The sequence below is a fragment of the Lepisosteus platostomus genome, chromosome 11 (assembly GCF_059453375.1).
Source record: "Lepisosteus platostomus isolate fLepPlt1 chromosome 11, fLepPlt1.hap1, whole genome shotgun sequence".
NCBI classification, from domain to species: domain Eukaryota; kingdom Metazoa; phylum Chordata; class Actinopteri; order Semionotiformes; family Lepisosteidae; genus Lepisosteus; species Lepisosteus platostomus.
Genome location: NC_142621.1, coordinates 30,779,724 through 31,356,439, shown reverse-complemented (window position 1 = coordinate 31,356,439; position 576,716 = coordinate 30,779,724). Strand labels below are relative to the sequence as shown.

The 576,716-nt window shown below is 40.4% G+C and overlaps 3 protein-coding genes and 1 long non-coding RNA gene across 20 annotated transcripts in view; 2 read left to right on the top strand and 2 right to left on the bottom strand.

The window, feature by feature from the left end:
* The window catches only part of patj (PATJ crumbs cell polarity complex component), a 223,598-nt gene extending 17,423 nt beyond the window's left edge, over window positions 1–206,175 (bottom strand). Inside the window, exons 1-37 of one of the 4 annotated variants that reach the window (XM_088599125.1) lie at window positions 206,039–206,175; window positions 205,101–205,154; window positions 204,488–204,666; window positions 199,909–200,100; window positions 199,078–199,217; window positions 196,825–197,011; window positions 188,997–189,125; window positions 186,525–186,761; window positions 185,251–185,353; window positions 183,909–183,997; window positions 182,726–182,867; window positions 177,986–178,117; window positions 170,855–170,934; window positions 166,540–166,596; window positions 164,983–165,117; window positions 158,979–159,146; window positions 155,641–155,817; window positions 131,324–131,533; window positions 130,074–130,208; window positions 124,741–124,998; window positions 122,330–122,405; window positions 121,699–121,831; window positions 117,069–117,152; window positions 113,173–113,247; window positions 112,624–112,801; window positions 110,293–110,403; window positions 102,478–102,537; window positions 92,283–92,388; window positions 31,976–32,172; window positions 26,114–26,205; window positions 20,405–20,477; window positions 16,327–16,425; window positions 15,308–15,388; window positions 12,484–12,552; window positions 11,260–11,383; window positions 9,773–9,879; window positions 5,162–5,245 (exon numbers count right to left, since the gene is read on the bottom strand). In XM_088599125.1, the coding sequence (XP_088455251.1) occupies window positions 5,162–5,245; window positions 9,773–9,879; window positions 11,260–11,383; window positions 12,484–12,552; window positions 15,308–15,388; window positions 16,327–16,425; window positions 20,405–20,477; window positions 26,114–26,205; window positions 31,976–32,172; window positions 92,283–92,388; window positions 102,478–102,537; window positions 110,293–110,403; window positions 112,624–112,801; window positions 113,173–113,247; window positions 117,069–117,152; window positions 121,699–121,831; window positions 122,330–122,405; window positions 124,741–124,998; window positions 130,074–130,208; window positions 131,324–131,533; window positions 155,641–155,817; window positions 158,979–159,146; window positions 164,983–165,117; window positions 166,540–166,596; window positions 170,855–170,934; window positions 177,986–178,117; window positions 182,726–182,867; window positions 183,909–183,997; window positions 185,251–185,353; window positions 186,525–186,761; window positions 188,997–189,125; window positions 196,825–197,011; window positions 199,078–199,217; window positions 199,909–200,100; window positions 204,488–204,666; window positions 205,101–205,122 (4,521 nt within the window). In that variant the 5' untranslated portion in view covers window positions 205,123–205,154; window positions 206,039–206,175. The remainder of the gene's footprint in view (window positions 1–5,161; window positions 5,246–9,772; window positions 9,880–11,259; window positions 11,384–12,483; window positions 12,553–15,307; window positions 15,389–16,326; window positions 16,426–20,404; window positions 20,478–26,113; window positions 26,206–31,975; window positions 32,173–92,282; window positions 92,389–102,477; window positions 102,538–110,292; window positions 110,404–112,623; window positions 112,802–113,172; window positions 113,248–117,068; window positions 117,153–121,698; window positions 121,832–122,329; window positions 122,406–124,740; window positions 124,999–130,073; window positions 130,209–131,323; window positions 131,534–155,640; window positions 155,818–158,978; window positions 159,147–164,982; window positions 165,118–166,539; window positions 166,597–170,854; window positions 170,935–177,985; window positions 178,118–182,725; window positions 182,868–183,908; window positions 183,998–185,250; window positions 185,354–186,524; window positions 186,762–188,996; window positions 189,126–196,824; window positions 197,012–199,077; window positions 199,218–199,908; window positions 200,101–204,487; window positions 204,667–205,100; window positions 205,155–206,038) is intronic. The other 3 variants (XM_088599126.1, XM_088599127.1, XM_088599129.1) reach the window with 3 other exon arrangements.
* Window positions 206,176–206,445: 270 nt separating this feature from the next.
* Window positions 206,446–235,138, top strand: tm2d1 (TM2 domain containing 1). Of its 2 annotated transcripts, none has more exons than XM_088599130.1 (7): window positions 206,446–206,732; window positions 208,291–208,359; window positions 209,213–209,321; window positions 210,380–210,471; window positions 214,947–215,020; window positions 226,227–226,348; window positions 233,649–235,138. In XM_088599130.1, exons 1-6 carry the CDS (start codon window positions 206,597–206,599, stop codon window positions 226,335–226,337), a joined length of 591 nt encoding a protein of 196 aa, XP_088455256.1. In that variant the 5' UTR covers window positions 206,446–206,596; the 3' UTR covers window positions 226,338–226,348; window positions 233,649–235,138. The 2 variants fall into 2 exon arrangements, with proteins under 2 accessions (XP_088455256.1, XP_088455257.1); XM_088599131.1 differs by lacking the exon at window positions 233,649–235,138 and adding an exon at window positions 229,778–230,047.
* Window positions 235,139–271,682: 36,544 nt separating this feature from the next.
* Window positions 271,683–575,604, bottom strand: nfia (nuclear factor I/A). Of its 13 annotated transcripts, XM_088599111.1 has the most exons (14): window positions 575,568–575,604; window positions 574,633–574,699; window positions 569,523–569,647; window positions 475,964–476,495; window positions 364,372–364,437; window positions 351,766–351,840; window positions 342,266–342,383; window positions 336,977–337,104; window positions 330,156–330,206; window positions 320,739–320,867; window positions 309,323–309,501; window positions 307,589–307,754; window positions 305,306–305,397; window positions 271,683–283,445 (listed from the first exon to the last, which is right to left on the bottom strand). In XM_088599111.1, exons 3-14 carry the CDS (start codon window positions 569,616–569,618, stop codon window positions 283,431–283,433), a joined length of 1,647 nt encoding a protein of 548 aa, XP_088455237.1. In that variant the 5' UTR covers window positions 569,619–569,647; window positions 574,633–574,699; window positions 575,568–575,604; the 3' UTR covers window positions 271,683–283,430. The 13 variants fall into 13 exon arrangements, with proteins under 13 accessions (XP_088455237.1, XP_088455236.1, XP_088455238.1 ...); XM_088599110.1 differs by lacking the exon at window positions 575,568–575,604 and having other exon boundaries at window positions 574,633–574,711; XM_088599112.1 differs by lacking the exon at window positions 575,568–575,604 and having other exon boundaries at window positions 309,338–309,501; window positions 574,633–574,711.
* On the top strand, window positions 568,213–574,897 carry LOC148652423 (uncharacterized). Its single transcript, XR_015925311.1, has 2 exons — window positions 568,213–569,227; window positions 570,096–574,897. It is a non-coding gene; the product is annotated as an uncharacterized LOC148652423 (long non-coding RNA).
* Window positions 575,605–576,716: the final 1,112 nt, after the last annotated feature.

Below are 576,716 nucleotides of genomic sequence, written 5' to 3'. Positions count from 1 at the left end.
ACTTACACCTGGTTCTGACTACAACTTACTTAGACCCAATTTATTTTTATTTCCAAGCTCTAAAACATTCGTTTTTGTAGTTGGTATGTTTCACACATTTTGAAAATGAAAACTTAAATTCCAAAAAAGAGCTCAAAACTGGAATTCTATATTCATACCATTTCTCACATGCTGCAGTGGCCTGGAATCTATCGGATGAAAGGGATCTCAGCTGTTTTGTATGAAATGGTAAAGAAAGGGTTAAATGTCCGGAAAACACATCTTGAATGTCATTGTACTTCAGAGACACAACCTCGAACCCTTGGTGTTAAAACAAGACAATGTTCTCAAATAAGGCTCCATGATCTAAGCCTTGAACAGCTACAGGCCTAAAGGTTTTCTGAGGCTTTTTAAATTTAAGGCCTCAGAAAAAGGGTGAAACCTTTAAAATGCTTTCTTAAGATGCTGGTGACTTAACAGACTTAGAAAAGCTGTTTTGCTATTCTAGAGGGATTGTTTTGTCCTTTCACTTTATCTGTGGTTCCGTTGTCACTTCTGTTAGGAGAAAGACAAGCTTTTATGGCAGAAAAACTGTCTGTAATTTAACTAGGAACAGGGTAGAAAAAATCATATCCAGTGGTGACTTGACTAAGAGCTTAGAGAAGTAAAAGGTAAAACATGAAACAAATTATGCAAACTATGTTCCGGTCTCCAAGGGCTGAAGTTATTCTGAAGGTATAGAAAACTTACAAAACATAAATAGCTCGATTGCATAAAAAGAGTGTACTGTATTTACAAACTAATGAATTCTAAGAAAGAAATAAAAAAGCAAACACAAAAACTATTCTGTTAGAGGTACAGTTATAAATAACTGCTGGGTGGTGAATGTAGAAGCGACACCTCCCACACAAGCCAGCAGGTGGCACTGCATATTAAACTAAATAAAAGCCACACTCACCCTGCACTTCTCCCAGGCTCATTAGAGAAAGAAAAATCCAATTCCTGGTATATACGTATTTATTCAGGTACAGTGTTTTGGTGATTAGAAGGATTTTCATGGTCGAATGAGGCTTGCATTTGTGGTGCTATACACCCGCAGGTGCTCCTTATTTATTCTCACAGAATCAGACCACCCAGCACAGATATGGTTGAAATAAACAACTTTCAGAAGAGATTGTGGGGGGGGGGGGGGGGGGGACCTCAGTCTTTTGATTATTTCTAGAGACTGAAAGGCACCCACTTACTAGAAAAGTAATGTTTAGCTGTATCCATTGTACATGAGTTGTCAGTGGGATGGCTCCCACAGAACAGCCCTGAATTACCAAGTGCACTGGAGTTAACCTCTCCTGTTAACCTCTCCTGTTAAACTCTCCAACCGCTGGCCCCTGCTGGGTTGGTTCCATCAATGAAGCCTCAGATGACCTCTGAACTAGGATTAACTGGAGAGCAGCAGGGCTATTTATATGGGCTGTTGGATTGGTGAGACTCAGAAATCTATACTATACTATAATCATGGAAAAAGGAATAGTCTCCTTCTTGAGCTCCTCTTGGGTTTCATCCAATGCTGGCCAAGATCCTAACTGTGGCTCAGTTTGTGTGCTCTGCTCTCCAAAGCCAGACCCACACTCTCTCTGTCCTTGGCTCTGGTCAGCGGGCAGGATGCAGGGTCTCTGAGCTAATGGAAAGAAGCACAGCCCAGCTACAGTAGACTCTAGAGGGCACACCCTCTTCAAAACTGTGGGCTTCTATTTGCTCATCATCAGTCAAGGCTGACCAACCCAAAGATGCAATGAGACATCTCATTACCTCCAGTGTAGCCAATGCTCTATTGCTGCCTCTCCATGTCTGAAAATCATACCTCAGACTGCTTTCTCTTGTTATATCAGTTTCAATCAAACAAATTGTTACGCAATCCAGCTGGTCTACAAAATTGCACTTATTTTTCAGGACAACATTACACAATTACTGAAAAAGACAAGGGTGTATGAAAAGACCATTGCCTGCTTAGTCACATTGTTACTTTATCTTAGCTGATGTTGATGTGCACTATGAGAGTGTGCTGTAAACTATGACTGGCAACACTCCTGCAACTTGTATGTGCTCTGGCAGATCTTTCAATTTAGCTCTAGCAAATGTGTTAGTGGCAAATGCCCCACTCAACTAACAAGAACCTATTATCAGAAACACTTTGGCTAACAGAAAGAGGAAATAACAGGATGGAAAAAGTCCACAAATTACAAAAACTGTTAGCATATTATCTCCTTGAATAAACTGTGGCTCAGTAAACCAGCTGGAGCTTGATGGCTGACGCATCTTGTGGATTTGTGCTATAATGTTTTCCATAAATCTTCTCCGTGTAAAACACAGCTTCATGCGTCTGCTGTGCCAAACACACAGTAAATGTTAATGGCAGATATTAAGCAGAAAAGTGGGAAAGGTTTTATCGTGACTACTATGTACTGCATAATACAACTTATAAATATCTGTGAAGGGTGAAGACATAGGAACTTAACGTCAGGCTCTGTAAAAAGTTCAAAGCAGTGGTGTCCGATCTTGGTCCTGGAGGACTGGTGTGTCTGCAGGTTTTCATTCTCAATCAGCTAAACCAGCTGGTTACTGGCTGAACTGCTTTTAAGAGCAAATCTGCAGACACAACAGCCCTCCCGGAAAGGACAAGACACCCCTGGATTAGGACAGTCTTGTGCTGTGGCGATAGGATAAGGAGAAGTGTGACCTCATTGCTGGCACATTCTGTGTGAACGTGCTGTTGAATCCCTTTTATCCCTTCCATCACAACATCTGAAACTAACTACATCAGCGCCTTTCATTAACTGTGCTCTGAAAATCTCTTCATATGGGAATCGGACTGATTACACTAATGGGTGGCTGATGTAAGAGAATGCTTGTGTGCAACATGTAAGGGCTCAACTGTTCCCAGTCCAGGCAAAGACAAAGGTTATGATGAGAGCTAAGGGGATCTAGGTTGTTTCACTTCATATAAGGACTATATGGAATATATACAGAAATATATTCATATATAGGAATATATTCATAGGTTACACAGGTCAGTGCTTTCTGGTTCTTCTAGTTTCACTAAACAGCTGATTCCAAAATTGAAGGAACAAATGCATGCTAGGTTTAATGCCAAAGTCAGACACTGTACCAATATTTTGAGGGTAAAAAAAGATGCAAAGCATCAGCACAAAGTCAATGTGCGATCTGCCCAGCAGGTGGTGCTATCACCAAGCTGTCATAGCTGCACTAAAAAAAGAACCTTTGAGGTCCATTGAGGTCCATTGTGACAGAGATTGAGAAAAACCCTTTAACAGCACTAGATATTATTCTTTTCTGGGGAAGCAAAAGATTAATCAGTTAATATGTTAGGTCAAAGCCTCCTAGCCTACTTTTTTAAGTAGCCAAAACATTTCAAGATTTCTCCAAACTCAAAATGACAGGTGAGCTTGTTTGGATGATATCAGAACTGCAGGTGTCACACAGGGCACTGTCCTGCCACTGCATATTCATGGTTCTATGACTGTCTCTTCCTGAACACCTCTGTTAAATACAAAAGGTTTTTAACAGTGCCCTAAAAAGCTGACTACGTTTGGTATATTTGGAATTTAGAATTAATGGGCAGCACAGTGTTGCAGTGGTTAGCAGTGCTGCCTCCCTGTCCTGGGGCCCTGGCTTCAATTCCAGACCTGGGTGCTGTCTGTGAGCAGTTTGATTGTTTGTCTTCTCGTGCATTTGGCATCCCTGCCCAGGGTGTATACTGCCTTGAGCCCATTTCTGGCTCCCCCACTACCCTGAAGTGGATGAAGTGGTTAGAAAATGGATTACTATATTCAGAGTTATAGGTAGCTCAAAGACTAAAATAGAAATACATCAGAACTTTTTTGAAGTAATTTATACAAATATAAGAATAAGAAATTAAAATCCGAGGGGTCTGGTAAAAGGTCCATAAATGCATTAAAGGCTTTTTATAAAGTGGGCACAGTTATCCGATTGTTTTCCCATGCATCACCAGCATTATAAAGAGGCTCCGTCAAAGCTTTTCAATGAGAATAACAGACATCAACCCTGACAAATAGCCTTTTCTGTCATTTTAACTAAAAAATCCCAAGTACTCAGAGTCTGTTGAATGGCAGGCAGAAGAAAGGGCACTAGAGGTGAATGATAGTTTCCTACACTTATTGGAATGTATTTATTTATGACAGCAAATGCTTTCAAAACTGCCTAAAAGCTCTAATGTCACGTGGTATCTTTTATTGTCTCATCACAAAAGTATCAGGCAATTTATTTCCAGAAGCCATGACATGAGGTTTACTTCACTATTCTAGCAAAAGCCTTACACTGGCTATAACGTTCTGGAAAATTATACTGTACAGAAGATGTGTTCATTTGTGCTATTCACTTCATAGCTGTACCAGCAGCGAGTGATTTGGCGATTTGAGAACTAGCCACCTTCTCGCTGAGGACCCGAGTCTCTGAATTGATGCAGTACATTCCCAAAGGAGTACTAAGTTAAGAAACATAAGAATCAGAAAGATTACAAATGAGAGGAGGACATACAAGGCTAATTCATTTAGTCGACAGAAAAAAATCTGAGAATCTCATCCAGCTGTGTCTCGAAAGAATCTGGTCTATCAGCTTCAACAGCATGACTTGGGTAACTTGTTCCATACTCCCACAACCATTTGTGCAAAGACATGCTCTCAACCCCCCCCCCCGCCCCTCACAGTTTTAAATGCACTTTCGTGTAGTTGCCACTTCTGTCCTCTAGTTTGTGCTCTCCCGTTCATTCGGGAGAAATGTAATGGGTTGACTTTGTTAATGCCTTTCAAGACTTTGAACATTTGCATCAGATCCTTGTTAAATCCACAGATCTAACTTCTGCAGTATAGCAAAACAGGATGCAAACCATGGGGAAAAAAAGAGTGATATGGTGTATAAACGCCAAACCAGGACAATGAATGGGGTGATGAGCAAAAGAAAGGCAACAAGTGACAAAGAAAGTTTTAGCCCTAAAACATGTAAGATGAGAATATAAGGTAATTTGAAAGAGCACATGGAACAGCAGTGTTTGTTAAAGCAATACAGTCAACTTTTTACAGTTCTTCTGCAGCAGCCAGTGGTGAGTTCAAGTCTGTTTGGAAAGGCTGTGCTCAGCTGCAGCTCTCACCTCCAGGATCTGATCTCCAGCCCACAGTCTGCCGTCCCGAGCAGCAGCTCCCTCCTCATACACCTCGTGAATAACGATGGCGTCCTGGAAAGAAAAGAGACTCAGCAATTCATTTTGAGTAAAGGGGGGGCCTCCACATCAAGAGCCCCGCCAGGATGACTGGAGTTCTCGCAGATTCTTCAACGCTTCGGGTGCACAGAACGCAGGCACTGTGCTTATATACAGGTGCACTTGTAAGAAAGCACTCTGCAGCTGGAGTCTCTGCGAAGTGATTGCCATTTACAATGGCCTTTTCTACTTCATAAGAGATCAAAGCTTATTTCTGTTTTCCCCACCAGTACCTACAATGCCTTCGTTCGTCAATTAAATTACCCATCCATCAATTCTCTGACTGCTTCTTCCAATTCAAGGTCGCAGGGGAGCTGGAGTGCATTCTGCCCAGCAGGCCAGTCCATCGCGGCTGATTCAGATATTTGACACATACATTTGTTTTTTGATGTCTGTAAAGAAGCAGTGAACTGAAACCACAACCCTGAGATACTGCAGCTAATATGGCAAGAAAACCGGCAAAATGGTCAATTTAATGAATGCAAATAATGTCACATGCAGTACATCAATGATGCTGCTAAGCAGGCTTTCTAAAGCTGCTGTTGGATTGGCACTAAATTGCAGATTACATTGAAACCCATGGAAATGAAAAATAAAGGGTGGGAATGAGCAGGGGTCTGGATGAAGAAGTGCAAACAGTGAAAATGAAATGTTAGGATTCTGCCTGGTATTTGTGCAGGTGCAAACCCTCCAAATAATTCTCACCTCCTCTCACAAAATGTAACTCAGTCATTTTAATCTGCTTTGAATCTTCAGAGAGCCCTCTTCCATCTTGTGATTACATTTGTTTTTTTGCTATTATTTAATGACATACTGACCTACAGTGAGACACAAGGGTACCATACATAGAGGCAAGGGAAATTTGCCAGTATAATGTGTATAATGATATTAATTCTGCAGATATTGAACAATCTGAGGCTGACACCCTAGTAAACTATTTGCTACCTCTATCCCAGATTTTTGACCCCAAAGGAAGGGGTACCCCGGCTATACCCTAGCAAGAGATGGCAACTCCAACATGCAGACCACCTTAGCACAGCTATTTTATATAGGTGGTGCTTCTCCACTTGCCTTTCCAGAGATGCAAGCTGTGATAATGTTGTCTTGATGACAACCCCCCTCTGTTCTCAACACCTGTGCCTATTAGCCAGGTTTGCTTTTGGTTTGCTACCAGAGATCCCGACATGCTTTGCTCTATGTTCACCTACAGTAGTAACATGCAGCATCAACCCTCCCCCCTTGCAAATGGCAATCTTTGATAACTAAATTATTGTTGCTGACACAGGCATTGCCAAAGAGGGTTACTACTGCCAAAAGGAAATGACAGTCTTGGGCTGCATTTCATTTTTGTGCACCTCTGTGATTTTGCTATGATCTGGACTCTTTGTTTTTCTCGAATTTGCTCCAACTTCTTCTCTGGGCTGTAAAGCACACGGTGACACTTATTGACACACCTGTGGCTCCTAAACTCTGATTTTGCAGACACATGTATGCACATGTAATACTGGTGTAGAGATCAATACTTATTTTTATATTCTTCTTCATTAGGACAATCGAATTTGTGAGGAAAGTCAATATCTTGGAGACCCTGTGGCTTCTTTTGAAGTTGAGGTCGAGGGCTCTAAGGACACCTTAAATAATTAGGTAAATCAAAGAAAGCAAATTTTCCCTTGTGTCACACAGGTACTGTTTAAGTTGTCCATTCTTCAGCCCAGGCCCTGCCTTACAGAATTGTAATGCAAAACTGTAATTAAACCAGCAGGTATATGACACTTCATACGCTAGAGCAAATCCAATCCACTGATATGTTTCAATAGAAAGTACCCTCCACAACCAAAACTGTTCAGTTCTGGAGTCCCGTCTAACTCATGTCTCATTACAGATTTCTCTCCGGTCTCTGCCCACTCTCAGCAAGTTCCACAAACAAGCAGAACAAAAGGACAGCTTTGCTGTAATAATTCGGCGGTCGGCTCTGCTCTCGAACGGGGCTCTTTGAATATTCACAAAGCGCAAGAGCAAGGGGGAACAAAACACACATACAGATGATGATGTAGAGTTTTCTAGCCACGTATTGTGTTTGCAAAATGAGCAAAATGTTCGAAATTGAATGAACAGAAAATGAAACATTGAGGTGGGCTGGGGTGATTAATTCAAACAAGAGAGGTGTATTAATCACTGCCATCCATTCTACAGGACCCCCACAGCAGCTGAATTCTGATGGAATATCTTTGTGCAGTTATTTATACTCACTAACATCCTGAACTGCTATTTTAGGATATTAAATAATAGCATAATAGCAGAGCAAGGGGATTCAATGTGGAAATGCTGCTATATTCTCATGGGGTATTCTTTGTGTACAGCTCTTTCACATAGTACACATACTGTCACTATGGTGGGTAATTAGATAAAATCACAGCATAACAGATAATGGTGCAATATAAACATTGCTAACTGTGCTGTTCAGAAGTTATGAGTATGTGTCATCATTCACATTAGACTTATGTGAATAGTATCCGTCAGGACAGACAATCAATAATGACTTGTTCAGATGGAGCACAGCAGTGAAGTCCTGAGGATAAGTCGGTGTGGGGCTCTCTGATTGTGGTCGGGGTCAGAGTCAGAGTCAGGCTTGGGTTTAGAATTAGGGTTTGGACCAGGGTCCCAGACAGGAAAAACAGCATTTGCAAAGAGACACATTGAGAAGCAGCACTCTGCAGCCCTCGTGAAAAATATCACCACCAGTTTTACACAGTATTTAATTGAAAGAAAAATTGGGGTTTGATCTATTTAATGAAAGCGTGCAATACAGTATTTCGTTTACTAATTGGTGCAGTTTACTGAAATGCGTGAAATATTAGAACAATGTTCAGATGGGAGAAATAAAATGAACCTTTCTGAACCCCAAAGCTGCTCATCCGAGATGTGAAGTCAGGCTTTTAAACTGCCTGCACTTCTGCTGCCCTTGATAACCATAATAATAAAGCTGGTTGCAGTTAGAAATATTGTAAACCACATCAAGGAGACTAATGGGCTGCCCGCAGGCTCCCAGCTCAGTAGAGGGTTGCGTGTGGCAGCCTCTAATCTCACATATCCATAGCAGGTGAACAAGGGAGCTCTTGTTCAGACCATTGATCATTTTAATCCCCTAACCTGACAGCCATCACTCGAAAATGGACTTCTCAAGCCAAAGACAAAAATCACAGTGAACTGAATTTGAAAGGGGGAAGCTCTCTGGTCTGGCCAAAGTGAATGCTATCAGAAGATAAAGAAGAAGCACTGCATCTCCTCGGGCAGCATGGAAAAGATTAAAGCTCTGCATAGACTTAACCTGCCTGGAGTGAGATCTGACAGAGGCCAACAGTTCTCCAGGATCATCACTGCCTGCAATGGTCATGTAAAATAATACAAAAACCTACTGATGCCTTAAAAACATCCCAGGATACATCTATATTGACTAACCTTTGCAGTTGATATAGACCTGTCCAAAAACAAAAGCATGAAACAAACTGACCTATAGCGTCTACTTTTATCACAGATCCACAGACTGTTTCATCGACATTTTCTTTTGGTGGTTTATTGATCTGTTAGTAGAGTCTAAATCAATGACCTGATCACCTGACTTTTCTTGTTTGGTGACTTCTGATGTTTTGTTCATTTTGAAAATGTTATTTTTGTCAGTGAACATAGTAGATAATCCCATTTTACCACCGTAATCGCTTATCTTTTTTCACTTTTTCAGGGCTTTCAGTCTAGTTACCTAAATGAATCCATCGTTTTTGTCTTATATTTTCTTTTTACATTAACTTAATTCCTTCTTTTTCCAGAACGTTTGATAAGTTACCATAAAAAGGAAGTTCATTACATAACAATTTAATAAGGTACCTAGATGTATACTGGCATCTACAGGCTAGGGGACTGAAATGCAGCTGAGTTAGCTTTTCCTAAGACAGCTCAGCTATAAACCCTGTCATTATCATTAGAAATGAGAAATGCGCAGAAGAGATGTTGATCAGAGTGAAAAGAGCAGAGATTACAAGAAGAGTGAGCGTGATTCGTAAAATTGAAGGCAGCTGTTGCTTTCAATTACATTAGGCTCCTAATACAAATTACCTTGCTGATCTCTCCAATAATACATAACTCCCTGATGTATAAAGAATAAATCACTTAATTAAAAAAGCCCTTTTAATTAGGTGAAAATCTAAAAGTTCCTCACAGCGTTAAGGGACTTTGATCCCTCTGCTCAAGTGCAAATCTGTTTGTGTCTCCGACAAGACACCAGATTTAAGGAGAAGACGACATGGGGCTGGAGCCAGTGACACTGCCCAGCGCCTGCTGCAAACTCTTTGGTAGAAGCCCATAATGTTTGTGCGTTACAAATCACAAACACTTTGCTAAAGAAAACCACACAAGGACACAACGCCCTCAATCTACTTGAGAGAGATGACATGTGAGCTATGGCTTCTGCAAGCTCTGTCTCTGACAGATCTGTGACAGGCAGCTCACCAGTTGTGTGTCTTTTCCTCCCACGATGCTCAGTCCCAGGCCGGAGCGGCCCTTGGAGATCTCAATAACGGTCTCCTGTCCCGGGACGATGGGGCAGGTGGCTGGATCTTTGGGATGGACAGGGGACAAACATCACTTGTCCTGCAGCAACATTCTCTTTCCTAGTAAAGTTCATTTCCCCGCCAAGGAACAGGGAACTAAATTCACAAAGAAGACCGACGTCTGAGGACTGGGATAGTTTCTCTTTTCAGGCTACATTATGACTGAGTTAAACAAAATTATTTTCAGGGTGATCTTTAATTTAAATACGTTTTCATTCCTAATATATACAAATTGTGAATGTGTGACTGTAGCCAGAATCACTGTACTCACGGTCAAACTGTCAGCTGCCAACTCAACAACTCAACCCACTAGTCTCGTCTTCCCTCATTCTCTGGTATGTACCACTGACATAGCAGGTTTTATTTTTTGTTCTTAAACATCATAGGTATGCCATTTTAAGTTTGAATTAAGCTAAATGTAATAATAAGCATTACAAAATCATAAGCATTAATAATAGATCAAATAATAAGCATCTGATCTCTTACTTTTTAGTAAGGGAAAAGGTAAGTTAACATGCTTAGAACTCAGTAAATTTATCATACTACAAACAGAGCACGACAGAAACTGCCAGCTACTCTTAAAGACAAACATGTTTCTATTATGTTCAGATGTGAGCTTTAGATATTTATTTTAATAAATGAAAACAACAAATAACTAATTAATTATTGATTGGTCTTTGCAAAACTATTCCTCCCATACATCAGGAGTTGTCATAAAATCATCTGATAGTGGCTTTTTGAATGAATCTAATGCTAAAGATATTACAAGCATAATTTCACTTTATAAATAGAAACAATAAAATTGCCACGAGAGATTTATTTTTAAGAGAAATCACCAACCTTGAAAGCAGTATACTACGCAGTGTACACAGGATTCATATGGAAAACATTTATAAAAAAAATAATTCTTTTTTTTTTAGACTTGTTCATTTTCCATTAATCATTAAATACTCATTATCACCTGTTGGCAATTTGACACAATTAGACACAGCTTCAATTACAGGCGTGCAACTCCTCAAGGACAGTTTAAAGTTAGAAACTCATGAGTGAAGCTGAAATTGTCAACATCTGAAAAGTATCAGCCTGAAGTCAGCATTGTGATTATTGCCCAAGGAACTGCTGGCCTGAGTAAGGTTTTAATTCCACTTTTACTTATCACAGATCTGAGGCAATAGATCTTGTTTTGACAGAATGCTTAAAAAAAAACAGTTTCGCTCTCTCTTTATCCAACCCTGTATTGACCTGTTTGAACATTTCCTTTCGACCGCTGCTGTAGCAGCCTAGCAACCTAGCAAGAAGACTCCTTGAGGAAAGGCACACAGAGGACATGGGATGGACATGTCAAGGACATGGACTTTCAGGAGGAGCCAGGGAAGAGCGGGGTACCTCGGCCGGTGTACTCGAAGTCTGGGGGGCTGCCAGAAGGCGGAAGAGCAGCAGATGACACCACAGTCCTGTCCAGAGAGCTGGCAGCCATCTTGGCGAAGATGGGTTTTGGGGTGCTGGCAGACTGAACAAGACGGCATACTTTCAGGAATCTAGTGTCTGCATCTCAAGGCTACGTCAGGTGCAAGGCTTAAGAAAAGATCCTATTTCTCACAAGGCAGTTTGCTTTGATAGGGGTTTAATAATGATGCCCACTTTCCCATTCTTTCCTGCAAATGTATAACAGAAGCCAAAAGTAATGTTCACTTGATAAAGGAACGATTCTCTTATGGATTAGACAGTTATTTCATAATCTAACACTGTATTCGACTATAAAAGACCTCTGACAGAGGCTGAACATTGAAACTTTGTAGCAATTTCTAACATACAAACTAAACACATATACAGCAATTCCTCTAAGGTTCTGCAACTTTGATCTGTCTTACTGACATAGATGAGGACTGGCACTGTGGAGAAGCAATATACAGGGGGCAAGGAAACCTTGGTAATAGGAGAATCTGCTCTTAAAGAAACAAGCTATAAAACAGGTTATACTGTAAACACTGAAAAACACTCCAAAGTTTTTCAGTCTGCCAAAGCATATAATTGAGGTGCCTGCTGTGTGTGTGGGGTTAATCCAAGATGGCCTATAATTCAAGAAGGGTATTGTACTCTCTGCTTTTCTCAGTGCTACAGAAAGTAGCTTATGCTCCAACCTTACAAGCCACTTTAAACTGTATAAGACCATGTTAACAGGCAGTCTAACAGCCAAGACCCAGGTCTAGTGTATATACAGTATATTGAGCAGATTTGTTTGTCTACATTTCTCACTGGTTGAATGCTCTACATAAATAGACAGTATTGGACAGTATCTATAGATGCTGGGGAGGGAAGATTTTAAAACTAAGTTATTTGATTGGTCAAAAAAGGAGCACCATTTAAGAGCTTTGAGGAATGTCAGAAGCCAAGACAAACTAATTTTAGCAATGCTTCATTCTGTTTTTCATGAGCAGCCATCAGGACTCAGGTGAAATTCTGGGGATCATGAGTAACAGAGACAAATTATATCACAGTTAATAACATACTCATTTAAGTTGTACATACTCAGGTAATAACAAATGGTAACTGGAGAACAATGTGTAGAAAGGTGAGAAATGAGGGTGAGTCACAATATGAGAAAAGTACCTGTTCATGAAGCTGTCCTCTAGGACTCTTGATCTCTGCTTCCGCATCCTTTTCATATATCTTGACTTTCTGCAAAAAGTGACAGAAAACCGGTAAATGTGACACCAGTGTGGCACCAACTGTTCAGGAAATTATCTTCCTAGCAGTAAGCAGACCCTTAACATGAAATGTCACTGAACAATAAGAGTTGTCATAAAGCCCTTTGCTGATGGAGTTCTGCAAGTTTCCCGCTTTTATTAAACAGCTCCCAGAAATGGAGTACCTGTTCATCCGGAGCTTGGCACACGGTGCTCAGAACTATAACAGAATGGAACACGTAAAGGTTCATTCCATGTAGAAAGGTAAAGAAAAGAAACTTGGCTGTAGAGCATTGTCCAGGTGTGAGTGAGAGAGGGAAAGCAGCTGAATAATAAGGATAGAAGAACAACAGACAGAGTAGTTAAGAAGGAGCAGGCACGGAGTCCATTCGACTATGACTCGAACTGTATAATAATTTGCCAACACCATGCCTGACAGCAGGGATAGTGTTGACTAAATGATGCACTAAGTTGGATTTGCATCAGATGTAACACTTTGCACTTATAGTAAGCAGACCATAATGTTCCAATTTGGTCTTGTCTGACCACAAATTTGATTTGGTGCTTTTCTCCAACTTTATCTCAGAGTTGCTTTGAAAGCTCCATGGTCTTCATGGTTGAATCTTTGCTTGGAACTCAATGACTGAGGGCCCTTGCAGAGACAGATTGATTTATTGTGAAAACAAGTGAACCACTATTAGGGGACACAAGGGCCACTCAATTGTGTAGCCTTTTAAGATGAGTGTGTGCATATACATTAATCCAGATGTGCCACTGCAAAGTGTTTGTATACTTACGCCATCATGACTTTTCCATTTTTCTTTCACAATATCTTTTTACTCCCTTGTTTGTTTTCTGATTTGAATGTGTGAAGTATGTAACAAATATTAATTGCTTCTTCGAAGTGCCATAACTGAGTAAACAGAAAATGCTGAAGCAACAAAATGTTAAAGATGTCCTGACAATACGGTTTTCAATAGAACAGAGATTTATGAATTGAACAGTGAACAAAGAAAAACTCGAAAGCTGTCAAATGGGAAATCATATCAGTTGCCTTCAGCATTTGATTTGAGACCAGCAAAATACCTCTCTGTATTCAGAGCAAGATGAGAAAAGTGGGCTGCAACTGTAAGAGATCATGACTTAGAAGCTCGTAACTGAGAGAAATGTGTCTGATGTACATTTGAACATACAGATGACCGACCTCTACTCTGTGTGTTACATCCATGGCCATTTTCTAACAGGATTTCACTTTTTGTGGCAAGTCTTTTTGACTGATTTATGTATCTATATTTCAAGCTTTAGTGGAGCCTGTCTCTTGGGGGATAAAAAATGTCTTTAATGACTGCTCTGGTGCGTTTTTTCCTCACCACCACCACTTGCACAAAAGATTCAGCATCAGAGCCAGAATGATGAATTACCCTCACTGAAGCCCTGGGCATCTGGAATAGCAATGAGCTGCTTTTTAAATGTGCAAAAGAACAATAAAGTGTGACATTTAAAATGTTGCAAAAATCTAAAACATACAGTATTATATAATACACCAGAATTATTTTGATAGTGATAAACTGTTACAGTATATAACTGCCAAGACACATTTAAAATAGTTCCCCAAATCCTGCTTTTTCATTGCACTCTTCACACTGACATTTTGTAATTACTGAAGAAATAAAGGTTTGTGTTGACACCCTCTACAATTTATCACTGAACAGCTGATCACTAGCATTTATTTTTTCAAATCTAAAATTCTAAATTCTATCAGCCCAAAAAGTTAAAGAAAATAATGTATTCTGAAAGCAGACTGAAAAGAGCCAATATACCCTCTAGTAAGCCTTGACAGTGCGGCTCAACTGTCAATGGCGTGTCAGCTGTCACTCCGAGTATGTAGTTTGGAATCGGGAATGACTAACCGACCTGTGTCTGTGAAATACAAGCTATACAACAGGGAAGTTAGGGTGACAGGAGATATGTGGAATCCAGGAAATATGAGGACAAACAGGGGTACAAGAAATTAGGAGATCTGATCTAATAGTAACATGTGATTCATCTTGACCTCACTCTGCTCTGGAGAGATAATGGCAACATGCCTGTTGTTGAGTTGCCAGTATTATTAAGGAGAATAGCGTAGCTCTTAGCCCCCCACCACAATTCAGACACTCTTGGGTTCATAGGGCTTTAGAGACAAACAGTACCTCCACAGCAGAGAATTCCCCTACTCCAAAAGGCCAGGCCTCCTGGCATAGGAGAATGAATCTCAGACTTCCCAGGAGACAAGGAGGGTAGTGTGACCTCCTGTAACAGCCTCAATGCCAACTGAGCTCTGTCACATTAAACCAAACACTTATTTTCTGAATGGTGGCGAATGATACAACTTGACTTGAAAGCAGCTTGACTTAGAATTCCAGCGTTGTTTTAAGCTACCAGCATCAACTGGAGAAATGGCACTCAAAGGTGCTCTCATTGCACCCTGAGAAAGTGCACTACAAGTCAAGCGACAAGTCAAGTTCTGTACATTTATTTTACAAAATAAAACCTTCTTACTTCCTCCAACTCCAAATAAACTCCTAACCTGAAAGGAACACATATTTTGCCATCTAATTTAATACTACTCCCATGTTCAAAGTTTCCTGATAAGTTTATGCGCACTGCTAAGTTTTACATTTTACAGATGAAGACAAAGCTTATTATATTTGAACAGGCTCTTTCAGTCAGAAGAGACAGTTCAGCCCTGTATCCTTAGATCTCACCTTAGATGTGGCTTCACCCTCACTGAGACTCTTCAGCACCACCTCTGTCCCTTGAGCCTCTGCTTTCAGGCTAGTCTGCTCCTGGGGACAGCAGGGACAGAGAGGGTGTTTCTGAGTGCAGATGAGAAACTAAAGTTTCAAATTACAATCACTTACTGAATCAACACGACAATGCATCAATGCAAACACTGCTTGAGAGGATTTAAAGGAATCTTTACATTTCCCATTTTTATACATTCCCCATGATTTATTGAGTCATTGCTAAAACTAACTGCGAACATTTGGTCTGGCTGTGGAAAGTGAAGTGCTGTACAGCAGGTTCTCTAGTCTAGGGACAGTAATGAGTTCTGTGTAGGGTGTCCTCAACTGAAGTTCAGCCAACAACAAATATTCCTATGTACAGTAAAGTGTCTCTCAGTCCAGTAATCAAAGCCTACCTTCCAACACAAGAAAAATATATACTATATGTATATTTTGTTCAGGTCTCCAATTACGTATTTTGGTAAAGATTTTACTGATGAGTGAGAACATCCAAGTTAAAAGCTTAAGTTGCCTTTTATAACTGTAATCAGTAAAAATATTCTTAAACATTTTTGAGAATTTTTACCAACTTCTAAAAATCAGGTTTCAAGACACAGTTGCGATTTCAAAGTAAAGACAAGCATAATGCACAGCTTCCCCAGACTGAAGAAGTGCTTCTCAGAGAGCATTGCTTATCCCTGCTGCTGTGTTTTGCTTTAGAACACTTATCCTGCGAGTTTATACTATCTGCATTCCCTTGTGTCATTTCTTTGTGGTTTTGGTTCTTTCCATCTGTCCTTTTTTGGTTCTGTCTGAGAAAACCGGGGAGAATACAACCCCCTAGACGCTTGGGTAGTTTTCTGTTAGGAGATACACAGCTCAGGCTGTTTAATGAGACAAACTTCCAGTAACACAAAGCATTTTCCAAAGCAACCAAAACAGAAACTTGAGCGCAAGGCTGATGTTCCCACCACATTTTCCCCGTAGTGAGCCCTTACCTTTCCCAGGGACACCTCAGGGATATTCTTCTTGTGTGCAAACTCCTCGGTCCCCTGGGACATTTCCTTGGCTGTCAGCATCCCAGAGAAATCATGAGACTAAAGAGAAAAAGAAAAACTGTTTTGTCCTATAGGTTACTCTAAATCACCTGTTCTATAAACATTAGGAACTCTTATAAGCAAGTAATTTGCTCAATTAGTTGGAAGTTGCACCCTTGAGAGTTGGAGCGGAGCAGTGGCACTGTGGCTAAGGATCTGCGCCTGCGTCTGGAAGGTTGCTGGTTCAAATCCTGCAGCCGGCAGAGGAAATCTACTCCATTGGGCCCCTGAGCAAGGCCCTTAACCCCAACTACTCCAGGGGTGCTGTACAAAGGCTGACCCCAAACTTCTCTCCCTGTCTGTGTTACCGTGTCTCATGGAGAGCAAGCTGGGGTATGCGAAAAGACAAATTCCTAATACAAGAAATGTGTGTGGCCAATAAAGTGATGTTATGTTATGGAATTCTGATTTTTCTGCCAAACGATCTCTAAGTGAATTAATTGCACAAAACAACTGTTTAACCAATCACAGTTAATGGAATCTTTTTTGCATTTGTGAGGGAGGAGTTTTCCACCTGCAGAAGAAGGTGAGTTTCAGGGAAAAAATAAAAATATTACAGTTGGTTTTCTAGGTCTCCAGAAATTGATGATGTAATGGCTATACATAAAACAGCTTGATAAGTGGCCTCCATAACCAAGACTGACCCCTGCTTTACAGCCTTCAGCAATGGAGTGATTGACGCTGAATATTGTTGTTGTTTTTTTTTCATGGTCCCAGAGTCATACTGAGAGTTTGAAACCTTGTGTTGTGTTGCATCAAAGAACATAAAAATGGTGTAAGGATAATATACATAGTACCATGCCTGTTTGTAATTACTTTGCAGAATTGTTCTTTTGTTTGTGTGTTACAGTGTGGAAATAAAGGTAATAAATTCTGATTTATTGCGTCTTGATTTCAGGCTGTTATGCCACAAAATGTGTTAGTTTGGAAAGAGTGTGTAGACTTGTTCAATAAATAATCCCTTCACAGACTATTTACACAAAAAGTTTGGGATGCTCTGGAAAATTCAGTGGTATTTATATCTTGTGGTACAATAGCTTGGCTGAAACTACTTATAAAAAAAACATTTATTAGTCTTGTCTTAAGCCTAGATTTGTTTCAAACTACGGCTATGAATGTGTTTGTAAATATAGTAATCCTTCATTATACAAGTTTAATTTGTTCCTCAAAAAACTGCTCATAAGGAGAAACTTAATTTAATGGAAATTAAATTCTGATGTTATAATCTCTAATTGGTTCCAGAAATCACAAATGCTCCCTCAAACACCTAAATCACACCTTAATACAATACAGAATGATATCTAAATATGAAAACAATAATATTCCTGGTTTATTATTTGAGTAACATGCTAAAATCATTAGCTGATGCATAAACGATAGGCAGGAAATAGGGTAAGAGTCAGGAATACCCAATAATTATTAGCTACACTGGTTAAAATGCCAGTGCATTCAATGCCAAATGGAACAGTTTGAAAGGTTTAACCACTTTCTTTCAAACTTTTGCTTTTTGTGCAATTTAGACAACATTCCCACTTAGGGCAATGCAGTGTATAGGGCCATATATGCAAGAAAAAAAATGTGAAGACAACATTAAAATATTACTGTTCCTAAATTTCACTTCTGTCCTAAAACACAGCCATGCCATCAAACATCCCCTAAGTTTTCCAATACTCCTAACCCTAACCCTAGCTAAGGGTTTGGGTAGGGTAGGGTTAGAGTTCAGATTTTCTGCAAAGAATTAATGGAACCTAACACTCATTTAAGCAGAAAATGTAACCCAGGGCATCAAAATAATAGTCTGCAAAGACTAAGCAGCCGTGATACAAAATGTATCAACTGTGGTACGAATTCATTTTTTGACCAGTATTCTGTTATTGGAAATTTCGTGTGGAATGGTGCTCTGAATGAGCATGGTATCAGGGTTAAATAGGTTAAGAGTCAGGAATACCCCAAAAATATTAGCTACGCCGATTAAAATGCCAGTGCATTCAATGCCAAATGCAACAGTTTGAAAGGTTTAACCGCTTTCTTTGAAACTGCTGCTTTTGGGGCAATTTAGAAAACATTCCCATTTAGGGCAATGCAGTGTATAGAGCCATATAAAGTATATACAAATAATTTACTACACATCAGTGGCATCTTTAAAAGCGTTTCCTGTCTCAGTAAAATTAGTATATCAAAGGCCAGGTGAGACCATGAAAGAGAAGATCATTTTCACAAATTGTTACCGTGGATTCTTCCTCAAATTGACCACAGTGAACAGCACAAGTCTCACTCTACTTTGCGCTGATTTTGTGGAATGACGCTCAAATTCACAAACCATGACGGAATTATTGACAAGTTGGGAGTATAAAATAATTTTCATATTCATAACATTCATACAATAAGAGGCCGAACTACTAAGATGATCCAATCCATTTTCTAAACACTTTATCTAGTACAGGGTTGCAGGGGAGTTGCAGCCTATCCAGGCAAGCAATGGGTGCAAGGCAGTCTACACACTGGATGGGAGACAAGTCCATCGCCGGGCACACAAAGACACAGACACACACACACTCACACAACAGGGCCTGTTTTCCCAAATACCCATTAACCTACCACTATGTCTTTGGACTGTGGGAGGAAACCCAGCACCCAGAGGAAACTCCTTTAATAAAATATTTACTATTTTATTTAGGATTTATTTGAAATCTGCTTCACAGTCAATTATACTGATTTCAGGGATTAAGTAAAAGGGGGATTGTGTCTTCAACGTGGGGAAAACATGCACACTCCACACAGATAACACCCTAGGTCCAAAATTGAACCTAGGGACCCACCTCTAGGTCTAGGTCAGAATGTTAACGACATTAAACAAATGCCACCCCATGACACCCGTGGATGACCCCACTTTAAAAAAAGGTGTGGAGACATTTATCTGTATCTGCACTGGATTCCTGTCAAATTTTATATTTTTAATTTAGAGGCGCAGGATGACAGCTCCTGAATCTCAATAATAACTACTTTGACTGGGTGCTTCTAGCCTAACGCACGATTTAATACTGTATGTTGGCTTTCATGAATGCATTTCTGAGACTATAAAGACAAAATTTGTTCATACGTAAGTAATTTCAGGCGTAAATCACGCCCAGGACTGCCAAACCACAATTATTTCTTTTTGAGTTAAAATTGTTTTTGCGATGAAATTAATCAACTACTTGCTGCAAATTGAAAGTCAAACACTGGAGCTGATTAGCATATAGACTGACAAATTGATTCAGACAAATCTAGAGGGCTGTGTCAGAAACAATTTTCATTAAATAAAACCCAGAGGGTTTTCTCTTAGGTCAATACCGCCTGGGTCTCGTCAACAACAATGTCACGTGACCCTCCTCCATCTTCCAGCAACCTGAGTCACATCCCTCTTCTTCATAACGAGCTGCATGAGCACAGAGGTACAGCACAGTGGGTTACCTCAGGGAAGCCAACAATGGTTAACACCCTCCCCCCAGAAAACCTCAAATGTGAACAAGACTTTACACAATAACATTAGTCACTGGGAACATGAGGGAATTCTGTCAGCCATCCGACCACAGCACTCGGTTCTCTGGTTAGACTTTAGTAGGTCTAATGTTAACATAGCCATCATTGCAGAACAGACTTTCTTTTCTCATTTTCAGCTGAGTCAGGCAATTACACATGGTGGAAACAGCTGATCTTGCCAAATGATCCTTATTCAGCCAGTGGCTAGAAATGTACTTAGCCCTCAGACAAGCTGTTAACGTAAGGTTGCAAACGGATAGACTTCAGAGGCAAACACAGGACTAATGGTTCTCTAGTCTACCATAACAGGTGATGTTCTGTCTATCCTAATATGTTCAGTGTAGCAAAAAAATACAATGTCTTCTTCTTCCTTGGCACAACAGGCTTGGGTGTAACTCACCTGGCTGCTCAAAGCAGACATAAAACCTGCATGATTTTGAAAGTGGAGCTAGTTTACCTCATTGGAAGAAACAGATGCTGGAGGTGTCGGGAAAGGAGGAACAGCCATTTGGTTGATAGCATCTTCATTCCTTTAAAATGAAACAAACAGAAAGTTTAAATGTCTTATTCATTTGTTGTAATGCATTTCATTAAAGGCTCAATTATTAAGGGCAAGTTGTTTTAAAAGAAAATATAAAAACTGCCAAAAGCATGTATTAGATCTCATTGTTACTACATAATTATCATGCCTTGCACACAGAGGATCTCAGAGCATTGTACAGATGAGAGTGACCTCACTTCATTCTGCAGCAGCAGCTCATTTGCACAGCTGGAGAAGGAAGGAACAATCTGAGTTAGATAAACTGCAGAATGGAATCAGTTTGTCCCGATGTAGAAAGCTACAACTATAATTCAGAAATACTATTTCCAAATACTGCCACTGAATTTAAATGATCATCAGAAATCAGGATATCAGTGTGATATTCCATCTGAAACAACGCCGTGTAAGGTGTAGTGTGGAGAGTGATTAGGATACTGGACTCGTAACTGGAAGCCTGTTCAAATCCAAGGTGGGACACTGCTGATGAACCGATGAGCCATTGGACAAGGTACTCTGCTCAGATTGCTTCAGTAAAATGCCCAGCTCTATAGCTGAGAATAAGTAATACAAATGTCTTCACCTTGTCATTACTCTGCATAGATTTTCCCCTTTGTTCAAATATGGCAGTCTCCCCCAGTATCCAGCGTTCAACACAAAAGGGAGGTCATATCTTGAGGCAGCACATTGATTATTTTACAGGACAAATAAACATGAAAAAAAGATTTTGCAAAGAATCCACAAAAATACACTAAGGCATGTTAGCCACTAGTAACCCGCACTGGGGGTATTCTCACCAGAAGCTTTTTGGAGACTAACTGCCTTGTTTTCTCTACTCCCACAGCGGATAACTGTTTCCAGCCCTAAACTATTTCTTCCAAGTTTACACGTAGAATGACACACATTACTTTAAGGCAGGTTGAAGCCAGTATCATACTAAAGAGAGAATTGCTTTAAGATTAAATTTGAGCAAATATACACGTCCAAATACACTAGCAACCAACACACCATGCCTGTTGACAAAACACCAAACCAAGCCTTTGAGAAATATGTGCACATGATTTACACACAAGCACACCTGTTCTGCTGTGCATGTCCTGAAGCATACTGACAAGCAATCTGATACATGCAATCGTGCATCAGTGAGGAGCACAGGGAGGACACAGGAGGAAAAGATTAACACGCTGTCAAGGAGTTGACAGGAAATGAAACCACCAGCATGTCTGTCCCTTTCCCAGTCGTACTGCTGCTGTCTTGCTGTTGTGGAAAGAAGACCAAAGTGTAGTGTTGCTAGCAGGATCGATTTTTCCCCAGTCTCTCTTTCTGCTTCATCAGCGCATAGGTGCTCTCCTTGGCCTGTTCTCTCCCCTTCCCCGCTTTTATGAGTGCCCTAAGTGAGATAGCTGGAAAAGACAGACCAGGAGGCAGCCTCTGTCTCTGAAGAGTCCTGCTGCCTGGTGTGTTCAGCGCAAACGCCATCCTTTCTCTCAGCCTGCCCAGTAAGTGACCCTTACCAATCACGGCTAATGCTTTTATTTTGGAGGGTGGTGAGAAATAATCTCTTCCTCTCCTGTCCCCAAAGGCCATAAAACTTGTGAGGCTGACAAGGTCGCTGCTTTGTTGCCGCACTGTGTTAAATAGTGGCGGAGTCTCTGGGTTTCAGGTCAACCCTCCCAGAGGACCACTAACAGATGTGTCCTGAACTGTGGATGACATGGAGGAAATAGCAAAGCAATTCTTGATTTGTTGTGTTTGTCCTTTTGCCTTCCAATCTGAGGTGTTGCCATGGCAATCTGCCAGGGGTTGGTCTTCCTACAATCCCAAGCATATAGTCCTTCTTTTCATTGCTGCACTGACAGGTGACCTCCAGCACATTACATTCTTATATACTGGGTGACTTTGATTTCCAGAAAATCACCCCAAATTTTAAGCGAGAATCAAGCACACAGGGATGTTTAAAAAACACTATGAACTACACTACCAACTGTACAGTCCATCCCTCATTCCAAACCTTTCTGACGAGGCTTCCAATCAAATATATGTTATCATTGGTCTCATTCTGTTTCAATAAGAAAAATTCAGATGTTCACTGTTTTTAATTAATACTCCTAACTTCTACAATTTTTTATAAATAAGTGTTTCTGAAGTGCAGTATTTTTTTAGAGAAGTGAAGCCATAATAAGCACAAATAGAGAACAATCAAACTGGGTATATCTGATTAATTAACATCACAGAATGCCTCTCAGTGCTGGTTGATCAATACTGGGGAGGACCAAACCTGTAAAGTAAAGCTTTCAAAAATAAATTCCACATGTGAGATCTATTTGCAGCAATACAGACCACTTGGCTTTGACTTATGGTTCAAATGACTGCTTGTGTGAACACATGGTGTATTCTGACCCACCCGAGGTGAGGTCAAGGTGAAACTGATGTTGACAGGTGAAACAAAGTCTACCCTATAGGAGTCAATGTAACACCAAGATGATCATCAAGCATCACTGATAATCAGGGAAGCAAAAAGATGTTCTGATGCTGCAAGAACTGTAAACAGATGAATGTATAATGTGCAAGAGGTTTCAGAACATGGTGACATCATTACGATGTCAGAGGGATTACAGAGCATAATGACATCATGGTCAATATCAGTAAAATAAGCCTGACCTTACACACTATGCTGACTATGGGCATTGTGGTTGCACTGCCAATCTGATTCTAACAGTGCTCCTCTCCAGCAGTGTAATGATGTAAGTCACTTATCAAACTATTTAATTTACTTTATGTGGCAGGGGACAAACACTGTCCTTCAAACTGCTCCAGATTTCACTGCTACAACCTTTACATAATTAAAGTTGCTGACATACTGTAAATGTCAGCATCCTTTATAAAAAAAAACACTATTTACTAATTAATTAGGTGCAACAGATAATATTTGTCAGAGTATCCTAATTTGATACACGCTCTAAGCATTTGAAGTTCACATTCATCGAAGCAAACAGTACTTAAGATGTTTTGTCAACTTATGTTTTAGAAGATACAGGGTTGGGCAGCACATAGGTGTCAGCACTGCTGGGGTCCTGGGTTCAGTCTGGGAGCGGAGGTACTGTCTGAGGGAGGGAGAGCTTGTATGTTCTCTCTGTGTTTGTGGGGGTTTCCTCTGAGTGCTCCGGTTTCCTCCCACAGTCCATGCTGGTAAATGAATCGATTTCTGGAAAAAGTGGTCGTGGTTTGTGTGCGTGTCTATGTGTACCCTGTGATGGACTGGCGTCCATATGTGTAAAATTCTTTAGATCACCAGAATACCTTGTCCAGTACTGGAGCTGTCAATAAGCTGGTCCCTAACAGTAGAGTAGATAGGGAAGGCTGCTTAAGCTGGTGGTGAAAACAGAAGTCATGGGGTGGCTATAATGTTGTGTTTACTAAAGTGGTTTACTATAATGAACCACAATATGCTGTGGAAAGGGGAGAACATTGTGTAGCAGGAATCAAGTGACATGTGGGATGTTTCTTTACAATAATAACACAATCAGGAAACTCTCACTTCTTCTTCCACTCAGGCAATGCTCCCTTCGATCATCACTCTCCCAAGTTAGCAAGAGGGGCTGTCGATTTCTCACCCCAGATCCCAGTGCAGGTCTATTACATACTGTAGCTGTACTTGACTTGTCCAATGAGCTTTTACTTTCTGTGACAGACTGTCCCATGGAAGGACTGCGATTACCATGTCCCTGTTACTTGTGGCCACCATAAATAGGGCATCAAAATGCATACAATGGACACTCCAAAGGCAGGTGTAACCAATGACACCTGCTGTTATTGTTCTTATGAGGAAAAATGACCCTTTATATGTCATTTAGCTATACAGAATGATTTTCCAGTCTCTAGCCCCAACGTACTGTATATCTGGAACTGCCTATACAATGAGATCTTACCTTTGCAAAGCTTCCACACAATGCCTAGATAATAATGATAAGGATATGTCTTTGTTTGATCAGCTAAGTCAACTGAGAAAAAAAGTCTCAATAGCAATGTTGAGTCTAGTCAGGGGCTTAAACCACAGAAGACAAAGTAGTGAAAGAAAGAGAAGAGCAATCAGAACAATGTATCTAATAGAAAAAGACATGTCACTGAGTGCAAGAGTCAGGCAGAGAAGGTGAGTTCACACAACTGAGGGCACCTTCAGATACAGCAGTGGACAGTTTCATCTCATTCTGCAGACTGTTCCAGTCACTGGCAGCAGCACATTGAAATGACTTGTGCCGAAGCTGGTCATTACTCTTGGAAGATGGAAGCAGATAAAAGCACTACATATTAAAGAGTAAGATGGCACAGAAAACTGCAATAAATTCAAAAGACAGGAAGGTGTTTTCCATATTAGAAATTTCTAAATGAAACCAGTGAAGCATTTGTCTGTCAGTGATAAACCTTATGGCAGCTTTAGAGGCCATTCTGGGAACTGCCTAATGTCATTCTGTACACCATTGTATGAGATAGGAAATTCAGGCATTTAACCTAATATAATAATAAAGGAATGCACAAAAGCAAGATTTGTTGCAATAAAGTAAAGCATTTTAAACTTGAAAGTATTCCTTTGACTTTTAGATTGTTTCAATTTAAAGCACTATGCAATATGTCTAGATATTTCAAAACCGTGAGTCTGGAAATAGTGATTGTGATTTCATGGTGGAATGTTTTATTGAACAGAATTCATTTAGAGTGTCTTCTGCTAAAAAGATGACCATACCAGAGATAATTTTTCTAGCCTGAGGCCATGGGATTCAAATTTCTAACATACTTTCCATTATTCATGTAATTATAATTTGATGGTCGTGACTTTACATTTTTCTACACCTGATCTCACCCTGTTTTAATTATGTCAGCGGCTCTGTGCCCTTACTGCACTCTTCCGAATTTTCTTGCATGAATTTATTTCAAGAGGCATTCAGACGTCTCCTGTCCTTTGCCCCCATGAGTCTGTGGTGAGCCTAACAGGAGAGCGATAGAAAAGAAAGCAGCTGGCAGATGTGCACCATCGCAGGATGAACACAGACAGCTAAACACTGCCAATCCAGGTTAACCAATACGAACAGCTATGCTGAATAATAAGAGGAATATGAAAGCAAATTATCTGGTGTTACACTGTATTTAATGACAGTAATTTCTCACATAATCAACAGCATCAATAATGTATATTGACTCTCTCTTTGTTTCAGTAAGACTATCCATTAGATACTCATCATCACACAGCATATGGTGTTAATTCACCTATTCTAAATATATATCTTTTGCTAGGTATGCAGAATTTGAACAGCTGTATTTGAATAGCTTAATGTGCACATATGTTATACAGAGAAATGGTTTCTAATTGTAGCGGAGCTAGTTTGGACACGGTGATGTTATCGCCCTCCCTGCGCGTAGCAGGGACCTCGGCTGCCTGGGCTGGGGGAGGTCTTGTTGTCAAACACAACCAAGCAAACCTAACAACAGACATTTGTCGCAGTCCTAGAAGCACATGATACAAAAGTTCCATATCCTGTAGAAGATGTGCCTTGGAATATAAATACAAGGTAAAGTACATCTGCAATGGACAGTACCTGTCAGTGTGCTGTGTGCTCAAAAGGCATTTCTTACCTGATAAAAACAATCTTGACTTTGGAAGGTGCACTCTTGATGATTGCAGAGGCATTTTGGTGGCTCCTACCATACAGTATTTGGTTATTGATCTGCAGGTGAGATGGAGACAAGATAACCATCCATTAGAGAGACCTCTAATCATATATGGCAGTATGCATCTAGCCTACGGTATCCCCAAATTCAGTCTTGTTATGTTATTCATGCAATCTATTAACATTATACAGAGTTTACACACTTATAGAATAAAAACATCCCAAACATCTGCAGATCCATTGTCATCAGGCCCTACCATCACCAGACAAGGATGATTATTATAGAACACAATCATTCTTAACTGACAGCCAATGTGATCCCAGAGATCATAAAGATGTGGCATTCATAAATGCCTTATTTAGTTTTTATTTCAGCATTCTGCATTCCGTTGACATGCCTGGGCTCAAGAAATCATCAAATCTGACGTGAGTGTGTTTTAAAGGCCTTTCCAAAAAACATATGTGAATTTTTTAACAGTTCCCTGCAAACGTATTGGGACATCCAAGTCAAAATTATTTTTGCTTTTGAGCATGTTATGAAGAGATAATTAGATTTTTATCTTGAAAGGAATGATGAGGACACATCCCAAGAATTAGCAAAAAACTCTATGTGGCTGCAGTAAAGCACTTCAAATGAATAAAAGACTTTGGTGCGCTCAGTGGATCAGAGACTTAATGCAGTTTTTGCCTCAAAGGATATACAATACATCTAAATACTGACTTTTGACTCTGAAATGCACTTCATTGAATGTATCCCAATGTAATTCCAATTATGATTGCTTGAATTCACCACATTGAACACAAAGCATGATCTTATTCTAATGTGAGAAAAAATATGCATGGAATTACAACAAAATAAAATGTATATTGTACTTATTTGTGTTAATCTCATGATAACATATACACAGTGTTTATGCATTGCTTTTATATCCTATGATTTTGATGCTTCATCTCTACTCATGATAAATTCCAAACTGTTAAAGTCTGCTCAGAGCTCAAAAACTGAGCAGAACTGGGCCTGGTCAGGATTTGAATGAACAGCCTTAATGAAAACTGAATCCTGGCTGTAGCCTCAAGTGGAACTGGTCTCATTTTCTTGTCCAAAAAATTCACATAGATGCCTCAATATAACAAGAAGGAGACAGAAGGGAAATATTGGACTACAATCAGATTCCCAAGAGCAAGGCTGTTTCAGGACCAAATCCATTAATACATTTTCAATCGGTGCAGCACAGATTCTCATTTCTAAAGACAACATTACGAAGATGCTCCTCCTAGCACTACAGCACATGGAACAAGGGCTCTGGACAAGAAGTCCCAGTACAGAAATAAAAAGGATAAGGAGCAGTTTGAATTACTACAGTCAGTCCAAAGGCATATAAAAATGGACTGATTTTAGCATTTGCTGTAATTGGTTCCAGTCATCATGAACAGTAAACTGAATGAACAAATGGTGAAACCCGGGGATACGGTAGTTTAATTAGATTACTAGACCTTAAATTGGAAACTGATGTAATGCATTAAGCAGATAAGGAGTTTTCCCAGTGGACATTATGTAAGTGAACATGTACCCATTGCCTGGTCTGAAGAGGTGGCCGTTTGATCAAAGTGAAGAAATTACAGTAGTGGGTTTGATAATGAGCACCTGCAACAAATCTAGCAGCAAAGTGCTATAAAACTACCTGCTTCCTTAATATTTTTATAGTGGTTAGACATTATCATGTATGAACTAAGAGGTGTAATAGTTTTCAGAAAACATGAAATAAAAAGCTATGTCTGGATTTAGATTTAAGTCAGAAGCCTTAAATCCTTAGCCCAACCCTAACCATAAATTACAGTCCATTTCCTACACCAGACTTGAAAATAGATCTTAATCTGTGAGTCTCTGGGACAAACCAAAAACTGATCATGAAATCATTCTTTAACACACAGAACAAGCATCTAAAATGATTCTGCAGATCATGATTCGCAGTTTGATTTTGGCTTCAAAAATATTTTTCAATGGGTTGGAGCTTTAAGAAAACACTTTAATGATGATACTCTAGGATCAAACTACAATAATCGATATTAGTCAATACATAAATCAAATGGCAACTTATTTAAAATCCAGCACAAGCCAGGTCCCATTTGCAATGCATGAGTCCATACATTTGCTAGGTGCACAAATGAAATGCTCTACTGTACTGTATGTCATATATTAAAACAGAAAATCAAAATAAAATTCAAAAATGTCAAAAAAGTTTTCTGCCGCAATAGTTTCAGCATTTTTGCTGTTCTGCAGGTTATCACCTCTTCAGTTTCTGAACTGAAGCAATACATCATTTGAACTTTTCATAAAACAATGTTATATGAATTTGCAGCTACAGCACATTCATTCATAGGTTGTTATTTAATCTTTTTCCTTTGTTTTCAAGAACCAGACACATGACTTACATTTCTGAGAGTTCTAGGTTGAATGGCAATCAGATTCCAATCATCCTCCACGAAACTTTCAGTAAAAGATGATGCTCTTTGAAAACTGGGGGCCTGTCTTTGAACTCCCACTGACCTTTTCCACTTGAATGCTCGTCACTGCACTTGCAAGTCTTTCACACTTCCTGTTGTCTCTACAGCAGTGACATTTGTGCAAGGAAAGCGTGCCAGGCTGTTTGCCTCATCTGGAAGTTACCTCTATCGAACTCACACTTTCAGAAAAATACCCAATCTCTCTGGGTAAGAGCCAGCAGTAAGAAAGGGAATGAACAGAACTATGAGTTGAAACATTATCAGAAATACACTCTGGGGAGATCAAAAAGTACCCAAACAAACAGCAAAACAGCAGATTACTGCTTTCAGTAGCTCCTTATATTTGACAGCTTCTGAAGTCACTAAAAGGGTCTGATATGGTTTGAAATAATCAGATCTGCAGAAGAAAAAATCTCCAACAGATATATTGGTAAGGGGGGGGGGGTTGTCTACACTATTTAATTAGGCCAACAGCAAGACTGGGAAAACGATGACAATTAATACTTGCATTGTACAGTCTATGTAGCTGATAAAATGTAGTATTTATTGACTAGCGGTGTGCTCATACTGCTGGGTACGCAACGACTCTATATAGAAATAATATAGAGAGAACAGAGTCACAGCCGTCTTGTGTACATACTCTACAGTACTTGCATCCATACCAAAAGAATTTTCTGCAGATCAACTGTGCAGAAGTATTTATGGGCAGCCTTTTAATAGTGATGTCACAGCACATTAAAGCCTAATTGAGATGGATATTATTAACAGGCCATTAAACACTTTTCTTGGGCATTTTTCACCCGATTGTCTTTGTGCTCGCTGCAGCGTGGGGCTAAATCAATAAACAATCTGCAGTTGGTGCCCTCAGGAGCTGAGACTAGAATAGCATTAACAGGCTACAGGCAGGCAGATATATGAAGCCATTCGCTTCATCCTCCCACTCCAATCCTCTTCTGCACCATTAAGAGGCATAGTTAGGGGGTAGGGGGGGGAATACTGTGGGGGTGACATATTGTGCGCAGAATATGGACTTTCAAAGCGCTACCCGAAGCATTAATTTAAGCCTGATTGGGCTGAAACATAAAATGTCAATAATCTGAAAATGTATTTAGTTTTAATCAATAAGTACAGTGAAGAACCGCTACTGTAGGTGTTCGGTATCATGTCATATACAGTACTGCTCTCCGTGAGTGACGTTACACACTAAACAAATTAAACTTAAAACAAAGTCAGATTCATAAATCATTGCATTGCAGAAATAGTACCACTCTGAATCTGAAATTTGACCACGTCTGTGGACCAGAGCTCTGATCTAACTGAGATCTACAGGTAATCTCAGTCTAACTGAGATCTAATCTAGATTTAACTGAGCTCAGTTAGATCTATTCTGATGAGACAAATGCAGCATGAAAAATCCTTTTAACTCCTCTACACCAGACTTGTATATTGACCACTCAAAGTTTAAGCAGTGAATGGTTTGTGTGGCACTGAATTGGCATGTAGGTTTGTCAGGTCATTAGTTTGAATCAGGGATTTCACATAAAACAAACTCTAACAAAGAGTAAGGGGCTCTGTGTTAGGGTTAGTGTTGCAGTTATAGGATTAATAGCCTTACAAAATATACAGCGATTACTGTTAACTCTCAATAAGCCACTGGGTAATTCAGAAAGATACATTTAAAAATGTAAAAATATTAAAAACAGCTTGCAGTTGCAGAGCATCCCGCTGAAACTGCTGACCTTCACTACTGACAGGCTCTACTGAACCAACCCCCGGGACACAAACTCAACACTTTCGGTCATTAATTTGAACACATTCTCCTTGACCAGCAGAGTTCCTTCCAGCAGGCTGGTAACAAGTGACAATGATAGAATCAAGTTATTTTCCCCAGCAGATGAGACATGCTCAACAGTCAGAACCGCTGCTCGGGAACTGCACAAAGAGAGCTCTCAGCCATTGGCAGGACTGCACTTAAGAAAGCAACATAGCAAGCCAATAAGCCTTTTAAAAAGTTTATTAGGTATCAAATATATGTCTGTATACACTTGTAACTGTCTAGCCAAGAAAACCCACACAGTAAGATCATATTGGGATCAGGATATGTGACAGTACTGACATCCTACAAGAAATGCAGGATGGAAGGTCTGGAAAAGAGTGATCTTTGACATACTGTAAAAAGCAAAAAAAAAACCTTAAGCAATATCAAACAGTATACAGTGTATTATGTGGGAAGCTGAGTCAGTATGAGCCGGCTGCAAAGGTGCAAGTAAAGGTTAATTCCCCACTGGATAGTAGAAAGAAATATATATATTATATTACATCTTGTTTGTACCTCAGTTTCCTTGTATGGTAAAAGGAAACATAAAAATATATTTTATACTTAAAGCTGTGAAGAAGACTGGATGTTGAAAAGGCAGACTGCAGCAAATTGAAGATCTGACCCTGTGCACCTGAGAAGATTCTGCATCACAGCAATTTTCCTCAGAAGTATTTCTGACACCCATGTGATTCCAGGCTAATTCCCCTGCATTCAGGGATGGCTTTAACCAGTTAACCTTTGAGCGCAGAACACAAGCTTCTGGCTTCAGACCTTTGGCAAAACAATACTGTTGGCATTCTATTATTGCCAGCTTTGGCAGTCTATTATTGCTACTTTGGCAATCTATTATTCAATCTTTTGGGTGACTTTAGTCTTCCACATGTTGTTTACTTATTTTTAAAACGTGGAATTTCCAATCATTTTCTTACTACACTGATTTGGGAGACTGGAAAAAGATACCCAGTCATGCTGTCAAAGGTGATATCCTGGCCTATTTCAAGAAACATCTGAGTGAGATCCATGTGTCAATTGGTTATTAAGAATTACCATCAGAGCTAAACAATCTCCTCTCGTTTGTAACCTTTCCCATGTTCTTATGATTTTGAATTGCCATTTTGTTTTCTAAGACCTGGTTGACTGGCAGTGACCTCTGCACCACTTGGGAAAGAGCGAGATATATGGACAATGCTCTGTTGCATCATTCATTTTTTCACATGTTCTGAGCTCTAAAACGTAACTGCTCACAGGTGTGGTGTTACTGATGGCACAGCAAGCCTGCAGGTGTCTGGCAAATCACAGTTTGCCAGAAAGCTAAGAAGCACAACTTGGAGTTCCTGTCACAGTCACACTCTTTCTTTTTTAACACCACTGACTGCTTCAGAACCTCCTCTTTCACTCTCTTCTTTCTTTCTGTTTTACAAGGTCTTATTCTTATTAACATGTTTTCCGAAATCACTGCAATGAAAAGTGACACTGAAACATAACCACAGTCTCCCCGTTTACCTCGAGCAGCTCGTCTCCCACTCGCAGGTGCCCGTCTCTGAAAGCTGGCCCACCCGGGCTGATGCCCACCACGAAGATGCTCATGCAGGAGCGATCACGGTTGCCCGCCAGGCTGAGGCCCAGGCCATTCCTGTCCTTTTCCAGCTCAATAATGTGCAGCTCTCCAGGCAGCTCCCCATACCTCTGCTTTATCTTCTCTGGGGGGAGAGAGAGAGACAGAGGTGACTTTATTCTACAGAGACAAAATTGAAACACAGTGGGATCAGCTTAAACTTTATTTACATTTCAGACAATATAGTAGCAAAATCATAGCAAATAATGTGATAATAGCAAAATATTTAAAAAGTCTAGCCCCAGTGTTGCAGATCCTTCAAGTAGCATGGTCTCGAAGACCCACATACATAAAACCACATTTTTCTGTGCATACGAGAAAGGAGTAAGATACTTTTCCTGTATATACAGAATAATATGGTTGGACCAACCTATTGTTTCAAACCTTCTCTCTCTATTTGGTCTTTAAGCATAGTCATTCCCTTCATAGATCTTTTATACCTTATTCAACAGGCGGATCCTGTTTGGCCAGGACTTTTCCTGACAACCCTACATAGAAACAAATGGCATTTTTAATGTCTTCACATAAAACAATATGTCTTGTAGATTAATCATAGTATTTTTCTCACCTCACACTCTTACCAATCTATCTCACAAAGTGTAGACAAGTTTTGTATCATTCAATTTCCTTTTATAAAGAGAAATCAGCGCAACCCCAGCTGATGCTGATTTATCTAACAACCACATGTGGGACGCACACTAATTTTCAATATCCTGAGTGTTTACACACTGCTTCCAGCAGTCTGAGCTTAGCTAAACACTCCAGAACCTATACTCCATTACAACCGTTATCAAAGCATGACAAATCCCAGCCAACTGTACAGCAAGAGCTACTAGCTCAAAAAACGTCTATTCCTCAAAACAGAATAGAAAAACTAGTATCAACCCAATTCCAAATAAACTAAATGTTATCTTACAATGGCTCTTGGATCAGATATAGTATCTGATTCTGATAGATATGTGCCTGGCTGGATAGCCAACCTACATCTATAAAAATGCTCTGAAAATGTTATGACAATCAGTCTGCTAGTCGAGACTATGCTGTCAAGACTTGACCTGACGGGCAAACATTCAAAATTCTACAGAGAAGAAAGGAAGGGGTCTTTATGTCTCAAGGTACAGCAGTCTGTGGTGTAGTGGGTCAATCCAAAAGGAAAACCCATGCAGTAACCTGGCCATTATGCTTTCTGTGTAAAACAGAGTGGGGACTGCCACTACATAGTAGATGGAGATTCTCTTTGTCCATGGGGAAAAATTGAACATATTGATCTTTCTTTATTCAAAGTACCAAGTGTGATTCTCTACAATCACTTACAAAACAGAATCATCACTTTAGAGTTTTTCACATGTTCAAGAGCACAGACTATCTGCATTTTCAATTTTTCCATTAATAAAATACAATGAGAAAACCTTGAACACTTACAGTAGATCCAAGGAGATCATTTTTACAGAGCTGCCTTCATTGTATGCACATCAAAGATACCCAAAACACAACATAAGCCCATTAGTTACTGGACAGCAGCCAGCTAGTGGAATTCAATTGGAATTGAGATTGTGCTCACTTAAAGAGACTAAGGCCTAGCTTTTTAATCAATAATTGTGCTGCCAACCACGAAAGCTATTGTGGAAAAAATAATTTGAAAAGATTCTCTGCTTTTTCACAGAGACCCAGGTGAGATGAGGTATATATGTTTGTACACAGTGAAAACAAAAATAAACTGTAACATAATATAACAGCTCAATAGTACATGAGACATTTCACCTGCAAAAGAGGAAACTTCAGCTTTATAACAGGATAACAGATAAGACAGACAGCAAGTGTAGACAAAAGGTTTTTTCCTTAATTACCCATTGGGCCTGAAAGAAGCAGCGAAGTCTTTTACATATTAATGATATAGGGAAGACATTATAAGCTCTAAAATGCTGACAACCCATGAAGAATGATTAATGGTTTTTTAGTCCATAGGTGACTAAGAAAACAAATCCCAGAGGCTCTGATTCTAACAAGGTTCTTGTCTCTCTGTGGACAGCCAATAGGCATCTTAGCCTCAGGACTGAGAAATCTTCTTATTCATGCACTAATTTATTAGCACAGTAATGTTTGCATTTCCTGTCATTAATGGCATTTAAACAAAAGAACTTCAATGAAATACACACACACTGATCTGTAGAATTTCGTAGCTCGGAGTTCACAAGGACAAACCTCTGTGCTAGAATAGCCCTGTCTGATGAAGGGCTTAATTAACACAAGGTTGTCAATCAGAGCCTGGCTCTCCTTTCTAACCTCTGCAGGAGGACTATTAATCTCTTCGTGCTGTCAAGCACAACAAAATACACGTGATAACACTCAAGGGAGCATCATCAAAACCACACTCATTGAAATAAAAAAGCAAGACAATGAGGTAGAGGATAATACAAAGTAGGTAAATTGCAAAAAAGCTAATGTAATAAAAAATTACAGCAGTCAGAAAACTATAATACATGCAGTTGTCATAAGCACGATTTGTAAGTGCAAATGTACAAATATGTACAAACACCCCTTACAACCACTTAATAAATGGAATGTATTAACGATACCATAAATGTGATGATAACCAACCTCATCTGCTGTTTAAATACAGTACGTATTACTAACAAAAATCTATCCCTGACCAGAGACCAAGGCATATGCCTTATCCTAACCATACGCTCAGGGGAGTCATATAACGTTTTTATATGTTACATGTTAGAACTGTTTAGCATGCCAATAGATTGTTTAATAATGGATAGCTTAACTAAATTAATTAATCAGGAAGATGGCAGGTTCCCTTGCAGCAAAAGGCAAGAAGGACTAAACATTTGTAACTAATTATCTACTGTAATTGATTCTATAACATTAGTTTAACTTATACAGTTTACCTTTCTATGCAGTTAAAGCCTGTGCTGCTCCTTAGACTGTAGGAAAATGAGACCATGCAAAACCAGGTTGTTAGAATTCAGCTTAGCATCCAATTTCTGAATGCTACAATTTGCTTTCAGTATGGGCATACTGCGACACAGAACATATTTTACAATTCTTTCGGTGCCAGTCTGATCCATATTTCATGATTTAATCTGAAAGGGCCAAGACCCCTGTTAATGTCTGCAGAGCTGCACATTCTGGGATTCTAATTCTTTTGCTCAGCTGCACACATATAATATGTACGCTAGCCTCACTAAGCTTCCATTTACACAAAAGGGACACAGATTATAGGCTTTTGGAAAACTAAACCTTTCAAATAAGATTTTCTTTACAAGTGTATAAGAACAATTTAAATATTGTATTTTAAGGAATGTAAAAGTGTCCTGAGATCTACGGCTTTAATTTATATTCACCAATTTTCAAAGGTGCTATTTGCACGTTCATTAACATATCGGCTCAGCTGGTAGAATTTACAAGCTAAATGACACTCGAGATATCAAAAATATGTTTCATTCAATTGTGTCCCCTGTGAAGTGAGGAAGATGCACACTCCCCTGAAGAACAATAGGATACTGCCTGCCTGTTGCTGCTCTGCACCTGCATGTGCAACAGCAGGTTAGATATCCCCAGTGACAAAACATCTGCAATCACAGCATGACACAAATTATACATACTGTAAATACAGCAAATAATGCACTACAATTCAAAACAGGTTATCGAAAGCAAAACATCATGACAAATGTTTTTATATATTTTTTCCTTTTGCATTATAGCTTTGCTATAATATTTTCTTTTTTCTATTACATAATTTGTTCTATAATTCTCGGGTTTCCCCCATACAGTATAACCGTACTTTAGTATAACCGGTTTAGACATGTTAACTGGGTTAGAATTATTTAAATATTTTTTTAATGATTTTGAATTTTGTGCATTTTACTCCTTTAAATGGAGAATACCTAAAGTGCAGATGGGACTTCCTGTGATGGAATCTGCAGATGCCTAATACATCACAGTGTCCAGTTTTTCACTGCATCATTTGGGTTTCATAGCTTAACCACCCATTCCTTGAGCCAGAGTCAGAAGACAAAGGACTGTAAGAAATAGGTAAAGAGAGTGTGGACTGCTGCCTTGGAGAAGGTTCCTGAAACACCCCATTCAGGGGAAAAAGAGCAATTTTTCCTCCTGGATTATGTTGTAACAGGTGCTGTTATCAAAACATTTTCATCTTTCCCTCTACTCTGTAAGGGAATGTTGCAGCTCACTTCTTTCAAGAGCACTGAATACTCTCCACAGCAAGGGACCTATCTTTTGGTGCAGTAGGTCTTGCTGTGAAGCTAGAATTCAACCACATATGGATGTAGTCTGAGAAATGGGTACGATGCCCGCTGTGATAGAAAAATAAACAAGGTGATGTTGTGAATAGAAAGTTTGTTAAGACTAGGAAATAATGTGGCAGCGATGCGACAACAAAACCATTACAGAATGTCAAAATCCCAAGCATCCTACTAAGACACCAGATCTTTAGTATGAATAAGAAATCTATAGTATCTAATCTCATTTCACAACACCACAATTTCAAACTCAGGTAATGGGAGGATTTTTTTTCTTTTCAGTCTCATTTTAATGTATTGTAAATGCATTCAGTACTTACTGATCTCTTTGCACTACAACACCGATTCTGTCAGCACTGCCTTATCTCTGCTACCTAATTATGTACAAATGTATCTTTCATGTCTTCCACTGCATCACTGTAAACACCTCCGCATGTCAATGCTCATGATTTGAAAGAGACAGCTGCAAGAACCATCTGAAAGCTTCTAAGAACTGTGTTTGGGTGCTTAACTGGAATCCATAGTGATTTTCTGGAAATAGTTTTCTCTGTCTTTTGTTAGGTTAAAGGAATGAAGTCTCTTGAGACTTGATACAAGTATGTAGTTAAGTTAAGCAAGATGACAACTTCTGGACGAATAGAAAAACAGGGACCAAAATGGAAGCCAAAATGTTTCCATTTAGGACTGAAACCAGGAGCAACTTCTTTATGCGCAGTGCTGTAGCTGTCTATAAAAAAAAAAAACTTTAGTCACACTGTTGTTTCTCAGGAGCCAAGAGCCAAGATGAGGTCTGTGAATCAATAAACTATTGAGAAACAAAATGAACAAGACAGGCTGCATATCTTTTTCTCATCTATAATTTTTTTTTAAATTCTTGTGAATAAGAATCTTCCCAATTCTGCGACTATGGTTTTGATTAGGCCTCAGTCCCTCTTCACTGCTGTGCTGGCCTTGACTCAAAGTGAAATAACATTGTTTGGCACTCCACAGTTGTTTTATTGGAAATGACTCAGTTTGTGGTAGTGTACTGGACATGTTTTGATTAAACACCAGCTGTTAGATACTGGAGGGGGCTCTATGACCTTCTGATTTGCTGTGATGACACTGGCATCCCTGTTTTCATTTTCAATTTCTTTTTGTAGTCGCAGCAAATTGGGAGATGTTACTGCTGTAGTGATGTGATAAGTAATTAAAGCTGAAGAGGTACATAAATCCCTGCAAAGAAAAGGTAATGATTTTTCCCCCTTCCAGATGAAAGTATCTGTAATAAAGAAAAGAGCAAACCAGTAGAGCACAGCTGCAAAAACGATTCCTGTTCCCACTGATAAAGCCAACATCCCATTAACCAGGCTTTCCGCTTCATTTAGGAAACATCAGTGAATTAAAAAGCAATATTATTTTTTAGATTTAGTGCATCATCAAAGTTTGAACATAGGCTATAACTGCTTTGAAGGTTTTATGCCACCATAAAAATGCTTAGTGAGTGTCTTATTTCCAGATTCCAGTTGCTACACTGAATCTTATAGTTGTGGTGTGAGGAGCTGTGCATTTTAGTCCTTGTGTATTTTGGACTTGAATCCATATACAATCTCCACAATATCAATATCCTTGCAACAGAGATCCTAGAGTTTATGAATTTCTGTTCACTGAGACAGATGTCCATCCACTTGCATTGATTTCTACATTTAAAATACCATTGGCCACAGCTAATTGTTTTAGTAGTTTTTTTGTAGGTAGCTTAGAACCTAAGTGAAACTAAAATGTCGTCCAGCAGTTTTCTTAAACTACATAGTGCCTGTCCCAAATAACATGGCTGTGTCCCAGATGTCACACTAGGCCGTAAGCTTGGGGTGTCCCATTTGTAAATTTGTGTTTAACAAGGGAGCTCATGAGCGCCCCCAATGCGCCCTTAATGCACCCTTCTCTGAAGCCGGCATCGGAGCAGACTTCGCTGAAGGGAATCACCCAGAATTCCTTGGGGAATGGTGATGTTTCATATTATATACAGTATGTTGTGTCATACAAATGACAAAGTTCAGGTGTCTGTGAAGCAGAAGTCTCTTTATTTCATAAGCATATGGAAGTCCGGCGTGCAACCACCAGACTTAAAATAAGTAGCTGAAGATGGTGTTTTATACCTTAAAGCAAACATAGTAACTGGTTTGTTTTAAGGTATAAAACACCATCTTCAGCTACTTATTTTAAGTCTGGTGGTTGCAAGCCGGACTTCCATATGCTTATGAAATAAAGAGACTGTCATAGTGACACATTCTAAACAAATGATAAGACAGCAACACATGCCAATTAATTATATCTAAGTTGCAGACTAGACAACAGCTAGTTCTTTTAACGTTCTGGGCGTACAGCCAGCTTACCAAATACATGCCCTTTATCTTAGTGACCAAGGACAGGCAGTGTCTTTATATATTTGAGCACAAAGCCAACTTCAAGCCACTAGACTGCATAATTTGCAAAAATATTATAACAGGAAATTATATATATTATATAATCTTACTTCCCGGGTGTCTCTCTTATCTCTTCAAGTACCTTCCAAAGCGAAGAGAAGATGCCAAGGAGAAAAAAATATTCAAGTGCTAGTAAAATTGAACTTTTTTACAGTTTTACAAATCATAGCATTTTATTTAAAAACAATATTTTATTAAACTACTTTAGTTTCATATATCTTTTAGGTTCGAAATGTTAACAAAGTTATCTAGTCACCCCAGTTCTACTGATGAATACTGATTTACCTACAATGTATTTTGTACTTGGATAGATCAAATACGTAATAGTACTGTACAAAGTTTTTGAGATGTTGCCAAGTTTACATTATTGAGTTTACTTTGACTACTTTGAATCAGTCCTTACTGAACGCATTATGCTCCTTGTACTGTCATTTTTGTACTGGGATAGACGAGATGAAATGTATTTAACAGTACAAAGCTTTGAATAAACCGAGAGCGGTATTGCCGAATATTCGTTATTTTATTTTGCCCGCTGAGCTTAGGGCTCAGTGCGGCACTTAGGACACGTCCTTTGTGTAAAAACATATTTACTGTGCTGTCCTGAATTAATTCTCCAGTTGTGACCCTGTACCCTTGCACCGAGTGTGAAATATTCCCATCATTAACCCAATTGTAACCCCGTAATTCTTACATACTTGCATCAAATCTCCTTTAAATTCTATTCCTTTGCTCTCTGGTGAAGTGATTTAGCTGCATTATCCTATTTCTATAAGTACTCTAACACTTTCTTTCTTTTTTATATCTTTTTTTTGCTCTTCATTGATCTCTTTTAGAAGACTCTAATACCCTTTTAAGAGTATTATCTCAGATATTTAATTTATATAATTTGTTTTGAAATGTTTGGAGATCTAACATTTTAGACAGTTTATTAGTTTACCTTTGACGGCATAATATTACTACCCCCCCCAGTGATCTGCAAAAGACATTTTCCCCTTGTTACTATACTCCTTTATTGCTGCTACACAGATAATTAAGCCACACCCTACCTTTATACAGACTACAGACAGAAAGACTCTTTATTAATTCTTTGTTGTTTGATAAAAACAACTGAGATGATAGTGATGTATATCTCTATATTTGTGAGGATTTTTTTATAGTATAACTGTAATTAATATTAGTTTTATTTTTGGATAATTAAGAACTAACATACCTTTTAGTTATCATAACTAATTACATGCTTTCCTCATTCTGGTCACAAGTGAATACTGTTCTTAATAATTGTTCTTGAACTGTACCTTTGTTCAGAACCATAAGAATATCCACCACTTGGCTTGGTCTGAACACTGTAGGCAGTCTGAAAAAGGCACAACAGCGCTTGCACTTCCTGCGGTGCTTAAAGAAAGGTGGTATGGGGAAGCAGTTCCTCGTGAACTTTTACCGCAGCACCATAGAAAGTGTCTTCACTAGTGTCCTCACAGTGTGGTACAGTAATACTACCATGCACGACAGAGATGCACTACAAAGGGCTGTGGCAATGGCACAGAGGACTATAGGATGTGATTTACCATCAAATCGGTGAGATCCACACCATTCTCTCTGTCGCAATAAAGCCCAATCCATCATTCACGATCCCAACCATCTGGGCCACAAACTGTTCTCCCCCCCTACCCTCTGGCAAGCGGCACCGCACTGTTAAAGTGAGGACCACTAGACTCAAGACCAGCTTCTATCCCACTGCAGTACGCATCCTCAACACTACTAGCCTTAATACACATCTGCACTACACACTTTTTACATGATCTACCATTTTTTTTGTCTCGTGACTACATATTTATTTATTTTTCCACAACATATTTATTGTTCCTGTTGTCTACAGTGTTGTCTGTTGTACTGTGTATGTCCTGAGAGATCAACGCGATTAAGAATTCCAATGCACGTGTACATATGGCAATAAAAGACTCTACTCTCTACACACTAGGAAAATTTAGGATATTTAAGGTTGTTTGGGATGAACTGCTTATCGCTGGGGTTTCATGTTATGCAACTGAATTTGGAATCTCACAGTTTGCTTAACTTTTATCTGATCTACAGCAATGTAACTCTACTCATTTTTTACAGGACTTTTGATAGTGCTTAGTAGGTTAGCGTGACCCATTCAGTGTATAAATAGATGTACTGAATGCAAAGAGAGTACTCTACTAGACACTTACAAGTCCTGTGTATTGGAACCCTAACTATGAAACAGTATTTGCTAATTATTAAAGGCAATAAATATTGTCAAGCTGTATTTGTCAATGATACCTTTCCTATGTTAATTGGACACTTGTTCAAACATGTGGTGGTTAAGGTGTTCCAGGGAATTGACTAATTTAAGATATACTGTATGTTGCCTATACTTATATCTGCAGCTTCAGAGACATATTTAGATTATTAAGATGTGCTCTATGAACTAGTGGTCAAAAACCACCTGCTCTTACTCCTTAGGCCTTGTGCTCACGCAGTATTCCCTTTGAATGCACAGGAAGATAAATATCCGGTTGGCTATCACTGGGCTTTCAGGTTGCAGAGTTTGTGTCCGTCATCATTGCAGCTTTACACCACTTTGATGTGATGACCTCTAATAACAGCCACGCTCCCTAAAACATATAGTTTTCTCATGTGCTTTCGTAAATGTAATCACAAACTAAATAATCAAATTCCACTTTCAAGATAAAGACAGCTGGGTTTAGACACGTGAAACATGTAATCAGGGCCAATACATTTTGACAACCAGGATCAGCAAACCAAGGCAGAAAGTGATACTGTCAGGGGCAAGAGCTGAACACAGCTCAATAACACTAGACAGGTCGATTAATTCACAAGAAGCACTCAGCATTCTGTGCTCAGCAGGAGTCTGCATTTCAAAGGCATGGGCTCACCAGATGAGTTGTCTGTTTATCTGAACATCCACACTAACGAGGCACAGGGGGCTTTGGAAAGCTAAATAGTACCATTATATAATGAAAGCAAATCACTGGAGGAATTGTGGTCAGTTGCCAAGTGACTAAGGAAACAGAGACCCCTACACAATCAAACACACAACCAGCTTCTCAATTGGACACCAGATCTAATGCTCACTCCTCAACTAGAGACACCCAGCAGCAGAGAGGGAGAGCCTATGACATTGCTTAAAAATTCTGAGCTTCTTGAACATTTAATTATGTTTGTGTAAACATTACTAGACTGTAACTGATATCACTCACGTACTGATCATTCACATTGCCCTAAATTAACATGGTCCTTTAAAGCCCTTTGAGATGCTGCTCACCACACACAGCTGCTCTGTAAAATGAAAATGGATTCACTGACTGAAGAAGAATAACCTTTATCTTTATACAACACCTTGCAGTTACAACACCTCAAAGCTCTTGACAGTTTAAAGATAAAATAAAGAACACATATGATAAAATGAAACTTTGACATAAGGTAACATCCCGTTACGCATACGGCCGACATTCCAGGTTGTGCGAGCCAGCTTGCCAGCGCGGTGACGTCACTGCCCTTCCCTGTGAACAGAGGTCTCCCTTTAGCTCAGCTGGCTGGTTCCCTGTTGAATGACGCCGGAGGCCCGGGTTTGAGCCCCAGCGGTAGAGGGCTGACCTGAGGCGGCAACGGCGAGACCGCATACCCATGTGAACCCGAAAGCGCTACAATACAATAAAAGCAAAAACAGGGCGAAATCATTAAATGCAAGGTATAGAACAATTTTCAAATTGTTTTTAAAATACTCTCCACTTATGACTTTTGGGAGGTCATTCCAGATTTTAGTCACTGGAAAAGGAAAAGGCTCAATTGCTGAAGCAACCAATGCACTTTAGGTACTGATAAGAAGTCAGAGGTAACAGATCGGAAGCTTGAAGCAGAGTGGGTGTAATTAGCTGATAACCCATAAAGAGTCTTAAAGGTGTAGAGTACCTTTTTATCATTTACTCTGAACTGCCCTGGGAACCAGTGCAGGCTAACCAAAACCAAAGACTTATTTTTGCTACATTTCATTAACAGGAGCTCTGGACATGTTTCAGCTTCTGAACTGATTACAGTCTTTCATACAAAAAAATAATATGTAAAGGCCTTAGTTAATTGGCAGCATCAGTCAGGACTGAAGATGAGCAACACAGAGAAAATATATTAACCTTGTGTTCTTAAAATGCCAGATCTGGGTTGGAAGTAAGAGCAAGGTGTTTTACTGATAAACCAGACCATATTTGAACTGCATCAATGACCTTGAGATTTCACACATAGGAAGCTAATATGAGGAGCCAGCTGGAACTACCTCAGTCTTACCAGGGTAAAAAGCTGGTATCTCAGCTCTTGACTTTTCTCAAGCAGAATGCTAATGTGGGCACAGCAGAATCAGGATTATAAGTGCATGTGTACGTATGAGCATGAAAAGCAAATAAATTAACTGTACTTACAAAAAATCTAACCCATTGAAAGCTTAAAGACTTAACTGCTCCAGAATGTATTCTTGTGAAACACCTGATATTACTATTTTTGGGAGATGAGTGTTAACAAAATGTTAGAAACTACTGTATGTAATTCACTTTTAGTAAGCCCAATTATAAGTCGATGGTTTGCTTTCTTCTTCACATATTTAGAATTTCTCAAGCCAGTATTTCAAGTAGTCAAGACCTACCATTTCCTAGGAAATTGTCGGCATGGGTTTAGAAAATGTATTCCTACACAACTTGATAGAGTTGTCTGAACAAGTCAAGATTGTACAATTGGAACACACAAAATGGGAAACACTGGGCTAGAAGAGGCTACTTCTGAAAAAGACTTAGGTGTTTATGTTGACACTTTATTTACATTTTCTAAACAAACAAACAAACAAAAAGATAAACAAAATGCTAGGATACATAGTTAATAGTAGAAATTAAATCAAAGGATGTTATGTTAAAATTGTAAAACACACTAGTTTTGGTCACCACATTTCTCAGACGATATTGCTGCTCTTGAATGTGCCCAGAGAAGAGAAATCAGGTACATTCCAGGAATTAAAGGTGAGGATGAGACAACTGAAACTTTTTAGTCTTGAAAAAAAAGATTAGGGGTCCTAATACACAATAAATATTCCAAATTCTCAAAGGTATCAAAGTCACCTCAGAGAGGACTTCTTCAGAATGAACAGTGAGATCGGAACCAGAGGACACAAGTGGAAACCACATGAAAGTACATTTAAAATTCAGACCAGAAGGCAATTCTTACCCAGAGGTAAAAAAGCAGGAGCATGGAACAAGACACCTAGCCATGTTGTTGAAGCCAATACCCTGGTTTCTTTCAAAAATGTATGGATGAGATGGATTGATTAAGATCTATGTTATATGAATCAATTGGTACCAACTTGGATTAATTAAGTACAAGTACCTTGTACAATTTGTGTTCTTACTACATACCCTTGTGTATGATTGGTGACGCAGAAACAGTAGGTCATGAGTGCCACTGGCAGGTGTGTTGAGCTTAGTCTACCAGGGCTCTCCCAGTGTTTGGTGAACAGCACACATTGACAGTGTCAGCATGCTGCGACCTCTGTAAAGGACATTCCTCTCTTCTAATTGGCAGAGCAGGTAGCTTATTAGAGACAAAAGTTATTTTACAGTTGTACCACATGTGCCAAAATTAATTAAATGTACAACACGGCAGTAATTGTTCGTAATTGTAAACAACACCATTAGAACAGTAGCTGAGGATTGCTGTAAAAGAGCAAGAGAAATCTCTCTGGTAAGCCCAGACTATCACTTGAAGGAACAATCCCTATTAGCTATCCATTTAGCTCAGCAACCTTCTCTGCTCTATCCATTTTCCAGCCTGCCATGTGTCTGTCCCACATCATAGCCAGACAGGCAGTGTTTCCCCAGCGTACAAGGAAACAATGAGCCTCATTCATCATAGCCCTGTCAGAGAGACAAGCAGCCACCCACCTGGACTCAAAAGACAGTCTGAAAAAAAAAACCAAGCACAGCAGACCAAGACATATGCTGACAGGGTTTCTAGCATCATAGAAAAGGAGCACCGCTGTCTTTTTAGAGCTGTGGCTCCCTAGTGGGATAGCAGGATTAAGAGTCCCAAAATGTGGAAATAAAAGGATGATAATCAGGCTGTGCCCTTTGGCAAATATGGCCCAGTCACTCCAGTGCCAGTGTAAAGCAGCTAAACCTCTCAAGTATTGGCATGGTTTTGTCTTGATTTTCCTCTACAATACCTTCCCACTTTGGAATGGCTAAGTGAATTAGATTAGATTAAAAATTAAGTCAAAGTAAAATAGTGACCATCTTGTTTTCAATTTCTACATCAAGGCTGTATCGTTTATTATTCTTCATTATTTCATCCAGGCATGTTGCCCAAAGGGGGTTCTGGCTTTTCAAGTATTTTTAATTTTAGTCCGCTTTTAGAACCATGGCAATCATTTAGATGTTAAGTCTTTTGTCATTATTCTATTTGTTATAATTTCCGAGAATTACAGTCACTGGATATGCAAGCATTTAAAAAACTGGCATACCGTCATTACCTGTGCTAGTCAGCTGGAGGATACGAACATATAGTACAAAGCAAACTTAACTAGTATTGAAATCTTCAGTGGTTTTGATTTTGAAGAATGGAATGTGAATCATTTGATGGGTTATCCTTTAGAATAGCCAATCCAGACTTCCCTAATATCTTTGAAGAAAAGTTAGCACAGTACATTTGTAAAGTATTTTAGTTTTTTTCAGATGGCTTTATCCTGCTTGGACCCGTCCCTGCCATGCTCATACCCTTTAATACTTTTCAATAAATCTAAAGTGGTAAACCACCGAGATCCAGCACTTTACTGGGGTAATGGCAGGTACGATTTGAAAATGCCAGGAGCAACTGCGATTCAGAAATAATATATTAGCACCTAACTCAATATCAGAGCTTATCAGACAGCTCCCCTGGCCTCATACAAAGTGCACAAACTTTCCATTCCATTTTAAATAACAGAATATGTATTTGCACTCTTTATTGGGTTTTGAGAAGTTTCAGCTTTTAAAAAATGCATTGTGATAGGAAGTGTCACAACCAGTATGTCTAGCAATGGGTTTAGTACCTAATCTACACAAACATTGTCCCAGGCCACAATGGTGTTTTTTGCTTTCAGGAATTAAGGTTGTCTGAGCACTTCCAACTCATTTTAATACTGATCTCACTTCACACCCTTTTTGCCTTCTAATGGATGAAGAAGAACCCAACCACTCATCTTCACAGAGGCCCTTAATAATGCCATTCTCTTGTCAAATTCTGCTTATTGAAACAAGAGGTTTAGAACTGTATAATGCTGCAAGGTTCTCTTTTAGAAACCTGATCTATGTGACAGAGTGGGTCAGAGGCTGGACCCAGTAACCTCCTGGCAACAAGCTATGTAAATTCACCTGTCCTGCACTTATTCTGACAGCACAGCCAAATTCAGTCTAGATGGCAGTGGGATATGCCTGTGCCTACCGTAATCTTTCCTTTACACGACTCACAAAGGTCCATATCAAACCCCACAACTCAAACCAGAGCTCTGGTTTCCTGTCCTGGTCTCTTCACTTCCTGTACGTTCAGCACAAAGGAGGTTTTTTAAACCATACAATTTTTATCTTTATTTGTAAACAGTGATATGATGGCTCTCAATATGTGAGTTTTCTGTTTATTGAACTGACAAGTTCAGTGTTTCAGGGGACAGAAAGGGCAGAACCTAAAACTAAAGATACAAATGCCAAAATATACCCATATGGGCCCAGAATTCTGAAAGATTTCCAATGTGGTTAGGCAGGAATATCCCATTCACCTTATAGCTGTAAGTTGGATACCACTGGTTTACAACGAATCCAATAGTAGGTATATTGCTTCACTGCTTCCAGAACCAAAGCAAAGCACCTTTTAATCTCTCCATTCAGCTGAGAACCCCTTCCTCTGCTGTCAGACTGTGCTTGACATCAGAAAGCAATTGTTTGCCAACACATGTCATTCTAATCTTTAGCAATCTTCCTGAACTGTTAAACAAAGTGGAAACACTTCCATTATGACGGACTGTGTTTTAGTAACATTGAGTGAAACGGAAATGAGAAGGTGTAAAACTGACTTTACTTATTGACACTGGAATGCTACAAATCAGAATGTTCTCAGGAGAAGAGAAGAATAAATGTTACAAGAAGGTTAGAAAGAAGGTCTAAATGTTTTTTCCCACTTTAACTGTGCAAAAGGCAATGGGTAGCATAGTTGCATATCCTTGGAAGGATATATACGAAAGGAAGGGAAATCGGAAGCACTGTAAAATATTTCAGATACCTACAGTCTTTTTCCATCTTTTGTTAGCCTATGATTCTCAGCAAAACAAAGCTGAATGTGAGCTAATAGATATTCCCTGTATAAAACGTGCTCCACTTTATCTCTAGATCCTGACACAAATCTGTGGTGTTTTTTGTTCAATTGAACGTTTGAGCTGGTAGTGTTACTTTTGTAGGCTGGAAGACAATTTTTGTTCCAGTGTAGAAAGCTTTAAAGAACGTCATTCTGTATTTCTCCACTCCAGAGCTGAAGTAATTGCAACGGGAAACCTGGGGCAGATAATTAGCTGCCTCTCGTCCACTTAGCAGTTAGCTTTCGGGCAAATTTCAAATTGCCAAGGCTCTAAAACAGGCAAAACACTACTGACTGAGGGATACACACAGTGCCCCTCTAACTCACTAGGGAATGTTTACTCAGGCAGAACACTATACTCCTCTCCAAGATGGAGAACTGTAATAAAATCTTCTGCAAATAAAGCACTGCAGTAAGGCTCTGATCCCTCCCTGTGCTCAGGTCCCTAATAATCAGACAGAAGTGATATTGCACTCTTCCTAATCCAGCAAAGGAAAGGCCTGCAAGAGTCCTCTGATAATTGCTGAGGGCCTCACATTCACAAAAGTGCAAATCCACAGTAAAAAAATCTCCAGGGCACATTTTTTCATTTGTTTTCTCTCGGGAAAAGTACAGTAAAAACCAGATGCTGCAGGAAAAGCAAAAAGAGGCAAACAGCTTTGATATTTATAACATTAATACAGTAGGCAAAATTTCTCAAGATTACTTCCAAAGCAGTTTTGTCCGTGCCCCGTGTGCTGCTGCAAGTCTACTTTTCACTTTGCTACTTCCCTGTGGTTCAGAGGTGACCTTGAAATGTTTAATAGCCAAGAGCAACAGCCCTCGGCTGTGAACCAAGAGGAACAGCCTATTGGCTTATCGGTTTTCTGCATTTAAGCCAAGAAGGGTCAATGACTGATGAACCACCTTGTCGCAGCTCACTGCTCCCCCAGACATTAATCCCGCCTACACATGCCACAGAAGTCAACTTACTATTCATAAACTAGTTACTTTCCCCTACGGCAACATGTTCCCTGCATTTAAAAGGCTGAATGACATCTAATTAGAATGAGAACAGCTGTCCGCCTTTCCCGGAGCACACCAAGGGAAATTGCACAAACACACAGTATTTAAAAAGATGGAAGATTGTCAGGGTTTGTTGATATTGGCTAGTGTAGTTAGAGTCTCAGCACTTTTGTAAGGTATAAATTCCTCCACCAGTTATTTTCCATCTGGGGGGTCTTAGCTGCTGTACAATTTAGCCACAGCACACTGTCCCACATAACTTCAGATGCTGCCTTCAAAAGCAATGAACCAATCAAACAAACTTCAAACTGCCATACAAATGAGCTTCATGCTCAGCTTCACTGACAGAGAGTTGAGCAGAGCTCAGTTTCTGTCTTCACTGAGATTCAGTACTAAGTACCTGCAAGGAGTAAATCCTGTAAATCTTAATGCGACAGAACATTATGTGCTTCCTCATAATTCAATTTCAATTCAATTCAAATTATGTTTATATAGCGCCTTTCACAACAAGGTTGCCGCAAGGCACTTAGCAAAGCTGTGTGACAATACATGACATTGCAATACAGCCAGGACAACGTACTGGTGTGATACGGAAGCAGATGCCACTGCCAGTAGCAGCACTCATACACACTTCCATTTCCATTCAATGACACTGTAAGACAGGTCTGTAAGTGACACTGGTGGAACAGTTAATTGATTTGTTGTACAATGTCAGTCTGAATCTGTCTCAACTCTGTCAAGGTGAAGATAAAGTCTTAGCTTGGATAGACTGCTCAACATTGTTAATGACAGTAGGGATCTGTCATTCTTAACAAAATGTGTGGTGGTAGATGATGTGTTTGTCAAGAATGATGATACAGAAATTGCCCCTTGAGAGACTCATCACTTAAACAATGGTGCTCTGATTCAATTGGACTGTTTATAGTGAATCTGTACTAAAGCAGTGAGAGAGCCCTGAGGGAGTGAGACTGTACTACAGCAGGGAGAGAGACCCTGAGGGAGTGAGACTGTACTACAGCAGGGAGAGAGACCCTGAGGGAGTGAGACTGTACTACAGCAGAGAGAGAGACCCTGAGGGAGTGAGACTGTACTACAGCAGAGACAGAGACCCTGAGGGAGTGAGACTGTACTACAGCAGAGACAGAGACCCTGAGGGAGTGAGACTGTACTACAGCAGAGAGACCCTGAGGGAGTGAGACTGTACTACAGCAGAGAGAGAGACCCTGAGGGAGTGAGACTGTACTACAGCAGAGAGACCCTGAGGGAGTGAGACTGTACTACAGCAGAGAGACCCTGAGGGAGTGAGACTGTACTACAGCAGAGAGACCCTGAGGGAGTGAGACTGTACTACAGCAGAGAGACCATGAGGGAGTGAGACTGTACTACAGCAGAGAGACCCTGAGGGAGTGAGACTGTACTACAGCAGAGAGACCCTGAGGGAGAGACTGTACTACAGCAGTAAGCCCTGGGGCTCTCAGACTCTCACTATGATAAGTTTGATTTCATTTCATTTTGGTTTGGAAATTTTACACTTTGACAATTGTTTTTCTAAGAAGGAATGGGGACAAGAATCCAGACTGAAAAATGGACGAGAAAATGATTCAAAAAATAGTTCTGTTTCTCAAGAAATGTCACCTAATGTCATGGCATAATGGTACAACACACTCACTCAGTGTCATGGACTTCCTAGCATGCAAACAGAGAGTTCCTTCACATTCGGACATGCAGACAGAGATTATGATCTACAATAATGTCCCGCAAAACCATTGTCTGGAGGGAAACAACCACAGGGCCTGAGACCTACGCAGTCTTATTTTCTCCGACTGGCAGTTTTTGTTTCACCTCTTCTCATCTACAATCTGCAATACAAGGCTGTAAAGCACTCTGTGGAAAACTGTTGTGATGGATGTACTGTAAATGATTGATTTGTACCCAGGCCCCCAGTATGTTACATTATTTAATCAAGATAAAGATACTGTAGGAAACATCATTTAATTAGTGGAATGACTTAAAATAAACACATTCAATACGACAGATTTCATGTTCCTCCTAAAGGATTCCAGATTAAACCAAAGAAACATAATTTTTGTGTAAAAGTTTAATTTCATTTTTCTTTCTAAGAAATCTTTTCCTTTTGCAGGCCACTGAGAGAGGAGCATTTTAGGAATTAGCTTCTTACAGCCAACAGCCCTTGGGAATAGTTAAGACAAAACCGTTGAGAAAAGGGGGAATAATCAATTAATATGGTTTGTAACCTTCAGACTACTGACACTAATTGATTTAACTCCGTTCATATAAGGCATATGATGCAATCCCTACTGGGACTGTTCATGGTAATACAGTTTTTACAACGGCTCAGGCTCCATAGCTCAACTGTATCAACTGTACATCTTCCCATTGCTTTAAAGGAACACAGAAAGATTACTCTCAGGTATGTTCAACTGCAACAAATTATTGTGCTGTCACCCTGAATTGCCTACTAGTGTTTTTGAGTTCTACATCTACTACTGCAAAGCAGAAAGCACACACATGCTTGTGCCAATAAAGCAGTGATGTGGTAGGTGATTAATGGCTAAGCCTTACAGATTTTCAGCTGGGAAGTGCTGTCTGGGCAGCCGTGCTGTAACACGGCACTTGATGGATGATTTCATTAATTCTCCGCAACTTTAAATTACACACAGAAGCCATCTATGATTGCACACTAATCTAAACATCTCACATTTAAAGTTGTTTGCATCTACAATCCCATTCCTTCTCCTCTTACATGTACCAGGAACACACGCAAGAAACAGTCATCTCAGCTCTCATATGGCTGACTTAGCTCAGTGAATTCACTATATTTCTGCTGCAGTTCACTGCATTTACCAAATCCTCTATACTCAAACACACACATTTTACAATCATCTCTAAACAAAATACACTTTGAAACAAAATCTACCCTCTCTGTACACATTCCTATACTGCATATATCAGTATAGGAATACTGATATATTGCTATATATCAATGTTTTTAAAAGCAAGTCTAACAGTTTTGAAACTGTCTACAGTTTTGTTTTCCACCTGTTTTCTGAACTGGTGTGGTTCAATATTCTGAGCTTATTCAAATCAGGGTTTGCCAGCCTGACCAGGAATAAAGACTGTAAAGTTAGCTCTTCCTGTTTGCCTAGGTTCCTGTCCTGGGGTCCCCTGTTTATAGTTGGTCAGCTATTTCCTGTGTAGAAAGCTATTCCATGATATCACTACCAAACCCACAAGGATGTCTGAATGTAAATTGGACTCCCATTCCATAGTATTTCAATTCTGGTAACAAGGTGTTGTAATTAACCTGAATCAAGAGTCCATGAAAACACCACTTCATCAGTGCAATGTGAATACAATTCTTCCTTCTGAAAATTCCTTAAAAACAATTACATGGTATTTTTACATTTGCACATTTACTCTTCTGCACTCATGTACGATACTTCCTGTAATTTTAGTACTTCTTGTTACTTCATTTTTCTTACACTACAATTTCCTTGTCCGTTTTACTATGCTGCACTGTTTTGAGCAAAGTAAATTGTTACAGCTTCTCTATTACAACTTGAAACTGCTGTACAATGCAAGTTCTATTTCTTCTCCTGATACTACCTCACAGTGGTTCCAAAGTTATCAGGAACAAAATGTACAAATTAACAAAATGTTAATGGGTTAGTGTAAGGCATGTCCCTGGACATTAGAGCTTGTCAGAAAAACCTACAGAATAGAGTCAATAGAGTCACACGTGAATTTAAATCATTTCCAGTGAGTTCATCTGCAAACCTCAGGTTCAGAGCCCTCACAGATAACCCAAAAGCTTTGTACAGAGAGACCAATAACTCTTTTACATCACCAAGCTAATAACTATTAGGAGTTAGTATAGAACAGGCACTAGAAGACAAAGTTCTGTTTATATCACACACAGATTGTGTGTGTTCAAAGTTATCACTAGGTTAAAAAATTGTAGATGTAGGCAGTGATGACTCATATCTTGAGTGGAATAATTTTCAATAATCAAACTCCTGTTTGAACCAGTGACCTGAAATCTACTGGAAATAGTTGCATTCTGTAGTCTTTAAGCTTTCTCAAACATAGTTCTGCTTTATGAACAATGAAAGTGATAGACAGGTTTTAAAATAATGACTTAGCTAATGCATCACACCATGGTAAAATTAGTGTTCTATAAATATTTAACATACGATTAGTTAATTACATGCTCCGGGCACTGTTCAGTAGTGAATTCATTTAAACAATTTAAACATTTTTGCGATCCAGTTATGTTGAACGATTAATGATCCTGTCTCCTTATTTAGAATGTAATATTTCAGTAATTAGTTAACTGTTTTACATGGAGAAGTGACCAAGATTATATTTATTACTAAGATTGCAAAGACTTAACCAGACTGAGATGATGTTATAAAAGGATTTATGGATTGTGTGAGTGTAAGATTCTTCGTTTTGTTAATGTTTATTTTTGCTTTGCTTTATGGTTAAATTAATGCTGGCAGGAAAGGACCTTTTGAAAGCATAGGAAATATGTTTAATAAAGTAGATACAGTGCACGAATGAATTCCTAAATGTTAATTAAACTAACAATTTAAAAAGGGGATCAAATCCCAGATGAGACTGCTGTTGTATCCCTGAGCAGGACACAAATTACTCCAGTAAAATACCCAGAGGTACAAACAGGAGCAAATCTAAGTCACTTTGATTAAAAGCAACAGCTAAATTTAAAACAACAAAAAAGAAGGAATTTGTACTGGTTAAACAGGAGATACCATGATAATAAAGACAATATTTGAATAAATGTCAATGACTGGAGATGAGTAATGATTTCAAATAGTGCAGCTGCAAGTTAATAATCGATCTATAAAGCTTTATGCTTTATCAATACATCCATCCATTTTCAAAGGCTGCTTAGTCTAATACAGGGTCATAGTGAGTTGCAGCCTGACAATGCAGATAGAGAGATAAGAGATAAAATAAGATAAGATCACTTAATTGGCCATATACAATTTCTTGTATTAGGAATTTGTCTTTTCGCATACCCCAGCTCGCTCTCCATGAGACACACAGACAGGGAGAGAAGCTCGGGGTCAGAGCGCAGGGTCAGCCATTTATATGACGCCCCTGGAGCAGCTGGGGTTAAGGGCCTCGCTCAGGGGCCCAACAGAGCAGGATTCCTCTGCCGGCTGCGGGATACGAACCGGTAACCTTCCAGCCACAGGCGCAGACTGTAGCCACAGAGCCACCGCTCCGCCCAATAAAGGCACAAAGCACACCCTGGACAGGACACCTGTTCATCACAGGACTCACACCCACAGTATGTGTGCACTCACACACGCATATAGGGACAATATTGATTATGAGAGAAAACTGGAGCACTCATCAAAAATCCACAGGACTGTGCAGGAAACATGCAAACTCCACTCAGAATGTATCCCAGGCAGAAAATAGATGGAAGAGCTGTGAAGGAGCCGCACTGACTACCGTGCCTTTGTGCTTGGCCTTTATTAAAAAAATTACATGCAAATTCTTAAAAACCTAGCTAAGGTTTCATTATGACATCAGATTAAGTGTGCACTGTCTACATCCTTTAAAGAAAGGGATTGCCAATCTTGGCCCTGGAGGATCTTAATGACCTGAAACAGCTCATTACTGGTTTAATTGGACCAATTTAACAGCTTCTCCCAGCTCCTCAGATGCTCGTGCTATTAAGAAATGTGGAAAGCCTGCAAACACATGAGACCTCCAGGATTACAAACGAGGACCCCCGTTATAAGAAAATCTTAGCAGAAAAAAATGTATTTGTTCTTGACTTGAGACCGGGGTCATAGCAACGACTTGCCCGCAGTGTCTGAAAAATCCAGAAAAACCTGAGGAATGATGACACTTGTTTATCTTAATCTAAATTCAAACACGTTTCTCAAAACTTAAAGCACATACACATATGGAAACAACCTAAAAAAATAACAATTAGGTGCTCAGGTGCAAAGTGTGATTTAACATGGAACTTGGTAAGAATGCATAATCCCATATATGTTTTTTTTTTAAATCACGGTCAAGACTACAAGAGCCTAATGCTAAAGTAATGTAAGCCTCTCAAGGGAATTGCTGTGGTGTGTAAAATGTTTTGAAATCCTGGAGCAGTGAAGTGACATTCGACTGACAGTTTGTCAGCTACTTCTTGTCGTTGGATTTAGAGTGAATGAAGAGATTGGAGCAGTTTCACTTATTATTAAAACAAAATAAACACCAGTAATGAATCTCCGGTATTTAGTATTTAGTATTCAGGAGAGTTCGTCACAGCAGACAATAAGATCAGTACGGAGGTGAGCGCCAGACTGGCGGCTGGCAATAGGAGCTATAGGGCATTATATAACCAACTTAGGAGCTGTAGCCTGTCGCGGGATCTCCAGAAGGTTCTGTACCAAACTGTCATTAGACCTGTGGTTACATATGGTGCTGAAACGTGGACTCTAACTGAAGCTGGCGAACGCCGCCTAAACACCTGGGAGAGGAGAATTCTGAGAAAGATATATGGGCCTGTGAGAATGAGAGAAACAAGAAGAATGAGAACAAAGAACTGAGGAGACTGTACCAGGACCAAGATCTGGCTGCGACGATTAAGGCAGGACGACTACGATGGCTTGGGCACGTCCCAAGGACGGAGAGGGGTCGAGGCCCCTGAAGAGCTGAGACACCCAGGAGGAAGGAGGAGAAGAGGACAGCCGAGACTGAAATGGCTGGAAGATGGGGAGGCAGACACAAGAGAGCTGGGCGGGAAGAGAAGGAGGATTAAAGGAATGGAAGATGATATTAGCAGAGGCCAAGGTCCTTCAAGGACCATAGGGCCATGGAGTAAATAAGTAATGAATCTCCAGATTTATCAGGCTGTGTTTGAATCATTCAATGTTCCTGCAGAATGTGCCCTTAATCCACTGTATGTTTCAAGGTTGTTCCTTAAAAACTCTGTAGGGCTCCCTACAGGCTGGAATCTAAGTTCCATTTCTTTACTATGTCATTAACCTATTGTGACTCTGTGCTTGTAGAATTGTTCTGTACTGCAAGCCTGGCCAGTTAGTGTGGATTACGTCTGTGGGGAAGGCTTGGGTTTGCTCGGTGCCTGTGAATTTGCAGCACTATCAATGATAGCGGCACCAGTCTTCCTCCTGATACCTCAGTTCTGTCTGCACTGCAAGCCTGTGGTGTGAAAAAGCCAAGATGACCTGACTGTGTAGTGTGTGTTTTGCTGTACTTACACAGGTTATACAAACCTATGCAATATGGGTGTGCTCTTAATGTCTTTTGTTCTGTAATGAGGGTTTTAGCAAAACGATAAAATGTTGAACAACTGGTTATACCAAACTGGGGGAGAGAATGAAAGAGAAATGAACTTTTCTTAAATGCTTTACTTCACATCTATTTTTAACTAAGGGGATTGCACGTTTCTGAAACTGTATCATCTTTTCCTCCACTGCAAATCTGTTTTCTGCTGCAAGAGGGCTTATGCAGAATACTTAAAAAAATAGAAATTAAAATTGGCTGGACCAATTTTATTTTAGTCATATTAATGGAGAATAATTTTGGAATATCAATCTTATTTCACAAAGAGAAAACTATTCACCTGGCCTGGATCAGCAATACTGCTGTTATAAGGTTGAAGGGACATTTAAGGAATCCAAATGTCTTCTGTGAGGTTTGCGCCTGTTCCAATGGATTCTAGAAGCTGGTGCTTACATTCTAAAGAGATGGACAGGAGCTTACTGTGTACGTCAACAATTCCACTGAGAGCAGGGTAAGTCTCTTTCCTCAGATAAACACAGAGAAAAAGCAAGAAGCTATTCAGGCAGCTACATCTTAAAATTCATTCAATCAGAGATTTAAATATAGAAACCAGTTATACTCGCACATATTACAAATGTTATGAATAGTTAAAGACTGAAACCTAACAACAATGTGGCCAGCCTTAAGAATGTCCATTAAGTGGCCTCTGCTATGTCTGAAGTAATTCCCAAAGAAATAAATGATGAACTGACACCAAAATCTTAAATTTGTATCTTCCAAGTACAAACGTGCGACAGAGTGCCACCTGCAGGCAGAAGAGAGTCACTGTCATTAGGAGCTGGGAATTAATATTACCTTCCACTCCCCAGCCCACGAGAGAAGCGCTCAGCAGGCAGTCCGCTGCTGCAGACGCATGTTAATGTGACGCCTTTCTCAGGGCGAAAATGATTTGCAAGCACGCAGCGGTCTCAATGACCTGCAGGGAGTTTAATTTGCAGCGTTATCTTGATAGCCCCCGTGCCGCCGAACAATCTGCTAATGCAAGGAACACAAACAGACCTGATTTTCGATCACTTCACAATGCAAGTTCAGAAAAGGGCAGGACTTAGCAATAGCAGGAGGGCCATTTGCTCTCACACTGACCCAAATGCTGCTTCCTGAAAACCCTACACTGATTACATTAACTCTGTGTTACAGATACAATGACCGTATAACTGCACCTTTCACAGTTTACTAGCTGCACATGTTGCAGAGGCAGGAATAATTTGTTGCCAAGATGTGTTGAGGAAAGAAGTACCGATTACTCTTTGCTGGTGACTGAAATTTTCAGAGTCCCTGGAAGCATCTGTCATTCCTAATGACATTACTTAGGGAGCACTCCCAAAGTGTGCATCTAACACAGCTGTCTGCGGCACAAGTTCTACACTCTCTCATATGCAGAGGTATAAATGATACTGTTTTCCACCTGTTACATTACCTTTTTAACTGAATGAAAGCCCTTGATATTACAGAAGGCACCACCAAGCAGACACTGGACAAATTCTGCTCACTTCATACAGAAGTCCTCCTAAGTGCAGTCCTGGTAGGAGTCAGCATCCTCTTTTTGTACCATTCAATACAAAAATAGCCTTAACAGCTGTCTGTGCTGTTATTAAGCATGTATACAGGTAGGTCAACACAAGCACACAACATAAAGGGTAATGATTGCACCTCTAGAATCCCTTATGGTGACAAATGGCCAATGTCCAAAAGCAATGATATATTATGGCAAAAGCAAAGATACCACTTTATTTCAAATTGATTATTCTAAACAGAGACTCACCCGAGTTCACCATATCTCTGACACACACAGCCACAATGTAGAAAAGTAAGGACAAAAAATTCAAAGTACAGATACATCTATCTGAAGCCCACTTGGGGATTACTAACCTGGCAACATGGTCCATGCTGCGTCTCTCAGCCCTCACTAAGGTCAGTGAATGTGTATCCCAGCGGCCTTTGCCCTGACCCCCTGTGCGGCTGGGGTCTCAGCTCAGCTACTCCGGACAGCGACACAGGAGGAAGCAAGAAGTCATGTTTGTGGAGGTGGTTCTGGCCTGAGGGCCAGAGAGGAGCCCAACAGTGAGCACAGTCTCTTCAGCCCCTGCGACTCAGCCTGCAAGTGCTCTCAGCTCCGGTGTTCAGCTACACAGACGCGCACACACACACACATTCTCTCTCTCTCTCACACACACACACGCACACGCGCGCACACATACTAACTGCTGAGAAACAAATGCCAGGTGCCCTGAGCCACTCTCTCTCTCTCCTTCTCCCATTTCTCAGAGAAGTCCTCTCTCCATCCTTCCTGTTTCTTTTTAATGCCAGTACAGGGATTGCGGCAGAACATCAGACACCAGCCCCACGCGAGGCTGCAGGGTCAGACTCTCCCTTCTCGAGTGGCTGAGTTTGAAGCCACAGGCGGTGTATGTAACTGAAGTGCAGGGTGTCGCTGACTCACAGAGAGAGAACTGGGCTGGCTAATTGAGGCTTACAGGGTTCAGCAGGCCTGTCCTTGGAGGGACAAGGGCAGTAGCGAAAAGGAAGGGAGGGAGCGAGAAAGGCTTGGGGAGCTTAAAGTGGAGCTCAGAGGATTTTGGTTAGCGACAGAGTCTCACCTTGTCCACGTAACAGGGCTGACTCTGACACTCTGCAATTTTTCAGTGCTGATGTCTTTTTGAAATGTGGTACTGGACATGCTGCATGCACTGCATCTAATGGCAGTTGTATAGATTTAGGGGGAGATACATCATCCAAGAAGAAAATGCATTTAGGAATCTTTACTGAGGAGTCAGGCATAAGACGTTTTGGCTCAACCTGCTTGTCTGATGGAAACGCCCTGGCCATACGACAGGAGTGAGGACCCCAGAGAGAAAAGTTAAACAAGGGGCAGCTGCACATGTGGAGATGAAGTGGAGGAGGAATGTGGAAAGAGAAATAAAAGGGTGGGAGAGAGATTTACTGTAAGGTTTCTCAGGAAGGGACGTCGTGGAGCTTGAGAAGTTACAGTAGCAGAAGTGAGGAAGAGAGTGGTTCTGTCATCCCTCCCAAACCTTTTCTAAAAACTACATTTATTTTCCTTGTATTGTGAAAGGAAATAACACCCATTAGCCCCAAGCTGCTTTGGGGATTTTGTCAGAAGCAGAGGACTTTTCGGATATGGATTAACATTAATATAAGGCACGGTTCACAGTGATAAAGTGCAAATGTAATACATTTTCAAAAAAGAAATGACTAAAATATGTTAGAAATCCTGGAAAATCAGGACCTTTCATTAAGACTTCGCTGTGTAAAGCAGGTGTGATACGATAGGCAAAATGCAGACACTTGATTATCTTAGTTAAGACAAAATATCTCCATCAAAAACAGTCTTGTTAAACGGAATGCAATTAAATGCATGGCCTCCACCCAATATGTAAGTGATTAACAAAGATCTTCTAAGGCTGCGCATTCCTGAATCACAGAGCAATTTTACATTGGCACTTCATGTGGAAAAAAAGATGTTTTTGATTTGTAAACAGCAATGAGATTTTACTGGACAGAGAAAACCTCTGATCTAAAAATATCTTGTAGATCAAAAGAAAACATGCTAAAAAATGACTTCTTATAAAACTCTGTTTACCAGCGAACAAAAAAAAAACAGAAAACAGAAAATAAACCACTTCAAGTAAACATGTTTTTACTTTTGCCTTTTAACCTGTTCTCCATATACACCAGGTGAATTGCATTGCCTTTGGCGTTATCTACAAATCTCTGTGACATACTGTACTGAATTTGGGATATTTACAAACAGATGGCTTCCCTAGTAAACAAAGAAAAACAGTATGCATATTTATTCCCTGTTTTGATTTTCTATATAAACTGCTGGTACTACACAAGAAGGACGAGGAGCGTTAAATTAATGGCAGCTTAAGTAAAACCTGATGAATAAAAGAAGGACAGATTTTAGATTGTTTCCCTGAAACTCTGACAACCCTGGTTGTGGAGAGTTTGTACAGATTTTCCCCAGAGATGCAAGAGACAGAAACCAAGGACAGCTTTGCCTGAAAAAAAGATAAAATTACTAAGTGAGGTGGGAAACACCTCTGTCACAACACTGTCTTTCCAATATTCCATGGACCCCCCTGGTGCTCTATACTGGCAGAAAGGCAGCTGAGGGGGAGATAAATCAATGAAACTCATCTAAATGACAGCTCGGCAGAGCTCCTGCACATACAGTACAGGTTATCTTTAATGTTGAAAGAAGAGGTGACAAACTGAATCCCTTTTTACATGTGGAAAAAAAAAACATAACTTCAGAAAACAGTCACCTCCATCAAACTTAAAACTACATTACATTTCTGCAGATCTCTGAGGAGCATCTAGTACTGTATTCAAATATGCTGTAAAAGAATATTATCAAAACAGAAGTGTGCCAAGTAATACAATTAAATTCAACTGCAGTGTCAGTTCAAACAGGCTGTATTAAATTAAATGAAAATGAAGAAAAGTAAAATTAAAATCCAACATTTGGAGAAAATATGCACTGCAAATATTATACTTGAATAAGTGTTCAGTGGTATTCAAACATTATTCCTATAAGCATTACTACATATTCCACATTTACAAAAAAAACTTTAGTGATGTATTTATCATGATATTGAATCAATCCATGAGAACAGCGTGTTGGTAAGCACAGATCACTACAGAATATAAAATACCACAACTGTTTGGCAAGTGCACAAAAATATGTTAAAACACTAGGGTGTAGCCCATCTAAATTTGAGACCTTTTAATGCTATGTCATAATTTCACAAAAACAATTTTTCTATTCTGGTGAACAAATAGGATAAAATACCTAGCACTCATTACGGTCTGGGACAAAAGAAATCCCATCACGTCTGATCACACATTGTTTATGTCATAAGAGACAGCTGGGCCCTCAAAAAGCATCCTGATCCCAGGGAATTCAGACTGGTTCCAGTTATTTGCCATCAGATCAAGAAAACAAAAGAGGAATGCGAATGCTGCTGTTCTGACAAACAAGACAATCACAGAAATAGTCTTCTCAGACAAAACCCACACAAGCATGTGACCTTATTCTTGTGGACCATTTCTTGAATGCAGTGCGTATTACTATCATCTAATTTGATCACATTTCAATATAATAAGGGCTGTCAGTCTAATACAATAATGTATCTGGCATACAACTGGCATTATCAATTTGCTGAGCACAACTTGCAGACAATTTCCAATATAGTATTTGAAAGTGGCTTATGGATAAATAGACATGAAGGCAGTGTGATCTTGGAGTTTGTTTCAATATTTTATGGGGTGAAGAGCTTACTCAAAAACAAATTTAATCATATTTTCTCAGCTTTATGTTCTGGTTAAACGGGTGCTATTATTTTATCTGGAATGATCACTGTTTTAACTGGTATCCCAGAAAAAGAGAATAAACAGGACTCTACTGTTGTGTTTATCAGGCTTGTGGTTCCCCGATAAACATTTGTATTCACTGGGGAAACCACAATTTGCAGAGTACAAACTATGGTCTCCCCAATAAATACAAATTGTGTGCATTTGTAAAACATTGAAGCCCACGAGCTTCATTAACATGCTAGCAGGCTTTTCACTGAATCCATGCAGACTGTCACTGTGATGTCAGGAGCAATGCGGAGAAACTCACCTCAAGACTGGCAGCCAGTCCAAGTCTATGGGAATAAGGTACTTGAGTTATTATTCCTCTGTGTTCAAGCGTATCAAATTTCAATTGAGAATGCCTATCTTTCATGCGTGAGTAAAACTAGTCAAAACTATTCCCCAGGGCCACACCAAGTGTGTCAAACTGTTTATTTATTCATGTTTGACTTCTGAAGTACAAAAATGGGCTAATTAATGTTTAATTATTTACCAATCTTAAACAAGCTTAGAAACATCAAATCCATTCCAACTTCATTAAGATGCATTCCCGGAAGGGTCAGGGCTTCAAGAAAATGTCATGGTAATCAGCTTTTATATCGCATTGCATAGTAGGATACAGAAGAATCGCATAGACAAAGACATGTGAAAGATAGATTAGCACAGGAGCTGTACTTTGGTCTGCATTCATCCAGAGATACCAATAGTCACATAACAGGGATGGTCAATGCTGAGCATGACTCCTATGTAGACCCTTCAACAACAGTTTGCCTGGAGATCATAACAAATTAGGAGGATTAGCAAACACTATACAGTAGGAGCAGCCAATAAAATTAAAAAAAGATTTAGATGATACTCAAGACTGGACGGACACCTGGCACATGACATTTAATGTAGACAAGCGCAGGGTTTCGCATGCTGCTAATAAAAAGATAAACACTATAAACACAAAACAGGAAACGCTGAGCTAAATGAGGCTACATATCAAACAGATGGAGGTATTTATGTTGACACATAATTTACATAATTTTCTAGACAATGTGGGGAAGCAATAAAAAAGGCAAACAATGTTAGGATCTATAGTTAAAGCATAGAATATAAATCAAGGAATGTTAGGTTAAAACTGTATAATACATTAGAAATGGCCTCATTTAGAATAATGGGTATCCTCAGAGTCATTTCAGGGTTGTGGGAGTGTGGAACAAGCTATGCAGCCATGTTGTTTAAGGTGATACCCTGGTTTATTTCAAGAGAGGGCTGGATGAGATCCTTGGATGATTAACTACTAACTACTGTCCAACTAACTAACTTAGCTGGACAAAATGGCCTTTCTTATGTTCCTATGTTGCCTGGGCTTTAGTTAGCAGGTGGGAAAGTAAGTTAATTACATAAGGCTCATGTTTTTTAAATGGACCACAGAGAACCATAATGCACATTTAGTCAATAAGATTGTAGTACAACCCTTATGCAATGCCAGCTTTTGCTTCTCAGAAAAAAGTAATTCCAAATATGTATCAAAATAAAGATATAATTTGCTCAAATATAGCAGGGCAAACTCATTTTATCATTGTACAATAACACTTAATAAACAGTATGTGTATTTTTCACTTTACTATAATGGGATTTATTTAACTTCTTCACATTGTAATGGCGTTTAGTCACCATGCCTTAGATAATCTGGAAATTCAGTAGTAAATCTGCAAAACAAGTCTTCAGAGAATTAAATTTGCGAGTCTGATTTTCCACTGCTGGCAAGACATCTTAAAGACAGAGACTTAGAAAGCCAGCTGTTCCAATCAAAAATGTGTCACCCATGAAGATATCTAGGACTGACTGCCAGGAAGATCTGCAGAGAGGAATGAAGTTTCTGCAGTTAAATTCAGGATACAGCTAATTGAAACGGAGATTATGTAAATTACAATTTGAATTTCTCCCACCTTATTTAAAATGTTGCACATTGTTATCATAAAAGTCTGCACAGGCCCCAGAGGGTAGCAGTGAGATACTTCTCAGAGAAGCCAGATCATAAAGTCTACTATACTTAATTCAGTTTAATTAAATAACTGTGATTAAGTTCTCTATTCCTTCAAAACCAGAAAACCACTTGAGAGTATTAATCTTTTTTTTACAAACTAGACCTGGTCGAGCTTAATTAGAGATAGAGTGTTCAGCTACAACTCAGAGCACTTGGTGGTGCTCTCAAGGACAGCAAAATCAAATTTTAAGAGTTGTTTTCGTGCCTGGAATTATTTTTTCAAGTAGAGGACAAAGGACATCAAGAGCTATTCCTTAGCCTGTATGTAACCAATTCCTCTGTATGTAGCTATCATCCTGAATGTCTATTAACAGTAAATTCAAAATGTCAAAACAGGCCTTGGAACTAAACAAGATCTTTCATATAAGCAGTGAAAACAAAATTAAAATACAGGAAGTGGGTATTTTAGATAGTGGTTCTGGGAGCAACACTGTACAGAACATTAATGCTAATTTAGCAGAAGGAGATATACTGAAACACAAACCTACTGCACATTCAAAATCAAAACACACCTAACTTTATTCCATCGAATTCTATAAGACTGGCAGTGACACTACTTCATTGTTCTGTGCGACAAGTAAAAATGTTAGTGGTAGTCCAGTGGTAAATTAAGAAAATAGGAGAATTTACTACAATAACCCCTACGTGCCTTTTGATGTGATGAACCTGTCTCTTGGTCGTGACACATAGTTGACAGGGCTAGGGTCACTCTCTCTGGCAGTTTGTAGGTGTTGCTAGCATCTAATGAGGGAATTTGGATAGACTTACAATAGACATCCTAGAAACTCAGTATTGGGATATCTCTGCCTAGAGAGCAACATATCAATGGTGCTTTCTGTTGCATTGTGAAATAGTGAACCTACAGTATTTGCCTTCTACTGTACATTTGCAAAAGCCAGCTTTGCTTAGGAGAGGTTCAGAAGTACACACTTCGTACTGCTTATGTGGAGTCACAATTTCACTTCACACTCAGAAGTTCATTGAGGAGAAAGAAGCTCTACAGGCTCTACAATGAAGCTCTCATACTCTAAAAAGCAAACTAGTATTGCGTTAGCTTAGAAAAAGGGTTTCTGAAGTACAGGTACTGTATGTCAGTGCAGATACAAAAAATTGTGTCCATCTCTGCCTGTCCATCCATAAAGACTAAGATACAACCACAGCAGTTTTCAATCAACATGTTCCAAAGGTCTGCTAGTTAATGGTGGGTGAAAAAAAAACTCAGAAAAGACTGATCGTGGTCAATCAACTGACAAACCTGCTGGACATAATTTCAGTTTTGTAAAAAGAAATGTATTGATTTAAGATGAGTTCTGATTTAAATATTTTATGCCTGGGAAAAACTGGACTGGTCCTCCTGGAAAGGCAAGTCTGTGAAATAGAATTATGATCAGAGCAACAATAACAAGAGCCATTTCAATCACATTTAATTCAGAAGGAATTCTGATTACTGAGTATTCTTAACAATTTTCAATACGTACAGTATGTTTCCTTCAGGCATAAAAAAGCTGGAATTGCACAAAGGAGAATTTCTGTGCTATTAGATGTTTGTTCTGAAGGTTTAAATGGGAAAACAAATAAGCTCGAGGTCAAACACTATACAATATAAAAATCACACTTTATTTTGGGAAGTTATAAAGTTCAATGTGTTACTTAATAACTTCCTTTCTCCAAAAAGAAAAATTAGCACGAGACTCTTCTGCAGGTGAGACAGCTTATTCGTATACAAATATTTGTTTGCCCAGTATTAGAGGTCATCATCCAGGAATATAGTTGCTTTGTGCTTTCCTGCAATTTTTCTTTTTTACCAAAAAAAATCTCAAAGCGTTTTTTTCCAGTCTTTAATCTGTACCCAAAAAATATCATTGGAAAAGATGTGGAACAAATGAAAATATAGTGTTGCATTCTGGACTTATGGTAATAGACACAGCTGCTAAGTACAGTGGGAGAGCAGTGCTGCATGAAACTTCGTATCCTGAAAGGCATCAAAACACTTTCAGATGCATTTCTAGTCCGCTCATTGCTTGAACACTTCTTATGTTCACTATAGTACGTCTTATGTCTCTGGTGTTAAAATTAAAGAAAAAAAAAACACTAAATCACCAAACAAATATTTACTATACAAATCAGCTGTCCCACCTACAGGAGAGGCCATGCTGGCTTTTCTTTATGGAGAAAGGAAGTCTTTAATTTGAGGAGGTTATCAGGCTCACTGGCTTTGAAGAAACTGTGACTTCATAAAAGACTTTCTTAGCCACTCACGATCCTCCTCTGAAATCTTTTGCTGCGGAGAGCAGTCGTGGTGAGCACAGTCAATGAGCTGTACTGCAGCCTGTACACTGGGCTGCTGCACCACACAAGAGGCGCGAGTGCGCCACCACTGCAGAACTGACACCACAGCACAGGCAGCAAGCACTAGCAGGCACGGTGCAAGAGCTGCATTAAAGAGAGGCTGGTGCAGTAAAAAAAAAAAAGAGTGGAAGAGCTTTGCAGTCACTACGGCTGTAATCATCTTTTCCATTTGTGGAAATTTGAAAAACAGAAAGAAAAGAACTTTGTATGTTTCTGAAACCTTGTGAGAAATCTGTTCGGCCTTTAAGCAAAGCCAGGCAGAGAGAGACACAAGCTTAGAAGTAGTCTGCAGGGTGAAAGAGGAAAAACAAGTTCTGATCGTAATCATGATGTCCGATTCTTTTCTGGGACCCTGTTTGATTGAAAACACAGCAAAGTCTGTTTCTCACAGTGAAAGAATGCACGGAGGACTCCCAAGAAGGAAGAAAGCCCAAAAGGATTGTGTGAGAGGGAGGAAAAAGGCAGTCAAGAAGCAAACAATGAGGGGCTTCAGTTTCTAGATTATGGCTTTAGAGGTAGGACATTGATTTTTTGTCAGGAATATCATTTTGCTCTTTTTTTTCTCATGCCAGAAGAAAAACGAAGCAAAGCATAGTAATAATGATTAATAATGTAAATCAATCAAATAAATCTCTTTGAAGAATTCTGATAGATCATCAGATCTGCTGTTCTGAATCTTAATGTTGAACAGGTGCATTGGATGTGGTGGTACCTGCATCTGCAACTATTCTGTCCATTGTACTACTACAATCAAGGTCCAAGTTCTGATTCCAGTCTGGTCCCAGCAGGGACAGGATTACCCAACCCATCGCCTGCCTTTGTGGGGCCCTGTTTCCTCCCTGCTCTACAGCCTGAATGGGGTACAAATGGACACACCAGGTTTTGTACACACCAAACACAAACCTGTTTTTTAAATCCTTTGTTACTGACTAAGCTTCTCAGCAAAGATCAGACAAATGCTTTCAAATTCACTGCTTGGGAGCACATACTTAAGAATTCATGTTTGGTTCAATCACCACAGTAAAAAACAAAAAGACAAAAAACAATATATTCTTTATCCTCAACTCTGCCAGCTCAAGAACAGCTTGTTCTGAATAGAAATCTTTGGTGCCAGAAAACCATTTCATATGAAATTCTAATAAGAAAAAAAAACTCCTCTTTGATGGGTATATTTAACTTAGGTTTCCTCCGAGATATTTAGCTTCATAACTATAATCAATTCCCTTGTCTAACTCATCTAATCCAAATTAATGCACATTCTTATACAGTATTCTTGTATCCAGGGTAAAAAAACAATACCACAGTGTGTAAATACAAAAACCCAACAAGAAATAAATGTTTATACATGTCTCCTTCTTTCACAGGAGCTAACAAGTTTACAGGGCCAACTGGACATTGTACAGAATTATAACACAACTACTGCAGGAAAGCAATGCTTTAAGCCCTTTGACCTATTACAATTAGTACAGCTTCATTAGAATTTACAATAAAAATCTCACTTAATCAACTGGCGAAGGATAGCTGTCTTTGATAGAAAGGTAACATGGATCGCAAGTTAAGGCAAAAAGCTTATTTTATTATTCTGGAATAATTTTCCTTGGCCTGAAGCTCAATCTACAAATGTCACTTAAGAATTTCCTCCAAAATGGAAGTTCCTTCCTAAAGAAAATCATAGGGCTATTTGGATCTATTATTAGTGCCAAATAAACCAAATAACTGTCCATAGCCAATCCAATCTGACAGAAGACAGGGTTTTCCATTAGATACCTGCAGGTAAAGATGGCCATGGGGACACCAGAACAGATAATTAAGAATTATCAAGAAGTTACTTAAAGTATACCTACTGCAACTCTAGTAGTAATTACATGCAAATGACCATATTTACAGGATTAACATGCAATTATAATGTAATCATGAACAGAAAAATGCTCAAAACATTGATGGTTAAAAACAAAACAATAGTGGGACTACAGTCTCTGTAGTATGAAGTGACTGTATACAGTGATATACAATCTTTCCTGGTAAGACAGGAAAGATGGACAGGTTGCACTATGCATCAAAAAGAATTTATGCATAGTAATTTAACCTAGAATAATTTAGATTCTAAGAATCTATAAGGATTAACTGGGTCAGGAACATACCTGTAAGCACCCATATCACCCTGCAATTCACAACTGGCAACCCACTGAAGCTAAACAGGTGTGAGCCTGCTTAGTGCCTGGATGGGAGATCTCCTGGGGGAAAACTAAGGTTGCTGCTGGAAGAGGTGTTAGTAGGGCCACCAGGGGGCACTCACCCTGCAGTCTGTGTGGGTCCTAATGCCCCAGTATAGTGAGGGGGACACTACACTGTAAAAAAGGCGCCGTCCTTCAGATGAGACGTAAAACCGAGGTCCTGACACTCTGTGGTCATTAAAAATCCCAGGGTGTCTCTCGAAAAGAGTAGGGGTGTAACCCCAGCATCCCAGCATCCTGGCCAAATTTCCCATTGGGCCTTACCAATCATGGCCCCCTAAAAATCCCCATCCATGAATTGGCTTCATTACTCTGTTCGATTCAGGTGGATGCTGCACATTGGTGGTGATGGAGGGGAGTCCCCATTACCTGTAAAGTGCTTTGAGTGGAGTGTCCAGAAAAGCACTATATAAGTGTAAGCAATTATTATTATCGTTATCATGGTAGACTACAATTTTCCTAACTAGGTTAGGTAAAACCACCATCAGCAGTAGAAATGGTCGACATAATTAACTAGAATGCTTTCTTAATCACATTGTCATAATACCAGGAAGAGGGAATGCTTATATCAACCTAGTATTTTCAGACAATCAGAACAGATTCAAGAAAAAAACAGCGGTGAGATAATCTTTAAGCAACTGTGTTCAAAATTTTAGAAAAGTTTACAGGTGAAATTCAATAATAGGAAAGTAGACTAATAAGGAATGAGATAGGATGTCCACAGAATCATCAGAGAACAGACAACAACAGTTTAAAAATATTGTGCTTGAAGTCCCCCCCCCAGTTCTTATAACAGTATCAGAAGAGGAAAAAAATTGGTGTAAATAATAGTGGAAAACTTTTCGACAATGTAAGAGAACTGGCTACTGTATTAAATGCATATTTTTCACAGACATTTACCAAGTAAGATAGTAACAGCATGTCTCAGTGTGATAAAAGACAATGTTCTATATTAATTAGTATTATTACAAAAAGTATAGGTGCTATACTCACAAAATATGAAACAACCACTTTGGGTAAACACATCTCATATCTAGGCCCTGATGGTATACTCTCAATTGGACTTGAGGAAACAAAAGTGATTTCCATAAGGCAACAAATCTCTTTCAACAGCTACTCAAAACAATATCTAGTGACTGGAAAATTGCTATAACAGTCCCCCTTCATTTAAAGGATGACTAAATCAATCAGAGGGCACTGCAGTGACAACACTATACTCTCTGAAAGTCATCACTGTCCCAGTTTGTACAACCCTCCACCTCACTGAACTCTGGTAAAACAAATCTGTTACAAGAAAAGTGAAAAAATCTGCTTTCTGTACTTTATGTGACCACACAATGCCCATTCAAAGATATACAATTATTAGTAGTTTACATCCTATAATATTCAATTTTACCATAGTTTGACACAGTACAAAATTAAACTGACCATATTTAAATAGAGACTGATCAGATATGGGAAGTTAACTGCAAACTGTAAGAGATTTCAGTTTTTATTTTTTTACAATTTGAACTACTGTCAAATATTTATACAGCAGTATTTCAGACTGTTGTTTTTTGCCCATATAAAAGATTGATGGTCTTGAATAAGAATGTAGAATTGGTTCCCATCACTTTTGATCTTCCCAAGACCATCACTGTTCAATTTGGGTTAAAGATATGAGGCTTGGCAAAGTACTACAGAAAAAAAAGTTTTTTAAAAAATATTATAAATGAGAACACTTGTACGTCAATAATCGACCATGAATGTGCATCTTGAAAGGAATGTTTCAGCCATATTTCTGGAATGTAACTGCTCTGGAGATTCAGACACCACTTTAGTGCAACATTTATGTAAAATATTGCTGCACCATAAAGAGTACCCCTGCCAGTGGTATTTTAAAAGGCACTGCAAAACATGTTTCAAACATATATTTTGATATTTCCTTTTCAATAAGAATTAACTACAAAGGGAAACAAAGAGTATATGGATTCCATGAATATGACTTTTCTTTTCAAGCGATCACTGAAAACAAGATCCAAAGAAATCATTGAAATCACTGAGAAGAAAGAAACTATTGAAAAGAAATCCGACTAATGTTGTGGCGATTTACCACCGCCACTCACCATTCTTACAGTTGTAAGAATGTCCTATCAAAAGAAGACACCACCTGCAGTATTAACAGCTTGGTAAAGCTAATCATAGCTCTGTAAATGGGCCTGGATCCCTACCAGAAGCACGCCCAATGAAAAACGAGCTTTAAGCTGTGACAGGCTGTGCCGCAGTGATGGATGAATCCTGTGCTCTACACACCAGTGAGATTCTTCATTACCTTAATAATATTGATCCCCCTTTCTTAGATTTTAACTCCAGTGCACCCTGAAGTCAATATTTTTACCACGTACCTAATCAAACACAGCCTAATTGTGGGGTGATGCATGCTGAGGGAATTATGACAGGAAAAAAATGGCCTGTGTTGCAGAGCTTTACATTATACACTTAAAAATCAGCAGGAAGATTTCAAACATTCATCACAGCCATGCTCTTCAAAAGCAGCAGGCAGCAGCGTTTGTGCAGTGCGAAAATACTCCAGAGAGCACAGAAATAAATTCAATCTTTCCGTACTGTATATTGACGTTAGTAGATTATGTTTTAACATCAGACCTACAAATTTATACAGTAGGTGTATGATGGATGTATGATATGCGCTATCTGCTCCTACTAATACTGAATATTTTATGTTGCCATTAACAGCTGTTTTCATATATTCCTCAATAAATGTGTTGACAATGTCTGAAGATTTGACAATTTCTATCAAGACACAAAATACAGCATCATCAGCGTACTGGAATTATTGAAGTCAACGTGGTTTTAATTTTGGAATCTCATTAGAGATTACAGTAAATAATTTACTGTCCATTTGGTAAGTCTACTGCACCCCCAGCGGGAACCTTGTCTGTTAAATGGAGCATGGACTCTTAAAATAAAGAGTTAGGGTGATGACAACGCTGTTTGACCCTTGTCTGGACTTCAAAGCACTCTTTAATGGATCCATTAATGAGAACTACCACATGCATTTAATCATTTGCCAGACAAAAAAAGTGGATCAATTTTTTAGAACAATCATGTTAGAAGTGGATCTTCCAGTGCGCCGCACAATTAAAATCAAATGGATGTGAAGTCAAAGAATACCCAGAAGTCAGATTGGTGATGTTCCTGACATTTATCCTGTAATTCATGATGTTGGCTGTGCTGCTTAAAGGCCTTAACGTTCTTCACCAAGAGAAATGAGATGGTTCAAGGGAAATTAATGATCTGTAATGATTGTACACCATGAGGATAACGGAGAAATCCATTCTGTAATCCTGAAGAAAGTGACAATCATGGCATCCTTGAATTGATTCATGAGTAAATTCCATATCCTAATGATGAACACCGTGTAGTGGCAGTTTGTTCCTGTTCACCATCTTACAAAATTCCATAATTTCCTGATGCATTGTCTTCATTTTGCTATCATCACCTCATTAAATGGTGGTAAGAGTTCCAAGTTCATTTCTAACTGCGTGTTTTGGGAATGAATGGAAAATCTATCGTTGACATTAGACATTCTCAATTAAATAGATCTTCAACGTGCTCCCTCTTCTTTAGGTTCTGAGGGGATAGTTCCTTAATAACTTGGACTACAATCAATTTTGTGTTAGGAAAGAGATCACAAACATTGTTTATGCGTGCAAGATGTTGAATTCTACATGTTCTTCTATTTTGAGTTTGGACCACTCTGCCATGCAGAGAAAGCCTTGCTCTTGTTCAACTGTCATTTTCATCACACCATTCCAGGTGCTCCAGGTCTTGCATAAAATCCAGGTGTCTCTATGGAGTCATTTGTGATGTTTGTCTGAAGGTCTCCCCAAGTGGTATGCACACTTTTCTTCTGTTCTTGCTCGAGGACAGAGAGCTTTTTCCTAAAACATTTTTGAAAATGCTCTTAATCTTTCAGTGCTTCAAAACTGAACTTCCACTGACTTTGCTGCTTTTGCAGGCTATGTTTGAATTCCAGTTTGATAGATGTAATTGTCCAAAGGCTGAGAGCTTCCGTTATTAATCTGATGATGTGAACAACTTCATGATTCAATGCATACACAATAATGAAGACAATCAGGTGCAAGTATTTGGATAGTTGATGTTGGGCTAGGGTGTTTTGTGCCTGCTATCCCTACGAAACAGGCTTTGGTTAAAGAAAAGTTATAATAACACAAAGGGGTTTGTTTTATTTTCCAGTATTCATATACAAAACATAAACAAACCAACTTTTCTTGACAACCATTTGTAACCATAAAAGCCATAAAAAAGGTTAAATGCCATGCATTCTGCTGAGGATGAAGTCCTCTTGTACATGTGAAAAGCATTGTACAAATGCAGTGTGTTAATATTCATTTCTAATCTATAAGTTAAGAAAACACTTATTAAAAAAAAGATGAATAAACAACAGCTTTCTTATTGAAACAGTTTAATATGCCTTAGAATGCTATGAAACAAGAGCTGGAATGGAAGCAGAAAGTGGACAGTCATGAGCCATTTCCCACAGCTAGCGTCTGACTCCTGAATTTCAAGGGTCCGTGCTCTCAAAATAGGAGCATTTCTGATTGCCAGAAGACTTTGAGAGCACAGAGAATTGCAGAATTACACAAGCAAAAAGATAATGCTGAAAGAAAATAAACAGCATTTTTTCCCAATTCTCCTTACGTCTTTTGAAAGAACATCTTGTTTTCTGCCTGAGCAAAGTCTGGTCAATAGCCCTGTATACTTATTCTGAAAGAAAAGAACCTATGAATCATGCCCTTTCTTCTTATTCTGTCAATATTTTTTCTGGAGCTCAGCGTTCTTTTGCAGACATTAGGCTTACAAACTGAAAAAGACTGCAGCAGAAGAACAATGAGTTGGAAAATCACCTAGGAAATGTAAGAAGATTCAGACAGTAAGTAAAATACAGCTCTGTGCACATCATTCCCCTTGGGCACGTTAACAGCAATAAACAATTTAATAGTACTACAAATGCTCACATCACACACCTGATCAAGGATGAGCTGATGGCACAGAAAAGCGCCCTTTTCATGGTTTAATTTTTAGGAGCACAAGGAATGTCATAGGAATAAACTTTTTTTTATTACTTTGCTGTAAGCCAAATGGTTTTACATAATGCTGTAGTTATGCATTCTCACATTCTAAAATATGAGAAATTGATATTTTTGTTACTAAATTAAATGGCACTAATGTTATGTTGTAGTATACAGTAGGAAGTACAATATGTGCTTTCTAACTAACAGGCTCCCAGCACAGAAAGCCATACGGAGCATTTTATTTTTAATTAAATATAAACCCCTTTTCATTTCACAGCAAAATGGTGCATATTGTGTTTTTATATTACACATACAAACACTTGGAACAAAACCAAACATCTGCTTATGTTCTTCTGCAAACGGGATAACACCTTCCTTGAATAACAGTATTATTCTAGAACTCCTGATATTGAAGTAACAAAACATACAACGATTTTTATGTGACAATTTTCTCTTTTTCTAAAATTAGTCCCACTCCTGTCTCCTCAGGAAAACCTCTCCTGGTTTTAATTCTGAAGACCTCTCAATTACTTAAATAATTTATTTAATGAGACATTACTAATGGACTTTCTGTCTTCAAAGTTAAAGACTTCAAGCTACCTATTAAGTTAAGCAGCAGCTAGAAATTAACTGCTGTAGCACAGAGATTGTGGCATGGGTTGAGCCACAACATTCCTATAACAAATTCTATGAACTATGCTCCATGTACAATATGCAATCTTAAAATATTTTAAATAAGTACGAATAAATACTCTCAAACTCAGCAGGTCTCTCACACATTGCCCATTCAGCACAGAAAATACCAATCAGAGAAATGCAAGACACAACCATGTGAAAGACCAATGCTAATTACAAATTAATGTCTCAATAATACAAGAGCTTGAATGTACAGTTAGAAACTCCCCTGTGTATGTTCTCTTGGAATATGACCTTTTAGACAATAATTGCTGCCTTTGCTCTTTCAGGTTATATATTAATTTACTGCAAAGCTAAAATACAGTAGATTTCGTTTTAATATCTCAGTAATTTAGCCTTTTATTGCATAAAGAGAGCGAAACAGTTCATTAAATTAGAAAAATGATTGAAAAATTTCCTTGACAGAATGTGCTTCACATTCTTAGATATTTACTGTACATTCCTTATTCTGATGGTTGCCCTTAGTCTGTCACAGAATCTCTACTTAAAATTTTAATGAGTGGCTGCAATCAAACGGCAGTGATCCAGATAGCATTAAACACCACCATGATTTTATAGAGCATGTCTGCAATTTTCCCTGTTCATTGCTTTCATCTTTGCTCGTTTCTTAAACATAAGTCCTGAGTTCAATCATGATCAAATTGTCCTCCTGTCTTTATTGCATTAGTTTTATTAGTATTATTATTATTAGTATTTTAATATATCAGAAATCAGAAATCAAAATTTCCTTTTTTCCATAAGGAATTGTTCCATGTTATAACAAATTTAATAGTTGGTGGATTTTAGCAATAAGTGACACACTATTGCTCATAGTGCTAACAACGAAGTTTCCCTAAACGCCACTCTGTGTGGTGTGGCGCTGAGCACTGCCATGTGAGATGTACTTTATCCTAACTCTTGACACATGGAAAAACCTGCACTTAATGTTTCTCCTGTAGCTGTGAGTGACATCAGATGAGTGATAGCAGCCCCAAGGACAAACCCTGGTCCTCAATGAATACTGACACTTTAAAACGTAAAGCATGGCACTTAGAAACACATGGCACAGATTACACAACTACACATGGTGCTGAACAACACTGTTTCATGCTTGCTCTACAATTGGCCAAACACGCGAGTTGCTTGGCTAAAAAGACTGCATCAGTATTTTGTACAAGTCAAATGTCTTCCTTACTAGGATCTTCATGATTTATAAGATGACTGCTGCCTCTGACAGAATAAAAGCCATTTTTAGACTGAAAAATTCATTGCCTCACTCACAAAGTGATATCTATTGCAAAATAGTGCAAGGTCATATCGCCTTTTTTGAGGAACTCTACACTAAACTGGACTACGATAGTGTGTATGCACAACAGGCAGGTCAGAAAGGTTACAAAGGAGAGGAAGCCATTCTACCCATCCCACTGGGCAGAAAGTGAAGATCATCTCCAGACACGTATGAAAGGAGTCCAAGGTACAAGCTTCACAACCATGTAGTTGGAGCCGACACTCGGGGGTCCTTTTGGGGTTGGATGAAAATCTTGGCTCAATGAGCAGCTTCCAACCCTGTTAGACTGGTAAAAAAGGCCTCCTTTCATTTGAAACCCTTCTTACATTCTTACTACATGGGACTTAGGACTAAGTGCAGCACGAATGGAAATTTTAGAACGCCGATCTCTGAGAGCAACGGGCCAGCAGGTATAATAGGTGGCATCCATTTACAGAACCAACTGTGAGAAGTGCTTTCGTTGTCCAATCAGTGACTCAGTTTCCCCAGTTCAGAAGTCAGACAAAATGAAGGCACTGCAGCGTTTAGGGACTGGAGCTCTGCACCAAAGGCCGAAAAGGCGGGCAACAGAGCTGAGAAGTGGTGACCGGCCAGAGATAAAGAAAAGCTTTTAATAAGGGGAGGAAAGAGAGAAGACAGCTTGGGCATGGGGTGAGGGTGTAGCCAGACCACCTCATTTCATTGGAAAGACATGAGCAAAGCAACAAAGTGGACGAGAGAAGCATGGCAGCTTCTGACACCGAAGGTTTCCCAGCCAGGTGCATTGTGGATGATATAAGCATCAAATTTGTTGCAGAAGATATTACAACAAACTTGATTCTCAATATAAAGATTTGAAATTGATCAGAAACACACTTTCTAATAGCCTACAGCAGAGGCCCAGGAACCACAACATGCCTAAAAGTATCACAAACTTAAATGACTAAATTTGGACGCTTTTAAAGAGAGCATTGTCCTCAGTTTGTTCACATTCAACACCAAGAACACATAAGTAGAAAAGTAAGCAGATATTTATTTTAAGCTGTTTTATACAGCATTACATGAAATTATGTTTCCATTGCTGTACTAAATGAAAAAATATAAACAATATAACACCCAAAAATGTGTTTTTAAGTGTTGCATGTCTAGTGGCAGATATTCTCCAGTATCCAGATTAGAGTTTTATGTAATATTTGTTAATACTTCTGTAATGCCTTTACCTAAGAGACAATGTAAAGAATTTGCATTCTATGACCCCAACACAGAGAAACACTGCCAAGCAAATGCAAACAAAGACAGCAAAGGCAAATGAAACAATACCTTTGCCCGGAAATGCAGTCTCGAAAAGTGATTTGTTACAGAGCCGTTTAATGCAATTCGTTGACAAAGATAATCCCTCTAGCCTGTGCTTTATTATGTAAAATTTAGATGTGGCGTTCACTTGAAAATCATGCACATCCCCACACAAGCCTACCACTAATCCCCCAGTGCATCAGAGCCCTAGAGGAAGCCCAGCAAGGGAGTAAGGAAAAAAAAGTATTTGCTAGTGATGCTAGGGAAATCCATTCCAGTAGCCTGGTGGAATTAAGTCAAGGGAGACAGTAGAAGTCACAGGTGTGCTATACAGTAATTTCCCAACAGTGTAGAGGCATTGCATTACAATGTCAGCCATTTTAACCTGCAAAAAGAAAGAAAAAACATTAATCTGAGGTTTCAGTGACTTAATCAACATCCCCGAATACTTGTTCTCTGGGTTCTCTGCCCAGTTGTTTTTTTCAGGAGAGAAACCGACATCGAGCTCCTTTCACCAAAGACTGATCCACGGAAAAGGGAACTGCAGCGAACAACTAGAACTCCAGGGATATCAGCCATCAGGTAGCAAAGCAATTGAAATAAGAGGAGTGCTGAACCTTGAATGGTATCCAAAATTCCTCTTAAGGCCCTAGCAGGGATTTAAGGTAGAAGAAATTTAGAACATTTAAAAACTGCAATGACTCATGTACAGAGGGGCTTAGCTTTAGCAGGTGCACATCTCCGGTGGAGAGAATCAGTGGGGAACCTATGCTGCTACTAGCAATTTTTCCTTCAACAGTACAGCAATGCACTATCTGGGATCACAAGACATCCACAAATCAGCCCTTTATCTAACAGATGAGTTCCAGTAGATTAATGTAAGAAAGTCTCTGCCACATAAACTTAAGTCTACACTTTGTCATTTTGGATTAAACACTGGATTTATAATTTCAGAAGATCACAATGGTCAGACTTTTAATTGAATCAGTGCTGCAGTTTATAATCAGAGCAGAGTGGTACTATAGGTCAGTGGAGATACTGCACCTCCTGAGTGAGACCTGTCGGTGGAGCAGGTGGCACTGAGCCTCTGTCAGACCTAGCCATCACTCCCAGTGGAACATCAGCCAGATCAAGCCTCAGCTTCAAGCAACACAGTGAGCCTCTATCTGACCACTCCCTTCCAGTGACAGACTAAGGATGCAGCTTATACCAACACAATAATTAAGTTTTCATTAAAGACAAAAATGCCTACAGTTTGGGTGACCTGACCATGATGATCAAGGTGTAATAAAGTCATTGTGCAAATCTGCAGAAACACACAAAATATTTTATTACAAAATGAGTCTGACATTTTGACTAACTCATCAGGTATAACTCACTATACCTCACCATTTTCATCCGGAGAGTGTCATTAAAGTGTTATCTTCTTGGGACTCGGAGTTGCTAACATGCAATACAGGTTCTGTACAGCAGTAACGCCAGGGCTTAACATTACTGCACTACATGGTTGTAGTTTCAGCATGAGTGTGGGCAACATGCCCCTGGCTACTCAGAAGGAGCAAAGTTTCTAATGAATGGAGATAAGTGGGTCACTTATCTAGTCCATACAGGATACACTATAAAAGAAAAAGCATAATACCCCACATCACCAGGTTGTAGCACAACTGTGGACCTGTGGCAACAGCTACCTAATAGCATCCCGCTGGTAGCTACTGTAGATAGAAGCGCAGTGGTTCTGCCAGTCTATGCTTTGTCATTTTGCATTAATGGAGGAGACACCAGGTACTGATGACTCATAAAGGGAACCTGCTCTACAGGACCTACACATCAATGTCACGTGTTTCTTGAAAACCCCAGTCTCAAACTTGTAGACCCCTCACTAAGTAATGTCAGTCACAATTATAGTGATAATGGCAGAATAACCCCAGCTGTTTCTCTTAACGGGCTAGCATTTCACGATGTTATATCAAGATGACGCAACAGGGAAGCTGTTATAACAAGGGGAGTTTGGTTGGTTGAGGTTTCTAGGGAACCATAAAAAGGGCTTAAGAATATAAGAGAGATCCAAGGAAAATGTGCACATGTATGCATGTGAAAGCAGTGCAGCGCAGTGCAGCAAAATAGGGTTGAAACAGACACAGAGAAGGAAAGGTCAAGCATGGAGAAAATGAGATTAACAACCATGAAGAACAGAGTTCAGCTCAGTGTCTTGGTGAAATAATAATAACAGGTGATGGTTATTATTGGTTAGGATAAGAACAAGGGAGAGATAAAGGGTTATTTCTTTCTTGTGAAATGGAGTACCATTACAAGGGTATCAGATCACATTCCCTGGATTGGTCACCTGGGGATGAGTTCCCTGGCCTAAGTGCTTCGCTGTGGGAGTAACTTGGCTAGCAGTGGTTTTATACTGAAGAGAACCCTTCTCTTTACAGTTAGAGGGCTTATGGTTAATGGTTTATGGTAATGGGCTAATGGTTATGTTTGGAGTGACAGTTATGTGATAAACATTTTATGATGGTGTGTTCCTTGGTGGTTGTTGGTTTCTTGATGGTTGAAGGTCATGGTTAAAGTAACATTTCACTCTAGTAGGTTTAATAAGTTATGGCTATCAACATACTCCCCACAGGACCATTGCCTGGGTGTCCAGTCCTGGAGTCTGTGTGCTCTGGGATGAGATTAAGAGACGTAAGAGACGTTTAGGTGACGTTCCCAAAGCAGTGAAGCAAGGGGACCATAGAAGAAATACACAGCCATAGGTCAGCTAAATTCCCATAAATTTGTGTAGCTGGGAAACTGAATGTTTCAGGGTTTTAGTGGCCAGTGAAAGGGTTGCCATGGTACTCACGTCAATGACAAGCTTGGTTGCAGCGACATGTGCCCAATGCCTAACTTACTCTTTTTCCTACACAATTGCAGTTAACTGCTAGTGACTCGTCATGTCTAACTTAACGAGCAATTGGCAGGTTTACAGGATATCAGGTTATGGTGGTCCTGCGTATTAAAATGAAGCCTTAAAAGCAATGGGGTGATTTAATCTATTTGCATATTGCAATCCATTAACTTGATGTCTAAAGGACTACTCCTACCCAACCCCCTTTATTATCACAGTGCAATGTAGAAATCAGTACTCGCATAATACAGATCAAGTTCACAAGATTCTGTTTTGGTTTCCTTAGAAACCAGCACTGAAACCCTGTTGTATGAAGACCTATGTACGGGGGGCTAGGCTTTATTAACTGTGCGAAAACTGACACATTTTTCACATTCTGGGAGGCTCATTACCCAAGTTAATTAAAGACAAATGAAGACTGAAGAACAGTCAACATCCTCCAAGGCAGCACCCGAGGGGGCAGCGACAATGCATGAAGCTCCACTTCCCATCCAATTTCATCATGCAGCGGGTGGCCCCTAGCGAAGTGACTAACCCACTGGCCCTGCAGCCCTGTGGAGAGCCTGACAGGCAGCCTTGGTACCTGTCCATCCTGTTCATTGTTAGGTTTTGCTCTGAAATTCAAATTTCTCTCGAAGAAACTAAGCATCATTTTTATGCTTATTCTGTTGACTCGGGCATCGGAATTGCCTGAGGAAACTCTCAATGATGCTTAAATTGAGTGATTAGTCTATGTTTTGCTTTGTCCCCTGCAGTGTCCACTTACAGTATCTAGGCACTTTATCACTTATGTTTTTTTCATGATAGACCATGTCAGTAACTACAATTGATTTAATTGGCAGATTGCTGAACAGATCTCACAAAGTGGGGACCTGTAACACTTTTTCAAAACCACTCTTATGGGGTTTGAAAAAACGTTGTAATTCAGTGAAAAGTCTAATAAAATAATGGTACAGTGAGAGTGTTAGCACAACCAGAAAATAACTGAAAACAGACAATTGGGCTGTGATCAAGAAACCACAATGTGCTAATGCTGCTCTAGATTCAGTGGGAACAGGTCTGAACACAATCACCGGCACAGATTCTGATGAAAGTCACAAACGCACAGCAAACGCAAGCCATCCGCTGTTCCTAAGATTGTCCTAGAACAGTGAGCTACCCCATGGCTTGTTTCACTGGTTTTCAGTAGAGTTAGAACAAGAAGACAGGGAAACGTTCCATTAAAGCTCCAGTTCAGAATCTGATCATTCAGTATAGAGTCTTTATTATAGAAAAAATGGGTATTTACAGTATACATATTTTATAGAATATAGAGTCCAGATTCCCCGTGTTTATTTCAAAAGCTTTACCTTCGTCAGCCAGGTCTCCTGGAAATCCTTTTCATAAAACCATTTCCTTTTTTCCTTTAAAACAAATTGTTAAAATTTGGTGGTTAACACACGGGCTACTTCTTAGAAACAAAGAAATATCCAATACCAAAGTCTTCTGAAAGTCACAAATACCAATAACCATTAAAGCAACCCATCACCAGAAAACCATTCCTGCAAAGTATAGAATATGACCAAAATGCACAGCTTTTCAAACAAGAAATAACACCTCTTGCACCAGGTAGGCCCATGCGAATTTGAAAATGTTTTTTCTGCCTGGCCTACAAGTGGAAGGACTGAAGTGATAGCTAATTGACAAAAAGTGAAGTTGATGTCATGTTGCAGATGATCCATCATGCAATTTAGCGCATGAAGGAGGTTGTTTCTTTAGTATGAGCTCCTAAACAAGACGTGAGCTAGCCTAACACATTCAAAGACGACCTGCAGGAATTCCTGTTCACCTCAAAGCTTTTGGGTAGAGCACCCAGCCACCAGAGAGCTTAGACATTCCCCATATAAGCTTTGGATCACACAACAAGAACTCAAAAGCTTTGAAGTAACTGGAAACTCCTGGAAGAGATCCAACATCAGTAACAAGAAAGAAAAGACCGCAATTTCACCTCAGCTCTAAGCCCAAGCAGCTAAATATCAAGTATAAAAAACCTGATAGACGGTAGATCAGTCTACTAAAAACCTCAATGATTTAAAAAGCCTTCCTCAGATTAAATGGGTAGATTGAATAAAGATAATGAATATGACTATGAAATCACTAAACAACAAAAACACTATGTAAACTGTCTCTTTTTTAAATATCTGTGGTTACATGATAGGGTTGGAGAGGTATCAGGGTAACACAGTCAGTCATGACTCTGTGATTATCTTCTGTATGATGTTGAAAAGTACAGCTTCCATCATTTGGAACTGAGACTCTAATGCTGGAGTGGGAGTAGACTGAAACAAACCCGCTGGCTTCTCAGCTTTCTGTCCACACACCTGCCATTCAGGGACACCCTCAAAGAGGTCAGAAACCATTTTTGAAACCTGTCTTTCTGTTTTATGGTAAAACAATGAGACTGTGGGAGCTGGAAGCTTCAATAACCAGTCAAACAAGAAAAATGGTCAAAACACTCCTCGACTTTATGACTTTTAATATGAATTTCAAGACACAAAGAATACAGCAAATTCTCTGACTAATACCATATAATATTATCATACTTAGTACAGTCTCACTCCCTCAGGGTCTCTCTTTCTGCTGTAGTACAGTCTCACTCCCTCAGGGTCTCTTGTCTCTGCTGTAGTACAGTCTCACTCCCTCAGGGTCTGTCTCTCTGCTGTAGTACAGTCTCACTTCCTCAGGGTCTCTCTTTCTGCTGTAGTACAGTCTCACTCCCTCAGGGTCTCTCTCTCTGCTGTAGTACAGTCTCACTCCCTCAGGGTCTCTCTCTGCTGTAGTACAGTCTCACTCCCTCAGGGTCTGTCTCTCTGCTGTAGTACAGTCTCACTCCCTCAGGGTCTCTCTTTCTGCTGTAGTACAGTCTCACTCCCTCAGGGTCTCTCTCTCTGCTGTAGTACAGTCTCACTCCCTCAGGGTCTCTCTCTCTGCTGTAGTACAGTCTCACTCCCTCAGGGTCTCTCTCTGCTGTAGGACAGTCTCACTCCCTCAGGGTCTGTCTCTCTGCTGTAGTACAGTCTCACTCCCTCAGGGTCTCTCTCTCTGCTGTAGTACAGTCTCACTCCCTCAGGGTCTCTCTCTCTGCTGTAGTACAGTCTCACTCCCTCAGGGTCTCTCTCTCTGCTGTAGTACAGTCTCACTCCCTCAGGGTCTCTCTCTCTGCTGTAGTACAGTCTCACTCCCTCAGGGTCTCTCTCTCTGCTGTAGTACAGTCTCACTCCCTCAGGGTCTCTCTCTCTGCTGTAGTACAGTCTCACTCCCTCAGGGTCTCTCTCTCTGCTGTAGTACAGTCTCACTCCCTCAGGATCTCTCTCTCTGCTGCAGTACAGTCTCACTCCCTCAGGGTCTCTCTCTCTGCTGCAGTACAGTCTCACTCCCTCAGGGCCCTGTCTCTGCTGTAGTACAGTCTCACTCCCTCAGGGTCTCTCTCTGCTGTACTACAGTCTCACTCCCTCAGGGCCCTGTCTCTGCTGTAGTACAGTCTCACTCCCTCAGGGCTCTCTCTGCTGTAGTACAGTCTCACTCCCTCAGGGTCTCTCTGCTGTAGTACAGTCTCACTCCCTCAGGGTCTCTCTGCTGTAGTACAGTCTCACTCCCTCAGGGCTCTGTCTCTGCTGTAGTACAGTCTCACTCCCTCAGGGTCTCTCTCTGCTGTAGTACAGTCTCACTCCCTCAGGGCTCTCTCTGCTGTAGTACAGTCTCACTCCCTCAGGGCTCTGTCGCTGTACATACCGACTTGATCCAATTTTTTCTTCTAACGGGCAGGAAGAACTATAAACATAACACTGTTACTAACATATTGGCAGCATGGTTGACGCTGACTGTAATATGATGGCATCAGAGATAATACTTTGCACTTTAACTATTCAATTAGTTCAATTTTGACTTGTTTGATCGCATAGCCTTTTGCCAGGAAAAGTGGTTCTGGAGCTAGAACAAAGTTAAGAGAATTTACATATCTACACATTCATAGTAAATATTATGAAAATTGGAATCCTTTATCACAATAACTATTGGAATGATTAGTCTTAATATACAGTATGCCATGACCATAATAACCTGATAAACATCAAAAAGTGTGAATTACTTAATGAACTGCAGTACCATGGGCAAAAATATGCCATTTTAATATTAAAAAGCTTTTCCTTACAGAAAAGACAAATACCGGTGGTGTTACTTGAGGTAAACATCAAACCAGTCTGTAGTTTTCATTAGCCACCATGAGAGTCCTTTTCAATTCCTGACACAATGTCCCAATCCACTCTCTCCCCAGACAGTCTCAGACTGCAGATGCTGAGCAGCACAGCCACTCTAAAACAAGAAATACTACAGCACCGGCCATAATTACTGAGCAACAGGAAAATCTCGATTTAGAAGCTCTGATTGCTCCTTCTGTTCTGTAATTATGATGACATTGTTAATTAAAATGAAACACATTCCTTATAATAACTGAATCCTTCATAGTGTCTGGTTATCTTTTGCATATGAAAGAGCACATCAAGTTCATTTCTGCTCTGATAAAAGCAGCTTAGCTGACTCAAGCGATCCTGGAAAAGTTTCAATTTTCTCATTCGCATCCACAGGGGCTGGGGGAAAAGAGTAGACGCCTTCCCCCTGAAATTCCACAACACTTTTAATCTAGCCCGCTCAGCAACGTAGAGTCTTGGCCGAGAGAAGAGCACGCCACTCACTTTGCTAAACATCTCTTACCTGGAAAGCCCCCTTGCACCATCCTGGGACGAGCACTTCAGAGCATCTCTCTGGCACAAAAACGCACGTCTGTGGCTTCTCCTCAGCACCAGCTGCAAGGCAGAGTTCTCCTTCCTTCTCCTCTTTACTGCTTGGCTCACTTATCTCCCTGCTGAGTGCTGGCGCAGCCCCTTCACTCTGCTGCTCAAAAGGTACCGCTTGTGAAATCAGGGAGGGGGGGGGGGGGGGTATGTGTGTGCAGGCAAGCTGACGCGCACGTGTGTGTGGGGGTGTTCTACCTCCTGCACCGATGCAGTGTACAGCATGAAGTCAGAAAAATAAAGAGAGACTGCATTCAGATTCACCCGTGTTGCCTGGGCTGCCCTCCCCTTCCCTCCTCCGAGAGAGAGCCAAGCTGCGTTCGAAACAAACACAAATTGATCTGAGAGCCGTAATGATGTCACTGCCAGCTGCAGAATCCTGACCTTAAGCTCTGTTATTACTGATGGAAGGAGTGTAACTAAGTGACTAATTATGCCAGATACCCCCTAACCTGCTTGTAACAGACACAGAGGGTCATCAATTAGCCCCATGTCGTCGTGAGAGAAGAGAACAAAAATAAAATCAAAACTATATCAAGACTGGGGATTCCTTTTCTCTTTCTACCGGTCTTCAGACTGGAACCACAGAATCTTTCAATTTGTTAACCCGCCCCCCATAAGAAATCCGTCATTTAGAATAATCACTAATCATCAGAGAATTCACAGATTAAGTGACAAGAATGGGTATATTCTCCTTGATGCTAAAAAAGCTGCCCACCAAATTTGGGGATGGAAGAAAAAGGCACACTGAAGTGTAAATGCAGTGTTTTCAGCCAGTGTAACAATTTCTAACACTGGACATTGTTACATTAAACAGGGGGAAAATGGGCTGGGATGCTATAGATACCTTTTTTAACACATTTGTCAGAAAACCCAGTTCCTAACAAAACAGTTTGTACATGGTCTCACTATCAAAACAAAAACCCTACATAGCATGATTTGCACATCTTTGATTTAAAAATCTAAATTAATCAAACACATATGATGTTAAACACTGTCTGGGAAGCAGAGATAAAGCCAATACCAAGGCATCACTATAAGAAACAACAAGTTACCTGGGCTCAAATCCCACTTTTTTACATCATGCTAGACACTTTGCATTTTAAAAACCTCAAAAGTACTCTTTGTGTGTTGCAAAATCAGGTGAAGGTTACAGTTATTTTCACTTTGCTCCATGTCCTTTTCTTCACAGACAAGGTTGAGTGGATTTTGGATGTTGTGCTGTAAACTTTCAGGTCAGTGACAACAGCGCAGGCCTCGGTACAAATCACTCTCAGTGTGTTATCAGAAATACTTCAATTAGGTCAGAAACCTTCCCAGACTCTGTCTGATAGCATTTAGCAGTCTTAGTCCATCAGGAATAACTGTAAAAAGACTCATAGAGGTGACTTTGCAATACAAGCTACACTAACTTTTTTAAAATGGAGAAGGATGTGGAAACAGTCAAGACTTAGTAGGCTTTGGGGATACTACCACTCAAGATCATGATGTTCACACACTAGTTACAACTTGGGTCAGTGCCAGTGCCACCACAATCACAAGAAAAAGAGAAATGTGTATTGCTGGAAGCTCTATTCTCAGGTACACTGAAAGTGAGATACTGTATATGCAGTTGGGATCCTAAATAAGTGCCTACAGTTATATCACCCTGCAACTTACAACTGGCAACGAATGAACTGAAGCTCAGCAGGTGCGAGCCTGGCCAGTACCCGGAGGGGGGAACTCCTGGGAAATTTTAAGATGGACCTCCTAGGGCATTTCTCAAAAAGATTAAGGTGTTAACCAATTGCCCTGGCCAGAAAATCCCCCTGGCCTTTACCAATCATGACCTACTAATAATCCCTATTTATAGATTAGCCTTATTACTTTCTTCTCTCCACTGATAGGTGATATGTGGTGAGTATACTGGTATACTTTGTCTGCCATCGCATTATCCAGGTGGGTGCTACATGTGGTAGTGGAGAAGAGTCCGCATTGCCTGTTAAGCTCTTTTAAGTGTGTAGAAAAACCACTTTAAAGGTATAAAGATTTGACTCCAGTGAGACTGCCCAGTCTGGTTGTTTGTTTGTGATAAAATAACCACAGTGTTCAGTGTCTCTGGACTCAAAGGTCCTAACATTGTCCAGACAAGCAAGAGCAGGCGAAGAGCAGTGGTCACTGTTCTTGGTGAGACAAACTACAGAGGAACAAGCCAGCACACTTCACCTAAAAAACACACGGAGCTATCAGAACAGTCTGGCTCTCGTGTGTCTGAGTGTCTGTGAGTGTTAGAGCAGATACAGAAGATGGTTCTGCCAGCTTTCACTGTACACTTGACCCAGATGAACTTCAATTGAACAGATCCATCATTTCCACTCTCAGTCAAAAAAAGATATACTCACACAGCTTTTGGACTATTGGCTAAATGTTACTGACATATTTTTGCTCACCATCTCTGTATAAGAAAAACTAGAAATAATTCAAACCATAAGAAAAACCTATGAAATCAATACAGCCATGTGCTGAATTTGAAAAGGTTAAAAAGTGAAGCAACCAAGGTTATATGTTGAATATATTGAGCTATTAGGTATAATGAATTTTAAAAATATACTGTTAGATGTCAGAACTAAGGTCTACATTTTTAAGAAAGCAGACTAATTAATGAGATTAATAAGAATTCTTTATATTTATCTTTATATTTTAGAATGGATGACAGCATTATAAAAACTGCTTCAAATGTGTAACAGATACATCCCTAAATAACTATATCAAAGTCTAGAAAGTAATTGCCTAAATGACTTAATATACAGTATTTTGGTAAATGATTTAAGGAAACAAAAGCACTTGATAGAATTATACAAAAAAGCTTGCGATCCACACAAAATATTAATTGTTAAACTAAATGCAGTGGCCATTCAAGGTTAATGAATGCATTTTGATTGGGATTAGGACCACTGCCCTTCCTAATTTAAAGCATGATTTGATATTGTCCTTTTCCTAAACAGCAATGACCATGGGGAGACATGAATCAAGCACTCAAACTTTAAAGGACTTCTTCAGAACCAACAGTGAAATAACCCGAGGACACAAATAGTAACTATCTGGACGTTCATTTAAAACTCAAAAACAGAAGACACTTCCTTACACAAAGGGTTGTCGGAGTCTACCCAGTCATGTGCTCAAATCTGACATTCAGGTTTTGTTCAAAAAGCAGGTGGATGATTCCCTGATCAATTAGATACTGGCAAACCAAACCAGTCTCATCTGCCAAATGGCCTCCTCTCGCAGATAACCTTTCTTATCCTAGTTCTTTATCAAATCAAACCTTCAAACCAGCCACAGACTGAAAGTTTGAATTTGGGACATAGCTCAAAGCAAATTATAGTAGAAAAATCTGGGCTGGCAAGAAAAAAGCCCTTTGCTGTCAGGCAACATCAGAAATTAGCTCTCTTGCTGGAGTGGCACTAAAAGCAGATGAAGTATCACTTAGTGAGCCTTCGCATTAAGCACCATTTATTTAGCTGAGCTTGTCAGCAATGCTCAGACAGGTCGGGTTCACCACTCACCTCTACACAAAATGGCCCAACACCAACACAGAGCGTGCGGCATTCCTCGCTATTCATAATCAAAGCACAGGCCTCCAGGGAAAGCAGATGGCATCTTTAATTTTAAATCCTTCATTAATTTAAGCAAATCTGATTAACAAAATGTTCCCCAAAGTGGAACAAAGCAGGACCACAGGCTTTAATTCACTTCACATTAGTTAGTGCTGTGATGTACTGAACATTCACCTGGAGGCAATCAAACAATCCTCACACTGCAGAGTGGAAAAAAAAAAACTTGGCACACGGTAAGCTTCATCGACCCAAGAGCCAAGCCTTTCCAATTCAGCTCAGCCAGAACAGAAGGATTCTGTCCCTATACATCGGACAGGTTTACTTTCAATTTTCTTTTTTTCTGGGGAACTTAGGACTTCGGCTTTCTCCCTGACAGAGTAAGTGGAGGGATATTGTGGAAATTAAATTTTGAGTCAAAGAACAGCATTGAAAACAGATTTTTGCTTCTCAACCGATAATAAAATAAAAACTGACAATGTCCTACATTCCAGTGTATGAGCCCAAATCAATTTTTACTCATGTACAAATGTTACCTGTAAGTGTGACTGATCAGTTAAAAATAATTTACATACCAGACTTCATTCCTGCTGTGTTGCTTCAACTACATTTGGTTTATAATCTGAAATATTTTGCCCCCTTTCCTTTTTACTTATATTATATCAATAATTGTTCACAAGAACATAACAGTGACAGATTTTAGCTTTTAGAATTGGAAATTAAAAGCTTTATTAGCAGTGTTAATAACCTCTTACTTACTGATGCTTACTTGCAATACTGGGGACTAAGGCTTCACACTCTGATCGGCGGCTGATGTCTGGAATCCTGGCAGCAGTATTATCACCCTGTAGTCTGATCTCATTAGATCTCAGAAGGTGAGATAGGCTTGGCCTAGACAGTACTGGGATAGCAGATCTCTAAGGAAAATCAGGTCTGTTTTAAGTGGTGGACGAGTAGGTGGCACTCTTCTCCCTGAGCCAGAATTTCCAAGCTAGAGCCCCAGCATCTTGTTTTGGGACACTGTGATCCTATGGATGAGACGTTAACCTGTGTCTACTGACTGTCCATTCCCACGTTTGTATGTTGAACAATGACCTTTAGCAATGCCTCTGAGAGATGTATACCACACAGAAGCAAAATATGCAATAGTGAGTAAATGGAAAGGTGATTAACATGCAGGACATACTTTTAGTTCTTAAGTATGTCTGCTTCACAGGACAGTGTGTGCCTGCAGTGATTTGTTTTATAGCACAATAAATTATTCTCCACAGGGCTCAGTCAGGTACACTGTTAACTTTCTAGACTACAGCAACTTGTAAAGGGGAATAAAGCCGATATTTAAAATGACAGAAGACAGTTTACTTGACAGAAAACTAAACTTACTTTCTAGGATTTACATGGAAAGTGGATTTTTTCTAAACATTTCCACAACAGAAGAATGTTTACAGCAAAATTAAATTTTATTTGGAGAATTTTAATCTGCGGAGTTGCATATCTAATGTTGTTTTATAGTAATAAGATATATATATATATGTAAGTTCATATTTCCCATGCAGTTTAGTGTCAATGTACTATGGAAATGTCAAACTACTCTGTTACTAAAAATAACCTTATGTAAAAGATTGCAAAATGAAATATACTGTATGATTCTAGATTCTGTCTGGTGAGAATGTCACTGTGATGCTGAGACTCAAAGTCTGATAGTTTTATTTAGAGCAGGGTCTGGCCCAAATCAGCCCTGATTGTTTAATAAAGTATTAAAGTAGTACCTGAATTAACTAAACTGATGGTACAAGGAGGATGTTAACTTTTTCATACAGGGACTTTGGATGTTGGATGATTTTGTTTGATATAAATGCACAAAGCACTGAACGTAAGTATTATTTATTCACTCAGAATGCCTTATATCCCTAGGATATGCAGCTCCACAGCATAAAACCAATCAGCTCCGACCTCCCATTCAAATGCACTGTCTACTGTATGTTTATCAGCATCTACCAAGAAGAGAGAAATCCATATCTAAAATATCATTAAATATAGCAGCCCATCCCTCTTCACGGTGGTTCAACTGTGGTTGATAACATGATGAAGCTCAGAGCAGGCTGCAGGGGTCAATCCTGGCTGACCTGAATCCAGCTAACCCTGGCAGGACTGTGTGGCCAGTCACAATTAATAGCAAAGCCCTGTGCACTCTTTAGACCATACTGGATGACCCAACCCATGTTGTCAACCAAGGTCTGTACTGGTTGAACACCTAAAACTGTAACAGTGGCAAATGTGCAGTTTAATCACTGCTTTCCCTGCTTCACACTAGTAACACAAGGATGTTTGCAGTTCTTCCTGCATCAGACTATTATACCATGACATATCACCGGAAATGTTTGGCATCAGCCTTATATATGGGAAATCACCGTATCGTCATTGTCTACTGGACTAAACCACAATAAGCCTATAAAACCATAGAGAAGACTGGTTTTTACCTCAATAAATCAGCATTAATAGCAGAGGAAGTGCATAGTGAAAAAGCAGACTGAAGATGGCATTCTTTCAGAAGCACTGAAGTATACATTGGGAGCACTCTCTCAAGGAGCACACTGCTAGGTAGATCACAACCTGCATGTTTTTTTTGTGTGTCTCAAAAGTTCATCCTATCAAGGCCATACTACACAAAATGACAAAAATATTGTATGTGTAGCACTTACCCTTTTCTTAATTTAATCTGCAGAGTGTTTTAGTAATTCCATTTGTTTAGGACACAATGCCTTCATTTTTACCTGTTTTGCGTAACTGCCAGGTTTAACACCTCCATTCTGATCCACAGCTCTACCTAATCCAATTCTTAAAAGGCTTGTTACTCATCTATAACAACACTTGTTAATCGATCACAACCATGGTTCTTGCATGGAAATATACTTGGTAAAGTCTAGCTTTACATAATCACAGAAAATGTTAATATTTACTTTTCAGAAATCACAGTATTCACTGGAAAAAATAGCATTCACATTGAGTAGCTAGGACTGAATAAATGCATGTTTGCAATGCTTTTTAACAAGTTCAAAGTCTTATAATGCCAAGACAAGCTCCTACAGCAAACCATAAATCAGTCTACCACAGAAGAGCTGTGTAGAAAAGGGCACAGGGTCTGACATTGCCAGGCAGACACAAACCAGAGAGAGATATAAAAGATAATCTGGAGATAAGCCAGGGGCCTGTGATATCTTATTGAGCCAGACACCACTAAGCACAGCTGATTTTCTGGTCACTGCTGGAGTGCTTCTGATTAATAAGGTTATCATCAACAACACAGCATCTACTCACTTTGAGGAGATGTTTTGAAAAACAAAGTAATAATAATAATAATAATAATAATAATAATAATAATAATAATAATAATAAGTTAAAAACTGCCCAAATTTTTTAAAACTATACAGGTTTTGTGTTGTCTTACAGGAAATAATATTTGATATTTGTACTTCTGAGTTGCATTGCAATATTTAAAATGAAGAAAGTATTGAGTTCACTACAGAATCTAATCTAATAACATGCACTTGTCACACAGCCATGATGAAACGGAGGAAGATTGTGTGATCAAATGTCAGTCAAGACGTCAAGAAGCTACCGTGGTTTAAAATAAACCTGGAAAACAAAGCTGCCACTGTGAACTGTCACAGGGAATGAGAGATATTTAGGGAAGGATACATGTGCCCTGTGGACACTTTGCAAAATTAGGGCATAACATTTATTCTTCCTAAAATATAGTCCAGCCTGTATCCTGCTCTATTCCCTTTGAAGCTGTTGATGCAGTCAGATATATTCTGATGTGCTTGTACACTCTGCTCTTTCGTCAAGTGCTTTGCGATCCTACCTGCGATCGTGAAGAGTAAGTCACCAATTCTACTCAACATACAGAAGAACACTCTGTGCAATTCGCAGAAACTAACAAGCACCACACCCCCCTAGGCTTGACAGTATGAGCACAGAAAACACTCCCTCCCAGAAACAGCCCTCTCCAGTTGTTTGTGCTGCCAGGAAACATACCATTACTCTTACAATACAAAAACTACCAAGGGTGCTTGGATGGAACCTGGATTTTTATTCTCAATCCCATCTAGAGGGCATTCCCTGCCAGTTCCAGAAAATATTGCCAAGACCTGGAATGCTGATTCCCTTTTGTGTCAAGAAGGATGAGTGATATCAATGAATATGATCATGATGGTTCCCATGCTTCAGGTGTGCAGTGAAGGCATTTAGGTCATATAAACATTTTAAAATGTTTTAAGACTCCACATAGCACTTCTTATCATCCTGGTCTTGGTTTTGCAGGACATCACTACTGTGCACAAAACCAGCTAAAGCAAATACCATTTCGATATTCACAGATGACAGTCATTCTACTTCGTAGTATCTGAGATGCACTGATTGGATAATGCCTTTCATGTGCTAAAAATCCAGGTACTTTACAAATGCCCTTCGTAGTTCACTAACAGTGGCTGTGTTTGCAATGTCTGCTATGGATCTTTCCAGGTCTGGAGAAAACCTTTTTCACTTCTTAACACTGAAGTCAAGTGTGCTGGTATCAGAGAGGCTGCACATCAAAAGATTGGATTTAGTGACCCCTGTCTACAATTGCAAACAGTACCAGTGTCAGTTTATATGAATCAAACAATGCAAGATGAATCCTTAGTGAAATAATCTTAAATAGTAGCTCTGTGATCAAATATTCTTCAGTACTACAACACAATTCCTGTTTATCTAGTACCCAGGATTATCCAAGTCATTTGCAATGTTTGTTTCATTCCTGCTTCAACTTTTTTATTTCAAAATCAGCAAAGGACACAAGCACAGAACAGAAGCTCATGGGATGCAGGTACAGCAGGAATGTGGTCAATTACAATGATGGCTGGCCAGTGGAAGATAAAGGTTTGATGTTGCAGTACTGTAATTTACCATAACCCCTTTAGCACAGCATGTTGGAGGGAACTGATGACCAACATCCTGCAGTTGAAAAGGAAGAAGAGAGACAGAAAACCTGTCCGGTTCAAGACTCACCCCAGGCTGGGCCTCGTTTCTCCTCTCTGTCCTCTGTGTCTCCACCGGGTTCTCTGTAGGGGGGAGGAAGCCGCATTGGCGGAGGGACGCCTGTTGGAGGTGATTTCTGTGACAAGGAAGAAAAAAAAAATTGATGGGCAGAGGCAAAAGAGGAACAGGTTTACTACAGGTACAGCCCCCTCCTGAAAGAAGCCATGGTATTGGCTTAAAAAACACAACTCCCACTACTCTTTGTGCAAAAAAGTGCCCCTGCTATCAGTCATAAATACACTTCAATGAATTTTTCAGTCGTGTCTTGCGGTTTGTGCTGCTGTTTATGATCATGAAAATGAAATCAGAAAGAAAGTTTTCCAGTCTTCATTGTTGTCAAAGGTTTTTTTTTTTTAATTTTACTTGTGGGTTCTAAAGTCTCCCATTTTGGAATTATCATTAACTTTGACACAGTCCATAGTGTGACCTGCCTTATGCTAATCTGTTGAGTGATGGTTCGGAGTGCTGCACTTATAAGTAGTTATTGAAATTGGTGAATGTGGCAGTGATCCTAGTACAGATCTCTGCGGTACTCCACTAAATATATCAGCCCAATCAGAGCATTCTGCCCCTATGTGAACACTCTGTAGGGATTATTAACCAGTACCAGGGAACCCATTAACCAGTCCTCAGTCATTGTACAAACATTACCTTGAATATTTATCAGGTACAAGTTTAGAATTGGGATGCTTATCTTTTATGAGGAGCATTCTCAAAGCCTTCTGAAAATGTAAGTTGAAAGACGTCTAGTTAGTTAAGCAAGACCTCCCTTTTACAAATCCATGTTGACTATCCCAAAAATCTTATAGCCATATTAATGATCCTCTAGGTTAGGGCTAATATTGTCCATAACCTAACAAGGCTTTAATTCCACACAAGACCAGAAGCTTTGTGCTTTTGACACAAAAGTCAGGATTCTCTGCTTTTATTCACCTACTTATTAAGTGCAAATGCCTCAATGGACTCATTTCTAATAATAAGAGTGTCATTTGATGTTAATTCCTGCCTGGGATACAGCTCTACATCCTCAGCTAAGATGTTTCCCTTGTTAAAAAGCCAGTCTCTCCCTATGAACACAGTTCTGGGTGGAGTCACTGTAAATGTTATGAGACCTGCAAGAGCAAGTGGTAACTAAGATCCCAACCGAATTAAATAATTCAGTTTACAGAGCATGAATTCTGATCTCTGCAAATGATTAACTTTGCTATCGCAAAAAACATTTCTCTATTGACAAAAGTCTTTCATCAGTCACATTACATATATTGACATGAAGACAGAAGAAACACAAAAAGACTTTGAATAATTTAATTAAAAATGTCAGGAATTTCACATCTGATTTAAAAAAAAATGTTTTTCATTGCACAAAATAAGGGCTTTCTGTCAGTTTACATATGAAGGCTCAATAACTACAGACAACAGCAGTTATTGAATGTGAGCTAATTACATACTGTACAAAATCATTCAAAAACCTGTTTAATCAAGGTAATGAAAACAACCTTAAGATCCAATAAATGAATGAAAATAAACGAGAGTAACAGATGTCATTGATAAAACATACAGTAGGAACACGCACATAGTTTAAGAGATGCATATAGGATACAGCTTAACATAATTGTAACACGTAAAAGTATTAGATGTTAAATATATGCAGTACAAAGTAATTTTTAAATGTTCAACACACCAGTTGGGTTTTGTATGTTTGGTTTGTCTTTAAATTACTAAATGAACTGTCCGTTTGTTGTTCTGCTTTTGATGAATGACAAGTCAGTTTGTTTAGCAAAGAAATACTTAAATGTTGCTTCTGTATTCCTGGGATGCTTCCTGGATTTTGACTTTTTAAGCGGAACTACAGTATCTAGCAATTTGGCGAGGACACCCACACCAGCCTTGTCAGCCAGAATTAGTCTCTTCCCAAAGTATCTTTATGTAGCAGCACAAAGGAGAAAGATGCTTCATACTGCCAAAACACACAGCCATCCCCTCTGACCCCTATAACGTACAATCACAGAGCTGTTCAGACGTCAGCACTGCTAATCTGCATCTGTAACCAGAATCAAAGAAACTCTGTGTGTGAAGCCTGCTATCAGCCATCCAGCAGCATTTATTAATCGAGCTGGCTGAGTGCAACACCACTATCCAGCTTGCAATCACAGCCTGCTGTGCAATGGCATGAATTAAATCCCATTACGGAGAAATACGAGGTGCAGAGCAGACGTGTAGCTTTAAAAGAGCAATACAGACTCATTATGATCCCGGGAACGAGAGCTCTGGCACCCCATTATGCTGGCTGCAGCCTTGGCACTATAATCTCATTACCTCTTATAAGGATAGTGTGTGCAGGTCTGTTTGGGGGGGGGGGTTGTCTTCGAAAGGTCCAGAAAATGACAGCTTTGCTCTGAGATGAGCAGGAGTAATTAAGCCGCTAGAGAAGGGAGCATAAGAAATACAGCGCTGTGTGCAGCAGTTGACAGCTAAGAAGATGAACATCACTGAGAACCACGCATTCCTGCATTCTGAGTTATAATCAGCCACACCCACACACTGTAAACTATGAGCTGCTGAGCGCTGGGATAACCCTTAGTAAAAACAAGCCTGTTCCAAGTGAAGCAAAAGCACAAGACACTATGTTGCATACAGTATTATGATGGAAACAAAAGGTGTCCCTCAAGCCTTGATTATAAACAGCAGCCTCTACCTCTGTAAATCTTGAACTCTCTTCACACTCTGTGCCCTCCAGAATTATACCCCCGATGAAACAGGACCAAAAAAAACATAACAGAAAGCTTTATTGTTAAAAATATACTGTAAGCTTAGCCTTGCACAGAACAAAGTCATATTTGTCATAACTGAAATCGAGAAAATATGAGGGTTATATACACGAACACTTCTGTAGTTTGTCTATTGTAAATACAACTCTGACATGGATTACAAGCACAAGGTGTTACACGTTCTTCCGAGGGGTGATTTGACCATTCCTGCAAGCAGAATTGCTCTCAATCCTCCAGACACCTTGATTTCATTAGTGAACTGCTTTCTTGAGTTAGAACCAGAAAAGTTCAATTGGAATGACATCCGGAGACTGAGATGGCCACCTGATAACTATGAAAAGCTGACCATTTCATTATCGATTTGGCCGTACGGTATGCTTTGGATCACTGTCGGAGTTTAGACGCCCCCTCACTTAAGGAAAGTTACCGAACCCCACCATATTTCACAGCAGGCATGTGAGTTTCTAACATTGAGCTCTACCTCTTTTTTAACCAAACAGTTGAGCATGTCCAAAAAGCTCTATTCTCATAAGACATGATTCCTGTTACCATTCAGGCGTAGTCTGGCAATTTCAAAGCGCCCTCTTTCTGTGGCTTGTTCTATTCAACCCAGCCATGAATGCTAAATTCATGCTGGGAATGTGGAATCATAGTTTTTCACAGTTTGTGGCCTGAAGATGCCACTTTGTGTCAGAAATCTCCTACTGCTGCCTGGATTTGTGGCTGCCTCCCACATTTGTCTCTCAGACTGTGATGGGAAGCTACACTTCTATCTTATCAGTTCCCAAAATACCAGTAAGCCTACATTTGTTAAGAATGGACAACAGAGTGAATTCATCTTTTTGTGTGCTGTCCTTAACCATGATGATGCCTGCTACTATTTTTTGTTACCTCCATTTTTACCCCACAGGAACAGGAATCCTTTAGAGATCTACATATTGTTCCCAGGGCTTGTAAATCAGAAAGTGATTTAGTGTTGAGTGTTTCTTTCTTTATATATTTCACAAATCTGTGGATTTATTTGTGCTGGATTAAATTCAAAGGAACAGTTGGAAGTATGAAAAAGGCCACTTTCCATTGCTTTAATGTAAAAACATGAATTGAGAATTGTTTTGAAAGAGGGAACTGAAATTGACACCAACTCTGGCAAGTTCATTATTGTTACACCTGAAGTACCCTCCATCTTACTCCTTTCTCTCAGCCACATTGCACACAGGCTACCAGCAGCACTGCCACACTTATAGCTCAAACCTGGTGTGTGAAGTTGCTCACCAATGAGAAATGGGAGGTAATAATCAGAGTGAGATCTTTGATTGATTGGCAACTTGGAATACCTTAATCTACCTTCCTACCTTCTTGTGCTCCGGTTTCTGTACGCTTCATGCTAGTTAATGTTTTCTGCAGTTTCACCCCCACTGTCCTTTTAATCAAACCTTTTCAATGTAAATGTGAAGTTCCTGACTCAACCTGCGTATGTTACAATGTAACATCCATATACAACAGAGTTTTCAACAGAGACATTTTCTTTAATGAGTTTTTGTTCTTGCTTATTTATAAACTGTGTCAAGTAAGGAATAAAGGCATATTTAGTCCTAATTTAGGAGTGACTTCAAACAGAACTGTGGTGGGAGTAATTACTGCACACAAAAAAACACTTAATAAAGTGATGTAAACACAGTGTTCTAATGCAATAAGCAAGCGATATTTGGTTTATTGTGCATTGCAATAAATATTGATACATTTTTAAAATGAGCTTGGACCAAAACTAATTGCATTTAATTGGATGCCACTGCAAATATGAGCTAGGTATTTATTTATCCACCTGAACAAATACATGCTAAAAATGCTTAAAATGCCAGGCTCGCAGCGTTCTAAATTAGAATTTAGATTTTAAATTGCAACTCAGGAATAAGTACATCTTGAAATTAAGGGCATAAGACATAATGTTTATATAAGGCAAATGTGTGTGAGTGAGACTGTCACAAACTCACAAACCTTTTTGGCTCTGAATCACATGTGATCGCATAGAAACAAATGGGCATGGCATATCATACCCACATGAGTACAGTGCCAAGACAAACTGAAGATAGTGGTAGATATGTCACCCACAGAGCTCTAGCAGGATTGAGCGAGTGTCCTACTCTCTTTACAACTAAACTCATCACAGGACTGACATCTTCAAATTATGAGAACAGGACAGCCACTGTCTCTGTTAAAATGGAATAATTCCATGAGAAGAGGTCTTCAATGAGTTAAGCAGATGTTTAACCCACAGGGTTTCATGTAACTGAACAATAACCAACAGGTATCACATTGTAAACACTTGGGTGCTCCAAGGAGACATGCACAGTAGGTGCCAAGAGAAAATAAAATGTAGTTAGAAAATAGTTTTATTTCCTTATTCCTCAGTAGATGCAGCAAACACATAGGAGAATGGAGGTTGTGTCAGAACAGCTGCAGGCTTTACAATTAAATTTGGATCAGGACTATTTTCCAACTTTTATAAACTTTTATAAAAATGGTTTTGAAGACTTTAAGGTCTTCTTGAGTCAAGAACATTAACTGGCAGGGAGCTAGAAATAGAAAAGAACATAAAGAACTGTAGTCAGTTCACCATGTTACCTCCCTTACTGCATTTACAATAGCTTCAAGTGTGTACCTTGTGCAATACTGTAAACAGGACAGTATTTACTAGCTTTGATAATATATGTGGTGTCAGCTGAATACGGAGTATTTTCACAGTATAATGCGAAGTCCCCCAAAACGGAAATGCCTACAAGACATATCAGAGTTCATTTTCATGATTATATATAAATATAATTACCCACATAGCATTTTATTTGTTTGTGATCGATGAAAATGCACACATTATACTGTACTACAATTACAAAGATCAAACATTCAGGTCAATGGTACCTAAAGTCCCATTAAGTTGAGATGGGTGCAGACCTAACCTTCTAATGGAATGAGTGTACTCAAATCATGCCCAATAATATCACTGAACCACCTTCACTGCTGGAACCAAGCGCTTAGGGCTTAATGCACAGATAACACATTCCTGGGGTATGCCCTTCCACTCACTGGCACCCTTTGTTGATGATGCCTTTCCCTCAGAGTTCCATGATATCACCTTAGATTTTAGACAATGTTGCTTGAGCAACATAAGCAATGACAGCTTATGCCAGCATAACACTATGAAGAGTCCACTCAAAGAAGTGCTCTGCCATTCCTAGGTAGAATATCATCTGGCTTCTGGACCAGAGATCAAGAGTAACACAGACAAAAGTTGCCAACCCAAGAAGAGAAAAGTATAAGAATTAAGAATTTAATTAGACATGGTTTTATGGGCTGGCGCTAGTTTGGATTCAAGGTATTACAGAATATCTTTAATGAAGCACTTTCCAAACAATGTATGACATTAAACAAAAGATTGGTTCAGATTCAAGAATCAGTTGATGAGGACATATAGAGTTGTATGTCCTGAATAACTACAGCAGAGCACGGCTCTTGATACATGGATAAAGAAAACAGGGTGGGATGTAGTAACTGAAAACAGAAGAAATGTAAGTGTCAAATGCAAAATGTTACATTTTCTAATACAAACCAATAAACCCTCTACAAACACAACCCTCTCTTTGGTGGCATGTAAATGAATGATACATCATAATAAATGTCAAGATTTATTTATGTCTTTAAATGAATAAATATTATACTGTAGAGTGACTAGCAGTGTTTGCAAATTGAAGGCCAATTTGATTTATCACCGCATACAGAACCTGTGGGCAGAAAACAGCTGTAAAAGCAAACCGAACATAGAAAAATCATCTTGTGCACAAAATTACACTGCCACCTCCATGAATAATGTTGCCTGAAGATTTGTGTTAGCTTCAGGAGTTAATGACAAAAGCTAAAGCTAACACGGTCCTGTGTACATTGCACTAGCAATGTCAGCATTTTATGCCAACAGATCTACATTTAGTCTGTTACACATTTGTTTTAAAACAAAAAGATCACAATTTCAAAGCAACCTTTAATACAGTTTTTGAGTTGTCCAAGCAGGCTATGGTTTTGAAGACTTTAAAGGCCTCACAAATCATCCATGCTTTTACTTATTAGAGAGAAAACAGGGGCATTTTATACTTCATCCTTGTAAAAATACATTTTCAACAGAACAATTCATATATGACTTCCCTTCATACTGTATACGAAGGCAGTTTGAAAAGAATGTTCCTTGTATAGGACAGTCTGCTGTGGATGAATGTGCAAAGGGCTTTCAACGTTTCCCTCAATATCTTCTGGCAAGATGTAGTAATACAAGATCTTGGATCTCAGATGCCATGATCTTACTTTGCTGTGGTCGCAAGTCTGAAGGTAAGATTTTGCTAGATGCTAACAAAACAAATGGGGAGTTTGCTCTCTTGGTCAGTGGTCATTCAGCAGAGGTCAGTAACCAGGACTCTCAGAAAACAGAAGCCAACACACAAAGCCCAATCCCATGTCATTCTTAAATGGGATCACCTCTATTAGAGAGCAGAGTCTCAATCAATGTACGCACACAACTGGAACTGCCTAAGAAAATATCTTGTAGATGCTTTTCTGCTGGAATATCTGCTACTGTTTTAGCTTCCTCTTCCCCTGTATATGACTAAATTAGTGACTCTCAATGTATAAAAGGGGAAACACTGCTGTATTCAGTCTGAGCTATATACAGAACTGTATTCTGTACTGTGCTCCTGTATGCATACATTTCTGCTTTCCTGCTCACTTCAAGAACCTGATCAATGAGTGATTTCTACAGGTAAAAAGTTAGCTAAGGCAGAAAGTTCACCAAAAACGGAGGATATCAAGACAAGCAAGTCGTCATGCAATAAAGCTTTTACTACATGGTCCCAATACTAATGTAGTATAGGGGTAACAACAAGCGCAGAATTATAAACCACTTAAAAATTAGGTTTAACTTATTGTATTTATGGTTGTGTCCAAAGACAATTCTGCAGACAGGCATGTTTAATTCCAAGACTCATCTAAAGGAGTTTAGATGATAAACCTGAGCAGAACTAAAAATTAACCAAGTAGCTTTTTTAAAAAAAATATTAGTTGCCTTTAGACTTTGCATAAAACAATCTCACATTTAAATTTAGATCATGCTGTTAGTCAGAATCCTGGAAATTCAGCTTAAAATAAGGATATAAGTTAGATTTCATTGTTTTCAAACATTTCCTTGCACAAGTCATGACTTGAAGTAGCTGGAAATCAAAGCTATCAGCAAATTCGTCTTATTAATTCAAACCATAGTAACATCACAGAATAGAGACGAAAGACTTCATTACCGCTGGAACAGTTAGAAATGTGAAACCCATGTATCTTGATTACAACTTATCTGGCCTTGCTTGTGTGGACTGGTTTACTATTTCTAATTCACATTTAGAAAGCCTTACCCATCCTGGATAAGTAGTTTCAAGGGTGTCACATGAAACAAATATTTACTTAAGTGATATTTAGATAAGGGCAGCACTGTCTACATTTTAGCAGCTGTGAAGCTGGATAGGTAAAATTTAATATTTATCTGCCTACAACAAAGGAAAATAACAGACTGAGTGCTTAGTATTATAAGTAAGCAATATTATCAAAAATAATTACATTTTTATGTAACCAACATGATGCTGTCATTTACATTGCAAACGTCAGACACACAGGCTTGACTTACGAATAATTAGTATAAATCAGAGACACATTTCATGTGTCTATAACAATATCTTCTGTTCCTGTTTTTTGTATCTTCGGATTTTTGTTCCAAGGTGAGAAGTTAACCAACTTATTTTTTTAAATAGACACACTGTAACATAAGTTTTTCTTAATGTCTTTTATACCTGATTATTTAAAACCAAACTCACTACAAGCCAAAGCAAGAGTAACACTTAACTCTTTACATCTCCTATCCCTGACAAACAATACTGTAGTTCTACATAGTTACAACATTTATAATTGCAATTTCAAATTGTGTGAAAGATTCTTCAAAGGATAGAAAAGTCCAAACAACAAGTAAATCTGCCTGTATTATTATTGAAGTTTATGTCCATTGGGTAACCATACTGTATGACCCCTAAGCCCCAGCATCAAATCCTGGACAAGATTTTTCTTCTGACAGTTTTTGAACATGATAAGGTATACCTCTGAGAAAAAATAAAAGTCCACCAATATTGCAATCAACAACCCAAAAGCACAGCCAAGCAAAAACGTCCTTCTTTTGACTCCTTGCCAAACCTGAGCTGAGACTTAGCCAACTGCCACCCACACTGCATCTGATTCACCTGCGTCCTGTACTGACTGGTGTGCTCTCATCACACACAGTAAATCACATTCCCGATTCATCAAAGTGCTGGGGGCGAAATGGGGTGGAAGGAGATTCATGTGTTTTTAGCTGCAGAGGTGACAGCACAGTGGGGAGCAACAGAGAAGAGGCCACTCACAGGGAAAACCCACAGGCAGCTCAGGAAAAGTATGACTGATTGAATAGCACCCTGAACTGCTCAACAGCAGCAAGCACTCAACTCAAGCGCTCCTTTGTTAGAAAGTGAAAAAACTATGTTAGTAACTAATAAGTATTAGGATGACGAAACAGACGCTAAGGGTTGGTCTTTAATGTTTTTACCCTCAGCTGGCATTGTAATAGTAACAATAATTGCTTGGATCTTTGCACTGAATATCAGGGTGCTTTATAATATAGGAGGGGGCCACTGAAGTACAGCAGTCATTTGGATGCTACACAGCCCTACTACACAGTAGATCAAATGGCAAAGTGAGAAAGTGCTTCATCTGTTTAATGGGAAACTTAAACCAGAGTGGAAATTAGCTTGTCCCCTTGGATTTTTAATGACTACCCAGGCAGGTCTTCATTTTGATACCTCAGCCAAAGCAGCACAGTGTTCTCAGTCACCATACTGTAGTATGACACTGGTGTGTTCCAAGGGAGAAATGCTGGTCCTCCAACACCAATTAAAACAGAAATCTGTTTTTCCTTTGAGGTCTTCCAACTGAGTAATGACTACATTTAACCTTAGGAGATCTGCTGAGCACAGGCTGGAAGGTGCTATTAGCATCTGCTGCCAAGACAGCAATGTTGTTGTTACAGCTCAATCTGCAGTTTACTGTAGAAGAAACGCTGCTACTCCAGTATTGTCATATTAGCAGGAGGTGAGTATCTTAATTGTAAACCACTGTCAATGATGATCTCACTTTAGTTCAATGGTAATCATGTTCTAGTATGGAGCCTCCAAAAATTCCCTGGTACTGGAATTAAAACATGACATCAGTAGATCTATTTTTAGAAAAATGGCATTCACAAAGAATAATGTTCACCTCCACCTAGTGTATGGATATGAGTCTCTGGGGCTTACCTTCATGGCTTTGCTCTTGGCTTTGTGCTTGCTGTAGCTCGGGGCCATCACTGACACAGGCTGCACACGGGGGAGAGAAACAGAGGTTTGACCTACTGCACAAGGGAGAACCAGAAACAGTAACAAAATTGGAGTACTGCGCAAAAGTCTGGGCTTTTCATTTTGATGATTATGCCTCTCAGACCTGCTTTGTTTTGCTCCTGGCTATTACCTTTTTCTTGGCCTATATAATCAGCTCTGCTTGAAGTGAAGCAGACTTTTGACAGCTACAAAAGGGGAGAGAGGGGCCGAAGTTCTCTAGCGAGACCCAACTGCACCCTGGAGTGTGGAAAGCCTCAAGGAACACAGGGGGTTTCAGACAGAAGAAATGTTCTCTTGCATGAGGAAAGGTTGCATGACTGAGTGATACCTCATTTATGAGCAAACAAAATGCAAGCAAAAGCTTGAAATCTGACTGTATGAGTAGCATGGGAGTACTACAGCAATAAGAATTAAAATGAAACTTTTAAAGGTTTGATGCTGGTCCAAAATGCTGTGCAACAATTATTTAAATGAGCTTGGTGTAGTCATCTAAAAGTCACGGGTACAGATTTGTTTTTTGAAAAGATACTTCAGACTCTCAGTAACAAGAAACAATCCCCATTAGCCATTGACTATTAACCAATGATTGGTTAATGCCAGACCACTTAGCCATTAAGCAGTGCTTTAAAGATCTAAAAATAAAACTGCATGTAGTCCAAAAGAGAATCATTCCAAAGAACCACTATTATGAACTGGGACCAAACCTCTAATCAACAAAGTGCATTTCCACATTGAACTACAAGGAGGCAAAACCTAGATCAGATCAGATCAGATCAGATCACTTTATTGGCCAGATACAATTTCTTGTATTAGGAATTTGTCTTTTTGCATACCCCAACTGGCTCTCCATAAGACACATAGGCACACAGACGGGGAGAGAGAAGCTTGGGGTCAGTGGGGTCAGTTCCCCTGGAGCAGCTGTGTTTAAGGTCCTTGCTCAGGGGCCCAACGGAGTAGGATTCCTCTGCCAGCCACGGGATTTGAACTGGCAACCTTCCGGCCACAGGCGCAGATCCTTAGCCAGAGAGACACCGCACCGCCCACCTACTCACACTGCTGCAATCACCTTTGTTTCTAACTGTGTAGTGCTTGATTTAATTAATAGCTTTTCAAATATAGAAAATATAAACAATAAGTCCAGATTGAGAAAAAAAAGATCTTAATTCGGGTTTTAAACTGATCTATTGTAGAAATACCCTTGATGTCTCTGGGAACAGATATAATTTGGGAGAGAGACATCTTAAGGACCTAGCACCAAGGTTTTGAAACAATACGAAATGAGGACACAAAGAGCACACAGTTAGATTTGAGATGCAATGCAGAAAAAGTTCTGAGACACAAGGAGCTAGAACCACATTCACTGCCTTCAAGCAAATTTAAAAACGATGAAGAACTGTGAAAGCAGTGGTTTTTCCAATGTGATTAAACGTTAAACAAATAAGAACATAAATATAGCAAACGAGAGGAGGCTATATTTAGTACTTTAGTCAGTCATTGGACTGTTTGTCATCTACTGGACACTTCATAGCGATAATGTTAAATTCCTAACAGTTGTTCAACAACAGCCAGGTGTAATTTCAGTCTGGTTTCACTGGACACTGACCAGCCACTGCAGGCCTCACTGCAAAATGAAAGCTCATCTTCCCAAAAGGACGTATGCAAAGACCTCATCCTCTCCTGGGCCTACAGAGTTGCAGCAGTGACCCAGCTCATGAACAGAGGGGGACTCCAGAATGGAGAACAGAAATTCTGATTACGGCTTATTGGTATTAAATGGTATTTAATAATGTGGACATTGTGCAGCTGAGGTAGGTGCTACATGAGGTGAGCTCCATAACGTTTTGAACAGATTTACAGTCTGTGTGCCACATTCAGCTGTTTGTACTAGCCCCTCCAGCAGGTCTCAGCTACAGGGGCTGTGTGAGGAGGCGTCTGATTTTAATAGTGGCTCCATTCACTAGATGCTTTTTTCCTGTTTAGTGAACATTTGTAACCTATTGAGAAGGACAGCTCTCTGAAAACATTTATCAGGCTGAAGTATACGCACTGTGTAAATATACATTGTATTTGAGCAAAACATAGCTAAAAAGCTATTAATTCCCGAACACATTTAAATAAAGAGGCCTGCAACCGTGTGTGGCGGATATTCTAATTCAAAATCTGAGCAAAGATTTTTGTAACTGAAACAACTACATTAATGAAACTTTATTCTAGCAAGGAAAAAGCACATAAATATCTCTGGGGTGTAAGACTCCCAGTGTGCCAACAGCGCGTGGTTAGGCAGCACACATTTGTGTAGCCCTTCTCCATCTCTCAGACAGGCACTGGGCTGCAGCCAGAGGCTGTGTGGAATAATAATTGGCTTATTGGGAACTGGAAGTACAACAACATGAGAAAAATAATGGGTAAAGGAAAGGCATTAAGCGAAAATAAAATGAAACAAATGGTCTGGCTACCTCTTGAGCCACTGTGTGTTAATGAGAAGAATGAACATCCTTGCAGATCCGTAAAAGGTATAAAAGGAAGACAGCAGTACTCTTTTCATCTCTCGAGGATTTTGCTAAGCAGACCAGAAGTGGGGGGCTCTGGAAAGGTCAGGGGCTAGCAGTGAGGTCACTGTCATGTATCAAACACAAGCCGTTGTGGAGGGAGAGTTGACCTCTGTAGAAATCTGGGGGGTGTGATATAAGGATCTGTTGCAACAGCTGCATCAGAGCACATAAACGTCTCGGTCAAAACCGCATGACCGGGGGACACTTAACCACGTTAGTGCTGACACTTTAGGAGAAAAAAACCCTCAACAAGAGGTATACCAAAATCATAAAAGAGTGTAAGACATCTCAGGGAGTGGATCACATCTCTCTTCTGAGAGAAACCTGGGCATTTGTCCCACTGGCCTGCCTGTGGGCCATATGAAAGGATTATTTAGTTAAACTGGGTTTATTGGGAGGAATTCAGATACAATGGGCTGGGAAGAGCTCATGTGTTGCTTTCTCTGCACTTCAGTTGCTCTGTTGTTCCAATTATGCTGTTGCATTTTTCATGCAGATCAGCAAATAACGCACATCATGGTGAAGTCGGAAGAGATGCCAATCAGTCAGCCCTTTCTGACCCAGGAAGTTCACACAGCTCTGTTGTCTCAACAGATCACCTCTGCCTAATAAACCTTCATCATGGCTTCACAGGAGTTTCCCTTAAATAATAACCCAGATAAATTCACAAAGCAGCTGAAGACCATCCGCTTATCAAAGTACTCAACTTTTCCCAACCTCCCACCAGCACCATAGCAGGAGTGCCAGGATCTAGTGCCATGAAAGTACTCTGAAAACAGGTGGTATAAGCTTTTAACATTTTACTGTATGTAAATGTGAACTATTTTGAATATACATACAGAGAAAAGGGAGGAAATCAAGACTTAACGATACCACTTTGCCATTTTGATTTTTTGGCAGCACAGTGGCATGGCATTGCTGATTGATTGGAGACCCGAGTGCAAATTCATACAGGAGACCCGTCCATGTGGAGCTGGCTTGTTGATGTGGGGTTTTTCCATACTGGCTGGGTTTACTTGTGTGTCCAAATTTTGTGTGAGCGTGTGAGTCCTGGGATGGACTGGCTTCCGGAGTCAGCCCCAGTTCACCATCAACGCCACAGGCAGCTTTCAGATGCTTCTGAGTGTAGCGGCGAGGCTTAATAATAAGAAAGAATTAAGTGTTCTGGGCTTTCCCAAATGAGGCCCCATCTCTCTGTTCATCTCTGTGGTGCAGCCACAGAGAAACTATTCATGCAGGCTGATTTAAGGTTCCTTTGATGAGGTTTCCTAGGACAGCTCCCAAAGGGGGATGCACTTAGCTAAGCCTGGCTATCATGATCAATGGTCATCCATTGGCGCCTATCTGTCTAGGGAGTGCCAGATGGACATCTGGACTGCATTCCTAAGTGTCAGGAGTAAGTGACTCATATCTCACCTTGATCAACCAATCAGGGACTGGTAGGGCTGAGTAACCCACGTGGGACTCTGATGCCCATGGAACTTTCAGCCAATCAACGAGCTGAAGTTCCTCCAGGTAAAAACAGGCAACACAGAGAGCCTGAGAGATTCAGTAAGATTCAGTAGAGAATTCTGTGGACAATTCTAAAGAAAAAAAAAGGAGAATTCCAGGGCAGAACGGCCCAGGAGCAGAAGGCTCCCAAGGGCAGGACATTCTCGCAGCGCGCCTCCTGACCATCCTGAGACTCAGCCCGGACAACCACGGAACGGCCAGTGTGTCCGAGTGCCAGAACTTTCCTTTGTTCTAAGAGTCTAGAGCGGAGGTTGCCAGAGAGTAACCAGAGGATCCACCCGAGGTTAGCACCAGCAGCAGGCCTCGTGAACAGGTCGGAACTGTGGACAGCTGAATCACTATTCAGAACTAGCTCTTCATCAGGAACGAACCGGTCCTCTTCCTGACTTGCTGGGACCCACAGTCATCTTTTCTCCTGTGCACAAACTTTGCTAGTTAAAGCCAACACTAACTAGCCGGCCAGTGAGGATCAGCAGCGCACTGTCGCAAGCCGCACAGCACAGCCTGGCACGGAGCCAGAGAGCGCGGATTGGACAGCAACAGCCTGCAACTGTTTCTTTGTGCCCGCAGGAGATCTGAATCCCCAGAGATTGGATGAGTATTCAACTTCACTGCATTACTGCTCGAGAATTCAATTGTTATCCCAACTAGTTGATATCAATTTAATTCCTAAGAGTTATGTACTTGTTTTGAGTATCTAATGTAGACGTTATAACCAAGTTCATTTATGAAACGGTCTTAATGAATGATATACTGAACGTATGTCCTCTTGATGTGTATCACTTTTTAACTGACTGAATATATACCTTTTGTATTCTGATAACCCTCTCAATAAGATCTGTTAGTTTTACATGCATATTCTATGTATTAATAAATGTATCCTCGTGTATTAGTACCTGTGTGTGTGCGTTGTTTGAGCTATGTCGCATGGTTGGATTCTAAAGCCATCAAAAGAATCAATTTCGTGATTTACTGCTACAATTAATAATTGTCCCAGTAAATGCCCAAACCCTACAGAACTGGTGCCTTCAGAGAGCCACTACATTTACATTTCAGCTATGGCAACGTTACATGAGCATGGATGTGTGAGGTTGACATGTAAAACAGGAATGATCCTTAATTCCACTAATCATTCATATTTCATCACCAGTATGGAACCATTCAGTGATTATCACATGGCTGCTGAAACCTGCTGCATTACACTGTATAAGAGACTATTTGGTAAAGTATAACACCCACAAATACATTACTTTTTATTTCTCTTTCTAATATTTTCTTTTCCTTTTCTTCTAAGTCTTACCAGATTTAATGATCAAAGCGGCTTTGTGGGGAACATTTCAGCCATGCAGAGGATCCCTAAGGTGTTAATGAGAGCACCAGCATGATAACCATGTTAAGGGAACATTGTGAGATTATTAGAGCAATTTAATACGGTGTAACCAATCATGCTGCTCATTGTGAGCAGAGTAATAACTCATGTCGGGAAAGGAGCAGTTCATTTTATTAGAGAGAATGTATTGAAGGAGACTGGTGTTTGGTGACAGGGAGTGGGTGTTTTTGTTCTGCTTTAAGGGGATTTGGAAATTCTCGGTCCCCGCTCTTCATGGGATAAAACATTTGATCCAGGATCACGCTTTAATATAAATTGCTGGGACTTAAGCCCACTCAGTACAGACCGTGCAGGATACTAACAAGACAGAATTTGTGCATCTACACTAGTATAGAAAATTCCAACCAAGAACAGTTGCGATGATCCATAAAACTAAATGACTAGTGGTTTAAGGCCTTTACTTATTTTAAAAATGGTATCGGTAGATCCAGGTTTTGAGCAATGAAGCAGCCATTTGAGAAGCTTAACTGTTTTCAAACAGTTAATTAATGTAAACTGATTTGATATAAATCAAATCAAATCTCTGCTAGGGAGAGAGTGAAAAGTTTTGATAAATGAACATTTAGAAGACTATTAAAACCCGAACTGTTGTTTTTGCTGGAATGGAAAATATCTTCATAAATCTCACTAGTTGGATAAATAGAAAAACAAGCCACATCTTGGGCAAATGGAAGAATACATAAAGACCCTAAAGAGCTGTGGTCCATCAGCAAGTCATGATGCAGAAGACAGATGTCATCCCCTGGCAGCACTACAAGTTAATAGTATTACTTCAGCTGCAAGCTGATTCTTTATGACGTTAGTAAATGTGTCTATTACGTTGATGACTGAATAGAACATTTGTAACGCACTGTATTGTGACATTACTGGGTTGTGCATTGAAAACAATTTGGTAATGCATTCCACAATTCAGATGTTTAATTTATTTGTTGGATATGTCCATGATTAAAACCCCCAAATAAATATATATGCTATAATGTAACAATTTATATAATTCTACAATGTACCCAAATTGAGGTTCGTGTCTGAATCACATTGTTCAACGGAGAATGACCCGCCGTCCTTCATCATCTGACCAACTGGTGTATGACATCTGGTCGGATGATATTTAAAAACAAGTGGAGGGGTTCAGTGTTGGTTTGATCTGCTGTGTGAAAGGACAGCTAATCCTCTGTTACGTTTTGCATCAGAGGAAGAGAAGGACTTTTTCCCACAGTTTTCACATTTTGTTGCTTTATGGCTTGCAGTCACTTTGAAGCAGCAAATAGTATTTTTAATATAAACAACTTACTCCACAAATTCAACTCAAAAAAGGAAAAAGAAATGAATTGGTAATATGAAAGAAAACTGGAAAGGTCATCATGATTCCACAAATATTTAAACCCTTTTCTATGCCAAACGTAATGACCCACACAATTAAACGTCAAGGTATTTAATAAAAACAGTATGTAGATCATTGTAAAACTTTCCCCATCTCTTCCTTTAAAAATATTAGCTACAGCTAGTGCTGGGCAATAATTCGAAAATGATAATTATCGCGATATAATTTTAACAAAAGTTCGATAAATTTTCTAGATATATGTTTATGCAGCTAACGTGGTGTTGTTGACCCACATGGTGGTGGCTGACAGGATTGTAGTTAGAGTGGAGAAATGAGCGACACTGAAGCAAATGTAGTGCTGCCAACGACCAGCTCGAAGGACGATGACATCGTCGACAGAAAAGGTCATTCAACTTCGGTAATTTGGAGATATTTTGGCTTTTTACGATCAGACATAAAACAGAGCACTTTGCAGTCTGTCTGAGCCATCTTCTATGTGTGTTTTATCACACTGCAGTATTTAATTTTTCTATTAAGAAATTTTACTCATGGATATTTTGACATAAAAAAGACTTGAATACTCTCTACCTCAGATTTGTTTAATGTTTCTGCTGTTTGGCAAGTGTTAGTTGTGTTCTTAAAATAAAGAGTTGTTTAATTTACCAATTAACTGTCTGGTTTCTTCAACTTTCACTCAGGAGAAAAAATCTGCCTTTAAACTTGAAAGAAATAATGATTTGACATTTATCGTGATAATTATCGATACGAACTGATATGAACATTTTTATCGTGATAATGTTTTTGGCCATATCGCCCAGCCCTAGCTACAGCATAGTCAGTAGTATGACAGTACAAAACTCAGTAATGAGAATATCTCAAATAGCCTAAGTATCAGAGGGCAGCCCACTCCTTTATTTCTGTTTACTACACAGTTTTAGAAATGTGCACTTTAATCTTACCCGTGGTGTGGCTGAGAGGCTCTGCACGGTGAAGATGACTGGGTTCCCCGCGTTTTTAATGGCCTGAACCGCTTCATTATGGCTGGCGTTTTGAAGGTCCATCCCTGACACCTGTCACAAAACAAGACTAAAATGACTCCAACATCTTATTGCGACATGACAGCAGTGTCAGACCTTCCAATCTAGGGTTCTCAGATCTCAGAAACGAAACTATCACTGACCATGCCCAGTCAATACTAGAAATGGGTACCTACAAGGAAAACATGGTTTCTGCTGTAAGTGGTCTTGCTGGACATGTTTGAAAACTTCAGAAACAATTTTCAAAACCACTGTCCATGGTGATAGGGGACACTAGCGTATAGGAGGAGCCATCCTTAGGATGAGGTGTTAAACCAAAGACGTTACTACTTGGTCATTAAAGATCCCATTGCAAAAAGGTGGTCTGAAAAGAGTCTGGCTGTTAAGCCTCCACCAGGCACACTGAATTCCACCCAGCACACTTTTCTGGCACATGTTCTGTGCTTCAGATTTCATAGTAACTTCTGAAGAAGCTTACTGAGCATTCCCATCACAGTCGTCTCTGTTCAAGTCTAAAAGGTTCAAGGTTCTGTCTTGCAGCCTATCAGTCAGACAATATTACTTTCAACCCAAAATGTATGTTGCTGAATGTTGCTGTCTTTAGGATTGACTTCAGAACAACAAAATCTTCTGATATAAAAAGGTGGCCAAAAGTGTACAGGAAATTTTAAATGGTGTCTCACCAGTGCATTCTACAATTTCAAAGTTCCGTCCCTTGATTTAAATTCTACACTTTTATCTATATTTACATATATCTATCTCACAGACCCTGCCCTTCCTAAATCCTAAGGGTCTGCACATACAAAAATGATGGCCTAGAGAAGTCTAGGAGGCTTTATTTCACTTTTTCAGGATTCATAACCCCAAAACAACTAAAAAAACCTACCACTAGCACATTGCATGTCTTTTAAATACCATATAGAACTCTACGCCCATGTGAGAATGTGAAATTCTAAACCATTTCCCAATTAATTCAGTCACCCCGGTGTGACCATTTGCACGTAATTAGAGACCAAATAGTGTCATCTAGTGGCAGTTTTATTGTAACTACAGCTCATTTTTAAACTGTCCTGCCACAATATCTAATGCTTTTGCCTTCTGAATTGCTTCCCTACATAGTCTAGAAGATTACATTTATTAATGCATAAGAACAGCTGTTTTTTCTAATAATTAGCAGAATCTAGATCTTTGAAATAAATTTGGAAAAGCAGTGATCCTAATACATATCCCTGTGGTACTATTGTGGTAATTACACTATTCTAATCCTGATATTTTACAATTACCGATCTAAAAGGAGCTTTATCAAAAGTTTCTTTAACAAGGTTTAGCAGTAAAATGCAACAATAGCCATAAATGAATATCCATCTATTGATGGAAATCTACAACCAATGAGATACAAGAAGCCAACTGTATGTGCTTCTTGTAACTGGTCAGGGAGTCCTGGCATGGCAATGCTGCTGTGAATCCAGTGAATCATATCTCCAATACACCAGCATCATTCTGGTCCAGGCCAGCACAGTTGCAGACTGATGCTAGACTTCAAGCATACTCCAAAACATTGGCAAGTACAATAGTTGAGTCAGCTGTTTTTTTTTTAGAGCCGAGTGCTTTCTTGACTCATTTCAGCAGATTAGCAAGATTTATACAATAGTTTCTGCTATTTGCCAACTTTGCAAGCTGTTAATGCTGCATTTTATTATTTTATGATGCAGTACATGAACACATGTCATCTCCCATTTAGGTGACCACTACAGCCTTGGTAGCAGACAAGCACAGTCAACAGCAAGTGGCCACTAGGGAGCTCATTACAACTTCACCTCACAGGCCTGCCGAGGGCTCTTCATTCTGAGATGTGAGTGGTTCTCAGCGAGATCCTTCCTTCAAATCACAGTGACTAGCATATAAAAGTGAAGCAATGTCATTTCATGTTTAGATTTCAACTAGGAATGGCTTCATGTTAATTAAACTCTCTCACTTCATGGAGCTCTTCACCATCTCCTCATCACCTTGAAACACCCACTTACACAAGTGTCTGAACAGGCTCTCCGATAATGTGTCATCTTCATTCATGTCTTATGTTTAATGTGTTTGAAAGAGTCCTGCATATCTCATTCAGATTCACAATGGGCTAGCATTGAATTGAAGTTGGAGTCCAGTATGATCAAGAAAAGTGTTTGTGACATTATTTGTGTCCAGTTGCTGTATGCACTCCTGTGAAAGCTTGTTTGTTTTTTTTTATTTTCGACGACCTACCTCTAGGATTTTGTCCCCAGTCTTCAGGGCCTTGGTCCTGCTGGCTGGACTGTCCTCCAAGACCTGTTTGATGAAGATCCCCTTCAGCTCCTCCCCGTTCTTCAGCTTCTTGATGACTGTGTGGCCACCCACGATGCTGATGCCCAGAGATTCTGCAGGCTCGCGCCACACCTCCACCCTGAACACAGGTACCACAGCTGTCACCCTCAGGAGGAACATCTCAGAAAAACACGGGGAGAGTCCGGCTGATGATGGACTCAAAACGGCCTCTAGTGCTATTATTTCAAACGATCCAAAACGAAAAGCATTCAGAAAGTGCTGAGCTGTTGGAGACTCTGACATTTGGAGAAGTAGAGGGTTTTCTTTTGCATTTACTCTGTTAAATAAATATACAGCACAAAACCACTTCTGAAGGACAGGCAACACAAACATTCATACTACTGAATGAGTGACCGTTACAGGAGCTGTTCGGGCAGCCCATCAAAGATAAACATTTGAGAAGGTGTGTTTTGAGGCGCAGCAGAGAAAGACAGTGAGGCAGGGTCTGACCTCCTGGGGGGACCCCAGTGACTGTAGGCAGGCGTTTCCTCCCCTTCCCCTTCTTCTCTCTCAGGCAGCTCGCTGCTGAGGAACACAGACAGCTTATCTCACAGAGCCGGGCACAAACATAAAACCAACTCCACTTCTTCATGGAAAAACAATTCTACAGGTGTACTAAAAGTCGTTTATACAACAGTCGGTTGTTAATGTTCCAGTACAATGTGAAGGGAGGTTGTTGCTAGTGGTGGGTGGTGAACAGTGTCTTTTAGTACTGTAAAGGATGAGCAGTCCTGAAGTCTGGAAGAATACCGAGATTAAAATCATCTTCCTACATGTCTCTTGCCCAATCGACACTATTCATCCCCTTGTGCAACTGGGTACCAGCAGCATGCACTGTTTCTACAACTTCACAAATCATCTGTTACTGGGCTTGTTGAAGTGAGGACTAGTAAAGTCCTAAACTAAGAAGTGATAAGTATTCTTGAGTGCCAATTATTAGGTAAATTGAGAACTAAATGTACTTTATAGTAACATTTATTTTTTGTACGTTTGTTTAGCATTTTAAAGGGAGTGCATACTAGCGCTGTAGGTGCTTCACAAACAGACGCTTGTGGTAACTGTGTTTTCCAAGGCTCTACAGAACCTCTGATTTTTTTCTGAAATGGTTGACTGAACTGTTTTTTCTCCAAGTTGAACTCTCTTGATTTTTGCAGCCTTCTTTGGTGGAGGCTGTCAGTTCAAGCAGGTGCTAGGTACTACTAGTATGTGAGCTTCTACCATCCTGCAAGGTGATGAAGCCTGATTCTAGTGCAATAACGGCAAGACAGGCAAGTAGGAAGAGGACATCTGAATTTCGAGCTTTCTTCCCTACATGTGCAAATGGCATGTGGCGAATGACATGGCGCTGATCAAGAGATGGAACAATTAAATTAATTGCACGGTTCTGCCAACAGTACAAATCTAATAACTATGCTAATGCAAGCATAGAGTCTAATACAATCAACGTAATGCAAGTGTTATAACCAAATTCTTCAGCTTTCTAGATAAAGCAAAAGTCCATGACTCATGAGAAAGATCAGGTAACAGGCAATGGCACTTTGAAAGTCAGGAGGAAGACAAGGACATTAAAGCTGGTCAAACTGAATGTTAAGAGATTCAGCTTCAGTGCTGGGCGATGTGTCCAAGAGGACAGAAGTGGAGAGTGCTGTGTCATCAGATGACAGACAAAACCAAAAACACTCTAAAAATGGAGCATATATTTAAATATACGTTTCAAGGTAACTGTAAAGTTTCAAAAGCAGCGGCAGCAAGAAAAAGCCCATTAGATGTCAATGCTCAGATCATATTTTTCTACCCTATTCTAATGTACTGTACCATGTCTAGTCAATAAGGAAATGAGTGATCAGATACACAGGGGCAGCTCCAGCTTCCCTGATAAGCTGTCTGAGTGAAAAGTGCGAGGCAAGCCCTGCCTTCTTCAAGCTGCTCTGCCCTGCTGCTCAGTTATTCCCTACTGCACACTCTGCCTGTACTCCAGAACAGACAGTGTCGTGACAGAACCAGTCTTAAAAGAATTTGAAATCCCCAGGGTCTGCCCTCTCTGATTTCTTAGTTTCTCTGAGTTACTTAGCCAGCAGCCATATCACCCTGCAACTCACAACTGGCAACCCACTGAAGCTAAGCAGGTGTGAGCCTGGTCAGTACCTGGATGGGAGACCTCCTGGGAAAAACTAAGGTTGCTGCTGGAAGAGGTGTTAGTGGGGCCAGCGGGGGGCGCTCACCCTGCGGTCCATGTGGGTCCTAATGCCCCAGTATAGTGACGGGGACACTATACTGTAAACAGGCGCCGTCCTTCGGATGAGACGTAAAACCGAGGTCCTGACTCTCTGTGGTCATTAAAAATCCCAGGGCGCTTCTCGAAAAGAGTAGGGGTGTAACCCCGGTTTCCTGGCCAAATTTCCAATTGGCCCTTACTAATCATGGCCTCCTAATAATCCCCCTCTATGAATTGGCTACATTACTCTGCTCTCCTCCCCACTGATAGCTGATGTGTGGTGAGCGTTCTGGCGCACTATGGCTGCCGTCGCATCATCCAGGTGGATGCTACACATTGGTGGTGGTGGAGGGGAGTCCCCATTACCTGTAAAGCGCTTTGAGTGGAGTGTCCAGAAAAGCGCTATATAAGTGTAAGCAATTATTATTATTATTATTATTATTATTATTATTTCCTGTTGCAGTTTCCATACTGATTAGATCTGATCACAATGTATCAAAACAGCCAACTAAGCACAATTTCTCTCTGCAGTGAGTGCTATTCTCACAAGGGGCTCCTTTGAATTTGACAGCACATGTATGTAACATCAGTGTTTTAGTTGGAGTTACTCTAGAAATCTACTGTCAACCCACTAGACCCTTATAATTCTGGAGCCTACTGGATCTGGATTATTTAATACAATGTATAATACCTTGTTAATGGATTTTAAATTTTAATTTTAAAATCCAACGTTGATAACATTGAAAAAATTCCAATATTAATTTAATATAAGTTAATACTTCACCTAATTCCGTTACTAACAACTTCTGACAATCAGAAGACCTAGTGCCTCCGGGGAACTACTGTAGGCATAATGTCACTGGGCTGACATCACTGACTGTATGTATGCGAGTTTTCATAATAGGTGAGCTTAGAAAGTGAGCCCCTGTGCTATTCTTACAGCATACCATAAAATTAAAATTACAGGCTCCTGGACAGAGATGTTCAACGTATGTATTTTTGTAACATGCACCTTACTATAAAAAAAAACATTGCAGTGAGCCTAGGCTGCACCCAAATTCAAATAGCACATTATGTAATCAAAACATCTTTGACACTTTGACACAATTTGACACTTTTTCCTCTCCACTGTGAAACATTGATAATGTGGAGGTGATAAATGAGAAAGATGATGATGATGATGTCAACAAAGAATTTGTAAATAACATTCTCAACAAACCAGCCTGATTTAGTGAAACCACTAGTTAAACCACTGGCTTTGCTGAACTTTTCTCCGATAAATATTTTGCTGATTTTAGGAAAATGAATGGAGAATTACATGTAGGATGTGCTGAAAGAATGAGGGCATATTCAAGTCAATCTAACACCATCTCAGGTCTTGACACTTTGAACTGCAGAAGACAAGTGAAGTCATTAAACAGGTACAGGTTGCACCGAGAACCAATTGAGCAGTTCTTGTATTTATTGCATTTTAAACCTTTTTAAAGGTTTTGACTATTTAAATTGTAAAAATTTGGAACTTCAGTGATCTGTGGTTTGTACAGTACTCCTCATTCTGGTTTGTGATAGGAAAACTTCTATGAAATGTGAATCTCACACTAAATTCTGATGTGTTTTATAGTGTACTTCTGAAAACAATATAATTAATCTGCTGTTTCCTACTTTACATAATATTTATAAAATACATTTATATAAATTTTAAGAACTTATAAAATCCCACAGATTTTATTTAACATTGAAAAATGTACTAATTCCTAAACGTAATGAATTTTTTTTTGCCTTTTCACATTTTTTATCCCCTGATACAATAAATATTAAATAAAGCATTTCATTTCTAATATGTCTGCATTTGCAGGCACGCTTCCTCAAGGGGCTTGTATTGAGTATCATTTATATTGCTGTAAAACAAAGCCTATAGAACTTCACAACACAGTGACGCACAGGGGTCTGCTGGATCCCGTGTGGAGCAGCAACAGTTAGGGTTCTGGACTAGAAGGTTGTGGGTTTACGTCCCTAAAGAGATACCGCTGTTGTACCCTTGAACAAATTGTAGAAAAATAACCAGCTATATATCAGGATGCTCGTGGATAAAGGTGTCAGCCCAATATTACTTTCATAGCCATAGTTTTACCTGGTTATTCCTAAATAAGAGGGCACTGCCCCTTGACTCCTCCTCTTCCCTGCCTCCATTCCAGATGGAAAGACTAATGGCGTCCTGGAAGGAAGAGAAAAAGCAGTTAAACTTCCATAATAAGACATGATGGACTCACAGCAATACAACAAGTACAAGAGTGCTGGAGCCTGGATCCTAAAATTAACCTCTGGCTCCAATCTGGGCAAATTCACTGAAGACCAGGAATTGGACTGTGCTCTTCAGGGGCTGGGTGTGTTTGCTGTTGGCTGGGCTTCCTCAAATTGCAGTACAGCAGTGCCCCCTGTCACATACCTGGTGTCAATGCACTTGTGGAGAAAATGGAAAGAGAAAATAAGGATAATTGAAAACCCCGTGCTTGTAAATAGTGCATTTAATTAAGTATACATAAGTTAAAAAGGAAGGAAAAATTAAACATTCATGTTCATCTCTAATCATCGACACAAAGCCAATCTACGTGGTTTAAGGTAGCATGATTAAAGTAGCTGCGTTTCAGAGTAGGTTTTTCATTTAATTTTCCTTTAAAAGAACGTGTTGCAGTAACCCTGAAATGGGGATGTTTATCTGCTCACAATAAAGGACTCATTTACTTCAGTATGAGGACAAAATAACAGAACGACAGGATCTGAGGATGGACAACAGAGAGCTGTAATTACATGCTAGTAGAATTCAGCCTTTTTCTTCACAAGAGGCTTTTATCTTTAAAAGTGGCATTTATGTTTTATATCTGCATCTGAAAATCCACATAGGCAGTGTTTTGTATTTTTTGTATGTTTTTAAAATAAGCACATTTGAAGGTGGTAACAAAATTAATACTGATGAGACCTACAGAACCACCCTTTTGATAGTGTAAGACAGCTTATCAGTTCAGAGGAATGGGTAGAAAGACATTCCTTTTTATGAATTCAGCCTCCAGGCTCTGCTTTAAGTCCTCTTACAAGTTAAAATTTTTCCATCAATACTTGAAGAGCACAAATAGAAAAATATTTAGTCAGGCATAACAGTATGCACAAACAATTCCTCCTTTTACAGAGAAAATGACTTTGGAAAAACAATTTTGACAAAAAATAAAGAAATAAACAATTTAACAGCTGAATGACAGAGCTATTATAATTTGCTGCGTGCTGTGATCAATGTGGCTTCAGCCTGGAGCAGATGTAATCTATGAAGTTGCCTCAAAATCAGGATCAAAACTGTTGAGAGCAGGTGAAAGCAATTTCTTTCATTCCTTAACTGACACTTCCTATGACTGAACAGTTACAAAAATACTTTTAAGAAAAACTAATTTGTGTTGAAAACACAGTGTTCCATCATTTATCCAATTGATACTCGTCACCAAGTAACACAAGTTAAAAAGAATCTGACACGTTCACATTTATATAAAGGCCACTGTTTAAAAAAAAGGACAGAGAAAACTAACTTGTTAGAAATATTACGACGCCAGTGGTGTTTCATCAGTAAGAAACATACAGGCTGAAGCATTCTGGAAAAGCAGTACCTGCTTTCTAAGCTGTGATGATTCAAAACTTTGCTCTTACTCTTATTATTTGTGCTTGTTTCTTACCGCTTGAACAGTGTTTTGAAAAACACAGTCCATTTCTGTCTGGAACTGAGCAAAGGAAAGGGTGCAGAATTCTGTCAAACAGGAATAAGAACTCTGGACTTTAAATCTTAAATTGAACCTTTGTTCTGGTGTAAGAGCTTTGAGCTCTTGCCATAGGTGTAGTGTGTAGCCCTCAAAGTGCTTTACAGCGCACAGAGAAGGAGGTTCAGCAACCCATCTGGTTAGGTGGATTAGGGAGAAGCCTAGAGTAGAATTAACCAGGACAATAGGGTAACACTACTACTCATTCTAAATTAATATTTAATGAACAAGTAGTCAGGACTTTGGTTCAATGTCTTCTTTGAAAAATGGCACCTTGTACAGCACACTGTCCCTCGACCTCTTACTGGAGCACTGGCCTTGGAAATTCTGGTTCAGCAAGAATAGCACCACCTACTGGTGCCTTTCACTTACAGCGGCAACATGATTTTCCACACTTGGACTGACCAGGCCCAGCGCTGCTCAGCAGCAGAGACCCAGTGAGATCTGGCTACAGGGCAGTAATGTTGCTGCACACGAGAAAGCTGGGTATCAGCTTTAACAATGTGTAAAAGCTTGTTACAGACTCCTACCATCTTTAGCGGAAAGTAAAGAAGTGCTTCCTGTTCTCAATGCCCTTTTATGACATTAATATGTTCTTTTATCCTCTTTCTTTATGAAAGGAAATTACCTTTCCTTGTCTTCAAAGATGAAAATTGACAACATCCGGGCTTAAATGATGACTTATTTTGTTCTGGCAACTGTTCATTCTTTTTTTTAAATTGCAGCATGAGAGAAGGACTGGAAAAATGGAAAATCATTTTTCCAGTCTTGAAGCAGAAACTTACCAACAAGGCTTCCAAAGAACTAAAAAAAGAATAAAACACCAGAATGACAGCAGTGTGAATGAATGAATGGATGTGGTTCCTGTTCCTGTGGTGCTCATAGAGAAATATTAAATACAAATGTTGCATTTCTTGTGGCCTACAGGCTACAAGTGAACAATAACAAATACAATGTGAACCGTGACTGGATTCCCTGGATTGATATGTTATCAGCATTAAAGACAGCAATGAGCAATGAGAGACCAAAGAAGGACAAGTTACACACCACTTGCAGCAATGGTGTGTCTCTTAACACCCCCAGGTATTAAAAAAAAAAAAAAAAAATCATTATTGTCCAAGGATTGCCAGGATGGGAACCCAGAGACAAAAGCAATGCTGTCAAGAGGAGCATGTTCTTCACATGCTTTAGCCCATTTTCATCAGCAGGTGGAGCTGCGATCACTTTGTTAACTACAAAGAGCCACATAATAATGCTCTATACAAGACATATACATCTCAGTACAGGCTGCTGTGTACATTAAGCTTTAATGTGCCAGCAAATCTGCAGGACTTTAATGAATTCCACAGCATGCTGCTGCCTTAACAATCCTGGCTTTGATCTTATTAAAAGGACTTTGTGCGTGGGTTGTCTTCCAAGGCAAAACAGCACGCACAGAGAACGAACTTCTGATTAAAGTCTTTAGGAACTGAGGTACTTCACAAAAAAACAGTAGAGTAGCATATGTTACTGAAGACCACACAAGCAACAGCCTGGTTGAAGTTTGAAATAACGAACATGGGAAATCTGCCAACAGCAACAACTGCTTTGTATTATACAGTGTCATGGACAACTCATTGCAAGAAATGCAGCTGTATGAGAATTTGCGAAAGAAGCACAATAGTAACGCTTGAAATCTTTTTCCTATGTCTTATCTCTCCATTTTTTGATGAACATTGGCAATGAAATAAACCTCACAATCTGGAGTCAATGATCACGCTTATCCCAGTGTTCCTCTCACATGCCGGGTTGTTAAAGCCATCTGGACACTGCAAGTCTCAAGCGGTCAGTGACAATAACTGCAAAGAGGCTCCCTGCGAGTCACAGCTCAGTGTTACACATTGAGATGAGGACAGGCACGGCAGCTTAAGCCACCAAACACCAGCAACACACACCACTGGATACAAACACAGCACAGGTACAAACCTTCCTAGATGAAAAGGCACAGCGAGTTCTCAGACCAACTTTCTTCAGGGGTCAAAGTGCTCACCTTCACATGTATCACAAATTAACATGGGTAACTGGGGTTGGGGACTTGATCAGAAGATTTCTGAGAAGGCCAAGAGTGTGCAACGAATCTGGCCAGGTTTCAAGGACCTTTTTAAAGAAATCATCAGAACACATCAGAACGGACTTAACGAAGGGGAATTATCCCACATTTCCTGTGGCACGGTGAGGTTTCATAATGTTTTGAGAATTAAAAATTATTTTAAAACATTTCTTCCGCCATGCATTTAGCCACTGGAAAGGAAGCAGCAACAAGAGAAAACATTTTCACTGTGGGACATAACCAATGAGTAATGTCATGCGAGGGTATCCCATTACCTTTTTTATAAAGGTACACTCTCGGACGCTTGCATACTTTAAGCCCACGGTTGATCTACATTACAGAAATTGTCCAATTATTTACTTTAATGCAATATAAAACAAGTGTTGAATTAAAATGATCATACAACATTTGTACAAATAAATGGCCTCAATTAAAAATCAGAACATTTCCGCAAAACCTTCCTTTCTCAATGAGAAAGAGTGTTTGCTTCTTTGGAATTCTATTTCTGGAAATATGAGCTTCCCAGGACTGGCGGTGGTTAAACACTAACCCTAACCCATTCACAGAGAAATGGTGTAGTGGAGTTTCCTAAAACCTTGCTACAGGGCCAAGCTTAAAATTCTGACCAGACTTTTATCTGAAAATTAATATCAATCCAATTAATGACAGGTTTCAGTCTGCCAAAGGTACCCTCACCCTCAACCTCAAGGGAAACAAGTATTTGCAATGGTCAGATGGATTCATGTTTCCTGTGGATCAATATTTCTTAATACTCTGCCACAATGTTTTTCAGTTTGTCCTCGTGCTGGGTTCCACATGCATTCCATACTGACAGTATAGGTCCATTTAACCAGGTGAAAATTTAAGAGACTCACTCAATAACTTGCTCCATCTCAGTTTGTTCAGAGATGCTGTTCCTGGAAGGGGTCAAGTCACCCCCACTTTCAGGCTGCCACTCGAAGTCCATGTCATTTTCGGGGGCCTCCAGGATTAGGCTCATGTGGGGACCTGGAAGAACAGAGTATAGAGCACACTTGTGCAGGACATGGAAGGCCTTTAACTAGTCTTTCAACACTCCATATCCTAACCAGATTCCACATCTCACAGCAGAGCTCCAATAAATTTAAATTCCTTAATTCTCACAGCTTTAGGTATAATATCCTTTCTGTGTCATAAACTATATTTAGATTCTCAAAAAGTGTCCTTATTCTGTTCTTTGTAAAACACAAAACCCGTGCTTTTGGAGACACTAAAATGATGACAAAACATACAGACTTACTTGATAGACATCTTCCATGACTGTAGATCGGAGGTCTCGGCAATTTAAGCCATGCCGGGCAATATGAAACTCAAAAATATCTAGGACACATTTTAATTCAATTGTATTCTGCCGTTGGTGATCCTGAGTGTTGTTTCGAGAGAATTTTGATAGAGCCACAAGAGGTACAGGAAGGTCCTGACAAACCAGTATTGTGAGAGACTAGAGTGCGGACTTGGATTACTCACTGGAGTGAGGGCTGCTCAGGGGTGCTCTGGTCTCTGGCGCCATCCTGTTATCATAAACATGGTCCTTGTCTTCATCCTGGCAGGTCAGAGGTCAAGAGAGACAGGAGACATTCAGAGATGATAAGGATGGTACTACCCTTACGCCCAACAACAAATCATCAGCCCTCACCTGTTCTGATGTTCCTATGCAAAAGTGCAAATCTGAATCGTTAATAAATAGAGAAACACTGAGTTTCTGCAAAATGAAGGGGATGTGGCATGGGCATGTGACTCGCTGCACAAAGAAACACTGAAATGGAGATGAAAGCAGCGTGTGGACTATTATCTTGTGTTTGAGGAGGTCCAGGGGAGACTAATGCAGATCCAAATTATTTGTACAGTTCTAGAATTAAAGCACCAGGTTACCATCAGAGCACAGGTGAGCTAATTGCCCAAATGGTACATGCATCTATATGCTCATCCTGCAAATCTACAGAGTGCATTACAATATTTTAAATAAAATGTATATTTTTCTAGTTTAATTTTGTTTGTGTGATGGAACTGCCTGCTTTCTCACCATTGTTAATACAATGAAGTGAATTTGTTTTATTACAAATTTGTCAGAATTGACACATTGTGAAAAAACACAGTACGGTGAATGTCTGATGATTTCATTCAATTTTCACTGGCAACTGGCATAGGGAACTGGAGCAATCCCTTTTTATATGAACTTAATCACGGGGCTGATAGACACACATCAGCAGCCCTACCACCACTTGGAGGTGTTAAAACGCAAGCGCACATAACTTCTCTTTCACATTTGCAACAGTTTTACATGGGGATTTGTGAAGCAACACTTCATGAGAAAATCTCAGGTCTTTGTTGGAGCTTGTGTGTTGGAAAACAAAATACTGCAAGGCTTTGGCCTGTAATTAGTGCTAAAATGTCCTGTTTTCGGGTGTTTCATTCACTCACTTTAAGTTTCTTCATTGAACCCTCAATCGAACAGATAAGGCACTTCAAATAAATCAGTTAATTGTTAGTTCAATAATGGTTTACAGAAAAGCCTAACAGCTCAGGAGTTAAATAAAAGAGGGTTCTATGGGTCCCAAAAGTTCTCTTCTGTGTATATACTCAGTTTTCAGTTTCTCTGCTCAGAAATGAGTCAGTACTTAACCACCAACTCTGTCTGCTTCTCATCGCTATACTGCAAAATCCATAAAACAGCAATTAAATGAACTAATTTGCGATTAAACTGCTTTGAATGGGAAAAGAAAAGGAATTGATGGACACGCTTGGGCAGGTGTTGTTATAGCTTCTTCTCCAGAGCATTTAACCACTTTTAAATAATTGAGTTCAAGCTCCGCTTTTCCATAGTAGGCTTTGCATCACTGAGGGATCAATGCAAATGAAGGGTTGAGCTAAGGAGGGGTCTTAATTTGATCTGCTTTTTCTTAAGAGCTGATGAAAGAAGTTGTTATCTGTGGACCGATGATGGCAGGACTGCCTCACCCTTGTTCTGATGTTGGTCTGAAACTGAAAACTGCTCGTCAGGGAAGTTAAATTAAATTCCCACTACATCCTATGTTATGATCTCTGATTGGTTCCCAAACTCAAAAATTTTCCCGCAAACACCCGTACTTCACATTTATACGGCACAGACAGGTATACCGAAAACGGAAAAAAAGAATAGTGTTTGAAACATCAGATTTGTGTAGCAAACAGCCCCCTAAACAGTTTGTGGAACACAAGGGCACAGAATTGTCTCTGGGGTCTTTCTCTGACTGAAGTGCACAAAAACCAAGTGTTTGTACTTATTGCAACTAAGAAAAAACATCTGGAACCACATGAACAGTAGTTAAACTAAAATGTTTAAATTGCAAAACCACATGGGGAAGTAAACTATATTGGCCTGGAGAGACTATAACAGATACGGAGTGATTCCCACCCCATTTACTTAGAATAACCTCTTCCACAAAAAGCAGATTTATGTGAGATATAAAGAAAGGCTGTTGCTAGAATTTCAGGCAATGCAGAGATCGAACATGATGGCGGATTCTTTGATTAAAGTCCGTTTCTTCTTTTTTAAAATTTTTTCGCTAGCCACAATATTAAGATCCCCAGTCAAATGAACAGACATTCTCAGTGGCAGGCAATGTCTATCTGGAACAACCCATGGATCTCAATCAAATTGAATACGAGTGGAGCCATTGAGCAGTTCAATCCCACATACCATTAACCTCATCACAATCTCCTCTGTTAAAGAAGAACAGCATGGAGTCTGGCTGCAAAGTTTTAAGATCTAGTGGTATGCATGCCATGTGTTTTTCTTGAGGTTTCCCCATACCTTGGTCCATGTGCATGTTTTCTTATCTGCTTTTTTGTGTACAGGTTTGAAAGACCAGACTGGAAGATAACACCCCTGTGCTCACCTCTTCTTGTAATCTGCTGTAAGGAGGAGGCAGGTCAGCAGGGTTGACCAGTTCTTCCTGCGTGAGAATCCCCTCTTGCTGCTCTTCCTCCTCGTCTACCATCATTTCACTCCTCCCTAGAGCGCCACTCGGCTGCAGCAGCTCCAAGGTGTCTCCACCAGCCGGTCCTGGCCCCCTCCAGGGGAAGGGGGAGCTGCGTAGGTACACCTCTGGTTCATCTACCAGCTCCTCCAGAAGAGGAGTCTCGTCATCGAAGCACTGCCAGGAAAGGAAACAGGCAGACCCATTGTGATGCCAAACCTTTCTGTATTCAACAAAGAAACAAATCTGCAAGCTCATCTCATAACTTTACCATGTGGTAAAATGCTATTCTGGCATCAGATGCAGCTTGGTATCTTTTTGGCTTGCTCCCTTACACTTAAACCTCGGGTATAAAGTGATTTTTAATTAAGGCATCTGAATTCAGATAAAACCCCAAACTTTCTGTCATGTTGGACCGTTATAGACTGACCTTGTCAGAACTCAGAAGCTAAGCAAGACTATCAGAACAGGGATGGAAAACATTTAAAGAAAGCCAAGCTGCTAAATTGTAAGAGTTGCTGGTGGACAAGAATGTCACACTCTGTTCCCCACTGGAAGATAATTTCCATACCATGCCCCCCGTGTAGTGACTGAGGATGCTCTGCTGTCCTTCCTTTAAAGGACATGTTCAAACGTTTTCCTCACACTGCTAGTGGTGCTAACCTCTGTGTCTTGGCTCAGTTCTATTCTAGGCTGGCACAACCTGGCCTCTGACAAGTTCTGCCTTATTAATATTGGTGAAGCAATTTCTGACTTCTCCACACAATCTCCTGTGTAATGGTGCTGCTGGTGGAGAGTGGTTTCCCTCCTATATGTTACAGCACTTTGGGCTTATTTGGGATGAAAAGTGTTGAAGAAATGCAAGCAAGTATTTCTACCATGTCTCATCTTTTCTTTCTGATCACTATTTCTAAATGAATTGCTTGTGTAACATGTTTAGGTCATTTGTGAAATGTGACAATTTTCCGTGGGCACCGATTTCATTTGCAAAAATTATTGTGGCTACAGTAGCTGTGGGGGCATTCTAACACATTTACGCACGGCTGTTTGAGATTAAGAGGCTAGACTGTTCACTGTCACTCCTGGCAAATCTTTCATCTTTAGCCCAGTAGAATGTTCAGTGAGGAAATCACTACAAGAACTACATTGATTGTGGCATCATAATGTAATAATAAAGCTATCAGATACTGTACAGCAGGATTTACTCTTTTTGGCTCAGAATGGTGTATAGTTGTGTTATGTAGATTAATGTTAAACACATTGTTATGGGTATCATATTTGGAATTAGTGTGTCACTGTACTACAATTTAAAACTGCTAGCAGAACTTTAAGTTGCTTAATATTCCCTCAATTACTCAGTTTTTCCTGTTCCTTGATTTCCAATCTGCTTCCTATTTACTCTCCAGTGTTCTCCACTCATATTCTGCTGGTCAGCTGGTGAAATATACTCTCTAAATGTCTGCTTCTAATTGTTCTCCACCACTGACTGTACCTGTGAATGCCAGGACCATTTTCCTCAAATCCAAATTATTCCAACTATGCCTGTACAGCACTTATCTGCCTTGTAACTCAGTGCTTTCACCAGTACTGTGATATTTACATTATCCACTGAACTGAGGCTAGCTCTGCTCCTGTATTACATTATCTACTATTTTCTTACAGTATATCCCTTCTTGTCCTCTCTGCTGGCTGGCAGCAATTTGTTCTTATTCTTCAATCATCAATACACATGTCTCCTTTGACCTTTGGTGGGACCATTGCTCACTGCTTTTGAGCACATCACCTCCCAAGTTAACCACATAACCTCATCATCTATCAGCTCCTCAACACTGCCCAGTTCAGACCACAGACCTCCTCCTCGACACTGTCCAATTCTCACCACAGACCACCTCCTCAACACTGCCCAATTCTCACCACAAACCACCTCCTCAATACTGCCCAATTCTCACCACAGATCACCTCCTCAACACTGCCCAATTCTCACCACAGACCACCTCCTCAACATTGCCCAAATTTTACCACAGATCCTCAACACTGCCCAGTTCAGACCACAGCTATAGATGTGCAAACATAAGTTTAACCGATGTTGTAGTAAAACCACACATCGTAGATACTGCAAACCACAAAGAGCCACCCACCAGTGTCGTGTTTTATACAACAGGTAAGCAGGTTTTAAACCTCAGCAAATGTGTCTGACATTTGCTGCTGTTTTTGAGATGACTGTTCCAAAAACATTGCAACTGGTAAAGTAGAGAATGAGCAGACCTGCACCTAACCTGACACCACAGAGTACCGTGAAGGCCCGGTGACTACTACATTTTTAGTCTAGTCTCAAAATCCACAAATACACAACTAAAAAGATAGCAGCCCTTCCTGGGAAAATGCAAAACAAATTAGGTCGATGTTATTTATTATTTTTAAACTACAGAGTCTCCATAAAAGGGCAAATTACATAATTTTTCACCGCAAACTGATTTTTTGGGATCCCTGCTGGTTGCCTGTAAAATCTCCTTTACTCAGACTGTATCTGTGAATTGGGTGATCTGTACACTTCACTGTTGAGACCACACCTGGAAGTTCTCAGTGCTCCTACCTCACACCTGTTGCTATACAGCTCTGTGCTGTGGCTGGCCCACGTCTCTGCATGCAGCATTTACCCAAACATTTCCTGCACATAATCCCTGTGATTTACTGTACTCTAAACTGATTTCTGATTGTTGTTTTTTTGACTCCATCTGAGTCACACTGGATAAAATTATCAACAGAACCACCATGAGAGAGTTGTCGTAGGACGTAACTAGAGACATGGGTCTTAAAAAGGTCGGTGAGCCTCCCAGGACAGTATTATGTGACACTAGTATTGAATAAAAACACTAATGACAGAAGAGCTCTCACAAAACAGAACTGATGAGAGCTAACAGCACACTCCGAATCTGTTCACATTCTCACTGGGTCACAAGCAGAAACTTTCAATCTGAGAACAAATGCTCCCTGCCTTGTGAATACAAATAGGGACTTTATCACCTCAGCAGCAAGGGTCTGTCCTTACAGTAGGCTGCCCAGACATAGACACTTTAAAATATAATAAAAGCTGAAAATGCATTTTTCTTGCCCCCAATCCAGTCGACTCAGCACCTCCAGCATGTCAACTCTGAACAGCTCCAAACCAATTTGCAATGAAAAATGTGCAGAGTCTAAAATCTTAATAGCACAATTAGTCTCGTTTTTGGTAGATTTACTGCAGCACTTGACTCCACGCTGCAGTTAGCACATCTTCACTAAAATCCAAGGATAATATGCCTCAGGAAGAAAGAGGCATGCATCACTGCAAAGTGTCCTAAATGAACCATCTTCTCTTTCTCATATTTTTTTAGCTTCTAAAAGTTTTATTACATTTTGGTTTTAATCATTTCAATTGAACTTTAATAATTAAAAAGTATTGGAGATCTCCTCTGTTCTTGTTAAGTGTTCTTCTTGAATAGCTTAATATTAAGGAAAGTAGGTTTCCTTAATATTTCTAGATATGGTTTTCTAGAGATGTCTTCATAACTATCTTTACTTGTGAACAGTGATAAGGAAGCATTATGTCTTTATGAAAATGTGACGTCTTTCTGTGTTACTTGACAACAAATGAACAAAATGCAGACATTTAGAGTGAAAAGACTAACCTAGAACATACGTACATACAAGGGAAGCAACATTAAAGTTGTATAAAGTATTAAAAACTCCTAATTTACAACACTGTTCATCATTTTGGTTGTTAGAAAAAATAAACTGTTTCCCTGCAAGAGATTGGAATTCTGATTCCAAAAGAATGTTTACAGACAAGGAACAAAATCTCCTTAGCCTTGAACAGAAGGGTTAATTAAGATTCAAGTTGTCAAAAGTCCTAGATAACGTTTAAAAGATCAGATGTTCTGAACAGAAACAAATAGATTTAAACCCAGGCTAGGAGAAAAATGGTAGAAACAGCATTTACATGTTTAAATCAGAGCTTGTGTAAAATTTACAAGCAGACAAATTTAAGAATCAATATATACAGACTAAACAATTATTAGATTCTGTACTGCAAATCCAGCCCATTACCACTGAATAAACAAGGATACTCAGGGATCAGCTAAACAAATAAACAGCATACTGTTATGAATGTATTTGGGGATATCTAGGATATTCATTTCAACATGTACTGACTCTGTAAATATTTATTAGTAGTAAACACACCTGAGACAAACATTTTGTATTTGTGGTAACATTTGTGGCTGTAGACTTACTGTACATGGCTCATTGGAAACTAAAATGTCAGCCATCGTTTTTATATTAATGCAATGTGATTAGTACCTTTTCAGTCTTATGCAATACGCCACACATCCACCACTGCTGCTGAGGTGTCACTAACAACAGAACTGCACTTCTGCGCTAATCTGAGGGCTGGAGTACAGGGAGGTTCAATAACTGACTTTCTGGAATCAGTGATGGAGCTGGGACATTTAACCGAGAACTGCATGGAAAGATATAAAATAAGTCCTTCTGCCTTACTGACTGGATCATCTAGCATCTTGCATTGACAAGGACAGTTAAAAGTGTTACCACCCTTGGAACACAGAGCCAAATCCATGCATTAAATAATTTTTCTCTGTACTGCATTTGTATTACTGTCCTCACTTCTGAGCAGTGGCTAAGGACAGTTATTCAGCTGTGATGTAGTGTAGTGTGTACACAAAGGATCATGGAGTTAGCTACTTGGCCGTCCAGAAAAAGGGGCACTGCATACATGCTGCAACTAAAAAAGAATCTAAAAATCTGCTCTTACGATTTTTTTCATTTTTGATTGAAATCTTGATTGAACTGAAACAAAAAGAGTAAAAAAAATAAAAAAGTTGTATTTCTTTTATTTTAACAGGTGGAAAGGGGAAAGTAACTGTATTCTTGAATGGAGCACCTTTGTGAACAATGCTATACCAAGCTCCTGTGCGGATACTAAACATGTCTAAACTCTGACTTCTCTCTGAGTTTACCAGCTGATGACAGCACTTGTCCTGACCAAACAATGGATTTTGATCTCATAATAGTATTGGAATTGAGAGAGAACAGCAGCTAAAATGTTGAAAAACAAAAACCTGTAAAATGAAAAGCGGAAGTACAATCAGTACAACAGCAAGCAGACCCTGTGGTTGTGCTTGTCTGTGGAAGTGGGAAAACTGGGACAACAGTCTGGTCCGGACCCTGTGGTTGAGCCTGTGAATTGTTGGTACCTGTGGGACTGGGGGAACAGCCCGGTCCAGCACAGTGCTGACAAGGGGCTCACTGCCCAGCATCTCTTTCATCTGGGTGCCGGAGGGCTGGTGATCTTGTTCCACTTCAGTCTTCTGCTCCTCCATCTGCTCTGGCTACAACGGGATAAACACAGCGCATCACACACACCTGCTCAACAGCCCAGCACACAACACCTAGAGCTCAAAGTGCTCAGAAAGCAGTGATGAACTGGGATTCCCAGTTTGTCCTTTTTATAAATTTAAGATTTAAGTTTTCAATGGAGAGGCTTATCAGCCAGGAAAAAGGTGGCACATGACCATTGCTGAGGAAGCAGATTTCGGTTAATATCAAGCAAGTGATTTTCAGTTATTTTTCAATATTCAGCTCTTTTCCAATATGGGGAAAATCAGAGCTACTAAAAATCACTGGCCATTTGGGTGATCAATCCTGTCTTGTTCCGTTTTAGTCACATAAACCAGTTCTGCGCAAAGTGGAAAATCTCCAAATGGACAATTAATCAAAGCTAACATGTATGTCATGTCTGTGAAAAGAGGAAACTGATGAAAGCCCATTGGCACATGGGAGAGAGCATGCAAACTCCACACAGACAGGCATCCTAACTTTGACCCAGCCTCGGATCCTGAAGCTCCGAGGCAGTAATTGTTTTAGAGAGATGTTCATAAGTTATTTAAAAGCTTTCACACATGAAATCTGTGGTACTAATTAAAGTCATGAAGTGGCCAGAGGGAGATGTCACATGCACAAGTATGAGTGGTTCCCTGCCGATTGCTGGAGCTCCCCAGGGTAAACCACATCAGACCCACACGTAGAGTGAGATTTACAGTCACAGTTTAGTTCCACTAGAACACTCTCAGGGACTCCCACTAACAATCCCACAGGTAGTCAGGCAAGATTAAGCTGCAGAGATGTGAGAGTGCCTCTACCAGTGCCCATACAAAGTGCTCTTTCACTGGAGAATGGCCATGCTTGAGGCACGCCAGAGGCTCTTCCTTTTATATTCAATCAACAATGAATAACAGCGAAAGAGCACCTGTGATGATTGCTAAAAAACACAGGCTATTTTCAAAGCCAGCACACTGAAAAGTGAATGATGATGAATGTTTGCAAAGCAGCGTGTTTCTCCACTCTACGAGTCAGCATTGACCCCTTTACTAAGAGACAACATGCCCAGAGAGAAGGCAGAAAGTACAGAAGCTGCTTGCTAGCTCTTAATAAGAAAGGTGCTTACCACGAAAGGTTTACAGATGCCCAGGTGGACCTTCCCAGGAGGCACTGATTTGAGCACCTCCACTGCCTCTGGCAGGGTGCATCTGTCCAGGTGAGTGTCATTGACGAAGACCAGCCTGTCTCCCGGCAGGATCCCCCCATTGCAATCAGCCACCCCTCCCGGCACCAGGGACCGGATCACTATCACAGAGCGTCTCAGATCTTCGGGATCCTGTAGAGGGCACCAGAGACCACCGCAAGCACGTCATGCTTCACACGGCCGTACAAAGAGCAGCCGCAGCTGCCAGAACCCACTCTCCCACAGAAGGAGAGAAAGCAGAAATCAGCTGCATGCATGGGCCAGGAGGAGGCCTGATTACTGCCAGCTGTAGCACTGAGAGACTTTCGCCTAATCCTGAAAGGCCATCATAATGTATTGTTTAAAAAATATTAAACAGAAGGGGTTGTAAAGATAGGGTTTTTCTCTCCATGAGCTGAAAACGTTTAAAATTTCATTTTCTGCTTTGGATTTCTTCAATGCATATTTGAAAAGGGGCATGAGTACAGTAAATCATTGGGCCCCCGTAAAGCAGGGCTTTAACGTATGTTTGGACTTTTTGAGCACAGACTTTGAACATCATCCTTTTCTCAATTGGACAAAACTTGATTTCTTTGCAGGTCCTTCTTTATAAGACGGGGCAACATAAACTGGGTTCTGGAAGCTAATGAAATAGTTCTATGTGTTACTTGAAATGCTATGCAAAAACGAGTGCATTTAAGTAACTAATATTTCCATCAGCGGAACACTAAAGACTAACCTGCCTTAATGATGTATTAGAAGGCACTACACTTGCTCTGCGTTAACATTTCCAGAGTAATTACTTGTTGTAGGGTTGCCAACTGGCCTTAGATCAGCTAGACATTTTCAGACAGGTTTTTCACCTCAATCAAAGCACATCAGCACTGAAGTGCAACATTAATCCTTCACTATATTTCCCTAGGCATCATTAAAACAAATCCACACTATTGTTAAATGGGAAAAAAAATGTTATATTTCACAGTATATAAACAGTATAGTGTATACACAGTTTATTAGATATTTGGATTTGCAGTATGTCTTATTTTACTGCACCTTTATTTAAAGTTTATAAACTTGGCTTTGGCCTTTGTTAATTAACTCTCCTAGATGTCAGTAATGCTAATCAGCTGTTCAGATCATCTGAAAGATTTTGTTGACAAAAAGAATAAACCAATGATGTAACTTGTTTCAGTCCTTTCTCAAAAAGTCTGGCTGATCTGGAGCCAGTTCGGAAACCCTCATCTGTTGCTATCTTGGACAGTCAAAATCTCATTGCTTTTCTGCCTCAACAAAACAGTCATCTGACTAATGAAAGCATTAATGCAATTCTAATGCACTATGAAATCCTACTGTAATAGAACACAGGCCATGCTCAGAAGGGGTTAGCCTTTTTCTATAGCGTCAACCCTTCTGAGGGATCTCTGCTTTGTACTGGAGGCATTCACCATAACAATAGAGTTAGAAAATGGGAACAAAAAAAGTTACAAGCAAGGGGAGGCCATTTGGTTTGTTAGTATTTTCCTGGTCCAACACTTCTGTTAGGCCATTTCTTAAGTGTTACTATTGAGTCAACATACTGGTACGTAAATGTAGACTACCACAACTCTCCATGTAAAGAAATGTCTTCATTCTTGAATACTTTGAAATGTAATCCCCACATCCCAGGGGCGGAGCGGTGTGGCTAAGGATCTGCGCCTGTGACTGGAAGGTTGCCGGTTCAAATCCCGTGGCCGGCAGAGGAATCCTACTCCGTTGGGCCCCTGAGCAAGGCCCTTAACCCCAGCTGCTCCAGGGGCGCCGTATAATGGCTGACCCTGTGCTCTGACCCCAAGCTTCTCTCCCTGTCTGTGTGTTTGTGTCTCATGGAGAAAAGCTGGGGTATGCGAAAAGACGAATTCCTAATGCAAGAAATTGTATAGGGCTAATAAAGAATCATTATCATTATCACTTATACAGCTGTGGATCTTGACGAGGCACTCTTGGTAAATTATCAATTTCTTTCTTGTTCCTGGCTAATAAGATTTGGGTTCAATGCATAGTCTGTTTGCATGAGACATGCATGCTTGCTCATGCACATTGTACTGCCTCTTGAGCAGCAGCAACTTTCTTGAAGTTTGGCGATCAACACTGAAAACAATATACCAAGTGAGGTCTAACTTCCAGGATTTAAATCCTATGGTACATCCTTAACTATGCATCTAATTATTCCTTTGGCTTACTGGTTATAGCTTCTCCACATTCATGCAGATAAGGAAAATGTTGTCTCCCAAGTCTAAAACAATTAAGCAAGTCCTAGGTCTTTCACATATTACACACACACACACTGCACTTTCCAGTTCAACGACACCCATTTAAGACTTGCAAAGCATACTCCAGTTTGCTGCATGCATAACCACAAATCAGGATGGCCGAGTGATCTAAGGCTCAGTGTCTGAGTCTTGGTCTCTTCCGGAGGCATTGTTTCAAATGTTAGTCCTGATATTCTCACAGCTCAGTTTTACCTTACATTTATTCTCATTAAATTTCATTTGCCAGGTATCTCAATAGCCTGGAATCTCAACTCTTGCACTGCTTGTCCTGCGGACACAGTATTTCCAGCTCCACTCATTTTTGCATCATGTGCAAATGTAGCACCATTATAGACTATACCCGAGTCTAGACCATTGAGCTATTCATCACTCAAGCTATTTAAAATCTTTAATTCACCGGCTTGTTGATTTAGACTTTTGTTGACCTGTTTCTGCACTCAGTCCTTGGCTTCAAAAAGTCAACTATCAGTGCGGGGATTGCGGATTACACATCCCAAACTTTGTAAGGACCTTAAAGCACATTTTAAAATAGTCCCCCAAAACAGAAATCCCAAATAAATTCACCTGGGATTAAGAACTCAACTTTTAAAAAACAACAAAAGAAATGGGAACCCCCATGAGCAGGCTTGGGAACTACTGCGGTAAAATTGGGGAAAAATACAGTGATCCCCATAGTAGCTCTCTTTAAAACCCCTGTTTCTGCACTATGAATAACATTTTCATTCATGCACAGCACCATGATTTCCCACATTTGTTTTGAGCAGACATCTCTCATGCCATTTATTCAGTTTAAAAATATATATTAGGTCACACCCTTGAGTTACCCATGTGAGCAGTAATTTTCTCAAAGAAATCTAAATGATCTAACAACCTAATGTAATAGGAAAGGCTAATTAGGCCACGTTAACTTCATAGTCCATGCTCAACTCAAGAGTGTTTTTTTTATTTTAAGTTTAAATTACGTTTTAGAATTTTGCCTGTAATCAAGCTAAAGACTGATCAGTCTGTAAATTACTTGCTGTGTTTTGTACCTCCCTTCTCTGAACAGGTATTACATTTGCGAATCTCCAATCAGTAGTCACATTCCCTGCCCTCAGTGTCAAATGAATTATACAAATTGCCTGAATCAGTCACTTATTAGGATAATTTACCCTTTAAATGTCATGCTTACACTGGAAATCATTCAGAACTGAATGAGACAGCCTTTTTACCTGTGGCATGTTATCCTAAATATCCTATTCCCACTTGTATCCCTAAAAGAATTAACTTCCAGATTTAAAGTGAATAAAAATGTAAAAAACATTGATTGCATGCATTGATTTTAGTCGGTTTTTAATGGTTTACACTGATATCTATTCATCAGTAATTCTACTGTTACAGGCAACACACCTAATTTAGTTGGAGTGGCTGGAGCGAAGAAGAAAAAAGGAAAGAAAACAACAGGCATGTTTCGGTCTCAAAAAGATGAAGTATAAATGATCAGGCACAACAGAGTTCAAAGCTGGCTCTGGGTGAGCTGGTGTTGAGGAGAAAATGAACTATTCCTTTTCCATTGGTGTGCGTGAAGTGCTTACTGTCATCACAACTAGTACTGCTTATAATTTCAACCGACAGCTTCTTTGGAAACTGTAGTACATGAAATGTGTATTCTTGTTCCAAGTCAAATACTTGGAAGTTCACATCATCGTCACTTCTTTGCATTCATTACATGGCCTGCTCGTCTCTTACACAGCTATGACAGGTCCCTAACCACAATCACACCAAAACTCCCTGCAATGAAAGGCAAATGTATTGGCTTCAACGCACAAGAGGACTTCCTGCTTCAATTGATTGATTTGACACACCTTTACTGGCATTTTCTAAAACAGTCCATGTGCTGAGAGCTGCTGGTACAGGCCTTCGATGGGATACAGCTCACAAATGCACTTTTAACAGGACAGTTGTAAACAGCCTACTGGTACTTGTGTGCAATATGTTACACGTTGAAAGGTTTGTTAGCTTAGGGACCCAGTCAGCCCAAGCCAGGGCAGCAGCTTGCTTCACTTTCTGCAATAGGAGGAAATACAGCCTTGAGCTCTGCAGCTCCACGTGTGCCTGTTTGATGCTTATTCACTCATTTCAAAGCAGCCCGTTGTGTAGTATATGTGAGGAGTCATGCAGCCGCTTAATTGTTTTCTGCATGATGCAGTTCTCTGAAACAGACACTCTTGTATGCCAGGGACAGAAATTGGTTGGGTTTTCACAGAGCACGACCAACCCTAGGCAGCCATTGAAAAACGTAAGGAAATAAATATTAAATTAAAATCAAGTCAGTCCAAAGCCAGGTATTTGTCACTGTCTTCTGACACTGCGAGTTAAATCTTTTCAAGTTGTCATTTATGGCCTTAAGGGAAGACCAGAGAGTAAGACAACATGGTTTCAAAGATTATTGTACTGCTTCTGGGGGACTAGCTTTGTAAAGGTTTAACTGAGAAGCAGGGTTAAAAAACAGTACTAACTAAACTAAAATTATTTGTCCTACACTAAAACAAATCAATCTGTATTTTGAGCTAGACAAAATTGTATACCTTATAATTTATACATTTTATAATTGAAATGAAATGTACGTTACTGAACTAATAATTCCAATTATCTGAAACAAATCTAACACTGACGATTAATATCATACATAAATAATTCCAAAACATCATAAGCAATCGTAACAGAAAAGCAATCCCATTTGCCCATCCATTAGTCGTGAACAGTATCTCCAACAAAAATAAATTTTGTCACGTTGGGTAGTAGGAAAAATGCTCACACTGGTGGCAGACAGCAGATTCATGAGAATGAAGCCTGAGCTCAAACATTCAGGACCAGCAGCTTGCTGAAATAACTCCATTCCAAACCCAGTAAATACTCGTGTCAGCAGTACGATCACAAACTCAATCATGTCCTGAGCAGGCAGGGCCATAAAACTGAGAGTCAGCTATGATTTCATGCGCTTTACAATATATTTGATGACCCATATGGGCTAATTTTATGTAACGAGCGACAATATAAAGCGATTAATAAATGGTTATTTAGTTATAAAATCAATCCTGAGTTACCATAATTACATAGACAATTTATACGTCCATATTAAGGATTTTTTTAGTCTCCCCAGAACTGCTTTACTGCATTTCATCTGCATGAAAGACTGAGACAAAACACAATCTCCAAAGCTGGGTTTCTGTTTCCTGAACCTGAGGACTTACTAAATCTCAGATTCAATAAATTAAAAATGTAATGTACCCACTGGCCAAAATATTAGGAGCAACTAGTCAATAGATCAGGGTTGATCCAATTAGGTCAGTCTTACAGGTGACCTGGTTTTAAAAACTGGCACCTCCTGTGAACTACTGATGACTAAGCAAGCAAGCAATCTCCACCACCTGGATGATGCATCGACAGTCAAAGTGTGTCAGTATGCTCACCACACATCAGCTACTGTATCAGTGGAGAGGAAAACAGAGTAATGAGTCCAATTCATAGATGGAGATTATTAGGAGTCGATGGAGGAGATAGTTTTGAAGAGGAAATAAAAATTATTCTCTCTGCGAAGTGTAAGTAACTTTTCTTTGCAATGGTTTGTCCGTCTTATCTCTTATCACTGGAAGTAGCAGTATACAACTAATTATTAAAAATAATAAGATACAATTTAAAAATGAGCCTTTCCATTTCCCTGAGGAATCTCAGATCTCAGATGCCTTTGTGCCTCCTAATCTTTCATCAAAGTGTACTTATTTGAACTAAATCATTGTTGGTCAACTTCAGGGCTCCCTAGTCCTTAGCTGTCCACACTTGGGACAGTACTTTGGACAACATCTGGACTAAGGTTTTACAACATCCTTTTTATAGGGGCTTCTAGATTTGATAAACAGCCACAAACAAGCCATTTGAAAGATAAAGTTATACATGTTTATCGAAGTACAACCCTTCTACAGTGTGTACATTGTGCTATTGCTCAAATACTACAGTAATTGTTGAAAATCGTACTGGTAAAATAAATTGTTACCCACTTAGAGAGCAGTACATTATGGCTGACTAGCATGCACAACTAAATCCTGATTTCTCCAGGGACTTTATAATATATACAAGTACTGACAACACTATGACAGTCTGATCTGTATTCTTTCTTTGAGCATGTGTGCAGCCATTTATAAGCATCTGGTCTAGCTCACTGAGGAAGGTTGTAGCTTTCCTTTCAAGTGAGTTGCTGAAAAATAAACACCTTAAATTTAAGGGCCACTTTAGACTTAACATGCACAGAGCCTACATAATGTACACAGTATCAGAGAACAACGCATTTATCCTCTAGGACGAGCTGCATCAAAAACAATCACCGAGCAAAACAAGAGCAGCCACATCACCCTGCAACTCAGAACTGGCAACCCACAGAAGCTCAGCAGGTGTGAGCCTGGTCAGTACTTGGATGGGAGACCCCCAGGGGGGCGCTCACCCTGCGGTCCATGTGGGTCCTAATGCTCCAGTATAGTGACTGGGACACTATACTGTAAAAAGGCGTTGTCCTCCGTTTGAGACATAAAACCGAGGTCCTGACTCTCTGTGGTCTTAAAAAATCCCCAGCATGCTGGCTAAATTTCCCATTACCAATCATGGCCTCCTAATAATCCCCCTCTATGAATTGGCTTCATTACTCTGCTCTCCTCCCTAGCTGATGTGCAGTGAGCGATCTGGCGCACTATGGCTGCCATTGCATCATCCAGGTGGATGTTGCACATTGGTGGTGGTGGAGGGGAGACCCCATTACCTGCAAAGCGCTTTGAGTGGAGTGTCCAGAAAAGCACTATACAAGTGTAAGCAATTATTATAATTATTATTATTAAGAGTCAGAGCTTCAGGCATCTGCTGCAAATGAAACTTAATCACCAAGTCAAGTCACCTCATGTTTGAGACCATGGCAAACTGTCCAATTAGGAATGTCTAGAGTATTAATGAAGCCCACTTCTAAGAAAAGACTTTTCAAAATGGGACAACAGTCTCAGAAAAGACTAGGTCACACTGTGAACAACGGTGAGCTTGCCTTTTCATTCTCTATTGCTGTAGGTGTGCAAAAGCCAGATGAAGAAAAAAGCACATCTGTGGGGGTAAACACGAAGGTCATTAACAAAAAAAGCTTGTCATCAACCTTCACTGCTTTTAAAAACAAACAGCTAAGATAAAAGCTTTGCAGTGACAGTGATGTAAGGGTTCTCTGAAACTCATTAAGGGGTGCAGATGTACTGTGAATTCCTCCTACATTGCGTATGACTATTGCTCGTTTTTGGACTAGGACACGGCGTGACACCTTCGCAGTGGACAGAGTACAGCTCCTTGCCCATTATCCTACCTTGTGGGCAGCTGGGAGGAGGAAGATGGAGGAATCTGAACAGAACGCCGTTCAGAATGCATTCGCACAACAGGTGCCTGGAGGCTTTGCTACCTACGTCAGGGAAGAGCTTAATACTTAATACTGTTTTCCAAGTTTCCCTTTCAACTTTCCACGGACAGTGCTGCGCTCTATCTAAAAGGAATGGTGGACAACTCAAGTGATCTTCTGTACTCAGAGCCCTACAAAATTCACAGGTTCAATTCACAAGATGGAGTTTCCTGTCGGAAAACTCAAAACAGTCATGAAACCACTCTGATTTAACTGGTCGGAATAATCTGAATCATAATTAATCAATTAGTTGCCAATTCTAAAACATCCCCAATTACAGTCATTCTACAACATACTGTATGCATTCAAGCACAAAATGTCTAAACCTCACCTGATTGCAGTCTGGTCTAAAATGATTGGTCTTATATGACACAAGCAGAATGAAAGACACAAATATACTATAAACTACGTGGTGGAAACCACTGATGGTCCATTAAACTATCATGATTTCAATACAATAAATAGCATGTTCCTGTGCACAAACATTTCAGTATCAGAAACAGCAGACGGCTACTGGCCCTGTGTCAATACAATGCAGTTTAAGGATAAAACTGAACTGTTGAACTGGGATCAACCTGACAAGAAATAGCTCAGTTCATTAAGAGCATTTCAACTACTAATGTATTTGCTTTCCCTATTAGTTACACTCTTTAATGGCCCTATTTCCTTTCAGAAAATGCACACTTGGCCTTGAACATTCCTCAGCAGGGCCCACTGTGTTGAAATGTTCAAATACTTTATTATGAGTTTGACTGTAAATCTCAATTTTCCAAGCTGGGTAATTACTTGACCCTCCTGTAATATTGGTTTAAAAAGTCATCCGTTCTCCTCTGTGTACTGTTCCCTAAATCATTCCGACTAGAATTCCAGGGATATACTTTCCACCGGCTCTTTCAAAAATTGAGATCCTCAAACTTAGCTGGCAAACATATCAACAGAAAAATCAAGTTCAGAAGTGTTGCGTTTCTCCATGGACTAGAACGAAAATGACATAGGTTCTCTAAGAGTACAGTATGTGCTAACCTTTGTTCAATCTGTTCATTATCCACTGAAGATTATGTTGTTATTTTATTCTGATTATAAAGAAGGAGGCATAATGGCGCAGTGGGTAGAACTGCTGCCTCACTGTGCTGGGGCCCTGGGTTCAATTCCAGGCCTCGAGTTCTACTTGCATGGGGTTTGGATTTTCTCACAGGGTTTGCATGGATTTCCTTATATTGCTTTATTTTCCTTCTATACTTCAAAGATTGCCTTGTGTAGGCTAATCACCTTCTTGGAAAATTGGCCTTGGTGCGATTGTATGCATGTTTGCGTTTGTCTGCCCTGCAATGGACTAGTGTTCTTGTCCAGAGTGTATCCTGTCTTGTGCTTGTTGCTTGTTGGAATAGGCGCCGGCTTCCCTGTGGCCTGGACAGATGGATAATTTGGAGTGCGGGCTCCCTGTTTGTTCCCTACTGTAATTGTTATAACACCTTACTTGTTATTTCTCCTACCTTATGTATGAGGACAGATACAATTCTTTTGGGAGAGGTGCAGGGTCTTTTAGCAGTGCATTCTTGTCTCCTTCACTAGGTGTGCTGATGATTTTTTGTATGTCACCCTGCATTAGTTATTGAACCCTGTTTGAGTTCAATCCTTTAAACAAAACACAAAATGGAGGGCTCAGCTACAGAAGTAACTCTGTGGAATCTGTTGAGGGATTGTGCAGCTGTGGCATCTGAAAACTGTTTTACATTAATGCTTCAGCTTAAAGACAGTAAGTACAAAATAAAAAAAAATTAACTTCTTACTCGTTGCATGTCTTATTGAGTTCTGTGAAACTGGTGGTGTTTTAATTCAATTATTCTGTGCTATGGTAGCACATACTGTAAATCTTGCAAAGGCATCACTCAGCTGATTACCAGGAAGAGTGCAGGCAGCACAGTTTTTAAAACCATCCTTCTAAAAAACTGTTGAACCTGAGAAAGTCAAGGGGACGTGGAAGGGTTTTAATGTTGTATTAGCTAGTCGAGAATTTTTTCATCACCCACATACCACTGAAACCATCTTCCCCCATTTCACCTTGCTGGCAAATCAGCTTGAATGAGTCTTTTCAGTCCATCTTCACAGAAAACTCATCTGGAAGCAAAGGAAAATCCCCAAAAACAAAAGCAAAGGAATGAAAAGTCCAAGATTGCACTACTGACTGCTGTATATTTATGGTGATTTTACCCCCAGTTAATCAATATATATAGTTCAGGTGGGTAGCTGCGTCAGCATGCGTAGGCTGCAAAGGAACAAGTAATAGGTTTATTCCATGGTGAAAAGAGCCTTCTTCGGGTGTAAGCTGACACCCGCTGTGTTTTCTTTCTTCTCTTTTCAGCATGAAATAAAGAAATGCATATATATATAAAATTGTACTTTAATGTATGTTGATCCTCATAAACTACTGTACTTGCTATTGCGCTATGTGGCTTATATTTTCCCCGACTTCATAATGTTGCTAATACAGAACACATTTCTATTTAAACAAATTATAAACCCTGGAAAAAAAGCATCAGCTAGCTTCAAGCCAGAAAAAAAAAAACAAAGATTTCATTCCCAGCAACAGAAATAAAATGGAACAGACTTCACAGCCTGTTTACGCGTCTGAGCACGCTCCCCTCTAAGGTCCCTCACTGCAGACACATCTTCGGAGCAGCGGTGACATCATGCCCAGCACTCCCTCCCTGCCTGTCCAGGGGGCTCCACTGTGGCTGCTCTGCCTGTGTTTAGAAATGACCTTAAAAAACCATTTAGTCCCAGTAGGCATCCTGCTGAATGTGGAAACCCGGCTCTGCTGAACCCCAGCCAAGCGAGCGCTGGAGAGACACAGCAACAAGGCTTCACGCTCCAGCTGGGATTAATCAGACGCACGAGGTGCTGTGGGAAAGGCCAGCCCCTGACCAAGATGCCTTTTGCAGGGCAAACTGTGGAGCTGAGAGCTGGAGAAATGTGCGGTGCTTTTCTTGAGAAAAGAAATGACATGGTAAAGTGTACTGAGAGACACACATCTGCTCTATGCTTTATTTAATGGACTCAATATTCCATCATTCAAGTGACCTACTGTAGAAGGTGAGCAACATGGGGGAAAAAAAGCTGAAGTTTTCCCTCTGGCTGAAAAAAGACAAAGTGGCCACATGCTTACTGCCACAGACCAGAGAGAGGACCTCCTGAGAGAGAGGGCAGGCTTTGGTCTCAGTGTTATGACAAATTGGAGATCTGGCAAAAATGAAGACTACAGTTGTGCCTGGCAGTTAAGCCCACTGTTTCTGACAAGTGGGCACAGGAAGGCAGACTGGGACTGGCATCAGACAGTCCGGACTTTCGTGGCACGTGTCCTCAATATATTTGGAGAAATCAAGGCAAACGTGTTTCACCTTAGAATGCCCTCCAAAGCACTGAATAAATCAAAGTGAAGAAATGGGGCTATGTTAAAATGTGCCCCTATGTGCCTTCAGCAAGTATCTGCAAAGCAGAATTTAAAAACCATGTTAAAAGCATTCACTGCAGAAGCATTGTTTTACCACTTTTTCATCTGGAAAAACCTCCAATATCCTGCTAGCGAGCTTTCTTTCCTAGTTTTCTTTTGAATATGTATATGCCTAGTTAAGGCCCATGTTCAAAGCTTTGTCATAATCCTGTGAGAAAATCAATACTAATTAAGGCTTTATTAAACAAGGCAGTTAGGTAGGAGTCCAATTGTATGAACAGCAGAGAAATTAGCAGCTCTCAAAAAAGTCTGCTCCGGGCTCAACCTGCTCGCTGGCGTGGCTTTGCTGACACAGCAGAAGTTAAACAGACTGAAACAAAGGCCAAATTAAACACTGTGCACAATGCATTCTGCACTATACTTTGGCTTTCTGATCTTTACCTATTAAACTGGAACAAGCTGTAGTGTTCAGCAAGATGTTTCAATTATCTATAATTCGTGGGGTCAACTGACATGATTTGCTTTGCAATGATACTAAAATGAAAGCTGATCCAAATGACAAACGCACTGAAAGTTAAAACTTCTTACTAATAAGGAGCATAAGAAGACACTTGCTTGTTTGTTTTCTTACTATAGAGAAAGCCAAGCACCTCCATCTCAGTCATATACAATAGTTCCTACTTACTGATTCCACTGCATTTTTTAAAAAGACTTTAACAGGTGGGTCTAAAGTACCATCCTTCTACAGTACACGCGATTCTTTGGAATTAGCATGGCAGTGCGGTTCCTTGGAAGTTTCTTGGAAGACTCCAGACTTCAACCACAGCATGCTGAATTGCCAGTATACCACCACCTTCAGCACCCTCCTTAACTCTGGTCAAAGCATCTACAGCAGCTTAAGCAAATGTTTTTTCTACACCTAATTTTAAGCTTAAAAGCAACATGCTAACAAGTGCTTCACAAGTTTCCAACCTCTTGCCTAAGACTTCGGAATTTTGCCAGAACATTCCTGCAGCATTACCGCACCTATCATTTGACTGATAAATTGTAACCTTTTTTTGTGTTTAAATTAAAAACACTATTGGAGTTGCACTAAAATCCCCCCAAACTGCACAGGTTTCCATGTGAGCAATTTGTGCATCAGAGATATTTTTCAGGAAATGAGATTTTAATCTCTGGTACCACTGGTATCAAACAACAATTACTTCAATTCAACAAAAAAAAACAAAATTTGCAGCTATGTACTATTTTATGATAACATCCAATAACTTTAGCTTTAGCTTTCACCGTACAGGAAAACAATACAGCACTGGCAAGCACGTCCAATACAAATACAGAGAAAACAGAAGAGAAAAAGAATAGGTATCCTTCAAATAATAAGCAGACCCAAGACCTTAACTGATTCTTACAGAATAAGAGACTGTCTTTTGTGGATTAACACTGCCAAACATTCTTCCAAGCAACACAACAGTTTGGTTTCTGAGCAACATTCTATCTTTGGGGGTCAGGAAGGGCAGTCAAACACTACCTATTCTTTTTCAATATCATGGTACGTGGCTTCACAATATAAATATACCGGAGCAATAAAAATGCAGCTTCTGAAAACGGACAAAACATGACGGAAGGTGTTTAAAAAGGTTATGAATGTTGCTATTGAAAACCCAACTTTTCAACTTAATAGACCTGCTTTTTTGCCCTCTTTCGCCCTGGTTTACTTCTCAAGCTATGGCGAATTGTACCCTCAGAGGAAAAGAATTCTAACCGTCCAATCTGCTCTGGGCCTTTGCGGCTAGATGTGTTCTTTCAGTTCTTTTTTCACTCTAACTTCCCGGTAAAATGAATATGACAAGAACCTTCAAGGCAGCATATACAACATAATTAAAAACAGATCCAAATGGGACACAGAAAATGGAGCCTGCAGCCAAGCCTTAATAATGATTCCGTTCAAGCCACTCCTAGACCACATTCACTTAACTTCAAGTCCATTTCATACTTACATTTCTATGTAATCATTGTGAAGCTATTTCAGCAAAGAAAGAACACTTGGGCACCGTTCAAATTTACAGTTGTTTGGTCATTACTTTCCCCTTAAAATATTTTTGACATTTCACATGTACAGGTAGTGCATTAAAAAATGGAAACACCTGGGTAAATGAGAGACATTTTAAGTAGAGTGAAAGAAAGCGCTTCCATACATTGTGGCCAATGCATTAATCTCAACATGTTTTGGGTGACGTACCAAAATGCCAGACAGGCCTGGTTGCCTATATGTATTGATAGCTTGGCTGCAAGAGGAGACCTTTGCGATTTTGAAAGTAAGGTGATTGTTAGGATGTGTGTGGCAGGAGCTCCAGTGAACAAGACACCTCAACTTGCTGATGGACCATAAGCAACAATGTCTAAGGTGATGTGACCATGGAATTCCAAAGGAAAGACATAAGCAGCAAAGAGCAACTGTAGGTATAAGCACATACTCTAGAACTGTGATATCCATGCATTCATTTGACAAGGCAAGACAGATAATACACTGCAGATTACTTCAATAAACATTTCATGGGTTATGAGCAGCCAGTTCAATCAAAAATGATCTGTGAAGACCTCCACAGAGGAAGATTTCACATTCATTTTGCAGAATCTGCTCATCTGTTGGCATTGCAGGTTCACAAATCCAGTTTTGCAACAAACCCAGGCAATGGACAACTGAGCATCCTTCACCATGTCCATAATACGTGCATATATCTCTTGGGCACCAACCGAAATTACTCTACTTCCCTGTGTGATTTTTGGGGTCTGTCTTGAGTTAGGAGGCATTAACCAAGATGAAAACTACAATAAGCAAAATAAGAACCACTGCAGAGAGATGAGGCATCTCAAAATCAACAATATGGTATTGAAAGAGGAGCACTCAATCAGCAAAGACCAGGTCATCCAAGGAATATAACAGCAGGTAATTAAAAATCATCAGAGCTGTTAAGAATAACCCTACAAAAACAGCCAAAGAAATTGCAGACAACAATCTGCAGAAGGCAGGAGTTTAAGTATTTCAATTCACTATATGCAGTGTTGAAGACTTGACATGAGAATTTCAAGGGCTACATTGCAAGACACAAACCTCTCATCAGCACTAGAAACAGAAATGCCAGATCAGAATTTGCAGAGAAGATGAGCCACAACAGTTGGAACAAAGTTTTATGAAAAGATTAAACTAAACACAACATATGTAAAGCATGGTAGGTTTTGACCCATACTGAAATAGTTGATATGGTATAGGGTTGCTTTCTTATCCAGCCTGTCAGTGCACTAACAAGGGAAAGTTCCAAGATTGTGTTTCTTACAAATGCAGAATTTCACAAACTTCTTTTTTCATTTACACCCTCTGATTTGGAATTTCTGATTGTCAGTCTACTTGGCTGTACTGCTCAGTGCAAATGAGAACCCTCAGATGCTCCTGTTTATCAAGGTTATTTGTCATCAATGTATTGTTAGCTCTGTAGTGTGTTATGGCACAATTGTCTCTAAATGGAACAGCACCACGTCTCTTACTGACATCCCTGTGGTAATGAAAACATGTCTGAAAGGTGTCCACAAGGAAGGCTCTGGGCCACACAGTCCCCTATGACCAGAGCCGGTCCTGAACAGTTTATTTATAGTCACTGTCTTATCAGGTAACTTAATTAAGAACAAATTCTCATGTTTAATAACCAGGTCAGGAGGCTTCGTCCTTGACAACAGAGACCAATGGACACAATTTAGTTTTATAACAGGTAGATATAGAAAGCATCCATACAGCCATGGATTATAAACCCTTTATGAGGTTTAGACTGAGTTAAGGTCAAGGCACTACTTATTGTGCATTTAAACCACATACGCACCATGCGGCCATAATAAATTGGAGAAGCCCTGATATGTTATTTTCAGAAAAGTTTGCATTATACTATGTGATTATTACTGTGATGAAAGCATAAAAAACAAATGTTTCATGGTATCTAGGACATTATTCAATCTAGGACATTATTTGATCTCAATACCCCACCACACATCTCAGGTATTCTACTTAAAGGAAATTCCTTCATCAATCTCCATTATTCTGCAAAGTACCAACAGACATCTTTTATCTGGTAACATTAAGGGCTTCTATCTGAATCCCTGTGGCTTCACTACAAAGCCAGCATTTCTTTTCAAATTTCACATGTCAGCATGGACTATTACTGTAATGATTCTGAGATCTAGAGTTCTATTATGTCAACCGTGGTAAAAACAATTGGAAATTAATGGTTGAGGCGGTTTAGCATTTTGCCAGGTGTCTTACACACCCCAGCTGAGGAGACTCACACTGCAGGCCAGAAACCAGCACTACATGCTGAAACTATTTCCCACCATTAGCTCACGGCTGCCATGGAAAGGTTCTTTCCAGGGCGATCACAGCTCTGAGCGGTGAAGCTTTTCATCCATCACATCAAACACAAAATCACACTTTGACTTTCCAAGAGAAATTTCTCCTCAAACCACTCTCACAGCTTCAAATAATGATAGGAGGAGGCGTAGAAGTGAGTATGAGTTGCACCAAATCCCTTCCAGGTTCAGGAACATTGCAGATGGACAAGTGGCTCAGTTGAAGTGAAGCAGGATTGACACCAGTCATCTTCTCCAATGAACAAATGGGGCATCCTAATCAGAGTTAAATGTGGTACCATGTAGATTCTTCAGAGCAAATAAAACATTTGTTGTTTTTTGGAGTATGTAGTATGGGCTCTACTGCCCATAGAAATACTTACACAGAAGAGGGAAACACCATCTCACTGACACATCAATGCTTGTGCAAGTGTCCAAAACTGCCTTATCACAGATAAATGGAGAAATGAACATTGTCACTGCTGATCAGTATCTGCCAAAAGAATGGACAGGCTATCTGACTGGGGGATGGTTTTCGGAGTTAAAGCAGGACATACTGTACCATTGCGTGATCCGTTTTTCAGGTGCTGGTTCTAAATTTACACGTTTCCAAACACTCTTGAAAGGTCTGTCTCTGCTGGTAAAACCATACTTTTCTATACACACCCTTAACTTAATCCTGCGCATTAATAATAATAATAATAATAATAATAATAATAATAATAATAATAATAATTCCTTTTCTGGACACTCCATTCAAAGCGCTTTACAAGTAATGGGGACTCCCCTCCACCACCACCAATGTGCTATGGCAGCCACAGTGCGCCAGAATGCTTAACACAAATCATCTAAACTAATTGATAGATGGGGATTATGAAGAATCCCAGATTGGTAAAGGCCAATGGGAAATCTCATCCAGAGGATGTTGCCTTTTTACAATGTAGTGTCCCCGTCACTATACTGGGGCATTAGGACCCACACAGACTGCAGGGTGAGCGCCCCCTAATGGCCCCTCTAATACCTCTTTCAGCAGCAACCTTAATTCTTCCCATGAGGTCTTCCATCCATATGGCAATATCTCCCATATGCCAATAATATTTCCATCAAATTAATAAGAGAACCTGCTATTCAGTAAGAAGACCATGACCACAGTCTAGCAAGTAACAACTAGGTAATGTTTTAATGAGGCGTCACAGTTAATACTTTAAATTTCCAATCCAACATTCACGAAGTTTAATGCATTTTGTTACAGAGGGATGAATAATGATCTTCTTCGTATCACTTGACTCAGGATAAACTATAAATACCTCTATCCGTCATGTGATGCATCATGCTGCAAATGTAATATTTGTTGAAAACTTCAAGGCCCACCAAAGTTCAAATCCCTGCTCAAGTGTTTCACTTCTGTCATTGGGAAGGGGTAAACCAGGGATTACATTTCTCCAGCTGTCTGGAATTAATACTTGTTAAGCAATGTTCTGAAAATAAGTCACTTCCAAATGTTCTTTCTTTTTCACCTTCCTCAAGTTCCAGTGCAAACTGAAGATTTTAGATATGGCAAATTACAGTGTGAAGCCACCTGAGCAATTGACAAACCTGGTTTTCAGTATGACAGCCTAGGCTGTCAATCAGAGTTCCACAGTGTATATTTAATGAGTGTGAATTACTTGACTGACACCTTGAGCTCTTTCACAGGGTCTGCCGCACCTGTATGCATGCTAGTGAATACTTGCAGAATGCAGTGCATCTAACGTTTAATGTTCCTAGGAGCTAATTGGTCCCAGGACCTGATTCAAGCATTCATAATCTCAGGGCACTGGCTTCAACAACATTTATCAACATAAATCCTTTATAACAGAGAATAGATTAGCAGAGCATTAATAGACTGTCTGTAATTTTGGTAGGAATTAATCTAAAAAATGATTAATTCATCATTCATCTCACATTTATTAATTAACACCAAGTTCTTCTCATGCATTTGTAAAGTGCTATTTGCAACCCCCAAACTAAAGTATTACCAAGAAGGGCAGGCTAACGTCTGAAGCTTACCTTATCTGTAATAAGCGAATGGTAAGTGGTTTGAAGTTTTTAATCAATCTGTTTTTTTTATTTTATTGGGTCAATTCTCTTTATGTTAGTCTTCTGAAAAAGTTAGCAAACCACAGTCTTTCTCGAACCATAACAAGCATTGAAAGTGTCCCAGATACTTGTATGCCTCATGCTAACCCAATGAAAATGTGTTTATTCTTTCAGCTCACAATGTTAAACCTCACTCACTGTCAAGCAACTCAAATCTCATCCTTTTCTAGTATCATGCATATTTGTAGTAGTACAATACCGTCGTACAGCAAATTGTAACTATGAATTCAGTAATTACAAATATAACAAACAAGGTTATAAGTGCATTCTTTAAAAAACGTACTTCAAAATGTAGACATTCTAGCAATATATTAATGTAAGTAATTAAAAGTAATAAAATGTAACCATAACATTTTCAAAGGGCCTTCAGAAATATATTACAAAACAACTGAACTGTGTTCTTAAAATTGTTCTTAAAGGCTCCGGAAAGTTAACATACTGTACTACAGTATGTACAGTGCCTCAGAAACACTTCATTCTGCACCCGATTAACATGGGGTTGATGCTTTTAAATATATTTAGCAGGCAGGTTTAGGGCTCCAATATCTAGACGAGGGATACAAGGAGCAGGAAAAGGCAGGGGGTCCATGGAAGACCAGGGAAGCTTGTTCTAGTCCTAGGATTTGTCAGAAGACCATTTATAACTACTCTAGACAGAAGCCCCTAATCCAGTCATCTCTGGATTTCTGGACAGTCTTTGTTCTCAGGCTGAAGGGGTTTTAAGACTGAAGCAAGTAGGGAGGTGTGTGTGTGTCAGGGGGGAGATTTGGCATGAGATTTAACAAAATGCAATTTAACGTGAAACTGCAAGAGGCTATTTATCCTGCATCATCCCCCTCACTCCCCACTACCCCAACCAGCATCACCACCCCTTTGCGGGTGCTCAGCTGTCTAAAATCCATCACTATCATAGCAGGGCTTCAGCCGAAACTGATATCTTTCAAGTTTTAATCAGTTCTCGATGATGAATTGCAGGGCGATTTCCAGTGTTTTGTTCACTTTCCTTTTGTTTTACTCGGCCGTGATGAATGATCCGTGATTTAAATTACAAAGTGCTTAACCGCCCCGAAGAAAAGGATTACAGAACAGAAAACCTTTCCACATTTTTTTAAACAAAGCCGCTCATTTTGCTATGTGAGAGTTAAGAAAGCATCTCCTCCACATAGAGTACTAGGATTACAAAATGAGGACCCCATTCAGAAATGGTGCTTCTCTCGACTCTCCATATAGACTTCAAGACTCCTTCTAGTATCCCTCCTACAAAGTCTTCAAAAATGTGTAGATTTTAGTCTAATATACAATTAATAACAACCTGGTGTTTGGTGAAAAGACTCAAAATTCCCTGCAAATACACATTCCAGCCCTATTCTCACAATTATTGAGTGGTTACATGAAATTCCTCTGTTTCACTTTGGATAATGGGATTATCAGAGCAGATATTTTAAATGAGGTGGGTCTCTGCTCCTTCCGTGACTTTCAATCTCCAAATGGGTCCTCCTGGCTTCTTTCGATTTTACTTTCATCTCAGCTCTGCCTGTGCAGCTTACCCCCGGGGGTAAGGGCTTCGATTCTCATTCTGCATTCTCAGATTTTCTTGCTTTGTTTTGTACAATTAATTATTGTTTGGAAAACAGATTGGAGTGCTACAAAGAAATTTACTGGGGCAATATAAATTCAACTGCAAAGTATAACAACCACTGAAGGATTGACTTGAACATTCTTCACAGAGCACGCCTGATCTGATCCCTTGCTAGCACAAGCCAAATCTTGTCCCCTTTAGGTATGGTTTGTTCATGTGGCACTCTGGGCAACTCTGGGAGTGTCAAGAGGTGGTTAAATTTTGAAAACAGGTTGCCTCTTCTTCCCAGCTGCAGCAAAGATATTCTGGCTTAGGTGTTGTCACCATGACTGAATAAATGTGACTGTTGAGTTGGAAGTCTTTGCATTTCCTTGTGTGGTTTCTGTTCCTTCTTCATACCTGCTCAGATCTAAGGTGCCAGCTGCATCTGATGATCGCACAGTGTCCTGTGACACCTGTCTGATTCTTGCTTTAAGTATGAAAAATCCTTTGGGTGGAGACGTGAAGGAACTGGGGTATCACCAATGGTGGTGAAAAGGGGTGGGGACCTTGTGGTATTACTGGTAATGTTCTTATTCTGTTTTTTTTTTAATCATCTCTACAAGTTGGGTCACCATTTTAGGTCCAGCAAATCCTCTCATAATCTCAGCTAGGAAGTGGCTCCCTTTTTGCCCAGCGATGTGTCCAGCTGATCCATTCAGAATTCAGGTTGAAAGGTGTTGGATTAAACAGGACGGTTTTGCACCAAAAAAAGTGAAAGTGCAGAAGGTGTTCTTGTTGCCTATTTCCACTGTAATAGTCTTTACACGGAGGGATTGTTCTTTGCAACTTTTGTCAAATTTCTCAAATGCAATTGAAGCCTTTTTTTGAGCATTTGCAGATTCACTGATCGTGGATCACGTCTTACATCTCATAGATGCTTAGTATATTAAAATAATCAGATTCTTATAGTCATATTGTGTACAAAGTAATTATAATGAGCAAGGAACCAGACCCAAGTTTGAAAAAGACCTCACTGAACCTGTGTGGCCTATAAAGAAGATATTGCAAAGATCTCGATCACAAGGGATGTTTGTGCCTTCATCTCTTTTGTGCAAGGCAGAGGTTTGTTGCAATGAGTCAAGATGATAAAAAGGAAAAACAGTGGATTTTGCTTTTGCGATTATTATTAAAAACATAAAATGTAATGCCAAGCTTGAAACTGCTCTACATCCTCAAAGCCAAGACTATCTGCAATGCTTAATCAAAGCCCTTGGCACATCACTGATACTGCAAAAGGTTAAAAGGAGAAGCTCACTCAGTTCAGCACCGCGGATATTACTATTTATTTCTGTGCATAAAAGAAAGGAGATCAAAACCTTCAGAGACCTCTAGTTTAAGGCTTTTTACAATGTGCAAAAGTTGTTACTCTGAATTCTCACAAGTCAACTTTGACGTCAAATTAAAAACCTCAGAGTAATAGGATGAACCAGATACTTACAGTAGTTAAGGTGTGTGTTTTTCTTTCCTCATTTTTTAAATGAAATCCTATAATCAGCCTTACAGGGCAGCACCTTGGGGTGCTGTTCAGGGTTAGACTGCACAGCACTCTCAGTGTTATCTTTAAAACAGAGTTGTGTATAACAAATGATTAAATTGTCTACTAGGGAGACGTATGCATTGCAGAACTGAATGTGTGATGTTCACATACAGTATGCTCATTTACACAGCTTGCAAAGTCCTAGACATCTTAAACACAGGACTTACTACATGTTTGTCATGAGATCAACAACATTCTATGCTTTTTCTAGTGTTTTCACCTATTACAACCACCTTGACTAAAGCAGTTTAGCTGTTAGAAGAAACAAAACTTGTCATGTAGCATCGTTAATTCACAGGCTTTTCAAAAGTATGTTATCAGAGCAACTCAAGGTAAACCATGTAGAAGCAGCCGATATGAAGTGTCATATTGTCTACTCTATCTGTCTTACAAATAAGATGTAATTCCTGACTTGTCATATTTTCCTCATTTAAATATTTTACATGCATTTCACTATACAAAGGCTAAAATGCTGGATTTTATAAATTTTATTAATTGATTCTGTATGAAGGAGAAAAAAGTATTGAAAAGAGTAAGACAATGTAAAATATGCAAAACTACTGCACAGCAGTGTATCTCTGTCTCCATATACACATGTATAGCATGAGAAGCAGCAGAATGATTGCAAGACTGACTGGGTAGCCATTAAGAAAAACTCTTCAGCTTCAGGGTGTCAAAAGGGGGCCATTTGTATGGTGTTAAGAACAGAAATGCTGGATTTTAACTGTAAAACGGAAAACAAACAGGAGTGGTCTGTTCTCTCCAGCTTGAGTTGTCAATGAGCTTGAGGTTTAAGTGACTTAGCTGTCTACAGGGTAATGATGAAATGCTGGTGAATGAGCAGATTTATGCATCCCCATACAAAGCTGTTCAGATCTGCATGATATTGTGATAAAAACTAAAAAAACAAGCAGTTTTCAGATTAATTGAGGGTTTAATCCAGGGAATGTGCAGCCAGGCAGTCTTTTAAGAAAGAGAAGTAGGATAACTAGAGTTTTAGACATTTCTATGCACTGCTATGATGGTCTAGGTCTTATGCCTGTTGTTTTGTTTCCTTGCTTTCAAAAGGATGTTTTTTTTTGCTAGTCTCTGTCCACTAAGGTCCCTCCTCCCATTCACTCCAGCAGGGGTGTTTCCTGGAGTGTCTTGCCAGCCTGATTATGTACTGTAGGTGCATCTATCACAGCAAGGCATGAAGAAGACCTGCACTGAAGTCAAGGTGACACCTTGAAATGTACTGTGCTATACTTAAATTAGAAACCCACCAAGATGCAAACAATGAAAAGAATTATTTAAAACAGGTATATAATTAGTAGATGTATAATATTATGTTTTTGGGATCCCGATACCTGCTCTTACAATGTGAAGGAAGAAGTTTCTCAAGCATTTTTTGTCATAGTGCCCATGACTGCTGGATGCCACAATGAGATAACCACATATTTCTAGTGTAAATAGGAAGGAATCTTTTAAACAGAACACATTTCTCAATGCACAAGAAGCCAAGTATCTGAATCAGCAAGTTTTATTATAATTTCAACATTTTTTTTTTACAGAGACGCATAGGACTCAAAACCACCTGGTCACGTGTCAACTCTTCTGCTGTTCATACCAGAAACAATTCTTCCCCTAAAGATTATCACGTGAGCTTATAACAACTGTTTCCTAATGAATGTCAATAAATCTCTTTCCTCTAGATCACACAACACAGTAGAAAGGCAGAGTTCTGTACAGAGCTGCAAGCCTGTTGAGCTTGAACAGAGAATGCACACCAATCAGAACAGCTGTGTTGGGCCTCCAAGGTTCTACTTTAAAAATGTGAAACCTTAATTACATAATGCCCAGTGGAAAACTTGTTTGGTCATAAGAAGCTGTACGCACAAAGATCATTCAGGCTGCATGCATTTTGTTTTTCAATGAATGGCTCCCCTGAGCTCTATGAATTGCAAACCTCAAAGGCAGCAAGATGACATCCTTAGATCATCTAGCTACTAACTGCCAGAAAAACTGAACAGGCCGAAAGGCTCCTCTCATTTGTAAGTGGTCTTATGTCTTTCTGAAAGAATAACCAGCAGATTAGTACTCGGGTTTTACTGCAAATCATTATAACATATGGTTGAAGTTTAGGAATTGCCATTAGTATATACAGTATAAAATATTCACACCCAGTTTCAACTCAGTTAAGACTTGGTTCAGGATTTGACAAGCACATCTTGCTGATGTCACTGAAGCAGTCAGCAGCCAAACAAGTCAGAGAAGATGCTGTTTTTTGGAAGAAGAGAGAAGACCACTGTTGAATAATGCTTACCCTTTAATGGGATGCTGAGGCATAGCTTAGAAATTCCAGTCACATAGAGCTAGCCGTACCCACTCCTGAAATGTCTCTTAAGAGCACGTCTACACTCAAAGCAAGAAACTTTATGAGTTAAATTATTTTGAAAACACCTTTCATTGATATTGATACAACATATCAATGTTGTACATACATATCACTGCAATTCATGTTATATGGAAGATGCTGAAGTGCAATACATTCCACTGAAAGACCCCACTTAAGTAGAAACTGGAGCTGAGGTATTAGACCCTAGGTTTGGCAGTAACTGTTGTCTTAGTTACGGCTCTGTGATTGCTCATAATTACTAGAAAAAGAGAGCAATGCTCTTATTACAACGTCAATGAAGTAAAGGAAAATTGCTATTTATTTTCAACTCATCAGATAGACCAATGTTTCAGATCTGGTAATGTTCCAAGTAAATCAAGCTCTTGTGAAAGGTACTTTTATTAAGTCATTCTTTTTGTTCTCAGCCCAGAAAAGCAAAAAAAAAACATGCTTCATGCTTAAAACATGCTTATCTGAGCCCAGGAGAGATCCTTTTAAGGTTTTTCAGTTGAAGGGAACTTTAACATTCAATATACAATGGTGTCCAGTTTAAACAGAACCCAGAATTCTTTAAGATCACCAGTTTATGAAGAAGCTTTTAGACCACATCCAGGGTTAGTGTTATAACCAGGTCTGCCAACAGTTTTAATAGTCAATAGTTGTATAGTAACTGTTTCAAACCAGCCGGGTGTTTCTTCAATAGTTACAGTGGGGACTGGGTACCTTGATTGTTTTTCCATGTTGGATCAGTGCAGTCCCATCAAAAATAAGTAACCTTATTCATAGTTTCAGTCTTGCACGTCATGAATCAATTTCTCAAGTGATCCAGTAGGGATCCTGTAATGATTTCAGTTGAAAATGGGCTTGACAAGCTCATGCTTGCTCAGGCTGGCTACCGAGTTCTGTGAGAGGCCTAACTGGATGACTAGGAGTGTGTGAAGTACCTGAAGATTGGATTCCCATGCTGTGATAGTACCTGATAATCAAGGATGCTGAAGCCAAGTCCTCGGTCTTCCTTCTCCAGCTCCACTACCTTGACCTCCGGTGACCACATTGCCAGCTCCCCTTCTTCTTCCTCCTCTTCATCTTCCTCCTGTCGCTTGGCTAGCACTTCCATCTGTTCCCACTCATCTTCCTCAAGGATCACCTGTTCCTGGAGAAAGGAAGACCAAGCTGAGTGCAAAATAGCACTACATTTTAAACATCTTGTACTGGACAATGCTAGGTAACCAGGTGCTAACACCACTATTGTTACAAAGAGGGCACTGGGATTAATATTATTAATTAGTTAGTAATATTCTCAATACAGTACATTATTAACAGTAAAGATATGGCAACACCAAAGGACGTCTGCTTTACAACACACTGCGCAGTTGGATTGAATCTGCTAGCCCAGAAGAAAGATTGGCACCAACTGGTCAACCAACACCATTGTGGCTGGGCTCAAGAAAACTCATTGCATCATTTGAACCACGCCGGCTTCATTCTCTGTGGAGCCCATGTTCTCTGACATCCAGACTGCTACAAATACAACGTACCGCACAGTACAAGAGGACTAATTGTAGACCTGCAAACTGCAGTTTTTCAGCCAGACACGTAGAGAGGATCTATTTTGCCAAGGCCAATCACAGACACACGTCTGCCCTCACCTCTCCCATCACGACACCTGGAGAACAGCCCTCTGAGAAGCTATAATACAGAGCACCAGTCAGAACAGAAGAGCAACTCTGAGCTCCCAACACTCACTCAGTCATTCATGGTTATATAAAAACCATCATTTATTATGTCATCTGCATGCCAGCAAAGCTTATACAACAAATGTTTCGAGATGAAGCAGGTTTATGTCCCTTTCTAATAGCCTGGCTACTTTACTGGTAGGGCTGTCATTAGCCACCCTGTATTTTCACTGCAGCATTAGCACTGGGGCACTGTGGCGTCCGTTTCATCTTCTCGACTGTCATTTCATCCCATCTGTATGTTTTTCTTGGATCCCTCTGACTCTTGCCAGACTTTGAACTCCCAGCTGCAGAATGAGTCAATTTGACTTTATACCCAGCTCTTTTTATATTCACTGTGCTATGGAACAATTTCTGCTGGCTTCAATGAACACAGTTCTCAACAGAAAAGTCCTCTTTATCCAAACGTTAGTAACACAACATTACGGTTTGCACTTTAAAGACAATTGCTTAAAAAACTAATATTGATGGACTTTGTTACCAGTTAAGCTATAGAGTTTATTAGTCAACAACAGGAGCAACAGACAGAAATAAGCCTAGTTAAGGAGACAGCTAAGGAGTCAAGGAGTCTCCTTAACTTCTAGTTAAAGAGTCAATTTAAGGATATCATTTCTGTTGCCACTAGGGTCTTGAAGCCTACTTAGCAACTTTTGTGTATCTTTCATTCTTTCAAGACTTATGGTTCTTTGACATTACATTTAGTTACTGATACCAAAATAAGGTAAGTAAGGGACATCAAATATACTGAAAGTAATGGCTACCACATACTGTAGGTGTGTCCAATGTGTTAAATAACAACCCTGCATATAAAATACTGGACAGGCCAGGTTGCCTATAGTTAAGTCTAGCATGGGTGCAAGAGGAAACCTCAAGGACTTTGAAAGAGGGGCGATTGTTGGGGTTTATGCTCGGCAGGAGCTTCAGTGACCAAGACAATGTAACTTACTGATGTTTCACAAGCAACAGTGTCTATTGTGATGTCACCATGGAACTCTGAGTGAAAAACATCATCAGCAAAGAGCAATAGTGGGCAGAAATGCATATTACAGTACCATAATATTCATTCAATAATTACAAAGAGGTGGCCTGATGCCTTATTAAGTGACCTTACATTGGTATTTCCATTTTTTGTCCAGTATCTGTAGATTTCGTTATAATACAGGAGTTTCATTTGAAGCATGACGCTTGTACATGTGCTAATATACCAGCCTCTTGTTCCGCAGGGAACAAAACAAAGGATGCCTTGGTTGTATTACAAAGAAATTGTCTTTAAATCGGTAAGGGAGTAATGAACTGAAGGAACATGGATTTATTTAAACCAGTATTTTCTAGTTTTTAAAAATATATAAATTTAGCTAATGCCTCTAGGATGTCTGAACCAGATTTCGCCAAGTTTGATGAGGTTCTGGGTGCAGATACGAATACTGTCATGAATCATACACTTGGCAAATCAAAATGGAAGATGAGTACCTGATGTTTGGCACCTACATTTCTGAGAAATTGTGTCTTATCTGAAATTGCAAATATATGGCTTGGGGGAGCAAAGTAAGTTACTTTTACGGATAGAGAAAAAAATGAAATCAACTACATTTTTGTCTCAAGATTCAAATATACTTCATTTACCATGGTATTTTCATTCACTCTCGATCAATTATCCAAATTCATATGAAAAGGGGAGTGATGACATATTACTTGGTGTTTGGTGGAAGGACTCCACATCATGACATTTCCACTCTCCTACTTTCCCTAAGCATGGACTCCTTCCATGTAATTCCCCCCTTTTGGCCTCACTTAATTTTTTAGTGAGGAAGCTCTCTGCTCCTCCCAGGTCTTCAAAAAGAACTTGCTGGCTTCTTCAATTTTACAGCAACAGGCTCTGCAAAGTGTGCCTGCGGCACCCATTGGGGAGTGAGGCTATCAACCCACCTGATGCTATCATGTGCAAACCTTTAGAGAAAATATATTTGAACATTACCGATGAAGAAATGACCCGCTCCATCCAACATGTGGCACAATATAAAACCAGCTTCAGGATATTATATCCATTTGTATTAAACAAACTGGAGAATCATCGAGGAAGCTGATCCATTCAAGGAATTGTGGGCCACACTTGCTTTCACTAATGTGACTGCTCATGACTGAACCATCAGAAAATGACTGAAGTAGAATGGTTTTCATGGAAGGATAGCAAGGAGAAAAAACACTTCTCTCCAAAAAGAATACTTATATCCATCTGATGCTCAACTGAAGAGCACACAGATGATCCACAAGGATTCTGGAACAATGTCCTCTGGAAATAAGAGTTAAAAGCACAACTCTTTGGCCTCGATGAGAAATGTCATGTTTGACACTGCTCAAGGGGGTGCCACCAGTTACATATTTTATCCCGCATGGATATTGAATGTTGCATCATTAGAGAATAAATAAATGTTGAAAGGGCACCGTGTTTTGTGTCATTCGTTTCATTGGGTTAACTTAATATATTATTAGAACTTCGATTAATATCTAATAAACATTTTAGGTTTCAAACATGTGAAAAGGTTGTGTGTACAATCCCATTGTGGGGCTCTTTCTTCACCTGTTTCCTCAAAGGCGGAAACAAGCTCTCTGGGGGCTCTTCCACTGAGGCCTCGATGCCATCTTCGACCAGGTGCCGGCAGCACACTAGAGTGAAGGGGGGTGGAACTTCTCTCAGGAAGGCCACTGCTTCCCGCCGGGACTTCCCATACAGCTGCACGCCGTTGACCTGAAGAAACAGCGGGCAGAGATCAGGTGGAAATACCAACAAGCTGATGAAGCACCTATCCTAAACAGTGGGGAACCAAGACTTATTTTCTTACTCAATTGAATTTAATGTTTCAGATAAACTGAAATCAGCCGTTATTTATTTATTTTATTTTTTTGTGTGCCCTAAGTGATTTCCTACATTCAACGCACACATCATCGGGATCTTTAATCCTACAGCATCTGCAGCAGAGCCAACACAGACTGGAACACTGCTACAGCTCTCTCTCTAACAACAGCATAAGCACACAGGCAACTAGCACATCGCAGGGATCGCTGGTGCCCACCTGACGCCAGTTTTCCCTGTTGGCTAAAGACTCCTACTTGGACTGACAATGTCTAGTCACACTGGAACTTCTTAAACTCCCCTTTAAAGTTTTATTGTTCTTCCCAATTTGTCTTTAACTCAAAGCATGACTTGGAGAAACTGTCAGGAGACAGTGTGTCACCCTAACTGTGAAAACCTCCAGTTAGATCATGACAAATCCAGTTGCCTTTATGGCAAGAACACTGTTCTAAGTCAGCAGCATGGAAAAAGGCAGATGGTTTGGAGGGACACATTGTGGAGGGCACAGATATATCATCTTCAGCTCTCTCTGGACACAGATGTCAGGTGGAATACAGGATTTACTCTCCAAAACTGAGTGGTATAAAGCAGGAAAGATGAGGATGGAGTCTAAATTAAAATACTAAAAGAGTGTCTTTTGTACATACAATTATGTCACCCTTTAATTTCAGCATTACTGTGTGCACAGGTGTTAAATGGAAAGCAGCAGGGTACAGAAATATCTGGTATTACACATCAGGCGATGTTCTTACAGCTGTTTCAGCAACATGCCGGTAATTGTCCTCATCTTTGTTCACCTGACGGGTTTTTAAACTTATTAGTTCTAAATCCCCTACATTCGAGGTGCCAGATTGCATTTTGTGCAGTGGGGGTTAAGTCCTTCAGGCTGCTGGCTGCCTGATGTCACACACCACTCCTGGAGTAATGCCAATGGCAGGCACTCCCACCTCCAGAGAGACAAAAGTGCTTCAGTGAAAAAGAACATGGAGGGCATGAAGTAGAAGCATGAACTAAAAAAGTAAAAAACATGAAGTAAAAAAATGCAAGCGTTCTCTTTTAACAATTGCAGCAATGTGCAGTGAAGCACCATACTATATGCATCAGCATTTCACAACATACTCTTTAAGCAAACTAATAAAGAGTAATTGATAGCATTATTAGTATAAATGGAGCAACACTGTGGAGTAGTAGTAAGAGCTTTGGATGGAACATACAGTAGATCCAAAGTCAGGTAGAAAGCTGCTGTAATATTGTCGACTCAAATTCACTCAAATTCCACCAGTAAATGCCTTGCTGCATACAGTAAATATTCTCCAGATCATCTTTGTTCTCAATGATTAATTTGCTTAAAAAAAGGATTAAGAAAACGTGTTGTTTGTCTGATGCTACACATCTAATCCTGAGTAAGAGAACTGAAACAGACATCTTTGAAAAGGTTTGAAACAGAAAGCAGGCCAGGCTGAAACAGGCTCAGGTGCAGTCCCCAGGAGGAATGCCTGATCAGGCTAGAGCACAGAGCACATATGGTCAGGATTTGAGCATCATTTCACACCACTAGATTTACAACAGTGCAAGTCATTCCACAAGACTCCACTTACCGCTATAAACTCTGATTAATAGACCCCAGAATTTAATATAAAAGTATTGTCAGGTTACCTGTGCCAAAGTTGATTTGCAAAAGCCAATAACACAGAAGATTAACCCTTACTTCCCCCACACAATGGTGAAAGACCATTCGTGTATTCAACTCATTGGACCCAGCAGACTGTTCAGTTACTACATAGTATAAAGAATGAGAAATTGAGAAAAGCGGTTTTAAATTCATTTTAAAATAACTTGTACCATATTAGTGTAATCCCCATTGATTACTGACTGAACCCATAACACATAGTTCTCTGTCAAAAACAGGGGGTGCAACAGGACAATTATATGACGATATGCAATGTCACACAGATTAGACAGTAAGCTTCAAAATTAGATATTTGTTCATTTACTTTGCACGGGTACAAACACAGTACACAAAAACTAAAAACAAACAAAGTTAAATACATAGAATGTAATAATGGGCTAAAACCTTCAATCCAGAATATATTCACTTAATCAGTGAAAAAACGACAGAGGTGTTTCAGTCTGCTTCATCACTGTAATAAGTTTTCCAAGTAATATCTCTTATTAACTGATTTTATTGCCTTGCTATCTTATTTTCTATCTTTGCATAGCAAATAAGTTGCAGTTTTTTTTGGCGTGTTAAAATCAAAAGCAAAGAACTGACCATTTGCATTAAAACAGTAAGGATGATGATATAGGCTCTTCTGAATTTCTTAGGATGTACTGTATACTCTGGGACAGGTTCAGGAATTCAGAGAAAAAAAAACAAGGCTTTGCATTCTTCTGTGCACAAGTGAGAAAGCTCTGGGTGAAGATTTCACCAGTGAGATTGCAGTGTCAAAACAAGAAAAAAAAACAGAAACACAACCTCCGTTCATAATCCTTCCAGACTGGATTCTTTGTGCTGTATTCCTCATTTTCAGGATGCTAGTAATGCATTGTCTTGTAGACCCTGAGCAAGATGCTCATCAACTAAAACAAAATATTTCATACTTTTAGGCATGAAGCAGAAAGACCAAACCATGGAGACAGGCCTTTAGCCCTCATCTGATATCTAGTTGGTTTATTTGATTTTCTTCCAGACAATTACTTAGAACAGATAAATGGTGAAAAATGAACAAGTGAAAACTATGTGGAAACTAATCTCATTAAAACTGAGAACAGGAGTTACTTCTTTATCCAAAACGTTGTGGGAGAATGAAATAATAAGTTGATACCGAGACTTAATTCAAGAAATGGCTGTACGAGATCCTGGAATCAATTAATTTTTAACTACAGATGGTAGTTAAAGGGGCCGAGTAGCCTCTCATTCTTAACCTTTCCAGTGTTCTTATAATGTACAACCAGGCCCAACAGGAAACACTCACATCACAACAAACAACAGGCTTTGAAACAGAGGTCTCCCTCAATGTTTGGACTTACTCCACGGAAGATTAAAAACAAGTAAGGAGCAAAAATATGATCATTAGTAATGAAAGCACAGAGACAATGATACTTCAATAACATTTGATGGAAACTTCATCTGTACTGGCTAATTTGGGGATTGCTGGGGGATACTTCTAATAGACAAATGTATACTTAAGGATTTCATAAAAGATGTCCTTTGGTACATTCCCTTAGTAGATGGGCAATGTGTTTTCATATTGTCAATTCTTTCTTGCATGTATGTAAAGTTGTCCAAGTGCCCCTATAACTGATCACCAGCATATGTAATACCTTACTCATAAGCTAACAAAAAAATCTACCATTCATTAGACCAATGAGGTTCAGGGAGGAGGATCAAATTAAAAGCTTTATCATTTCCCTAGACCAACCAAAATAATGAGCTATTCATATCTTAACAATACTTGTGAGAAATGATATTCTAGGTTTAAGCAATCGTGCCGTTTTATGAGCAAACAGTGGATATAGTTGTGCTGTTCTGGATCAACACACTTCCAACTTGGTTAAAGTTGCCTCAGTGACATTTAACACTAAATATATTGTATGATTATAACAGCTGTGTTACCTTTGAATAGATGTGTGTGTATGTTTCTCCATTTGGAGCTGCAGGAGGTGATACAGTTGTAATCATGAAAAGGCAGCTTATGTCTGCACAGAAAGATACACCTTCTCTGCCTTTGTTATGAATTACATGGTACGGAGGGGATTCAAATATACAGAGGAGGATTTCAAATCTATAGGACCTAAATTACCATAAACGGTTGTTCTGCCCCTTTTAAAGGATGGTTATGAGCACAGAGCACAGACATTAAAACCACATCAATGGGGGCTGAAAAGGGAGCCACACTGCGTTTCTGTAAGCAGTCTGAAAGCAGAGGCACAGTGGGGCAAATCACAGACAGGATCGCCACTCGATAGCAGCTTTAATAGGGCTCTGCTGGCTCATATCTGCTGGGGGCCCTTTGCACAGCAACCCTGGCGAATCCTGTTCCAACATTTCAGATCTGCTAGCGCGCACTGCTGGGCTGAGTTATGTGAATACTATTTAATTTAAGCGTAGCTTTGTTTTTCATGCACAGTAGAGCCCTTCTGAGCTTCTGCAGCACAGGCAGTGCCACTCCCCCCCCAAGTCTTTGTTCCTTTCCGAGTGCCAACAATAACAGGCTGGGTGGCAGCGGCGGCAGCCCACGGCTGATGTGGCAGGAGCGGGAGACACTCGTGCAGATGGCACAGTGGGACTGTCTGCGGCCCCATGCCCCTGCAGGCCCGGGTATCATTCCCCACGTGCTCCGCACACAAAAGACTCGCAGCAAGGCTGCAGTCACAACGGTGTCCAAACCGGATTCACTCGTGGGGCTGTCAGACGCCCACAGAACATGTTCAAAGGCGAAAGAAGACATCTCTGCCAGCATTTTCTCCAACAGCTCGGTGTGTCAGTAGGGCCCACAGATACAACAGAGGGACTCTTGACTGATTACGTGCCTTCTGTTGGACACACCGAAAGCCAGCACTCAGGACAGGGCAAACTAATGGCACACGGAGCTGCCTGCAGACAAGGGCAATAAGCAGGTACCTGGAGAGGAAATCGTAGACAACGAAGGGCAGGTTCTGTGCCTGGAGGATTAGCCAGTGAGATGGCCGATGGCTTTGAACCGAACTGTTATTTGATTTTTAACTTCCTCTTGATGGGAGATATGCATCAAAAAAGCAACAGAGTAATTCAATCGAGGGATGTAAAACCATTCTGATTCTTCAAGGGCAGCTTCTGGTTATTTCAGCCACATGGAGATACTTTCTGGAGCGTGAAACTCCAGTTTTTTACAACATGTTAACTGCAGGACTTGGTGTGGTGTTTAACTGTCTGGGGCCTGGAATTAAAGATGTCCAAGTGCCCACCAGCCTGTAGCTGTAGAACGAACAGCAGTGTTTGTACTATCCTGTACTTTGGTTTAAAGCAAAGGAAATGTTCTGTCGGCTTTCAGTATGTATTTTATTTGAATCTCCTTTAGAATTGGGACTTCCTCTGTTTTCAATTAGTTACTTCAGTAAACTTATGGCCTAAGAAAAAAAAATAAGCAAGTGTGCAGATTCTTTACCATCTGATCAAAACTCGGATTTATCGATGCTTTGGGATTTACTTGCCTCCTCTCTCAGGAACCTAGCCAATTGATACAGCTAATTGTCTTCAGCTTCACTGAGTGCTTAACAAAGAAGAACGTGTATGCAATCTACTTCACTGCACCTCCTTCCTTTTCTTTAAAATTTGGAACTGGCCATCATAACGAACCCATCAGCCCCCAAACTGGAATAAGCAGGCATTGATCAACTTGGCCTTATTACCAAGACTAGCACGGCAGATAAGAGGACAGCACGTTTACCTCCACAACTGTCAGAGTCATCCAATATTTTTCACATCACAGTGCACACTGAGGAGCTGGCACCAACTGGAGGAGGAATGCTGTACTCACTACCAACATTGACAGTTTTGCTGGCCCGTGACAACTCCCAGGGGTCACTGCTATTCTCTTCGGTGTTGAATTGCGTGTGCCTTTCTAAATCTAAAACAGTTTATGAGTCATCCATTCTAAACATGCAATCTACTGTAAGCTGTGTCACTATCTCGTTGTCATAAGCAGGAATCGTGCCCTCCCCCTAACCCTTAAACAAAGCCTAGCGTTACCTCCAGCAGCTCATCTTCAGGCCTCAGTAAGCCATGCTTAGCAACCGGCCCACCTGGTGCCACTGTGGAGATGTAATGATGCCCATCAAAGGAGTCCAGCTCCACTCCCAGCCGCATGGTGTGGATTGGCAGCAACTGAAAGAAGAGACGTCATGGGTGGGGGGGATGCCAGGCAGGCAGTAGTGGCATGCTGTTAGAGGTTGCTGCAGTGTCATTGTTCAATGGGTACATCAGTACAATAGGATTTCTTTTCTAATACATAAGCGGTTTGATGGTGTTCCAGATACTTGAAACTTCACATTATGGACCAGTCCCCACATAGAATTACTGTAAGGACTGATGTGTGTATTTGCATTGCTGTCTAGTAGAACTAGACTAGACTCCCAAACAAAAACACCAATTGTAATTGCAGAACAATTGCAGAAATGCAGTTTTAAAAGACAAGAGCCTGCATTTCTGTCACTGTCATGAGTGCAAATTCAGGGATAGGGAGTAAAACCTTACCAACATTTCCTATATAACAGCTGCATACAATATAATGATGTTCTGTAAATACCTTTTCCATGCACTGATTTTAAATAAATTCTGCCAAAATTCAAATTGCACATTAACATGTTTTTGGAAGGGCAGAGTAAGAACTTATTGTTGTGGGGTGAAGGAAAATAAAACTGCCTAACATAAGAGCACATACTAATTGTCAGTCATAATGAAGCCCATGATCTATTGAAAATGCAAAATTATCAAATGAGTTATTACATTTTAAAGCAGTTGCTGACCAACACAAAATTTGGGATTTGAAGTGAGATTTATTTAATCATCATTCTGACAAGCAGCTACCCTCCTATTACATTGCTGAATGTCACACGCTCATGCTGAATCAATCCCACACTAAATTTCACAAGCTTTCACCTATTTGGAATAAATCTATCTTGCTCACCAGCATTTAACCCTTTATATACCCACCCTGATCTCTTAGTGACATGTTTGATGGCAGCCTTCATGCCAGATATTGATGTTGAGGGCAAATACCTTTACACCCTAAAAACACCAACTAAGCCTCTGGCAGCTACAGGTTGCCAAGAGACACTGCCTACCACAGTGGCAGGTGTATTTTTTTAACAGCCACTAGATGAACTCTAGTCTTTATAACTTACTTCTCCATCTTAGTTGCCTGCCCATTAAATAGGATAAAAACTGTTCAAGCTCCATGGTACTCTCAACGGAGACAAAGTCTGAGCCAATATTTTTTTTTCTTTTGAAAGTCTAGCACAACAGCTAATCCAGTTTAAATCCAAATTTGCACAAACCTTGTAAGTATTATCATGGTTCCAGATGAATATCCTCGGTTACAGAAGCACTAGGGTACCCGAGATACCCACTGCTTACCTGTATTAGAGGGCGTTTGAGTTTTTATCACTAATGTGCTTTTGCTGAACGTGACTGGTGTGACTGCTGCTGAGCCCATCAATAATAATCATTCATAATCTGATGTTCTTCAAACAATCATTCAACATGGAGTCTCTGACCACATGTTGTCATGATTGTCTCCTAGCATACCTTGGAATATTTCTGCAGCTCCGCATCACCTTCAATTACAGGATCCAGTTCAACTACCTAGGACAGAGAAAATAAATCACAAACATCACACAAGGAAAGCACAAGCAAAACGAAAAATGTTGCATATGGACAAATCTTACCAACGTACTGTCTGTATACCAGTTTTAGCCATGCCATGTCAAGCAGGAAGTCACTTACAAGCTAGAAGATGTGAATGTTAACAGTTTTTTCTTAAAATATTGCAAAAGGATTGAGCTAATTTAAGCAATTTAACTTGTAAATACCTTTAAAAGCTACCTGCATCCATCCAACTAATACACGATTTGGAGGTCTTACTGCCTCGACTTTCATAATGTCTATGAGCCCATGGAATTTTGTCATTTGTGAGCTCACTCCAGATGAACAGATTTAGATTCAACTCATCTTTGGAGTCTGTTTTAACTTGCCTATTCAGGCACACATGGAATCATCTCCCCCAATCTTCTATGCCGTTTCACAAACTCTTTATAGAGAGGGACACGTTGGTCCTGAGTGGCACCAGGGATACACATTGTTTATATTGTTTTATGTTGAGGAGTACCGGGACAGAAGTCGCACTAGAGGTGTGAGCAACCTTATATGATCTATGCAAGATGTTAGCTTGTAACCTTAGGCAGTCTCTTGCATATTACTAAATATCAGCAATTTAAAATTTATTTTTAGCATACACTGAGAATCATTAATCTATAGTGATAGAGGTTTTGTTGAATACCAGATCTATGTTGCACAGATATTACTTCTCCTAGTATTCTATGCTGGCAAACCAATGTGAGGCAAGGTTCCTGATGAACAACAATCCAAGCCAAGATCCACATGCCAGCTCGAGTTAAAGACCAGGCAGCATAGCGACTGGACCTTGGAAATGGAGATAAGATTTCTATGTGTGGAAAGTGAAGTGGCACTACTCGAGGCACGCAATCAGATATAAACAGTCTGACTTCGAAACCGTGTTAGTTCTAGTATTAAACCTTTGATCAAAAACCTAATCTTCTGTGCTAGTCATGGATCTTCCAAAGCTAACACTATATTCAAACACTCATTGGCTCTTAAATGTACCTGATAACAGAGCACCTTGGGACAAAGGTCGTTGACCAACTTCCTAGTTGTATCACCAGTTCTAAGGCAATATGTTCTGGACACCTGGGTCAGAGAGGCACACAGCTGTCGACTGATCAAACACAAAATGCCCAAATTATTTCTGCGAGACACCTGGGTTCAGCTGGTGGTTTTATCAAGATGGCCACAAAAAGCTGTGACCTAAAGGACAAGGACCTAATGGTGAAGACCAGTGGGTGAGGATAGTGGTCAAGCTGAAGAAGGAGGCTTTCTGAGCAGTGATTTTGAAGTAGTCTCCTGATTCAACTAAGAATCATCAGCTAAACAAAGGCCACAGCAGCTAAGAAAAGTTCAGGACAGAGTTTGGAGATGTCATGGAAACGGACTATCAGAGTCAGCCTCAAAGGTGCAATAGAAAAACCATTCAACTCCTTACCAAGGTAACACCTTTTCAATGTTGTACGTAAGGCAAACATGATACCTCTGGATAGAAAGACTAGAGTAGTACACCCCATCTTTAAGAAAGTGAACCAGAGGATGTGCTCCAGCTAAAAAAAAGGATTCCTCTCCTTAGCTCTGCAAAACCAATACCCACAGGATGGAGAAATGACGGTCCAGTAGCTGCACCTCAAAATCAAAAGAAAATATGTGGATTCTGCCCTGGCTGCAGAACAACAAACTTCTGTTTTGTTTCTTCTCTCCTGGAAGGTTAGTGGAGGGGGATTGTCTGCTACACAGAGAATGAGGCTGATCAGAGAGTTGGTGAAGCCTCATCACTGTTGTAGCCACTGTGCTATTGTGGTGCAGCAGAAATGGACTTCTGGGTTTACAAGCCAACCTAAGGACCCCTTCCTCATCTCCTCACCCATGTTCAAGGACTTTGGATAATAACCAATAGATCAGTGTCACAGAAGCAAGTGGTGAAATAAGGTTTCTTCATGAGTTTACTCTCTGTGACAGGATGAGGAGCTTGCCAATTTTAAGGAGCCTAAGCCAAACGATTAAGGATTTAGAGAGGCTGGAGCAGGCGATTTGTCCCCTGGAAAGATGGCTCCAAGGGGGTTTCCATTGGAGCTGGGCTTGAAAAGCTTGCTCTACTCAACATGCTGCCACCATGATTCTCATTAGGAAAAGCAATAAAATTGGATGGAAAACATGAAACAGTGCACAAGTACTGTTGGATATATATTTGGTATATATAAATATATACATTTAGGGAAATATGAGTTTCAGGAAGCGCGATTTTCTCCGCAATTTTTTTAAATAACTTTTAAAGAAACCTATAGAGATCAGTTACATTTTCTTTCTGCTTCGGGAGGCCTCTGGAGTGTAATGTATACCTCCTTTAAATGTCTATAAACGCCAGCCAAAGAGCAGAACATAATAAAGGCCAATTTATAATGAGAAGGAAGTCTCTCTGCTCCGGGGAAACCTCCAGATACAAAACGGATGTTGCCATTTTCTGTATTTTATTCACTTTCCATGTAGAACTGGAAATGTTTTGTATCTTTTTTTAACAAATTAATTGCAAAAGAAAGCTCCCTTCCACACAGATACAGTTCAACAAGTAACAGCTGCCAACACTAAGCAGAGAAACCCACAATGGTTAATGCACAGAATCGCATTCTAAGTCTGCCGTTAAGACAGGAAAACGTTATTTGCAAACAATGGTTATTGGGATCTAGCATTTTTAGTCTGATAACATTTTTAAAATATACACGTGTTGTTAATTTAGAAGCTATAGATTTTGGGGAAACACGCATACCATCTAGTGGCAAATTAGTGGCTTTTAAGATCAAGCTTTGGAAGATTAAACCATCTGGTTTATTTCAAAACAGAAGAAGTAGAATGACAGTGCATACAGTACATGTTGAGTAAGACTGGATTCAGTTTAAGTAGTCTTTCTCATACATATGAAGGATGAACGATCAATTCAGGAACACTGGGATTCTACATCATCGGTGGGTTATCTTCACACCCAGTACAGTAGCTGAGAATCAGCTTCTGTTAAAAGGCTGTAATTGTGAGTACCAATGAAGAGAAAAGACTATCTTTTAGCTATCACATCTATCTTAATTATTTCTGTATATTGATCATGGTGCTTACATCAGTATAAGATTGGGGTTTTACAAGATTGTTGTGAGTCTTGATACTTTTGCAAGTTATTTTAAAGCATGGGTGTCTTTTTCAGATGGAGGCAATGGTCACTAACATAAATAATCTAAGATGTCTCGCTTCTTGATCTGGAATAGGACAGTCCACTAAAATCTGATTAAGAGTACAGTGCAGTTTGGTTCAATTGCAGACTAACCTTCTCCCTCATGCTAGAAGGTAGCAGCATTCCATAAAACATTCTGATTCTGATGTAACAGAATGAACAGTATATCCCCACATACAGTGCAGTCCTTATTTGGACAGCGACATTTTTTGTTGTTTTGGCTCTGTGCTCCAGCACATTGGATTTGAAATGAAACAATGACTAAGAGGATAAAGCGCAGAATGTCAGCTTTAATTTGACGGTATTTATGTCTATATTGGGTTAACCACATAAGAATTACAGCTCTTTTTACACATAGTCCTCCCATTTTAGGGGACAAAGCTGACATCCTGCACTTTAACCCCATAGTCATTGTTTCATTTAAAAAATCCAATGTGCTGGAGTGCAGAGCCAAAACAACACAAATTGTGTCACTGTCCAGATATTCAGATACTATGGACTACACCGTACAACACTCCTCAAGGAAAAAAAAAACCCAATAAGTTCCAAAACATCACTTCCATTCTAAAAATGTTCCAGTTTCAATGATGTAGCCTTGTGTAGCACCTGTATGCTTGAGGATCAGGGTTACCTAACAGCCATTTATCTGTACCGCATGACTAAACACTGCTGCTGTAGCATGCTGTCTTTACAGTTCAGCTGGTGCAGGTCCACCGACAGCATTAAAGTACTTATAGCAGAGTGGAAAGGAAGGGCTACACTGGGAAGATGACTCTCTGTACATTGACTTTCAGGTCAATGCCAAAATTAAATGAAAACGTAGAGTATAAGATACCCAAAACAAAAATCCAATTGCACACCCCATGAAAGTTTTATACTGTGTAATGCAAGCTGAATGCTGCCATCAGATCACACCCCAGGAACAAGTCCTTGACAGACAGGCAAAGGGCTTGTTTTAATGCAGGCCAGAGTGCAGGAAACTGCAAGGATCCTGTCCCTTACCATGACCTCATATTCCGGTCCCAGGGCACTTTCCCACTTGGCTCTTAAATGGTCCTGAGGCAAGGTGAGTGGTTCTGGATCTGCAGAAAACACAAAATATTTATGAAGCAAATTCAGACACAGGAAAGTGAGTCTTCAAAATATAAAAGGTCAGTTACAATAACAAAGAAAAGCCACGAGCCTGTGGTGTAGTAGAGACACCCTTAAAAACTGCAGGGTCGTAAACTGTATTCAAAGAATGCAGAAAAGGCCAAACGTGAGCCCAGAAATCTATACTGATTAACAAAAATCTCACAGCTGTGAAGAATAAAAGTGACCAGACAACACAGCTGCACGGCAACATGCTGGCACGAAAATCACAGTGATGGATTATAAGACAATGAATCAAGGCCACAGGAAATCCCAAACCTATCATGAATTTACTAGAAAACAGAGCAAATGATGTACAGTATCACAAGAAATGTTCTGGTTTATTCCCCTAACATTATGCAACAGTTAAACATGGATAATTATCGTTCAAATTTCTGTGAGAAACAAGTTAAAGATTCACGACTGGTCAAAAGTTTATATAAGGAGTAGTATTGCAGCTCTAACTTTACGTAATTCCTTTACCTAGAAATACAAGATCCGTACAAGTAATCTGATTAAATTTGCATTTTAGAGCTATTACAGTGCTCTCAATCACAGATGTTGAAAAATAAATACATCATTTCGAGCAAAGCCTCGGTGAACATCTGCTTTCCAGACACGGGGCTGAAAAGCCAAAGTGAAGTTGAAACAGCCCCTCTATACAAATAACTTCACTAGGAATCTATAATCAATGAGATGTTTGATTTACAGTTCACATAATTACCTAAAAGAGACAACCCCATTTTCAACTGAAGGCACACGCTTCAAACCTCAATTCACAAAGGCGGTTTCATTGAGAGCAGCTGCAGAACCCATTGCTGGGAAAGTCTTTCCTTCAGAATTCAGTAACCTGAAACAATACTTCACAATGACTATTTCATAAGTTTGTAAACCCATAAGGAAACGACAGTAACACTGCCTCCAAAAAGTATTCATCAGCCCCTCTATCCAAAACGTTATGTTATAACTAGAAATTTTAATGCATTGAAACATACACAACAGCTTAAAGGGGCTAAAATATTTTGTATAACAAAAAATTAAAATATGAAAAACAAATATCTTGGTTAGTGATGCATTCAGCCCCTTTTTGCAGCAATTATAGCTTTGAATCTTCTTAGGTATGTCTGTATCAGCTTTGCACATCTGGATTTGGGGATTTTTTCCTTACGGATTTGTTCAAGCTCTGTCAAGTTGGATGGAGGGATTTAATAAACCATAATCTTCAAGTCTATCCACAGATTTGCAATGGGATACAAGTCTGGGCCATTCACATTCCTGTTCTTAAGCCACTCTATTGTGAATGTGGCAGAATGCTTAGGGTCACTGTCCTATTTTTTTTAACAGTTTTTTGGTGACTGAAACAGGTTCTCCTCAAGAATTTGCCCGTATTTGACTCCATTCTTTCTTCCCCGTATTCTGACTAGTACCCCAGTCCCCGCTGAAAGCATGATGCTGCTACCACCACATTGCATAGTAGGGATGGTTACATGTATGATGACTGGTATTCGGTTTGAACCAGCCAATATTTCTTTCAGAAGGCTCCAGATTGCCTTTTTGCCACATGGTCTCAGGGTCAGCCATTTGCTATTACTGTATGTGGCCTTTTCTCAGGAGTGGCTTCTTATCTAGAAGCTAAATCAGAGATTGCCGTCCTCTGATTGTTGCAGAGATTATTGTCCTCTGGACAGTTTCTCCCATCTTAGCCATTGAATTCTTTAGTTGTAAGGATGCTCACTGGTTGCTTAGTCACTTCTCTAAGCAAAGGTGCTTTTCTCCCAGTTGCTCAGTTTGGGAGGATTGCCTGCTTTGGGAAAAATCTGAGTGATTCTGTATTCTTTTCACCTTGGAACTTTCAAGACCCTAGGTATGTTTTTAGACCCCTCCCCAGATTTATAAATTCTATCACAGAGTTGTACAGACAGCTCCTTGGTAATTCTGCTCTGACATGCACATGTCAATTGAGGAACCTTTTACAGACAAGCGTATTTCTTCTAAAATCATGTCAGCCATCATGTCAATGAAACTGACCCATTCGAATGCACTTCATTCGAGTTTTAGAGTGATCTCACAAGGAAATTAGTTCCACCTGGGCTCAATTTAGAGTATCATAGGAAAAGTGATGAATCCAGTTAAGATTCTTGCACTTTCTTGTAAAGTACATTTCCAGAACTTTTGTTTCACTTTGACATTATGGAATACTTTGTGTAGATAAACGTATTTTATTTAAGTCTGCAGTATAAATTGTGACACGCGGGCAAATATTTTCTGAAGGCACTGTACAAAACCTGACTGAATATCCTGTATGAAAACATTTTGAAAAAGATCTTTGCGTTACTGAACATTAAAATTTTAAAGCCAACCAGCCAGGGCAAAACTGGGATTTTAGGAAGGAGGAAGGTTTACAGGACAGATAACAGAATAGGACCCAGGAGAGGACTCTAAGAGAAGAGAAGAACAGGGACTCTAAAGGAGGAGCTGAGGAAGACTCCAGCATCATCTTCCTCCCACTCCTCTTCACCTGACCTTGGACACAGAGAAATGAAAGTGGGAACCATTTGTTTGGGATAGCCTGGACCGGAGAAAATGCCTAAAAACCACCCAAACAACTACATGGAGGACGTTTGAACGTTTGTTTGGTAATGGGGGTCCTATGGGGAACTTGTTTCGTTTAGAATGTGTGTTCTTTGTATTTGTTTTCGTATAATGTGCTCTGGGTGTTGGGTAGAGAGTGGTGGCATACTCTGCTACCAAAACAAACATTATTCTTGCAAGTAGGGGGTAACCCTAACTATGACATTTGCTTTTAGCAATTTAACCATTTTGTGAAGTGATTTAGTGATTAGATAATCTAAAAGACCTGTTGAATCATTGAGCCTAGATAACGTCTTATAAACCCCTTCTGCTGAGAGTGCTGGTAGGTGACATCACAGAAACAGATCAGATTACACTACAGATTACAGGAGAATGTCCTGTTGCAGATCAAGATCCTAATTCCATCTTGAATAAGGGCAGGGCTTGTCCCTTGTCATGAGAGTGCCTGACAGCTGTTATAGCGTAATCGTCTTACAGTATCCTGTGTTGGCAATTCAGCACTCAGAAACCTTTTTTCAACTTCCTCTGGTATCAGTCTTGGAAGGAGTGAGTTATCCGAATTGGCAAAATAATATAGTGAAGGGATTTTAGAATCACATGCAAGAACACAGGCCCTTGTAAACATACAAACTGAGCATGCCTGCAACCAAGATTATACTTTACATCCAGAAGGAGAACTCCATTCTGACATTACTTATTTTGGAAGTTTCAGGACAAAAAAAAGTAACCTTTAAGCTTAATTTAAGACTGCTATTAAAGGAGTAGATTCCTGTTTGGTCACTGTTTGCAAAGAATAAAGATTGTGGTTACTGTATATTCATATTTTCTGCTTATGTTAAGAATATGCTATTTTAAACTCTACTGAAGTATTCTAAAAAAAATTCACTGTATTGCACACATTTTTCTTAACAGCTCTTTTTATAGCACCATCGCAATTTCTTGATTTCAGAAGACTCTGGATAAGAAAAGCTTTGTTTTTCCAAATTGGTATGTAATGTAATATCTAAGTTATAATGATACTTGTCCAGGGGGTCAGGAATTCTCCAAATAATTATATTGATATTTAGGCAGTGTAGCTCAGGTGAGAAATGAATCATTTTATAATGAGAGCTCCTTTTGGAATGCTTTTAAAAAGATATTAAAAGGTGTCAAGCAGTGAAACACCTGAATGAGGCCCCGGGCTATGATGGAGAACTGTGCAATTCACATGTGGGTCACAACCAAAGAGGTAGTGCCAATTTGCAATGTGTAAGGAATGTAGGACATTCACTTGAATAATCAGCACGACCCTCCTTGATGCACCATTTTACCACCAAAGGTGCTGCTCAGATATTTAGTGGAAGCAATTAACAGAAGAACATGTTGACAATGTCAAAGCTTACTCTTAACACACTGAGACAGTTTCACCGAAGGGAGAAAACGGATGTAACAGTACCACAACAGGTGTCACCTCTGAACCTTGAAATGACAGAAGGTTTGGATTCCATCCAGATCAATGATCCCTGCTGAGCGCAGAATGACTGAAGTAGAACACGCCACTGCACACAACTACTGTCTTACGGTCTGCGACTGCATTCGTTTTCCTAAAGAAAAATGCAAATACGGTCCTAACCTGAAAGTGTGCCTTCTCTTCTTCATTTTTGAAGTGCAGCCAGCTCCGATTCAAGTCTGATTTTGCAATGTGCAGTTGATATCTAGGGAACCTCCCAACAGCACCCATCCATTAATGTCATAAACATGCAATCTTTTTTAACAGAAGAAGAAAGCCTGAGCACCAGAGAAAAAAAAAGGGGGGAGGAGGCGGCTATATTGTTTTGATTTAAAATGCCTATCGTTTTACAAGCTGTGCGATTCCCCCTTCGGGAAATAGGCCCCTGACAAGCCATCATTGTTATCAGAGGATCACATCAGCATGGTGCAACAGAACACTTTATTTATACATTTGGCAGGTATAATGGCTTGTCTGGATTAATTAGGCTAGAGTGTAACATGAGCCTTGCTACAAGCTCCAGTTCTGAGCCCATCTTCCGCTGCAGCTCAACTATCTTGACATTTATATCTGCGCTGCCTTCTAACATGACCGTAATACTGCCTGGATCGCACAAGCAAGACGGCCTGACGGAGACTCAGCTGTGTAAAGTGACTGGCTGCCCCAGGAGTGACCCCAGCCCAAAGCGGCATGGCTGTATAATGTTCCAGTCCTGAGTAACGTTTAGCTGGTGGGAGCCGAGTCATTAAAACCCAAACGGCAGCTATCAGTGACAGCCTCGGCATAAAAAAAAACACTATTCCAAGTGCTTCGTGCGTGGAGCTCTTTCTTTAACGCTATGTGGGTTGGTGTCAAAAATTACAGATTACGTTTGGAGTTGTCTCAGTATAGGCCCCACTCCAGATTGAAAACAATCGGTCCGGGACAGTTTGTCAGATACAATGGATTCAAGTTCCATCCAGTTCCATGCATTCTTAAATATTTTGGGGGGAACAAAACGGTTCAACTTCCAAAACTGCATCACAGTAGTTGAACTGTTACTGAGATAATAAAAAAGACTTTTCAGAGTATCATGAGGTTATAAAACTAGATTGCAGTTCTGTTTTTTACCAAGACGCCCAGGTTTTAAACCTCAAAATAGTCGTGGCAGAACTGCTGAGGCTGTAAAGCCACTGGCAATCCACAAAGACTTTCCATGGGATTTTGATTCCAGGGAAAAATTGAACAAGTTCAGGAAGCGCACACTAGCTGAGCAGTTGGAAGGTATTAAATGATGCCAAAACAACCTTCAGATAGAGGGCCTTACCATCTGCCAATCACGTCCAACTAGGTGAATATAATTATATATATATAATTAATGTATACTCTTTAAAAAAATCTTCAAATAATAATCAAAACTTGAATGTTCAAACTGAACACATTTAGAGGGTTGTCTCAATATAGGGACCTTTCCAATGTGATCTGTTCTAGGTGTCTGTTACAACCAGCTAACTATTGTAACAATTAAAGGTCTGGTTTCAGTAGAATTCTGAGATAGAGCATACTAGAAGATGAAGATGAAGCATCCAGATCTGTAGAATGACAAGTGCCTGGGAGCTTTTAGAGATGCCCAAGATAAGTTTCCTCCTTCTACCTTCTCCTTAAGCCTTAAGGTAATCAAATGTCTTCCAGACATAGAAGAGTTTGAGAAAGAGACAATATTCTAGACTGTGTTGTAAACCAGATTTATAAATGAGGGCAATACCTGTCAATAACTTACACTGAAGTCCTACATCATGTGTACTGATCAAAGCTAGCTGGTTGCAGCAGTTATTCTTTGGGCAAAATCCTGCCTGGTCCTCTGGGATGTTTGAGAGATGATTAAGAATCCATGCCCCACCCAAAGTTTCTCATCCCATAAGTCTTCCGAGCATCTATAATGCCATCCACCATGCAGTCCACTGACTTTTTCCAATGGCTCAATGCTAATGTATTAAGCAGAATGAAGGAAAGGGAAGAAGTCTCTGAAAAACTTTAAAAGTGTTCCCATGAGGTCTCCCACCCTGTAATCATGTGTATTGTAACACATACGGCCAACATTACAGGTTGTTGCGAGCCGGCTTGCCAGCGCGGTGACATCACCGCCCTTCCCTGTGAATAGCAGGGACCTCAGCGGCCGGGCTGATGGGAGATCTCCCTTTAGCTAAGCTGGCTGGTTCCCTGTTGAGTGACGCCAGAGGCCTGGGTTCGAGTCCTCAGCAGTGGGGGGCCGACCTGAGGCGGCAGCGGCGAGGGCACATACCCACGTGAAGCAGAAAGCGCTACAGTATTACCATCTTGCCACTAAAAAATCAAATGAGAGGCAAAAGCATTTCTGGTCACCTTTACTGTGCACAGTGGTTGCTAAGCACAGCAGGGTGCTCCTGGTAAGTGATGGTGCTTCTTCTCTTGCATTGTGGAAATCCATTAACATACCAATGTCATAAACTGGATACTGGAAATGGAATCACCAGCCTCCCAATGAAACTACCCAAGGTTGTGTAACCTCAAACAGTCCTTTTCAAAACAAAGCAAATTCCAGATGAGCTTGTTCGCCTTGTAAATCCACTGAAAGTAAAAGGTATGTTTAGGGATAAAGTGGGCTACCTCTCAAGGATCTGAATTTTGGGGTATATGAATTTACCATTGGAAGAGTAAAATGTATTTCAAGTACAGTAGGTAGCTGCATCAGAATGTGTAGGCTGCAAAGGAACAAGTAAAGGTTTATTCCATGCTCCAACGTTTTGACTGTGGAGCTTTCTTCTTGTGTTTTTTTCTTCTCTTTTCAGCATGAAGAAAAATGTATAACTCTTTTCATGTAACCGTTCCACTAGGCAGAAATCCAATGACGAAAAGGGGACAGCACAGTGGAAGCTGTACTGAGGGAGAAGGATGGGGCTTACCTTGCGTTATCTGCGGTTTTATGTCACTGAGCATCAGGTCTGTGGGTTCAAAGACAGGTCCCTTCTGGGCATCCAGCTTGACTTTGATTTCAGCTGACCTCCTGAGAGACACACGAGAAGGCTCCCTTACGACTGTCAGGAAAAAAACAAAAACAATAAGTACGATACATGTTTATCCAAGTTAATATTCACTGTTGAATTTCATATGGGCAAGATTTGGGGCTAGAGATACGCGACTCTGAGTCCCAGGTCTATGCACCAAGGGCAACAGAGTCCTGTAAAGAACAAATATTGCATGAAAAAAGACAGCCCTGGCAGAACTGAAAACAGACTCAACCTGGATCTTAACGTTCACTCTTAAATCTACTATCTGACCAACATGAGATATGTTTCAGAAGCTTCTATTTCATTATTATCGGGTCATATCCTGAGTGATCAGGGTCATCACTTTTAGTACACAAAATCAGTGGCTATCAAAAGTATATACCCCTTGGACTTTTTCAATATAGAACTACAATGTGTTTATTTACAATTTATTTGCCATTGATCAACACAAAACACACCACAATGTCAAAGTGAAAACAAGTTCCTACAGATCCTACTAAATCAATAATAAATATAAAACATAAAATAAGTATAATTATTCACCCCATTTCACTATGACACACCTAAATAGGCTCTGGGGCAGCCCAATGTCTTTAGAAGTTACACACAGTTTGTTGAATGGAGTCTGGAAATTGTTGAATGGAAAATGGAGTTTGTTGGATGGATGAGTGACAAAAAACTGTGGAAAACTTCAATTTTATGTGGAAGACTCTGAGACCAAGTTGAAAAAGATTCTATGGTTTGATGAGACCAAAATTGACCTGTTTGGCTTCAACAGTAAGTGTTTTGCTTGGCACAAGTGTAACAGTGCACATCATCCTGAAAACACCATCCCTGTTGTGAAGCATGGCGGTGGCAGTCTCATGCTATGGGGGTGTTTTGCCACATCATGGCCTGGAAGAGGTGTGAAGATAGAAGGAAAAAAGAATGCAGCAAAGTACAGAGAAATCCTGCAGTCTGCAAGAGACATGGGACTTGGGAGAAGATTCATCTTCCAGTAGGACAAAGACCCAATGCAAACAGCCAAAGCCATACTGGAGTGGTTTAAATAGAAAAACGTCAATGGAATCTGGAATGGCCAGTCAAAGTCTGGCCTTCAATCCAATCAAGAATCTGTGTGAGGAGTTGGAAATTGCGTTCAACGACTTTTCCCATCCAACCTGAGGGAGTTTAAGCAATTTTACAAAAGAGAATGGGCAGAAATTGCAGGGATCAAATATACAAAAATGGTACAAACGAATTTAAGAAGACTCATGGCTGTATTTTTTTGCCAAATGTGCCTCTACCAAATATTGACTCAAAAGGACTGTATACTTATTTAATCAGTTATTTTCCGTTATATTTATCATTTAGAAGGATCTGTAGAATTTAGTTTTCACTGTTTATAGAGTGTTCTCTGTAAATTAATAGCAAAAACTCCCAACTAAACACATTATGATTCCACACTCAAACACAACAAAAAGTAACAAAAGAGTGGGGAATACTTTTGACAGCCACTGTATCTTTCAATTTATAAACACTGAGTTTAAAAAATGATTCTATAACAAAGCGAGCTATTTCATAACTTTTTTGCAGTTACAAAGAGATTTTCACAACAATGAAGGTACTTTATTTGCAACCAAATGGAAAATGCCATCCTGACCTCCCACAACAATTCATCAGTAAGTCTGCATTCTTAGAATTTTTACACGTTTTATTAGGTCTATTTGTCTTGTTAAATATTTTATGGAGGTAAGTACTGTAACAACAGCACTGAATCATCAAACCTGCTTGTTTAGGGAAAAAAAGTAATATACCCATTAGAGATTTTTACTACAAGGCAGGTGTGCCTCTCACAGCCAAATGGAAGAGCCATCTTCATAGTGTGACCTCCTACAATGCAATTGCTCAATGTGTCTTAGAATTTTTACATATTAAATTTTTATCTATCTTTTATGTTGCGTATATACATCTTAACTATTGTGTTAGGGTCAAGTAGGGATATAAGCAGTTTCCTTATTCTGACGATTCAGATATCTGCTAGGTAATTTTCGAAACCCCAAGAATGAATTAGAATGTTTAATATATACAGTATAGAAATAAGAATTTCATGATCAGTTTACACACTTTCATCTCTCAAACAGTTAGGAATTAGTTACATTCATAAATTGAGGCATACTTTTTACTTTTTTTTTTCAAAAAACACCTACAGAGCTTTCAAAGAGATGCTTTGGACCAAATACCACCATTGAGTCACAGTTCAAAGTGTGAAACATATCCACTTATACTAAAATCAATCTCTCCCAGGATCATTTTCAGAAAACATGGTTCTTATGATGTTTTGTACAATTAAGCAACAGAATATCTACGCTGATTACTTTAATAAAAAAGCACTTAACCATGACCTTTGACTGTGAGTGTCCTCATACTGAACACCTTTAAAAAGAGGAGCACGGTAAAACTGAATACAGTATGTTAACCTATGAATTAGTCACAGAAGTTTAATGTTTATTGACCTGACTGTTTTACAAAGCTACCTGATTTGACATGGTATTACCTGGAAGATTCAGGCTGGGAATCTGATTTACACATAATAAAGAAGGTAATCCAGATTTTACAGGTTAGTTCAGGAATAAGATCATCAGAAAAAGTATCCTTCACAGCCAGGCTAGACCAGAAAAGAATGTCAAGTACATGAAAGAAAGATCATTAGAGTTATATTTATTTTCAAGAGCAGCAGGTTTGGGACTCAGGTTGGTAGTTCTGGGTAACAATTTTCTGTTTCACTAGACTGCCTGGTTCGAACTAGGCCTACAGAGAGATGTGAACAATTTCAAAGCTTGCACGCTACCATTACAACTGGCCTTATGACTGAAAATGAAAGCATGTTCAAATTTGTATTGATGCTGTTGCATCTTTAATAAATTGGACTACTTCTAGTCGGTGGTAAAGCTTCTCACCTGGTGCTTTGAGTTTCAAATTCTAATTTCTAAAACCCATCCTGTGTGTGTGAACGTTTTGATACTAGATTTGGCAAAAGTATTTTTTAGAAAAGAAAACCACATTAAAATGTGTAGTGAGATGCCGACTCAATCAAAACTCCAAACTACCTGGCAATGACAAATTACAAACTCAATGCTTCCTTGTGAGTTTCAATGAGGTGGAAAAACAAGGTTACTGCCATACCTGAAGTGATAAATTGTCCTTGTTGGTTCAATGTGATGTAATGTTAATGGTTGTATTAAATTATAACCATTAAACATACTGTATATAATTCAGATATAAACAGCACAGAAACACCAGGGTGCACATAATATAGAAAATAATCACACAGTAGAGATAAGCTTATTTTTTTGATGTGACTCATCCAGTTATGTTTTAATAACTACATTGACCTTGTCTTTAGCTCCAAAAGGTGAGTGACTGGCAGTACCCCAACACCAATAACTACACCACTACATTAACAAAACTCACACCATAAGCAATAATTTTAATTTACATTCCAGTCTTGGACTGTGCTTTGTGTGAAGCATCCTCATTTCCCTTTCAGCAGACTTTATTGGAACTGTTATAAATACCAAAATGCCGTATATTTAGTCAGGAAAAAAGTGCACTTAAATTAATGAAGTGAGAAGTGACTTAGACAAGAAGTAAAAAGTAAACCTGTCCTGGAACAAACAAAAAGAGGCAGATGGAGGGATGTCCTGATTTTAAATTGTGCTGGATATACCGAAAGACTGACAAGAGGTAAAACAGATTTCTCATCATTCAATTCATGGTGCACACTGTATTTAAGAATGGCAGAAATTTTTTCTGTTGCCTATAAAATGGCAAAGGGTCAGCATAAAAAATCCAAGGTGTTGGATTGCCCTGCAACTCACAAGTGGCTTCCCACTGAAGCTCAGCAGATGAGCACCTGGCCCATACCTGGATGGGATACCTTCTTGGAAAGCTAAGCTAAGTGGTGTGAGTGGGACCAGTAGGGGGCACTCACCCTGCAGTCTTTGTGGGCCCTAATTCCCCAGTTTAGTGATAGAGACACTATACTGTAAAATTAGTTGCCAGCCTTCGGATGAGACATGAAACCGAGATCCTGTCCTTCATGGTCACTAAAAATCCCAGGGTGTTTCTCGAAAAGAGTAGAGATGTTAAGCCCAGTGTCCTGGCCAAATTTCCCCCTGGTCTTTACCAATCATGGCCTCCTAATAACCCCCATCTATGAACTGGTTTCATCACTCTGTTCTTGTTCATACTGATAGCTGGTGTGTGGTGAACATACTGGCACACTATGGCTGCTGTTTGTACCATTCCCAGCCTGACATCATTCTTATCATCATTCCCTGCAAAGCGCTTTCAGTAAAGTGTCCAGAGCGCTATACAAGTGTAAGGATATTGTGGTGGTTGTAGTTGTTATAATATGGAAAATGATAAAAATTTAAGACAGAGGAGGCTGGTTTTCTGATGACTTTGTTAATGAACCCATCATGATACTTTCTGAAGCCAATCATCTTCAACATGCTGAGATAGCTTGCCCCAAACAGCTACAGTATAATACTTTGTATAAAGAACCCAGCACCCACTGCTCCTAGTCTCCTTGAAGGACAAAAAGTGGTGCAGCTCTTTCATGATTATAAAAGCTCCATGAGGAAGCCTTACCTTTATCCAGGGATCTCTCCACAGGCACGTGCTTCTGCGAGGACCTCTTCCTGGCCACGGTCAGGTGCACTGTGCGCCCCGTGCTCTTCATGACCTCCAGCACCTCGCGATTGGAGAAGCCGAGCACATTTATGCCATCGATCTGCAGTCAGAGCAGCCACAGGCACAGAATCAGAGCCCCAGCATGTCTGCCGCGAACTGCCCCGCCCAGGGCAGATCTGTTCGTTCCAACACCTGACTTAGACTCTTTCAACTGCTCTACACATGATTGGAATTGACTGTTGTTATCGTATTGGAAACTAGTCATTAAAAAGCATGAATCATCTTAAGATCTGGTTAATATATGCATACTATAATATACATTTGATATTTTATTACAGTGATCCACTCTATTACACTCTCCTTAATCTTTCCTCAATCTGATCTGGCTCTGCTGACCTTTGTATTGTACAGAAATCCACTACATGTATTATTCTCCAGTCCCACTGCTGTCTGGACTTGCACAATCAATCTAGCTAGTTTTGCTCCAAGCAGTATAGGCAGAAGCCCGGAAGGGCAGTAATAAGGTTTCCGCCTATAACAGGCACTTATAGGACTGGCTTGTTCCAGCTTGATGCTGAGAGCATGTCTTTTGGATCTCCGTTGACCACAGATTGCAGTTTTTCCGTGTGAACGCTCATATTTATGCTGCCCTACAACACTACAGTACATCTAATGGAAACCATTGGCTGAAAAAGGTAGTGGAATAGTATTTCCGATTTTGATTTACAAAAAGGATGAGTGCAAAAAGGGTCACTTATCTCCAGGAGGGTCACTAATAACACTGATGGCCCATATTTAAATCACTGTATATAGTAAAACATGCTGTATGAAAATAAACTGAATAATAATGTTTCAAAATCCAAAAAAACGTTACATAACCCACAAGCTTCCACAGTTTAGAAAATACCTACAATATATTTAAGAAAACACATCTGACCCTTCTCTGACCTTAGTGAAAACAGAAAATGTGGTGTTCGGAATAAGTAAAAACTAAATACATTATTTCAGTAAGAGTCAGTAAGAGTTTTCTCAGCTTCCTTATCAATTGACTCAAACCGATAAGACATTCTCTACTGATTTTAAACCTACAGGGTTAACAGAGAAGCTAATTAAAAATTGATTAAGGAATGCACACACTCACCGCAACAATCTTGTCATGGACTTGGATTTGTCCGCTTTGCTCCGCAGCACTGCCTGGTATCACAGTTTTCACAAATATCCCTGGAGACTCTGCGAGAAGAATGAACTGCAGTTAGTCACTGTATTAGGACAGCCACACCCCTTGACACCTTGACACCCCTGGTCCCAACTGCACATGAGAAGCCACTGTGGCACAAGAGGTCAGAGAATCAGCTAGCAGGACTGAGGCACCTGCAGAGAGAGGAAATGGGGACACATGGTCTTGGCTGTGCTTACAGTGCACAACACGGAATAGAGGAATCTTCTAATGAGTTGTCACAACATGTCCTCTCCTGCACCAGCAGGGTTGCTATAGTGACTTCCAGCTTGGTTCATATAAGGGGTTGCATCAATTTCACAGTAGTAAATTGGTCATTGTGCCATATGCAAGGTCATTGAAATGAAGAGATTATTAGGCAGCCAACAATTTTCATTAGGCATGTGGAGCTTGTCACCACAGCTTTAGAAACAGGCCAGGTGTTAGCCTGTGACACCTTTATAGCATTGTACTTTTAACACCATAGAAATAGGGTCTCATGATAGTATAGGGTACTGTAACTATACAGGGCTCATCAAATATAATGAACATGTCATAGTGACATCACTATGCTTATAATACTCACCTGGCCTCATGTCCTTTTAATAATACAGCAGTGTGATCACAGAAGCTACAAGTTAACTGATTCTAAACCTGATCCAATGAAATCCTGGTATGGTAATTGATTAAATCGATCAATTAAGAAAGGCCTGTCACAAACAGCTGTCACATAAATGTGATAATGTACTCAAACAATTGGTGTGCTCTACTACTCAATGACTAACCAACCATCCAACCATACTGTGAGGGTAACAGTAGTGCAGGCAGTAACTTGCAGACAAAGGCAAATCTCACCTGTCTGTGAAGAATGTGGTCTTAGCTTTGTTTACTGACTGCAGGCCACACAGTGCACAGATGAACAAATTAATCAGGCCTCAGCCTAACAGTACTAGAAAAACAGGGCCAGTATTCTATGTATCACTGTTTTCCTGGGCACCCAAGGACTTTGTTTCAGCTACCTCTCACCACAGAAGAGATGCATGCTCAGACTACGTCAAATGAGGTGGGGAGCTTGTTTTGTAAGAAACATTTTTTCTTTCTTGTTCTGTCTCTAATTATTTGGCAAACCAATTTCTTTATTTAAGGACTTCCAACTGAGAAAAAACGTTTCAAACTTAACATTGCCAAGGGTTTTCGAAACACTAACAATAAAGGCAAATGAAGGAAAAACACTCAACGGCAAGAAAGCGGAGCACAAAACCTTTACCTTCACCGGCTCTCCCAGTGTGCTCAACGATGGAGATGCCCAGGCTCTGGCCCTCCTTCTTCTGCAGGGGAACGTCATGGATCTCATAACCCTCAAGGTTCAACTGTGAGGCCGAGAGGTGAAAATCAAAAGCACACAGGGAAAGACATTCTACAGAGTTCCAAGGGGGTAAAAGCAGTTTCACAAACTCTCTTAACTTTCTAGTAGTTAATTATTTTTTATGCTACACTCCAATTAAGAAATGCAAGCAAAAGTAAGCAATTGTCCATGGTCTATCATGTGATCGTGGTCAGAGCCATCTGCTTCCCATTCACACATTCATGTGTGGCTGGTGAGTTACAGGGGCCACTGCTGTGATGAATTAAACACACCCAAGCCCATCAGCGTTCAGCACTACAGCACTCAGTTTGTACACCGAAAGAGTCCCTTTGCTCTGAGGCCTTCATTTTTCCACATTGCTTAGACCAAGATTCAAGCACACCTTTCATAGCTAAGCAAACTCTGAAATACACTGTTACAGAGATAGTTCAGGTGGGTATATGCGTCAGTGTGCATGGGCTGCAAAGAAACAAGTAAATAGGCTTATCCCATGCTGAAAAGCGAAGAAAGAAAACACAACAACAGGCCGAAACATTGCATTTGCTTTCTCCTCTTTTCAGCATGGAATAAGCCTATTACTTGTTACAGAGATGTTCTTTCTCATGCATGCAAACTACAACTGAGAGAAATATCACAGAAAATTGGAGACTAGTAATATAAACAACCACACAAGATAAGAATCTGTAGATAAACAAAGAGTAGCATGTTTCATTGAGCAATGAATGTAAAATTTTTCAAAGTAGGCTATCGAAGACAGAAGTATAAATATGATCACTAATTATATTTCTCAAGCCAAGTGCCTTCATGTGAGGGGATTAGCTCACGAGAGCACTCAACAGCAGTGGAGTTTGTGCATCGCTCAAAGCTTCAAAGGCAAACAGTCCAGCACACGACATTTTAAATAGAATAAGACAGGAAATCAGGGTGCCAGGTGGTGTGATGAAGGAGAAGATGGCGTAACCAGGAGGTCACCCTGATTCTGGCCCCTGCTATGTCATGCGCATAGTGTGTCATCTTGAGCATAGTAACGTTATGACACATCCGTCCTCTAGATGAGCCAGCCAAACTGAGCTCCTGCTGTCACCGCCGATGCACAGTTCGCTGCCCAGGCCAACGATCTGTCAGACACCTCCGCACGCGGCCGGGGAGCCCAGCTCTGTCCAACACCGCCTTACCTGCTGGGCGTCTGGCTCGCCCTGCCCGCGGGGCGGGATGGGCGGAAGGGCAGACACGGGTGCGGCCGCAGGGGCCGGGGGTTTGGGGCGCGCATCGCCCAGGGGGTCCCTGGCCACGACCATCTGCACCCGGCTGCCACAGCTCTGCAGCACCTTCACCACCTGGTCGCTGGACAGACCCTGGACATCCGTGCCCCCGATGGCCAGGATGTGATCTCCTGTGCGAAGCCTCCCGTCCTGAAACACGCAGCATGGCTTAACAGGGAGCGCGAGCTGCACAATCTCCAGACCGGCATTTCCTTTCTCCTTCGACTGCACACTATCTGCGACTTAATAAGTGAACTTCACCTATTCTCTCAATTTAAATACAAAGATATCTTCCTACATGAGCCACCTTCCCTTCATAACCAATCCCACACCGTTCATTAGATCTCTTTACGTGTGTAACTAAAGGAAAACTGCAGTTGTAACAGGCTGGAGAAATCCTGCACTGGAAATGACCAGGAGATAATCTCGTATCTGACCACCTCCGATTTGAATACTGAAATTCCCCTTTGCTTAGAAGCACAAAATGATGTCCATGAATACAATCTGAACACACAAATGATGCACTGCATAATGTCAACAGTGTAAATCTTTCTATCATTATTGACATTGTAAGTGTGTATTTCTAGTCAATTCCTGTTGCATCTGAAACAAGGTTATTCAGTGCATTAAATATTGTCTGCCAATAAAAACTCTGGTATAAATCATACAGTACGTATATCTTTGCAGATTACTTGAACATTCATTATACCATGTCTTAAAACCAAGCAGAAATCGGCATATACAATATGAAAATAGCAGGGTGTTAAAAAACTCATTTCCACTTTTCCATGATGTGTGAATGAAGGAAAGGACTCTTTACAACCAGAAGTCTCCAGACATTAGTCTGAGCTGGTCATGCTCACTTGACTTCAGGTAGATTTGCATGCAGGTCTGTTGGGCTGGTAAATTATTCTACCGCTACTGCACTGACAAGTTCAAGTATGAGGAAGAGAACGCAAGCTGCATGAAAAAAAGAACAAACACAATGCACAACGCCTTCTATGTTTGCATCAGTTGTACTGCAGGGGTGTTTTGAAGACCAAGTGCTTTGTGGAGCCAGAACACCATTATGAAACAATTAAAATGAAAATGTCAGCAGTAACAAAGCCTCAATTCGGACAGCTTTTTTGGAGCATGAGGTCCACTGATGTGTAAAACTCTGCACTGTGCTATTAAACAAGAAGCATTTTGTTTCTGGCTTTGAAAGGCTCAATGGGAACCAGGAGGGGTCCATCAGAACATGCTTTTTACCAGAGACTCCGGGTAAAAAAGGTTAAAAAAAAGATGCTTCTACCATCGAATGGATTTTATAAGAATCAAGCAGCATGTCCCTGTGCAAAACAGCCATAAAACGACAAATTTAATCCTACTTGTTTTGTCTTCATTTGTTTTAAAAACACTGATTCAGCTTCATTAAAAACAGCTTCCACCAAGTAAGTAGTGCAGAGTACTGCAGGCTGTCAAAACTATACCTAACTTACCCAGGAAGGTACAGTATGTTTGTTACTATTTCAGCTAATATTATTTGACTTTGACCCTGGGGATCGGTCTCAACATTGTTAGCACAGCTCCCGCTCACTGTGGGTCTTTACAGGTACATGGTACTGTTTTATTCCACGCATCCCACGTTTTCAGTTTTGAAGTGAAAGTTTTGAATCCTACTCAGTGTGACCTTATCTTTAAGCAAGATCAGCCCCTTCCTCATACCCATGGTATACTGTACATGCTCACTGTAGATGCCTTAAACTTCCTCCACAACTCCGCAGCCCTGGAGATATCAGCAATTACTGCCACTAGCACTAGGCTAATCAGTGTCTTGAAAAAGATAATAATGTTGTGCGTCTGGAGGTAGCTGAATAAAAAAATTGACTCCATTTTGTATGTTTAGAACAATGGATAACATGTAAAGTGAATCTTCCATCATATTGGATACTTCAGTGATTACCCTTCCAGGACAAATGTGGAAGATTTCTCCTTTTTAGACATACCTGGATACCAAACCTTCTAAAGATATGAACAAGTAACAGGAAAACTTGTGTTGTCTAATAGCTTCTTTGTAACCAGTCTTAATGTTTTACACCTGTGATAAAATACTGCATGCACTGTATGTGATCTCAGGAGACTTCTGTAAATGAATGAGTGCCCAGAATAATTCCAACATGCTAAGCACCTCACTTAGAAGAAATAGAGATGAGAATGTATTGAGGATAATTTTGGTGTTATTACATTTCAAAGAAATGAAATTTAAATTAGACAAAATAATTATGCATGGTTTATCCCTGCCAAGGAAGACGTTCCCAGCAGTATAATGTTCTGTGACTAGCCCTTTTACCAAGCATTTGTGCTAAGGAGTTCTGTGCGTCGTCGCCAGAAGACAGGACTCACCCGATCAGCCACACTTCCAGGAATGAGGGTCCTGACCACCACTCCGGTGGCCTTGGCTCCCACGATTCCAAATCCCAGGCCAGACCCATCATTCACCAGCTCGAGCTCCTCCACATGCCCCCACTCAACCTGTGACAGAGACACAGCACGTACAACCATTTGCTCGGGAACCCCCATGAGTGAAAGCATGGTTGACCGTGAAGAGTTTGTTCAGCGATTCTTTTCTGTACAAACACAATTGTCACACCATTGCTCTTCTACAATTATCATATTTTAATTAAAAAAAAAAAACTTTGAATGTGATTAAGACCAATAATTAAAACTTGAAATAACAGCTGTGTGTAAAATTCCTTTTCTCCTGGGCCAGGAGAAGCATTTTTTTTCCTTCCCTCCCATGGAGAGCTCATAAATCAATGCAATTTCTTAGAGCCATTCCTCACCCTTAAGTGCTAATCCCCTCAGTCATCATCAAAACCGTTCCCCAAAACATACATTCTTGTACTTGTTTCATTCAGATTTGCCTGACATTAGGACATAGCAGTCTATTCTATAAAGGGGAAAATGACTGAAGAAGAGATTATCTGAACTCAGCTGCCACAATCTGTGTTTAACAGCTTACAACCATCAGGACAGGCTGTTAACCAAAGCAACTACCCTTAACACATGGCCTCAATGTGAAATTAATTTGTGCCTAATGATTTAGAGTAGTGTAAAAAAGAACAAACAGAAAGACAAACAGAACTTTACTAACGCAGAGGTGCCAGAGATCTGGGAACCACTTTACTGCACCATTAAAGTCCTTAATACATACCGAAACATCAACGCCTGTTGGGTTTTATTAAAAGATAGCTTGTAGGTTCTGTTACACTAATTAGTTGTCTCATCTTGATGTATTGTATTCCCTCTCCTATATTTCATGCGTTTGGCCATAAAATCGTCTATATTGTTTTTTTTTCTTTATTGCGCATCCTTTTTATTAGTGATCCATAGTAATGCAATCAATTACAAGTACAGTTATCCTTTGTTAAATGCAAATGTAATTTATGCACTTTAGATTTTCTGTATCCCATTGCGCCTTTCGCAATCCCCCAGATCTTGAGCATCCAAAAAGTAGAAAGATCTGCGAGTTCCGATGCTTGCTGGTGGGAGAGTTCTTTTTACAAGAAGAAGAGAAGTGAGAGCTACCACATGGTCTGATCTCAGCCTTTCTCAGTCACCCACCACTGGCAGTAGAGATAACCGCAATTTTTATTAACATGGCTCCTAAGCGTATGAGAAAGGATGAAGAGGCCATCATTGCTAAGTGACCTAGATCCATGATCTGCTTGAAAGAAAAATTAAAGTGCTTGATAAGTTGTATGAAGGACTAAGTAAAAGTGCTGTTGGTCGGTTATTTGGCGTTAATGAATTTACAATTCAATCAATGTGCCGGCGTAAGATGTGGAACAGAAATGTCATTTAAGCTCTCAAACAGTATGTGGATCATAAGTACACGCCACATGACCTGATCTACATTTACTCTGATGTTATTGTTTTACCTTATTATAACTGAAAAAAATGAGGGATTTTAACAGGTGGAATCATGACTTCAGTTCTCCTAATGCTATTTTTGCCAGAAGGCCTTAAGATTACCAACCGCAAATTTACCTATCAAGAGGATTTTCAGGAACATTTACTTACTATAATGACAACTGAAATAACAGTAAATACACCCTTTGCTTTCATGCACTCTTGCCTGCAGAAAGTCAGGTATAGATGCTAGCTTCAGATATGACAGGCCCTTGCAGCAATGACCATGTGGAATAGATACTTTGACAGTGCCAATCTGAGCGTGGCTTGTGGCAGTCTATGCAGCCCAGTCTTAGCATCTTCTGAGGATTGAGATAGCCTTACAGAACACAATCCATGATTTCCCAGTGATACTCAGCAAGGTTCAGATCTTGTCTCATCAGAGTAACAAACATGAGCCAAATGATAGCCATTCTAACAGGTGTGTCTGGTTTTAAGGCAAGGGTCAAAAGATCAAAGATCATGGGTTCTTCTTACATACTGTATGCCTCAGAATGGTGCTGTCACTATCCTTACAAAACCCAGGGGGTGTTTCCATGGTTTGCTGGACTCCTTGAATGGGATTGTGGAAAGGCACTGTTCTGAAGAAATTTCCATAACTCATGTGTGATCATAGTACTTTTCTCCAATTTCCCTTCTACACACAGTGAAAAATACTTTTGGTTTCTGTTTTACAGTAGTGACCACTAAGATTGAGACATACAACACTTTCTTGTATTCCTTTACTAATCTAAACATGAACACAAAAGATGACAAACCACCTCAGAAGGCATAACTGCACATGAAGACTGTAAACCAGGAGTCTCATGTGACCTTAAGGCCAGTATCTTCAAGTTCTCCAGGTGTCACTGATGAGAGGTTTCACAGATTAAAAAAAAACTCTAAGCAATTTCTGTGGGCCACCCGTGTTTGACAGACACCTGGCAACGCCTTTATTCTGTTAGGTTGTTAATGTGGCACTTCAAGAACAAAGCAGTTGAGACATTGAAGATTACTGAAAGTTGTGCATCCGTCATGTCTGGCATTTTGATGTTGTGTTCACTGTGAGGGAAAAAATGTGTTCCAAACATGAATTCCCAAACATGGACATGGCTTTAGTAAAGGTCCTGCAAAGATTTGTGATGGCAAAATTGTGACAGTCTTGCCTGGTGCAAGTTTATCCACGTCAAAAGTAAGTGGATAAGCAAACATATCAAAGCTCTCTGAAAGAAGTATATAAAATACTCCTGCAACACGTCAAGCTCGTAGAGCATTCAGCACCACTGAACTTAATTTGAGAGTCAAGCTCCCCCATAAGTAACTGACATGCAGGGACACCAGCCAGATTATCTAGGGAAATCTGATTTTTCCAGTTTTAATTTTGTTATGAATGCTCTTACATTGTCATACATTTCAGTCACCAGCTGGCTTTGACCTTGAGGTTTCAAGTTAAGAATGTTGAGTTTGTTTGTCTTTTTCTGACCTTCAGATTCTGATACAGGCATTTTATTCTCCTCCATGAAATGATTCACTTCTGTTATAAGTTCAAAGAATTTCTTTAAAACAGCATTACTACACACACATCTATAATGTATAGAGAGAGACCTTGTTATTTTGGTTCTTGTTTCGGGACTGTTCAATGTTTACAACATTTTGTAATGACTACAGTGGCTTAAGTGCTGATTTTTCAGTGTGAGCTGAGACCCAATCCCTGCGTATTTCTACTTAAAGATGATTCAATACATGTTTTAATGCAATGTAACAGTCTGTGTAAGCGCTGCAAAAATAATTCTTAAATTTTGGATTGAATCTGTTCAACATTTGGTGGCTAAACATGTACAGGGACAAAGTTAATCAACTCCAAGAATATTTCACTCACTGTTGCTCCACCACACACTGTAGATAAAACTTAGCAGAAAAAAGCATAGCTTTCATCATCACCTCTCACAAATATAGCAAACTGTGCACTTTCTGCCAAATTGGTACTCGCATCAATAGAGACGCGCAAAGCACACACAGCTCTGCTTCTCTCAATGAGCTGCTCATCAGTATCTTTAGAGAGGCCAAGTCTGCAGATAGCAGCCTTGTTTGGAGACTGATATGGCTGAAAACAGCTTTCCTATTGGGCCCTACAATCTCAGCAATTTTGGGAATACATAAACAATAGGAGATACACTCACAAATAAACAAACACATAGGAGATGCATCTTTACCAAAAGCATTGCAGGAGAATGCAACAACCTACCCAGCTTTGGTGTTGAAGTTGAACTTCAAGAAACACCTGGATGAGATCCTTTGATCAATGAACTACTAACTACCAAATGGGCTAAGCAAGACAAACATCATCCTCTCCTTTGTAAGCATTCTTATGTACTTCCCTTTCTGTAACTTCCAGTTTTTGCCAGTCCATTATACAAAAAATATGTCAATAATCCCTCATTTGGGCACAGGTCACTACTTCTACCACTGTTGTTGATATCATGAGATGTCTAAACGTGTTCCACTAAATTCTATCTGAATATCGATACTTCAGAAGAGGCCTACATTTCTAAGACTGACATCTAGTGGACAGATGGACACAGTACAGTCAAGAATTACATCGCAACGCTATAATAGTGCTTGCTGCGATTACTAGGCCATGCACGGGTCTGAACTGTGGATTTGCTCAGGCCAGTAACAGCCCTCAGCCCGTGTTTTTGAGCCTCCTGCTATAAACAACACATCATTACATGCGATATACTTCAAGCCTCAGCAAGTGATATGTGAGCCCAGAAAAGGTTCTAACCCAGTCATCCATAAAATACCCAATTTCTAAGCACATAATTTGTACTGCAATAAAACGTGTTAAAATCATTGATGTCTAGCTATATTGGTTTTGGTGAATAGTATATGTAATGCAATTATCAAGATTGAGTAAAGAGGTCAACTACAGTAACTAAAGTTCCTCAAGACTTTGTATATGATGTGATTCTTCCTTTGCTTCTTTTCCCTTCGGCATAATAAGGTAAAATGCGACGGGTTATATTGGTCCCCCAGGAGGCAAAATGTTATCCCTAGAGTGATTCACCTTTTTTGAGAAAAGCTAAAAAGCTATTCTGAGTTAAGAAACTGTTTGTTACTTATTTCTGTTTGTACTCTTTAACTGAAACAGTTGGATTAAGCATACCCTGCCAAGTTCAGTTAATTTGGCAATTCACAAACCGACCCCCCCTCCACAAAAAAAGTTATTTTGTTGGACGTGCCAATTTTTTTATTTTCTTTGAGAAAATCAATACTGTTTATGAACACGGAAGTCTTACTATGAGGGAAAAACAGTGACAGAAATTAGGAGCGTGGCTCCAAACACATACTGTACACTATCCTGTCTGAAGCTGATTAAAATATGTTTAGAAAAACTTGAATTTTGAGCAGATTCTTTTTTTCTTCACTCACACCCCAGCCTGTAAAATAATTATCTGGGAATTCCTATACACAACATCCTCCTCTCCAAAATCAAAAGCTGTTAACTAGAAAGCCATCTCCTGAGTATAACAGTAATTCAACAAGATGTTCTTTTTCCGAGAACACTGCTCAGCTGGGAACGGCAATCTAACAGTCTGATTATTCCTCATAGGATAGGTGTCTCAAGCAAAGTACCACACGCAAAATGCGTCGAATATTTCTGTGCTCTATAATTACGATTCAAGATATTTGTTGAGGGTTTGAGGCCACGTCCTGCAAAACCATCAGACGTACTTGGCATGTCAGGAAAGAGCCCAGATGTAGTGATCTGAGAAACCTGCACTTTTCGCCACGGGGCACTCCCTGCGGTCCATGAAGAGCTGCGATTTAAATAGACAAATATTTTTGCAGCTTTCCATAATAAAATGGTATCTGAAAAAATGATGGCATGGGGGAGGGGCTGTGGTTTGTATCTGGGAGATGTTCAGTTCCCAGCGGAGTGAGAAAATCTTGCTTTCTGTGAAGAGAGAGCCTTTTTGACCCCTTCACTTCAATGAGTGACATATGCTTCTGTGTAAAGGGCTTGTTTTCCTCGTTGTTCCTAGAAGTAAGGGGGGTAGTTTCGGGGAGCGATTTGTGAATCTTATTACACTGTAACTGTGACTGTGCACCGTGTGGAACTGTTCCCCGTATGAGAGGGCTTGGCTTTCTGTGAGAGAAAGGCCATACCATATTAACAGAAGCCAGAGCTCTCCTTTACACAAGCCCATAAAACCTCACCTCACCAGGAATGGAAACTGTCGAAAACAAAAACACAGCATGAATCTGTGGCAAGAGGCACATTTCGAATTAACAAGATTGTTTTCTGGAATGGTTTCTGTTTCCGGAACTGCTTGTTATTTTTCCTGCGCCAGCCCCAGTCTGACATTACTAACAGCGGATATACACGGCTCACAGTTCCAGCATTCATAGTGATAGTGTGTAAGCTTCTCCCGAAACATGCACATGAGGGGCCTCTGCTTCTCTTCACACAGCACCGATCACACAGCCAGAGCATCAGCTACAATGTGTAGTGCTGTAAGCTCAGAACCGCTTCACAAGTCACGGGGGTTACTGCTGTTTGCCAAGCCCTGGAAAGACTAGCCATCTTCGGTCCAGCTATGCCCTGTGGTGTTCAGCCACCTCCTAGAATTCAGCCCAGCATTCTTGGGAGTGTAGAAACCAGCTTGTTCTCTAAGTCAGGTCTTTCACGACGGAGCCACTTTAAAGGCCCACTATTACATTTGAAAAAATAATTCGAAATACGTACGACTTACCATTTCTGCAAGGGAATTTACAGAACTGTCTGGGCAGAACATAACCTCATGTTTGTTTTCAGTTTTGAAATAAAATAAATTCTGCTGTATGGAATAAATCATAAGACAATATTGCAGATTTCAGGTGATCTACTCATAAAGGATCTGGCTGTAAAGAGTTACTGTAACAACAGTACACACTTATCTGATCCCATTATGTCTAAAATTCAGGTTTACTACTAACAGGCTTATTCGTGATAGATAGTAGTCTATCCCCACAAGCAACTGGCACAAGGCAGGGTACACCCTGGACAGGATGACATAAAAACACACACACTCACACCAGGGCCAATTTTCCCAGAAGCCAATTAACCTTCCAGTATGTCTTTGGGCTGTGTAAGGATACTGGAGCACTCAGAGGTAACCCCCGTGAACACAGGGAGAACATGCAAACTCCACGCAGGTCGTATCCTAGCGCTGCAAGCGCTAACATGGATACCCCAGCGGTACAAGGCCACAGTCCTAACCACTGTGCCAACTTCAGTCAAGAAAAATAAGCAAATTCTTTTGATACTTCTCTAACATATTCACGTTACATTTCGATTCAATTTTGTATGCCATATAGCTGCCAAGGCACGTTCACCGGATTTTTTAATTGCCTTCACAGCAGAAAACAGATCAATTTTTTATTGATCAAACATAATTCCTTGTACAGTGTTTAGATAGAACTTTACATCCCAAAACATCCAAAAGTGTTTTACAGTCAGGATGGGACTCAGCTCATCCACCACTGCATCACGCACCGGGTTAAACAGCAGTACACAGCAGATCAAGTGGAGAAGTGAGAAATTACTAGACCTACTTGTAAGGAGTAAATTACAGATTACACAAATTTGATGCAGAATTTAGCCACAACACTGGGGTTCACACCCCTGTTCATAAGAACGGTGCCATAGGATCTTTAATGATCTTTAATGTAGTCAGGTTACACTGAATAACGTCTTATCTTCATATTTGTCCCCAGAAACAACCAGCATTAGTTTTGGAAATTCTGGTAAGGAAGAAAGAGCGTCACTTACTGGTCCACTAACCCTGCTTACAGCAACAACCTGGTTTTCCTTAAAGGTCACACATCCTAGTACTGACCCTGACCTGGCCCAGCCTTGCTTAGGCTTCTGGGATCACGATACAAGATGGTAATACTACTCTCATCAATTACCTCAAAGATGATTACTATAAGCGCTAGATCCCGATACAAATAATGAACTAGATTCCTATTGCATTGCAGTTTGATCCTTCCCAGATCATATGCACTAATGATCTGACAGGAAAGCAATCCTGTTAAAATCACAATATCACACCTCTATCTTTGCAAATGTAAACAAGCCTGAAATATCATGCATTTAATGTTGCCTTACGTAAGAGACCACACCTTGTTAAAGCCTGGTGGATCTCACTGCTATGCAAGAGGAGTTTATCATCTTATTTCATTAGATGTATGAGCTCCTTGCATGCTATACTATAAAAATATTGTGACTTCTTACTCTCTGAGTGTGCTCCATGAAGTGCGGATCTCCTCCATGGCTCCTGGCTGGCTCCTTGGCCACCACGAGCTGCATGGTGCCCGCACACTGCTGCAGCAGAGCCGTGGCCTGCTGGTAACTGATGTTCTGGTCCAGGGGGGTGCCGTTAATGGCCAGGACCTGATCGTTCTCCTTCAGCCTCCCATCCCTGCAATCAGACACCGTAGATTTATTCCTTTTCCTCCAGCGCCTTGTCAAACCGTGCAAAAGAGCTTGAAATGATCAGAGAGCTAAATGAGAAAATCATGAGCAAGGCCTTGAAAAAATATGCATTTAAGTTTGAGGTTATTCTTATTACAATGTTTTCGATTCAATATTTAGAGTTTAAAATATTTATCTTGGATTAAAGATCCAGTACTAAAAATAGTTTGGCCATTTCTTATAAGAATGCACCTTTATACACTTTAATAAGTACTTTTCATGAAAGTATCCAAATCTACTTATTCTCACAAGGAAGGAAATGATTATTTACATAAAAGTATTTATAATATTTTTAAGGTGATCACTTCATCTATTGTGCAAAGATTACCTTTTAGATTAGCTTTTAAAATGCTGCATGCATGTTAGCTGTGTTCCTATTTTCTCCATTCATCTACACATTAGTAGAAAGGCACATATTCCAGGTAACGGCAGCACAGAGCCTTTATCCCTGAAGCACAGGGCACTACTACCTAAACAGGACGTGTCCATCACAGAGCTCACAAACGCTTCATTAACAGAAACAATCTGGAGACACCAATTAAAGCCAGCCAGAATGTCTCTGGACATGTGGGTGTAAACTAGAGTGCCCAGAGAACATCCCATGATCACAGAACGGATGGGGAGCACATGCAACATGCAAACTCCACACAGAATGATTCCCATGGAGTCCCAGGACTCAAGATGTGCACTCACCTCCAGACCACTGTGTTGTTTTCACATTGTTACTCATAAATGATGCCATACAGGGAGTATTTAAAGCCATCCACAAAATACACTAGCAAATGTTGGAATAATGTAGGACTCTCAGCTACACAGATTTTATTTCAGAAGCCTAAATAACCACAACCAGAAAAGCAGGGGGGTGGCTTTGTGGAAACTTGCATGCTACATCATTTTGTGTTTGAATCTATGCAAGGGCAGGGATCTTCATATCACTCCTTTCAATGGCTTATGAGAAGAGTGTTCAACGCAGAGGGGCAGGGCATCTGGTGGTGGTGGAGGGGAGTCCCCATTACCTGTAAAGCACTTTGAGTGGAGTGTCCAGAAAAGCGCTATATAAGTGTAAGCAATTATTATTATTATTATTATCTGCAGGTTTTCATTCCAGATCAGCTCATTACTGTCTTAACTGAACTAATTTAATAGCTTCTGCCTTTTCAGATGCTGCCTCTTTTACAAAGATGGAGCCCTGCTGACACCTCTATGAAGACCAACTTTTCTTTGTTTTTTATCTTCCCAATGACACCAGTTTCCAGCACAGACATGGTAATAATTCAGCGACCCATCACACATTAAACTCGGGCAGGACCAGAATACTTTATTGCCACAATGTATGTATTGCCATAATTTATTCTGTTGTTACTCTGGATGGGGTCAAAGGGCCAATTCAGAAGTGTGTGACATACGACCTCTTGAAAATAAAGCAAAAGGCAATCCAATAATATACAGAAAAGAAACAGTTAACTAGAAACAGAGGAACTAAATCTATGTCACTTAAACACCTATACTTTTGAAAGCACAAAGATTTATGACAACATCCAACCTACTACTTAAGCAAGTGACCTCCCTTTCTTTTGACATTTCTTGAAAACTGAATCCCTGATGCTGCTTTCTCAGTCAGCTCAAAGTTGTCAAACATTGTGCATATGTTTCACTTAATTATAAAACCTACATACAAAAGGAGATCTGTCTATGGTAATTTGTGTATCTGTGACACATTATAATCTTCTATTTATTTTTTCCTCTGAATCATTAACAACACAATGGGAGCCTTACATTACCAACATTCAAGTTCCTTTCAGTGGATGAAATTATATTGTCTGTTTCTATTACATCCATCTGAATACAGACCACTTAATATAGCTTTTGGAGGTGAGGTAAATGATGCCAGCACTACAGAGAAGTGATTTACAGCATCAGTAAAAGCTTCAGACCAGCTTTTAGTTTTTAATGTAAACTGGCCAGTACCTGCAGAGGCCTACAGCCTCTGTGCTGAACAAGGCCGACACTCACCTATCGGCGATGCTGCCTGGCTGAACTTGCTTGATGAAGACGCAATGCTCCCCAACATCCTCACGTTTCAGCCCCACTACACTGAAGCCCAGGCCCCCAGACACAGGCTTCGGGAGGCTGATGTGCTCAACCTCTCTTCCCTAGGACGTGAAGAAAGAAAACAAAGTGTTTCAAAACTCAGAGCACTGGGCATAAAAAATGCTTTATGAACAGATAAAGGCCTGTAAGTTCTCAGGGATGATTCCTAGGGCCTGAACTACATCAAAATTTTATTCCTGGCTGCCAACTGAAGATTTGAAACGTGTTGCTTTATGCCAGCTTTGAGTTTGGAAGGGCTTTATTGCAACTATCGAGATCAGGGGTTTATGATGGTTGGAACCAGGTTTTGATATAACACAGGACCTGGATAATGGGGGAATCTGCAAGTTCAGTAGCTTCCAAAATAACAGATCATATATAAAAATACACAAAAACTACAATACCGATAAGAGCAGACAAACAGTAAAAAAACTAATATACTTTACACGACCTAAAGTATGAAAAATTCTATATACAGTAGAAAGGTATGCAAATTAGTATAAACTGTACAAGTCCCCTGTCAATTAGCCAATCAACAACCCTTAAATCAAAATGATGCCAATGAACTACTGGCAATTACTTATATCATGTTTATTTTGTTTTTAGTCATTTATTTGAACATCATGAAACTATTCCACAATAACAAAGAACACCAAATTCTAATTATGTCTGCAAAAGCAACTAAAGCAAACTGGATTTTGGATGCCCAAGGCTAAGTATTTAAAGATGAGTTAGCAAAGAAAGAATTAACACCTCTGCTGCTGCTTCGATCCTTTTCCAGAACTCTTCAGAGTAATGGCTGGGGGTGGAAAATCCATTTCCAAAAGGAGAAGTTGGCTTTTCTGATCCATAATCGCTCCCGACAGGCTGACCGGCACTGAGAATCAACTGGCCCTTCTTGGAAAACTCAAAGTCACTAGAAGTACCTGGAGGCAGGCGATTCAGCTGTGGAGAGGAGAGACAATATATTCCTGTTCTGTCTCTATGAGACAACACCGAGGAACTGTCTGTGTGGAAACCAAAAGACTGACAATTTATGTCCACATCAGGCAGTTATTTTGTCAGGCACACTAGGAACTAAATATTTACTACTATTTATGTTTGTCCTTTTTCCTACCAAAAGGCTGCTTAGCTAGAACTTCATCAACGTCATATACTGTATCTAAGAAATACAAACGTGTCCGTATCACGGAGAGGTTGCATTCAAGCTGTTCACGGCAGAAATTGTGCTGTTGTTTTTCCCCTCATGGGCACTGCTAAAGCCAACCCAGTGGAAATGAACATGAACCGTGAGTGGAAATCATGTGGAAATGTGTTTAAGACCAGGAAGAGGAGGCACTCCTTTGCATAAAGTTTTGTGAGAACGTGGAACAACCTACTCAGCCATGTTGTTGAAGACATGTTCCAAAAGGGATGTTAGTCTCAGCATGCTGCAGTGTGTGAATACAATACATGGTAAATTAAATTGCATAAATGTCTTCTAAATATTTTACTCTTGCGCTCACGTACGCTCTGAGCTGGCTCACAGTGGCTGCTGCTGTGAACCCCAGAAAGGGCTGCACTTCAATGTGAGAATACCATGCCTACAAAACAGGATAAAAAACAGCCTCTGAGAACTGAGAGCAATTTAGAGAGGGTAGAGGGTAAAATTAAGTGGAGCCAATTTCATCCACCGCTTAATAGAGGGACAACGTTTCGGAGCATTCAATCCTACATCAAGGAATTTTGGGGAAAAAATAATATAGAAAATGGAAGTGAAATGTAGCATGAAAAATGAACAGTTAACTTTAATTCATAAAATGTTCAAAGCTTCTTTTGTGAAGCAATAAAAACTGTCATAAATAAACCGCTCTGAACCACTGTATACATTTTCTACTTCCTTTACCATGGCAGAAAAAAAAACAGAAAACGTCACTGGCTGACATGGTATAAAAACTACCCACAAATGGCATTTGAAACAGGCCCAATATTTGAATAAGAACATCATCAGTAATCACAATCACTTACTGCAGGCTACATTAATCTCTGAATCTGGCCTGCGAAAAAAGCATTATAATAATTCATTAGCCATTACAATGAGAGGCTTTTCCCTAAAGTGACTCACAGAAGTGAGGCTGTACAGAATCAAGTATAACAGGATCTCACCTTTACATCTCATCCAAAGGACAGAGCATTAGAAAGTTAAATAATTTGCCATGGGCAACATAGCAAGATAGAGGCAGAGCCAGGCTTAGAACTGAGAATCTTCATCTTAATCACTGGACCGACAAGCCTTCTTTATGCTGCAGCAAAAACGTCACATGGAAATTCAAAGCAAGAGCACCTGAAAGGCTGAGAGTTCTTCATGCCTTGATTATATTCACATTGTTACAGTTATAGTCTAGCTGTCTGCAGAACTGGACAAATTTACTTCTCTGGAGGTCTCAATCTTTTCTGGATATACTACCTTAAAGCAAGTGCATTGTTCATCTACGTTTTAGAATACCTTAGGGAAAACATTAATTATGACCCATAACAGAACTAATAGGATCAAATGAGTTTCTCAGATTTATACGCAACAGGACTTATTGGGGGAAAGTACAATCTGTACAAGTAGTGTAAAATTAAGGTTACAAATGATAATTAGACTATTATTGCAAGAAAAAGAATTTGACTTGGCATGTTTTGTTTAACCTTCAATGAAGGAAAACTAAAAATGCTCTTATCGCCACAGCTTAAAAAACCAATAAATCATGCTCCAGCTCTGCCAGAAACTCCAACAAGTAATGTATTAATGACCTACGGACTTTCTGTGCAAAAGATCTGTTAAATATGTCTGTTAAACATGCTACATATTCAGCTGAGACTGACTACACAGGCCGTGCCATCAGTATAAGGGAGGCAGATACCCAAGCCTGTAGAACCAGATACCAGCCTAGTTAATGATACATCACAAACAAACCCACAACTACTGGATACATTCCTGTACATGGAAACTCACTTTAAAAAAACTTAGTTTACAATGACAAAGTAGTAGCTATCATCACATAAGAAAAGTTCTAACTCAGGGAAAGACACTTTGCTCATCTTGATCATCTGGTTGCTTTTTGACCAAAACATTCCATGAAATCTGCAAATTGCTAAATTTCTCTGTGGCATGTTCCAAAAAAAAAAAAAAAAACAACCCTGTCTGTAAAGAAGAGCCTCCTGTTTTCAGTTTTAAATATGCATTTTCTTTGCTTCCATTTTTATCCTTACGCTGATATTTCTGTGTTCAGAAGTGTATCTTTGGGCTAGCTTTGCAAAACTCTTTCAGGATTTTAAAAACTTACATTAAGTCCTCTTAAAACCTGGAGATTCAATTCCTTTAACCTGTATGATGTTGTTTTAAAGCCAGAAAGTAACTCTGCTATCCTTCTTTGAACTACAGTGCTCAGAAAAAGCTTGTGAACTCCATTTCACAGTTTTACCATAATAGGATTTTGACCTTTCAGTCTTAATGTAAATCCAACAGGGTTTACAATAACCAATTTCATATCTCTTTAAACTAAATTATGAATTAAACAATGAGTAATAAGTTACAGGGGATGTGAAAAAGTAAATGAAACCCTAGTTTCATTAGCACAGTTAAGGGATTAATTTGAATAATATATTTAAATAAATAGGCAGATTTAGGGGGCTAAATTTAGAAGCCCCCACACTATATAAAGATCAGAAACATTCTGAGTTTGGTCTTCATCATACAGGTGTGTGGAAACAAGTCATGCCATAATCGAAGGAAAACTTTGAAGACCTCCTAAAAAAGATTTTGTTAGTCGTCATTTTTTAGCACCACTACTTAGGATACGAGACTCCACCCATCTACTGTCAGAGAGTCTACAAATGGACTGTTCAAATCCACAGACACTCTACCCAGGAGCACTTGTCCTACCAACATCTCTTAAAGAACAAAGCAGAAAATCAAGTTCTAAAGAAGTTCTAAAGAATGCCAGAGTAACATCCTAAGGAACTGCAAGTCTCTCTCTCCTCAGCTAATGTGACTATTCATGCCTCAACTATGAGAAAGCAACTCAATAAGAATGGTGTTCAAGGAAGGATAGCGAGGAGAAAGCCACTGCTCTCCAAACATTGCTGCTGGACACTGATAAGACAAACCCATTTTTGAACATTCTTGCTGCCTGCGTAAAATATTGTCATCCAGGTTACATATTGAAATATTTTACTTCAGCATACCTCCAACTGAACATAAACTATTGAACCAGGTTTCAGTTTTCAAGTAGCTTGATGTATTGATATTACTTATCTGACAGCCCAGTTAACCCAAATGACGACTGCAAAAGTGTAACAAGACCACTCCTTTACAGGCAACAGTGAAACAAATGCCCAATGGCACAAGCACTAATAAAGAGACTGCGCATTTAGGACTGGAAGCAGGAGACACTTCTTTCCTTAACAAAATGTTGTCAGAATCTGCAACAAGTTACACTGCCACATTGCTAAAAGCAGGATAGCTGGAATGTTTCAATGAATGGCTGAATGAGACTCTTGGGTCAGTAAGTCACTATCAACCAAGCCAGAAAGAATTAACTGAAATGTTTCCATTGTTTCTAATCCTCTAAAAAGTATATTTTTTTGCATCTTTGGGTTAACATAAATTAGATTATTAGTGCCCTTCTGACTCCTCTTCTAGTCTGTTCTAGACTCCTCTTTTTGAGAGAGTGTGAGAGTTAATGCCACAATGCATGTTATGATAACTCAAAAAGAGTGCTCTCCGTACCATTGTCGACTTATAGCGTTTCCTAAGCCTGATTCTGGAAGAGCATTGTACTCTACAGCCAGTTCTAAATCTCTAGTGCTAATGACATGCTGTAATTGATCAGTTTGCTTGTTTAGACATTTTATTTAACTTGTTCTTCTGCCGGTCCTAAGTGCCAAAAATACCCAACTTCAAAGGTACTGCTTCCTACAACTCCAGCAAGCAGATCTTTGCTCAAATTATTGGTCATAATTTATGATGAAAAACGTCTTACTATATAATCGATGGATGATGGACAGACACACATGGGAATGACACTGTCAGACCCACCCACTGTGGAAATGGCACACCCACTGGTGTATAGGCTTTTTTCCTTCTGGAAAAGTCCAATCAAAGCCATTTCAGGCAGCACACCTGACTGATGAGTATTCTGAAACTCAGACACTGGTACAGGGTTGATACCTATTTCGAATCCCATTTGACCTGTTAAGAGCTGAAAGCAAATGTGTCTATATGCTGATTGCAGAGAGAAAGCTACAAGCAGCAGCCTGTGACTAGGAAGCCAGCAAACACAGTGCTCCCCAGGACCTTTCACACCTGCTCCTTCAGCTGCTTGATGGAGTGCTGCAGTGTCAGGATGTGGCCAAGAAGCGGACTCCGCAAGGCATCTCTCAGCGCTCCCAGCCTCTCGCTATGCGTCCGGTCATCCCGGTCTTTCAGCTTGGATTGCAGTCTCTCCAGGGCCTGCAGGACCTGCTGCCTCTCCGAGGTCGAAACTGCAAACCAAAGAGCTGGCTTAGCCAGGCATCACCTTTTCCCGAATGAGCAGACTGCTAAACGTGCCTGAAGAGAAACTTGTCCTTGCCGCAGCTGAGCTAAAACAAGGATTGTCGGATTAAGGGAGTGCCCCTCTCTTTCATAACACAACCTGCTCCCACGCAGCATTTACAAACTGTACCCCGAGAAATAATTATTGAGGAGTACATAGAAATGTGAACAGGTGGAATTATCTCTTAATTTACTTTCTTATGGAACAAAACTTGGCCACATTCCACCCAATTCTAGCCCCCAAAAAGTACAAATGTATTACCGTAAATGTAACTTTCCTACAGTAGTTCAGAATATATTATTCACTCATATTAAGTCAGGAGCTCAGAAATGTCTAATATAACTATATACAGACCACAAACATATATCAAGGGATTTATACCTGATGGGATACTTTCAAGCATTTTTTCTTCTTCTGAAGATGTTCTCCTAATATCTATAGAACAATGAAAAAATGAGATTGTTAACTTAAAAACTTATTACAAAAGTTGTTTCATTCGAAAAATCCTAAACTAAAACAAGCTGGCTTGCATGTTATATAATTATGCTGGATTTGCACATTTTAGGTTACAGCAGCAACACCAAGTGAACGGTGCTCGTATTCAAAACCATACTACGCAGAACTACGAGACATGTAGAGTCATTGAACGCAAAATTAAAATGATAGGCTTTTTAAAAAATGTATCAATAAACATAATAAACTTTAGCGGAAGAGAGGCGAGGCTAATCTTTATCCAGCTGGTATACTATTACTGTCATCAGAAGTTTAGAAACTGAATTTAATTTGCCAACACGTCTTGCCTTCTCTGAACTGGGTTGCCTAACAGGAAGTTAGTTGTACTCGGGTAACATATGTTTCTGCTCGCTGAATTTACCTTCTGACTCCTAAGCTCTAAAATTCATAAAGTACGAGGAAACGGAACAAAGTTAAGAGTATTCAAGTGACATTTACTTTTTTGTAATTATTAAGAAAAAATACACAATCAAATTTTCAACACCACGGGAATACATTTCTCTCTCCTTTCTTCCCTTGTCAAAGTTACTTTTTGTATGCGAACTGCATCTACAAACTGAGATAGGACAGCATTAAAATCATGCAAATATCGAGAATTTAAAAAGGCAAGAAATGACTAACATCCGCGTCCATGCTATGCTTCTCAAAACTTGCTAAAATACAGCTGTATTTCAAAATCTGTGCTTTCGCCTCTGAACAGCTACTAGTTAAACAACTGATCTTGCTTTTGTATAAATCTACATTAGGTAGCTGGAGTGGTACAAGAAATAAAAAACGGCGCTTTGCAGTGATTTCTCTCGGCTTACCTGTCCAGCGGAAGTTTGTGAACTACGGATGACCGCACCTCACCTGAGAAACAGGAAGTGTAGAAATGAAAAAGCCGTGCCAGGGAGAGCTCACCCTGTCCGTAACAGCGCTTTCTCCTCAGCTACTCCAATCTACGACCTGGACGTGTAGACAGGTGTTTATACCTGGAGAAGCACATTTGGTGCAGAATACGAACACCCAGTGTTACTTTGCTAAATCCACACATTTTCCATGTCATTATTTATACGAATAAAGCCTCCTTTTTCGTTTCATTGAAAGGGACGTTGTTAAAATAAAGCATTTGCGGTTACGAGTCTGAGAAAGAGTAATTAAATATGAATTTATGGAATATTTAACTTAATTCTAAATTGCGGTCATTTCTATTTAGTTGCCAAAAGACTATGGTACTGTACTATGGGTGTGTATTAAGTGGAGTTTTCATTGTTAGCCACTGTTATGCAACAAAATGCGTTATTTGTAAGATTAAAAAATAACCAGTTGTGTGCCTTTAAGGTGAAAGAGCTTCCCTCCTCACGTGACTTACGTGTCCGACCAGCATGGCTGCCTCCAGGAAGCGAGGCTTGTATTTACTGTCATTTTTGTGGATTTTAATTTATTTTACAAGTTCTAATGAGGCAACGGTGTCTACAGACGACGTGAAAGAGTGTGACAAACTTCTGCTTGGACAATATCCTTTGATAAGTGATAAATCCTCTGGTTTGTATTCGGGACACTGTTGTGAATTTCCCGTCATGTTAAAATCTATCTTTGTATTTGAGGTCGATATTCTAATATAAAGTCCGATTTTTTCAAAATACGTTTTGGTCGTATTGTAATAGTATGTAACTTTTGTGATATGTGTATGTGAGCAAAAAAAATCTACAGCGTCTGACGTGTGAAATACAATACGAACAAGAACAACGACTTAGAGTTGTTCGATTCCTGTAACTACGGTTATTGCTTCTTCCAGAAACGCGAGATCCTGCATATTTTGACCTACAAATCCGATTATATATATATAATTTATTGCAATTATTATTGTACAGTAAATTAGGGTGACAACACGTCCTCTTTTTCCCCGGACATGTTCTCTTTTTGAGACCTACTGTGAAATATCGGTCCGACCGGGATTTATAAAATTCCAAAAATTGTCCGTGATTTTGTTTTGCTCGTACTCAGACTATGTAAACAAACATAGGCCTACATGTTTTCGTTCGTTCCATGCATTACCGGTAGATGTTTTGAATTTACACGCAGCGTAGCCTGAAAAGGGTTTGTGTGTGTGGCTGTTTTTATGGCCATGAGAAATAACAATGTTTAACTTGTTTCATTATATTTCAAAAGGTTTTTGCAACCAAAGAGGACTTCTCCTAAGTTATGATGTCTTCATTTTTTCCTCAGATGATAAGACTTTTGTTGTGTTAAAATGAAAAACAAAGTTTAAAATAGGGCTAGATTTTTTTTCCTTGTGTGCCAATTATGGATGAGAAATGACAACTCTGCAACTGTTTAAATGTTTACTAAGAAGTTTAATAAAAAAAACTAGAGAGTTTAAATTGATTTTTGATTAGAAAAAGTAATAAAGCTTCATTACTTTGGAGGCATGTGTCGAGTGTCGATTATCCCCCCCCGTCCTCTTTTTTGAAAAACCAAAATATGGTCACCCTAAGTTAAACATTGAAGTCGTATTGGCGATTGGTTTTATCGGTAGCCTATTACTGCATGCTCGCACACCTTTGAATGCTGGGTAATCCACTAGTCTGCTGGATCATGCTTGATAAGTTTATTAAAATTGTGTCAATTCACTGAGAAGAGCCTCGTGTGATACCCCTATTAAATGAAGAGCTACATCGATGCCATTGCTTAGTCTTTATATAGTAATTGGATATGCTAGAGCGAAAAAGTCGAGGGTTAATTTTGCGAAAGTCGAGTTACAAATGAGCTGCATAAGCAGTCTCGAATCCTGGCATTTGTGCAAACAAACCTTTTGCCACATTAGGTCCCTGTTTGCTGTTTGTTTAATATAACTATCAGTATCGGAGACGATTCAGTGAAGAAATTGCTGTCCCCAGTGCCTAGGGTATTGTTGTATGTTTGTATGTGACTACCTTAATAAAAAGTGCTCCCCAAATTACCCATACCCCTGGTCTAATCTGTTTAATTGATTCAGATGTATTATGGCACTGTGTAAAGTGGACTGTTTAGAAAAATTGAATGGATACTTGCTATTCCTTAATCTTCAACACATATCTGTGCAAGGATCCCAAAATAAACGATGACACGCAAGAGCCAGAAAACTGTAAAGATCTAATAGCTTACGGTGAGTTTGATGTTAATGAACTATTATTCTAGTGTTGGTCTTCACCCACACAGTCTGGGTCTTCACTAGGTTTGTTCTTTGTTTTGGCTCCTATTGGATCCTACAGGAGCTGGCAGCTCAGACCATGTGGAACATCAAAGTGCAGTGCAGAGGGACTGTTGTTTGGTCTCTCTTTATTGTTGCACTGCTTATTTGTATCTGTGCTGTGCTCTGCACTGTATTGATTATTTCTCACTGTTTGGTGTGTCTTGAAGGCAGTTTCCATGCTGCTACTGCTGAGGGACCGCTGTCTAGATTTTGTTCTTACAACCTGAAATGATGTGTTTTAAATCACATAGCAAGGGCTTTTAAGAACCTTTATATAAGCACAGAGTGCTTGGCATGTCACGTATCTCTGAGAAGACCAAGTTCTCCAGATGGTATTATTTCTTTATAATGTCTTTAAGGGACATTTAAGAATCAGATGCTACTAGTCGCAGAAAAGTCTTGAAACTATTAGACGAAATGACTATGTCAATTTCACGTATCCTGTAGGGCCAGGGATTTATTGTTGAGTGATGCACAACTTTTGGTCTAGTGCAAGGACTCGCAAGCAATTTGTTACTGATCAAAAAAACCTGCAAGCAAACGTCTGTTCTCTAAACAACTGGCCTCAGAAGCATTTTTCTTATTTTGTAAAAGTAACAAAGCAATAGTAAACATAGTAGTGATAGTATTATTACTAGTGGTAAAAAGTTATTTTTCTTACTACTATTGAACACAAAACTGCATTAAGTAGCAAGCTGATATTATTGTTATGGAATTTTTAACTCTTTTTATGTTAAGCTGAATCTGTGTTCTTGAACCTTTTCAGTTGAGTGTTTTCCTGCCCGTGGGATAATTTGCCGGTGTCCCAATATGACAGTCATGAATTTCACAGGAGCAGAAGTTGGATTTTACAAACCTATCCCCTGCCGAAATGTGTAAGTAAACCACTTCTACATGAACATGCAATTAAAATGGAAAATCCAGGTTTACTTCTCCTTTATAAATGAAATGGCAGGCAGGAGTGTGGAGTAGTTAGGGGCTCTTGACCCATAACTGGAAGTTTTTCAGGTTCAAATCCAGGTAAGGTCCCACTGTTGTATCTGTGAGCAAGGTACTGCTCCAGTAAAAAGTCCAGCTGTATGAATGAATGCAGCTGGGTATTGCTTTAGGTGAAAGTGTCAGCCAAAGTAAATTGATATATTCTTTCATTTTTCAATGTGTTGAAAACAGAGACAAGGCAGAAGTTCATGCTTTTCCTTTATTCCTTTGAATGTTTCAGCATTGCCAGATCTCTACATCTCTCCTAGTCAAAATGAGTGAAACCCAAAGCTGCACTGACCTTGTAAAGCCCTTTCAAAACCGACCCTGTAAAATATTTCCTTTTCATAAGGAAGCCTGAGCAAGGCTTTCATATTCTAGTGCCAACATGTAAGATTCAAAGCCTCAGAAATCACAATTCTAGTATTTTTGTTTTCCTTCCGTGTTGCTAAAGACGAACTGCTGCGGAAATTCTCCAAATCTCTGCCCTTTGTTGTTGAGTAAAACTTTCAGACCTTTTCTGCCTATCATAAATGGGGATTTTTGGCCATCATATTAGCGCTTTTCAGATTATTCTCTGTTTTGTCCCAGTGAATTCATGGCTAAAGCTCTGAATTTGCAGTAGCAAATTAATCTGAGTATTCACCTTAAAGGTTAAGGGGTCTTCTTCTTGATCAGGGGTTGAAAGGAGAGTTTGCCAGTAGTTTGCTTTCCCTGGTGCCAAACACTGCAGACATGTCTATAATGTTGTTCCGTCTTGCCATTCTGTTGAACAAGGCTGCTCTGTACCAGCCCTGACACACTGCCTGAGTTTGACCACCTCATAGCTGGGCTGAAGCAGTCAGCTAGAAACAGTAGATCGCAGGAATAGACTCTCACCTGAGAAGAGGTTGGGAGCAGCTGTGTGGAGTCTCACTTATTGACCTCGTTATTTTGTCCTGTTTTGTGTGTTTAGAAGTGGTTATTCATACAAAGTTGCAGTCGCCCTGTCCCTCTTCCTTGGCTGGCTGGGAGCTGACCGCTTCTATCTGGGCTACCCAGCACTAGGTGAGTGCAGCAGCTGCTGCTACATGCCACACACACAGGCTCTTGTGTTACATCCTCCAGTCAGAAAGGCAATAACTGGCACTCCTAAACGGTATCATCTGAAGAGGAAAAATACCACTTGCATTTTTCATTTCAGTTATATACAGATTGTGTATGTGAAGTTGTTTGTACAGTACACCCTTGGTTTAACAGACTAATAGGGGAAAGGGGTGTCCATTATTGCTAAATGTCCCTTAAATCACATGTGGATCTTTTTTGGATTTTTTATCAATTGCAATCAACATAATCAGTGGCAATTGTTAAGTGCCATTTTTATCATTAATACACAAGTTATTTATTTCATGTATGGTGAATATACTATATACAATTCGCTAAAGGATATGATATTCAAACACTCAGGGTAACCAATTTGCCTACCCTCGTGTTTTAAAGCAGGTTACTTCCACAATAACAATGACCACCTTCCCTGTGAGGAAATAAAACACTAAAACACAGCACAATAAACACAGTTTGAGACAGTTCTTTTATTTTGTGCCGGGCTGTTGATAGAAATGTGGAAAGGAGCTGAGGGTGTGGGAATTCCTCATGGGGCTAGTTGTTTTGACATACTGGATATGCAGCTCCACCACACCAGAGAGATTTCATTCTGCGGAAGAGAGGCTAGTCTGTGACGTGTGACACATGGGACACTTTAGCAAACGCCGTTTAGATGCACTGTGAAGATCTGAATATTAAAAATATTAAAAATAGTTTGATGCACCAAGCATGTACAGGTAGGTCATGATTAAGTGGCCGATGTGTTCCTAAATGTATATCAAGAGAGTGTAAATTAAAAACTTAGTCCCCATAACTATAAATGTAATTTCGACAATGCATTCCGGGTATGCTCCCAAATACGGGGAACTCCCACATAAAAGCAATCACAATTAATTTATTCTCGGAAGATGGTTTACATAGTAGTACTAAAAGTTATTTTTCAACTGAATGTTCATCATTTCATGTAATTGTAGACTTCACCATTTCATTTATTTAATGTTAAGTTGAATTGTTAAGTTACATTACTTAACACTACGGTATTTCTTAAAATAACTATCAATGTCATTTTCAAAATATTGCATTGAATTTCATTTTTATTTATTTTTTCCACACAGTAACTTTGTTTTAGTTTTTTTTTTCTACAGTGTGAATACAAGGTACAGACTAAGACTATCTATACAATACACTCTTTTGAATTATTTGGTAAGAGGATGATCAATGGCTGGAAAAACTCTGAGACAAAGAAAGCTGCCTATGTGTCACCCAAGCAACACTATTCATCCAGCATGCAACTGGGAACATGCAGCATATATACAAACTCCACACATATGGTACACCCGGTCCAGAATTGGACCCTGGGCCGCCATGCTGTGAGGCAGCAATGCTGAACCAGTGTGACACCAAGTGAAAACTAGCAGTGTCCTAAAATAAGAAGTGGTATTTATTCTTGACGTATTTGAAACTAAAAATGTGCAAATTACGGTGTGAACTGAGAACTAACTAGATTAACAGGCAGCGATAAAACATGCAGACCTGCAGGCATTCTTGGATGAGAATCCCAAGGAACAGTGAAGGTTAGCTTGCCTGTGCTGGCCATGTAGCACCTGATCAGGCATACCAGGCATTGCACATGTACTTTGCCTCTACTCTTACGTCAAACTGATTGTTAATGTGACTGATTTCCTATCTCACATTTTTATTTTTAAAGTCCATATTGAAGCAGGGTAGTTAAAGTTAAAAAAGCTGCAGGTATCTGACAGGAAAGCGCGATTTGGCAGTCCCTTAAAGAGACAGGTAGTCTGCTGACTGAACGGTGGCATATAAGGAGCACACACTGATCTCCAGACATGCTTCTGAAGAAGCAGCTGTCCACCAGATGTGGACAGATCAAAGATAGAAGAAATGCAGGCGCTGAAGAAGACCTGTCATCTCATCTCATGTCATTCAGAGTTCTTTATTGTTTAGTACTGAAATGAGACATATGAAAGAAAAGTCTTGCCATGAATGGTCGGTTTGTATGGAAGTCCCAGTAAACACAGGTATGCCACTTGAGGAAATAATAGCATGTCCTTTGCCAAACATCATACCTTTTTAAAGGAGCCCTTGTGATAAGTGGATCTCATACAATGTACAATACAGACAACAGAAATATGGTATTTTGCTAATAGATGCCAGTAAGTTTTGCATTGCACAGTAATTCTCCAGGTTGCGTGCTGTTGTAAATATGTTGAACGTTTGGGGCTTGTTACCTTATTTTTGTATAAACAAAAGTGATTTTTGAATAATGTTGAATTTTGTCATACTGTGTGTAGCATCTTTTGTGTTTCAACTGTACAATTTGTATAAGATGGCCCAGGCCCTTAAAATCTGAATCAGATCAAACTGCTTTAAAGCGGGAGTGTTTTTCCATCCCTGGATTTAGCTCTTATTCTATGGGAGGTACAAAACAGCTTTCAATGATTTAAATTGGATCAGTAACCCTTTTTAGCACATTCCTCGTCTAAACCTTTAAGTGTTGTTTTCCTTTGACATTAGTCCATCCCACTATATTAGATCAAACCAAGCTTTTAGCTAAACTTCAGTATGGACTGCATTAACATTTACATAGGTTTGTGTGTTGGTTATGTAGTCCAGCTACACTACACAAAAGCTGGTGCAAGTGTAAGGTACTTTGCATGGCAAAACAAAGTTGCCTTGGCATCTCAAAGAGCACAAAAAATTAACTGACTGCACTGTGACTGTGCGAGATTAAATTAGTTGTAAGGAGAAAGTCATGCTTGGTGAGTTCAGTTTCCTTTTAAAGAAGTCAAACCATTTTAACCAGGGTTTTTGAGATCCACCTTTTGAAAGGAACAGACATCTAAACTGCTAACGCACAGCACTCCAAACTGCCCCGGCGTGGTGTGAGAAATTCACTGCTCAGTGTGAATAATGCTGTCATGATCTCACCTCAAAAGAATAAAGTATAAATAATAAATCAAATGTATAAGGCAAGCCTGATCCTGTTTGGTTTCTTTTTTTCTTTAATTACACACCTGCAGAGTTACAGAAGGAATGACACTGATGAAAGCCTTCCTTGTGTAGGTATAGAATATATTTTAGTTGGACCATGGGGCCTCTTGCTGCTGTCACGGGCTGGTTAGAGTTTTATACAGAGAAGCACCTGGCCCTGGCCTGTAGTTCACTAATTATGTTGTTTTGCTAATTAAGCATTATGGTCTGTCAAACTGGATGTTACAAGAGCAGGGTTATTGGGTATAGTCCAGAATTCTTTTGCCAGAGGCCTGTGGTTTGTTTCTTTTTTCTTTTCTTTTTAATCTTAATAGCCCACCAACCTATTAACACGTGTAATTCCCAAATGTGTAGTTATTTCAAATTCCATTTAAAATTATAAGAATGAAAATATCCTTTACAGATCTTCAGTAGTGGAGGAATGATGGTTTTCTATAAAGCCTACAGCACTGTGACTGAATGAGCATCACTGATCTAAGAGCCTCAGCTGGCTGTCCTGGATCATGCATCCACTGGAAGTGGACTCAGTGAGCTGATGCCCTGAAGAATCAAGAGTTAAATCCTATCAGGCATCTTTAGGACATCATTGATTATCAGGTTTGGTTGTTTTATAGGTAGCCTGATGCCCTTGCACAGCATGAGCAGGGCTCATCAGAGGACTCCAGCTCATGATAGGTCAATGAACGGACATGCCATGCAATGTGTTAAATGGGACCACTTTGCCCAACTTCCATTACATAAGAACCTGTTTTTTTAATGGGTGTGAAAATGTGAATTTCTGATCATTTACATTTTGGGGGAAAAAACTGCTGACACCTAAAAAAGTGGAAACATTGTTTATTTCTGTTTCAGTGTAGAAGTAATCTGTATTTGTTCCTGCCGAGTAAGATGCTGTAGAACTGTAGAGCCAGCAGGGGGAAGAGGGTTGGAATTCAACCGAGTGGATGAACTCATTGTCAGTCTCAGTACAGGATTGCTGAGATTTACAAAAATACAGTATCTATCAAGCTACTGGCAGCAAAGACCTTCATGTCATATGAAGGTTCTATTCATAAGCTTCAGTCAACCAAAGGAGCCTGTTGTGTCATACCTGAGGGTGCAACTGAGTTTTATATTGTCATTCTCCTGAAAAACCACACAATAAAAGCTTCAGTAGCTTCACAGCATTATCAGAGAGTGCACATGGGGGGGGGGGGGTTCAGTTTTAATCTTTAAAACTTAAACCTCTCAAATTAATTAGCACTTCTGTAACACATATCAAGAATTAGAAAGAAATAAAGTGCTGAACGTTTGCCCAGACACCTGAATGTCTGTTGGATTAACGTAAACACACACGCACACCTGCAAACATACTGTAAGAAACCATAAATTGCGCTGTAATTAAAGTTTATCAGGGCTTTTATTAATGGTTGTTTTTCGTTTTCCAGGACTGCTGAAGTTCTGCACAGTTGGCTTTTGTGGAATTGGGAGCCTCATTGATTTCATTTCCATCTCCATGCAGGTAAGCGAACAGTGTCTCGTGACTTCATCTGGAGAGCTCAAGCTGTGCCACACTGCTCCAGCACACCCTGGCAGCCTTATTCACTCAGAGCACCTTTCAACACACTGGTGTCAAAGTTCTCCCTGTTTGAAAGCCCAGCTAATCAAACAGAAATCAGATTGTGTTTTGAAGCAGGCTTGAGTATTTCTTTGAGCCTCTTGCAATTCCTTCACTAGAATATGAGTTTGAAAACCTAAAGCTCTGCTTCCTGTAAAGCGTATATCCTTAACTGCTCTGTGTAGCTTTAATTTGGTCTCACTGAATGCAGTGTGAAGACACAAGAGGGAGCTACCAAATTCTAATAACTGGCAAATATTCCATAAAACAAACTAAAATGGAATTATCTACTGAATGTTAAATACTGTATAGCTTTTAAATTCCTTATTTTCTTCTAGTTTTCCATTAATGTTTTGTTGCTCAGCTTTTTTTCATTGCAGTTCTTTTTAATTTTGTGTGTGGCCAAATTCACCATGTTCTTTAACCTATGATGAAAATACGTTTTTTATTCCCAATGCATCTACAGAGAGTAGAATATGTTTTGTGACTCTTGTGACAGAGTGATAATTTTCTGCATGGACCTTTCATCAGCTTTACTGTCCAAACGCAACTGCACAACAATCCCGATGAACATTTTGATTGTGTGCAGCAGACATAAAACTGGAGTGGACTGCGCTTCCTTATGAACTTAATCAAAACAACCCAAACAGATAAATTTCCACTTCAACCCCTGCAGTACCTAACGGTGTGGAGAACAGCAGAGTTTTTGTCAGGGGCTCACCAGAGATACAGAGCCAGCTTTCAGTTGAGCTGTGTGAGTGAGCTCGAGAGCATGTGGTTTGTTTGCTCAGTGCTCAGGTCTCCATCCCCAGCACACAGTCCCTGAAGACCCCTACCTCCCATTAAGGCCCTGGAGCCTGAAAGAAAAAGTGAGGCCATTCGTCATCCCGTTAGTCACAGCCCTCTCTGCGTCTGTCCTCATTAGCCCTCAGTGTTTACATGAACAGCACACGTGTGGATTCTCGCATTATGTATGGGAGACCTCTCGCCGGGATAGCGTCCAAATAGGAGCTTGACAGCCTCTGTGGGTCTTAGCTATCAGCCAGCTGTTTCAAACAGGATGTGCTCTGTTTATGGGCAGAAACTTGAATTTATACACCCAAGATTGGGTTCATAGCTTGGCGAACACAGAGTTGAAAAGTGGAAGAATTCCTCTCAAGATTCCAGTTAATGTTGCTGCTCCACCATGGAAACTTCAACACATATTTTCCCCCAAACTCTAAAGCTACATGCTTTCAGTGGTTCGTAAATGGCGGATGCATGGTTTTTTTTTTAACAGAATTTCAGTTTATTTACTAACCCCGCTTTATGATATGAATGCTTACACTTGTTTGGCAAAAATGTACTGAGATTAGCTCTCGAGTTCTCGTGATGTTTTTTTTTTTGCTAATCTTTCTCAGCTGTATCCTAACCAGCCACTGTTTTTCAATTCACATCCTTCCCAAAACACGTAACCCATACCTTGTAATATGCAGGTGTTTGAGTATTTACACATGGATCAGTTTTATTGATGAACTACTCAAGTTAGGCCTAAAACCTACATGCCATTTGGTAGCAGAGGAGTTAACATGTAGTGGTGTATTGAAAGGGAAGTGATCTGCCTTACTCTTCTCCGTGTACTGGACTTTTTTGTCTCGTGCTAAGTGGAATCTCGCTTCATGCCAAACACACCTGGATAAGGCAACCATTGGGCTATTGACATTAACTGGAACCTGAACTCCTGTGATGTGACTGAGACAGAATAGACAGACCTCCAGTTAAGGCAATATTCATTCAAGCATGCCTCATTACAGAATGCTGTCTTTCCTTTTCCACGAAAGTACGTACCAATATTTTAGTGAGTTCACCTCTTTGAGAAGCTACTCTTGTCTGAACAGGCATACTGTCCCATTGGCACTGCCTTTCAAATTAAGAGCACTTTATTATCTGGAAATTGTAAAAAATAGGGGAAAGGAATATCCTTTACATAGGAACAAAACTCATTCTTTAACAAGTCCAAATTAGATGTATGTTCAGGAAAATTAAAAACATCAGTCACCATAGTCACTGCTTAGGATTGTGTTCACTGTGATTGTAAAGTAATTAAGCTGGTGCATTGCAAACAAAAGAGGCATAACTGATTGGTACGGCACGTGTCAGTTAATAAAGAGAAACAAACAGAGAGTGATTTTGGCTAGTGCAACATACAGTAACTGAAAGGGGGTTGCCAACAAGTGGCTGCAATCTATCAGTCCACTTGTGAACCCCTGTGCTTACGATCAGTTTTTTCCCCCACACTCACTAATAGACACTGCTCTACTTCCTGTTATCCCTCTTTGTCAACATTGCGGTGTCCTTGATGCCTTTTAAGGTTAAAAGCTCTGGATACACTGGTCTTTAAATATATTTAATGCATTTCTTCCTAACGTTAGTATGAAAAGCAGTGTACTTTTCCTAAATTTGAACCATAAAAATCTTTTAATGCCCTTTGCTTAGTGTGAGAGGGTCAAATGTGGTTCCCTAAGGCCTCTGAACATTTGTGCCACCCCTTCTTTCATTGGCTTCGCTGGTTTGACTATCTGATGTACTTGAAAATCTCAACACTTGCAAGAAAAAACTATAGCTGCAGTGCCTTGAATCAATCAGCACCATTTCTAGCTGGGCCAATAATTCAAAAATCATTTCAAAGCCTACATGCTCACTGGGCCTGAGCATATTCCGTATTGTGAAGTGTTGAAGAAAAGCAGGAATAAAATACTTCCCCCTGCATGGGATGTTGCCATCAGAAGTTATCTCACACCCAGCTGGGATCAGTTGCCTTCATTTAGGAAACAACAATCGTGTCTTCACTGGCTAGAGCACCCTGCCATCTTCTTCTTTTGCCCCATGAGGGTGGCCAGCAAAGATGGATAGTTTGAGGCCATCTGGAGAAAGAGTGGTTTCTTCTGACTGTAAAAAAGCAGGAAATTTTTGGCTGAGGTGCAGTTTCTTTGACTTTTTTTGCCCTGGGAGTTTTACCCAACAGCCCTCCAGTAATGAGTCCTGAGCCTTAACCACTACTCCACACTGACCCCTAGAGAACCAGTAACTACTTTATGTCAATTTGGTTAATTGTAAGGCTTCAATCTGAGCAACCCCCAGAAGACTGTGCAGCTCTCCAGGAAGTGAGTCAGACACCTCTAGCTCAGGGTTTCTGAGCTCCAATCTTCAAGATACCCAGGAGTCCAGGTTCTGGATCCAACTAAAGACTAATGATTTCATTTTCATATCCGATTCATATATAATTTAATGTGGCCAAGTTTTCTTAGTATAAATGTGCATATTTGAGTGTTTTATATGCAATAGAACCTGTGGAGATTATAAAATAAATTAGGACCTGGCTGGTCTAAAAACTTGGAGAGCTAGGCATCCCGATGGATTGGAATTCGGAAACCTTGTGTCGGCTTAATGTTTTTTTGGCACAACTTTGAAAGAGCATAACATAAATACAGCTTGATTTAAGAGAAGGTACAGGCAAGCAAATATGGTGTTGCTCATTTATATGCTGGTAACTTCAAATCTTGGTTAGCTGCTTGTTGATGGTCTTGGTTGGTGAGTTCCATCACATGGTTAAGGAGATTGTTCCAGACACCCCCAACTCTTTGTGTAAATACAGTTTTACCCCCCCCCCCCTCCCCTTTAGTAACTTGAAATACCTGAAATAATACCCATGAAGTCTTCCGTTCCAGGCTAAACAGGTTGAGCTATTTTATTTATGCAGTACACTAGCCAAAAAAAAGACATGAGGATAAGTCATAATATCGTTTTTGCACTAGCAGACAAGATTCCAATATAAACAGCTGTATCATGATAATCCAATTGCATATTTTCCACTGGATCGCTGGAGGTCAGATGCACAGAAATTCTTCCCCTTTGAAAGTTAAAAGGTTTAAGTGAAACTCCAGCTGAATGTATTTTAATGCACAGAGGGGGTCAAAGCCATAACTCAAGCTAATACATGTGGAGAATTTAGGTTGTATTGATTAATTTTCTTAGGTGTTGCTAATGTGGGATGTGTAATCAGAGACAGAAAAAGAAAATGTCCGTCCTGACAAGAGTTACAGATCACAGAATGACCACCCCGGTTTCTTGCTGATATCTGCAATTTAAATTAAAGTATTTTTGAAATATAAATCCCAGTTCAAACAGTACAGCAGATGACAGGCCATTGAGTGCAACAAAGAATGGTCTCAGTACAAACTGAGGAAACAGCACAGAACCAACCTCAACACCCTTCCATCAGGAATCCTATAGTTGAAACACATGCTTCACACATGGCTTCATAAACCATGAACGGATCAGACAAAGACATTTCAATTATTCTGAAAAGGCCAAGGTGAACAGTGCCTATGCTATAGAAATGTGCTTTGAAAAATCTCAGAAAGACACACACAATCACCACAAAAAAGATGTGCTCTGAACATGTTTATTATTTGCAGTTATGTCCTTGTCAACCACTGCCATATTTCAGATTTATAAATGGAAATAGCAAGCAAAGTCCACAGGGCTGTATTTTGGTAATTTCTTTGAAGGATTGGACTATTAAGGCCTTAAAACTAATAGTTACCAAATCTAATTCCAACAGTAGACTGTTTCGGAGATGCAAGGGTTTTTCAAAAACTCCTTCGGTTTATGTGAAATTGTGGCTTTGCATGGGTCATTTGCTTTTGCTCTGGTAAAAGATTATACATTTTAGCCATGCTCCAATATTCCCAGTCGGGTCTGAAATATCGTTTCCCGTCCTCTGCTTAGATATTATGTCACTACATCCACCTGTATTCTCCCTCATTTTTCTCACCCAATGCAGGATTACTGTTTAACATTTCTTTACAGTTGCAGGTGAGCTGGGAGAACCTCAGACTGATAAATGTTTTTTGTCCTTTGTCAGTGGGTGCATGGTGGGCAGTAGATAACCGGCAGTAGATAAAGCATGGGAGAACAAAAGCTGGAAGTGGAGAGGAGGCAGGAGCAGGAAAGAAGCAGTATCAACACTCAGGTGGTGTGAACTGAAGAGAGGTGTGAAGTCAAAACCTGCAAATGAATAGAGAGTAGGAAATGAGTCTGTCGTTGAGAGAAGGGGGAAGGTGTGATCCTAGTTTGGGGATAATTTTGCTTTCAGGTGTCTTTCTGCAGTAGAAGTTCTGAAACCTGCTGGAAATACAAGATGTCTTCTGAGCGATCCAGAATTGTTCAGGCCTTGAATGAGCATGGTATTGGATATATATTTGCAGGTGTTGTAGCGAGTTCTGTTGCAGGGCTGACGCTGCTACCTACTTGAACTTCTTCAACAGTAGAAATAGATTTGGTAAATGGTTTTAATAGTATTTAAAATCTCAGATGCCTTACATTTGCTTTTTAGTCAGTGATCATGTTCTCAAAACCTGTGATGAATTAACTGAGAGTTCAGCTTGTTGATTTGGAATAATAATACCTAATAATACCAGCAAGGAAATTGAGTTAAAAAGTGCTGAAGTGAAAATGTTTTATTTGGAAATTTCACCTGTTGTAATTTGTTGGCAAAATTCTATGTCGATACATTTCTATACCTCTACACTAATCCAGTCTCCTTCTCACTGTTTTACAGAATATTTGCTCTGATTTAGATATTAGCAACCCCTGATAGTTTCAAACAAAAGTCAATATCATTATGTGTAGGCAACAGAATACAACAAAGTCATGCCAGAGTTAATAAAACACTTGTTACCATGACCGACTGAGCTCTCACATGGATGTCCCTGTTCAGCACATTGGTCTTGAACTCCAAACCATCCCAAAGTTATGGCGGAGAGCAAAGGTCATTGCCCTTCCTAAACCTGGAAAAGATTTTTCTTTCCCCTACAAAATCCTTGAGTGCCTTGTCCTGTAAGGCTTAATACCAGCTCTTGAAGATGTCCATACTGTAGACCTGACTGGTTTCTACAAGGAACCAGCACAACAGAAGAAGTAGTGTCCCACACTACCTTATTGAAAATGGCCTTCAGACTAGAGACAGGTGCTATGTTCCACGACTTCATGAAAGCCTACGATATGGTCCAGCACTCTCATCTTCTGTTGAAGCTGTCACATCCCCGCCCAACCCCACGGCCACCAAAATATTCCAAACACTGGTGAGCAATAGACAATTCAGAGTTAACCTCGGACAGGAAGCAAGTAACAACAGGCAAATGGACTCCCTTTAGGAACACCACTGGCTCCCCACCTATTTAATCTGTACATAAATGTCCTCCTAAAAACCACATCCCGAAAGTTCATATGTCAATGACATCTGTCTGCCAAAATAAGCTCACAGATTTAACACCATGCACCAGGTCCTAAATGACGACATATCAAAACTTGAACGGTACTCCTACATGTGGCGACCCAAACTAAGCCCTGCAAAAACAGCATCCAGCCTGTTTCACCTCCACAATGCAAAAGCAACAAAAAAGCTCAACATTTAGATTATCTGTTAAAGATTACACCACCATACTACTCCGGTATGCCTTGAAGTGACTGTAGACATTACATTACCTTAAAGACAACAGCAGCCAACAGTGTGATCTCCAGACTTGCTGGTACAACATGGGGCGCTGCCAGTACCACTCTCTGGACCTCAGCAGCAGAATGGCTACCCCTGTCTGATCAAGATCATCACGTACTCACAGAGTAGACACCCAGCATGACACCATGCACATCATCATCACTGGAATCCCACGCTCTACCCCACTCCCTTGACTCCCTGTCCTGGTAAACATTCACTCCTCCCCTCATCCAACAACTCGCAGTAATCCACAAATTCCTCAAAAAGGTCCAAAACTCTTCTCACCTGCCACTATGTGAGTAAATATTCAATTCACCACAACACGTCTGTCTTCAGGAAAACCATTGTGGAAAAACACTCTACACAGCTGGTCCAGAAGCTATTGTTTGCCTCAGGCATGTTGCATTTGTAAATAAATTATGTACAGTGTCAATTGAGGGCATTCTTCAGTGCAGTCTCTGCTGTGAGGTTTAAAAAGCAGTGATACAAAGGTCTCCCAGAGTCTCCCTCCTCTCCTTACCTGACGATCAGATTCAGAAGAACAGTACCTTATCAGTTGTCTTTCGGTTTTTCAGTTTTGACAGCGGTACCTTTTGATACCTTTTGGCCTTTTGAAAAGGACAAGCTATAGTGCTCTACATAAATATTCACCCCCTCCCAAAGATGTTCCAGTTTGTTGAGTTCTGAATAATATATCTACATTTGTAAGTGGATATATCTAATTAAAACATTCACTGAGTGAAAGAAGATAAATGTCTGCAAACCTGCAAAGAACAATCAAAATCACTAAGTAAACGAGAGCCCTGGTAGAGGCCGATGTATTAATTGTAAGATCTTGTAAAAAGTCAATAAAATGGGACTGATCACACATGAAAAATGCCTTCATCGTGAAGTCTGCATATTTGAGGTAAGAGGAAAAGTTTGGCCTTGCCCATGTTATTTCCTCTTTTATTTGAAAGAAGAGGTAGCACACACTAGTCAGTAAGGTGGCATGGTGGCATAGCAGTGCTGGGGCCCTGGGTTCAGTTCCAGACCTGGGATGTGAACCACATGGAGTCTGCATGTTCTCCACATCTTTTCATCCTTGCCTGGATAGGCTCTGGCTCCCCTGTGACCCTGAATACGAAGGAGAGCTTAGAAAATGGACGGATGGAAGTAGAACATATTTTATTCCCCCAGTCCATGGGGCTACCTTTTTGTTGCCCCTGCTGCTTCCTGGGCCTGAAAGAAAAAATTCCTTCTTTTGCTACAGACACAGCCGTGTTCACCAGCCCCCTTTGCTCACAATACCAGGGAGCTCTGCCAGCAGCACCCACTATTTGTCAAATCGAGGAACAACAGCAACTTTGATTAACAGTTGCGCTCTGCTGTTTTATTGTACTCTTAATGTCTTTTTGAGGGCCCCCCGAGAGCAATGCTTTTAAGCGGCACCGTTCAGCTCTGGGAGTTGCTGCTCAGTTACATACTTGATTAGCTGTGTGCTGTCTGGACGCACTGTGCTCAGCTCGCAGTGTGACAGTTTTGATAAACATTGATGCTTCTCGGAAGAAAACATTTAAGCCGCGCTTTCATTTCTGGAGCGTCATAATTTAACTATGCCTACATTGTGTAAAAAGCAACATGGAAAGTCAATTGCATCATTTGACACCTTGTGAATAACAACCAAGAAGGTATAATATAGAAAGCCTTATGAAGAGACATTTCAGCTTGTGGTTTCTAAAATAAAAAAAGTGTGAAATACTTTATACTTATACCAGACCTTAAATCTGGTAAAAGATTATAATGGACATATTATTATTGCAGGTGGTATGTACAGTAGGTGGCGTACTTCAGTATTAGATGAAGCGTTCCCCTCTTTTATGTGAATTGGTTTGGGATCCTTTGGTATGAAAAACACTGTGCAATCATTTAGTGATCGTCAGACTTTACATGAGTGTTTTCAGGTACGAAGTCTAACAGAACTTACTCTTTGTGTTACAGAGTTCACAATGCTCTCTTTGCAAAAGTAAAGAGTGCCTGTACTGTACTGTACGTCCACTTCTTGAAGACACCAGTGATAAAAAATAGACATCCGGTCTTTAAAGCTCAAATACTGTCGTTAAAGAGGTTTGGTGGTCTTTGTGGAGCGTTAATGATGGCAGAGAAACCAAGTCACAGACTTGATATTTGAACAGTCTAATACACTCTTGCATGCATTGTGCCTGGCAGCTTAAATGATTTGCAAGCGGACTGCTACTGTTACATTTCAGACCTTTTAAGGAAGATGCGTGACCGGCGGGATAATGCTGAACAGACTGTTTCACTGGCAGCCATTTCAACAGTGTTTGTGCAGTTGCGATTATTCTCAGTAGAAAATGTGAGCATCAGATGTTTTCTGACATGTCTGCATTAGGTCCAGGTGTACATCAGCAAACTGCAGGAACCCATTATGTGGTCTCTGGGTTGCAGCCTTTTGTACTTAAACGGATATAAGTTTAATGGATAGCAGGAAGGATCTGAGCCACACTGTGTATCATCTTGTATTTTATTAAATATTCTGAGGGTCTCGTTGACCAGCAGGAGCTCTCTTTTACAGAGCCTGCCTAGTGTAAAGGTCTAAAAGTTCACTTAAAACCCAGTTGTTTAGATTAGAAGTCTTGCTCTTATAGGGGTTTTGAGCAGAGTGGGAACAGTCTACCGAATGAGCAGCCTAAAATTCGGAATGTTCATTTGGCGTGGTGGACATAACACTTAAGTAATTATACACTTAATAATATTCTGCACTTAAGTGTAGTAATAGTTTGCATATTGCTGTGCTGCTCCATAAAATGAATTTGTTCAGCACTGAAATGGCCATTCCCTTATAAACTAGGAAAACCTGAGCTCAGCGATATCTCACATATGAATGACTTCTTTTGTAAGGGGAGAGGAGGTGTCTAAAGTCATTTCTAATGATTGGATTTGTGATTCTGAGGATACTTTTCCAGTTTAAGTTTTACCAATTGTTAGCTTCAAATTTATTGAAGCTACAAATGTGGCTTTGCTGAAAAAGACTTGAATTCAGAATTCTAAATTGACAATACAGTAATCAATCAATCAAGGTTTATTTATCAATGCATGAACAGTACAGCACACAGCAGCGTTGTCGGCAATGTCCCTCGATGCTCCCTGTAGTCCACGATCAACTCCTTCATTTTGCTGGTGTTCAGAGAGAGGTTGTTGTCCTGACACCATGCTGTCAGCGTTTCTACCACCTCCCTGTATGCAGGCTCATCATCGTTCGTTATCAAGCCGATGATTTTTGTCTCATCCGCAAACTTGACGATCGAGTTTGTTTTGTCCCTGGCGACGCAGTCGTGGGAGAATAGGGGACATGAGTGAACCAGGTGGAGGAAGACAAGCTGGTATGGAGCACCTTGAGACCCCAGGGTGTCAGAATTTGAAAGTGAAACATGAACACCCTTAGCCCTTATTAGTCTTATCAGTCTCATTCAGTTTAATGGAAGACAGTAGTCACTGACTGCATGGGATAGCCAATGAAAATCTTGCAGCACTTTTCAGATTTATGGTGTACAGTATGTAGAGCGTGCAGTTGCAATGAATTGTTAGTATGGATAGTTTCTCCTTCCTGTTGCTCATCAGTGTAACTGCTTACTTTGAACAGTAAAACATATGTGTTTATCTATCTTACAAGTGTTGAAAGAACATTATTATATATTCTTTATGTTTATATATTATATATTCCTTCTATATGTATGAGTATTTATATCCAAGTAGAAATTAAAATATCAGCTAATTGTGCATTTTCCAGAAATAATACCATGGGTTTAATCCATGTGTTTCTCTATGTATACTTAAGTAATCAGCATTCATGTTAGAGGTTATAATAGTAATCTACAGTTTACAGAGCAGAGTTTTAGATGAAACACAGCTTGAATCATAGCCATACTATGTAGTCATAGTCATGCTGTGATAATATTCCACTTGGCTCCATGAACCATAGATAACCTACACATTCACAGACTGACTGTCCTAACACAAATCCTGAAAGTGTATATTATATACTGTAGTTAAGATATGAATGATCTTACCTTTCTTTGACTAGTGCTGTAGTTAGACTCTCAGCACTTAATTCTCAATGTAGCTGTTTGTATACAAATGGTATAAAGACCGTATTCACCCCAGAATGATACCAACCAATCTCACCATCCTTTCAACTTGATTTGCAGATCACCTAAATGATATTTTAGTCACTTCAGAGCTGTCAAAAGTCTGAGAAGATCATAAACGGGTGACATCACCCTAACAGGCACATTATGTGTTCATCTCCTGTGAAATCTCTGGACTGTAGCTCTTGTTTTTTCCAATGGCCTTGTAAATGTAGTGGGGTCAGCTGCAAAAACGTCTAGCTGATAAATGATGTCTAGGGCTCTTTCAGAAGAGGTTGTCTAAAGCCTGATAAGTTCAGTGAAAAATCTCCTCCGCTTGTTTATGTAGCTGGTGGAGTGGGGGAGCTATGTGAAAGAGTCTCCTTGTTCCAGTCCCAAGCCTGTGTACTTGACTGAGATTGCTTATCTCCCTTTCCCCTCTCAGATCGTGGGCCCAGCAGACGGCTCCAGCTACATAGTGGATTACTACGGAGCACGACTCACTCGCCTCACTGTCAACAATGAGACCTACAGGAAGACCCAGACAGGGCCCTAGAGAAGAGAGTGGTAAGCAGAGCAGTCACGCCACACATATAAACACAAGGAAGGTTACAGAAGAGAGGAGGCCATCCAACCCATCCAGCACATTGGCTTTCTAATATCTAATTGATCTCTTTTACATCCATTGTTTAAAAAAGAAGCAAAATATCAACTTTGACAACATTATTGGGTAGCTTGTTCCATGCTTCCTTTATGTAAAAACTGTTTTCAGTTTTAAATGCACTTCTTCATAGTTTCCATTTGTGCCCTTTGGCTCGTGTTTCACTGTTGGTTCTGTAGACGTCTAAATACTTTAATCAGGTCCCTTCATAGTCTTTCCTGTACAAGAACAAAAACCAGCAGTTCTTTTAGCCTGTGCAAGTAAAAAAAATTCCTTTAGCCTTTTAAGGCGTTGGAGAGTGTATGTGGTTACTCTTCTCTGCACTGATGTTGCTGCTCTGTAATCTTCGTAAGATTCTAACCAAAGTCGTGCGTAGCGCTCTAAAGCAGGTATTATAAATGCACTGTAGTTTGTCCTTGTCAATCTACACTACACAATATCAGTCCTTTCAAACCTTTTCACACCACAATACTTTTGTGTTTCCTTCATTACTGATCTGGTAAAAATGGTCTTGTCTTATGAAGAGTCTGGTTTGGCCGTAGCTTTGACCTTTTTATCTTATGATGGGATACAAGGCTGTACGACTTCAAGACAGTTGTGGAGTACAGTGTTTTTGTGTACTTTTTTCACACGCCAAACCACAGTTTCAGATGACATAGAAAAGATATGTATGAAAAGACATGTATCACTGCAGGGAATGTCTACAAACAGGCTTGCAGTCCAACCAGATTTCATCCTGCTCCATTCAGTAAAAGGAGTGAAGGGCCTTCATACCAGGAAAACCAGTCACCTCCAAAGTCAGGCCTTGGCTACAAGCCCTTTTTAATTCTCCTGAGAGCAAGGATGATTTTTATCACTTGAAATGATTTACACACAAAGATCAGAAAGTGAATATGTAGACAAAAAAAACAATCTTCAGTCATTCAAGATTAACATTTGTAATTAATACATTTTGCTTATATTCTAAATGTGGGCTAAAAATATAACATTAACATTAGTTTTGTGGTCTACGTAACTTGGTACTGTTATGCATTTGTGTTTTTGAAGTAAAACACCATACATTCCATTAAATAATGAGTTTTTTACTTTGTTTAAGCTGACTTTGATGCATGCTAATTTGACTCTGTATAAACAGGAAATCTATTAGCTGTTTATTTTATCAATCATAAAGTTACTCCAGCGTGGAATCACTTAATTACTTGAAAATCTGACACAAAAGGTTTTTAGCCTATTGGAAAAAGGAGGATTGTTGAGCGCTCAACTTTTCTGAAAAATACTAGTTGAAAATGAGACCACACCTTTTAACTTGCTGAGTGCTGATGTGTTTTGAATAGTTAAATGGGTTACAATAAGCAAATTAAAAGGACTGCTTTTAATTGTGGTATTTTGTGGACGGCAGAAAATTCAAAAATTTCAATTGGTGATTCTGCCAGTTATAATCATGGTAACAGGTGTGTGCAGAAATATAACATTGAAGCATTGCTTTACCTCTGCACATCTCTTGTACTGTTAACTAGTTGAACAGAACTGAGTGCGTGGGGTGAGTTTTGTCCATTTGAGTTTGTTCAACAAGTTGGTTTCTTATTCATGAAGATCTGCCGATGGGCTCGGTGGCAGCTGGAAGAAGAGTAAACATTGTCAAAGACGGTCTTTAAGACACATAAATCTTCGTGGCGTCCACCACTGCACACAGCAGAGCAGGAAAGAGGCTGGGACGGGGGGCAAAAACAGGTTGGGCCTTGTGCACACACACAAAAAAATGCTGTATTTCTTCCCCAGAGCTTAAGTGACCTGTCAGGGTAAGCAGAACCATAACACAAGGACATCTGTAACGCAGCCCAGCTGACACTGAGCTCTCCTGCGCGGGAGCTCCCACTGCCCCCAACAGAACAGCCTCAGCACTGGGACAGGGATGATTAAATGTCAGGCTGTAAAACAAACTTTTTTAAAAAAGAAAGGGTCGTGAGATTGCACTCATTACACTGGGTACAGGGCTGTCTCCCTCTCTCAATTCTCCGTCTGGTTAGCTTTAAAGTCCCAATGCATGTTTGTGGTGGCAGGGCTGTTGTGAGCCATGTCCCACCATAGAGAAACATATGGAGTAGATTAGGCCTTGAAATGTTTACATTATCGCAGTCTGAAATACAAAAAAACCCAACTGCTTAGTCTCTCTGCTCGGTTTTCCTTTTTTTTCCCCCCAATAATCCTAATATATCTGGGTCATTGAAGCTAAAGTCAGCATGAATTCTGAGAATTGGCTGTTCACAGGTCAGTTAGATTTCCTGGTAAATGTCATGCAGAATAGCCCTTTTAAGAAATGAAGAGACGTTTAAACTCTTCAGCTCTCCCATGCAAAGCAGCAATTTATTTTCCTAAACCCCACGAAAGACACATGGGCCTTCCTCAGCAATTTTCTCGTTCGTTTTTTTTTCCAGACTTTTCCTTCCTTTTCTTATCATTTGTATCCTACATTACTAGGCCTATCCATGCTTTAATAATCTTTTACCAAGATTTTGCCGTGTTCTGTGGCAAATTACATGCTGCACCAAAGAATTGTTTTGTAAGGCTAATTGAACCAGGTCAAGAAGGAAAAAAAGGCTACAACACGGCTGACCAGCCCCTCTGCTGACGAGAAGGGATGCTGGCCTGATTCACCAGCTCTCACAAGAGAGACAGGACTGCATGTGGAGGGTTTCCAGCTAATAGTCTTTACTTACTGTATGTTCTTTAAAAAAATGAGATTGCTCTCATTTGTGCCCATGAACTATTCTCTCAAGTCCATGACTTCAATAAATCTGTCGAGCAATATGAACCAAGCTCTAGTATTTTACTAGCTATGCATTTAATAAATTAAACCACATCCTTTATACTTTTTACAGTTAGAATACAGTAATTACATTATGTCGTTCTTTTGAGCTTAAATTGATTTGGGACAAATTATTCTTAAACTAAGTAAGCAAAAGAAATACAAAAATCACAAAACAACTGGTAGAACGAACAGTAATGTTTTACTTGAATTATGCTACAAAACACTATCATAACTCCTCCATAGGCTCTAGAGAGTGTAATAAAATAACATGCATAAAAGGCATATAGTGAAATAAAATTCTCATAAATAAACTAGGATCACTGTTGCTGTCAGCTTTAATGTTTGTCTACCTGGAGTTTCGCTCGTCATGAGCCATTATGAATAATCACATGCCTGTAATGTAATTTGCACAAATGATTATGAAGGATTAAGCACGTTCATTATATTATTTTGTGTAGTGTTTAAGAAGTATTTGTGATGCTATTTTTTACATTACAGAATAAACCTAATGTTTGTGTGCCCTTAGGGGTGCTGTTTCACTTGCAGGCTGTTGGTCCAGAGCACTTCACCTGCAAGACCTGTGCATTCAATCAGCTCGCTTCCTCTGCAGAGCAAAACAAGATTCCTTGAAGCTCATGTTTCATTGATAGTCAAGGGCTGCACAGCCCTTCCTATGTGTCAGGCCAGGAAGCCCTGTCTTGTATCTGGCCTTGCTGAAGCTAGTTTACTGTACTGATGCTCAAAGCCACATACCCAAAGGATAATAAAGTCAGCTCAGACTATAACCTTAACATTATCTGGCCTTTCCTTGTAGTTACACAGACCGCAGTTTTCTTTTATTCAAATGGAATTTCATGGTAATGCTTATGAATGTTGTTTTCTTTTCATGGATTGTAGTAAACTGACCTTCTGTGTCCCAGCTTGACTCGTTCAGTTCTTTGTCCAAATAAACCCCTTTCCTTATTGGTCCCTCCTCCTGCCACAGTATCTGTCCTCCTTCATAGCTTAATCATTGCAGTGTCCTGATTGCTCTGCTTGACGTACCTGTCCACAAGCTACAGCTGTGGCTGTATGAAGACCCCCACCAGCCTGCCTCATTAAGACGTTTTGATCATTTGCTCTAATGACATCATTGGCAGGCTTTTGTGAAATTGTTTTTCTGTACATCAGGCTCACCTGCATCAAAGACAAAGCAGCAATTCACTTAACTCGCAGCATGCCATGCTGGAAAGGTATCTACACAGACATTCCTCCCCACAGGATTCCTTTGATTCCAGAAATTGCTTGTAATCACAGATTTTATACACTACCAGATGATGAAGAAAGGAGCCAAGTCCCCAGTCTGTACCAGGAGTGCCCAGATTTGGTCCTGCAGAGCCACAGTTTATCTATAGATGTATAGAGACCTGCAAGAGCTGTAGGTCTCTAATGAATTGCAGATGTAATTTGAGTTCAGTCAGTAGTGGCCAGTAATCATCCTAAAAATTTAATGGGTGTTGATGTTTGAGCAAAGAAGAGATCCTTACTACATCGATCAGTTGTTCTTTTTAAGTTTTGCCCCGTGACCTATCAGCTGATGATTTAATGTAGATGTAATAAAGGTTGTATGAATTTCTCAGAATCAGAAAACAACAGATCCTGTTTTGTTAATATTATGCAGGCAATGGAATGAGCATATGATTTTGAGCATAATGTCTAATTCATATAATAGTTCGGAATCAAAGACTGATGCCATATTCTTCACCTTTGACTTAATATTTATTATAAAATGTCTGTTTTGTTAGCTCTGTCAAATGACAACTGGACTGGCAGATATAAAGTTGCATTGCTTTCACATTGTTGTCATATCTATGAAAAACCCTGCTAAGAGGACGCACTTATGAAAAAGATAACAAAGGGCCTAAAATGTAGCCCTGTAGGACACCACATGTATCATTACCCAGTCCAGATGCAGATTCTCCTGAAGATAAATTATTGTCCATTAAAAACAATCTAAAGTGTTGTCAAAGGGACTAGGTCTCTAAAATGATTTGTCAGAATTTCATGGTATCAAGAGCAGCAGTTAAGAATCTGATTCAAAATGAGATCAGCCCTTACATTTACTAATTTGACTTATTCAATATTAGTGCTATTATTAGAACTGAAACCTGTCTGAAACTTCTCCATACAATTGTTCTAGCTCAGGATGGGTAACTAAATACTAGTACTTCCTAGCAGAATTACTCTAGTCTGTAGGTTCAGTGCAATGAGTATTGTCTTAAGTGCTCACCTAGCTGTTCTAGGACCTTGAGGCAAAGATACAGATGATCAAAAGACGTGGGACTAATAGTTTAACTAATTCTCTGTTCATTCATCATCCGCCAGAACATGAATATTTAACAGTGACCAGACTTTTGTTAGTGGGGCTGATATGCCAGCGTCCATGAAAATTGGTCACAAAACAAAGCAGGCTTGAAGGCAAGATAAATACATGAACATGAGGATGAGAGGATTAGCACAAAAGGAAGGTAGGAAAGAGAGGAAACATGCTCATTATCAGAGGTAGCAGAGAGGATTGTACAGCTAGAGAATTTTCCTCTTTCATCAGACTTGGAACCAGGTTCTGTACAGGTAATCTGGAGGGGTTTGCTGTATTTGTAGAAATTCTGGTTTCCTCTGTTGCAGTAGCCATAGGCTAGAAATGTCTCTCTTTGGTAAGTGATGAGTTGTTTATAGTAGATAAATTGGTTCCCACCCATTTAGAGAGAGAGATGTAGCCCCTGTTTTAGCTGTTTTGTGTTTACATTATGTGGATAGAAAACTATATAAAGGTTTTCTGTGTCTGTTGAACAAGGGCTCTGATGGTTCACTGGCATGTAAATATCTGTTTAAAGCTCTAACCAACATGAGCACTATATTTGTGTTATTTATTGTAATATTTTTGTTTTGTCTAAGTTTGCCACCCTGGTCATCACTCTATTAGCAAGCTGTGCTGGATAAATCAAAAACACACATGCTACAGTATGTAATGCTTAGTATTCTCTGACTGTGTGGTTTGAAATTATTTTATGAAATTATATCATTTTATATATGATTTGCGAGTATAGCAAGCTGATGTCAGGATCTGATTTTATTTGTGGTTTGATTAATGCCTTATTTTACACTAAGATTTTTTTCCTGTGTAACATGTAATGTAAAATGGAATAATTTGTTACAATATTTTCCAGAAAACTGTTTAAGTGCTGCCTTTTCAGGCTCATTAGCTAAGAACAGACGTTTTGAAATACTAAACACCTGAATGTACCTGAAATTCAGCTATCAAAATTAAGTTTCTTGAATAAGGGTTTCACAAAGGAAGTTTTAAAAACTAGTGGATTAAGTAATCTGTAAATCATGAAGAAAAGGACTCTAGTGTTCTTATTTCCCTCTATTCCAGTAAAAAGCCGCTTTAAAATTTCAGGTCATTTTTAATTTTATTATCCTCCTTGTGACAGTTTCTTTTTATTTGACACATAGCACTGTTAAAACAAGGTTGAGTGCATTTTGAAAAGACCAGTTTGTGTGTATTGGAGTCACAGCACCTGCAGTATAATCAGTTGCCCTTATTGACTAACACAGTTGACGCAGAGTTAGTAGAGACAGGGGGAATGACCAGAACACTGCTGAGCAGAAGTATTAACAATTCAACAGCCCATATCAAACCCTTTCGAAAAAATGGCAAGCTAGTCTCAAATGAAATGCCAAAATGGTCTGAAATTGTATGATACAAGTAATGGAAGCCACACAAATTTCCAATCCTCAAAGGATAATTAAATCTGAACTATGACCTTGAATTATTGTAAGACACTTGACTGTTGCATGTTAAAATCAAATCAGAGGTATTCAATATCCTTGACAGATCATGATCTTCCAATCAGCTTCAGAATTTTACATTAAGAGTTTTGATAATTTACAAGTGCTTAGAGAAGTTATTATTGTTATTACAACTATTAACTATTAACTAAGTTAAGTTAGTCTGCAGCAGATCTTCCCCAAAACTCATCGCAATACATCTGCCATACTAGAAATAAGTCCCACTTCATGAATTTTTCAAGCTAAGATAAGTAAGGTACGCACACACTCTCTGTTGCCAACTGTTAATACAACATTTGCTGGAAATTCAAAAGCATTTTTAATATTTTGAAAAAAAAAACTAGCTTAAGGTATATTTGCGGTTACCTTCGGGAATAATGTTGATTGAAATAGTATTATGATGCTAAGAAAAGTAGTAAGGGCAGGCAAATACATTAGAAAGTGATATATTGAGAATTCAAGGCTCATGAAAATATGGTATCACCTTTTGGCAACAGTATTTTTTAGTTTAATATTTTTCTAAGACTTCATATTTTTAAAAAAGTCTTTTTTGTGTTTTATTCCAGGTGGAGAATCCTTGTTTAAAAATGACAAAAGAACATGGATTTGGCGACTGGAGATGGTCTTCCATTCCCTTTCAATTTTTCTTTAAAGCTCTTAGAGGCCAATTGAAAGACTGGACACAAGAAATGAGCAAAAAGCAAGGGTTTAATAAAAATACAGAAAAGGTTTGGGTCAATAAATGGACGTGGCGTTCTTAGAAGACAGCGGTCTGAACTTCACAACGTTTAGGTCTCGAAGAAGGAAGCCGTTTGAAGTGATAGATGTGTCTTCAGAGCTTCTGTCCTGACTGTAGCTTCACAGCACAGGAGAAGGTTGAGAGAATCCTAGATGAAGAGGTTTCATTCATTTTTTAACAGATTCCTCTTCTTTTAGCCTCAATGGACTGATCGAAGACCCTGGAGTTCTCTCTCACACCGCCAGGCAGGTGATAGTACAACTTCTGTTGTGTCCTGTGATGTTTTTGCAAAACACAGCCAAATTGGAAGCTGATGTCTCATGGCAGGCTTTTATCTAAACCCACAAGTGTTGTACATAACTAGTAGACACTTTTCCATTACTTAAGCAGACAAAATATAAAATCTAAAGATTGAAATGCTTGCTTTGTACATTATATCAAATTCCAACATATTAGTCCCAGTTCTCTGTAAGTCCCTCTTATGAATTGCAAAATGGGTCTTTTTTAAGGTATCGATGCAGTGTTGAGTTTGTTTTGTGGTCAGCCTTCCTAACAGCAACACAAAGAGCTTGTTTGATTCCCCCAAACATCTACTGAAATGCCTTACGAAAGTGCATTGTCCAAAAGATCTGTAGGTATTGGAGGTATTTCATGTCCAGATTGGTATGTGATTCATTTTAGTATTAACCAAACACATCAGTGTGCAGGCCCTTTATTTCGTGAGTTTGTGTAGGGTTCTGACAGCTCACTCCAATTTGTGTTTGGAAAGTGTTTTCTCCAGCAAACCTAATTATAATCCTGCTACACTGAATGGAAGACTTAAACATTTAAGATGTCTTTCTTAACCTGCTGTTTGCTTTTTATGGGGATAGCTAACAGATTTTCAATATTGAAGCTAATCGCTTTAATGCTCCCATGTGTGGCTTCAGAATGAGGTCTGAAATAAAGATGTTTAGTCCCAGCTGTGAAAGGTGAAATAAAAAAGACTCTTGTACCACCACCTTAATGCTCCTATTATTGAAAGGGGCCATACATTTTACACTTTATTCTCATTTGTAAGGAATATCCCCTAGAAAATAGTGTTAACCAGCTGTAAATAAACTTTATTCTGTTTAAAGTCTTGTTAATTTATTCACATTATGCCCTGTGTGTTACACTTTAATTGAATATGTCTTTCCAAAGTGAATTGATTTATGTTGTTGTCATTATTTTTCTTCTTATGTGAACCTTGTGGACAAGTTGTGTTGGGCAGATGCTTTTTTCATTCCTTTTCCCTCCCACAGGAGAAAAATGTGAAAAATAAAATCATGAATCACACGGGCGTTCCTTTTTTGATTATGAAAAATGAAAATGAAACTCAAATACATCCTCCTTATTCCCTCTTCCTGAATTAACAGTTTTATTTCAGTCAGTATAACACAAGGATGTGGGTTAGATTTGTAGTGTGCTCTATGCAAGAGGTGCAGAGCAGCACAGCTCTCTCTGGACAGCAGAATATGCCACTTCACTGCGCGTTGTGTGGGTGCACTCCTGTTTGTCATCCTTTTGGCAGGGAGCATCGCGCCAAGGCAAACCGAGCGTGGAAGAGACCAGGAAGCAGCTCGGCGAGGGTGCATGAGCCATAGGAATACCCTTTAGCCGTAACCTTTATTGTTTATGCCATACATCTGGACCTGGACCTGTTCATTTGTCTTTGGGTGACAAATGCAGTTATTTCAATCAAGTTAACATAATTGCTTGAAAGAGCTACTTGCTGCACAGTGGTACTACCTTGTGATAGCCTGCTGGTCATCTGCTTTGCATAAACTATTTTTCAGATGCCTTTTGTAACAAGAAGTTGTTATTGCAAGCCTTAGAAGTAGCGTATATATAGACTGCCTGCTTTGCAAGCTGATATATTTGAATTTCTGTATAGGAGTTTCTAAATTTGGTACACATATAAATGGGAGAATGAGTGCAGAAGTACACTCCTGAGCACTTTACTACATTTACTGTCCCTGTTGGTTTGCATACACATGGGAATATGTCCCATTGGTATGAGCAGCAAATTTCATTGCTACACATCCTTTTCACAGTACAATTGTTTAAATAAAGCAGATGTCTAAGTGAACACCTTACAGAAGTACAGTGGTGTACCAGTAGTTGACACTCTCTCTTATGGATTAGGTGCAAAATCACTGCCCTATTATGGTAACCAGGAATTCTGCTGTAGGAGGTGCCGTCCTTGACCTGAGATTTTAAAACAAGATCCGGACCTCTTGGTCACCAAAGATTCCCTGGTGCTGTTTGTACAAGTAAGGGAGTCTAGGCTCCATCTCAGTTTCAGCTTGCATAGTCTGCCTTTCTTAAATTTCCACTTAATTTATCTAGTGAAATACTTTATCATGTCTCCACCTGATCTGATGTGCACTGGGGCTACTGCCACAGAATGGCAGCCTTGTTCACCCAAATGGGTGTTGCACCTCAGAAGGGGATGAGCTGAGCCTATGTCTGTCCAGGAAAAACATGCAAACAGAAATAAAAAGCAGAGATTCAAATTGCCCTCTACCATTTTAAACATTGCCCTCTACATTTTAAAAGAACTCTGAAATTGAGGGTCTGCTAAGTCTTAAAACTAATCATGAATGCTAACCATTTTATTTTTCTTTGTTGTGTTAATATCTGGTGCTCCTTATTTGCTATAGCTCCATTGCTGATGATGAATAACAGTACAAAGCTTGGAGATCACACACTTGGATGCACACTCACGAGTCATTTTGAGCTGCTGAATGACAACACATGCAGCTCCTAGTACTCAGCTCTGCCAGAGCCCTCATCCTGCAGGTTTTAGAGGTAACCGTTAAATCATTCGTTTCTAAAGACTTTATCATTTAATTGTGATCAAGGAAGCGGGCAATTTGTTCAATTAAGTCATTAAGAGATCGTTTGGAGCAAGACTTTGAATACCCCTCAGTAGTCAAGGACCAGAGTTCCATTAATTGAACAAATAACTCTCTGTTCAAGCTTACAAGTATTCTCAGTTGTTAGGTGATTTAGGGGAGGAACCTATAAGACTAGCTGTATTGGAGCTTGCCAGAAGCAGGATTGTTAACCTTTGGTCTTAGAAAACAACTTTTTTTCTTAATTAGGGAAGCGCCCACTGAGATCACTCTAATTTATTTTAATTTAGCACACGACGCCGAAGTATGGACGGAAAGGGCCACATTGATTAAAAGCAAAAACAAAAATGCCAAGATAAATAAGTCTGAAAGCCCTGTGCCAGAGCTGCAGACTGATCTGTGGTGGTGAGGTGATGTGGTAGACTCTGAAGAAAGTGTATCTGTGGAGAACATCACCTCAGGACCACGTCCGCTTTCTCTCTGCTCGCAGAGTTGTGGTAGAGACTTCACAAGCCCAAAAATGTGCACTCTCTAGGCTACTTTTTTTTTAAATTGGTGAGCACTGTGCAGCAGAAATCAATAAAGCAATCAATTGGCACAGGATGTTAATGCTGATTGCCAACTTTAAATGTTTATAAGGTAGTACCCTGTAGCCTTTAAACCCATCCCCTGACTGTCACCAGCACTTCCTTGGCCGCAGATACCTTATCTACACTTTTTGAACGAACAGAGCACAAAATATTAAGACTGCTTCACACCTCGTGTCACAAGACTCCGGAAAGAACATGGCTACTGTCACGAAGTGTTCTTTCAGGACCCTGTGCAGACAGCACAATCCGGGGAGGAGAGAGGAAAACACGGGGGGAAAAGCATTCAAAGGGGCTTGAAGGAAAACAGGGGGCGTGTTCAAGGTGCACTGGTGTTCAGGGAGGTGTGTCCAAGGCAAACAAGTCCAAGGGAGTCCGTAGCAAATCCAAGAATGATCCAATGTCCAAAACTGGGAGATTCTTCCAGACACAGACAAACAGATTTAAAAGCTGGAGCGGGATCCGACGAAGGGTCGGGGGAATAAAAGGGGAGTAACAGGACCAGACGCTCCAGTCCCGGACCCAGATGGTCAGGACGCCATTGTGAAGCCAATGTCATCAAGTTGCTCCTGGACTCGCGGATAGGCGGAGTTCCAGGCGTCCATCTTCCAAAGCTGAGCCCAGATTGGCAGGAATGCCTGGCTTTTATAGGACGGGGCGCAGGAACCGGAGGCAGGTGCAGGAGATAAGTACAAAACTAGGAAGGGCTGGAGCGTCCGTAAGAGGAGAGGTTTACGAGCGTGACAGCTACACTCGGGGTCAGCACAGTGGGTTTGAACACGTGCGTATGTGTCTGGGTGAGGGCACGTCTCTGCCGACAAGAACACTGAGCAACTGTAAATGTGTGATTTATTTGCTTAATTCATTTCACTTGGAAGGCTGTTTTAAGAAAAATGACAAGGAATTTGGAAGAGGGCAACTGAACGGTAATACTGGGCAGGCTTCAAAGAGAAGAAATGTGTTTAAACGTCCGAGACTGCCAAGGCTGCGTTGCCAGAAACGGCCGCAACAGTACAGCAATGATGAGATGAACTCCGAGCTCCACAGATGCGCTTCTGTTACTCTGTTGTCCTTGTATACATTGAAACTCCTTGTCACAAGAACCAATCAAACCATCACTGGTATTTAATTAAAGGGGACTCCTTGCATATCTGTTTGAAGCTGTGTTCTGAATGTAAATGTAAAAACTGTAAAGGTTTACTTCTTTTATTAAGCATGCCTAGACATCAGAGGAGGACAACAATTTTCATTTTGTAATATAAACTGTCTTCCTGTATTTTTCCTTTAAAAATTCTATTTCATTACCATCCCATGCTAAACATTTAGAGAAGAACTCAATATGAAAAGTTCAGTGATCGGAATTTCTCTTCATAGTTGTTGTAATACAGCCTGATTCATGTCAGGTATTATTAACACAAATAATAAATGCATGCATTTAGGGGTACAACCCCCGCCTCCTGGCCAAATTTCCCCTCTGCTCGTTACCAATCATGGCCTCCTAATAATCCCCATCTATAAACTGGCTTCCTCACTCTGTTCTCCTCCCTACTAATAGCTGGTGTGTGGTGAGCGATCTGGTGCACTATGGCTGCCATTGCATCATCCAGGTGGATGCTGCACATTGGTGGTGGTGGAGGGGATCCCCATCACCTGTAAAGCGCTTAGAGTGGAGTGTCCAGAAAAGCGCTATATAAATGTAAGCAATTATGATTATTATTATTTTATCACAAAGGATCCCAATGCACTTCAGATATAGAAAGGTGACCCAGTTTATTCTCCTCTGAAGTGCAGCCCCACCTGGGTGACACAGCAGTTAATCTGCACCAGGAGCTCCACTGCACAGAAGATCAGGAGGAGAAGGGAGCTCAGGAGGAGAATAATCAGATCAGGAGGAGAATAATGCTGGGATTGCAGATAGGCCAGATTGTACAAGAGCGGATATTAACCTGGACATTGGGGTTAATGCCTCATACTGTTATAGTGCTTTAAATCTTAAACACGAATGACCAAGTACTCAGGATCTTGGTTTCATGACAAGCTAGAGTCACTTATAGAAATTGCACGGGTGATACAGAAAAAATACATTTAATTTTGTTAACATGTAGCTGTGCAAGACATGGAAATAATAATCTTATAATGTACCATAACTGGTCTTGCTTTGTGTAGGAACCTGGAATTTGTCAATCTGAAAACAGATTCATCTGGTAAGATTAAAGATGAGAACCATATCTGTTTCCCTGAATAACTGCCTTTGAAAAGCAACAAGGGAATGCTGGTTCCATACATGTCAATATACGTATGTTCAGTATATGTGCATAGGTTGAGTTTTATCTCTTGATAAAGACATGCAGTCCCCAACACTGCAATCCAAGATGCCCAGTTCTCATTTGGAGAGAAAGTACTGCACAGCAAAAACGAGGTTTGACCCATTGATCCAATGGACATTTTTTCCTATTAGTATCATTAAAAAGCATTTTTAAATCAGACATGTTTTTGATTTCATGTGAATGTCCCACATTCTATTAAATCTTCTATTTAGGAAATGTATTCATAAAAAGAACAGCATCCTATGGGATAAATGCTTGTCTACTGCAAGCCAATACACCTTAGTGTCCTTTGCTGTCTAGTTGTAAAGAGCCTTGCTTAAGGATATGACCACACTAAAGACTGGAGTCCACATCTGTCCAGAGCCCTGTGACCTGTTCCTCCATTTCTCAAATGATTTGGCATGTAATCAAAACAAAACTAAATACATCAGACTGAGTGTCAAATTCATAAGAAAATGTAAAGTGACATGACTAATGTGTTATTTCTTAAGTAGCTAAGAATTACCATTGTTTGTCGAAAAATGTCCTTAATCCGATTATTAAAGGATGCTTGCACACAGTGGGCTACTATAAAGATTCAAGCAGGAGACTTTATCGTACAAAAATTATGGCTCATGGCTAAGGTGACTGCATTCCACAACAGCAAAACCGTGGTGATGAGTGGTCAGAAATAGTGGACTGGCTATGAATATTGAATGATGGTAAAATTCATTTCCGCATACCAGAAGGAACTCTCTGTACCATGTTCTGTGGGATTCCCAAGAAGCAGGGAGGGGTTTGATCTGTAAATCCTGTACTTGCTACTCTGTATTTCAGTTAAAGAGGAAGTTCCACCTTAACCAGGTAAGTAGGTACGGTAACTCATGTCTCTTTACGCAAGGACCCCTCTGCCCAGCAGGGGCTCTTACAAACCAAGGAGGATGGACAGAGATGCAGGTGTGACATCTGTACAATGTGTGTTTGTTATGCTAGGTTAATATCAATAAATGTTTAGGTTACTACCTGTACTGGTGCTGCCTGTGTGCTGCTTGGTGATTATATGCATGAGGCTCCATTCTCTGGTGAAATCGGCTGAATTAGTCCATTGTGAATAGAAAAAAGAGTATCTTTCCAGACAGTGAAAGCTACTCCTCGAATTGGGCATTTCATATTAGAGAAAAAAAAACAGGATGTCAAATGCAATTGGACACACAGAATGTTAGGAGGTATCTGTGGTGAAAAGGAACACTAGATTACTGTTGAATATCTGGAAACCATATCCAAATAGCTGATAGGATTACAGCAAACTAGCAGCAGTAGCTGTGGTTAAAGACCGAATTAAAATCCCTCTGAGCTTCATGTCACTATCCCACATATATGTATATTTATTCAAGCTGTTCTGAAATGTTTGGAGCTGCGATTTCAGGGGCCCAGCGAAGGAGGAGTTAACCATGTATCTCTCTAAATAAGTCCACAAATTGCAAAAACACTCCTGAAAATCAGACCCCAAAAAGCCTTCCAACCAATTCATCTATTACCTTTCAAAATGCTTCCAACAGACTTTAAGAAAAGGTAGAAATGGAAGATGGAAATAAAAAAAATAAAGAAATCTTTGTTCTCCAGCTGTCCCTGATTTTCATACATATCCCCCCTCTCCGGCCCCCAACAGAACATCCTGTTTTCTGGCAAGTTCTTGGCTCAGTGACATCTTTCAGAGTAGGTCATGGCTTCTAAATATCCATGCAAGGTCACGAGCCATGTGTGTTTAATCAAAATTCAATTACCGCACTGTACCACGCTCCAAAGCCCCTCAGTCCAGCTTGTGAAGGATGACGAAACAAGCCAGCCCTAATTGGTTCAGTATGGGAGCAATATCAACCAAACCTGCTATGATAAATAGTTTCCTGTGTTAAAGGTTCTCCAAGGTATATAAGCCCACTGTCCTCCCACCTTTTCTCCTTCTACATTATGGCTCCCAGGGAGGAATCACGTCATTCTCCCTCTTAGACAAATATAGGTCAAGGCCGATGTAGCGATGTCCCGTGTTTAACTGGTGTTACTTGTTTTAACAACATTTTTTAATCTGTCAAGGCCAATCTAGAACTCTTGCTGATGTTCGTTTTCTTTGCAGATTAAAGGCTTCATTTTCCAACCCCTGAGCTGCGACATTTCAGACCGTGGCTGAGAATTCACTCGGAACGCAATTCCCAGCTCCACTGCTCGCTGCTCCGCAGGAACGTCTTAGCAGGACAATTAAAACCTATTGTTATTCCTAGTTGAAAATACCTTCTTAATCGATCTTCCCTGCATGTCATATCTGATAACTCTGAATCTCGCTAACCATAATAAACAGACACTAACCAACAGTAGCTCAGTATCCAGGCGATAAAGCTATCAAAATGAATTTCTGTATGCAATATGGGTGAAGACCAGTAGGAGTCACTGTTCTTCCCAACTTGTTTATGGATATGACCATGATTAATGAGGTGCCATTCTTCCAGTAAAAGACAAAGTCCCGCCTAAGGTGTTGACACCCAGGTGTTCCTCCACTGTAATGAACAGAGTTGAAAACCTCAGCATTGTGCTCAAGTCAAACACAGGTCTGGAAAAATGTATCATTCTTTACTGCTTAATTTTCTGTACGTGTTTTGAATATACAGTAGGCTTGCATCTGTCACCAAGCACTCATATTGTAGCAATAATGTAACCCAATTGCCAAACTAGTTACACAGAAGTTGAGATGATTTTTTTTTTGCAAGAAACATGATAAATTTCCTCTTCATCACAGATCTTCTGATGAAAAACACCCCGTTTCTGTTCATGGTCACAGCATAAGGAGGCTCCAGTTTAGACTGACTGACACACTGCTGTCCTTATTCTTTCCATTCTGGACAACCTCACTGCTCGGCTCAAGATTCAATTCTTCTAAAGCTCAAATAAAGTTTACACATTAGAATGAAAACAATAAAACAGGAGAGGTCTTTTATTATGTTTATGTTTTTATGTTTATTTTTGTAAAGGTGGGGAGCTGCATTGGCATGCGTTGGCTACAAAAGAACAAATAAAGATTAATTCCATAATGAAAAATAGAATTAAGGATGTTTGGGCTATTAAGTCTTTTTATTTGGGTATTGACATTAAATTAGATTTTTTCTTTTATCTTCCGCAAAAGTGTCACTTTTTTCATTTTTAAGGATCTTTAAAAGATCTGTAGCACAACAAAGCATTGCTCTAAGGTGCTTTTTAAAGATCTCTCATCTGCCCTCTGAGTAGATGAGAACCAACACAAAAAACTCTAGAGTGGCTTATCCATCCATCATCAGCATTAACCAGATGAGATGTGCTCCGTCAGACCTTACTGCACTCCACTTCCTGGTGTTGGTCTTTTGAGGTGAGGTATAAAATGCAGAGCAATAATGAACTGTAATGTACTAAAAATACTGTAGATTTATTTACTTTGTAGTAAATGTCCATGTAGTGCTCAAGGTTCATGCAATGGCCTTGCAAAGAACAGAATGGCATTAGTCTTCACAGAAGGTGTTTAACAGAAATTAGGCACAAATTCTAAGTGTGCTATACATGTATTCACAGTCTTCAAAAATGCTTATGAACTTGTAAGTATGCAAGCTGCAAAACATTTTGAAAGCCCTTCATGAGAATATTTTGCCCATGAATCACAAGATATAAAATAAGCAAAGGGAAACTGACAAACAAATATTTAAGTGCAGGTGGCATGGATGGGCATTGGCAGGCACCTGGGTTCAGATTCCGGGGAGAGCATACGTTTGAGAAGCTTGGGGTCAGAGTGCAAGTTCAGCCATTTATACTGCACCCCTGGTGCAGCTGGGGTAAAGGGCCTTGCTCAGGGCCCAATGGAGTAGGATTCCTCTGCCAGCCACGGGATTTGAACCAGCAACCTTCAAGCCACAGGTGCAGATCCTTAGCCACAGTGCTAATTAAGCAGCTAGGAAATGATTGGATGGCTATTTAAACAATTTCTGGTATAGTGACATTACTAATTGTTCTTTGCAGATATATTGACGTGGTATATCTAACTTAGTGATGGCAATCAAACCTTAATCTTATCCAGGGGTATACTCTAGTATACAGTACTATAATCTTTTATGAACAAAAAAGGCCAACTTCAGCCATTGTGTCAACTATACCTGTATATAATTTCTGGTGCATCCTACTACAGAAAAGAAAAAAGAAAACCACATCCTTATTATTTTGTTAATTTTATAAATGGATTGAAAAGGGACACCAACTGACTTTATAACACCATTAATTTCTGCGCTTAGATGGCAGGATTCATAAACCTTTTATTTAAGGCTCACTCTGTTTGACATTTCACAAGACATCCTAGACTAATATTCACAGGCTGATACTGCTTTCCCCTGTTTGGCACATAGACTGGCCAACAAAATAGTGACTGGCAGAGCTGCCGTGTGGCACCAAGTTGATTTGTGTTGAAGAGGGGCGCTCCCATCTGGCAGGAACCGTTCCTTACACAGCAAACGCGACTCAGCGCCATCATTGCAGCCCATCTGTAGCTACGGGCAGGCACCTGCTCTTGAACGCGTTGGACATTAATTCCCGCTGTGACAGCAGTACTTTAAAGAAATGGATTGCAGTCTTTCGGAAGATGTCTGCACATAGACTCTCAGAGAATATTAAGCATCCCATTCTGTGCATTAATATGTTGCAGTTTTACAGTTTGGCATCCCGAAGGCTAACCTTCAGGACCTTGTAGAAAAACAACTGAGGCTGCAAAGATCTGAATGGTCACCGTTATGAAGACAAATTATTAAACATGGCGCATGAATTTGGCTCAACCCTCGATCATTTTCCCATTTTTGAGAAAGCACTTTACTGAAATGAAGTTTAAAGCGACAGTTCCACCAGAATGGCCTAGCATGAGCTGCTACACTGTTTGATTCACCTGGAAGGGATTCCTGACCCATGCTTAGAAAGTCTCACCCTCAAGACAGATTTCCCTTCCGCTACTTCATAAATCCTGGGTCCCTTTTCACATTTTTCCCTTGCATCCTTTAGATGGCAGCCTTGGAAAGAAGGCTTTCACAAAAAGGGAAACAAGTGAGCAAGCCATGGTTAATAACATCTAACCTGAAGGATCTTAACAAAAATCGGGACCAATGAACAAACAAGCTGGGCATAGAACACAACAGTTATGCACAAAGGTTGTGCAACTTTCAGAGATCAGAAATTCTGAACTGCAGAAGCAAAGTTGCATACTATCAAAAATGAGATGAAAAATAATTTGAAAAATATAACAGAACAATACTTGTGGAGAGGAGTGGTTAGGAGTACAGCACTTGTGATTAGAAGGTTTGGGGTTCAAATCCCAGGTGAGTTACTGTTGCATCCTTGAGGTACACGAGCCACAAATTATTCTTCTAAATCTCCTACTGATTAATTCAGTAGCTTTCCAATTCAGTATTTATAAAGGGGTATGTTCAACATAATTTGTTGATATTTGACTCATTCAGATAAATAATTATAACATTAAACACAAATGCTTTGATATTAAAGTGAGCTGGATTACTTTTTAAATCATTTTACATTAGGTATAAAAAGTTAAATCAATATCAAACAAATACTCTTGCCAGATCAAGGCCTATCATTCAGTCTTGTTTGTTTTCATTGGAGCAAATCTTTGTACACACTAGAACTCTATAATAATACTCAGATGCCCACGTTAACAGTCCGTCTGTTGTCTTAACTGTTAGACACACTGGACTCCAATGCGTTTTAATGTTCAAAGAGAGAAGACTGCCTTATGAAAATGATTGCGCAGAATTTTGCTTCGGTTTGAAAATGATTTCTGTACCCCACCTGGCAAACTCTAAAGCACAGGCTGCTTTGTCTCAATGTACACAAGCAGACTCTTCAGCCAGATACAGGCTGAAAAAACTGAAGCAGATCAAGATCCAAACAAAGTATAGAATTTGCAAATTATATACTTCTGTGCAAAAAATTGCAAAAACAGAATTGTGATCAATTATAACTCATTAACTATGATATAATCCTAGGAACAGAAAAAATGTTATATAATTAGCACAAAAATTCCACTAAAACTACTTTAGAGGATCCACAATTTTCATGACTGCAATTAATCAATTATTGATGACGCAGTAATGTACATTACAGTGCTGTTACGTTTACTGTGGTGTTACTGTAAACTGTGCATGTTTTAGTCAATTACCCAATAGCAAAACTGTTTCCAGAACAGATACAATGAATTATCTTAACATTTCTTTTACTCTAGAAGTTCGAATAAACCCACTTTCTGAAAATACTCTTATAGTTTTTGCCTGATATATTAATACAAACGCTGGATTGTCTCCCAGCAAATATGTTTTCTCCTGCTTTTCCTCCAGCAGGGACAAGAAAACAAAGGCACCTGTTCCAATTCACAAAAAAGCAATTTCACAGGGAAGGTGCTGGGTACACCACAGAAAACCTGAGGCAGACAGGTTTCTCAGACGTCTGCTCTTTACTGTGCAGGTCCTGGAACTACCAGAGAACGGTAAAAACCCGCCAAGGCACCTAAGTGCCATAATGCAGTAACCCAAAAACAGAAGCGCAACAGCATCGTAGACTTAAGTGGACACTGTGCGCGACATAACAGTGATGATCTGTGAAATATCTTGCAAGAGAAATTCACTGGAATGGCACATGCCAGTGTATCAGTTTTGCATCTGTGCTCAAAACCTCTTTGGGGTTTGTGTATCAAAATTAATGAGCAAAACCAAAATCATTGTTATAAAAGATTCAAGAATACACTATATTGGGAAAAGTACATATTATTGGCGTTCTGAATATTTCAATTTAGTTATTCGCAGGTGCTCTGCACTGTGCCTAATGGCAGGTGCCTCTATTATCAACTGTGCTCACAAGTGTCACAATGGGGGCTGCTAATTCTCAGGAAACTCAGGAAAAGATCGTTGCTGGTAGGTGAAGAAGTGTTGAAATGAGGTGAAAAGAGTAATGGAGGCTCAGATATGTACTTTGGAGAAAAGTGTGTCTCTGAGTTAAAGGGGAAACAGTCCCAATTTTTCAGACCAGTTATTAAATCATGGTAATAAAATGCATTAATTGATAGTCCGGCAAAATTGTACAATTCCAAATTAAACTGTGAACCTTGTAAAAATATTGTATGGTTGCCATGTTGTTGCAAACCACTTGTCTTGCCACAGGCGAGGGTGAGAGTTTGCGAGAATCGCGATGTAAAACCTTCCTGCTCTCTAGTCACTGTAATGACTAATGGAATGAGCTAGACGAGTGAAGAAGTACAGGTTGTGTAACAGATATTTCACCGCAGAAATGTTCCAATGTGATCTGCATGCAGAGTTAACGAGTAGTATTTGTCAGCAAAAGCGTCTCGAAGTTGATTTGTTGAAATCAATTCAATTGCACTTCGCAGTCTCGTTTAGGTATCTAAAACATATTGTCCTATATGTGTTGGTTTCATAACATTACAGTATATATAATACAGTAAATTTGCTTGGCCTTAACCATGTGCTTTATTGCAACAGAAATAGATTGTTTACAAATATTGTCAATTTAGGATTGGACATGTGTATTGAAATTTTCAGTGCTTTGAAGTTACATGAAGAATACCTGAAGGCTTCATATGAAGCCTGACCATATGAAATATATTTTCATTTCAGACACTGAACCTCAGGCCAGGAGCCATTCCTACTATTTTTGCCCATATAAAGCAACCGTGAGAAGAGAACGCAGTGACAGGACGAATATCAGTGCTTGATAGAAAAAAATCTTTCGCACGATTTAAGTGATCTTTTTAACATAATTATGTTTGAGACCTAAGTTAAGGAGTGCATTATGTTTGGTTTTACGACTTACTGTAGATATTTCTATTGGATTAGAAGAGCTGTATTCACAAGCCTGGTTGTTCACAGTGTAATAGAGCCTCTTCACGTCACTGGAAGATTTGTTGTCGTGATTGCAGACAATGACGGCAATATGTCACTTGGTATACCTGGAAATTTAGTCTATTTTGTGATGTAAATTGGATGTCTTACACATAAACATGTACATTTTGCTTTCCTTGTGTTCTGAAATGCACTCATCAAGGCTGATTCTCTCTAACCCTGAAACAAAAAAACATTCCATTGTTTTTCATTTTCTTTTTGGGTTCAGATGAAAGAAATACTGTTCTTTGAATGTAAAAAAATGAGCACTCACTGGTCAAAATATTAAGAACCCCCCAGTCATACTAACTGACTCGCTGGCAGGCATTACTTCATCTGGTCCACACAGAATAAGACAAATTCCCTCTGCCTTTCCTGGCTGTTAGAAATCCCCACGCCTCAACTCCAGTGACAGCTGGAAGAACTGGTCGGATGTGCTGCTCAATTCCACCCAACAGGCCTCATCACATCCTCAGCTGAAAGGCCATCCTTTAAGAAGCCTGTTACAGCGACAGAGCTGTAAACTTTTCAAAACCTAGAGAAACACATCCTACTCCCACAGGCCCTACAATGTTGTTCAGTGGGGGGATCCTAATATTCTGGCCACCAAGCCTGTAAGTACTATAGGGAGGATAAAAGCACTTCATTTTTTATTTTTCATATACAATGCTTACTGTATGAAATGACTATCTATTGTAAGGCAAAGTTTGGATCAATTTCTAGTTATTCTTTTTTAAGGCTAATTAGCAATCCAGGGTTTATATAATAGGCATATTAAAACTACTTTTCTGGCTAGCACAGTTAGTACAGTTCCAGAATCTCTGTGCCAGCTGATCTGATGCCTTGCTTCCAACTGGCTGTTCTCAGTGGTGACACACTTCACGATACAGTAGCGCCCAAGCCAGATGTGTTCAAACATTTGTGACCCATTCAAACTTGTGACCCAAAACATGGTTTCTTTCATAGACCTGGCATGTCAAAACAAGCATAGAAAATGACAACAATTTTAACAAAATCGGGCAACCCAGTGACATTTAAACATCACAACTGATTGGATCATTTCCGACGTCTGTATCTGAATGCCACCCCAAGGTCCTGCTTGTCAGGATTACTATGGATACAATTGTTTCCCATTGCTTGTCATTCAAAGCCCTGATGGGGCCCAGATGAAAAGACAAAACAAAAAGATCTTTTTATCTGCTGTCCTGCTCCCCTCATCCCATCTCCTGCTTAATAAAGAAGAACGCTGAATAAGCAAAGAACATTATACTTTAACTGTATGAGACACATCACTTTAACATATTTAAAATGGCATGCTATTGTGTGCACAGCATTCAATGACAGCGGCATTACTTAGTACTCAAGGTCTGTTTTTTCTTTATTATCTACTGTGCATAGATCTCACACCGTGGCCGTGTCACACGTGCTGCTCTTTTCTCATTGTGTTATTGAAAGTGTCATAGGTGTAAGCAGGATGGCCCCAAGCTGATGTCCTGTGAAATAGCGGGGCTCCTGTTTCATGGCCTCGTTTAAGAGTGCTCGTCCCTAGATGCTTCAGTCTCCCGCAGCAAAAAGAGGGGAAGCTGTGGACAAGCAGGCTACATGGCCTGAGGCAAAGTGCCTCCTCCCTCTGATCATGTTACAGGAAGTTAGGTGACAGTCAGTCAAACTTCCTGCACTACTGACCTGCACACCATGCTTTTCACAAGTTGTGACTCCATCTCCTGTTTGTGTAGGGAACCTCCCCTGTCTTTCCAATGGGGTGGTTGTGTGCAGTATGCCTTGAACATCACTTAGAGCACAATGTGTACAAACGAGCACCTGGCTACTCCTCGTTGGCTATAACTATGAGCAGTTGTTTAATTTTGTGTTATGTGTGTCACACATGATCACCCCCCCCCCCCCAAAGTGTTGTGACATACTCAAAGACTGGAGTGCTCTAACAAGCAATCTGTAAATAGGCAGGTTTCAGAAAAAGAGACAAGCGCAGCTGTGATATACAAAAAGTGCTTTTTATATATAGTGCGGGAAACAACCAAGACCAAAATAAAAGCCTACAGAATGCTCTTCTTTGAGCTATTGCCTAGACTTCTTCCGTTCCCTCTCTAGCTGTAGCCAGGCAATTAAGCTGCTTACCAACCTCATAAACACAATGCCTTCCAAGCTTATATCACACAGAAGTCATAGCTCCATTGGAACAGGGATCTCTCTTTCTAGGAGCCTCTGCTTTCCAACTTCAATCATCATCAGACCAATTGGGTTCTAACAAATGGTCAAGTGACTGAAGGTGGCAGGATATTCCCCACAGCCTTCTGGGGAATGTAGTTCAGGCCAGGGACATCCATCTTTCCTGAACCTGTCATAATAATTATAATTGCTTACACTTATATAGCGCCTTTTTCTGGACACGCCACTCAAAGCGCTTTACAGGTAATGGGGACTCCCCTCCACCACCACTAATGTGCAGCATCCACCTGGATGCTGGATCCAGCATCATCTTCTAATGTTCCTTTTTTTAACACACAGCTTACAGTAAATGTCATGCGTCAGCCAGATCAGTTCTGTGGTGGATAAAATGCGTCCCTTCTTACATGTAGATCAATTTGGGGTGAAATCCTTCAAGATGAAAAGAGTTGTATAAATGCAACAGTATTGTTAGTGAATGTAGTGTATGGTATTGAAATTCATTAACTACAAATAAAGTTAAAATAGGTATTTAAGATTAAAAAAACATCCTAGATTACATCATAACCTGTTCCATTTTAAAATCCTTGGTCATCCTATTGGCAAAACCACATCTTTTACATCTCTTTCACCTCACTTTTCTGTTATGGAACTTTGTAGCCAGTATTCCCTGTTGGATCAACCAGTATAGACATTTGCTCTGACAGCAGGTCCGGTCTTGTGGTTCTGAAATCACTGCCTTGGGTCACTGCTACATCATTAGCCAAAACAGTTTTTTCCCCAAGTGGCGGTGCAGTGGCTCTGTGGCTAAGGATCTGCGCCTGTGTCTGGAAGGTTGCCGGTTTGTATCCCACAGCCGGCAGAGGACTCCTACTCCCTGGGGCCCCTGGGCAAGGCCCTTAACCCCAACTGCTCCAGGGGCACTGTATAAATGGCTGACCCTGCGCTCCGACCCCAAGCTTCTCTCCCTGTCTGTGTCTCTCATGGAGAGCAAGCTGGGGTATGTGAAAAGACAAATTCCTAATACAAGAAATTGCATATGGCTAATAAAGTGATCTTATCATACCTCTATCTTATGTAGGCATCATTACGCAAATATGAAAGTAAAATGTACATTAACATCTGATGTAATGTACAGTATCTTTTAGGTCTCCAATCAACTGGAACAAACTTTTTTTATAAGTAAAGTCTGCTAGTGCTGGTGCTGTCTGTAAACGGTTTCCAGAAGCCACCTTGAAAAACCCCTAGACCACTCCAGAAGCAATCTCTTGCTGTAGCAGTCTTCCAACGTGTACTACTGTACTTTTCAGCGCTTTTAGGACTGAGAACACAATGCCCCTCTTAACACAAAGGGCTGTGGATGGAACAAGCTACCCAGACATTTTTTTCTGAATCTTGGTACACTGGCGTTTTAAACAACATCCAGATGAGATTCTCCCTCAGCTCAGTTAGCTATTAATTACCAGATGGGATAGATGGGCCAAACAGCCTCTCGTTTTTGTAACCTTTACTACAAAGCTGCACACAGTCTCTTGTTCTCTCATAGTCACACCACCACCACTCTTATCTTTTCACATCTCTACAGAGCAGCCTGTTCAACGCAAGAATGTAAATATAACATCCAGCATAGGGGAGTTTTATTTCTGCTCCACCCAGCCATCAGAGTGTGCAAACAGGCCACCAGCACAACACACTGCCTAGTGCCAGAGATAAAACTGGAGGCTGTCAGGAGCTGTCATAGATGGATGAGAAAATATGAGGGCAGGTTAAGTGCCAAAGCTACAGTGAAAGTTAATTGAGCTGAACATTCAAACAGGTTCATGACACAAAAATTTTGAACTGCAGGGATCTCTTCCACAAACCCTAAATTCTGCCAAACGGTTCGTACTTTTCCTGCCATTTATCCCTTTGCATTCTAGATTCCAGAAATCCCCCCGCTGGCAGGTTTTCTATACAGTACATTTCTATCAGCACCACTTTAAATTTCAACAGGTGGATTAGGGGTTTCATGCTGCACTGCACTACAGAAATGGTAAGTATGCAGGGAAAGAGTTTGATAGATGCAGCCATAACAGACTTTTCGTGTGAAGCTTTTAGATCACTCCTGTAGCAAAGGGGTGTAGTTATTTTATCCACTCTTTCTTATGCCCTGGAAAGAAAAGGGCTTGGTGTGCCTCCTTAATTTTTTCATATTGTAGTGGCCCGTCACTCAGTGTTGCATATGTTCTTGCAGTCCCCTGTCAGAGAAGGGGACATTGTGTTTGTTTGCTTTCCAGTTATACAATAGCTCCTCTTCTACTCTACAGATTAACTCCCCCATCATCAGTCAATCTAAGAAAGACTACTAAGTAAGAACTTTCTCTAAGTTTCAATAGTCAGGCTTGTCACTTTTATACAAAGAGACCCTAGTGTGTTAAACTTGGCTTAACTTTTTATTCACTATTTTCCCCCACTTCTGTTTGACAGTACAAAATTACCTTCTGTAATCAGACACTGGTGTTTTATAAACTAAATACCAGAATATTCTACCCAAGTAATACCATACTGTCACTATCTTTCTCGCTCAAATCTTCTCCTGATCATAATCTTTGAGCCTTTGCTCTCACGCTCAACACTTGTGTCTCCCCAATTCAAAGTCCACAAGTGCCACAGTGGCTCTTTATTCCAATATACCAGCTGATCCTGTTTGGGTAGGGACACAACTTTTGGTTTTCTTTAAGGATTAAAACCACTTACACCCGCAATAGCAGATAGTCTGACTATCACTTGAACCTACTGTACAATACCAAAATCCCTCTACCGGCCTGCTGGTGTTACAACACAGAGAACATAAACCTACACCCCCCCCACCCTATCTAGAGGATTCCTCTCCTCTCCTCTCCTCTCCTCTCCTCTCCTCTCCTCTCCTCTCCTCTCCTCTCCTCTCCTCTCCTCTCCTCTCCTCTCCTCTCCTCTCCTCTCCTCTCCTCTCCTCTCCTCTCCTCTCCTCTCCTCTCCTCTCCTCTCCTCTCCTCTCCTCTCCTCTCCTCTCCTCTCCTCTCCTCTCCTCTCCTCTCCTCTCCTCTCCTCTCCTCTCCTCTCCTCTCCTCTCCTCTCCTCTCCTCTCCTCTCCTCTCCTCTCCTCTCCTCTCCTCTCCTCTCCTCTCCTCTCCTCTCCTCTCCTCTCCTCTCCTCTCCTCTCCTCTCCTCTCCTCTCCTCTCCTCTCCTCTCCTCTCCTCTCCTCTCCTCTCCTCTCCTCTCCTCTCCTCTCCTCTCCTCTCCTCTCCTCTCCTCTCCTCTCCTCTCCTCTCCTCTCCTCTCCTCTCCTCTCCTCTCCTCTCCTCTCCTCTCCTCTCCTCTCCTCTCCTCTCCTCTCCTCTCCTCTCCTCTCCTCTCCTCTCCTCTCCTCTCCTCTCCTCTCCTCTCCTCTCCTCTCCTCTCCTCTCCTCTCCTCTCCTCTCCTCTCCTCTCCTCTCCTCTCCTCTCCTCTCCTCTCCTCTCCTCTCCTCTCCTCTCCTCTCCTCTCCTCTCCTCTCCTCTCCTCTCCTCTCCTCTCCTCTCCTCTCCTCTCCTCTCCTCTCCTCTCCTCTCCTCTCCTCTCCTCTCCTCTCCTCTCCTCTCCTCTCCTCTCCTCTCCTCTCCTCTCCTCTCCTCTCCTCTCCTCTCCTCTCCTCTCCTCTCCTCTCCTCTCCTCTCCTCTCCTCTCCTCTCCTCTCCTCTCCTCTCCTCTCCTCTCCTCTCCTCTCCTCTCCTCTCCTCTCCTCTCCTCTCCTCTCCTCTCCTCTCCTCTCCTCTCCTCTCCTCTCCTCTCCTCTCCTCTCCTCTCCTCTCCTCTCCTCTCCTCTCCTCTCCTCTCCTCTCCTCTCCTCTCCTCTCCTCTCCTCTCCTCTCCTCTCCTCTCCTCTCCTCTCCTCTCCTCTCCTCTCCTCTCCTCTCCTCTCCTCTCCTCTCCTCTCCTCTCCTCTCCTCTCCTCTCCTCTCCTCTCCTCTCCTCTCCTCTCCTCTCCTCTCCTCTCCTCTCCTCTCCTCTCCTCTCCTCTCCTCTCCTCTCCTCTCCTCTCCTCTCCTCTCCTCTCCTCTCCTCTCCTCTCCTCTCCTCTCCTCTCCTCTCCTCTCCTCTCCTCTCCTCTCCTCTCCTCTCCTCTCCTCTCCTCTCCTCTCCTCTCCTCTCCTCTCCTCTCCTCTCCTCTCCTCTCCTCTCCTCTCCTCTCCTCTCCTCTCCTCTCCTCTCCTCTCCTCTCCTCTCCTCTCCTCTCCTCTCCTCTCCTCTCCTCTCCTCTCCTCTCCTCTCCTCTCCTCTCCTCTCCTCTCCTCTCCTCTCCTCTCCTCTCCTCTCCTCTCCTCTCCTCTCCTCTCCTCTCCTCTCCTCTCCTCTCCTCTCCTCTCCTCTCCTCTCCTCTCCTCTCCTCTCCTCTCCTCTCCTCTCCTCTCCTCTCCTCTCCTCTCCTCTCCTCTCCTCTCCTCTCCTCTCCTCTCCTCTCCTCTCCTCTCCTCTCCTCTCCTCTCCTCTCCTCTCCTCTCCTCTCCTCTCCTCTCCTCTCCTCTCCTCTCCTCTCCTCTCCTCTCCTCTCCTCTCCTCTCCTCTCCTCTCCTCTCCTCTCCTCTCCTCTCCTCTCCTCTCCTCTCCTCTCCTCTCCTCTCCTCTCCTCTCCTCTCCTCTCCTCTCCTCTCCTCTCCTCTCCTCTCCTCTCCTCTCCTCTCCTCTCCTCTCCTCTCCTCTCCTCTCCTCTCCTCTCCTCTCCTCTCCTCTCCTCTCCTCTCCTCTCCTCTCCTCTCCTCTCCTCTCCTCTCCTCTCCTCTCCTCTCCTCTCCTCTCCTCTCCTCTCCTCTCCTCTCCTCTCCTCTCCTCTCCTCTCCTCTCCTCTCCTCTCCTCTCCTCTCCTCTCCTCTCCTCTCCTCTCCTCTCCTCTCCTCTCCTCTCCTCTCCTCTCCTCTCCTCTCCTCTCCTCTCCTCTCCTCTCCTCTCCTCTCCTCTCCTCTCCTCTCCTCTCCTCTCCTCTCCTCTCCTCTCCTCTCCTCTCCTCTCCTCTCCTCTCCTCTCCTCTCCTCTCCTCTCCTCTCCTCTCCTCTCCTCTCCTCTCCTCTCCTCTCCTCTCCTCTCCTCTCCTCTCCTCTCCTCTCCTCTCCTCTCCTCTCCTCTCCTCTCCTCTCCTCTCCTCTCCTCTCCTCTCCTCTCCTCTCCTCTCCTCTCCTCTCCTCTCCTCTCCTCTCCTCTCCTCTCCTCTCCTCTCCTCTCCTCTCCTCTCCTCTCCTCTCCTCTCCTCTCCTCTCCTCTCCTCTCCTCTCCTCTCCTCTCCTCTCCTCTCCTCTCCTCTCCTCTCCTCTCCTCTCCTCTCCTCTCCTCTCCTCTCCTCTCCTCTCCTCTCCTCTCCTCTCCTCTCCTCTCCTCTCCTCTCCTCTCCTCTCCTCTCCTCTCCTCTCCTCTCCTCTCCTCTCCTCTCCTCTCCTCTCCTCTCCTCTCCTCTCCTCTCCTCTTCTCACAGGAGTCTCAGCACTACTTCTCCTTCCTTTCCTGGCTGCTCGTATACACCAGCTCACGGATCCAGGGAAGTAGCCAATTACACACAGAGCCTATCCTTTGTGCCCTCTTTCCTCATGTGGAATTTCACTCCTCTAGAAGGCAATTATCTAATTAAGCCAGGTGTATCTCGTTTTCTTTCAGCTAGGTGGTTTTCAAAGCAAGACACCTTTCAACCTTGCACAAACCCCTGGCTTCACCGGGTCCTCAAGGACTTTGGTCCAGCTGGACCTGACTTAAGAGGACTTGCAAGACTGTGTTTGCTGACCCTGGTCTGTGCTAATAATTCATTTAATTAATTAATTTCTGATCAGAATAGCTGCAATGGAAGAGATGAAGAGACACACAGGATGGTACAATGATCAAATATAAAATCTCGACACTTGACAAGTCCTGCTAACCTTTCAGAGAACGACATACTGTGACTCACTCCAATCATTTCTGCCAATGATTGCACCACTATCATAGTACATTGCTGGCCACTGCGGGTCTTTTCAGAAAGTCCTATCAGAAACAACTTCTGCAGGAGCCTCTGCTTCCTATGCACTGCATATTGGAATTTTTAGCTTGGGTTGATTCGGCACCCTAGAAGGGTATGGGTATCTGTATGAGTACCTACTATTCTTATGGGCCTATTAGCCTATTACCTCCAATAGGTATTAGCCATAAAACATGCAAGTTTTGAGTTTTTTCCGCTTGAAGAGGAAAATGCTGGCGGTGACGGTGGTTTTGCCTGGCTTGTGCTGCTTGTTCACAAAACCAAATGCGTCTCACCTCTAACCTGTTTCTTTCATCCTCTCCCCTGTGGTAACTGGAGCTAGCCCTTTACGTGCAGGTTAAGAAACTGGGTGGGCCTTTCCTGCACAGGGACATCACCTCCCAAGTAGCATGCTGTCCAAAATGGAGATAATTACTGGCTAACTGGGCTTTGGGGGGTGGTTGAAAGCATGCTTCAGTGTGCATTTCTTTCGCAAACTAGGAGCTTTGTGGGTTGGGTACCTATAAATCATGCCTATACACAAAACCACAGGCTACATATAACTGTTTTGTTAACTGTATTTTTAGCAAAGACAACATGAGAGGAAGCAAAAAGAAACATTCGTGCCAGCTGGACTGTACTTTAAAGACGCTTTCCGGATGACGCATAGTCTTAAAAAAATAATAAACCGCATATGAATTAAAAGAAGGTGGTAGATTCAATAATATTTGTGCAATTGGAACCTCTGTGGCAACTGGGCAAGCCGGCACACAGGCCTTTCATGGAGTTAATCTTTCGAGCTGCAGACGGCAACTCCCCGCGTTCGTGTCAAGGATATTGTAAGTGTTGCAGTTCAGTATCAGCTGCAGACCTGGGCAGCAAGATGCTCATCAGTAGCAGCAGCAAACGATTGGGATTCTGAAAAGGTCAATGAGACTGTGGGAAAATATCAATATTTCATGTTTTTGCAAAGTACAGCTGAGGGTCAGATTAGCTGGAGCCCAAAGGCTGAAGTTTTTGTTTATTCCCTTTACTTTCTTCTTCCCCTCAGTGTCTTGCGTTGAGTCTGCAGGGCTACATTTCAAGGCACTATAAACGTAATGCTGGCAATGTATGAAAAACACTTTGACTGCGCAGTTAAATAATTGACTTTATATGCATTTTTCTGTCCTTGATTTGAGCATTTTTGTTTTCCCAAATTAATTAAGCCCCTTGCCTAACAGCATTTTGAGGTGCCTGGGCATTGCATGGCGCTAAATGGCCTGAATTTATTGCTTACAAAACAAATGCCTTGTACATCTTCCAGAAGAAGGCTGAATGAAATTGACTTATCTTGGGATTAGTCAGTCGGTATCAACTAATATGGGTACTGATTGGCCCAATGGGGTTGTCTGAACAGCTGGATGCTTTGCTTTTTAATTGGCAAACAATTGCACTAATAAACGGAAGTGGACTCTGCAGTTATAAATGTGAGTAGCTTTCCAGCCGATACATCATTTTAAGAAATTGAAATGCTCAGAAGATAATCACTCCTCCTCCCTCATTTTAGCTGGTCCAGTCCTTTTTTGTCCATAAAGCCTGCTTTTAACTTTATCTACATTTCTGTTCATCCAGCAAGCACACTACATATTTACATAAATCATTTATAAGTGAGACCCATAGCATAGCACAATGTGGTTAAGCAGCTTGATACAAATGGGTGGACTCAGTCAAGCAGCTGCCTCTAGGGTGGTGATGAAGACAAGGTGAGGAGCAGGGCGTTTGCAACACCTAGGAAGGTCTGCATGTATTTTTGTTATTAAGAGACAAGGATGTATTCTATCAAGTATTCAAACAGCGCATAGAACACCTTAGGCTGCGATATCAGTAGGGAGCCATAGCTAACATAAGAACAGCATTTGCTACATCTTAACATTCCAGTCACAACACATTTACACTGTCAATGAGAACGATGGTTCTCAGCAACTCAGCCATGCTCTTGGTCAATTCTAAACAGGCACACAGCTGCTCTCTAATTACTATTTTGTTAGTGGCTTAAGACTATGGGATGCTTTATAACATGTTTGGGTTTATTACTCAAGTATGTTGTGGCTACAGCACAAATAATGATGCCATTTCCTGATTCTCATTCACCAGTTATTTCTCAGTAGAAATGCTTTCAAAAATGGCTAATGGAAAGACCCAAAACCAAAGTGATATCTTCTCACTTCTTAAGCTATTATACAGATTTGTGAGGAACATACAGTATAGGCAGCTTCTGATGCATGCTAGGGTCAGATTAGCTGGAGATCAATAATGCTTAATAGGCCAGCCCTGCATTTAGTGGCAAGCACTAAGAAAAAGTATAGTCTATGCTCAACCCCTCTGATATCTGTTTTAAATGTGCTCTTTCTTTATGACACCTTTCCCAGGAAAATCATAAATAACAGGAGGTAGCTTGCATGTTTGTGTTGTGCATCAGGCCTCACTAGCAAGTTGCACTTTTAAACAATGGTTTTAAACAGTAAGAGAAGGCATACATCACTTAACACTCTGTTTAGAACAGCACCATCTAAGGATAAGCATCTCCATTTCTTCTGAGCTTCAGGTTTCTATTCAAAATGTAACGTGTACTAAATATTGAGAAACAATTCAGCACTCGGGGGATTTAATCAGGCATTAATTGAGAAGTGGTAGATGCACGGCTCTCGACTTAAGAATGGGTCAGGACCTCATGAAGACTCTTCATTAGTCCATTCTGGTTTAGATGGCTTGTCTCCATCACCTGTGTGTTTAGACACTAACCCAAGCACATTAGGACAAATGAACCTACAACGATCTGCTCTCAAGATATGTGGAATCAATCAAGTTTACTGTGGGTTTTCACAAAATCTGTGTTGTGTATTTATAGTGAGTATACCTAACTTTTGTCTTCCATTGAGCAAACTGACTAAATACATCTATACATGTACAGGTAGTTGCTCATTTTGATTACTTTATACTGGCAACCTGAAAATGTCCATGCAGGAATATTCTTGGCTTAAGTGCCAATCAGTTTGCGTCAAATGCAATACATACTTCTCAGGAGTTTAAACTTTCACTCTTCACAGAATACAGAACATGAATAACCAAACTCAAAAGCTGAATTTTCCGAGAAATCTAATGTACTTGAAAAAATCAAGTGTGATCTGAGAAAATCTTAAATTTGATGACACTCGGCTTATAAATAGCCATGGTGCCTGAATTACGTGGGTTGTTTTCTTTTGGCTGGGAAGCTTTATTTAGCCATCATCAGTTACCTTCAGCATTCTTTGATTATGAAAATTTTCACTCTAATATCCTCTGACATAGCAATTGTGCACCAAGAGGAGTTTAAGAAAATAGGTTGCATGGCAGTAAACAGAAAATCTCTTTGTCTACTGCGCAGTCGGCACTGAGAAACAATAAAGCACAGTCAGTATTAATTAAACGGAGCAGTCTGCGACAGAATTGAAATTGCACCTGTCTGAAAGCAAGTTGGAAGCAGGGCTATTGTAAGAGTGCCAGAAGACGAGCCCTCCAGTGAGAGACGCACACAGGGAGCAAAGCTGTCCCACCATTCGCAAGAGAATAGCTATTTTTTTATGTCCTGGGGCGATAATATGATAATATCCCTGATTCCACCTCAGGCTAAGTTTTCAGATCCTGCCAAAGTAGCTTTGATCCCAAATCTGCTCTAATCCCCGGCCAAAAGGATGGAAGTTCTAAGGGACGTAATGTTTAATTTGTTGGAGTTTGCAAAGACCAAAGTGCAATTTGAGCTACTTCCATCTAACAGCGATACAAGATAGAATTATGCACAGTGCCAAACGAATGAAATAAACAAGTGTTTATTTCACTGCTTTCCTCCTCACTTATTTAATGCTCAGATTTAGCCATCTTTCTTAAATTCACTGTCTTCCTTCTTCTTCCTTCTTGGGATTTCACTTTTTAAAAAGGTCCAGCCATAAAATGTCAAGATTCTAATATCATAAAAACTGATTTATAGTTGAGGTTTGAGTAGATTGGAGAGAGAAGACTCATCTTAGTAAGGTGCAGTTGATATATTATGAACATAAGGTAATAATCCTAATGCATGTTTTCCTCATTTGCTTTACAAACACAGCTCCTGTGAGAAAGGTAAACGCCCCCACATCATGGAAGAATGAGAAATGATAAACATTGCAGTCTTCAAGACCAAAAAGCGTTTCCAGTTTTCAAGACCAAAAAGAAATTAAGTGAGATTTCTCCAATACAGTGTGTGACTGCAATTGTGTGAGAGTTGTGAGAGTTTTAAGAGCCTGGGATTGTCCAGATCCCTGTCTCATGCTTTTATTCCAATGTGTATCTGTAAGCAACTGTGCACAGGTGACCATGGTGCAAACGCTTGTCTCTCTAGTGAAGCAGATCCATCTAACTGTAATGTTCAAAAGTATTTCATATACAATACTTACCACCTATCAAACATAATGTGCACTTTTACACCCTGACATCTTATTTTTTTCATCATAACAGGCACGATTTACTCAGTAGCATTTTGATCCATTCCAGAATTTACACGCTCTCTGAATATTTCAGCCTCATTACCTTAATAAGCACAGACAGATATCACGGTGAGCAAACTATTGGTTTCACTGGCTTCTCAGGAAAGTTCTAGACAAACTGTGGCCAGCACGGCTCTGTTGCTGTGGATATAGTGTGTAAATCAGAGGTATAGTAAAAAGCAACAACAAGTGCTTACAAAGAGATGAACTGTAAAGCCAGTCACCCTAGAAGTTCTCCTACTCCAAAATACTGAGCTCTATTTATAGAGATCTTATGGTTTTTATTTTCAGAAGGAAGTATCCCTCGTGCCATTTTGTGCGTTAGCATCCACCTAGCCCCAGCATGTCTCTATCCCAGATGTCTAGGCCTGGGAGCTTGTCTACTATATTGTTCCAGGCTGAGGCCTGAGGCCACTTTGTGAAATGACGAACTCCATAGGTGCTCACACCAGCGAGTCCTGAGGCTGGTCAGCAGGCCTCTTCTGCTCCACACACACTGCAGATCTGGCAGAGGTGCTAGAGTGTCTCAATGGGAACTGGTCCAGTTAAACAGCGGGTGATCCTGAGTCTCTCCAGAGGTGCCACACCACCTAGCCCTGCAGCTCAGCTTCAATGATGAGTCCCTAAACCACCTTGCTGAAGCCACTCTGGCTGCTGGCCTTCCTTTAACCTCCAGAGCACCAGAGCCCAGTCCATGTCTTTGGTCATCCAACCAGTCAAACTCCTATACTGGGCCCAGTCTATAGCAGGAAGGTGTCACCTGTAGCCACACCTACAGCCTCCTGATGCCATTCCATGTGCCCACAGGCATCAATCTCTTCCTTAGCACAGAGGCTTTCTGACAAAACACCAGCAATGAAATCCTTGGATCGGACCCTGTGCGTGATAGAAAAGATGTACTGTACTCCTGCAACACCTCAGTCCACCCAGCCATGTCTCCAGCTGGCTGAAGTGGAGAGACACCTGCATACTGTAGAAATAAGCCCTGAGATGCTTTATAGCCACTTGATTACTTGCAGCTGCCGCCACGGTACTCTGTGATTCCTTTCTGTTTTGCTGAGCACCTGACTATAATCAGAAACCACCTGCTCTCTTGCTGAGCTTGTCTGAGAGAACACTGCCCCACAGCCCTGGCGCCCCAAAATCAGAGGAAAACCTGTCTTCAGAAATGCCAGGACTGGGAATCACGTCAGAGCTCCTTGAAAGGCTGGACCCCCTTGGCTGTGTATTTGAGTAGGGGAGCATCTGTATCAGAAAAATCCTTCACAAACCAAAGGTTACAGGAGGCCAAACCCAACGAGAGGCCAATGAGATTGATGCCCACCCCTATCAGCCACAGACATTTGGTCTCCTGCCTGAAGAGAGAACACATTTTGGAGTGCAGTTCCAACCCCACCATGCTACCATGGCTTTCCCCAAAAATACCAGTGGGTCCCAGAAGGTCATCTAAGTATACAATGCAATGTTTAGCAAAACAGAACATAGCAACCTCTCTGTTAAGTATTCAAATGTAATTGCCACCCTCCATGAATTAGTCTTCTGTCAATCAATTGGTCAGGGACTTAAATAATTGCGACAGTAGTTTTGTATGATAATTATTGTAGTGTGACTTAATTTTTAAAGACTCTAACACACTGGATGCAGAAAAAACAACTTTAATGCCATTAAGTAAAAAGCAATTTTTGGCCTTGTCTTGAGGAACAAGCTCCTTCTATGTCTGTATAGGTCACCTCATAACGGTCTCCTCATAAATCCATGCAGAAACAAGGTGTCCTGTCTTTCCTGTTTTACATGAGGAATGACAAGCGCCTAAGTGGAATGTATTCCCTGTATCTTAGCATCAGATCCATCTTGTCCCTTGCTATTGTGTGTGAGCAATTCCAAACAGCTGACATACAATTCCCACGAGGCCTGCATTTATTTACTGTCTACCTTGTGCAAATTGGATAATTCAAAACCTTTCATTTTGGGTTAGGGGGGGGAGTGCTAACCAGCATTATTTACTCATTCTGAAACAGTGCACTACCCTGTCTTAATGAGGAGATGACACTGATCTTGCATCTTAAAATAAAGAAACCAAGGACAGGAGCTGTGCAGCTGCATCTTTCAATTATCACTGTCGGAATAAACCCACTCCTCTTTTCGGTGCTGTCTCAGTTCGCCGCTTGCTCTGGCGGTGCGATATCCGCATGTACCAGTGCTAATTTTTAACCATGGAAATAAAGCAGTTTTGGTGGCACCAGATTTAGCACACACCAACAAATAATTCAACAACAAGTCACTGTAAATCACTACCTAAAAATATATATATTTTTAAAAAACACTAAAAACTAAAAACAAGCCTATTGGTTTCATGTTGTGGTCCAATGTGTATCCTTTGTTCTCGTGACCCAACGGATTAAAGTTGTTTTGAAGTCATTAAAAGTTGTTTCATAATGAATAACACCAGTCAAGAATCAAATGGTTTGCGGATGTTTGAATATATAAGTATTATACGTTTTGGCTTAACACTCTTAGTATAGAAGTAGCCTCCTGGTCATAGGACAAGGAGGCTCAACGTCCCCCTCAGAGGGGAGTTAACTAAGGGGCAGCTGCAAAAGTGAAGATTGAGTGGAGGTGGGATGAATGCGAAAAAATGGGAGAAGGGGTGTTTGCAAGACTTATACTGTATATACAGTACAAAGAAAAAGTCTGTAATGATTGCAATATGAAACAGCTGGATGAGAGTGGCTTGTCTGTCGTTATGCCTCCCAAACTTCAGCTAAGATCTTACATATAGTACATCAGGCAGATCAATTTCAAAAACATGGGACTGTGTTGTCATGGCTGGTTCCCTTTACTCGCTGTACACTAATGAAACTAATTTCACCTGAAGACGAATGTGCTGTCTTTAACTTCAAATCCCGAATTCCTTTTCACAAGGGAGGCACAAAGAGGGAAGTAACGACTCACCCTATCCTGAAACTGAAAGGACATTTTTCGGGAGCCTGTGGAATCAAAGGTGATCGACACGTAGCTCCCTTCCGCTTCAGCAATGTCACCCACAGTGCCAGTGTGGGCAGTGTCCATAGGGAGGCCTTCTGTTTCATAAGGAAACTGGGTTTCAGTGCTAAGGGCCCCTTTGCTTAAAGAGTGTGTTAGCACTCTGCAATTATTGCTCGTAATACGCATTGCTAAAAGCTGATGGCAATGAATAATCAGTTCTGCTGGTATTATTCAGGTAGTTCATGTTTGAAGAGTGTTTGTGTTTGTTTCTCACTTCTGTCATTCTATTGGTCAGGGAATGGATTAAATGAAAAGACTTTGATATGATAAGGATGGTAGTGGGGTTATTCTGAAAGACTCAAACACAGTGTACAGAGATAGAACTTTACATTTGCTCTTTAAGTATTTACATTTACATGAGAAGCCCTAACAAACTGAGAACTGAAATAGCACCTGAACTACATAGGATGAGGAATTTGTCCCTGGGAGACCCTATTCAGTAGTATTATTAAATGAAATGATTTAATTGTTAATAATCTCAACAGGGACAAGCAATCAGACCTCTCCAATGAAAAACGTTGTCAGGCTTGTATCGTGAGACCAGAAGAAATGGGAGGGGGGGCATTCAGCTTGTCCAGCTCATTTTGTAGCTGGCAGCTAACTGATATGGGGAACTTGCCCATCGTACCCTTCTTTGGAAGACTCCCACAAGTCTACGTGGACACTGATCATATACAGAAACGGTAGAGACTGAAGAGACCCTGTTTCCATCACTCCAAAAGTCACACAGAATTTCTTACGTTCTCAAAGGCTCAACTCAAAACATAACCCTTGAAAAAGGTAAGACACTCCCATTGTGATGCCAGTAATAGTTTTACTAACACAGCCGAACAATGTGGAAACTACCACATTCTTGTACTCTAACAAATATATTACATTATTTAACAAATAACATTCTGCATTATTTGAGGTAGTCCTTCTGCAGAAGGTAAAGCTACACATTAGTGTATAGAATATGGAATATTAGTGTATGTTGAGGTAGCTTAAAAGTGCTGCTTTCAAATCTGACTTTGACAACTTATACATTTCTTAGTTGTAGTGATTTGTCTTTACGGAAATGAATGCAGAGAAGACGGCTGGAGCCGTGCCTCAAACAGAGGCTGTGAACTCTTGACCTCGTACGCTGGGGCAAGGGGCAGCCATGTTTATCTGAGCGCCTCAGTCCTGGGGTGTCAGGTCGACCGACGGGCCCAGAGTGGAAACACAATCCCCTGTGTTGCTCTGAATTATTAACACGGCCTCTCATGCAGCTCAGCGCTACCCATCCTAGATCACCTCTCCTGAAACCCAAAGCTAGGCCTGAACTTCTCTCCTGGGAGGATTGAAGTTCACAGCCGCCTGAACAGACTCTCCTCTAAAAGGCAGAGGCTGGAACAGCCTGGCGGAGGGTGGAGGGCAAGACAAAAACAGCAGAAAATGTGGGGGAGGGAAATGGGAACTCAAAGACTAGAACGAGTAAGCACCATTTGGGTTCACCCCGTCAGCATCTCCACTTTTGTGCTGCCCATCAGCCACCACTTTGAGGTGGCAAAGGTTGTGCTAAACTAAATTCACGCATTAGGGTTCAATCTGTATAGTAAAAGCAAAACCTGGATAGAAAAGTTCCAAAGCTTCTTTTATTCAAAAACTAATGTGGACATCAGCCAATGGAAGATAAAGAACAAGATCATTAAATGGAATTTAACACTTACAAAACTCTTGGTGAAAAATCTGTAGGAAATATGCACTAAATATAATGAGGAATTCAACACTTCTGGCATGATTGTTACTGGTATAGTTTTTGTCAAAGTACATACTGTAGGAAATGCAAATTACAGAACACATGTTTCTGTATTTCTAAGTAAAATCCTGCCTTTAGATTTCCCCCCATCAGCTGTGATAGTTTTAAAACTCCACATGAGCTCAGTCTCGTCAAGGCTGACTTTAAAGGAAATGCAGTGATTTCATCCCCTGTAAGGTGAGACCAAAGAAATAATCAGTCTTGGCTACAGAATGTGCCTAGCAAAATATTTGAGTTTGTTTTCTCATCAGCAGTTATCAGTGCTGTAATTGAGAAGGAAAAAACAATTTAAGGGTATTGATTAAATTTCTACAGGCAGGAAGGGGCTGACAGCTGAAAACAATGCATACGTGATCATATTCAAGACAATGAAGAGAACTTTGCACTTTATTATGGTTTAACTACAGTATATAATATTTATTTCTTGCAGTGGAACTGTTTTCCCTCGTTGCTCTCAAAGAAACTGGGTTTATGAGCAGTTTACTGTATAGGGGGTCAGCATTTCCCAGCTGGGCTGAAGATTTTTAGTATCACAGTGTTTACTCTGAAATTTAACACTTCTGCTAAAGACAAAATTGCTCTTTACACATGTACAGTATGACAGGCATTTGAAACAACAATGGGGAAAGCCCTTTTTAAAATGAAACAAGATTGGTACCAGTCTAAATTTTCTAATAGAAAATAAGAGGAAAAAAAACCTTTTGTTTTTTCCCTCTGTGGTTGGCCAGTCTCCTTCCATCTTCACAGTGTTTTATTGCTGTCAGCATCTCAGATGATTTCTAAGGCAGGATTTGACTGACTGTCCTGCAAAGCTCTGGTGGACAACAATCCACTTCTCAGTCTCCTCACCCTACCAAGGGGAATGTATGTTTTAATGGAAAGAACCACAGCTGTTGCTTGTCAAGGCAGTAACTAGTGGCAGCTGTGAATCTCTTAGGCAAACAATAGCTGACACCCTGTCACAACATGCTATAGCTTTTCTAACCAGTAGGGGGTATCTATTGTATTAAAAGACACCCACAGGTTTTCATCATTTTAGTTAAGGCTTTATATTATTTAATTGATGCAACAGAAGTAATCAAAAAAATATTCTATCCCTCACTCTGTCCAGGGTTGAGCACCATATTATTTTATTAATGTAAGCAAAAGCCATCCCCACAGGTCCTCAGAGGGTGCAGAGTGGTTTCCACCGAAAAGCTTTGTCCTGTAGGGCCAGCATGTTTTTGATTCCAGCTCTGCAATTCTCCCATCTCTTCTGGTGCACTTTCTTTGAAGAGACCTTGAAATCCACCAGACTACGGGCCTTCCAGACCCTGGATTGGACAATCTAAAGTGTGCCCTTTGTTTGACCTGCCCTGCTCTGTTGTTGGGTGTTGGGTGTTGGGTGTTGGGTGTTGCTGAACGACTGAGGAGGTACTCCGTGCCTTGAGGTCCTCTCTGGTTTAATACCATCCAAGAAGACATGGGGTCTTAATAATAAATACTCTGCTGCTCATCTTTATTTTACAGCTGTGCATATACAGTACACTGGAGTGAGAAACAAGAACAGTGAGAAACAATATACAGCTTTCCCATGGCCAACGGCAAAGCTCTTAAAAGCACAGAATGATGTAGGTGCTCCTCACTGACGTCAAGGGGAAAAAGTGTAAAATCTCATGGGTAATTAATCTAGCAATATCCCTTTCCTTGAACTTCCAGGGAGATTAAGATGATTAAGAGTACAGAAAGGACTTTGTACTGCTAAGGAGTAGAAACAAATCCTATTTATTTATTGTTCTATGTATTAGTTTCAATTGTGGAGATTTCCTCTCCTTATGGCACAGAACTGTGAGTGGTTTCTGCGAGCTCCTTTTCCCAGGCAGCTCTGACCACCAGGGCCTGGCAGTATCAGACAGTATTTTTAACCAGCTGGCGCATCTGCACGAGAAAGAAAGAAGGAGGAAACCACAAGAGCCATCTTAAAGAATGAGAAAGAGAAAACTCTCCAGCCACACAAATAAAATCTATGATACACAGAATTCTGTTTTGTAAGGTTATGTTAAGTTTTTTAATCATCCGAACAGTTCTGAGTTTTCACCTGGAAGCGCTTAAATTCACTTCCACATTCCCCAATGCGTTCTTCCAATATACTGTTAAAAAACTGCCATAATGCACATGCATATTGAATAATACAAAATTGCACCATAGCATTTCTTCAGAATTCGAAGGTAAACTTTCTCTTCCCCCCACATCTTGTTGGAAGGGCAGATGTGCAATCTTATCACTGGTTTCTACATTGACATCACAGAAAACAGTTAAGATCAGTTAGCCATCTGGTTCAAAGATTACAGGAGGTTATCTTTCTCTCACTGCTCAACCCACAAGGGTTTTCAGTGCTCACAAGAATCATATTCCTGAAACGGCCACTGTAGCTTAACCTAGAACATTTTATTCTGTCCTCTGAGAGATCCAGATTTAAGCCAGGAACACGAGGAACCCTGGTGACAGTATCCATTAAATGTAGACTTCTTGACAAAGACTGACACCACAAACTGATACTACACCTAGATAGACCTCCTGTGCAACAGTTATGAACCAATTCTGAATCACACAAGAAAGATGTGAGCAAATCAGTTCTCTCAGCTCAAGTCTGATTTGCAACTGCAGAAACAAACGTCAGTGAAGTACACTTTATTTGGCTGTTTATGATAATCTTAGGCTGCCTCAAGTGTGATAAGGGATGACTGAGAAGGTTAAATCTGGTTAATGTTCAGGGTATCTGTCATGGGAGAAAGAGCACTCTGTTGTGGTGGGAGAAAATTCTCATAAACAGGGCCACTGGTGAGTGTTAATGTGGGTGATCATTACCCACATTAAGAGACTCGTTAGTGTTTGGATTTCTGCGACAGCTCTTAAATCCTCTTTTTCTGCTGCTCAGACATGCTGGGAAACGACATTACCTCAAGTTACTCTTCTTACCGATATCATCCCTTTATGACTGTATGACAAGCCCCTTCTTCTCAACCACAAACTCGTTGCCAGTGTGAACTGTCCTGATAGCCAAGGAGAGAACAGGCAAAAGACTTATCATGCCTTCTGGCCTGCAAGAATTTCCTTTGCATTAACAAAGAGTTAAATTCAAAGTTCAGAAAGCCTGGCCTTCCCCTTTTGCTATTGGTCAATACATGAATTGGTACAAATGAAGCAATTAGAAAAAATGGAGCCATCTGCTATTATGTTTCATGGCTTTTGATTAGCCTCGGTTGTTGTAATTACTTGCAGGTGTATTTTTTTCTTTCCTTTGCTTTAGTAAGCGACATCTTTCTGTTTTGAATGTCTTAAAAAAACACATTAGGAAACTGTTTACCTTTCACAAAATAGTAACCTTTCCGCCTGTTGAAGACTTCTTTCGGTGTGTTTATTTTTGTTAAAATGGAATAGAGCTCACGGAGGCAAAAGAGGTTCCTTTTTCGACTGCTCAGACGTGTTGGGAAATGACATTACCTCTGGCTGATGTCACGGCTGTTTCAATTCTGAGGCGAAGACTTGCCAAGAAACACTTCATCCCCAAGTGAAGCGTGACAGTTCAACATAGACACGAAACAGATTTCATTTTGTACCTAGCAGAGTGAAGTTTTATCTCAACTCCAAGGGGTAACAATCTATTGGTACTGGCAGAACTAGTCAGAATCATTTCTTGAAGCACTTTTGTCTTAGTGAACTATGCATGGGGTTTGCATGCACTGGTCTTCTTTAAAGCTGTGTTTCTGCAGTTACTGCACTTCTTCATCATACTGTAAATAAGATGTCAGGCAGCCTTTCTGTGCAAGTAAACGATAAATCCATGCGAAGGGCCATGTTTGAACCTGTTGCATCACAAATGAGGTTTTGCAGCTATGCAGTACTAATGACTGCCTTTTTTAGCAAGGGAGATTCCTCTCTGGTCCTAGTGAACTACAGACAGGGTAATAAGGTTTTTCACCCACATGATCTTTAAATGACTTCACTGAACAAATACATAAAAGAGTAAAATGCAATGATTACCGCCCTTTAGACATTACTGGTTTAAAGCTGACCTATCACATCTCCTGGTTGAGTCCAGGAGATGACAGAGGGTCGGCCACCTCTGTCATAATAGGGAATCCATTGAAAAACCCTGAATTTTAAAAAAGCTTATTATCTGACACTCAGGGTGGAGGAAGTATTTTAAAGGTCTAATGTTATATGCAGAACTACTGCATAAGGGTCTAATTTAGTATATAGCATTGTAAAAGCACAGAAAAGCATAGCAAACCGCAGGCCATAAAGAGGGAGAACGTGACACAAGCCATGTGGAACTGTGGCAAAGCAGAGTAAATGCATACTGTATGGGAAAACCACAGGGAAACTGGAAAACGCCTGGTGCAAATTTGCCGTGGTAAGCATTAATAAGGGAAGACAGGCCAGATTTTATAAGCCTGCATGCTATTTGGCCATGACAATTGGTATGCAAGAGAACAGCATTTACAAAGAGGACTCTGGGACAACAGATTCCTACTGTTTTATATAGAGTGTGATTATATACTCACCTTGTCTTACATGGCATATATCATTGTTACATTCCTGCGCCCTTGGCTATCTCTGTTTGGGCTCTGATTTGGGACACTCATCCTTCAGGAGAAATGTCTCATTTTCAGAAAAAAAACTCTTCCTTTCTTTCAGCTGCTACTTAAGATAGAAACAAAAGAAAAGCTAACGAAAAATCTACATCTAAATATTTTGGCAAATTTTAATTCAGCAGTTTGGTTTGAACAGAGACGCTGAAGAGAAGGTAGATCAAGAAGAATGAAGATAACAGTGTGTGAAAAGAGGTTCGCAAGGGTGGATAACAGAACTGAGCTAATAAAAACTCAGTGATCTGATTGATCAGTCTTCCTTGTTTTAAGGTGGTCAGTATATTTATCAAAAGGACAATTAGGAACATCTGAAAAGGTACTAGTGATGTAGTTTATAGTGATACCAACGGCATGAATTTGGTATACAGCATGAAACCAAATGAAAGCAATAGTTAAATCTTCAGGAGTCAATCTATTAGAAGAGAATGAAGCTGCTTTAAAGAAACAAATATAGCCTACTAAGATTTCAATGGCGATGGGAAGGCAATTATATAGAGGAAAATTTAACTCTATGAAGGCAGCATAGGTGCAAGGTGCAGGGACTGAGGGATGCAGAGAATGGGAACTTGGATTTGGAATAGGTGGAACTTATGGAGGGGCTTGTTTCGAGATCAGAGTCAAGATCCATGATTCCTGAGACTAAAAGCGAGAACAAGCGATTGTTGATTAAAAAGTAAAGACATGGAATTTGTTCTTTTACCTAACACTATTAAGCAGGTGTAAGAGTCACGTAAGACTGATAGCGGAAATAATGTTTGTGTGCTGAGGATAAATGTATCGACCAATGTGGTCCAGCTACTCTTGCCGTTTATAGGTAAATTCCTACCTAGGGCTAAATTCTGGAAAGCAGTTGTCTTGCACCAGGTTGATGAGAGTACTTAATGAGTAGACTGGACCTGGTAAGGACTGATGCTGGGTGTGTGCATCAGTGAGGTTAGGGTAACTGATGCCTAGTAGGGCTCTGGAGCACTTGAGAAGGCTTCAGTCCCAGAAGCCTGGATGAGTGAAACCATTGGTGGTGGTGTGGGGTCATAAGTCGAGGGCCAAAACATGTCAACTGGACACCAGGGTTTGGTGGGGGGGGGTAAAAGCGGGAGTAACCCCATCACGGGTGCGAGACTGATGTCATGCACAGAAAAGACGAACTGGGGACAGACAAAACAATATAGTCTGAATATAGGCAGGGCCCTACGTGTGGTACAGTATGTTGCTGAAGTAGAAAGCGGGAGAAAGCATGGATTTCAGGGGAGGGAAAAGGAAAGTGGAGACACTAAAGTAGGAGGAAGTGGCCATGGTTGCTCTGATGATCTCCTCCACGTTTAAACTCTCTCCTGTAGACTCCGGTTGGTTGAGGCTGGTCCTCTACATCTTGTACCCAGGACTTTTGGTGACCATGCCTTCTGTGTCAACTCCACAAGAGACAAATTCTTTAACTCTCTTCCAATCCAAACTCAAATTTTTCCTTTTCACCCAGGTCTACATCTAATTGCCTACATCTGTGAAAACCTTGTTTACTTTTTTTAAAATAAGAAATAATAAATTAATAATAAATAAAAATAAAAACTACACCAACATATACTTTTGTAACATGTGACATAAAAGACTTACTGTTAGTCCTCTAATGCATGTGGCAACACATTATTTCAGGAAATACCCTGTAAAAACATGTTGAAGTTGTGTAAGGAGTATACTTAGGGACACTTGGGCTGGTTTCGGTCCAAATTAGGTGTCTGAGGAGTTATTGTGAAACATTTCCTTATATTACAAATACATTAAACATTTTTGTATTTCGGGAAAAAAATGGTAAAACCAGTGGGCTGGCAGTAAGCTGCTCTCTGCTAGCAAGATTTTCTTCAGAATGAATCTTCAGGACTGGAATTGTGAAACAGAACTCTGGACCTTTCCCATAACTGAATTGGTGGGAAATGAGTGGCTCATGGGTGTAGAATAATTCTCTTGGACACAATACTGTAGCATTAGCATTTTTTTATTCTTTTTTTTTCTGTTGCATAGGAAATGCAGATCTTGCTTCCAGTAACTGAATCTGTGAGAAGGTGGTCACACTAATGTTTCAATAAAACTAATCCACACCAGTTTAAAATAAAAACTGTAAAGATTCTTTTCAAAACGGTAAATATCTGTGGTGAATTTAGTCAAGTGTGAAAAGGATGGACACAATGATCTTTAACCAACAATGGAGCTAGTTACATTGTACACAAACAATGGAAGGTTAATGGTAACCATTCAGATCAATACAGGTGTAATAGAGGCACAAGGTTTTTTTCCTTAATTTTTTTTTCTTGAAACATATTTCTGTTGTCCAATGGCAGAGGAAAGAAAAAAGAAAGCAACCATAAGTGAAATGCATGCAAGATTGAAGCAAACATGGGTCTGATCTTTGATGAACAGGAGCAGAAGAGAGGTAGAGGTGGACATTGGTACTACATGCCATGTAAAACTCCAAACTGCTTCTTACACACAGGATTCTTATTTCCACCATAATGATTGTCTTTTCTTGAAACATACAGCGTGGAATGGCAGGCCTTGCGAAAGCACCAAACGACTGGGGTGTTTTCTGATGTTTTGCACCTCTTAAAAAGACAGCAGTATTGCTCAATTAGCAGTGGCAAAATAGCCAGTGAAGTCAAAATCATTCAAGCACAAATCCTTCAAAACAGATCCCATGATAAAAATGCTATATGTGTCCCCGGTTTTCTTCTGTCTTCTGAGATGTTCCAAATTTGAAGTCCTTGACAGACTACATATCTGCATGCTTGCTCAAAGGAATAGGTGCAACAAATTGATCTAGTGTTTGCAATCACTCCTGTGTCCAGTCATCAGGTCACCCTGAATTTGACCGTTTTGTTTCTGTAACTTCTATTTCTGTAACTAAAGCTGTGCAATCCTTTTGTCTTTATACGCAAATAAATATTGTATTATTGGGGGATTTAATATCCTCCAGATGAGGTAACAATACTTTTTTCTAATTAACATTGATCGCAGGTGTCGATTAAGATCACTTAGAAGTAGGTATTCACTTCACCCTCACAGACTCACAAAATACCTCCATCATTACAGATGTGTTTAGAATGTCCTGGCATTTCAAATCTGTGGATGCAATCACTGAAGTGTGTGAGCGGCATGCCTGTCCTTGTAAGCAGTGTTAAGCAGTCTGGACATGTGCAGAATGTTTTGATTGACAGTGGCGAAGACTGAAGTCCACCTCATTTGTAATTTGTCAGGGGTAGAAAGATGGTTGAGGATGGCAGAACACTGCTTCCACAGTTTCGGCTTCTTTAAACATCTCTCAAGCCAACACACTGACAGCACAACTCCAAAACAGACCTTTAAATTAAGTAAGAAGTACCTCACCAATTTCCTAAATCTAAATGGCAATTTAACTAAGTTCTCCATTCCTTAGTCACCTCTCATTGCTCACCGCTTCATCGTGTCCTAGTGAAGAACATCACAGTGAATATTTGCATTCTATCTTAGGATCTAATGACAACTAGAAACATTCGGTGACCCAATCTGTTTTTGAACAATCTTCTGGAAAAGCTATTTTGTCTCTTACCTGTCAGAAAACCTGAGGATTGCCAAGGTCTGTTTGAAAATCTTGTTACTCACTGAGGAGTTTAACGAGAGTTTAGCTGACCACCTGGTCAAGAATACAGAACTCCATGGGACTGTAAGGTAGGGGTACGTAGGTTGCTATCTTCTGGGTGATGATAGCAACTGCCTACAAGGGCTCCTGACTGAATGGATGCCATGATTACTAGACCTCCTGAGTCTCTACTGTGCACCTTGTGGTCCTGGGAGTTTCACTCACTGTCAGGAATCTCAGTGGCTCAGTCTTCCCAGACTAAGTTCAGTAAATGCATAATCTCCTATAATGCTGAATGTACTGCAAAAGATAAAGACATCTTGACACTGTTAACACTGTTAAGACGTTCCCAGCAAATAAAGCAGTTTTCTTTTGGGGTTCAACCGCCCTTTGAAAACAGCAATGAAGTTAGCCATTTGCTAACACACACTCTTTGCCTCTGAACCAGGATGATCGGGGATTGCAAAGCCTGCCCAGGGCACTCTAGTTGAAGTTACTGCTCTATCTGAGACACTCCTCCGATTCTGAGTACCAATATTCACCCCTAAAGAAATAAATGGATGAATGGATGAGACAAAAGAATAAAGAAAGGGAACACAAAAAACCTTTACATGTAAATGGTGATGTCTTGGGTCTTGGCATGTAGGTAAATCAAAGGAAAGAAAATTTAAATAAAGACACTGAAAACACCAAAAACAACTGAACAAGGAAACACAGTATGTGTCAGTAAAACATCTCCAGAACTAAAAAGAACTCAAGCAGAATTTGGGGAGAAAAAAAATAACATAAGAATAACATTTTTTTTTCTTGAGTAATATTCATAACAGCTCACTAAGCAATTATGGAATAGCATGCAGTAATACCTTAAGTTTATTGTACATCAGCTATAATCAGAAGGCTCTGACAGACAGCAAAGGCTACTGGTGTAGAGAGGAAAATCCATTATTCAGTAGAGCAATATAATACAGTTTTCACAGGCACTACATTTTTTTGTCTTTTTTATATATATCAGGTAATATGCTGGTTTCTTTTTTTAATTTTTCATATAATTCGTTCTGTCCTAAAGCTGGCATTGAAAAAACATTGATCAAAAGAGAAGGCAAAGGCTGAAGTTAACAAAAAAGTAGATACCAAAGTTTACCATTTTTTATATATATCTATAAATATATATATGATAGATTAGTGCATAGTTCTCATGCAGATAAAACACTGCTATGCATTTGTATGCTGTCAGAAAGCAGAGTGATGAGTCCAAATTGTCACATTATTAGTTTAGCTTCATCTTTGCCAGCCTGTGTTAGCACCATGTAATGGATTTGCATTAAAACGGTAAAAGTCTTTTTATTACAGAATCAGTGACACTTTTTCTCATTACAGTTGAGTGCTATGGAACAGCTTCAATGTTACCTGTTTGTACATCAAAGCGCCTTTTTTTAAGATAGGCAGCTGTGTTTTGCTTCAGGTTTTTATTTTCGCTTGTTGTTTTGGGCTCTTTCAAGTGATGTTAAGAATTTTTGTTGCTCTGGTTCTTAATTTAGGGTAGAACTCAAATGTCCAATACTGTCAAGTCTGAATGCACCAATTCCAAGGTGACAATTTTATTTTTGTCTTTTTTAAATTTTATTCTCAATTCCATTTATTTGGAGAAGCAACACCCTTCTTAAAAGATAGACCCTTTCTGTTTCCTTGGAGTCTGACCTCAGGTGTCATTGAAGCTCTACAAGTTTGTGCCATTAGCATACGGGCACATACTGTATCACCTTTAAAACACCATTCCATCATTAGAAAATATGGATTTTGATCTAGGGAGGCTTTCTTTATTTTTAACAAGAAAATATAAAATAACGAAAAGATACTTTAAAAGAATTTCCAAAGACACTGAAACATGGATACACATCAGAATAATTTTAAGCTGATTTGTCACTCCTTTGCTTGGTTGTTTTGGTTTATTCCTGGTGTCACCTTCAGAATTCTGCCATTAAATCAAGGAATAAGGAAGATTTGCCCCTCAAGGTGTGATGGGGGTTGCTAATGATGTCTAGCTCAGAGCAAAAAAACATAAATTTCCAAACCATACAACTATTCAAACTATTCAGCTCCCGTTTCCAAAACAATGGCAGAATTGTGTAGGCTGTGGTCGATACATAGATTAATCAGCTCTGTGATATGGAAACTAAAAACAAAAACAGAAAGCACATCGAAAGGAGGACATGGGGACTGAGAGAATGCAGGCTCTTGTGCATCCTTCCAAATTCTTAGCAGAAGAAAAGCAGAAGCTGAGGGAGATATTCATTTGTGCTGTTGGAAAGCAAACCTTTAACAGCCATGTTACCGCCTTCATGGTTTAATCCCACTTCAACAACAACTTCTGAGTTCTGAGCAAATGGGTTTTTTTTTCTGGGTAAAACTGTCAGATAAACAGCTCAGAAAGGTTTGACAGTGAGCTCCTTTCTTCAGACCTTCTCCTTGAGCCCAGATTTCTTCTGTAATATCCTCAGGAGACAGCAGGGCTCTGTTTTGCTTTATGGCATTCAGGACACCTGTAATAACCCACTCAGAATGTGTCAGGATTTTCAGATACTAGAATTTGATTCCACTCCCTCAAAACAATTAGCAAGTAGATACATTAAATGTTTTAAACCAGCATAGGTGTTATTTAAAAGATCACCACCTACGGTAAAATGACTCTTAAAGTGTTTGCATTTTCCTGACCCAAGGCTTTGCAGACCGGAATCCTGCAGTGTGGCATGATACGTGATGCATGATACGTATGATATAATACAGATTGTGGACTGTATCAAACTGAAAATACTGCCACCTAGACAGTGGTGACAGAGCCGTAACTGTGATTTAATCCGAGTCATAATCCAAGTCATGTTCCTAATTCAACACTCTTTGAAAAACGTTTTGGGCAGATTAGACACGTGCCTTTCACGAGGAGTTTTCCAGGGACATTAATGGAAGACACTGACTGCAAAGCATGGCGACTAATCATGATCCGCTAATGTTGCCACTATGGTGATGCCGGTTTTAAAGTTTCACGGCTTGTAAAAACAAATTTGGGTGTGGCTATCCTACATCTAAAAAAATATATAAAAGTCCCATCTTAGTCAGGCATTGCAAATGTGGAATTTTATGTGAAAAACCAACACAAAGAAATTTTCAGCAACTTTTTTTTTTCTGGAAGCCCCAAGTTTTAGTTTTCAATGCATATGCATCAAGAAGGTGTTCTTCTCAAAGAACTACTGTATACAGCATGAGAAAGGGATCTCCTTTTAGTGGGAAGAAGCCACTGAAGTCCCTGCTGTGAAATGTCCTGACCCAGCTCCTGAATGGCACCAGACTGGAAGATTTTGAGCAGAGAAAGTCAACTGGCATACAGTACCTTAAAATAGTTGTCTTCCTCTTAACCATAGTTTTAGCAGCACTGCAAAGTTCAGTGCCTGATCTTTTGTTGTTCACTGTACATTGTTTAGAGATTCCTTTTTGTACAGTGAGAAAATTTTATTTAATGTGCACAAAATAAGGCATATGTATACAAGACACTAACCGACAAGGGAAAGACTAACTGTTTGGATAACTACTTAAAAAATTTGAATCGAGTCTTATCTGTAAATTCCTTAGCTGTCTCTCATGGGGGTGTCACAATTTATAGTGTGTTCCTTGAGTTTTTTAGAAAATAACTGGCTTTGTGAATCACCCAACTGTTGCACCTACTGTATATTAAATAATACAGAACATATCTGTGCACACGAGTTCTTGGTTTGAAGTACAGTATCTGGTTCCTTTGAGGAGAGTAGAGCCAGTACATTGACACTTGATTTCAAAAGGGCTTTACAGATCTCTTCTCTAGCCCCACCTCCCGTTCTGTATACTGTCTGACACTGGGGATTACAGACTCGCAGCAAGAACCCATTCAACCTCCTCCGGTTATCAGTGTGCTTTCCAACACAGTTTAACAAGTTGAGACCCCTACTGTACATCAGCACCCTGTTTGATCGCAGGCTAACCACTCTTCATGACCAGATAGTACTTATTTCCTTTTCATGTCCATGAGAGAATGATTCTCCTGGGTTTTTTGTTGGGTGTGAAGGGTGGGGTTAGTCTCAGGTGTGAAAAGAAACCTGGTGCTTATTATTATCTTTCTTATTCCAGGCAATGCACAGGGTTCCATGGGAACAGGGGCTGTGGTTTGCAATTACATTGTGTCTTCAAGACTTGCTCTGATACAGTAAATATCCAGGTAAGGACCCAATCAGTTCTACTGTAACTTCTAGGGTGCTCACCAGTTCAAAGATTCCTTAGTTCCTTATAAATTGCACCCCAAACCTAATTCCAGCCTTCACCCCAACCTAGGTCTGTCCCATTACAGAGTGCACAAATCCAGAATTGAGTCATGCCGGGATTCCCACAGAGGTGGCATTTCAGAGGTCACAGATCACAACCATTAGCATCCTGGGAACGGAGTGTTTTTGATGATCTCACATTGCTCCGAGCCTTGCCTTAAAAAATCTCCAATCAGAAAGGAAGAAATTGCACTAGACAGCTTTTGTGAAAAAAAGAAAAGATATAGCATTTGATTACCTCAATCCAGGCAAATGTTACAGAAAATAATGTTTTCCTGCTGTGGGAGTTGTATTTTCCAATGAATTTGGGTATACAATAATTTTAAATTGCTCTACAGACAGCAGTAAGCAAACGTTTTCCTCAATTTAATAATTCATGAACATTTTAGTTGTCTAGGTGAGATCCTTGGGTCAATTAGGTGTTCAAATCTAATTAGAGAGTCGAATGGCTTCCTCTCATTTGCAAATGTTCTAATTTTTTAGTGGATGGTGCAATATCTTTGTTAGGAGACCAGTTATAGGCCGGCCACAGAAGTTTCTCATTCTTTGGAAAGATGTCCGCATTTTTTGCTGTCCAGAGCTGTACAAATGGAAAAATCAACATCAAATCTCTTTGATGGGTTGGACTCAAGAGGTGCAAAATCTGCTGTTGTGGATATCCCGAAATAACTTGTGGGCACTAAGTGGGGCAGGAAATATTGGCAACAGGAAAAAAAGTGGAAGGGATAGGGAATTCAAGGTAAAACAATTTTAGTGTTCCAGGAGGTTCACTGCGATCAATAAACCAAATCACCAGAGAAGAGTACATGGAATGGATTCCTGAAGTAACTCAAAGCCATGTAACTTCCACTGGTTGTCCTTTGAAGAGCAGGGCAAAAGGAAGAAGAATCTGGTTGCATGTCAAGCCGTTTATTTTCCTGTATGGAATGCTGAATACAAAAAGACGCCTTAATGCAGTTAATACTTGGCATCCTTTGGCTGCCTATGTCATTGTCTTCTGCCTACACTAAAAAGAAAAAAAACAAAGAAAATGCATTTTCTTGCAAATTTCCTCAGAATTACCTAAACGTAGCTTCACCAACACTGTTGAAACACATAGCCTTCCAAACATACAGCATACTTGCAACCTCCATTTACAATGGGTATTATCTCTGTGTCCCATACTTTGTAAGCATGGGAATATGCCATTGCATTCAAAGAAGAAAAAAAGTACTTAAATACATACAAAAAGAAAAAAAAAGGAAACAGGAAAGTTTTTAACTTAAATCCAGTTCCCAGAGAACAAATAAAAAGCAATTCTATTAATGTGGCCTTAATACAAACAATCATAAAATTCACGACACTATTTTTTCCTCATTTAAACAATGTTACAAAAGTCCTGCATTATAAAATAGGGCAGTTTTAAAAATCAGTGTAATTAATAAAACTATACAACATACAAATTACAAGTCTTCCACATTGAGAGGCTAAACATCCAAATTGTTCTTATGTCTATTGTTCTTCTTCACTTGTGTAGCAAGAACTAAATTACACACGCATCAAAAAATAAAGACAAACTGCCCCACCTATTGCTTTATTATTCTCTCTTTTTAAAAAAAAAACAAAGGGTGCAATCTTCTCTTATGTTACATAAACAACCAAATCTGCTGATTAAATGCTTGGCTGTTCAAATAGGCTTTTATGACAAAAATGTCCGTGCAATTTATTATTTTCCCTTAGATCTGAAGCTCTGGAAGCTTTATGTTCTTGATATTCTTGTGTCGTTGTCATTTGCTTTTCATATTTAGTGCACATACGTCAGAAAGTAATGCCCTACTAAGTGCTAAGGGGTTGTTAAGTATAATGACCAAACAAAAATTCACACACTACACAATCGCACAACCCACGCAAGAGTAACAACTACGTGATCACATCAGGCATCTAGGAAATAATCCCCCCTACTTTTCATTTAATTTTTTAATAATATATATATAGTCATATATATATAGAAACAGGGAATCAGTAAACAGTTCAAAGGAGTTGGAAATCTGTCAAACGTACGTATAAAAATGGGCTTTTCTTTTTTTCTTGAATATGATATTTTAGTCTGTCAATAAAAATGGGTGTGGGATCTGTGACGGAGAGGAAGTTGGTTTATTTAAGGCTTGCTTGTGACCACAAAAAAAAACAACAAAACATATAATATCTAGCTTCAATTTTTCTAGAAACCTTGAGAGCCATATCCAATTTAATGGTTGCGTATTTGACCGTGACTTCAAGAAGTATGCCTTCAATGTCCCTAACCAATAAAGACAACCACCGAAAAACATTGAGTCTAGCGCAGCCCTAAATCTAAAACAGACGAACATTTCTATATGAGTGCAAATGGGTATTGCATATTTTTTTTTGTCATTTCTGGAACACAAAATGGGAAGACTCAAAAATGAAGGAATTTCTTTTTTAGAAATTGTTGCAACGTCCATAAGTATAATTATACTAGCAAGTAAATGCACTGAACTCTTGGGAGGATGGGGTAAATATGACCTACAGTACAACGTGAAAACACGCTTCTATCAGCTATACCAGCACACTGGGCTAGTTTTGATCTCTGGGTAACATATTTTGACAACGACACAACGGGGATGAAAAACATAATACAGACCTCTGTTTAGGGCCCTTTAAAAGGTTTTGATGGAATACTGTACAAGCAGTTACCTATTTGAATACACAGAATGTCTAAGGGCTGTTCGGGTCAACTACTGCTAGTATCAGTAATTACACAAAAGTAAGTGTTTTTATAAATTAGCAGGGTTGCAGACACCAGGCCTACTGGAATTCCAAAATTCACACGGAAGTGGACTTGCAAAACACAGTCACTATTTTGTCAAACTGAGATTCCATTTAGCCAGATACCTTATTAAGTTTCAGTTCTGGTGTAAATTGATAAGGGCATTCAACACTAATTATAACGCACAACCGATTATCGTACTGTTTTTTACTGTGAATTGTAGAAAGGAGGACATTTACTTTTACCAGAAACAGAAATAGCAATATCAATTTCAACATTTATAACCAGTCAGCGTACATTTTTTAGGTTGTGTTCTGTACTTTGAGCTTGACCAAACAAATGTCAAGATGTTTTTGGCTGTAACTTTGCAAATGATGCATGGATTATTTTTGCCTCTTCCTCAGTCAGAAAACTCTTCTGATTTTTTGTCTTAAAATATGCAAATATATATTTTTCATTCATATGACTTCTGTCGGTCGTTTTTTTCTGGCTGGGCTAGATATCCTAGAAAAACTAGAGACTTAAAAAGAGAAAATCAAATTGTTAACCGACATAACAGTCTTCCTTGTCCTAAACAGAGTTTTGTATTGCTTTTGTTTCTATACTCTATAGTGTTGCGTCGATATCAAAATATGGGTCCAAATTAGAGCTCTAATTCCAAATTAGAGCAAAAGCATGGAAGCAAAGGTTATCAACACCTGTAATTGGTTGGTGGTGAAGGGAATTAAAGTCTCGATTTTATCAGGGACCGATGTGTTACAATGAGTGGACATACATTATTACAGCGTCCTACACTATGGGGTGAAACGCAGAACTGAAAAAAACAATTCACGTAGGAACTTGTGCAACAATTCAGGACATAACCACCATTCAAGGCACATTGATGAGGAACAATTGTTTCGTGCAATTCAAGAACATAACGAAATATTTATTTCATTGCAAGGGCTAAAGAAAACAAAACAATGATAAGCAAAATGTCTTTGAAAGACTTTTAGCTTGTTGATTGTAGAGGACAGCAGTAAAAAGCCCTTTCTTCGCGGGCCAAACAAATCTAGTTTATCGGCAAGTGCCTGGATTCGGAATTACAATATTGTGTCTTAATCACTCTACGTTAAATCTACATAATCTATATAAAAATTAGTCACTAACACTAGAACATGCAGATTATTCTTTTTTTTTCTTTTTTTCTTTTTTGGATCGACTCAAGAGTCGGTCAAGAGTGTAAATATATGTATAGCATAGAAAAAAAAACTTGAAAAGTTGCATGCGAAGCAACTGAAAAGCTTCGCTGTCTGGTTGCAAATGTTGTTTGATGAGATTTTTTTTTACGCTTTATTTTTAATGGGTCCACTCCCCCACTACATGTTTTCTAACTCAGTGGACAGACTGGGAATTAGTGCTTTAACAAGCATTTCTCATCTTCTCTCCTCAAAGTGAAGCACACAAGTGAACCAAAAGGTTTTTCAAACGGAGACAAGGTGAATTGGTTTGGGAGAGTTGTGTGTACTAACCCTAATTACATAGCGTATCTGCAGTTTTGCCTTGTGAAAAATGAACAAGACGCAAACATTTTATGTGCTTTGTTAAAAGAATGTGATTACATAGCATTTGAATGTAATAATTAGACATATTCTGGTAAAAAGCGCCAAGATTATTTTTGAATTCTGTTTTGTAACTCTTACTTTCGGTATTTTTAAGGGATTATAAGTAACATAATACTATTCATACAAAAACAAAGTAGCAAAAAAAGCTCCCCCTTTTTTACTAGCAAGGCTGTGATTTTTTTTCTCTTTTTAAATTTTTTGTACCCCGATATTTTAGAGTCCTGGGGGTAACCGGACTAGGAAAAGAAAACAAAACAAAAATAGAATTTTCAACAATCACTATTTTACAAAGATATTTACCTATCCAATAACTATCGAATGAAATTGCACTTTACTCAATTCAAAATTCCTCTGTTTGCCTTTTATCGCTGTTTTGTTTTGTGTTGTCAGTTTCTATAGAAAAACAGACCATCTTTCCCCATTGGGAAATTACATGCTTTTAAAAAGCTGTGGGGGCCCTGTGTTAATTCAGAAAATAACAGGAAACAAAAATATCTCATATTGACTGCTGCATATAAATTCACACCCAGATAGGACTTTTCATGTACGCCTCCTGTGAAAACACGCTGAAACCTGCCTTCATGCTTTGATTAATATTCTTCCAATTGACCTATATCCAAAACTGACCCTCCCCCCCCAGAAAAGAGCTGAGATTTAAAAAAAATCTTTTTCTCTGTGATATGTCGGAGGAAAGCCTAGATTATATTCCATTGACTAGAATTTTTCCCTACAGTACATTCAGCATGGCTTCACTGTGAACTCTTGTCGAGTTGTCAAATGTTGGGTCAAAGCCCGATGAAATGCCAAGGCTCTGTAGTGCTTGCACAAAAAAAAAAGCTTTGGCTGGCGGGAATCGATCCAGCGAAAACTTCTGCAAATACGAAACAGAACAAAGCAAAATAACCAGGAACAAAAACGAAAACCAAAATGAAACAGAGCCTGAGTCTTCCATTGCTTTGAGGACCCGCAATTCCATAGCTAAGATATACAGACGCCCTTTGTGCAGTCAAACCTGTATTTAAGACCCGCTGTGTTGAAGGCTGCTCCTCAGTCAGTTTGTGTCTCTCCCCATGGTCAAGACCTTTGACTGAAACTCCACTTATCCAGAAAGAACAGCACTTCAGTGGTCCTCCAATCAGTTGTTCGGCTCAAGATTGACTGCGCGCACGTTTCTGTCTATACTCTTATGCATGTGTATCGTCGATTCCTCTATGGTCTGGGACGGGTTCTGCTGTAGCCATGCTGCTCTTGGTGGAGGGGGCGGCGATGAGGTCGCGGTGGGCACTCCACGCTCCTCGTCTCGGTAGCAGAGAGGTCCACGGTGTGTGGCGGATCACGCTCAGAGGGGGCAGTAGGGGTCAGGTGGTCTGTCAAGCAGGCGATGAGAATCTCGAGTATTTAACCCAGATACCACTGCACAGAAAAGAGAAAAACATAGGAACTGAGCATCACACCCTGTACACCAGGAAGTTTGGTGTTCTTGCCCTTATACCCTCCCGCTGTTCCATTCCAGCCAGTTAAGAGATGCTACTAGTTTGTGTGGAACTTAAAACACCCAAGAACCATCAGTCAGCCATCTGGGGAAAAAAAAAAACAACTTTTTGATGTAATTACTGCATGTGAGAGGTGTTCAGTGGCAAATCTGATTTTTATATTGGGATTAATTTTTGCAGTCATCAGTGGAAATTCTCTTTCTCAAGCAACATATCTGCTTACGGAATTGATTTTCAAAGTGTTGGGCATCGTGTTTGACTGTTGCCAGGTTTACTGCACCAATCTATTACAATTTCATTACGATATAAACCGTTTGAGAATATATCAAAAGTTAACTGAACCATTTTTGTTAAAATGACGCCAGAGACATTAAAATCGTTTTTAATGTATCAAATTCGCAATCCACTGCACAGGCTGGGCAGGTTCCTGAAGGAACACACAGAAGCAGTGCTCAAATGAAGACGGTCAGAACAGGTGTGTAGGAGATAGGAGGGTGGGGAACGTCAACCCTACTGTATACATGGTAGGTCTGAAGGAGCTGGGTTTTAGCACTGTTTTTTTAACGTGGCTGGGGACATACTGTTGACTTACAGTACATGCAGATCTTTTCCATAAGGAAAAAAGTTTCTCACATTACAAAACAATGAACTTTGGAAAATCAGAAGCTTCACAATTTCAAAAAGCTTTATGCAGGCACACTGGTGATTCCCTTTAAACGTTAGTCTCAAATGGATCACATTGACAAGACCTAGTATTCTGAATACACAGAGACCTCCATGAGCTCATGTTTATTTGCTTTGTGAAAAGTTTGTCTGAACTAGCTTGTGTGCACACAGGTCATTTATTTAGGCTCCCTGTTGACAAGCAGGCAGACTGTGCTGCCTTTCTGCAGAAATCTATTTCTGACACCCAGTTTCCAGGGAGCAGCCATCTGCACCAGCCCCAGCTAGGCCTCAGTGCTGTTGCTCCCACCAGGCAGCAGGAGGTGCTCTTTTGCAGAGGACACATTCCTTCACTGTGCAGCCTGCTGCCGAAGCCTGCTCTGCAACGCTCCTGCAGTCTTTAAAAAAAAGGCTTCCTCACTCTTTGCACTATTCAACAAAGTGCCTTTAAGGCAAGGTTAGCCCGGAGCACTTCCATAATCCTTTCGGTGAAATAGGCTTTATTGATTGCTCTGGTCTATTGTTCACATTCCTAGCATCCCCTCCTCCCCACCCCTTCCTATTCCCTCCCTCCAAGTTCAAGTTCATCCTAGTGTTACATCATGTCTGGTTGCTAGGGACAACCAGACAGCCCTCGACGTGACTATCATTAGCAAGGCCCAGCTCTGCCTCCACTCCACCCATGAGCCTGCCTCCTTCCCTGACGTCACCCAGGCCCTGCTGCAAACACACAGCAGTATTGATTCCGCCTAATTTATGACCCCACGCTCCTCACCCAGCTCTCTCTCTCACTTACCCCCCTGAGCTACTTTTCCATCACCCTCCTCTTCATTCTAGTCACCAGTCTAATTTATCCAACTTTGCCGGCAACTAGTGAAATTTAGACAATGGCTCAATTATAGCATTTCACTTCCTTTACATATCGCATGGGAAAACACTTAGGTAGCTCACCCCCCATCACCACCACACTCTTTCCCACCCAGCTCTTTGCAGCCCATTAACACTGCGTGAGATATTAGGGTGCTTCACCGAATAATAAAAAGGAGGCAGCAAGAGGAGCAAGGAGGGAGAACAGGGCAGGGGAGATAGGAGGAGAAACTGGAGGAAATAAAAAAGGAAAGACAGGATACTAACAGGCTCATAACAAAAAGCCTGAGATTCCTAGCCAGCCGCAGCCCAGCTCACGACTTGTTTAAATTCTATCACTTGCCACAAGCTCTGCAAGTAACTCTAAGGTTAGTTTTTAATCAATAGAAGTTGCTGACTCCGGATTTCTGTGCTGCGCACTGCAGTTTCCCGGTGTCTTTGTCTGACGCTTGGGCTTTCAAACTTTTCTCCCCTCCCCCTTGTCCTGAGCCGACTTTTAACAGGGATCTGCAGACAGAAGGAGCTGCTGTGTGCCTCCCCTGCGCCATGTCGACAGTGGGGTAATATTACAGCACCCCAGGGGTGCTCCTGGCTGTGCCAGACCTTTCATGCTGCAAAGACACTGAGATATGCATCACCCCCTCTCCAGCTATCTGCACTTGTACACCATGAACAAACCGTGTGTGTGGCTACAGTGCTGCTGAGGAGGCTACAAACTCAGAAAGGAGCCTGAATTCAGAGCCAAGCAAGATTTAACCCCTTCCCTCCCTGAACCTGTCAGCTTAGAAGTGGACACACTCATACATGTTAATATATAATGTTTCTTTTAAGGTCATAAAAAGTGACGGTGTTAAAAAAAACGGCAGTCGACCGTTCAACTCAACATGTTGATTTAAGCTCCAGAATACAAACTTTCTACTTTAAATTTCAACTCCATTCCTTTCACTCCATTACTTCTCTATAGAGCAGCTAACAGTTAACTGTACTCAGCAGAATTGGGACACAGACACACTCCTGGTAGCTTTCCAAGTATACCTGTGGTATACAACCAAAAGAGATAATCGTGTCCAAATGTAAATAAGTCATATATACTGTATGCTTTGCATAATAATGTTAATCAGCTAGTGCTTTTCCTTAATAGAAATTTTGTCATGATAGTCTGGCCTACTGTTTGAACGTGCTACATCACAGCTTTGTGTATCTTGGACAGCCATCTGTCCATGTGATCACATGACAGATCACATGGCCTCAGCTTTCATTTTTACGCTGACGATACTCAAATATACATCCATACCAAACTGACACTGATGTGGCTGTCTCTATTCTATCTAATTGCATCTCTGACATAAAAATTTGGATGACTCAAAACTTCCTTCATCTTAACTGTGACAAGACTGAAGTCATGCTTATTGGTACCCCCCATCAACTTCGCAAAGCCAGTCCTGTAACCCTGTCTGTAGATGGCTCTGTACTTGAGCTCCAATCAAAATTGAAAAACCTTGGGGTTATATTCGATTCTGGCTTAACATTCGACCCACATGTACAGCATACTGTCAAAACATCTTTTTTTCACCTTAGAAATATCGCAAGACTACGCCCTATGCTATCATTAACTGTGGCTGAAAAGCTGATCAACATATTTGTATTCTCTCGAATTGACTACTGCAATGCTCTGCTCCCTGGGGTATCTAAATCTACTCTGAACAAGCTGCAGTATGTCCAAAATTCAGCAGCCAGAATCCTGACCAGATCTAGTGCAAGTGTTCACATTACTCCTATCCTGGAGTCCTTGCACTGGCTTCCGGTCAAATTCCGCGTAGACTTTAAAATCCTCATGCTCACCTACAAGGCTTTACATGGCTTGGCACCTCAATACCTGTCTGAACTTTTATCGCCCTACTCCCCACCTCGCAACCTCCGCTCTTCAAATTCTGCCCTCCTTACTGTCCCCCAAGCCCGTCTACATTGTATGGGCGACAGGGCCTTCTCCTGCTATGCCCCCAAGCTCTGGAACTCCTTGCCCAAGGATATTAGAGAGTCACCTTCTCTAAACTCCTTCAAATCCAGACTCAAAACCCTCCTTTTCAGAAAAGCCTTTACTTAACTGGTTCCATTCTTCACCCCTCTGCTCTTCTTAATACCATCTTCCACGGTCTCCTCTATTGTTATTGTTGTATTGCTGTAATTATAATTGTGTCCTGTCTTGTGAAATTTTTCTTATTTATTGTTGTTGTCTTCTTATTTATTGTTATTGTCATCCTGTAAAGCGCTTTGAGAAGCCACCTTTAAAGGCGCTATATAAAATAAAGTTTATTATTATTATTATTATCTGGCAAAGAGAACAACAGTGTTTCACTAGCTGAGAAGTAAACAAGCACCCCTGAAAAAGAATGATGTGTCTATAGTCAAAGTGATCACATGAGAGACTGTTTACTTCTAAATGTCAAGCAACCATAATGGTAATGTTTTTTTGTTGTGTCTTGAAAGCAAAAGAATATTTAATTCCTGCACCGACCAGCTGAAAGAACTGAACCACTTCATTCTTGAGCCCAGAAGACTACGTAGGAATCTGACACAAACATTCACAAATCTTAAATGCAGTGACAAACTCAATACAGTGGACTTCTTTAGGGTCAACAGTGAAATAAGTCAGAGGACAGAAGTGAAAACTACACAAAAGTGCATTTAAAAAATGACAACAGACTCTTCTTTATCCAAAGGGGTGTGAGAGTCTGGAACAAGCTACCTATGTTGTTGTAGCTACCCTGGGTAGTTTGAAGAAATAGCGGGGTGAGATCTACTAATTAGTAAACGGGCTAGATGGACCATTGGCTTCTTCTTGTTTGTAATCGGTCTTATGTTCTTAATCACAAACGCATTAGAAAGACCACACTTCATCCATCTGGACTTCCTAGCCTCGTGCTTTTTCAGCCAGCTGATGACATCCCTCACAGCTGCAAAACCGAGATGTAAAAACCACAATCACGTCTCCTTCTGAATCTCGCTGTGGAGACGGCAGAAAGAAACAAATGCTCCCTTCCTGCGGTTTTGTGATTACACTCCCCGCTTGCCCAATCGAAACCAGACTCCATGCAGCCTGCTCTTTTAGTGTTTCAAGCAGCTGAACGCAGCATCAGCACTTTTAGCTTCATTACAGATGAAACATCTCATCTGCTTCAGGACTCTGACAACCGCCTCTCGACCTCTAGCTCTGTAAAGCACACAGAGCTCGAAGTTTCCTGAAAATGAGAGGGAAGTAGACTTACACCACATTACAATTTCAGTATGTGTATGTCTTGGTCCTTATCAAGGGTTTGTATGGAAGCTCAAAAGTAAATAAATAGAGGGCAACATATGCTTCAGTTTCTGTTTTCTTCAGCAGGACTGTGTCTTTACCTTTACAGCAGATTCCAGACCTCATGGTCTACATCTGTCCACTAACACTCAAACATCTAACAAAACCTTGTTAATCCATGGAGGTGAAATGCCATTGATGGTTCCTTTATGACACTGACATGCAAATGTGCTTTACATTTTCTGTAACTGAATCTGCAGTGCATTTCAAAACCTAACTGGGGCTGTGTCAGTCCTGTCTGAAAGAGCAGCCTTGCAGAGAATGGACTTCTCTCATCAGCAGTTAGGCCAGGCAGGTTGCTGCCTGCGTGAGGCAGATCTGCTAGTCTGGAAGTGCATTGGGCAGACTAAACCCAAATTGCTAATGGTTTGCAGAATATCCATTAGTCTGTCAGGAATGAAGAAGAAAGCAGCAATATTTCACAGCTGTAGTGTATCACTTGCTCACTCGGAACTTGTTGTGTTGATCTACATTAAAACGGTGCTTCAGACTGTCAGGATTAACAAGATGTAGAATAAGGAGCTAACACCACTTTATTTATTCTGTGCATTTCAGAAATGCATTAAAAATACAATCATGGGATAACATCCTTTCATTTTGTAACCGCTTTATCCAGTCCAGGGTTGCAGGGGTGCCAAAGCCTATCCTGGCATGCAACAGGAGCATAAGAGGATACACCCTTGATGGGACGCCAGAACTCCACAGGACATACAAAGACAAAAACGCACACACTCACACAAGAGCAAATTTTTCCAAAAGCCAATTAACCAACCACTAAGTCTTTGATCTGATTTGATCAGAGAATACCCACATGAACATGGAGAGAACATATAAACACCATGCAGAGAGCACCCCAGGTCTGGAATTGAACCCAGGGCCCCAACACTGCAAGGCGGCAATGCTAGTCACTGCACCACTGTGCCAACCAGCAGGACACCTTCCTCTGCCAGATGCTACAGGAGAAAATTGTCAGTGTACTATAAAGCAAACAAACATGGTGAATCTGAGCAGCATCTCTTCAGAACGGGTGGAAATTCTGATCATTACAGAAAGCCAGTGCAAGAGACCAAAGTAAATTCTCACACAGCATGACCAGCCCTGGCTGTAAATAGTTCGGTATACACTTAAAATGATAGCAGAGCAACACAGGTGTTATTCTGGCTCATGTAACATCATGGAAACAGTAACAACTGAATGTTTCCTTCCTATGAGAAGATTAGGACTTTGGCATAGTGGAGCATTAAAGAGTAGCCAGTGAGAATCTGGCTAAAAAAATGGTGTTGTACCATCATCAGCTGCCGCTGCTAACGGCAAAATGCCCATGAACTGTCCTCCTTTCTGTTGAAATCCAAATGAGTGTTTAAAAGCTTCTAAAGCTCCACAAAACTCAGCTGCTGGCTGTGTGGCTTTTGTCGCAGGGTGGTGCGGAAAGGAAAGTTTCTCCAGCAGCTGCAAGAGATCTGGGGGGGGGGCATCCCACGTACACTGCCTGCATTGCTCTCCAGTCGATAGCACTAATGCAATTTAAAAATGGTCAACGTAAAAGTCTTGTCAGGATGTGAATAATAGGATGGATAGAGGATGGGCCCACTGATCAATACTACGCAAGAATAGAAGGCTGCAGATTGGTTATCCCTATGCATCAGTGCCTTCACGAGACGGGAAGCACTTACGCATGTTTGTCCGAGCCTGTGTCATAACATCAAGAAGAGTCACTGAGTGACTGTGTGAGGAACTGTGGGACAGTGTAACTGGAACTGCACTGCTCATTGTTTGCATTCCTACCAGGGCCGGATTCTGGCCCTAGGCACTTTCACTCCGAAATGTGTAAAAAGAGGGGTAAACACCAGTTGAATTACATCGATTGACATGATGCACTTTAAACTATTGTTTAAACTATTATGTGCCAGCCACCTCCGCCCGTCTTTGACAGACAGAACTTGAAACTCCTCGAAGGGGTTACACACACACAGAGTAAGGACTGAGGAGGGTTACTTCAGTTTACAGTGGGTTTCAGTGGGTTACAAGGACAAAGCAGCAAACACTGACAACTATTTACAAGGGCTCTTAAACTCTTTATGCTATTTACACTGCCAGGTCAATCTCCGGTCGACACACTGACTTCAAGCCCAGCCCCATGGCCGCTGCCGCCAGCCTGCCTTGTGGGCGCATAGCTAAGGGGAGGTGCAGTTGCTAAAGCGACCGGTGCGGGCCGCTACACTATTCTAATGCTAAACCAGGAGATGGATGGAGTCCTGCGACAATCACTTCTAGTTTCTAGAACAGCCACTAGATAGTGTATGATTAAGAATTTGGAGCACCTAGAGAGTCGATCTCAAGCATGTTGTTTCAGCTCGTTTTTCGTTAGTCTCTACTGTTTCCCTCCTTCGTAGGCCCTAAAAATTTCAAAGGCCCTAGGCACTGTGCCTTGTTTCAAGGGTCTGAGTTATGAAACTCTTAGGATAAAATTAAATGCAGAAAAGGGCTAGGAACAACAACAAAATCCACGCATGCATATTATTTCAGGTTTGCAAGCATAAACACATTTTGCTATCTAGGCTTTTTTAACAAAAAAAACATCACCAAAGAAAATCTTAGATACCAATAAGGTCATGTAGGGACAGTAATATGATCGTGTTACGGTCCTCAGTTGGAGAGTTATTTTCTTTCCCCAATTGTCTTCTCCTTTTTCTCTGGGTGCTGCCAATTAATAAATTAAGCAAATGAGGCAGAAGCATTTAAAAGGGGAAAATGAGACTGCAAAAGGGAGGACACTGAGAAATGGGAGATGGTGAATGAAGTTAGTTGAGTGGTGTGTTTTAGGGATGGGGGAAGACATGTTGTGTGCTTTTCTTTTTGGTTTTTGGTTGGTTAGTTAGTGTAGATACAGGTAGGATGCAGAAGACTTTTTTTTTGGTCCGACCTCATTGTTAGACACAACCACCTTTTTTTTTCCAGTTCTAGCCTATCTAGTTGTTTTTTTTTAGTCAGTTAGTTTGTCAGGGTTTTTTTTCTTTTCTTTGTCTTTCCCCTCCCAAATGGAATACAAATGTGCACCTCTGCCTCGCTGAGTTTTTTTTTTTGGTATAATAAAGTTGATTTGTTTTCTCGGGAAACTCCGATCTCTCGGGCATTCTTTTGTGTTGCGACTTTTGGTAGGACCCTAGATGCATTTTTAAGGTCATAATTCAAACTTTATTATAATCCCCTAGGAGAAATTTGTTTTGTGCCCAGTACAACAATACAACATTACCATCACCAACAAAGAGGACAGGACAAACAAGATTTCAGGAGCACATCCTATGAAACCTATAATATAATACAATTATTTTATTATTAAAAATGATGTTACAGAGGTGATAGGCAGTTTCCTGGACCTACTGTAGTAGCCTGCTACACTGTAGTAGCACAAAGACATTTCCCATAATAAAGCAGTGTAAATTCACAGTGAAGGGGGTGAGCAATCACTGCATAATGCCGTAAAAAGCCTGACTGTCCATCACGAAAGACATACAGCATTTCTTTAAATGAAGTGCCAAGTTCCCTAAAACATTACTCAAAGTACGTAATGTTAAAAATATACAATGCACAAGCAAGACCTTGTTTAAAATATTGGGTTTAATTCCAGTCACAGAAACTCAAGGCTTTACTGTAAAAAGGACACTGCTGCCCAGGAAGGGGGACAAAGTAGAGCATCAGAAATAGTTCCTAATATCAAAGCAAAGTCACATACAGACAGAAACTGTTAAAAGTCCTCAAGACATTGACAAAGTCAACCAAGTCAACTGTGCTTCATGACCTACAATGAAAAAGGCCTCAGCACCACAAGTGAACACCGAGAGGTTAAGGAATGAGAACAGAGAGCAATAGAGAATGTCTGACAGCCTCACTATTCAATCTCATTCTCAGGAACCCTTTGGAAACACCTGAGATTATTGTTTAATTTAGCTACAAGAGATCACAAAAAAAAACACAGATTGAGTCAACAAAAGAGTCTTCTTTGTTTTGTGCCATTTTTGATGTTATGACCCTGTCCCTGGCCACATACTGTACTTTGTCTTTTTAAATGTGTCAACTGATTTGTGAAAAAAAAGTTCAAACAACCTGCAATACTATTCAAGCAAGTAAAGACCAGCATCCTGAATTAATGGAGTTGATCACATTGATTTTAACGTTCGGCTGATTTCAGTGTCAACAGATGTATGGAGTACATACTCACGTTCCTGGCTGAGAGGTTTATTGAAGTCTTTTAAGTACTGTGGAAGTTTATGCAGTATTACAACCTTGCTGTTTGGAATGGCGGCCTTCAGAGTTCAGGTGACAAATGTCTGTAGTAAATCTAACACGGTAAGAAATCAGACACTGACCAAGAGGACCTGTTCAAGACAAGGCAGTGAGGTGCTGGAATGTGCAGCCACAGAAAACAGGCCCCCTGGCAAGGAAACCGTACCTCCTGGATCAGTTTTGGAAAATTATACCTAAATTTAGGTTTTGTTTCAAATACAACATGCACCATTTCTGAGAAAAATAACAGGAAAAGTGTTTGCTAAACACGTAGGGCAATACACCTTCCTATGCAACAGATGGAGACTGTGCCAGTGTGGGTTTAAGAAGATCTGTCTGAGAATGGTTCCCAACACTCAAAAAACTAATATGGGCATTTTTAGTCAAAGGAAATCAGACTCTCAACAAAGGCACATTAAAGAAAAGTGCCTTTTAAAGTCTGCAGCTGTACAAGAGTATAGTGTAGCTAACTAACCTGTTATACTTAATGGTGTTATTAAGAGTTGATAATTCATTGCTACTGTATGTACAGTATTTCCATTAACATTCAAGTGAGATTATTACAAAAAACTGCTATTTTTAAAATACATTGCTTTGCAAAAGTATTCACACCCTTTCTATGGTGTCCCATTTTATGAAATTACAAATAATGTATGCACACATACACAGCTTTTTAAACTTTATATTTTATACCTGAACGCTTAAATTGTGGCAGCAATAACAGCCAAGAGTCTTTTTGGGTCTCTACCCACTTTGCACATTGGTAAAAAAAAGTTTGTTTCCCCTTTGCATCTTTTTTGCTCAAGATCTCTCACGTGGACAAGTAATTGTCAAGTCTTTCCACACATTTTCACCAGGATTCAAGTCAGGATCTTTGCTGGGCCACTCACTTTGTTTTTCTTAAACCACTCCAGTGTAGCTTCGTGCCTTGTGCCAAAGCTTGGGTCATCATCCTGCTATAAGGTGATTTTTTGTCTCAGTTTTAGGTCTAAAATATATTTTATTTTAAGACTTTCCTGTGCTTTTCTCTAGTCTTGACAAGCTTCCTAGTCTCTGCCAATGAGAAGCAGAACTATAACACAACTGTGGCATACAACTGTGCTTGACGGTAGGGATGGTGTTGATGAAGTGATGCACTATGTTGGGTGTGCATCACAGGAAACAATGCATTTAGATAATAAATTTACCATTTTTTACATTTTGCCAAAATGTCAAAAAAGATGTTTGTTGAATCATGTAGGTGCTTTGGTTGCAAATCCTACATACATATGATTTGAGATGTTTCTTTTCAGTCACATACTGTACATGTACTGTACTATACATCTTTGTAGAATGACTGGGATATTCTTTACCCAACAACATATTCTCTTATCTCAAGTATTGAACTCTGTAGATCTTTCAAAGTCACCGTTGGCCTCATGGTGGCATCTCAAACCAGTTTCATCCATGCCTCAACTTCACCCTGCTCCAAGAGATATCAAGATATCTTTAAAATGGTTTTATAGAATTCTGATCAGTGCCTTTCTACAACATTATCCCTAAATTGTTTTTGTGGGTTTTTCATGATTGAACCTCTGCTTGAACCTCAAGGCTTGGATAAGGGACCTTACAGAAACAGGCATGTTTATTCTGAGATCCTGTGAACCACTATTGTTGCACAGAGATACAGCCCACTCAACTAATTGTGTGGCTTGTTAAGGTAATTTTGTACAATTGAATTAATTTCTGTTTGCCACAGCAGAGAGATTAAATAATTATGCAATTATCATGCGTTTTCCATTTTTCTTTCATACTAATTATCTGTTTCTTTCTTTCTTTTGCATCCAGTAGGATGTGTATATAACAAATGTTAATTAATGCTTCAAAGTGCCATAACTGCAAGTTTTAAAGCAACAAATTGTGAAAACTGGCAAAGGTTTGAATTATGTTTGCATACCACTATAATCTGGGGACTTTAGTCCCCAAATCCGGAGAGTATGCCATATATATAGATATAAAATATATATGCACAAAAAATTAGAGAAATTTTATCTAGAAACACATCATGAGTTCCTGGTTTCTCACTACAGAGGCAAATAAATTAGATGTGTTACAGGCAGCCCAGCTGTGAATACAGACATACTGTACAGTATCAGCTTTTTCAGTAAAGAAAGGAAGACTCGACAAAGGGCTCTAAAGATGGCTTCTTTATCCTTAACAGCCTTATTGTCCTCTCTGAAAACCTCCAAGGTGAAACTTGCATTAAAGAAGAGAGAAAAGCCACCCACACCCACACGCACACACACTGCAAGACAGGATCTTCGCTGTTCCTTTAGCTCCCTGTCAATGGAACAAGTAATCTCATCATGATGAAAAGTGCTGACTCAGGGTTTCATAAAGTGCCTGCAGATGTGTGTCATCTCAAAGGAATTCGCCTCATGTAATGCAAACCAGCCCTGCACAGAGCCTGCTTATAAAACTCCGTTTAACCATTGCGAATATAGTCTGGCTTTACTGGTCTCAGAGGGACGTTAGTGGTGCTGGGTCAATTTCTACAGCACTAGACTTAAAGTGAAAGGGGGGAATTTTTCTTTCGAAAGACCTGCGGGGGTGAGACACAATCCAGACACCAGGGACAGTCTTCGCTTTCCTGTGCACCGTAAAAATACCCTCACAAACATGCTCACAGATTAAAATACAAACACATGAAGATGAATTTATCTGAAAACATGTAGAGGATATTCTTTTATACAGTCTCCTGTAGAGACATTTTCGGTATTACAGAGTTTACATTATTTGCAGAGGCTTAGTTTGGGTTGTGTGTGAATATTCTAGAAGGAAGCAAGTGCTTGAATTAGCATCTGTTTCAAGATAGTAAAGATGGCCACATGTTTGATAATCTCAACAACCTGGAAGTAAACAGAACCAAATAAAAAATGAATTACACAATTAAGAAAAAAACAGTCTCAGCAGTGCCCACTGCTGGCAGAAGGTGAAATGACAGCCTGAATATGCTGTACCCAGCTGATAATTGAGCATGAAAACACAGATCTAATAAAATACTTTGTAAGGTGGAATAAGACTCCTTCTTTCTTTTCCTTAATTTATAGCACCAAGAAAGGCTCTACTCCTGGTGTTTCTTTTCTTTTCTGTTCTGTACAAGTAATTTATTTTGAACACTGTGAAAATGTACTTGAATTTCTCAGTGGTCGCTGCACCTCAATCACAGACAGCAAACTTGGGATGGGTGGCTAAAATAAAGACTGGATGTGCAGGATACGTTTCATGCAGTACTATTTTGTGCATGAACGTCAAAGCCTGGCAAGTTCAGTCACTTTCATTTGAGTTTCAATCGCTTCATTAACAAACAGGTTAATTTTAAACAAAAGGAGCTGAGAGTGGCACGTCTCGCTGTGAGTCCTGCTCTTGCCCCGTGGCACGGCTCTCTCCTCATCAGTAAGCAGGGTGTGTGGAGGTCTCCTTTGCTAGTCTAAAGCAAACTGAATCCCATCTGCTGGCTGGCAGCCTCTCTCTTTGAGGGAACCCTCTCCCAGCAGTTGTGCTTTAACCCCCAGGCTCGGTGCCACACACCCCTTCATTAAGTCTGCTCTGTTCCCCTGCCCCCTTCCTGACTGCTGCCTTTCATCACGTTACCAGGCAGCATCCGGAGAATGTTTTACTGTTACAGTCCTGTCTCTTTCCTAAACTCTTGCTTAGCCGGACCTCATTTTTATCCTAATAACAAACAAAGTACTTTACGCTGTGCATTTAATTACTCATTGGGCTAGACCTTTATTATCTAATGGTTCGGCACTCTACAGTTTAGGTTCTGATTCTGATATGGTAACGTTGCAAGTGCTAACGCTCCTAGCGCTTGAAAGCCACAGGACTGCACCGAGATGCAAGTGTGAGTTTTGAATTCTTGTGTTTAAAGAAAATGCTGGGCTGGCGAACATGAAAAAGATCCCCTCCCTCTAGGTATGCTGTAGCTTTAATAAGAGTCCCGTCCATCCATTTTCTAACCGCTTCTTCTAATTCAATGTCATCGGGGAGCTGGAGGCTCCAATGGGTACAAGGCAGGGCAGACAGACACACACACACAAACCAGGGCCAGTTTTCCAAGAATGCCAGTTAACCCACCAGTATGTTTTTGGACTGTGGGAGGAAACCGGAGCACCCAAAGGAAACCCATACCATCACAGGGAGAGAATACAAACTCCACGCAGATACTTCACACCAGGTCAGGAATCGAATTCAAGACCCCAGTCCAGTGTGGCAGCAATGCTAACCACTGCTGACAATAAAAGAGTTATAATAGGAAACACTTATGTGCCACTTTAAACTTACTGGATTTTGTTGTGCAAAGGAAAGGGCAGTCACCATACATACTGATTTTTTCAACTAAAGCAAACATTTTTATATAGCAAACACCAGATTATAGTCAGGCAGTTTTTGGTGCCAACCTACAGTACTATCAGTTTGCAGTCAATGTATAGCCAACCTTTTTTGTGGTCATCCTGTTAACAATAATAAAGCGATATAGAACTAGAATGAAATCTAGATTCTGAGGCGTGATATTACTTGGTGATTACTCAAAACCATTTTCTTGTGTTTGCTGCTGCTCAACAGCTCATTACAGAAAACCACAGTATTTTATAATGTCTACAGAGCTCACAGCTTCAGTAATTGTTTACAGTCCAGGGTCCTGTCTTCAAATGACCATACTCCTTTTGTACAATGATTTAAATATACATAACTATACATCATCAACTTTTTTGTATTAAACCATAGTAAACTTTTATAAGGTTTAAAGATTTCCTTAGATCTGTTGCCTCGCCCATAAGTGGTGTATCACCTTGTTTAACAACCAGCTTTTCGTCTAAAAAGTACAGCAGGCATCAGGTGTAAGGTGTTTTTTAAAAAAATATTCTCTTACCAAATGCCATGATCAAATGTTTTTAAACTAAGAAGGAAATGTAATTTGTTCCAAAAAAAAAGCTTTAGGACTGTTTCGAGAGATTTCTCTCCATTTGACTCCAGACTGGGGTTACCGATACGAGACAGGCCTAGAAAGCATAAATACTGATGCCCGCGAATGAAAATGGTGCATTTTGGGAAACTGAGTATCTAATGCCTTGTGTAAAGTGCAAAATTAGACATTCCTGGATGTTGCTTCTCCTCCATACAGACAAGTTGCCAGTATGAACAGATAGGTAAGCCCAACTTTGCCTTTACAGGCAAACTACGGTTAGTCCTTTATTAAGGATTTAGTTTATTAAGCATTAGTTTAATGCTCATTAAACTAAGCATTAAGCTGCTGTATTCAGGTCCATTTACAGATCACAAAAGAATGCAGTGAACACTGTTGCATCTTTGAACCAATATCAAATTCCCCAAACCTCCAGCTAATCGTGATTTTAATACATACTTCGGGTCAGAAGCTGGATACCAATTTTTAATATAATCTTTTCTTTTGAAATGGCTCAAGGTTTGTCTGCAAGCTGCTCTTAAAAACATATCTTAATGCACAGCTTGAAACTTTAAAGGTGCAGCACTGTGTGTGTTCAGGGCCATAATGCAGCATGAACATAATAAAGCACAAACAGCACATAAAAGAAGTCTTTAATTGTTCATAGCCCTCCAGAAAACAAGGGGCCAGACAGTGCCAGAAGGGCTCCAGTAAAAGCCTGATCTTTTAAGGAGTTTGTTTTCACAATTATGAAAATAAATTTATTAGAAAGTGAATCCACTTCACAAATAATTAATCCTAGTCTCTGGTAAATCCTCTATGCTGGGTGTCACAGTGCCATGAAAAGAACCATACAAGTAACCTTTTTAACATCTGAACTAAATTTACTTAATATTTAGTTTCAAGCCAAGAACACCATGAACATTATTCTACTGATTTCCACACAACAACACAAGCGTGGGACGCACAGAAATTGTATTATAAAATTACACAAAGAAGGCAGATGTTTTCTCAGATGCAGTGTAAGGTCATATTTTTACAAAAGAGCATGTCAATGACACTACAAAATAGAGGGCACCTGTGAATAGACACAGCATGCACAAAAGCACTCAAGGCACCTTTAATTCCACACAAAATACTGGAAATACTGAGTAGCTTAAGAAATGTAGTGCTCTGTTCATGCATGTGTATTTTTTGAAAAACAAAGTATATAGATTTGGGATAATGATTCATTGTTCCATCAACCAGCTCCAGGATATTGATAACTAGAGAAAATCAGTGAAAATCAGTGCGCAGAGCCAGCAAGATGTTACAGTGAAACACGGTTTGTCAATGACAGGCCACTATCCAAGAGACCACGTGTCATGACACCCTGCCAAGATCGACACATCACCATACTCTCCTTTCATGGTCAGATTCCAGCTCCACTGCATCAGAAACACCAGGTTGTGACAACCTATGTACCCATAGGTCACCTGTGAAGTTGTGCCTAAACAGACTATTCAAACTATTCATCGATTCACAAGAATAAGCTAGAGTGATCCGGACCCTGGCTGAACATGCCAGCAATGGCCCGAGTGCTGAATCAAGTCTTTCTGTAGGCCAACCTGATGAACATCAGTGAATATGGTACAGAATGATACGCTATTTGATCAAGTTTCTTTTAATGTTCATTGTAGAATAAGTCAAAGAGCAGTTTAAGGTTGAATAGGTTTCAGGCATCAGGAAATGGAAAGAAAATTAAATACTGCATAGTACCTATGCACGACAAAGATCCACACCATATAAGGAGAACTATTTTAATGGACCTTCACAGTCAGTTGACCTAAATGCTGTTGAAAGGAGGCCTGTAACCTGCTAACATCTATGAATGGGGAATGTGCAGACAGAACTAGTCATGCAAAGGCTACAGAAAAACCCTTTGCACACACAAAGTAAAAACATACTGTTACTAAAAGAAGATTTGTTTTTCATCATAGGATTTGAAGTATTTTGTTAGTCAGCATTACATGATGCCTCCTTAGCTTTATTTTAGACAAGATGCAAATAACATGGGGAGCTGGGTCAAATGCATCTATACTGTGCATGCATGCATGTTAGAGTCAATAATGCATGAGAAAGGCAGCAACTCTGGAAGTGAGCTGGAAACGCATTGTCCTCCCCCCCTACAGGAGAGAAATTCAAGGCACTGCAGTCCCCTGCCCTCAAGATGGAACAGCTTTCACACTTTCCAAGCTGTATTGTTATCAATGACTGACCTCATTGATCACTGACCCTTTCACTGTCTGCAGAAACATGCCGGTCATTACCTCTGCAACACGGATGCAGCGCTGAGCCACCCAACGAGAACGAGCTCTGTTTCAGGAGCCAGCGACTCAGACAGGAGCCCAGAGAGCATGAAATACTGCGATCAACTACCTGCACCCTTCCAGTCCCCCCAGCATGCTAACGCCCCCTGTTCCTTTCCCCACCCCTGGAAGCATAAAATCTCTCTTTACTGACAGGCAGCCAAGTCCGGTGTCAATCAAGAGAATCAGATTCAGGGGAGGAATGCAGAAGTTGCTGGAGCTTGCATCACCTGCAGCACGGATCAATGCCGCGAGCATCACTGGCGCGTTTCTGCAGAGGCCAGAACCCAGGCGATTAATAATGTACAAAGGTCTGATTAAAGGAACTGAAGGAGCTCTTTGCTGGGTAAACAAAGATCTATAGATTAAAAGGGAAGAAAGGTTAAGCATCATTTTAGTGACCCGAAAAGGGGAAAAGAACAACTCCTAACATCTCCCCACCCCCCCCCGCTCCTGGCCAACAACAGACAAACACACCTCCATTCTTCTTTGGTAACAGTCGCTTGCTGCCCTGACAGGGTCAATAAATTGATCGGGGCACCTGATGCAGGCATGGGACAGACTAATCCAATACACTGCTATCTGGCGATGAGAATAATCAGCTAAGATAAATGGAGGGGAGGCAGCAGCATATCTCTGCCTCTCCTCCTCCCTTGCCGCAGTGATGATGGAGACCCAGGGCAGCGGGAGATGATTTAAGACTGCCGCCCTCAGCACGGCCAGCCTCTCAGACACCATCGCTGCACCGCTCCCTGCACTTGCACAATGGCACAGCGCAGCACCGCTAGGCTTTCAGCCGGCTGACGGGCTGGACTGAGGTTCTGAAGGCTCTCAAATACAGTCAACAGCTCTTTCAAACTAATTCCGTCTGTTTTCTGTTCTCCAAGCCTCGCTCTTCCACGAGACTCTTCCCCATTTATATGGAATTCTGTCTTCTAAAAGGCAATGAAGTTCCTGCTAATGTCATCAGACAAGTCCATATCAATATTCATCCATCCATCCATTTTCTAACTGATTCATTCAATTTAGGGTCACGGGGGGAGCCAGAGCCTATCCTGGCAAGAAACAGGGACAAGGCAGGTTACACCTCAGATGGGACTTCAGTCCATCACAGTCTGTTTGAACGTGCCTTGCTTTTAATTCAATGGCAGTACCTACACCTCTAAGAAAGGCCTTGCAGTCCTTAAGTGAAACATTGCAAACTGGCTAATTTCAACCGTTCTCATTTTTTAACTCCGAAAGAGTTAAAGGTTTTTTTCTTTACTTCGAATCAGTAGAGCTTTCAGCAAAACAAAGTCTTTGTTGGCATTCTGGGCAATTCATATGGAATACATGATGTAATATAACGTAATTATACAACACACATATATGTTACATTGCTTTTTTCTCAACGTCTTTGTTTTCATTTAGCTCAACTGAAGCGTATTTCCATCTGTCTTGTTTTGAGAGGCGGGTGGGGGGGGGGGCAGTTATGCTTCAAAACAGCTGCCTATTTCATAACGAGAGACTTCTGTTCAGCGGTGGTGCTGGGCGCCAAACATGGCAAACTAATTTCGATTCGTCTGCTGGGCTAGGAGTGTTTGGGAGGGAATCTAAGGGAAAGATCGGAGCAGCTCGGTGGCTCAGGAAGCATGCGCAAGGGGATTAGATGCTTCTTCAAAAAACGAGTTCAAAAGTTCCTATAAGAGGCATGTTCTTGCTCGTACATAACAAGGGGAGAGGCTGGCTTGGGCTGTCCACAAAGCTGTTAACTTAGGACCAAAACACATGGCAGAGACAGCTAGCAAACAGACCCCAGCAAAGGCATCTGGTCACAATCACATAAATAGACACAGCTATATTTCTCTGCTGAGTTATGACAGACCCTGTCACAGTTTATAGCTTAAGTGATGACATCACAGGGGGAGAGCTCTTGTGTGGTTTTTGGAGCGGCGATCCACAATTAAGCCCAGCATATGGGTGCAGAATTTGTTTAAGTGTAGTATGCGTCAGTGCAGCATGCTACAGTGGTACTGTAAGTATCAACAGCTGTAGTGCAACAGAGAGGTGCTGAAAAATTACCCTAATATATTAGTATGTGTTGCCACACGGTCATAAAAATGTACTTCTTTCGACTTAGTTCAGTACTAGACTTTCAAGATGTCCGCGATAATTCATGCTAGGTGTGTGTCATCATTTCTTTTTTATATCACCGAAACCCAACTGGAAAAAACAAAACTTTGCCTAGCAGTTGTCTCTCTTTTGTTTCTCCCCACTGTGGGTGACATCAGGCAGACTATCTTTGTCACCCAGATTTACTGTATCGCTAACCTCTAAACAAGATGTGTTGGAGACAAAGCTGGAAACATGAGGCTCCGTCATACAGTTAACTTGTTAAGTTATACAGCAAGGGGGTTTAAAACAGGACACCAGTATGAAAGTTTGAGAGCAGAGGAAAAAAAAACTTCTGTCAGAGGGGCTAGAGATTACTGTGTGATAAAGCCTTATTTACAACCCCACAGAGGGCAAAACAGCTGCCCGATTGCATCTGCAGTCTTCTCTTCTCTCCCAGTGCTTTCAAAGGCCTCCACTATAGACAGCTTTAAAACTGTAGAAAGTTCTTTCCTGCTAGTTTGTTAGTGTAACCAATGAGGTCTAATTAATGGTGATACTGACCAAATCAGTAAGTTATTTTGAGGCGTCCAGATGAGCATGCCTTGCTTTTAATTCGAGTATTTTAAAAATATAAAGGTTTGCATTTATTTCTTGATGTTTTTGTTTTTTAAAATAAAGCAAAAATGTTACAGTTTTAAGTTACATTGTATTTTAATAAGGACATTTGATGTATATATTGTTTTGTAACTTAGCGATTAATATTCTACCTAAATTCTGTCTGGGATTTATATCTTTTTGATGGTGTTTAATGTCCATCATTGGTGAATGGATGTTCTACTGGAAACGATTGAGAGCCAAAAACACCTCGGCAATGAAACATCTTTTAACTTTCAGTTATGTGCCTTAACTTGTCAAGTGATTAAATTAGGCACAGATGGTTGCCAATTGGCCAACCTGACTATTGACAGCTCCCCGCTATGCTCACCAACTGCAGGGTTTGGGTAGTAAATCAATCGCAGGTCACCCCACTGAACAGGAGGGGCACGCAGTGTGGCTTTTTAACTCTCCGGTAAATCAGCATTTAATAGGGGCAATATATTTAAAATGGAAGGGACAGTAAGAAATCTAATCCTGCCCCTGAGACACAGCTCCCCTTATGGGACGAAAAAAATTGTCCAGTTCTGTCTAAACACAGCTTATCTACCAGAGTGATGACAAGTGATGAGTTTAGGGGCAGCTGAAGACCTAGATGAAATACAACCGAAATGGTACAAAAATGAAAGCCAAATGAATGAATGCACTGTTTGCCACATTTGTTCCTGTATTTTTCTCTTTTAGAATCGGCAGCTTATTTTTCTGATACACCCACCCAGTTAAGAACTTCCAGCTGAGTGTTCTTTCACATGTTTCACAAGATTCTTTCACAAGAATGAGCATGTGGTCACAGGCAACACAGGGGCAGTGCTCACCTACAACAACGCGAACCAGCAGGAGCCTTCCACTAATCCCACTCCACTGTCTTTAAGCTTTCACTGTAGAATCCAGGTCTGGGTTAGTGAGTGACATGACCAGGGCTCGAACCCATGATGCTTGGAGAATAGAGCTCAACCCTTATTTCAACTTATCTTTACCAGCTAAATGACTCAGGAGGCCCTCTCCCTTTCTATATTCATTATGAAAACACGTGACTAAATGACTGTCCTATGTTTTTCTGGCAGTGTGATTCATTTGGTGCTGTTGAGTTTAATATGACTGCTGGCCATAGGCAGCTGTATACTGAACCCAAGAATAAAAAGAAGGCACAATACATTCTGTGTTTACATTTGGATGGCAGAATGACACATATTGCCAGTTTGTTTTCTAGTAAATAACTGGGAATTTCTTGCCATTTCAAAGGCCATTTCAAAAGTGACAACACTTGATGAAACTTGATGGCAAACTCCAAAAAGGCTGATATACAACAAGAACAGAACTGTTGGACCTGTACTCACTTCTCCAGACCACCCTGCACCTGTACTGTTACATGACAAGGCTGGATTCTGGTAGTGCATTGCACCTCTAAGAAATTGTCCAGGTCTGCAGGACAGCATATGTCTCAAAACGGTGTGGCTGTATTTGAGAACCTCTCATTTGTACTTTGAGCTGGAGTGAAAGACTAAAAGTTTTCCACAAAAAAACAAAGCCAAGGCAATGTAAAATCAGATATAGCTTCCTGCTTTTAGAGAGTACGCAAAAGCAGACGGGCTCTCAGAAGTTACAAAGTTCAGTGACGCAGAGGGTGGCTCTGTGTGTATTCAAAGGATGTCACCACCAGGGGTTCACTGACCATCTTTCATACATTGTCGGGATCAAACATAACCCCCCTCCTTTTCTGTACATTTACATGTGCGCAAACATATTCTGGTTTTAAACTAAACTATCAGACCTCTTTACGTTGTAAAGAATGCCTGCGGGCATCCTGACTGCAGCTGTACTTATCCGGCATGAACCAGCTTTACTCACAGAACACTCCGGGAGCCGCATGGCAGTAAATTAGACAACAACTCAACAGCCAAAAAACAATGAGAAAAGGCTAAAGGAGACTGTCTTGTGAACACAGACACAGCAGGAGCTCAGTGGCTAGCTTTCATATTTGAGAAGGTCCACAGAAAACATGTTTAGATTTCTTCCACAAAGATGCTTTACAGGCACGCTTGATCAAACTCTGCACAGCAAAATCAGTTGAACTGGTCTGAGATGAGATACATGCCACCATGCTGTGGCTTCTGTAGGAGGACTGTTGTGGTGAAGGACAGAACAAAGAGCCCTGTGAAATGAATATCGGACATTTCACACTCCACCCTAAATTTAAGATAAGCAAAGTATTCATCTTGGTTGGGGAACAGATGCTTCGTCTTGAAAAAAGTTTGGCGACCTTCTAAGGGTTAAGTTCACAAACGCATTCCATAAAAAACAGATCCAGTTTGATTTTCCCACAAGAAGATTTGATCATAAAAGACACTAAAAGCACTCAGACGAAGGCGGCTGTAGAGGCTCCTATCTTTTCTAAGCTCGTGGCCTTCAGATTTGCTTTGGTAAAGACATGAACACAAAACAAAACCAGGGGTTCAGGTGAAGTGAGGAGGCTTGTGTTCCATGCTAGCGACAGTGAGAAGAGGGCAGGGGGGAGGGGGGGGGTGGGGGGGGGGTGCAGGGAGACAGTAAGGTTGAAAAGTGCCCACCTGTGGCTGCTGAGGAATATTTACAAAGCTGGGGTCTCGTGGGCCGACGCTCACAAACCTCTGGGCAGGGGAGGTGCTGGGTGTGGAGTAGGCTGTGAAGGGAAGGCACACATGCATTGAGGAGACAGAACAGAAGAGCAAAACACAGAAAAACCGCACACTAAGTAAAGGCGTATCTGCCGCCCAAAAGACACCACACTGCTGTGTTCCAGTTCCCCCTCTTGGTGGATACATTTTCTTGAGTGCCTTCATACTACATCGTCATAAAATTCAAGGTTGAACAGGTTAACATCTACAGTACTTACTAGTCAGTAGGCTTCACCTGGAGCAGGGCTACTTTTCCACTTTACAATTTTTAATCACCAGCTGTTAATTATCTCAGCTTGGTGCCACAGCAGGGGAAGGTGTTAAGATTAAAACACCGGATTTTATGTTTTTATTGTATCAATTCTCACAACGATTAAAACCGGAGAGGGAATTCAAAGAGCACTAACAGCAGCACCGTTGTTTGAAGAGTAGCATTTCTACAAATCTACTTTGGTGATAAAAGGCATGACTGGGTTTACAATTACAGCCAAAGTGGGATTGCGTGGAGGACTGGAGCACCTGTTGTGCCCTAACAGGTGAAGATGCTGGACACAGACTGCCCTGTTCTTGGTTGGACCTGTAAATAAACTGCTAGAGAGCTAGCTTTCAAAGTCAAAGTCAAGTTCAAAATCAAATATGTACATGCATTCTGTCATAAAAATAGGGTGTGGAAGAAGCACTGGCTTTGAAAGTAAGAGACTAGAGGACATAAGTATACAAAGGATTTTATAGGAATGGCAACATTGGTTTTACAGGCAGGAGCATCTGCAATGTTGCTTGAAACAGTTTCTGTCTTGAAGACTCAGAACCACCTAATTCTCTTCTTCCTGGCTTGCCCCCTGAAATGTGGCCTTCCAAAACCCTTTTTTACAAATCCAATTGCTGCATCCCAGAATAGAATGAGGACAGATAAACAAGAGCCTTCTGGTTTCCCAGTCTGCCTAGATTCCCCAGACATGCAGGGAATGATCCCAACAAGCTGACGTGACCATGCTTCTAATTCCAAGAGAATGTGGTGTCTAGGGTTCAGGTTCAATCCCGGATATATCTCTCCATTTATTTTTTAATGCTGGAACAAGCTGGATTTTCCCACCCATGTGCATCCCTCCAGTCAGTCCTTGGGCAAGATCACAGCCTTGGCATGACCAGTCAGTAATGTCTAAGACACATGGTTCTCCTCACAATGTGACTGACAAGCTGAACTTACTAGGTGTCCCAGTGGAGACTTTCCATTTTCTAATGTTTTTGTTTTTAAAAATTGAACATATGTTTTCATTAATTAGAGATGAGCTGCCGACAAAAGAAAAGTGACTGTTACAATAAAAATATCTGACACTGGCTGTAGCAGAAATGATCAGTACACAGCACCAAATTGACATCCAACTTTGATGCAAGCTGCAACGAAGCAAAAATGGAAATACTATAATCCTCAAAAGCCTACAACTGTACTAAGCATCCAACATTGTGTCACAATTTGTCATTTTTTAAGAAAGAAAGATATTCTCAAGGGCAGGCTGGCATTCTCACTAAAATATTATTTGAAAGAGCAACTTGTGAAACAAATTATATGTTTCAAAACAGTAAGCAGGGAAAAAAAACCAGCATGCTCTCGGTGAAACTGTGTCCACATGGCTCTGTCTGGACACAGCTATTGAGTCCCACAACAATTAACACCTCCTGAACTCTTTCACCACGTGTTACAAAACAACACAAGGAAGTTAGAACACCACACAAATTCCTCAGGATTAAGAGTCCCAGGGGAGAGTGATATAAATCTCTGGGCTCATAACTGACCATTTGACAGAAGTCCCCAGTGCAGGCACTCTTGTTGTACCCCATTCTCTCCTGTTCTCCCAGCTGCATACTATAAGTGAAAACCTGCATTGCTGGGGGGATATCCACTGCAATGAACTACCGCCCTTTCCAGGGGAAGACTCAAGTGATCTTTGGCTGCTCAGTGGTCAGCTCAGTCGGCTCAGCTATGGTAACCAGGATGAGCTCTGACCTCAGAAGACATTGTACTATCTTCTCTGTGTGTAATGCTTCTCTTCCTTGTTGTATTGTTATATTGGACAGGGCTGTAAAACAAGTTTTCCCCATAACAGAGGATAATAGAGCCTGAACTGTATTGAACCGTATTGTATGCAGGGTCCAGACACCGATCCCTGATGCTGTGCCACTGGGATGGATACTCACTGGGAGACGTAGGGGAGTTGGCTCCTCCTTCGGTGGACGTGGAGGGGGGTTTAGAGTCTGGCACTGGCAGGGGCACAGGCCTGGCCATTGGCGGAGGGGGCGGGGGTGGCAACATGGGCGTAGGAAGGAATGGGTTGTGCACCTTGCCTTGGCTGCTTCCATTGGGCTGTTCCATTGCGAGAAGAGAAAGAAAAATGATTAATGGTGCCATGACATAAAACAGCCCAAGGCTGGACACCCACAATTATTTTTCTTAAATTTTACCCCAAAACCCCCCCAACACCAATTTGGGTTCTCTATTCCATCCCTCATAGTGCAGATGAAGATGACACGCATGCATCCTGTGAAACATATCATATCCTGGCTCCTGTCATTCAACTGCTACAGCATCAGCAGCACAGCTGTGCAGACTGATACCACAGCATGCAGCTGTCCACTTGACCACTGGCGGTGCTGTCCCGAAGCAAGCCCGGGACAAACTGGACATTGTGGGGCCATGATGGTTCCTGGCAAGCAAGGTGTTGCTTTGGTGGCATTCAGGCCCCTGTATTTTTTTATATCTGGTCAACAGGGCCCAATGTGCATTTTCAGCAGATCCCTTTAGTGGTTTAGCCGTTTGGCTCTCAGAAAGGTGTTGAAGGACCAGGAACACTATGATAGGCCACGCAGTGATCCACGGCACTGCAGCACATAAGAGTACAGATCAGCCAGGAATCCTTGTAACTTTAATGCAGCTTTAGATCTTTCTACAAACATAACTGTGGATGCCAAAGGAAAAAAGTAAAATAATGCAAAAATACACAAACTGTTATGTCCCTTTCCTAGATTTTCATATCACTAGATTCTCATATTGAGGCTAAATGTGCAATGCTACTTTGATGATAAACACTACTACATCTTGTTTTCTTTGTAAAAAGCAGATATAGTAAGTTCACAGAGGTTTCTGAGACATAGTAGTAGAGCCCACACAAACGTCTGCACAAAAACTAAATGCATTTGTGAAACAGGATCAGCAATTTCTTTATCTTGGTCATGAACAATTCTGCTGCTGTACGCAGTTTCCTGTTCATATTCTGTTACCAAAACAGCACATTTGTTCCAAACTATCAGGTCTGCAATACACAGGTCATTTCATATTGGTGAGGCTCATATGTAGATATAGATAGGCAGACTGATGGATATAGACATATATAGGTAGTTCTACATCTTTGTGTGTATACACCAAGAGAATGACAAATAGATTCGGGATAAAATGAGCAGATGAATATTAAGAATTTAAAACCCTGCTCTGTATTGATTCAGTGTCTAGACACAAATATATCAACTAACTGCAGATATCACACAGGACCTGTGTGTGTGTGTGTGTGTGTGTGTGTGTGTGTGTGTGTGTGTGTGTGTGTGTTCACATACAGTTTTAAGTGCTTACTCATTTACTGAATTCTGAACTTGGGTGTTTTTTTAAGCAAGTAAGTTAGCTATTTTAAACTACCAATGAGGAGGAATAATTCTGTGTTACGTTTTTTCGTGTGTGTGAGGGAAAGGCAGTTTAAGGAAAGCATACAGGACAGACAGAAGACATGCAGAGAGGCAGGTGGGTAGCCAACAAGGCGCAGACTCAGACTAAAGGACTCCGATGCTTAGACGGACATTTCGAAATGAGAACGAAAACACAGAAACATAGCGAGGAATTAAAAACGCATGGAGGAAGAGAGAATGTAAAATGCTCATTCTTACATTAAGGAACCCCACCTGTCCAGCTTGCTGACCACTGTCAGGGCAGACAAGTTGGACAAACTCCTTCAGGGTCTCCTGGGGGTGGTAGCGGATGGCTGGGTGGGAGAAGTAGGGGCCGGGTTGCTGAATGATTGGCGACGTCGGGAAATGGAGAGTTGACGGCGTGGCGTGTGGACTCGCTGGAAGAGATGGAGAAAGACAGCGGTTAGTGGTGCTGGGGCTCACTCCCAGCGCACAGGAGCGCTCACACGGACAGGCAATACCTCACAAAGCTGAGGACAAGACAGGAGCTATGGAAAATGAGCCCAGACAAGACAGCACAACATGAGGAAGAACACAAGTGGTCCAAATGTGTGATTCAATCCCACAATGCACCTGGCGACAGTTCTACAAACCTTATGAGGCCCATGCAACTGGACAGACAACCGGAGAGATTTACTACCCTTTACCCCAGGAGAAAGCTAACTCCCGTTAACTTCACTGCATTACAGGATCTAATTAACAAGAACAGAATCAAATACTTAATATCTGAAGTTGTTTGCTGAAGCCTTGTATCTGTATTCACCTAATACCCATTCATACCCAATTCATATTAATACCCTGTACATCAAAGAAATTGGAGGATGAAGGTGGACTGAAGCATTTGGTTTCCCAAACTACCCTAGAAAAGAATGTGACAGGTAAACTTCTGTAATCTATAGCCTATAACTTGGACTTTTGCTAGAAAAACATACTGCTGTAATTTGATTAAGACAATAATTGTCGTCCTCCAACCCTAAAAAAGTGATTATCAAGAAACCCATGCAAAGAAATCTCCCTTCCAAGCCATCGGGTGACTCAGATCCAACTTGGATCTGATCAGTCTGGGTCCAGCCCTCTCCAAAGAGTCTCAGCGGAAAAGCTGGCCTGCGGGGGGGCTAGCTTTGTATAAAGGAAACGGTCATATTTTCTGCATTGCTCCTATGCATTTGGAGATCAGTTCATTGTTACTGTGGGCCCACCCTCCTCCCAAACTAATACAAACGAAAATAAGCATAATTTTGGATACTAATCAAATGAGCTTTTAAATTAAATTAATGGGTACAATTAGCAAAGGAAACGTCAGAGGAAACTTCAGCTGCGTACCAACAGTAGATGGAATAATGGAGGTATAGGACTACTCCAGTCCTTTTTAGTAATACACCTGGGATAAGAAGGGCTGCGGCAAAATTTTACACAGAGGCAATATTCCCCAAATACACCTCCAAGAGATGTCAACCTGTCTTTTTTCATTTTGACTTACAACTTACAACAATGATTTGCCAATTTCTGATGAAATCAAATGACAAATATTTAGCACACCTCTTCAAGCTACAGCAAATCTCCAAAATCTCCACAGCGGGTTTCTGAACTACAGGTATGTCCAGTCTGAAAGCACAAGGAGCCTCTTCCCCCTGAGTATCTGTCAACCGTATCTGCAAAAAAAAGTTCTTAGAATAGATTTGCATCTCTTGTACTGTTTATAGAAAACTTATGTCCGTCTTTCTATCTGATCTTTTTTGTTTGGAATTATTTAGAACTACGATACTGTCACGGACGTCCAAAGGGACTAACCGTGGGGAGCAGGAGAGCGGAAAAAGACCCATATGCGTAGCGGCGAGACGGGAAAAAGGCCCGGGCTCATTATTGCAAAGAGTTCAGGAATACCGTATAGAAACCTATGCCCTCAGGGAGCGGACGTGGGGCGCCCTGGTGCTAGGCGGGTCTCAGGACATCCGAACATCAATGCTGAGCCAGGACAGAGTGCAAGACCCGGAAATATATAGCCCAAGGAAGAGAGGGACAGGAAGGACAGCAGACCGGAAACTAGGGACAGGACAGAGAAGGAGCGCCCTCTGGCTGCAGAGGGCGTGACAGATACTTGCCGAAAAGGTTTATTATTAGGAAAATCTTGACGGAACAACTGAAAGTTCATACAGTACAGGTACATCCAAATGATCCCAGCTCCCGTTTTGACAACAGACAGGGTTCATCGGTGTAGGCAAAGAACGTAAAAGAGCTACAACATGTGCAAATCTGTATGGAAAAGCAGAACAATTCCAAATAAAAGTTAGGAAAGGATTAATTAAAGGAAATGTCCTCTTCTTAATTACAATGACCCCGGACAGATCAAAGTTATGCATTTGTCCAACATAAATGTTGCTCGTCAAACGTATCAGTCAGATGTCTTATCTATACTATAGTACCACTGAGTGCATCCGACTGAAACATCATCTGGTGAGGTTCTTTCCTGTGTCAGAGACTTAGCTGAGAGTAAACCAATACTCATACAGGAGTAGTGACCTCATACTGTCTGTAGTGGCTTCGTTGGGAATTGTCATATTAAAACTGAGTACACTCATGCTGAAAGGGAAATAAATCAGTCAGTATATGTGTAAGATGCTTTAAGTTAAGATTTCTACATTCATGAAATTCGTCAAAAAATTTATATTTCTCAAATTTAGCTTCTGGTAAATTATAATGGCCTGCTTGACTCAGGATTAGCTGCACTTAAGTAGTGGATGAAGTCTGTCCCCTCCTGCGTGTATGGCAGAGGGAATCACTGGGCTGTATGGTATGTAAGAAATTATTAGGAGTAAGTCTTTAGTGGTATAAAAAAGCGTACACCAGATCTGGTTATGTTCCTTCATTGGATTTCAGAAAGCAAAAACTCAAAAAGTGAGGAGGCTCAAGTAAAGACGCTGGTACAAAATGTTCAGGTCATCATTTTTTTTTCTCCAGCTGATATAAAACCGATACACTCCAGCAACGGATAATGAATTGATATTGCAGATCCTACCTCCGTGCAGCGTTTGTGTGAGATTGACAGCCTTTTAATGGATTGAGGCTTATCAAGTATTTAATTGTAAACGGCACAATCTAATTACGCCGTTCTTAATAGAGGTAATATTCGGTTATTGGTTATTAGTATAATGCCCAAGACGCGAGGCCCGGGTCCTTAAACTGTGATATATTGCAGTGGAGTTAATAAGAGCCTGCGTTTCCATTTCCAATATCGGTGTTGTGCTTTCTTTCAGGGGAGATGGTAAGCTGATACTACATAAACATTGTTAAAGCCACAGCTCTTTGCTACAGTAATTCACTTAGCTTTGCTGTGATTTATGGCTCTGTCAATAGGGGGTGGCTGGAAACCCTGGATGCTCAGGCTGCTATGCAGGCACCGTATTTACAGTAATAATAGAATGGATGGGATTTTTTTTTGCCCACTCTTTTCTTGTCCTGTCTTTTGTCTGGAGTCAGGAATGTGAACTTCAGCCAGAGAGGGGGAGCACCAGTCACCGACAGGGGGAGGGCCAAGCCCAGCACCCAGACTCTCCTATTGAATTCTGGCCCAGTCTGGGTGCCTTAGAGCAAAGAAGAAAAGTATGGAGAGCTGTCCTGTAGCCGGGTCAGCCCAGAATCAAACAACTGGAGCCGGGCCACTCAGTCAATCTGCCACAACAGCCCCGCTGCGCGATAATCTATCGCCATCTCACAATTACACTGCGTCTTTCAGCGAGCTCCCATTCCCCAGCAGCTCACACTTTAGGCCAAACTAAACCCTCAAAAAGGCAATAAACAGAGGTAGCCTCCCCCGTGGCCTGGAAAAGCAGCAGCCATCTTGGACCGGCACACTCACCACACAACAGTTTGAGGAATGAAACAGGAAATTAAGTTCTTTTTATTTTTCCTTAGAACTCGACAGGGTTGAGGGAAGTCACAGCCAAAATATTTTTATTGGTCTGTGCTTAATGCAGCCCTAACAACATGTCGCATAGACAATAATTTGAGATAATATCACCAAAGCCATATTACAGCCATTTAAGGCACCAGCAGAGTTATATCCGTTTCTACAAGGAATGAAGGCAAGAGTTTAATAACAGTGCCTGCTTTCCTTCAATTGTGTTTATATTTGTGGTTTACACAAATCTTAATTCACTTGCTGAATACAACGTGTAGGTTTTATCTTTTCCAGATCAGATAAAACTGGACAGGAGTTTACCAGCTCAGCAGATGTTAACTGGCCATACTAGCAATGTTATGCATTAAAAGTCTGAAAAATAGCATACTGTACATACTGTATGCACCCAATACATAACAACAGAATTTACTTTGCCTAATTTTTAATGTCTTCAGTCTATCTTTTTCATTCGTGACAGAACACTTTTTCCATGTTTCTTTAATTGATAAGGCCGCGTCTGCACCAGCAATAAAGACATACTGTAGGCTGTTAGACGTGACTCCTTCACAACACTTTCACAGTTTGGCAGTAAGACGAATTCACGTTGTGAGTTAATCCCGAGGAACCTAGTGTTGCCAGAACAGGTAGTGTGCAGGTGGACTGGGATGGACAAAGTCAAAAGACGAAAAGATAGAAGATTAAATCTATAGTAAAGATGAATATTGTATTTAACCAGAAATGTAATTCATTAGGGGATGGCTACCATCTACTGGCATAAATTTTATTATGTTTATTAGGAAATGCAATTGTTTTTTTTTTTGTTTTAATTCAGGGTTAACAATGACTTGACATACCGTCTTTTTCTCACACTGAGCTTTGACTGAATTGAGAAGGGGTTCTAACTGTAGATCCATAAGTCTCTATATCAGACACAAAGGCAACTTGTGTTGGTGGAAAATTTCTGTTCCTCAAGAGACAGAAAGAGAGTCAAGATGATTGAAGCCTCTCTTCAAAGGTTGGGTCGCAGTGAAAACATTTTCCTTTTGTCGCACTTCCTTTGTTTTGAACTGGCAGTGCACATGCCCGCGGCAGTGAGGTCTGACGTCTGTGACCATGTGTGCCCCAAAAACTTCAGTCAGAGGCCTTGCATAAATCAGGGTAATAAAGCTGATAGGAGTGTCACCCCCTTGTAGCCTGTTCTCATTTGATCTCAGAAGCTAAGCAAAGTTGGGCCTGAACAGAACTGGAATGGAAATCCTCCAGAGAAAAGAGTTGCTGTAGGTAGTGTTGGGGGACCAGTAGGTTGTACTATTCCACCAGGAGCAAAACTTTTCTGAAACAAGAGGTGGTGCCCTTCAGAAGAGGTGCTAAAAGGGGTGTCCTAGGTAGTTGTTCACTTACGACACTATGACACTTTCAGTAGGAATAGGGGTGTAACCCAAGTCGTGGCTCAATATCAGTCTAGGATTACACAATCTGGACTTCTTATAGCAGAAAAAAACATTCAGCATGTTGCATTTCAACTATTTGTGTTCATTTTTACTAGGTTGTGAACTGGTTGGTTCCATACAAGGGTAAGAATCACCCTCCCGTGCATTTCTTATCAGTGAGGAAATCTCACAATACCTGAACGGCTCATAACTAATAAACACAGCAACGCTGCCCTCGGGTTATATAGGGAGATGTGACATGGGAGAGTTCAAACATAAACAACAGAACCTGCTCGCCTCAGGGCCTCGTTTACCTCACAACTGTTACTTCAAGTGTTCAAGTTCAAGAACCAGTACAAAAAGATACCAGAACCATGAGACACAACGACAGAAGCAGCACTCGCCGACAGCACTGCGAGGCCACAGGTGCAAGACAAGAGAGCTGAGGACACACTGGCTGACCTGCCCAAACCACACAGTGCCTAACCAGCTCTCAAATACCATTAGGGGCCATCACAATCAAACTGACTAGTGACACAGCCCTGAACAAACCAGCGATGTTGAGACTGTAGCACTCATCCTTAGATCTCAACAATCACCTTTAAAGGCTGAGCCACTTTGAAGATAGCAACAGAATTACTTATGACTGTAGAGTATTATCCCGTATATTTTCTCAGAGTTTTTTAAATCTATTTGACCTTTTTTTTTGTTATATTCATAAAGACTTTATTATAGCTAGCTATTATCATTTTGCAAATTGTTCTATGGTCCTCTGGGGTGTGCATTATGAGAGTATATTTCTTTGGTAGTTAAACCAGCTAGGGTCTTAAAATCTCAACACAGCACAGTGATACAGTATCCCAGAGCAGCACACACCCTGCTGAGCCATTCTGCTTGAACAGCTAATAGCACTGGGTCCACTAGGGTGGCTCTGCAGTGTAAGTACTGCAGTGCAGAGAAGCACACAGAAACACCAGCCCCACTTTAGATGTGAATGACTGAGTGACTAGGATCTCTACAATCTGCTAAATGGGTAATTCCTGAAATTCCAGTAGAAAAGCTTAAATATTTCAAGGCCCGACTACTTACGGTCCAGCACCGATGAACAGCAGTACCTCTTCTACTAAGCAATTATTAAGCAATTCTCTGACTTATAAGTCAGTCTGTCATACAGACAGTCAGACTTACTTTGCCAGTTTAGTACTGAACTGGTGGAGCTGCCTGTCACACTTCATGATGACATCTCCCACCTGACTGTCACAGCACAGCCTACCAGCTTCAGCAATATGGGTACATAGCTTGTTCCATACTCCCCCCACCCTTTGTGTAAAGACACCCACCCAGTTCTGATTAGCACATTTCTTCCAGCCATTTCTAGAAAGAAATCTAGTGTATCTAGTTCCATGCTTCTACAACCCCTTGTATAAAAAGTGCCTATTGTTCTTAGTTTTAATTCCACTTCACTGTCATTTCTACCTGTGTACTTTAAGTTTGGTTATTTATCTAAAGACCAGGACGTTTCAATGTATTTCTCACCCTAAGCAGAAATCGAGAAATATTAATGTAAACCATGAAACAGGTGCTCTGTGATTCAATTAAAAACTTCTCTGGAAACAGACAAGGCTGACAAAAATCCAGAATCCAGCACTGAGAAAACTACGAGAAAACAGTGGAAACAAGAAGTGTGCACAGTATGAACACAAAAGACCAATACAAGCTCTAAAGCTCTAAAGCTTGTCTAAATCTCTACTGCTGAAGCGTCCAGTTTTCTTAACGCTTCCCACTGCTGATCAATCGTGAACACCCAAGGCGAGACAATCAGTCGGGCTCAGATCCCCTAATACAGTATGTGATCAAAACAGATGGGATATCAAAGCCGCCTTTCCAGGGAGTTGCAGAGACTCCCTTCCTATGAAGCAGAACTACTTCTATCCCCACAGGAATCTTTAACAAGTGCTTTTCTCCTTGTCACTCTGCTCAGGAGAGAGACACACCTTGGGACCTGTCAGAGGGGGGGAAAGTGAACCCCACACACACTGGGGCACCCACTATGGGTTTAATAGGGCTGTTAGTCAGGAGTTTACGGCGTAATTATTGGGTGTTACATGAAATTCAACTGTGGTGTGGCAGCTCTTTATGAGAGGCTCCCAGTGGGTGGCCTGCTCGTTAATCTGAGACCAACGAGCAGCTTTGACAAGAGATATGTAAATGATAATGACGTCTGAAGAGGCTGTTTTAGACAGCTGGCTGGAGCTGCCTAGCTTTTCCATTGTGGCCCGTCTGTATGAGGGCAGCATGGCTCATATAAAAGGTCCAGGATTAGTTCCACTTTGCAAATCTTGTTGGTTCACTGCTTCATGCCTTACTGCCAGGCTTCCTGAAGAAGATATAAGGTACCCTGGTGGCTATGCTTAAAAAAACAAAACCTCTTTTTCTGCTAGCAAATATGTTGTCAGGACCAGGTGCAAACAGGTGTATTCTCTCATCCACAATTAGGTATCAATTGGATGAGAGAATATTTTTTCCTTGAAATTTGAAATAAAGCAGACAAATTAAGTTGGGATTTTTCATTCCACAGAGTACAACTGAAGCTCACTGAAGTATTTCTTCTGAAACACCACGCCACCTGCAACACAGTGCCTCCCATTGCAACACAGAGGCATTGCAGCCCATCAGCACCGATTCCTGTTGTGTGGCTTTTGTTAGTCTGTAGTACAGTAGTTAGTCCTGGTGTGGCTGATCAGCACCGATACAGTACTAACCTCACTTGACAGACACAATCACATCATTCCTGATGGTAACAGCTTCATGCATGTTAATGTAAACAAATCTTTGCAAGGCAACCCTTTAAAGTTCTATAGTGGTGATTTTGTGAAGGATTTATACATATATACTGCATACAGACTTGGAAATGCAATGCAAATTAAATTAAGCAACATACTGTGCAGTAAGGTTAATTTTCGGAAGATACACATCTGTTGTATTGGATTCTGTATTGCTCTGAGGAAGAAATGATAATCAGATTGATTACACCTTCTTTGTTGCCGAATAAAGTTGTGTGAGCAGCACTATTTTGTATCCGTTGGAGCAGGCGAGAGACACAAATCAAACTGCATTCACAAATGCCACTGTAGGCTGTGTGTGCATCAGTGAGTGAGCAAGAGCTCCTCAATGGCAGTGACCATCAGGGAGCATTAGCACACACGCCAAACAGTTCTGCCTTTTCTATTTGTTTTGTTCTGGGATTTCTACCACATGCGATTTGGGGAGTGAAAACAGGGGGCAGGCTCCTCATAGGGGCACACACAATTTGGCAGATGTGCTGTTTCGTCTAACTATCCTCGATCCATAGCTCAGGATGAGTGTGTCAGCGCTTGACCTTCGGTACTGATCCACTCCTAGTCCAGCTGCATCCTCACACCGGCAGCACAACTGGCAGGAGTTGTAGTCAATTGCCCCGGGCCTTGTAACTGGAAGGTTGTGGGGTTGAAATTGCAGGTGGGTCACAGGTGCAGCTGTTACACCTTGGAGCAGTATGGACATGGGTACTAATGCAACTTCTTTTGAATAAAAATGTCAGACAAGCAATAAAAGTGTCAGACAACTAAATAACAGCAACCCGCAGATACATACTGTAAGCACTTTGCTAAAGGGATATAAGGTGATAAAAAATACAGTCAATCTCAATGATACAGAATGCTGCTATATTACTGTGCGAGTTTTACTGATCGGAAAGATCTCTCAGTGTCACAAGGCTGAAACCTCCCTCAGTGTATCTCAATAGAGAAGAAAATCTCTTTTGTAAGAACTCTCTTTTTTATGGACGACACATAACATCCCAGTTTGCGAGTGATACAACTGACATTAGCTAATCCTGCAAGCCCCAGCTTTACCTATCTGGGTCAAAATGTTACGAGATAAGCAGGGTTTAATCTTCCAAATGTGTACCTTCTCAGCTTAATATGCTCTTTGCACAGCAGATGGATGGGAGAGCCAGTGTGGGCCAGCTCATTTCAACATTGCGATCTGGTCATCAAGCCCTGCAATTTTATGTAGACTCGGCATAATTAATATTAGACGGAGCTTATTTGCAAGCTTTTTATCAAAAAAAAAAGTAATGGTTAATATAAAATTACAAGTGGACTTCCAGGAGGGATGAAAAATGGGAAAAAAGACATGTGTTGTCTAAATTCGTCATTAAGCTTTTCTCCTTCCCGGGAAATGTTTGGATAAACATCAATGTTGTCAGTGACATTTTGGGGGCTGCTGAATAAAGTTAAAAACTCTGTTTTGAGTGCTGACTTGTGCCCACAGTCAAAGCTCAGTATGGTGCTTAGGTGTCTGAGACTGGGAATTTTCGCCAGTGCACAACAGCCTGTGAGTAACTGCATTGGGTGGCTTCAAAGGTACTGTAACCAAAGGTACCTGCAACTGACCCAAAGTAAAGACACAATGTTTTCAGCTCTACTGTTAGCAGAGTGACAAAAAGCAGAAGTTCATGTATGTTTCAGATGAGCTGTTTATAGAGTCTTTATATGATCAATGCCCAATGGTTGACTGTTGTTATTTGTATATTTCTTTGTTGCTCCAGAGCACTGTGGCAAAGAGTTGGATATCATTATAAATGATTGATCAATCTGCCCTATGCTAGCTGAACTGGAGACGCAAGACTCCAAAATATCCTGTATTAAAAGAGAAAACTAATTGCCGGAATTGAAAAATAAATAACACTGTACTTTTTCACAGAGAAAACAAAAGCCTAGCATTATAGCCTTTTGTAGCATTACTGTATATCGAACTATATTTAACTGGTAATTATTTGTTTTTTTGTAACAATTCTGAGATTTATTTTAAAAGAAGGTTTTGGAATAAAATACTGTAGGCCTTACATGTACAGTAACTTCTATGACATGAAAAAGACTTTATAAAGGCATGACGTACACTGTCAGTCAAGAGGTGGTGTGACATACATATGCTGGACATCCACTGAAACTGATCAGGAGGACTGTGATGAGTATGTTAGTCTATGTGGAGCCAGTCAGGAGCTTCCCTATCTGCTCCTGTGTTGCACATATCCAGCCAGGAATGGCAGCTTCAATTCAACTAGACTCATTCCATGAAACTTGTTTTGAATAATATAAGTCATTCATACTATGACTGCTAATTTACACAGTTGTACCTCAGATTGCAAGAGGTGATTACAAACATGGCTTGTACTGTTTTTAAGTTCCTGGTAAAATAAAGAAGTAAACAAAAAATCCTTATTGGGTTCAGTTGAGGAACCAACCCCACATGCTGATCAATAAAGAAAGAAAATAAAAGCCGCAAAGACATCCATATAACCAAAATCATTCTTACATCCAAATTCAGAGAGTCTGCTGCGTTAACAGAAACCACAGGAACAAACGATACCTTTACAGATCAGGCTCAAAGCTGGCAGTACAGTAAACAACAGGTCTAGGCAGGAACACAAACCTGTGAGCTACAGTACGTGTGTTTTTTAGAAATGCCAGCATTCCAGAGTGAATGTACAGTATACTACCACACTGATACCACACAAGCATTGAGATACACAAAAGAGGAAGCTTTTTTTAGATGAAATAACTAAAAACGAGCAGGCCTTTCCAGTCTCACTGGCTTTTTAGTTCTGCTCTGTCTTCTGTTGTCACTCATCAAGCCGCCATTTTCTAAAACCATTGGCTTTTGCAATGAAATGTTTTCAGTCAAGCGAAGCTATTTATACTTACCTAAACCACAGAGGAAAGCGAAACAAAAATGGAAAGCCCCCGTAGAAAATAAGCCTTTCCAGACCTTGGACGATATACATACCTACTGCATATACTGTATCCGGGCACCTGCCATTGTTTAATGAGCATCAATGGTAATGGTACAATTTGGGGATTTTTGCAACAGCATATCTTCTATGTCTGGCCCTGCGTGGTGTACAAGGCCAAGCTGCCAAGTTAGCAGGTATGGTTTTGTTTGTTCCACTCTGTGCTTCGCATTGTGCTGCAGCTACTGAATATTACCTCTGCAGGGTGTCCAGGCTGCTCAGCTTAACATGGCAGGGCTCTGTACTGTATATGTTTGCAAACACTGCATTGCATTAGGAGACAGCTCACAGAATGGCGCTGGGCTCTGGGACCGAACTTGTCCCACCAAGGCGACTGCGTATTTTCTGACCAGCCGGGTGGGCCAGGCCCACAGAGGACCCGTGATACTGGGGGGGGTCACAGAGGTTTTGGGATGGCGGGTGGTGGGGTTGGAGCTGCTCGGAAGACCTCACCTCTGGGTCCTGTAATGACAGGCCGATGATGGTGTGTAAATGCCGTTCTGGGGGAGGTGGTCTGCGAAGGCACGGGACTGCTGAAACCAGACTTCTCTGACTTCTTTAATGTAGTAGGCGATGGCATTCCTGGCAAGAATGATTGATAAGTGCAATTTAATAATGCAAGGTCATGGAGAGACAGGCTGTGCAATGTGAGAGAGTGGGGTTCTGAGAGAGGGGCGGAGGAGGTGGGGGGATGGAGTGAGAGTGGGACAGCAGGGCAGAGAGGGGGCTTAGCTGAAGGTGGGGCCCAGCGGATGGTCAGTCTGTGGTCAGTTTACTTTCGAGTGACGGGATAAGAACAAAAACAAAAAATAACAGTTATCGTACTGCTGAAGCTTCTGTGGTTCGCATAGCGAATCACAAAAAATGTCTGGCAATGTTTAACGCATAAAAAAGTTAGATGTATATGAAAGAATCTGTATCTTGAGCAGCTTCTAATTTATCTTTGAACTTTTTTGTCCTGCCAGTGGAGTTTCTTCATATGAGTGAGGCAAAAGCCTATTGTGTCCAAGGTTGTGAAATTAGGGCTCTGAAAAGGGCTACAGTGATTCACGAAGGAGTGCCAAATCGGTCTTTATCGCAAGCACTGAGCCACATGTGTCTGACATGAGTAAAATATGAACTTTAGCACTCTTAACTGGAAACAATAAAACAAAATGAATCAGAGAATTGATTTTGCAGTTGTGTGTAATTTATTGTATCACTGTCTTTTGTTTGGAAAAAGAAAATAAATGAAAAGCTGGTACACAAATATGAACACCAGCAGAAGCATACTGTCCCATTTATTTGCCAATGCTTTCCTTGCATATGTAGGAAATAACTGAGATAGTGAAAAGATTTCCTAAGTTTTAGACTGTGATATAAAATGAAGATTGAATAAATATTCTGTTGATACAGTAGTCATACACATTCTTATTATCTGTACTTGAAAGTGAAGCTAAAAACAGGTGCACTCAGTTTCTGGAATGATTAAATACCTAACATATAACATGTAATGTGGACATCTGTTTTACAGAAAGCATTTTTATTTTAAATGGACGCAGCTTCATGACATACGGATTGGCAGTAACTTCAAATTACTCCAGTTCTCTTAAGTAGTACTGAAGATTTGACAATTAAATATTTTATGGAAGTTAATTAAGTGACTTGCCTCATTCAATTTTCCAAGCTGATCAAGAACACTTTTTAAAGCTGGTGGTGTGTGGAAACAGGTTAGTGCTCTAAAGCTTGATTGATAGTACATTTGTATGGACAGGTCTCTGTCAAGACCTCAAAATCTATCCTGACTAGGATACAAGGACTTTATGGGTTTGACCATCAGGCTCAGCAAAAGACAAGTGTTATTTTTGTCAGGATTTACCCTGTTCATATGGGATTAAATGCTTTGTACACCTTGACAAAGTACTTTTTTAAAGTTTTGGTTCAGGTATGGTACAACCATACCTGAATATAGTTATGTATTCTTTTGACTACATAATTTCACTTGCAAGAGCATCATCTAAAGCCTGTTTGATGCTTCTATGATGTGTGAGTTTCTCAGTATTGTATGATAAGGACGGCTAACTGTACAGGATATGCGTAATGGACTTGTGAAACTCAAGACATATTTTACACATTTTACTGTTACTGTTAACATAGGAAAAAGAAGTGCTCAAGGATACTGCGTATTATTAATACTATTATTAAATGGGTGAAAAACAGAACTGATTTTTTAAAATACTCAGCATTTCTTCCTTGTAACTAAAAAAATATAGGGAAAAAACTAAAGAAAAAACTGACCACAAGCCCAACGTCATCCATGTGCTGATGTAGTTGAAGTAAGTGAAAATGAGGGAATTTGGTAGTGAGGGGGGAGGAGCAGAGAGAGGTTATGGCAGAGAGACAGGTTAGGCAATGCAAAAGCAAACAGCATCATTCACAGTCTATGGTGCTCTGGCTGCTTTACAGTAAGTAACATAATTCCAACACTCTCTACATGGGTTAATAACAGGAGAAAGTCAGTAAGGCATGCAAGAAAATGTCATCAGGATGTGCATCCCAGGCTGTTTTTTTCAACTTACAGCTTCTTCTTGAAGAAAAAAATGCCATTGACATTCCCAGGAATGTCAACTTGTTTAATGAATGTAACATTGACCAGGACAATCATTTAGCGCCATTCACTGCCCCTAAACTGCCCTGTTAGGCTGCTTATGGTCTGAAACAGACTCAGTGACTTATGCAGCCACTTACACAGTGAATCCATCCCAGTAGGGGTTATCATTTTGGTATTGGAGGATACTTGAACAATGGAGCTAAATGATGGCTGTGCACCATAAAAATCACTTCCCCAAATAAAACAAAAGTCGCATATTCACAGAACCCCCAACCCCCCTTCCCAACCATCCTCACTGGAAAGGTTATAAAAGATGCGTGCATTCCTGCATTCCGAAAAGCATGCACCACTCTCTGAAGCTGAAGGCTTGTTTTGCAAGCGCCAGTGGAATCCGAGATTCTCGGTCATGTGTGGGAGTTCTGAATGTCTGTGTGTGTTTCATGTGGGAGCCTGCACGTGTCAGTGCGCCTTGCAGATGTGTGGAGAAGTGAGGGTGTCAATGTTTTGGCATCTGAAGTCCCGTTCCTTGGCCTTGCCTCCAGTTGCAGACTCCAACCCCGCAACTCTCATTGAACCAGCAAACACAACGCTGCTGATGGAGTGCATCCAAGCAACTAAGGGATGGAAGATCTCTGCAGCTTTTCAGAAAGGACTTTGCACTGAAGACGTCTAGAGAAAGATGTCAGACTGTCTTGGCTGAGATTGCTGGCAGCAGCAGCAGAACAGTAACCTTTCTTAACATTAAGTGATTTGGAAATGGGATGAAGATGGGGTATTGGAGGTACTGGGGACAGGATTGAAAACAACACAAAATATTAATAATTCACTCACTCCCGAATGCTAATAAAACGGAAGCACAGTCATTTATTTACCACATTCTGTGAGCTTCATAGTTAACGAGAAGCACATGGACAGCTTCTGTTTAATGAGATAGCCCAGGTACCCGATAATTCTGAGATCCACTCTAGACTCCTCCTGCTGGATGCTTATCCTTTTGGGACTGCAAGTCTTCCACATAACAGATTTATGTCCACCAGAAAATACTCATACAGTCATTCTGGATGTGATTGAAAATGCAGCCTTAGTGAAAGCTGTGTTCCATCTTATTCCTTCCCTTTCAGTGCCCAGTCGTCACAGCAAACCGCCTTTCCTAATGATCAGAATGAAACATCTGGGGAAACCCACACTGGCCACATATGAAAGGACATTTTCAATGGTGATGAATGACAACATGAAGAGACCTGCTCAATCTCTGGGAACTGTTTCCCCAAAACTATGCAGCCCTTCTTGTTAGGGAAAACCGGAGAAGCCATCAATCAGAGTCATTTAGAGCTTTGTATATAAAGTGGAAATCATTGCATAACAAAACTGGGACATTTTTCATCTTTTTTGACACATGGTTGACTGAAAATAAGGGTGTTAACCTGCAGGCAAATTTAGATCTCTAAAAGACAAATGACCCTTCAGTTGTTGTCTCTAAGCATTTTATGAAGGACAACGCAGGTGTAGTTAAACATACTATGACCCAGACTCCATAGTGCCAACTTCATAATTAACTTACTGTATATACGTAACAGTAACAGAATTACCCATGGCTTCTTACAGTTACTAATAATGTTGCAACTGCTATCTTAAGATGAAACACCGGAGACACTTTCCCACGACCCTGTTAAATGAAGATATTTTTCTCCAGGGCAAAGCAAATACACTGCAGGACTGTTTAGACGGGATTCTTTAGGAAAGCCTCTCATCTCTTGTTTTCTCACTCAGTGACTTCAGAGGATCTGTTTCTGAATCTCCACAGGACTTCAGCTACTAAAATCTGTCAAGAAGACCATAAGGATACTTTAGCTTTCAGTTCAGACCATATCAGGTTACTGGTAGAGCCTAAAGACCTAAGCGGAGTTTCACATGAGATGAAGTTGTTCTCGTCAGGAACAATATAATTATTTTAGGATCATTCCCTCAGGTGTTGCACAGCAACCCCTATTGATCATGTAGTTGGTTCTGAAACGAGGAGATCACAGGCAGCTCTGTGCTCTACACTTTATGTCTTTAGTCTTTAGCCCTCAACTGAGAAGATTATGAAAGGAATTTATTTCAGTACTTAAAATCCTAATAGGTATTGAATAATCCTACATTAGGGATTGCCTCAAATTTAACAATGAACCTATAATTTGGGTAGGAAATAAAGAGTGCCTTTATTTCTGACAAGAGACACTGCTTTACACTTACAGCTGTTGTCAGGAACATATTGCTTTGCAGGTGCATGTTGCCATTCGGTTACCAACTGGGAGCCCTTGTAGAGGTCCAATGTAAGGACATCATACAGTACATCCCTGTGTAGATGCTCCGATTAAAACACAACTTTGTCCTATCTGTCATGCAAAAATCCAATGTTTTCAATTGTTTAGGCAGACCAGACTTTATCCAACAGACAGCTGTTATCAAAGGTTAAATTTACTTCAAGCCTTATTGTGTGTAAACAAGTTCTCAAAACCAAAATTGATCATAATCCCTTGAGTATTTTTTTCTCAAAATGTCAAGATCAGGCAAAATAAAGAATTTTCTAAGGAAAAGAAAGAGTTAAACATCCTGTATCCAAGTGGTTTCTTATTTCATCGGGAAACAATGATCATAAAGAACTTGTGTTGCAGGTTTTTGCTGTATGGTATAATTTACTTAAGCTGTTTGGAATGTAATTTTTCTTTTAATTATTCTTTCAATCCTTCTGAAGATCCTATGAGGATACTGATTTTTAATATGTATGTACTTTGTGAAACTATTTAATCTTCTATTTAGAAACTGTTAATTAATTGTTAATTTATTTAAAGCACTAGGAACTAGGAACTAGGAACATTCTGAGGAACAGAAGTGTGAAAAAAAACTACAAAACAAACCCAGATTTACACACTACAAGGTTTTAAGGAATATCTTCAAACAACACAACAGGGACTGTTACAGTTATATCTTCACATCATTTAATGAAGATGTCTCTTCACTGTGTGCATCCCAGGAGCTGGAAAAAAAATGTAGTGTAGAGAAATCTCTGTGCCCAGGCCCTTGGTCTCAAGATAAAAGAGGTTTTCTTCAACAGAAACTGCACTTTGAGGATCTTTTTTGATGACCACCCTTCATTAATCCTATTTTCCAAAGTGGAAATTCACTTGAACCATTCAGCTCTAAACAGGGTGAAAGTGGTAAAGGCTCCTTAAGCACTCATACAGTATCTACACCAAAGACAACTGGGGACTAAAAGCCAGAATCCTGTTCAAAGACCTCTATACTGTATTAGACTCTGCTTTCCTTTGTGACTTTCATGTCCTTTCTATCTGTTGCAATATTGAAAGCATACAAGCCTGTCAATAAGCTGCAAACATTTATAGATTTCATTTTTAGAAGTTCTGACACTCTGTAACCTTGTGCGGGTATTAATAGCTGGTGAGAGAGGCCTGTGCCTGATAGAGTAATGTGTGTGTGTATGTAAAAGTATGCGAGGACACCTCTGAGCTGTGCTTTGAGCAGTCCTACATGGGTCCTCGGCCTGTCTGTGTCTTGAAACGGCCTGAAGGCTGAAAGTGAGTAATGAACACTTGAAAAGGTTCTGTCAGTTGGAATCAAAGCTTGGGCACACTCAGCATTTTCTTTCGGAAACCTTATTACAGAAAAAGTACTGGGCTTTTTTTTTCCTTTTTATTCTCCTAATCCAGGACTTCTTAACTGAGGGACTGACAGGCTTGTAGCCTACTGCTAGGAAGTGCTTTCCAGACCTCCGTGTTTCTGTCCATCATTCTCTTAGGGGTAAAAAAATACTCACTTTGTCTCCCAACTGCTTTTTAGGAAAGACTGTGAACTAGAATAAGCAGCTTTCAAGTGCCTTTCTCATGTGAAGCACACAGACAGCTCTAACATGGCTTTGTCGTGTGTTAGGAACAAGTTATAGTGAGATCACTCTTTGCTAAGACTGCGTCATTTGCTCCACATACTCTAGATACAATGGAGGCTTGAGAACCTGTGTCCAACCGAAGTGTCAGAGGACAAAATTTCCCTCTCTCCCGCCAGCAGCTCCTCAACATGACTGAAGAGACAGCCAGTCAGGAATGCAGCACTGGTGTGTCTTCTGGCAAGGGTGCAGGGGAACATTTTACAAGGTTAAACTTCTCTTTGCTTCCACTGATACTGTACTGGTTGATTTTTCAGTGTGGCCATGCTGATCTCAGAGAGAGCAGTCCCTATGTTTTGACAATGGATTTATATATCAGAACTTTTCTTTACGGATCTGAGTGCAGGATTTAACCATGGTCTCCTTTTGATGCCCCAGGGATCTCGAAGGTTACAATGCATGAAACGTAGCCTAACCTAACCTAAAAACCTAAAAAACTATATTATTTCAGAAAAGTGCAAAGCAGTCAAAAGGATTCAGAATGCTGAATCTTAGCCCCTCGATTGCCACCCATGTCCAGACTCAGTATTGCTCAGTATTATGTGAGATAATTGTATTATGGGCCAGAGGGAGTTTTAACTTATTCACAAGCTGAAATCTAGAGCACGATCGGGAAAAACTCTCAAGGCCCAGTTATTTCACACCCCCCTGACACACAAGAGTCCTGACGCTCAGTTATAATAGAACAGCTTTTCAGGAGTAGGGCTTTTACAAGCAAGGTCTGGAAAGTTAAATATTACATATCAGTTGGAAGCATGATTTGGAAGCAAAGATTTTCCATTTCCTTCAAAATACTAGATGCATCTTGTTATTAAGTACTTTATAGTATGCTATTTAAAGATTTTTTTTAGTTATACAAATCACATCAGTGCTGCAGGTCTTCCTGATTTCCTGGATGGAAAAAAAAACTGTTAAGAGTTTTTCTGTACAGCAGAGTGCAGTCAAAGCTTTTGTGTTGAATAATAATCTGTCTACATTAAAACAAATGCCGGAATTCATTATCACTGACAAAAGACAGATAAGGTGCATCACAGTGGCATCACTCACAGCTGGCTGGCTGAGTCTGACACACTCTGTGTAACAAGTCTTATTAGGCTCAATTAGTTCATGAAATATATATATATATATTACTAATTCAACCCTGTTAAGAAAACTAAAAATAATAAAAGAAAACAGTTTTAAAAAAGCATCACAACAGATTTTGTTCCCTCTTGAGACTGGCATGAGTAAATATATTAGGCCCCAGATTTCACACCACGTTAATTGAGAAGATTTTTATCCCTGCTGTCCTGGATTTAAATTAGGCTTGAATCAATATTTAAAGAGTTTGCTCTGTGAGGACAGTGGTGCTATCGAAATACCAGCCCATGCCACATCCCGGGGGGTAAGACTCGCTTAAATTCTGTTCAGCTGGTGTCTTTTAAATTATTTTAACAGTTTGACCTAAAATTAAACATTTCAAAACTCCCCTTAAGTTCTCACTTTTTGGACACATACTGTACATACTGTATATACTGTACATATAAAAATGAAAAACCACAAGATGCAAAAATAATCAAGTGGCACAGGGCAACTAAAACTCCAAGATTATCTGCATCAATTTTTTTTTTTTAATATGTAGTTGATTTTTGAAGAGACAGTTGTAGATGATAACATGTCGGCAATCTGTTTTGTTTAAATTTAGACATATAGGAACATAAATATTCATTTAACCCCAAGCATATAGCTCCATCGAGCTAGCAGGGATACCACTGTCACTGTGAGGAGAACCATTTCCTGTTTGAGTGAGTTAAACAAACCTCAGTCACCATCCCCCTCTTGAATCACAAAAAAAAAGGACAAGTATTTCATACAAAATATATCAGTAACAACGTAAAGGCTCAGCTGGTCATAATTCTACACAAAAAATAAAAGTGTAAGAATACACTTGAAAAGGAACTGGTTGCTTTCACAAGCATGAAATGGCCACTCAAGTTAAAGGGCTGTGCGGGAAGGCTTATCTTTTCCTATCCGGACAGTAACTTTGCCAGTGAGGTACATTTAGTTTTACTTTGCTTTCCAACCACATGAGCAGTAGATGGATTAAAACAGGTCAATAATCACCCCTGGAATAAACTTTGTTCAAAAGGCTCCACATGGGCAAGCTCCACAGGAAATGGGGAAAAACACTACAGAGTCTCTACAGACTAGGTTGTGAATCAGTAGAAAGCAAACCTGCCTGAATCCAGAGCTGTACATACTGAGCCCTGGTTGGGTTTAGATCAAGAAGAAGCAATATACAGTACAGTACAGCATGCTAACACAACAGGAGGGCAAAACAAGAGCAACATACTGTAGACTTTTTGTTTCTGAAATACACTACAACCTAAATATTTTTTAAGCAAGATAACTCAAATTCTTTCCAAATGTCTGCATGCATGTTTCAGAAACCTGCAACATGCAAATACATGATGCCCAAATCTCACTTTACAATATACAGAAATTCAATACATTTATCTAACTAACTGCCCAGCTCTCTCTTGACATACACAGATGTACATGGATGTGTTTATATAATATATATCAACAACATGCCCATTACTCAAGTTGATATATATCTAAAAATGGTATGGTGTGCATAAAATGTAAATATGCGGGTGGATCAAACACCTTAATTAAATTACATTATACACTTCCGACAGGACAGTAACAATCTGTTTCAGCTGAGCTGTGCTGTGCATGTGAAAATTCACTGAGTATCGTGCTGTGAAAGGCAGTGGTGGACTTCACCACAGTAAGTGTGATGCAGTAGTTCCCAGTATACCGAACACCCCAAGCTGACAAACAGTTTGGGTATTTCAGGGTGTTTCACATAAGGAAGCAACACACTCTTATGTACAAGTGAATCCAAAATCCTCTTATCTTACAGTTAGTGAAAAAAGTTAACTCATTTTGACTATTCTATGTTTTTGTTTCCAGAAGAAAAACAGCTTTCTTTTTTCTTTCTCTGACCTTGTCATGGGATCCCTCTCACAGGCTCCTTAAGAGCTCTGACTCACTTAAACTATATTCAGCAGTTCTGCCATTGCAGTTTGGCAAAAAGAAACCAGGACCATCAACCTGGAAGTCAACCAGGGCAGGTCAGTGCTCTGGGAACCACTGCATATCTGAGCAGCTGTCTTCGGTAAAGGTTTGCTCAAGAGACGCTAGTGTCCTGGCCTGCAGTCCCTGCTGGAACAGGCCTTGCACTTCACAGACACTGGTGATCAGAAGGAGGGGTTTCAAACCCAACAATACGAACTATCCTGTCTTCTCTGGCATGAAGTGCACAACAATGGGAACATTAATATATGATTACCTTGTCTTGTGATGAACGTACTAGCTAGCGAGCCACGCAGTTTATATCCAGCTTCGAAAGACAAAAAAAAGGGAAAAAAAGGCAGGATGAATAAAGTATAAAAAGAAATATGCATTACCTCACATATTAACTATTCATGACTGACACCTCTCCAAATGACTTCAGAGATGCATATAGTCTTGCATTTGGATGAGAAATGGTTCACATTTCACATTGCAAAAGTGCTACACTTTGGCTTCAGGAGATGATGCCACCTCTTAATACATGTACAGTAGGAACACTATAGCATGTTTTCATCCTCTTTACACAGTGCAGTTTGCCGTTCATTCCTCAGATTTACACCTGGGCTGGATGGTTTTTTTTCTTTTGCATCCCTGATAAAAGAAACAACATCTCTTCTCTGCTCAGTGTCACGTGTCTCACAGTCAAAGGCAGAGGCAAATGCAGCAATTCTTCCCTTCATCTACAGTACATGAAGTCAAGCCCCTAATATTTCAAAACTCCCTTGTAGTTAGAAAGTATACCTGCTGAAGTCTGGCGATGGTTTAGAGAGGGCAGTGGACAGTCCAGGGCTAACTGCAGCAGCATAAGGATCCTGAACATACTGTAGCTATATCAGTATCTGTCTTTCAGCACCAAGAATTCTGCTGTTAGTTTTCTGTTCCTATTCAAAGGTAGAAGTTATTTTACTGTTCACACATTACCGCCAAGAGGTCAGCATACTCTGCTTTGATATAAGGTTTGATTCTTTACTTTTTCAAACAGATCCAGTATCTAGACCATAAATGTACTTTTTCCTGTGAAGTTCTTGTCCAGTGCAGTGACCATACAGCAGCTTATGTCCTGATGGCAGGCTATGGCTCGCTCATAAAGCCATCTAACAGGAGGACAGAGAGGTTTTTAATTTGACCAAATATTGAACCCGTTTCAGTTTTTTCACCCAATGTCACAATTTGTTCAATTTGTTACATTCAAATGTGAATGGTAAAACCTAATCCCATATGTTGGGTTTGTCGTGGGTTAAACAAAAGCAGCCACCAACAACAAAAAATAAAGTGGCATTGAAAAAAAGGCCTGTAATTCAGATTATAGTTATTTTTCCAGGACTCTCCAGAATGGAGGTCACATAGAGTAGAAAACAATTTAAAAAAAATAAATAAATTGGCTGGTAATCAAGTGTGTATAGAAATAAGTAGATGTTTCATGAAATGTGAACGAGGTCTGATTGTTCAAAGAGCCTGTTATTGCTCTTGGGCTCCATCTACCCATCAGAAAATGACCAACCCCAGTTTGTAATGGCAGGTTTGTGCTGGGAAAAGCAGGAAACTGCTGGCTATTAACAGCTGGAACCAAGCAGTATGTTAGGAAATGTATAATTTCTTATTGGTTTGTAGGTTGAACCTCTGATTCTTCCAGACTTGGCTATTATTATGGGCTCTGACGTTTTCACTGCTGGTCTACAAACTGACCCTCTCTGAGGCTTGATGCAGCTCTGGGAGATGAGGATAAGACAAAGCTTCACTTCAACCCAGAGTCAATATTCTTCCCATTCCTTTGGCACACCATTTGTGCTCTGGCCTTTAGGGTTTGTTGCAAATGGAAATGTTTAAGTTTCCTTTTCAAAAGTGATCCTAGACCTGTCCTATGACAGCATTGCATTTATATCATGCTTTACGAAAGGGAAGACAAAGTGAGGTGGAAAACATCTTGAATTCATTTTAAATTGTCAGTGTGCTTGAACACACAGGACCATCTGTTTTTTTGCTACTACACCACCTCCCGCGTTTGCTCCCTCCCTGTGTGATGAAGCGTCTGCTTGAATTGTGTGTTACCTTTGCAATTAACTATTCCACCAAGAAATGCTTCTGATAAAGGAAAAAGAAGGGACCCAGGTCACATAGCGAAAGGAAAATTGCACAGATTTTAAAACATTTTTGGAAACTGACCTGCGGCCAATTCTTTAGAGTTTTGTTTAGTTCAGTTTTTAAGTGTTCCTGGATTGTAAAGGTGTCACACAGAGTAACTTATGATTAGATATTTAATTCATTAAGTTGCTTTAATTTATTGTTTTGGTATTTGATACTTAAAGTGATTAATATGATCATATGCTGCGGTGTAGTTTGTTCCAAAAAAAAAAAAAACGGAGCAGGTTTTGCCCTCAACCAAAAAGCTTTGGCAATCTCCTTGAATTTTGTTTTACCAGGACTCTTTAGAAAATAATCATCCGTAATAGACAGTCCTCCTGAAACAGAGGAGTGAGCAATAATGTAAACACAAACAACGAAACAGCGAAGCACAGAACATACAGCAGGATATAAAACAAGTAAGGAATGAAATCAGAAGAAAATGGGACCACTCCTTCAAGTTGAGGGCTCCAAAACGCACTTATAAACTCATACAGCTTTCACGATAACTCCAGGCATTTTATCACCACTCTAGAAATTCCTGAAATACACAAGCTCCCCATTCTGTTTGGTAATGAAGAACACTTTGCACTTGAAAGGAAAAAGGAGCAACAATTCGTTCACAAATACTCCATATATTATGGCCTTTATCTGTAAAAATGCAGTCATACTGTAATTTTTTTTGACAGAAATGATAAACAGAGGATATAGCATGCAATGTTCCAGGATCTTCAAAACCCACTGTGAAATTTACATTGGCAGGGCAAATTTAAATTGTGATTCTACTGCAACATGAAACACTATGCTTATGAAAAACAGCCTGGCTAATGGCTTAGGGATATCCACTTAGCAATATTTAAACTTGCATAGCATGAAGCTCTTAATGACACACATTTGCAGGACTACAAGTACCATCGTCTGGTCTGCAATATTTAAGACTACTGTAGTCTGCCAGAAGCATGCACACAGCATATGACAGTGATACTGCAGTGGTAATTGAGAAGTGCAGTGAGCGTTGCTACTGCACAGCAAAGGCAGGGAATTAAGTTTGATTACACTGTAAAGACAGGTAGAAATAAGTGCAGTCAGAGATTGACCATTGTTGTCCATGTACTTTGTACACACTTACAGCTACAGAGCTAAAGATTGATACATTTTGACACCATGGTTTGTTTCAGAGGCTAGACATAGAAAAACAGTTCAGATATTTATTTATGTATTTCAAAACTACGATATATATTTTACTAGAATGTTCTTATAGTACATTTTGCAACTGATAAGTGGTTCAATTATTTTTCTGTATACTGCCCTAAGGAGAAGAGCCTCCTGGCAGTGCCAGGGTTAAACGATGATAACTGTAGCAGGGCTGCTACCCTTCTTCTAGACATATTTCTCACAGCTGTTTGTTATGTTTATCCTGAATGTCAGGCCCCAGTGGGGGTTAAAGGTCAGCACCCTTGTGGTCACATGACTGAAGGTTTGTGAATCACACAGCTGTAATTTTAGACAAAAACAAACTTTTTGTGGTGAAATGTTTGACCGTTAATTCAAACACACAACAACCATTAAGTATAGCACATCATAAAGTTCTTGTTGCAGTTTTTATCAGTGCATAATGTTCAAATTATGCACTGTCGGGCCAAGTTTTACTGTTTAGCTATTTTTCATAAATTGACAGTGCCATTAACAGTGGAGGTCAAAATGTGTTAACCACGAAGATGAATCATTACATTTACATGAAACTGTCTTTTAAAAAACAATACTCAGCTGCAACAAACCAAGGAGATTAATAGATGACCTTTTAGGCCTTTCTGAGAAGAAAGAGATTAAACCCATTTTCTTTTTTCAGAAAAAAAGGTTTCTGCAAATCACAATATCAAAACGTTTGCAAAACATATGGAATCAACATGATAATGTACTGTATGAATCACAGACATACCTCAGAAGCTGATTTGGGCCAATCAAAACTGTCTGCCTAACTCTAACAAATGTCACCTATTTAAAAAGTATTACTATTATCAAAACTTTTACTTTGGAATGTTACTATTATTCTTGTTCCATTTCTTAGCACCAAGCTAACCGTGTTTCTGTACATGCAGAAATGTATTAATTTTGACCTACCTTGCTTCTCCACTCCAGTTTAAAATATTAATGCAAAGTCGGTCCTCTCCTCTTCACCTAATCCTGTGTGTATCATATACTGTGTAGATACTGTATGAATGTTTGGAATTCTGTGGGAATTACGCTCGTAAAGGTGCTTCATATACTAAGGATGACTTCATAAGAATTACAATTTAACATTCTTACAGGAGACGAGGATAAACAATCTCACTTGAAAGTAAAGTCCTTTGTATGTCTGAATTACAAGCCTTTCAAATTCACCTAGAGGCAGAGAGGAATTTGAGCTGCTCAGGTCCTCTGGGCACGAGCCTTCACACTACATGGCCGCCTCTTCCACCGGAGGAGAAGGTGAGAGTGTGAGAGAGAGCTCACAGGCTGGGGTAGACCGGGGAGAAGTACACAGAGTGTAGCACTGCCTTGCACATGCAGGCCATCCACAGCCCACAGGACAGGCACTCTGTGACACAGTTGAAAGAAAGAGAGGCTTGTAAGATTGCTCCATCCCTGCAGCCGTGCAACAGAAACCCCTCAGGGGTCACTGGGTTGTGCCACCAGCAGGTTAAACACCAGGAAATCCATCAGCTGACCTTAGAGACAGTCAATTCTAAAGGCAGAATTGTGCAACACTGGAGTTACTATTAGTTTTTTTGAGGGGGGTTAAGGCTGAGGAAAAGTCTTTGTAATGTCTATTTTCTGTTACATTTTGTGTTTGTCATGTGTAATGTCCAGTCTGATGAAATTCAAAATATTCTCATGACTAGTTACAGGTTAGTATTCTTGGCTATTGTGGGTTTTTTTTTTGCTCCATCCTTTCATTCCTCATTTGAAAACTACTACAGGATAGTTTTGGACTACAGGAAATAGAGTATTAAGGCAGATTCTGTGATCTGTGATCTGAGGTATCTCTCTTAGCTAATTGTCTATTCTCTCCAAAAATGCCCCGTAGGGAGAAACACAGAAGTTCTGAAACAGCAGGTATTTTTATTACCTGAAAAGGGCCAATCATATTTGTATTTCCCTTTGAGTTTCTCACTTGTTGACAGTCTCATTCCACATGGTCAGAATTATAATTTCTTATACTGATTATTTCAACAAAAACAGTTTAGTAAGCCCTTTGGTGTTCTCTAACCCCCTTTATATAATATTCCTGTTATTACATAGTCTATATTATATTTTATAACATATATTATAATTTATATGTTATATGTTATCTATATATGTTATCTATAGTTTATTTATATAGTCTCAGATATAGCACAGAGACATTATGTATTATAGTTAACAATTAAACAGCAAAATAAAACATACTGTACATGAATTGGATTACGCAGCAAGTAACAAACCAACACAACAGGTAAATGCAAGAAAATGAAGTAATCCAATATGTCTGAGCCTGCAAATGCTTTCGACCCTATATCTCCCTCTCCATCTCTCTCTTTCCTCTTTTCCTCATATATCTGTTTCATGTCAAAATCTGACGCAATTGCTCTCCAATGCAATCGCTATCCTCCAGATACAAAGTTGCATAACCATAACAGCTGAGAGGCTGTTCGTGCAAAAATAATGTGATTTTTTTCTAGGCATCCTACTTTTTTCTTTTTTTAAAACAGATTTTTTTGCGGGGATCAAAAATGATTGGTTTCCTTTTTTTCCTACCCATTCATTTGCAAAAGGTAGTCATTATTCAGCTTGACCAGAGAGAAAGAGAAGGGAATATATTCTCCTCTTCCAGAGCATCCAGATCCAGCTGTTCACTGCCCTTTGCCCCGAGAGTGCCGAGTGCAAACTGTCTGTGGTGTCCGATGAAAGGAGTTACCAGAGCACTGGGAGCTGAGAATTATCCAGATGACTTCTTCTCCCAATCCCTGGCAGTGCTGTCTACTGTGGGACAGAACTGCCTTGTATTGGAATAGCCTGAGCTGGAAGAGATCCTCTTCGTGGTCAACCAGCAGTTTATCCACTCTACTGTTAAAGCCATACTTATAACGATGTGTGATGTCCTTAAAGACTAAATCATGCCACTAGAATTACACAATAGCACATTTTAAATCTGGGCTCCTAATGCCTGATTATCTCAATCCTTATTTTACCTTTAGCAGCTTTCTTAACACCCCTGTGAGCAATATCAAAGGATTAGCTAGTCAGCTCTTCTGCTGAACCAAGGTGAATATTATATATGGTATATTCTTTCTCGTTACTGCTCTAAAATGTGATGATCTGCTCTCAATTGTTTTCAAAGTTTGAAAATTTATGTAAATATAAATTGCTAATTGAATCATACAGTGGTAGAATGGATAAGGTCCCATTTATCTAAATTCAATAAACGGCACCTTACCGCGATCAATGGTAAATATGTAGATTTTGTTAGAGAACATCCTTTGTTTTGTTTTCTAGCACCAAACACAACAAATGAGGAAAAACCTCTCTCGAACAACAAATAGAGAAAATAACGGCAAGCACAACGTTTGGAGGTCACAGTTACTAGGGGGCAGTCTTACACATATCTCTTGAATTAGTTTGGGCTTCTATATGCACTATCAACAGACTGTTGTGGAAATGGTGACAGAAATGGTGACAGTATTTTAGCTGCAGTTTCTGATAAATTAGCAGCAGAGTCACCCGTTCTTTCTCAGTTTTCTCTTTGGTGCACACTTCGTTATTACAGCATCACCCCTCTTAGTACCACGGAGCTCATCAGATTGGGGGCACACACTCGGGGCCCAAGGAGTCTCCACAGGGCATGTGCAGAGCAAAACAGGGAAGCTGGAAGTTGAGTTAAGCTGGTGCCAATCTTACCTGGTTCCACTTCGTGCCAACTGCTGGACTGGCTGCCACTGCCCGGCGACCGCCCCTGTCCTGGGTAAAAGGACTCTTCCCCTGGACTGTCCACCTCATCCTCTATGCACTTGATGCGCTTTGCTGAGCTGTGCAGAGAAACACAGATGTATAATAAGTTACTTGCCGCCACCACTTGATGGAGTTTTACTGTGATAATGTTGTGGTGGGTGAACTGCCCATTCAGATCTCCAAGACTTACAGAGCCCAGAAACAGAGTAAAGAGCACACTCCTCTGAGTGGTAAACTGAAACATTTAGCACAACATAAAGGTAGAGACAGATTCTCGACCAGGTGTCTTGAGTCTGAAAAACCTGTTTTCAGTGTGGGGGGGGAAACAAAGTCAGACCCTCACTGCTTTCTTTCTTTCAGCCCTCCTGAAACTGGTGAAAAGGGCACCGCATCTGGTGAAGGAAAACCTGCCCTGCTGGTGCCACATGCCGCGGCATAACAAAGCAACACAATTGATCCCAAATGTCAAAAAGCGAAAAAAGGAAAGACGCCTCTTGCTCGCAGTCTGTGAACCTGCTACACGTTTTCTTGAGGGGGTGGCTGGAGGAATGAAAGAGGAGCAGTGGCTGTACCTCCTGAGCGCTGCACTCCTCTGCTGTTTCATCCAACAGAGGATAGACAGCAACAAAGGTCAGTGCGGGCAGGGGCTTCAGGAGGGTCCTACTGAGGGCACTAGCTTGTTAGCTGCCCCCCCCCAGCGTCCGAAGAAGCGCAAGATTAATGGTAATCCTCTTTGACAGTGGCAAACCTGGCTGTGGATCAAGAGTAGGCACCGCTACAGCGCTGTGAACAGGGGAGCCTGCAGATGCTACCAGTGCTCACCTCCTGACAAACAGCGGGGCGGCCTCCAGCAGGACCAGTGCTGCGGTGCGATTTCGACAGCTGCCACAGGCGGCCTATATCAAAGTCCAAACTGTTCTGTTCATCTGCCCTCGGAGCCGCCCATTATCCGCTCACATTAATTGTACCATCAGAGGCCCTCTTGTGTGCCCTCTCCCTCCCATAGGGGTGAGCAGGACAGGCTGGGCCCATCAGAAAGAACAACCTTCCTTCCATACCGGCTCATACGCCTCATTAATGTAGGAGGTATACCCCCACCCCCCCCAAATTTTACTTTGACAGCAAAGTCAAAAGTGTTATTTTTTCTGTCACAATCAGGACTTGTGATCAAAAGATTAATATAAATGATAAGCAAGATACAGTATAATATAAATTTTATTTAGGATAATTTCATGCATTATTTTGAACATACTAGAACAAAAATGTAGTTTGGGTTCACCCCAGTGATTTGAAGTGATCACAGGTATTGGGATACATGCACTTTAAGAACATTTCTGAGTGTGAAAATCACTATATGCAGTGCCAGATTTCCCTTTAGGCACTGTAGGCACAGCGCCTAGGGCCTACAAAAATTTTAGGGACTTCAAAGAAGGGAAACACTAGTGACTAACGAAAAACGAGCTGAAACAACATGCTTGTGATTGACTCTAGGTGCTCCAAATCCCTTGTATCTAGCGGCTGTTCTAGAAACTAGAAGTATTGAAGTGATGGTCGCTTGACTCGCTCCATCAATCACGTGGTTTAGCATTAGAATAGTTTAAAATGCATCATGTCAATCGACGTAATTCAACTGGCGTTTACCCCTCTTTATACCGGCCCTGAGTATATGGCTGCATATTCCCTCGAACCAATAACTGAACGAAGTCTGTGATCCAATGAACTCACCAGACTCTTTGTGTAATCATTTGTGTTGCTATTGCCGTAGCCACTTTGAGTTCTTGCTTATCCTTGGGTGTTCTGATTTCCCTTCTTCCTTCAATATACAGTATAAGAGAAAGGACTGCTACTGGATTACTACGTTATGTATGCTGGCCAGTAGGATATTTCCCTTTTTCTTCCTGATGAACCCTTTGTTGTACTGACAGTATGCGTTACCAAGTTAAATGGTGAAGTCCCGTCCAATAAATAAGGGGGCATTTTATTCCACATACGCAGACAAAACATTTCTGCAAACTTCAAAGTCCCTTCTGCTGCTGCCATCATTAGTGTCAACGTCAATGAAGATGAACAAGCCAGTTCCAGAGATGGCCATGCATGTCCAGGCCATGACATTACCTCCACTGTGATTTGAAATTTGCTTGCAAGTACAAAGATGAGCCAAGAGAGTTTTGGAACAAAGCCTTATGGACAGATGAGACAAAGAAAAAAGGTTAAAGTGTGGATAAAGAAAGGAACTTCAGATGTTCCCAAGAATATCACCTCATCTGTGAAGCATGGTATTGCCTGGAGATGCATGGCTGCCTCTGGAACTGGCTCACTTGTCTTTATTGAAGTAACTACTGATGGCAGCAGCAGAATCAATACACACCTGCACCTTTATTGGAAAATCTGTTTAGACTGAAACTGTCACTTTCGTAAACCCCTCCTCTTAAGGAGGCTCTAGCTCTTCCTTGGTTTTTACTCATCTCCCGCACCTGCTCCCTGTTCCAGCCCCCTTTTCAGTTCCCCTTAAAAGCCAGACGCTTACTCAGTTCCGGGCTCTGCATTGGTTCCCGTACCAGGCGAGTCCGGGACCTGGAAGCGCCTGGTCCCATCAAGTTTTTACTTCCTGTTCCTGTTCCCGTGCCGTTACTGACCCGGTTCCTGTTTTTAACCCCGTTTGTCTTGGATGGACCACCCGGCTTTGGACTTTTGCCTCCTCTCGGATTCCCCCTTGGACTTATTTCTGGATTGTTTGCCTTGGCTACACCTTCCCCGAACACCAGCGCACCATGGACACGCCCCCTGTTTTCATTCCCGACTCCCGGATTCTTTTCCCCCCCGTGTTTTCCTCACTCATCACCGGATTGTGTCGTCTGCATAGGGTCCAGAAAGAACGCTCTCGTTACTGAAACTAGGGTTTGTGATGTGTGTTACAAAATCACAGTCTGGGTATCGTGCTTACACAGTATTTTATGCACTGCAAATTTAAAACTGGTCAATATCCTGTGTGTGTGTTTTTTGCACTGTTTGAACTACAGTAGATGTTCTTATTTCTTTCTCTGATGTATACAGAAAATTCGTAAGCTTGAAGGCAGAAAGCCTTAATTGTTGGTTTCTTTTAGTAAGCAGTCGTCTTCCTCCAATGAAAACTCGGACCTGACTTCGAAGGTGTGCCAGAATCAAAGATGGTAAAACGATTTAGTTTTTTATGTCGCTGTGCTGATCAAACTATTCTGCACCAAATCTGAAAACAATCCCTAGGAATTATTTCTATGTTGCGGCACGTTTAATGCTTAATGCTTGGAACATGCAACTGCTCACAATTCAGCAACCTGGAACTGCAATGAATCCAGAGCATCAGGAGATTATAAAAGCACTCGTGTATGTGATAGGTCCACTCTGCTCATCCTGTGCTGGGATTTGAATATAGTTGCCATAGGGCTCGGAGCCACACACACAACTGTAAACTCTGCTGCACCAAAAGACTGAGCAGAACTCTACATTACCTGGTATTCAAGGGGGTGACATCATATCTGTAACATGGTTTGTTCACTGAGCCCTGTTAAATATTAACAAAACAAAGATCTGCACTAACAAGGATTTAAGAGGTTAATTCTCAGGATTAAGTTTGCGATTCTGGTACATTTGTTTTAGCAAATAGCCTGACTTTATAAGGCTATATCTGCAAAAGTAATAAAGATAAAAATGTTGGCTACAGATCCTTAAAAATCTTTTCTTAAGAGCTTGTCAGCAAGATTGATTAAATAACAGTGGGAACTAACCTTGCAAAGCCTGGTTTCAGGACATAAGGTTCCAATCTCATACTCTGAAAAAGTCAACTGCTTCAGGCAGCCTGGGGCTAGGACACTGTCCTTCATTGCAGGATCACTCTCTCTGCATACCTGCCTCCTGCTCTGCTGTTTGGCATCCAGCTGACCTAATCCTGGGGCTCAGAGGCGAGCTGTGACATTTATAAGAGGCACACCACCTGATTGCAGAGGGCTGTCTGATGGGGATTAAGTCAGGGCAAGTCTCCTGTAGATTAACAGGTCATACCCCCGCCGTAAGTCAACAGTAAATACACCTGCTAGCACACTCCTGATCGAAGCTAAAATGCAGGCTGCACTGTCGAAACTCCCCACCCCCTTCTCCCTCTCCCCCCTCCACTCCATAGCATTAGCACAGAGAGGATACAGCAAGGCACATAAAGAAGCTATTGTTAATGTCAGGACATGGCTGTGTGTTATAAATCTGCCGAAAACTAAAGTTCTGTAGCAGAGGATGACAATGCAGTGGATCCCAGAAATGTTACTGTATATGTTCCACATGTATGTCTGTAATAAAAAATCAATAATAGGACGGTACAGAGGAAATTATCTTATTAGTGTCCCATCTAGTAATTTAAGAAACAGTGCTCATTTCAGATCTGCCCGTTTTAGCTCAGGGGCAGTGTAGAGTAGTGGGTACTGTAAGTGTCTGCACTGGTGGGTTGGGGCTTAGAGTCTCTGCTGCAGACATTGCTTGTTGCACCTTGAGCCCAGTTGCTGAAGCCCTCTCACATGTACTGTATGAATAGGGACCAGCATTTGCTGGGTGGGTACTGTGTTGGACTTGGCGTCCTGTCTGGGGGAGGTGGGGGGGGAGGGTCATGTAATTCATTTAACGAAAACACCATGAAAACCAGGATAGGCTCTAGCCCAATGAGCCAGTGTGACTTGAATATGGGAAGGACTTACCTGCTCTGATAACTATGAGTATTCTGATACAACAAGTTGAGTAATTTGGAAAATATGCCACACTACAGTATGTACTGTATCTCCACATTTTGCTACAGATATTTTGGCAGGTTATAAAGCTAGTGTATCTTTAGAATCTTGAGTTAAACAGGCGCAGGGCCCTCACTTTCAAGATGTCAACTTCCACCTTGAGAGGACCTCACTTTCCCCTCACATCCAGCAAGGGTGAGTCAAGAGGGCTGTTGACATCATTGGAGCTTCAGAGAAACGCCACCTGCAGGCTCTCCCGTTACAAAAAGGCCTGATTCTCTGGCAGCTGAAAGGTTCTGCTCAGAAAGAAGCTTCTGAGAAGGACACACCCTTTGCGACTGGAGTTTAAAAATGTTTCAGAACGGGAAATGACGGACGTGTTATTTAGACAGCTGCAGCCAACACATGGGTCATGTATGATGCTGGATTTTCCAAAGCCCCTCTGCCTGCTCTGTGAGGGGAGTCAGTCCTCGGGGGTTCTGGCTTTTACCTGCTTGAAGACGTGCTAGGAAGAGGCCTCCTCATGGCTCCCGGGCTCATGCTGTAGTACGAGGAGCTCTCCAGATCCGCCAGGGAGAAATTAGGCCCCGTCCCTGCAGCGATGGGGGCTGAGAAAGACAGAGAAACAACCATCAGGTGGAAGGTGAACAAACCTTAACACTTTCTCTGACTACCAGTCAAAAACTCATTCATGAGCTATACTTTAGTCATAAAGGTTCCCTAATTCATAAAAAATAACATGGTTTTGTTACTTGGAATTATAAAGAATAGTAACCTCCTACAAAACATCATTATTAAAGTGGATTACGTCCAGGCTGTCTCCTCACTTTTGAAAAACTCAAACCAGAATTCTACAACTCCTAAGATAACATCACAAGTCCCACCAGGGCTTTATATCTCCAAGCATAATTTCAGAACTACTGTACATCCATAACTTCCCACCTCTAACAATAATTTCAAACACTGAGTGGCAAAGTCAACAGAACACTACAGCCTAGAGTTCCCTCAGATCAAAAAGGCTGGACTGCTTGTCTACACTGAAGTTTATGTGGAAATGTTTGTTGCTGGAGTAACAAGGGGATGTGCAAAGCTTTCGACTCCAGAGGAGAAGAAATCGTAAACAATAAAAGCAAAAGTCTAGCAACTCTGAGACCTGGAAAGGAAGAATAAATGATTGTTTGCTAGAAAAAGGAACAGTTGTGGAATACAAAATGGGGCTTATTTAACATTAGTGCCAGTTTCACCTTAAGATTGTAACAATATAGCCAACATTTTCTACATTTTCACTTGAAAAAAAACACCTATGTGTACAGTACAAAGTTCCCTGTCTCATTATATTTTATGTATGCATAAATAAATAAAAGAAAATTTGAAGTATTAGGAAAATAAGAAATAAGTGCTAGAAATGATAGTGCTACTCAATAAAATATGACAAGAAAAATCTCTGCCACCTGCCAACAGAGATCAGAATGAGCTGAGATGCCAAAAGCTGGTGTTAAATTTGCCCAGCACTTTGAAAGTCATCCTGCAACATTTTGTGTTTTCCTATAGTTTTTTTTACTTTAGCTTAGCAAAACGTGTTACATGGGTCAGCCTTTTGTGCTGTGATTCCAGATGTCTTGGATGATTTGAACCACTGACTCCGTATTTCTGATACGGATAGGAAGATGTATCAAGTAGAAGGCTGGTACTGAATACAAATTAATAAGGCAATTAATAAGACTCCCGCCCAGCACCCACACCTGTAAGAGAGATCCAAGTACTATACCTCTTTAACATTGTATAAGACGTTACTACACAATTTGCCCAAATGGTTGACGGAGAGGCAGGCGCAAAACCTGACAGGAAATCAAAACTTTGACACAAGCTTGCCAAAGCCATAATTTCTGAGTCATCCCCTTCCTGCCGACTCCTCTTCTGAGAGTCCTGGGGGTTATTTACGAGGGGCTGTAAAGCTGATGAATTTGCATGGCTAATAAGTGGGGTGTTAAGTAATTTGTGTGAGAGCTAACCTGCACACGGGGCTGCTGTAATTCAGACGCCCTGCTGCTGTGAGACGGCCAGGGAGCCCGGCAGTTATGGGCTAGAAAAATGACCACACTGCAGTCTGTCTGACTTGAATGGAAATCAATCATAAAGGTAATCTGCAGCATCTACCTCTTAAGGGCTTTATCAAGTGCTTTTGCTTAGGGGATTCCAAATGAAGCTTGTAGCTATCAAGACTGCATTGATCTTTCTCTCTCTCACTCTGTTCCCTTTTGCTCCTAAACCGAAAGTGCATTAGCAGAATGTTTCAATCTACTTATTAACCACTTTGCTGCAAAAGGAGTTTTTCTGCGGCGACTGCAGGTTGTACTTGTGCAAGCCGAACTTATACATTAGCCATGCAGGCTGACCAGCGTAGGTCTGAGTCAAAGGACATCAAGCTGGGGTGACTGCGCAGGCAGCCAGCTCAACAAGAGCACTGGGACTCAAAGTATTAGTCCATACACAGCATAGGGACAGCAATATGAGAGGGATCAAGAGTCATATGTAGACGAGTGTGTTTTTTATTTCCAAGCAACATCATAGACTGGTGTAAGTGGGCTGACTTTCAACTGATGTGCTTCCCAGCTAGTTCATCAGGGCCAGGGGCCACAGAAAGCTGCAAGGGCTTCCTTTGAAAACTGGTCCATATTCCAGTTTGCAAATTGACATCAAAAGGCTGCATCCAACTTCAAAACTGGATGATCCTCTCCACAGAACCAGCCTTTTTCATATTATAAGCCCCTATTTGACAGGCCCTGAAACCTCAGCCCCTGACAAGAATATGGTGTTTTGCTCAATCAGCTCTGGCCCCTGAGGAACTTCTTCAGTCTGAAAGAGTACAACTGAAAGTGAAGAAGGCATAGCCAAACGATCAGCCCTAAAACAAGCAAAGGAAATGCACATCCTGCAAGCCCTGAAGCAGTGGTATCAAATGAAAAATAAAACTGCAAACACGGCAACAAATGGGTTCAGATCAGAACACAAAAACCTACGGTTACAAATAAAAGGAAGTCATTCAACCCATCTTTTCTGTTTAGCTTCTGGTAGCTTTATTGATCCAGCATCTTCAGCAAGCTGCATCCTGAACCCAGTGAAGAGATGCAACCCGAAGTAACTTTCTCCAAACACTCCAATCTTTTTAAAATCTTTCTAGATTTGGGGTTCCAGTTTGCAGAAGGAGAGTCTGACTTCTTTGAACTTTCCTTTGTAATTTGAATCAACCCTCCAGATCTGCCATTGCTGCAGGAATTCTGTTGGACTCTTGGCCTTCCATACTTGCCTAGGTTACACCACAGTAATTAACCTTGAGACTCAACCAGTCCAAATCACAACTTGGAAAAACCTCTGAACTTGTCTGTGAACTTAAGAGGGGTCCAGACTTGCCAGGGTTTGGGGAGGAGAACGTTTTGGCAGGGTTGTTATTCTAAAATGGCTCTTTACTCTACCCTCTGTCAGAGCAGTCGAAGAGTGTCTACAGTGAGTGATACTCATTCCAACTGCAAGATCCCTTACTCATGGCCAGAGCATTTATACATTGTTATACGTAGAAGCATAAAAACTTCAATTATATGCAAAACAAAATACACAAACAGTGCTTTTTGGGGCAATTTTCATAGTTTTGGCCAACCTTCATACGATCATCGCTGCGACACCCCATGACACAGGTCATAACCTCACTCACGGTTGCGACCTCCCACATTGTCAAGGACCGACAAAAGTTCCAACAAAAGTGAGTAATTTCATAAAACCACAAAGCAGCATGGTGTTAGAGGTAAAGCTGAGATAAACCATAAATCAAGAATCACATTTTTCTAAAATGATTCCTTTTAGTAATTTTTTCATCTTGACCATCATTAGTCATTCAATGCACATAGCACACCGATGACACTTCGATGATGACATTCAGCAATCTGGACAGGTCTTACAATTATCCCAGCAACTAATCTGGAAAAGCTTGTGGCGTCTGGGCTAGGCCTAGGATTCCACTGGGCTCTGATTCTCCTCCTTTATCATTTATCCTCTATTCCCTTTTCATCACATGTCTCACATTTCCAGTGCCAGTGTGGAGTTTTCAGCACTGCAGGCTGAGCCAATTCCTGGTGCCCCAGCCCAGACTGAGGACCCTCTGCCAGTTTTGACAGTACCTTTAATAAAATTAAAATAAAAGCCCTTTTCTATAAACAGCTTCTGGGAGGGATTGCAGGTAATAAGAGAGGAGTGAAACTACCACCTTTGTGCGGTTCTTTGTGAGACTGAGATCCTGAGATTGTTCCGTTTTATTTCTTCTGGGGAAGTGGGAGGCAGATTAGAAACGGATACAATTTGTTTTTTTTTAAATAAAAAACAGAATGAGAAACAGCAAAGGCTGATAAAGGATGACAAAAAGGAGAGGGAAGAGAGACAAAAGACAAGTGCGAATGGAGAAAGGAAACAACAGGATGAAAGCCAAGGTTCTATCTCAGATCTGGAGGTGGAAGAAAGATGGCCGACATAAATCAAGAGTCGATTAAGGGAAGAGTTCAAAAATTCAAATGAATCTGTTTTTTAGATTCCTGATACATCCTGTTGTGCCACCTTTCCATATCTTGGCACAGCCTAGTGAGGAGCAGTAAGACACAGAAAGAATAAAGCAGTCAGCTTCCTCTATAACCATATTTATGCCTGGCATATAAGCATTCCAAACCCTGGGAAGATGGCATACTTTATTAGGTGTGCTTACAGATTTCCAAAACAGGGGGAAGTGCATGGAATGTTTTGAGCTGACAGTGTAGGGCATCTTCTAATCTCTGCATGTCAGACAAATGACCCACAGCTGCCTCTGCAGAGCAGGAGCCCGAGAAATGAAAGGGCGGACCCAATCTCCGAAATTACCCGTCGCTATTGACCGGCCAATTATGTGGAGTTCCATTTACAAACGTAGCTAACCGCTAACTTTATGGAGACTTTTGTGCAGCTTTAATAGGATATTGATCGACAGAAGCAGATTCGATTGGGCTGCCACTGAATTGTGTAATGGCACACAAAGCCAAGGTCAATGTGAGAGCTGAGCAGCAGAGTCTGCAGTCCATTCAATACCATGACCTTTAGTCTCCAGCCGCACATGGGGAAACTGCACTGGCTCTGCCTTTCTGCTCATTCGCCTAATTACATCATAAAGTCACACAATGGCACACACACACACAGATACTCACACATGTTTGCATGCTTATGCAATTCCCTGAAGTTGCACACAGCAAAGCTCATGGTAGATAGTTACAGAGATGCAGTGGCGGGATTGTACTAAACAACAAACAGGGAAACTGCATCGCCAAAGAGCAGACCAGTGGTTTCATTCGTGTATGAAAGGAAAAACAGCTGAGGAAAAGATACAATTTAAATTCGGTGACATTTGACTGCCAGTGGAGTTGAACTCCCAGATCCTGTATGGAAGACATTTCACTAGAATTCCTAGAGAAGAAGACCTGTGCTAAGAAAGAAAAAGTAAAACCAGAGGGAAAGAGATGAGCAGTTAAAACAAACTCCCTACTGCAAGCGTTTCCAGTTTTTCACAACTAACAATGCAGGGAGGGGCTAATGAAGCAATAAATACAAAAGTCAATTAACACTTTAAAAGCAGCGCAAATTACCTGAAATCAAGACATCAAGACAAAGCACATGCGCCCCACAGAAATAACAAAACCTTCTTGGATGTCAGCTAAAGTACAATTTACGACACACATATGAGCACACAGGCACAGCTTTGAATTATGTTTTGGGCTGAAAGAAGTTCCCAGCAAGGAACCTGCGTCAACAAAAGAAACTGGGAAGGTCCCCCCCCACTTTCTTGCACACCCCCAGATCCTGCAGGTATCCAAGTCAGCCGCGCTGCACCTTCGGAAAGGGTAAGGCAACCACTTCTATCCAAACAAACGCGCCTCCCCCGCATTCCCCCCTCGCACCCCTGCGTGCACTGCCACTCACTGGGCCGGCCAGGATGAAAAAAATTGAAAAAGAGACTTTCAATTTCAGTGCTCCATCCGGCATATGCCACCCAGCTTTTCTTTTTCTTCCCCCATGTCACAGATGTTAGGATAAAAGCCGCTCGCCTTTCAGAAAACTGGATCAATTATGCATATTCCTTAATCTTGTTACGATCATAGGCCTCTGATGCAGGCGGCCATGGGGGCACTGGCTGTGCTAATCGTGCTAATAACACATCTCCTCCCCCCTCCCCCCCAGTCCGTCCCTGAGCCCCCTCTTGCACCTCTCCTCCCTGCTCACTCTCCCACAGTCACCCAGCAGCCACAGCACCCCCCAGTGCTCAGACACTTCCCCTTCCAGATGCTGCCTTTGTGTGCTCGCTGGACCCCCCACCCCCCGCCACACACACACACAAATACATCTCGCTCTCTTGCTGTGGGTGCTGCTGCTCAGTCCCTGGCAGACCTGGATTAGGTCGCACCAGAACATGATCAATGCACCTTTGATCAGGGGCCTGTGAGTGCTGACAGGCAGTTTGAATTCGCTATTGTTAGCGGATATTGACAGGCTGTTATGGATCTGGCTGCGGTCTGTCAGTCTCCGCGGTGGATGTCTGCAGTTTTTAAAGGTCAAGTGAAGCGCCACTCCTGCTTCCTCGTCCCCCAGCAGCCTTTAACTACAGCAGAACGAGAGCCAAACCTACAGTAAACTCAACCCCCCACCCCCCTCTTCATCTGCCCCAGCACCCAGGCTGCAACAGCATCACTGTCAGACGGTGTCACGTCGGGAAACTCAAACTGCCCTTATCCCAGAGAAATACCGTCTTTATGGTCGAAAACTCTTTTTGGATGTTTCTTCAAAGAACCCAAAAGTTAGTGACCAAACAAATCCATGGGAAATGCCCGAGGAAACTTCAAGACCTATTCAGAATGTGTTTATGGCCATGCCCAATTTTCACCAGTGTTCTTCTCCTAAGAAAATGCTTTTAAGATAACACCCCTCTTAGCCATCTCCGATGAACAACCCTTGACCCATGCCAAGTTTTAAATATTAGCGCTTGCGGACTAATCACAAACGCAGAGCTAAACGACATGTGGACATTTTTCTACAGATGGAACGTTTTCTTAAAAGTTAGTTACTCAACTACTAATTATCCCTCAATACACTGTGAATAAACAACTGTAACTAATATTATCAAGCATTAAGCCACAAAACTGCAGAAGAGTAAACACAATTTTCAGTGGTGTTTATTTTGCAAACAGAAACAGATGCGCTCTGCTAACAGACTTGAGCAACACAGTGCAACTGAAAATACACAAACATCTAGCAGGGAAAAAGGGCAGTGCTTGCTCAGCTGTAATTAAAAGTGCAATGGATTGTTGGGCATTTAAATTGTGTTTGACACAGACTGCTGCTCCTGATCACACTACAGGCTAAAATGTCAGGGATGTCTCAGCAAACCCACCTTCATATGTATGATAATAAATCAGATTTTGCATCAGTTAAAAAAAATAATCAGACCAAATTATGTTCCCAAAATGTTTAAATTAAATCCTTGAATGTTCTGAGTGCAACATCTCACTGTTTGACATATACTGTATACAGTGTATAGTATACTGTGCACATGGTATTTATAGCTGTATAAAATCTGATTCAGTTAAATGATGCTGTATGTGCAGAATGTTAAAACACTGGTTAAATGTGTCAGTGGCTGTAACACACTATTAAGTCTGGGACCTGAACCAGTACTGTCTAGTTTCAAGGAGATGATGTTGGCATTCCCAGCTGGGTCAGTCTAAATATATCTAGAGAGCAGCTTTGGTTGTCCAACACACAAAAACTATATTTAAGTTCTGACAATATTATGCAATGTCTAAGCCTGGCCTTTTCTGAGTTTTGGTGTAGTCCTTGATTTGCACAACACAAGAACACTTTTCCTATTTTTTGTTGAACAATATTAGGAAGAAAAGCAATCCAAAGTAAGTCAGAGAAGGTACTGTTGCTTAAAGCCTTTTCAGAAAGAAACTATTCTCTACATATAGACTGCATCAGGCTTGTTCCCTGATTTTTTTCCCCAAGAGCGCACAGGCAAGTTTGTAAGCATCTGTCAATTCAAGCAATCCTGTCACCTGATTCCTTCTATAACACTTTCATTATGGGATGAACTGAAACACAGCGCATCCCTTCCTACAATCAGATAGAATAACATAAGCAGACATCCAGTAATGTAGAGTATCACATACTGTACAGTACAGTGTTCTGTTTTCTGGACACGAAAGACACGAGAGTGAGGGACTCAAAATATTTTCAATTTTAAAAATGTAGGTGAGCACAGCTCGTAGCAGTTTGCTTAAGGACCACAGAAGGAAAATAAAGCTTTGATATGACAGGTATATTGTAGAAAACTGGAAGAGCAGCTTAATTGGTAACAATGTCCATTGACTGACAACAGTATGTAAACCTTTTACCATATTGTATATCTCATTTCTAAAGCAATTACAAATTACACTTTTATACAGAACAACTTAAATTTGATCCAGCTTTCGTATCTGGGTATTTTAGTGGAATAATTCAGCATATGTACTTTGTGGTATAACTACAGAGTCTTAGCAAGGATTTGAACCTGCAAACTTCCAGTTACAGTATAAGTCCAGAACTTTAACAACTTGCACCACAATACTACTGAACAAATGAGGACGTATTGTCAAGTGTGGTGGCATTTTCTTCATGGTGTGAGCCCACTTTAGCACTTTAAGAACTGGAAACCTTTGAGTTATCTGAAGGAAAATTACATTAAGCTGTTGGAAGTAGGGTCTCATTACAAAATATAATAGGAAACGTAATGTTGGTTCTACAATAGAACTCCCAAAAGGAAAAGGATCCACATTCTGCACTAGAATTACACTCAAATGATACACATCATATTAAAATGCAATGAGTAGACATGAAGGAAACTGAAATAGGATGCCTGTCAAGTTGAATACACTCAAAGCTGCCCCTTTGGACAAGAATGCTACAGGACAGACAAATTTACCTAAAACTAAGAAAGCATCTCAACTCAACAATGGAAGCACTGTAAACTAACCTAAGTGCCCGTGAGCACTCTTTCATGACCTCAAGGTTTAATTTGCTTTTCCCATTGACCATTATATGTTTCAACAAACAACCGTACCATACTGTTTTATGACAATATTCCTTGGTTTTGCTCTAAATACCCCAAAAAGTGTTTTGAATATTACCTCATTGCTGATTACTGATCTTTCATAGTCTATGCTTTGTGCCTAGATTCTGCACCCAGGCACGGCTACAGAGAGAGCCACAGAACGTGCATGTGTATCTGTGGTTTGTGAGGAAGGTGAAATTAGCTTTAGGGTTCAAACTCATATGGAGTTTGTGGGAAATCAGAGATTCACACACCTATGAGTTGCATTAGTTGTAAGAGAGACCTTATTGTTTAACTCTTTTTTTAGTATAACCTGCAAACCTAATATCTGGATAATATCGAAATGGGCTATTTAAAAGCAGTACGTTCCCTTTTAAATGAATCACATCAATTATATCCCTCAGTAGTATCACTGTTCTACTCCATGTATTACTAATGTGCATATTAATGTTACATTCAGAGTACATCCTGGAGGCAAAGGGTTATATAATCTACAGAATCCTTCTCTGATCTTTGACTTAGCTGATGGTGTTCATGTGAACGGTGCACATTCTGCTGATTTTATTAATATAAAAGTATTTACCCACAAATGACTTAAAGACCTTCAAGGCTGCAGTCCATAGTGACACAAAAGGGCTTGGCTGCTGAGGGTCAGATAGATTTATTGGGTCATGTAGTGTTCCGGCTTGTGCACCTACTTATAAGGGATTCGAATAAATAAAATGGAACGCAAACCCCCCCCCCCCACCACCACCCTCCCCTGTTAATTCCTGTGCAATGCAGATAACCATGCCCCAGTGGGTGCTTCTTAAAACGTGGCAGAATGAAGCCTTACTTACTTTGTGACACTCGAACGAGCTCAGTGACGCTGAAGACACCTGATGTGACGAAACTGTCCTGGAAGCCCAAGTGTCCTGCGAAGGAGAGGAGAGAGAAGGCAGAGTGTCAGCTTCAAACTCCTAGCCCCCCACACACACGAAATCTGTAGAAATTTGTAGAACCTCAGCTTCCCATTCTTTATGAGTTACGCAAACTACAAACTACTCCCCACCTCGCAACCTCCGCTCTTCAAATTCTGCCCTCCTTACTGTCCCCCAAGCCCGTCTACATTGTGTGGGCAACAGGGCCTTCTCCAGCTATGCCCCCAAGCTCTGGAACTCTTTGCCCAAGGATATCAGAGAGTCACCTGCTCTAAACTCCTTCAAATCCAGACTCAAAACCTTCTTCTTCAGAAAGCCTTTTCTTAACTGGTTCCATTCTTCACCCCTCTGCTCTTCTTAGTACCACCTTCCACGGTCTCCTCGATTGTTATTGTTGTATTGCTGTAATTGTAATTGTGTCTTATCTTGTGAAATCTTCTTATTTATTGTTATTGTCATCCTGTAAAGCGCTTTGAGAAGCCACCTTTAAAGGCGCTATATAAAGTTTTTTATTATTATTATTATTATTATTATTATTATTATTATTATTATTATTATAATAACAGAACATGCAGTGCAAAGTAATTGCTAATCACACAAGATTCCACTACAGTACTTTTCTAAAGCAGAACATCTTCATTAAGAGCAGAAGTTTCAGTTTTTAAGCAGTGAAAAAAAAACACAATACTGAGGCTGCTAACCAAGAAGCATTCCACAAGTCCCACCCCAGACATCATTTACTTCTGTGTCATCAGTAAACTGGAAACCATTGATCTCTAAATGGCCTACGTAAGTGAAAATAAGCAGGGCTACACTGTTTCCATTTTCTTGAACAACAAGGAAAAAGAAAAGAGCTGGTTTATCATTCCAGGGATATGATGGGAAGACAAAAAGGCAATGATATGGATCTGACTGAAGATACTCCAAGGCTAGTGGACACTCGACTACTGCCACTGAAACTCCCACTTCCTTTTAGTTTAGGTTTTTCCTATAAACTGCCTGGTTGACAGAGAACATTACCAAGGACAGCAGCAAAAAAATTAAGGATAATGGAGACTTAATATTCCCAAGTTTGACTGGCTGCACAGTTGGGTTTTTACACCCTGATGTGGATGAGCACCATAAATATGAGTGGAAAATGTGGACACAATCTGTTATACAATCTTTCCCAGAACATACTCTTTGTGTTCTGGACCATAGACCCTGTCAGCAATGGAGAAGACAACAGGTTCGCCCAACATTTGCTGCAATAGTGTCCTGATGAGCTTCAGTATAAACCTATGATATTAATGTTGCAACACTGAGCCTAAAAGTCGAACAAGTATATCTTGATTTCAATGCGTAGGGAAGATTTTAAAACCAAGTTATGGAGTCAAGGTCTTTAAGTGGATGAGAGCTTTTTGTACTATACAAAGCTTTCCCTTAGGGTCATTGCAATATCCTTTTCAAAAGAGAGTTTTCAAAAGACTGTTTAGATATTTTTATTGATGTCTCCTAAATCATAAATCATTTGGAGACAAGCAGATTTCTCATTTCTTTTCTACTATCTGATCTAATACAGAAAGAACATCGTCCCAGGCTATTTTCAGACTTTATGGCTATTACTATTTTCTTTCATTAATCAACCTGCTGTTAAACTAAAGTAGCGTCTTCCCTCTAGAAACCATACGAGAATGAAAAATTAAGAAAAGAAGCTAAGATAGAAGGAAAGGACTACTTTAAATAGAGGACGTGACACTCCAAAAAACACGGAGTGTGACAAAAACAACAAACATCGTTCAGCAAAGGAAATATTTTATAAATAGTTTTGGAAGCATCCCATGTTCCTTCGAAATTGTTTTGCAGTGATATATCACTGTAATAAATGGCTTAGATTGAGGTATTTTTGTAGGTGCTGTGAGAAACCAGGAAAATGATCATAGGTTTTTATATTTTCTTATTTACCTACAAAATCCAGAGCCCTGAGGAGAAACAAGAAAAGGGTGCTAATGGGGATTATCAGTTGGGAGACCATTTCCACTTCGCGTTGGACGAGAGAAATCAGCATAACCTTTTAACTGCCATCGTCATGGCTGACTGCCCTTTGACCCTGGGAGATTATGTGGGATTTCAAGGACAACAGCTGGAAAGGAGCGCGTGTGAAAGCAGCGCAGTGATCTGAGGCCGCAGACAAAAGCCTGGCGAATCCCAGCCCAGGTCCCAGTGTTGATTAGAAATTGTTTCCTGGTCTCGGCTTAATAGACTGTGATAATGAGAATTCTGTTAACCCTTCGTGCCTGTTTTTTTAAGCCCTTTCTTTTTTTTTTCTGTCTGCCCCATTGTTTAAATTCTTGTAGCTTTTTTTCTGGGAGCTGAGCCCTGGAGTGTGTTCTGCTGACAGAGGACAGAGAAAACCTTTGTTAATCAAACCCCTGGTTTTCCGGGGCCTTCTGAAAACGAGTTCAGCAATCACAACAGGGGAAGCCAGGCCGAAAGGTGTAATCTGATCTCAGAGGTCTCTTCTCAGAGACGCACGCGATGAATTCTCAAGCACACCTCGGCTGCACTGACAGATACAAGCCAGCAGAGAGCCAAAACCAAAAGTGTTTCCTCTCCCCTCTTTTCAAAGAGGAGCCAAAGGGTTTTATCGATCACGGGGACCCCAAGTTCAAAATGATCAAGAAAAATTGAGAAATGGCAATGACCACTTTCAAATTCTAAAAACAACTTCAAGATCTAAAGGAAATGTAGAACTCACAGAGATCAACTTTTAAGATGCAAGATCCTCTTGTCTGCTGTTGCAGTTCAGTAGCTTCTATAAATATGCTATTTGGGTGAAAGGGACAGGTCTGGACCCAGACTCTCCCGATCGCAGGACTGAGAGGGGTGCTGTCTCTGGGGAGTACAGGGGTGGAGGCTGGATGAGACACAGCTGGGTAAATATGCCAGAGTGGGCTGTCTGTGTGCCACAGAACATCTGGGATGGCAGTCCCCCAGCGCCAGTCCTCACAAGAAATCCAAATAGCTAAACTGTCTCTCGAGGGGGTCCCGCAGGTAACCCATTCCCAGGGATGCTGGAGATGCACTCAATCTGCTTCAGAGCAGGGGATGGGAACTAATAAGTATCCAAACATAGCCTTTTCTGTCTAGAGCTGCAGTGCTTTTTTTCTGCCGGGCACCGGAAGGCACTGAGATCGACTGTTCCGTGGAGACTGACAGAAGCTTGGAACTTTAGAAAGTGTCCTCACATTACAGCTGCATTGTGGCCCGAGCCATACCAGGGAACGGCGAGAGATCAGGACCTCCACAAAAATAAATAAATAAAGTAGTGTTTGTATAATCTGCAAAGCCTTCCAGGTATGTCTTCAACTACATAGGCAGTCAAAACACTCAGCAGATAATTTGTTTAATGTGATAGAGGCTTCCATGCGGTGTAGCATTGTGGTTGTTCTCATGGTTAGCTAGGGCTCTAGTCTTTTTTAAGGATGAAAATACCCAAAGGAGTGCAACTGGACATCAAATTAGACTAAATTTGAAGTCTCTAGTTAAGCAGAGAATGCCCTGGGACTTTCACGTATAATCCATACTCACACGCTAAATGATATGTTATAATATTTTAACTTGTAACTATTTCTGAAATGAAAAATTGAAAACCTTTGTATTGCCAAACGTTTGTATGTTTTACACAAAGCACAGTCTGATACACAGATTTAAAATCCTACTTTGAAAAACTGAAGACTCCCATGTTAGTTAGCAGACATTTTCACCACAAATTGGTGGCCATTATTCTGAGAGGGCAAGGCACGCTGGTCAGATTGTGGTAATGGTAGCTGTGCCAGATTTACAGACAGGCTCGAATGTACCAAATGCTAGTGAATGAAGAGACGCACGGTCTTTGCAAGCGTTTTCTGCACTGTATATGAAAGGCATCTGGATAGCGTTGGCCAAAGCCATGAAACTTAGGTCTGCCCGACAGTATCAACTTTCAGAAACAGCTCGCGTCACACGTCGCTATCACTTTCAAAAAAATTCAACTCTCCAAATATTACATTCTTCAGCGTCATGGCATTTCTTGGAAATGCTATCTCTTTGCCCTGATTTTATTTGTTTTTCAAGGAAAGCAGAGAGGGAGAGAAAGAAAAATGACATTCTGTGTAAACATTTCAACAATAACAATTACTGTACAGGGCTGCTTTGATGCAGCTGGGACAGATTTACGCAATGTAGCTGACTTAACGTGCTGCTGACATATCAGCCATCTATGGAACCTTTCTTGGTGAAACTTTTAAACACTCTCAGGCTATTTATCTGGTTCACCACTGTCCCATTCCATTTTTGGTCCCTACATCATACTAAATATTAATTTCAAGAAATCTGAACAGCATTTCTTCAATTAATCTCCCACTACCAAAGCTGTCAACTGAACTCAACAGTTGAGGTGAAACATAAATTACCCAAGTTTCTTAGGTTTTTGGCTATAAAACATAAAAGATCGAAATCACAGACAGAACTATATATCTTTGACAATGCTATTCACAACTCAATTATATTATTGTTATGCAGTGTAATAGGGCTTATTTAAATGATATATTACTGGCTGTGACCCCTTTCTCTAAGTTTTATGTTTTAATCAAGTACTTGACAACGTTTCTAGAGAAAGGGTTATACACTCTAGAGAGTGAATATCTATTTCTTAAAAATACTTTCCCTTTTTTAATTCTTAGGAGCATAGACAAACAAAATGAACCACTCCAAAGTAGCCATGAAGTCTTGTTTCTTGCTAATCATTTGTGCTCTGCTTCCTATTATAAATTAACTTCAGAAATGTATCAATTAAATTTAGCTTCTGAAAAGAATGATCAAAAGATCACAACAGGAGGGCAATTATATGTATTTATTTTCTATCATGATCCTCAGTTCCATCCATCCAATTTTTAAATCGCTATTTCCAATTTATGGTCGCGTAAGAGCCGGAGCCTTTCCCAGCAAGCAGTGGGCGCAAGGCGGGATACAGCCTGGACGGCATGCCAGTTCATCACAGGGAACACACAAACATGAACACACTTGTACCAGGACCACTTTTCCAATTAACCACCAGCATGTCTCTGGACTGTGGGAGAAAAGCGGAGCTCATGGTGAAAACCCATGTGAACACAGGAGGAACATACAAACTCCACACAGACAGCACCTCAGGCTCAGAAGTGAGTCCAGGATCCCTGCGCTACAAAGCAGCAATGGTAACCACTGCAGCACTGTGCCACCCATAATTCTCAGCCTTACTTATTAAACACTTAAAAGCTTTTGGAAGGGGCACTGACTCCATAAACAGATATATGAAGCAAAGTGATTTGGGGATCATGTCAGCTCTTCAGAGCCTTGTCAAGGTGACGCTCAGTGGAGTCCAGAGTGTGATGGCTATGAGCAGGAAAAATAGTCTTGGGATGATATGACAGAGGAAGAAAAAAGGAGAGGCTAATAAAATGTCTGCAGCAGCAATGTTCTCATTAATGCTTGTGGATTTTAACGCTGATATAATATATAACACAGATGACTTTTACAAGTTAATGTTTCCTACTGAGTACACTCTGTCTGTGATGCCAGACATCCCCCAATTATGGGCCATATTGATTGGACAGCACCTGACCAAGGTCAAGCTCCAATATACAGATAGAAATAGATGATTAGCAGAAGTTGGCAGCTGAACATTGAAACTTTTTTATCTAGTTATTAGTGATGTTCTTAAAAGGCTTCACTTATGGGATGTTTTGGATACCATCATCTTGATCATAATTCTTTTTTTTTTTTGCTTCATATGTTTCCCAGGGTCCTAATACTGGGGAGAAGGAGGCTGTGATTCACAAGGGCAGACAGAGGAAACTGAAATTTGATTTTCATTTTATCCCAAGACAAAGTATGCTGAAATGAATTTTAGAGCAAAGTTTCTGAAATGTTGGGAAGCCCCACTCTCATATTTCACGCAGAAATGTGAAAGGAAAACAACAAAATATATTTAGATGGGAAATAATGATGTGCTATTAAACTGCATTCTACAGTCAGTCTGAGAATAAGCCATAAAGCCAACAACAGAAACAACTGTAACTGCAACTGTGTCTAAATCAGGAGAGGTATACAGTATAGCATGTAGGAATAATAAATAAAATACCACAGCATGGAATGGATAATATCTATGCCTCATTACAAGCAAAAAAGCTTACATCAGCTAAAATCAAGGACTGAAAGCAGACCTCCTTCCCTACCTCTAGCAGGAGCCCATATACATACCCTGAGTAAAGTCAAAGTTTCCACTCTGCTGAATATTGATACTCTGACACAACAATAACACTGCAGACCTCAAAAGCACAATTACTGGGAAATGAGTTGATGCAATGGAATCCTGTACGCATTGCTACCCAGTCTTTGGAGATATACACTCTGGCTCCAGTAGGTGCAATTCTCAGAACTTCCAAAGGGCTTTCCATAGCTCAACAAAAATAATGGCCTGCAGCTGTGCTCAGTACACTGACTAGAGGGATGGGCTTGAGTTTCACACAATCTGAGACTTTAACAAAGTCTGAGGCGGGTGACAAAGAAAGGAAAAAGGCAGAGATTCTCACTCGGGAACAGACAGAAAGAGCTCTATGGTCATGGGCTTGAACTTGGGATATGTCACTAGCTGACTGTGGTCAGGACTTCCCAAGCGGCCGTGCACAATTGGCTGAGTACCGCCGAAAGTAGGGTGGGATTAGTTAGGAATGCTCCTAGTGACACAGCGCCCCCTGCAGCCTCCTGGGTGCTCTCCTCTTGTTGTTGTTGAACCTCCGGTATGGGGCTGTAAAGGCGTGGCAATAGGTGGCTTAGAGGAGTTTGCCTACATTACCTCATTCTCCCCTGTGTGCGGTGGCATGGTTCATATTGTAGCTGCATACCAGGATGTGGCTATTACAAATCCAGTGGGTATAACACAAATTACCAGTAATTATAATTTTAAAAAATTATTAAAATGACATGTAAAGAAGTGTATAGGGATTCTCACAAACGACATTTGCATAGCTGCACCAAAGAACAGTAGCTTAACATTTAGCTGCCCCTGCCACTAAAAAATCATAACCGAGCCATTGAAGGTTTTCGTTATTTTCAAATGTAACTCAGCCTTCAGAAAAAAAAGAACTGTGGCAGAGTTCAGAGTACTGCAAAGCCACTTCCATTTAAATCTAAAACATGTCCTAAATTACAAAGCTTATCGTATCTGCAGTACATGTTTAAACTTTGTTCAATGAATGCCTGTGTGCTCAAGTTTCCAAAAGGCAATAACTGGTTTCCAGCAATTGGGCACATGAGCAGTTCCTGGAATACCCACAGAAATGATTATAATGACAACAACAGAAGAAAAAGGAGAAAGATGAACAAAAGGAGGAGAAGACAACAGCTAATCTCACCCAGTGATGGGAATAAATTGTGTCAGAAGCAAATTGGCCTGAATTCATTTTCACTGCATTGCAGCACCTGTACTTACTGTACATTTCCAGTGCCTCTTTTCTTATGGGACTCACGGATATCTTAATCAGCTGGAACAAATAGACAGTGCCCTCCACAGTTCTGACTTTGCAATCAGGACAGCCAAACCAAAACATTTATTTGTGCTCCACAGTTAAGAAACTTGTAGTTGTGATCGCACGATTAATGTCAATGAAATAAATACAGTAAAATACATACATTTTAGTTTTGGGTATTGCATGCATACATTATTTTTGATCATATTAGATAAAAATCTACTTTGTGTTGCAATCAGTGATTTCAAGAGAGAACAAGTAATGGTTTGAGTACATTTCAGAGTGGTAAAAGTCAGTATTTGGATGCATATCCCTTTGAGGCAATAACTACATGTGTTCTGTGCCTAGTAATCCCAAGAAACCTTTTGTGTAATCATTTGAGAGCCTTTGCTGTAAACACTTTGAGTTCTTGCCTGTTCTTGGGGTGTTCTGACTTTATTTTTTTTCTTGTTCTTGAGGACACACAGCATATCCTCAATTCGATAGAAATCTGAAACTTGATTTGGCTACTGTAGGACTTTTCTCTGACTTCTCCTGATGAACTACTTGGTTACATTGGCTGTATGTTTTGGGTCATTGTCATGATCCATGGTGAAGCTCTGCCCAATTAGTCTGAAAGCACTTTCTTCCACATAAGCAGACAAAATGTTTCTGTAAACTTCAGAATTCATTCTGCTGCTTCTACCTTCATTAGCTACCTAATCAATAAAGATGAATGAGCCAGTTCCAGAGGTGGCCATGCATGTGCAGGTCAAGGCATTACCTCCATACCAGCTGCTGTGCTTTAGAGCATCTGCACTTGTTATCTTTCTCCACAATTTAACCTTTCCATCACTTTCAAAAAGGGTGATCTCAGTCTCATTTGTCCATAGAACTTTGTTCCAAACCTACTCTGGCTCATCTCGTACAGTTCTTCCAAGCACATTCTGAAGCACAACAAGTAATTAACTTAAAGTGAAAGTGTCCCAACAGTTCTGAACAGATGAAATTCCAGGGTTGAAAAAATTATGCTTTCATTCTAATATGAACATGCATCAAATGTATGCTTGTAATATCCAACAATAAAACATGCTGCACACATCATTCATATTAATCCCCCGATCACAAATGCATTTTTTTTTTAACTTGGCTGACCCAATACGTTTGGAGGACACTGTATACTGTAACATCCTGGGGAGGTCTGGAGAACCAACCTAAACGAAAAAGAACTACAAGTCCCATAAACCCTCAAGTCTCTAGAAGAAAGAGAACCATCAAAACAATCTGTCACATCAGGGAAACACCTACATACTGTAAGGGGAGAGTAGATAACAGCCTGGGTCATTTCACTGACTAACAAGGTGCTGTGGAGCAGGAATCGCCAGGAATTGATGAGCATTTTTTGGCTGGCTGGGCAATGCTGGTGACTCAATGACCGGACGGACACGAAAGCTAAAGAGAAAAAAGCAGTCAATCAATTAATTAAAATGATGCCGAAAACATTAAATCGATATTCAAAATCGATATACTTATTCTTCAATTTTACTTTTATTCTTCAAGAAAACACATCCCTGCATAGCGTGATGCAAAAATAGAATCCCTCCAGGATCCTGACTGAGCTTGAGCAAGTTTGCAAGGAAGAATGTGTGAAAAAAGCAGCGTCTCAGTTTGAAAAGTTGGTAGAGACTTATCCACAATGACTTGGAGGTGTAATGATCACCAAAGGTAATTATAACCAAGTATTGACTCAGGGAGGTGAATATTTATGCAATCAACATAATTTAGTTCTGTCCAGTTTTTGTTGACATTTAATCTCTTTCCCCCATACATTTTTAATCAACATTTGAAACAGGGGTAGAAATCATTGGTAATTCAATACAATGGAAGGACACTGAAAGGGGGTGAATAGTTCTGCAAGGCACTGTACAGTATGTGTGCTTTTCCAGATCTTAAACCTGTCGTTATAAATCAATCCTCAATCTTTACATACTTACATAATCTTTACCCAACATGTTCATAAAAATAATTTCAGGTTCAAATAAGTGGTTCCGCAACGTTGACAGCTTGAATAAAAAGGTAATGAAAAAATAGAATATTACAGTGTTTGAGGTTCACTGTACTGATGTTTCCCTTTTGCTCACTTGCTCATTTGCTGCTTGAAAACAAATGTCGTTGTGAAGGAAAAGCTTTGAGATGCATCTTGAAAACACAGAAGTGCTTTGATGCCTACAGGTTCACTGCACTAAAGCATGGGTCTAAAGAAGGACATCTTCTGTCCTTGTCTTACTGAATGTGCACAGCAGTGTCTCTAACCCTTAACCCTTACCCTGGTTGCAACCACATCACTTTGCAGAAAAGCATGTATAGGTATGCAGGGGTTGGAGATGCTTTATGATCTAACCCCTCAGTGATACAGTTCCTTGGTTAACAGCAGGCCAGGGAACGGATGAGATCAGAGGAAGCCTAGAGTGAGGCATCAGCCCCCAGCTAGCACTAGCCTATACCACAAGAATCACAGGGAGGTCAGCTGGAGGTCACACAGGAAGGCCTTGTGTGTCTGGTGGCAGTTATTAATGTAGAGGTGACAAAACCAAAACACCTCCAACATTGTGTAGTCACAATGTACATTTTATTAGTCTATTCCTTTCTTTTCACTTATATACTGTATTTTATTTATAATACCGCGTGATATGCTCCAAAGCTGGCATGAAAATCCAATTATATATAACTTAGTAATAAGTTATGGAGTTGCATCCCAAGGGGAAATCAATAAGTAAAAGACATAAAGGTTTTCAAATACGCAGGAATCAGGGAAACATTTTCTATTTTAGGTTAGCACCCGTGTTTTAATGAAAGAAAGAGCATAAAATCAGGTTTCACGGACACCGAGTTCCAAAAAAATGTATGTCTTTCGTAGGAAGTATTAACAGGTAATACTTTTTGATGTGATGCTTGAGTTCCTGTACCTGAATGTCTACTTCAGCGACATCATTAAACGTCTGTCAAGACGATAATAGCTAGACTCAGTCAGCTACCTCAGTGAAAGTTGTCTGGGCTCCTGCAGTTTTATTACAGCAGCTCAATCCCATTCACTGCCTGGGCTGACTGCTGTTTGACTGGGAAATGGGCTAGTTGCGGCTTGCTCTTGTGGGTTTACAAACACTGTAATCCTTGCATAACGGCATGGCCTTCAGCAGACAGACAGCAGATGGTGAGAGCCTGTTTTATATAACACCGAGAAAAATCACTTATATTTAGGAAATAATTATTTATATGCCTAAGCCGGGACAGGGCATGTGAAGGGTGATGTTCTTTTGTTCAATGGCTATAGATAAGATAATCATTCCATTATTTGTGCCACCATTCACAAACAAGCCTTAATAAATACTTGCATAGTACTGAAAATATCCAGAAGCAGAAGTATCTGTAAAAGTTTTACGCACATGGGAAACATATTCTGAACTAAAAGATTTGAATAACAAGCTATACGGAAGCACATTTTTGTGATATTTTAATTTCCATGAGTGATGGTAGTTCCTATGTGGGTTTAAATTTGTGTGTACCTTTTCCAGTCACTATTTACAATATACTTCTACTGTTGTCCGGTTTGTGCGTATTCAACTGATTAAAATTAAATAGTAAAATAGTAGTTAAAATATTAATTAATTAAAGTTAAATATTAAAATATTCACTCAGAAACTGATGGCACACTTGTTGCATACAGTACCCACAATACGCCATCGTTCAGGCAAACTATAAAGAATGATCTTCAATATTTTAAAAACCTTAAACATTGTGCTTTTCAGTTTTGCTTGGAGTTTTAAATTTAAAGGTACTTTTTTCATATTAATAGTAACAGGAACTTAGGTCTCACCCTCCAGAAAGAGACTGGGCACATATAGGTCTAAAATCTCTCACAAAACCCACCCACCCACCATGAGTCCCTCGGTTTGCTGTAAATGTGTTTTGTAATCCTTCAGTGACCCATAGCCATGGTAGTCTAACACACACACACCTCCCCTGAGGCACACACTGTCTCACAGCCCTCCCGCTTGCACTGAGACACTGCTGTTTAAAGACCAGGGCTGTCAGCTAGCAGACAGACTCCCAATTCTTTGCTGTATCCATCCAGCCCATTCCCAGCTAATTCCAACTGCCAATGGGGAATCACTGGAATGGTCAGCAAAAACAAAACTGGATTCCAGCCTGGGAACTGGAGGTCAAGGGTCCTATTCTGTATTCCTTAGCTCAGAGGAAATCCCAAGCAAATTTCCCACCTACTGGCACTCCCCACATTAGACATATCAGCACATTGGCTTGCCCAGGAGACGAGCCACTATTTAGAGACATGTAAGTTTGGACCTAAAGAAGAACTCACATACATGAAAGGAGCTGACACCCTAAGAAAGGACAGAAAGGTCAGCAGGGAGGCACTGACTGGAGGACATCAGCGTAAAAAAAAAGGAAAGGCAAACGAAAAGTCCCACATAAAGGAGGGACTTCTTTACACAAAGAGTTGCAGAAGTCTGGGACAAGTTAGTGAGGCGTGTTGTTGAAGCTGATACTTGGGTACTCCGCGAAAAGTAGCCAGCTGAGAATGTGGAACGAGTCACAATCAACGACGTAATACAATCTGAATGGCCTCCTCTCTTCAATGCCCTAGGCAGACTGCTCGACACATTCATCAGTTTAGTGTGGTGCACAACCGCAGACACCCCCACTCCAGACCTCAAGCATTATCTGCATGGGCAACTTTTTCTTTTCAAAGACAGCATGATTGGTAAGAGTGAGTTAAATGGGCAAAAAATTTGGAAGATTCAGCTCCGCATCTTGATAGTGCGAGTGTCTAAGTCTAAAGTACATAAACGGATCATATCGTGATGCAATATTTTGTCAATTACCATAGGTTCATGGCTAGACACACAAAAACTATTCCTGAATTGACTGTGAACCTGTCCAAATATTCGTGCTTAGTGACTAATTTCTTCTTTTTTTTTACTAGGCCAGAGTAACTCACCATTTTCTGGCTGGTCCTTGATATCAGCTTCACTCGGCTGGCTTGGGCTTTCAGACTGGCCTGAATCTGAATAAGAAACAGAGAAGCAGAAGGTTAAATGTAAGGACCATAAAAATAATAAACACATTATTACACCACATTGAAAATAAAAATGTAAATAATGCAATGCTTTTGGACACTGTGACGATGATTCTGGAAAGCATTTTAAACATTCGAAATCCCTTCCAGCATCAACACATCCTGGGGTTTCTGCCCACAGCCTTGCAGACACCCAATTCACAAGTCACCAGCGAAGAGTAGTGGGTGCTGTAACCCCAGATCGATGCCAGGTTTCACTGTCTGCTTTGGAAGCAGACAGTATGTCTCATCCCAGAGACTACAATACTTAGAGCCGTGAGAAAGAGGGGAACAGGGGTGCTGGTTAGAAAGAATAAACTCCATTTAATTAGTCAAGTAGCCCCACTGGCCAGATCTTTAAACACACATCCATAAAGCTGTCTCATAGAAAAATAGCATACTTAAGCATATTAAAACCCAGCAGAATTCTCCAGCTGTTATTTATACAGCAAACACCTACGTTCCACCCAGCCACTCCATCAAAAGTAGCACCCTTTCACAGAATAGAAAAACAATTCAATTTAACATTTACATTTTCATTTGAAGTAAGCAAACTAAGGAGTCTCTTCTTCAATCTTCTGTTTGTTTACAGAATTCTGTAGTGAGGAATTCTAGCGGAGAACAGCCATAAAGCAAAGGCATGAGAGCTGACACAGAGCACCAATCTGCAGAATGCCTGTAACCCGAACACTGAAATTCTGCTCCGCACGTCCATATGAAAATAAGAGGTAAAAAGTGACAAACCATTGAAGACAACTGTACAGAGGAGGTGGCCAACACTCTTCCAGTTCATTGACAGTAAGCCTAGTGGGTTTAGCTGCTGGGATCAACCGGACCGGTTGTCATAGCAAACCTTGGAGCACGTGGACTGAAGGCCCAGCACTGGTAGTGTGAAACCCAGAGGATGAATTACTCAGGCTTGTTTTGCAGACCTGAGAGAATGCCCCTGGCCTGATCAGACATCCTGATCTCCAGAGCTAGCGGAGAGAAAATGGTTCAAAGGATGTGGCCATGCGGAGAGGAGGTCTACTGTACATTTACAAGCTGTCCCTGTTTCATGCCTCAGATGTGACCCAGAGGAACTCACAGAAGGGAACAGGACAGACAGACAGACAGGGCTCTCTAAAAAATGCTAGAGTCCTAGGTACTTTCTGACTTGCTTCTGCTTCTCACTCTTTTAAGGCAAATCCATGTGTTTTTCTCAGGCCCTCGGAAAACTGAAGATGAACTTTGGGAAACTACAGAAAAAAACGTCACCAGAACAGAAAAGGCACAATAAGTTCAAACTCTTTATGTGCTTATTCTGTGAGAAGGCCTTCAAATATCCAAATATCACTTTAAAAAAAACTAACATCAAGAAAGTCTGGCGTGACTTCAGTCAACCTAAGACACAAACACACACAAAAATAACTTCACATGTGTGCCACAGGTGTTTCTCCTTAGTTTACCAGAAGAATCTGATAAGATTTTCATGTGATGGAAAAAAAGGATCCTGGAGTCAAAAGTGCTTATTCATAGATTTGTTCTACAAACCGTTTCAAAGTATCTTTCATATAAAGTAGCCTATTTAAATGAAGCAAAGCAAAAAAAATAGTCCCATAAAAAACTTTTTTTACATCTGAAACGCTCTGAGTTGTATGAAAATCAAAGTTCAACTTAAATTAATAGATACAGTATACTGTTGTAGAATTAATACTGAGACTGACTCTTCATCTATCCATTTTCATCCTACTTGTACCAGTGAGGAATGCTGAGCCAATCTAAAATCACAAACTAGCCCTAGACAGGTGATTTTCATATCGGTAAAGCAAAAAAAACGATAGCAAACAGAAAGCCACAGTTAAATACTGATTTTGTAGAGCCCACTCATAGTTTTAGTTCATGACACAGCCTCATTCAGATTCTTTTTAGGTGATACTTACAAATGGAGCCCTATGAAAGAGTTCAGAGGTACTAGAACTATTCAGTGCAAGGCAATAAGTCTGGCTTCAGACTAATATTGTATAAGACCTATAATGCCTTACCTTTTGATATTCTTGTACAGAGAAATTAAACAAGAGAAAGATTTTAAAAGCATTAACTTGAATTACTGCAGCTATCAGCAGCATACAGAGGTCAGTGCAATGTGAACAGGTCATGATCCTGAAGTGTGACTGAAACTTGAGATTTGTGGTACTTCCCAGGGCAAGATGAGTCATATCGCTGCTCCTACCTGACAGCAGGCAGGTCACACAAGGTTCATCAACGGCAGCACTGCACTGCACTGTTGGTCACTGTTAAGCCACCATTCACTTCCATTTTGAATGTGAGCAATTGAAACTGCTAAATAAGGTTAACAGGCCTGCTAAGCACAGGTCTAATGGCCTGCATACTTCATCTCAAAAACAGTTGTTTTTCCCCCCAAGACAACCAGAGTTCATCTGCAGTTTACCTGGTAATTTCTTATTTCTAGTTTATCGATGCTCACAGATTCAGGTAAACGTAGAAAACTTTTCAAAGTCATAGAACAAAACTCTATCTCTTGTCACAAAGAAAACTATTAGAAGTTATCAAAGGTGCTCTACATCTTAGAGGTATCTATAATACGCTAGGAATTAATGAGTAGCCAACTATCATCCACTTGAGGTAATGCAGAAAATGACATTAAAGTGTGAAGTGACATTAAAATTGACAATTTTTTTTGGTTTATAGCCTCCTCTCACAGGTGGCACTTGGGTAGTGGACAAAATCTAAAACGTCCTTCTCCTCCCGTTGTTTGGCCATGTGCAAAGCAAAAACCCACTCACAGCAAATCAGAGCAACAGCAGAACAGAAACAGAAACTTCCCTGTGTCAGAAATCAGAACATTGAGAACCGCTTTTGGGGCGATGGTGAAAGGGGAGCTCCAAAACCAAGACACCGCAATTAGAAGAAGAAGAAAAAAAAAACAACACCGCGCAACCAACTTGAAGCATCCAAAACAAAACAAAAACGTTCCGCTTTGCCTCCCAGACAAAGTAAACAATCTAGAACTTGTTTGCATTCTCCTCAGAGATGCCGTCTGCATCAACAGCTTAAAACAAAAGGAAATCTGGCGCCCCAGTGAACAAAACGCCAGTGTCCCCAGCAACAGAGCGAAATTTGGGGGTGGCGGTGGCGAGGGGGGAGGGAGGGCACTTTCACACACACTCTGACAGTCCCCTCAATGAAGTACCGTGGTCCACAATGGCCCCCAGTCCCTCTGCTAATTAAATATGCAAATAAAGCCTGAGAGCGGAGCACTGGGCGCCACACCTGCGCTGCCCCCTGTGGAGAGCTCTCAGGAGCCGGCTTAAAAAACAACAACAACAACAACAAAACGGGCAGCACAAACAGGCCCTTTCACAAGCATTCGCCCCTTCTGAAAGGAGCCAGACTCCCCCACCACGCACAAAATCTATCTCTAATTTAGCCCTTCCCTTAGAGAAGAGAGCCATGGCAAGGAGAGAGAGGACGAATGAGTGAAAAGGCCGGCTGCCCGCGGCACCTGGGAGCCGCGCCATCGCCTGCGTTCCTTCTCTCCTGCGAAGGCCGTCGCCTGCCCTCGCTTCGTGGCCTCCTAGCTGGGAACCGGCGGGAGAGCGCGGCCACAAACGGGGCTCCGAGCCAGTCTAGAAATCACGGGATGCTAGACAAGAATGTGCGGCTGTCATAAAGAAAGGCGCAAGACCCACATCCATCAACCCCGTTTGACAGCTATTAATTAGAGAGTCTGTAAATCAAGTCTCATTTCTGTTATACGTCCCATTCAGGATACGTGATGAGGAAAGACTGGGAGATGATAGGCTAATAAGCATCAAATAATACACACGCTGGCTAAAAGGGAAAATGTAATGTTCGTGAGTGAATCAAAATCTGTTAAAAAAGGTGGAACCCAAGGAGATCCAGCACAAATTGTATATAAAAAAGTGTTTTGAATAAACCATCTACATTTGATTTCCACTTCTGACCTACTGAGTTTTGATATCCATCCTAGACTTGTGTGGGTTTACCTCATGCCACATATTGTACTGTAAGTAGTTTGTTGTAGTATTGTGTGTCAATATCCTGGAATTCAAACCTTTGCCTAGATCTGTTTGCTTCTTGAAACAGAAAGAATTGTAAGCCAGAAAAGGGCAGTGGTTGCTTGGTTGCCAAATGTCTTAACATTTTCTTTTTTCAGCTAACAGTGAATCTCTGTGGCGAGATGCAAAAGGCTGTAGTTTCATTACACTAACAGCAGAAAGCAAAGAGGCTTGACTTTTGAGACATTAAGGCACCCCACCAATGAAAGGAACCTCAAGAACAAATGTATACATGTATAAAAAGCGCACACAAAAGCTTAACTGGTCGTGCTAATGTATTTACTGCTCCCTCTCTCCTTCTGTGCACTATGGAATGTTAGTAGCTGCAGTAACTCCAGCACAAAGCATCCTTTCTCCCTCAGAATTAATAGATGAAGTCTGTCCTCACCCAGGGTCCCCTGTACTGACAGTATTGGAATGGCCAAACTCGTAGCACAGCGCACAGCTCCTGACTAAAGGCAGGCTTTCATTATTCCTCAGGAAGAGGCTGTTACTATGCAGAGATGCTGATGTCGTCCTTTTTGAAATAAAAAAGCACATTCGTTTTTTAATCCATTCTAGCCATGTGCTAGAAACTGTCTAGAAAATAGCCTAGACAATTATGTCTTAAAAACTTCCCAGGAACAGGTGTAAAGGGGCACCTGCTTTTCTGTGAGCAGTACTAACACAATCAATTAAATAACTAGTTTTTTTTTCTCCCAAATCAATACTCAATATAGCATAGATCACGATCCTTCTGTTAGAGAAAATTAAGCCAGTGGAACTTTAAAAGCAAGTGTCTTCAGCTGCTGTTGTACTTATTTTAAAGAAATCATACGTTCAAAATGTTCTTACCATCAGTTTGATGGTACTACCGCACAAGACAATGCTAAATTTTATTATTATACATTATTATTATTAAATTTTCACACAGTGTATATTTTTCCTTTTTTAGCCTTGAATTTGCCAGGTTTACAACATATGGGGTGGTGGGAGATGCAAAGGCTCACATTGTAGGAGTTTCTGTGCATATTTCCACTACACCTCAGGACCATGTTGATGGAATGCTTCTCTTATAAGGAATATTACTCTAACAACTTAAGGCAACGTGTACACTCTTGTAAATATTGATTTTCTCTTCTTGTATTTTCATGTAGACGTTCTCTGCACTTTCATAGCTTGTTAAGGGAAAACAGTTCCACCTAATGTTCCCAGGTCCTCTTACAGTGGCTCGGCCGACAACTTGGGGACTCAGGAAGATTCATTATGCATGCAGCAAGCCAGCTGTAATGCTCCAAGATTCACGCTGAAGCCAGGCAGTTCTCACCCAGTGTTTAGCTGTAATCCAATTGTGTATTAAAACCCACTTTCAAAAGGCCTTTTTCACAGTAAGCTCAGGAACACGGCGAAGAATAAAAGGAGGCAGAAACTTAATTTAGAAATACAAACGCACCATTTTGATTTATCAATGGTAGGTGAAACAGAGGGGTGGCTTATTGTTTTTCACAAGTACCCCTCTTCTTTCTTGGGACCAAAACGCTGCAACTCAAGCTCAGGATTAAAACCGGCGCTCTTTGTCATCCCACTCCTCTCTTAAAAGAATCTGCTGCCGGAACGTGAATATTTCCAAGCCAAAGAAAAAGAAAGGTTTGAATTACACCCCTGCGCTGCAGTATGCGATGCAAGTTATCACTTATCCAAGTGTCAGCACACCACAGAAAAAGAAACTTCTATTAATTCATCTTGTATCAAAAGAAAAACCACCCTGGGCAGTAAATATGTCTAAATAAGTGAACAAATTATACAAAAGTGTTGTATAATGATTCATTTCAGCATTGCAATTGCACATCTTATCTTTAATGTATCATAAAGCTACCCACCAGTGAACTGAAACTGTGGACCCTGCAAGTTTATTTCAGTTTGCTTTGAATCTGGCCCTTGTTTAACTAACCCTGACCTTTCCTCCCCAGTTTTACGTCATTCCATATTTAATAACTGCAGTGTTTAGACAATTTCACTTCAGACAGACCACTTCTGTTCCACATCTATCTAGAATCGTCAGCCCAGGATTTCTGCACATAACCCTGAGCTGTTTGATGAAGGCTTTGCTGTAGATGGTAAAAGCAACAAACAGATTTTTAAAATGACCATCATACTATATACAGTGCCTTGCAAAACTATCCACGCCTTTCCAATGGTTGGTGTCATTTTGTTGAGTCACATATTATGTATACATTTAAAAAAATAGATTTTGAATCAAAACTTGAATGGTCTGACTGTTGGTCTGAACACTCTTAAGGATGAGAAAAATGTCAGCAAAAACTAAAATATTTCTCAGTGGCAAAGAAACGTACACAAATACTGGATCGAATAATTTTGCTATTAAATTACCTTGCTGGCACAAAGCCTAAAGAGCCAAAGTATGGTTTGAAGCAACTTATTAATAAATCTAAGCAGGAGCCACATGTAAAATGAGCAAGGAACTGTGGATGGGCTACAGCTGTGAGGTACTTTTTAGCAACAGTGTGAAAGACCAGCAGATAAAATCGTGATACAGTAGCTTTCAGAATTCACCTGTGACAACAGGAGCCTGGAAATGGTCTGGCTCTACAGCAAAAAGTAAAAAGTCTGGCCTCACCTCAGCCTGGGAACTTCACCCTTGGGATTGTGACTGTCCAGTGACATAAGAACACAAGAATATGAGGGAGTAAATTAGAGGGGGCTATTTGGCATATCTACTGTACACTCATCTGGGTGATCTGAGGATCACATGCATCCATCTTTTTAAAAAAACAAAGTATCAGTAATAACAACATGGCTGGGTAGCTTCTTCCATAATCCTATAACGCCCTGTTCTCAGTTTGAATATGCTTTTGTCTGTAACTTTTAATATTTAAAGATTCATCTCACCTTTTGTCTGGCAATGAAGGATATTCCTTTAACCCTGGGAATGTATCTGTACACTCTTTGCTGGATTGAATCCAGAGCAATACAGGGCTCTGTGGTATTGTACACAATGTTCTAAATGAAGTCTTACAAGTGCATTGAACACAACATCTCTTTATTTAAACTCTATACTTCCATCTATATATCCTACCTGTCATTCTGTTTTTATTTCATATTGCTTCCCTCCCGTGAGATTTAAAGGATGTGTCAACATAAACATAAAAAGTTAACACACTGCATACTGTATTACATGTAATCTTCCAGGTGTTTGCCCAGTCTTGAATTTTGAATTGGTTTTATATACTGTGTTTCTACTGTGTTTGCTAACCCACCCTGCTTTGGCATTATTTGTGAACTTGACAAGTTTACTATCTGTACCAGAGTCTAGATTATTGATATAAATTAGGAAGAGCAGTTGTCCTAATGCATCTTCCTTCGGTAGTCTGCTAATTACTCTACCCCACTATGAGCACGCACCCCCAAGTTGTATTCTGTTTATCTTTAATCAGTTCTCAATCCAATTACAGTACGTGCATGGCCTCAAACTCCTACCACTTGAAATTGAAGAATTAATCCTAACATTTCTTTTATAAAAAATGTATTGTGTGCTCTGTTTGTCTCTGTTATTCAAAGAACTAAAAAAAGTTAGTTACACAAGACCTAAATCCTTGCTTACTATCCCTAGAATCCACTCGGCATACAGATGATCCTTTAATTTAGTTCTAATTATGACTATGTTAACCTTATGCATAATATACTTAAAAGACTTATCGGTCTCTGATAACCAGGTTTGGTTTTGTCACTCTTTTAATGAATGGGCACTAAATTAGCAATTTTCCAGTCAATGAATATTACCCTTGTCTTGATTATATGCTGGAACAGTTTTGTTAATGATCTATGAATAACATCTTGTTTCTTTAAGTATAATTCATAGAAATGCCATCAGATACTTAGTGCTTCTATTACCTTTGACATTTCTGCCAGTTCTATGCCCATACTAATTAATACCACACTGTCTTCCCTCAGCCTCGTTCAGAGGCATGTTTTGTGTTTCTTTCTTGGTAAACAGCTGAGTGACATACTTATTTTCTACATTAACCATTTCCCTTTCATCACCTCAAGGTGTCCAATTATTTTCTCAGAAACACTATTTCTCCATTCCTGTTTTTTTTGCCAGTGTAATACTGAAAACATCTCCTATTTCAGCTTCCATTGCAATATTCTTTTCCATCTCTCTCCTGTTTTTTTTAATACCTTTTTTTTTACATTTGTAATTAATTTGTTTTGGTTTCTTTTACTTCATTCTATTTTTTTATTCATTTTATCAATCACATTTAGACACTGCATTCTTGGCTTTGATTTACTTACTCATGGCATGAATCTGTTCTGTGCTTCAAGCAGGATATAATTGTTATATATTCTTTACTGAGCCCCTGTCTATTCCATGATTCTACATCTTGTAAACTGTCTGATTCCTTCATAGTTGGATTTTCTGAAACCATGAACCTGTGTCCTGCACTAAATCCACCGTTTCGAAGTATATTTCAAAGTATCCCATATTATAATCACAGTTCACTGACCTGTTTTCCTTACTCTCTCTTGATTATGTGAAACGACTAGACGTTCTGGTAGGTGTTTTGACAAACTGAGCAGTAGTTAGCCATGTCTGTCATTACGATTCCACCTGCATCCACATACTGTAGCTTTTGCTTCTTCAATTCATTCTAATCACAGTCTGAATACTCAGTTAATTCAGTTAATGCAATGAAATATGTGGGTTCATGGGGGTTTCTCCAGGTGCTCTCATGACCTCCCAGTCTCCAAAGACATGCTGACTGGTTTAACTGGTGTCTCTGAATTGTCCTTGTGTCTGTGTGCCCTGCAATAGACAGGGTGTCCTGTCCACAGTTTATTTCTACTTTCCATTCTGTAAGCTCTGGTTTGCTGCAATTCTCTATAGTACTGTTGCTTAACTTTTACTGCACTCTGCACTCTCAAAATATGTTCTTTTATCAAAAACTGTCAGGTCAGTTCAACCTTAGATGTATTGTAACTAAAGAATGAAAGAAACAGAATTATATACTTGTTTAGTTTCACAGTAAACTTATGAATCCATGAAAAAATTACACTTTTTTAAGTTTACCTTACAATCCCCAGGTTTGACGAAACAAAAGTACTTATGTGCCTGTGCTTATTTAGTGTTTTCAAAGATTTACTTTCTAAAAAATCTCACACCCCCAGTAAGGGCATTTCGCACCTCAAGGGTGTGTGTGCACCCCAAATAAAGAATCACCAGTCTACAGGATGAAACTATAGCTCTGGGTAATGGATGGATTTTAGTGTTTCAATATCCACATATCCACGTTTGTTACTTTCTGCTCCTATTCTTGTTTCTTTGATCAATATCCAGGTCTCTGTTTTCACTGTATAAATATGGATTGGTTTCCAGTCCAAACCATAAAATACAGTGCCAACACCTTTTAAAGGCATGGCTGGTTTGCCTGTTCCAGACTCCCACAATTCTTTGTGTAAATAAATTCCTCCAGTTTTTTTGTGTTAAACCCACTCCCTGATATGTTTTAAATGTGCCCAAGGGTCCTTAATTCACTGTTGATAGTGAAAAATGAGGTTAACTATTTCAATATATATTTTTACAACACTGTATAACATGTTATACATATACTTAACATGTATACTAGTGCAGTATGAAGGGTGGCACAATGACACTGTGGTTTCTAAAGGCTCGTAGTAGCTACAGTACATGTAAAACTGGTCTGTTAGTAACTATTAGGGCCTGGTGCTGAAAACGCCTGTCCTAATATGAGGAACTACCGACCTCCTTTTTCAATAATAAACATGCTTTGAATGGCATTGGATTATATTTTGCTTTGCTACAGCACAATTAATTTGCACAAGCTCAGTCACTCATATCTTAGAGCGTGAGAAAACTGGGACTTGGTGCTTTAGAAAAAGTAAGATCTCCAGTAATCAATATTTTAAATGCAAGTAAATACAATCAATTCCAGATGGCCCACTATTTCCTCCTAAAATACATACAGAACAATGTATGTACACTGTATTGTAATCATTGCACACAAGAAATACACAAAACAGTTTAAAAAGATTTAGATTTGCTCATGCTTCAGAGCTCAGGGTCCTTTCTCCAGGTTCCAGAAGCAGACAAACAGTCCAGAGAAAAAAGGCTAATCTGTAATTACTCTGTTGAGATGTGGGGAGGCTCAGACAAAACACAGTGAAAGATTCACTCAACGGCTGGAACAAGTGGCACCAGGTGTCTCTCACACATCGGAGACCTAAATGCACTAAAACTCCAACGGCAGCCCTGGCCCTTTCATCAGCACTGCCTCTGCTGGGAGCTAATGTGGCACTTCTCCTTGTGGGCCCAGGCCTGACAACTTCTCCGGGAAAAGATCAAATAGTAAACACAGCCAAAATCCATGCCTTAAAAGCGCCTTTCCCCCCTTGACAGATCATTATGCTGTAATGTATGTAAAAACGACTTAATAACTCACAAGAAAGAGATCACAAAAAAAGCTTTTTCTGATTGTAGGATAGTTTCCTTCCACTATTTTTTAAAGGAGATAGAACATAAATGCACAAAAATATTAACAAATAATTTACTCATATATATATATACACTGTACTTAGTATTTTAATTTTGTAATATAGCACTGTCTTAAGTGAAGCACTAGCCTTTTTTGAACCCTGCTTCACACTATAAAACACTCTGTTTAGCTTTTGGAGTACTGCATCACACTCATCTACATCCAGCGCAAACTGTCTTGTACTACGTTGCAATGAAGACATACCAACGCACCCAATAGCACTTATCAGGTGCCGCAGATAAATCAGGTCACAAGGAAAAGGTCTTCTCTGGGAGTGCACAAGAAAACATAGCAGTGATTAAACTAATCCTGCCTGGCAGACAATGCAGTGCCACCTCTAGTGAGGGAGGAGGGGCGTGGAAGAACGCTGATGGATCTCGAAAATTCGGAGAGTAATACTTGTGAGTGACATTTGGATGCTTTTAATTTTGAATGGTGCTGCTTTTTGACGAAAATGTTCTACTTAGCCATTTTACAAAGAAAATGCACTTTTATCTCCAAAACCTTTGTAACATTAAAAGAAACGGGAAAAAAAAACAAGACATAGTTTTTTTGTTTGGACACAGGCTGATAGATATCTGCAACAAACTGAGTAGCCTCAGATTCCTTCAGGGACAAATGAACAACATTCTAAGAATGATCTGGATCTAGGAAATATGAGCAAGATGGCATGGATGTCCTACTCCACACTGAAAACTCCCTTATTTTTAAAACAATATTGCAAGTATTGTCCTCATGCAAAAACAATATACCCATCCCTGGATATTGGTTTTTAAACCCTTCACCTACAATAACTTGTATCGCAGTACTAATGCATCCCACAGAGTTGTACAGCTACAGACAGCTGGGAGTCATGCTGTTCTCTGCCATAGTGTGTTCTATATTTTTTCTAACTGCACCTCAGAACGTATGCAATGTTTCACAATAAGAGGTATGAAAAGTGCAGAAAGTTTGAACAACATTTCTGTCCTCTGTATTGTTCTTCTTTGGAAAGAATCCAAAAGAAATAGAATGTTACAAGAAATTGTAGACGTCCTTTCAGAATCTAACATAAGACAAACATTGTGGTGTATTTTTTTGCTTGTACGTCTCAGAGACAGTCAGACTGTGTAAATGTGTATGTGACTGAGGCTTCGGGCTTATTTACTGGCATTTGTTGAGTTCGTCTTTCTCTCATTCTGTGAATCTGCTGTACACTACTATAGGCTTAGAAAAATAGTGGAAAACAAAGGATTTCAGCCTGCGAGGAGAAGTTTGTTTCCCAGTGTAAGACGTGGGTGAAAAATGTTTACTTTCCTGCGACTGTGAAGGCCTGTAAAAGAGATTTATCTTCCTCTCCCTGACTGTGGCTGCTGGGGATCTTGTATCTGAAATCGTTCATCCCCTTTCTCACACAGAGCAACAAAGGGCTGTGCGGTGAGGAAAAACACTTGGGTCCCCTTGAAAGTTTGACTGCTCTCTTTCAAACAATGCGGAGTACTAGACTGGGAGCAGAATGCTGACACAGCACCATGTCTGCCTTGAAGGAATCTGTGGGAAATGTCAAATTTATGGGCCTATGGGCTATTGGTGGAAAGCTCACCCCCCTACCCCCCCTCCAAAAGTAGGCCTCTGATATAAACTGAAGTCTGTAAGAAAGAGTGAGAGGAAAAAAAGTTCTTGGCCTTTTCCCAGCAAAGGAAGCAGTATCCCATCATTCCCCTGGGACACCATGAAATATACAGCCCCAGGGCCACTTTCAATTTACTCTCTCTCCTCCCTCGCATGCTCTAAATAGCCAGTTTGTGAAAGAGAAGCTGGAGCTGTCAAGGATCTCATGTGTGCTGTGACCTCCTGTAGCTAATGGGGAGAGGACGCCTGCCTCAGCATGCTACATGGCCAAACCCATCCCGTTCCATCCTGCCCCAAGCCTGCACTCAACTTACACAGCCGAAAAACCGAGGCACTACAGTTCTCCTGTTGCCTCCAGATGCTGCCAGAAACAGGCAGGGAAGTAGAACTTCATTCTACAGAGGCAGCAAAGTGCTTCACGCACTGTTATTTTTTAACCTTTTTTACCTTTCCTGGGACTAAGTTCACGCCATTTCTGTGTGACAGGGTGCTACTTTCTCCTGTGTCCTGTGACTCCACTGAAATGTGTGTGTGTGTATGTTGTGTGTGTGTACACCTGGGAGTGCCACTGTGCAAAAAACTCCAGGCCTGTGCACTAAAAGTCATGAGTATTAATGGGTACAGAGCTGTGAACAGTGACAAGCTCTTCTGCCACTAGGTACTTATTCTGTGACACAGGGACAGGGCACATTAAGGGTAGAGAAGGTGCTGTGTTTATAGGGCTAGGGTTTATAGCGGTCAGGTTACTTAGACATCCTCTTTATTGTATAGTACAATTAGGTTCATGGAGCTTGATCTACTACAATAACAAACATAAATGTGTTTCAATCTTTCCCAGCGATGAAAAAAGACAAAGCTGGTGCTGTACTAAGACAGCAAAGTAAATATATTCACATACCAAAGCAGAAGAAATGTATTTAATAATAATAAATAATAATAAAGGATGCTGATATCAGTGTTTCCACAAGTCCCTGCATACACTTCCTGCCATTGTCTCCTCTCTCCTCATCACCATGGGAACAGGGCTGGGGTCAGCAGCGCCACTGGCTGTGACCTCACACTGACATCACTGACACCACAGTCCCCTGCCGCACAGGAACAAGATGTACATTTTCCACGAAAATAGTGTTCTTCTGAACAGCGACTGGCACAGGACCCGCCAATGGGTTCCAAGTCTTAAACCTCTTGCGTGTTTCTTTAGTGATGGCTCTTTTCTCACTTCTTTTATCCCCGGTGCTGGCAGAAAAAGTCCTCCTCACTTCTGCTCGTTTTACTCTCTCATGTTGGGGCACAACTGCTCTTTGAGCAAACACTGCCACTGAAAGTAGTGGGCTGTAAACGTAATGACCTCTGCAGCAGTCAGTGTTGTCACAACAGTGTCACCTCTGGTGCACAATGCTGTCACTTTCTATGAGTACAGATGTCTGAGTGTTGGCTTCTGCATTCTGCATTTACTGCATGACCATAGACGATCATGGTCAATATCTTACTCAGACTTTTACCTTCTGTCTTAAACCGGGAAATGCCATTTAAAAGGCAGTATGGATGTCTGATGACACAAGAGCAAATGCAAATACCAACCTTCAAAACAGCCTCAGTTTTATCTAGTTGTGTATAATGGTGTTTAGCTGACCTCTTCACCTGGCTTTGTGGTGTTTCCAGACTAGGCAGACCAATAATTAGCACTGCCTGGCTCACTGTGCCCCCAGTGAGCCCCACTGCGATCACGGACATGGCACACAGCAGAAAGGAGCATGGGAAGAAGGATCTAGCCAATGGAAATGCTAGAAGACGGGCCGACAGAAGGAAATATATTTCATACTCTCACTCTCTGTCTTGAAATTCCCATACTCTGCTCTGCTTAACATAACACACACATAATATTGTAGGTCAAGCTTGGTCACAAAGAGAAACCAGGACCCGTTGGTTTAAGTTTTTATAATCACCACAAAACTGCCACTACTTTTTTTTTCCAAACACACAAAGAATCATATTGGCCATAAGTCTTCTGCTGTACCTTTCCTGGCACTCAAAGCGCACTGGCTGTGAAGCACTAACCACAGTATTGTGGGAAGGAAAGCCTCTTTTCTTGAACGAATGAAAATAGAAAGTGTCCGAGGTTTTGGCAGAAAGACGCTCAATATAATAAAGACTGGTGACTCACTTTGGCAGGCTGGTCCTGTTTGAAAGGGTCTGGCGCTAGGCCTCTCTGGAGTACGCCGCGGGCCTACTTGCCAAACTGAGACACATCACGGCCATTACCCCTGCACAGCATCCTCTCCTTTCGCTCGCACACGCACACTGGCACGTTCCCTTGCAGGAAATCTATAAAGGGCCATGTCAACTCTTTCAGGCTGCCTCCGCTGTTCAGGGATTGAAGCCACTGCTTTGAAAGAAGTTTAGTCTACATAATATTCCTCCCACACAATGATCTGGCAGAGAAGTCTATCTCCAAGGCTAGCGTGTGTTTGGCTCACAGTGCTGCCTTCCTGATGTAAACTAGAAAGTGTAAATATAAATCATGGGGAATTTAGTTACCGCATGTACATTTTATAAATGGGAGCCTGCTTTATCTGTGTAAGGTAAAATATTATTTAACAAAAAAAAGTGTCCAATAGAAAAAATTACTTCTCTGGGTGGCAGGGGGGTTAGTGCTGCTGTCCCACAGTTCTCTGGTCTGGATTGTGTGCCTTCTGTGTGGAGTTTGCATGTTCTCCCTGAATCTGTGTGGGTCTTTCTAGGTGCTCTGTTTTTTTCCATCCTTGAAAGACTTGCTACCAAGGTTAACTCCTGGCTTTAAATTGTCACTGTATTTGAAATGGGTGTGCCATTGAGGATAAAGCCCTGCCTTATGCCCAATATTTCAGGGGTGGGCTCTGTGCTATATTGGACTTACCAATTACCAAAAAGGTTAGGAACTTCTAGATGTTCATGGAGGGTCCAGATCCAGTATGTCACACTCCTCTGTTCTTGGATTCAGAAAAGGTAAAGTAGATCTTGTTTAACTAAGCTGTTAGAGTTCTTTGAACAGCAGGAACAGTGGTTGATAAGAGTACATATACACAGCTTTTCGAAAGGCTTTTGTAGAATTTACTGACAAGAGATGAATCTTCAAATTATTGGTGGTCGGCATTTGTGGAACTGTATGTGTTCGGATTGAGAACTGGATTAATGGGCAGACAACCGAAAACAAAGAGAACATCCAGAATAATAATGTTAAAACTGAGGTATTTAGTGGAGTAACACTGGGATCTAACTTCTTAACTTTCATCAGTGATCTACATTCTGGTATCAAAATGAACAACAGGTGTGTGTATAAGCACCTGGCAAGCATAGAGTATCACATGTAGCAAAATCATTAAATATAGATACTTAATGGAAAAGGACTAGAATCTATGAAAAAAAGGGGAAGCAAAAAAGGGCAAATAAAAAATAGGATATGTAGATAAAAGAGTAGAATTTAAATAGTGCTACCACATTTTGAATATTGTGTACAGTTTTGGAAGCTACACTACAAAACTATTGTTGCTATGAAATGAGTCCAGTTAAAAGCAACCAGATGCATTTCAGAGCTTAAGGGAATGTCCTACACTGACAGGTTAAAGCACTAACCCATAAAGCTGGCTTTTTAGTCTTGAACAAGGACAACACCAAGGATCACAAACCAGTGATCACAAAAGCTATTATTTTGCTTAGCACACACCCTTATCCAGTAGAACCTGCAGTCACATACAACCAACACACTATGCAGACAAGTTAGATTGAGACTGAGCTAAAACCACTTCCACACAAGATGCAAGATGTGCTGTTGCGGGCTATATTCTTGCAGATGGGCTTGAGTTTTGGTTCAATCCAATAGTCCCAGTTTTATATCGTCCTACAGGTTTTTCCCCCATCTCAAGTGGCACATCCCCAGGAAATCGGTAATGCTGCTTTGTCATTTATTTTAGAACTACAAAATCTACCTCCTCATATATTGATGATTATGACTCCTTTGACTTTTTCTAACCCCCACACCAAGCCTAATATTTGTTTATTTTAAAAACAGTATTTTTGTCTTCATTGAGGGATATTTTAGAAAAGGAAATGTTATTTTCAGGAAAACAAAACTGGGTTGGAAAATTCCTCCATCTCCTACATCCTTATTTGTAGGAGTCACAGTCAACATGGTGACCGATGTTCATGCATGTGCGACTGCACAGTGCCTGCCTTGCTCCCTGAAAAGCTCTGAGACTCCAACTGAGTGCCCAGCTCTGCCGGAGAGGGGGCTGGAGACCAGCTGCACTCCAGCGAGAGAGGCACTCCCACCGGAAAGCTGGCCCAGATGCGTTCACACACAGGCTCTCTCCAGGAGAGGCTCACGAGCTGGAAACACGCCTGCGACATCATTCTGTCTTCTTTTGGCAGATCAGATCACTTTCTGCTCTGGTTTTCACACCGATCTGCAGTGTCCATTGTGATACAGCAGGAAGAGTTCTTTTTACTAATGCTTTTGTGATCATGTGAAGAAAGGGCTTTCTCTTGGACTGCTAGACCTCTGGTGAAGTATGGTAAAACTATTATAGAAACCAAAAATGTAATGTGCTGCACAGATACATACATGTACAGTACATGTAGAATTAAGAGGATATGCATTAGAACTAATTCTTATGAAACCTTTATTTTCCCAACACAGTTGCATTCAAGGGTATTTTAATAAAGAAGTTGGATGATTTGGGGAACTACCATAATAACACACTAGGTTATGGTCTTTGGCCTTGTGCCACCATTCTTGTATTCTTGTCTGCTAAAAAAATACACACCTGAGACATTTAAATATAAGACAAGCTGAGACATTTAAATATAAGGTTTTGGGTTTTCTACCACACTGTATGTTTGAAAAAGTGAAATTTACAAAGTCACATTCTCAACACTACAGGATGTTCTGCAGATAAAAGCTTCCTTATAGCTGAGTCAGGACATCAGAGGAACTATGCAACATACTTGTTCAAAGAACAGCCAGTTGAATAACATAATTGATTCTCTATTAGCTAAACCTTCACATAGAAATGTTTTAAATGGCAGAAATAACTTGAAAGCATTGAACCTGTGAGAAAACAATCCAATATTTCTCAAGCCTAACGGTGCTTGAAATGAGTGGATTCTTTTAATGATTTTGCCAATTAGACTGCTAGAGAGCAGTAGGAATATTCACAGACTATGTCTTGCTTAATTCACTAGAAACCTTAACCACCATATTCAAAGATGAAAAAGATTATATAATAATCTTATAAGAGATATTTATGTGATGTAAGTACTGGGTCAGAACAGTAATAAATTAGCAAATAGCACTGGAGCTACTACTTGCATCTGTCCCTGAACAATTAAGTGTATTAAACAAAATTCAAACAACAGTTTAAATGAAATACTTCTTGATTTCCATGGTGGACATCTTACAGGTTTGCACAGAAAATATCAAACAAAATATAACATTGACATCACTATACTCACTGGTATCCAGTAAAGAGACTGTGACATTCCAAGTTGCCATTTATCACCATAATAAATTCCTAAAGTATCTTCCAAATTTTTCATTTTGATTTTCAATGTAATAGTTATTTCAATACGGTTACAACTGACAGAAACACCCTCATCTTTAACTTACAAGAAAACAATCAACTCAATTTGTGAAGTTTTTTTAAATGCTTTGCACACATAATTGGCCCCAGATTCTTCAAAAACCAGCTCAAAATGCATCTCTAAGAAGAATAAAACAGGCATTTAGAAAGGAGAAGCAAAATTAACACACATACATTATAAGTATAAAGACAACTACTCACATATAAAACTAAATTCCCCTGTTTTTTTTTGGGGGGGGGGGGTGTAGACAAGCTGCATGAGACTTTGTGTTCTTAAAGCCCATTAAAAGTCATTCTTTGGATATTTTAAAAATGTGCAGGAAGAATAAATTGAACATAGCTGAAAAAAACATTTAAGTGGACAAGTTGCAAAACATATCCTTTTCAATTATTGACTGTATATACTGTACAAAATTTTATTCTAAGAATAATCAAGAATAGTTCAAGGTAATCATATACAGTACTTACAAACTTCTTGGCTAAAATGGACCTGTGAACTGTTAATGAACAATTACTTACATTCCAAGCGGAAAAAAAAGAGAGAGAGAGAGAACACTGAGAAAGTCCAACTCCGAGGAGCCAGTCCAAGTCTCTGCTGTCTCCCAGTTGGAGAGGAGATCCCCAGCAACTCTCAGCCAAGGGGTTACCCCTCTCCGGCATTTACACTGCACACAGCCTCCACTGAACACGCTTTTTTTTAGTTCTGCACTGCCTTCAGCTTTGACACAGGAACAAATTCTACTCTCAGCAACACATACATAAAAATCTGGATTTTTTAAATAAGCGCACACAACCTGCAAAAGTAGTCGCAGAGGGAACAGCCGGAAAAAAAAGGCTTTCTCTGATGTAATTCACAGACAACTGGACTCAACTCTGGCTCCAAGCTCTTTTTTTAGCATTTAAAACAGGCGCCTTCGTGAGGTGCTCTGCGCTGCACACGTCACCCTCCCCAGCCGCCATTTTGTGCCTGTCGAGCACCATTTTGAGGCCCTCTGTGCTACGAGTAAATTCTAGAGAGCGTTTCCTCCCTGCCAAGCCATCAAGTGCCCACATCTTTCACGAGCCTCTGTGTTCACAACAACTGAGGTAAAAAATACAAAATAATACAGAGCTTAGCTTGGCATAAGCGCTATAAGATGCCATTTTAAGGCAAGCTGATCACTCTCCCCGTTTTTCTTTCTCCCCCTCTCTCTCATATTTATCCCGAACATAGCTCTGTTAAATTAGCCTGCCAAACACAAGTATACTGAGTGAATCACATTAACTGCTCCAATTGTTGGAGGACACTGAAGTGTCTGGTGCCAAGATGTTGCTGCCAAGATCAACAACATTCGGATTTGTGAAAAAAAAAAATGAAAATAAAATAACAAATGCATACATATACCTCCCTGTGTTCACACACTCCAAAGAAAAATAATCCTTACAACTTGGTTACGATTTTGGACAATTCCGTTAGAACTCGAATGCCCTGGCAGCCATCTTAAGAGCTTGGCAACCATTTTGAAAATATTCTTTGGCATGTCTCTAGGAATCGCCACGCTTCAGTTTCAAAACAAAGATGGCTCAAGGAGCTGCCTTTTTTTAGCCCAAGCAAGAAACAGTCACAATCATAGCAGGTAAAAAAAAATAAAATCTACAAATCTTGTAAATATACTTAATCTGGACAGACGCAAAGCGGTATACAAATTTCAATATTATATACATCCGACTATGGTTAAGGTACCAGCTCCTGTGGTCTCACAGCGCTCAGGCACTGAATGTGCTACAAACACCACACAACTACATTTCACACTATGGGACCAACACAGCAGGTCTGAGTATATTAATATAGCTACAAACGTAAATATGAGCTAATAAAAAACACTTCCAGTCTTGCACATTTTTCTTAGAATTTAAATGATATTTTTAATACAAACAAGCACAGTATTACAAAAAATACTACAAATAAAATATTTAACATCCTGAATAAAAAGAAAAACAGGGATAACGGGCAAACATTGAAAGGAAGGAGACTGAAAGTTGGAATTTTAAATATCACAAATATCTTTCTTTCAAAAAAACCCTTTCCGTGGAATCTGTGTTCTGACCTGTGGACAGCATTAATAATTCTACAATCCATTTTTAGTGCAGTCTTTTCTTTGTCCGATTGAAAATGTTGATCTTTTTGGCAGCATTCCTCATTTGGTATGGAGGATTACACAATATAAATTCTTTGCTCATAAAAGTGACAGGACTTCCTAGTCGCTGTGTAACTGTCCAACTTAAAAAGCTTGGTTAATGATTTAGTACAATAACTTTACTGGAAATTCAAGCTAACAGGTCATTAAAAGGTCCATGCCCACATTTCAAATAAGCTAACCAACAATCGCAAATTAACAGCACCTCAATTATCAGACATCAGGCAAAACCACACACACACAAAATCAATTCAGGAGTCCTGGCCAACAAAACAACCGATTTCAGTGTGCTGGCAGAGTACAACTGTCATTGCAAACTCTTCAAAGACAGCTTCTTGTGAGGCAAACTCACAGCTGACTCCAGGTTCTGCACCAGAAATGAGTGAACTCGCTCTAGCAAGATATACTTTGTGATGGCTCCGTTACTGAAGCTGTACCAATATAAGAACGTAAGAAAGGTTACAAATGATCCAATGATTACAAACAGCATATTACCCAGCCATTTCTTGAAAGAGTCCCAGGAATTGGCTTCAACAATTTGGCTGACTTGCTTGCTCCTTACTCACAACCTCTTGTATTTTCACTTATGCCCCTTGGTGTTTCACTGTTCATTCTTTTTCATTTTATCAAAGCCTTTGGAGCCTTATCTGATGCTTTTACAGTGTTTGTTAATGCTCCTGTTTTGGTATCATCTGCAAACGTCACTAGTTTACTAACTATACCAGAATTTAGATCATTGCTATAAATTAGGAAGAGCAGTGGTCTTAATACAGATCCATGTGGTACACCACTAATTACATCACCTCAGTTTGAGCATTCACTCCTTATCTGTACGTTTGTTTCCTTGCTTGTTAACCAATTATCAGTCCAAATACATACATTTCACTGAATGCATAGTGCCTGTAATTTGAGAATTAATGCAGACCTCCAGCCTTACACTATAGCCCCAGCCACTGTTTCTACAGGCACACGGGGCGGAAGAGTGAAGCCTGAGCTTATAGTAACTACAGGAAACTTTATTTTTCACATTATTCTTTTTACCAACGACAAGAAATCTAACAAAATAAACAATTTTAGTTACTATTCTACAAAGTTCATATGCGATAGTCCCATTATTCAAGATGCTTTCTCTGACAGGTATGATATGTATGATAAAAGATGTACAGCATAGTAATATTTTCCCCAATTACTATTCCAATTACTTATTCAAAGGGAAACTACTGTATACTGTTCTCATTTCAAGAGATGCTTACATTCATAATTAGAATTAAAATAAAAAAACTTGCAATAAACCCCAGGTTTAATGGACTAATAGGGGGAAGGGGTGTCAATTATTGCCAAATATCAGTTAAATCAGAAACTGTGCTTTTTTTAAGTCCATAAACACACTATTACATGAGAAATATACTGTATATACGATATACTGTACAGCAAATACTTTCTGGATCTTCCGACTTATTTTTAAGCAATTGCAATCAAAATAGTCCAAGACAATTATTCCTGTGCCTTTCTTTCGTGAATATTTAAGATCTTTATTTCATGTGTGGTAAATATACTGTATAAAATTCACTACAATATACAAAACACAAACACCCATCATAAACAACTGATCTACCCATATAGGGCACCATTAATATTACTGAATTTTAAACCCATGTAGTATTTATTTTTACCTTGTTTTATTATTTTATCTAATTTCCCATTTAGTACATTTTGTACAGTAAATCCAAAGTCTGTTAAAAAGTCTGTTTAACCGAGGCTTAACCGTAAAGTTTGAAAGTTGCAGAAGAGAAAGAGCTGTGCTAGAAGCATGGCTCTGTGGTGCCAGTACAAGTGTAATTTCAAGACTACAAATCGTGACTGATTTATTGGGTGAGTGGCAGTGGGTGTTGACATGGCTCAGTCCTGCACGGTTTTGCTGGTGTATTCAGAGTCCCGAAGCTTGATCCCCCGACCAAGCTGGAGGTAGTGTCACTGGGGCGGGTGCTGACAGAGATCTGAGGGGCCCCCCCGGGGTGGAAGGCGCTAGTTGTATGGCAAGCAGGCTCAGTAATCTTCACATTCAGACTGCAAAGTGAGATATCACATCCAGAGCTCTGCAAGGACTCCCCAGCACTTCAAAGCCAAGTGCTAGGCAGAGGGGAAAAGAATGGAAGCACAGCACGTCACGCATTCCTTCAACAAACACGGCCCTGACACTGCCCATGATTGGACTCGGAGTCTCTCCTCTCAGGGAAACCAGGTAGATCTTCTAGGATCAAATCCTTCTTCTCTCCCGAACATTTTACAGGATCAAAACCTCCTTCATCCCTCAGAGCTTTGCTCAATAATGCTTTCCTTCATACTGCTTACTCGGGGGCACTGAAAACAAATCCAGCAATTCCCCGTTTTCCATTGCTTCCAAAACAGGGGAGTCAACATGACTTATTGCACGATGTCAATCTAAGAAGTATCACCATGGAACACAGCATCAATAATGTCGTGGACCACCCAATTTTCACATAGCAGCCGACTTAAAGAGTCTCATTCCCACTCGGAGTGGGCAAATAACCCCGAAGAGGTTCACAAAACGCAATGCAGACAGAAGTACATTATCTATCGCAGGATACTTCAGGCCCTGCTGCTGCTCCACAGCATTGACTGAAAGCTTGATTCAAATTACAGGAGAAAACGGGGAGTGGACGTCCTGTGGAAGTGGATTAAAGAGAGGAATCTTGACAAGGCGAGATATTGTGTTATTGAAGGATGCTATCGGCAGCTGCATGACATAAGCCAGACCAAAATAGTTTGGAATGCAATTGATGAATTGCTATATTGATTTTGTTCTGCTTCACTTACCATAATTATAGCACTGTAATGGATGGCATCAATGATGTATTTTTTTTTCTTCTTTGCAGCAAAGAAAGGCCTCGTGATTCCCCAGGCCTCTTTAGGTGATTAGACACCGTCTGGGATGAGAGAGGAGCGCTTCTCTCCGCGCTTTAAAAACCTTCCCCCAAAGACAACATTCAATAAAATTTTAATTTATTTACTTTATTTACCATCCTTCCCTCTGCAGTAAGAGTGTCTCCATTAAGTCCCCCCCCCGCTCCCGAGCGAAACACACATGTATGATCCCCAGGTATTTCACAGAGACCACCCAGTCACACCCAGGCCGTGGAGATTAAATTGCAAAACCGAACAGCTGCCTCTGTGTATTATGTGTAAAATGGAAATGTCCTAGACACGTTACACATGTTCTAATAGATACGTTGCTGGGAAAGTGTTGAAAAAAGACAGCCCTGCGATGATTTTTACATTTACAAGGGCACAACAAAGATTTAGAGTCGAAAAGTTACAAAGGTGCTGTCCTGCACAAAAGGGTGAAAAACCGAAGCCACACTAGGTCATGAAATGTTGCATTTTAAGATTTGAAGTACACTGCAGCCCCAAACTTTGACAGAGCATGATAGAATATCTGCAGCAGCACAAGCAGACCCATTCAGCTGCATTCCTCTATCGTCAGAGGTAGGAGGACTGATAGAAGCACGGGATTCCACAGACCCAGACAATACTCTTACTGTGGAGAACGCTATTTCCTGGACACAAACTCTCACTCCCCTGCCCTCATCTGAATGCCTGGTTTTTGAAGCCTAGTGCACACAGCTATGTGAACCACTTTCTCAAGACCGACGCAGTAACAGGCAGGGTGAAAGTGAACCTTCTCTTTAGGAACAGAGGGATCGATTGGCTGTGGGCAGCACGGAGTTCCTGCCTGTCTTGGGTTACAGCCTCTGAGTTGCCCGAGGCCTGTCTCGACTGAGCCTGTCTGTCCACACAGAAGCAAAGATCTATCACACCACCTCAACACCTTTTGTCTCTGTTTTGAGATTGTTTTAGAAAATAAAAGACGGAACAATCAGAATTGCAGACAATGACTTTACAAACTGCTTTGACTTCACCGTACGGGCCCAAAGGTAATGTAGAAGTAGAATCATTGTCTACAGAACCCACAAAGGGGGTAATACAAGTAAAAACAAATCACTGGAGAGGCAAGCTTGATGTCATATGAAGAAGCAGCAAACTGAATCCCAGCATCCCAACAAACCAACCCTGCCAATGCAGTGATGCTACAGTGTCCTAGAGATCTAAACTTGCTAATTTGCAAAGAGGCAAGCAGTGCAAACAAGAAATCATAAAACAATACATCTCGCGTTCTGAAAAAATGAAAAATCTCTGCACTTTTTCTTACAATTTCCTGTGATATGCACAGATGCTGTGAACATATCAGGCCATATTTCCAATACACATTGTGCTTAAATCATTATTGTATCATACGCGGATTTTGAACGTAGGGCCTGTTGTCATCATCTGTCTTAGTTTCACTAACTTTCCTCTTTCCCTCTGCCTACTTAACCCATTGGGTATCAGCTGTCAATTGGTGTTTTGCTTTGTGTGTATATAAACTACATATTGCATGTATTGCATTCAGTATATTAGACACGTATTTTAATGTATGCACACTTTATATATAGACATGCACATTAATTTAAATATAAGCATAGTCTGCACAGCTCCACTCTGCTGTGCAGCAAACAATCCAAACCCTGATTTTTAACCAGCATATCGATCTCTGGAGGGGAACCCAAGAGACTCTCTACCAGCACAGAGATACAGTTTCTGTGAGTTTCTCTCTCTCACCTCACAGACCTCAGCCATCAGAGGTATTCCTCAGATCCAGCCAGGATGTCTGGCCGAGATAATTCAAGCTGAAGGCAGACAATCTATTTGGGGGAGGGGGTTACTAGTGATTAGCCACTGACATCTAACTTGACCCAAAGCCTAGACAGGAACGGCGGTCACAGCCAAGTCCGAAACGGAAGAGTTCCCTAATCCTTGAAGGGGGGTGAAGGGGGAGGGAGCTTTGCAATTTTTCATCTTCTCTTTCACAACTTTTCTCTCACTCTCTCAGATGAAGCCAGGTGTCTTCTGCTAGTGCCAACAATACAGAAGAAAAAGACATTTGTAGCATTTTGTAGTGAAAAGTGAGCATACATCATGGGCTTTGTATTAGCAGCTGTTATGCAGCCACATTAATATTAAAACTTTTTAATATAAGACTTAAGTTATTATTGTACTACTACCCAAAATGATAATTGAAACACTATTCTAGGGAGCTGTTTCATCCTGGCTCTTTATTGACTGAATAAACTTTGTTTTTCACAACTGTGCTTGATTAGCTGTTAGCCGCACGGATATTACACAAGTCAGAAGGAAGTGTGGAATGAAGCCAGAGCCAAACAGAACAATTGAACTGATTATGTCTATAAAATAACAACAATAAATTGCAGTTCAAGTCAAAACAAAAAACATTCTTACCAGCTGTACAAAAGCCAAAATAAAACAAGTTAAATTCCAGGGACCTTTACACAATGTTGTTTCTCTTTATCACAAAACTGAATTACATTCAGTCTGTTATTAAGAGCTTTATCGGAAGGCTACGTTAAAAAAAGAAGTTAATAAGGCACTGAAATGTTACTATTCTTTCAACTCACGTACCCCTTAGGTTTCCAAACATCCTTTTTACTTCTCTTGAAAGCAAAGGTTTTAACTAACTGGAACTTATGGTCATCTTTTTCTTTTCATTTGTAGCAGATGTGCAGAAAGCTGTCTAGAGCGATCTCTTATTTACCTCTGCAATGTTGAATTCCAGTTGCACTAACAGTTGATTCATGTGCTCAAAGCCCTTCGGTCAAGGCCTCTCCCCCTCACCTGCCACTGCCCTGACCCTTCACAGTTTCCTGCCCGCTACCTCAGTGTGCAGAAAAACACATCTGAGCCACTTCATCCTGCTCTGGTGTCGGCCCTAGGGGACTGACAGCACACTGCTTTCGGCTGATAACATATTCACAGCCATTCGGTCAATGTGTAATTCAAGCAGTGCTTCTCTCCCTGAAGGTGGGAAGGGGACTGGACTGTCAGCAGGCTGTGGTCAGCACACACAGCTTTCCTGGACACTCCCAGGTTCCTCTCCCCTGTCACTCCCCTCCCTCAAACCCTCCTGCGGGGCCAGAAGTGAACTTGTGAAAGGCCCGGGAAATCACACACATCGAAACGCCCTCAACCACAACAAGACTGTGGTACTCATAAATACAGCCCTTGAACGAGGTACAGAACATAGTACGCTTTTGAATCACAAAATTCTACATATTTGCCATTTATGCCATTTATGCATTGAAGTGCATAATTTTTTATATTAATAATGTTTAAATCACCTGTTAATGCATAGTAATTGTTTAATCATACTACTGTACCTGCATATTAGTTTCTAAGAATACAATAAATGTGTTCGGCACAGGCTAGATGCTTTTGCCATGGAAATCAATTCTAATAACGCTTTAGTTCAACACCACAGAAACATCAGAGTGTCAGAGTGTCTTTACATGGCCTCTTATGATGTATATTATAGCTGGAACCATAAGCAATGTGTCCCCTACAATCCTCATGCTGTCTGTGCTGAAACCATTTTAAGAATGTCGACAACTTTGCATCAGTTTCTTAAAGTTTTAGCGCTGGGTTTTCCCAGCATGGTTAATTAACAAAAATGTTTTCACTTCATATTTATTCCACATTTATTCCTCCAGAACTCCAGAACAGCTACTGCACTGGCTCAAGCCGTCTTAGATATGAGAAACAGGAACTGAATTCATTTCCGTTGTTGGAACGCTTTTCCAATTGTGGCTTCCAGGCTTCAGTCACAGGAGTAGATTTTACACCAGAGCAGAAGGCTCTGAATGTCAGTGTATTTTTCTTTTCTCTCCCATGCCCAAAGCTTACTGGAATATCCTCATCTGGCCTCTGTGCCTGCCTGAGCAATGCAATTCAATGCTATTTATCACCGACAAGTTCCGCAGTAATCAATTAGGCCCTTGGAGTGTACCTGCCTTTACTCCTGGTCCTGCTCTAGCTTGGCAGTACCAGGTACAAAGCTGCCTTCCAGTAACCCAAGTGTGAGTCACTCAGCTGTATATCAGACATTCCTTAGATTAGAAATACACTTGCTAGTGCTAAGCAAAGGTCAAGTGCATTTAATATTGTGCCACAGAGAGATGCAAATAGTTTGCAGGCATTCTAAGAAAACCCACAGCTTACATTCCATTACTGCTTCCTTTCCATAAGTCCTGCTTTAGTCATTAACTTAATACGGCAAGCTGCACATTGCTGAAAAAATGCCTGGTGAATTGATTAGCTGCAGAAAGCCTTTTAGTTAACCCCATTCACAGGAAAGAAAGTCAAGTACCAAGATCAACAAGTCACAGATACAATTAAAAACAATATTGAAACAATAAGTAACGCTGTATGTCAGCTTAGTGACTATAAATCTTTATACCAGGTGTGTAAATTATTGACTGGATCAATTTAAAATGGGTTCCACATTACAAGAAAGTCATGAAGCTCCAATCATGCTGCTTTCAGTATATAGACAACTGCTACTTTATGATTTCCAAATTTAGCGAATACATATACACCTGCAGTAAGTATGAAAACACAATTGGTACTGTACAGTATATGTGTACTTTTCTTCCAAAAACTTGCTGAAGACAAAGAAAAGTTAAAAGAACAAGAGACTATAATAATCATTAAGCAATCATTTTTCCCATTTATAACTGATTAACAAGCAAGCTTTCCTAAATAGCCTATAAAGTCATACAAAATGTAATGATTGCCATTATAGCTTGTGTTGACTTGCATCAGCTATGCTCACTTGCAAACAAATCAAAAGGGAAGGCCGAGGACAACGTTTCTCTTTTTATTGCCAAGTGCAACATGAGAAACGTATTCCGGCTCTTTTGCAAGATGCTACCGTTCAGTATGAACCTTGAAGCAGAAGGCAGCGAGAATAAGGACTGTGAGCAGGCTTCAATACCACATGGGATGGCTTTCCATCACCAGGGTATTACCAAGCTTTTATTTGCACTAGGAATGTGAAAACTCATTGAGGCCCCCCAAAATGGTGGCATAACGGTGCCACTGCAGAGCACAATAGCAGAGAACATAATTCCAAAACCCCCTTTGCACGTTAAAGCCTCGTTCAGCACGTTGCAGCGCCTGCGTTCGCTACTGTGAGATGGTGTATTATGAACGGGCTTGATGAGCTATTCCAAGGCATGTTCTCACATTTGCAAAAAAAAAAACCAACAAACAATGCCAGTGGATGTGCCCCTTGAGCGGCACTTTAATTCGCTGGTTCCCAGGGTTGGCATGGAACCGATGCCAAGATCTGGGGGCTGGGAGAGAGCGAAGGGGGGGGGCACTGGCGAGGTGGGGGAGGTGTGTGGGAGGGGGGTGGTTTGGGGGGGGGGGGGGGGGGGAGTTGTGTTTCTGTGTTGAATTACACTGGGGCTACAGCTTCTAGTGGTGTCCGTGAGCGAAGTCTCCAAAGTCAGGTGATAGCAGGACGACAAAGGCCGCAGGACTAAATTCTGAGGAGTAACGAGAAATAAAAGAAAGGGGAAAAAAAATCCTACCCACTCGCACAAAGAGGAAGGGGAGGGGGGATGGAAGGGTCCTGAAAGAGGGCACTGTTTACTGTCTAGTCGCCCCTAACAGCACAGCCTGTCTGGCTTCAAACAAAGATATTGGCAAGGGAGAGGCGGCAGCATGGATTCTAGGCCTTTGGAGTTTCAAAGCAGATAAAGAGGGCAGTAGTCTAGAGGGTATGGCTCAGGCTGGCATACTTGGCTGCCTCCGTGGCCAGGTGGTCTGGGCATATTGGCAAAGCGCTGGCATGCTGCCCGATGCAGATGGCTTACATCTTTTTGGACCTTCCCCCATGAAGCCTTTTTAGACTCCGAACACACATCTCTTTCGGGTCATAGAGCACCCTTCAAGTATTAAATCAAATTTTCTGATAAATATGCCGTTGTTTCGAGGCAGTATATCCTGCCCAGCATATCCCTGCATCCTCCTCACCCTGCCCCTCTCTTTCCAGCTGAAGCCAAGGTAGCTAGCGCAGGCCGCCAGCACCAGAGGATCCCTGCTGTCACAGCTAGTGTTTCTCAGCCTCGGCTGCCTCTATACCAGCAGCCCTGTCACAAGAGACTTGTGGCCACGACAACTTCACCTCCCAGCCTGCCCCCCAAGAATCACAAATGCAAATCCATTGATAACATAAGTCCCCAGTCATGCATAACGAAATAAGATCCAAAACTGCTTTTTTTTTCGGTGTAATCACAGCAGTGATTATTGACGATACCATTTCTAAACAGCTCTACAGTCTCTGTTCTGCAATATCCCCCTTTGGCTGTTTTGTTGCTCACCGAGTGAGAGAAAAGGAAGCCATTGTACTCAGTATGATGGTAATTACTCCCAACAACGCAGATTGATGACAGGTTTTGAATTTCAGTTTAATCTGGAAAATATTTAATTTTAAAACTCACAAAAGAAATAGTAATCTTGGATGCAAGTAGGTTTCTACTCATTAAGGAGCTCTGAATGAGCTAAAGTTTCAAGTTCTGCAGTAAAAAACATACTCATGGCTCTCTGACAGGTAGCAGTTTTTCAGTAGAAAACAGGTGAACTTCAAATTTGCATCACATTCTGGTATTCAAGACAAACTTAACACACAGACATCTGTGAGCTGCTCCCCTAATGCCAAACTCAAATTCAAATAACCGCACTGACCACTTCTAGAAGAGGGATTGAACATTGCAAATCTTATCCATATTACTATTGCAGCCATTAGCCATTGTCAAGTCAGAATATTTTTAAGAACAAATGAAGTAATCCATCTCTATAATTAATCATTAAGAGATTCATGAACACAAAGACACATACTGTATATAGAGACATCCTAACACAGAACATAGACAGATGATGTACAGTATGTATGAAGAATACCAGTGTTTGTAGCACTTATTAATTTTAACATGTTATTCTCTCTGTATTTAATATTTCCAAAAGTACCAAACTGAAAGGGTAAAATGTAGAAATATAGCTCTGAACTTTTCCAATTAAAACAAAATGAAAAAGATTAATTTCTATTAATTATTCAGCTCTAATATTTAACTTACTGTATCTAATTCCTCTGTGCTGTACTTCACAAAATGTCAGGCTTAGGCTACTGTATGTCTACACACAGAAAACTGCGACAAGGAACGAACAGACTAATTGAAAAACTACCACAGGGGATTGTTTTCCATACATCAAATGATAAAGTAAAACAAAAGCCAAAACACACAACAAATGTTTTTTGGGAAACCAAAAGCAATTGTCCTTTTTTTTTACCGTTTGATCTGAAAATCAAATTGCAGTAAGTGTCACCCTTTGCTAAATCTGAGCCTGCACCATCTGCGCCCGACGGGGTGTGTGTGTCGGGATTGGAAGGGCTTCTCCATGGGGTTTTTCCTTTTGTGTGTTTGTTTTTCCCACCAGCGCAGTAATCTTCCAGCCTCAGTGCGGCTCTGAGAAGCTGCTTTGTTGCTAAAGTGTTGCCCGACTTCCTGCCCAGTCAGGAAAAGGGACTTTTAATTATAAATTATAAACCTTTGTGAAATGCAAGGTTATCTGAGGACTTGAGGGGGGAAATGGCGCTGGCAAAATGTATTACCCACAAAACAGAAAACAAATAAGATCTAAAGGCTTTACTGTTCTGGGAGGACATTATATATATATTTTATTTTTGCCTTCTGAAGAGTTAACTGGCTGAGTCAAACTGCATGATCAGAAGAGTGCCTGCGATGCCCACAGGCAGCAGGTGTTTTGAACCGTCTGTAGAGATAAGGTGGAGAGCAGCCTCAAGAAGGAAGCAGTTTCAGGGTCTGATGAGCTTTCCAAGACACAGATTTGAGCCTTTCTGGGATTCTCCTCTTCCGGACACCCCTCGCTTCACAGCTTAATTAGTGTGTGAGTTCATAGCCTTCTAGTGAAGTTTAAAGGTCTCGCTGTTCATCTTTTTACTTTTAAAATGTCCAATCAAATGTCATCTCAGCTTTTGTGTTTTTATCTTTTGTACTTTCCATTAGAATATAAGAACAGTTACAAATGAGAGGAGCATTAGTACTGAATTGAGCAAAGGCCTCATCCAGACATTTCTTGAAAAAAGCCAGAGTGTTGCTTTTAACAATACTGCTGGGTAGCTTGTTCCATACTCCCACAGCCCTTTGGGTAGAGAAGTGCTTCATATTCTTAGTTTAAAATGCACATCTGCATAGTTTCCACCTGTGCCCACTGGTTCCCATCACTGTCCTTGAGGATTTCAAAAACCTTTATCATATCCTCTAGTAGTCTTCCATGTTCAAGACTAAAGATATTTAGTTCCCTCATCCTGTCTGTGTAGGACACTCCTATAAGCTCCTGAATGTAGTTGGCTGCTCTTGCCTGTACTGATTCTTGAGCAGCAATATATTTTCTATAACCTGACGACCAAAAGGATACACAGGGCCTTACTAGTGCATTGTACATTTTAAACATAACACCTCCTGTTTTAAATGCCTTTGTGTTTAATTACATATCCAAACATTTTGGTGGCCTTTTTGATTGCTTCCACACTTTGTCAAATGATATGTCAATGTAACAATCTTTAAATTCAGAATTTCGTAAAGGTCCATCACCTTGCGGCACACAAAAGACATGTAACCCCAAGCATGCAGTTCCTTCAAAGCCATGGGATCTGTATGCTTTCAAATGCTGCAAAAATGGAGAACCATAGGAGAGACTGTACAAACAGCAGAATTGAAACTTGATATGCATTCTACTGATTTTTATTTAAATTCGCAGATAGGTAGCTATAAATCTTTGAAAATACAAAAAAAACAACAACTAGAAAATCAAATGCTTATGCTATTCCTTTCCGAAACTTGAATAAAGCACCAGAAAAGACAGACGTAGGGACAGATGTTCCTCTTTGATCTGGAGCCAGCCTGTGAATGGTTGCTATGCGAGTTATCACCTCAGAAATATGATTCAGCCTCCTTCATGTGGCTCAGGATCTGGGTGTTGTTTTCAATTTTTGTAATTCTCTGCGTAGCTTCAAAAATCCCCTTTCCCTAACCCACGGGGCCACTGCCCATCACTCTGAGAATGACGGGACTTGATTACAGCTTAAATTGGCATCGTTAGTGCACTGCAAAACTGTAAAAATGAACCTGCTGTAAAGTGCCGCAAAACTGTTCATGTACAGTATTCCGCTTGAGCAAAGTTGCCTTTGCAATTTAAACTACTGGTTTGCAATGGTCATCTGTATTAATAGACTGATAATATCCCGCCCCACCCCCCTTCCTGCTTTCTTTCTCCTCTCCTGCAATACCGAACTCCTCTTCATAGACCCTACTGCTTTAAATTCCCTTTTGAAATCACCCAGGTTTGTGGGGGCCAGGCATCACGTTCTCTGGTTATGAAAACGTTCCCAGAACATATGGGAAAATATCTATGGAGCCATGCTTCACAGATGTTTGAAGAGAGGAAAAGAACAGACCCTCCCCTGATTACTGTACAGTAGATGCACACACACAGTGTGAATTACACAGTACCTATTTTACCACGTTCTTTTATCGTGATGAATCCGTAATAAATCACGTCATTTTCACACGGGGCATCTACAGTCAGTTTAATAAAAGCCCTGTCTTTCTCATTATAAAGAAATCCACATTACTAGCCTTTACTTAACCTTTCCTGGCTTATTTCAAATACATTGGATTTTTCTTGGTGGCTCTCCTTCTCTGTTTTCAAAGAGCTTACTGAGCAAGTTTGATGTTGAAGGGCTGAAGAAGAACAACTGCAGCTGTTTCTGCGACTGCCTGTCTGACTGAGCAGTGTGTCAGAAGCCGAGGACCGGATATTAACAACATTTGTAAGGTCTTTTAGATAGGGTTTTGATAGGGTCAACCCAAGGCACTATTTCACACTCAGTAGTGAAACAATGGCACAGGACCACAATTGAACACTAAAGGCAAATTTATTTTAGGAGGTTGGTTAGGAAATGCTTCTTTACACAAATACTTTGGGCATCTGGAACAGTCAGATGGTCTAAGGCCCAAACTCAGGGCTCTTTTAAGAAATGGCCGAAATTTTAGGTTCACTTAGCCGTTAAACTAACAAGCAGGTTGAACCAAATGGTCTCTGCTCTTTTGCAACATTTCATACGTTCTTATGACAGGAACCTTCGAGCCTGAGCAATAGGGTCTCCCACTAAATCTTAAATATGAACATAAGAGATTAATAAAAACTACAAACAAGAGGAGGCCATGTCCATCTAGTCCAATTGGTAGTTAGTACTTAGATCCAAGGATCTAATCCAGCTATTTCCTGAAGAAATCGGGATAGGGACTCAACATTGACTTGTTCCGTACTTTCACAAACCTTTGAGTAAAGACGTGCCTCCTTTTCTCAGTTTTAAATGTATTTCCATGTAGTTTACACCTCTATTTTCAGGTTTGATTTCACTGTTCATTCTGAAGGAATCCACTGGGTTGGGTTGCCGATGGTCTTGAGGATTTTGAAAACTTGTATTTGGTCCCCTCGTAGACTTCTCCGTTCAAGACAACAGTGGCTCAGTAAATATGGATTTCCTGTGCATAAATAACAGTATAGATACAGTATGTGGGCTGCTTTTTAATTCTTGCACATTTGTTCTTCCAAAATCAACCTTGAGAAGTTGATCTCCAAGGAAATGAACTTCAGTAATTCTGGATTGCTTTAATGTTTAAGATGGGATTGCTCATTTAGATGAGAGGGCCACAGTGGAAAATACTCAACTTCAGGTGTGCACTTGCATCGTATTCACTATATGAAGAAGCCAAAGAAGGAACAATATGGATTGTTGGGCTACATTTGTATCCCAGTTACACGGACATCTATCACTCTATAATGTGCAGCTTATAGTCTGGGAAGAACATTCACTTGATAGACCCATAGACTCCTTTCCTAATCCCTGTCATCATCACCCCTGGTAAATAATTGTGTATGTAGTATAATCACATGCAACTGCAAAATGGGTCATATTACACAAAGAAGTGCCATAAAAAAAATTATTTTCAGTAAGCAAGGAAAGCTGAAAGACCAGGCACAATATTACCTCCACAATGATTTAAAAGTAGTGCTAGCTCTGGTAAGGTTTATTAAAAGGGAGCCACATGGGACAATAATGGGAGTGGCCTTGGGTCCGAGGACGTAAACAGTTAATTGAAGCTATCTAGTACGCTCCCCAACCCCCACGCCCAATCTCCTCAACACAGCTCCGTCTTGAGGCTGAAATATGCACAATGTGCCATTATTACAGAATCATTGTCTGGTTTTAGCACTGACAGCGGAATCGTACGCACTATGAAAGGCCCCTTTCTTCTCGTGATTAGTCTCTAAAACATTTCCTCATGTTACAGCGCCTTCTGAGCCTCCCATAATGCACTGCTAAATTACAGTGCTGAAATTAACTGTACACCATTCTGATTTAGCGATAAAGAACAGGAGAAGAATGAAAGGGAGGGCTGGAGGATGGCTGACGTTGGGTCAAGTCTCCATATCAGGCAACCCGATCTCTTTAACATTCTCTGACACACCATTCTTTATATCCGCGCTATTGTTTTTATTGAGGAACCACTTCATTTCACATTTCTGTAAGGTTGGCTTTTGTCTATCTGTTGGCTCGCCTGCAGCCTGTTACTCACACCCATGTCCTACACATCTGTTAATGTGCCACCAATAGAATTCCCACCTAAAAACTTTGAGCTGGAGGTTAACTGGAGCTGTGGCTGAACTGGGTGCTCGCGTTCCTGAAAGGCTTACTGCTGACTGGGTCTTTCATAAAAGTGACAATAGCTGCGCAGCTCCTGTCTCCTGTGGGAACACAGACTGCCAGTGTGAAGGAGAGGAGAGGAAGTCATGAGGGCTGCGCAGGCTCTGGAGAGGCAGGGGAGTGCACAAGCCCCAGACTGGCCCCATGGGAAATATGTACAGTATGTACTCACACTGATGATATCGCTGCAATGTTTTCAATTCAGAACATCATGTTTCCCATTTTTACACAACACAATCTCAGCAGTGTTGTAAAAAAATCAAAACCAAAAAAAATCAAAACCAAAAGTTCGGAGAAATTCTGAGATAAACTTTAGGAAAAATGGCCATCTTAACTGTCCATTTCTGTTAACAGAACTAAACAGATTTAACTTTTTTTTTTACTTTTCTAGGTGTGTGGGGGTGAGCATCTTTTAATTTAAATTAAAAGACACTTTAATGAGCATAACAACCACAGAAGATCTTCCCCTCCTTTGTCTTGAAAAGACCAGGTTCTTGTGATGTCTGTTCAACACACACACACACATGAAAAAGTCAGGCTTAAGCATAATCAATGTAAATTATGCTTCTCTGATATTATCAGATAGAAAGGAATATGGTTACTTCAATTTGTAACCCCTTCCAAATTTCTTAAATATGTTGGTTTCTTAGAGGACCAAGGCCATTTGTAACAGTTCTGAACTGTACACAATGTATGGATTGGTTGTACAGCAGAAATTTCAATCACAGCTGAGTCAACATCAGAAAATGACAATAGTCATTGATTGCTGATTAGAATTCTGACATTTAGGGGCAAATAACTCAATAAATGAATTAATTCACCCAGAGTGTATTCAACTATATATTTCACAACAATGTCTGCCTACACATTCCTGTTGCAGAACATGCTCAGGCAGGATGTGACTTGGAATTTTGTAAGGAAATTTGACAGTGGACAGTTCCTTTTTTGTAAGAGTTCATACTGTACATCACAAAAGAAAACAGAAAAAATGTGCCAGATTTTTTGGGGGGTTTTGAAAGGGGCCCCCAAATCCCCTTTGACATCTTCTAAAAAATGCTCTTTTTTTTCCAAACTTCTCAGAGTAATGTTATCTTATATTCTGATAAATTTCTTGCTTCTAGTTCCTTTAAACTAGCCTCTGATTTCCCCTGGGCCAGGGATGAAGAGTTCTCTCCAAGGCTCCAATTTGGCATTGTTCCTTTACAAAGTATCTGCCTCGGTTTCCCAAGTTATCCCGCAACAAACAGAGAGAAATCGTGTTCCCTGAAATATGGAAGCACATCAAACGGAGATTTTAATCCTATCTGAATTCAACACTGTCCTCTTTACTAATAATAGCGTCGGAGGGAAGGAACATTAAGGAATTCATTTATTGTATCATGGTATTGGATTGCTGTAGCAGCACCCTGTAAGAAGAAAAGCCCTTTCTGCTCCTGTTAACCTATTTATGGGACATTTCTGAGGAAGGGGAAGTGTACACTTTACTTTCCTCAAATTACTAGACACCAAAATCACCAGGTGAGTTATTGAACAACTCAGCCTTGGTATTTATATAGAATGAGTTATTCATATATTTTGTTCATTTCTCCAATTCCATTTTGACCTTTACCATTAAAAAAGGACTGCAGGTTCTGTCACGAGTTTTACTGACCTGTGTTTTAAACCAAAGACCGCGTGTTTCTCTATTTTGGCTACACCCTAACGTGATGTCTTCAGTATGAAAGCCAGTCTGGTAGATGGGATGGAATCTCATTTCAAAATATAACATGTAAAAAATAGACAAAATTGCTTTCTGCTTTCCTTTAACTTTGTATACTTACTGTATAGTTTTAGTTTTTTTCAATGTGCCATAGCAGTCGTTTTTTTATTGCCAAGATAGCAAATACCATTGTGTTACTATTAATAATTAGTTCTTTTTATATATAATCATTTTTTTCTGAATGAAGATCATTATCTTCTTCGTTTTTAAAGGTAAACTCAATGAGGTTTCGTATACAGTTAGTAATCTAATATTTACTCAAATCACTTATATCACTTATATCACAAAAAGTAATAATACAATAATGCTAATATAAACGGTTATCAGTATACATCGTATAATAAAGTATTGCATTACTTCTCATGCTGTTACTTTATTTTTTCTAGGGCATTCCTCTCTTCACAGTTCACGGCTGTATTATATTATGCGACATAAAAATCTAAAATTTCTTTAACACATTTTGAAGAAAGTTTTTTTTTATTCCAGCCTTATACTTAATTGAAAGCTGAAGTTTTATAGTGCAGCCCTGTCTAAAGCCAAGCAAAATATCTCAACAAAGGCTTAACAACTTCTGGCAGGTCAGAGGCAGCTAACACAGGGGGCTTCCATCAGCGTGCAATCCCTGCACCTCAACAAGCTAGGCATCCTGCACTTTACTTTGCTGCTAAATGGAAAAGACTAGTACACAGCCCTTGACATAGAAAACTCAACCGGAGTAAGGAGGTTGCCTGGCTAATCAGGAAGCACAGTGGCTATCAGGGGACTCTGAGATCTTATTAACATGAGCTGTGTGACTCTCTGCCTTTCTTTCCCCTCTCGCTGTCGGGCTCAGGCTCGGAGAACTTCAACAGACTGTTGTATTACTCTCTCCTTTTGCATGACCCAACATGGTAGTGGCGAACCACATTTTATAAACACAGGGGGAAAACTCTAATCCAAGGACACATTAATCATGTAGGCCGCATGCTTACTCTTCATTATGTGCGCAGTACTGAATGAGAGGGTGTGGGTTACTGTGGGTTTTAAAGAAAACCACATTCTATTTTGGAAGAGCCAAACACCGAAGTACAACGGTGCCTTGCCAAAACCAAGATAAACACATGCTATTACAGTGATTATATAAAACAGCTCTCCTCAGTGTGGCGATGCCTATTATAATTTCAGGGGTGCAATTACCAACAAGCGCGTACATATGTTTCTAATTTATTTGAAGGATTTTAATTCCTAACAGCAGTTACAGAATCTCTCATTACTGAACTATGCTGGCAACATTAACTTCAGCGGAGAAAAATGGAAAAGGAAAAAAGAGAGACTGCCAAGCCTCATTTCCACCACGGAAAACATTTCTGCCCTAAATCCCATCATAATGTGTTTGAAAAGTGGCTGGGGGCCTGGTGTGGTGCTGGGGTCGCCGCTGTGTGTGACTGCGAGCCCAGGCCTTGGTGACCACTCTGGGGTGGGGGATGTCGCAGAGCTCCTGTACCAAACTACAGTCTGTTCTGAATCAGTTAAGCCCAGCGGTTAGAGCTGTAGACAGTTCCTCTGATATTGAACTGTTACCGCCACTGAGGCAAGGCTGTCCTCAAGTAATTCCCTGAATAACAGGATGGGACTACAAAGACAGATTTTACATCTTAATCTTTCGTTTGCATTTTCCCAGCTTGCTGACCTCTAGGAGAATAAAAGCTCCTATTTTATTTTAGGTGTAGCCCAAAATACAAGTTTACTAACACATCAACGGTTCGAAAGTGTTGAATTATAATTTCCTGTAAGCGCAGCGGTGCTGACTTGCATTTGGCTGAGGGATTCATGTTGCACAATGGTTTCTCTGACATTCCAAAAAGTTCAAAGACTATTCATTTAAAAACAAAATTCAATGAACAGCTTTAATATAATTACATTCAAATACTAAGAGAAACTAGCCCATACTGCGTACAAAGAAAAGAAAATAATAATTAAAAAATCTAATTGTTAAAATTTACTACTATGGCCCATACCAGTACAATTACTGTTACTATGATAAGTGAGACAACTTTCATTTTCAGTATTATTATTATGGGAATTGGGTAGTTTCTCAGATACTGTACTTCTTTCACTCTGTAGGACGTGTGTCTCGTCTCTTTTTGTCATTGTCTTCACAAGCCCCTGCCACAGGGAACAAACTGAGCTTTTGTTCAGTGCCGTGCTCATACACTTGCCAAGTCTTGTGGTTAGCAGCCACAGTGTTGCCATTAGACATGGTTATGGATCGCCGGCTGTAATGAGAATAACACAACCAATCCAGAAAGCAGAAGTCTTTACCAGAAAGCTGTAGCCTGCAGCATCTGTCTGATTAACAGATGTCACTTTCTACCCACAACTTCCCAGCCCTCCCCACTGCGCGGCTTCTGTTCCAGTGGGTCCGCACAAAAGGGTGTCGCCCTGTCATTCCAGCCAGCACGTGGCTCGGGGTCAAAACGAGCCACTGCTCGCACTGCTGTACACCGATCTCTTGCTCCCCCAGCGATAAATCGCCAATACATTTTCAGTTTTGTGTGTTTGTTACCAGCGGAGAAAAGCAAGGTGTACCCATATCCTCGAGGCAAACTGCCGGAAGACAGGAACTAGAGAGCAGAGAGCTCAGTGTTAACACGAAGAGGATCAGAAGACAGTAGCGTACATAAAACACTGGGAGAATTCCTCTTCTCTCTGTGCTCCACATTACAACACAGGATTTATTTTCCAGTACAACACCTCAAAAAAAAAATCACAGACAGCTTAACCATTCTGCTTCACGCCCGTCTCGTACCAGTGGGCAAACCACAATTTCCCCCCACATACAAAAATCGGATTCAACCAATTCAGCAGCTCACGAGTTCAACACACACAGGCGAATTCTCCAGTCCTAGTTTTATGGAGACATCCCATGTATTTTAGTTTTAGTTATGTTTTGTACTCCCCTGAAAATAAAACCCTTTCAGATCTAAAAGAAAATGAAATTTGGTCTCTAAAACACTCTATTTACCATGTGGAGATACAGTATCCACTTATCATCTGTTTTTTAAAGAGTTACTCTGTTGGAACTTGGAACACATAGGCTAAGAAAACAAGGCTAAAAATGAGATGAAGCCATTTAGCCCATTTACCTCACTTGGTCATAAGGTATTAATTGAGCTGAGGATAATATCAGGCTATTTGTTTAATGAGGCCAGAGTACTGTATCTGCTTTGACAATACAGTATATCTGGGTAACATGCTCCATACTCTCACAACCCCTTGTACCCCTTGAAGGAAATTTCCTCCTGGTCTCAGATTTAAATGCTCATCCACATAGTTCCCGCTGACTTTTCTAATTAATTGGAATTTCTTTAACTCTTTTCCTGTTCTATTATCATTTCATAAAGTGCTTTCTTTCTCCTTCTAGCCTTCTAATTCAATTTATTATATGGGCCTTCATTCCTTCAGAGTTTTTTCCTTTAAATTCTATACCTGTTTTGGATTCTACCTATAATCCTTTCCAAACACACTTTAAATTATATCATACTATTATTACAGTTCTCAAACATTTTATACTCAAGAGGACCTCCCAATACTGTAAGTATTTTTCTTAACCTTACACTGTATTCACCTTTCCATAATCCACCTGTATGTTTCTCACTCCATGCTGTATCAGGACACTTTCTCATAAACAGACAGGGAAATAAGGCATCGTACATATTGGGAACTGTAGGTACTGTGCAATGTGAGCAGACCCCTCTTTTCTGCCTTAAAATAACAGCCAGGTCCCTTTAGTCTCTCATCCACACCCCCAGGGCTGTGCAACTCCACACTTTTTCCCAGGAGAATGATCAGCCCTCGCTAGGACACTTTTTTGTTCAAAAGTTGCAAATATATGCAGATACTCTCTCACTCACTGAAACAAAACTGGAACACCTCCCCTTCCACCCTGGGTTGGTGCTATTGACTTAGAACTTAAGCCCGGTCTCTTTTCAGAACACCTGCAAGATCAACCAGTATCACTAACCAAAGTTGGCCGAATTTAAGGAAGAATTTCAAGGAGTTTAATATGCTGGAAAAAGTCTGACTCCTATGGTTTTGTTGTCCTTTGTTTCATCTGTTCATGATTTCATGATTTACAAGCTCCAAGAAAAGCCCCTTATTTTAACAAGATGCTTTTTCATCATCTCAACATTCATTTTGAAGCACTGTGTCAGTAATGGTGGAATTCCATGTATTTTTTGTTACTTTATGAAATGGAACAGAACGGGAGGTTAATTAAAAAAATGAAAAAATAAGCCATAGTGTCCTTCCCTACTGGTAAAGTAATTATCAAAGATCACAGGACCTTTTGTGTGATCGAGAGGTTGGGAACTTCAGTTCAGACTAGTTCACTGTTAGGTGTTTCAGGTCTTCTAGTTCACTGCAAGAAAAAAATTAGGTCATCCTATTTTAATTTTCTGTCCAGTAGTGGAATAGTGACATTAAATGTTCAGTACATTGTTGTCTCCAAGGACTTACCAAGGATTAACGGGCCCTCTTTAACCACCTAACAAAAAAACGATACTCAGCACTACTGACACAGTACTTTTTGCTATAAATAAATCCCAAATACACAAACCATGGTCAATGGTGACAAGCATGAATGTCATTTTAATTGACTCCCAGAGGTGTTCATTAGAAACCACTTGATAAAATGGTTTTCATTTTACTTAAATCAAATATAAAGATAGCAAATGCAGTGGTAACTGATTTCCAACTAAAGTCCCATGTTGGTTTACTCGGAATGCTGCATTACTTTGAATAAAACAGACGCTGAGCCTTCTGCAATTCTCCTTTTTTCCACGTTTTCTTCTTTATTGTGTACAATGAAGACAAGAAAGCTAAAACTAGTCTTAGCCTTAGCCTCTCTTCTCGTTCATGTAGGCCTAAGAGATTTACATGTTGACTGCCCTGACACTTAGCAGGCTTGCTATGCCATGAAATGAACCCCCCCTCAATGGGAGTGAACAGGGCGACCCTGCCACCCCTCACAGCTCTCCCTGCTGAGATCCCCTACAGTTCCTAGAGGAAGCAGGCAGTTTCTGTTCCTTGACCTTTCCTCTTTGTTTGTAGCGTTTATTATTCCAGTTACATGCCATGTAAACTCTGAAGTGAACTCTGTTATTGCAGGTGTGGCTAATCTGGAAATGAATGACATTCCTCAGTCAATAAAGCTTGAGTGCTGTACCTGTGACACTGTCCTCCTTAGGCTGATGTCACCACATTCTCCTCCTGCTGACACAGCAAAACAACACTGAACCGCAGAGAACCTGCTACCTGCATAGAAGCAAACAAGCACAGCAATCTGTGGCAACTGTTTTGATAGCTCCTCACTGGACCTCCCATATCTTTATGACACACAGATTGCAAGGACTGAAACAAAGTAAATCAATAAAAGTATTTTGTCATCCCAAAAGGCCTGCACCTTATTAAATAGCTAATTATGTGGCAACAGCTCTAGTCGTCACACATTCGCATGCTACATGTCTCACAATAACAAAATGCACCAAACAAGCTTCTAAGGGGAAAGAGCAGCATTTTAAACAGCTGCTTAAAATGTGCCGACAGCAGTTTCAACACGCAGACCTTCCACTGTGTCAGTTCCAGGGATTATTTATCCTTGTGCCTTAAGGTACAGAAATAAGATATCAAGGTTTCCTGCTACTGCTCTTTAGCAGTTTGGAAGTTGTGACTGTAAAATTCTGAAATGTACCAAGTGACAATGCAGGAGGAGCCAGCTGGACCCCACTGAGACCCAAGTGACCCAACAGGAAGACCCCAAGGGTTCAAAATCTGCTCTCCTTTTGCAAAGCTTGTCTTTAGAGATTTGTGTGTGTGACTAAAGCGTGTAAAGTGAATTACAGCCTAACAAATTAATTAAATGCAAACAGAAAGCTGAGCGGAGGCAAGAGTAAAACCTGGGATTCATGGGGCACTGGTTTCCTACCATGAGTTCAAGTGTATATATAAAGGAACTTGATGGAAACGTCATAAGACTACAACCGATTAAAAAATAAATAAAGGACTGAAGTCACGTGTGCGAGGTGTGTTTACCCCAGCAGGATCAGAGCAGACAGAGTGAGGCTAAAACGTTTATTTTTTGCATGTCCACTCCAGTATTATAGGGCTCATTTTCATCTGTCGTGTGTAGTCTAGCCAGCCGTGGGGAATGGGCTCCAGTCTCAGACCATTTCCCTCAGACTGGACATATTAACAAGAGTGCCAGATTTTGGTTTTTGATTCTCTAAAACTGCCCATATTCTCATCCGCACTACTCTGCCCCAGACTCTTCTACTTTGAAGCAATCCAAACGCATCCGGTGCCCATATGTTAAAAAAAAGCCCACAAAAAGATTAGCTCATATTTTTAATCTGCCATGGATTTTAAGAACTGTAGATTTCATAAGAGGAAATGAGACAAATGGCATTTTAGAGTGGAAAACAGATAACATGCACTTGAGTATTTGGAAAGAGCCTTCTAAAAATTAGACTATGTTGCCCATATCAACTGCTACCATATTATTATATCCACCTCTACTAATTTAGGAACCAATATTTTGTTGTCAATGTGTGTTAAATAGCAGCAATTACAGCTGGAGGACAAGAGCGCAGTCAGACTGCTGAACTCAATCTAGTGCCTGAATGACTAACAAGTTACTAAAATCATTCACTGGAAACCCAATAAAATTAATCACTCTGTCTCTTGCTTTCTAAAACCCTTAAAAGTAGAAAACAGCTTACATTTGCAAGGAAAGCAAGTAGTCCCGAAACATCTGAGTTTGTAATCCCAGATTACAACTGAGGCTAGCAGAGCAAGTTTCTTCCTGTTGCTGCTGATAATTCCAACAGAAACAAATGTGTGAAGCAAACAGAGCAATCTTAAAAAAAGAAATGTTAAGGCATAATTTTAGCACAAACACCCACTTGCATTGCTTTGCATCCTCTCCCTGAACCCTATCACGTAGGGGTATCTGTAACTCAGAAGAGCACAGACACAGATACCCATTACTTAAGACACCTCAGGGAAGCAGTCCCTGATATTGCAGGCTCAAATTGGTTTGGCAATGAAGTCATGTCGGCTGATTAACTGAAGTTCAACCTCCACCACATGAAGAAAGGTTGATAAACTAAGACATTACTACACGTAAGATGCTCTGTACCTGTTGATTCTTCTTTAATTTAGACACATCTATCAGGGTAGGATTTTCTTCATATTTTTGCAAAAGTAGTATATTTTTTACCTTAAACTTGTTGCAGCTCACAGTAAAGAAATGTACAGCTTTTACGCACAAACGTACACATCTAAAAAAAGCCATCTCTTTATAAAGTTCTTGAAGACTGGTTTCTGAGCTCTGAATGTCTCATTGCAAAGTCTCCCCTTTTCTCCAAGATCTCTGATACGACATAAACTACAGTACATGAAATCAGGTTCGAGCCAACCCAACACAAAAAGGTGCATTTTTGTTTTAGAAAAGCCGCTCCCTCCTTCTTCTTGGCTAGCTCCCTGAAACTGTCAAGGTTAAAGGAACTTCTACAGGACTGATGCTTCACCAACTGAAAAAAGAAGTTGTAAAAGAAAGCAGACATCGGGTCCTTCAACTTGAAATTGCGTCTTGTTGCTGGGCAGGTTGAAGATCCACTTAAACAATTAAATCAGATGCTTTAGAGAAGACAGACTGCTTATTGGCTCCAGGAATTGAAGAAACCTAGCTTACTGGTCAGACCAGAGGCATTCTGGGAAGGAAAGAGATATCAAATATGCCTTGACTTTCAAGAATGTCCTGGCAACAAATGTACACTGCAGGCATATTTTGTGGAGTACCCCTGGATCCAGGCCTTATTCAACCAGACCTCCCATCACTACAAACATCTTGAGGAAAGCTTTAAATTATGTTCATTGGAGACTGGGGCTAAACACAAGAAGTGAAAAAAAGAGAACGAAGAGAATTGTTCAGCCTTGTAGTGCATTTCTGTTGCACCTACAGCTTTTGAGACAATAAACTGAGCAATTTAATTGCTACGTTACCTGCATTACTATAAAGTGTCTCCAGGAGAAAACTATTTTGGAGAGAAGAAGCTCTACTTTCTGTGACATGAGTAAATTACACTAGAGTGCTCTGAATTGGATTTAATTGAGTGCAAACACTGAACAATCTCCTATCAGCATGCTTACAACAGAAAGTTACATTTTTCCTTTAACAGTATCTCTTGTCTGATGTTTTATTTTTTGGTTTTATTTTGAAGGTTTTCTTCAAAATGCCCATAAGTCAAAGCATTTTAAAACCTTTAAGCACTAGCAGGATCGCGAGACACTTGTTTTAAGCAGCCGTGATCACTAACCTTATCTAGGAACAGCACTACTGCAATGTGTACAGGGTCAAAACAGAGAGGCATCCCACAAGGATTACAGTAATAGGCCAAGACAACTGAAAAGGGGAATACTCTCTTTTGTTATACTGTATAACAACCAAGGACAGCGAGAAGATTTATTTACAGGAGTGTGCGTGCAGATACAATCAGAGAGAATTCACGGAAAGGTGATGATTGAGCAGCTACCACCTGTGTGAATTTCACTGTGCTTTGATACACAACTCTACTTTTTTTTTGCTAAAAGCTAGATGCTTTATACTAGGAGGATCACAGACAGCATGTAAGAGTGTTTGGATGTGCAGGACCCAGGTGAGTCGACGCTCTTTGGAATCAGCCCATTAGGTATTCACTAACATGCAGTGCAGCAGACCATTAGTTGCACACTCTTCTCATTACATAATAATTTGTTATTTTATTGAATTCTGGCACTAATCTCTTCATGCTTGGTTGCAGGCCAGAGAAGAAAAAAATTCAGTACGTCAGAGCACAAAGTCCTCCAAAGCTTGTAGCTTGCATCTCACCCACCAAGCCATTCTGCTCCTGGATGGGCGCCAGGAAGGGAAATCCATGAAACATAAAGAATGCAAGCCGTCCGAGAGCTGCGGGACTTTGCAAACTTACTAAAATAACTACGTGGACGGACGCCAGTCAAGCTAAATGCATTTGACCTGGAAAAATTTGGCATCGAGAACAGGGTAGAGCAATCAGGACATGTTACAGCAGCAGCACACACACACAAAAAAAAAGAGCAGGAGAGAGTGGGAGGGAGCGTCGGGGAAAGTGAAGTAGCTGCAGCAGCAGGGAAATGGATGTGATTGCACTCGTGGCACGTCACATGACTTCACAAAATCAGGCGCCCATTGGTCGAGAAGCGGAGCAAATGTATCCGCCATGTAAGGAAGACTGAAAGCTCCATTCTCTCCCTCCCTCCCTCTTTCTCGAGCTCCGATCTTAAAATGGCGGCGCCCCAAGCGCGCCAAAAAAGAGGCAAACGGAACCCATCTTTCTTCCCCTCCTTTCCTTTAAAAGAAAAAAAAAACACTTCTCTTGTACAGACATTTTAAACGCCAACAAAAAAAAGGAGCAAGAAAGCCTGAGCTGAAACAGATGAAGTTGTGGCCAGCAGCTCCTTCTTTGTTCAGCATTCACTCAGAGCAACTATCTGCAAGGTTGAAAACAGGCCAGGAAAAACGTTAACTATAAGCTGTCCGGAAAAGCCCAGCGTGGAGCAGACAGTTCCCTTGGCATTGCCTTGACAGTTTGCTACAGCGGGGAAAAGAGGTTAATTCTTGGGAGGCTTGAGCCGGGCTGACATCACAGATCTGGCAGGGGCTCTAGATTAGAAAAAGAGCACATCCTCCCCGACTCTGGCACACACATACTCATGCAGCAGCCCTTCCCTACTCCAGACCAGAGCAGTCGAACGCCGCACGAATGGATATGACAAATATTTGTCTCTGGCGAAAGTTCAAGCAGCACGGTATGATAGGGGCTGCCAGACATAACACGGAGCTGGGTGAGGAGGAGAAAGTGTTTACTGTCGCTCCAGCCAGAGCAGCCCCTGCCAGGTCCAGACTTAGGTGTGATTGGCTGAGGTGCCGCAGGCGTTTGCCATGCAGTGAGCTGGCCCCCCGCCATGCAGATTCAGCCATCTGACTAGCAGTTCTTTGATGGAACAAGCCGTCTCACTAGAGTTAATGCTTAACCGGGGAACATACTTTGTAACACTTCTACTCTTATCTAGGTAACTGTACTGTTACCTCTTATGACCCTGATCTCAATTGATTAACCCTGGTTCACAGAAACCTTAGAGTTCACTGACACACCAGAGAAAACAGATGACATGGCCATTACAGAACAGTTTGATCCATTTCAGCTTTTACAAGCAGCAGGATCCTGAACAAACAGTACTATTGACATACGACTGTTTTAACTATAGTTGTCTGTCTATGGAAATTTGGTCACCTTAAGGTAACAAGCTTGAAATTACCCAGCACCTGTTTTGTGTGTGGTTAAGATCCTGCAGGTTGTAGATCCTTAAATGGATCAAACCGCTGTGGGCAGAGAGACTTCTCTGTTTCCCTCTAAATGAACACATGAGCAAGTAAAGACAAAACTATGCATGAGGACATATCTGGGAAGCTATTGGTTTGAGGTCATTACACATCATGATGTTAAAGCTCCTGTACCAAGTGCTCCTTCAGGGTATTTTGGCCATTCATGACCCCTTGAAAAACACATGTCTGGCAGCTGGAAACATAACCATTGGACAGGCAGGATGAATCCTACCTCAGGAGAAGAGCACAAGTCAGATCTAGGGGTCTACAAGAGGATCTCAGTTCAATTTTGTACCAATGGTGCACAATAGTGATATTTTAGAATCACAAACTAGACTGTAAAGGTTAAACCAATATTACCCAGACTACAGACAATGTACAATGATCTACAGAAGCTATTACAAATCTTACTTTCTTAACCCAAAGTGATCACTTCTCAATGTTAACATGCTACTTGTACAGACAAGCTCTGAAGAAAACCTGCCTTTGCCAAAACTACTATCTTTATTACTTTTGTAATAAATCAACAAAAGTGTATGAATATATACATACTGTATCTTACAAGAAACACCAGTCAGGGTTATGCCTAAGAGGAAATATGGAAAAAAATATGAATAAGCTCTCACTGTTTAAACTATGCTGTGAGACTGTTAAAGTGTTAAACAGGCTTTAATCTTTCAGTACATAAAAACAAAGTTAGCAGCCACTTCTTCAAAATTCACTGGTAACCTAAGGATGCTTCTTGTAAGGTATGGGGTCAAAGATAGTTATGCTACACTGATAAACCCTAGTAAGAGAGAAACTCATGACAAATTAATGACTGCTGCCTTTGAACTTATAGATGCAAAAGCAGAAATAAAATATGTTTAGATGGTTCTTTCTCAAGTCACCGTGAAGTAGTAAAAGTTAATATATATATACTGAATAATAATATATATAGAAAAAAAAGCAAGGAAAACAGTGATAATATAGGAGAAATGACAGAAATTACAAGTCAGGCCTTTTTATCTTGTAGCTCGGCTATGGCTTGGAGCTCCTACTGTTGAAGACTGCTGACAAGAGTAGCTCTTGTTCTCACCAGACTAGGTGCCGCAGAACAGGTTCAGTAGATCTGTAAATTAGATGTTCTCTACTCCTATGCCTCCTCTGTCACATTCCCTGTCCTTCCCAGTCAGACAAGTGCCATCCCTAATCCCAGACACGACTAAGCTGCAGATTCTGTTATTTCCCGAACCTTAAAGAGCCATCAAGTTCAAGTTCAGTAAAAGCAAGCCTCATGAGGATTATCTCTTAGTCCGCCTGAGACCAGCCTCGGCAATCCTCTCCTGCCTAATCCAATTTGGGTCTCTGGCACTTTAATAAGGGCGGCAGTGAAACTACAGGTCCTGCCTGGGTGCTGCCATCGTCCAAAGATGAAGGCGCTTGTGATGTCATCGGGTTGGATCCACTTCTGGTGGGGTAGTTAAGACGCCCAGAGCTAATCGTATCAAGTCTGGCTTCTCAGGAATCAGAGAATCATATGAAAGAGGATCATGGAGGAATGTTCTGTTCCCATCACAATCATGACAGAATTAACCCTGGGATGTTTCCTTCCACTGGCCTGACCGAGAGAGGGGTCAAACTGATTATCTCCAGTGCAGGCAACAGCCAGACTGCGCTATTAAAAGACCAGGTTATAAAACAATCTCTTTTCTGTTGGTAAGCAAACAGAGCCTAGAGGTGCTGTATAATGAGTGCTGGTGGGCATTCCAAAAATTCAATTACTGAGGCAAAGATTAAATAAATAACCGAATAAATAAATGAAAGACTTTGCAGAGAACATCACTGAGCTCTTTTGATTCATCAGTTAAGAAACGAGAGGCAGAAATTATTTATCACGTGGTAGACTAATACCAGTCAATCATGCCATTACTGAGAACAAGCACTACACAGCAGTAATTTTAAAGTGTCCAGAATTAAGTGAAGCTCCTAGGACAACATACAGAACTAAACATTTTTAGAAAACAGTTACTTAGATGTATTACCAGTTAAAGGATGAAGGTTTAGCAATTCAGGCCAGGAGAAAAGGTGTAAGAAGCAACAGAGAGCACCTTGTTTTTGATCCCATGATTTAAAAGCCAGCACTGTGCCCGATGAAGTGACATTAAAATACAGTAGGACACTATCCACATGCGACATTAATTTCTCGCTTAATTTTGGAAACGTTTCATTTCATAAGCCCTTGAGAATTGCTCTGGAGAAGAAATGCTCTGTCTCCAACGAGTGGGGAAGTGCCCGAACCCAGTTGGGACCTGTGAGCCTAATTCGGGAGACACAGGAGCACGCAAGGTGATGAGCTACTGGAAGTGTCTATGACAACACAGGACAGTTCCCGCTAAAGACAAGGTATCAAAACAACAGCCTTGTTTATCGACAGGATGAAATAATAGGGAAGATTAACAAGATTCTGCAATGCCTTCACCTGCATTCCTGCCATTGTAGTTCTCCCAGACGCTGATTAAAACATGATTTCTGTTTTCATTGCTGGTACCATTTTTCATCCCCCAGTGTTCAGACTACTTTCGGCGCACGGAAAACCCAAGCACCTCTAACCGCATGTCACTTAACCTACAATTAAACTATCAATACAAGCGTGATTTCCTTTTTTCAAAGAAATTGTCCCACTTCAGCTTGTTTTCCTGCTCCTTTCAGAGCTCAGGGCTCTTAATACACTGTGGCACGCTGTTAATGACCTGAACAATCGCTGTTTCACACATACATATTTAATTACAACAGCTGAACAAATTACATATTTATGGTTTATAAAGGGGATTGCCATTCAAATTCATTAGCTATGCATGCAGGTACAGGATTCCCATCTGCAACAGCATCTGCACAACAAGAGCTAACAATTACACCGTGCGCACAGAGCAGATGAGCTGTAACCTGTGCGAAGCACTCCCATTAACCACTTGAGTGCCTGCGCTAAAGCTAACAGGCACCATAGAAGCACTCAAATGCGACCTTTGCATGCACATAATTAGCCATCACATAACTCAGCACAAACCGAGTTCTGGTTAAACACTAAATACCTAAATCAAATTCTAAACCTAAATAAATCAAAATGAAAACAGAAGAAAATATTGGATCGTGAATTGCATTAAAACAATGTCGTATACAGAGGACATAACGGGTGACTTGTGTAGGGACATGGTGAATATTTTGCATATTTGTGTGCATTAATCTGCTGTCGTGTCTCTGGTGCATGCATTTGAATTGGGCTGCTGGGCTCCTCTCAGCAGTGAATCAAAGTCTTCGTGACCTGAAAGGCCTCTTCTTTCACTTACCCAGGATTTAGCACTTTCAGCAAGAAAGTTATTAAAATGAAGTTCACGAAAGAATGGAGCACTGAAAAAAGCTGCAATATGGAGCTCCCTTAAACCTTACAGTTGTTGACAGCAGAGAGCCTGATTTACTCATTCAGATGATACAGCAAAAGATTATACAGAGTGAGCGATCACTCCCTTGGTACAATTTGGTAGCTGAACATTTGAATTCTATCTGTCTTAATTAATATTTTAATTAGAGGTGCACTGATTAACCTGTGTTAATTAACCATGATAGTTTTTTTATGTATACCATAAAAGATGTGTGAATCAGGGACAAAAAATAATGGGCTTGGTTATATACTTTTTTTTTTTTAAGTATCACACAGAGCAGACCTTCACCTTTATGGAATTTTGTATCCAAACCCACCTTCACCGTTTGAAAACCTGTGGTTTCATTTCAGCAGTGAAATGCCTAAGAGCAGCAGGTAAGAGCAGAGACTTTATTTTTCAAATAGAGTCAATGAGAGAGTTTATGTTTCAAGGTCTCGCTTCATGTATTATAAAATGAGCTGCACCCCAGGTATTGTTGACTTGTACTGTATGTCCTTAAAGATCACTCATGTTTTCACACCAAAAGGGCACTGATGCTGCTCAACATTTTGGTGAAAGCCTTTGTCAGGAAAACACATTTATCTAACGAAATAGATAAATTGTAGGTAGACGTTCACACCATAAACATTACCATCGGTGCGGTGCGGTGGCTCTGTGGCTAAAGATCTGTGCCTGTGGCTGGAAGGTTGCTGGTCTGTATCCCGCGGCCGGCAGAGGAATTCTACTCCCTACTCCATTGGGCCCCTGAGCAAGGCCCTTAACCCCAACTGCTCCAGGGACGCCGTATAAATGGCTGACCCCGCGCTCTGACCCCAAGCTTCTCTCCCTGTCTGTGTGGGACACAGAAATTGTATATGGCCAATAAAGTGATCTTATCTTATCTATCTTTATTGTGTGATATGGATATCAATACACTAGTTTTGAACAGAAAAGACCATGAGGGACCTGATACAGGTATTCACCAGACGCAGTGCAGGAGGCACTCTTTTACCCAAAGAATTGTGGGAGTGTGGCACAATGTAACCAGCCATGTCATTGAAACTCTGGATTCTATCAGAAAATGGCCGGATGAGATACTTTGATCAACTATCAAATAGGCTGGATGGGCTGCATGTTCTCTAATTTTAAACAGTTCATATGTTCTATTCATGCAACACTGTTTTAACTGTTTACTAAGTCTGAATGAATAATAGATTTATTTTCAATGCTATGAACATCTTCATTAAAACCTCTGCAACAGAGGATGAGCAGGTCTGGCTCTGTCATACCTGTTGGCCCTGGCCTTCTCAAGGGTGTGAAACAGCTTTCGTGGTGGTCCTAACACAATAACACAGAAGAGACTGCCCAGATTACTTCACAGCTTCCTGTTTCCTCTAGCTTAGGGCCTCACATCCCCACCCAGACTTTCAGAAGTGCATTCCTCTCAATGCCGAGACACTGATATTCACCACATCCACTTCACCTCGACCTCAGTGTGTATCCTACTGTGTGGTTGCTCGTTATGTGCAACAGACTGCACTGCCAAAAAAATATTTTTAATCCTAACATCCACCTCTCCACTTTTAGGGATTTGGAATTTTAGTTTCCATATACATATCTATTCATTTCTGAATTTCAGCGTAGACGTGTTTGGATTTTTGGAACAGCTTACAAAGATTGTAAACTACTCCCGGGACTTGGGTGCACTCTGTAGATGGGAGAAGCTTTCTGGTACTATCTGGTCAGTGGACAGTTTTCAGAAATAGAAACAGGCACTGTAAAGAATGTGATGCAATACATTCATCGTAATTCTTGTACAGTAGGGCTACCTCGGTTACTTTTTAGTTCAAAACCAGGAGCAAATCGCAAGCAATGAATCAATTAAAAAAAAAATTTTTCATTCAATGGACACTAGTCCTTGAGGGCTGAAAGATATTCCGATTTTGGTTCCAAATGATCTCTAAATTATTTAACCGAACACAACACCTGTTTAACTGATCATAGTTAAATTGTTCAGAGCCTTTTAAAATCAGACGACCAACCTGGCAGATCTCTGCTGAACGTCCTGAAACTCTCCCAAACCTCATAACGTCTTTCTAGAAACATTGTAGCCAAACCTTGGGGCACTGTAACAACACTCCATTGAATCCTCCTCCATCTTTCTCCCCTTCTCCCAGAAGCATAGGCCATCTTTGGTTCTTATTAGTGTAGTAGCTGACACCCTTTCTTTCCTGTTTCTTAATTTCTGTGGACTTGGTAAAGGACTTGCTGACGTGACCTTCTCCCAGAGACAACTGCAGGAGTACCTGGGGCTAAGGCCATTAGTGACCTTTGGTTTAGAGCTCTTCTTAAGCCAAATTAATGAATCTAATGCATCAGCCTGGGATTCCACTATGGTACAGAATCAATGTTATTAGAAAATAATTAAGGCAATCACAGAGTCCCATGATCCATTAGGGTATTAGACAGTAAAGTCTTAAGACAAAAATACTTAAATGATTCAAAGAACAGCTGTTCTCTCTTCTAAAGTACTTCTAATGCAAAGAACTACATGTTCTATGTGCTAACGACCTTAGCACAGTTAAGTAGGCTGATCTTGTAGTGCTGAGCTTAACATTGTTGGAAATGTTTTTGAGCTGCTTGTAATGTCTGGGTTTTGTTTTGACATTTTATGGATGAGTTTTTACTTTTTCTCAGTAGAATGGCACAGTAACATCTTCCCACTGATGATGGGGGTGATAATGACAAAACTTTCAAAGATAGTAAAAGCGGAATAAATGAAGTCGAACTTCATAAATGTGTTAACTTTGATCTACTGATTTATCATTTTATCCCCTTCGGTTGGGTCATTCGTGCAGTGTGGATGCACCCCTGGCAATTAAATGGTTAATCCTCCAAAACCAAAATGAAGAATAGAAATCAAAGAAGGGCCACTGCCTGACAACTGTTAATTAATTGTAATTGCACAATTAGAGGAAGTTTGTCTTAGTACCCAAGGAAAGCCTTTGTTGACTCGGCAATCCTTCTTACACGGAAACGACAGAGGGCTGCTTTCACTATCACTGCGTTCCAGGAAACGTTATCTCGATTGGAGGTGGACAATCCAACTCACACACTGCTGAGGGGTACTCTCAGCTGGACAGCAATGTGTTTAGCAGTGCTCGGACACACGAGGAGAACACTGATTCATGAAAAACTCTGGTTATTCTGTTGTAGGAGACAAGAGGAGATACAATTTTCTGAAGTCGCCAGCTCCTAAAGCGAAAGGCCTATTAGAAATGCTGGTGGATAGACAAGGGCTGAAGCAAATAGCTGGTCCCCTTCTGTATGGGACATCTACCGTCCACATACCAATACCTTTGTTATGCTGCCCATCTGCTTTATCTAGTGTCACGTTTTATAAAATCATTCCTTTACATTCTCTTCCTTCTTATCCCTAAATCAGAACAATCCTTAGTGATCCAACCTCAATGGATACAATGGAGCCTTTTACATAGTCAGTAATACAGACTCAGTGCTCCTCCTGTATAGAAACAGCCATTTTTGACAGCTCTATTATAACAGTGTTATAGAACTCCAAGCCGCCGAGGCAGGCCCAGAAGAGAACTTCACTCATCCCGCTCTCCTCTCTCTCCGAGTGGCTGCCCCAGCTGAGTTCTCCAGATAGAGGGGTCAGCCCTTTGAATGGGCCTTCCCCCCAGCTCCCGCTGCCTCCACTAATGAAAGAAAATGACGGTTTAATTGCCTGAAGAGGGAAAACAAAGCAGCGAGGAACGCAACATGTATAGAGAGTGAATCTGGGGCAGAGAACGCCCAGCCGATCCCAATTAGTCTCATTTACCAAGGCCCTCTCGCGCACTCGGTCAGGTTCCCTCTTCACAGACAGCTCCCTCATTTCAAAGTAGTAAAGTTCAGTAACAGCACTTTTGGAAACTCAAAGGAGGGAAGACATTTAGAGAAATGCCATCCGGTATCCTAAAATCCACAGAACTTCAACAGACGTCTTTCACTGGATATTGAATCTATGTCTGTGTATTCTTACTGAATTACAGAACTGAGATGATTGCTTTTGAAAAGAGATTATAATGTGTATCAGGCAGCTGAATGGAAAAAATACACAGGCATGTGCATTACTTTTAATCGAATTGTTGGAATATGTTTTTCACAAAGATATGATACTTGTACTGCAGGAATATAAATTTGATTTATATGGGTTGTTATTTGTTATTAGACTGTAATTTTGAGAGCATGAAAAGGAGACAACTGTGTTGTATGTCTACAGTGCATCTCTTTGTATTACCCTCATCCCTACTTAGGAGCCAGGAGCTAAGAAAGACTTAAATCCCACTTAGGAGAAAAAAAAACAATAAACAGAAAAGGCATGCATGTATTGGAGGCAAGTTTAACTTCCTTTTCACTTCACTTAACTCTATTTCAAAATTTTGCACTGTGAACTCATATCATAACCGACACATGCAGAAATGGTAACGTAACATTAATCGAGGTTCTGCTTAAGAACAGTTTTAGGTCCAAGAGGAAGAGTTTTTGAGCAAAAGGTAAAAATAAACTTTCTGAAAACACTGCATGGCTCGGAATAGGAACACTGGGAGACATCTTCCGTGGTTTGGCAGTGCACCTCCAAGAAGGGATGACCTTTTCTTAATAATAAAGATCGAATAAAGATCATTGAACTGAAGGAGAACTCTTAGGGTACTGTGATTATAGCATCCTGAGTTTTGAAATGTACTTTGAAACTGAACTGTACCGGTAGAATTCAAAATTCAAAAGAAAGGTTTATAGTTTCAGGAAAGCTGACAGACTGTAAAGGAATGCGATAGAATTTATGAGAAGTAGAATGTAACAGTATAAATATGGAATCGGAAAAGAATGAAGAGCAACAGTTTAATGAGATTCTGCTTGATGCTCAGAACAATTTCAGTAAATCAATGGCTAGATAGCAGTGGATTAAATTGTATAATACATGAATTAAGGGAATTATAAGGAGAAAGCAAGCACTTTATGAAATTATAAAAGAAGGACATCACAGAACTAAATATATGGGGTATAACAAATTCTAAGACAAAGTTTAAAAATGTTATATAATAAATTAATGTAGTACTGTAATTGCAGAACAATGAGTATTTTATTACATGTAAGGTTATGGAAATGATAACCAAACTGGAGGATAATCCATATAGCTAAAGGTTACTCAGGGACAGGCAAAACAGATTTAGAATGGGAAGGTAACACTGTATTTGCATGAAACACTCTTGGATTGATATGAAATACAGTACTGGCAAGGGAGGGATGTTCAGATTGGGGTTTTGTCAATTGGGGGAGTACCACACGGATCTGTCTTGGGACCACTATTCTTCCTAAAGTTTTTCGGTCATCTGGATTCTCGTTATCAATCTAGTCAAGTTTGCAGATGATTACAAAATAGGATTAGCAAACACTGTAGACGGCACAGCGGAAATTCTAAAAGACTAAGTTCAAGACTGGACAAACATCTGGTATGGTACTGAGTGCAGACAGCAAAAAAAAACATAAGTTATAGAAGCAAGATGGGAAAACACTGAGCTTCGGAAAGTTATAAATGAAAAAGTCTTAGGTGTGTATGTTGACCAATTATTTTTAAAATTTTGGACAATGCAGGGAAGCAATAAAAAGGCAAAAATAATATTAAGATATTCTATGTTAAAAGGGAGATTATGTTACAATTATACTGCATAACCTACTAGTAAAAACACATAGAGAATATGGTTTACAATTCTGGTCACCACGTCACTGAAAAGATATTGCTGCTTTGGAATCTGTCCAGAATAAAGCAACCAAAACATCCCAGGGCTAAAAGAAATTTCCTGCATCGACAAGCTAAATGAATCTTTTTATTCTTGAACAGAGAAGACTATGAGGGGACCTGTTTAAGTATCTGAAACCCTCAAGGCCACTGACAAGGTCAACCTATTTAACATCCTCAAAACCAGCATGAACCAGAGGAGACAAGTGGAATCTATTGGGAAGTGCTTTTATAACCGAGACCGGGAGCACTTGTTTCATATAAAGAATTGTGGGAGTCTGAAAGAAGCTTCAAAGCTATGTTGTCCAGCCTGACATCTTGCCTTTTACGAACCCACTGGTTGAGATTCTTAGTTCACTTAGCTCCTGCCAGCCAAACGAGTTCAGTAAATGAGCCTCTTCTTGTTTGTAACCTTTCTCGTGTTCAGCAGGGAAGCCTTGTGGCAGGTGTGTAAAACTCCAGCCAGCCGCGTGAAAAGACGAGAAAGTGGGCTGGTGACAGAAAGAAGGAGGAAAAACCACAGCTGGCCTTTCTCACTCCTACTGCCGTCTTTTAGCTCTGGCCTGGAGCTGTTCTGCTATTAAAAAAAGCAGCAAAGTCTAATTCAAACCATACAGCAACCTGCCACGTTTCCACATCTTAGATTCAAGTTTAAAGCTGGAATTCACAAGCACATTTCACTCCATACTCCATACTGCTTTCACCACTGTGAACATATCGAACTTATCGTTTTGTTAGCCAATACCCAAGGACAAGGGCATTGGAATGTCCAGTCAAAACATAAAACCAGCTAACAGAAATTTCCAAATGTACTTTTGATTCATAGAATGTAAGGTTTTAGCCTTTAAGCATTGTTCTAGGTATGCTGCACACTAAAGTCCAGGCTCAAAAGTTGTTTTCATCTGCACTCCTACTTTTTGTCTACGGTACGTCTTGTAACGACTCACAGAATGGGACTAAAGCCTAGTCCCTAAGCTGTCACTCCATCAGTCTTGCCATCCCTGCTCACAGAGAGATCAGCTCCAGTAATGCGTCAGACAGGGCAGCGCAGGACATAGCTCATTAACATTCACACAGAGTGACTCAGCCCATTTTGGTAATGGAAGCCCTGGCCACCTAGAGAGGGAAATGTCAATTTCTCAAACTCCACATTTTATATATAAATTAACAGACACTCAAAAGCTAGAACAGCAAGGTCACCTTTAAATATTTTGGATTGCTGAACTGGGGAGTGTTCATCAGAGTGGTAAGCACATGAGATCTGTGGCAACTCTTTTCAGCTGGACAAAAAAGAAAAGATATTTTAAAGCAAAGAGGAAGGAAGGTTTAGATTGAAAAAAAAAGGCTGAAAGCGTTTTTAGACTCAAGCGCTTTACAGCTTTACAGGTATATCTGTCTTCATCCTCTTGTGCTGTTCTGAGTTAGAAAGAAATCAGACAACTTCTCAAAACACTATTTAGTTGTTCTGCATTTAGGAGACACGACATTAGGCAGCTGCTATTTTCATGTCAGAAACGAAAAGGGACCGTTTCAGAAATAGGTGCTGTTTCGGAATTCCTAGGAAAGACTTGAATGCTTAATTCCGCTTTAGAATTAAGCACAGCACAGTATATAGCACTTGGATGAGAAGCAAATGAGGTACTGAAAGGTCCTGAACAAATTAAATCATACACACGCAGAAAATATCAAAGTTTATGGAACCTGCATATATCAATGAATGCTGTGGAAACATGAGGTCTGGTATGGGACACAGGGCAGGAAAGAGAATTCTTTACTTTGTCAGGAATTTGTAGCATACTGCATTCACATGCTAGACAAGCCATCAATGTCCGCTTAAGTTTCTTTAACTCCGCTGAAGATGTAAGCACCTTCACCTTTATGGTGAGGCCCTCTCAATGCTTCAATCCACCGGCCACTCCTCGGCCAGACTCCACACCTTGAGAAATGAGTCTTTTCTCCCAGTAAATTCTGATGGGAAAGGACATCCTAAGCTGATTCAGCAGATCACAGGACCTGGCTAATGAGATGCGTAAAGTTAAACCTCTGGTTTGGAAAGGAATTACGGAGGCTCCTGCATAACAATAACATAAAGGAGAGGGGGTGGGCAAAGACACTGTGGGGGTGACAGGGAGATTCACCCCTGACACTCAGGCTAGCACAACAGCTCCAGATTGCAACAAACGCCTCAGCAGCCGGTAGTGTGTATGAAACATCAGAGGTCACCCCCTGGTGCAGTGTCGCATTCCAAAAGACTTGCTGCCTGTTAAGGTGACTGATTAATCACATGATCGATAGACCATGTGATCAGGCCCTAATAGGGGACAGGAGGCGAGAACAAACAGACAGAACGGAGGCTTTGTGCCGGCTAATCTGAGTGAGAGGGAGGTCACTTCATGACCAAAAAGGGGGTCATACCACCAGCAGGAGCCCCTAAGGGCCTTCGCAGACCCTGTGTGTACTGTGTGATTGTCTCTCCCTCAGCCTGCCAGGACACGGGCCTCAAGAGTGCACCGTGGCAGAGGTTCACTTCAAGCCCACGCCAGCAGGCTGCCTGGCTGCACTGAGAATTAAAGGCCCAGCTAAGAAGGACTAATGGATTTAATTATACCAACAGGATCGCAGGATTACAAGGGGTTTTGCTGCTTAATCATACCTGTGTGCCTCTTTGTGTTCAACTTAGAAAACAGGGGATGTGGACTGTTATAGATGCATCTTTTCATGCTTACATATAAGTTCCTGGAACAAAGCAGTGTCCTGTTTCAAGAAAACAAAAATTCATACATGGATGTGAGCTATTAAGCTGGAACAATGGAGATGCAAATAAAACAGAACAATAGTACATTTTAGTGCACTGGGTCAAAGTGGTTTCCATAGCTATACTGTACCATAACAACAGTTCAGCAATAAATATAGTATAAGTCCGATACCATGCCATTTTTTCCAATTTCACTGCACTGTGCAAGAGCAGTTTCAAAAAGCTTTTATATTTAGTGGGTGTTCTGTGTTTTTGACTGTTTTTAAATTTGGCTAGCACTTTCCCACCATGTGATAAAGAGCACAACTTTAAAAAAGTTATCCACTTCACAACTCACACCAGCAACTCTTTATTCCACAATCTCCTCTTTAGATTTAGGACAAAGTTCTGCTTTTGCACTACAGATCTGCACTTTACAAATAAGACAACACATAACGCCAGCAATGGAAAAAAAGTTTTGAATGGTTTTTAAGAAAAGGGTTGAATCAGACACTGTTTTCTGATTTCACAGCAGCAAAAGGTACTGACACACAAGGTATAAAATGGGCTCTTAGAAAATATGGAATTTATTTATCAGCCACATTTAGCATGGACAGTCCATTTTAGGGATTTCAAAGTAAAAAGTGAAGCAAAGGGACCTCAAAGCAGGGGTGTTACATATTGGGCTGGTTTAGAGTCCGCTGAGCTTCCTGAGACAGAAGACACTGAGCTCAGAGGTGACAAAAGTAACAAAGTCAGCCTAAGCATGCAGAAGCTGCTGCTCACTCCAGCATTTCAACATCCAAACTCCTTACCATATATCGCCTCTACCACATTGCTCAGATCCTTCACACCTTATCAAAACCAATATTTCTGTTATACAAGACTCCCAGAGTTGCCACATCTGAGGAAGGGGCACAGTCACCTCTGAGATAAAAAGGTAAATCCAAGCAACTATTTTCAAGAAAGCAAGCACAAATCATATGCAAAACAGAGACAGCAAAAAGACTGAAACAGACACAGTCGGTGATATACCAGCAAATAAAAATAGGTAATGGTACTGGATTCTGATCTGCTTGTGTTTAGTTCGGGAACAGGAAAATGTGACTCTATCTCTGAGAGCTGCTGCAGTTCTGCAGGCAGGTGCAAATGATGTTGACACACATGGCTCTCGTTACTGAGAGAGGGTCCGGCAAGCAAATACAGGGCGCCGTGAGCTGCTGATACCCCTGTGTTTGTGTATGTGTGTGCTGGAGTGCCTTAGCTCTCTCTTCTCCTGTAGAGGTGAACTCTGCTCTATAAACTTTCCCATTTCTCCCTCTGGAGCTCTCTGATTCGGGACAATCCGTCAGCACTGTGGCCTTTTCAAGGGGTTGATCCCTGATCCCATCTCGTTTTGGACACACAGCTGCAGCTGACAGTGGGATGCAACTCGTGTCCAATTGTTCCATGCTGATGGAGGAGGACAGTGTTTAAACAATGGCACGGAACCCATTCCACTGCAGTTTCCCTTTCCAGGCACTTCCAGCAGAACTCTTCTGTCTGATCAAACCCCTTTAGCTCCATAATGTTAAGGCCATTTACCGAGAGCAGCTCACATCTCATTTCCCCACAGTATTTGTGCTGTATTACCTCTGTACAGGGAAGTATTTTGCATAATTTCCTTATTTTCTTCTTGTCGCCTTCTATTTTTCTGTATATCTCACTCCTGAGGACTTCTATTCCCAACATCCTGTTTGGGGTTATCCTTTCTTTAAAACAATCAATCTTTCTTCACAGACTCTTAAATCAAATAATCCAAGACCACTTCATCAGCTCCAGTCACGGTGTGATTTACGTTTTTTTAAAATCCTTCAGAAATATTAGAAGCTCAATACTAATCCCCACCTACCATTTCTATTTCAGTGCACACTGTTTGTAGCACTTTTTGAAACCACTTCAGACTACTTTTCCTCTTTTGCAGAATTAGTCAACATCATAATATTTCTTTGACTGACATTAACCTTTTGTTTTGGTGTTACTTCTTCATTTTTTTTTTCTGAGGTGCTTAAAGAACTGCTGCCATAAGGGAATCTAAATGTCTGTTTAAATGAGGCCGAGCCTTAGTCCTTTTTCCCTTTGAAAGCTGCTCAGATTCTCCCCAACAGTGTCTGCCAAACACTGCTAAGGGATGTCAGGGCCTTGAAGAATCCTTAGGTCTTCTTCAGCATGATGCTACCAGTTATAATCAGGACACTGTTGTTACCTAAAAAACATCTTAAAGGATATATCAAGTGATGCGGGGCATCATGGGGGCTCGCGGGTTCCACAGTGATGTAATTCAGAAGAACCAGAGTGGGGGTGCTCTAGTTAGGCTTAGCTGGTGAACACTAAAGAGCAGGAGTTGGGCCCTGCCAGTTCACCTGCTTCCAACCCGTGTTTCCTCGTTGGTGGCAGGGACACAAGCGACGCAGTGCTGCTTGGGGCTGGGATGTTTGGGGCTAAAGGTTGACCAGGCGTCCTCAGTCTGGCACAACACAGCGACATCCCTGTGCCAGGCTGAGCGTGTATGACCCTGTATGTGATTGGTGAGAGTTGTGCCTGCGCTCCACCTCAAACATACGTACGTCTACTATTTTGCGATGTGGGCATACAGAGAGAGAAAGAACTGACAGTGCATAATTAAGAGGATATATACTTCTCTCCAGAGCAGGCATCAGAGCTCTGGTTCCCCGTGTTGTATGTCCCTAAGAATAAAGAAGATTAGGCACCCTGTGAGGAAGTTACATTTAATTTGTTCTGTGTGGGACTTTCTCATGAATGCAAAAGAGTTACTAAAATAACACACGGAATATGAATCAGTGGTTTTTCTCTGCTTTCTTTTGCAGTGAGAAAGCTATGCCACCCAAAATTGTTGTTATAAAGTTTTACATGTTTTCCTTCCTAATTTTCGAGAGGATGTTTTTTTTTCTGTGCAATGCATTCCAGAAATAACTAGACAAAGAAAAAAAAACACTGAAGTCGTTCATTCTCTCTTCTTCTCCTTTTTTTGGAGGATTAGCTGAGATCTGTGGGAGAGCGCAGTGCACATTCATGTAGTGTTTGAGATGTCTGTTTATCATAAGGCAGTGTGCAATTCTGAGTAAATGTTCCAGGATGGATCGCTCCAAATTCCCCGCAGCTTTGTGAAACGTCTAGCAGATACGAGCCAGTGGTGTCCTGGCCATGGTTTTGTGCATTAGAACCACCCCCTTCTGAACTTTAGCTAGTCACAGCCTAGGATCGATCTCTCTTTCACGGCAAAATTTGCTGGTTCCTGCTCCTTGCCTATTAACCTTCGGCTGTGTGGCAATGGCCACATTCACCCAAGGTCCTGTTCTCTCCAAAGCATTCCTGTATTTGCACGGAAGTATTGATTCTTTTTTATCAGGGATAAATGGTGACTAGGGACATTTTTCATATGGCCTGTGTTTCCTTATGCGGCGTGGTTGCTTTGCCTTAATATCTATCTTAAGAGAGTTGACAATCTTTGCAGCAATTAAAGGAATCAATAGATCCACAGAAGCCTTTTACCACAGTAATAGCTCTGAGTGAATAATAAATAATGGACAGAAAAATGACCAACAGAAAAAAAAAAGATTTAAGCAGCCGGAGTTTTAAAGCCTCAGACAGTTTGGAGAGTACCGCCCTCAATGTGAATTAAGAAAGCCTTCGTTCAGGGATAAGATCACGCATTTTGTCTACAAAGGAAAAAGAAACAGAGAAAGGAGGCTAAGATAGTTTCCAGATCCTCCCTGATGCTCTGTTATCAATGGTGGTGTTTTACAGCTGAAATCATCCACCGTGTTCTCATCCTTTCCTCATCAAAGAAAAACAATCAATGTTTTGAGCACTACAGACAAATAAAATGTCACGTTATCCTGACAACCCATTTAAAATACCAATTCAGTTCAAATGACCAAATCATTCTATATTACCCAGCAGACGTAAATATAACAAAAAATGTCAAGCACTTGAAAAAGATTTTCTTCTTAAGTAAGATGTCACTGGTGTTTCAAAGGGTTTCCACCAGGGCACTAAAACCAAATATAAATTGAGGTCTGGTCCCAGATCTCGTTGCAGTAATTTACAGCTTCATTCTAAGCCTGATTTTGGATTCGCAGCCATTGCTTATCACCAAGACCTAAAAGAAACACACTTAATGGGAAGTGTAACATTAATGAAGCTCTGTCTGTTGGAAAAAAGAGTGTAAATGAGGTTAATGAAAAATCTCTCGACTATTCTTCCAGTAAGAGCTGCAGGTTTGGAATGAGTCTTCACTTAGACTATTGGTGAGTAAAACCTTGTCCAAAATAAAACCGTCCTCTGAATGCGAGTGATATTTTCAAAACAGTGTGACCACAATAAGATCCTTAATTGCTTTAAGGAGGCTCTTGGTTTTTAAAAGTCTTGCTAATTCTGTGGTTCGGCTTGTGCTGCAGACCTTGAGGTTGCTTGAGGGCTGTAAGTGTGGTCTTCCACAAATTCCAGGCTGCCCATCACCATCATAGACACTTAAGGAAACCCCAAAACACCACACTGGATAGAGTGCATAAAGTACCCGATGTTTCAGACAACTACAGCCACCCCCTTTCTACCCATGAATACATAAATCTAAGGAGTGAACAGAGAGAGCGAACCCTTCCAAGCGTCTTTGCCACTAACTTCGAAAAGAAGACTGAAGCCACTACAGCAGAGTGAGGAGAACTGCTTTCGCAAACAGTTAAAAATAAAACTCTCAACTGTTAATCTTGGAAAGCGTTTTAAACAAAATTACAATTACACAGAATTAAGGAAAGCAAAATGCCTCCGTGACCAGTATCATCTGATTACAAAGGAAAGCCCTTGTTACACTCCAAAGGAGTTAACCACAGGGCTCTGGGATTAATGACCACAGTGAAGGAGCACTCAGCACACGGTCACTGCCAGCCTGGCCACAGGCTGCATATTTGTTTAAATGCACATGAACCATGCAGATAGGTTTAACCAAGATCATTTGACAGGGCTCTGGAGCAAAGATCTATGCAGCTCTCCAGGCACAGGGAATGAAGACCATATCGCACTTGATAGAGAATGCTTCAAAGGGCACGGTTTTCTATGTTATGCCACTAACCTCTAACTGGGGGGTTCTCTAATTACATGTCTCACATACTGTACATTAGTAAAAATTCTCGAGGCAGGCCACTTCGAAGATGTGGTTGCCCTTCCATTAGTAATACACAGTAATAGCTTCAAAACATTAGCATTTGCTTATATTTGCAAAGTCAAGAGGGAAAGAAACACTTGAAATACACTCTACAGTTTCAGATCTCCTACTAGGCAGCTCTCTCAATCCTAAACATCTCAGAGTTTTTATTTTAAAACCTGTATTACTCCAGTCACCTGAACACAGCTGTTAGCACACTGAAACAGTATAGTAAGACAGACTAGAAAAATACAGATTCTGACCTTACTGACAAAGAAAGATAACACCATGTAAAAAGAAAGAAAAACAAAACATGATATAAGAAATGGGTTAACTCAGTTATACAAACTGAGCCAAGCAGGGGAAAAAAACAGAATTAAAAATTAACAAATTAAGTCAGAAAATTAAGGCTATACAAAGTAACAACAGATAATAACACAGGTGTCATTATTCTTCCTGAAGTTGTTTGTTAGAGCAGCCAGCCCAGAGAACTGAGACAAGACCTCTGGGCTGCTCTGTGATGTCCTCCTTGTTATGTCATAGAGTGGTCTCTGTCACTCACAGGGACGCCTTCAGCAGTCTTGTTTCCAAGGACGGCTGCCAGGATTCAAGATGGCCGCCATCCCAGCTTATTATCAAATCTTAACAGCGTGCAACTGAGCCAACTCCAACTTCACAATGTGGACAGCATACCTTTCCAAGACTTTGTTGCTAATCTCACAGCCAACACTGGAGTCACTGCTTTCCAAACTACAGTAATGACATACAAACAAATCAAAACCAAAACAAAAAGTATCTGGAGGCTTGCTCTTGTTATCCAAACAGTACAAATGTCAAAATTCACCTGTTTGCTTAGGATAGTAGTTTCCAAACAGCATAGAAATAGCTCTGCCTGATATAAAAGGTGTTCTCTTAATACATCACAGCTTTTTTAATGTGCCCACAAATCAATAATACCTACTGTAAGCCATATAGCCGACCAGAACTATCAAGAACATGATATATATAGAAAGTGCAAATTTACTATAACTACACATTGTTTTTTTGTATTATTAAAAATAAAACACAGAGCAAAAGTCAACACACTCTGTAAGTAATTTAAGAAGACCACTGTTTAATTTTAATTCTTAAAAAAATTACAGTAAACACCATTATAGTATTTACAGCTATCTCATTAACACAACCATGGTGCAGACTGGGTAAACTGATAAAATAAGAAGAAATGATTTTAAAGAGTATAGCCTCAAATGTACAGCAATACATCCAACACTGTGTTTCATATCTTCCCTGTACATTGAAGTCCACAAATGAAAATGAAACCGCCCACAACATTAGCACAAGAGTACTTAAAAATGACAGATTTAAGAGTTTTAAGAGTTCACTCTTAAAGCCTACTGATATATAATCCTGACTGCGATTGAACTTAATCTATTGTGCACTGTATTATAGCTTCACTCTGGATTTCATGACTTCAGATTATTTTCTGAATGGATATCCTGTAGTTTTTCACTCTGCTCAGTGTGGTGTTGTGCAGCTTATTTGTGAATTCATGCCTTTATTGTTTATATGCATTGAGCCTCAATTCTACAGAAATTGCATTACTCATTTCAAGTAGGGAGCTGCGTCAGCATGTGTAGGCTGCAAAGAAACAAGTAAAAGGTCTATTCCATGCTGAAAACAGAAGAAAGGAAACACAATCTTTTTCAGCATGGAATAAACCTTTAACTTGTTCCTTTACTCATTTCAAGTTGCCTTAGATGTCACTTCATTTCTGGTCATAGAACAGGGCTTGTAGTTGATCCACGTTTACAGTAATATGGCAAAACTAACAAAAAACAAAGCATGTGAGACCCAAGTTCCAAACAGAACCAAAACTACATCCTTAAAGACACTCTTATGAATGATCATTTTTCCATGGGACAGAGTAAGCTCTTGGACACATGCGCAAGGCCAGAGAGATAAGAATTTAAAGAACGGGTCGATACTCCATAATGGGTTTTTAAACTCATGATAGACAGGCAGGCCTATCAGCACTTCGAAGGTATTTTTAACATGGCCTGTAACTTAAAATATGTTTTTCACAGCAATCAGAGATGCCTCAACGTGGCTCCCCCAAGAGACAGCAATATCTTGCTGTGTGAAGACTCTCTTGAATGCTTGCTCGGGCTATGAAGTGTTCTAGATTCCCCGTCCTTCAAAATCTCATTCTTCTTTAATCTAGCAAAGAATAGTCTATTTTTTCAGCATAAAAGCAGTTCTGTATTCCTGGAGAGATCCACTTTAGTGGGTATGCGGATTTGCAACAAATTACAAAAAAGCTGAGCACCTGTATTACCCTATACTCTGTGTCAAAAGACTACACTTAACTCCAGGACTGCTTTTCTGCAGCTACTGCAAGTATTCTGCTCTGAGTCACATGTGCAAAAACAGGAACAGATCAATCAAGGATCAAGACTAAATTAAATTATTCAGCAGAGCGTTGTTCCTGGAGGACGTCTATTGATTATGATGTGAATGCCGAGTACTGTCACCAGCTCATCTGCATTCTTATAGTGGAGCCCAGTCCACTCCACTGCAGAATTCTGCGCCAGCCAGCTTCTTAATTGCTTAATTGCCAATCAAGTTAAGGCACTGGCTGGGGCAGAAATTTGATAAATTTGTTGTCTCCTAAATAAAAAAGACGCCTTTAAAATTTCACTTACAGGATGCACGATGCACGACAAAGTTCTGTCTCTCCTTTGCAGTAAATGGGCTAAGTGAACCTGTCCATTTAAAAAACAAAGCATTCTGTGACATGAATTTATTAGACTCACACCAAATGCCAATTCTTCCCTTTGTTTATTCCAGACAGTCTCTGTGTTGGTACTCTGTGAGAATCAGAATCACTACTTGCCAGAATCTATAAAACTCTTGCTTTCTGTCGCTGAAGAGAGAACACTTTTCTTTTTTCTCTAAATGAAAATATTCCTCAAGTAACTGTAGAACAAATCTGGAGGAAAAAGAACCCCGAGTTTTATATATATATGCATATAAAAAAATCTGACTGCACTAAGTAGGAAAAAAATATTGACTAGTTTATTTTAATTTAGAGCAACAGCTTTTCTCTTTTTTCTACCAGAAAAAACCTATATCAATATGTAATAATCACATATTAGACTATATACTTAAAGCTGTCTAGGTCTTTAAATTAATACACCTAATAACAGGTACATAAAGACCTACGATGATTACAGTGCGATCACAACTGCCCCTTTCCTCGAGATCAGTCCTTTGACTAACTACACCTCTGTCGTTTTTCTGAATAATCTGCTATCTACTTCAGTATTGCTGTGTAATCTGCCGTTCTCCACTCCCATTAAATAATTTTTTCATCTGCTGTGAACAACATTCTAGAAAGACTTTAAATCCGTTTATAAATAAACATGAACAATGGAGCAAAGCTGAGGCATCTGTATTTTGGGTTTAGAGAAAGGTAAATTTCTACTTGAAATTTTGTTACTGGCAGTGAATTGGGAAGAAAAAAGACTTGCACCGTCTGAATAATTATTTTAAGCACGAAAAGCTACAATACCTGCAAATGGAATAGTTTATTTTAGAAGCAGCGGCCACTACAATACCTCAAATATAGGTCATTCTTGTTTTGTTTGATTGAACAGAGAACAGATTTTAATGAATGAAAACTATTATTCTGTTGCTCCTGCAGCAGTCCATCTACTCCAAACATCTGCTTCACTTTGGTTTATAACCGACAGGATTTTTTTTTTTCACGAGCACCTGATGTTTTTGTATGTCCAGTACATCTGCATGCCTGTTTTGCGCTCCAGGTTAATTACAGACTTAACCACAGCTCTTCCTTGAACAAGTCTGTCTGTACGTTATCTCCTCTGGACAGCTACCAGGCCTGCTCCGAACGCTAACAAATCTCCTGTTTACTTTTGAACAGCTCCGGAGATTACAGCCGAACAAAGGCCGCCAGCTCCGCTAGAGCTTGACCTAGCAAAGGAAGGGCACCGCACGGCCTTCCCCGACGCCTCCCCTCCCCGGAGCCTGAAAACTTCAGCAATAGCAGGCTCATCTTCAGGGGGCCCCAGACACGCCGCGCTCCAGACCTAGAGCCGCTCGATTCCATTCCCGCTGCAGGCAGCAGCCGAGGGAGGAAAAGCAGAAAACGGGAGAGAGGGGAAAAAAAGAGCTTCACATCGGACCTGTCTGTTGCCGCTTCCCTTATTTCCCACTCTCACGAGCCAAAAGGGCGGCTCTGCGCTTGGGGTAGGCTCGATTGCTGTGTGGTTTGATTCCTCGCCCTGTGTGGCCGGGAGCCCACGGAGGCCGCCGCATACCCCCAGCCAAACCTCTTGAGTCCTGCCTCGCCGTGACCCCTGCCACCCCCTCCATTCTCATCTGACCACCAGTGTCTCACACACGCTTTTGTTTGCAGGGCAAGAGGGGGGGGGTTCGCCGGCTCTCCAGGGGCAAAACCATCCGATTCCGATCGCTTCCAGCACTATTCACAAAGCACTCACCGCTCCGCGGAATGCGTGCCAGAGGTTCGCTGGTGATGCTCTGCAGACATGAGCGATGTCTGGGAGAATCAAGGAAAGCTCTCAATGTAATCATTTTCCGGAATGCTCCAAAGCCAACACGGGTCTCAAAATCTAAAAGCAAAGCTCTGCCTCCCAAAACGTTTAAACATTTTAAACTTTTTCCCATTGCCGTTCCTTCCCATCGACACACTCCACGTGAGCGGATTATCAAAGCCTAACTTTTCTTTTGTAGATGTAATACTAGAATACACGCTGTATGCTGGTACAGTCTTTTGAGCTGAAGAAAGCATGTTCCAGATGTTACTGCTTTTTTTAAGGGATGCCATGGTACCATGCAGATGGAAATAGGGGTCTGAGTGGATTGTGACAAGTTCCCTTCAGCGCCACTTAATACAGGCTGCAGTTTAAGCAGCATTTTAAAGCAAATCTGCCTTTGGCCGAGGTTGTTTGTTCTGTTTTCTCTCTCAGTTCAGGAAACCAAGGCACTGCATTAGCAGACTTCTGCTCCGATCAGAAACAAAATCTTCATATCCGCTGCCAGAGTAGGATGACATTTTTTTTAATCCTCAAACAAACTAAATGGCTTACGGAGAGTCTGCTCGGTACAAGGCAGAAAGCGCACATGGTGGGAGCACATCTGATGAGCAGACACGCCTGTGTACACACCATATTCTGACAATTGTTAAGAAAGAAATCTGCCCCTTGTGTACAGGCTTATGTAGATTACTCAGCAAGGATTTATTAGGAGAACAAAAAAAAGCAATTGAAGCTGTTGTAGAAAACAATGTACTTTAAAGTCAACATGCTATCTGCATTGATTTATGCAAAGGTTTATACCAATGATATAATACTTTTGTTAGTAGCAACCAGAGCAGCTCGGAGGTTCCAACAAGGGAAAGGTTATGTTTGCTGCCATTCACCTTTAATCCCCCTTGCTGCCGTTAATTAAAAGATGACACTCAGTAAAAATCAGCTGGACTTAAATGCACTTCTCTTCGGTCAGCCTTGGCCGTTGCTTCAGAACAAAAGCCAAATCAGGCATTTTTTTTCAAAAATGCCAATGGAACAGGAGGGGTCATTTTAGCACAGCGTGTGATGCAGTCGCAAAGCTGAAGAAACAAAATGGTTTTTCAATTTGCTAACAGACATGACCTTACATCTGGCTGAACGCCCCTCCACGAAAATAAATAAAAACTACCTGGATCCAGGCAAGTATCCAGCATACATGGGATACTGTATATAGTTTTTAATATTTGGAAACAAAACAAAACCCCCCCAAAAAATGCTTTCTTTATGTCTCAGTGAAAAGGGCCCAGAAGAACACATGACCGCTGGAAGCTTAAAGCTGTTATCCTAGCAACTAGAGATAAAACTGTCTCCATCGGTCTGTGGGAGACTGCCTGTGTAAGAGTGCAGATCCCTTAAGCATTTCCTGGTCCAGAGGTCTTCTACTTGAGCTTCTCTGGCTCCAGGCTTCACTCAGATAAAGAGTTTCGAAGCATCAATAGGGGAACGCAAGGAGTAATGCAAATCGGTCAGGGAGGGTCCTTGGAGAATTCTGACCCCTCCCCCTCCCCCATTACCGCAATCGTATTCGAGATGCAAAAAAACAAAAAGAAGAAAACCGCCGCTAAGACTGTTTAGTCATACTCACCACCAACACTTTCCCTCAAACTCGCCAAACCCTCAAACCTCAAACCATGCAATCCCCTACCTGAATGTCTGGAATTCAGAGCTCACACTTAGCAAGCCTCTACTGACTTTACAAGGGCCCCATGCAATCACACTTCAAGAGCCCCTTTCGCTGTTTCTCATGGCATTCACCGAGCACAGGTTGGAATGACAGGGGCAGGGGGATTAACCTTGTGCGTCTGCAGTCACACCCTGTTCTTGAACCCCTGCCCAGCCCACATGTAGCACAACGAGCATTCCTCACGCTCCGCCAACAACGCGGGGCCTTGACACAGCAGGGCTGGCGTCACCCTAACAGGCTCATTACAGGCACCCTGTCGCACATCTTTATAGCTCATAAATTTTTCAATTCTCTTTTTTTTTCCACATTTGCAACAAATTAGCCCTCCCTGGCCACACGGGAGACTTGCTCTGTGTGGTGAAGACGGAAAGTACCAACCAGTCTCCCGGTCACACCAGGGAAGAGGTTGGTGTGTCCGTCCCAACGAGGCCAGTCTTGAGCCAGCAGGTTCCTGGGTTCAACACTCCCTGCAGTCCCATCACGAACTGCTTTGCTGAAAGGCTGGGGGTAAACTAGGTTGTCCCAGCTCATGAACAGTGTTGGTAAATGAGTTTTTTCGGATCTGATTAACGGCTTTACTCAAAGTCAGGTTCCTCCAAGGACTCCAAATCTTACAAGGCTGATGACACTGACACCCTCACCCCCCCTTCCTCCATCTGACACACACATCACTATCTCGGTGTTCCTAGATTACTTCTCCTAGTGAGTGGAGCTTCACCCCCCTCCTTTGAAACTCCACAGGCAGTGTGGGAATTCTGTAAGCAAAAAAAACTAAACAGAATAAAAAACTTCAAAAAGGTCTGCCTCTTCACGAAGACGCCGAAAGACCAAATTTTGTTTCCATACCAGATTTCTCTTGGCTGTCCACAGATTTAATGAATGAGTCTTTTAAGCGACGGAGGGGCTGGGGTAACTCATTTTAAACTGTGTCTTTCAGCGTAGGAGTCTGGCTCTACTTACTTCAAGAGAAGAAGGAGGAGGGGGGAGGGGGTCATTTTTTAATGGGCTAACCCCCAAAAAAAGGAATTACGACCAATCTGAAATGCACCACGAAAAACACTCAAAGCTGGGCTTTGGAAGGCAGACATAAATAATATCAGGTTTCTTTGTGGGAAGGCTCAGGCAGATTTGTACAAATAAAGAGAGAGATAAATTAGAGCACATGAGTTCCCTGCTTCAACCCTTTCTTTGGTGACTCTACAGCGTTGAAGCCGCCTACACATGATTTAAGCCGTTTGTTCACTTGTTTTTAATTAAGTGCTCAACTACTTCATTGCACTTGTGCAGCCACAAGTCCTCTTCTGATTGTGGAAAAACTTACAAGGACCACATTTTCTCCTACCCAGTAAAATCTGAAAACAGAGGAAAGAAACTGCCTTTCCTAAGTATGTAATAATAGCGATTTTGCGTTTAACAATAATGCAGCATGTCCTAACTTTAAACAGTTTTTCGACTCTCTTCTGCACGGCATCTAGTTTCATCTTTAAGAGCGAGTAACAGGGCTCACACTCTTATGATAATGTCAGTCACTGGGTTTATGAGAAGCACCCAGAACCCACAAGCCAGTGCACTGATTTTCCACAGCTCATTGGGGCTGTGTGTCTTGTGTGTCTGTGGCAACTCACACCCAACCAACTATGTACATTAACGCACATGTCAATATGCGCAGATTATTTTCAAGAACACGGAGTCCTGTGATGTCCCCCAAAAGCTCTTCTTCAAATACAAGAACAGAAGTAATTGTTCCAAGAGATAAACCAGAGATTTCAACACTGAAAACATAGAAGTTGATGATCGGTTGTGTGACTGCCACTGTGTTTTCAGATTTGGTAAGGGAAATAACACAGGATCAATTATCTAAAAGGAAACCAGAGAAACTGATCAAATTCCAGATTATATGGGATGGAAATCAACATTTGTGCACTGTAAAGCGGATCTCTCTCACCACATCTTTGCCATGTAAGTAGCTATACTACTGTGGCAGAAGAGACCGCTGTGTAGTCTTTAAACCAATTTGCTAGTCCCTACAGCAACATAAAGACCTCTTCACAAAGCAGTTACTATCATTTGCAGTTCACACCTTGGCCTTTCTGGAAAAAAAAAAAGCATATCCTAAAATATTGGGGTTTTTTTCATTTCAAATCTCTGTACAAACACACTCATCAGATTTCAACATGTGTAACTTCACCTGCAGACGGCACCCGAGCTCTCCTGAACTAAATTTACTGTTTCGTAACAATACAAGTCTCAAAACACGAAATAGTTCCAGCTTGCATTTTAGACTTTGTAAAGAGTATTAATACTCTGTTGCTGTCCTTTTCAAACCCACGTCACCTTAAACCCACAGTGAGCACAGGGCTGAGGTACCACCTGTTTTCTCCAGCTCCTTGTGCCTCCCGAACAATTTCAGAGTCGAGCCCATAGGGGAGCCCTGACAGTGCAGGGGCCACTGAAGTCTATTTCACTGTGAAGGTTGCTACACTCTGCGTGTCGAGGCATCATTAATAATGGCAGCCATGTATTAGGCCTGACAGTATCATTTATGTGGGATGCTGTGTAGTAGGTGGGATTCTATCATTCTGAAGAAATATGGAACAGAATAATTTATGATGTCTGAAACAAACTGTGTAAGCCCATTAAATGAAGGGCAGTGGTGAGTTCATGCAATGTATACACACATGGATATTTAGTTTCTACCATTGCTGCCTAAACTAAGAACTCTGTTGCCTCTTATTTAGTCCATAACAGGACAAAACTATTTAAAAAAGAATTCGATATAGCACATATCTCAGTAATGCAACACTACATTATGCACTTCTCTTCATGTGCAACTCTGTAAATAGACTCCGTGCACGTTACAGAAAGCTTTTCCTCCAACAGTACTGTTTTTAATCCACGAAACATCAGATTCACTGGTACTTGTGACACCAACAGCTCAAGAGCGTTTCATTGCTGTTTTCAACTGGACTGTGTGCTTTTGGTTCAGCTAACTGGAGGAAACAAATGGACTAACCGTACGAAAAAGAATTTCCTTTCCAGAGAATAAGGGAATAAGCATCCTTGACCAAAATGTGTTTCTGACTGAGAATTCAAAAAATGTCATTTCCAGGATGGATGTAAGTGGACACAGAAAAGGTTGTCCATCTAATTCAACTGGGGAGTAAGGCTACAACCTCCAGTGAAGACAACGCCGCACTGCTGGAAATTGCTCTCATGGTGTTTGAGACACACAGCAGTTTAGAAAAGGCTGCTCAGATTTATGTTCCGACATCACTTTGCTCGCTTGCTCTTTACCCACAAGGATACAGAGTAAGACATCATATTTATCACCTGGTCCAGTGGACGTGAATCCAGAGGACGTAGTGGCGACCGGAGTCCCAGTAAAGGCTCTCGCTAACGAGCTTCATGCTGTCTAGTGCAACTCTCCGCTACCAAAAAGGGAAACAGCCTCCTGTAGACACGCTAGGCTTTTGAAGGAAGGAGAATGTGCGGCACTTTTTTAACATTCATTTTTAATTGTATACTCAGGGATGTGTGACATGTCATTTGTCTGATTCAATGTTGCGATTACGATTAATAAAAAGCCTTCTGTGCAGCCTGACCAGCTCTCCCACAATATGTGAGCAGCAGCTGTTGATGTTTAATGTCAGCCACCAGGCGCGGGTTCGGAGCAGATCCCTCAGCCTGCCTGGCACTCCTGCACCCGGCGCACGCTGTTTGGGTGAACGCGGCGCGGCAGAGCTGGAGCAGACTGCACTTTAATTAGTGGCAAGATGAGACACTTCAGCTGAACGCTTCTCTGCCTCAAAGAACTCTTAAATATTTATCAACTCGCACAACCGTCATACGTCACCTGCTAGATGGCTTACAGCCGTACCTTTTAAATAGCTGCTAACCAACATCTGCTGAAGTCAAAGTCTCTCCAGAGCTTATCAGCATGTCTCTGCACCTTTGATAAATTTGGAATCACAGAAATTAAACCACTATACTTCTGATCTCAAGCAGGGTGGGTTTTTTTCTTTTTTGGGTGATTGTCCAAGAGCTGACAGGATAAATTAATAAATGCCATCTTTTGCAGGAATGACCCCTTCACTCCACGCATACCAGTGTGTTTCTTTAAAATATTACCTTCTAGTGTTCATACATCATCCATCCATTTTTAACTGTTTCATCCAATTCAGGGCTTTAGGGGAGTCGGGGCTTATCAGGGTAAGCAATGTGCATAAGCCAGCAGGGCACACACAGACACACACACACACCCAGATTGGGGTCAGTTTTCCCAGAAGCCAATTAACACACCAACAAGCCTTTGGACCACGGGAAGAAACCGGAGCGTCAGGAGGAAAAGCATGCAAACATAGGGAAAACACAAAAATACAAACTCCACACAGATAACACCCCAGGTCTGGAATTGAACCTATGCACACCAGGGTTATGTATTGCAACATTGTGCTGCCCTTTCACATATCTTACACATTGAAAAAATGACTGGAACGGTAAAGACAGTCATACGTTCACATCATTGTGACTTTCAAACCCACCGAGCTTATTTTTCAATTCTGAAAGTCGATCTGTAGGCCAGGGTAGTCAACAGATGTGAGATAATGAAGAGCAGAAATAATTCCCACATTATCAGTGATTGCTCTCCCTCTAAGACCTCCTTCTTCTCATTCACCTCTGAGTTCCGGCCTTCCCCAACATGCCCCCTTTGCCCCCCATAAAAAATAAGTGTGACAGATGAAAGTGCTGGCAGCTCTGGTGTGTGCTTGGCCGCATTGTTTTCGGCTACCCTGCAGGAACCGCGTGCATATACAGGGAAATCCTGCGTTACAAGCAAACACTGCCGCTGACTCCCAACAACACTCTAAACCGCTGGCGTCATCTCCGACTGCGATGGCAAGTGAGAAATCCACAGGAAATTGAGTGCAGAGCTGGAGGTGTCCCTGCCAAGCCCTCAATTTGGAAACAAAATGTCCCCATCTGAGGCAGCGTAGCGGGTGAGCCCATCTCAACCAACGCTAGCCGAGCTCCTAAACCTCCTGAACCAACCTCCCAGAGGACCCCTGAGATGACACAGGAAAGCTCTGTTCTTTCCTGTGGTTAATGGTTTCAATGTTCCTGCTGGTTCAGTGGATCCAAAAGGACGCCAAAAGCACTGACATGGCCAGCTGGCCGATGTTCCACAGAACTGCAGCAGGCACTACAGTGGGCACCTAAATTCAATGAACCCATCTCTTCCACATGCCCCAAGCACTGCCCTCACTCAGTCCACAGATGAAAACGTATTCCCCACATACGCATTAGTTTGAAAAACAAAACAAAATGATCCCCCCGTTTTGCTGCACTTGAACGCACTGGAAAATGCCCTGCTCCTCCCTGCACATTATGCAAGCATCCAGACAAAGGCAGTAAACAGGGTCAGCTGTGCACACCACTCGTGCACACAGATCCATTTCAAAAGTTAATATGACCTGCTATTCTGATATTCTGGGAAAGGGGAATCTAAAAGTTCACAAAAGCGAGAAAAAAGAAGGTTTGTTTTCTTGTAAAAAGTGACATTTAATCTTTCAAGCGGGCGCTCGCGGCAAGCCGTTCCAAAGCACCTGTGGTGGCCTGTGAGCGGTCTGGGCTTCCACCCGAGGAAGCCACTAATGACTGCTGTAACCAGGGTGCGTTACTGCTCAGCCGCCAGCCCTGCCTCCCGGGCAGCAGTGGCATTCTTAAAGTGCTTAGGATTTATAGAGACCAGAAGGGGAGGAGGAGGAGGAGGAGGGCTGGGGGGGACTACATCAGCAGATTTCCAAATGGCCTGCAAACCTGCTCGCCGGCCTGAGCCGAACCTTCGTGAGCGGCCAGCACTGACCCTGTCTCGCCAGGCCGGCGGGACCCTTCCCTCTCCATTCCGGGTCGGAAGAATTTCCCAGGGCGACACCGCAAGAGGGACGCAGGGACATAGGCCGGCGTGCTGCAGCCGTGTACGACAGAAAGAAAGGGCTGGGGAGTTTGGCAGAAGGAGACTGAGACAGCCAAGGCACACAAACATTAGCTGTGGAAGTTGGTTGGGCACGTTCCAACAGACTACATCTGCTTGGCTGGGGCTCAGAAAGAGATAGACTTACTCTTTTAACTGTGGCAGAGAGTTTCCCAGGCTATAGGATATGAAAAACAGCTTGCTTTACAGTGAGAGAGGGCTAAGCAGGTTTGCTAGCATACAGCCTAATCTTCTGCTCTTCACAGGGACTAGGGGGTGGGGGGAGCTGTCACTGGTTCTTCTAGAGTTTCACGGGCATGTAGGACTGTGGCGTCACTTATCTCAGCACACAGGGCAACCCAGCCGAGCTATAAATGCAGGATTTGGGGGTTGAAAGTTATTCAGGTTTTTTTTTTTTGTGGGTTATTTTCTTTGCCACTTTCTCTTGCTCAAAACAAGAGGATGTGCGAGTCAGTTTGAAACGATAATATCACATCCTAAAGTGGACATCCTAAAGGAAAATGGGGAGAAGCGCAAGGGAACCATCCTTAAGCTTAGGACTGCTGGATAGAGGTTGACAGAACAAACAAAGAATTTGAGAGCCCCCCCCTTCATTTGTGCCCTTAGACACCTCCTTCCCCAACGGCAGAATTTTCATAAGTCAGACTTACAAATGCGTCCCCATAGCAACGTTATTTACAACACGAGCTTGAGAAGAGGTGGAGTGGGCAAACTGTAGCACAGAATGAGTTATTTTTACTCCAAGAAGTTTAATTTGGACCAGGGGTAAACGGACAAACCGGACAAGCAATTCCCCTCTCCTGATCTCTGAGTCAGTGTTAACAGGACAGTAACAAGAGAGCAACTGAACATTAGTTAAAGAAACCTTCCTGTTACTGAAAGGGTATTGTGCTTTGATAACACACCTTTCAACAGGAAAGCCTATTTAACAGCAGGGAGGATCAAGGCATTTGTTAAAGCTTCTTGAATAAACTAAAACTAAACTTGAATAAACCACTAGAGGTTGTAATTTCGTTCTTGGTGCCAAGATCCAAAGAGGGAAAAAAAGTTCCCATTAATACTATTCCATCATTCTATAGCCTCCTTATTTTTCTGCTGTTACTGCAGATTTACTGTTCGTTAAAAAAATACTAATTAATGTTGCTTTTGGTTATTTGGTCAGAATAAGTATGTCCATAGGCTGTGGTCTGTTGGGAACTTTTAAAAGAAGAGAACAATACTACTGGATTTCTTTGGCAGATATATTGTGGAAATAATAGGCTTTGGCCTCAGGTTAGAATAAACTACTGAATTTATTTATTTTTTTCACTGAAAACAGAGTGTAGGTTTGGGCTTTGCAGCTTCTAGAGCTTAAAAGTAGTCGCCTAACAGCAAGACTTGAACTGACTGTACATCAGTTTAAAGCTCTGACCTTTCTACTGGATAAACAATTCCTTTCAACTCTTCTGAGTTTGATTTTTATTTAGTTTTTTTGCCTTTTCTGTTTTTAAAGTCACATGTTGGGAGTTTTAGATAAGGGCGCTACATGCAGTCTCATGACTGCCTCATTCTTCAACCAAGGCAGACAAAGGGCCCCAGTGCAGCTGAACTTCACCTGAAGCTACAATGAGACTCCAGGCAAACTGACGATCTTGTTCCAAGATGATTTTTACTGTTTCCTTGACTGTTTTAAAGTCAGATTACATCTTATAATACAACTGCCTCATATAAAATGGAAACCTTACAGAACATTTATAAGAAGATTCTGTGATTTGACATGTGTACGTATTTATTCAGTGATTTTACTTTGAATGCACTCAATCCTGTAAATAAACAGTTCAGCACTTCAACTGCAAGAGAAACACATTTAAAATTACTAATTACAAACGACACTAAAGCAACATTTGTAAAACCATTTCCTATTTTCTGAGATTTTCTGAACAACAAAAATGCTGAAGTAACTAGAACAGCCCAACAAAGACAGCGACTTCAATCTAACAATTTCATTTTTTTTCTCCAAATGATTAGGAGATTGAAAAACATGGTGTATTTTTGTTTTAACTCAACAGGGCTGGAGTAATGGATTCAGTTTAATTTTTTAATCAATTAAAAATCACACAATTAATCTGTTAATCACCCAAAACCTCTAAATATGTATTGTCAGTAAAAAATAAGCCTTTTCAGATCATCTCCTTGCGCTGTGAGATGAGATGATAATTTCATATAAACATCAAGTCAGTGGACACCAGGCTACAAAGCACTTGGTCATTTAAACACACAGTATGTTTTCACATGTCAATACCATGTGGTACTATTCCAGTGTAACTGTGTAAAACAAATACATTTTCTGATTCCCTTTCGATATTACATACACTAAGAATCAGCACAAAGGATATTGTTCACCTCGTCGTAGACTGTAATGATGACAGAAGGGGAAGCTTTAATGCAATACTTTAATTGCACGAAGGCACAATAAATTACTTTTCTAAAACAAAGCCTTGGTTTCTGTGGCACTGGAGACAGAGTCTTGGAAACTGAAGGCCACTATCAATCACCAGAACAGGAGCCATGTGGAAGACTGCACCATGCCTTTTCTCCCTCTCTCCCACTTCTGTACCCTAAAAACCGCTCCCCAAGGCCAGCCCACTGGCAAACACAATCCCCTGTTCTGGCCTTGAGCACTGGATTCAGCTTCCTGGAGTCATGCTGGATTGGCTAGGCCCTGTGGCCATGGGCACGGCCGCCCACCTGAGTGCAGCCCCACCAAACTCGTTCCGCTTGTGACCTAAGCCGGCTTTGGCAAATACTACACAGATGCTCCCTTGAAGCAAAGGTTCTGAAGCGCCACTTGTTTTGTATTGTTTTATCGTTCAAATCTGTCAGCTGACCCCTGCCACCTTCGGGATAATCAAAGACAAGAAGGAGACGGGACAGAATTTGGGAACAGAATTTCAGCAAAATTCACACGATCAGGGGGGAAAAAAACAAACTAACAACAAAAACAACAACACCCACAACAAAATCGAAGGAAGCCCTCCTGTATAACAGAATGCATCAATTATGCATCCTGGATTAGGGTACAGTAAAACGTAAACGTGATGGAAATGCCTGTTCTGTTATCAACTCTCCCAAGCAACTCCCTGCTTAAATTCCCTTTTTATTCCCCAGCACACAGTCCGCTTTCCAGATGGGCCATGAGCTTTATGCCCACGCCAGCGACAGCTTGCGCTGTGTTTGTTGAAAACAAAGATGCCGGATTAAATATCATGTGCAATGTGGGGACAGAGGGGAAGAGATAATTCCGTGTTTCCAGAGCAAATACGACTGAGGACACCCTCTCTTCCCAGAATTGCACTGCCCCTGCGACTGCGCACCCAAGTCCCCCTTCCCTTGGTCTCTGCAGTTTGTCTTGGGGTGTTGCGTGGCGTTGTGCTCCGATTCCGTGGCCGGTGACTGAGGGGGAACGGTGTGTTCCCGTTAGAAGCCAGAACCTCTGAGAGCCGCTTGCTCCTCCGGGATCATCCCATTGTTCGGTCTCTGTCTCTTTAAAACTAATCTATATCGCTCGGCTCCACAGTCCAGGCTCCAGAATTGCACCATTGTGTTTACTTACTGAACAAGAAACACTGGGAGGAAAAAAAAGGTCTATTCTACAGACACAGTATCCTGTGTTTGAATTTTGTAAATCTTGCTCCGGTTGACCATTTGGTTTTACATTTCACATTGCAGTCTTTATGACTAGCAGTGTTTTACAGATATTGTTCTTGATTTAAATGCTACGGTCCAAGAGAATTTTATGTCAAGTCAATTAAATTAGCTAAATGGTGTAAGCAGTTAAACAGTGTTGATTTGGTATTGGTACAGGTATCTAGAACAAGATGTCTACTATATAGCGATTTTCAAATTAGACCTACACACAATCATGTATCCCATCTTCACTAACCTGTTTAATGCTAAACAAAATCATTGATTCGCTCCTAAAGTTATGCTAAAGAAGCTATCTTCTATAGACAATGAAATGTAAAGTTTAACTGAACATTAAGAACTTTCATTTTTGAATGAATGATTTTAATATATTCTGGTGGACAATGTTAACTATGTTAATTTTATTGATAATATTTCACCATATATTTGGGCTTTGATTCTTCTGCAATTCTTCTTCTTCTATGATTTACTTGTATCTTGTATAAATCCGTTCCAGTATAATTAAAGTCTTCTCTTTCAACGACCACAATTATTTGAAAGAAATATCCTCAATTTGAATGACAAAGCATACCAAAATGTAAATTTGTAATCTGACATACAGTCAGACAAATTTGACAATAAACAATGATTTTACTAGGCAGAGATCAATGGCTTTCTGAGATCTCACTAAATGTCTGGGACAAGTTTATTTAAGCCAGAAGACAGGAGAAACATCTCTAAACAAAGAGCTGAAGGTTTTTGGGACACATGAGCTAAGCATAATGTGGAAACTAATTCAATGGGATTCCCTCAATAGCCTAAAGATGAAGCTCTCAAATCAATATGCTATGGGAAGCTAAGTCAGAAAGGTAGAGACAGACCCAGTGACCTCAGCTCGTTTGCAACTCTTGGCACTTTCAATACATTTCTCTGGAAACCATCATTCCGACAAAGCCTTCATCGCTGAAGTGATCTTCAGGAACCCGATCGGTTAATTAAAAGCCAGCAAAGTGAACTCAGCATGGCTGGACTGGAATCCTGTGAAGTAACAGGATGGCAGTGCCAACGCTGTCTGCCTTGCCAGTGTTGTGCCCTTCCTTTTTTCAAAGTCTTAGCAGCTCTCTGCCTTTCACAAAGGGCTTTTCGTGTTTTCTGCTGCTCGGGCCCTCAACCTGCAACAGACTGGCAGGGCTCTCCTGCTGGGACAGGAGCCATACTGGTTTCCTACCTTGGTTCTGAGGTTCTGTGATATTTATATTCCTCATGCTGAACCGTTGCAAGACAGAATAAGCATAGATCAATGCCACGTAGTGTCCCAATAGGTTAATACATGAATTTGCTTTATAGATCTGTTCAATCATGGCATTGATTCATTTAAACACCCCGTGCCTACATGGTAGAGGGAGAAACCAAGTCTTTCTTTTTCCATTGATAACAGGAGTGGAGCGAGCTCTGAAACTAAAAAGGATAAGAGTGATTAACCCTGTTAACAGGCCAGTGTCCTGTGTCCAAAAGATTTAATCAGAACAAAAAGTAGACAAAAAAGAAAAACAATAACAAACTTTCTAGACTTTGTGTTGTGATGTACAGATGTCAAGGGCAACAAGAACACTTCTAAGGGTTTTGAAAGCTTCCACAGAAGACCCGACCCCTTTACTTCAGGGTAAAGACCAAGCAGGTGAGGAGATAGAGCATGTCATATGTGAGCTGCATTTCTGCAGAAGGGATAAGTGTGATGAAACCTGCCAGGTCTCAGGGTAATCGTGCATGTTCAAATCCCAGCACACTGTATATTAGATACTGTATGTGGCCCCTAGAGGGATACCTACCAAGGTCGAAGAAGAGTAGCTGGGGTTATGGGGCACATAATGCCATCAGACATCCCAGTGCTAATGGAAAACTATCACAGTAATTTGCGTGGGTCATGAAATCTGCCAAGGCTGAATTCAATTGGTGCAGTAGCTCCCAGTGACTTTTTAAAAATGCTTGAAATTTTGCAGGATTTTGTGTTACGGACAGTATAGAGAAGGCAGACTGGTTTCCACAAGGCCCCCCCATTCCCACATCCTCTTGGCATGAGAAGTATTTGAATCAAACGCTATAAAGTCTGGCATTAAGGTGAAAATGACTCATTGTAGGTAAAAATGTGCACAATTGAAAAATCCTAAGCTGTTGAAGAAGATATCCAACAAGAATCCATTGGAAGTTCAATTGCTCAGATCATAATATGCAGGTCAGACTGCCCTCTTGGGCGATGCAGAACACCCCCTTCTGTCTTATATTTAATGGCTTGATAGTCCCAGTATAACTGTCCCGTTAAGAAGTTGCTAGGCTGTTTGGTCTCAAAACACAAGCAATCTTAAAAGGGGGGAAAACAAAACCCTTACAATCACTGCAGGTTTCAACTACTTAGAAGTCTAATGAAAACAAAACTGAAGAAAGATTATAAACAAGGAGAAGTAATTTGGCCCCTCTAGCTTGTTTAGATTTTAATATTTTAGGAGATTCAAGGATCTCATCCAACTGTTGTTTGAAATAAGCCAGGGCATCAGCTGCAGCAGCATGGCTAGGCAGTATATAATTATTCAGGACAGTCACAACCTTTTGTATAAAAGGCTCTGCTTGTTCTCATTTTTAAATGCACTTCGCAGTAATTTCCACTTGCTTACTGATTCATGTTTCACTGCTGATTGTGAAATCCAGTGGGATTGACTTTGGCAATGTCCCTGAGGGTTCTGAATATGTGAATCAGGCTCCCTCGTAGTCTTCTCTGTTCAAGACTTAAGAGATTCTTCAAGATCAAGAGATTATTCTATCCTGTCAGTGCAGAACTTATGCTCAGGAAAACACCTAGTTTTCCTTCTCTGGAGTGATACCAGAGGAGTAATGCTACTTTATTCATTTGGTTTGGAGATTTCAGTATTTCTATTGTCTAAAACCCTTGTTTTTCAGTGCTGTGTAGACTGTAGTGTACTGTTATGCGTGCATGTTGTGCGATGAGAGACAGACACCATCTTTGGTGTGGTGTTTCCCAAGAATTCTTATTTTCTTGCATAGGTCTATCTATATATATCTATATATGCTTTGCTTTCAGTGCCTTATTTGAAGGAAAGCTCTACCCACTTAGTGTATTGTCAGAGTTTGCTTTAGGACTAAGGTGCTATAAAGTAAAGCCTAGAGTAACAGTACTTCAATCGTTTCCGTCAAAAACCCATGGAGGTTAGGCTGATGGTGCAACTAAATACCTCCCAAACAAAGGAAAACATGCATAAAAGCAAAATGTCTGCAAAATCTCTAATGCACTACTAAGGGACCTGCAAAAAAATTGGCTCCCACACAGAAGCCTGGGTATGAGTTATGTCTGGGGTCATCAGAAAGTAAAGATCAGCATGACCATGTGATGCAGAACCACACAATTATACCCCTCCACCCTTGTGAGACTAAACTAAACGTACAAGGCCGTGTCGCTGTGATGTGCTGTATAATAAAGAATTAAAAATACCCTGCAACCCTGTTATTTCAGCAAAATGTGGACTGAGAAAATAGAAATATAATTTGACATCTGAAAAAATTATAAAACGTGCAATCTCCCCAGAAAAAATCATTATGGTTACAGTACTTGTTTCCATGTGTTTGTGGTCAAGTCTGGAATAAACCAAGCCTCTGCAGCACACAGCAGAAATGTATGGACACTACTAGCCTTGGAGTATTTCCATTTCAAGCCATAACCTCAAGTATCTGAATCTTTATTTACAATATATGTGTGTTTATAAATAAAGACTACAGCACTGTGAAGGATGTGAACTACAAACTGCTTTCGTGATACACTTCCTTGCTAGATTTTGGCTTGTTAGATTTAGCTTTGGTTTCTGTTTTTTTTAAACTGTACAATACATTTTTAGATTTAAAAAGAGCTCCTTCACTGACTGCGCTCATAACGTGTGAGCAGATCTATAGCTTCAAGTATTTGATACAATTTTACGTTTATTTAAATGTATTCAATTTTTGGTATACCCTCCTGATTTGGGATCATCAATACTGGTCACAGTCTTGCTAGGCTCAAACTCACAATCATAGAGCTCACCCTGGGACTCGGGTTATCAGAACACTTTCAATTATAGAGATTTGGAGAACCCTTGCTGCCTAAAATATAGTTTTTACATCCGAAAGTGGAATCTCAAAGGTATTTATGAGGCAAACAAACCTGAGTCTGGGTGGAACACTGGTAAAGTGCTTGGCATTGCTGCCTCATAGCTTGGGGTGTAGAGTTTGCATGTTCTCCCCATAACCTTGTGAGTTTTCTCCGGATGGTCTTGTTTTCATCCCACCTTCCAAACAAAGGCTATGGTAACTATCGTCTCTAAATTTTGTGTGTGCCCTCACTGCCGGATTTCCCATTTGGCACTGTAGGCACAGTGCCCAGGGCCTACAAAATGTTTAGGGCCTATGAAGGAGGGAAACACTAATGACTAACAAAAAACGAGCTGAAACAAAATGCTTACAATCGACTCTAGATGCTCCAAATCAATAATCATACGCTAGCAGCTGCTCTAGAATCACGTGGTTTAGCATTAGAATAGTTGCATCATGTCAATCAATGTAATTCAATTGGCGTTTATCCCTCTTTTTGCACATTTCAGAGTGAAAGTGCCTAGGGCCTATGAACACCAAAATCTGACCCTGTGTGCTCTTGTCCAGTTCAGGGTTCGATCCTGTCTTGTTTGATTCCAGAGTAGAGTCCAAATTGCTTCTAACATTACAAGGAACAAATGACTTTCTGATCCCCTCTGGATGAACACAGAAAGTAACACTCTTGACTAACTATCTTAAGGTACATCTGAGAAATGGTGAGAAAGATACCTCTTGTAAGTCCTGAACTAAGTAATATAGCATGACCAGACATGAATTTCAAATGTATGATATTGTGAGGGGCTCTGTTGTTGCTCAAATAGAAAAGGTATCTATTCACAACACAACCCAGAGATTGCTGGTTCAAATCCAGACTGTGCTTTGAGTTAGCTGACTGTGACTGTGACGGTGATCTCTTGAAAAATTCTCACAGTCTCATCAGTCTGCCCTTACTCAGCTCTTGCACACAGTGATGGGAAGGTGTGGAAAGATGGAGAATTATCCCATCTTTCATTTTTTTAAGGACAGTGTGCACCGTCTTCATCTATCTCAGCAGTGCTCTAAGAAGCCGATGAAGAAGCCGAAACCTCAGTGATATGAAAAAGGGCCTTGTTCTAAATTCAGAAGAGAAAATGTAATATTATAACCATTCCTGCTTTGCTGTCCTACAAGAAGGTAGAGTTACTGAACTAGCTGGATAAAAGGATATAGTACATTTAATTGTAATTTCCCCCACTCAGCAATGTTGCTTAATACAAATACAAATGCAGAAACAGCTAAGGACACTAATCCCATACTCTTTGGCTTTACACACTGGAAAAGGAGCTAGTCGAGCCAAAACAAAATAAATTTGTCATTTAAGCGGATTTCACTTCAAGTGCTGGAGTGACACAGCCTCTTCAAAATGAATAATGCTCTGTCATTTATAAGTGATGTGAAAATACTTCATTCTGGCCTCACAATAATGGCCTCACTTTTGTCCAGTTTATATTACTACTAAGCTAACAGTTTCAGCTGTAAAGATAATGCTTGGATTCCAGTTACAAATCTGATGATGATGATGGTGATGATGCAAACAGTTTCAAATAACTCCAGCATGCTCCCATTAAATCTAGTCCAATACGAACAGGGCTTTCCATTAATACTTGTAGGAGTCTGTATTACAGAGTAACTGAAACCGCAGTGGTCACATCGCACCAGGGGAGGAAATGACACAATGCAAACAATGGAGAGTTACATCTGTTTTAAATATGAGGAAAGTAAAACCACTTTGCTGTATAATCCCCTTTCAAAGAGACAGAGCCTAAATGTCTTGCTGAATAAGTATCGCAAGATCCAGCGTAACTGCTATGGGTCAAGTCACCACTAGCCCGATTTTCATCCAGACGCCCATATTGTCTCTGTTGTGTGAATGCTGACATCCTCATCAGTGTTTCTTGCTACGCTAGAGGAGCAATAATCAAAATGGCCACAGCCATGACGTGCAATGGCATCACCTGCAAAAGACAAGGGGACATGTAGAAAAACCCCAACAGCCCCCCAAGGCAATTAGATGCATTTCACCATGAGAAGAGTTAAAAGGACCTTGAACTGCTTTGAGGCCATGGCTGTTGCAGCTTTTCATGGTCTGTACTGAGGATACTCTGTCACATGATTGCTTTCATCCTTATTTAATAATAATAACATCACTTTATTAGCCATATACAATTTCTTGCATTAGGAATTTGTCTTTTCGCATACCCCAGCTTGCTCTGCATGAGACACACAGGCACACAGATAGGGAGAGAGCTTGGGGTCAGAGCGCAGGGTCAGCCATTGTACAGCACCCCTGGAGCAATTGGGATTAGGGCCTTCCTCTGGGGCCCAACGGAGTAGGATTCCTCTGCCGGCTGCAGGATTTGAACCGGCAACCTTCCAGCCACCGGCGCAATCCTTAGCCACAGAGCCACCACTCCACCCCCCTTTACACTGCGTCTTTAGCAAGGTGAACCCGCCGAAGGAACCGAGAACCAAGTGCTCATGCTGTCATTGCACTTGCGATTTCATCTCACAGTTTTAACGGGTATACGGTAATGATTTTCTTTGGATCAGTGCATGCTCCAGCATCAGTAACGTAAGGCTATAATGTTTAATAAGTATGTTTTCAGATGAAGTCCAATTCCTGTACCCTCCACACGTACAGAAAGGATGCACACTGCACAGCAGAGAGCCATGCAGCTCCCTGCTCAGATGACTGAGTCTGTAGTGCCTGACCACAACACACAGGTATTCTTATGTGCTACAAACAAGCTCATGCACCAAGGGAGTTTTGCACCACAGAGTTTGAATGAATCTGACAAACTTTAGCCTCAGTCTTCAGGCTTTTTGCACAGTCAGAGGCCGTGAAAGGAGTGAGAGAAGGACTTCACTTATTGGCACACAGAATGGCCATCAGGGATGCTGCCGTCCAAGTTTATGAGCCCATCACATTCTAAAAACACACCACAGGCGCAGAATTAAACCGGACTGCGACGAAAATAGATTCATGACAGCAAAAGGACAGCAGTGCTACCATTTGTTTGATCATTATCTGCTAAGTTTCTTTAAGGAGTTTTATGGCAAATCACCCATTTTCTTGTCGCAAACAACTGCTCTATTGATGGTTAGCTTTCCTGTCGACATAATTAAATTTGTGGGCAGGGAAGAACAGAAATCTGCCGTGCAGCTCTGCATATTTCCTTTCAGTTGATACGCTCAGAAGAGGAGAGACTGATGCTGATGAGAGAACACCACGGGGCAGACACATGACGTGCATGCAAGGTTCCTCCTGCAGAGCCACCTGCACCAGAATGAACAGAGAAGTGTACCTGTAAGCCCTGTTAGATTGTCAGATAACATACCAGACACAAAGGAACTTCATTGCCATTGTTTCTATAAGCTGCCTCAGTGAGTCTCGTTGCCACGGGACAAGTACATTGCAGAAAATTCCTAGCGGCAGATAGACTTGAACATTCGGAAAAGATCGTCGGATTGTTTTTGTTTGAACATTCTTGAAAGCAACAAAGTGCGTATTAACGATTCCAATCCTGCCATATGTTAGGGAGCTGGATGCAAAAGAAAAATAGAAATAGAATTGGAAGAAACCTTAAGGTTAATCTGTGATGTTCACACACCGCATATCCTGCGCATGCACGCAACAGGATCGCCTTAGGACCTTGGGATTTGTGCATCGCGGAAAGAAAGCTGATTGAGAAGCGTTTTCTGAAAGAGGAAAGCAGCTGGAGCAATGGGAAGACTCTCAATGGGGCTCTCTTCTGATAACACTGGGGAAGGGAGATAGCTCTGCAGCCAAACTTGAGAAAAGTAATTCTCTGCAAGGCAGCCTTTCAAAACATTAACAGAAGAACGGTCAGACTTTTTAACCTTGGTGCGTAATTTATGTACACAGTCTACTTTAGAAGCTAAGATCCTGAGCTTAGAATCTTGCAAGTCACTGTTCAATGCAATTTATGAAAAAATGCTTAAGTTGCCTAACAAGTGGATTTAAGATCCTTATCAGATGCCTAATGTGACTGTAAAAAGTCAGCTTCATAAACTTTGGCGTAAGCACTCAGCCCTGGCTTCTCCATTGCTCCTGCATAAGGCTTACAAAACACAGCCATGAGTTAGCCCCACTGATTAGTTAAATCATATAATTAGCCTGTTCCGATTCAGGGAAATTATGGGAATCAGAGAGCGATTGTAATTAGAGATAATTATCTAATGGCTGACAGTATTTCTCTATTAAAATACACAGCAAAACTATAAGATTACAAAGGAAGATAATACTAGGATTACCAAAGAAATCCGTTCTGTAACAACCCCCTTTGCTCCAGCTGTCATTAAACCAACCGCACTCAGGAGCATGTTAGCAGAGGTAAAGACTTTCAGCTGCGCACAGCCCATGGTATCAGACTGCATAACGGTCGCCCCACTGTGAGAAACTCACCTGTTAGACTTTCCCCTGAAATTATTAAACCACAATTTCCAGAAATATTTCCAGAAAACTCAAATGAAGAAAAAAAACATTCGCTCGGCCTCTTTCCTCCCCTGTGAAATGTCACATTTTCCCTTTTGCAGCATTTAGGGACTTCACCGAACGAAAACAGTAATGACCTAATTTCCTTGAATTCCAGTGGTAAACACTCTCTCAAGTGATATGAACTGATTAAATTAAAAAAGCTTAATTTAAACAAAACCAGTGTCCGCTGGTTTGCAAGCAGTCAGGGGCTTGATAAGACTAGATACGTCCCTATTGTGCAGCTAAGGCGATTTTAAAGAGCGCAGATCTTGGTTGCTTGAAAGATAAATATCTATTCAAGAATGTGTTGCCCTACTGTTAAGCATCGTCGTTCAGAAAGTTGATTCATCAGACTCTCCATGAATGTGTCCCCACAGAGTTCCTACTTCTTTAATCACTTCTATTAGTGAACTACTTTTCATTCATACTGTATGATGCCAGTATACAAATCACCTGTTATAAGAAATTCTGGGATATCAACTTTTAAAGATATCATTTCATCCCATTTTCATCTTAGGAAAAAAAACGGTGTGCCTAGGTTCACACATAATGAAAACAATTCGTTAATGAAAGACGGCACCAGCGTTTCGTAGAGGCAGTCAATGTGGAGCAGAGAAGAAAGTCGTTTCAGAGGACAAATTACTTTTATCTTAACCACAGATGCTTAGGATTAGGACTCTTAAGCAAGTCAGCATTGTTTTGGGGGTGCAACGAGTTATGCAAATGAGATGTTAATTAGCGAAAGCGTGAATTAAAATATGCCAGGATAATGCCATCCATTGCTATGAAGCTGTGGGAACTCGGACTCCAGACTCCGCAGCTGCTGAAGCAGGATCCTTGCTCTGCCTAGACCACTTCCACTTCTTTACTATTCGTTTTTTATGAGGTGATAACATTTTTACAAATGCCATCATTTTTGCCTTTTGTTTTATTTTGTAACCGACAGACTGACGTTTTACAATTGGCTAACAAAACACAAAAATTGAGCACTTTGGCAATAATGGGCATAAACTGATGAATAGGAATTCAGATGCTAATGAGGAAAAGGAGGTAACAGGAAGTTTTGCTGGCTTTGTTTTTACACAGACTGTATCGTGCAGCAGCAGACAGTGTATAAGAATGTGCTCCTTGTGGATTTTGGAGTTAACTCCTTGAGAGCGTGGAGCCCATTTGAAGACGCAAACAGCTCTTTGTCAATACAGTGAAACTACTGAGCTTCTTCTCCAAAGGCCAAATTCCAGTCTTTTAACCGTTCCCTGGAAAACACTGTGAGAAACAAATATTGGCCCATTAATTGTGTACTCTGAATCACCCCAGGGCAGTTATTAAACATCACAATGTCTATGGTACTGAAATAACAGCACTGCAATATGTGAATTTCAAGCTTAGAAACAAATAAATAATTCATCTATAAGGTGCATGCTGAAATACAGGTTCGAATTCCCTCAACAGACTATTTCCTCCTTTTAAAAGTGTGCTTGGACATACTTCATTCCATCAAGTCTGGGATCATCTCCCCACTTGGTGGCTTAAGACTATAGCTAATGCTTCAGGTTCTCTGTGTTTATTTTACAACAGATCTCACTTTAAAAGATAATTAACAGTCATTGTATCTTCACTAGGTCCCAGTTTAACAAAACACATTCATGTGATGCCCTTTGAGAATACAATGCTTTTTATCATTAACCACCACTTTTTTTTAAAAAGAAAAAAGTCTTACATTGTGCAAATTGCACACTGCATACATCTCCATCCAGCAAAAAAGAATACTGTCAGGTAGCCTTGTTCAACAACTGACAAAAGCACCTGTGTAGTCATGTCTGCACATTTCAACTGGGAAGTTACACGGCCGAACTCTGGGATGAGTGATCAGCATCATCTGTTTACTGGGCTTGAGGGACTAATGAAGAAAAACACTCTGCACCGGAGCTCTGACATGAAAAGCAGCTCAGCCTTGTTTCATAATCGGCAGATCGCAGTCTTCAGCTGGAAAGGAGAACTGACCAAGGGCATATTCAAAGGGATGCCACATGCTAAAACCCAAACACTGGCACGACGCAGTACACTATCTACGTTACAAATTTGAGGAATTCAACTTACCAGCTTTCCTTAAACAGACCTGAGTGCCCAAGCAGCAGTAATGCTCTCTGTCCCAAAATTAAGGATGGTTTGTGGCCAAGGTTTTTGTGCAAATGCAACAATGCGACTGGGTGTAGCCTTGACGCATTCCCTTACAAGTATTTTGCTATCTCCTAGGGCAAGGGGTTTTAGCCTTTTCCTGCTAAAAGGATTGTTATCAAGACAATCGTATATATAAAAGACAACAAATACAAACATAAACAGAAAGTGTGACTTTCTTCGTTTCAAAATGCTACAATCGGAACTATAGGTCAATGGATCCCAGCAAGTGCTGTCAGATGTACTGTGCGAGACTACAAATAACTAGAGGGGGTTAAGAGCATCCCTTTTATTTTGAGAAAATGCTGGACAGTGGCTGGTGACCCATAGTTCAAACTTTCCTGTCCCAGGCCTTGGGCACAGCAACCAAACTAATGAAACTCTGAACTGGATGAGCAGTATACAGTACAGAGTGTAAAAGCCATTCAGTTTTGTGACCTTTATCCTAGTGCAGCATTAATAGGAGTAGATAACAAGGGGTTAACATCTAACTCAACTTCAGCACTGCAGCAGGAATATAGATCCTTCATTGTTTACTGGCTGTCAGGACCCAAATAATACTTGCTGTGTCTTGCACAGCTCTGCATAGTGCACTGCCCTCCGGGCAAAAGGTGTGAAATTGAGAAGTGACATTACAGGCTGAACAAGACAGAAAATTTGAGTCTTTAACTGTTCCTTGTTGTTTTTCACGCATTTTTTTCCCTGAACACTACAGCATTTCAAACAGCTCCACTCCAGAAAGAAAAATTGTAACATGTCCGTTCAGCTTCAGCTGGGACCTAATAAACAAGTCATCGGTGCACCCCTTATCTGTCCGTTCTCAGCCGTGACTCAATAAGTTTAATGTGGTTATATTTTCCATGGAATACATGAATCAAACTCTGTAAAAATCTTCACCCCTTTTTAGGCTGTATTCATTTAAGGATTCTAATTGAGGTTATACGGAGCCTGGGTCCTATTAAAGTCTTAACAGGCTGAACAACAGGCAGTTTGGGTTATTCCTTTTATTATCTCTATTATTACCAGTATTACCATTACTCTTGCGTTGTTATCACCCTGTTCATTTGGAGATTAAGCTATCAGGCTCATTGTCTTACTGCCACTTGGCCTGTGTACAAGAGCTTAGAGCACAAATGTTATCAGGGCCACTCTGAAACCGCTCCTTCCTCCACAAGATGACTGTCTGAAACTGGTGCAACTGTAACTGAGGAGCAGTAAAAAGCAGGTAAAGAAATGAAAGGCTGTAAGGAAAAGAAACCGAACTGGCGGTTACTTGTATATTTGTAAGGGAAATGTTGCTTATTCCTTCCTAATGAAATGGATTCAGAAATTCAGTCGCTTACAAGAACAAAAAAGGTGATTTGGCTTTAAATTAAAAAAAGCTACTTAGTCTAATTTCCTTCTGAAAACAGATTAACAATAAAAGTACTTATTAAGTCAGAGATGTATTGTAAAAGGTCATATATTTAAAGGGACTTTTAAAATTCATGGTGTGAATATATTTAATCCTACCTTTTATTCAAACAGAACTACAATAGTACTGTATGTCTTAAGTAAAGCTGTTTTTATTATTTCGTAATAATGTATGTAATGTATTATGTGCTATGCAGCAGGGCAGCTTATGCATTCAGACAGAGTTTCCTGCAAGTGATTACAATCAAGGTCCAGTGCAGCATCTTATTTAATGTGATCTGGCAATAAAAGGAGGTCTGTTCACAGGCAAATAAAAAAAAAACAAGTGAACAAAATGCTGAACTTTTGCATGTACAAACTCAAAAACACAAGGCAAAAAAATAAATAAAATGAAGTGAAATTAGAAGTTACAAAAAGGTGCCCGACTCAATATAAAATAATGACTAGAGTGTGGAAAAAAAGGAGGCCATTCTGATCAAATATGCAGCCTAAACAACAGGGGAACATGTTCCATCACTGCAGGGAAGGAGTGAAACATGCATTTCACCATAAATCAAAAGAACATAGAAGAAAAAATAATAATAAACTTTATTTTATATAAAATCTTTAAAAGTGGCTCCTCAAAGCCCTTTTACAAGAAAATGTCCCTGATAAGAGATGTGTTGCAAGTACAGTACACATGCTGATACATGTGTAGAAATCCTGAGCGCTCCTTTCATTTGGCCCAACTGTTAAAAAGAGCAGGTTCTCTTCCTGAAAGTGAGGGAAGAGCTCTCTAGCTGCCCTGAGTACCTACCACCTGTCCTATACTACAGCATCAAGGGTGCTAGGGAAGGAATTGCGTTTATATATTTATGGAGTCCCAGCAAAGCTTTATCGACAAGTCAACCCTTATCTGGAGCACCACTTAAGGTAATATTTCTTAAGGATAAAAAAAAAACAGAAACAAAAAAATGGGGCTCATAAATCACTGAGCAGTAGGAGGAAGAGAAAAGTCCGTTCAACACAGGAATATTAATCATGGATTTTCCAAACAGCTTCTTGCAAAGGCTGATCTTGGCGATCAAAAGGAGGAAAGTTTTTGTTTGTGCCACGAAAGGGGTAGCTCCTGTCCCCTGGAACCTCACGTTCATCTCTTATCCTCCAGCCCTGTGTGATTTTTGTCAGGCTAGCTGACTGTTCTAATGGTGCCATTTAACATGCACTCCAGCTTAAAGACGCTCAAACAGAACATTCGATATGATTGCTTATCGATTCACTAGGCTCCTGTTCAAAACTGCAAGCTGAGCAAACCTTTTCTTTCTAAGGCATATGTTTTCAGTCTGGGTCCAAAAAACAGACATCTAATTTATGCTTTTTATACAGTGGATATAAAACATTTTGCCTTTTTTGAACAAGAATTTAAGAGTGAAAGCTAGAGGGATATAAAATATTTTTAAAACTGATTTTCAAAGCCTTTGGGAGACAAAGAAATCTTCCCGACTTTGACCACTTTATTAAGACATTTACCAAGCAGCAGGTGTGGCCACCTGTCACTTACACTGGTTCAGACTAAACCAGGTTGAGATAACCGTATGTTTCTCGGAATCTTCTGAGCTGCAGTTTCACAGCCCCTGAGGCTCCACGGTCCTATTCAGACTTCTGTCTCCTCGGGTCATCCAGCCCTCTCTCATGACAATCAAACAGCTTTATCTCTTTATCACTGCTAGTGGCTAGAACCTCATTGTGGCTGGGAGACCACGGCTTCCTCCACACTGCCCGTTTTAGGCTTTGGGTTTACAACCGTGATAGCACACTGGCAGAAAAGGGCCTGTCCTGAGCTCGTCTCTACAGTAAGTGTGTTTTTACTGTACATGAGCAGAAGTGTACAGGAGTGGTAAGGGTTCTGGCAGCTCAAATCCCAGGTGAGACAGCGCCACTTCACTCAAATTTATCAGGTAAAATATACAACCATATAAATGGGTGGAAATGTAAGATATTTCAGAAAAAAGCCTCAGCCAAACCAATATTAAGCATATATATATTAATTAATAGGAAGGACAGCCTTGCGATCCAAAGAATGTCAGGAAGGGCACAATGTGCACAGCCTTAATAAAGCTGGCCATATGCTACTGCATGCTCCACCACTGGGAAGACTACTGCAAACAATCACAAGCCTGCTTTCAGGAAAGCCTTCTGCCTTTCGCACACATTGGAGCCTGACTTCTAATCCACAGATACCAGACGTACAGGACTGTAATCCTGCAGCCACTTCCACCTCAGATGTACACCAAGACTCTGCTGAAGCTAAACTCGAGCTCATCAGTGTGGGCTCACAACCTCTCCCTTCCCACATGAAAGATGGAGAAATGGGAAATACAGGCAGCGGTTTAGAACACTGCAATTCATAACAGTTTATCAGCTGTTTCTTTAAAAAACAAATCCGCCAACTCCTGTAGGAGTTTCACCCGCTTGGGAAAGCCCATTTTCTGTATGCCTTTGTAAGTGGAGATGAGGGAGATTTAATTTCTTGCGGACTCCCGCACTTCCTTGCTGTGGCTGCTTCCAAACTGCTGTAAACTGGGCAGGCTTTCAAAAGGACTGTCTGTCAACCATTAGATTGATCCACAGTCAGAACCATCTTCTCTTCACTTGTGCTATTTCCTCTCCAACTGGCAGCGTGACCATACAGCATTATTCCTTGGCTGGCGCTGGTCACCACTGTTTGTGAGTATCAGGTTAAAACTGAACCCCATTTTAAGTGTTGTACGAGCTGTACGAGCTGTCACAGCCAATCACAAATCTCCGTTTGACACAGGAATCCCTTGAATTCCTGGTGCATTTCTACTCCGGCCATTTCCCCATCCAGAAGTGGGAGAGTCCAGGTCTCTCCCACAGTCACGGCACAGCCAGGGAGCCTCAGGAACACCATCTCCTACAGGCACCAGTACAAGTGTAAATGGAAACCCTCACGTCAAACAGATCAAATAGGTGGGGAAAAAATCAAAGAACAGGGCCCTTGTTAAACTACTGAAAAAAATGTTATTGCATGTCTCTCTGTCTTTTTTTTCCCCCTCAAACACTATTTGCAAAAAGAAATGAACCCCCGAGCAAAACTGTATTCTTCCCACCCAGTAGACAACCTGAGATGTGAGATTTTGCTGCGCCAAAGACATATGTAAAAATAAGAAAATTCCTTGCATTTGTATGCTTTTCATCCCCAAAAGACTGAGACTGCTTTACATAGAGGAGCAGACCAGCTCTGCAGCTCTCACCTGGACGACATGCACCAAGCCCGACTGCACATCAGATCAAGTAGAGAAGTGAGAAAAGTACTTCCCCAGCAACAATTCCAGGGTGAAATTAGGCCAGGGCATCAGGGCTAACATTCCTACTCTTATATGTGACCAGTATTACGGAGTCTTTAATTACAATTCAGCATCTTATCAAAAGGACACTGCTTTCTACAGCACGATGTCCTCAGTCATTATAGTTGCCAATGGACTGGACATTCTGGTCCAGAGGGTTGAGTGCCACCTACTGGTCCATCAGTGCAACGTACACCCATAACATGACCTTCCTAAGAGATCCCCCATTGCAGTACTGAACAAGCTCAGCCAAGTCTCACTTCTAAGACCTTATGATATCAGGATCAGGTGGTAACTCTTTTGGACTGGTCACTTACAGCTTAGGGCTGTCTCTGCAGGCTACTGAAATTCTGAAATAAAATATTTTTTTAATGATTTTTAAAAACCGTTCTCTTTCTTTTTTATAGAATCCAAATGTAAAGATGTTGAGACCAAATTGGATAATAAACAAAATAAAATCTTAATTGTATTAGAGCTAATAGCATGGATCTTACTACTTTACAAAAGGTAAATCTATCCATTTTTTAACTGTTCCATCCAATGCAGGGTCACAGGGAGAGCTGGAGCCTATCCCAGCAAGCAACAGGTGCAAGGCAGGGGACACCCTGGGTGGGACACTGGTCCATAACAGGGCAGCACACACAGACACAGACACACACACACGCACACCAGGGCCATTTTTCCCCAAAGCAAATTAATCTACCAGAATGTTTTTGGACTGTGGAAGGAAAATGAATACCTCAGAGCAAACCCAGATAAACTCAGGGAGAACATACAGACTCCACACAGATAACACCCCAGGACTTGAACCCAGAGCCCTAGCGCTGCAAGGTAGCATGGATGACCACTGCACCGCTGTGCCACCCCCCCACAGAAAAGGCAAATATAAATAAACAAGACAGGCAGTATTACCTGCCACTTCGGCACAAACCCAACCACAGCACTCAGGCGGCTGAGATTTGGCTAGTGAAAAAATAAAAAACAGCTCAGTGCAGAAAATCAGACTGAGATTTTTGCAGGACTACAGACACAGACAGAAGACCTCTCCCCATCTCCTGGGGTGCAGGGCTCTGAAATTATGTACTGTACAGTGCTGTCGAATAAAAGATCACTTCAGGTGAGTCAGGCCTCAGGCAGTACCAGCGGACTCAACTGAATATTTTCCATTACATTACATTTTACATTGATAGTTCAGCCATCACATCCATGTTGATTGAGCCACTGAATGTTCTGTTGCCTTTTTAATCACAGTTGACACATTGCAGGAGGTTGTCTTTGCTTAAGTATGGCTTGTATTTTACTGTTCTTTACGTCCTTTCTGAAGAGTCCAGGACCGGACATTATAACTCTGCTAAATGAATTGATTGTGGAAAAGCCGGGCTGCACATGACAGCCTATTAAAGACTCGTGGCATACCTATGTTGAGTCAGCTATACAGTAGGCTCCATCTACTCTATCTGCCTAATGGATAGCAATGGAATTTAATTAGCAAGAAGCCGCAGAGAGGTCTGAAGATTTCCTCTGCTGAAGCCAGAGCTGCAGGCAGAGCAACCAACACAATGGTGATACTGCAGACCGATGTCTGATTATTTATGGATGATAACTGAAATAAATCTACTAAGACCCTTAAGGCTGTCTTTCTTTACTTTTCCTTACCATAGTTGTGGCCAAAAATTAACTGCCAATCCTGTCATACTGACACTTTGAAGGTTGTTGTCATTGAAATGCAAAAAAAAGATCATACCATATACTGTATTATATACTGTATATGACCGAACAGCCCACCTCATTTGCTTCCAGATTGACAAAATGTTTTCAGCCTGTTGCTGTAACAGCTATTATTTTGAGGGACAAGTCAAAGGAGCTGATTAAGTACGCTGCGCGGGCTATCCTTCCACTCCCAGTCAAATTCAGGAAGGGGACTCTCTTTCTTTAAGACATGAGAGAGCCCCAGTCCCAACTGCAGGAGAGAGGCGCTAACTTTTGCCTGGCTGGTCACAGAGAGCAGAGTTTGGCTGGTCACACAGTGGAGAGTGCCTATGATTGATTATTGCGTTATCTCTGTATCTTTGACTTTGAACCATACCCTCTGTGTGTAGGAAAGCAGGATAGGACCTTCCACTTGTTATCTGAGGACAGGGAGAAAGGAAAAGACTTGGCTGACATGAGCACGCCCAACTTTCTAGGAAGAGGCCCACCCTCGTGCCACATTACAGAAGGGAGAACCCATTTCATTCCTGCGCATTGTTATACCTGAAACATGCTGTTAATCATTAAACATACTGCCCAATCATGTCCTCAAGGTCAATGAAATAATACCCACTTCCAGACTTTTTTCCTCCCTCCGATGCAGTGAGTATATGCTTCTCCCTGGGAGCTACCCTCTCTTCTTCGAGTCTCACCTCTGCTCTGTGTGATTAAGGTTAGCCTAATTCTAAGTTCTTGTTTTCTGCCTGAAGGTGGCGATACCATCTCTGATGATCAAATTCGGTTGGCATCTGTCCAGGAACAACCTGAAAAGTGTTTTGATTATTTACAGGGTTTGAATACCCCAAGAGAAGCACAAGCACAAGTCTTTAGCACAAGTCCTAAAGACCCCTGTTTCCCAGATACATGTTAAGGGTTCTCTAAAAATAAGAGTTTCACATCTTTCAAATAGCTGTTTGCTTTTCCACAAAGAAACGTCGTCTTAGCATCCACACAAAAAAATAACGCCATTTAATTTTTGGTTTTCATTGTTTGTTTGCGTTTTTTGTCCTGCAATTCAGGCGACCGACAATTGCAGAGAACGGTTTGAAAAGTAAGACTGTTCCTCGAAAGAAAAGGCTGTGATTTAAATATAAACAGTGGGCTCAGACGGAGTTTTTGTAAAGACAAATTTACCAATTAGCTTGGTCACACAGGCCTTAATTCCCAGATGGTGCACCACTAATCAAGTGCTCCTTTTGTTTCCCAAAAAGTTTTATGGTTGGAGTAAATTAGCCCCGAGCGCAGACGCTCCGGAATGCATTTCTGTGGAGATAAAAGCAAACCTAACGAGCAGATACCTCATTTTAGAGTGCCATCTTTCACTACAGACCTAATAAGAAGGACAACAACCAGTGCCACAAAGCTTATACTTCTAAAATAAAGAACAGGGGGCTTTCCTTTTTTTCTCATTGTTTATTTCTGTGGGAAATTTGCTTCTGAAATCCACACGCGGAGAACCCTTGGTTCACTTCACAAGGAACAATGCTGGGAGAGGCAGGAGGGGTGGGAGCCCAAAATGTACCCAGGACTAAGCCCATATGCCAGTATTGAATCTGCCATGCGATGTACTATGAAAGCAAGGTTCTCCATCTATGTTATTTCCCAGAGCACTCAGCACCAAGATAATCTGGCTTTCACATGACTTCTCTAGCTGCTCCAGCCCCCCAGTAAGAGCACTACAACATATAAACCCCAGTCTTGCTCACACCCTCCTTCCTGAAGTAACTAGCGATTGCAGCATGTCCATTTTGCACCTGGTCTCTTTTATGTCTCCATGACATATGAGACCATACGAGAGATAAAATGGCTTATTCCTGAAACGTTATTTTTTCCGGGCTCTGCCCACACTGCGTTCTCTTGAAGGCGCCCCGGGTTTCGAAAAATGGACCTAATCGTCCATTAAAGGCGGGCTTTGTGCTCGGCAAAATGAGTGCCGTCGCTAGCAGCCCAGGCAGACGGCACAACTGCAGGAGTACCGCTGGTTCAATAATTTAAAGGAACCTCCGACAAACCGGGCTTCGTCCAACCTTCAATCATTAAAACAAACATCTGATGAGACAGAGAAACTGATAAAAAGCACAAGCGCCACCACAAGAGCACTGAGCAACAGCCGAAGACAAAATGGGTCCTTTGTATCCTTTACCTCTTGGATTTCCTCCAGACAGCAGGACGGCACTCTTAAATATGCAGAATCAAAATCCTTCCACTACTCTTTTTCGTTAACCCCCAGCTATGTTGCCCCCAGTGACAAACTACACTTCTAGATCAAATTAACCCTTAATGTTTTCTCTCCTGTATTTCACAGAATTCTAGCAAAGCTATGCGGCTGAATTTTTCCCATATTCGTCATGAGAAATCATGTTCCAGAGCAAAAAACAGGCGTGAAATTTATGCATCACACGCAGGGGAGCCACAGTGTGGTGGAAGCCATTGAAACGCCGCCCTCACACGCCGACCACTGGCAGAAAAACTCTACAACAGTTCACCGAATCAGATGGAAATGGAAACAAAGCTTGTTCTTTCTGTCTTTCTTTTTGCTTTTTCCAAGGGTTAAAGCACAAATAAAACTGGGAAAATCCGTCCTTTCCCAAGACAACGCGAGGACGGCCTCCACAGCGCTTGTACAAAAAAGAAAATGGGTGGCTCCATTTCTTATGCAAAGACCCCACCATCACAGCCTGTGCTCCAATTCTATTCACAAACAGGCTTATGCATAAACGTACCTGAAAGGGAAAAGAAACCCAAATGGCTACAACAGTCAAGTCGAATTCAGCAGACAAACTGCATTACAAACACTCCAGAGTTTCCCCCAAGGTAGACTGCTACAACACAGGTTTCTGTGCACTGCAAAGAATGGGTCGGAATAACTCGAATTCAACTCTCCACGCAAACTCATAAACATTGGAGAATATTCTGAAAGCGAGCGCTTAAGCCATCAATAGCTAAATGTGAATGAGAAACGGGGTAGCTTGCTTAAGGCTGAATTAGCCAGCTGTGGATGCTATAGACACAGTTTGCAAATTAAAGTAAAAAAAGGGGGAAAACAAAATTCAGATATTGCAATTATGGTCCAGTAAATACACGAGTTTCAGCTAAGCATGGCAAAGTCCATTTAGGCCACAGAGACACACGTACACCAGGGCAAACTGCTCCTGACAGAGCTGGGGGAACATTCTCAGACAGATATTTACTTCTACAGACAGATAGATAGTCTGCTCAGCTCACTACTTTCTGCAATATATCACAGGAGCATGTAGGGTCAGTTGCTAACTACTTAATCACTGCTGGAAATGTGACGGAGAAGCCCATCTAGTCATGGTCTGCAGCCCAAAGGAGAAAACTAACAGCAGCAGCTCCGGTGACCTTGGCTCCGAGCTGGCGCATGAGTTTTTGTCAATTTAAAACTTGAATTTGGAAATCGACAGATCTTAACGCAGACGGAAAAAAACCCCTGCCGTTCTCCCCCAAAGGAAAGACAGTGTCCCGTGAAGGAATCGCAAAATTCCTCTGCGGCCTGGCAGAATTCAACGGCGCAGGCGCAGGTCCGAGAGGAGCACATGGTGGACTTCGGGAAGAAGATCAGGAATGGAAAACCGTGCACGCACACACTCCCAGACACACACGTGCACACCAACAACGTGAGAAACCGGTTCAACAAACCCCAAGTCTTCTTTTATATTTTACCAGCCATACGGTAGTTTATTTTCACTTCTTTCACCATCTGTACCAACTTTCCCCACAGACCATCACAGCTGTCCTGTTTCATGTCTGCGCAGCCTTTTATATTTTCTCCCAACTGGCTTCCTACAATGGCCCTGCTCCTGAAGTGGCAGGCCTATCTTTGTTCCTAGTCACAGGCTGAAGTCCAGGATACTGTACCGACTGTGCAATAAAGCCACAAAATCAGGCAGCCAAATCATCATTAAATGAAATTTCCACTGCGCCTATTCATTAGCTGGGCTGCTAACAGGGGGTTTTGACACCGCTGTACAATGCAGCACAGCACGTCTTCCCTCTTCCCCACCAGAAACATCTTCCAAATCCGCCTTCGCCTTTATACACCTCAAAGTCACTTTCTTTCGCCCACTTTCACACCCTGTGTGCCTCTCCTCAAAAGAAGCAACTTCAAAAAAAAAAAAATCAACAAATCCTGTGTTGACCTCTGGCGCTTTCTTTCACGCAATCGCTTCTTTTAAGAAAAGCGAGGGAGCTCTTATTAAAAGGCGATTAAGCTTAAGACGGATGGTTTATGATGAAAGGTCGATGGGGACCCTTTAGAAATTTTTTATGTCCGAAAAAGAGAGAGAGAAATTAAATAGTATGCAAAAGGATAAGTCCTTTTGCGGAGAACAATGTACATACTCCACATTCGGTCTCAAACATTTTCTCTTTCTTGCCTTTTTCTTTACTCAAACTATGAAGTGACAGAGACAAAGTGTTGGTGTGACTGTAAGCCTGCTCTCAGCAGACATCAGTATCCCTATTTATCCAGTTAGGATCCTGCTTTTGTCCTTCTGAAAACTTACCACAGCGAATTTCTGTTTCTAGTGCACCATGCATCTGCTCTGCACTGCCATGTTTTCTCATTTTTTGTATCTATGGTTACAGGTGATTGGACTGTCTTTTCCTATACTTTACTCTGCTTTTCTCGTGCTATATAACAGCACACTCTTAGTTTGGAAGGGCATGAAGGCACATACTTCTGGCAAGCATGTGTTTGGCAGGTGAGATCTACTGTATTGAAGAGGAGCAGTATTCCTGAAGTGTAAGAGTGTTTTAGTTCAATTGGGGCAGGGCTAGCATGTCTTTTTGAAAGAATTCTAAAAAAGACGGACCACGTTATCCATTACAAAGCATCTCTTTCCATTGAGGTTTCCTTCCTCTCTCTGCTCTGTGTTTACCGGCCCTTTGCGTTCCTCCGTCACCTGGGACGTACCTCTGCCAGCTGCTCGCAAGGCCGCTAAAAATTGATTTCCCTTCACCTTGCTCTCCGCGCAACTTCTGGGTAAACAAAGACACGAATCGCATTGTGCCCCACCCTGTCTATGGCACCACTTCCACAGAGAGGAGGCAGAAGTCCCCCGCTGTCCTGACACAATACTCATCCGAACACACAGTTTAGCCCCTGGTTTTCATCCTCTCAGCAGCTTTCACATGTCAATCCCAAAGGAGTCAAGGTCACACTTCAAACAGCCACTGAAAAGGCAGAGTCTTCCAACTATGCTGTGGCGCTGTACTTCAGTTCAGCTGACATATTTGCTTTTCTTGGGTGACACAGTCTATTGCAGATCCTACAGCCCCCCGATTCTGCGTTTTCCTATCAGCAGCCCTCACCTCCCCTTCAGTCTTCCTCTCTTCTTCCTTCTTCCCCACCGCACACCTGAGCTCCCCCCACCTTCACTTCTGCAACACTCTTTCAGCCACAGGGGTTCATGGATGTCGTTCCCAAGGCATTCTGGGAAAGCGTGCTATTGTTTTCCCGAAAAACAACTATTTCACTTTCTCTCTTTCTCTTCTTGTCAGCGCCATTTGATGCCATTGTTCTGCTCTTTCAACAGATGGATGCAAATGTCTTTTTTTCCAAGCACATTCAGAATGTCAAGGCTACCCAGCCGACGAGCAGAGAAAAGACAGCGCAAGCCTAACACTGTCATGAAATGTGTAAAAAAAAATCACCCAAATTTATACCTGTCTTTCTTTTGCTCGTGGCTTTTAAAAATTTTAAGGTAATTAGATGATTACCACAGTTTCCAAAGTTCTCAAGCCAAAACAGCACATGAGCTGTCTGCCCACGATTCAAATGAAGTCCTCATCAAGTCCTAATACAATCAAAGTCTGCACAATAAAGGCAGGGCAAAGACTACCGTTCTCCTAGCAGGGGCTTAAGACAATGAGTGTCTTGTTGAATGGCATCTGGATACAAAGAGTCTATTCTCAGAAGTTAGCCAAAGCTGCTGTTCAGAAATGAGAAAAAATGTCTACTCCCCTTAAGGCCTGAATAGTCTGAGCCATTATGAATACCTCTTCCCGCAGAGTTTAATGTAGTTTAACCCGTTTGCAGCCAAGAGACTTCTGGCAATGTTTTGCTCCAAACAAACTATGATACCCACAGAGGAAGTCCCACAAGGCGGCTCTGAGTTCTCAAAGCACTGCGAATGCCAGTTAGTGAGAGGAAAAAAAATTCCATCAGACAGCTATGAAAATCAGCTCGCTGTGCTCCTATAGAATCTAACCATGGCAATGTTCAGAAAGCAATAAAGGCATGCTTTAAAAACTCATTACTGTTCAGTAATTTTTCTCTGCCACTTTTGAAAGCTTAATTCCTTTGTCACGCTCTAACATTAATTCAAAATTAATGGCCATTAACTTCAAGATTCAAGAAAACTTTACTGGTCTCCCCGTTTCAAAATACAGCACTCTATTATTGCTGGGCTGGGTGACACGCAAGGCTCATATTCGTCCCTCACAAGGCTTGGATGGTTAGTTTAAGTTTGATGGTTTTACTTAGATCGTTATTGCATTAGTGCACTTATCATTTTATGGAAAATTAAGTTTAAACTGCATCCAATCACGATGCAAGAGGATAAAATAAACAGCTTACTTTTAATCCACAAAATATCGCAGGACAGGAGGTAATAGGGATCACAATGGTTAATGGATCAGTGGCAAAATAAGTATAACATTTTCGTTTGTTTGCGTGTTGTTTAAATCCTCCACTCGGTGCCAGAAAATATGTTCCAAATCTGCGAATTTGTAAGGCTTTAGGAAAGAGATCAGTGTTGACAATACACATTAAACGGATTACCTGAATGTGCTGTGCAATCATGTTTTGGGGAAATTTAACCACTGAAGGGTTATGCTGTTCAGCAAAAATCCCAGTGCATTTTGCATCCCAAACTCTTATCTCCTTTATTTAATCCAATAACACTGGAAGAGAAAAAAGGGGCCTCAAAAGAAGGTCAAAGCCAATAATATTAAAAATGGCTTTACTGCAACCATTGTTTACACAAGGCCATCACTGTGGTATGGAAGTTTCTGGAACTGTATGGTAACCTGACTGCTGTACAGCATCACTTGATTTAAGAAATGGAGGAAATATCTTTCCCATCCATGTCACTTTTTGTTTAACGCCAGGTTGGTCCACTTTTAAGCTGTTGCCAAAATCCTAAATGGAATGCAAGTTTAAGTTTAGGCATCAAAATACATAAAAGATTTGGAAGGATTGACACGAAGCTTGCAACATGATCACTTCTCATCACAAGACAATATATTAGTGGATTTTGGTACTATAGAATGAAAACTGTTATTGTTATTGTTATTATTATTATTATTATTATTATTTAGACAATTTGCCAGAAAAAAAATTGTAAAGCAAAACAATCAAGATACTTTAGTAACATACGTCTACAAACTCTACGGCTTTGGCCACAAAGAAGGTAAGATACAGTCTCTAAGGGTCTGACGTTCATGAAGTGCTGGCCTGAATTTTACTGAGCTGAACTTCTGCAAAGCAAACAGTCCAAGATTTGACGCTGTATGTGTGTGCGTGTGCGAGCGTGTGTGTACGTATGTGTGCGTGTGTGCGTCAGTATGCGAAGATCTCGGTAGTGTTGCGGGGGTCCCAGCTGTAATATCAGTGTGCAAAAAGGGGGAAGAGCCCCAGCCCACAGTGTGTACTACAGTAACCACAACAAAGACTGTGGTTTATCCCACATTGGCCCTAAATAGCTCCAAATTATTGCTATTCCTCGGCGCATGGAAAGGAAGGGAAATATAAAACGGCTGTAACTTGAGACGAGTGAAAGTCAGCCAGCAAATATTGGCAGATTTTGTTACTATCAGACAACCCCTGTGGCGACAAAGCAAACTACCATCTACCGGCCACTTTCTTTTCAGCAGATAACTGAGTTTTTTTTTTCATGTAATGTACCGTTCGAACAAAGGCTCACTGTTCCCGCAGCCTTCACACGCTTGCTACTAGCTACAAATGGGATTGGGCTGGAAACAAACAGCTGCACAGTCTCCCTCCAAAATCCGGGAAATCTGGATAGATTTTTTGTGATTTTGAACTTTTATTTTGTCTCCTCGTCACCACCCCCCTCCATCGAAGCTCACTGCAGGACAGCTCTAAATGCTAAGAAGCCAAATTTTAAGCAGGGTTCAACAGAAAAGAAAAGTGAGTCTCCCTACGGGCCTTGACAACAAAATAGGACTGACACCTTTGCACATGACAAACTCTGCCTGGGTACTCTCGCTATGTAAATTCTATACAGTACAAAGTGAGACTGCCTTTCAGTGTGTTCAGAGATGGCAGGAGATAACCTGTTTCGAGTTTCAGAGAAAAGAAGTAACAAAACACTCCGAAGAACAGAACAAGAGTACAGTTTACTTCAGCAACTCCTGACACCAACAAGACAACCAAAGCAGGGCTGTATAACCCCTTTTATAGGCCAGGCAGGGTCGGATAGACAGAAGATGACAAGAGTGGTGTCTCTCGAAGGGAACTACAGAGAGAAAAAGTTCTTTATTTCTGTGAAGAGGCACAATCTTTATACTGTACAGAGCATTCCTCCAGTCGTAGCGTTGAGCAGGTTTTTATCGAAACCAAGCGTCAGATATTCGAAAACACAAGCAGAAAGAAATGAGACTGGAAATTACAGAACGAAGCTGGATTGTAGGTTCAAGTCCACAAGTTATTACAGTTTTAAAAATGAATGGATGGAACTTAACAAATAAAACATAACTTAACATTTAACATAAATAAATTATAATAATTTAATACCAATTAATAAAATATAAGTTTGTGGGACACAGGCTATTAAGACAGATTAAAATTGGGCGCCCAAGATAAAGAAAGTGTGTGTACACAATGCCCCGCACAGAGACACACACTCTCAGTAAATGTATTTCTAATTCATCATTATTATATCCTTCCTAGTGCCACAGTGACCAAACACTCGTCATTAATAAACACCAGTCGGCACAAAAGTAAATACAAACCTTGGCCAAGGAGCAAATTCAGCTGATCAAGAGGACACAAATCTGTTTGCAATTTCATCAAACAAACATGATGTTTAAAGTTTCCTAAATTTCTAAACTTTTCGGAATTTTTTAAATAATCATTCCATCCCACAAAACTTCCAGAACGGCCTTAGCTGATATACAGGAGATCCAGGCTCTGGCCAAAGGCACGACATTGGCTTAAAGTAAATATCCATATTACTAAAGTAACTATTTCTTTTCTTTTCATAAACTTTCCAGAAGACTCCCCCAAACAATTACAGACCTGGGCATTTACTTCCATGCCCAGACAATGTCACTCATTTTGTACCTGGAGTTCCAGTCGTTTATTCTATAGTAATTGATTATCAACGATGCCGACAGCGGCCAACTCGTGTACCTGCATCGTTATCGGCAGGGAAGGCGAGACAAGGTGGCCACACTGTCCTAACCTTTCCTGAGCCTGCCAGCCACTTTAACTTATTCAAGTCCCAGTCTGCTTTCCCTCACAACGTGTTTGCATTAGCAGGAGGTCACAAAGAGGCGTAGAAGCCAAAGAAAGCCCTCGCTTGAATGCCCGCTAATGAGAAAAGATCAATGTTTATCTAAGAGGTCAAATGCCTAGTAGCTAAGGTCGCAACCTCAACAACTTAAGTCTTGACCTTTTGCACGTGCCTGGTGCTCTGCTGATTTTGACACCGGTCGCCTGTTTAAGAATGAGGCCGTAAATTAGTGCGGGCTGCAGTTTTGCTCCAGGGGAGGTGAGGAGGGATTACTTTTCCTCTCCTGCACAATATCATTCTTAACTTGACACTTGATGCAAACGCAGGAAGGCTGAATGGCACAGCAAGTCAATGCAAACAAAAAGGTTATCTGTTCTCCTCTTTCTCTTTCTCTGCCAGAGGAACGGGGCAGATAATCACTTTTCCAGCCACTACTTTGTTTGTTTTAGATGCAACCTCCCCGGCTAACTAGGACCCCAGTTTACAAAAAGGACACCATTTCTTTCTAAAACATCAAACGCTGCAATGTTGAAAACCGTAAGTTGGAGATGAAAGTGTAGCACAACACCCATTCATTAAATAAACAGCAGTGGGTTTAAAAAAACAGCACTCCAGAAAAATGACCCAAAAAGGTTTGAAAAGTCTGCTGATCATTAAACCTAAGTATTTTCTACAACTATTTGATGCTGGATGAATCTCTTTTACTTCGTTAGTAGGCCTGAGCATTGTGAGAGCTTGCACCGGTAGCTATACCACAACAGATCCACACAGCCTCTCAGGACACGAACCGCTGACAAGGTTAACAGAGATGGGGCTTTACAAGAGGGCCCGACGAGGCTTTTTTTGTTTTTAAAAGAAAGTGTGGAATTGAGAACCGGCCTTGCAGTGCGCCATTACGAAGGGCCGCCCGCACACGAGAGCCAAAAAAACAAATTTCCGACGGGTCCCCGCAAAAGACAACGCTCGGAAAGATCTGAAAGAATGACAGAACGGGTCTGTGAATGCAATCCTGGCACTGCAAAGAATTTGATATCAGAAGAGCCGGGAGGCAGCAGCTCCCTCCCTGCCCAGTGCCGGAGGAGGCTCTGGAACTGCTCGGAATTCGGACGGCAGGCGGAAAGGACAAACGGCTGGGAGGGGAAAGACAGCACCGAAAAGTGCCAGACCTGCCAGTCAGCTTCTTTTGTAAAACGGGGAAAGAAAGAAAAGAAAAAGTTGCTGTTTAAGCCCTGCAATAATAACTTTAGAAAGATGTGTTTTTGCGAAGCTTGTAGTGAGCGGTGCTTGGTGAGAGATTCTTTCAAATGCTGCAGCGTATTCCCAATTTCATCACAGCCCTTCAGAACACAGCGCTGTTTTCCCCACCAGTGTGGCAGTAGGGTGGTGGCGGGGAGGTGGGGGGGCTGTTTTTTCGGAGATTGTTGTTGTTTATTTTTTCGCGCATGTCCAACTTAAGAAGCCATTGCTGCAGTATCTGTGGGACCAATGGCTGCAGGCCTGGCTGTATTTCAGATGGAGAAAATAAGGATTCTGGGATACTACGGCAATTTGAAAGACAGGAAACTGGACAAAGCCGAGACACACGATACATTGTGTGTACAATAGAGCCAGATTCAATATGGATCAGAAATAATCCTTTTTCATCAATAGCGACTGTGTAGTCTACATTATAAATATAGTTGTTTTATCGGCTTTAATCTACTGTACTCTTCTCTTCTTCAATGTGTTACTATTGCTTTGAAGGGAAGAAAAAAAAGGAATTCACCACAACATGGACCAAGTACCTCAATGAACAGTTGGGTTGGCATGCACAAAATCCTGTTTGGACACAGTAATTAGAGACTTTGTGGTTGTAAATTGTGTGCCTCACAAAGTGAGTTGTATTAGTATGTGCTGGGGTTTTTTTAGATTAAAAAACTACATTTATAAATTCAGCCCGGGCTTAAACAACTACACTCATCTGTTACAAATCCTTTTATTGCGCAAAATCATAAAAATACAGTAAACTACTTATTTGCATGTGTGTGTGATTCCCATTTTGCATTCTGACCCAAAATATTGTTTACTTACACACAAAAACTGTGATATAATTCCACACACGGTCGGCAAAAATGGAGAAAAAAGTCCACGTACAGTTTGTAATTCCCCAAAGCTAACTGCAATGTCATCGAGCCCTAAACACAACCTGAACATCATTGTCTGGCTTTTTTTTCTGAAATGGATTTGGCCTTTTCAAGTCACATGAACACTGACACCATGAGGGGCCCTTTTCCGAAATGAACCCACTGCGCCAGCTGAAGCGCTCACACCACTCCTCACACGCTCCTATACAGGCAAGGCAAGTTCGCACAATAAGAGGATTTTACATCTTGCTTGTTCTACAAGAAACAAATTAGACTCCGAGAGGAAATTATTGTAATTAAGGCCTTCAGCTTTACAAGGGTAATAGAAGGCTTTCTCGTCCATTTGACTGAATGCTAGCACTTGTTTCAAAGTCAGTGCAGGAGAGCTGCCTGCAGTTCCCTCCAAATCACGAGTCCCCTGAACTCTTGGTCTCCACACTTTTCTGTTATATTTTATGTGTTCCGCATATACTGTATACACATACCACACAAATCTAGAAATAACATGACGGCACCTTACTTTCTGCTAAAAAACTGCAGAAACTGTGAGAACAGAAAATGTCATGAAAACAGAACTATTGAAAAATATTGGCACATTTAAAATCCCTTTCCCCCTGAATGATTTATTAGCTGTTAAAAGACTGCATGGTTTCAAGTACCTGAATTCTTTTTTTTTTCTCCATTTTATATGCCTAAGTGGCACTCATAGATAGATAAGCGCAGAGAGATAAAATTCTGATTTTTTATCAAATGTACTTGTAATTCTAATCTAGGAAAAATAAAAGCCTGCCTTATTTTCGGTAATACTGAAGTGCATTTCAGTAACTTAACCTTTTTTGGTGAAAGATGTACGGAAGAAATATTTTCCGAATTTCCGAATTCCAAATTCTCCGAAGAATATTCGAACAACAGCACACACACTGATACACACAGATGCAGCTCAGAAAATAGAGACATACGTACTACATTTAGAAAGCAGCGTGTTTTTGCAGTATTATTACTTTTTATATGAACAACAACTATTTATGTGGAGCTGCATTTTTCTCACATGTCCATACAGAAGACGGTGTTGCTGAGTACTGCAGGGAGTCTGACACAGCAGTACTAGATAGTTCTGTGTCTTGGACAAAACAAAATATTCCTTTTCCAGCCCGTAAACAAGCTACTGCACAGTACAGGGGCTAAAGGAATAGCATCTACAAATTAATACAGAAAGAAGAACTACCCTTGTTTATTGTCAATTAACTGCATAAATAAAAACTCTTTTGGGGTTGTACGCTATACAGTCTATGAGATTTCAGCACCTTTGTTGTCCTCTGAAAATACATTAAAAAGTACGACCTCCCCTCGTCATTTACAGACTGTTGTCCCATTTTCAGGGTGTGAGATTTTATTTCGCGAAACAAAAACCACAAAGGCTTGGCACCATTTTCACTTTGGCATTTTCCAGAGTCAATGCCTCTCGCCATCACTTTCCTCGTGGTGCCAAACGCGTTTAATGCCTTGGTTGGGCAGGGAATGTAATGCCATCTCTCACAGAGCACGCTGACAAACAACCTTTCAAATAATACGACGGAAAAAAAAGAACATGTATCTCTGCAAGTCAAAAAAAAAGACAATTGAATTGCTTCCTTTTTTCAAAGTGGCCTGGAACATTTACGAGTGGTCAGAATGGAAATAATCGACTTTTCCAAAAGAACAATGACAAGAAGTATTGTGGTGTTGCTTTCCACTGCGAGTTTGTACAAACTCTGTCCAGGCTAGGAAGTGTGTGAAACAGCATAATAAATGTCCTTCATTTTTTCATCATTGAAGTAAAACAGAGGGAAAAATCCCCCTAACAAAACTGGTACCAAAGTCAAAATACTGATTATTTTAACTCCAGTTTCTGTTTTTAGGTCATTTTTTCTGCCTTTTTATGTTGGTAATTGTGGCGTATTTTGCATATTCAAATTGCATATTTTCATAGTAGTATTACTATGCAATCTTGCAGTAAATCAATTTTTCAAATATATAAATGCATATGTGTGCACTGCTGCAAATGTGAAAAACTACAATTCTGTTTTACTTGGGGAAAATGTTTGCTCTAATGTGAAGGTTCTCTAAATCTGTCTCTTCACTGACTAGCACTGATTTTTGAGAAATGAAATCTGCAAGGGTACTTCACAGTGTTTTAAGTACTAATCCAGGTCAGGAGTCTGCACTGGGATTTTTTGGCCTCAAAATATGTCGCTTATCTCTACGTCTCACAGAAAATAAAATATAAGCATTTGGCGTGCAAAACAAAAAAGGCTTGTTACTAAACGTGGGGCTGCAAAGACTGCTGGACAATTGAAAATGAAATATGAACTTGTGCGATGAAAATGTAATAAATCTGAAAAAGGGGGGCACTTACCCACTGCATGGACAAAGTACGCCAAATATAAGTCGAGTTCCTTTACTGAAACTCCTATGTGGTGGGGTTGTACACACAGCCCAGGATTGGAACACTGTGGGGACTTTACAAGCCGCTCACCGTCAGTACTTTCAAGGGGAATACCTTTGAATAAAATCACCATTACCAGGTCCAACCTCCACACTTTGTCCGCCTGACGTAAACAGTCAATTCTCCGCATTTTGCCTTTCTGGTCGGGGTTGGAGAGCACGCAACAAGGGGGTTTCTTCCCCGTGACAGTGAGAACAAAATCCTCCCGAAACTCTGGGCGGATGTCCTTCCGCAGTTTTGCCAGGAGCCGGGATGCCCATTTCTGCTTCACTTCGGGCTTCTCGCTGAGAAGTTCATCCTTGACCGCCCTCTCCTCTTCCTTTGACATTCGCTTCTCGTGCTTTTTAAAGTATTTGCGCTTGCGGGCCTGCAGGTTGAACCAGGTGTAGGCGAACGCTCGGACATGAGGCAAGAGAGCTTCTATGAACGGATGGAATTCATCCTGGAAGAGAAGGGAAGGAACGGGACAGACGTGTTATCAATCGCACACACACGACACTTTTCCTGCAGTCAAATGCACACAAAAAAATATTCAGACAAGCAGCATTACAGAAACCTCTTCAACAGAACCCGAATATATTCAATTTGGAAGGCATGGGTATTTTTAGGAGCGACATTTTAGGAACAGGTGCAAAACAGATATTTGAATAGATAAATGTTTCAGTACACCACTGCCTGCTTACACACTGAAAATAGAATAATCTGGCACACAAACACGATATTTCAAACCATCCCAGTGGATGCAAAGGACTCATCAGAAGGAAAAAAAACATCTAAAAACATATCAAGTTCGAGCAGTCAAAAATTAAATATAAATGAGGGGAAGTATATCTGAGCTTGCAGAAAACACAACTTGAAAAGCACCAGGACACAAATGGGAAATTAAAACAAATCTTCCAAATAATTTTGACTGTTTTCGCCATTAAATATATTTAAATGGCAAAAGAAAAAAAAAGCTTTCTGGCACAAAACAAGAGGCATATTGCTAAAATTAAACATCTTAAACATCACAATCCACACACAAACACATCCACAAACATAAATGTGTAAAAAAACAAAGATTGAAAAGGTCTGATAATCGAAACAGTTTATTTGGATTTTTTATAAATAGCAATTATATGGGGATTGAAAGATTTTGTTTTCAATTTTGCATGTATGGTTGCTCATTCTTAAAAAGCATTTTGTTTTAGGTGGGTTTTTTTTTGTTAGCTAGGCCAGCAGTGTAGTAAGTATTTCATTTAGGTTACATCTTAGCAGCTTGGCAGCAGACGCAGACATGGGTAGGACGATCAGGAATGTGTCCAACCAGCAACTGACTAGGAGCAATGAACAGGGTAAGAAGTGAGACCAGCTAGGGTGCTGTTGTGCATTTTATCTATTTTTATCTTTTTATGATCTAAACACACATAGACAAACAGTGCATATGCTTATTCAAAAATAATTGGCCTAACTTTTTAGTCTTTCAAAGCCTTGGCCTCTTCATTCTCGAGCACAAAGAATAAGCGCAGGCATGTTTTTCTTGGAGCGAAATTTACAAAAGAATGTAAATTAATTCTGAGAGTTACTGCCTTCAATTCACACCTGTCATTCGCACTAATTAGTTAACTTTGCAGACGGCTCTTGAATAAGCCCAAAAGACAGCTTTCAGGTTTTTACGAAACGACCTGCATTGAATGTTACAAAAATAATAAAAGTAATAAAGAGTAAATTCTGGGAAGTGTTTCTTTACCTGTAATTTATTTATTTGATTTATTTATCCTTCCCTATTTTACTTTGACCAGGAACATTTTTATTATTATTATTTTTATTCAAAATACAAATAAAGTTAAGGGTTGTTTTATAACTAAGAGGATAATTTAGGCTTCGCTTTCCTTGTTTGCAATTTGGAACAAGAATCATTATCTTATTTTCATAAGGAAAAAGAAAGGTACCTAAGAAGGGAAATATTTTTCTGAGTAAAAATGAGAGTAATTTAGTTTTATGTATAATATTTAAAATATACCTTATCAACACAAATCAATACAGTGTCACTGGGACTATGTTTCTTTAGAAACTGGTGCCTACAATTTGAAATAACGGACCTAAAATCTTCAATAAACAACACACTGACTCACAGGTTTGCTAGAAATACCTCTTTACTAAACACAAAGTCAATTGTTTGAAAGTATGTAATAAACAAATTTGCTGTCAGCTTTCATTCATATTGCGTATCAACAGTGTCACAAAAGAAATGTTACAGTCCATGTGTGTATCTGTCAATATAAATTTTAAGGAAGATAAAAGGCTTCAAAACAGGAACTCAGCCCCTTGCAGAGTAACAGGCATAGGAGAGATCTCTGCATTTCTAATTACATTTCTACGTACACTTGAGAAACACTAAAATGCATTTCAAAAATTTTAAAAAAAGTTTGCTTCAAATAAATTTATATTCATCGATTCAATATAAATAGACAAAAAATATTTTTTTAAATATTGAAAAGACTAAATCAAAATATTGAAGAAGGAAATTAGCTAGTGCATATATCAATATTAAATTAATAAGTGTTAACTACCGTATACATATATATACAAAGACGTTTAATACTAACAAATCATTATTATAATTAATCATCAATGAGAGTTTAAAAAGAAGATTCCTGCCCATTGCATTGATTAGCTTCATTGAAGTAATTATTTACATTACATTTTAATAATAGTCATACTGATTTCAAACAAGCCAACATCTGGGCCTTAAAGCTAAGGGCTTAAAATATGTTATCACAAGCAAATAGTTAACAGTCCTTAAAAAGGAGATTTTAAAGTCCACATAAAGCAGTTCAAATTTATTTTGCATTTAATCCAAACATTAGAAACTTGTTTATTGTTATTTTAAAACACACAAAGCATCTACATTCATAGAGCAATTTTGATAAAATAATAGAGCAATACTATTTTATACTACTTGCAATACTAAATTCACCTAGATCGTATAACACAAAAAAGAAAAAGAAATAAGACTAAAAAGACAAGTGATCATGCAGTACAATACAATTCTAAACGTTGCATGTGTTAGTCTCTGTACATACTACTAGGAAATAAGAAAACTTTATAAATTAGATAAAAAAATATTTGATTATATAATCAGAATGCAAACCTGAAAGGACCAAAAATCATCTTTAATTGTACACATTTTGAATCTTTTTTTTGGTATATAGCGAGCAAACTTCACTTGATTCTTGCCTCCAGGATTGAGGATTGAATGCAAACACTAAAATTCGCAAAAAGGTGTCTGTTGAAATCGCCTGAGCCTACCCCCAACCACTTGTCTCTGATTCTAGCACAGGCCAGCTCTGCAACACACATAGAGACCCAAGCAGAACGGACTCATCTGACTTCCAGTCTCAAAAGTCAAGGAAGCTACGTTTCGACATGAGGCGAAAGGTACAGTATGGCTACAGCAGTCCTTGCTTGACTTTGTATTTCCTCAGCATACAAAGCAAAGAAAAAATAAGCACGGCAAAAAACATTCTGAAGCACAACCCTTAACAGCCTTCTTACAGACAAAAAGTTTAACACTCACCATGAAGGGTGACACTATTTGAAGAGTGCTGACCGGACTAAGTACATTTTTTGCTTCCTGCATGCATAATTGGGCCATTTAGGCACAGCAATTTGGGGATTGCATGCTCCATCTTTCTCTTCCATATAAACTGCATATCTCTGTAGCGCAATTTAGCAAAGACAAAGTGCAAAATACATGCAGGTGGCCAGAGACAAGTATATGGTTGAAGACCCTAGCTATACAAAGACCGACAGACACGTAGATGAGATCAAATGTAAGAGGTGGAAAACAATGTCTAAATGTCGACAAATTTACAGGTACCGCAAAATAACAGATTACATGAGTCAAGAGAGCAAATGAAAGCAGCCTCAGGTTGCATTAAGTTCTGTCCAACAATAATAAAATTAGTTCCCCAAGTGGAGTACAGGCATGAACAAATGCTGGTTTGCCAGGTTATAATTTTGTCATGAGCAGGCGTGTGAGTGCTGCCACAGAGCGCAGCAGGCAGTGACAGCAATACCCTCTTCGGTATTCAGTTCATCTACAGGGCAAAAACTAAAGCATAAAATGCTGACTTACAGTAAAGCTGAACTATAAGTGATGGCATGATATATTATAGGGTATAAAGCTGTGGAATAGCTGAAAGGAAAAACCAAAGAGGAAAAGTTTAGAAAAATAAATACACCTGTTACGGAATTTTTGCTTGAAATCCTTAAATTGCCTTGTAGAATTTTATATCGATAGCTATTAATATATATATATACTTGAATACAAATATATGTACATATAAACATGTACATTATTTATATTATAATACATATATATCTGCGTTGTTTTGCATGTAGAGATTTGCAGTTCTGACCTTAAGATTTGCTCACAGCTATATGAAACAATGAAGCACAGATACTTTATATAAAAACAAATCTGCTGATTTGTATAGCTTAACGTCAAAGCTCTATTTTTAAAACTCTGAAACTACTCTTCAGAGATGCTTGGTAAAAACTGCTTTCTTCAAAATAACACCTCAGCTAAATGGTCTTTTAGGCCCCAAACTTGCATCGATTTCTGTTGGATTTAATCCAGTACATGATTTCTCCAGCCTACCTACCCTGAAAGGCGTACCGTTCAGAATGCTACAGAAAAGTTGTTTGTGTGGCTGTACTTTTACTTTGCTTCAGACAGCATATGCAAACGTGTTTCCTGCTCACAAAATTAATCAAATCTTAGCAGCAGAAAAGAATTCCCACGGCCTCTCCATTTAAGGCAGTTGAGAGACAGAATAGTTCATTCCATCAATGTAAAAATGGCATTCATATACACTAAGTTTTTAAAAAAAAAAAATTATTTCCATGCAGCAAAGGTAATGGGCAAGGCCCAGTTAAAAGATTCAACTTATATGATGTACTTTGTCTGGCTCGGAGTGGTTAAGGCAGAACCAGCAAGACAGCCTTCGGAGAAACTGCATTGTTCTTTCTGAAATCTGAAAGAGCAATTGACGTTTTCTTCTTTGTTCTTATTCAGTAGCAGCGAATATTGGCACACTTTCAAAGTAATATATAAGCATGATCTATGTACACAAGTAATGCTTACAAAAACATTTTTACACTTGCACAGTAATAAAAAAAACTGAAAATATTTAATGCTCAAAGCTAGCCCTTCTGTGGATATGTTTACAGCAGTAGAGTTTATAGCTGCAAGCTTATTCATTGTGCACCTTTGTGACAGCAATAATGCCCCAAATAACAGCCTTTATATGACTCTTCATAAATGACTATAATTTAAAATACAAATGATGGTAATCCCTCTTTATTGACACCCACGTTACCAGCATGCCACAACACACAGAACTGATTATGAAAAAGTCGGCAGAGGCTGGTTTCAGATACTACTGCTGCAGTCTCCCTGTATATAGAAACTTGCTCAGTACAGCCTTGCTAACTCTACTCTGGGAAATTAAAAAAAAAACTTTCAGCTCTAATGTAGCCACTGCTTTTCTTCTAGTAAGGCCTAGCGCTTTGTAAACATCGATCATGAATAACGTACATCTTTTGAGGTTAACAGGATCAATGCCACAGAGTCCTTTCAGGACAACTTACTGCTCCCTGAGCTGCTGCAGTTTTTTTTTTTTTAAATGCATTAAACCAACAGTTCTTTAAAAGAGTTCCAATTATTGCCTCTGCTGTGATCTCAAATAAAGTGTGCAAAAATAACTGATCCCTGATAATACTGTATCTTAATAGCGGATACCTTTGTAGAAAGCTTCAGTTTTAAAACACTGATTTTGCTTGCTAAAGGGAAAACTGTTCTCGATCAAAAAAAAAAGAAACAATCATCCAAAGTTATGGACAGTAAAAATATCAGAATTAACAGAGTTTCCAAATGTCGCTCTGAAAGCAGGCTCGTTGTGACATTTCCAGTACGATTTTATGCCTTTCTAAAAAAAATTTAAAATTATTTTACAAGCGCTCATTTGTGCATTCAGGAAGCATAGAGACATAAAAAAATATTTTTTGTTTTACTCACAATCCAATTTTTATTTATTTAGATGTTGTAAGAATTTTGTGGTTATACATATCTTAGAATCGTGTATGTTTGCATTAGGCCTGGACCACAACACAGTGAAAATTTAAAAATATCTCCCAGAGCTGTAGGGGAAGAGGCCACAGTTGCATATGCAAAACACAGTGATTTAGAAACTGATCGCTTTTTACCTCTTAAGTCAATAATACAGATTCCGAATCAAGTATAGTCTCATTTCTCAACAAGATTATCTCTTGCTTTTCTATAAATTAGTTTGCAAATGTGCAAAATGTCCAATATAGAAACCAACCTCACATCACATTGCAAAGATAAAAGAAACTGTCTCTCAAATTGTTCATTTTGGAAAGCCCTCAGGCAACAGTTTGTTTCTTTTACAGTATATACGTATGCAAAATTTAACTATTATTTTACACTAACCTAGTGCCATTTAGTGCAAAACAAATACCTATGATGTGAAATATTTTTCAAAACAATAACAACTTCAGGATGTCACTTTTTAACTCTCCTTCCTATGACTTTTGGGGAAATTACAATTCAGTGTGTTAGTAAACATCAAGCTTTTCAACAACTGTGTCTTTACTGAAACATCCAAAACTTTCAGAACTCAAAAACACAAAATCCGAAGGATTTTCATGTTCAGAAAAAGACTACAAGAGACTTAAAAAACTACAACAGCAAATGGTAGATCATAAAATGTAAAGTTAGTTAGGGTTATCACTACAAAATAATATTTATGTCCTTATGAAGTCAATTAAAATTTGAGCATCATGAAAAGATGAAAACAACATACAAAGGTAGTGATTTTTTTTTCCACACAACATACTGTACTTTCAGAAATCCTTAGAATCATATATTTGTGCAGTATTTCTGGTATGTATAGCTCAGCATTGCAATCCTGGATTATCAATGCAAGAGTCAGGATATTGTGGGAGTAGACTTCCAATTTGACAATACATAGGATAGTTTTGAAGATATTTTCCTCCAAGGATATTAAATATATTATAGAAATGGGTAGCTTTCCCCTCCGTTCAGGAAAATGTACTGCTAGTATAACCAAAAAACCTACAAAAGAAAACTTCGTGTTACAAAGATTCCCCGACACTATTCAACAAAGCCCCTGCTATAATGTTACTCGGATTTTTAAAGGTAAAATTTAGTTGCCGTTACATAAAACATGATGTACGAAGAAAGTCAGCAAATCTTAAAAAATAATATTTCTAAGTTTCATTAAAGCTTTAAAATTGTCCTTTCTAGCGTGAGGTACAGTACGAATTTCTAGTCATCTAACGACTAGAAACATTTCTGACATTTTATTTATTTTTTCTGTAAGAAAGTTAATTTGGCCTCTAGCTGCACTGACCAGCTAAGAATAGAAAAGAACTGGTCGAAATTATCCTCCATACATTGCGATTCCCCTGCAAGCACCTAGTATTTCGGAAAGGGTATTTCTGAACGAAATGTTACCGCCGTGATCGGGGGGACTCTCAAGTAAATTAAGAGCCCAGTTCACCTCCTCTCACCTTGTTTAGCACTTCAGTAATTGTGTGTTGCTATTTCTCCCTACATCTCAGCGGTTCCGTGCCTTCGCCAGGCTCTTCACTTCTTTCCTGCCTGCAACTTCTAATGAAATTAGAAATAAACTAAAAACCACATCAATGCCTGGAAAGCGCACTGAACAAGTGGGCTAACCCGAAAGCGAGAAGTGAAGTTACAACTGCAGATCTTCACAGCCCCTTGGCGCTATGCTGTTTCTTTATAATAATAATAATAATAATAATAATAATAATAATAATAATAATAATAATAATAATAATCTCAGAACACGTGAATCTAAGAGTCCAGCGCTCAGTCCTCGCTTTTTATCCTGGAAAAGCGTTCTACCAAACACATAAGGACAGCGCAACTGTTTTTATTGCTAAAGTCAGCTTCGGTAAAGACGTACGTTGTACATAATGCACTGTCACTCAGAAATAATGTAGTTACTCGTCCTAAGTGAAATCTCAGGCGATTCCTCGTATCTCACACGCGCAGCACAAACCCGAGCACTGCCTTCGTCTCGTGCTCCTTAACTGGGCTCGAGCGGCAGCTTTCTTCAAAGTAGACTCAAAGTACGCGAAATCTTCCCACGTTGTTAATGTTTTTAGAGTTGTTGTTTTTTTTAAAAAAAAAAACGGGTTTTGTATAACGCCCTTTATACAGACATTCCGAAATGCTGTCCCCATTGCTTTTTAAGAGAGAGTGCATGTTTTGTTTCGTGAAGTAGGCTTCGATGGTCGCAGACTGCCGGGGTATGGTGTCCCAGATCAGTTATAGCGTGACAGCCGCGGTCAAGTTTAAATTGAAAGCGAGGAGACAGTGCACCAAATGGAACCGCGCGAGCGAACAATCACTTTTAGCGGTCATGGCTACAAATATAACATTCGAAAAAGCAAGGCGAAACATCCGCTGCTTTGACGAGGTAGTCCTCGCTCTGAACACAATGAAAGCACGACTGTATGGGAAGCACGGGTTTGCTGCGAGTCGAGCAGATCGTCCGAGAGGCGTAGAGCAAAAAAAATCATGACCGAACGCAATCTTTAAACTGGACCGGGGTAACGCAATGCAATTTCCAAAACACAATCACAACCGATACTACAGTAAAATAAAAATCTATTAATTTAAAGGTAGGCGCCAAGAGCCATGTGGTTGCACGGATGACCCTGCCAGAACTGGAATGCTACAGCACCTAATGGACACAAAGTTACTTTTCTTAAAGCGAGCTAGCTACATACTGTATCGCGCTGTCCCGTCCGCTGATAGGAGGGAAACAATATACATATACAGAACAAACTGTAAGTCAGAAACCAAAATAATCACTTACCTGGGTCAGACATAGCGGAGAATACATGACTGCTGTGTTTTATTGTGGGTTAGGAAGTGTGTGTATATGTGTGTTATGTGTGTATGCGTGTATGTGTGTGTGTGATTGTGTGTGGGTGTCTGTGTGTGTATCTCTGTGTGTGTATGTGTGAAAAGAAAAAAAAGAGACAGAGAGAGGGAGAGAGAGAGGGAAAAAAATTCAAGTCTGCTTCTTGCTTTCACATTTCCAACTCTGCGAACTGCAACCAGCGCTTCGCTGCTCCATAGAGCTGAACTTTAACCCCGCCTCGAGTTACAGCTTCTCCACTATACACATTTACTGTACTCAGCTGTTAAAGCCGTAGTGCAGCCCTCTAACACAGGAATCAGACAACTTTCACCAGCGGCGTATCAAGGGATTCCCTCAACAAAACATCTAAAAAGCGCACGCCGGATTTAAAAAAATACGAAAAACGTCGAACGCTGCAATCTAATCTCGTCAGGCAAATACCGCTGCAGTTGATTGTGGAATATACATTCCTCCAGCCCTTCTCTTGACATTAAAATGCTCGGCGTTTCCTTTTAAAGACAAACCGTATGCTCACAGTGCTCTGCATGGCTAACATGTGGGATCTAACCGAACTCTCGAATAAATATACAATAGAACAGGATACCATCTAAGGAACATAGCGATCCCGGTTATGGCTCAAATCATCGCACCTGCATGCTTTAAAAGAATCCGGTTCAGTATTATGAAATCTAAACCTCCGCCCCCCAGGAAAACAAACACTCTGCTGGAGCTAGATAATTGCCTTTACATCATTAATACTTTTTGTTTTTTTCACTGATGACTTGAACTCCTTCGCTAAACCTACCAGAACCCCCCGCTCCCCCCCCCCCCCCCAAACAAAAAAAAAACCGACAATGCAGAAATCGATAAACTCATAAACGCGCGTTTACAAGAATCCTTTAGGCGGAAAGAGTTGTAAAAAATATCTTCAAATGTTCCTTCGGGGCCAAGAAAAAAAAATGATAATAACACTCGTGTACCGCTAGGACGTGACAGTGTCAGGAAAGTTCAGCTGTGGACGGGCAATATGCGGCGCTTCCAGCCTCGCGACACATCCAGACTGCTAAACCCAGAGGTGGAACAATGAAGAGACTTCAGCCGCTCATATAATTAACTCGAGCTCCCTTGCCCCGGCACGTAATTGCCTCCTAAACAGTTACACTGAAAATCCCTCATAACTACGATTTGATGGTCCAATACACAGACAAGAACAAAAACATAAACGGAACACGTAGAAAGAGACAGAGTAAAAGAGGAGCGTGGAAAAACAGCTCGTGAGAGGCAAGGCGCCGAGATCGCCCCAATGCTAAACTTTTCTAGCGTTACAGTCAAACGTCCTGTGCCTTTTCGCTCGTCTTGAACATGTCTCTTACAGTCTACGGCAACAAAAAGCTCGGCAAAGCTCCGTTCTTATAGGCGGATTGTGTGTCGTCGAAACCCCAAGTTACGGTATTATTCGCTTCACTCACACCGAAAACGCATCTCACGGAATGCACTTTAAAGCCAGAATACGGCGTTCCCTTAGGAAACAGCAATAGGATAACACAACGATAACACTTTGCGAAAGTAGGCTTACAACACCGCGAATCGTCGATGGGAATGTTTATCGTAAATGCAGGGGCTCGTAGAGGTGAGTGTGGTCATTGCAGGTGACAGACTAATGGGTCGGTATTTCCAAAAGTCGCAGTCATGCTATTAAAATCAGGCTCACACACGGCCTCAAAAACTTCCACTCGAATCAGGTGACAGTGTTTACAGCACATATGTGCTACAGTAAACACGCACAATAAGCAGTTTCAGCATAAAATACACCTGTATCTACACATTAACACGCATGCATGGAATTGTGCGAATATGCTATCTATACATAATCAGCTATCCTCGTAATAGATTCTAGAACCTTAAAGGCTTCCCTCACGAATTAAGACAACCCTATCACACTCTGAACGGGCAGAAGAAATCATTCATCTTGTGAAATAACAATAACAGCTAGACTCAAGTGCACAGTGCGCTTCTAATCTCAGCAACCGCCTTCAGACAAGATACAGCCTGAAAGAGAGGCATAAACACACTCCGTCTTGGAGAAGTCAGTGTGTGCATGTGCGAGCTTCCTGAAAATGCCAAAATATATTGGAAGCATTTATTAAGCACCCAGAACCGGTTGGAATAAACTTGCAGTCGAGTTTTATTAGTAGTAGTGGTGGTAGTAGTAGTTAAACTGCTTGCGTGCTCTAGAGGAGTGGTCGTTCCACGAGGTCCAAGCGTGAACTGTGCACATGACCAGGTCGCAGTGTGATAAAATAACCAACATCCACAGAACAGGGAGGGAGCATCCGAAAGACCAGACTTTATCTTGGGTTTTTTTATATCAGCAATGAAACTGGCAGAGTTGGAAAATAATGGTAATGTGGTGCTTTTATTTAAAAAGCTTCGAGTGTCACCCATCTCACGGCTACTATTTTCAGTTAGAACTGTAATGCGTTTCCGTTCTCTTCTGCACGTAATTCGTGTCTGAGCTCATAATAGGTCAATACTCTGAAAAACCGAAGTCTCACGTTCAACGATCACGGATCTCGAATCCCGCTATTTTTTACAGGGAAGGACCATAGCCAGTTCGAGTCATTTCAATTTTAGACATTAAACACGGTAAACACTACTAGGAGAACCCATGGTTTATTTCATATCAAAATGGTCAATATTGGCATTTTTAGAAATATACATGTAAATTAGAGTCGGTTGAAAGGTTACTGATTGGCAGCAGTGGAGTTATCCCAAAGCATTGGCGGTATGAGTTCTGACTGGGATATGACGATGTAAAACACCAAAAGCAGCAACAAGGAACGGCGTCGTTTTAATACTTGGAGTTAAGAACGTGCATAAAACCCATGCGAGATATTGCAGGAGGGGGGAAATGTGACATATTCCACATCCACATAGTGGAAACGGAGAAGTTCAGGCAAGTCCCCCCCCTCCTCATCTTCTCGCACGAGCCGGGACTGAAGCACGAGGAGTTCTTCCGTCCGCCGCACAGCCCGGAGCACGAGACTGCCCAGAAAACGCTCCTTGCCCAGCGGCGCTTGAAACGAACAGGACCGCCAAACGCGAAAAAGGGGGTTGCTCCCCTTTCGACGTGTTTCCCGTGTTAAGCCCTTTGCTCTATGTTAAGATAAAGCGTGACTAGACAGTTTGGCTACAATTTTACATAATACTTAAATTGCAGGGAAGCGAAACACCGGGATGGGTGAGATGAGGATACCGTATATAGCGCATGTACACGAAGTGTTGTGGGAGCTGTAGTTCCACAGCACGTCCGGGGATTCTTTTTACTTAGAAAATCAATTAGAGGCTAAAGAGAAAGCCGATAATATAAGTCCAGCGCTGTGATGCGCAATACATGCCGTCCTTAGAGGAAGAACATGTTTTTGTCCGAACAGCAGAGGTGTGCGTGTATATTTCTAAGCCTTATCTATGCGTGTCCGTGAACTTATCTGAGTGTTCACAATCAACCAAGCGCGCGATTATGTCCCGCTAGGCGACGTCCCAGTTCAGAATCACTACGAAGCGGGTCGCCGGTGCAGTAAGGGAGGGAAGCCAACAACCCAATGATATCAGTATGCCTGCGTTTTTGTTCACGAAGTCAAAACGTAATCTAAACAGCCGAAAGAGACCCACGCTGTAAAGGCACATTAGTAATTCGAAAATGCTGCAGTTTCCTGTGTACTATGCGCTATTATCGTTATCCACGAAAAAAACAATTGGTAAACACTGCATCCTTATCTAAATCAGGTCCGTTCGCTACATGGATTTTGTTTTCAGCCTAAGATGAAAAATAAAACTAAACCCAGCTGCTGGAAATGCTGTACCATCTAATTCATAAAAAAGAAAAAAAATCAACACAGTACAAGCATAAGCAAAACCGCCACTAAACCCCTAGCCAAAGACAGCCGATGTAACAAAGATCTAAATTATAGCAGTGGTTTACTCGCGCTATGAAACTTTTTGAGAAGTTTGTATATTTGACAGGTTGTACTATACAGAACCTCCTGCAGAGTTAGGCTAAGTCGAACCAGACGGATCCCACCCACTCCGGAGAAGGCGTTCTCTTTCACGCATTGCCGCTCTCTGATTGGGCAGTCTTCCAGTCCTTTAAAACAACGCCCAAGCTGATTGGAGAAGCCCCCTATCACTCAAGCACCTCAAGAAAGCCTTTTTCTATTAGGTTGACCGGTGAAGTCAGACGACTCTGCGGAGCAAGCACGTAACGTTACGATATTTTTTTTCTAATATTATTTTTTGGACAGAGCAAGCGTTACACTACAAGGGAAGTCTGGCAAGCTCAGCACTTTCCCTGACGCTAACTAAAAAAGGATCTGTCGTACTATCTACCACACTGATACTAGATACAAATTGTACGAAACCGTATGTATGTCCTAGCGGCAGCTCTACGAAATAAACAGTTTCATTGCAAGCGTTAAACACTGCTCTTTTAATGCTTAAAAAACTAGATTGCTAAATAAAATAACACTTCATACACATATGCACGTACCATTGCCATGTAAAGAGTACGTGAGAAAGTTTAAAAGGTTGAGACGAAGTGCTTCATTTTCAGCCACCTTTGTTGTTTATTTTTTAAGGTAAAAAATGTTTTTTCTTATAAACTTGCAGCCGTTGTGAGGAAAAAAAGAGAAAAAAACCCGGAAGAGAAAGAAAGGAAAAAATCTGACCAGTTGCTGCTTGTTGTTTTTTTTTTTAATTCCGAATAGAAAGGATTTTGAAATAAGCTTTGTTCCCCTTTGATTTTTTGAAAGCGATCCAAGCTTGGCAAAGCTGGCTGTCTGGCTCACTAGACACTCTCTGGCTGTCTTTGCTCGGTTTGTTAGACTTTGTGCAGAAGTTGCAATCGATTCAACGAGTCCCCCTTGTTTATTTCCGCAATCGCCGCAATTTGCATAGTAACCACGCAGTACCGGAGCGGCGGCGGTACGCCACTCTGCCCCCTCCTCCCCTCCGAGCGCATTGGCAAATCACAGCAGCTGGAGAGCTGTGCTGAGCCGGCCGGACCGGGTCAGCGCTCTGCTCCTGCGACGGAGGATCTGGCTTGGTTTGTTTGCGCTGCTGCAGAGAGGTCTGTGTTTTTGTGGAGACAAGAGGCAAACTGGCTGCGCATTGAATTCTGTTCATATTGACAAAGGACCTTTTTGTTTTTACGAAACAGAACCACATTAAAATCATTCACATTTCCATCTGATGTTGTGAAATGGGTGGATTTTTATACATACACATACATAACAAGTGTCCGCGGTTCCATTCTTTGCGTTCTAAGCTTGGGACGAGGCAACGACGTACTGTATGCGAGCTTACCAACTCCTTCCGTGAGCCGAGAACAGTCAAGTCAAACAGAGGGGGCTCGGGTTCTGAATTGGATGAATTGTGCGTGTGTCGCATACGGGCAGAGCGGGGAGCAGTGTGTTTTGTGTACGCGGTGCAGATAATACAGTTCCTCCGCTTAAAGTTGGCCGAAAGAGCAATCTTTTTTGCAAAATAAAATTCTGACTCGCCATGTTGTGTGTCCTTGTCGTAGACCGAACTGCTTTCATATCCTAGACGAAATGTGAATGCTTTTGTGCTGAGAATAAGAGTAAGAGACCATGACGCATTTAATGTAAAAAATGTTAATTGTGCATCTTGTAATTATAAGTCGGTTAAAATGCAGATTTCCTCTACAGTTACTAAAGACCCCCATAATATACCTGTCATTAAATGATCTCTTTAGAAACACAAGTCCAAAATGTCTTAGGCTATCGAGAGAGGAGTCTTCCGTTCTTCAATGCACGGCCCGTTAGTTCCCACGGTATAATGTCTAGCGGTATATTTGTTGGGGTATTGTGAACATACGCGAGCTTTAGTAACAATGCTTTTTACAGAGGTAATGGAGCGGCGGTGGTTTAATGACTCTTAATACCTCAGTTCTTTGTGGTCCAATTAGTCACACCAGTGGAATAAATAAAAGACTTCTGTGTTTTCATGGTAAATGCAGATTTAGCTATTACAACCAATTTATCTTCGGACGTGATGAACGATTGACTGTTAACTAATTCATTTCAATAAAGAAGCCGTATGATGACCAGAAGGATTACACTGTATCGGGACTCCCGAGCCGGTAATGTTTACCCCTTTAAAACTCTACAGTTGGATTATTCCGCCAGTGTACTGTACTGTGAATGTAGCGCCTGACCGTTTCTCCAGATTGAATCCATTTCGTTTACATCTGAACAAGCCGTTTCCTCGTCTAACTTTTTTTTTCTTCATTTACAACGTTGTAACACAATAATAAGCGAGCGCGGGTTTGTACAGTATGTGTGGGTGGGAGAGTGCACCTTTAAAAACAGCGATTGCTTGCTTTTATAACCCTGTTATAAAAGTTATAAAAAGACACTAAAAGTACCTAGTAAAATAGCTTCCTTAACTGGCAGTAAATCGTGGTCTGTGTTAAATTTAAAGCGTTTAGACGATTCGAAACGTGAGACGAATTATTTACGCTTGGGCCCAGTGGTACTCATGAAAGGATGATGCTGGTGAATAAACACCAAACTACTATGAAACATGTTAGAATTCATGAGTTGAACCTAATCCGATGCATCTCTCAGTGTCTGCATGTGACGAAAAGAACACAATAGTTTTAACGCAAGCATGACTAAGGGGTAGAAGTACAGACTGCAGCAAAACGAAAATAAAGAATTAATAATGGCGAGAGTTTCCAGAGCGCGAACGCAGCTTTTTTTGAGAAAGGTTATTCTGGTTGAGGCATGAGGAACCGCGACAATGAAGCTGGTCGGAATTTCGCAGGTTTGCTGTTAGAACACGGTAACTCATATCGTGATTTCGGCATAAATATGTACTGTACATACATACGAATGCACACACTATTGACCATGTGAATCTGAAACTGATTGATGACAGTTATCGTAATGTCCTGCTTGTGAAGTATATACTATTTCATAATTTTTATAATGCAAATTAAAACAATGATAATGAACGTCCCATCTGAATATTTTGAGTCGTGTATGTTATTATGGTTACACGTGTAAAGCCCCTTCAAGGTTAATTTTTTTTTCCTAAGCCGATAAACTTTTGGACCTTTTTCGAAAAAGTTTTTGGCCGCTCTGTGCGCAGGTTATTTCACAAGTGATTTAACAACAACTAGCCTGCAGTCTTTCGGTGACACTGCACAATAGTGGCAGTACACGGAGCAGACTTTCATTCTTCCCCTTCTATAAAAAAATAGTTTAAATTTTCATAACAATACATTGTTTAACCATATTAATAAATATATGTCCTCCTCCAGCACCAATTGCAGCTATAACACATCAAGTCATTGACTATGGGAATCTCTGCAACCTGCACCCAGCAAACAGCAGGTGACGAAGCCCTGCACGAGATTTGGATAACAGTTCTATAGCATCTTACATTATGAACTACACATTCTGGTGGGTTCTTCTTTTAACAGGCAATAACTTTGTAAATCCTCGAGTCTGTTGGAATTAATGCATTAGCCATGTCTGCTGTTAACTTCACTGATGAACCACAGCCACAATTGCCAACAATCATGCTTATTGTGAGGTCACATCAGGAATTGTTTCTAAAGCACAAAGAATACATGACAACGTCCTGGTCAGCCTCTACTTTACTGTCCTTAGGAATAATGGAACATAACACATACTGTAGTGTGCCATTCAGACCACATTGAGCCACTCCTGCGCAATATTTAATTATCCAGTATTTTAGTAGCACAGTGCATGCATATTTGTAAGGGATGTGCTGGATACAGAGGATTCCAGCTACTTTTCTTTCAATTAGGAAATGGTGTGTTTGTCATCTCTGAACCACTTTTAATTCAAAGTTGAATTCTTTCAAAAAAGCAAATCTAACAATAACCAAGTGCATGTCAGCTTGACCCAGTTTCACACCTAGCTTTGGGAACCCACAGACTGTAAAAGCCATCAAGAGGTCCAGACTCTGCCAAATCAAGATTTGTGTAACGTTGTGTTGTGTAAAGAAAATTCAACTTCCTCTGAATTAAAAGCCATCAGGAGTTTATGGAAACACTGGCATGTTATTTTGCAAGTTGAAAGGGGTCTTGTGTTGAGATACACTGGTTAAAAGACAAAGAAAAATCCGGACATCTGCATTCAGAACAGTCCTAACAACACCACACACATATGCGCGTCCATGAGAGAAATACTTTGGTTATGGTAGCATAAATTTCAAAATATATTTACTGTATGAGGTGAGCCATTCTGGTCAGGGGGACTGTAGCCCTTTCTTGGCACATGATGTGTAAGACAAAGCCCTGGGAAGCAAATTCAGTGAGATCATTTCACACAGAATGGTCAAGAACAGTCCATGTGTGCTCAGTGGGGATCACAGGTTTGTGTGGAGCCTGGTCATTCCCTTTACACTCTTTCATCTCTGTATGGATGGAACAACAGTATGATAGAGACCTATGGGTACCACTATAAAGACATGGCACTCTCTGGACAGATGGCCGCCGGCACAGTCAGGCAAAGGCTTGTGAGTATTGTGATGTACAGTGTTTGTCAACCATGACAGAACCATCCTTAACAAGAGAGTGAGGCATCGCAACTCTGCCTTTAGCTTGGGCAGTCAACAGGCTTGACCAACAGCGAGCATGTGTGGGCTGTCCTTGACTGCACCTTTGGACATGTGTCTCAGCGTGTTTTGTTTCAAGCAGACTCTGTGCCTGTCTGAATGGCCCAGGCTCCCGCAGAGCTTTGCTGCTGAATGTACTCGCACATTGTGCAGACGTACTGCTCAGGGTTGTACCACAGTACTACAAAGCACTGACTCCACTTTTACAGTATTTTGCCAGTGCTTTGCATGGTGACACAATAAACAGGTCATGTTTTCCTTTTCCATTCTCCACACAAACCTGAGGCTTTTATTATGTCAAAGCTCTCTTTCGGGTGTACAGTATATATCTGAGCCCTCCAATTCCTATATATGTATACATCTTCATATGGATTGGGCAATTGTTCAAAATATTCCGATTTCCAACAGACCAAAGGCATACAATCTAGCAGACCGCTTTGTTCTTCACTTTTTTGTCTTGCACTTACATCTGAAATGCGGGAAAAGAAACGACAAATATTGTGATGCCACAGAATTTTCAAAGCTAGGGAACACGTTCAGGACATAAAATGAGAATTTCTACTGCATAGAATCAGAGAGAAATAACTGTAGTTACTATCCAAGATTATTTCCCTATAAAAGACAACATAAATATGGAAAAAATATCAACATATCCTATATATATAGATACTAATAAGGAGGATATCCTGTAAGAATAATGCTTCTTATTCTGTGTTTCATAATCCTACAATAACATAAGCAGACAAATGATATAAATATATTTTTGGGGGATTCAATTTTTATGTAGGCAGATACACATTGTACCACTGCAGAGTCTGAGATGCCAGGTATTTGAATTAAACTGCTATGGGCACATGCCCTTTTCTTTTCAGTGGGAAATATGGGCTGGTGGATTTGATTTCATCCGCAAAAAATGCCACCTTAAACAGCTTTCATCAAGCAATGACGCGGACAGCGTTAAGAATTGTACATCCATACCTATTTCAGAAATATTTAAACAGAGTTGTGCAAATCCAAAGCCAGAAAACTAAGCAGGTTGTACAATAAGGATATTCAACTAGATGTTTTGTTTTTTGCCCGTTGTCAAGCGATTTAGTCGAGCAAACACATCATTAAAAATAAAGGAAACACATTGATGTGGCATATAATAAAAATGACGCTATAGAACAATGCATATTGTACTGTATATATAAATTCCACATTGAACACAAGTGTATGTGTGAGTTTTGCTAAAACTAATATTGAATCAGAAAAAAAAATATCAGAAGAATCTTGAGCCTAATGGGAGTGCATTCAGCTGAGTAACACGATAACACATTCATAGACTGAAAACTAAATTACCGCTTTAAAATATGAAATAATATTTAAAATAACGGAGGACTGTCCGGACTTAAAGTAACGCAGTCTGAAATTATAAATAGCATATTGCTTCAGTGCACCTCTGCATTAAAATACACGAGCGCACAGTTTTCAGTTTTTAAAACGGTGCCTTAAAACACCGTGGCATCTAATCAGAAACTATTAGTATACAATATACTATATTGAAACCATGTTAGTAGCACTATTTAAATTCATTGCTAGAAATGTGAAAGAATAAACAGAACATGCATCGTAAGCACATCTTAACAGAAATTAATAAATGTACTGTAAATAACTGCCACCGTTCTTCTTAAAATTGTATCTGATATTACCTTAATTGTTATTGTTATTATTATTATGAAGAAAATGCTATAGACATAAAAAACGAGGTTGCGTTATGTCTGTGGAATTAGGCAAACTAAGTAGGAAAAAATACTTGCACACCTAGAGTACGTGTCGAGACCTGGTCAAAAAAAGTTTCTCAAACTTCCCAAAACTTCTGCTACCATGAGCTTATTTATTTCAGCTGCACAACCGAGAGAGAAGAGGGGAATTGTGCAAGTTTTCTTTCACCGCGATACACAAGGGCGAGCCAATGTATGTATGAAAAAGCGGGCAGAAGAGACGCCTTTGAAGTATTTTCTGCCAAGATCTGCAAAATGTTTAAAGCTGTAGCTCATGCCAAGCGGACCCAAAGACTTTAGCCAAGAACACGCTGAAGACACAGCGGCGCGATCGAGGGAAATCAGCACTAATACAGTGATAAGAAGAAAGTGATTTAGATATCGCTGGTTACGGCATTTCTGGGGGAGAATATTCGCCTAACGAGTAGAGACACTTTGGAAAACTTTTAGCTGGAGTCTGCATTCCCAGCAACTTAAAGATGTTCCGATATGGCGCCAGGGCTGAGAAAAGCTCCGAAGCCGAAGACTAGCTGCTGTACAGGATTCTCCGCATTTGTTTTGCATAGTTGGGAGCACATATACAGTACCAGGATGTCTGCATGGACGGACACAGGTCACCATAAACTCTGCTTTCAAGACGGGAATTCCCGGACAGGACACGGGAACACTCGTATAGGGTATTTCTTTCTAAATAAAGGGCAGATCGGTCGTTGAGATTAATAATCGTCAGATATAAGATGGTCGTTCCGTAGTATTAGACTTTTTTCCCCTCGGAATGTCAACTTTAAAATGAGTTGTTAATGCAGATAGAAGTGTCTCCACCTAACTGCGGACATTTTTTTAAATGCGGTCAGCCATTGCATTAGCTGAAGTGTGACATACACGGCTGCAGACTCACAACTTATCAAACATAATACCCTATAGGGTATGATTGTAGTAAGGTATTATATGTATGTATCGAGTGATATAAATCAATAACGAAAATAATGTAAATAACGCATCCTTAGAGAACAAATATCCAGGGCGGGCTGTGATAAACGCTATCCTTAAAACGGATTTATTAGTGTTGGTTTTAACTTGCAATAATGATATATTGCAGTTTGCTGTTAAAATCATATGGATTAATTCGCTATTTTTTTCATTATTATACTAATTTCCATCGCTTATAACCATCTTTATTATTGTTTAAAAATATATATTTCGATACTGTTAAGTGAAGTTTAGGCCCGCCTCGAACAATTTGTATTTTGTAAAAAGCAAACAAGTCTGGCTTGTTTAAACGCTTTCTGGGTTAAATGCAATTTAATAGGCACGCTGTGTCTTTATCTGGAATTAATTGATCAAAAGTAACAGACCGGCGCACACATAATCCAGTATGACCTGTGAGAGCCAGGCATTGATATCAGGGGCTGTGTTTTTTGTATGAATTTGTCGAAATAAATCCCGATACTATCGCCTCAAAGGTTCAGACCGATTAAACAGTACATAAACCTTCGGGTACAAGTTTCAATTAAAATGGGTTAGAGTGGGTAAAGGATAATAAAAATTGTAATAGTGTGTCGCGTTATAATGGAAGAGATGAAAATAACATTGTCAACAGAGAGAACAGCTGCCTTGCAGTCGAAATGAGCGCCTTTTCAAATAAAAAGTTTTCTTAACTTGTTAACAAAACGCCACTGTATTAATTGCTTATATTAACACACGTAAAGGTCATGTCCTCTGAACACAACATATTGTTAGCTTTTTTTAGTTTAATAGTTATCATGTGTGCGAGAATGCGTGCGAAAACATATATTGTATGTAAATGTGCTATTTCTTAGACCTGCGCATATTGCGACAAATGTTTCTTGATCAAATCAATTTGCAACTGCAAGCGCCTAAAATTCGACTAAACGTCACTTGGGCAAAAAAAACAACAACCTTTTTTTTTTAGAATTATTTTAGTACGTTATTTTTTAATGATTGATTTTCAAATGTCTTCAAGTTTAAAGATTTTTAAGTGTAGTACAGTCTAAGTATTCAGATCCTTCACTGTAATGCATTAGCGAGTCAGAAACCAAAGAGTCCTTAGCGCAGTTAACCTACTGTAGATATACTATAGTGCAAACCCCCAAACATACGGAGTTCTTCTGTATTGTTATAACTGATTGGCCTGGACATATATGAAAAATAAGGCGCAATCAGAGGAGAAATGAGCCCATTGGTAAAGCAACCCCTGAATGTAACATCCATACACTTATACTATAAATTCATATATTCTGAATTCCTGTTGAGCTATAGACGAGCACACAGACCTGCATAAAGAATAACCGCAGGTTATTATAACCTTTTTGGTTTTGCTTTTATGATTACTTCTGCCATAACTGTCAACAAAAACTATAGCTAAGAATAACCACTATATTTATCATTTTCGGAATTTGATACCAACACTAAAAAAAGACATCAGGACTGATATATTCAATTAATGTACTGTAAAACCATCTCTTTGAAAGTAATAAGATGAAAGAAGTTCCGTTTGTTTTAGGTGTTAAACCACGATGTTGTAAACAGGTTTTCTCTATTGTGAATTGCCGTAATTCAACGGGAAAACAAAATACAAAACAATAGTTAATTGCACGTGTACAGCATTGTTTACGAATTTCTCTTTCCAGTGTTGTTGCAGCGATAGCACCTGTCTTGTTGAGAGTAGAACAGACGGAATCAAATGAAATCATTAAATATATTTTTTTTAATTTTTGAAGCTCATTTCAATGCTCGAATCCCGTTCAAAGGATGTGCTGTTTTTAGGTTTCAAATATTTAAGATATGTAGACCCGGTTGTACTCTTTAATCAAATTAATCGTATAGCAAATTTAAATGAGCTATAATGCGCCTTAAATAAATCACAGCCTATGCATATGAAACAAACTAGTAATTCACAAAAGCCCTACGAAAATATTTTTCTGCAGTGACATTTCCTGCATTTCATCCAGTCACAAAAGCAGATATTTTATCCAGCGATTAATCCACTTACTTGTGTAATTTGATTTAGAAGCCATAGTGCAGAAACTAAACTTCGCAATCTGTTTTCATAATTTACATATGCAAGAAATGTAAAATATTACGATAAGCACTTACATACATTTGTATTTGAATACGATAATAATGTATACTATTAATAGCATTTCGCTCTTTCTTATTTATTGATTTTCAAAACTAAGGTGCCAAATTACGCTATGTATGGACTCAGTTCCCATGCACGACTGCTGGTAAAAGGAATTCACTGCAGTTTATCAAATTAGAGTGAGTGCATTATGCATTGTATAGAGAGAAATAAAAGCTTATGAAAAGTAACTTGCAAGACAATGTCTAACCTAAAGTTCATTCTTCGTATTAAATAGAATTCTACTAAATCTATTAATAACTCAAGTCCGACTTAGGTTTTCATATCAGGAATATAATGTTGTGGCTATTTTTTCCGTTGGTAATAATAATACCCTGTCCGTCTGCACCTGTAGACCAGGATAATGTGAGTAAACCTGAGAATTTATATTACAAACTCCTCTTCTATGAAACGGAAATACACATACTGAGACTACTGGTTTCCCACCAGGATCGGAAATCTAGTGTCCGTAAGAGGAAACCAATCTATTAATTGTGCTTAATCGGCGAACAACCAACAGCATTATTATCTTAACACTATTATCATTCCAGCTACAGTATTGTTACATGTTGTATTTTAGCAGGACTATACAGTAGTAAACTGTTTCTTAATTCCTCATATTTTAAAACCATCCATTCATAATGAGTTTGTTGTCAAATTGTAGCTCTAAAACAGTAAAATAATAAATGCGCATAAATAATAAAATTAGATTTTCTGAACTTGTCGGAGCAGAGCGAAGGGAGATTTTGGATTTAAGATCTTTCAAAGGGCAAATGTCTCTTAATCTGTGCAAGCACTTGAACCCTCTTGATAAAATCTACAAGATTAGAGGCTCGACGCTCCATCTAGAGGTTAGCAGCGAAATTACACTCTGATACTCAGCAGAGTGTCACCGAATCGGCGTTGAGGCATTCAGTATACAGAAAGTTTTTATTTCATCAGACTTGGAAAGAATGTTTTAACACATTCAGTTAATAGAAAAATATTCACTGCACAACTTAACTGGTCCCTATTTATTCCGGTAAAATAACAAAGGCCTAGGACATATTAGAAATGTCTCAACTACTGTCCATGTCAATTTGTACGAATACAGTACAATAAGTCTTATACCAGAACGGACCCAAAACATTAAACAGAAAAAAACCTCAGTAAAGCACATTCAGTCAGCGAATGGACTGCTTAAAATACCCCCGATTTATTTGTGTAACCTATTCGTTTCTTGGTTAATTTTAAGAACAAGAAATCAGAAAGCCTAAAAAACGACAAACACAAAACAACGACTTCGTGGAAAAACGAATTTTCCTAGTAGTCCTCTCACCCCACAATGATCTTCATAATAAGATAAAGACTCTATATAAATCAATTCTGACGATACAGGAGTGTTTATTAGATGTGAATAATGTACATCCAAGTGGATACTTCAAAATAATGTGAAACAAATCATGTGAGGTTGTTAAAAGTATACACTCGCAGAGTAATATATACTGTGTATATATATATGCACTATATTAAAATATAATAATAACAACAACAACAACGATAATAATAATAATAATAATAATAATAATAATAATAATAATAATAATAATAATAATAATAATAATAATAATAATAATAATAATAATAATAACACGCCTGGAAGCATGCTTAAGAGAAGGTAGAGTCGATACCAAGCTCGGACCTGCACTCCACGCTAGTGCCCTGAAAACACAGCAACACAATTCTCCCCAGTACATCGACAAACGAATTAGAGCAATTATTTATATTTTGCTTGATGTATCTGAGAGAAGGGAGAAGTTCTCGCCCACCAAAATAAAGGGTTATAATCAACATGGAATTATTTTTTTATAAAACAATGAAAAATGTTCTAATGTTAAGTAATATCTTGTGGAAGTAATCTACATAAACGGTCGATTATTATTATTATTATTATTATTATTATTATTATTATTATTATTATTATTATTATTATTATGTAGATACCTACTGTAGATGTTTAACTGTCATTTCATTACTGGAAGACGCAATGCGTTATAACCAATACATTATCATCTATTACCTATCGTCTTTCCAAAACTGCTTTTTAAGATACACTCCAAGACGTATTTAGTAATTGACTTAAGTTTAACATTGGTCTTTTGGGACACTACGATCTCTGTAACCAGAGGTATAAAGGATACCACGAATATCATCTCCACAATCAGATCGTCTTTTTATTTGCTTAGTCGAGTTCTTGAGCTACTGTATGTACAGTACTTGAACATGTATATTCACACACACGCACAAAAAACACCTTTATAATGAATAAACTTATTTCGTATTGAGACTGAACAATCTGTCGCATGCACGGTGATACCACTAGCCTACAGGGCAATTGTTATTAAGTTGAGAAAACTGAATACACATCTATCCCTCTCAAATGATCACATACAGTATCTATATTGATACATATTGCTTTTCCATTATGGTGTTACAATTTCAGTGCAAATGTTTTCCCACACGAGGGCGCTCACTCTATACAACAACAGGCGGACCACTTCCTGTAGTCCACTCTTCACACTCGTATCTGGACTGTTGCCTAGTTTTCTGTTTATCATATTTTCATTATCCCTTGTAAATCTCATAATAAATCTGATTTTAGAGCTCATAGAGAAGCAAACAAAAATGCGTTTCTGAATAAATCTTGTTCTAGAGACCTGACATAATGGGAGCGCATTTGGACTCCACTCACAGATACTGTTTCTCCTATCGACTAATCCTCTGTCGAAATTCAGCGTAATTCTAACTCAAAATGTGCAAAACCTGAAAATAAAATGATATCAATATCTCCTGGAAGCAAAAGTTTGAATTAAGGGTCAACGAAAGCTTCAATTAATCTTCTAAAACGCAGTAATGCACTGAAATTCGCAGTGTTTTAGGTGAAAAAATGCTTCCTTCCTGGAGGTTGTTACAAGGCGTTCTTTAAAAAAGGATGAGAGACTTATATCTGTTCCAGTCGAGCACTGCCCTGCCACGCCTAGGATCTAACTTCTGAGGAGCACACTGACCTTATTCAGTGAATGAATAAGGTCAAGGTATAAAACAAGGGTTTTGAGATAATTCGACTGAGAGTCATGGGGCGGTTTCCTTAGTTCAGCAGCATGCCAGCAATCACATGGGAGTCAAACACTTCAGATAAAAACAGCGAGATCTGCTTTTTCTAAAAAATAAAATAGGTACTACATCTCAGCCCCTTTCTTTCAAGTTAATTCCTTAACAGTTCAAATTAGTCTGGGATCTGGGAAGGGCAGACCTGGGCATCTGATTTAGAAGGGAAATGTTTCCTTCACCTACAAATCACCTGGCTGAATGTATTGAATCCAGGGTGGAATGACGTCATGGTAGGAAGTCAGTCTCCTGACCTAAATCCCTCTAAAGTATTATGGGAATAGTGGGATTGAAACCTAGAGTATACACAATAACAACAATTATCTTTAAAATTAATTAAATCTTCTAGATCTAATGTATTTTCTACTCAAGTAAGAGCCTTGAGACCTATTTACACATTTCTTATGTGTACTTATTACTTATGATATGACAAGCAAATGGATAAAGCGAGAGGTGCTCTTCTAATATTTTTCATATTCGTCTGGCTGCAGCTTGGAAGGCTGTGTGTGTGTGGTTTCTCTGTGTTCTCTTTGTGTGGCCTTTCTCCAGGTGCGTTGTTTTATGACCACCTCCCAGAGTTATGCTAGTATGCTCAAATGCTCACTGTATTTTTGTGTGTGGGAGGTGTGTGCATACATACTCTGCGATAGACTGCTGTCTTGTCCAGGTTGTAATTCCTACTGTAGATGGTCTCTGGGCTGCCGAGAGATCCTTAATAGGAATAAGTATTGTTCTTGAAATTGAAATTGCAAGAGCAGGCAACTTTACGTCTGCCATTGATTAAAAGAACACATACAGCGCTAAGCAGAAAAGGATCTGGTACTGTAGGTAACTTCGGATTCAAAGTTCAGACTGTTTTGAATGCCTGGATATTCCTTAAACCCACACTGTACAAACTGAGTAAAATATGTGCCAAGGGTAACATTAGTGTCTGGTGTTTTTCATTAGCTGCATAAATGTACAGTATCTGCCAAACAGATCAATAATAATAAAATAACAATAAAAATGTTTGTCTGTTTGCCTGTAATTTAGTCTCCCATTCACAAAACTGCAATTTACTATGAATAAACAAAGCAAACTGATATCATTTACTAATGATCACTTTCTCTATTTTCCTCTTTTCAGTGAACTGCTTATTCTGTTACCACACACTATACCTATTAACCCTAACAGCCCTGTCAAGGGAATTCATGTGTAACTACATTTAAGTTACCAAATTATAGTTGATAGCATGTTTTTTTTCTGAAATTTTGAACCTGCTATCCAAGACCTCCTGTCCAGAAAGATGTGGTCTTTGTTGTCAAAATGACAAAACAGCACTGTCTTATTCATTCATATCAAGATCCTTACAAGATCAATGTTAAACAATTATTTGATGATTAAAATTGTGTTTAATTGTGTTTTTAGACAGGGGTTTAGAATAACTTTGATTGAGGGGACAGGCGTTTCAATTAAATTTGAGGGACAGCTGGATGGTTAATATTGGTTTATCAGCACTCTAGTGAAAGAAATAAGGGAAGATAATTCACCTGACCAGACAGAAAAGAAATCAATTGGGTCATACATATAATTTGAGATTTTATTTGTACAGCACAATCAGCCACACCCCAGTTAAATTAAAAAAAAAGGTTTTCACCTGGACTGGATTATTGCTAAAGCCAGATGAAAAAACAGGGAACTAAATACCCACAAGGTTCTCCAACCACAGCTCCTTCTGCATCTTAATCAGATTAATCTAATAATCCTTTCCTGCTGTTTAAATCATTACACAGTGTGTTCTACATTCACTTGCAATAAATATCCTTCAATACTGATGCCAGTACCTGAGTGGAATTTGGTTCGATATTTCTAACTGGAAAAGCTGTGGGCTGCTTTAAGTGTGGTTGAGTCAGGCTTGTAGTCACTTTATAGAAAATAAACTATTAATAAACAATTTTTTTCTTTCATCATGTGTACCATGCAACTCCTTTTCAACCCAGTGACTTTATAACTTACAAAGGAATTCTAATGTTAAATGTTAAATTCTAATGTTTATTCCCACAAACCTAAGTGCCTCTACTATATTATCTTTTTGCTCAATCAAAAAGGAAAACGCTCACTGAAATATAGTACAACTATCACAGCAGGAAGCAGAGAAGTGTGTCAAACCCTGAGCAATTCAAGATATTCAAAAAATAGGGGACATCTCCCGGAATATCTATGAGCTGAGTTAAATACCGCCTCAAGGTGATCCACTGAGTCTTCATTTCTTAGCATGGAAAAATATTGAGGATGTATTTCAACATGATGAGTGACTGCTGCAGTTATTTGGAGAAAATGAAACTTTAAATAACTACACTATCAAAAACTAGAACTATAAAAATTACTATAAGAAAGAGAAAAAAGAACAATTCCTCAGGAACAGCAGTCTGACATCAGGTATGGTGGGAACATCCAAGCTAGTGATCCAATATTTAAAGCACACCCTTTATTCAAAACAGTGTGATATTCAACCCTAATCCCCTTCAGAAGCCATTTAAATCTTCATGCACCTGCTCATCTCTTTCTACACTCAGATTATGTGAAATCTGTACAAATACCCCCGTGCTTAATTGAGTTCAGCAAATTTTGTTTACTATGGTTATTTTCGTGGGGTTGTCTTTTGCTAAAACATAATTTATCGTACTGTAAATGAACCAGACAGATGCCATGTCCTGCATTTTTAATTGAATTTAAGGCTGGACTGTAAAACAAATTAAATTGCACTGATTCAGACAGCAGAGGGATGCACTGTGGTCACCCTTAAAGCCTTTGCAGCACAATGACAGTGGCATGCCTGAAAATGTGTTTGCACATACGTCAGTGTCTGTGACCATAGCCAAACCTTTAATTTTTCATACCACCCCAATTTGTAATTTACAATTACTAATCAATTGTGCTCACTGCTTTGACCCTTGTACCAGGATGTGGAAAATTAGTTAAAATATCACTTTCTGCCGATATGCACACTGTAATAGAACTTTACAGGACACTTGGCTTCAATTGCGGGATGATGTGGCTCTCAATGGCAGCACTGCAGGATCACAGCACTGTTTTGATAGAATACTGAGAATACCTTGGTCAGCTTAACTCCTTCCCCACTCTGCTGCTCAAGAACTAATGCTGGTCACATTCTTCAAATGATACAGATATAACTGGTGATCTCTGTGCTACTGGTTTAAATCTAGGCTTTAAAGAGGACAAATTGGATGATGGTATTTGTTGACCCCAAAAGTACAGTTTATTGCTATCCACCTGAAAGAGAAGCTCATTGTGGGCAAAGGCATTAGCCTAATAATAATTAAATAACCTTCAATTAGTCATCTTCTGTATTAGCTGATTCAGGTATTAATTGAAGCGCAAGATCCCTTTACTTTCCTGTTGGCGGTGTCATAAGTGACAGGTCATGGGCTCAGTGAGCAACAGGAGAAGCCAGCAGCCTGGGCCCTGCAACAGCGAGATTCTGGGTGACCTCGAGCTTGATTTTGGCATACGACTACCTTTTCCGAGCGCTGCTGAACAAGCACTTTACTGTGAGTCTCTGATGTGAGCAATGACAGTTATAATGTACTTTTTTAATTAAGAAATCATTGGGAGTTAATGAGACGGTAGAATTATGCCTACACAGAGATCAAAGGATCAGCGAATGGTCTGCATCATTAATAAGCACTATAGTAAAACTGGGAGTATCCGCAGGGTGTGGGCAGACGGGTGTGCATTGGTTTATTGTTTGTTCCACCCTTGGGAAGCCTAATGGAAGACAGAGAAGTCCAGGAGACTGTAAAGTACTGTGCTTCAGAAAAAGTCGCTATTAAAGCACTGTGCATGTGGATATGTCAGTGTCGGTAATGTGTCCACACTTGCTCTTTTTGTTGTTGACATCCTAACCAGCTTTTCAGATGAAGTCCGGTGTGCTCACTTTCAGGATGTCAGCTTGCATTCAGTGAAGCACAGGCGTGTCCTGGAGTCCATTTGACAGCCCTCACAGCAGGTGAAGAAACAGCTTTCTTCATAGCACAGGTCTGTCCGATAAACGCTTCAAGGACACACGCCTACACCTGAAACTGATCGAAATGGATTGCACTGGGCTTGTGGGACTCACAATTTTCCAACCATTTTGATCTTTGTTTTTCCAAAAACACGAAACACTGATTTAAGGAAGTTAGGAATTTCAAATTGGATGCCTTTTGCATTGGCTCAGCGCCATCTTTTGTTAATTGTATGAAACCAGTGTCTGCGTTTTGAATGAATAAACAGCTTCTTTCAGAAAAACATGGAAGGGGGCAACACATGTTCTTGCAAAGTCTCGGGAAGGGACTCCCAGGATTAACTCTTACTTACTCTGGCTGAGGCCACCAGTGAAACGAACCCATCAGTCTCTCGCCAGCCTTCTCTCCAGCTGGAATTACACCCCCCTAACATGCACACACACACACACACACACACACACACACACACACACACACACACACACACACACACACTTCCACTCGGTGTGTCGGGAAGTGTGAAGAAGCCAGTGTCAGAGGGCGCTCTGCTGCACAGCGCCATGCTCCTGCCGAGCTGCGACTGGTCGCCGTCTCTCACAGCACACGCGGGCTCCCTGCCAGACGCTGCTTGGAGTTTCTGCCTCCCGCTTCTCAAGGACACGGCACTGGCAAAAACAGGCCCATTATGCACAGGAACGCCTTGCGAAAGCGCAGCGCAAAACAAACGAATCAACAAAGACTTTCCCTGGGAACGCGAGGGAACACGTGTGTGAGAGCATGTGCGACACCATTCCAGGCTCTTGAGGGGAACAAAAATGACACCCTGTGCCAGGGGGCAGCTGCAGTGCAGTCAGAGGCAGGCAGTTTGCCCACAGATATGTAAATGCAGTCCTATTTCCCAGCCCTGGTACAGGCCACCAAATTACAATAATTAAAAGATCCCTGAAACGCACACCTGTTCCAGGAAGGCGGTTAGACAAAGCTGGGGGTATAAGGTACCAGAGGAGCACAGCAATTTCAGGCAGCCTGCAGGTAATTACACTATCCAATTCTATGGCAGATTGCCGCTGGCCTCGAAATAGCTCCCTCCCAAAAAAGGCCTTATGAATAAACAAGCTGAGTATATCCCCTTTCTGAAACGCTATCAGGCTCTCGAGTGACTGGAGATGCAGGGCTGAACAAAAAAAAAAGGCAAAGCTGAATAACAAAAATGATAAAATAAATGTAATTAGAGGCAATCAATAAGTCTGCTGTGGAACGGGGTCCAAGTTTGAAGAGAGATACAATTTCATGATGTTCGGCTTGCTTCTGATTGTGTTGCTCTTCTCTAATTGATAAGCAGTGCACATACAGGAACACTCTTTTTCTGACAGATCGCAGCCAGTTCCCAAATGCTTTTAAGGTTTTCTCTATGCACACATGGGGTCCTAATACTTTTTTCTTCCCCACAATAAAGGTCAATAAGAAGAAGGCTGAACCGAACAGGCTAGGTTCCACTATGGCTGAAAGCACAGGTGCACACAGGCTGTCCGGCAACTTCTAGTAAAATAACAGTGTCTTAGAATATTTCATAGCTCAGCTGATAGTTATGCAGGGACTTGTGAAAGTATCCAGACCCTCGTGCATGTTTTCACATTTGGTTGCTTTAGAGGTTTTACAGTATGTGCCTCCAGACCTCAAGGCACCAAATAAAATGAAAAAAAAAACAGATCATTAAAAAGAAAGAAAAATTAAAAAGTCATGATTCCATACAGGAAGTATTCAATTCCTTTGCTGTGGCATGGCTAAATTAATTTAGGTGCACACAATTACCTTAATGAGCCACACAAGTTGATCCATCTACTGTGTCGGTCTATCTGTGGCACCTGTCTCTGTATGATTCCAGTTAGTGAAGGTTCGTGAAGACAAAGCCTAGATTCCACTTTGGCTGAAAGCACAGGTGCACACAGGCTGCTTCAAAGCAACTAGGGGATCACGTCGTAGAAAGGTGCAGATCTCTAGAAGGGCATTGAGGCATTTTAAAGACCATTAAAGTCTCTTTGATCACGGTGAGGTCTATCACTAAGAAGTGAACAGCACTCACACACTTTGTAGTCGGGCCACCCCTCAAGACAGAGCAGCCTAACGAGTAGGACACTGCTGAGGGATGGCACTGAGAAGCCAACTGTGACAGTTCAGTGGCTGAGATGGGAATAAATGTCTGTGGGTCAACAATATCCCGATCACTCCAAAAAGGGGGCTTACTGTATATACAACTGAAAAAATGAAAACCATCTCGTGTCCCACATGGGTTTGCAATACCTGAGAGATGCTGCAAAAATTATCTCGAAATTCCAAGCTTTATGTTCGGCACAGATGCAACACAGTACATCTCCCAGTCACCACCCTTCCTCCAGTCAGTCACGGTGGTGGCAGCATCGTGTTAGTTCAGTCTCAGTGGGAACTGGAAAACTTGTTAGCATTGAAGGAAAAAACACCAATGGAGCAAAGTTTGGGCAAATACTAGAGGAAAGCCTGTTTCAGCCTGCTAAAGGTTTGAACCTGGGGTAAAACGTCACCTTCCGGGGGGACAAATGACCCAAACCACAAGACCAGATCTGCCCTTTAATAGCTTAAAAAGAAAATGAATGTCTTTGAGTAGCCCAGTCAAAGACCTGGTTTGAATCCTGCTGAGAATCTGTGCAAAGACTTGAAAACGGATGTCCACAACCAATCCCCAAGCAACATGAGGCAGTCTGAGCAAATCTGCCAAAATGAAATTCCACGAAGTCAGTGCGCAAAACCGGCAGGGATTTACCAAAAAAGTACTGCGGCTGTAATTGCTGTCAAAGATCTATCCACCAAATATTGAGTTAACGGATCTGAATACTAACACAATCAACATACCTCGTTTATTTCTTTGGGCGTTGCAACTAATTTTCACTGTACAGTAATGTATCTTTCCCTTAGACGCACTCAATTTAAGCATTTCGATTTTGAATAAAAGTTCAAGTATGAAAAATGTTCATGCATCAAATTTTAATTTCAGGAAGTAGGACACCATAGGAAAAGCCTGAATACTTCTGCAAGATACTGTATCTGGAATTCATCATCCTACTGCTTCTAAGATTTTGTCATTCAAAGGTGATTTCTTTTTAACATCTATGTTACAGGGCTCCCTGGCATGTTGTCTTCAACAGAGGCCAGTTGTCAGTACCTGGTGAATTGTTGTCTCCCAGTTATTGACTGCACTGACTGTACTTTTTTATTGCTTTATCTTTTTTAGACCTCGGTTGTATTATTTACCTTGTTTTCATTTCTATTTTAACTTTAAAAATATATACGCACCTGTTTATCTGCTGATAGTTCCTACACTGCACTGATTCCTACAAGGTGCCTCTGTTTAAGTTAAAAAACAAAAGAGTCAGAAATAAGATAGCCACCAAGCTCTTAAACATCGAACTTTAAAGAATTATTGAAAATACCATTTTTATTCATGTTCATTGTGGTAATCACAGAAGATTCCATGAATACTTCCATGAGTATTTCAGTGCTGAGTTTTTCAACAGAATCATACAAAGAGCTCATCAGGAGTGCAGGTTTTTGTAGCACCCTCCTGATTTAAACTTCAATGATTCTATCAGGATTCCAAAGCCAATTTTGTAGTTCTCTTGCTTGTAGTTTGCTTGAAGTTCCTAAGCAATTTAAAAATAAGAACATAATAAGAGAGGGTCATTTGGGCCATCTAATTTGTTTCCTTGGTAGCTTAGGGTCAGAGTGCTGGATCAGCCATTTATACGGCGCCCCTGGAGCAGTTGGGGTTAAGGGCCTTGCTCAGGGGCCCAACGGAGTAGGATTCCTCTGCCGGCTGTGGGATACGAACTGGCAACCTTCCAGCCAGAAGCACGGATCGTTAGCCATCGCACTGCCCCATGGACTTCCAGATAGTTTACTCTTGTGTCCACTTGTGCATATTTTGCAGATGATTGTGAAGACGTCTACTGGGTTGACTTAGTCAATGCCTTTGGGTATTTTGAATTCTTGAATCAGGTCTCTTAGGATGAAGACTAAAATATTCAGTTATTTTAGCCCAGGAATGGCCAAGCCTCGATCTAGAGAGCCACAATCCAGAAGATCACACTTAAATCCTACTGTACATACAGTTTTGGACACTTGGAAAGCATTTTAATTTTGATTTCAGAAGCGGCTGATTTGTTTGATTTTTCAAGTAGCTCATTTGAAATGAAAACTTCAATACCTTATAGTTCTCAAGGAGAACATTCTGATGTTCTTCAATGTTGCACCTGCTGCATGGTGGCCTGTGGCACCAATTATGTACTATTTTATATTTAGAACTTAGAATTTAGTAACAACATCTAATACCCTGCACTATTTATACTCTGTCGAAATGATATGGAATTCCCTTTCTATTACCTTCAAACTTGACTAGTTTACTCAGTCAATAATCTAAATTATTGATATACGATAGGATAGGAACAGCAGTGATCCTAATACAGATCCGAGTGATTTCACTAATTACTTTACTCCAAAAGAGCATTCACCCCTTTTTGATATCTATCCATTAACCAGTTCTTAATATAAATGTGCAAACAGAACAGAATGCCTACTACTTATAATTTGAAAAGTAATATTTTATTAAGTCCTTTATCAAAAGCCTTTTGAAAACTGCAGTACAACTTAATACAGCACTTTGAACTTTGTCTTGCCATCCCTCCTCCTGAACCATATGGTCAGTATCTCCCTTTGGTAAAAATATAACTTGTGCATTACAAACATCTTCTATTCCCCTTCACCCTGTCTAGAAGTTTCAATGATTATCGCGCATATATGATTTCACTTCTTCCTTTCTGTTGTTTTGTTGTTTGAATACAGACAAAAACATGTTAGTCTCCAATTGCAATATTCCTTTCTGTCTTTTCCTTGGCTTTTCTAATATCAATTTTATCTTGTGCTTGTAATTCCTTTTCCCGAATGGGATCCTGTCTTTTTTGCCGATTCCATAAAAGTGCCTTTCTTTCAGCTTTTATTCCTCTTGGCTGATATATTGCATTGAAACACTGCTTTCTAGATTCGTAGTTATTTTTGAAATCAATTCGTTCTTGTGTATCAGTGTTGCACAACGAAATCTGGGCAGCATTTTAGTCTTTCACGGCATTGTGGCTGGGGTGACAGTGAGAGGACAGTATCTGGGTAGTGAGGTCTTGGAGAGGAACGTGGCTGGTGTGTTCGAGCTTCTTTGGAACTTTCGCTGCCCACCTGGTGCCTGTGTTGAAAGTCCTGGAGTTCAGCCAGGACTCGGGCTGCAGGAGAAGCCTGCTGGACCAGCACAAGTACCCAAGGCTCTGTAAGGACTGGAGCACTATAAATACCTCCATCACTATTTGGATAATGGCTTCATTTTGAGGGATAAATAGAAGAGAAGAGAGAGAGCCTGCAGCTGAAGCTAATTAAAACCTAAGCTTCCATTTTTGTTTTTGTTCCGCTTTCTTCTTTTTTTACACCAGCACAGCGAGCAGCAGCTCCGTGAGAAGTTCCGAGTCAACAGACGAGCAGTGCAGATGAGGTCACACTTGTTACATGTGTCCCTTTCAGCCAATAAGGTAGCTGTGTTCCATCTGTGCTTTTAAAGAACCTACATTATGCTTTGTTTAAAAAAGACTAAAGTATGGCATATAGCAGTGGAGCTGAGTGGATTGCCTCTGGTTCTGAAAGAACACAACTTGGGAGAAAACCTGAAGATGATCAATAGAAGATCAGTTTTTAAACAGATTTTTTAAATCTGCTTTCTATGCGGAGGCATGAGAATGCATGAAATTCCAATAGGAGATGAAAGTTAGGTGACAAAAAAGAAAAAGAACACACCAGCCACCTCTATCAGACAAATACACTTGCTAAAATGTATAAATTTATTGTAATTTTAAATATGAATAGTGTAAAAAAAATCCAAAAGCTGGTTTTGCCTGTTTCATCCTGCAGAATGTATACATTTATATTGTAACATCCTGAGGATCAGGGTAATTGAAGATTGCTACAGTACATAACTAAATTCAAACTAAAGGAAATTGAGCTCTAGCTCCAGGTTAAGAACTACAAAACCCAGGTTAAGAACTACAAAACCTAGGAATCCTTGGATTTAGAAGAGCTTAACTTACAGTATGGTGATCCATTTTGTGAAATTACAAAATCATGTATACAGATCTTTTGAACATAATATGTTATTCAACTTCTGAATGCTTGAACTGAAGACTTTTATAGATAATTTTTTCCTGACGATTACTGTAACTTGTTTACTGTAACTGAAAATCTTAAATATTGTTGATTCAAACTCGATTTTTGGTGGAAGCACATTTATACAATTACAGCCACAAACCTTTTCAAAAGCCTCTACCAAGTTGGCACTCTGGCTTGGTACAATACTTGCCCATTCTTCTTAGAAGATTTGCTCAGGCTCTCACAAGTTGCTGGGGGTCATTGATGGACAATGATTTTTAAGTCTTTCCACAGATGTCTGAGTCTGATTCAAGTCAAGATTTTGACTGGGCCACTCAAGGACATTCACTTCCTTATTCTGAGGCCACTCCACTGTAGCTTTGCCTTGTCCTTTGGGTTCATGATTAAAGATGAATATTTCTCAACGGATATATATATATATTATTGGATAAAATGGTTAGAAAATGGATGTATATCAGTATCTCCACTCACAGTCTGCCTGGGCCCTGAGACTTTTTTGAGATATATGGAAGGACTAGAATCTCCCAGCTTGGCCTGACTTGATAAAATCACTCTGACCTGTGTGTGTAAAAGCAGTGTTAGAGCTTCCCACCCTCTCACTAACAACCATCCCACTAGAGGAAGCCTAAATAGGCCATACGTTTTTTTCATAAATGATTACAGTGGAATACTATGTGGTTGTCCTTGTCCACGTCTGGAAAACAGATGGGAAAGGGGAAGGGTTGCGGAGTGGTATATGATACAAGCACACGATAGAAGGCAAGGCTTGAAGTGTGGATGGATGAACGAGTGAGCACAGAAGAGGCAGAGAAGAGAAGGCAGCAGGTACTAGTTCTGTGTTTAATTAGGAGCCCTTTTAAGAGCCTGCAATGAAAACACTGAACACTTTGTGCTTCAGTCTTACACACCACAGCTGTGTACAATCTGTCGTAATTAGCCCAGAACTGGGATGATATGTGATTCTTGTTGAACGTGTAACAACACTAAAAATTATAAAGCATTGTTTTCTACCTAGAAATTGTAGGGCCTTTTAAAGCTTTACTTGGCAAATTATGTAAAAAAAAATGTTTTGTTCCCTTTACATCTTTTTGTTTGGTCCAGATTATGGAATTATTTAATTAAACAGCAATATTTCTAGCTTCTCAGAGGCTTTTTCTAGGCGTGGCTGAGAGACAAGAGAAAACAAGTGGCTGCATGCCTATCTACCAGAGGAGCAGGTGGATCACAAATCGGGCTCCCCACTACAATACATATCCGTACATATAGGCCTCCTGATACATCCATATCCACTGTGCTTGACACAGTAGGTGTGCCCCTCTGAAGTGAGGTTTCTAGAGCAAATCTGCCTCCACGTTAGGAACGTAGACTGTCCCGTCACTCACCACACCATCCTATTGTAATGGCAAAGGTATGACTTTTAAGGACACTAAGTGGAAAGCTTAGATGACCCTTGGTGGGTATCCAGGCAACCAACTTCCAATGCCTGCAAATAGAAAAAACACTTTAGCCATGAAATCACGCTGCCTCTAGCACTTAGGCCTGGCAGGAGCCACAGGTGTTTCTTCAATCCCATAGTGTCTCCCAAGCTGACACTTTTTCAGCTCTCCTCCTTACTTACATCGTCACGACGATGGCTAACGTGAAAGGACTAAGCACAGAGTACTTTCTGCTGCAATCCAACAGGTGATTTTGCCTCTTGCCATATCCCCGTGAAAAGAGCAGCAGGGGAGTTGTTACCCCATCTTGGAATGCTTACAGACCTATCTGGATTCTTTCCCATGGAAAACAAGTGCACCAGTCTCTCAAAAGGAGCTCGGCCACAAAAAATCTGGCCAGGAAAAGGGTTAAGATGCTCTGCAGAAGCAAAATGGCAGAATTGACTAATGCACAGAAGTGCTACAGTTGGAGAAAAGATGACGGTCGTTACTGTCATTCTAAATTACTTTTAAATAAAGTTCATTTTCCATTCATCTTTGCATGAGAGGGTGTCTGAATAAATTGGAGGCCAGTCAGTGCAGGGCTGTGGCAGCTTTTGCCTCCACAAGTCAGCGGATGCAGGTGTTGAAAACGGCTCTGAAAAACTGGTGACGACAGATGCAAACCAGCTCTCTGAAATAGACCACAGAGACACATTTTCGGATCTGTCCAGCAGGCAGCAGGAAAGATCTAGAAGCGCCCAGTCCATTTTGACTGTTAGAGAAAGGTTTTCAGTCCCCAGGCTAATCTGCTCACTAACCACCCTGGGCCTCTGACTCATGACAAGATGGGCATTGATATCCTGAATGGTCTCAAGAAAGGAAAAACCCAAATCGAACTAAAACAATTTAGATTTCAATTCAAAATCACAATTCAAAATTCGCAATTCATAACAAGATACAGAACAAAACAGTGTCTTCATAGCACCACACTGCCATGCTTTGGTTTTCTCTAAACGGTTTATAAATGGTTACTGCATTTATAAACAAGAAATAATCAATACTGGTCAGGGGGCTGTGAATGATTCCAAATAAAAAGTGAGAAAGAAAATGGACGTATTCGAAGAACAACTCTGTGAAGGAAATTATATTTTCTTAGATCATTTTTGTTCTTCCTTTCTTTACTGTGTTTTCCCAATATCTGGGTATCATCATAATACATTTAAGACACAGTCACCCGAGCTTGAAGCCACGTGAACTGGAAGCATGCACAACGCCTGTGAAATGTGAGTACAGCTCACAGTTTGCGGAGGGCAGGCTGGCCTGGGCTGCATTTCGTCTGTGAAGGCACTTAAGTTACAGTTACAACTAGGGGATGTTACTCTGGTACTGCAGATGGGAAAAACCACGTGCCTGAACAGAACTATGCCCATGAAAAATGCATATAACCCAAGGATATGTTTTCACTCCCTGATACTACTGGGCCGGATCTACAGCAGAGCTGAGACAGCCTCTGGCACAGAGAGAATGGGAACTGAATGCTGGAAGGGAAACAGAAGTCTGGAAAACTGGTCACCACTAAGAAAAGCAAGAGAAAGGTTTAAGTGTATTGAATTACAGTGCAAGACAGCAAGTGCTTCCCAAAAAGCAAATAGGCTTTTTCTCTGTGATTTTTCAGTCTTGCTTACAATCATGTAAAAGATTAAAAGGAAACACATTTTAAATTTACCATTAACTGTACTGAGTTTTTTTTTTCAATTTTACAGCTCAATGAAATACATGCCCTACGTGCTGAAAGAAGTAACAGTGTCTTAAAACTATCAAGAGATAATTGTTTTTTGTACATATTTGTTTCAGGCCCAGGCTGTCAACATGTGTTTGAAACTGCATATACAGAAACACTCATTAACCTGAAGACTTGTATTACTTCACTAGTAAATTCGTTGAAGCTGTTTAGTAAGCTGGCTAGTATTTGTGGGTTGAGGCACACAGATGTCCTCATTTATTCAGCCAGATGTAAAGTGGGCTGCCTTCAGCAATGCTCCAACATGAATACATTAACACCAGAAGCAGCAGAGAGCAGACAGTCGGTTATCTGATACATAAGTTGACCTGACAGACACTCAGGGCTATGGGTGAGTCTGCAAAATGTTAAGTCAACTGTACTGGTCAGGGGCTGTGAATGCTGCTTTTATCCCCTTTCACCTCAAGTGTTTCTTCTAAGGTTTTCTTTTACAACACTGAACAGGCCTGCTGATTGCACAGGTGAAAAATACACCAGGCACCAGTCAGCCACTATTTCACGTTCAGTTGTGGTAGAGTAAGCATGAAGCTCAGGAAAGGAGAACTTGTTTTCTGTGGGTCTGTTGAATTCTCTGCCAGATAATGTCGGTTCAACTACAGAGATTATTTTAAATCCAGGCTTAAGACATTTTTATAAACTCCCTTTCTGATTATAACGTGTTTGAGTGTATGCTTTCCTGACCTCTGCCTTCTGTTAAATTTCTTTAAATTTATTGGAGTTTTGTAGCTGTTCCTTTATTTTAAATATATTGAACCTTTTTATACAATTATAATTTGTTGGCACAATATTTTCTTTTACTCCTGCAAAATACAGTTGTTGTTGTTATTATTATATAAAGCACATAAGACGTCTGGGAAATGGGCAAAATGAGAGTTTGATTGGCTCATCTGGCTCCTTTTGTTGGTACTACTGTATCTTATTCTTATCTATTCTTATCTGTTTCTTAAGAATCCTGGAGAATCAGCTTCAACAGCATGAAGCTGTGCAGTCTGTTACAGACACCCACCACCCTTTATGCAAATATACGCCACTTGTCCTCAGTTCTCAATACACATCCCCAGTCTTAATTGTGGCCACGTGAGTATCTGAAACTTTCAATAGCCAGTTCAGCTTTTCATTTTTATGATTATGAAAACAGCCAAGAGTGTGAGAACACTGAAGCCAAAAGTTCTCGCCACTCTATTTCCTTTGCTGGGGAAGCAGCTCTGAAACAGATATAGAATATCACCAGAATGAACATAAAGGAATAGACAATACACATCCCAAATTTCTCTTCCTGTTGGTCTTTACTGAATTAATTTTTTAAGTCTTATTGTCACCTATTAGATATCTTATTCACAAGTATTCAACTGCTTTTAAGTAGACTTTTTCACAGTATTTTAGACCACATCTGCTGAATTAAAGAAGAGAAGAAAGAGTACTGAGACATGTTCTTGAACTGTAAACTCCATGCATCCAGGATTCCCAACTCTCCTGCTTGATGTTTATCCACATTGTTCAAGTGCAGGTTTGCTTGACTGCAGCCTCTTCCTAAACGTCAGTAATTATAATAATAATAAGAATTGCTTACACTTATATAGCACTTTTCTGGACCCTCCACTCAAAGCGCTTTACAGGTAATGGGGTCTCCCCTCCACCACCACCAATGTGCACCCCCACCTGGATGATGTAAACATTTACATCAGTAAAACATTTCACATTCTCTGACGGTGAAATTACAGGACTTGAGTGGTAGAAACAGCTCTCCACCCAAAGCAGAGGTAAAGTTGTGATGGAATAGTAAACAGGTCACACAAGACATTTTTTTCCTTTATTTTGTCCATTCTCTGATTTGTGCATTGTGTCTTCCAGCAATTCTGCTTCAGGTACAGTATTGGAAAATGTATGATTTGAGATGGTTCTATGGTGTAATGTGCACTCAAGTATTTTTAGCAGATGTTTAGTATTACAGCTCAAGAATATCTGTTTTCTTTTGCTCTCACACTTGGATTCGGTTAACATTATTTAATTTGTATCTCCAGCTCTTTGCCCACTCATTCTGTCCAGGTTTTTTTTTACTGGCCTGCAGGTTCGTTTGCCTTGTATGCAGGCAGATGCAGGGTGATTCCGATGCCCTTTCTCACATTGGCAGCAGAAGCAGAAGAGAGAGACAGAAAAGGAAAGTATTTTAAGAGTCGGGCACTCTGGTGCTGCTCAAATACATTTCGCCACCTTCTGTGCTGACCGCTGGGTCTCCCCAGGAAGAGCAGCCTTGTCTCTGGCAGAGGATCCAAGATCCAAGGCAGCCTCCCAAGGAGAGAGGGGTGGGGAGTGCCTGAGCTGACGAAGACCACAGCGTCTTCTGCCGAGGGCAGGCTGGGAACTGCAGCAACTCTCAGCCGCACGGGTCTAAATCCCTGCCTGTCCCTAATCCGATTCCTTTAAAACAAAGCAAAACCCTCTTGCCGCCTCTGGCTGTAGCAGCCTGTGAAAGCTGCACCCATGCTTTCCAAATGTAGCTACCAGAACGTCATTTAATATCACACCTGCCCAGAGAACTTTCTATTGTCCAAGAAAACGCGTCTTCTCATCTGGTGTCATTTCTCAGTATGGTATAGGACACTTTTTAGTTGCAAGACAGTAAAGTCATAATTCATCGCTGAGAATATCCAGTACTTCCTTGCTGGCATTTCATGAATGTTCTTGATTTTAAATGAAAATGAAGGCAGGCAGTTGTAGCACGGCAACATCAAACATATAAAAGCTTAGGAGAGGTGTCAAACACTGCTTTTTTGTTGCTAATTCACACTACTCTTTCTACCAGAACATTGATTTAACAGAAGGTGTCCAGGTGTCCGTGGGTGGTGTGGTGGCTCTGTGGCTAAGGCTCTGCGCCTGTGGCTGGAAGGTTGCCGGGTTCGTATCCAGCGGCCGGCAGAGGAATCCTACTCCGTTGGGCCCCCGAGCAAGGCCCTTAACCCCAACTGCTCCAGGGGCGCCTTATAAATGGCTGACCCTGCGCTCTGACCCCCAGCTTCTCTCCCTGTCTGTGTGTCTCATGGAGAGCAAGTTGGGGTACGCGAAAAGACATATTCCTAGAAATTCCTACAAAGAAATTGTATATGGTTTCTAAAGTGATTTTATAAAAAAACAAACAAATACGACTGATAATCTCACAAATGGCACACACAGTCCTAATTCACTTTGCATTTGTAAATGAACTGAGGCCACTGTCCCGCCTGAGACATGACACACTTTTCCTTCAGTGCATGAAGACCCTTAACAACTTATCACTCCGTATCGGTTTTCAGCCTACGAGGAGTTTGCAGTGTTAGTTAATCAGTGACTTCCCATTCCTGGGCGTTTTCCGAGCTCGCCGGACCCGCAGCACGCGCGCCAGGCCCGTGTTCTCCCGCCCCCGCCGTGGGCCGCTGCCCTGGCCGAGCTGTCATCTCCTGCCACGCGCAGGGAGCCCAGCTGCCCACTCAGGCTGGCCGAGGCAGGTGGGCGCCGCAGTGTGGCAGTGGCTCCCAGGCGCCAGGCGCAGCTGTGCCCGCCGCACCGCGGCCTCGCTCACCCTCTCCACTCTGTGGGGGGAGCAGGGACAGTTGCCAAACTTCCCCCACGTGTTCTCAAGCATTATTATTTAATTGAAAGGTGATTCAGAGAAATTATCTTCAAATGCTTAAGAGACAGAGAGTCCAAACGGATGTGCTAATTATGCCAGAAGTTTTATGGCGGATTAGAGAGATCCTTCAGCTAATGCCTCTAATTGCGTCCTGGTTATCTCCTGTGGAGACAGCTGTGGTATTATCTTGAGGCAGCAATGCGATGCACTGCACAGGGGGAGGAACTTGACATGACACACATACTGTACGCTCTTTCACACTTCCACAAATAATTGTGAGTTTTAACTCGTGTTTGGCGTCGCAATCACTCCAAACCCGGTTCGCTGGTTCTTCAAGGGTTCGGACGCTGGCTACCGTTTTAGCTTCGGAAAAAAAACATCAACCAGCTTGAATTTACGAGGCCACTCCTGCCGAAGTAACAGAGATACGCCCGTTTGCTGCACATTTCAAATTTTAAAAGCTCGCTGGTTTGCTCAAACCCACAGAGCCTGCTTTTTGGACAGCTGTTCTGAGCTGTAAGCATTGTTCCCGTGTCTCTGAGGCAGCAAGCAATTCTTTCTTCAACCGGGCTCGTCGAGGTTTGGTAAGCACTCCTTTATCACAGCAAGTGGCAAGGAAGACACTTAAGTGAAATAACTAATGCAAGATACAGACACGTGTCTACATTTATATAGAGACTTTTTTCTGTTGCTGTAGCAATTTGAACATCTCTTGAAAGATCAAACATCAACAGCCATTGTCTCTCTTGTCATCCACTCTGACAAGCAGTGCAAAGCCATCTGAGGCAGGCTGAGCAGATAAGGGCTGGAGAGGAGAGGAGCTGATTGCCTCTCTAAGGGTGTGACTAATACAGACAGACAGCATGCTTAGAGTGGAAACAGCAGCCCTGCCAAGTCGTGGTGGCAGGGGAAGAGAATTGCTCTTTTTTATCCTCCAGAAATGCTCTTTTTGTTGTCTACTATCTTACCACAACACGTGCCTGGTATCACCGCTGTGCTCGCAGAGCTGGCTTTTTTTTCCCACCTAAATCCTGTTTCTGTTTTTTACATCTTTATTTTTGCCCAAATCTCTTTTCCTTTGCGCTTGGGGGTGAGCCATGTGATGACTCCTGCCATGCGAAGCGTGCAGAATGTCAGTGCAAAAAAAAAAAAAGAAAAGTTTTGTGATCCCCAAACATGTTGTTGCTTTATTGCTGAGTTATGTTGATGATAATTCCACCTCATAGGTGTAAAGAAGGAAGTACAGTGAGCCCACAAGCTGGAAGGGCTGTTAGCTGAAACAATTCCAGTGGTTTGCTATTAATTCAAACCCTCAATACCCTCAAGCGTGCTTGCAAGACAACACCCAGATTCTAAAAGAACTCAAAGTACTCCAGCCTTTTCTCACACAATAATATACCTTTCACGGTTAAAAGAAAGCTTTTCCCCTTGAGGTCAATGTTCAGCAAACTAGGTAAGAAAACGTCTGTAAGAGGGGACCCTTGTCTGGTTTCTGGAGGGTCAGTGTGTCTGCAGATTTTCAAGGTCTCTTTAAAGCAGAAGCACCTGAAGGGTAAGAGAAGTCCAGAAGTCTTGGTCCAGTTAAGCCAACAATTAGCTGCTGTGGGTGATTGCGACCCCAGCTGCACTGAAAACCTGCAGACGCACATTCCTTCGAGGATCAGGACTGGAGATCCTTGCTATATCTCTCAGTAATGAGAAATTATTTCTGACCTCCAGCTATTGAGGGCAAAAACCAAAGCAATAAAAAAAAAATTAAAAATCTTGCGTGAAAAATGGGAAGGCAATTTATAACGGAATTTCCTTGCAGTAAATCCCGAAGGTTTCTACAGTACATGATGCCTTGTGACGGGGGAAGAATCGCTCTTGCTGTTCGGTGTTTCGGGGCAGCGTTTGCTTTTCAACTACCAGGCACAGCTGCCAGGGGGGGCTAAAGCATTGTGGGAAACAGCCTGGAGAGCGAGCTGTTGGCCTAGTAACACTTAAAGACTCTTCCTGAAACACACCTATTACCCTCAGACACTAACTCAACACTCTGCTCACAATGGTCACTTTGCAAACTGCGGAGTGTGTGCTGCTCAGATTATCACATCTACGGACACCTCCAACGTCCGTACTGTGATTTCAGTTTTTATTTAAAAAACAATTTGAACTTACATTTAAGAATGTGCAATTAATGTGCATTTAAGAATGGGGTACTCAAACATTAATTTGAAAGATGATCTTAACCACCATGTGCTCAGGTAAATGACTAAAAAAACAGGTTCACATGTACTGCTCTTCAAAATAACCTTGCTCATTTACAAAGTGAAATACCTAATTATTATTAATGTCTGAAACAGTATGCCAAAATGTTCAAATACTGTGAGGACAAAGTTTGGGAATTAAATGGAAAAGTAAAACAGTTCATGTTGTTGAATATACAGATACCTATGTTAATGAACACTTTTTCCTGCACTGCTAGAATAAAACATATTCGAATGACTGTCGATAAGAAACTCCTCACGGCGCCAAAGAATTTTCAGACATTTGTTGCCGACTCTGAACTGGTTCAATAATGCCCCCTGGTGGTTGCTTGCAGCTTATGCGGGTACTGCCACTGAGTCGCCTGCATTAGTGATATAGGATGGGTGATAATACTCGCTTTTGTTCTGGATATGCGATACATGATTTGCTCTAGGTCCAACACTGTCACATCTGATTGTACTGTTTTAATTCAACTTAAAATCACTTATAAATGACGAAATATATATTGTCTGATTTTTGGTTTTAGCAAATAAGTGGGAAATGTTGAATTTTTAAACAATGAAAGAAAAATGCCTGATAAAGAAAATGAATATGAGGGAAGATACAGAAGTTCTATATTAAATACTGTTGTCATAGAAGAGACAATATTGTTATGAGTACTAGAAAAACTAAATATGAACTAATTTGTGTTGTATTAATTATGAGATGTTATTTATAGGCTGTTAAAGTTCTTATAGACCAACAAATCTTGTTTCTGGTAAATGTAAGGTTAAGGTAACTGCAGTCTTATTTATCTTCTCTAGGAATAACAACACCCAAGAATAAAGTGTCACCCAAGAATCAAGCTGAAAGGATTATGGTGTGTTTAGTGACAATTTGGCTTAACCTGCTTGGCTGAGGGCTGACCTCCTGGCCACAGGACGAGGAGGCCAGGACCACCAAGCAGAGTGAGGAGTGACCCAGGGGCAGCTGCAGAGGTCAGAGACAGAGACAGAAGGGGATCACATACAGTATTTATAGTGTTTAGGAGAGGAAATGACGTCAGGAGTGATGGCTAATTACTGAGATTCGAGCAGGATTGAACTTGGCTGTCGTCATCCCTACTGAACTTTCGTTAAGGACTCCATTTAATGATCTTGCTTAACCGCAATGTACACATACAGAGAATTTGATATGCTATACTGAATTTTTTAGAAATATTTTGCCAAAGATCCACATAAAAGATTAACCCTCCAATTCTAGACAGCAGGCATTCAGAGAAATGCTTGTGTTTGGATTGTGAACTGGTCAATGAGTAGAAAAGAAAAGTAAAGATGGGGGATAAATGCTCTGATGGGGGTACTGTGATAGTGTGCAAAGGGTTTCCCCAGTGACAAAAATGTGTGTGCACTAATTGAGTGTATGTAAAATTGTAAACTTTAAGTTATGTTTTGTTAATATAGTCATTCTCAAAGAAGCATAGAGATCCAAAAGACCAGAACAGCGATTCAACGAGCCCAGTCAAAGAGACTGAGTGTCGAGCGAGCATGAGCAGTGAGGTACAAGACTACGAGAGCAGAGATATTGATGATCGAGTAGCAATAATAATGCACACAGCTGGGCCAACAGCAAGTTGGGCCTCTTGCAGCCAGTCTCATGTGGTCGATTTAGCATTTTTCAATCAACGACTGTGTTTGTTTTATTATCATCAACTATTTTTGGAATTTCATGTTTTGTGCACAGATTTCAGAACCTGTGTGCGCGCACTGACCACTGTGTTTCCCAATTTATTCAAATAATTTAGATTACAGTTTTTAAATTAGTCAAGATCACACATGATGCCAAAATAGGAGGATTACCAAACACTGTATAAACTGCAAAGGAAATTCACAAACATTTAGGCAAAATTCAAGACTGGGAAGCACCTGGCAAGCGACAGTTAATGTGTTGGGGTCAGAGCATTAATGTGCAAGTAGGAGTAACAAAATAATTAATATGATATGAGAAACACTGAGCCTGAAGAGACTACCCACGACAAAGTCTTAGGTATTTATTTTGACACCTTTGTCATCTTCTCGACAACATAGGAAAGCAACAGAAAGGCACGCTGAACATTAGGATACATAGTTAAAGATGCAGGATTAAATTGAAGTTATGTTAAAATTGTGCAACACCCTTGTAAGACCTCATGTAGAATTTTGCATCCTGTTTTGGTCGTTTTTCAAAAGATATCTATGTTTGAGAATCTGAGTAATAAGAGACATTCCTGACTCAAAGGAATGTCCTTTCCTAACAGGCTAAAGTAGCTAAATCACTTTTGCCTTGAACAGACAAGACTACGAGGGCAGCTGAATCAAGTGTTCTATATCTCCAAAGGCTTTGACAAAGCCAGTGTTATGGAGTTTCCAGAATTCAAAATGAAACACAAACTAGAAGGCAAAATGGAAGTAAGGGAAAGTACATTCAAAATGAACAGAACAGAAGACACTTCTTTACACAATGGGTTGTGGGAGTTTGGCACAAGCAACCCAGTCATGCTGCTGAAGTGGAAGCTCTTCCAGTAAATGATTCTTGGATCAATTAGATACTGAAAAATCAAATGAGCCTAATGGGCCAAACGGCTGAATAGTCTTTTCTCATTTGCAAACTTATGTTCTTATGTACCACACAATCTCTTTGAAAGCTCTTTTGGGTGACCACAGGTTTTCTATTGAAATCCAATCCTGTTGCTCTGTAGAGCAAGCAGAGGAGGAAACTGAAGACCTAAGGAACAGCACACTAGGGGCCTGTACTGTATATGTAGAATGCACGCTCCTCGTCTTCCACGAGGCAGGGAATTGTGGGAGTTCAAATACAGTCCTTCATAGTGTATCACCTCCATGCAAGCTGTATGTGAGCTATGGCAGTACAAGTGCCTGAGTCAGAGCAGGCAAAACATTGGAGTACAAGCATCTCAGCCCGGCTGAAATAGAATATATCACACCCACCAACCAAACGAACCCTTAAAATCCTACCAGTCGCACATGTGCATGAAAGCCTATGTGAAGAAGAAAGAAATCTTTAATTTACACACTACAATTAGTACCATTGCCTTTGTGTCCTGAAGCAGCAGTCCGATTAGCCCAGAGTTCTGAAAGGTTGCACTGCTCCCTTTTGATCCCACATGATAAACGTTTGTCTCGGAGGTCAGTCACCCTTTTAACCCGCCAGGCAGCTTATTAGATAATGGGATTCACTCCACATTCAAGGCAGCTTGGAACAGGAAGCTGGAGCTGGGGGTCACGCAGGGGTCGTATCGCCTCCCGTGTAAACCCAGCATATTACATTCTTAGCATAAATTGGTTATGTCAAAGCCCAGCCTCAAAAACAGATGTGGCTGCAGGCTACAAGAATTCCATTATACAGGACTTTGCAATCGAGAGGCACACATCCACTCACAGATTCACTGCATCCATACAGAGCACAACGGGGCTCCTGTGTTTGCATGAAAGGCTCTAAGCGGAGGTTTTTCGGCCTCTATCAAGAGCCACGATGGTGAGAGCTGAGCTTGTGCGTGCCAGAGACTCCAGGCTAAAGGGTGCAGCTTGGAAGATAAAAATCTGTTATTCCAGAATGAGCGTCCCAGTTTGCAACCCAGTTTAACATCTTTTGCTCTGGAATAAACAACAGTTAACTGCACGCTGATAAACACAAGGAAATAATGTTTTTGGCAGCTAAACCTAACAGCTGACACATTTTTTTTTTTTTTTCAGTGTGGAATTAACTGTTTTTATTTTTGTAGTCTGCCGACACAGCTGCCCACTCTAACATCTCTCCTTTAGCTGAGATGAAAAAAGCTGAGATCTTGCTGTAACTGGCTCTGTAGATGAATCTAGTCTCTGTAAAGTCCTTCTGATAAAAGTCTCAGAACATGTGGGAGAATGACTAAACAATTCAAGTGTCAGTCATCCCCTCTAGCCTGACTGACCTGACACCTTTTTGTTGCTAGGGGCCATATTAAGAAGAACATGAGGGAGCTTGTATGTTAGTTAGCGGCTAATTGATCCAAGGATCTCATCCAGCTCTTTCTTGAAGAAAACCAGGGTACTAGCTTCAACGACATGGCTAGGAAGCTTGTTCCAGACTTCCATAAGCCAGCACTGCCCATTGTTGTGTTTTAAACGTGCTCCCACTGTTCATTTTAACTTCGGCGACCACCAGCGATATCATGTTAAGAGGCACTGTAGAAAGCAGCTGCTGCCTCATTTATGATGAGTTTTTTTTTTTTACATCACCGTCCTTAAAGCAAACTGTAGAAAACGTTAAGAAACCTTAAAGTTTTCTTTCTTGACAGGAATAATCATCATTTCTTTTCAGAAGTTTGATTATCCACTCATGAACTGTAATCTATTTTACAATTCACTAATTGAAAACATTAAAAACTCATTAAAAATTACATTGTGAAACTGGGGCATAAAGGTAAACATGAAACAACAAAGATGATTACTGACAAAGAGCACTCTGATATTTTGAGAAAGATTAATATAAACTAAAGGAGATATTTGTGTAAGAAGCATTTCTGAGGAATCCCCCCACCCCACCCCCACTACAGATTACAGCCCTCTCCTGTGCTGGGATGGCATTGAAGACAGGCCTTTCATCCTAAAGACTGTTTCTGAGAAGGTTTTTAAAGATGGGAGGATGAGAACTACACTTTTTAAACAGAGGTCACAGTGTATCGCTAAATAAATTCCTTGCCCTTCACTTGCTCTGTGAGCTTGTAGATTTTTCCTTACTTTTTGTCTGGCACTAATATACCATTTTCTCTCTCCCTCATTTCCTCCAGTAAAGAGACAGAATACAGCAGACTCTTTGCTAGCCTACTTTTTGAGAGATCAGTTTCTGTAACTGACAAGTTTAAATTCCAACATAAAAACAAAAGTACACTTTTGGAACTGCAGTCAAATGTAAATACTTTTATACTTTTTCTACCACAGTATGAAGATAATGACATCATACTCTGTAAATACTAAACGGTTTGTACTGTATAGTTACATACATTATAATTAAAAATATCCATTAATTTAATACAATTGTTTTATTACCATAAATGTTTATTTAATGCTACCAAAACATTATTTTTCTTAACAAATGATAACCGATAGCTAATCAGCACCATTTTATTGAAGTATGTGCGCCCCCTAGTGTTAGAATTAGAGATCTACGGGCCCTGCGGCAGGCATACTGTAATCAGGTACAGTATTATCACAAATCTGAATGGATGCAAAGCATCATATTGACAGAAACGATTGTCTTAAAAAATCATCCATATTACCCTTCTCTTTAAGGTATATCATGTGAATGCTCTGTCAGATCACTGTACTGTATATAATAACCTGGGATTTTTTTTACTCACCAGTCACAAATTAGGATTGTATAACGTTATTCTAAAAATGAAAAGCTATTTTAGCAATTGCCATTGTGTGATAGTAGCTTATTGATCTGAAAGTCCAGTCAGGCAGTTTCTTGCATTAAGCTAAGGTATTTCCCCTGACCTAACTGGCTAGGTTGTTCCTGACTCCCACAACACTTTGTATAAACACATTCCTTCTGTTTTTACATTTTAATAACAGTGTGTATATGTATGAATAATACAGTATATTCCTTTCACAATCTCTTTTTTTATAACCAACTCTTTAATGATGTAATTGGTTTGATTGTCAGTCAATTAAAAATGTTTAAACCCTGCAAGGTTTAGAAGGTCATGTTTATGTCTGGTGATATATAAACGTAGATTTACTAGGCTTTAAAATGGAAATAATGGTTTGATGTGGTTTTTTTTCCAAGGGAATTCGGGTTTCTTAAATTTGCAAGCCGCATCAGTATAAACTCATACCTTGTTAAAAAAAATGCTTGTGTGTAAGTTCAGTAGTTTTGGGACCTCTTTAGGGATGAAGTGAAACCACGTTTGCTCCTGAAATCAGGTTTCATTCTACTGAATATGATGTACCTAAAATAATCGTGGACATTTGATCAAATGTGCCCGATGAAAGCTTCGACTCAAAAGTGATGAACTGTTAAAAGTTGTCCGAGTGCCTGAGCTTTCTAACTGGAGCAAGAGGCAGAGGAATGCCATCATTCATTGCCTCCTCCTAACGACCTCTGCCAAGTGTGTGAAAGGTCTTCCTGCACAGGACGACAGGCATCTATATTTCAATCCTTGTGATTCCATGGCTGGTGCTCTTCCACATCAATTATCTGCTGCTTAGTGTCTGTGTGCATTTGCCTTTACATGTATTTGTCTGTCATGGTGCGGGTGTCAGAGAGATAACGACTCGTCCACCTTTTGCTAGAGGACTTAATTTCTCCTGCTGACAGCTCACCTTGTGTCCCGTCTCCTGCTGTGTCTCTCCACTCGAACTCTCTGTGCCCAGCGCGAGAGGGAACACGGGGGCGCCCATCCACACAGCCCTCATTCCTCTGCCTTGTGAGCTGAGCTCAAGAATCTTCCCCGTTATTGTTCTCGGCTCTTGAGAGGCAGGCTGCTTGGAGCCCGAGACATTTTGGTGTGTTAACAGCACTGGTGAAGAGGATGTTATGGCTAACAGCCTTCTTGGCTATAATGAGGTTGTGAATGACTTATCTGACAAGCTGCTTATCCTATTGAATGTGCACTGAGAACACAGTTGGCCATTTTTTCCATGTTGAATAGCAGTCCAGAATACCTGCGGTCTCTAAAGTTTTCACGTCTTAATTCTAAAACCTAGGACCTTCGAACCCATTAACCTGACTGAAACTTCATTCGAGCGTCCCCATTCTGGCCCAGCTAAACTTTCACTCTAACAGTCGAGAGATCATTCTGGACTAACAGTTAGATTAACAGTCGAGATATTTCTGGACTAACAGTTAACAAACACTTCTGAGGCAGCTGAGCTGGTTCTGTGTCAGCCCCAAGGGTAGTAGTGCTTCAGAAGAGGGTGAAGTGGTGTTGGCACACATAGGATGAAAAGTGTGTTTTAATGTAAGGTGAGAATAAAATTGCGCTTCTTATTAATCTTGTAGAGTCAATCAGAGTTATGGGAAATCTTACTGCACTTCACTTCCTCTCTCTTCAGCAAGCTGTGCAGCAATAAACTGTTTCCCTCCGATCACATGCTGCTAATCAGCTAATAATTCAAGGAGGGAAGAAACCAACTGGCAAGACATTATCACAGCACATATCACAGACTTGTAACAACAAGAGCAAAGGAGAGACTGTAGATAATATCCCATAAACTGCTCCTCTAAAGGATCTCAAGTGCTATTGCGATCTCCAGACAAACAGCCATGTTTGCTGCACGAGTGATCTGCCCTTTACTTTGTGCCCATACACTAACTAAAAACCGATGGGAATTTCCAAAGTGGACATATGGTTCACCCTAAGTTAAACATGGGTAATTTTCTTCTGAGATTGCATGACGACTTAATAGAATGATTGTACTTCAAATCACTGTGTACTAATGGGAGCTAATCCCCATCTTAAAGCTTAATGAAATGCATAGACAAGGCTAAAAAATAGAGGTTGCAGGTATTCTCAGCTAACCATACCCTGAGCTTGAACCTACCAAACCTCCCTTGTTTGGCTCTCTTTCCCCTGAGAGAAACCTGGGTCGACTGCAGGCAAGATGGGATTAGGTGAGTGTGTGAGGAGGGGGACTGGACCACACAGAGGAGGATAAATTGGAACAAGGAACATCTGATGAGTATTTGGATTTTGCTGCTTCGCTTTCAATAAACTTGACATCCAGCACCACTTCATCCTGCCTCCCCTCCCCTCTCAGAGCACGACGAGCTGGTTTCCCTTCGCTTGCGGTAGTTAGGAAAAGGCAGTGCCCTCCTGAGTGAATGGGTCAGCACTTTTTATTTCCTCACGGCCCTCCCTAATGAAAAGCACATGCCGGCAGTAAATCCTGACCCCCCCCCCCACTCCTCTCTCCCAACCCCCCGTGCCCCCCATTAGCCCAGAAGATGTTCATCATTACAGACTCGTGCGAGCAGGGGTGGGAACTAAGAGACTCCTCAAATTTTCACAAGTGCCAGAAAAGGGGAAAAACACAATTTTCAGGCAGGTAGGGAAACATAGTTCTCCACAGCCCAAACACACACACACACGAAGTGGAGTTTACATTTTGTTAATAACATATCTTCAGTGCAGTACAAAACAGTACTGTGTCGACAGGTGACCTGTAGTCTTTTTCCACGTTTCTGCATTTTCGGAAAGCGATCGCTTTAAGTCTTCATTAATAGCGGGTCAAAGATTTGCTCTGCCATTTATATGTTACAGTATATAAATGCTGTTTTGTTCTCTAAAAAAGCCTAATAACCCCTGAGATGTTGAAGAAAATAGCCTTATACTTATACTCATGAAAATTCAGACTCCAGTTTATGTGTATTTGAAGTATTAAATAAAGTATTAAGTGTTATTGAAGCATACGTGAAGTTTTATTTCATCAAATCTGACAGGCACCCCAGAGACCTTTCAATATTCTTTTTAAATAAAATCCTTCTCCTACAGAACATTGTCTCGTATCCCCTAGTGAGGCAAGGGTTAGGGAATTCTTGTCCAGAGGGACACGTGCCAGCTTTGAGTCCACAGCAGGCTGTGCTCTTGTGTTTTTGTTTGACTAGTAATGATTATTTTAGAGGATTTCAATTTCTTGGCTTTTTAATACAAAACCTCAGTTATATAAGGATTTAAACGTAATCTTCTAAGAGATTTATTCATTGTAATAACATCAGTGATATTTAGGGTCATAACCAAAAATCTTATGAAGGTGTAACGTCTGGGAGGGATACACAAGAACGCAAACAAATATACAAAATTTGGAATGATAACACAAATCTCTGACCTCTCTCAAGTATTAGACTTTTTTTTACCTCTAATTTCTTAGAGGGATGACTTTTACATTTGTGCATAGGGCTTCTGTACAGACGCCAGGAGTTAGAGAGCAAACAAGAAAAGGTCACTTATCTCAATATTCCGGCTACTTGTGACCTACAGGAATTAAAAGGTAACTGAAGATGGTGAGGGGTCACTGGAACATCTCTCACTCAGGGCGTCTGTGGAGTAACCCCACCGCCCCTCAGCCCTGGAAACTAGAAACCGCCACCTCAGACAAGGGCCTCAGTGATAAGGCCCCGCCACAGCTCTGTGCTGAGTTTGTACAAGCAGCTTGCTCTGGAAGAAAAAAAAAGACGCATTCATTCTCTTCAATGGTTGCCGCGGATGTTTCAGATACTTTTCTCTCTAATCTACTGGCACCGAAATAACAGCCATATTGGGTTTCCTTTCTGGTCCACACGGTCGGCTCTTTCATCCAGCAGAAAAAAATGGGACAACTTTCATCGTCCTGGCTTCTATTCTCATGCTTAGTCTCCAAAAAGCACCACTATATTAGCAGCTGATCCTTCTCCAGCATTTCTGACATTATTTTCATTATTCTTTTTTGCCTCTGCGCGTATCTGGGGAACTGTAATTTAAGCACTACTGTCATTCAGCACCACAGTAGGACACAGTTCTAGTGCTTCGGATCAAAGCTTTGAAAACAATCCAATTCCCAGAGTTCAAATGCTTCGCCAAACGATGCCACAGTGAGGGCCTTAGCATGTGTGTGCAGAGGATGTGGCATCTTTCTAGGTGTAAAAATAGCAGGCCTTCTGATAGACATGAAAAAACTGCTGAGAGTCCAGGGCTCCAAAGGTGGCAGAAACTTGCCACTTACTGTATGTGGAAGTTATCTGGATGTCTGTACCTAGAGAAATTTCGATTGGCTCTTAATCAAGGCCAAAATCACAGCAAAACATTTGTCCTTAAGAGACAAAGAAAATAACAGAACCAGCCAAAGACGGATTTTGTTTCCCTGTGAAGACAGCCACCTCTTTAAGTGACATATGTAACCAAAACCACAAATGTAATGGATATGTCTCACTGGGCATACACTTCAAAAATTCCATGTGGATTCCACAACTTCAGATAATTTGATATATGCCTATTCAGACACATGACAGATTAGCTAGACAGTTAGATACAGGCACAGTTTTCTGGCCCTATGAAGAATTACTATGGAGAACATTAGAAAGGTTACATACAAGAGGAGGCCCTTCATCCCTTCAGCCCATTAGCTCATTAGGCAGTTAGGAGTTAATTGATCTGAGGATCTCATCCAGGCATTTCTTGAAGGAAGCCAGGGTATCGGCTTCAACAACATGGTTTGGTAGCTCGTTTCACACTCTTACTACACAGGTTGCAGTAATTTAATCTTTTCCAGATGGCACTGACAACATGACACACTCCTATTCCCACATTTGGTCTATATGCAGAATGTGTGGTTATTTGATGTAAACTAAGCCACTGGGAGCTATTTGGTGTTCTTATTCAATATCCCATTATACTTCCACCATTCCCTTCCACAGGAGGCTGTTACAGCCATTTGGAGAGCAGTGTCCGATGAAAGCAGTTCAGAGTGAGGAAGCAGTAATAGGATTCTGAGACGTAAATACCTGCTTCTCTAGTTCAGCTTTCTGATATGTTGAGAAGATACTCTGCATCTGACTGTAACAACAAGACCCTCTGTTAAAGAAGCGACAAAAGGTCATAATCTGGTCACTGCTGTGGCAAGATGCAACATGAGCCTTTTTCTTCAGTTCTAGACACATAACCATTAACACAAGGTTTGGATATTTTCTTGTGAAAAGTCAGAGGTTCATATTTGCATAGGTGTTGTTTTTAAATAATTCATACTGGAAGGGGTGGAGAGGGACTAATGTTGCTGAGGAAAAACTATCATGACCTTCATTCACATCACTCACATAACTTGTACTCAAGCAGCACTGACCAGCCCAGCTCTGTGTCTGGCCCTTAAGTAAATTAATACATTTGCTTCATTAGCCTTGACTAATTGTTTTCCATACCCTGTTCTCCAAAACATAAATGACCCATCAGATGCCTGCACACATTGATCATAGTCTTCTCTGTGTCCGTGCTTTAGGCATTTAAAACACTTCTTTGGTGATTTCACAGCCATAACCTTAACACCGACTTTGTCTTTCCCAAAACACTAAAAAACTAAAATCTCCATGTATCTTCCATCCCAGAACATTTAACCATCAACAGCACAGCCATGATTACATCAACTTTGTTTAAAAATAGTTTTATCCAGCCCACAAAAACTATATCAACAGACTTGTGAAAAAGCTACAACAAACATACAATGCATTCAGTGTAATTAGTATCCACCTTCTGAAAGGCTATGTACATTTACTGACTGTACTAGAATCTAGAATCTCTATGATTAATATAAAACAGGTAGACAACTGATCCTCATACAGATCCCTGTGGTACTCCACTCATTACATCATTACATCTGATTACTCCACTGATCAATGCATCCCTGATACATGCATTACCTTAGATGCCTAGTGCCTTCAAATTTAAAATTAATCCTTTAAGTAATACTTAATCAAACTGAAGTAAATTTTTATTTAATCAGCTAGGTCAATAAAGAGCAACATCTGACTTAGAATGGCAATATGGAGATTCATCGGTACAGCTTCATTGGAGGAATGTGAGTGCAACACCTTGCACAAAGTTATAACAGCAGTAGTACCCCAGCAGGGACTCAAACCCACTGGTAAATTCGAACCCCTGACCACTCCTCCATATTACAGCCACAAATACACCCTCTCTCTTGCTCTGTGTGTATCAACTTGTCACTTAATTAGTTAAGCTGCTAAATAAATTAAATATCAAATCAGGATTACTTTTGGAACTGAGGAATGGGTTAAAAAATAAAATTAAAAGTTTCAGACTTCCTTCAGAGTTTTGTATAAAAATGCAACTTTATAGGTAACTTCAAAGTACAAACATATGTTGTAAAAGGAGTTTTTAATCGAAGAATACATTTAACAAGCACAAACAGACATCAGAAATAAAAAACCCCAGCCTCCTTGGTTGTGTGTGCAGATGCACTGTTGAAGGTAATCAAACTAGATCTCTAGCCAGCACTATAATAAACCACACTATTGCATAGAAGGAGAGAAAACTCCAGGAAAGCAAATTTCATAACCCGTAGATGATAACAGCATTTATGCTGTATTAATTATCTTGCGATGATTTGATTTCAGAAACAGACCAATCCATTAAGCTCATAGTGTACTTACAGATTAAAGGAAAACTAACTGTGGAAAACTGTGGTGTAAATTCAGATATAAATATCCAGATAAAAGGTTGGTCATTTCAGCGTCTTGTTATTCCGAAGATGTCCACAGACATAAACACCAGAACTTTAATTCTTAAACAATAGACACTTATTTTACACCTTGCTATCACTGTGAACTGTTCCCATGCAATTGAAGTTTCATGGAGGTCAATGTGCAGGCTGTTTTAGCAAACTTGATTCTGGTCTTCTACAGGCCAGATCCATTGCATATTTAAAAGGTACAAGTATGACCTTCTCCATATCTTGATGCCGGACTCCCATTAAGAAAGTTAAAACAGATGTGCCTAAGATACTTAAGAACTTCAAAACTAAATAAATATTTAAAGCAGAAATATTTGGATATAATGTTTTTCTCTTACAGCTGTGTAGTTCTTGAATGCATTATTTAGTTGGAAAATGGGATGCTAATCTTGAAAGAAATAAATTAGTTGGTTAACTTAAAGAAGGGCTTCTTTAAAAAACAGCGTTGCTACTGATTTTCAGCTCTTTTTGTCTCGCGTAAAACCCAGGATATTTGCAAGATCAAGATACACCTAAAATGCATGTTTGAGTCTCAGTCACTTTTCCGGAGAGCAGGACATGTGTATAGTACATACATGCCCACTTGATCATATACTGTAAAATTAGCAGTGGCCTGTTTATAAACAGGAACTTTCGCCTCTCCTTCTCGTCTCGGTCCCATATGTCTGCCTGGTAACCCCCCACAGCGCGTCAGCAGCTCTTCAGATGCGCACAATCTGTCTGTTCGAGGCAGGGGAAACACGTACGCAGATCCCCACACATGTGGGTGCGCACCCTCCACATTAATGTTTCATGGAAGGCCTCTGCGACGCCTTTGCCTCAAACGTTGGGCTGTGAGGTTGTTTGCGTTTACATGCCTCTCCTGAACATTTGCTGGCGAAATCGAAACAGCTGCTCAACGGAGGCCCAGGGAATAGGAGTATCATGAATATTCAGGTGAAGCCGCTGGAATGAACAGCTGTTAGTCGAATAAATGCCTTAACAGTTGTGTAAGGCCTACGAAGGCCTGCTGGGGATGAGATAATAAATTCCTTTGATGGAGGGGTGTAGCCACCCAATGTCTGCTCATCCCTCCCTCTCCATGTTGTTCCAGTCGCGGCTCTGGCCGCGACCGCTGAAGGTGTAGGTGGACGTGACGGGGCAGCTGGCTCCTCAGATGTCCGCGCGAATGCTCGCCTTCGCTGGAGACGGCTCGCGAAACTGCCTCGGCGAGGCTCAGCAGTCAACAGGAGCTGCCCGTTCCGTTCGCAAACAAAAAAATCTCACGGGGGGATAAGAGGGGCTGCCTGCTCTTCACCTGCAGGCGATAAGTGCTCTGAGACCAAACAAAAACCCACCAGCTCTCTCTTCAGATCTCTGTCCATCTGAGAAAAGCCCAATTGAGCATCAAAGCATTTCAGAAAAGCCTTCACCTTTTCGGCTTGCAGCTACGAATCCCACAACAGTGAAAAATAAGATACTTTGGAGAAGCTTTTCGGTGCAGCATAATGCAGTATTTTATTATGTGATATACCCATCATAGATGACTAACACTGCATGCAGAATGTTTGCAAATGATAAGATCCAGAGAGTCATGGTTTTCAAAAGAGCAAACTTTAAAGAAATCTATGCTTCAGTCTTAGAAGAATATTGCATGAAGTTTTTTTTTAATCTTTAACCCGTCCTTGCAACCTATCCTACAAACAGTAAGTTAAATAACAGATAGAATAGGTGTAGAAATAGTACTGTAGGTCTGGTCATATGCAGTCTTAGTAATACGATCCCATTTACTGAAGGCTACTCAGTTATATGATAATAAATCATAAATATATATTTTTATATATGTATATTTATGTAAGGTGCCTTGAGAATGCTCTGAATTGAAAAGTGCCATAAATGAATAAAGCTGATTGATTGAACTTATTTGTTGACCAGACATCCTTATCCAAAGTGACTAACATTTGCATGAAATCACTGTGATAGGTGAATCATTCAATTGCTGAAAATTATATACAGTATGTAGATATAAAAATAAAATACTTTTTTGGAAGTTCACAGAGAGACAGCTGATTCCATAATACCTCAGTTACAATGAAATGAGAATTCTGAGCAGCTCAGATACTGGTTGCTGGACTGGCAGCTCTGAAGCCACTCTATGGCAATACCTCTGGTGCCTTATAATCTTAAAAACCTACCACTTTCTCAGTGCCTGAAAGTACAGTGTAGTGACAAGACACAGATCCTACCATATGAGTCTGGGCAGCTACTCCTGCCTCTGTACCACAGTCCGCCTGTAACCTTGTGATTTTGCTGTGTGCAAGGGTGAACAACTGAATAAATAAACAGACAAAAACTTTGATTCTAAAATCAAATAAAATAAAAGCTCATATTCATTGTTCATTAAAGGCCAGTGATATCTGGAAATGTAGTCACATTTTAGGAATTTGCAAAACGTTTTAAAACAAAATTGCACAGCACTGGAAAAGCTGCCTCATCTTTGTGCTTCCTGAAACTCATAATCCTCGTCAGGGGGTCCCACACTGTGAGCTGGTTAAGGTGAAAGTTTTTGTGCATGATTTTTTATGAAATAATGCCAGAGCTAAGAAATGTTCTGCATAGGAATAGGATTAAACACATAACATAAGAAATGTTATAAGTGAGCAGAGGCTACTCTGGCCACATTTGGTCAGAGTCTCCCTCACTGTAACTTACAGGATGCTTTCAGATCTTTAAGGTAGGTTTTCAGTTATTGGAATCTTAAGCCAAATAAGCAAATCATCCCAAAAAATTCATGATTCATTTCCTGCTCTATCCTGTGCTGCTCAGATCATAAATTTCTATTTTCTAGCCATGACTGCTTAGGACTCTCATAAATATACATTAAATATATTCCCCTATATCATCATACTTCTGTCGGTGCATTGTTTTCAAACTGATAAACCCTGATACAGTATGTGTTCTCAAGTCAGTTTATTCCAAGGTTAAATAAAGTTCTCTGTAAACTTTTTTCCCGAAATACTACAATTATTACACTCACTGTTTGCTACCAAGGGAATTTAAACAGATTCTTGCTCAGTGTCCAGATGTTCTTGCAACGAAGAACAACTGTCTATTACAACCTGCAGTCCCGTGTGGTATACATGTGGATTGCAAATGTTTCATGAACATACAGTATATTACTTAGGATAATTCAAGAAAGTTAGGTGGAAATGCAGTACTTCAACAGGTAAAAAACTAAAACAAACAAAATTTACCATTTGAAAAAGTCAAGCACAAAGATGTAATTTGTGCACATGATACTGTAAGCTCCCATTTCTTGAATCTATCCTGGAATTTATGGCCTCTGTGCTACAAGGATGTTTTAAAATAAGGACAATTTAAAACCTAAGCAAATATTATTATTAAAATAGTATTAATATATTATTCAGAGTGCTTTTATACAAACACTGTGGGCTATATTACTACTCTGTGCCGTTCCACTGTTTTGCAATCCTGGCAGCTCAAGATTTCTTGATACCACTCTTGGGGAAGTGCTCTCAATTGCTGTCACCTCTCTAGACTGCTGAAAGGTGGTCAGAGAGGATTTTGTGAGCTATCACAGGGTCTACAGGCAGTGCAGGTTACGGGGAAAAAAGCCTCTGCCACAAGACTATGACATGAGGATACCTGATTTAACAGCAAAACACCAACCAGAGGACACAAGCAGAAACTATGAGGAAGTTCATGTAGAACTGAGACGAGGAGGAAACACTTTACACAAAAGGCTGTGGAGGTATGGAACAAGCTAATCAGTTATACTATGGTTTCTTTCAAGTAACAGATGGATGAGAGACTCAGAGTAGTAACCAAACCAGCCAGATGGGTTAAATGCCCTGCTCTTTCTTACAGTATGTTCCTTTATATCCTGTGTATCAATATTGGTACAAAGAAACCAGTCATTGGAATACAGACTACATAGATAAGTCAGACAAGATGAAAAAATAAATTATACTTGGTCACTTACCAGTTTTGTCTCTTTTGACTTTTGACTGTTTACAGTTTTACTTTTGTATTTTATTAACTGAGCATTGGAAAGCCAAAAGCTTTGTAACTTTAAAAATCCATGAAGTACTGTATGTTACTTCTATTAAATAGGAGGCTCCTTCACAGGGAGGAATAAATAGCAAGCATAGGTCCTTATTTTCCAATGTGGGCAAACTGCCCACTCCATCAGAAACTGATGGGCAGTTTGCCCACAGTGGAAAATTGGGCATGCAGTTTTTACAGATTGTTTAGCTATTAAAATAATGTCTTGCAAGAGCTAGGAATTAATAAAACTTAAAGACTATAATATAGGCTATTTTTATTTTGGCCTGTATTTGTAGACTTTTGTCTATTACAAATAGCATACTGCTAGTTTAAAAATGAGGAAATAGTACTATTCATATTTTATTTAATTAAATATTTGATGCGACAGCCATTTATTGTTTTTGACAAATCATTGCCATAAACCTTTAAAGTTTCCTGCAGTGGAGCAAAATCTTCCAAAATTCAAACTATTAAGAAACATTAACTTCACTTCTCTTTTTTTTTGCACTCCTGCAATGTCTCTCGAAGGTTTTCTGCCCCTTGTACCTCTGCAGTTATGCTCAAAACGTGAGGAACAGAAATCTTGGAAAGTTTTCATATAAACAAATGGGATTGATTGTTGCATCCCTGAGATCCCTGGCCTGTGATGTTTATTGTGAAAATAATTGAAAATAATTCCTCAGGTCATCCAAGTCCACTGTGAGAGCCCATACTGTACATGAGCAGTAATGTACTGTAGACCAGAGGTACATACAGTAAGTAGTTGCTCAGAAAAAGGTTCTAGATTCAAATCTTATTTTGTAAATTTGAACAAAGTACTTCAATGTGTTCGAACTGGTCAAATACCCTGCTGTTACAATCTTTATACAATGGGCATAAAGATCATTAAAATGTATACCTCTTAAATAAGTTGCTTTTGACAAATGTAAGGTTTAAAGTAAGAAAGGGTTTTTCCAATCGTCAATGCTTTATAGGAACCTTTCAATGAGCAACTAGATCAGGACTTGCAAAAACATTTCTCTCTCTCCTGGGGATCTAGTACAGTATCTGATGGACTGTGCTCTGGTCACCCTCTGGCTTACTGATGCAAGCAGCAGGTACAATGACTGTTGTTCTATGAAGTACCTTGTCACTGTTCACTGCTACAGGATCTGTAAAATGCTCTGTGGCATGGTGTTATGAAGGGACAGAATAAAATGACTGATTGTATTTAACAGCTGTAGTGCTTATGTATGTATGTTATACTCTCAAATGTTAATGACCAGTGATTCATATTAGCACGTAGCATAAAAGATCCCAAGTGAATTAACCAAGTTCACGGGGTGAAAATACCTATTTCTGCACCATAGATAACTACAGGTATATATTTGTTTCAAAATCAGACACCATATTTCTGCATTATGTGTTTATGTATATGGATTATACATACTGTATATAATTTCCATTCAGTCTCTAGGTTGTTGATAAAAAATGTTAGGTTTATTACTACCACATCTAATGCCCATGATGACATTTCTTGGTTGTACAAGTTAATTTTTGTATTTTTTCTGTTCTTAACAGTACAACTTTGAGATCATATAATCAATATAATAAGGACAAAGTGTGTTCCATCTTGTGAACTGTACACTGTAAATATATATAAATGTATGTATGTATATGTTTCCAAAATGCCCCAGTTATCAATACAATCTGAGCCAAATCTGTTTCGGAAACTTGTGTGTCATGGTAGTGATACTGAGGAAGGAACAGATGGGATAAATTAATTAGCCAATGTATGTTTAAGAAGAAAGGCATTTCTTTGCGTGAGTGGCCAAGGGGTGGAATAGAAAAAAAAAGGAAAAAAAATGGGGACAGGAGAACAGTCCTTTCCCAAGTCTCAATAGAACCTGCGTTTTCACAGGCCCACTGCTATCAGGTTTCGATGCAAAGTGCTTCAGAGAAGGAACAGTCCCAGCCAGAGAAAAAAGCTCTTTGTTTACTGCCCATTTTTGAGACCTGAAAAGGACTCTGAAGAAAAATAAATAAGACCACTGAAGGAAGTTCAGCTGCTTTGTGTGTGTGTGTGTGTGCGCCACTTTGGTTTCAGCCTAGTTTTATCATGGCAGCTCAAAAACACTAGAAAATGTATACAAAGTTATTTAAAAAAAACAACAACCCATACTTCCATTAGTGCCTTTTTTTCCTGTTCGAGTGTCGGTCACCATCAGAATATTGGGTTACTCAGTATTTCATTTATCCATGTGACAAGTTATATTTTTTAGGAGAAAAATATACATGGTAAATACATGAATGGAACTCATCAAAGGTTTGTGATATAATGACTGTCAGTCCCAGCTCTCAACAACAAAAGAAGGCATGCTACAGTATTTTCCCCCAAATCCCCATAATTACAGCTATTATCACCATTATTATCATCCTCCTTGTTCTTGACAAGTACATTTTGCTATGTTAAATACTTTCATCATATGGTATGCAATCACCCTGATCAGCCATGTCACTGGAGGGGATTCCTTAGGATTCCTCAGAGAAAGTCTGGACAAGATCCTTTGATCACTACACTACTCCACAAAACAAAATAAGCAAGACTGGTCAAGAGCCCTCCTTTCATTTGTAACCTTTGTGATGTGCTTATGTACAAAAAATGATGGAAGTGTATTGCGAGCAGTCCATGTCTATTTAGCACATGGGACTCTTTTGTGTTCCTCTGCTTTTCCACAACAGTGAGAACTTTTCTGAGCTGCACCAATCCCTGACAAGCTCAGCGCACACCCCTTCTTTCAAGGACTCATCAACCAATTCCCACCCCTAGCCATTATTAGATGTCAGGAGTTTTGTCGAATTGGGTAACCCAAACCAGAAGCCATTTCCCACCCGAAGTGCAGAGACTGACCAGTCACAGAGGGGAGTGCCCAGCTACTGTACCTAAGAAGGGACAGTTTCAGCAGAGGCTCCAAAAACAGGGTGTTGTAAAGCAATGCTGGGTTCTACAAAAGAGCCTCTGAAAGAAGATCCGTTTTACCTTTTAAAAAGCATCTACCTGACACCGGGAGAGAACACGCCAGCAGCACGCAGGAGGAGGAGGGAACCAGAGCCGGGGGCACAGACGCCATCTGCTGTGGTTTGGATGACAGCGCGCCTCGTAACGGGGGTCAGCGACTGTGATATCCTGGGACCCACAGAGCACCCAAACAGTGCCCACGTGATCCTGTCTCAGCCCCATCAAGACTGGGTGCTGAGGTGAGGGAGACTCGCACATCTCTTTGCCAATACCCAACGGAGCCCCATTCATTTTCCTTTTTGGGCAAGAGGAGAGCTTTCTGTAGTCCCCTGCAAAGGCCGATCTTAGCAATCTAACAAAACTAAGAAGACAATATCCTTCAAAATCATTTCAGCCATTAAAAAGATAAGAAAAAGACCATAAACAACACTCAAACCATCTCAGCTAATCCAGACAGCAGCTTCTTAGTTTTTGTCTGGAGTCATTTACTTGCAAAAAAAACAGCAGAGTGAAGAGTACTAGTAGGGACAGACCTTACTCCTCTTTAAATAAAAGAACCTCAAAATTGAAGATCCAAAAGTTTATTTTTGTTGCTCTATTTCTATTTTAATACAGTGCACTTCACTCCAAAGCAACTGCCCATGGACTACCTGTAATGCTCATTTAATTACTGTAGCTGAATTTCGCTAAGAAATATTTTTCCTTTGATTAAGTATAACTGCCTGCCCAATAGACCTGGACAGAGTTTTCACGTGAATCGGGCGAGGACACACAGCAGATTAAACTCCCCGTTTTCAGAGAGCCTGTGATTAAACAGAGATCTCCAGCTGGGATCTCTGGAGACTCCCATTAATCAGCCGGCCTCACAGGAGACCAACAGGCGAGTCCGCACGATGCCAGTGTTTAGTGTTCCTGCTTCTTTCTGTCCCTGTGCCAGGACACCTAATCTTCTCATTAATGTTCTCAACCAACCATCAGCACAGGTCTTTGTGAGCCCTCTCAGCTTTCTGTGTTAGTGTTCGATACGTTACATCTGAATACCTGATTACTAGAAGAAAAAAAATACTACTACTACAGCTACACATGGAATGCAAATAAAAAGAACCAGCCTAATATACTGGAATCTCATAAGTTATGTTCAACAGCCTTAGCTGACACATTAATGATTTAACCTAATGACAAGTAATGCATCTGATAACAACCAAATTATTTGCACAACAAAACACAAATGATTAAACAAGCTTTCACTTGCAAAACACCCTTGTCTACTAACTTAGCTAGTTTAAAAGGAGAAATTACAAGAGAACTTACACAAAGTATTAATGAGTGATAGATTAACTGAGCCTGCAGACATCTCTTACTAGAAATGCACAAAGCAGTGTGTAACTTACTAATAGTATGAATGAATTATGATAAGCTGTGATGTTTAAGCTCCTTTGTACACCTTGGAGGATACTGTAGTACTGGAGTTATTAAACTCAGGAGAAGTTAATGAACTGGCTGTACATGAAGGCAATGGTGAAGGAAAGTGTTTTGTAATTAGTATTACAGTATTAACTTGAAGCACACTGGAGTGACAGCTCTTTTATCTACTGTTATTATAGCATTATACATCCACCTGTGTTCCTAGAGTCAGTGCTCACAAACACAAACATCTGTAATTCCTGGTCTAAGTGTTTTATATTGTATTCTGTCCTGTATATTTTTTCATTTTTTCCCCCACAAACTCTCTTTTTCCTTGTTTTCCAGATTTCTTCACTCATTCACTGAGTTTTCTGTATGTGGGCATCACACACCCCACTGGTGTGACCTACTTAACGTGGCAAACCAATATTAGTTGCTGCACAGCGGGGCACAGAATTACACCTTCCAATTATGAACATCCCACTTACAAACTGACTAAGCATTTTCAAACCTGTTTTTTACAGTTACGAAGAGGACTTCTCTGCAAATAAGGCATTACTTCGTAGCTGAAAGGAAGACGCCAATCTCATTGAGTGAGCTCTCTCAGCACAGTGCCCCCTTAATGCATTTGCTTTATTTTGTTTTGTTAATTATTGTACTAGCATAAAAGTCATGAGCAACTGTATTACTTTGACGTTGCAGGACTCTGTTAGGGTAAGAAATAAATCATACTGGGTGATTTTCTAGACCTTGGGAAACAATCATAAGGATGTAAAATAATCTGAATTTTGTTTTTGCTTTACAAATTTTTGACTTATGAACAGTATTCAAGGAACAAAATAATTTAATAAAGCAAGGGGTGGGTGTACTTTGACAAGCCTGTTGAATGACCTCTCTGTGCATTCATACTGGTATACATGATTTCAGAATAAATACACCTACTGTACCTCTTTAACGTCCCTGGGTCTGATGGTGAAATTCAAGCAAAGATTCAGCAATGAGGACGAAGCAGCTTTCAAATTAGAGATACAGAAGTAGAAGGGTACAGATCAGGAGAAGAGTATAACAAAATTCAAAGACACTGAATATCCCTTGGAGTATGGTGAAATCAAACATTAAGATGTAAAAGGAGTATTGTAGCACTAAGACACTGCCTAGACCAGGCTGTCCTTTCAAACTGAGGAGCTGGGCAAGGAAAACAGTGGTTAGGGATGCCACTTTGAGACAAACAATGACATTAAAAGAACTAGAACGTTCTGTGTCTAAGATGTGATAAAATGTTGAATCAACAATATCCGTGTCATTCCACAAAGCCGGCTGGTATGGCAGAGTGGAAAAACAAAGAATATAAGTGGTACTGCAAACATGGCAAAAAGTTCTGTGCTTTGATGAGACAAAATTTGAACCTTTTGGTCAAAAAGCAAAACATTATGTCTGGCTCAAACCATAAACAGCACATCACCCAGTCAGCACCTCTGCTACTGTCAAGCATGCTGCTGGCAACTTTATGTTATTGGGTGGATGGAACGGGGGAGACTGTCAAGACTGATGGGAAAATGGATGGAGCAAAGTATTGGTGCATCATAGAGGACAAGCTGCTGCATTCTGTAAAAGTCCTAAAACTGGAATGAATCAGAAGAACAATAACCAAAACCACAAGGCCAAAGCTACACTGGAGTGGCTCACCAATAAGAAAGTGAATGTCCTTGTCAAGGTCCTGACATGAATGAGATGAACATTTGTGGCAAGACTTGAAGGTTAAAAATTGTTGCCCATTCACGATCCCTAACCAACCTGACACAGCTTGAGCTAATTTACAAAGAAGAATGGAGGAAAATGTACCGTCCCGTTGTGCCTAGTGTAAATCGTACTCAAAGGTGCTGTGGCATGACGCGGGGGTGTGCCCAGTGTGGAGGCGGAGCCCTGGTAGAAGGGCGACGCCTCGTCTTTGTAGTCCCAGCTGTCCTGACTTCTAGATGATGAGCCACAGCTGGGCAGGTCCTATAAAGGCACACTGGACACCCCCGAAGGGTCGAGCAGGAATACCTCCGGAAGGGGGAGGGGGGGGTAGTTTATACCGACTGTCCCAGAGGGGATTGCACCCACGTATAGTGTTCCTTTTCTTTTTTCTTTTTGCCTGTGCCATCACGCATCTTCACCAGGGCAGGCACACACACATCTTTTTCACACACAAAGTTCTTGTTTTGTTTGTTTTTCTTACACGCCCTGCTCTACAAGACCTGACCCCGCTAAATCAGGTAAGCCCAGCCTGGAGGTCACGAGGCACAGCGGTACACTTTCTTTTGGCTTTTTGTTGATCTATTCACCTCTTTTTGTGTTAGTTTTGGTCCCTGCTAACCTCACACCGGTGCTTCCGTGCCCTCACCTGGGGCACTGACTTTTTACCGGTGCTCGCACCTCACTGTCACAGTGTGAAAACAATTACCCCATCCCTCCAGTTTCTAGTCATTTCTTCCAATGCAGTGTCATGGGGGACCCGGAGCCTATCCTGGCTAGCGATGGGCATCATGCGGGATGAAACCCAGGATGGGACAGGATAGGACCCAGTCAAATGCAATAGTGCAAAGTAACATAATTCATTTTTTAATTTTCTGTGGCGTTTTTGCTGACATTTCACTTCTTTCATCCACAAGAGTGTCCACGTTTGGCTTAAAAATGCATACATCATTTGTAATTCATCAAACAGGACGTTACTGGAAGGGGGTGAAGAGTTTTCCAAGGCACAGTATTTGTACAGCATCTTCATGAACAAAATCACTACCAGCTGGGGCAGTGCAGAGATGGAAGGCGGGAGATGGAAACAATTACGTTAAGCAAGACCTGTTTGTGTCAGCGGATGGCTTAGATTTAAGGATGATGCCCGGTTGCTAGAGTTGATTGTGAGAGGATGTATCCACTTTGGTCAGTTTACATTCACTGGCCCACTTTCAATGCAGGGCTGGACTTCCACAACTCACTGGAGGAGACAAAGACTGGGAGCGGCCCAGATTCTTCTTGTTCAAAGTGAGACCACACATCGGAGACTTTCTGCATGCCACGTTGTTGGGTGGAATTAAGGTTTTGCTGTCAAACCATGTTTCTTTTGACCTTATGCTGTGATATATGGTTTAAGTGACTTGACCATTTAGCAAGCATCCATCAGCCACCAGAATGGATCTTAATGAGCAGTGTGTTTAACACGGGAAATATTATGGGAGATAATAAAGCATTCTGCTGTTGGAACTCTGACATTACTTAGCTGGAAAAGGAGAAGAGAATCATACAATTCAGAGAAGTAGTCAGTGAAGATGTTGTAATTCATTCAAACAGATTTGGTATTCACCAGTTGATGGTATATCTTCTAATACAAGAGATTACAAATCTTATAATCCCGATACTTTCAGGATTATAGTCTTCATATGCACTATAGTACAAAGTGTAAAAGTACTAGTACATTCAGATAAAGGAAAATCACTGTAATTCTTCTTATGTAATGTCTTGTATAGGAATCTCCTGCAAAAATATTTGAACAAAATATCTATCGTATGTTCTACATTCTCACATGCCACCAGTTATATAATGAGTATACTGTACCTTACAGAGAGCAACGGGTATATTTTTAATAGTAAGGTTAATATGTTTACAAACTATAACAATACATTTGGTCAAATTCCAAAATGATAAAATTCTCTAGTTTTCCAAATGCAAGAAAAGTTCACTTTTAACTAAGCAGCTTTTCAGATGTTTGGATATTTAGTAATATCCAATAATAACATAATAAATGTTTGACAACAGTAGGAAGAAAACAATTTTGAAAATTACACCAGAGTACATTATTCCAATATTCATTTTCCTCATATGTCCTACTTGCTAACAATTCTTTCAACGTTATACTTTAGCTTAGGTACTGAAATTGGTCAAGCTCCCTAGAGAAACAGCAACCCTAAATATTAATGGATTTGTCTTTGCAAGTGCAAGTTAGGAACATCACAAAGGCATCTGTCTTCCACCTGCAAAACATTGCTCACTCAAGACCTTTGCTCTGCCTATCAAAAGGCTGGAATATTGATGCATGCCTATGTCTAATCACGATCAGACTACAGTAGCACCTTACGTACTTGGGATGTCTTCTAAGGTACTAAACAGGCTTCAATATGTCTGCAATTGAGCAGCTCATGTGCCAAACAATGCTATTGTGCACCCACATCCATTCTCTGAAAAGTGTAAAAAATGCACTGCCTCCCTGTGAAAGTTAGGATTCTCCTGGTCATGCATAATACACTAAGAAGTCAAGTTCTAAATTATTTTCTGGATTTACTTTAGGATTATAGCCCAGCATTTTAATCTTAGATGTGTTGATTTTGGCCTTCTTTAACCATACCAGGCCTCACACACCACGTCACTGAGCCTTCTTGTGCACTGTACCACTTCTTTCCATAACCCACCACCCAAATCCACTGGTGACTTGGAAAAGGCTTATATTTTAAAACTTACATAAAAACATATATTTTGACTGCAGTGTATAATGTGCTTGATAGTTGTAATTCTGGTCATTTTGCTTTTCCATTTTTCTCTTGTTCTTTTTACTTATGCTATCTTTATTACAGCTGCTACTGCACAGTGTTTTGAATAATGCTCATAAATAAATATTGTACGGCTTATATCAGACAGTGGGTGCAAAGCCAGCAGCCATATCACCCTGCAGCTCACAACTGGCAGCCCACTGAAGCTCAGCAGGTGTGAGCCTGGTCAGTACCTGGATGGGAGACCTCCTGGGAAACCTAAGGCTGCTGCTGGAAGAGGTGTTAGAGGGGCCAGCAGGGAGCGCTCACCCTGCCGTCTTTGTGGGTACTAATTCCCCAGAACCAAGGTCCTGACTCTATGTGGTCATTAAAAATCCCAGGGTGTTTTCTCAAAAGGAGTAGGGTCAGATTTTCTATTAGCCATTACTAATCATGGCCTCCTAATAATCCTCATCTATGAATTGGCTTCATCACTCTATTTTCTTTCCCACTGAGAGCTGATGTGTGGTGAGCGTACTGGTGCACTATGGCTGCCATAGTATCATCCAGGTGGGGCTGCACATTGGTGGTGGTGGAGGGGAGTCCCCATTACCTGTAATGCACTTTGAATGGAGTGTCCAGACATAAGGATTATTATAAACACAAGGATTATTATTATTATTATTATTATTATTATTATTATTATTATTATTATTATTATTATTATTATTATTATTATTAAAGCAAAGGGGAGAGCCAACATGTTTGGAAGTCTGTTGAGTCTACTGAAGTCTGTTTCAGAACTGAAGATACCAGTTCAAGTACAGTATATACAGTACAGAGCTACGTTCTCAATATCACCTGCACCATCCTGCTGTCAGCTCAGCCTGCTTTGCCACAGCAGTGCCACACTGCCACAGGGTCACCTTGCTCATACCACAGATGGCCAGCTGAACCAGATTACCCAAAAGGATGTGCTGTCCCTTTTTTCAGATAGGAACCTTGGCTGAGGAAAGGCCAGCCAGCTATACACCCTACAAACACCCCCAGCTCCTCTCCGAAACGCACTCATGCCAAACAGCAGGCTGGCTGGTGGGTCTCAGAAGCTGCAACGAGAAGCATTAGCTCTCAGCTCTCTGAGGGCTACAGCTGTGATGGCAGGCTTGCCAGGGGTCGCCTAGCAGATCAGGGCCCCATGCCTGGCTGCAGCTGGCACGCGCCTTAATCTGGCCCTGCTGCCGGCGAATCCACTCCTCCAATTCATTAACAGCTGGACAGGCTTCTCTTCTTCAAAACGTAACGTGCTTTCCGCTCCCACCCTTTACAAACAGAGCTGCAAAGATTCTGTCCAAAGCCTTCGCTTTTTCTCAGCCTATTCACAGATGTGCGTCCCAGTTTCCCCACTCCAAAGTGAGCTGTGTACTTTCATGAGAGGGGAATGAAAAAAAAAAACGTACTGGAGAGCTTCCAGCCTTTGTGGAAAAGAAATACAAGGTCCCAAGTTGCCCCTGACAGCTGTTTCCTCAGGTCCCTAGCAGGGGTCACTCTCCCCAGGTGGAAATGCTGAATGCGACAGGCTGGACCACGCAGGAAGCTGCCCGGGTCCCACAGCTGGACAGCAATAAATAATGGGGCTCCCAAACAGAGTCACTGCTTTACATCAACCTAATTAGGCTCCAGGACACTGGGGCAGGAGAATGCCTTGGTACAACATGTTATCATTCATGGTCAGACTCCTGACTTTGCTCGGTATCAGGTCTGATCTCAATATAGCACTTTTGCTACAGGAATACCTACACAGAATACTTTGTGTCAGTTCTGTTATCTCATTAAGGCTAGGTTGTTACTTGCAGGTACTGACTGTATGTTGTTTCCTCTTGAGAAAGCAGTGTTTCCTAAATGTTATATTATTATTTGGCATCTTTTGGGCCAAAAAGTACTAAAACAGAAACAGGGATGGCCATATCATTAGCAGGGAAGGGTAAAACAATTAGTCTTCACAGAAGAACCACATCCCAAGCCATAAAATGCAAGGCATCACAAAAAACACAAGGGTGCTGATACAAGACTCCCAGGTGGAAACAAAAACAATTTTACTTTTAGAGCTGGTGAGATATAAAGTCAATTATGATTCAGGACCTTAGATTTGTCAACAGTAAGACTGGTCATGAAAACCTAAGATGCTTATGAAAATAAATCATTCTGCTATTGGTAAAAAGCAATGTGCAAGATACAGTAACATGCTCCAGTGAATATAATACCTTTTAGACCATCAGAATTAACCTAATTTCCACCTATACTCTCAGCTACCAACAAAATAGGCTGACCTAGAAATTAATTTTTTTTAAATTACAGACTTCAAGACAATATTTTTATTAATGCTTCAAGAGCTTGACTTTGAAGATTTTGCATTAGCAACTAGTAATATTACAGATACTGTACTTCACTGGATGTCACATAATAGATCTAAGCTACAGTATTTTCTAAACTATAATTCTGTGCTCTTTTAACACAAAAGCAGCTAAAATGACCGATAGCAGGTTGGGCTCATTCTGATTTAAGAGAACTATGGGTGCTGGTTATGAGACAAGTGGTCACTTAATACAGGTGATATTAAAGTGAGCATTGCTGGGAGGAGTTTAAAGTTTTCGCTTAGCACAGGTGGTCAATAAATACCAATAAAAACAGGCAACGACGTGTGGAGGTCAGACTGTATGTTAAACATCCATACACCCTTTAGAAGGAATACACAGGAACAAGAAAATTGTAATATTATACTTGACTACTGACCTAGGTTGCTGCTCCCTATGTATTTTATATCCTGACACATCTCATGAAAATGACAGCATCCGATTACATCTCGTAATTAGAATGAGAGTGACAGACTGTAAAATTCCAACAGATAACCTGGACTAATTTTTCAGACATCCCTGACCCTGATTCCGTATTATCAGAGAAGGAAACAGGGTGTCAGAGGAATGATTATCCCTGTACTTTTCTCCTTTTAATCCGATTCTCTTTTAAACGTTCACATCTGTCCAGTGTTTCCCCTGCTGTTGGGGTTAGTGACTATGCCTCTGGATATCATTGCCATTTCCCCATAATCTTATCTAATCATAATTTTAATGAAAAAAGTAGCAATCTTTATTTTATTTTTTGGAACACACGGCTCATTTGGATAATTGGTTTTTTTTTCATGCATCTGACTGATTGGCTGAGGCCTAAAAGCCCCTGGAACCTCACATGGCCAGAATGCATAATGTTTTAATTCATTACCATTCCAACCTCTGATGGCTACTACCACAACACTTATTCTCAGGCCAAACACTGGCGTCCCTCAGGAGTTTAGATAGTTATGACCAAGCAATTTTATAAAAACTTCAATCGTATCTCTTCATGGGCTCTCTTGCATCCAAACAATGGAAACCCTCAATACACTACTGTACTATGTTTAGTAATTTGCAAGCAGTTGATGTTTTGCACAAATGAGGACCCAAGTGACAGTACAGACATAATTAGAAGAAGAAGCTGACTGTAGATAACCCCTTAGCAGTCCGAATAACCCTCTCTTGCAATGTTTCTTTCTTAAGTTTAATTATAACCCAGAGCGCTGGTCTCTCAAAATGCATACGTTTGCTCTTTGTTAACATTTAAAACAGACCTGAAGGGGGCTCCTGAGTGGCTTGTTCAGAGCTCAGGCCGAGCCCTGCAGTCCAGATATCAGGAGAGACCAACCCGGGTTCTGGCATTAACAGACTGTGATCAAGGTTCCTTGAGAACTAGGACAAACTTGGAATATCACCTATGGGATTAAGTTGGTTGGATTCAACAAAGGTACTTCCATCCTGCAGTAAGGACAACTCATTGCATTGGTGCTATCACTACTGTGCAGGTCCCAAGAGACTCACAGACTGAAAAACAAAAGATGAGTCTAACAAGGGCACTTTAACAGAGGAAGGTGTACACAGCCTCATCCAATCCATGGTTATTTGATGGGAACTGAGTTGTTTAACAATAATAACGTCCATATTACAGAAAGTAAAAAGTAAACAACTGGTGATTTGCTTTCAAAAAATATATCTACATAACATACATCTCAAGTCTCCACAGTGATTCAAACAGACTGGATATCAAGAGCCATTAATCATTAATGTAACATCTTTAAAATGTCCAATTAAAGTCGAAAGCTTACATTACAAAAACGTGAAACTTGTTAATATTAATGAACAGATACTAGCAGTTAAAGCAAGCTGAATGGAAGTGGAATTTGTAGAGATTCTTCATCCATTCATCCATTATATAGCCACTTGAAAGCCGAAGCCTATCCTGGCTATCAACGGGCGCGAGGTGGCAAGCAGGCCAGTCCATCGCAGGGCACCCACACAGACACAACCATGCACACATTCACACCTGGGGCCAATTTTCCCAGAAGCCAATTAAAATACCAGCATATCTTCAGATTGTGGGAGGAAACTGGAGCACCTGGACGACACCCACACGAACACCGGGAGAACATACAAACCACGCAGAGAGCACCCTATCACACCGACAGCAAGGCAGCAATGCCAACCAATGTACCACCATGCCGCCCCAAAGATCCTACATATTCCGAGGCAGAAAACAATCTGGGTTGGGGAGCTGTTAGGAGCAGAGATCATTGCCAGGACACAGTGTTGATTTGATGACTAGTGAACGCCCATTACCATTGTTGAGGTCTTCCAAAAAAAACTTTCCGAACTTCTCAATGCAGCCCCTGGGCCAGTGCACCTTGCCACCCCCCTCTCCTCTGTCACTGGAGCCCATGCAGCTGTGTGACCGGGGGGGCCCGGTACGCTCTCCAGTCCCGGCTGAGCGGTGACTTCTCCACCCCGGGGCCCGAACTGAGCCTGCTCTTGGGCGGCAGGTGTGGTGGGGCTTGCTGCTCCCCCACCTGCTTCTGTCAGGCAGCTTGCACTCCGAGTCCTAAAGAGCCGCACAGGAGCTCTGCCAGGTGCCACATGTCAGTGCAACTCTACAGAGAGCGCCGCTCGTACGTGTTAAAGCCGCAGGCTGAAAACAAAAATGGCTACCTTAACCTCCTGAAGCCATTGCATTGTGCTGGTATTTCTCACACCAGTTGTTTGGATCATTAATTCTAATTTTCAGTTGCTGTGATTTTGCCATTCATATTGTTCTTGGCGACAAACTTTCATATTTTTAGTAATGGAGGGACATGAAAATATTTAAACCACTTAAACGCCTGCAACTCAGAACATTCACATTCCCTGAATGGAATTCTAATGTAATGAGTTATTTTTATAAATCCTTATTGCTCTGTCTATATGTGACACAGCTTATTAGTCTTGGAATGAACCAGCATGTTTATACTGCTCTTTACAAAAGCTCTGTATTGCAGAAATCCCCAAAATTCCTTTTAAATTAACATTCCAGCTATTGCTAATGAATGAGTACAAAGTCAAGGACTGCCCTTCTTTTCCTTTTATTCACTGCAAAAACTAAATCAGAGGATGGTTGTCTGGCTGTTAACTGTTCTATTTTTCAATATAAAATGGCTTACATCATTGAACGTGCCCTGGTTCAAAATGAGGACAGTTTTAAAACAATTCCTTACAGCACCTCTTTCAACCAATTACACATCCACTCTCTTAAGTGTTTCTCAAAGCTCTCATTTAATTTCTGCAAAGCAAACAAAGAGTTATCTTAAAAGTAAAATTGTTAGTAAACATACAGTAAGGCATATAAGGCATATTGCACTTTCAAGTTGCCAGTGCTGTCTTGGGACACTGGGGTACAGTGATACCAGTGATGCTCAGCCATTGCACTAAAAAGACCATTTGTTTCTAGCTGTATGGCATAGCAGCTTTCTAGTAACAGCAGAATCTGAACTGGAAAAAAGCATTTTTAGCCCCGAAGCCTCAAATAATGAGCCTTGTCGCAAAACCAGCCTTTGCATGCCAAGTTTGAAGCACACTCAATTCCCCTGCTTTTTCACGTTGAGAACAAGAAACACTCCAGTTAGCACTTAGGCATCCGGAGGTGTTCAATCCTTTGGCTGTATGCTTTTATCGTTCAGACATATGCATTGAAATGAAGCATGTAGACAGTGCACAGAATGTACGAACGGTGAAAACAAGAGGCCATTCGGTGCACTTATCCTGTTTGGTATTCAGTAGCTTATTGATCCAAGGATCTGATCCAACCATTTCTTGATGAAAACCAGGATAACTGCTTCAACGGCATCACTGGGTAGCTTGTTCCACACTCCCACTACTCTCTGTGTACAGAGGTGCCTCTATGATTCACTCCCACATAGTTGTATTCTCTGTATTTGCATTTCACTAGTTACTGTGAATGCCTTTGCAGATTTTGAAATCTTGTTTCAGGTCCCCTTGTAGACTAAACTAAAAGACTCAGTACATGATGCATGCAGCGAAACAAAGGACAACCAGAACTTTTGTGTGAAAGAAAGCATTTCAGGAAAAGATTCTTTATTCTCTCCCTACCTCAGGAGATGAGCGACATTACTGCAGCAAAGTGGTTATATAGAAAAGAAAAAGAAATAGGAAAGACACCATTCCTCTCAGCTGGACACTTTGTATTTGTAGTGTCTGCTGTTTATTCTGCCATTCGGAAAGCAGTTTGAAGAGGCGATATTTTCTGCTCGTCTTAACATTTAAGAGAACACTTCATGCTGCAGAAAGATCCAATCACACTGCCTTGCTCTGTGTGTTAAGCTCTTCACCTAAGCAAGACATTTGGGTCTTAAAGGAGTTTTTCAAGGCAGATCAAAGGCTGAACCGTACAGCAGCTCCTGCAGTGGCCTTGAAGAGTTAAATTGTATGGCCAGCATCCAGAGCTACCAGCCGGCCCCCCTCTCCCCCTCCCCCTTCCTAGCGACTGCCACCTTTTCTTGGCAGCATCACTGCAGATGGCTGGCTACCAAGCAGAGTGATGGAGGGAAGATCTCTTCTCACGTTCCCCGCTCCCCACACATACTCCCAAATACCAGATGGTGTTTTTTGGAATCTATTTCATGTTTGTCTGCGATACCCCCAAAAAAAACAGCAACACCAAACAAAGCAGAAAGAAATATCTTGAATGAAAGATACAGATATTAATACAGCTGGAGGCTGAGCAAGACTAATAAAATCAAGAGAGCAGGCCGCTGTGGATGAAAGTGTTCCACATTCTATTCAAGGAGCAAAGAGCCACAGTTATGTGAAGATAAGAGATGTTTAATCAGGTACATCAGACTTAAGAGCACTGAAACCCTTACCAAGAGACTATGCTTTTCCCCAGGAAAAACACAGCGACTCCCAACACTATATTGTGCTTAACCACAGCCCAAATACTTCAATTGTGTCTGAAAGCTAGAAAACTGTGGTTGAGCCACTTACCCGGTGCTTTTCCATATTACTCTGCAATTAATCTGTGTCAAGTACCAACTTGACACAACTTGAGGAAGTTAGCACAACTGGTTCAGTTTTGAGCACTTTACGTTTTGAGCACACAAATGAGGAGTGTGGGCTAAGGTTTCTGGGGGACCTATGAGACATTTCCAATATATATGGCACACTTAATTATAAATCATGGTGGTAGAATCTGAACTGTTTATCTTCTTACATTAAAATATAAAAAAGCATGCTTGATTCACATGTTGAAGTGGAACAAAACACTTTGAAATGGGGCTTTGTACAGCGACATCTCATCCTTCGGAAAAGAATACCTGGAGGTTGGAAAAACTGGGACTGTGAGAGTGGAAAACACTTGCTCGGGTTTGATGATTTGTAAGAATCTACCGTGACAAAACACCTGAATCTGGTTCTTGAATCGGCATCAAATGGAACAATTTTTCTGCTTTATGTTTTATTCTCATCGACCACACTGGTGTTCATTTCTTTGCTGCAGATATGAGGAGTTTGTTCACTTTTGGCACAGATGGGCGCTTCATTTGTCAAAGGTAAAAAAAAAAAGCTATAAAGCAAACAAACAATTCTAATACCGTAAGCCAACACACTCAAATCAAAGACCGGCAATTAAACACGTTTATTTAGTTTGCAAGAGCCAAAATAGCCTAGCTCCTGAATGCAGCACCGTCTTGATGAATACTAATTGTAAGTGCCTGAGCACTTGAAATTACAGTCATATAAAACAACAATAAAGACATTATCAATACTGAGCCATGGCTGCCCTTCCCTCAAAACGATTAGAAGTCTACATCACTACAGCGCCTGGCACCAGCACTTCAGCAATCACATTTTTGCAGCTCAAACAACACACCTCCAAAAAAAGCTGCTCCATCCGCCCGAGAGTCCAGCTAAGCTGCTGTCAGTGAAGGAGTGCCCATCTGCAAAAGAATCGTTATGTGTCCCTCTCACCCAGATGAGGGAGAAGACAAGCCCAGTGCCAGGCAGGGCTGTGGCACCAGCTGCCTTGGCTGCCAGCCGAAGACCTACAGCGGACGGGGAGGAGGAGGTGCCCCACTGTGCCTGGAGATAGACAGAACCACGCCAGGAATAGAAGAGAGGCCCTTTCGCACGTCCTGACCCCTGAACCTTGCGACAGCATGATTCCCACACTTTTCTCTTCCAGACAATTGATTCCTTCATTCCAGCGTAAAGAGTGACATTGCGAGGGGCTGGCTGGGATGAAGGCTTTCTTTAAATCCTGGACCAGATACTTTAGACCTTGACACAAGAGTAAAAATTTCGAATCTGGTGTCTGCAGCGTTGAATTTGGATGAATTTTTCCACTATGCATGTCCCTTCTTGCATTTTCAATCCTTAGGTTACCCACACAACGGATATAGTACAGTACATTGAGGTACATTGGGATCTCACCCCCATACTAACATGGTAAAAAGGCAGATCAGCATAATGATCAATACTGGACTCCAGATTAGCATCTGTGAGTCTAAGTTAATGAAGACATATTAATATTAAGGGATTTTTTTAAAGAAAAGAAACAGTGGGAAGAAACAAAAGCTTTTGTTTTTATAAAGTTGAAGTACCAAGGTAAAACAGATTGGACAAATAGGCTACTGAATATATAAATGCCAGATGAACCTGTCTGCTCTGATTTGCAGAGTAAAAAAAGGAATTAAAAAACAAGTCAATTTTAGGAAGCTCTAACTCAAAGGTCAGTCATACCGTTTTGTAGTCCCTCCTGGAAATCATTACGCATAACTGAATTATGTGGAAAATTTCGACAGCGTGCAACATACAATTCAGCAGTGCCTATATACTGAGTGCAGCACTTAATAATAAAAGACACCAGTGAAGCGGTTTCTTTTTCTCAGGAACAAGTCTATACCAGTTAGGGGCTTGTAAAGGAACAGCAAACAGCAGGTTACAGAAAGGTAAAAGATAAGGTTCTCTCATAAAAGGCTACTTGACAAGTCCAGCTAAAGTCTCCAAGTTACTGTGAGTTTATTCTTACCAGTTTGAGATACAAGTTTATTGTTTTCTATTTTTACAATACATAAAGCGTTTTACATATATTTTGCCTCCTTTCAAAAGAAACTGTGAGTTAACTAGTAGAATCCCACGTTACTGTCAAGCAAAAATCATTTTAGAAGAAGATTCACAATACATCACAAACTTTGACTCCTCCAACCATATTAAAACCCTAAAAACACACTGGACTGGAGAAGTTGTTTGCCAGAGGAGTCTGCGAACCCCCAAATTTTGTACTTGGTTTATAATGTCAGGCTGAAGGAGTGGTGACAAGGGTTTAATGTAAACTGTGTATACATATAAAATACATACTGTACACAGTAAATCAGAATTTCCTATTTATTGATGGAGTTTAAAACCTGTTTTCTGGGAGGCCAAACCCCAATCTTGCTCACCTACTGTATGTATAACTATCCCACTTCTTCCTGACTCACTCACGGGTTTCATTTTCTCATCCTCCTCCACCCCATCTCCAGGCCTGCAGCAGCTCCCTGGCTCATCCCTCACTAGAGAGATGGATCTGAAAGCCTCCCCTTTCTTTGAATGCTTTTCTTAATATCTCCATTAAAAATGTAGATCATTCATTCCTAGACACAGCCCATTGTTCTAGGGATGAACAGGGATAAATACATTTGGAGCCTTTAATTTTAATTTTAAGCCTTTACGTTTTGTCTCAAGTATGATCATCCCTCCTCTCAAGATGAATCAAGACATTAAGGGTGACTTTCCCTCACCCATCTTGATGCATGTGTGAAGAATTCGGTTTTGAACTGTAACATCATTGACCGATCTGCTGAGCTCCTGCCATGAGTTACAGTGTCATTCCAAGATGACATTTATTCCTAGAGAAGACACTGAATTTTCTGCACTCCCAGACAAATCTTTAGCAACAAACGTGTAGAGGTTTTCAACTGACTTATAATAAAACAGTTATGCCCTGGTATAACAAAACTAGAGTCATTACTTCTCCTCTTCATTAAGAAATGTGCATCTTCAAAGGGTTTCACGTCCTAGTTAAATACTGACTCTTTCAATTCTAAGTGGACTGGAGCAGAAATCACAGTTAAAATATACGGTTAAAAGCAGTCCACAATACTGTCCAAAACCTAAAGATCTTTCTCTTATATCTAAAATGGCTAATGCATAATTAAGTAAGCAAGAACACCAGCTACCAGCTAATTAGAAAATATATGCTAAAAATAAATGTGCATTCAGCATCCAATATGTTTAATGAGTTTTTACCTACAAAGGAACAAAATTTAAACATCACATAAACATACAACTATTAATCTTAAATGTACTGGTAGAAAAAAAGGAAGACGTTTAGTAAGCTATGTTTTGTCGGCTTAATCTGTCTGTGCTGACCTCTAAGAGAAATGTATATTTAAACTATACGAATAATTCCTCGCATTTACATAGTGCTTCAAATCTCTAAAGTCTTTTAGGTCTTTTGCATACTGGAGAGGACCCACGTCATCCACTCCTCAAGCAGCCCCACACGAGTGACAAGTGACAGTCTTTATGAGCCAGCAGCCCCACTACTGTACATAGCAAATCAAGTGTTCAGTACACGGAGAAGTGTAGACACCTAGAGTGGAATTTAGAAAGGACACCGAGGGCTAACTCCCCATATATTACAAAAAGTGTCAGGGGCATTTTTTCTTTGCAAATTCTTCAGAGGGAAGGGAACCAACTATTGGTACTCTAACACTACTTGCAGCACCAAGCTAGTTGTATCTTAGAGGTCTATTATCACATTAGAAAACTATATTGATTCCAGATCACTGCATGGGACGAACGATTCTCTGACAATAGCAGTGTATTGTAAAACGTTTGAAAGCAGATGCTTTAATAACATTACTGATTTGCTTTTTAGATGATCACTATGTGCCAGGTTTGCACAGTCACTCTTTCAGTTTTTGTGCCTTTATTTATAACCCTGAATGTTTTTGACCTTGTTAAAGCTTGACTGTGTGATGCCTGGATTTAAAAGGACCCTCGGAATCGTGCTCCATGGCAACCCAAGCAATCTAGAAAGTCTGCGATAAGTCTGCAGCTTACCTTGCTTCTCTTGTAGAGACTAAAGCGCCCTCTTGCAGCTGGAGGACAAAACTACTGGCAAACAAAGAAATTATAGGCCAGAAGCCCTATGGCACTGCACACCTTAGTCAGTCACAAGTTTAAAGTCGAAGATGAAGTGCAATATTCTATTTAATTATTTTAGACCCATCATTTCTGCTGTGGGCAAAATGGGGATTTGCACGTCATCTACCACATTTATTTGACTTTTTAATGACTGATGGTCATACAGTAAATGATGCATTGTTGCTAATAAAATAACAAAGAATAATTCTTTTTTGGTTATTAAACAACATTTTGAGTTTTTTATTAAATTTTAATAATCACTCAGGCTTTATTGTATTGTACCTAAATAAACTTAAAAGCTGTAGGTTAAGTGATAGATGAAGAAATACTGTATGCTGTGCTACTAATTTTCAGCATTCACTGATCTGTGGTCATAGTCTGGAAATCTTATATGGTTTGTCTCCATGGTTTGTCTATTTTCCACTGTTTCATGGTCTAGCTGGTGTATAAATCCAAAGGTATCCTAATTGTTTCCCAAAAAATACAAGAAAAACAATGGCATCCTAACTGAATTTGTTGATGTTTTCTACTAAACCATCATATCACTTGTTCTCGGCTCTCCGCAGTAAACCAGAAAGGTCTCAGAGGGTCCTAGAGTAGCTGGCCAATTAACCTATTATCACTTTGCGATTAAGCAAGAAAGTAGTCCTAATGACACTTAATTTGCAATTTAAAGGAGTAATCAGTGCTGAAATGTGCACTGAAAATGAAGGATTCAATAAAAGACAGATGGAGAAATAATTTACAGCTCACACAACTGGCAAAGAGAGCTGAAAAACTTGGGTGGGGGGTGAGGGTTTCCCAAGACTTCATTCAGATGGAGGTAATTTAATACGCAATTCAAAAGTCAATCTGACTTTGACTTGTTGACACTGCTGAGAACAGACACCAGCACGCCTGTATTTTGTTGGAAATGGCAGAGATCTACCTGAACACAGGCGACCATGTTACTGCAGAGCAGGCAGCTACACAGGACAGGAGCATCTTCAGCATATTGTCTGGGGTGATCAGCTATTATTAATTCCTTATTCTTTATCCAAAGTGACTAACATATGTTCCCATTTGTACAGCAGAGTGTTTAACAACTGAAGTACTCTGCTCAAGCGTACAGCACCAGTGCCTCTCCCGCGATTTAAACCCACAATCTAGAGGACTGTAAGTATACTGAACTAGAGGTAGACAACAGCTAATAGAAGTATGCCCATACTTGCAAATGCAAAGTATAACAACCACTTAAAACATAAAAGCCAATCATTTGCATGAGTACAACATGACAGGTTGTTCATATTGTTTTCCTGGCCAAGTTAAATACTCAGCAGGCTGTAAACACCATAAGAAGCACTTGCTAATTTCAGAGTAAAAAAGAGGGTATGAAAATGTGTTTCTCTGTTAGCTGGAAAAATTCCAGTCTACATTTGTGCCAACCTACGCAACTCCATTCTTATATACTCAATCTGAAAGAAATTGGCCTTTTTTCTGTCCTTGGTAAAAGCCAGAAGAGTTTTCACATGTTAAGACTCCAACAGTGATCTTCTTTTTTTTTGTAAAAAAATGAGAAAATCCCTTCTGAACAGAAAAACTGAAATTGTACCAACTATTTCCGAGGACAAATGTCTAAGAAACATAAGAAAAAAACGGCTGAAATAGAAGTTTTACCAAACCTCCCACGATAAAAAGGTACCCTTAAAAAACTAAAATAAACAGAGAAACAGAACAAACCCTCAGGTGTGATTGTCTTCTTAAACGCGACTAGATATTGTTGCATTTCACTAAAGTTACTCTAACATCCAAGGAACTAAAAAAATTAAATGATTTGCAGATGCAACCTGAAAGTGCACATCTACAGCAATAATGTTTGTTATAATTAACTAGAATAAACTTAGTAATTTATTTGGTATTAGAATTAATAATTGTAGTAATCATTACCTTTAATACATTGTGACTTCACATTCATTTTTTAAGGCAATGCTTGTATTCAAACTGTAACACTACAAACTGTACTTTCTAGTCAAAATAATTTTGTCAGGGGCTGCTGCATAGAACAGTAGCATAGAATCAAAGGTTCTTAATTTCGTTTAATTTTTTTATTTAGCTTGAAGTAAAACAGATCATAAATCTAGTGATAAATGTTCTCTGCTTTAACATTGACTCCACTGACATTTGTTATCATTGCTTTTATAAAACAATAAATAAAGATCGAGATTGTGAAACTGGTCTACAATAAACCTTGGTTTCCTCCAAAAGTCTTCTGAAACATTATCAGTTAATTTGATGCTGCTCTGCCAATGGTCAATCCAAGCCAGGGCAGGGAGATGATGTATCGTCAAATTTAAACCAAACTAATTTTTTCTGCAGTTTTCTTTTTTCAATCTCTGAATCTTCTCACCCAAAACTCACACAAATCTGGCTCAGGGGAAAATCTGGCACACCAAATACAAATGTCAAATATGTTTATGTACTGTATCCACAGCTACTGTGTAAGGAAGTCTGCAGTTACTGAGGGATACCAGTATAGAACACCTTGCATCATGTCTGCTCTGTCTCAGGCTAGACTGACCGTTCGGACAGATCAGACTACCCATTAATGCAGACTACATGAGAAATGATGCACAGCGAAGTCTCACAGAAGTGATATTTAAATCTTTAGGGTACCGACCTTTAACATGTGGCATAAAAACTATTATACAAGCAAACACCATCCTTTTTTTAAAACTCTAGCTCTGGGACCAAAGCAAGCAGATAACCACTTCTCATTCGACTTCTTTAAAAGTTAAATTACTTTAAATTTGTTTAATAAAACTTACTTTCTATATAGCTACAGTAGGTCAGAAATGTGTGCAAACAGCAAACAGCACAGGCCTGAAGTAAGACTGAAGTGTCATTTAATAATTGTTGAGCTACTACCCTACTGTTTCACATTATGTTATTGTGAAGTGAAACAGTCACAGTTATTTCTTGGAGCTAATGCTGAACGTACCTGCCACATGCCACAGTAAATCATATGAATATGGCAAAATAAGGGGTCTGTGGTGAATTTTTACAATATACTGAATGAAAAACACTTTCACTTACAACAATACTAGCATTTAAAAATACATGTAATAGGTTTCTTCCATGCTGAAAAAAAGAAGAAAGAGAACACAATGTTTTGGCTGTGGAGCCTTCTTCAGGTGTAAAGAAGAAGCCTTCTTCAGGTGTGACACCTGAAGAAGGCTCCACGGCCGAAACGTTGTGTTCTCTTTCTTCTTTTTTTCAGCATGGAAGAAACCTATTACTTTTTCCTTTGCAGCCTACGCATGCTGACGCAGCTACCCACCTTTAAAAATACATGACATTCGTTCTTGACCACAGTACATTTTTACAATTGTAAGAACTGTTGTACAAAATATCTGAAGCAAGCTGAGAAAAAATGCAAATAAAACAAGCCCCACTGTATTTAAAAATGGTTTTAAAATGAAATTAAGTTGAAAATGAAAGAAAATTAGCTCTACTCTTTTTAGAAGTTAGTTATTTGTTTCTTTTTTATAGATACTGTATGTGTCTAATTTACAAAAAAGCCTTAGCATAACTGAGTAGCCTTCGAGAAGAAATTCCATACGTCTCCCACAATAACATCTGCATTTTGCACCATCACTGTCAAGGCTGGTATTCAGAAAACGATTTGCAAGTGTACTGCTTATAACAAAAGGTCTCACAAGGCTCAGGGCCTTTGGTGTAAGTTACTGAGCAGGGCAAGCTTCAGGAAGTTCAAGCAGACAATTTTAATCCACCAATTTCCTCCTCTCTAATCATCCCTCCCCTGGCTCCAAATTAGAACCATCTCTGCAAATATCCATGGCAGGTGATAGAGAATCGCAGAGGAAACAATCTAAGCAACTCACAAAAGCAATATGTTTTACAGTCTACATTCATTAGGGTGGAGTCAGTTTGGTGCCTCAGGAGCAGGGAGAGCAGTCTCCCTGCCCCCTTGCTCTGCTCCCACATTAACTCGAGAATAAGTTAACGACAGGTTATGTGTGACCTAAACTAGCTAAACATATTGCTGTTGTTAGAAATTATTGCTGAACATAAAGAGGAAGGGTCTCTCCACTCAAGAAAAAAGATTCACTTGGAAATGTCAATCAGAGACAGAAGTACACATCCAATCACACTTTTCTGAATTTATAAAGGTTTTTGTCTTTTCATTTCTTTCTCTTACATGTGTATGGATCTCCTTCAATGACAGAAATATATTTTTTTAAAGAATCTATGTTGACAAAATGTTTTGCACGCCCATCCTTACTTTGTCTTAAATTCTGAGTGGTTTTTTTTTGTGTGAATTTTGCCTTATACAATTTGTGAATGTCAGTGGTTGATGTGACACAACTGAACAGAAATGCAAACTGGTGTGAGGGGGCATCTGACATTAAATACTGCTTTTGGAAAAAAGGTTATCATTGCAATTAACCAATTACCTGTCCGAGGGATTTCCTAAGAAAAGCATATCTGGTCATTTAGAAAATCATTTCCACTGCAGTGGCCAACAGAAATGCAAAGACATGGCTTTTGCAAGGCTTGAAAGTGATGCCATGCGTTTGCTCAAGGCTCCAAACTCCTGTGGCACAGTGTGGCACAAGACTGCTGGCTTTCACAAACAATGCTCTGTAGCACTCATAAGGGAAAACAAGCTCTTGGTTGGCATTTCAGAATGCATGTAGAGCCTTTTACCCTCTGTCCTCCATACCGAGTGACGAAAATAAATCACATTACCGGGCGTAAAAAAAAAAGGCAAAACATGAGATACTCCTCTTGAAACAACAAATAAAAAGCCTACAGCCACACGACTCCCCCTCTCCCCTTGCCTGCACATGAAGGGTGCTTATTGCCAACACAAGCAGTTGCACAGGTTGCCAAGTCACACGCGACACACACTGAAGCAGACAGGGATGCAGTATCTGCTGTCAAACACCACCGACGGCTGAGCAACTTTTTAATTTCTCACTTTAATCTGATAATGGGTGCTGCCGCTGTAATTACTGGCCAGCTGAATGACTGTAATTATTTTATGGGTTTCTGCAAAACCTGCTTGTCTCGCGGGGGTCTGCTCGGTGACAAGTGAATTAAAGGACTGGGGCTGTAACAGGGAACTGCACTAACCCCCCAGGTGGCTCAATATCACATTAGCCGATTGCATTAACTCACTGCTGGGTAAATTACCAAATAATCCTTCACCTCAAAGCTGTATACCACAATTAGGAGCAAGAATACTGTTCGTTCACATACACAACCCATCCATTTTTGCAATTAAGGAACTTTTAAAGCTATAGCCTGAAAAATGCAGGAAACAGATGTCACGTCCTCTGTTTCAAGCATGCAAAAGAAGAAGGTGAAATTTGAAACATTTACTGAAACGTTTACAAATAAAACAGCTTTTAAAAAAAACTGCAGAGCATCTGAATGAAGGCAGGATTTCTGGAAGTGAAAAAACGTAATATTTCATCTTATTAAAAATGTAAAAATTGCCAATAATTGTACAATATTTAAATGTCTATTTTTGTAGTTTTTGTGTGCGTCTATTGTACATTCTTAGAAAAGTAAAATCATGTCAATTTTCTTTCCCTTCTGTATAATTAGTGTCCAACAACACCATGCAAGTGGCCTGTCTGTACTCATGTTAAATAAGCTTTGGCATCTTTAACAGGACAAGAGAGGGTCCAAACAGGACTATGTAAACAAATAAAGACGTTCTCCTGTAATCTCGTGTGGAATTCCCCCATCTAAAAATGCAATCCACATTTGTATCCTTGCCTCGCATTGCATGTTCATGAAAACCAGAAATGGAAGAACAGAAAAATATAGTTCTTGATTTTTTTTAATGTACCGAAGCAATGACATACCCTTTGAAATAAATACTTGGGAAATTATTTAAGAATGCCAAATAATTTTTTTCACTTTTTAAACAATAATGCCTTCTTGTTTGATCACAGTTACTAGTGTTTTCTTGCATCATCAGCATCCTGAAACTCCCTACGCAAAGATACCCAAACTGTCAGCTGTCTGCTTATCCACATTCTAAATATACTGTAGGTAATCTGAGTACTGCCCAATAACATCCTTCCAGATGTTGAAGAGAAAGATAAAAGGTAATCCCACAGTCACAAGATTGAGAAATATTTAATCCCCAGCATAACACTTTAAAGTTTTTACTAAATGCTTGTGTGAAAAACATGTGAAACTTCTAGGAAAATAATTGAAAATGTCATCATTAAGGTATGAGCTCTAATTGTTATGGCAGTGAACGCAGTGAGTGGTCTTGAAGCTCTGAAGCACTCTGCAAATGAAGTCTTCAATGCAATAGTGAGACAGAAGATCAGATCAGCAAGAGACTGCGATAGGGTGAAGTATGGAGAAAGGAATTCATAGTGCTGGGAGAAGACATCTGCCATATGTCTAAATAGCACTGTGAAGACATTGGCCAAAATCATTTTAAACTGAAAAGAAAAGAACTTAAGGCATGATATGGAACTGAGAAAAAAAAAAAGATCCCAGTTCTGTTTTAAAAATATAAAAGGACAGAAGGTAGATTAAACAGATATAAATCCAAAATTACATTTAACTTGTTTTCACTGTGTGATACTGTGGAGAGAAAACAGAATAATATAATCTTCAGCAGAAAAGATTGTGTAGCGACAAATAAAAACATAAAAATCACATTTCATTCCAATCATACAGCTTTCTCAAAGGATTAAACATTTTAAAATTCTGCTGCATAAACATCGGATTTATTTAAATGCTTTTATTGCTTATTTTTACAGTTTAAAAATGGATCAAGACAAAGAGTGTAATATACCAGTTGAACATGTAAATCTGCAGGTCTGTAATGTGAGAAAACAGTAGTTTATTATTTCGATGAGGACTGTGCAGTTCCTCTGTGTATTTTTCTTTATTTGCTTTAAGGGTGTCTGAAACTATATGTTTTGGTTTGAATTTTTCATCATCTGTATGGTGGATTTGCCACTTCCATTCATTTTGTGAACTGTGTCTTCCAAAATAACTATTTCTTCTTGAAAAATTCAATCGTTCTTTCCTAAACACGGGATGCACGGGCTCTTAGAATCTTTCACCGTGGTGATATACTGTAGTTCACTTGCTTTGTATTTACACATTTCAGAAGTTGTCAGCGCTGGTTTTCACCCAATATGTATTCTAGAAATAAAGAAAAAGAAGAAAAACAATTTCCAGACTGTGGTGGGGAAATGACCTTTTCTCTTGTTTGCAGAACTTGTTTTTTTTTTTAAAACACATAAAGGAAACCTTCTCGTTGCCACTGAGTCTTGCTGTTGTTCTTTGCCAGAAGAATCAAAAGAAACCCTGACCTTGTCCAAAACAGTCCACCTTTTTCCTCCCACAGTCTCTGGAAGAAAATTGAGCTAACAGAGACCAGACAACAACCTTTCTAAAAATAACACAGCTGAAAAGGGTTTCTCCTTTTTGACGGAGTCCTGCAACTGGAGGAATCTTTTAAACAAATTTCAGTTCATCCCAGGCTTCAGAAAAGCTTCTGGTACACCATCTAATCTCCCATTGCCGTGCTGTAGCAAGCTGTGCACAAAAGCCCATTGTACTTTGGAAGATAAGGAAATACACATCAAGGCATGACCACGTATAGAAAAATAATAAAAGTACATTAATTTTGCTGACAGGTACTTATACAAAGCCTTAGTTTTGTTGTTTCCTTTGTTTTTGACTGTAACAAGACTACTAAAGTTCCTGGCACCCATCATTAAATAACATGTTCACTTAAGTATAAGGGGAAATGACTATGCTATGTACTGTACAGCGTGTCTGTACAGAACTACACAGACATTCAAACTGTGCAGCTCATCAGACCACCCTTGATTATTTCTTCACAAGCAGAGATGTTGCTTTATTTGGGAATTACCTGCACAAAATAAAGGATCATAACAGATCCCTGTTGCTAAATAAAAATCTAAGAAAATATCCCACATAAAAATAAACTGGCAAGGACTGGCAAGTTGTGCACTGAAAGGCAATTCCCTCTCCTCGAGAAAATGATTTTAATAAAGAAAGAAATAATATTAATAAAAATAATAAAATCAGTGGTGGTCTTCATGGTGAAAATGAGAGCAGCCCTTGCAGAAGGAGAACGCACGCTGTTTTAATAGAGACTAGTTCAGGATTCATTCACTAGCCGGGCATGTATGGTTTCAGTTGACAGAATTGTTGGGTATTAAGGACAGACTTCAAAGAAAAGGCCATCTCCTCTTTAAGCTGAGTCCTGAAATCATAAAGATTTAAGCGCACCGACATAAGAGAGATGACAGAAAAACTATCCTGAAAGTAACTATCCCTGATATGCATTAGATATAATTTCAGAGCACTCTCCTTTATTGAGCAAATAATCCTCTTTGAGTTATTACCCAACTTAACCTTCTGTACCATTATAAACACACAAATATTGCAGTACAGGATGGGATTATTGACTAATTATAATGAGCACATCCCATCAAGAAAAGTGCAAAACAGTTTCCACTTCCACTAACAACAGAACATTGAGCTACTTTGAGTAGTTCTGAAACAGAAAAGGAACAACAAGTAGAGTTGCTTACTAATGGTTAACAGCAGCATTAAAGATTAATAATCATAAATAAGTTACTAGTGTTTTCAGATGCTGCTGTGTTGCAAGATGCCAGTTTCTGTTCATACACTAGATTGGCTTCAATTCAATTAATCTAAACAGCAAGAAGGCAAAATATTTAAAATCCAGTCTGAGACACCTAAACATTTATTGGGTTATCTATATTTATATAAAGATCCCTTTCAAAATATTAAAGACCAGAAAAATACATTGTACTACTTCAACAAAAACAAACAATTATATCTAATGTTATATTTATTATTCACAAACTTACTCATTCTTATTCTTTACGAACAAACACTTCAACACTTCAAACCATGTTAAGCTTACTGTTCCAATTGTATAACCAAGAATTATTTTCTGAAGGATTTCAGTGCAGAAAAACACTAAAATAAAAAATGCAATATTTTATAAAACACAGACGACACAACCAGGCTATCTTAAACAGCATGTTTTATGTTTAACAGTGGCAACAGCTTAGCCAAATCAAGACAAAACTTTTTATTCATTATTTTCCACAGAGCGTTTAATGTTTCTTTCGTTTGCTGAAATTCAGTACTTCTATACATGGTTAACTGGGTAACATGGTTTTGAAATTCAGCACTTCTAAAATTGAAAACAAAAAAAGTTCTTTTGAAAGGCACTAAAATAACTTGAGACAGCTCATTCACATACAGTATATGAATTCAAGAGATTTCAAATAATGAACAGCTGAAAATTGCTGTGGGTGATGTGTCAGTCCATGGTTCGCTCTTTAGTGAATCTGAAAAAGGCTTTACAACGCAGAAAGAGCTGCCCTTCACAAGGCATAATCATATGAGCATGCCCAAAGAATTCACTAGCAGCAATAGTAAAAAAGTAGAAAAATTGATTTGTACTTACTGATTTATTCAAAGCTGACAAAATGAATAGACATGCTAATAAAATTATATTTGCATATCTGCAAGCCAATTCAGTGAATTATGTTCTGCAATACAGTAAGTTCTGTATAAATAAATGCAAGGAAAATAAATATCCTTCTCAAAAGAAATAGAGCATTGTCCTTATCCCTATGAAACTTTAAACTACAGCCTGCATACTAAATTGAAGAATTAATTAGTGAATTAAATTATGAAATTTAAAATTTGAAAATGCAAAGATTATACATTTAAATAAATTAAACAGTGACTAGTAATCACGTTAGAAGACTGAATATCTCTTATTAGTTTAATAAAATGGTAGCGTATAAACGGTAACAGAAGCACAAAATAAAAGACCTAATATTAGCTGACAAAAAAAAACAGTTTTAATCAGTACAAGGGTTATTATATAAAATCACATTAAAAGAAACTGAAAAGCTCTTCAGTACTTCTGAGAAATTACCTCTTCCTCTGGTGAAAGATAAACCAAGGTCAAGCAATTAGCAGTTCTTGTGAAGAACAAAACTTGGGAACAAACTAAAAACGTATAAAAAAACACAGCTTTAGCTGGCTATTCTCCTGCTAACCATTTTAAGTATTTTTAAAGCAATCACACCCCTTCAGTTCTGAGAAATTTGCACGCATCACATAAGATTTGTCTTGTACTACTTTTAGTTGTTTTGTAAGAAACAAACAAACAAAAAATGTCAACCACAGTTTCTCAATTAGGAAGCAAACCCACCAACGTCACTCTCCATTTCAAGATAAGCCCCAAAAAGCGGAGTGTCTGATTCTTGATGATGTGCGCTGGACATATCCACCCTCCACGCTCAGCTCTCACACCCCAGGAGAGTTACGGGGGAGCTTCACAGAGGCTGCTCATTTCCTGCGCTTCCCAAACTAACTCCATCAGCTCCGTCCTCTCCAACACAGACCCCGAGATGGGCTTTTTTTGCCACTTTTTTTGGTGCCCACGGAACAACTCTGCAGCGCTCCTGAAAGAACACAAGAGACTTGCTTTTCTCTCGCCTGCACTAATATCGACAGCAGAGGAGAGGTCTGGTGCTGCTGTCGCATGGGGGGAGGAATGGGGAAATAGCCCGAAGTTCACGGTCCAGTTAGGGGAAGAATAAAGCAGTCATTGTCCTTGGCAACAAAACTATTTTCTGTCGTTCTGGCAAAGAACCTGCTTGCAACAAGAATAATAATTACAGCCCCCCCCCCAATAATAATGCTCAGCTAACGATTCAGTCCCTAACGGACAACATGCTAATGAACACAGCTAGGTTTTGAGCTTTTCTTCCTCCCCGACAGGACTCATTTGTATCTGCTGTCTACAATAGACTATTGTGCATCCTTCCCTCTCACTCTTCAGTCAATCGAACAGCTACTCTTTTTTCCTTTTCCCCATACAACAGGAATGTCAAAGGTTGTCTGGCCTCACCGACCACGACAAGGAAGTTAATCTGCGCCGGTTTGATTCCTGCCCATTGGAAACACTTTTCTGCCCCTTTTTTTTTGTTTTAAATTGCAGACGGAGCTTCAAACAGCTATTAAAAACGGTGCGATGCGCAGCACATGCCTTGGCGCGGAGGGGAGCGCAGCACACGAACTCTCTCAGTATAAACAACAGATTAAACAAAATTGGAACAAGGCTTTTCTTTCTGCCCCCTTCCTTCACCGACAGACTGAAGGAGACTTTTCTTCAGTGTGAGAAGCGAGACGGTGTGGAAAATACAGAGTTTACTCCTGCATTGGAGAGCGAAAAAAAAAAAAAAGTTGACAACTTGTTTTCTTTGCTGAAAAACTTTGCCTAAGAAAGTACAGGTAAGAATTTCCTCCAACCCCATGCTCGGTTATTCTTTTTTTTTATTTTAAGCAACTTAGTACACCAATATACATGCTTTTCTGAATACTGGACAATTTTGTTTTGTAAAAAAAAAGGATAAAGAGGGACGAGTGTGGAACTGTCACCTAAGAACAACTGAGAATTCAATAAAAAACAAAAACAGTAATCAGATGTTAACCCGATGAATGTGAAAGCCTGGGACTTTCTGTGCAAGAGGGAGGGAAAGCCAGGAAAGGAAAAAGAAAAAAAAAAACGCCACAGCTGCCAACTTACCATCCACCAGGTCCTGGCCGAGATGTCGTAGCAGAGCTGCCATTTGATGGAGCCTTCGGAGGTTTTCCCTGCCATTATGCTGTCAGCAAGCTTCATCTGATGCTAACTCACCGGAGATAAGACACCTAATTGAGAAAACATTTGCACTGGCATGTTGGGCAACATGTAGCCCAGTCCATACCATATGGAATCATGGGTAAAAAAAAAATCTCCTTGACAATGAACCAATCTCTCGCAGACCCCGTGGCAAGGTGAACTGGAGATGAGGAGTCATCTGCTCCCAGAGCTGTCTTTTAAAAAAAAAAAGTCTGCGAATGAACCTACTCCTCAACATCAAAGTGAGGCGGTTTAAATTAGGGCTTCATCACACAGTTCACTTGGGTCTGCAAGTTTCTGTTCTTTTTTTTTTTGGAGGAACTCAGAGATTTAATAGGACAAAGGCAGGTAGTGGACTGCAGGCTGCAGCGCCACGGGCTATTAGCCTAGAATTTCGGCTTGACAGATGGAACTGCTTAAAGACTATCATGCAATGTTTTGTTTTGTGTTTTTTTTTTCTCTGTTCTTACTCTGCAGGCATAAGTTTATCTATTGTGCAGAAATACTTTCACGCAGCGCAAACTGAAGCTTGTTTTTGGGGGCTTGTGGAGAGAAGGATCGTCTTTGCGGGAAAAGACGCAGTAAACACCAGGTTAAATGGAACAGGACTGTCGTCTACTGCACAACTGCTAGGAATTCCCCGTGTCTTTTCATTGTTAATGTACTCGATAAGTAAGTGACTATCAAACTTTGAATTTTCATTATGCAGATTATACAGCCTATCTGAAAGGTTGTGCAAAGACCAGAAAGAAAATGTAGCGCGACTAGTGATCTCGACTAAACCTTCTTGTTTCTTATCTAGGATGTTCTCTCTTATCATTTACAATAGAGCATCAGTCAACAATCTAGTTTGGTAGTTTCACGGAAGCTCATGCTAGACTATTCAAAATATATTTTTGCTATCTAATCTTTTGATTCGTAATTCTGAAGTACTGAGTAATATAGAAAATGCAACTGTCGGACTTCACAGTTAATGCGCAATGTTCAGTATATACAGTAAATAGCAAAATGTCTCAAGGTGCTTGGAGAAAACCACAACTCATACTAGCAATTACTAGCAAATTCATTTTTTTAAAACCTCTCATAAAAATAGGATGGAACCTTCTGATTCCATTTCAAGTACCTATTTTATGGTTACAGCAATGTAATGGCTACTAAAGGATAAGCTACAGAAGTGGAAATACTGTATGAAAACGAGAGCATTTTTCAAATGCCATTTTAAAGAAAAGTAGTACACAAGGGTTGTTTGCTCGCAGAAGCTACATTGAAGGCAGCTTTTCCCCAACAAGAACAACTGCCTCCAAACCGCGCACATATAAGTTGTATGAATACGCATCATGCTGATTTGAAAGGTTTCTCGGTGAGGTTTTCCATGCAGGTTAGTCTGCTTTACTGAAGGAAAACATTGAGGTGCTGCACGTGCAGTCAGAACAGGTCCATGGGCTCAGGTTACCATGCCTTCCGAACAGCTGTGAGAGAGAGACTTTTCCCAAACAGTTCTCCCTTTGTGACCAGCTCTGGAATTCGATTCGCTTTCAGTCACGACGGGCAGCACAGGTAACAGTGAGTACCAGGCTGATACGTTTCATGTCCTGAAAAGTCAGAACACATAACCTTCTTGTGTCCACTTCAGAACATGATATTATCTTTCTGTTCAAGGCATTTCTCCAATCGAGAGCATTAAACAAAGCCAAATTAAATCCTTTTAATTATGCTTGTATGGATCTAAACAAGTCAAAATAGATAAGTAATTGACTTATAAAAAAATTAAACTCACACATAACCTAGCTGCTGAAAGTGATTCATGTGAATTATTATTGTAAGTCAACGTTGGTGTCTTTTCTCTCTTCATGCTGTGCTTAGCTAAATTTAAAACCTATTTTCTGCTAAATTCCTTAACATTTTAAATTACTTTACTTTAGCCACTATAAATTTAAAACACTTTTGAGAAAAAAATAGGTATTAGCCTTTGTAGAATCTCAAAGAATGTATAACATTGAAAAGCTACGCACAACAGCAGTAACAGTTATTATATTATGATGATCAAACACTTAGTTTCCAAAATATTCCTCACAATAAATGCTCATGATGGCAGTACATTAAATAAATTCTAAGTTATGCCTAGAGTATAAATTTAGAAAACCAATTAACTTCCATACAAATACAAAAAATGCCTAATTTACACTGACTTAATATGTTTTCTCTAAATCAAAACCTTCAAAGGGTATCTCCAAAGTCACTTCAAAACATGAGCTTCATCACCTTTTCCTATTCATTCCTAATGCATCTCTGGGCAATGAAATAGATTGTATCTGATATTAAACATGTGGTTCTAGTTAAGGCGTTAAGAGGTAGAGAAAACTAAAATTGCAAAGGATGTGAGATTTACAAGAAGAATAACATTTCTGGGCTCTTCTGTAATAATGATGGCTTTCTGAAGTCTTTAGGACGAAACTAAAATCTCACCATCTGCCATAGCAAACCCTTACATGGGACATTTTTTTTTTTGAATGGTGCCTGTGGAAGATTGCTTTTAGGACATTAAACATCTGTGAGGGAACTTTTAAAAAGAGACTGTTGGCTAGTATGACTGACCACTGGCGTGCTGATAACGATCAGCTGAAAATATTCCTTGAGGTTTGTCAAGTGATGCTGAACATCAAAGGGGAAAACACTGAACAGTGACAACACCAGCCATCTCCACTACACAGATCAGAGAAACAGCCATGACCTGAAACTCATTACCAGTGGCTTCTGCTTACAATAAAGGTATTTTATTACCACTGTCTTTCATGTTGCTTAAAACAGAAAATGTACTCTAGACCTCTTTTTTAGAACAATAGCCTTTTTTATCAAATATCAGTATATTTATTATATTTTAAAAACAAATCGCATATAAAGTAACGTATTCACTGTTCTTCACAGTAGTCTCGGTCATTCCTATGAAGGAATCAGGATTTTCATATGTTATAATAAAAAAGGCCTGGGACATATCACTTCAATGAAGAATGAGAGATTTTTCATTTACGTGATATTTCACAGGCTACCTTTTTATTACAAAATATGAAAACGTTTCAAAATCTGCTGTGTGAATTTATATCCTGTATCTTAAAGCTTTTAAAATGACACAAAGCACAAGAGCTATCTGTGAAGTGTGTTCTACAAAATGCATTCCAGCAGTTTGTTAAACAATAAATCAAATATGTTTTCAGGATTAAAGGATTATGCCCTTGACTTCTTCATACTCAGTACATAAAAAGGTATCATGTTTAAAGTGTATAAGATTAAAAAAAATGACTAAATGACTAATTGAGCCAAGGAGAAGCACTAACTGCGAATAATTTGTAAGGCAGTACAGTAAAACAACTGATTCCTTACAGTACGTTGGTATCAGCAAGGTAATATTTCTTAATTGTACATATATTCCAATGACAAAAATGTGAGTTTATTCATTTTATGTTTTTTTTCCAAGGCTGTTACAAGAGGAACCCTATGATAGGTATATTTTTACATTGGTTTATAAGACCTCAGTGTACAGTACGTGTTCACTTGAAGCCGATGCCTGGGGAGCTACTGTATTCTGTCATTCTTAGAGCTCGCATTGCGCTGGCAATGTGACCACTGTGCTCGGATACCGCCACAGAAAAAAAAACTCGCTTTGGCTCCCGCAGAGCGCAAATGACAGCTGAGCTGACACCTCAGGAAGTTTTCTGAATATTTGTTTAGGAAGAGCAATTTTTAAAAATCTAGAACAGGAAAAAAAAGTAACAAACGCGAAAAAAGCAAAAACAACAGGTTTTCTGACCAAAATGTCCACTAAACAGATTGAAAAATGACAAAAAAAAAACACATTTAAAAAGATTCTGGATTAAGAATAGATGTTTCTTTTTTATCTTAAACCTAGAATTTTCGACTATCTTCCAAGAAAGTCTCTGATTTACAAGGAATGGCACATTTCTCATGAATGTGACTAACATACTGTATATCCAGGAGAGTAAAGCTGTTACTGACACACCAGACCACTAAATGAATCACTGACCATCCAGTAGAAGGCAGTGTTGCACTGAAATGCCTCTACATCAAAACATTTTCGGTCCAGGGCCCAGTTACTTTCTGAGGGCTTGTGAACCCACAGCCTCAAGTCTACAGAAAATCAAATAAGCCGATTACAAAAAGAGGAAGAGGAAGAGATTACCTTCAGTGCAACCTTGATTTTACATAAGAGCTAAGTCATGAAAAAAACATTGACATAGGAAGCAAAAACGCACAGAAACATAAAACTTTCCACATGAACAAATTTGAAGGGTTTGGGAAACTGAGTGTCTGGAATGGGCAAACCTGTTTGACAAATCAAAACCATTTTAGTTTTAGTTGAAAACTAAACAACATTTTATATTAAATTGAATGGAGAAACTGGAAAGATGTAGGTCTGTCATTCCAGTAGCTTTGTCTCGTACATAATGTTTTGTTTTGAAAGGACAAAATGAGCACAAACATAAAATAAATCAAACAAATTATGACTGCTGAAGAGGCTTTTGTGTTTCTACTGAGTTATATTAAAAAAACGCACATCTCAAAGCACTGACACTGAATGGGAGATGTGAGGATAATTTGAGTCAAGTTGTACGGTACGATAATGTAAGGATAATGTATGCCAAGAAGTATGGTGAAACAGTAATCCTGTAGACAGTTTTACTTTTCTCACAAAATTTCGTTCATATAAACCCAGATGTTTTGGTCACACACACCCAAAACAAGGAATAACCCATCAGTTGTTGCTGTAAGTTTTCAGTTCATTTTCAAGTCAGTGTCGGTGGAGATCATCAAGTTTTTTGTCCACTTCAGCCATCATCCAGTCTTAGGGACAAACCTTTGTTCTGCATCTGCTCTCATGTTTTACTTTCATTGGCACACCTCAATTTTACAACAAGCAGTTCAATCTCTCTCTCAGAGACTAGTAAGACTAGCAGGGCAGTGTTCAAACACTCTACAGAACTGATCCACATCAACACACCTGGCAGGCTCTGTGTTTCGCTGTCAATCAGCTGAAGCCTTTCTCTCTGCTGCTAGATCTGGGTCTTCTTTGCCCTAAAAAAGGTAAAAAAAGGGATATATTTTGCTTAATTCTTAATAAGAATTTACTGTTCCTTTCAGTTGCACACCTGGATGGAAATGTTTTTAAAAAAAGATGTCTAACAAAAATAAAGTGTAATGCTATGCACCTGCTTACAGGTACTCAAAGGAGTCCTAATGTATTTAGCAATAAAGGATCTCTTTTTTTTTCTCCAAAAAGCATGTGAATGACAATTACAGTTCAAAGATAGTCTCGCTAAATGACAGTTACAAAGAAACATTTTTATTTTCGCTTAAAACGTCAAAGCAGTTTTCAGGCAAAACAGATCACTCAGGGGTTCAATATGTTCCATATTTCAGGTTTTAGGATCTACAGATTCTGGCACACACTTCACTGACAAAGAAGGAAAGTAATCAATTTCATACTATTTCAATGTTGCACACATTAAATGACTAAAATACTGAATGACTGGAAGGTCTAATCACATGACCTTGAAGCGTTCACATGTCTGGAGATGGTAAAACCTGAAATGAAAATAACATCTACGCGGTCTTTGGAGTCTTGTCTGTCTTCATTGGACTTGTTGTAAAACAAATCGTGATGCAAGTCTCCGGTACCGTGACAGTTTAATGTTGTTGACTTGCGCTGTCTCGCAGTTTACTTCTGCAGCTCATTCTATAGCTTGCCAATATGCCTTCAAGTTGCGCTGCTGGGATTTCTACAGTAATTACTGACACAATTACTCAAGTAAAGATGCTTACACTGCATACAACTGAATATCTGAACGCCCTCCGCGGCTTACAGCTTGTCAACAACCTCACCGATCAGAAATACAGAAAAATATTAAATTAACCAATTAATTATGTTACACCCACCCAACTCGTAACAGTCCCGCTCACCGCCTCAAACCCCACGGCCGCCTACACGTGAGAATGAGGAAGTAGCGGTAAACTCACCTAACCCGCCCACCTTCCCGACACGTGTCCTTCAATGCGTCACAGGTACTACCGGCCGCACCTGCTGTAAAAATGTGTCTGGACACTTAGAACTCTACTCACACATACAGTATAACACGTTACATTAATACGCATACACTTTGGTCATACAATATTGAATATATTCCAATATAAAAGCGGTAACGAAAATTATACTTAAGAAATAGGTACTTTGAGATCTTAGATTAACAAACTGGAATAACAGTTCAACCACATGAGAATCTTTTATTTACATTATATAATCAAATGATAGTGGTTTGCATTAAAGATATATAATTAAAATATCTCACATTAATTAAATCTTTATGTATTTTTTAAATAGGCGAAAGTGAAGTTTAGCTTATTCAAGCATACTGGCCATTTAGGAGTTGTGTCTGAGAAATGTTTATTTGTGAAATTGAGACTTCATGGGTGGTATAAAAAAATTCAAAGTCTGTATGAGAATCGTTTTCAAAATAGCAGATCTTTACCTGTTAACAAGAAATTATGTGCATTATTGTTGTAAATATAATTTAGAAAAACGTTCAAAAAAGATTTCCTTGGTTATAAAATAAGTCTATAACTACTGTCTGTGTTTGTTGTCCCACATTAATGCCTTGTGAGTAGAAACATTGTGGACATAGCAAAGCCTCCATGCTAAAAGTGATAGGTGGTGAAACTTAAGCACACTTAAACAGGAAATGTCCAATCACCAAGCTTTTTAAAACAATAATGGGGTATAAGACACATCAGGAACATAGATAGTTACTGAGCCTTTCACCTGAGAATCTCCATTAGCAAAACAACATAAGGAAGTTTTATTGTAGTGAAAAAGGTGTTTTTATTACATTCCCTTGGTGAATATCGCTGTATTATGAAAACAAAAATATATTTTATAATTGTAAGCTGTGGGTCAATGAATACTTTTGCTAATGGTAGGAAGACCCAGAAAAATTCTTGTCCCTGTCCAAATACACAAAATACAATATTCTAAATGGCCAAAAGTCGATACTTCCAGCATCGAAATCTGTATTATTGGTAAATAAGCTG

Coding starts and splice junctions, on each gene's coding strand:
- tm2d1 (XM_088599130.1), top strand. CDS start 206,597: ATGGCTGCCTCCAGGAAGCGAGGCTTGTATTTACTGTCATTTTTGTGG. Junction 208,360..209,212: donor TAAAGATCTAATAGCTTACG/GTGAGTTTGATG, acceptor GAACCTTTTCAG/TTGAGTGTTTTCCTGCCCGT. Junction 210,472..214,946: donor TCTGGGCTACCCAGCACTAG/GTGAGTGCAGCA, acceptor TTCGTTTTCCAG/GACTGCTGAAGTTCTGCACA.
- nfia (XM_088599111.1), bottom strand. CDS start 569,618: ATGAAGCTTGCTGACAGCATAATGGCAGGGAAAACCTCCGAAGGCTCC. Junction 337,105..342,265: donor CCTAGCACGTCTTCAAGCAG/GTAAAAGCCAGA, acceptor TTCTCTGCACAG/CTCAGCAAAGCGCATCAAGT. Junction 307,755..309,322: donor GACAGGTGGGGTTCCTTAAT/GTAAGAATGAGC, acceptor GCAATGGAACAG/CCCAATGGAAGCAGCCAAGG.